Source organism: Falco punctatus, assembly GCF_963210335.1.
Source record: "Falco punctatus genome assembly, chromosome: 4".
NCBI classification, from domain to species: Eukaryota; Metazoa; Chordata; class Aves; order Falconiformes; family Falconidae; genus Falco; species Falco punctatus.
Genome location: NC_137583.1, coordinates 73,000,568 through 73,459,740, shown reverse-complemented (window position 1 = coordinate 73,459,740; position 459,173 = coordinate 73,000,568). Strand labels below are relative to the sequence as shown.

At 40.9% G+C, this 459,173-nt stretch overlaps 6 protein-coding genes and 1 long non-coding RNA gene across 24 annotated transcripts; 2 read left to right on the top strand and 5 right to left on the bottom strand.

The window, feature by feature from the left end:
• The first annotated feature begins 1,029 nt into the window (after positions 1 to 1,029).
• LOC308063434 lies at positions 1,030 to 9,596 on the top strand. The gene is made up of 2 exons (XR_013927956.1): positions 1,030 to 7,774; positions 7,845 to 9,596. It is a non-coding gene; the product is annotated as an uncharacterized lncRNA (long non-coding RNA).
• Positions 9,372 to 119,567, bottom strand: RSU1 (Ras suppressor protein 1). Of its 2 annotated transcripts, none has more exons than XM_080386384.1 (9): positions 119,409 to 119,566; positions 119,067 to 119,178; positions 108,006 to 108,056; positions 91,939 to 92,059; positions 88,252 to 88,370; positions 86,628 to 86,710; positions 86,243 to 86,357; positions 72,656 to 72,788; positions 9,372 to 9,844 (listed from the first exon to the last, which is right to left on the bottom strand). In XM_080386384.1, exons 2-9 carry the CDS (start codon positions 119,173 to 119,175, stop codon positions 9,742 to 9,744), a joined length of 834 nt encoding a protein of 277 aa, XP_080242510.1. In that variant the 5' UTR covers positions 119,176 to 119,178; positions 119,409 to 119,566; the 3' UTR covers positions 9,372 to 9,741. The 2 variants fall into 2 exon arrangements, with proteins under 2 accessions (XP_080242510.1, XP_080242511.1); XM_080386385.1 differs by lacking the exon at positions 9,372 to 9,844 and adding an exon at positions 72,269 to 72,287 and having other exon boundaries at positions 119,409 to 119,567.
• Positions 119,568 to 127,090: 7,523 nt separating this feature from the next.
• CUBN (cubilin) lies at positions 127,091 to 278,536 on the bottom strand. 8 transcript variants are annotated; one of them, XM_080386348.1, is made up of 69 exons: positions 278,400 to 278,536; positions 277,143 to 277,357; positions 273,479 to 273,754; positions 273,195 to 273,324; positions 272,744 to 272,836; positions 271,704 to 271,742; positions 270,821 to 270,922; positions 269,782 to 269,885; positions 266,033 to 266,159; positions 264,404 to 264,572; positions 263,503 to 263,634; positions 262,279 to 262,374; positions 261,603 to 261,724; positions 259,251 to 259,437; positions 257,427 to 257,545; positions 255,812 to 256,046; positions 254,291 to 254,472; positions 253,334 to 253,496; positions 252,950 to 253,140; positions 248,959 to 249,115; positions 248,170 to 248,348; positions 247,510 to 247,672; positions 247,052 to 247,268; positions 245,903 to 246,033; positions 237,153 to 237,339; positions 235,954 to 236,114; positions 235,260 to 235,441; positions 234,444 to 234,600; positions 231,795 to 231,982; positions 218,484 to 218,643; positions 208,785 to 208,966; positions 202,116 to 202,290; positions 200,314 to 200,495; positions 194,010 to 194,166; positions 192,218 to 192,334; positions 189,852 to 189,965; positions 188,454 to 188,582; positions 187,985 to 188,117; positions 185,598 to 185,803; positions 184,136 to 184,317; positions 182,423 to 182,612; positions 181,134 to 181,331; positions 180,674 to 180,820; positions 179,632 to 179,822; positions 178,238 to 178,421; positions 176,753 to 176,927; positions 175,528 to 175,706; positions 173,602 to 173,811; positions 173,176 to 173,316; positions 171,218 to 171,399; positions 169,499 to 169,670; positions 168,288 to 168,494; positions 165,097 to 165,246; positions 164,115 to 164,236; positions 162,077 to 162,302; positions 159,828 to 160,015; positions 157,343 to 157,499; positions 155,675 to 155,824; positions 147,858 to 148,058; positions 145,513 to 145,642; positions 144,348 to 144,565; positions 133,947 to 134,152; positions 132,926 to 133,088; positions 132,249 to 132,457; positions 131,456 to 131,603; positions 131,158 to 131,339; positions 129,864 to 130,029; positions 127,812 to 128,047; positions 127,091 to 127,411 (listed from the first exon to the last, which is right to left on the bottom strand). In XM_080386348.1, the coding sequence occupies exons 2-69, from the start codon at positions 277,256 to 277,258 to the stop codon at positions 127,304 to 127,306; spliced, it is 11,178 nt and encodes a 3,725-aa protein (XP_080242474.1). In that variant the 5' UTR covers positions 277,259 to 277,357; positions 278,400 to 278,536; the 3' UTR covers positions 127,091 to 127,303. The 8 variants fall into 8 exon arrangements, with proteins under 8 accessions (XP_080242474.1, XP_080242473.1, XP_080242475.1 ...); XM_080386347.1 differs by lacking the exons at positions 277,143 to 277,357; positions 278,400 to 278,536 and adding an exon at positions 276,661 to 276,731; XM_080386349.1 differs by lacking the exons at positions 269,782 to 269,885; positions 273,195 to 273,324; positions 273,479 to 273,754; positions 277,143 to 277,357; positions 278,400 to 278,536 and having other exon boundaries at positions 272,744 to 273,188.
• Positions 278,537 to 282,369: 3,833 nt separating this feature from the next.
• TRDMT1 (tRNA aspartic acid methyltransferase 1) lies at positions 282,370 to 314,584 on the bottom strand. Of its 8 annotated transcripts, none has more exons than XR_013927955.1 (11): positions 302,654 to 302,763; positions 300,896 to 300,972; positions 299,835 to 299,906; positions 296,052 to 296,117; positions 294,473 to 294,542; positions 293,472 to 293,555; positions 292,603 to 292,973; positions 288,771 to 288,828; positions 287,620 to 287,749; positions 283,413 to 284,541; positions 282,370 to 283,143 (listed from the first exon to the last, which is right to left on the bottom strand). XR_013927955.1 is itself a non-coding variant. In XM_080386375.1 (11 exons), exons 1-11 carry the CDS (start codon positions 311,852 to 311,854, stop codon positions 283,043 to 283,045), a joined length of 1,203 nt encoding a protein of 400 aa, XP_080242501.1. In that variant the 5' UTR covers positions 311,855 to 311,932; the 3' UTR covers positions 282,370 to 283,042. The 8 variants fall into 8 exon arrangements, 7 of the variants coding, with proteins under 7 accessions (XP_080242501.1, XP_080242502.1, XP_080242505.1 ...); XM_080386375.1 differs by lacking the exon at positions 283,413 to 284,541 and adding an exon at positions 311,791 to 311,932; XM_080386376.1 differs by lacking the exon at positions 283,413 to 284,541 and adding an exon at positions 303,058 to 303,370.
• Positions 314,585 to 324,985: 10,401 nt separating this feature from the next.
• VIM (vimentin) lies at positions 324,986 to 333,247 on the top strand. The gene is made up of 9 exons (XM_080386373.1): positions 324,986 to 325,605; positions 325,755 to 325,815; positions 329,756 to 329,851; positions 329,986 to 330,147; positions 330,675 to 330,800; positions 331,517 to 331,737; positions 331,832 to 331,875; positions 332,292 to 332,377; positions 332,880 to 333,247. Exons 1-9 carry the CDS (start codon positions 325,064 to 325,066, stop codon positions 332,919 to 332,921), a joined length of 1,380 nt encoding a protein of 459 aa, XP_080242499.1. The 5' UTR covers positions 324,986 to 325,063; the 3' UTR covers positions 332,922 to 333,247.
• Positions 333,248 to 350,192: 16,945 nt separating this feature from the next.
• ST8SIA6 (ST8 alpha-N-acetyl-neuraminide alpha-2,8-sialyltransferase 6) lies at positions 350,193 to 406,592 on the bottom strand. Its single transcript, XM_080386383.1, has 9 exons — positions 398,787 to 406,592; positions 398,408 to 398,503; positions 388,503 to 388,601; positions 382,863 to 382,949; positions 370,046 to 370,190; positions 367,658 to 367,770; positions 366,328 to 366,420; positions 362,835 to 363,307; positions 350,193 to 358,484 (listed from the first exon to the last, which is right to left on the bottom strand). The coding sequence occupies exons 1-8, from the start codon at positions 398,879 to 398,881 to the stop codon at positions 362,839 to 362,841; spliced, it is 1,197 nt and encodes a 398-aa protein (XP_080242509.1). The 5' UTR covers positions 398,882 to 406,592; the 3' UTR covers positions 350,193 to 358,484; positions 362,835 to 362,838.
• Positions 406,593 to 434,387: 27,795 nt separating this feature from the next.
• Positions 434,388 to 452,034, bottom strand: HACD1 (3-hydroxyacyl-CoA dehydratase 1). 3 transcript variants are annotated; one of them, XM_080386345.1, is made up of 8 exons: positions 451,773 to 452,034; positions 447,863 to 447,980; positions 446,619 to 446,637; positions 446,449 to 446,537; positions 443,618 to 443,739; positions 441,175 to 441,353; positions 439,707 to 439,832; positions 434,388 to 436,181 (listed from the first exon to the last, which is right to left on the bottom strand). In XM_080386345.1, exons 1-7 carry the CDS (start codon positions 451,898 to 451,900, stop codon positions 439,750 to 439,752), a joined length of 738 nt encoding a protein of 245 aa, XP_080242471.1. In that variant the 5' UTR covers positions 451,901 to 452,034; the 3' UTR covers positions 434,388 to 436,181; positions 439,707 to 439,749. The 3 variants fall into 3 exon arrangements, with proteins under 3 accessions (XP_080242471.1, XP_080242470.1, XP_080242472.1); XM_080386344.1 differs by having other exon boundaries at positions 434,388 to 439,832; XM_080386346.1 differs by having other exon boundaries at positions 434,388 to 439,832; positions 446,449 to 446,531.
• Positions 452,035 to 459,173: the final 7,139 nt, after the last annotated feature.

The window sequence follows — 459,173 nt, the reverse complement described above, 5'->3', positions numbered from 1 at the left end:
TAACTGCGAAGAATTACTGTGGAAATGCAATTATTTTTTTGTTGTTTTCATCTGTATCTGCCATATCATGACTGAAAACAGACTCATGCTTTTGGAAAGGAAGTAAAACTCACGCCTCTCTTCATTTTTTGTCTTTTTCTTCGAAACTCCAGATCCTCATTCCCCAGACAGCCTCCTTTGGTTCTGGGAAGATCTGAGCATTGATGGGACAGAAGCAGCTTGGTCCATCCTTCCCTTCCATATTCAGACTTTTAATGAAGGCCTCTTACTAATGACAGTAAAACACCACAACCCAAGCACTTGCCATAATTGGGGGATTTTTTTGCACTTATGAATGTGACTGCCTCGGTAAGGACTGTTCCTAAGAAGCATGTGGCACCGATGTGATGTGATTTACCTGGCTGTTCCTGCTGCTGGTGACAGAAGTGCTTTTCTATGCTCTGGTGCTGGAGCCTGTTTTTTGAGGTTCGTTCAGGGACAGAGGGCAGGAGGAAGCCCCCTGGTTCGGTGAGGCTTGGTGTGCAGCATGCACAGCCAGCGCTGCCCACTGTGTGCCCACCGGCCCCAGCCGCTGCCTCCCCTGAGAGGGCACCCTAGAAATGGCTGCTCAGCCACACAGGCCCGAGGGGGACAAGTGCAAGGAAAGGTGGAGTCACAGAGCCGACAGCTTGACTCAGTGGAGAGACCCACTGGCCGGTCCTGAGGCCCTGGCGCAGCACCTTCCCGCTGGTTAAATTGATTTCTTCAGTGCTTTTATTGAAGGCAGGAGATCCTGCCTGCTGCCATCGAAACACTGCTCAAGCTGGGTGGTCTTGTGTTAACCTCACAACCACCAGCTCAGAAAGTAAGAAATCCTTGTGGATCCGGGCATCATCTGCCTCTCAGTGCCTGGAAGCTCCTGGGGACTGAAGTCAAACCTCCCACAAACCCTGGCAAAGAGCTGAGGCCACCCAGCCCCCAGGCCCTGTGTGCAGGACATGCAGTCCTGCCCTCGGGGCTGGGCACCTCCTGCCCTCGGGGCTGGCACCTCCTGCCCTCGGGGCTGGGCACCGGCTCTCACTGGCACCATTTGCTGGGGCACATTACCTGTGACTTGCGGTTTTCAACTCTGATTTTCCCTGTTGAAGTCCTGGAGGGAGCACCGAGGCTCTGCTCTGGCGCTGGCTCTGGCCCGTCTGTCCTGGCTGGCTGGACACGGGGGGAGGCTGAGGGATAACGTGGCATGGGGACACTCCTACAAAAGCCACGTGTATACAGCACCAAGCGTCACTGCGCAGCAGAGAAGAGCTCTTGCCCCCAGCTGTGCTCTTCGAAGGTGAGCTGGGTTCAGCACTGCTCACCTCCTGATGTACGTTTTTGCAGGATTTGTCTTTTACCTTTAATTTCCCAAGAGGGCTTGTGAGTTTCACAAGCACCCACCGAGTCTTGGGGTCCTTCTCTTCCCTCCAATCCCTATCCCAAACCAAACATTCTCCCTCTACCTGTCATCCCCAGAAGTCCTTAGCACCCAGTAAGCTTTTCCCTACATCTAACCCCCTACACCTGCAGTGTTATCCCACTCTTGCTTTCCTCAGGGTCCCCTGGTCACCCTTCTGCCTTGCAAGATCCCAGGCTGTTAAGTAAACGGGGGGGGGGAGCCAGGCTGGGATTTTCAGAGGTGCTGGGTTTCCAGTGACACCTCATAGGTATTCAGGCCACCCTCCTCCTTGCTGACGAGCCTCATCTACAGAGTTTTCCTGCATAAAAAACTGCATATGTCAGAGAGGAAAGACAAATGACGATAGCAATAATGTGGAAGAACATCCTCTGAACATCTGAGAGGGCTGAATTCATGAACCACTTTTATCAAGGCGTACAAGAGGCACTTAAATAGTAGCTGCTGCTTATAAATAATATTGGTATGTTAAATACGCACATATTTTCACAGTTTTATAAAGTGAGTGTTCTCTGTTTGCTTTCAACTGGAAATCATAAAGTAAAAATCAATGAGCTTATAGCAAGCTTATATTATAGTCCTTGAAGAGTCAACTGACTCTATAAAAATGACTGTTTTCTAACGAAGATATCATTAATTGGATTGAGTTGGCAAAGTTTAAGTGCCTTGTCATATTTTGATTGCTATGCAGTGCTGGAGCTTATTGATTTTATAGAACAGCTTGTAGATAAATGTAATGATTAATTTCATTTGGTTTACAAGAACAGAAAACTCCTATGCAGAACTGGATGCACTATTTTATGTTTTGTAACTGCCTGTACCTCGCAGGAGCGTGGCTCTGGCTGTGAAGCTATGACAGGTGGCCTGGCCTTCCCTAATTTATTTACTCGGAAGAAATTCCTTTTTCCTCCCAAACTCATGGGGTTGTTTCTCCCCTCTTTCATTTCAAGGGCTTTGGGGGGATTATTTTTCAATCTTTATTTCCTGGGTGGGGTGGGTGTTTCTGTTTTCTTGCTGAAAAAGGAATGGTGGTGAACTTTTATTCTGTGTTTGTTTGCAGAGCTGTCAGCTGCCGCTCCAAAACCCTTGCGGACCCACTTCTAGGTCAGCGCTTGCCTCTGGGATGGAGAAGTTGGCTCCAGGCCCCCAGTGCGGAGTCCTGCTCGTCCCAAGGGGCCCGGCGTACTCCCCTGCTCTGCCCCAATGCCTCCCACCCGTGGCAGCTAGGGGCTCTCCCGGAGGAAGGAGCAGAGGAGCATCACTGCCGGGGCCTGCCCTCGTGGGCTTCCCGGTGCCCCCCAAATCCAGCCCCGCGGGGATGGCCAGGCTGGCTGCCGGGGGTCTGACTGCCCCACGAACGGGGCAAGCCAGGGCTGTGATCCTCATCGCACACATCCCAACAGAGCTGTGCTCCGTGGGGAGCCCGGGAGCTGGTTTTCCAGAGGCTCTGGGGTTATTTTTAGCCTTTGCACTTGGTGCCGCATGGCTGCCTCTGAATTACTTGGTTTCTTAATTGGAGGAGTTGATGTAAAAGCAAAGTGAGGGGAAAGGAAATACCAGCAGCCTCACTGGGGACACCCTGCCGAGCCTGGGGGTGACGGTTGTGCTCGCGCTGAACCGTCTCAGCACATTTTTGTACCAGCAACAGGAGCAATTAAAAGGATTGCAGGCCTTCACTTTTGCCCGGCCGGTGTTCGCCTCGCTCGGTGTTCTAATTGTGTTATGGCGCCCGCTGCTGGCAAAGGCGGCGAACTGCACCGGCCATTCCTCCCAACGCGCAGGCAGCGCAGAGCTGCTGGCAGTTAAGTTCCAAGCTACACACTGCCGGCAAGTTACCCGAATTTAAATCAAAGTTTGGATTTTTATGTTTGCCCTCAGAATGGATTAGTATTGAATTTCTGATCTACAAGGGGTTTAATGCGCCTCTGGATATCACCAGCAGAGCAGAAATCTTTTAGTAGCTTAAGTCGACCTGAAACTAAGACGGGGAAGTCACTTGGTACGGGCTGGACGGCAGCTGCTAACAGCCTGTCCCAGGAGGTACCCGCGCACCTCATTCCTCTGAACCGGCGCTCTCTTCTGCTCCAAACACGGGTGCTCATTTCTGTGTGATTTGGCACGACAGGTGTGGTTGAGCAGCTACCTAAAATAAAATAGCTGGATCGATAGGAGAACAAATACATGGTAGCTGAGGGTGCTCAAACCAGGCCACCAACAGTATGGTTTCTAGAACTAAGCCCTCTGAGGGGGTAGTTGACAAGGTCACCAGTTCTCCACGTCACTGCTGTGATCTTACATCCTAAACCATGTGGCTGGAGGGAAAAAAACACCCAATATGAAGCTAAAACCTACGCTCCCACTGGCAGCCTGAGCCACCCACATCCCAGCGCACATCCCAGCCTCGGTGGCATTGCCCTTCCTCCAGCGGTGCCCCGGGCTGCAGGACCGAGCCTCAGGTGAACCCTTCGGCTCTGCTCCCCTCCGGCTGCCCCTGGGCAAGGTGCTGCCGTGCCCAGCCCCACGGGTGGCTCCCTTTGGTCCTGGGGAGCGCTGCTGGCCGAACTCGGGGTGGCCCCAGTGGGTGGGGGGTTGGCACGTGAGGATGCCAGTGGCAGGAGGTGTCCCCGCTCCTCAGGCTCTGCCTGGCAATAGCTCAGTGCTGCTGGGAAACCCACTGTCACCAGCCCGAGATTTCCATGCCAGCAAAACGAAGGTTATCAGAACCACGAGAAGCACAGCATCACCCAGGCTCAGGCAGAGGGCAAGCCCCCCCCGAGGGCCTGTAGGACACCAGCCCTTGCAGAGGGCACCCCATTTTAACGCTCACTGAAACAGCGGGGCTATTCTGCCCGGTGCTTGCACGCCACCATCCGCAGGCACGAATCGCTCCAGGCTGGAGGGTGCAGCTCCATGCCAGGCTCGCCCCCCTGCCAGCACCCGGCTGGCCACTGCCATGCTCCCCACTCCTCCTCCTCACACTGGTGGCTGCCCTGGCACCGGGGCCATTTGAAACATTACCCTGAATAACCGAGATGTCAGGAAAATTGTGAAGCTAATCTCTGCCTAGGGTCAGCACCACTCGGCTGGGCACCAGCTGCGTGCTTGGGGCGGCCGGTGGCGGAGAAGCAGGGCACAGCAGGCAGAGAGGCTCCCGTCAGCGGCAAGGGAGCCGAGGTGAGGAGCCAGTGCCACGGCAAAACTGCCCTCCCTGGTGCTTTGCCCCCGATCACACCTCGTCGCTGAAGCTGCCTCCAAACACGTCTATCACACTGCGGGGGTGACTACCGCAGCTGGCATTCGCATGATTACCATGCTTCTCGATCTAAAAATACAGTTAAAATGTTGCTCTTGAGATATATTGTAAAAATGTCAATTTTAAGGGCTTTTTCACAATAGGGAAACAGTTCCTGGCGAGCTGTAATTCAGTTCCTGCTCCAAGGGGGACAGGGAGCAGTGGTGCCTGCATGCGGCACTCACAGGTGAGCTGGAAGGGGAGGCGGGAGCTCGGCTGTGCCAAAGGCACCGGCTTCGGTGGCAGCGCTGGATGAAAACCAGCCACAGATATTTATAAATCACTGTGCTTTACAGGCAAATGACTTCTCCTTAGATCAGAGGAAACAAAGTGCCTAGGAGGGGAAGACAATCTAACTTTCGGGAGGTTATCATGGTTTTGTCCCAGAACATCTGCCAGCCCCAGCGTCAGTGCGAGGCAACAAACACATGGCACGAATCTCGGAGTATAAAAGATGTGTCATTGCAAGAAGGAGTAGGAGGAAAATAAAGCAAGTTGACAGCTGACATCCTGTGCCATAATCCTAGAAATTGTTAATATTTACAAAATTAACAACTAATATAACTGATGACAATCTCACTCCTCCTAGTTGTCATGTGGATATTAACAGTTACCACCCGCTCCAAACTGGAAATATTACCCGTCTCCGGAGCTCCTGCTGCTCAGCTCGCGTGGGGATGGCGCAGACTCACCCTCCCAGCTCTCCTACCAGCACCAAGCCGTGAGCCAGCGCAGAGCACCCCAGCCTTGCTGGGGCTGGAAACGCCTCCTGACCGCACTCTGCTCCCTGGGAGGGAGCAGGGGTCTGGCAGAGCAGAGGGAAGCTTCTCCCTGTCCTCCGAGAGCCCAGCACTGGGCACTGCGTACTGCAGCATGGTGGGGCGTAGGCCCGGAGCAGGAGGATGGAGAGGATACGCAGTGCCTGAGGGAGGAGAGGCGAGGGCCATGCTGGCTCAGGTTGTACCTCCAAACAAGCTGCCATTTCAGGAGAAATGCCCATGCTGCTGGTCTAATTTGCCAGCTGTAAGGCTGGCAGCTAACTGATGAACAGATGCTACAGTGTCATTTCCTTAATAGGAAAGACCTGGCTAAACCCAAAATAAAGATGCTTGAATACCAGTGACTCCATGGGAAACATATTTCCAGACCAACAATCATAAAAAGGTGAAGCTTTTAGAATCGCAGTGTTGTTGCCCACATCTTTTCTAAATAAGAAAGAGAGTAACAGCAGTGCCCAGTTCTCAGAGCTGAGATTTTTTGGTTGTGGTTTTTTTTTTTTTTTTTTAAAAACACCTGTTACTTGTCCTTCACGACCACAGGAGGCAATACAGGGTTAACAGGCACTGTAAGTACAAGAAAACTGTGGATGGTGCCTGCGTATGTGGGATTTCTGGCTTCATTTTGCCCCATCCTTATCAAGGAGCATTAATTCCCCAGGCAACTCTTTGCACAGGCACAGCATATTGGTCTTACAGTAATTGTGGAAAGTTTTCTTTGTCAGGGTGCACTGTATGCAAAAAAATCATCAAACTCTTTCCAGTTCATCATATGCAAAATTGAAACAGACAATTGCATCATCATTTTCAAAGAGCTCCCAGGTGCTGGAAAGCTGTAGAAAGCAAATTTTCTTCTCACAGGAATAATTTTCTCCTCTTGAAGTGGCATGTTGTTGGCTGTAAGAGAGGTTGGCCCAAAGAGGCAACCTGAATGAGTGACTGCGAATGCATGGATGGCAAAAAAGTCCTTTTCAAGGCACCCTGAGACCAGGGATCTCATAGTTCACCAGGCCAGTGAAACAATATTGACCAGAGGAGCAAACGGCTGCCTCTACAGAGCTCCGTGCTGCAGGTGGCATAACACAACTGCTCACCTCGCGCAGCGCCCAAGGGCTCCCTGGAAAGGGCCTTGGTTTGATGGATCCTCTGGAGAAAGGACCTTGGGGAGCATCAGAGTGACCATCACAAGCTGTGATGCTCATTAATTGGTTCACCACAGTAGGCCACAGCAGTTCCTTTCTTTTAAGTACAATGGGGAAATAAATGTGACCCAATAAAATGAAACAAGTTGTTTTTCAATATTAAAAAAGCAATGACTCCAGAGAACAGATACATAAAATCATCAAACTCACATTGAAACTGTTGTGTTGTTTTCTCTAAGAAGCTGGTACCTTTTTAAAAACACCAAAACATTAGTGTCTTACATCCTAGATCGTTTGCTTTCCTTCCCCATGTCTTTTATTCTGCCCTGAGCCTCTGAAGAGCACTCCTTTCCCTCCCATTCTGTTTTCTGTTTGTAAAGCTTTATACATTTCATTTTTTCAAGATCTTCTCAGATCATCATCTTATTTTTTCATCTTTCTTTTCAAGAAACTTCTTTTTTCCTCCATTTGCCACCATCTTCAGTATAATACTGCTCCCTTTAGGATTTCTTTTATCCTTATCATCTTTATGCCTTTCACTTCTTCTTCCCCAGACCCTTCATACTTGCTTTTGCTTGTCAAAACTGTGTTTTGTCCTCCTTCATGGGGGAAGAAGTGGGAAGGTTGGGTGGATTTTTTTGCTATGAACACCCAGAAATGCTCCAATCAATACTTCGAAACCCTGCAGAGGAGAGCTTGCACGAGTCTTTCAACACTTTCAAAATTTGCAACAGCAGTTAATGGAATTCTGACTAATGCTTGAAAATCGGCAGCTTATTTTAAAGCAGTGCTGTAGCTTCCCACCAGTAATATTATCAGGCCTTCCCCAGCAAGCTCTTATTTTTACATTTGAGACTCTACCCCATGCTTTGAAACCCTTGTAGCCCTGCAGCAGCTTCTCTCTTCCTAAACCCCAAGACGCAGAGCAGGTGGCGGAGGCAGCCGCAGAGAGCACGCGGATGCCTTTAGCTCTGGCTGAATTCACTGTTCACATCCAGCGAGAGCCGCACGGCTACCCCGCTCGAGGAAACCATGCCCAGGTGTGCCCAGGGGAGGTTTCAGGATGGCAGCAAATCCAGTTTAGCTGGAAGTGAGTGTACATAAAACATCTTCAAGCCTGAAAGTAGGGGTCTAGCCATGGCTGCAGACATCTGCTAGGACAGCGGTGGCTCAGCCCCGTGGGCACTGCCATCCTCGAGGGCTGGGGTAGCATCCAGTGCCAGCGACGGGTACTGGGGGAAGAATCCAGAGCCTCTTCACCCCTTACCAATAGATGTGCCCTTGCTGTTTATTTTGTTCCTAAAGGAATTTGCAGTAGCAGTTTGGGGATCTTCTAACATTTCACTGACAGGGGCTTTTTGTAGCACGATCATTGTCTTCAGGTGCCCTCACATGCTCGTGCCTACCCTAGATTTACTGGTGTTCATTCCAGCTGCGGGGCCAGTTTTCACTGTTAAGTTCCTAACATGCACGTAACATACTGCCTCCACGGGCCTGTTTCAGTTGGACCTGTTCCCCTAGACAGACCACATAAGAGGTCTGGAAAATCCCCTGCAGAGCTTGCAACGGATAGAATTGACTGTTCCTGACAAGTCTACCATTTTTACTGTTTTCCATCTGCCTACCAAGACTGCCTCATTCTTCTGAAGTACTAAAGACCACTTAAAATGAGTCTAAAGCTTGATGCCAACTTCCTAGCCCTGCTTGCCAATTCAAAAAATCTGTTGCAAAATACACATCAATACATTTATTCCCAGACTAAGGCAACCATGTATTACTTAAATGCTGGGGTAATCCTAAATGCAATTGAAAGGCTGGTGCTGATATCAAAAGTCTTCAGATACAAAATGGCCTTTCTAGAAAGTACATCTAGCATGAGATATTTAAAACCTTTTCTTCTCTGATTGAACACAACAGGCCTGTTTCGGCAGTCTGGGCATACTTCCTGGCTTGCTGTCCAGATGGCAGTCAAAACTCAGAAATGGGTTGCTCAGGTATGAAATTCATGGAATTGGAAATCAAGGGCAGGAAGGTCCCAACAGGAGCGATTGAGGTATGAGTATCTGTTCTTGCTCCTTGAGTTTCCCGGTTACCTTTTGCTCTGCTAAGACTAAAATTGTTTGGAAACCACTGTCTGTAGATTTTAGGTTTTTCTTCTCCACTGGTAAGACCTGAAGCTATTTGAGATGTTAAACAATTTGTGACTTCTCAGCTTGGTTGTGGTGCCAGCTTTGTACAGATAAATATAGAACCTGTGGCATTTTCAAGAGCCGTTTGGAATAGCTCTTCAATACAAGCACCTTCAGCAGAGATTAAATACATTATTTGGGTTTTCTGCCCAAAAAGCACTTAAAAAATTGGCAGAAATACCGTTTTCTTCAAATGACAAAGTTCTCTTCCTCCAAACTGAGCAAACTGAGGCTGGCAATTGGCAGCTCTTTACAAAGACTTTTTTTTTTTTCTTCCCTCTCTCCCTTCCCGTACTCCTTGATTTCAAAATAACCTTCAAGGCAAAAAAGCAGGACACAGCAATATAAAAAAGAAATACAAACTGATTAAAATGTTTCACTCCTTGAACAGAATGCTTTACATCTTAACTAACTTGTATCAGATAAAGCGCTATCACATTCCTAACACAAGACATTAATACATTGCAGGAAACAGGACACATATGTTCCTCAAGAAATGCGCTATTCAGAAGTTCTACTGAAAGAAGTGAAACACAATACAAATAAAGACCTTTATTAAAATCACTTGGAATATTATATGAAATTTAATATTGTATAATATAGGTGCAAACCCCCTGATATTAACAGGATGTGATACATGTGAAGAAAGGACATTAATATACATATAAATAGAAAAGCTAAAATGTGTCTGACAGTGCTATATTAAATGGCTACATAAATGTGACCACAATTAAGAGAATATGTATTTTTGTATTCTTTAAGCAGGATTTTCTGAAGCAGTATACATAGTAAATTGGTTTTACCTCTAGTGTCTGCTTTCTTATGAGTAACAGGAGATGCGTAGGAATATTATAGGCACATGCAAAAGCAATGTAAAAGATATAAAAACAGAGGCAGAACCAGGGACTTATTTGTTCTTGGCTGCCAGAGGCTTACGGCTGATCTTCTTTGACTTGTCATTGTTCTTCTTTGGAGGCTCAGGATTCGCCTGCATGTGTCTGCCATACAGACTGCAAGGAAATGAGACAGATATTTGTGATACAACCATTAAACACAGGCTTTTATTCTGCAGCATGTTAAACAACGCATCTAGTTACTAGAAATAAAAAAAAAAAGGAAGGTCATATTTATTTTGTTTCAACACTGAATTTTCTATTGGATCTCATGCTGCAGTCATTAGTATTACGTTTTTCTCGACTTACCCGGAGAGTAACATGGGGAAGAGCAGGCCTTTGCAAAAGCAGCGAAGGAGCAAGCCATTTTGCCTTCAGAAACTAGCAACCTTTATTGCACATTTACGGGATTAAGGCTTAAAAGGCTGCAAGGATGTGTATTCAAGCCGACAATGACAAAAATTGGGTTGAACTGGAGAGATAGAGTGCCCGCTTAGAGCTAAGTGAGCATCATCCCTAACCAGAAAACCCAAGGGCTTGATAATGTGACAGAGAGCAATGGCGTCACACCCGCCTTCGCTGCTCACACATGATTGATAGTACTGGGCCAGCTACCAACACATCAATGCCACATTAGTAAGTACCACTGATTAAATGTTGACAAAGTATCCTACAATTAAGATGGCTAGCATTCACAGCGAAGCTAAATAGACTACATGGCTGAGAGAATCTTGCTAAATATCACATAGTAATTAATAGATAATTTATGAGTAATCCTGATTAAACTAAATTAAAAACCTACCCAAAATACACACAGCTCAAACTTAACTCCCCTTATTGACATAAAGTGCTTTTTGAAGACGGGCTTTGCGGGGGCGTCAGTGTATCTAGAAAGGAACTGAGACAAGCTTTGTGCCTGCTCATTCAGCTGTACGATCACTGGCAATGCTGACACCGACACTGAAATCCCTCTAAAGCTGTCCCCCTGCCAACCCTTCAGGGCAGTGCTGGTGAGTGCCCGCCCCAACCCTGTACTACACTGCCGCCAGTCAGGTCGGATGCTAACTTCTACCACTTGATAGGAATTCTGCTACTGCAGAAGGTAACAGCACCAGTTCCCACAACAGCCTTCCCTGTGTAACTGCACCTCCACCTTTTGGTGAACTCTGCCAAGAAGCAGGACAGATCAGGGGCCTGGGGTTGAGAAACTCTGAGTCTTCCTAGAACTGCCTCTCGATGTGTCAAAATTTGGGTGAGTAGCTGCCAGCACTGTTGCCACAGAACCTGGGTCCTGCATTTTCATGTATCTGGGGCACACGGAAGGACCCAACTGCTGCATACAAGCTGCACTGGTCCATCACACGCACCCTCGCGTGGGTTCTCCCTTGCTGCAGTCTTTGTACGGAGCTTGCATGTCCGTCCAGCCCTTGCTGCAAACAAGAACCAGGCACAAATCCTTTTGCTACTTTCGCTTAGTCAAGTCAGGACAGACTTAGTTACTCATGATAGGCTGTTGTTTATCCAGAAAGCACGACCTGATGTACAGTTCTGCAGTGGGTATTACCCTGAGCAGGTATCTCAGAGATAAAGTGACTCTTTATTTACAGTGACGACTTTTGCTTTGCTGTCTGAAACTGATTTCAGCAGAGGATGGGCCCTCCTTCTTCTACAGTGCCTGGCGGACTACGCAGTCAACTGTACATAAGAGACATTGAACAAGGATCCAAACAGAATTACTCTTGAATTACTGTGCTATAAGGCATGGCCATGGAGGGTCTATTTATGTCAGATACAGAGACATTTTAGCTAAAACATACATTGCTTTCTACAGCTTCCTGAGGAGGAGAAATGGAGAGGGAAATGTTGAGATTTTCTCCCTGGGATCCAGTGAGAGGATGCGAGGGAACGGTTCAAAGCTGCACCAGGGGAGGTTTAGACTGGGACATTAGGAAGCATTTCTTCACTGAGAGGGGGGTCAAACACTGGAACAGGCTTCCTAGAGAGGTGGTCGATGCCCCAAGCCTGTCACTGTTTAAGAGACATTTGGAGAATGCCCTTAATAATGTGCTTTACCTCTAACAGCCCTGAATTGGACTAGATGACTGCTGTAGGCTGCTTCCAACAGCAGTGTGAGGTGGCATGGTGTTTATTTTATTCTACTCTATGTCAGGAGGTTAAAAGCTACCGCCTGCTCTGAGTTCTGTTTTGCTGTATCTGGAAGATACTCCAGCTATGGGGTTCTTGGACGGCAGAATAAGATCAGAGCTTCTTGTAGGGTGGGGTGGAGAAGCAGCACTCGCTTTTACCTCCCCAGCAGCTGCAGTTTAACATGATGCTGCTAAGCAGGCTGCTGTCAAGGTGCACTGTACCCAAAACAGCCTTGCTCAAGGAAAATACAACTGTAAACTACGACATCACTTCACCTCACTGAAATGTTATGTGTGCCATCACCTCCTGTCAACAAGGGATCAGATGCCATTTCCTGATGAATGCAGAGAGCCCTGACCCTCTGCGATAACTGCATGCTTACTGTTAGCTACAATACACATATTTTTCTTTTTTCGTAAGAGATAAAGCCACAACAGCACAAGGCTATATTTTATCAAAGTACACAGCATGCATACTAATCAGATATCCATCCTAAATAACTGTCCTGTTTTGGAAGGCGTTAAGTGAGCTGAGGGACAGAAGATATGGAAGGAGATCTTTCGGTATCAGGAAATACTGTCATTGTGGACGAGCACAGAAGTGCCAGTCAAGGAGGCTGTCCCATCAGAAACAGATCCAGGGTAGAAAGTCAGGGAACAAGCAGCATGTTGTTCTCAACGATATGCAGCACAGCATTTGAATCACTCTCAGCAATGATTTTGTAACTTGGAGAAGTTAGCAACAGAGAAGTGGAAATGTATGCTCAAATCTGTGAGCACCATTAGTTAAATACTAAATTAATATTCAAGTTGGGTTTTGGCTCTAGAGAAATACTGCTATGTTGGACTAGAATGTGAGTTTTTTTCATATAATAAGAAAGTCTCCATTTGGGACTTTAAGCGCTGAATTAACAGACAATCCACTGACCCACTGTATCTGAGCACAAAAAAACCCTCATGGATGGGAACAGAAGTCCCCTGTCACTGTCCTGTTTTCCACCTCCTGCCACCCCATCACTCCTTTGTCCTGTTAGTGTCAACCCAAAGAGAACTGTAACAGCTTTAGTAGTTTTCAGGTGTTACATACCCTTTTTTTGCTCAGTTTTTTTGCACTTTTTTGCTTGGGAAAATTTACATGACTTTCTCAGATGACACTAGCAGCATTCATTCTGCCTCTCATTCCTTGCTTTCTCAGTGCAAATGTTCAAGTTTGTGGACTGGCAGTGCTCAGATCAGTGAACAACTTCTGAAGTGAAAGGCTATGGTGAGAATTCTACTGACTACATAACTGCTTTTCAAGAAACTGAATGTTGAACGTATTGAATGAACTTCAGAGTTCTGGTGAGGTCTACTTGGGCAACACCTTTTGACTGCGAAACGAGGTCCAGTGGCCACTGCACGCATTAAGCAGTAAAAATCCTAGCTGACCTGTGTTTTTGGTAGCAGTTCTTCTTTGATATTTGCTCCTTACAATATTCAGTGCTATTGCTGCTCCAGCAATTCACTCCACCCCATGCAAATACATTAGCAGTAGTGGATGTGCATGAGTTGCAGGCATCTGCAGTACTTTTACATTCCTTTTACTTACTCTCATGTCCAACCACTTCTATCAACACATGCACAGTAGTTTCATCCAGGAAAATAATTATCGGGTTTGAAATAAATCAAATATATCTACTTAGGTTTCTCTGGCAACATTTCAAGGAAGTTTCAGCTGCACACTGCTATCTCAACTGAAGATAAGTGCTTTACACTCTATCACAGTAGTCTGCTACGCAAAGAGCAAGGATCAGACGTATTTAGATTATACAAGCCTTCACAGACAGGGACTCTCTCTTGTGTTTGCACACATCAAACACAAGGAGACATATGGTGTCACAACAACATTTAAATACAATAATGACTGCGATAATGCCTCTGGGACAGAATTTGCCTTCTGTTACACTAGGGAAAAGAGAATTCACAATTTTCAATGAACTTCTGGTACAACAACAGACACCACTTTTACAGCTCCCATGGAAAAAAAAAACCCACATCAGAAAACAAACAAATAAATAAATAAATATAAAAAAGAAACAGGAGAAAAAACCTAATGGAACTGATCTGCACAGAGAAGCAACTATCTGAATTATATGATAACCTATAACCCTTTATATGTAACAGATGTGGAGTTTACATATATAGTCCTTAATGATTTTGATACCTACTGGAAGGATACAACCACAGAAACTACAGCTTGCATGTCACCGTCTGTCAGCCAAGCTGTACTAACTGTGTACATGCTTTTTGCTCTGGCATCACTGCAAAGTCAAACATGTTAGGCAGAGACACTCACACACCATCCTCAGCAGAGGTCAGCTTAAGACATGCACACAGACGGTTATACAGCTCAGCTGATGGATGGTAATGGACTAGGAGATGGCACCTTGACATACATGCCTGTATGACCAGACACTTAGCAAAGGCAGATGGTCTCCACGAACAAAGAAAGGAATACCGAGGTAGATTGTGGCTACTGTTTCAAGGCAGACTTGTGAGGTAAGTGCCGACAATATATTCATGGCAGCACCTTCGCACTGGGTACTTTGGAATATCACCTGCTCACAGGGCTGGTGTAGCTCTGCATAGGACACTACACACAGTTCGCAGACCAAAACCTCAGCTGAAAAATGAAATCTGGAGTGCAAATAAATATTTGAGATGTTTGCAGCAACAGTCAGAAGCCAGTAGTTATAACCACAGCTCACAAACTGCTGAACCTTTGTAGACTTAGCAACTACAGTATTGCATGCAGCCTTGTCATTATGTTAAAGTGAAAGAGGAAATAAATGCAAGACGCAAAATGCAGAAAGCCCTTAGGCAGAGATTTCGAGTTGCTTTCGTTCCTTGTATATATTTTTCAAAGCAAGTATCTCCCATGAACAGAATTGTTTCTTTGTATGCAAATATAAGCATGAACGAAATCTCCCTGCGTTCACTATCTGCCCCACTGGAAGTAACAAATGTGAGCACTATGGCTGCTGCAGCAAAACTAACAATATCAAGTGAGAAAGATGCTCATTAAACTTCATCATTCTGTCTACTTTAATGATGCTTTTACTTAATAAAAATTCCCTGAGCAGTTGCAAGGATATTAGGCAAGGTCTTTGGTTATGTATCAGGGGTCTGAGCTGTCACTAGCAAGCATGCAGTTCAGGAGGGGCATTCCCAGGAGGAAAGAGTGAATACAGCTTTCTTGTAATAAATTCAGAGTGAATCAATAACCACAGCCTGCCACATTACTTAAGCATTTAGGAAAGTAGGTGATCCTTCTACATTAAACTACAAATTGCTAAATGTTGCAATTTACAGCATAAGATCAGGTACAGAGCCTTGTAACTTGAAAGCACACAGTCTTGCTACCAAAATCTTTGAATGTAAAAAAGAACCACAGTTAAAATTTATGAAGTCCAAAAGAGCCACTTTCAAAACCCACCTTCAGCACAATTGCCTCCAATTTTTTCTCTCTTGTACAACAAAACACTCACTAGCTGAAGGCTACATGCTCCCAGAGATGAAAACAGTGAACTTGTGTAAGCTAGTGAATTAAAGTATTCGATGCACATGCTGATTTTCTGGAGTTTAAGCACTTTGAAAGAGGATTTCAAGAATGAACCATAAGAAATACAGCGCTCTCACTTTATGTCTGCAATAGACCTACAGGGTGAGTACTCAGTACGAAAAGAACACGCACAGTTAAATACAATTCTGGAGATACCACCTCCAGGTATGTCTGATAATCTGAGAAACAAAGGTGAAACATTCCAGGACTGCTCACTTTTCCAACAGCTCAAGCTCAGGTTCATGTGGGTATTTAATGCTCAGATGCTGCTTCCAATGTATTTGCAGTGACCTCAACAGCACGGTCCCCAGCCCCAGCTGCTGAAGCAGGAGAGAGGAAAGGCTGAATCAGTGGCAATATCACTAGAGACCCCTGAAAGAAGTGCTTGCAGGACTGATACGTGCTGGCAGCCTGTATTAGTTACAATTCTCCAGCACTTACTGCAAGATGCTTTTGCCCTGGCAGTTTTTGCATAGCCTATTGGTGCTCTGGTGTCTCCTCTGAGCTACTGAGACTGGCCTTTGTTCCCCTGGGAGCTGCTAATGTGTCACCTCCTCAAACCACATCTTCTCCCAGGAAGAGGACAGATACTGGGATTTAATTTGCCAGTAATGTACCAATAAGAAAAATAGTGGGGGTTAAAATTACTTTGCAAATACCACATTATTTTGGTAGTTTACCAATAACTTTTTTTATCCTCTGTGACATAAGTCAGATGATTTAAATTAAGAGGAACAGTACATGGGTAAGTGAAACCAGTTATCTGTTTTCCTTGTACACTTGGATGGCAAGCTACAGTTTTAGGATTCTTAATAAAGAAGAACAGACCAGAGTGACTCATTTTATCCAGCTAATTTTTTTGCCCCTTGTTTGCGAGTGCTCTGAAAGCAGATGGCAGCAGTGTCAGAGATGTTCATCATCTGAAGCTCTCTGCAAGTTTCTTCAAAAAAACTCAGCTTTGGCCTGTCATCTGCCTGCATGCCAGCTCACTGCTCACGCTCCAAAATGGAAGCGGCGCTGGCTGGCCGAAGGGGCAGGCGCTGGCAGTGCTGCATGCCTGCGCCGCCGCAAGAGCCTCTGGGCTACTAAACCTGCAGCTCTTCATGTGTTGTAAAACTGCTCCGGTATTTTTAGGTCTGTAACAGTTTGTCTTCCTGTATTGCCCACTCACACTCTGGTATGCCTAATATTTCAGATTGCCCAAATCTCCACACACCACAGCCCAGCCCCAAGACACTCCGAAGTACAACAACATGTTATATTTTCCTGTTCCACCCACCCCACTAATCTTCATAACCCAAAGTTCCTGCAGAGTTTGCCCTGGCATCCCCTTTCCTAATCCCAAGTTCTGCATTTCAGCTTTCAAAGAGACTTTCTGCATCACCAGAAATCCCTAACCACCTCAAGTGCTCTCTGGGATCTTCAACCCCAGAAGCACTCTGCAGGGAAACTGATCACATCTTCCCATCTTGGTTTAGCTCTTTTTTTTTTTTTTTTGTAGCTAGTGTCTTTTTTCCAAGGCTGATTAGATAAGAACGAGAGGATTCAGTACAGGTGGAAAGCTAGGTCTCCAAGCCCATGTTGCAGTCTGTGGAGATCTGGCTAATGAAGCCAGTGGAGCAGAGAGCTTTTTGGGTGACCAAATACAAGGGTCTGCTGTGAGGCGCTTGGTCGCTATACTCTGTTACACATCTTCACCAATTTTCACAGTGGACAGTAGGTAGCTAGCTGACACTCACGTTTAGATATTTTAAAATGCTAGATGAAGTCCACCCAAAGCAACCACTCCCTCTCCATCCCCACTTTGCACGCTCTCACAAGCTGTTAGCTACCTTACGTTATAGACTCTGCTGAGTCATGCAGTCCAACACTGACTTTCTGAAAATTCCTGCCTAAAACCACTCCAAAACTAAATAAGCAAAAAAACCTGTTCTGCCAAAACTGTGCTGGAGCTCACTGTCTCAGCGACTGTGTAGAACATGCATCCTCCAAAATAAGCCCACCCATCCCATGTTTCCTACTGGCCACTTCACCATTCAGTTCCCCGACAGAGCTCTCTTCTGCCAGATCCCTCAAGCCCAGGCTCTCCCCTCTACATTTGCTGTCCCATATACCTGAAGAAGATAAAACCTCAACCTCTATGTGCCATGTCTCCTACCCTCTTTCCCTACAGGTTACTGTCAGAGATGGCCCCTGACCAGATGGACCTCGGGCCAGAGCTCAGGAGCTCCCTGTGGTGCTCCTCACAACAGCACCATCAGCCTTGCCGCAATAACTCGGCAGCCCAAACACAGCAGTTAGAAAGGGAATACAGTTCAGTTGGATGTACAAGGAGACACCTCGGGGCAGACATCTCTGTGTGGGTAGATTTAGCCAAGGTAAATATGATATACAAACACCTGCTCTCCTACAGGACTGGCGATTGCTGGATAATTCTAATTCTGCCAGACATGTCCACTCTTAAACTGGTTAATTTATTCCCTGCTTCTTTGAACTCACCATCTTGCATGTTAAGAAGAACTATTTTTTTTTCCCAGAAAGGAATTCCAAGCAGGTGTTAGGCATTTCTTTAATTAATATACAGTAATAAAAGAAAGTCTTCTTATATTCTCTGAGGCTAGCAGCCTTTTGAAGCAAGTACTTTAAATGTGATGCTTGTTAGGGGAGCACAGTTGGAAGCTCATAGAAACCTAGCAAAAAAAAAAAATCTTTTTTAAAGGAAAATGTACAGACCAAGATTTGCAAAACTGGCTAATTTTTGCATATCCAACTTGAAAGATCTTAGAAGAAATGCGGCTTTTGGCAGGGAGGGTTTTGAAAGCACACGGAACACCAGTATCTGCTTTCTAAAAGTCAGACCTATCTAATGCTCAGGGAGCCTAGCACTGAAAATTCCAGCTGTGTTACAAAGCCAGAGACACACACACAAGAGGGGCCTCCATGGAACTCATGAAGACGGAAAGGAGAGGATGTGCTTATGTTTATTTCTTTAAAAACAGAAACAAACACAAATTCAGATTTCATCTAGAGAATCTATTATGCTGATAAAACAACCCCCAGCTAGCCCAGTATAATGAGACAGCAGCCTGAGAGCACCAGGGAGAGAACAATTCCTTTCTGCACCTGCATAGTCCTAGCAGATTATCTCAATCATGAAGAATTTCTCACCTGGGACTTGTATCTTCAAGCACATCCAGAAGGGCTGATCTCCCTTCTCGCACTCCATTTCAAATGGATTGGTGAGTGTTTCAGCCTACAAGTGCAGACCAGTCCCTGGATCCAACCCAGGCACAGAGAAATGTCATCGGTCAGAACCTGAAGTCCTCATGGCTGAGAATTCCCACAGACTGCAATGGAGTATTTTCCCCCTTGTTTTATTTTCACAGATCAAACGGTGCTTTCCCTCTTACATATGACTAGAAAAAACAATTTAGTGCCAGATACAAGCATCAGCTGTAAACTCTGAGGGCTGAGGTATCCACTAGAATAAATTACATCTTCCACCTAATGAAGCAAAACAAATTAAGAGCCACAAAATCTACACGAGCAGGCTCAGCTTCTTTGGCAGAAGCCAACACAGGTGGCTGCAGAGAAAAATGCACCAGCCAGAAGCAAAAAGACCATTCAAGTGAGAAAGAAGTGTGTTCTGTTTACTGAAGTCATCTGTATCATCATAACCCTTATCTTTATGTATTTGAAATTCCATGAGCATGCAGTAGATAAATCCACAGTCTGCTCCATTTCACCAAACCATGCTGTTGGCACCATGTTCAGGGCTACCTGCCCACTCTCAAAACAAACCCCGGACGGGCAGCGGACACGGTGCACAAACATACCGACACGCAGCACAGATACCTTCCTGGAGCCGGCTGAGCACAGCCATCTTCATTCTTACGTTATTTCAGTGTTGCTGTCTACATGGAGTCCTTTGGGCTTAAGTAAACCAGTGCTCATTTTCCTTTTTGAACGCTACGCTAAGGGGCTTGCTGCTCAGATAAATCCCCTTACATAATCTTTATTATTGACGTACTACATGCATTTTGCTGGGCACCTAATTAACATTAAAGGAAAGGAAAACTGAGGGTAAAAATAGCTAAGTGCAAGCCAAGGAACTTTCCTTAAGTTATTCTATGTCTGGCAGGTATGTATTTCTTTTCCAGTAACTAGACAAAGTGTACCAAAAAAATGTATAGACAGGACTCTGGGGAAATACTGATACTCAGAGTCTCTTTTTTTCTCTCTTTTTTTTTTTTTTTTTTAAGCAAAAGTGTCTGAGTTAGAGCCTGCCCTGCTGCACACTGATGACCGATTTCACTGGCAGTAGCAGCGAGCACATTCTGGGGACCCCAATTCTCCACACGCAGGGTTTATATAGCTGCCCTGCTCTGCCGGGCTGGCTCCCATGCCTCTCCCAGGGCTCTGACCTTCGTCATCCCTATCGGCCACGGGGCCAGACACCTAACTGCTCCTCAAAACAGACACAAAGACTGAACAGTGACAAGGGACACAGTGACATGGTGGGGAGCTCCAACCAACCTAACTCCCCTGAATCGCCACTCCCAAGACCCTCAAAGGTGAAGGACTAAGCCCCAGTTCCACCACACAACCCACTGCCATGAGCCAACACAAGAAACTCTTTCTGGAAGGCTGTGCCAGCTCTGGGGACCATTGTGTAAGGGGGGCATAACTGTGGGATGCTTAGGGGGAGACTTGGGATTGAGCAGAAGTATTTAAGGATTATACAGGATCTATGAGGTGTTTAGGGGAAGGACCAAGAGAGTGGAAGGGAGGGATCAACATGGACGGCAGAGAAAAAGCGCAGGAAAATGGGAAGAGGATCAGGTGGGGAATAAATGAGGCCAATGGTGTGCAAGCAGGAGGGTGGTCAGCTTACTTGCTTGGCTAAGCTCTGAGCCAGATCACTTCCACTTTGTCCTACCTAAACCCTGTTTCTGTTTTCTGTGTGAGTGTGCTCCCTGTTCGGACAGCATGCGTCACAACGTGCATGCATGACTCATCAGCAAAGTTCAACCCAGACTAGCTGGTCACGAGGATGGACCGAGCCCTGGGTACCAGAGAGACCAAGGGTCTGAGTCCAGCCCTCAGGGATGCTGAGGGGCTGTAGGCTGGTAAGGCTGGGTCTGGGGGCCGGATACTTCAAACATCAAAATTTGGGAGCCAGGTACCAGAGGGATCTCTGACAGGGACTTCCCTGAACGTGGATTCCTAGAAACACAGTCTGGCTGGTTTGTCCTCTCTGTATTTATGTGGCCACCTCTCTCACCTGTCTTCCTGCCATGCTAATTTGTGGTTAGCCTTGCTACTGGCAGGGTGCGGGAACAGGGCTACGGAGCAGCTGCTCGCTGCTGTCAGTGGAGAGCACTGGCTCTCTCTGGCTCTCCCAGCTCACTGGATTTAGCTGCTTAAGAGCACTACCAGGAAAAAGGTAAAGAAATGAGGAAACTCACTTCACCTTTTTCACAGAAAGGACCACATCTGAAATGCTACACATCACAGACAATCCAGTTTCACCCAGTCACCTAAGTCAGCTTATGTTGGAGTCTGGAGTCCTTCCAGAAAGGCTGTTCCAGGGGAGCCTTCTTGGATTCAATTTTTGAACACACATAACACGTCAATGCAAACACTGAGTTTTGCCACCTTCCTCATGAAATCTCTTTCCAGTTCCCAAACACAGCCCTTTCAACTACCCCTGGCCAAAACTGGCACAAACAGGCCAACAATGTCAATCTTGCAGACACTCTGATGAGTTGCGCTCAGACAGGTCCACATGCATGCAAAGGAGAAAGGAGTTTCAAAGCCAATTTCAAATTAATTGTCACCATTCATGTTAAAATGCTGGAATTTTGAAAGCCAGAGACTTCATTATGGAAGCAAAAAAATACAATGGTTTTCCAGTTATATATCTACTGTTGAAGACCAAAGATGGTCACACAGATGCCATGTAATAAAATGATACAGACTATTCACCTCATTTTCCAGCCAGTTTTGAACAAAACATTGCAGCATTAATATTTGGCAAACAATTACTGGGTTTTAAGCAAATCTTTGGCACTTTTCCATGGCTTTTACCATGCCAACAAAGCTGTTCCAGAATAATTTCAGGTGGGACCTATGTTATGTGGCAGCCAATAATCTTTATGGTAGCACTGCAATGAAAATGTCGCTTACTGTAATGAGCGGAGATCATAAGTTAAGCCCCCAGCTACCTTTCTACTATTTTTCATTACAGTCTTTCTGGGTTTGCTATGCTTCAGGAGTACTCAGGGAATTACACCAAATTAGGCTCACTAGTCAGCTCTTCATTACTCAGACCACACTGAAACTGAGCAATCAGCAACCTGAACCAGCTCCTGAGGTTACACAAGACACTAACATTTGTTTGAATATTTACCATTTCTTCTTTAGCTTGTCCTCTTTCTTAAAGCTCTGTTCTGTAAAACAAACTTGCCTATAGTTGGAGGCAGTTCTGAAACAACAGGAAAATCACAATATTTTTTTTTTTCACATCATTAACACCCTGAGCAAAGGTTTGGGCTTCCTTTCATCTACCAGAAACCAACTGTGATATACTCATGCTTTCCTGACAGCAGGATTTTTCCTAGATTTGTGTTCCATAATGCTGCATGAGCTGGGTGAGACAAGAAGTCTCACCGTGTGAATCCTTGTCCCCACTCCACTGCAGATTTTTACATTTTCTTCCTGCCCTCTTGCAAAGCAAGAAGCTGACCACCCCTTTGGAAAACAGCAATTATGCTGACATCAGTAAGTTCTGATGTCATCCAATCCACACAACTTCCCAAGTTGCTCCCAGCGTCTTTCAAGGCCCACAGTGTGAAGAACATAGAGCCTTTACAAAGGCTTTCTTCTCTCCTGTCGTCTGTCAAGATGCAATGGCAACATGGTATCAGCCTGGTATTGATTTCGACAAAATCAATACAATTTTTGCTTCTGATTTCAGTGAGTGCAAGGTTTGGCCTTTAATGTCATACAATCAGATCGCAATCACACCTGACAACTGAAAATCCACTAGTGCACACCATGCAGCACAGGCTATCCCATGAGATGGGTCTCATCATAGTCTTCTTGGAAATCACCTACATTTCTTATTTCAGCTCCCTCCTGACCAGAGTGACTTGGGAGGCATAAAGACCTTTAGATTACTTAAGAATTACAACAGAGGTTTCATAATAATTCGTGTCGTAATTAGTGTTAGCAACTGAGGCATATCTTGGAAACTGTGCAAAAACAAACATGGCTTTACGATGTCAATCAAAGAGTGTATTCTTTATTATTTAAATCATCTACACACGGCCACTTATTATCCATGCAAGCAAACAGGCAAACTGCACTTGCAGTACAGCTCGCAAGCCCCAAACTGTACAACAACATACGAACAACATCTAGGCTATGAACACCGGAGTGAAAATTACGTCTTTTCATCACGTACTATTAATAGCTAGGGCCAATGAGTCACTCTGTAAACTTCTTAATGCACACATTAACCAAAATAGTTTCTCTTACAGGGAAGATGGGATTATGCATACCAATATGATCTGGTTTTGCTGAACATCTTTTTGTCATAGCTAGACAGCACACATCCTAAACTACTGGTGCTTACATACACACGTGAGTTAGAGGAACAAATATGGAACTTTTACTTAAAAGGACAAGAACTAGTTAACTTGTTCATCAGACATTTGCAAAAGGCACCCACAGAAGCCTTCAAGAGTGATGCAAAATAAACCAGTGATTCCACCTGCTTCTGGGCAAAAGGAAAAGGAACATGGAGTTGAAACCACTTGCACGGAATTGGTCTAAGTTCCACAGTAGCAACAAAGGCAGAAAAAGTGCAACAATGGGGAGCCAAACTCCAAGCTGCAGTCATTGAAGATAAACTGCAGGACATCTACTCCTCATCTTCTTAGAAAGCATTGGAAAACACATTGTGGGGAGGGCAGACATGGTCCTTGGACTACTGTCCTTACTTTCTGGTTCCTCAGCACACAGGCTACTAACACGTTTGCCAAATGCCAGCCTATGCATGCGAAGTAGCAAACAAGCACCCCCTTACTTGTGCAACCGTCCTAGTATTCCCCAAGCTTGCAGCATGGAGCAGATTTATGAGAAATGCAGGAGTGGGAAAAGCAAAGTGGCAAAAGATTTGTCAACAGCTCTCTGTCACTGAGAAAGCACTTCATTAGCCTGTCAGTTGCACAGTGTCTAGGAGATACATTTATTGACAACTCACTGCCAATTGATCTAACATCTATATAAAGTCTTCTTATGCAATGAGCTTGCTGATTCACATGATTATGAGATCCATAGAGAACTAATAGCTGTACTAAGCCCCAAACTGCTCTAATGGTCTAAGCAAAATGAAACCAGAAGTGGCAAAATCCTACCAAAATCTCAGCACTTGGACCACATTCGCTGCTTACAGCACAACATTTTAAAATGAGATTAATTTTTGATACACTTGATAGGTGGGATATGAACTCATGGTGAATAAAAGTCCTTACGCAAAACACCGTTTTTCACTTCTATGCCATTTGTGCTTATGGGATTTCTTTTGAAATACAGGACGTCTGCATTTTCTACTCCCTCAATTTAGCACGGAAGTACCCAGCGATGTTCAATTCTGTATGCCAACCAACTGCTCTGTGCGGCTGGGTCCCTCAGCCTCTCATCGGGTGAGGATAATGCTGCAAATGGCTAATTGATCCTGCAGTGCCTTTAACAACTGGCAGTCACTCCACACAGCCAGCAGCATTCCTGCAGCGTACACGCTCCTAACCCTTGCTTGCTTTGCTTTGTAGTACCTGTTTTATCACTTCATGATAAGGCAGCATCAAAAACAGCAGGAATAACCTATTCTGGCATCTCCATCTGGCACTATATATCAGACTTGTGCTGCTCTGGTGGATTAGTTTCAGATCCCTGTTGGCAGATCAAAGGCAGCAATAATAACCACAAATCAACCCCTCTTTAAGGCCTAAACCATCTTCGCCCTCATGTAGGATGCCTCATTTCTTCACCAGTCTGGAGCCCTTATAAATACCAACTTTGCCTTTGGAATAGGATTCCAAAAGGATATTCATGAGATTCAAGATCCACATGGCTGCTGCAATAGAGGGGGAACATCTGGTCCCTTTTGCAATAACTGTGTTTGCATTCTTGAGATTGCCCTCAAATTCTTGATGCCTACGGGTCAGGTCTTAGCTAAAGGCAGTGGGAGTTTAAACATGACTCAAAGGCTAAGTATCAGCTCTCTGTCTGGCTGTGCTTTACCGTCGAAATGAGATTTGTACTGCAAGAGAAGTAGCTTTTGTTTCCTCCCTCTGTAACACCTTCACAGTGACAAACCTGTATTTACCATGATGTAGCCAGGCAGTTCCCTAGGACTCAACTCACCCAGAGATACTGTAACAAAACACCAAACAAACCCTGAAACAAACAAACAAAAAACCCAAACAAAACCCACAACACCCGTGCCTTGGATTTTACCAGAGAACACCTATTATGCTGTAAAAGATATACCTGCATGGGCAGTGAAGACATAAAACTCCTCATCTTTCTTTAAGTCTTTCAGTCTTGTAACTTGCAGTTTGAACTGTCTCTGAAGAGATTGCAGCATCAGCTAGAATTAGCAACAGTCCCAGGCTACTACATTCTGCCTAAAATGGAACCCAGAAATATTGAAAATGATAGCTGCTTAAAGATGTTCCGAAATTCTTAAGAAAAAAATGAATCAATTAAAGGCAAACAGTGATAAAATCCTCTTCTGGTGCCAATATTGCACACCAGTGCAATATATTGACCTAATATTTCAGGGTTACCATATAAGGACCCAAAGAACATTTTATCTTAAAATTGTTTTGAATATAAATGTAAAGTACTTTGATCCCGATTTTTTCAGTATTCAATTAAGATACAGTTCCAATCAACTGACTGTTTATCACTGATAATTTTTTTACTATACACATAAAACTAGAACATTGTCTCAACATATGGAAAATGTGGATAGTACATATTGCTCATAGCTGCACAATTTTAAGAACTGTAACTGTACTATTTCTAGAGAATTTTTAAACTATGACAAAGATGCATGCTATTGAAGAAAAATGGCAAGTCTATAAAAAGCTACATGTGTTTGAATCAATCAAGTATAAAGAATATATTTTTTTTTTACAGTATGATCTTTTTACATGCTAGTGTAAGTATGAAGTCAGAAAGATTAAACAAAGATCAAGAAAAAAATCCAGACCATCCTCCTCTTCTCCCCTCCCACTACTGGGCTTAGAAAAATATCCTAAAAAAGAAAAAACAAATCCACTGGCAGCTTCAAAGACAGTTTAATAAACCTGGGAGAAGGCCTTAGCACTGAATTTGCCTTCCCGGTAGTATCTAAAGCACTGGTACTAAAGCAATACAATAAAGTTTATGAACTTGTCTTTACTGCTGCATAATTTATCTTGGAGAAATGATACTATGGTGAACAACTGCTCTCTATGAATCTCTTTGGGGCTTCAGTGGACTACAGTTTTCATCACAGCAAGTAAACTGGATGAAGATTGAACTCTAAATGAAAATATATATATTTTTGTATTAATGAAAAATACTTAGTTTAAAAGTTAAACACTAGTATACTCAAGTAACTGTTTTCTTGTGCTCTACAGCAACTTCCCAACTAAGTCTTTTTGAGATATTTTCACTGAAAACCAAAAGAAACAAATTCCAGTACCACTCATATTTCTTTCTAGTCAATAAATTTTCCCTTTTCTGTTTTATTATTTTCCTGCCTAACAAAACCCAAATATATCCCTTCATTAAAAAAAACCCTAACAAACCAAACCAAAAACAGCCCAAAAGCAAACCCTACAAATCCAAAATCACACTGCAAATTCAAAATAAACATAACCAAACCCCAGCAACCAAAGCCAAAGGCACACCAGCCTCACTTCTTCACCTGGTCTAGTGCTCACGGTGTAGTTTGCTCAGACCACTTTCTAGTGCTGTCGTTACACTACTCCTGAAAATGTTTATTTTTCAGGGTGTATCTTGCTGACCTGACAGAAAGCATAACATCACCATGTTGTTAACTTGCTGTTTGGTTACCAGATTTAACGTGACGGAGGCATGGGAAACCCTAGTCAGAGGAAAAAGGTAAAGGAAAGAAAATAGATGAATCCATATTTTTAACTAAAAAACCCCACACAGATCAGACTGCGTGAATCAGGTTGAACTACGCAAAGGGGTGTGTATACATGATGTGGGGAAAACTTCATTGTCACTCAAAGCCCACAATCCCATACAAAGCTGCCGTACAGAGTAGTGAGGAACAAGCACAGTGGAAGGGGGACCCACAGAATGACAGTCAGCCCCAATTCCTTGCCAAGGACATATTACAGGTTGGTAAGAAAACTGTCAGATATTCCGTGTAGCCTGGAAGAACAATTGTGCTGAGGGACTGATGACCCGAGTACAGCAGGGTAGTTTTCACCCCTGCATATTACGATTGTTTGCCAAGTGGCATTTCTCTGCGCATTTGCCTATTAGAAAATAACTTCAGGGCGCTGGATTATTTGAAGAATTCCAGCATTTCAGGGAATGTTCTAGAAAATGGGCAATGTCATATTGATTTTAGTGAAAACAAGAAAATGGAAGGGGAAAGGTACATATACACAGGGTTTGTGACCTCTTGCAGTTGGCAGCTGCAGCTGCTTCAGCCATCCAGATCTGTGGGTAACGACCACATGGAAGAGCCAGTGGATGGCTGCCACCTTCTTTGCCAGTGTTAATGATGCCCCCCTTTCCTCCGTGTCCTTGCAGCACTTGCTCCCAGTACACTTTAGAAATGCTGACACCAGAACAAACTGCCTCAAGAGAGGAAGAAAGACTGAGCTATGGAAAGGATGGAAGAGAGGAAGGAAGAGCTATGAGGACAAAACAGGGATGAAGAGATACACAAAGCTTCATGTATGAAGAAGTAGCTGACCTTGGCATGGGAAAAAGAGAACATTAGTATATTGCAAGAAACACACAGGCAACTCTCACTTTGGTGTAGAAATGGAGCACAGTGTGAACAAAGGAATAAATGAGTGTGTAGACCATGTGAATTCAGGAAGCCTGTATGGTACAGAACAGAAGAACATGGGGGGGCTCTTGGCTGATGCAAGGAGCATATTCCTGAAATTCTGGGTAAGTTCTCCCTTGTCTATGTTTTTTAGTACCATTAATTAAAGACCAAACACATTCAGCATGAGCACAGCCTGCAGCAGACCCTTCCCCGTTTAAACATACATGGTGCTTGTCACTTCTTCACATCCACCATTCAGTCACATTAGCTCTCTTAATGAAAAAATAAATGTTGCAAAAGGGAAGTATTAACATAGCCAATGCCAAGGACATTAATTTTAAAAACGCTATTTACATTGTATCAGAGCAGTCATCTATCTTGATCGCAAGCAGTTCTTCACCTTGTCCAGATTCTGATTCCATGCTACCGAGGCAAACTCTGTCCTGACACTCCTTCCTGCCCATGAATCATTCACTCGACATCTTTAGTACTGTACCCACTTGATGGGCTTCCCGTATTTAGTAAAAGACAGTAATTCTTATTTAAGTAAAAATGAGTTTTTTAGTGCAAATCCTGAATAGTGACTTACTGTGAAGAATAGATACAGTATGGCTCAAACTCTCTGCTGGAAGAGAGAAGTCACCTAGTTCCAAACACAACAGTTGGCCTCACACAAAAAGAAATTTGCAGCTCGATGAAGAGAGTAGGCAGATCCCCAGCCTTGAGGGATAAGCACTAGGTCCAGCGAGCTGCCTAGAAGTATCATGCAGCATCCGGCATTGAAGATCCATGTTACGTCCTAACCGCGCAGATGCAGGACCCTAGCGAAGAGACTTGTGCAGGTAAGCTGCCTTCCTAATCTGTTCCCCTAAGACAAACCAACCACAGATGTCAACTCTGCATTTTTCCCTAATAAAGAGAAAAAATTGCAGGGAGCACAAAACTACTGCCAAAGTACAAGGAAAAGGTCAGCACTATGGCAATGCCCATCATCCTGCAAACAGCACCAGCTGACCTGGGGCTCATGCTGCACTCATTCATCCAAGCTGTTTTAAGAATTGCCTCTTTTCCCTGTGCAATGTTTCTAAAAAATTAATTTTACTCCCTGCCGATGTCCCCGCATCTTTGACACAGTTCCACTGCCCCGTGTCGCAAACCCACGGCCGCCCCAAATGCGGTCCCACTCTGGACTACATAAAAGAGCCAAAATCAAAACCAGACACAAACCAGGCTACGTAACTCTAAGCAGACTGGAGGCACACCGAGGACCTTCTCTTGAAAATCCTGATTCTTGTGAGCAGCTTTCGCTTTTAGCAGCAGTCCCTGAGAAGTAAAGGCATTGAAGATCAGCTGCAGACAGCCAAAATAAAAACAGTAAGGCAAGGGCAAAATAGTAGGGCTTTCCTTTGATCCACATTTTTTCTCCAGGATACCTCTTCCTTATTCACTGTTCTGTTTAATTGGGCTGTCCCTATATGTTCCTCACATTACACCCATTCTGTATTTACATTGATCGTGGCCTGGGAGAAACAACAAAATTTCATTTAACTTGATTCTGTTCTTACTGATCTTTTATTATATTCTTGAAATACTATTTCAGTAGTGGCAACTTTAGATCAGATATTCTCACAGCCTTTCTGAATATTTTTTTTTTTTAATTTGGAAATTATTTTTAGTAAGGAGGTGAATACACTTGTGTATTTTTTAATTCTTCCAGAATAACAAAGAACAGGACAGGGGTTTACAGCTTCAAGATAAAATAATCACCACAAAATAAAATTAGTTTGAAGAAAAAAGACTTTTTTTAACGAGTCTTCCATAATTTCAGCAAAAATTAGTTTAATAGTACTGCTGTTTATGTGTTTGAGGATAAAAACTGCACATGCTACAATGGGAGATCTGTAACTTTTCTCAATACATGGGAGAAAACAACATTTTCTTTCAGAAGGAAAGCCATTTTTATTGAGGCAGTATATAATTTTCTACACATAGATGTGTTCATCCAAACCCAACCTACATGTCTCTGTGCCTTATGCTCACATCTTCTCTCACTGCATTCAATACATTAAGTGCTGCCTAACTCCCACCTCCTGAATTCAGAAAAAAAATAATCACTTTTTCCTGTAAAAAACCCACCCTTTGAAATAGAATGTATTTTTATTGTTATCGCCTATAAGTTAGAGGCTGAAAACAGCCATTAGTTAACAATTGCCCTACCCATTACCCTGTACAGTGTTAACAACATGTGAACCACTGCTGCAAGGAAATTGCCCAAAGAAAAGGGCAGGGCACACTCCCTAATCCATCTCTTCTGGAGAACAAAGATGTACTGGGGCTTTACCCCTCAAAAATCCTCACTCTTTTATCCTCCTGTGCTGGCTAACCTTTGCTAGCTGGCAAATGAAAGGGTGGGCCACAGCACAGCCAAGCGTTTAGCATCCCTGTACGCGCTCATGCATCTGGGTCAGCATGTAGATCCTGGAAGCTCTGTACCTCTCCTGGTGCCACCTCACCACCCTGTGGACAGGGAGATGCCCAAGATTACGCACCACCCTACTCAGCACACTGAAGGCTGCACACCCCTTCGGTACTTGACTTAGCAAGTCAAAGTGTTTGCTACTTTACTGTACTAAAAGAGGAGAGCGGTTGTACAGAAATCTGCGTTTTTTTCTAGAAGCAGGAGGAAAAGAGATGACCCAAACTTGCTCAGAATCATTTTAAAGGATGTTAGTTCAAGCTGTGATCCCAAAACAACATGATTCAAATAATTCAAAGTAGTCACAGAGTTTAGCAATACAGTGGTATTAAAGGAAGCATGTTCTACCCAAAGTAAACATGGTGAACCAAAATCATGCAAAGGAAACCCAGAGTCCTAAGAAGAGGACAAGCAAGAAAATACAAGTTGGTTATGCCTTTGACATTTATCCATCATCCCTCTCTCCCACCTACTGATTGGTAATGGGAGGGAAAGGCAGCTTTTTATATCTTATCCTTTGATTATTTTGTGTCCTTGGTTTCTGCTTTTACTAAATTCTCCATTTTTCTGCTATTGCTGCACTTCCTCCCCTCTCTTTCCTTTGCCTAATCAGCTGATTCTCTTCATTTATCTTACCTGTCGAGAATCTTAGCTCTTCCCATTTCTCTTCCCTTTCCAGCTCGTCAGCCTTTGCCTTCTTACTGGTCTTCCTCCTGTACCACTTTTATGCTTTCTTCCTTCCTTTCCCTGTTTCTCATAATTTTATTACTACTTTTTTTTTATATATATAGGATACTCATCTTTCCATCTGTGCTCCCTTTTTGCCTCTCAGGTGGTTGGATCTGAATAGGAGTGACTGTTTTGAGAAATTTAAGTAGGAAAATGACTCCTCTTAGTATTTCCCTCAGCAGATGGACACACACTACACAGGGGGGATCTGCTATAATGTGTTTTAAGATATTTCCCTGGATCCCGTATCATCATTCAAAAAATATTTTTAAACTATTTAAAAAGGAAATAATATGAAACATTTCATATCAATCTTTATGGAATTGCAGTAAGTTCCATTTTGTTCCTTAAAAAGTAGGCATGAAATAAAAGTTACTACTGACATCTGTCACATTTGAAATTCCTTTATAAAATTTAGTAGTGGTAGCAACAGATGTAGCATAAACCACTGTGAAACGATCTCCTTAATAGAGCATCCTTTAAGGAAAGCAGCTTCATCATTGACAGTCATTTAGTAACACAGGAGGCAGCTTCCCAGAAGATATCTGCTGCTATTATATTAGAGGTAATTAAACTATAAGGTGATTTATTTCTTTGCAGCCATGTAATTGAGCTTTCTAAAGCCATTAATGATATCTTCTGAAAGTATCAGCAGATACAGAACATGATTATCCCCAGAAAAACTGGATTTACAACACACAGAGCCACAAAAATTCTATAAAATGCCATTTATTGGCAAAACATTAATATATTAAGACACAAAGGACAGTGCACTGAGGGTAGAAACTGTCACCAAACACACATCTCTCCCTCACCCTTCCCCCAGCTCTCCCTTTCCCATGATTGACAACGATTTTCTGAGAGCAGGCATTATCTCCAGGCAAGAAAATCTGTGTACATAAAAAATAGTTTTACATTAGTCCTACTGCAGCACTATTGATTACTAAAGGAAGCTGTTGGAAAAGAAATATATATATTTAAAAATAATAATTTGTATTTAGGAGTGGAAAAAACCTCCTATGTATAGAAATTCAAAGGAGTATCCACGTCTCACATATTTTCACCACCATATTAACTAATCCAGCAAAAAAGATCCTTGATATGTCATTTTCTGATTGATGAGCACAGAGAGCTGAGACCCGAGCACAGAATTTTATTGCTGAAGACATTTTCATCTGCAGCCAAATCACCAGGGAAACACTTCGTCAAACAACTTGGTTCTGCAGGGAGACTTAGTGACAATATTGGCAACTTAAGAATTTGTTCTGGTTTTTCCAATAGCATCTACTTGTCCATGTTGAGAAATATTTACAGTAGCACTGCAATTCATGCAGATAACCCGCTTAAGACCTGGGAACAAGTGGTTCACATTTTATTGCAACAATATGTAAAAAACAGATGCTCACAAGTTCTATTTTTTTAATATATATCTAAACAATCCAATATATTTTTGGCAGTTTAATACCAAACCCCTATCCTCTCACAGTAACAACTGATCTTATATTGGGCACCTGCAGGACTACGTGTTGTTACTTGTTTTCAAGAGCTCAAGTACCTCTTTTATCCTTTTTGGGAGGTTCTTGTATATTTTTTTGTTTGTTTTGGGTTTGGCTGTGGTTTGGTTTTTTTTTTGTAGCTGGGGGCACTGAATCTAACAAAACACTGCTGACATTTATACCATCAGTTAGGCAAGGTGTTAGGCTTCCAGTAGTACACCATGAGTTAATATATCCACACTCTTATCCTCTTGCTGCTCCCGAAATTGCTAAGGAATCAGAGTCCTGCTGATGGTCTTGAAGCTTCTAATTATTTTCTGTGTTGAACAAAATTCCCAGGTTTCACAATTTTTACTGCAGTGGCAGCAAAAGTGACCTGCTATGAAGTTTTCTCAGCTGAGTAATTACTCATTCAGTGCTCTCAATGGCTCAGCTGCGCTGACCACAATGGGCTAAACCTGAGAAATCCAGAAACAGGTAGCCCCAATCAGACTTTATGTATAAAATTGTATGTACAATTCCTTTGTCCATAGATAAATATAAGAAAGCAAATGAATGGCCAAACAAGACAGTTAAAACCACCTGGCATGCGATGGAGTGGAGGGAAGCAAAAAGTGTTGCTATTTCTGTACTGATAAAGACATACTGTCAACCCAACGCAGCGGAAGAACAGTAATAACCCACAAGCCTCATGTCAATGGTAAAACTCTAGTCCCTTGCATTCAGCTGGGTTAGAGTTTATCCTTGGGATTTTAGGGTTAAATCCTTTAAGCCTCATTGACAATTCTGCATCTGAAAATGCAGGGTTAAGCTGAATAAGTTTCCCTAGGTACTGCGATGCCACTTTAGCCAAGCAATCTGCCAATGGCATTGTTCCACTGACCAATTTAAAGGACAGGAATCAAGTGTTTAATACTAGCTGCCAGTCAGCTTCCAAATAAAAAGGCACCGAGCATCCATTTCTGCCATTTGTATTGTCACAGGATCCACTCAAACCCCCACTGCTGCCCATCTCCCTGATGCTGGCCTTTGGGAATGCGCACAGAATTATGCTTTAAAAAAAAAACCCACCTGGCCACACATATACTAAGCAAAAATAACATGCTGAAATATGCTGTGAGCAGGTTACCACCAACTTCATTACCTTTTTTAAAACTACAAACACATTTTAATAGTTAGCTCTTAGGAAACATATTTCTGTGTGTCACCTACTCTTACCTGAAACCCTCAGATCAAGTCCCACCTCAGACAAACCACCTGCTTTGTTTCTAGATGAATTCTGGCAAGGATGAAGGCTGAATGATTTGGTGAGAGTTTTTAAAATTGCAGCTCTTCATACCTGCTGTTTTGTTTGCTCCTTTTTCATAAAAGCTGAATTAAAATACCCTAACACATTCTTTCATAAACTATGAACAGCTTAGTAAAAACAAGTGGGTGGGTTTTGCTGGCTAAATTACTTTGTAAGTAGAGCCACGTGGCTAACATGCTCATCTGAGACCATCTACAACCTTTCTAAATGGCAGCCGTGCTTTTCTTACAAGGGACAAGTGCCCAGCACTAAGCTGCTTTTGCAATGATCAGAGAGGGGAGCGCCCAGCACCCTGCTCACTTCTCCTTGGTGTGAAAGGTAGAAATGAATCCTCTGGGCTGGGTATCCTCCAGGGTATCCTTGGTCTGACACTGCTGGTCTTCTCCTAGCAGATCACTCAGACTTTTTTTTTTTTTTTCCTTTTCTTCCCCCTGATGTCTGGCTTGTTGATCTCTGGCTTGAGAGTTCAAATGGCACACAAATAAATATAACCCAGAGAGCAGCGCAGTAGCTCCTACACTCCAGAAAACAGGGAGGATGAGGACAGGTTGACTGGGCACCTTGCCTCACAGCTGGAAGAGGAAGCGCTTTTCCCTTCCTACTAGAGCATATGAATACAGCTTGTTACAGGCACTGCTGCGCTAACTTGACAGGTTTACAACGCCTTGGGGCTTGCTCAGCACTAATGATCTTTCAACGTCCCTGTCAGATCAATGAACAACTTTCCTCAGGACCTGCTTACTGGAACATTGGTCAGAAGGGAATGTAACTTTGCAAAACAGTGTCCAAACCAGATGGCTCTACCAGGAACTGCTGCAGTGAGAGACATGGGGCTGTTTGCAAAGTTCTTTGATTCAGCATGCTGAAAGGGTGCATCCCTAACCTTTCACTGAACGATCTAGATCTGTTGCAAGTCCTTTCCTGCCAGTGGACTGTGATTTTTGGCACATGTCTCACCTTATCTGGTCTTTGCCTCTGGCAAACAGGAGACAGCAGGAGACAGCTAAGGTATTGTCCTGAACATACTTTGACAAACTTCCAATGTAAAGAAATCGTGTGACATCTCGTTACCATAAAAACATGCTGGTTTTTACTCCCTCCTAAATGTAAGTGTAGCTACAACATGGCTCGATCATGAAGACCTGTTTTAAAAAAAAAAAAAAAAGAGAAACAAAACAAACCACCCAAGAAATGACAGCTCAACTATTACTGTTGGGTAACAAGTAATTTCTTACAGAGCCTGCACAGCAACTTCCTTGCTTGAGACAAAAAGGTGTTTGAGTGCAGGGTGCAGACAAGAAGGTTTTGATCTTTATTTCTGATTTTTTAAACATTTCACTGTATAATCTAATCTGGTGAAACTAAATTTCAATAACAATACATACAGACTTTTTCTTTTCTATTTAAGCCATTAAGTTAAAATCCTCTTGCTCTACTCAAGAGTAACAGCTGTGAATAGCACTGCTATTAGTCCAAAGAGAGCTCAGAAGGTAATTCTCACTTCTCAATTGTGAAAATTGTGAAAAAAACCCCAAAATCTCAGTTACCTTAATCAAGATGAAGGCCATATAAATAAGAAACAATTTCTTATTTTGAAAGTATTATTTTTTGGACAGTGGAAAGTCTATCCCACAAATTGGAAGTTGTTTCTCAAGGATCTTCATTTTTGCAGCTCAGAACTACTAACATGAAACCATCTTCTTTCCAGGTATCGAACGTGTCTGAGTCCTGAAGGCAGCTTCACCCAGGCGACACTGCCCCGTTCAAACCTGCCTTCTCTAAGAGGAAAGGCATCAATACCTGGCAAAACCATGCTAACATTGCTCCACCTCAGGAAGCTGAACCCCAGTGTCTCAAAGAGATGTGAGAAGACTGCTACTAGGGACTTACTACCTGACAGCAAGCTTTAGGGCACAAATGCTAAACCTAAAATGCATCCGTTTAGTCATAAAACAGGGCACCTTTACAGTAACCCAACAGCAACGTACGTTGCCATTCAGTGCACTTGGTCTGTTAATAATAATTAATCCTACTGATCTGTTTTAAAAGAAAGCAAAACCAGAGTGCTGGATGGCAATAGCAGCCAACATCAGGAGGAAACGAACAAAATTGGTGCAGTCTCCTTGCCAGGGTCCCATCATGGGGGGGCAGTTATATTGTTAAGGTCATAATAGAGCAACTGCAAATGCTGCATTTTCAATCCTGCTTCAAAACTATTATTTAATCCCTAATATATTGCTGTCTCCATCTGAACACCAGGAATAGTATGAAATTAGGACTCAGTACTTATTCATAAGATCAAATTTAAGTAATTCTTCTCTTCGGTATTACAGGCTTGATTCTCCTCACATTTGTTCACACACAGAAAAGGAGTAATTCTGCTGAGGTCAATGTCAGTGCAAGAAAGGGACAAGCCATTCCTTCACCACAGGTCTGTACTGAAAGGGAAGAAGTGATTCCCAGCCAAGGTAGCACACAGACAACAGCAAGCAGTGAAGAAGCAGAGCTATGAGTTTCAGCTGCACAAGGCTGCTGAGCCTTATGTTGTTGTACCTTTACTGTTATTCTTACTCGTTAAAGCCAGCTTGAATACGTTCTGGCATGCTGAGGATCAGAATTTTTTTCTGAACAGACAAAAGCAATGTTTGAAGTGTGTTCTGTTTAAATGCCACGGGGCTCATCCTTGTTAGGTGTAAGCTGGAACAGCACAACAGAGCTTTGACCTCTCACAGTAGTGGACAATCTCTCTATATAACTTTAAGAAGTTAAGAGACAGGGAATTTACAGGATTTTTTTTTTTTTTTTTTTTTTTATTTTACTCTTTTCTTACAATCCAGGGTAAAAGATCTAGCCTTTGACATTAACTGTCAAGACCACACTCGAAAATTTGATGGGTGGACTGGCTATAGTGATAAACAAACAATCCAGAGATGATTCTGAAATGCCACCCACAGAATCAAGTCACATTTGGAACATATATAGGGTGCAAAGACACCAGCAGATGAGATGAAAATCCACTGAAATGACTGCAAGGAGGTTTAAATTTCATTACCAGGACACAAGATTCAGCTGGACAGACATGAACAAAACCAGACAAAATGAAATGAGAACTTGAATGTCCCTCCTTTCCACTGCAGAAAAGACGCGACAAAAAATAAAGCCACGGACATTTTACAGGTGTAAGTATTAATAATGATTCCTCTATTCCTTTTACTTCCCTGTGAGGGAACACTTTCTGTTCTGACAGTGACAACCTCTTTGACAGACAAGAATACTCTTTAACTCTATAAGGAACCAACTTAAACTGCCTCTTAGGAAGGCTTAAACACTAAGGAGTACCACATAGTTCGGGGAGTGCCAAACCTGAAAACCCCTATCAAAATCTTGACAATGAACATCACAGCCTCACACCTACTGGAAATCAGCCAGACAGATGAAGGAACCACTATGCCTGCAAGAAATTTATCCAGAAGTACAAAGCCTGGATGATAATACAAAAAAAGCTGTCAAGCTGGACAGATAATACATTTCCGAATCAGAAGAGTGACACAGCAGACAAGTTGTGCTGAGCAGCACAGCAAACATCAGCAGCTGAACAGCCAGGACCACCACCAGGGATCTGCAAGTGAAATAACACATAGGTAACCACTCTTCCCCATACCTGCTCTCACTCTTCTCTGGAAATGACTAACTTTTAACTTGATGGGATCTAAAGAAACTCCACCAGAACAGAAGAAACTTGTTTTGTATAGTTTAAAACCCATTCCAGCTTTAAGGAAAGGAAAGCATGAGGAGGTCTGGATAATATACTAAAAAAATGAACAGAGAACTCAGTTTTACCAGTCTCTATTCAGGAAGAATTAGCAACTTTGCCTTGTAAGACACTATGACGAAATGAGCTCTGACCTCAGAGGCCACAGTTGATCTTGAGTATTAGATCTATCACTAATACATGGTGATGCGGCTAGCCAACTATTTCTAATTAGCCATGCATCCCCAGAATACAGGAACTCACCAATCATAAGCCAGAAAAAAAGTGGGATACAGAAGGCCACTGTGGGCCGGCAGATTTGTCACTGGAAAGATCCTTTTGAGACCAGCTCTACATAGTATGAAGGAGTATGCTGGAGTGCCAGTACATCTGTTAGATTTAAGTAGCCTGTGAGTGCTGAAGAATGTGAAGAGAGGTTCTCCTCTGCATTGCATCTGCTTACTGAACTGCTGAGGCTTTTAAGCAGTACCTCTCCTCTGCCTGGCTCAGCCAGCCCACCACCCAAAACATCCCTGAACTCTACTGAAAAATGTTTCCCCTCCTCTAGGTGCCCATGATGTTCCCTCGGAATTGACTTGGGGAATTTATGTCCAATGCTTTTCATCTTAAATTCTCACCTCCTCTAAACTGGCAAGTCTATGGCATCACATGAAGGGACTTCAAAGGTTAAAAATGCAGTTTCTAAATTATCTAGATCATGCCTTTACTGCTTGAAAATATGCATGTCCTTCCTTGAGAATTACTTTTCTCCATTGCTTGGCTGCTGCCAGCCCATAATAACCATCAGGAACACCTGTTGGGAAACTAGCAACTGCCCCTCAAAAATGCAGTGAAGTTACCACTCTTCTGCGAAGAGGACTTTCTAAAAGCTATGTAGGGCACTTCCAGCCTGCATGGACACTCTCCTCCAGCAGGAAAGGCAAGATTTTTCCTATATCAGGATCTCATCTGTTTCTCTGAAATTCCCCAATCAGTACTTCAGAATGAGGTAATTTTTTTAATCAAAAGCCTATTCTGTGAGCTGTCTGCCCTCAGGTCCATCTCATTCATCTCTCTGGACATAGGTTTCAGTTTTCTCCTCCAAAGAGGTTAACAGATTGCTGTAATTGGATGGCCACAAGAAAAGTGCTTCAAGCACCAGAGCAGCTAGAAACAGGACCCAGCCCATGCTTTGAGCAATGAAAGATTTCCCCTTAATACATATTGCTAACAATGTGTTTTAAGTACTTGAGGGAAAAGTATGATCTAAAGAGTTAATTCACTTTTATCTTGCTATAAGGAGTTCTTCCCTGGCACTCAGGCTAAAACTGTCCACATCCCACGTACAATAAGCTAAAAAAACACACACACACACAAAAAAAAAAATTACCCTGACTAGTGTATTCATCTTTTAAACATCTGTAGACTCTTATGATCCTGTAATTAACTTCCTCCCCTTACTGCATTACCAGCAACTACTACTGCCACAGAAGTACAGCTCCTCATGTGTAAGCCTATCTCCTCAATTACATTCTAAAATTACTTTATGAAAATGCACGGATAAGGAAAGATGTCTTTACTGGCCTCTAACCTTGTGAAATCTGTACTATATTTTTCATCATTAAAAAAGTACACCTGGTTCAGCATTCTTTCTCTGTTTTGTTTTGGTTTTTTTTTTTAGGACTGTAAATGTCACAAGGTATCTTACTGTAATTACAACAAGCAGAAAATAAAACATTTTTCAACTAATCATTCCTAGTTAAATGGATGTGTCTGGATGACATGCAAAGGTATGTGAAGCATCATCTTTCAAAAAGCATACTTCTGTAGAGTGAAAACCTCATCACATATTCCATCACAATTATGACTTCTTGCAGTTTCAATCTAATATGCCTTATGCCTTTTAATTCTCAAAAGAGTTGAAATATCCATGTAGAACTGGTGAATATTTTTTGAGAGTCAGCATAACATTGAATAACCAAACAAGGGTAAATATATATGTGTAATCTGTGATGGCTGAGAAAAAGAAACTATGTGAAAGCCACTAACTACCAAATCAGAATTGACTTTTGAGTATTATAAGCTAAACTGAAGCCTTCCCCATTTTAACAAAAGTGAATATATAAACTCTGCACCGACAAAAAAATCAACTGTTATCTGTCAATACCACTCACAGATAAAAATGGTCCCTGGGATGGCTCAGCACCACACAATGGCAACCTACGGCACTCAGAGTATGGGGAGTAAGTCCCACAGTACCCAACACACTGAATCAAAGATGATCTATCTGGACAATACCAGTTAAATCCATAAATACGGATACTCACTGGAAGGATAATAAGATATGATCTCTTACTGAATTGGGTTATACAATGATGGAGACCCTAAAGAATGATGGATATGCTTCAGTTAGAGGGAGAACTTCTGCTAGACATAGGGATATCAGAGACATATCTGAAAAAAATATTTACAGCCTTCAGAAGAAACACAAATATTATATCAAAAGCATTTGCTATATCACTTAAGCCAGGCAAAGATATAAAAACACTTTCAACATGTCATCTTTTAAAAGCAGGTCTTCCAGAAAAATCCAGTTATCCAAAATACGTTTCTTCTATTGTCTGATGCTAGAATTTTGAAGGAATGCATTAATCAAAATTGTTTCTAAGAAGTGGGTGTTTTCTTTTTCCTTTGTTTTTAGGGTTGGGACAGGGTAGCAAGGTGAAAAGGGCAACAGACCTATTAATTAAATTACACATACATATTCTTTTACATAGACTGTTTAGTAAGTAAATAAATAAAAAAAAAGATCACCATCACCCAAGTGTGAATAAAAAAAAATAATTATATTATTGAGAGTTCCTGTTTTAAAGGCACCAGAATTACCTGTCACACCACAGCACTGTTCTGCTGGTCTGAGGGACACCTCTGAAAGGCATTTTTCACCCAACTGATTCACCAGAGCTACTGAACCAATTCACGCAGGAAAATAATTTAAACTACCGGTGCTTAGAATGCAATTTGACTGAAAGGAAGAAATATTTGCTTGAAATCTGAAGTATGTAAGATATGGGGACAGAAGATGGCCAAAAAACTTTCTTAGAAGTATTAGAGCAATCAGCTAGGACTTACATCAAGCACAGGGGAAAGCTCTGTGGGAGCAGAAGCACCAGTGAAGCATCTATCCCACCTTAAACCCTGCTCCCAGTGACATTTCTGTGTGTTATTTACATGCCAAGAAATTCTCACAGTGCAATGAACTAAGGGTGCTTACTTGGGAGGATATACATAACAACAAATGTTTTTTCTCCAAGAACACATTCTCCTTAAAAGCACTGTCTTTAAATCGAACTAGTTCTAATATATTTACTAGAAATTCTGCTAGAGAACCTGTGATTTCCTGAAGCCTTGCTTTATGATTGCTCCTCTTCTAAGATGTTGTTCAGCAGGTTCTAAAATAGCCTGGCGGCTTCCAACATAAAACCTAAACACATTTCCCAAAGCATCAAAAAATATAACCAATAGATAAAAACACTTTATCTGACTTTTAAAAATACGGTTGTTGGAGTTACAAATCCAGGAAACATAAACAAGAACTGGGGCCACTAGGTGTTGTTAAAAGAACACTATTTCATATCATTATATGGTTGCTTTGAAGCTTCTATAACTCTGTCAAAACGGAGGTGAGAGATTATATGGGTACAAGAGAAGTATTTCTTAAGTTCTCAGTGTTTCAAAACTTGCCTAAAAAACCATATGCACGCTGAACACACGTGAAAACACGACAGTAGACAAAGGGCCCGCCGCCATTATCTAAGGTGTAGACTACAGTTCCAGCAACCGTGCGATTTGATGAACAAGCCACCGCCGGTGTGCTGGGCTGTGGATTTACAGCTCAGGAGCTGCTCCACACATACTCCAGCCACCCACTAAATGGCAGGTGACTTTCACCGGAGGAGTAAAGCACCTTTGCCTCAGGGCATGAGGGTGCATTTCGGCAGGTCTCGGGGAGCAGCTGGTATGCTGGAAGATGGTGTGACCATGCATCTCACCCTTGCTCTGAGCCTCAACACTGAAGAAAGGGCAGGGAAGCACACTTGTAGCAGCTGAGGTCTTAAAAAGGGCTTCCAGCCCAAAGAGCTGAACTAGCCCTGAATTAATTGTAACCTCTCAGGCAATGCAGCAGTTACAGAGTGACTGCATAGACCACGGGTCAGGAACCTTGCACAAGGGACATGTCAGACTGCATGTATTCATCCCAAATTAGCAGACAGCCAACAGGTACCAGAAGATGCTGCATCTCAGAGGAAAACAGGGCTCTCATTTTACTAGCAGTATCTATCCTCTGCAGAGGAACCAGTTCTGAGACAACAACTTGGTGGTGAGCAAGTGCCAGAGATGCTGCTTCTCTGGGACACCTCTCAGCACACTACAACCGCTAGCTCCTCTTCTGCTAAATGCCACTTGAAGTACATGGCCCTTTTGCAATATGCTCTCGCACAGACCACGTCAAACAGACAGCTGACATAACACGAAGGTACATGGGCAAAAGGAAGAAAACCTAATACAAAGGGGTATTCTCAGCTCCAAGTCTCAATGCATCTCCTCTGGTATGTGTCACTCCCTCCTCCTGTCACCCACAGGTGACTTCTGCAGAACCATCTTCTAACTCACATCTCTCTACCTAAGTAACAACAGGTTTTCTGCCCACAGAGTTTTAGGTGGATCCATCTCCAATAACCTGAATATTACGCATTTACCCAGAACACGACTGCTCTGGCTGCAGGCAAAGAATCTCCAGGAGACTGAAATGCAGCTCCTTCCCACAGGCAAAAATTGCACCTGGTGGGTAATGGTGTAGCTGGATGCAGTGCCTGGGTCAGGTGATGGCATGTGTTACAGACATACACTGCAGATTTCTGTGTCAGTACAGAGGCTGTTTACAAACTGCTCTGCAGATACATGTTGTGACATCCCACCATTACCCAAAACAATGTGCCTACTCCTGTCTGGTCTATGCACCCCAATTTCTCTTCTGTGGGAAAAATGGTAGAAGGGATATAAAGAGGAGTGGTCTGGCCTTGAGACTGCAGCAGAATGAGGCCGGGATGCACAGGCTGACAGGGAACCTGGAGGCTCAAGTCTAACATTCAGCACTTTCTCTGGCACACTGGACCCCATGTGTTCATGCTGCTGCCATGGGAATTAAGCAGTAGAGGAGATTCTTTGCAAGCTACGTGTTCGACTAGCTGTACACTAAGCATTCACCCTTACCCTAGAAGCAAGAGGAATAGGATGTCACAAAAAATTTCTTCATGTATGTTCTTTTGTTGTACCCTTTTAGCAGCATTGTGAACTGCAGTACTGGATGAGCTTTCTTCTTTGACCCAGCAGAACCATTCATTCCTGTGGCAGATCCTCTTCTCTTCCAGCAATCAGCTTTAGAGAATTCACGAACTGGGGTCACACCTAGCACATCTTTCTTAACACGACTTTCTTCCACCAGTTTGTCCAACTGCTTCTAGAACAAGGTCACGCTATCCATCTTTACAACTGAATGACATGTGATAAACCCAAACCGCTTTCCTCCTTCCTTCCATTTGTTTTGCATCTGTCCCAGATTATTTCTCATGATTCTTGGATTATGAGAAATACTGAGTAAGGCTCCTTATTCATCTGTATCATGCCACTTATTACTTCACAGCTCTCTAACACATCCTGGTCGATCATTTCCTTTCCAGAGTGTTTCCAGGAAGAATAGGCTCTCAAGTCTATTTCTGCACATTTGTATTTCTTGTCTTATACTTCTCCATTGAATACGCAGTTTTCCAATATTAGTTAAACACCTTCTCTTCCTAACTAGGTAAAGCCTATAAAACTCTGAATTTGCAACTCTTGAACTATTTCTGCTACAAATCTGATCCAAAACTATGCATTTTGTTTTGCCACCCAATAGACTCATTCTTCACTGTTCTTTTCTGTAAGATTCCCAGCTGAAGAGATTTTGTTATAGTTCTACAGATGTGTACTACACAAATCAGTTTTAGATACAGGCATGCATATTCTTAACCCAGTAAATATTTTGACAGTTATAAAATAAGATAAATTGTTTTACATGCTTCAACTGGCACAATGACTTCTAAGACAAAAACATTTTTATCATGACTGCTCACCTAGAATGCAATTTCTGCCCAACAAAATCCAACAGAAAAAAAAGGAATTAAGGAATTCTTTTTTTTTTTTTCTTTTTCTAAATTAAACAAATCCTTATGTGTCACGATCTCCCTGCTGGGCCCTTCTAGGTTGTGCTGCCCTTTCAGTCAGGAACAGACTCAAGCCTTTGCTGTGAAATAAACAAACAAAAAGTATTTCCCAGAGGAATAATTTTATCCCTCTCTAGGTAAGTCTCCCTCCTGCCTTTGCACTCCCATATTACTCTTGAAAGACACTGACAGCAGACTGAAGGCTCTGTCACAGAAAAATTACATCTGCAGAGGACAGGAATTCAATCTTGTAACACTTCTTTCTGACCAGATAAAATTTTTGAAGATCCTTCTCCTAAAATGGAAAGTGTTTATCTCTTTCTAATTGGTTTCCTCTTTTGGCAAAATGAGCCTCACAATTTCAAAGGAGGACTGAGAATGAGACTGCTTATAGGAGAGGAAAATGACAGCTCCTAGCTTTCTGACTGCCAAGAAAAAAGGAACACAATTAAAACATTAGCCATCCCTACTGAACAGAAAGACTGCAGAAGACAGGTATTTGCCAGAATATCTGCTAAAACTAAAACCATAGGTCTACCTTGTTAGAATTTTTACAAATAAAATGAGAAAAGTGAGTCTGAAAGGGAAATCGCATTAGGTGCAAAACTGTGGTTTAAGCTGGTTATAACACATTTATGACTGTAGAATTGAACTAGTTCTATTGCAAGTGAAACAATTCAGTTAAGGACAAGCAGAAATCCTGCCAGGGCTGTCCCAAAATATTCCTGTTCTGTAACAGGAGATCCACCACAATATAAACCATTCATACTTCAGAGTTTGTACTGTTACTCTGAACACTCTTCACTAACAAGTAAAAACACTAAAGAAAAGTTGATAAATAATTACCCAATATTTTTACTTGAAGGAGAAATACTACAGAGCAATAAAAAAACCTTGAAATAAACCCTCCTCCAAGATAATTACTAAAAGAACATCTCCCTCAGCAACACTGAAAAATAAGAGCAACAAAATATGCAGTTTTCCTATAGACAGTATATGTAAACTTTTTATTTTTTTTTTTATAGCCATTTTCCCAAGCACATTTTCAGGTTAAATAAAATAATGCTATTTGAAACAGTTTACACTTGAAATGTCTTGTTTGTTTGTTTTTTGGTTTTTTTTTTTACTTTAAAATACCCTGACACGATAGTCAAGTTTTACAAGATGATAAAACACGTCGTCTGTTATTGGGCATTTCTACAACTTCATCTTTGTGTTCAACAATGCACCTAACACTGAAGTCTGACAAACAATACCTCTTTGGCCATCTCTTATGGTTTAAGGGGTTTAATAGTATTCTGTGTAGATAACTACATTATGTACAAATACTTTGTCATTTATGTTGGCAGTGATGTATATAGTGTATACTGTTAGCCACAGCAAATGCAAATTTCTTTTTGAAAAGAAAACTACAATTGCTTATTCTTGAAGCCTGTATTTTACACCTTTTTGAGCATAAGCAGATAAATTTTGTGTCACTGTTGCTGAGATTTCCTGCTATTTTTATTTTCTACTGACAGAATATTCAAAGCTGACAAATGTTGTAGAACAGACATAGTTATTAAAAGATTCAATTTACAGCAAATAGTGACAGTTTGCTTTTGCTGCTCATAAACCAAAAATCTAAGAGGTGTAAATAGAGGGAAAGTGGCAACAAAACACTTCAGATAGTTCTTTAAATAATTTGAAAAGTAATAGTGATACGGAGTAACACACTTGCTTTCATTGTGTGCATCCAACATCATCCAGTTTATGGATCTTGAAACAAACCTTTTAATTTTGGCTTTAAAAAACACCGGCCCAAACCACACAGATACTCTAAGCCTAAGTGAACAAAAAGACCAAAAAGATAAAGAATAAATGTACAGTATGTTTAAGCACACCTCTTTGAATGAATGGGTTTGCCATGAAATACCACTGCTGCTCTTTACTGAGGTGGTGCTTATGTTTGATGAAGCTGTGTGTCTCACCCTTCTAGCTTCCATCTCCAAAATGGTTATTTCTCCTTCCTCACTCCCCTCTCTTCCCCCACTATAAAGTCTGGGTAGCAATTACTACTTAAGTTTTTCAACATTTAAAAAAGTTTCTATCTATCTTTCCATAACCATATCAAATACTTTATATCAGCACACAAGTCTCTTAATCAATACATTTTAAGCCCTATTTAGTGCAACAGTGAGGTAGTTGTCTGAGCTGATGAGGTTCCCTGGGAGCATGGCACTTTCTCTGCTTAGAGATGGGTAGTCAGACACATAAAACATTCCTGATATTTAATATACTGAATCGCTGGTAGTATATCCTGTAGGTTAATAATATATGGTAGAGTATGGAGGATAAGGAAGGAAAGTACACCTGCTACTTCATGGTAAAGACCAGCAGAAATCAACTGTGTTGAGGAGAGCACTTCGTATGTTGGATGTTGTGGCATTACTGCACTTCCCAGTGCCCACGCTCTGCCTGACCTCTGCACTTGCACAAAGGCTGCGGCAGCCTGAATGTGCCGGCCCTCATCTCACAAAGGACCTACAGCAAGTCTGCGGATGGGCAGCATCCCCCGCGTGATGGAGCTTCAGGTGTTTGATCTCCCCACTAGCAAAGAGTACTGGCACAAGAAAAGGTGATTTACTGAGCAGCAGAAGTAAAATATGGATGACTGAATCCCCTTACCCAAGCTGAGATCATAAATGAACATGCCGAGTAACTGTTCTGTGTTTACATGAACCTAACCCGGCTAGTGTGCACAGTCTAACAAGGCTGATGCTATACTTAATTTTTTAAAAGATCTCCCCTTATTTCTTCCCCCTAAAACCTTTTTCACCAAGCAGGTTTTTTCTCCCTGCATATTAAACTCTTAACTCCAAAAAGGCCCCCCTGTGCTTGAAAATCTGAGTTAATAAGCCTGCATTTTGCATAATTGACACCAGTTTTGCTTAATTTTTCCTTTCACTGCACTGTGAAAACTCCCAAGACAAAGCATAGCACACTCTGCTTTGCTCTCCAGAAAGTTAAAAATTCCTAAGATTCATTTTCAGTAAATCAGGCCTGCGAGAAAATATCTTTTTTTGCTTTAGTTATAATATGCACAGTAATTGCTCTGAAGACTGAAATAATGGTGTTTCAAACAAAACACCAAATCAATTGTTGATTTCACTGGGGAAACCAATTTAAACACAGGTGTGGGCTCCGACCAACACAAGCTGCAGCATGTTTCAATAACTGGCCATACACCTTCTGTATACCATGGGATGAATAAAAAGGAATACTTAATACATACCTCAAGAGCAGCAATCTTACAGTGATATGCTTGATGCAGCAATTTTAATTGTATTTTTACTTTCTCCTAGTTATCTTCTCAGACAAAAAAAAAAAAAGTAATGTTGACTACCAAAACAGTGAAACTACCTATTTCATCTTTTCACATTGACATTTTTAAAGATGACCTACAGAAGACAATCTTTCAGGCTTCAGTGCTGCTTCCAAATAATCCCCAAAGGAAAAGTCTTTTGAAAGCCACACTTGACAAGAGCAGAAAACAACCTCATAAGGTAGCAAGCATGCTGTGGCACATTTTTCTACTTTAAATACTTATTTCTGCTTACAATAAATCTTCAAAGTTTTCTGTTCACATTCTTTCCTGACAACGTCTTATGTGTTGTTCACACCTCCCTCTAGCAAAACATATGCTATAAAGCAACATGATGGGTCTGAAATATGAGGACTACAGTTCCATGACAGAGGTTAAGACGACGGAGGTATTGCCTTGCAATGAACTCTGCCCACTAGGAAAGCTGGAAGCAAACCAAACCTCCATTCCAAATTTCATGTGGCCTTTAGAAATGGTTGCTGACCAAAATTATAATCTCTGCTGAAATCCTCTCCACCCCTACCATACAGTGTCAGTTCTCCTTTCCCCTTTCAGATTTATGTCTTTATTTTAATATTTTTCAGTTAAATGTTATATTTACATAATATTTATGACCTAAAGCACCATGGTCAGCCCTGAAGATCACCCAGTAACTACATTACAACAAAGAAGGTGCTAATCAATTATCACTTCAGTAGATTTTTAGGGAGAAGGAAAGCACAAGGTACTTACTTTTGGTTTTTTTGTGGAAGGTGGGAGAAGGGAAGAGGAAGAGCGAAGAAAGGTCAGACTTTAAGAACACAGTAAGAAATGGAGTCAGAAAAATAGGACTGACAGGACATTGAGAATTCATCTGCTTCTATCTTCTGCCTCATGACAGGATTAACTTTAGTTTGTCCTGAAATCTTTTGTAAGATCTCCAGTGATGACAGAAATCAACATGAGTCCATTTTTTCTTTATTATTCTCACTCAAGACCACACTTTTTCCCGCCCCTTCCTTGTCTTGTAATATATCTGAAAACACTTTCAGCATTTACTTCTTCAGGGCAAATGCCTCGACTTTGTCCATCTTTCCTCATAGGTGATTTTTTCTAGCCTTTGGTTTTGCCTGTTCCTCTGCTCCAGGACTTTAATTGGTTCCCACCTCTCTTGCAGCTGGGATACGTACCTTAAAATAAGGCTGATAGAACCAAGTACGGCAGACATTACTTCTCCCGTGTCACATAAGACACTTCCCCAGTGATGTGGTGGCATTTGCTGACACTCTGCGGTTCCAGAGCTCATTCTGCAGATCCAGTGCTCAGCAGCAATTCCCAAAGATGTATTCCTGTAGCCAGTACTTTACACACTACCCTGCTGAAGTGCAGGCTATTCTTCAGGACACAGTAGTATTTCTATCTCAAATGTTATTTCCCAAAATCATCAGCGGTGGATGTTTTCATTGTAGCCCTGTCTCCTGTACTATTATCTTTCTTCAGCTCTGCTAATCACTTTATCATGCTGTCATGTCTACAGGAAAAATAGTCTACTGTTCTCAAAAACACAAGTTCCAAATTTTTCAGAGAAATACTTTCTTATACAAATAAAATGTATGATTAAACAGTCACTAAGCAAGTAGTACAGTAAGCAGAAGAAAGAGAAAGAAAAACAGGTTCCGATACAAATACTGATATACCTTGCCCCTGTTATTCATGGTGTCATACGTCTCTTGATTTTTTTCCCTTTATTCTTAGGTAGCAACTGCTTCTATTGCAAGCTCAGGACCAAGCAGTAGAAGGGAATGTGCTTTAACCTTCTGTGCAGTAGAGTGATAACTTCTCCAAATAAGGAGCAGTGGAGGCAAGAGAAGCTGACTTGCACTACGACACAGGGTTAAAGACGGCATCCAGGAAAACTCTGCTTCAGAGATCTGCTACAACATTTGATTTCTTCTACAGTGCTACTGGCTAGTCTGGGAAAACCAGCCACTGCCTTCCTGTAAGTTTTCGTTACTCAGATTTGGCTCAAGAAAGAAGTTGAAGACTTGAAAAGCATCCATGGTCATTGTGAAGATTAATTTTCCAATGCAAATACTTACACTCTGATCCAGTAAAGTGCTAAAACTAATGCCCAGCAGGTGTAGGCATCTATAAGGGAATATGTAACTATGAAATTAATTATGTAACACCTCTGATTCAGATGCCCTGTGCAACAAGCACAGTAATAACGAAGAGGGAGTCAGAGCTCTATGGGGTGTAAAACTATAATGAAATAAAACACAGATTTGCTAACGTGAATAAAGCCTTGGGCAAAAGTCTTGTTGCAAAGCCTTGAAAATACTTCCCCTAGAAATTGAACAAATTTTGGAGCAATCAAGATTTGAATCCTGATGCCGTTTCCTTCACAACACTCTGAAGATCTGGCCATTTCCCACTGTCCAGATAGCAAAGAACATAATTTCCCTCTGCATATGTCACTCCTTTCCAGTCCATACCAGAAATTACCAAAAATAGTTTTTCCTTCTTCAATGCATTATGCTAAATTTCCGTTTCTCTGTAGTTGATTCTGCCCAACCTGATATAAAAGGACAACCTTTTTTTTCCCTCCCATCAATCCCATTTTTTCTGCCCTATCAATGACATTAAGCTTTATTGTCCCACTTGCCCTTTTTCTATATAGCAAACTCTTGATGTTCTTCCACCAACCCATGACAAACAAATCTCTCCTGACATGCTATGGCAAAGAATTACTCCCTTATAACTCAACGTTTTCACTGAGGTCCCTTTTATATTGTGAAGCAACTAAACAGTTACCAAAAATAATCATGAAATTATAAGCACTTGGGAAATGTTTATGCCCTTTGACATTGCTTTGTCTTTCAGACTCGTCAGTTCTCAAGATCAGGAACTGTCTTGTATTTGAGTATCGTCCAGGACATTTTGGTAGCATCCAAAATCTAATAATCATAACAGCAATAAAAGCAGTAACACATTTCAGATGCTGTCCTTAGAGATTTCATGTTCCAAAGTGTTCAGCCAATTAATGGAAAAATCAATGTTGCCAGTAATTGCTTTTAGAGTTGGTTGGTTCAACCCCTTTGAATGTGATGGTTTTATTTCCACGCACTGGGTAAACAACCATGATGGAAAGCTCATTTACATGATCTTTAGAACACACGAGCACAAACTGAAGTGATCTCCATGATTTGCAAGGCCTACAACATGATGTTTTTTTCAGTGCATGCGCCAACATTAAAAAAAAACCCACCACCCTCTCTTGCAACTGGCTATGGGAGCAAGTTATTAGGAAAAAATCCCTAATAGAACACTGTCTTTTTAGCTGTAACACATTTTGAACTTCTTCCACCACTTAGTCAACAAAATTAGCAATCAGTAGAAATCCTAAAGCGAGACAGATGGTTTAGTTACTGTCAGTAACATATTTCAGAAGTCTGTAACAAATAGCACCATCAAATGAATAAATAATGTTCGAAGTCTAACAGCCGGCTTCCCTAACAGTGTGAAAATATGTAAATGTTACATTGCTTTGCTGTTCAAACTGGCTCTCCTTTCATTCCTCAGAGACTCTTCTGTCAGAATAACAAGCTAAAAACAAAATATGAATGACAACTGCACATACTTAGCTGATTGAGAACACAGAGTCAAACAGTAACCATATTAATCTCGTCTCTCAAAGAGGCTGTGCGAATTCCAGGCAGAAATATTGATTTTGATCTAGTCTACTGCAGTGTAGATTGATAATTGGTGGTCAAAATCTATGCGGGAGTGCTTTCCTCCAAAATGGCACCCTTCAGCACTTTCCTTAGTTCAATTAGGACACCTAGAATCTTGATACTCAAAACCCATTAACACTGTCAAAATCCTCTGATATTTCTATACATCCTCAACAAACACCTGACCTTTGAACTTCCAGTATATACATAATCATAGCCTAAAGACATAAGAAAACTGTAAACACTGTCAGTGACTATTCTTGATCCAGATTTTTTCACCAAAGCCGGTATTCATCATGCTGAAGCAAATTCTTTCTTTAGTGCAGTACTGTCAAGCTGCTTGCCTGACTGTAGTACTGCAGTGTCATTATTAACCCTGTATGTCCCCAGTGCAGCTCAACAGTGCCATGCCATCTTCACTGTCCCCTTCCATATACCGCACACCTGCCGTCACACTACAAGATCCTAAACTCATTCCCAGTAATTCATCCTTCCCTTGCCTGCACATCCCCCCAGCAACTCACAAACCACCTCAGCAGACCAGTACTCCTGAAGCTGCTATTTAGCACTTACAGGAGTAAGATGCAGTGGATTACTCGGTACACAGTGGCTCTCGGCTCCCATCACTGTTCATTTCTGTATGACAGTGCCCCATCTGAAAAGTTATGGCTGGCCCAGCCGCAGTGGTTGTTCTTTGCCACTGTCCTTATCTGTGCATTAGCAGAACAATTTGATCTTAAGTATAATAAATCCCATTCCAACATCTGGCCACCCATGAATCAGGAAGATCAGCTCAAACACAAAAAAGACCCAGCAGTCAGTGAAGATCCAGAACTTGCTGGTACAGGAGACTGCTGGTAGACAGTCTCAGGAGCTTCAAACAAGAATTATAAATTCACTAACAGGTCTGTAAATAGGTGATGAAAGGAAGAGTCAGGGATGTACTCTCCATCGCCCCTAGAATGACAATGCTGGATGCTGGGAGAGAATAAGGGGAAGGGACTGCAGGCAGCAGGCAGTCTTGTGTGTTCTCCCTGAACAGTATCTCCTACTGCTTCTTGGGGGAAGGCTGTCAGACTCGATGGGTTGTGGGTCTAACACAGAAAAGTCTTTTCTTATGTATTTAGGGTAGCCATTGTAGAACCTGGGAGCTAAAGCAGTCAAACCACAGGCAAGACTAGCCACAAATGAATGATGCTGTAAAGATTTTTTTCAGAAAAAAACCCAATATATTCGTCCAAAAAGGTCAAGAATCATTATTTTACATCTAGCTATGAAAAACTCTCAAGCTGCTAAATGAAAACTGAAACATTTCACTTAGAAGTTTCACTGTGAAAGGTTAGGGAAGCAGTTGCCTAAACTCCAATTAGTGCCTTATCCTGTGATTTTCACACACTAATTCACAAAGGCCCATTTTAATTAAAGGAAAAACGCCAGGTCACTTTTGTTGGCATCATTAGGTGGAAAAAAACCCCACAACACCCAACGAACCAGCAGCAAAAAAACACCCCAGCAGACACAAGCAGCTGTTTACTGCTCTGTAATGCCATAAATAACAATCACATTAGATCAGACTTCAGGAACAAGGCCCAAAGTTTGAGCTAGCGTTACTCTTTACTGACTTGGAAAGTTTCTGAGATTGTAATAGCAACAGCATTAAGCATTTCTCCTCAATGGAGTAGGCTCACAGGAAAGCAAAGGGTACAATAAAATTGATGACAGTATCTCATTGGCTGCTGTTATAGGAGGACTGACCAAGGGTTGTTATTGGCACAAACTATCTATTATGTTGGTAAAAAAAAAAAAAAAAAAAAAAAAAAAGAGAGAGACAAAAAGGCCTTAAAAGCTTTCAGCCTCCCCTGGTAAAATTGATGTCATGTTGTTCTGGGAGGGAAAAGGGCTGTCTGCTCTCTGAAGAAGAAAAGAAAGGTTAAGCTTTCCAAGTGGTCCATCTTTCACCCCCAAAACAATTGTGCTGACAGTAAATCTTGAGCCTGCTTCTGCCCTGAAACCCACAGGTAGCAGGAAGTGTCACTTGCTTGCAGAGACTTAGCAAAGAATTTAATACCAGGGGCTCACTATCAGCCTGTAAGCACAAACTTGTCCTGGTTTCTCAGTAGCTTCATCCAGTCTGCCTCTTTTTGTGCTGGATACCCGGAGAGAAAGAAACTCCTTCCAATTACAAAACTCCCAGAAAGTCCATCAAATATGTTCCATCTATATCGCCTGTGCTGGTGGAACAGATGGGTGAGGCTGCTCAGACAACCGTAAGCTTCTCTTAAAACTGCCACCCAGCTAGAGGTGTAAAATGTTGGACTGCATACAGAGAGAATCCCTTTGCTAACCGTAGTACAAATACAATTTCACAGAGTTTGAGACACTTCATGTACTGCTTTCACCTGGCTGAGTCACCCCTCTCAAATCACCACATACTTTGGCATTTGCTGCTATTTGGCTGCAAGGTTTCTGAATCCAGACACTTTGGGTTTTCGTCTTGTCCACTTGCTATAGCAGAAGCTTCTAGTAAACGCCATCTGGAAATTGATTTCTGTTATCACATCACTTCAGAGAAACACACCTGGATGTACAGACCATTACAACACAATACCCTTAGGCTGGGAAGAGGCACAGAGGTAATTTTTGAGAGGAGGTTTTGTCCTGCCTGAGACATAATGAAGTCAGTGCATTTTCACTGCGATCCTACTGGCTTAAACCACACGGTATCACACTTTCTGCAGAGAAAAAAAGACTTTTCACATGTTATACTGCTGAAAAGTTAAAACAGAAGGCAGCCCCCAAACCTGGTACAACAGTAAAACAACACTAAGGAAAGATACTTTCCTTAGTTCGTGTAAGGGTAAGCTCAGACAGAAAGTGGGTAAATATGGTAACTTAAAAAAAAAATCCTCAGACTTCTCCTCACAGAAACTTACACTTGGCCAGCAAACCCAGCTAGAAACCTCCCCAGAGAAATAAGGCAAAACACATGCAGTTGCATTTTCATTCTTCTAGCTTTCCTAATTTCTCATTTTTCTCCTGTTTCATTTGCAACGTTATGCCTGCGTTGATTTTATGCCTACCTTAACCTTGCAAGAGGTTTCCTGCACCACTTGGGGTCCAAACAACTTTAATGCTTTGCAAAATCCTTTGATACAAAGAGACACTCTGCACTTCTCTCACATCTCAGAGCAGTGAGTGCGCAACTGGGAATGTGTCTTAGAATGTAAAGCAACTGCTGTACCTCAGGCATTCTATAGGCAAACCATGTCCACAGCAGCAGTGGTCACAAAGCGATCTGTCATGCAGATTTGTCATGGTTACTTTTTGAATTAATGTGGGTTTTTTCTTAAACTGTTTTCTGTTTAATTATAAATGAGAGTCTGGGTGTATTCCAAGCAAGACATGAAATAACAACATATAAAAAGGGATCGTTCCTTTAGTCTTCACCAAGGTGTATTTAATCAAATGGAAAGCGTCCATCTGACAGTTTGCACAGAACTTCATTAGCCTCTAATTGTTTTTGACAATTAGTGGAAATAATGCCACATCACCATGCAAATGGCAGCAGAGTAACCCACTTCTATGGTATTCACCATAAAGCAAAGCATTCCAGTACCAGACTCCTTCAGCTTTACACGACAAGCGCCAACCAACTTGTAACTGGTCTACGTTCTTAATGTAGAAATGTTTTAAGTTCACTTTTTCCTTCTGAAAACTAAGCTATTTCTTCTTGTGGTCTTCCAAATTACTTTAAAAAACCAAACCATGGTTGACAAGATACACAAGTTGTATTGGGTTCTTTCTGAATATTGATACAGGCAGACTTTTTTGTTTGAATTCTACTGGAAATAAAGATGTCTCACCTGTGTACCCGAATTAGCCAATGGTTTGTAGAACAGCCACCAGACAGGGCAACTGTGACTATCTTATAGTTAGTTAGCTGCGACGATTTATAGTCGCTCTAACTGCATATCAGGTTGGCAGAAAGCACCCCCATCCTGCTTCCCTGCCCCATGCCCCAGGAAAAGAATCTTGTTGCCCTGACATAAGTGGAGGAACAGCTGTGAGGCACCACACACAGTAGGTACAGAACTGATTTTTGTAACTTTGCTGGGACATCTGTGGGAAAGGTTCTAAAACTGCATTACAAACATGTTTTGCCATCCTATGGTATCTTTAAAAGCAGCAGCTTACAGTTGTAAGCTGGAGAATGGGTAAGCACATAAAATTTATTTAAATGCGTATTAACTTTTTTCAACATATATCCCTTTTTCATCTAAATAAAACTTCTTTTAAAAAAAGCAGCAAACAATTATATGTAGAAATTATATATTGCTACTAAGCCCTTTGAAAGTATTCTTGAAAGTAAACTGCAAATACATGTTTTTAAGAGATGTGGATAGGGGTTTTGGAAAATGCCCCACGGATCATTCTAAAATTTAGGCAAATTTCCATTATAATGTCATCATAAAATGGTTCAGATAATGTATTGAAGCAAGATATAAGAATAGAGCAGTTCATCTAGGCAGCAACCAGTTATGAATAATTTTAATAAATATGCAAAGACTACATTCTGACACATAAAACAGCCACTCAGTTGTAAACCTGCAATACATTTTTAGGCTGCAGTATGTGTATATCTAGAATTAAATAATTAATTATGATCCCCATGAATACAATAATTTGGATTCTGCAATATCTACATTTTGCATCAGTTCCTCCTATGATTCATTTTGATCATCTCAGTATTTTACCTATATTATTTTTATAAATTTATTTTTTAACACCATTTGTATTTTTATTTCATGCCAACAGAATTCTGCTCTGCAGTGCCCATTGTTTTCTAAATCCATCCTTCCTAGAGAAGAATAAAATGGAACTGAGTTAATGCACGCATCTACTGAACAGTACATAATTTCAGAACTAAACTAAATATATACAGGATGTGGGAGAATATTTATGGATAGACGTGCGTGCAGAGACAAATACACCACGAACATATAAACCCACAACTCGTTAGAAGTCCACCTCTCTCCTCCTTTCAAAAACACAGGGGGTGTTTTAGCTTATCTTAATCCAGACTCCTTACTTCTCCAACATGTATACTCATTAGCACTCATGCATATATTCCCATGCCAATGTAGGAACATTTGAGTGAAAGTGGCCTTTCCAATTCCCAACTCTGCTGCCTGTGAAATTTGTTTGTGGAAAGCAAGATTCATGTGGAATATGTCCTAGTATTATCTAATATCACAAATCAATTATTTACAGGAAAAGGGAAATGAGTAACCTTCACCCTTGTTATAGAAACCTCATTTTCTTACACATATATATTAATACCTGTTCCAGTGGGGAAGTAACGAAAAAAACTCACACTACTTACTTTGTGAACATAGGTAAACCTGGCTCTATAAACCAAGTTTCAGAGGATTAAAACTAAACATTAAACATAGAACATAATGAAGCAATGACACTAAGTTTATGAATAATTATCTAGATTAGGGTATACGTGAGTTGCCAAGCAGAGGGAATAGGAAATTCTAATTACCATTCCTAACACCATAAGCCACAGAATATCAGGCATTTATATGTCCATAGGTAAATATTCCTGAATAATAAAGTAATGCAATACTTATAAAATTAAATCTTGAGAAAAAGGAGCGACATCAGTACTGCCATCACGCAATGGGAATCCAAACACCACCGGTATGGAAAAGGAAGATGCTTATCTTTGCAAACTGAAGTATTTGTGAGTGTGTAAGTGCACTAGTCTGATAAAATGCATCTGTGGGTTTCAAGTTGGTCCATAAGAACTTTTACCTGCAAACTCTCCTCCATAAAACAACGTGGGATGCGCAGATTATTGCAGCTCTCAGACACATATTTGCCACCTCCAAAGCTATGAATCTACACAGTGAATCACTTGGAACTGATACACGACTATCAGTCACATTTTGATCATAGGCACTGCTGAATCTCTAGGGCAATCTAGCTGGCAGTATGTCATCAAATGAATAGGACTATACTTAAGAGGAAAGCAGGACAAACCAAGTTTTCCAGAAGAGATTAAAATCTCATTTTGGCATATGTCTACAGAATAGTCTCAAAACTGAAGCAAAAAGTAAACAAATTAATCAAAATATAAATCATGAACTGCCAGAAACGCCAGGCTGAATTTCCAAGAATTTCACCCGACTTCAGAAAGAAACAGTTTGTCTCAATTCCCAGAGTAAAATTGCAAATTAAAGCCAATCAACAAAGAAAAAGGAGTCAATATTACTACTGAAAAAAAAAGCAAAACAGCTTGGTGGAGCAATTTGTAGACAATACAGCATGATTTACAGTACCCACGCTTAAAACTGGTTTTCAACCATCACTCCCAGTTATATCAAAAGTATCACACCAGGGACCATCTCAGATGCATCAGGTCAGATACAGTAAGTATTCAAATAAACTGAACAGAATTCATCCTCACTAGCTTCTAACAAAAATGCAGGGTACAATCTCATAAAAAAGGAAATATGATTAAAACAGCTCTTGACCCATTCCACCAGTGTTTTGTCCTATGGATCTTGGGTCTGAAGAGCAGGAACCCAACCCTGCTTGAACCTTGTGGGCTGAAGAAAGACTAGCTCTTTATGCTTTTGTCCTGTCTATGGCACTCGAGACCATTTCTAGTCAAGTTATGGGAAATGAAGGCCTGGCCAGGTAGATTTTACACTGGGATTAATGAGAATGAAGTTCCCATTGAACAGAGCAAACTGTGTGCTCATAACACTGGTTTGCTACTGACTAGCTGATTTCTTACCAGTCACTTGAACTGCTGATTCTCCACAGTAAAATGAACATACTTTTTGTTTACTGTATATGCATTCAGTAGCCTGACATGACCTTCAGGAGCTTATGGCCCTAAGATAAAGTTACCTTGTGTTGAGATCCTTGAGAAGAAGTTGCTGCACAGAAGTCACTAAAGCTATACATGAAATCTGTGACAGATACAGGACTGGGATTCTAACTTACTTGTCAGCTTCCTGATACCTCTCCAATTTACAGAAAGATTTGGATCTCAAACTCCCACTTCACTATTCATCCAACGGATCTTCCAAACTTACTCTGGGAGTACTCTGAAATATGTATGTATTTCAAGCAAGCCTCCTGAGCCACTGTCCAAATCACAGCCTTTAATTCACAGTATTTTACATCTCTATTAACTGTAGTTTTACATATTCTACCACAAAGCTGGACCAGTCCAAACTCCAGTCTGCCTTAAAATCAAGACCAGAAATTAGTCTTTTCTATTCTGAATGCAAATGCTACCAAGCAACAGTCATATAAAGGTACACAAAGATGGTTAGTTATTTTGACATGTTAATGATACATAAACCAGCTTAGAACTTGTGTCTCATTATAGATTTGTCTCAAAAATAAAAAGATGATTAAAATCTACTCTTGAAGTAAGATTCACACTGAACAAACTGTAGGCTGGTAAAGAGAGCTAAAGAAAATTTGTAACTGCAGTCAGATGTTAGCATTGATAACTGGATGCCATCATTAGTTTTAAAACTACCACACCTTTACCGTTATATCTGTAAGAGAAATAAAAGAACTACATCTAGTTCTCTTACACCTTACATGCACTGCTAAGTGAGCAACCCACAGAAACCATTTTCAGCCATAACTCACTTGAATTGGAATCAGACCAGGGAGATAAACTGTAAGAGCTACAAGACAACACTGTTTCTGTAAGCCATTCATCCCATAGCAGCCTTATTTTCAGCCATACTTAGGACTATAAACACAGAAAAAGTCAATGCTGAAGTTAAATACATTTCTCCCGTAGAAGTACGCATTGGGTAGAAAAGGGAACAGTAGGGTTTCTTTTGTATCGTTCACAGTTCTGCATTGCTTGGTAGCCATCCAGAAACGTCCTTTCTGGTTATTAACACAGAATAAATTCAATCTCCCTTCAGTTATTTTTTTTTATTAGGCAAAACATAAGAAAGCAAGCTCCAAGAACTCCACCAATGAGACTTGCGTATTTTCAGCATCACCAGATTCATGTGAAATACACAGGCTGTCAGGATTTTTTCCCTCCCCCTATTTTCTGCACATCATCAAATTCAGATTTCCCATTAGCTCCCTAATGTTGGGGAGGTTTTAAGTTCTTAAGAGCACTTGTGTTCTCTTCACAGGAGGTTCGCTTCATTTGGTGCATAAAGTGAAAAAGGCACATGAGGACCCAGGTTCTTCTCATGGCTTTGGATGTGCAGCTGAGGGGCTGCAACTTGGACTTACCCCAGCTGGGCTGGCTCTTCTACAGCTGGGCATCACTGCCCTCCGGGCTAGCACTGGCAGTCAGGCACCAAGTTCAAGAAGGTAATCCAGACTAAATCTGCCAAAATAAGTAATTAGTTTCCACCTTCCCCAAACCCCCTTGCTACATGGTCACACGAGGGCCAGTGCTGGCCTGGGTGTGTGGATGGGAACACACACAGCCAGGGTGGACACATGAGGCTGGCGCCACTCGATTGCTTCAGCAGCGTACCACCCATAGAGTGGTGGTCAAGGGCCCAGTCTTCCCCTCTGGGCATCAAGAGCATGACTTAGTTTGTTGGTGAACTGTCTTGGCCCCTGAGGTGCCCCCTTGACTACAGGGACAATCTAAGGTGACTCTTGCGTCCTTCTCACAACTGCTTGACATGCCTGTATTTGAGTACTGAGATGAAGCCAGGCTCCATAAAACAATACAATTTCCTGGTTTCATGGTTCTCCAGACACTCGCCCTCCTCTGAGGACAGGACTACCAGCTTGCATGTGGATTTTCCTACCGACACCTTCATGCCAGGGAGCCAACAGGAGTTATCAAGGGAAGGAAAAGCTACCAGCCACCCTCCCAGTGCTGTCACCAGTATGTTCTTACCATACACCTGTGGCTACGTCCCCTTGCAGTCAAACAGGCCCGCTGGGCCAGGGAAGCCCATTGCTCCTGCACAGGCTGGGGAGGAGACTCAACCAATGCAAACATTAAATGCAAGAGCATTTTGGTAAGACAAACATTTTGCTTTGACTAAAAGGAAGATGTGGGAAGCACTCAGCTCTGGCTTTACTCGAGAGCCACAAGCGTGACTGGGAAATTCTTAAAATACCAAAAAAGAAACACGTAATCTTTTCAGAAAGTAGAAAGATTACTGTATCAAGTAAGACACTAGAAGTTTAACTGGAATGAGTATCAGAGCTCCTTATGCGACTGGATCAGAGCCTAAAGCACATTCACGGCGTGCCAGTACTACTCACAACATACTTCCATCCCACCCTACTCCCAAAGTGCACACAATCCACCACAACTAACCATAAAAGTTTTGGATTCTAATTAAAGTTCTATATTACATTCTACATAGAACTTTCATGCTTTATCAGAATGGTGCTAACATGAAATATACATACATACATTAAAAAAAAAATTGAAGGAAGAAAAGTCTAGCACAAAAGGAAGCAATTGTGTCACGGTGATGAAATAATGAAAGTGCAAACAAAACCTCTGAACCTAGTGGTAAATGCAATACACTAGTGACAAAAACATGTAGTCTTGAATGATCTTTTACATGCCGCTTTGTTCACCCTATTAAGAAGGTAGTTGTTTCTTTGATTTATCTGATAATAAATTTTTGATGACTAGTGAGTCTCATAAAAATTGCTCTGGTGCTGACTACATTGATTAATAAGCCCAAAGAATCGAAACTGTCAGAAATTCATGTGCAAGAGTAAATTACTGCCAAACATACATTAGATATTCCATAAAATATAGAATAAAAAAGGTTGATTTGGTAATTTTATCTTGCATCAATTTGCCTGACATAATTTATATTCAGGATCATCACTATCAGTCCTGGCACACCTTTCCTTTTTTTAAAGTCAACATTAGAGTAAATCTAAATTTGGGACAGCCAAGAAATGAACAGGAGACAGAATATCAAACGCAATAACCAAAACTAACATTCAGAATTTAGCTTGGAAATTATATCCAGTTGAAAGGTGACTAAAAGCCATCTTCTCAGAGTTGCAGCTTTTGTAAGTAAAATTCACTTTTATTTTAGGTGTCAAAACTGGCACACACATATCCATGCCTAATCCCATTCTCCCCAAACTGTGATACCTCTGAACTTCCTTACTGGGACCTTTGCATGTTGCAGGTTCTTGCAATGCATCTTTGAAGAGTCCTGGACTCTGTGGTCCCACTGTCATTTTGCTTGGATAACTGTCCAAAATATTTAATGTGCAGAAAGTCCCACAAAACCAGATGCTGGAGCAGACCAGAAGTAGGGATCTGGGTTTACATATGAATAGGGATCAAATTTCTCCTTTTCCTGTCAAGAGGAACCATATTTACAGTACTGGGTTTAGGATTTGCTCCATTTACTTCTGCACATATTTACAATCACATGACGAGCACTTTGTTGCAAGATATATAACTGCAGGATTGAAAACCTACCCGATTATAAATTTATAAGTGGGTTTTATGGATAACAAAAAGGATTCAGGGAATCACTGTTCCCCGTTCAGTGAAATAAGTGCTGCTGTTTTCATCTAGCACTGGAGCCAGCTTCTTAAAATATCTGGCAAAACTAGGAAGAGGGCTAATATTCTTGAATTTATTATTATTACTTTGGAGAAGCTGGAGCAACTGAAATTGTCAGTACCCTAAGTAATTCTACTTACTGTTTATGCTCCTGCATACCTCACTTTAGACTATAACTTCTTCCTCCGATTTCCCAACCAAGTGTAATAAAGAAGAAAAACTACAGGATATTTTTTCCTGGGATATTTGATACTGATTTTCAGCACATCAGATTTTTAGAGTTAAATTATTAATGTCGCTGGATATATATAAAAAAAAAAAAAAAGCCATTGCAAAGCTGTGGTCAAAAGGACTTGCCTAAAGAGGACCCAAATTTGACTATCCCCAGCTTTAACAGTAGGGCATTTCTTGTTTGGACATAGGAAAGTGTTGAAATGCAGGACTGAGAGCTCCTGTGGCATATACAGTAGAAGCTCTGATTTTCAGGTCATATTTTTGAAGAAAAAAGTTAATTTTAATAACAAGAATTTAAAATGAAATCTGTTCATAACCATTTTTAACACCATGCCTCAGGTATAAGCAGCTGTAAAAATGCATATAAACCAGATGGCAGTAATAATACCTGCTAAAATAAAGGCATGGCTTTTAAAAAGTTTATCAGAACTTGCACTAAAAGTGGCTCCAGCAAATTACACTAGAATCATAACTACCTCAGCCTTCCTTTGGATAAACAGTTGATAAAGACAATCATAAAATTAGGGACACTTCTCTAACTGATAGCCTTCACCAGGAGGGTAAAAAAATTGCTAAAGATCACACAAACCCCTCAATGCAAGACTGAAATAAGAAACTGGAGTTCAATAAAAAACAGCATGTAATAAAACAAATATGACTACGTAGAGAATAGAAATTGCAGACAGTTCTGCTTGATTATAAAAGCGCCACTTTTTAATTTATATCTCAAATAAAACCAGCAAATGTGCACAGTTATTCTTCTTGTTTGGTTGTAAAGAACCAATCTGAAGAAGAAAACAAGAAAGCAAATCAACTGGTTTTTTGAAGATTACAAAGGGTGACCATTATTTACTATTAGCTACACAAGTTTACCAGAAAAGCCTTATCACTACCAACATGTTTTCCACAATAGTTCTCAATTAGTATTGTTTTGTCTGCCATTCCCTACTTATTCTTCTCCCTGTTGCAGTCTTGAGGATTTTCTTTACAGCAAGTAACAAACAGAATTAAGTGTTTTGAAGTCCAAATACTGTTCCCTGCAATATCCTCAAACACACACACACATATATTAAAAAACCCTAGGTGAAGCACCTTCAGAGAACATCAGTGAAGTTTCTTCATTGCATACATTTTGGACGCACTGCCTTTGGTTAGCAACAACACTACCTAGAAATGTTGGGAAAACTCCTTGAATCCATTGGAGACCAGGAGCTGACCCACCATGCCTACAGGAGCAAAGGACACAAGGCCTTAAAATTGTGGCAGTTCTGGTAAAGTCTGAAACCAGCCAACAAATCATCAGCTTTGTATACTAGGCATAACGTATTTAAAACCATCATGGTTCATACAGTAACTTTCATACTGAGAATACTGAGATGTTGCTCTAAAATGCATTTTCCCCAGGAAGTATCCTGAAGCAACCAGAGTACAAGAGAAAATTAATCTGCTACTTTCCCTGGCAGTTTGCACTAACAAGCATCCTTTTACAAGGTTCTACCTTGCTTTATTTTCTTAATCTGCTTGACATTTTTTCTCAAACAATTTTGAGGTGTCTGTATCTAAACATATCTTTAACATCCCTTTAAAACTACTGACAAGAGAACTGAATTCAGTTCCAGCCTCAGCTGATACTAAAAGTAGTAAGCTCCTATTCCTACACTCACTAACCCCAGGCTTCTTTCAGGCCTTTCAGATACAGCATTGAACTGGGAGTTGACAGTGTGCTTCAGTTACATCACATCTCTTAAAACATTTTTCAGAGGCAATTGCTTTCTAAAAAGCAGCATTCACTTCTTTTTAATCTTCTCCTGTAAACAAAACCATAATGCATGGTCTATCCTGCATACCTTATTCAGAGGTATGTAACTCTTCTTTGAGCTGCTTTAAAACACACTATGCACAGGCACAGTTCATTAAGTGATCCAGGACAGCCCATACTTTCACTGTTGCCTTTTACCAACTTCCAAGTCATCTACAACTTTAGGGTTTTTTTTTAGTCAGAAACGACTGTACATTTGCTTCCAAATACCCAAGGAGACCATTGTAACAGTTCCAGGTCAGATCTCTGTGGATGTCACCAGAAATGCCCTTGTTGGTAATTATCTCCCAAGACCTATCAGACAATTAACTGTTAATTCTTCTTAGTTTTATTGAAATTATACAGTGCTCATTTTCTACCGAGAATGTTGTGCAGCTGTACAAGCTAAATGCTTCACAAAATTCTATGTAGTTAAAAATTGCCTTGACCAACTAAATTTATAATGTTTCTTTAGGAAGTAGTTTTCAACATCATATTCATGCCTTATTTGTATGAATTATATTCATACAACTGCAATTTTTTTTTTTTCAATCTTCACTAGTAGAATCCTATGTCTCTTCACTATTTAAGCCAAAACTGATGCCAGAGTAAACTAGGCCGTAATAACCCAGTTTAGTCTATTCACCTTCCTTGATACTGGAATATCTGGATACTGGATACACCAGCACTTCTGTCACTTTTTGGCATTTCCCTGAAACCATGATTTAATTAAGACAGAACTTTGAGTCCAGACTCTGTCAGTCAAATCTCCTAAACCTCCTGAGTGCACGTCCACAGCCCGGGAGGTTTAAAACCATTTCTCACAGCAAAATGATGGTCCAGCTTCTACTTGGTGGACTGAGTGAACTCATCTTTTGTAAAAGATCATCCTACCTATAGAAGCATAACAGAACATGACTTTTCTTCCTTCATCACCTTTAACAATCTGACCATCATAGTTCAGAAAAGGGCCCATTTAATTCCTAGGATTTATCATAATCAGAGAGCCATAATATCATAATATCATAATAGTCTCTCCAATGACTAAAAGCCTAACAAGATAGATTCCACTTTGGATTGGCCCTTTTTCCCGCTGCACATACTTTATTCAATCCCACCTATAATTTTTCCTGCTCAGCGTGCCGCTTGCCCGCAGCTGCACATCTCACACTTTGCTCGCTTGCTTGCTTAGACCCCAGCCTGCCCTCCCTCTAGGTCCTCAGTTCTGTTTCTTACCAGTTTCTTTGATGCATCCCTACCCACTTCTCATTTTGGATTTTACATAATTACCACCAATTAACTCAGCTACTGATCTTGCCTTGCCCTAAAGTTAGATGCAACTTTGTCTTGTTTCCCTTACTCAAATCCTGTATTCTGCTGTCACTGTTTCCCTGCCTTTGGTTTCATCGAGTTCTCAGCTTCTGCACTTTCCTCACTTCTTCACTCCAATTCCACTTCTAATACAGCCCTAGACATCTGCCCCAGTGACTTAAGCCCTGGGTTATCATCCTTGACACAGTAATGCATTACTGCATAACATTCTAAACTTTATACGAAAGTTCACATCAAAGGGAATAGTAATATCAGCAGTTAGACCAGTATTTATATGTGCAGTATCTATATCTGTCAGATACATCAGTGATAGCTTTGTTTTTATTACATATCCATCTTAGTAATATATAAGCATAAATATACAGAGGTACTGTTCTTCTTGTTTATCTTTCAACATAGGTTCCAGTTTGCTCTTCTTTCGGGAAGAGTTACAGATTTGCATGTAAATGTTGTCTAAAGATGTCAGGACTCTGAGTCATCTATTTTCTCTGTTGGAAATAATGTACTAATATATTTATCAATTTTTAAAATACAGCCAATAAATACAACATTAAGCTGGAATACGAATCAGTATTTTAATATACAATATACAGTACCATGCCTTTGATACAACAGAACCAAACAGAAATGACATTTTTATATTTCTCCAAATCAGGTTGACAGAAAATTTGTATTGGTTAATTAATTTTTTTTACTGCTATGGGATCAAAATGTGTGAACCAGGATTGTTAACACTTGTTTATTTCTTGCCTATGATGGATTTTGCTTCCTGCCACCCTTTGAGGGAAGCTTAATTTGCTGTTAGTTCATCTTCACAGGAGATGCTGCATCTCAGAGAATCTCACCTAAAGTAGATCACCGAGATCATCTCTTTTCCACTACCTTTACCTAGTCTTTGAAACCACCCTAAAATACATGAGGTCACAGCTATCACTAGCACAAATGGTGCATCCATGTCAGGAACCAAATGGTAAAGGTGTCAAGCTAAAAAAGTCACTGAAATATAGAAGTGAGCTCCAGCAATGGACTGTTGGACATGTAACACCACCTTATTTCTTGTACAGAGCCCAGGACAACCACAGTGTGTAAATGAGAAGGGAAAAATAGTACATAGTAAAGGTTCATCCTACAAGCACGTGCACAAGAGCAATCCCTCAGGAACAAGGAGGAAACCTGTTCTAGAAGTATAAGTATTTGTAGAGCTAAGCCTAAGACAGAACCAATGCATGAAAGCCTTCTACTCCACAAACTACCAAAGAATACCAGTGACAAAAGAAAAATAAAAGAAGGAAAACAGTATTTATTATGGCCTATTTTTCTTAGCATAGCAAGGTAGACTCACCTAAAGAACTATCCAAGTTCTTCAAATCTTCATTGACCTCTGTGTGTCATACAAACAGCTGAGGCACCTAACCATACTCCTTTGGATCAAATCTACATCAGACATTTAAAGCAACTGGCCTGTATTCCTCTTTATGGTCTTTATTTCCCCCCAAGAATCCAGAATACTCATCATCAGAAATTATTCCTGAGATCATACTGTACCCAGTTTGGTTCTTTTTGGTATTGTTACAACCTTAGATACTGACTGGTATAAATACAAGAAGTTACTTAATTTTATTTAGAGACAGCCAGAGAGAAGCATTCTTTCCATGTACCTCTTCAATTTAAGTGGAGAAAGGAATACTATGAAGATTTTTATAACCCCTAATGAATATATAATTTATACAACAAGTAATTATTAGGTTATTTATAAAATTTAGTAATTGTAAACTGTTGCACAAAACTGCCGTACATGTTTATTTAAACAAGTTATTAAATGCAGGAATATGCAAAATAATCTAACAGACAACAGAGCTTTGCCCCTCAGCTTAACGACAACTGCACTGTGCAGTTATCTTAATATGGGGGTGGGGGAGTTTAATTTGAATTTTTCATTCAAAAATCAGGAGACATGAATAAGGAGCACAAAGGTCTGCCTGTACCACAGACATGCCATCCTCTACCACAAGCAATCACATATATACTGCTGCTTAAACTGATGACTGCTCACTTTGAAACAAACAAGATTTTGGCCTTCATTTCTTCTGTCAGAAGGCTATTTCTATCAGAAGGTTATTGCCTTGCTCCCTTAATAATTAGAGGTCTTCCTTCAGGTATACACCTGACCAGCTTATTTATATTTGTTCTAATGTCCACCATTTGTTTTTTTATGTCTTAAACGAAGCCTCTTCCTCCCCCTCTCCCTCCCAATGACAGCAAAGATGACTGTTATCAGTCTTTGCTTTGCTAAATAAACCAAATACCTTTTAAATCTCCTCTTGGCTCTTCATTCCTTTTATAATCTTATTATCCTTCCTCACTTTGCCTGTTCCTGCCTGAGTTCATCTTTCATGAACATGATGACCAGAACTGCATAATATTTCCTCTTCTGTACTGGAAAATTTCCACTCTCTTAACCCAGCTCTGGAGACTGTGCTTCTCTTTCTCTTCCTTTCAATCCAGGCATATCACACTGGTGGCTCACAGAAAACCTGTAACTAATACATCCAAGCCTTCCTCTTCATTTGCTAATTCTTCCTGTGTGGTGTGCTGATTCTTTTCTGTGCTGCTAGTTTTGCATCATCAGCAAATGTCACTTAAATACCCCTACTTTTTGAGATAACATAAAAAAATTGAATTATTGCAGGTCAACGACCATGCTGCACAAGTACCACCATTCCAGGACAATCTCTCCTCCTACCAGTTCAACCTGCTGATGCCTACATTTCAACTGGAAATTCCCACTTCTCCAGCGTGCTTTCCAACCACCAACACATGGATTTTTTTTACTTGTTTGACCTCTTTTCCACTCCATGTATTATAGGTGGTTTTACTGATCATCATCTTTACATCATGGACAGCACCGATCACACAGCTGAAATTAAATAGGCTTAACAACTGTGGCATAAGAACAGGAGTTATTTCAGGATATATTTGTATTCTACTACATTATTCTGAGTATCTTGCCAGCCTCCTCTAGCTGTTAAAAATAAATGTGAAATACTCTTCATTAATATAATCCAGAGGAAGAATCTCTTACCTCATGACCTGTGTCTGCTGCCCTGGAAGCAGCTGCTACATAATAGTGGGGGTCTAGTACAACAATTCATTCTCAAGAGGAAAGCTGGGGAGATTGTCTCTAAATAGAGGACTGAATCAAGAGTGGATTTTTCCAGACTGTCACTGCTGATAAAATGAGGTTTTCAATTACAATGCTTAGCACAGAGCAGCCTGCCCAGGGAAACCTATGTTCTGATGCTGCCAAGCGATATATGCTCAGCACAGCATTTGTCAAACCATTTCCTCTGCTAAGAGTTAATGTGTCAGTCTTTAAAATGGCTTGGTCTTCTACCACCTTTCCTGGTGGGAACGTGAAAAGTGCAACTTACTTCCTTTCGCAAAACATCTTGTTGTTTTGCGAAACATCTTGACTCCAAATTGACTGCCTTGTGGGAAAAACCTCCTTTCTAGAAACTTAGGAATTGGTGATTAGTCTATCATAATTCTGCCTTGCTGGAATAAGGAGGTCAAACAGGGAGGCAACAATCATTAAACGAAGTATTAAACAGCGATTGCTGGGTTCAACAGCAGCTTAAAAATGCTAGAAGTCTCAATGCTATTCTAAGCAAATTATTTTGGTTTAGCTAAGATTACACTGCCAGGTGACAATGACTGCAATAGACTGCTGTGATAAAAGCAAAATCACTGCCCTTTCTGTTACGAGAACAACAGGCAAAGAGCAAGTTTCACATGAAGATTGATCAAGAGCACCTGATTAATGCCAGAAATGTACCCAAAGAGCAGATTTCTGGATTAACTTTGCTGTAAATGCCAGGAACTAAACCCACCCACTGATACCAATCACACATCTCAGTTTTACCTTATCTTAATCAAATCGCTAATTATCGTACACTGATCCTGACAAGCATCACAGGATTTCTGTTCTTCATAGGAGCTTAATTCACTGTTTTCTTTCAAACACTCATGTCTGCCTGCACTTGTCTAAGTACGCTATAACCACTAAATCATACAATCCATCATCTCTTTGCCAGTACCCTAGACAGAGAAGATCCTCTGAGAATATGCTTACAACATAAAGGTCACTTTGAAAGTTGACTAAAGGCATGAATAAAAAATAAAACATTTAGTTAAGCCCTTTGAGGAAATGAGGTTGCCATTACCCTTTTCTGTTTAAGCAAGTTCTTCAACTGCTTTTCAACACTATCATGACACCACACGGGGAGTTTAATGGCAGCTCCTGAGTATATCTAGAATCAAAGCCAAAATTCAGCCTACTAACTTAACTTTCAGAAAGTTAGCACGGCATTCAGAGATTAAGAATCATTATATACTTGGCAAACTGACCTATTTCCAAATGATGCTGTCATAGGATGATATGTGCAGTGGGCGTATTTTAGCCAACAAAAGCTAGTAAAGTGCCAAGAGCTGCTGAATTTCCTGTTAAGAATTAAGAGCCCCTCCACACACATTTTCTGCCACAATATATGGCCCATCTTTTTGTCAGCACAAGTCTTCCTTGAAAAATGAGGGTTGAAAAAAATCACCTGGCATCATTTCTCATGAAAGGTAAGGAAATTAAAGGAAATGAAAGAAGCTACAAAGTAAGAAGAGCTGATCTGAGGGTCCTACTGGCTAACACACTTCTGAAGTGAAGTGCAATTCCAGTTTTATACTTCGTGCACGAGTACCATGCAAAACAGGAGTGTGAAAATGTAAAAAGTATGAGACAAATGATGTTTTATCTTTAGACATAATCATCCTTCATGGGTGTCATCCCTACTTACCAATTAATCACTAGAGCACGAATATGCTAAGACAATGCTAAAAATGGAGTGCAATTATTCACCAAATTACTTGAAACAGCCAGCACATTTCACAAAGGAAAAAAGAGGTTTGTGATCTATTTGGTAGTTGCTTCACAAGTGCAACCTCACAGAATCAGAATGGAAATCTCCAGTATTGACTGCAGCATACAATTATGGCTTATGGCTTGTGTCAGCCATCAGAGAAACCTCTAACAGGCCTGTGAGTGAGTGCATTGCCAAGACCTACTTTCTGGCTTAAGATAACAGCAACCAAGTAAATACTATGTTCCAGTTATTGCAAAAACAACTTAAAATGTATTACCATAAACAACTTAGTGAAACATAACTTGCTAAGAAACCTGGCACTTGTGATTGTATGAGCATACCATCTCTATTTTAGCTAGTACAAACACTGTTAGACTTGTAAACAAAGTAAAAATCAGTATTTCCAATCAGCCAGCAAAAGCAATGGGCACAGAGACACAATTGTGATCTCTGGAGTCAAAATCCAACTATCTCATAGATGCATAGTTCCTGGTTTATGAAAGTCCACATCTTCCAGTATCTGAAAGTAAACTTGCTGATCTGAGTGTCAGCTGCTACTGCATGTGAGCTGCTCTCCCTTCTCAGTGTTGTAAGTGATTATCTAAACAGCAATCTACCCCGTCACCCATTTACCTGTACTACGTTGTCTCAGAGTTAAGCTGCCTGGGCCTATCAAATATTGCAAGTTAATTTAAGTTTTTCTTTTCACTGAATGATCAAAAAAAACCCCAAGAGCTCAATTTTCCTTAGTTAGATACCTACAAAGAGAATTATTACACTCACTTCTCAACCTTGTGATTTGCTTAATGAGAAAAAAAGACACACTACCTGGACATAGGCTCTGAAAGAAAAAGGAAGTTGAAGAAGGTGTATAGTTGATAACAGGAAAAGATCAAAATTTCGTCACAAAAAGGAGTTTTTCATTTCTTCTGTGTTCACAGCTCATTTACTTCTGTGCACAATAATGCTAATAGAACCGTTACCTAGATTATGCCATTGCTTGTGAGTTTTAACACCTGAAATCAAATGGAAACAGAAAAATGTCTATAGCAGGTGGCACCCAAATAATTCTCAGATCACATCTTTAAAGGAAACTGGAAATAAAAATGGGACACTTTTTCAGCAGAAAAAAAACACAAACACTCTGTATAGCATGTGAAACAAGTACAATGAAGAATCAGAAGTTGTTACTGGGATTCTAACAAAATTATGCAGCTATTTTTAATTTACAGTTGAAATATAAACTGGTTACATGCTACAAATAAAAAAATGACATCCAATTATGAACACCTTCATGCACGTAGTTTTCATTACTAATATTTGAAAATAATGACATTTTAACTGAATAAGCTTCTAAGATCAAAGTAGAAGTCATGTATGAGCCACAGAAAGGTTCTTTTATTTTGTTTTTCCCCCTATTAATGACTAGAGTCTGATTTTGCTTACACTGTTAACTACAGAGGCTTCAAATATTTACTGTAGACAAAATCAAAATCAGCCTATTAGCCAACAGGACATTGTTACACCTCAAAGAACAGGACAGCAAACACAATATAGCTAATTTAAACCAAAGAGCAATAGCTGCAGCAAGTGATGAATTACAGAACCTTTTATGCCTATTTTGATTGCACAAGGAAAGTCACCAGAGCAGCTTAATATATCCAACAAAAAGTTGTAAAATCTTTTTTGTTTGTTTGTTTTAATTATAGATACCTAACAACAGCCCCCCATCCCACCAAACTGGATATGGGTCAAATTCTCAAAACTGCACTTCAGTCCTTGAAACTCTGCTGTTCTCATAAACCCAGAGTGGTCCTTGTGAGAAGTGCAGGAGGGTCCCCAACCTACACTGCTCAGCAAGTAGAAATATAAAATTGACCCCAAAAAAATAATAATTACAAAACATTATCAAGAAACCTAGATGCAGCTACACAATGGGCTCTGGGGAAAGGCTGGTCTAAGAACAGCTGTTTTCCTACACCATGTCTGTAGTACAGAGTACTACTTGAAGAAGGGTGTTGCAACCTACTTAAAACTATGAATAAATCTATGCTGAAAACACATATTAAAGCACAAATATCAGGACACTTCTGAGACATACAAGTTTTGTAACCACTCTCCCATCTGTGATCCTTTTCACTTAAATTCTGTAAATGAAGAACAGCCTACAAAAACCATTGCTGGATTATTTAGTTTCACATAGCAATTTACATCTCAGTTACTTAATTGGAATCCCAAAAATCTTAGCTCATGAATACTCTCCTTTGGTTATTAAGTTTAGACAGCTACTATATAAAAAAAAAAAACCAAAAAACAACCCACAACTGTCAGAAATGCTTCTAAATTATTATTTATTTTTTTTAATAAAAGGGAAACGCAAAAACTAACTTTCCAGCCTAGAGGTTATACTGTGTGTTGTACTACCTACTGCTTCTAGAAAGACAGCATAATGGTGGTTGTTAGACACAAGTTTGAATGTGGACTAGTAATATGGAAATTTTTACTGAAAAAAAATAATATTTCAATTCAGTGAACCATTAAAGACTTTATTTGCTAAATAAATGCTTAGCATTAATACATAGACTTTTGAATTAAAGCGGAGAAGTCCTAGCATGAATGGTTTATATTTTTCCAGTTACACTGTTGAAGAAAGCACTAGTACCTGTATTTGAATTACCAGGATTGTAGACTCCTGTAAACCAGTCCAGATCAAAACAGGTTTGAATTTTGGACACCTCTTTTAAAATATGACAACCTGCATCTAAAAATGTTAACAAATACCTATTTCAGTCTAAAAAACCTTACTGTACATATGTACAATTAGTACTTATCAAAGGCTTGTAATACTTGCTCTTTTACATATCTGATGTTACTTAATAGCTCTTAGAAATGAACGATAAATGCAGGACAACATGAAACAGTCTTTGTGCTTTCCTAACACGTCTAAGTCATGTTTATTTACCTTCTTGTCAGCAAAATTCCTTCATACAGATGTACAGGTTTGCTATTTGCCCTGAGTACCAAGCTACTGCATGTGTTATGAAAGAAGCACGTAGCTGGTAACACTTTGCCAAACACACTACAGGAAAAAAGCAACACAGCTACAGTATATAAGTGACATGTACTTACTACTTGTATGTTTCTGAACGAATGTATTCAAAAACATGAGATACTCCCAGCTGGAACTGGTCAGCAATAGGGGTAACCCAAGGATTGTTCTCTGCTTTGAAGACTTGCTTTTGACCAGTCAAATCCAAATTACCTGAAAGGGATTAAACAGAACAGTATATGAAAAAAAAGTTAAATATGAAAAATTTGACAATATCTTGCTGTGAATATAAAACTTTTCATTTGTTTCAGCAAGTATAATCATAATGAAAGTACTTCAGTCTTAGCGGAGAGGAATAGGATGACACAGTAGCTCCTACCAGTTCTACCCTATTCATTTCAGTCCTACTACACATTGCACAGCAGGACTGAACTCGACCCACTGCATATAGTATTTATTCACCAAATTAGTTTTAAGCAGGGCTTAACAGTGCATAGGTGTTGGGCCCTCTCCACCATGGCTTGCAGGAATGAAAGCAGAATGATGCTGTGGTAGGAGTTTGCTCTGAAGCCCAGCACTGCACGGCATTTCTCAATCGCTGCTCTGAGCATAAAGTCAGCCAGCAATGTCCAATGGACTTTTTGCCTTCCCGGGGCCCAACGTGTTGTTTGTACTGAGATCCTACCACGGATCTGTGGTTAATAGTTCTCTATACCACAAAAAAAACCCAAAATGTGTCATTCTTGCAACACACCAGTTTTACCTATTCTGTTGACAGGAAGACTTAAGAGACCCTATTAGGGGTATGCTTGGTTGGTTTTTTTTGTTTTGTTTGTTTGTTCATTTTGTAAATGTTTACCACCCAAAATAGTACATGCTTTGCTGAAATGCCTCATGATTATGGATACAGCAGGCTGAATTCCAGGATCGTCTAGCCATTGAAATACTTTCTTACATTCTTTAAATTAAAACAAGCAATCTGTGCCACATGTTACATTTATTTTTGTGAACATTACCATGAAGAAAGGCCTATCCCCAAAAATGTAAACCAACAAATAAAAACAACAAAATAATCTTTACCTGTGGGAAACAAACCAGGAAAAAAAAATACAAGGTTTTGAAGACTGACTAAGCCAAGCTGTCAAGAGAAATCTGAAATCAACCTGATGTGTTAGCTTTTCAAAATTAAAGGTACTTGTGTAAGCTGCACAAACACACATGCATGCTACGGGAGCTGCTGCAACCCACGTGCTTGCTGGTTGCATGTTCTAAAGTACAGCTAATTCTTGATGCATTTATCTCCGTAAAAGGGGTTAACACAATTAAAGGCAGACCATTATACTGTGTGAAAAGATGTCATGCATCTCATATGGCCCTACCAACAAGTTACCATTACCCCAGCAAGCTCATATGTCAGCTGTCTTGAGGCCTGTTCTTTTGAAATAACAGGCAGGGAGCATTTCACCCCTCTGTCAGTCAGGCAGCAATTGCCCTCACTGCCGCATGCTTCAGTGCGCCTCGTTAGAAGCCTTGCACCCATCTCCTTTATTAAAGGACTCAGCAGCCCTGTTCTAACAAGGATCAGGAAGCAGGATTAAGTACTGTGACAAAGAGGACCTAATAAGCTAGAAACTGCTGTGTCTAAATCTATGCTGGCTCAAGGCGCAGGCTCACACTGCTCACTATTCAGTTTTCAGGCGCAGGGGAAGCAAGCCAGCGCTGTGATTAGCCGTAACCCTCTGACCGGTGCTGCTATGAAGATCATGTATCACTCAGGGGCTTGCTTTGCAATCGCAAATTGGATTTTCCATTTTATTACCTGCCAAAAACCACATACATTGCTCTCCAAAACTACCAACACTGTAAGCACTCGCTTGTAATTACAGTTCTGCAAGTACCGCATCAAGGTAAAATGATCAATCTGTGTACAACTTAAAAATAGCTAAATTTTGGGAGGCAAGCTTGGCCTCATCATGGGTCAAATTCAATGCTGCTTACAGGAATAAGCCACACATTCCCAAAATCTCAATAGCTAGGGTCTCGGCTGAATCCTTACGTCCCAAGCTGTGTCACAAATTTACCACCCAGGGAACGCTGCTGTATGTATATGCTTCCATCCTCACAGCACAGCATGCCCACTTCCATTTCAAATACCACATGGCCCATTTAAACATAATTAATTGTAATAAATACTATCCTGCTAAAGCCAAAGAAATCTTACAAGAAAGAAAGAGAGAACTGCTCAAGCAAAAATGAACTGTAGGTTCTCCTGCCAAAGTAATCACTTCATGTTCCTCCGTCTTCTATATTTCCCAAAGCACACTGGAGGCAGGCACAGATATTACTTTTTACCTTCAGAGGGGAGAGGCAGGCAGAGGCCCTAAGGGTAAAATTAGTGTAATTACAGAGGAAGTTGGGGCACCCAGAAGTCCAGCATCTGCCCTGAAATCCACCCCTTCCCTGCCCAGGACGCCCCTCGGGGAGCCCTGATGGCAGCAGCCGGCCTGGCAGCCCGTCCCACCAGCTGCCTACAGCCAGAGCGAGAGGTGAGCTGCCACCTCACAGCCCAGGGGTTTAATGGAATAATTTAATCAAGTGTTGCAGTGTGAAAAGGAACAAGCCGTCTGTCCTCACAGCAAGCACCAGGCAGAGAGCGGGTGCCCCTCTGCAGTGGAGTAAAGGAGGGCTGCCTGGCAGCAAGCAGGAAGCATGGGGCACCCAACACTTAAAACTCCTCCCTGTCTGACACCGACATTTCCATCTGGAAATGAAGGACAGAAACAGGCAGAAAATTAAGCAGGATAAGAAGTCACAGGGAGCCTGCTCCACCTTACCAGTGATAGGGAGGAAATGGAGTCTAACAGTCCCGCCACAAGGCAAGCCACTTCAGAACAAAGACGACTTAGAATTAAAATTGTGACAGGATCGATGTGTGTCACTCCTGCATCACCATGCATTGCTTGGGGACATACCCTGGTGTCCCTTCTGTGCTTACAGCTAAAACCATCCGCAAATCGAGGGCTCACTAATTCTGCTCCAACTGCAGGACATCCATGAGTCCCAGGTCTCACTAAGATCTCGGGAACAGTACATGCTGGGGCAACCAAATGCGTGGGAGCCCTGCACAAACCCTTCTGCCCCAGTGTACCAAGACGAACCCAGCAGTGTGGAAGAGAAGACCTAACCCACCCGAAGCAACATCTCTGGCACCAGCCTCAGCACAGGAGTGCTATGGAACTGGACACCTTACAGATGTATCCCTATCGTTCCCCACCCCCAACAGTCTCCTTGCCTAGAAATTTTTTTATGGCAGCACTGTGCTAAGAAATGCTGTTAATTCCATCCCTGCAGCGCTAGAGCCAAGGGCCAGGGAAAAAGCCATGGCAGATGCGCCTTCATGCATATTGTCTAACGGCAGCATCAGCAGAACACTATCCCCAGGCCTTTAGGAAATTTATATACTGTTCTGCTACACAGATCACATCAAATCCCTCTGATATTTTTAGTAAGCAAAACATAGAATTGCCTTTAGTAAAAATCCACTACTGAGATTCAATCACAAAATACATTGGGGTTGGAGATTGCATCAGTCATTGCTGGTTTGTTCTTTCCATGAACATCAGCCTATTAAAAAAATAAATTGTTTATCATTTCTAAAATTTGGCATAACTACTAGACTAAAATTGTATTTCATAATGGACTTAAGGTTTCTGCTATTCTGCCATACTGAAAGAGATCATCTCCACTGAAATGCGTTACGGGTCACATGCCTCTGGTAAAAGAAGTAGAAGAGGCAGCTATCTTTACGACCAGTCAGCACAGTCCCTTTCCCAGATCATAGAAACGTTTTTTAACTTATTTTTGAACACTTCTAAAATTATTCTTATAAATAAATAATCAAAACTATATCCCAGAACACAGGCCTAGCATGCTTAAAGGTCTAACATGCTTAATTTCTAAGCCTGAAGGATACTCTTTTTAAGCTTTCCATCTTGAACAGACACAGATTTCCAAGTAGGAAGAATGCAAAGTGGACATATGCTGCTAGCATGAGCAGACAGCGAAAAGAGAACAGTCTGGAAAACAGAACAGTCTGGAAAAGAAGTGCAGAGATAAAGGTCTAACAGCTGATTGCTGAGGATGACCTGCACAGAATGCCCAAAAGCCTTCTAAAAGGAGCCAGCTGTGTAGACTTAGAAACACCTGATCATGTCTTTATTTTTTTTTCTGTCTCAGTACTCATTGTATCTAAAGATGATCCTGAACCATTAAGTTTGATTGGATCACTGTGACTGAACTGTGTTTAACCCATCTTAAAAACAAATTATTCCTATGCCCAACTACTAAGACATGCAGACCTGAAAACTGTCTGCTGCCCAGATCTCGTTAGCTGCTGCCTGGAAGCTACAGAAAACACATCTACACCAAAACAAACCCTTGAAAATTCAAGGACAAAAATCAAAGTATGCATATTTTTAATTTTAATGTATTCTAACTTATGCCATACATTGACTAAAAATACCATTTATCACTGCGTACATTCAGAGCTCCCACAGCCATGGGGGGACAGAAGGGACATCTTGTATGAGAGTGGGCACACCTGATCCTGAGTGACGTTAAAGGGAAAAGGCAGCTAGAGTTTCCCTGCATCTCCCTCAATAAATCTATCCTGCATTTAAGATAAAACATGATATTTAATGTTTCTTGTTATTTTCCTTCAGTGCTGTTGAAATAAAAAGTGGTTTGTGCGAACATTCATATTTTGCTCAGCTGCCTGCAAAGGTCAGAAAAGAGCTCACAAAAGCAAATAAAATGCTGCCTCCCACAGTGGTGGTTGCAGAAAGTGTCAGAGCCAGTGATAACGCTACCTATCACTTTGACCAAGGGTGTCTCCAGACCTCCCAGGCTGCTCCTGTCCACTAGATCTAGCCTGCAAGCTCTCACATGCAGCTACAAGCCCCTCATCCTCTTGTGATGTATGACATATGGAGTGTACTATACCTTAAGTATACATACATTGGGTAAGTATTATACAAGTAGAAGACTAGTGTACATAGGCATTAGTTCAATACAAACAAAAGAAAACAGAATGAACACAAGCCTGACTTGTCCTTTCCACTCGAATGCCCCTTGGCAACACTTTAAATACTTTCAAAAATTAAAAGGTGAAATAAAGTAATTAAACAACACTGACATTTGAGAACTGAACATTGGCATTCAACGTAAGAAACATGATCCTAGCTGTAAAATGCCAGATCAACGCTTCTTTGTAATGGTTTAAATTCATCCCTAGTGGAGCTTCATTAAAATCAATGGAAATAAATTTTTAGCCTGTATACTGTGGAGTTTCACACCTGCGTCCCATTGATACTCTGACTCACCTTTCAGCCTACCCTAGACTGCACTGACCTCAAGGAGAGTCTTCAAACTGTAACACATCACTTTCAGCAATTCCTCCTAAGACTGCAATTTAAACATTCTTTCCCTTTACAACAAAAGGGTCTTACACTTTGTCATATGTAAGGACAGGAGGAATGAAATTAGTTTTATTTCTTTATTTATATATAAATACCCTTGAATCCTGTTTTATTAAACACTAAGTAAGGGATCAATCCGCTACACTAAATTTAAACTTAGGCTATATGTAAAAATACATCTGTCCTGGCTTGGTTTAGATTTGCTTTACACTACAGGGCTTATAATTTTTATTACTTTTGTGGCATTTGCTGTATCTCGATAGAGACACACATTGGTTTAAGCATGCGTGTGGAAGACATATCATGACTATGATGTCATTAAAGTTATGCCAAAGCAATTAATTGTGAACAAGGTCTTAAAATATATGTAAAAGAAGAAAATACACTGATTCCTATGCCACAAAATATTATCAAAAGCAAACTATTCTTACACCAATCTTAAGCACAAGTAAACTGTGCATCAGTAGCTCATATAATTCCTATAAACAAGTAAGATCATCTCTGCTTTGAAGATCTCTATCACTCTTGAAGGATTAGTAACGGAAGAGTAGATATAAACAGTAGTTACAAAGGAGCAATAAGACAACAGAGAGCAAAGACTTCTTGTACATAAGTGTGACTCAATCCTTTTGGAACCAGCAGAAACATTCAGTATGATAAACAAATCTACAGCTCCATAGCATATGTTGAAAATATACATTTGTTTGATTAATTTCTATGTACTGAAAGAAAACAACTAGTGAGAGCGAAGCACCTATAAAAGATCAATCCCAGCAACACTTTCGCCCTCTCACCCCTACATTCTTGTACTGGAGAATCAGTACTTGTACAGCTTTATCACTTGGAGTCAACAGCACTTCAGAGAACCTCAAAAACTTATTTGTGATGCTTTTATAACAGGGGAAAAGGTTCAAGTCTCAACAAGAAGTCAGATTCGGTACATACAAATAAACCAAACAGATACTTCAGAGCATCCATCGGACCCAAGCAGGTTGGAAGTCTTTCTCTGACTGCTTTTCTGACACACAGACAGGAATGCCTACAGCCTCACCTGGGAGTGTTAGATGGGAAGCCCCAGGGGAAGAGAAGGCTGAACGAGCAATCTGAAAGCCAAACACTGAAGCCTAAGCCCATCCTCAGTTTCACAATTATTTTCAGGGAAAGCAAACAGGAGCACAGATATTGTAACATCACACATTATTCTAACAACTTCTTAGATGTAAATGAGAATTTCCACCAATGCATTCAGAGCTTAGACCCCAACTTGAATGTTCACTTGAATATGTCTAGCAGATTTCTGTGTCAGTTCAGTAATTGAAGAGTTTAACAAAGATGTTTCAAACAAAAACATCTGGTCTGAAAACATCAGGAGATGGACACTCCGCCAGTGGTGTCTTGTTCAAAATGGTTCATCACTGTTAAAATGCATTCTTTATTTCAGTGCTGAACTGAGCTGTCTTAGCTCTTAAACACCGCTGCTTCTTCCGCCCATCTAACAAGGAAGACAGATGACCCATGCTTTCTTCTCATGGAGTTAGTGAGGATCAGCAGCCAAGTCTCCTCTCAGCTCTTCCCTTTGATAGGTTAAATGAAGACTCTGATTATTCGTGTGATCTCAGAATAACTACTCCATTTGCTTCAACTCTTAGCAAAAGGATTGCAGCTGGAATAAAGTAAAAGCAGACTAACTAAATTTTGAATTTTTTACCATTGCTAGAAAGGTGAAGTGATCCAGGGCAAACTGGTACTGCCTCAGCTACCTCTATTAAAATGTTATGGGAAGAGCATTTTACTCTCCAGCACTGTCCCACCTCAACCTTTCACAGAAAAGAATTTATTTATTTTTTTTTTACAAAAAAGTGAATTTAATCCTGAGATATGTACACAGAATTCCAGCATCATAGCAAAGATCAGCCAGAATCATTATACCAAAATGTAGTGGGGAATCTGGCATATGGAGACTTCCACTCCAGAATGTGTCAGGACTGATGATGAAGCCTGGGAAAAACAGAGCAGATGAAATGCTGAACTTCTCCCTTAAACCATATTTCAGGTATTAAGTACAGACAGAATATAGACCTACCCTGCCTGGGCAAACTCTCATTTCCATATTCAAGTGAGAGGAAGAATGGTTAACTCTGTGGGAACAAGGGGAGAGCCCTAGCAATTTCTACCATCACTCCACATAACAAACCCGACCTTAGCAGGACAACTAGTAGAAAGAGGAAATAATATTAACATTCACAGATGAAATCCACAAAACAAACACATTCAACACAGCACACAAGGCACTCCTAGCCAAACAGACTCTGCTAATGGCTTGTACTTCCACATGATAACTCATGCAGTTTCAACAGCTGAACTCCACCACACACAACCTTCAGGTACAAAGGCAACCAGCCTGGCTGATGCATAAGGGGAACAGCAGAAAAAACAGAATTTTGACAAAAATCCCCAAAATTACTTCAAAATGTTTCCTATATTCATTGTGTAATTATTTCAAATTACTTATGATTTGATTAATTTTTCCTGCATTCCTAATTTAAGAGAGACACCTACTTGAAGACCTACAAGTATTGCTGTTTCACCGATTTCTTTCTTTGAAAGGTGACACATTGTGCTGGAAATACCGTTTCCTTCGCTGCTGTGTAACAAATGTCTGGCACCGATCAGGATCTCGGGGGGCAAACCAACAATCACTGCTAAGTGTTCATAGTGAAGAAACCCAAGAAACACACAATGTGGCAGACAGGTTTTGGAACAAAGGGAATTAACGTGATGTCAAAGTAGTTTAACATCAAAGACATTTTAATGGCACAGGAAGTATTACAGGCTTAGAGGATCAGCATCCCAATTTATTTTGAAATATATTGCACATTTTTTCCAACCCAGAAACTCCCCTGGGATTCTCAATTACACGGGAATTCAACAGAGCATCCTCTCTTTGAAGGGTCCCTATCAGACCAAAATCTAGTTAATTTAAAAATACAAGTTCAAAAAGGATTCACTGTATCGCTTTTGCCCTGCACTTTGAAACTTCCATTCAAACACAGGTTGCCAAGTACTCAGAAGAGCGAAACCACTTTGAAGTACTACGAAACACGTTAAATTTGGTTCATTTTACAACAAATATAACATTTGCTTAGATTGGCTCTAATTATGGTACACTTACCTACCAAAGCTCCAACAGAACAGATGAAATATTTGCTGACAGAAACATCATTATCACGCTGATGGTACTTATAATCAGAGTACAGTCAACATTAGGAAAGCCTACACACACACTGTAGTCATCTGAGAAGCGCCAGTAGGACTTGCATATTTTAAAAACAAATGTAAGATCAAATCTGAATCTTGGGAAGTTTGGCAAGAATTACAGCAGTGTAAAGAAATGAATGCTCGAGATTTAAATCTAAATGAAGGGCTACAGAAAACATCTTTCTGTGTATAATGAAACTGGAGTTATCATCTCTTCCCATAGACCTTAACTCACATCGAGTACTCTGTCGAATCAGCCAACATAAAAAGTGGTGGGTTTTGGTGGTGGTGTTTTTTTTCATGTTTTAACTTAAAATAAGCCTAAAATTAGAAACACCGAATATTCACAAATTTTCAGAGATGCTTTTCTTAAATAAATCATCTGTCCATGACCTATCTTATTATGTGCACTTTTCTATTATTCCTTAACTAATAACTGCTACATCAGTAGTCTTAGAAAACAACTTGTTTTGTTTATTCACTAGGAAGTTTAGTAAAGCTCCTTACTTTCTTACACTACCTTTGCCTTAGTTCCAAAAGTAGAAACAGGTAATTTTTTTAAAAAATTGCAAGGTATCAACTAGTTGTTCCAGTGCGCAGAGCTGGTATCCAAAGAGCACCAAGACGTTCAGGCTTCTAACAAGCCCCAAGAACCTGTATTTGCAGGTGTAAGCTGTGCTGTGTTGTGACACGGAGCGCAGTGACAGTTTATACTGAAATATGAAAAGTTTGGCATTTAAATCAAGTATATTTAGGAAAGAAATATCTTTTGTGAAATAAGTGATTCTTATGTTTGCACATGCCTGTTATAACTACCTAAGTAAACTCCTATTTTGATTAATATTAACTTGAACAAACAACTGCACCAACTACTTTGCTTAATGTAATATTCATTCACAAATTCTAGAGTAATTTCAAAAGCCTAATTTTAAAATGTCTTCCTGTGATGGAAGTATTGAGACTTTTGGCAGGACTCCTTGAACTTCCTATTTAAAGTCAATCCTTTATCCACAGAAGATAATTTAGGTGTTCAAACCTAAAAAATTATGAAAGAATTACTCATCCATTCTGACATACATATTTAATTTACAAAATGTCTCACCCTCCTTACAAAGGAACATGGCTACTTACCCCATCAAGTTTTTTTTTCTTTTTTAAAGAGCCCGAGTTTTCCACACTCAAGTACGTGCCTAACTTCACAGTTTTGATAGTGTCTCTCTTTACCTGAGGAATTATTTGATAAACCACAACAGCATTCAATAGTATAGTTAAAAGCCACTGATGTCGACACTCAGTTTTGGAAGAAGCAGCTGGTAATTCAAAATGCATCCTTAGAAGTCACTGCTCTTCCCCATATACACAAACAATGAGTGAACTCCATGTACGTATGTGCACATGTGTGTTGGTGGCAGGGTAACTAACACAGTCAACATTAGAATCTGGGTTTTAAAAATCACGCCATTTATTTTCACATCAAAAACGCAAATCTACAGATCAGTTAGTTACATTGTCTGGGTGGCTATTAACATTTAGCCACAACTTTGTGAATATTCTGCACTATATACTACTCTTACACTCCTGACATCACTAAGAAAATCTTTCGTGTGGCACATATGGGTCCACCCAGATGACCATACAATGAACTTAAAACACCATCGATCTTACTAATCGCATCTGCCACTTTATGTGGTTCTTGTTTCTACTTGGCTTTCTTTCCAAACACTGTTCCAATTGTTAAATGGTCAGAATACAGAAAGTGACAGATTTAGTGCTTCCTTGGTAATTTATATAACTGACTGCAACTCTGTTGTTGCAGTGAATCATGATTTATTTGTCTCACAATGCAGCACATAACCTTTTAAATGCTAGCGAAAAAAATGCCAGTGCCTTCTTTAAAGTTTATATATGACTGCCCACCACCATGCCTCACGAACGGGGTTTTGAGAGACAAATGATAAAAATAAGCTGCAAATTCCACCCACCTACTCTTGGCCATTTCCTGCGTTCATCACTCACACATACTGTATTTACAGACAAGCACCCTCACCCAGAGCACCAGTGCACTCTTCTAGTCCCCTTGTTTCCTCCTCAGCAGGAATATTTTTCTTAAATTAGCAATAGATATTCTCTGCTAAACACAGAGAGAGATAACACTGATCTCCCCCAGGTCCCTTACCAGTGTGTGCCATGCTCAATCACATCAGGTGAAATGAAAAGCAGACTGAAGGGGTTTATTCACTGGTATGTCTCTCCATTCCAAAACTGTGATCCCAATGCCTGTCTGTGGCCTTTTCTCATACCCTGCTCTCCGTGCCTCCTCCTGCACTCGGTTCCACTACCTTTAACACCCAGTATAACCCCCCTGCTTCTCCTCATTCAAATACAGTTTCATTCTGTTGTTTTATATGGTGCCCATCTCCCGAACATCTATGACTCTATGATATCTAATGACTCGCTGCTGTCCACCAGTGTCCAAACTAAACCAGTCAAAAGCCTTCAGCACCTTTAATTACAAAAGTGATAATGAGAAAGATTATTTACTTCAAGTGGAACAGCACTACCTCCAATTAATGAAAATAGGACCTGCTTATTGAAAAGTTATTTATCCAACATGCACAGCACAAACTTATTTTGATAATTTTCCTTAAATTATAATTAAATTTAAAAAATTTAGGAACGAGAATTCAGCAGATAAAACTGGTTTTCCTTCAGATGGTAAGTATGGAATTAGCAGTCCACGCATTAGGGTGGGACACTTGCACACCACCTTTCATTGGCAGATTTTAACACTGTCTGCAAAGATGTGCTTCTCTAAATTGCCCTAGTTTGCAGAAGTGAACACAGGTCTGCAGAGATGAAGTGACTTTTCCAGTCATTCAACAGATTCATGCTTGCCTGTGGCCTGCTCCTACCTGATCTCAAACTAGCCCTCCAAAGCCCAGCCTGGTGCTCCATTTGCCAAAATCCCTTCCCTAAATATTTTGTCCAGATATTTAATGAACAAGCCAGGACATTGCTTTGCACAGTAAATACACATGCAAGTTCCACAAGTTACAAAATCTAGACTTCAGTGTAACATCCTTTGGAAATATAACCCAAACTCTAGGTTATTTAAAATTCTTGAGATAGTTCTAGCACTATGCATGGCATAGATTGCAATAGAAATTACACCAACTGATCACAAATGAGGATCCTGGGTAAGATCATAAAACGACGCACCGGTAAATTAACACATGAAAAGTATAATTTATAGAATAGCATTTGAGTAATAGAGAACAGAAGTGACAACTTAAACTATGTCAACGCACCTCATCCTGATCAGGTGGGGAAAAATTACAAGTCCTTTTTCTACCAGATTATGACATTGGTCTATAATGCAACAAACATTAACTAAAAGGAGAAATGCTTCCCTTGACCACCCAGACTTTGCAGGTTTGGACAATGATGGTAAAACCATTTAAAGTGAATTTGCTGTTATGCTTCTAAGGCAGCAGCACATTTAGAACATTTAATTAGCCACAGAAGGCACTTCCACTTTCTGGACAAAAACAAAGCTATAATTTAAGACGACAGAAAAGTACATGTACAGATACTACATATTCTGAAATATTATTACTGTTGAGAAGAGACTTTATAAATAAACATGACTACAACAAAAAGCTAAAGGAAGTATACCTGTGTCAAGGAATAAACATCTGAAATTAAGGAAACGAGAGCAACTTTCATCTGCCAGTGGGGAAGGGGGGGGGGGGGGGGGGGGGGGAGGGCGGGGCGCAGGGAAAGACTATTCATCATCATACAGTTCACTAGATTGATAAAGGCAAAAAAAAAACCCAACATGGTGGGTAAGCAAACAGAGTCAAAACAAACATCTTCTCCCACTTCACAGAAAAAAAGCAGACACTTTCCTTGGCTGTATAAAGCAAAAGGCATACATTGCAGACTGCCACATTTATGCACACAGCTACCACATTCTCTAATGGGTTGAAGCAAGTTCTTATGACAACAAATAATTTTGCTTTGTCATGCTAACTTCAGTCATATCCTTCTGAGTTTTGGGAACTCTTATGTGGAAGGTATTAGTAGAAATAAAGAAGCCTTATCTATCAATACACAATAAGAAGAAACGAGGAATAAACAATAAACCCTGTGTAACAGGTGTTTCAACAACAAATATTCAATGCAGCTATATTATTCCCAACACAAATATTTTTTAAAGATTGCCATAAAAGATCTGAAACCAAGTTTTTGCTTCAGGCAAACAGGGACAACTATTGAAGTTAACGTCCCATCACAAAATGGAATACTGCAATGCAAATTGAGCAAAATCAATACTTAAGTTTCAAAGAAAAACTATAGGTTGAAAGAAGCCACTTGTATTTAAATGACCAATACCACAAATTCAAAGTACATCAATCAGCTCCACTGCTTTAAGTGAAAAAGCTGTCAACTCACTATGAAAAGTAGGCTACTGAAACAGAAAACGGAAAAATTTTACTCTAGTTGAGCAAACTTCCACTTCTACAGGAACAGTCACAAAAAAGCTACTTATGCTGCTGTCATTTTTGCTTAATATAATTTTGGCTGATCCAAAGTGTGTTCTCAATCCGCAGTCAGAGACAAGAATAGCTTTATTTATGATATGTTATATAAAGCAAGATGCCATATACAAATCGGCAGTCAGGTGTGCTAATACAGAAGGAAAACATAACATGTAAAAAACAAACAAAAAAATACACATCTTCTGGCTTCTCCTGCATATCCGCTAGGAGTGAAAATGTGAGTGTTTCTAAGCAGAAAGTAAATATTAGCAGCAATGATGACTGAAGCATAATCATTGCCTGGAGTTTAACAATTTGCTTCGTTTCAGAGAAACACAGTGCATCATTACCGTTATTATTCAAATAAATAAATGACCATCCATAGTCTTACCTAGTTCTGGGGGCAGCACAGTAAGACGATTTCCCTGGATATGAAGTTCCTTAAGCTGAGTGAGCTCGCCGATTTCTTTAGGCAGTGATATCAGGTCATTGTCTCTAAGACTCAGCTAAGAGTGAATATAAAGTTGTCAGAATAATTTTCAGTTACCATAAAGCAGCCTAAAACAGAGCACTACTCCCTCTGCCCCCACCTTTCTCATAAATGCCCAATTCTTCCAATTTATTTACAAGTGTCTGCTAGTAAACAAGAAACAGTTCCAGGTCTAGTGGTCTATTCCTGCAAACATACCCTACTACTCCTGAAATTGACTGGATTCTATTCCTACAAGTGTTGCAAAAGCAAATTGATTTTCCAGGAATTTAGATAAATTACTTACTATCTGCAACTTTGTGAGCTTCCCAATATCTGGCGGCAGGATTTCAAAATCGTTGTCACTTAGATAGAGTGCACGCAGGGTGGCTGCAAATTAAATAGCAGTATATAAACAGGGTGGCATATAACCCAACCATTTGAGGTCTAATCAATAAAAAGGAGTCAGGTTTGATTAATAACCCCGACTTGGTGAAAAGCCTTTGACATACCCAGGGCTCACAATAATAACAAGCGGGTCAAACTTAGATTTACTGGCTTATTGTATCTTTGGCGAGTTCAGGAAAACATCTATATTCAAAAGGACTGGCACAATTAACAATTTCTACAATAGTAGACTCTGGCAGGTTCTGGCATATAGTCTCAGTGCTCAGCTGGCAGAATACAGTCATTACTCTTTACCCCCAATTCTTATTATTACATCAATTTGCATCCTAAATGAACATTTTTTTAAAAAGTCATCTGAGTTTTTTGATAAATACACATCTCTGTTAAGCTCTATAGAAAGCACAGCCTAACACTGGAAAAGAGACCTGACCGTAGAAGAGAGAAATACAGAAGACTCAAACTGTATAATTTGTAATTTTCATGCTTAGTCTCTATGAAATTCACAGGAAAAGAGATGACTCAGCACAACCATGCAGCCTGCTATTACTGAACAAGCATACCTGACAGTTGCAGGGTGGGGGTGGGGAGTGGAATTTAAAATGGAGACTCACAGAGAACTGTTGGGTGCAGCTGGAAGGAAGGTGGTCAGGTCAGCAAAACCTCTCCTCCCCACCAGAGATCCCATTTGTCATGTGTAGTTTACTCCTCCTCCTCTTTTCATTTCATTAAATGTGACCGTTTTTAATAATGCTGACTTAAAAATTTCCCTCTGCCAGGTTACAATCACAAAATCTCTCAGACAGCAACACTCCTTCCTCTCTTCTTGCCTGTCACTTTTGCTGCTAAATGCACTGATCCTGAAGCCACCTCAGCATGGCATACTAAAAGACCAGTAAGGTAGCAGAATCACTGAAACCTAGAAAGTGCCAGAATTCAAGTTGCTCAGGCAACCGTAATGCAGCCCTTCTGCATGTATGCATTACAACACCTTTATTTTAACTCTCTGAGTGTGTATTTTTAATACGTGCAAAGGTCAGCTTAGCTCTACCATTCTTGTGCCGAGCTTTACAATCTTAGCATATTTTTAAACACACTGGACACTTCAGCATCCATATTCTGATAGTTAAATAGTTAAAACTATTTCTGTAACAAACCATCACGAACACAATCTTTCCAGAGTCAACACACAACAGCTGCCTTCCAAAACAGTTTACTTTCCCCTCAGGCTTGCAGGCTTCCATGAAGTTTTAACAAAGTGTGGGACCCAAGGAAATACCACTCGAAAGAAAACTAATATACTATTACTAACCAAGTCTTCTCATGTCCAATGGTGTCAGGTGACTGTATATCAGTGATAAATACTGCTGGGCTAGGTACAAATATTCAAGAGATATTCAAATAAAAACATAAATATCAGGAAAATTCTGTTGGAGTTTGGTCTCCATCAAATATATTTCAACTGCAGAAAAAAAAAAAGCACCACATCATGAAGATTTGTTGAGGTTTTTAGAAAAGTTTCTTACTCAGATAGAAGAAGTTTCCTGGTAGAGAATTTTCATTTAAGTTGTTGTAAGTCAAGTCAAGAACCTCTAGAGCTGGTAAAGAGCCAAATCCCCTTGGCAAGGTGTTTAACCTGTTCATGCTGTAGGTGAAGAGGAAAAAACAGAACATGACATCAGTATTCACTTCATCTAGTAGGAGTAACACAGGCAACAAGAGTTTCATTGCTAAAAAAATGCTGTCTACACCAAGCTTCTCTTTTGTTTTGAAAAGGGGTTGATGCTATACGATACTGAGCAAGCCTTTTGTAACGCAGACCTTTTTCTATCTCTTGCTCCCATAAACATGCCCAAAACTTACGCACTCATAACGGATCCTCTCTGTTATGTCAATCAACAGCCAGACAGGGAACACGAAGCAGTAGGGAGAGGTGTCACAGTGCTATACTCAGCTTAAACAGTGCACCACAGAGAAAGCTAGTCTTTGGCAGATGAACTATCCTCTAGCTAAACCACAAAGTACCTTTTACACATAATCTTGACCATCTCCCATTCTGCTGTACCACATATTTCTTCCCCATGGTACCAAAACCAAAGAGGAATACCTCAGCTGCATGGTAGTATGTTTAACGATAATTGCTGCTCAAAGCCCTTCTTAGGAACAGCAAATTTGTGTCACTAGATAACTATTGATGCACATGGAGCATGAAGTAAATAAAAAGTTAGTCCTCTGACTGATGAGGCTTCCTCTAAATTTAGCTCTTTCAGCCAGTCTTGGAGGGTTTAGGATAGCAGTTCCCATGGGCAACAGCTGGAAGAACATGGGGAAAGCTCACAGAAGAAGAAGGTTTCTCCGATAACCTGGAATAGACAAGCTACAGAAAACAGTAACTTTTCTGTGACCTCAAAGGGCTTGACCAAGGTGATCCAGATAAATCACTAGAGCTGCTGCAGTGAGGAAGAAAGGCAAGAAGATTATATTCATAGAAACTTACTGTTTGTGTATGAGCTGGAGCTCTGGCTCCTTATCACATGAACAGAAGAGAACTACCAGCTTATTCACACTGTCCCTATTGCATGTACACCAAACATATAGCTTGCATGTATAGATCTTGTTTGGGTTGTCATCTGGGTTTGAAAGTCAAACAGAGAAGATGGGCATCTTCAGGAAGAGCATGTACAGGTAGCTATTTTGAAGAACTGGATTTTATTCTTATGTGATGACTGGAAACAATCATGACCTTTCACGTTATCCCTAAATGTCTTTCGGATTTGACTCCTCTTCTGATGCTAAAGTGATAAAGAGCAATAGCCACAAATGAACTCAAAAGGAGAGGTAATGTGAATGTATGAAGCACAATGTAACACTAAAAACTATGAAAATTCAGGTCGAAGTATGGACAAAGTTAGGTGCCAAAAAGTATAAAGACTTTTGGCTCTTATCTCTGGGACCTTCCCTCCCCTATGCAACGTTTGTCAAACACTGTCCTATACTATGAAATACATCTGTAGGCCAGTTAATAAGCCCATCTTCTAAAAGCTCTTCGAACACCGAATTAAATACAAGAGCAGCTGCACCTCCAGCTAGGCATGATGACTACACATCCATGTGAGCAAAGGCAGAAGAACACACAACATCTTTCACAGACAGATACTAACCTCACCTTTCCTCTCCCACTTTTGCATAAGCCAGCCCCTAAACTAGAACCTGGATATCAGCTCTCTGTAACTAAATTCTAAATGAAGTCATCTTCCTCCTCATCCCCCTGCCAGGGACATGCACATAGTATTACTGTTGTAGCTGTAGCTGTTAAAATACAGAAAAGCATTCTCCACTATCGCTACTGCAGACTTGTCACTGTGTTTCAAATAGGAAAGCAGCTCTTTTTTCACTAGTAGAAAGGAGACCCCGATGGCCTTCCCTTTTGTAAGCAAGGAACACTGAGAAAGAGCATTATCCCTGTTGACAACAGGCAGAATGGTATCTATTCTTTGGCACTGAAGAAGAACCAGCTGAAAGTCTCTGCCCAGCACTATTCAGCCCTACAGAAGCTCAAACACTGTGCTTGTGCCACAGAAACTGTACCACATCTGCCTTCCAAATTTTATTTTAATTTTTTTTAAAGTTTTCAGCACTACAACACACCTTCCCTCTTTTCACCCCACCACTTGACCCTTCTGCACCAAAATCCTCTCAAAAATAATCCATGCTCTTATTCAATCTTCCCCTCTGCCCCAGAGGGCTGTTTTGATGCATGCACAACGCACTGCAGATGACAAGAGGGTTTCTGGGCTGCCCCTTGGCAAACTACTAGGGCACAACAGTTTCCTCTTCACTGACTCCAAAGACCTCTGAAGCAGAACCCGTTTTGCAGAGCTAAGGCAGGGCTGTAAATCCTGAGCCTGGAAGATAATGGCTAAGGAGAGGATTAAGAAGGAAGAGCATTTAATCTGCAAGACCTTGGACCACAAGACAAAGGTGGCAACTGTGGTTCCAGACCTAAATGTCTGTTGGTCTTAAGCCCAACTGGACTTTTGCACTCTATTTTCCGTTAATGAATACCAGTATTTGAACTACACTAACATTTGTCACTGCTTTAATCCATGGGGAGCGCCCAACTCCTTCCTCCCTCCATACACTGCAACACTTTTATATGCCATCCCAAAAACACGGATTCAACCCCCAAGATATACAGAATCCTGATCATGAATTAATATCTGCTCTGATAAGCAACTCCAGGTTCAAACAGATACTAAGGCATGCTAGACATCTGGAGTGACCAAATAAAGACCAGAGAAGACAGATCATCATGGAAACATTTATTGGCATTCCAACAGTTCAAGATGCAAGTCAATTATCAGCACTTTACAAAAGTATCTAAAGCAGCATACACAGAGCCTAGCCAAAATAATTTGGTATTTAAAAACAGTAAAAAATATCCTCAGGTGTTCAGAAGTAGGAGTTTATAAAATACAAACATTCTTTCTATGAGAAGCCTATAAAGCTAAAGCTTACCCCTGCCAGTGCTTTTACACTTTAATATGACCAGTTAGTTCTCAGAAGGTTCTGTGCTTCACATTTATTTTCTTAGTAATTCAAGAAAGTCTTCTACAGCTGTAGTTATTATAAAGTATCACCAACTCTACTGGAATATAGTATCTGAACACTTAACAGGAATGCCTTTGGCTCAAATTCAGTCAGTACGAGCTGTTTACATTAAATGTGCACCACATTTAAAGATTTGCTGCCTCTTTTTCAGGTCTAATAGAAATTGAAGCTTCTTTAATCCCGAATTTGGGACTTTGAAATTAAAATCCTAAAATAACATGGAAAAATTAGTATTCAGTTTCTTCTGCTTTGTAAAAAAAAAAAAGAAAAAGAAGAACTGAAAATAGAGCCTGGAGAATTAAACACAGTTTCTAGGGAAGTAAGATTCAATAATTGTTAAATTTGACTTCAATGTTAGATCAATGTGAGTTGCTGTTGCACTTAAATGGTTATCAGTATATCAGAGTAAGTGCTTGATCACTTTTAAGTATCCGATTACCCAGGACAATAGCTAAACACTCCGAAGCTGTAATTGCCAAATTTTCCTCACAAACACTCTCAAAAAGAAACTCTAGTAGCAAAAAGTAAGAAGTTCCAGGTTCAGTTGCAAGAACATTTGACAGTATTTCTATTACAGCAAATTTTTGCATTAAGATACGCACCCAAGATTCAGGTGTTTGAGCTTCTGAAGGCTGCTAATCTGTGTAGGCAGTTCCTCAATCTGGTTGTTGAAGAAGTTAAGGACTTCTATGTTTCTGAGGTCTGCGATGTTTGCTGGCACAGCTGTGGGAAAGTTTTCACAGTGAGAGACTGCATTTAGAGCAAGCTACCTAGACCACAGACACCCTAATAACACCTGTCTTTTGCTCTGTTTGTGCAGTGGCTGACAGTAAAAACAACATCTAATAGTTAATGCAATTAAAGCAAGGTCTATACCAAAAAAGCCTCCTATCTAGAATCTGTCCTCATTGCTGAGGGCAGTCACTTTGTACTCTTCAGAAAATTACTACCAGTATTGTAAGGTATTTTGATGAACAAAGACCATGTAGAGCGAGACAAGGACAACACATGCTCTCATAGATTAGCAAAGAGAAGCAAGCCGTCCTCTGAGTTCATGTAGAACAGACGGGTCTCAAAAGAGCAGAGTCCAAGACTCAGATCATTTCATTATGAGCTGGAAAAGTGAATGATACAAGTAGTTACACCAAGACAACAGTTTTAATGGAAAACTTCAACAGAAAACATGAAATAAAAATTCATTTTTAGCAATGACCCATTCTGCTTACTGCTTAAATAATCTAGTATCCAAGTCCTTATCCATTCAATAGACAACAAAATTTATAAAAAAAACTAAGTTCAGCCCTAAAAGATGAACTGTTTAGCCAAACCCATTTTCAGTTACATCCCACGAGTGGATAATTAACTGATCAATACACATACATGGCTACATTGAATTACCAACACATCAGTATCTGGTTATTACCTAGAAAGATGAAAAAATCAGGCAGAAACAATACAAGTACGCCTGTGCAAATGAGGTTAAAAAGCTAATCAGATTTGCATCTTTTCCCCCTTAAACTCAGTGAGATTCAAGCACACAGCTGAGGTTGACATAAAAGGAGGTTGGCAAATCACCTGCACTGGAGCTTGCACCTGTGTTCAATATTCATCTTGGTTCAGTCTCAACTTTGACTGTATCAGGAACTCATAGAGCGCGCATCTAAATTATTAGAAGTTTTTATGAGGCTATGATTTTCTTTTATTTGTTGGCATAAGGCAATCTCAGTCTTAAAATGGAGTCAGTAATATTTACAAAGCAGAACATTATAGTATGTCACATTTACTGGATAAGTCTAATTACACTGTGAACAATAACAGGATCTCTAACAAACACTCTAATTACACTACATAAATATTACTGTTGAGGGTCATATTCATTGCAGGAGATTTTTAGCAGACTTCTTTTTACTAAGTCATTAAGGCAAATCTGAACATTTAAAAGCCCTCCCTTTGCAGTATTTTCCAACTGGTCCCTGCGTATCTGTCACTCAATGATAGCAAGGATTATGTGCCTTCAGAAAGTAAAGGGTAATGTACTACTACTGTTGTTTTAAATTATTCCCTGACAGAAGTTAACTGAGGATTTTAATTGACATAATTCAGCTGTTTCCTGCCTCAATATTTCACCAGAGCAGTAATTACCAGTATTAAAATGTTTTCCATTCAGAAACTAGACTTTATAATTTGACTTTGATGAGATGCAATGGACTGGCAATCCGTGTTTCTACTTTCCTTAAACAGACAGTATGCTTATGCAAGACTAGGAGTCAGAAGTACTAGTAAATACAGGGTTTAGTTTAGTCGAAACCTAAACAATGCAGAGAACAAATTCTCAATTCAACAGTTCTCCCGAAGTTACATTGTTGATGCAATTAATAAATATTTGGAATGAAGGTTTTTGCCTTTTTGACAGTGTAAGAGATTACATTCCTAGAAAAAACAATGCAACTTAACATTGCAAGTTATGCTAAATGTAATGCACAGCTCTACTGTGGGAACACTGAAACAAGAGCCTGACATTCAGGAGGCCAGACTCACCAAACTTGCTTGCAAGTCAGCTTGGCTGCCTGCATGTCAGCTCTGTATTTCAGTTATTCAGGCTGAACACCATCACAAGATGATAAAGAAATTCAGCCGTTATCCAAGACAATGAAATTTCTCAAAGCCAACTAAAAAAGGTACATCTTACACCAAGGACAATACTGTCACTACAAAGCCCATGAAACTTTCTTGATCTTGCAGTGAGGCCAGACTACAGACTCTCCCAGACTAGAGACAGTTTTTCAGTGCTGCCTGCCCTCATGCGAGGAAAGCCAGCAATACCCAACCTTTGTTTCAGTTGAATCAGTGTTGGTTAATGGGCACCTTACATTTAGTCAGTCCTATTCAGAGGGGATTTATTTACCCAACAACCTCTTGCATTATGGAGTAGCAGCAAAGCTGTTCTACATCTGTGAACAGACCACGAGATGGAGACCAGTACCCTTCAGGCAGCCTGACTGAGCCCGAATAGTGACATCTAAGCAAAAAGCCTAACCCAGTTACTGAGCTACCTTGAACTAGCAACGCCAATTTAGTGGATGTGTCCTTTCAAATACCTGTCCAAACCAGCTTGTTTCCCCACTTAAGAATAAATGAACTCTTAGGCTTCTACCTCGCTTCTGACTTAAGCTAGGAGACTGTGGAGACAGGAAGAATCGTTTCAAGGAAGAAGGTGAACAGTCGTTTTAGTCATTAAAAAAAAAAAAAACAACCAAACACCCAACCAAACCACCCATGAAACTACCCAGAAAAAGATGATACCCAGACATCAAGCAGACTGCATCCAGAGATCTGCTCATGAAGATTACACCTGTACTGAATATGCCAGCATCAGAGAAAACCCTATTTTCAACGTGTTACTTACACAGTTCAAGAGTCTCAAATTCTACCTGCTCATCCCACTTGCAAACACAGGGCAAAAACTCTACTTCCATTGGCTTGTTTAACACAGTTTTTTAATTTGGGTTGCTTTTGTCAGGGCACAGCTATGAGTAAGTGTCCCTAGCGAACAATAGGAGCTGTGTCCTTGCACACTGTCTGCAAAGTTTCTGATATATCTGTCTAATTCCCACATACTGTACTTCACATTGTGAATCACACTTAGGATACTTTATATTATTATTTTCTTCAAGCTATACTGAAAGCTGCATGGGTAAGCAGGCCAAGATGAGAAAAAGGCTAAAAAATTTAGTAAAGGATTTGGATGAAACATTTTGTGTCTCACCCTGTTAAAATAAAAAGCCCCATTCCACAACCATATTTTTTTGTTTGGATGGAGGGGCTAGAGCTATTCAATGAGAAGGAAAACCCAAACAGTAGGTCAAGACCAGGCTTGCAGTAGGGGGAAGAGGACTTTTTCCTGTTAACAGCTTATTTTCCGGTTCAACAATTCAGATTCATTTGTAATATGAATTAATGCTCTCTGGGATTCAAAGAAAAACAGAAGACCGAAATTAACTCCTGTACTGGACTGGCAGATAAACTGTGCAGTTTCAGTACCTTCAGATCTAAAGATCGGTAGTGGTCAAGCAAAGTTGACTAGGCATATAATGTTCTCTGGTTTGAACTTTACATGACTAAGTGCATCCCGACTACCATCCTACTGTTATGTTGCAAAATTCTTCCCAGATACATAGCAGACTGCCAAATACCAGGAAATTTGTGTTCTGGCAATACCGAATTCCACTCGAGTCACCTTCTCATGATGAGCTGTGAGAGTGAACTGTCAGCATCCTGGTTCCATTCACCCACATATTTACAGTACGATCCACAGTGTCTTAACAACTCTTTTAAGACCATCTGCTGCCCAGTGTCATTAACAACTAAACTCCCCCTCAGCAAATGCTAGTAAAATTTGGCAGCCCAATGCCTTTGCATTCTCCTGTGAAGCTTCAGTCGCATCATGAAGCCCCATTCATATTAAGTCTCACTTCACAAGACCAGGAACAGATTCCTTCCCCTTATTCAATACTGGAAATTGCAGGCAGGGATTCACTATGAAAGCTGTAGAATTCACCTTGATTTCAAGAGCTTGGGTGAAAATTAAAGAGAGGGTATACAGGCTGCACACCAAGGAATAACAAGACTTCGTTCTTGCTCCTGGAAATAAGGACTGGCAACTTGTTATACTTCAAAGCATTTAAAAACAAATAGGCTCTTTTGCCCTGAAGTTAGTGGCAATGCTTTAGGCACTAAAATAGTTTCTCATCAGAGCAGCATTTCACTCAAGGCAACTTACTACATTTTATTTCTATATTAGCAGCCACTGTTCAAAAGTTCTGATACTATTTCCAAAACATAAGAAGGATTAAATGCTGCTGTTCAATGCCTATGTAACTCCACACCTAACCATCCTGGATCTGGACTAAGGTCCTCTCCCCACATCAAGAGCCAGAAGCGAACCCTAGACACCTATCTTTACTAGAGGTCTGATGTTGCCCTGTGTTGGAGAACAGATACTGGGTTAGGTGTTCTTTTTATTTGACAGATCTATCACGCAGAGCAAAATGCTAAGAACATTTAAATCCGTTAAAGCAGCCTGGGGTTAAGTGTCTCAGATGTCACCCCTTCCCATAAAGCAGGAAGGCAAATGGCTCTCGTACTACTACGTAGAACTGACATCTAGATCCAGCTCCTTTTGTGTACCCCACCTCTGACAAAGGAAGAAGAACACAGAAAATGGAAGAGAAGAAAAGGAGGCACATTTTTTCCCCTCCAGTTCCACTCTGCCACTTTTTAGTCATTTGCCTAGGTTTCAATAAAACTCTTCTTGTGGTGGCAGGTCCCTTCATACAGCTGAAAATGCACAGGCTTCAGAAAGTATTTCTGCAAATGATCTCCAGGATTATTTCTCTTAAAGCTTCTGCAAAGCACTGGAAAACAACAGGAATTCTCACAAAAAGTTTCAAAAGTAAACAAACTTAGGTGTTTGCAAGATTAAGTCCCGATATGATTTTCATCTAAAAGATGAAATCTAGTCTGGTTTTTTGTATTTAGTAGGGACCAACATGAAATCAAACATTTCTGAAGACACTCTTAATAAGAGACCCCTATCAAAATTTCCTTTACAATTTAAAAACAATTAAAAATATGAAACATTTTAGACAGGAAAGCTCAGATTAAAAACATGGTAAGAGTCAATAAACTACCAAACTGGACAAATGAAATTATTTAGTAAAATTGTAAATCTCCATGAGGGGAACACATAGTATGTAAACAGAGTTAAACATTTCAGTTTGTTTATACCGTAACGCTGAACATTCAAAATAAACATTATCCCATTGCTGCTTGGAAAACGGTATCTGTCATACCTACCTATTCATAAAACTGTCCGTGAGTAAGCTTACGAGCTCCTCAATAAATAGGATTCAAAGGCTACAGAAAACCTGCCATTGAATGCAATGGGTTTTGAATCAGGCACCAAGTTAAATGAGAATGTTCATTATTTAAAATATGATTAGTTTCTTTAGCATCCACATCTTCAGAAACTTTAAGCTGCAGAATTCCTGCTTTTTTTTCAGAATGTTTCTTTAGTTAATGAAGTAATTTTGCAGAAGCTAGGAACATGACGTTCAGTAGTACTCCAAACCTTTACAGGTTCTAAGGGAATATTTTTCCAGAAGAGCTATTAAAATAGCACTACTTGTCACAGAAGAGATTTATAAGACTATGCCAGTTTCTCATTAAGCTGTTCCACTTAAAAGCTGGTCAAGAGTTACACAGAGCAGAGAACTCAGCACAGACATTTGAGAGTCCTATCAGTTCAGTGTAGATCCCAGTAAGGTTTTTCTTGCCAAGAATGAAAAACTGGTTTCTTAAGCCTAAGGTAAAACCTGTGGGCTGTACAATATAATCAACCCACTTCTGCAGACTGTTGCTAAATCCAGTTAGTATCAACAGGAACTTTTCATGAGTAAGGATCCCTTAGAGTAAAGGTCATAAAGACATGAAATGTTACTCACAATTCTTGGGGGAGGAAGAATTTAGAATACTAAATATATAATGCATTCTGTGCATCCAATGTAAGTGTACTCTTAGAGCTGGAGTCACGTTTAGATTAATTTGACAAGGGTTCTGTTATACTAAGAGAGAAGCAATCAGCTTCACCAAAATGCAAGAGGAATTAGCAGAGGGAGAACACAACAGTTTTCATTTTAAATATTCATAGGCATGCTGATATCATACTTGGCAGTTAACTGGAGAGAATCCTGATCCCAAGCGAAGCATACAGTACTTAATTTCCACATTATGAAGTTCAAATTTCCCCTTTTGCCCTCCTTACACCCTCTTCCAAAGATGGATACTAACCTTCCTCACACTGAACACATTAAAAACAGACTTGCCTCCTTAATCTTCAGCCCTTTCCAGAAACCAGTAGTGTCCTTTTTTGCAATTATCCACAGAAGCACTGCAGTTATGAAAACGTTCTTATGAACATGTTTAAATTATACTATAGCTCACTGATGTGCTCCTGTGCTAACAAAGCCATTTATCAATAAACAGTCTTAATTTACAAGTCGGAGTCTAAGGAGAAGTGCTGTGAACACAAGAAAGGCTGAGACAAGACTGGGAATCAAGTGACATCTAGTGAAGACAAAGGACAAATCTGTTCTCAGAGAAGAAAGCTTAAGATGCACAGTTTGGAGAGAAACACTAGAAACCAGGGGCTGAGGGTAGGAAGGGATTACTAGGTTGACAACACATCACTTACCAGTAAAGAACTGAAACCATACCAAAATAGCTCACAAAAAATCTTGTGTTTGTTAGCTTTCTTGCAGCAGTAAGGTACAGTACTGTTCAGGTGAAGACAAATATAAAAATGTGGTTATAACCATGCCCCTTCATTTCTACAAATAATTTTGAAGAAAACAGAGTATTAGCCAAACTTTTTTGAATTAGTGTGACATGCAAGTACTATAGTAGATCACAGCATCTTTAGCTTCAATTATTGTTCTGCGAGGAGTGCACGGTTCTGCCAGGATGCTTTGCTACTTCGGGGTTTTTTTTTCCTCCTGACATCAAAGTATGTAGTACACCATGCAAAAAGCTGAAGAACACAGGCTACATCCCCTTGTTACAGGTCAGATCATCTGTATGTGTTGATATTTCAACAGCAGGGAACGGTTAAGAAAAATAACTTCTGCAGGACTGAAGAACTTCAGCTGATAGTGTTAAATTGAGATTTATTATTAGGCTTCCACCAAATGCAATTACAAACGGTCTCACTAAACCCGTGAGTCTCATTCAGGTGTTCAAGTTGTTTGAGCATGGTCTTTTCAGAGTTTGCACGGTAGCCAGTTTTAGGTAAATCAAACCAGCTGAAGTTCAGCATGTCTATCTTTCCCTCTCTCAATATTCTCTTTATATCAGTCTATTCAGCGTGTTTTCTGCAGTTTACAAGAGGGACTACCCAAATATGTCCTTTGAGCAGGTATTATAGGTTACCCCTCACAGGACAAGGTCACCACCCTATTATGCAGGAATACCAAGGTACTTGTGTGCTTAGCAGTGCTTGTTTACAAAATCCTGCTTTCCCTGTACCTAACAAGTAGTCTGTAATTTCCATTCATTTTATTGGACAATATTCGTAGTTTATGCTTTTTATACTACTGAGAGGTTTTTAAGAACTCCCATAGGACTATTTTTCACTGCCACTTTAGATGAACTGACTTTTCCCCACCCGCCCACCCCCAGACTGCCATGCTGACACTGTTTATCAGACACCAGCCTGTCCTTTAAGCACAAACACAGGAACAGGCTGTAGTAAAAAAGCTCCCTGCTCAAAAGCAAAATCAGCACGTGTGTTTACACATGATGTTTTTGTTCCAGCCCTCAGAGCCGAGAACAAACTAAACTCCCTCCCTAGTTTGGCTCCCTATACCCAGTACTTAAAGCCACTTCTTCCAATCTGTATGGTACAGTCTGCCCCGTGCCTCTATGTTAGCTGATTCCAGGTTTCAGCTGACTATACATTTCATTTCCAGCTACAGCAGATATTCCTCCTAGACAAGAGAAACCACATTAGCACAAATTGCCCATCCTCAGATAGAGATCAGGGAATTATTTCATCCTAAGGGTTCTTTTGCTCTACAGTATTTTTGAAACAGAGCACTAACGGAAAGAGTAAGAGGCCAGATAGGTGAGTGGTCTGAAGAGAAATACTGTCGTTATCCACTTCAAGCCAACACACCGGCTCACTAGAACAAAAAGAACATATAGAGTACATAACCAAGTATACAAAACTAAATCCAGTTCCCCTCAACCTAGACCAAATCCGCTTTCTCACATCATTAGCAACAAAAAAAATTCCACTTGGCTTGTTAGTAAATTCTTTAAAATGATACAAAATTAAACTTTTCAATGAAGCGAGTGCACCTGTGCAACATTCACTAGCTTTGAAAATGCCAGCTTCAAAATAGTCTGTATCTGGCAAGAGGTTTTCCAATAATTTTTCACTATAACCTGTACGTACACATCAAGAAAGATCATATATATGGGGCTTCCACAACAAAAACTGCAGCTATTTTAAGCCACTGGGAGATAAGTAAAGACACAAAAAGTTTACAGTAGAACATGTCAAAACATTAAGACTTACAAAAAGGAGTTAATATGTTTGCAGATGCCTTTTAATAAAAGAAGAACAGCTTCTGAAGAGCTATATTAGAGACAAGTGATTTGTGTCTAGTGCTCTGTTTAGTATGTATACTTACTTATGATGCAAAACTGACTTTGTTGCCATACGGCACAGACTTTGACAATTTAATTTATGCATAAATTGGGGTAGTTTCAGCATGCAGTCTTTATACCAGTACAGAACAAAACTCTCTCAAATTTTTCTGCTTCATTCTCCCAAAGCTTCTTAAAACTAAAGTTTATATTTAAAGCTAAAATACTCTACCATCTGTACTTTCTCAGAACCAAAGGTTTAGGTTTTTTTCCAGGGAGAAAAGAATAAAGCTAACAAGGCATTTAATCTAAACATTTGCGTAGAACTCAGATGTCACTAATTTAGTAAGGCGTATGTATAGGGATCTCTTTTTTTTCTCTCCTCATGTCCCGCCTGTGCACTGCACTCGAAGATATTTCCCTTTAGAGATTACTGCACCAGAAGTAAGAAGTAAAAACAAATCAAAATATGTAACAAAAATGAAAGGCTTACAGTTAATTTAAAGCCCCACTCCCAAGCAGAGCTGAGGCGCCACTGTCAGGCAGAAGTCTTGTGCTTCGGACACAGCCCTTGTCTCGCTGTGCAGATAGCTTACTTGCACCATTCGGGGGTACATCGTGTCAGTCCAACAGTGTGGAATGACTTACCAGAAGGAAGCAGAGGCAGAAGTGAAGTAGAGGACAATGCAAGAGACAAAGAGTATATGGGCAGCTAGTTCCCTCCAGAAGTCAGCAAGTTTGCTATATAAATAACTTGATAGCAGGCAAAATGTGAAGTGTCAGACAATACCGGTGGGAGACACCACAACACATTTCAGCAGGCTGGAGAAGACAAAGGAGCTAGACTGGGAAGGAACTCAGGACAAACAGATGCAATGTTGCTAACTGTCTTTGGACTACCTCCAGTAGATCTAGGCATACACTACAGGCAGAAAGGTGACTTATAAAGGAGACTCCCTCGTATAAAAATGACACCACGGGATTTTAGTAGCATGTTAAGTAAGATCAAGGACATAGTCAAGAGGGTTAACAGCAATGAAGGGACAAGCTTCTGTGCTGGTCACAGGCACAGAGCTAGACAATTTAGAAGGAGATGCTAGAGCAAAGCAGCAGTAAACTGTGTGACTAGGGGAGAAAAAAAAAAAGGGGGCAGGGAGAAAAGTTTTGAACTGCTCTGCTGGAAGAAGGCAAAAATGTACAAGGATGATAAAGGGTGACTGCGTGGCTGTCAAAGGAACATATCAATAAGACACAGCTATTCTGACAGGATCAGAAAGTGAACTCTGAAACAAAATTCAGGTGTGGAAATGGGAACCAGAAGCAATGGATCACCTCACAAAAAGGAAAGGACTAAAGATATGTAAAGGATTACACTTGGGAATCAAGCCAGAAGCAGTGGAAAGAACAGAGGACAGTACAGGACAGCAGCTCAGAGGAACGGCAGAAGAGGACAAACAACATGACATCAGGTAATACAGGGGAAATTTGAGGAAAAAATAGTTGTTCCTGATCTCTCGTCATTCAGACATTTTATAATATTAGGCAAGGAATCAGAGCACGAGAGCAAAAGAATAGAAAAATAGTCAGGAGTGAGCAATGAATAGCAGACAACTTTTGAGAACATTTAAAGGCAGTACAAGATTACGGCGAAGCTGGCAAGCACAGGATCACCTGAGGTTAAGGAGACCAAGGAGAACAGCAAAAACTGAGCAGCTGTCCACCACCAACCACCAGGCAGGCTGATTGCTACCAGGAGCGTTTAGCGTCTTCCCACCACAGGAACTACCAAAGCTATTTAAACAGTGACCCCTAGCGGACACGGCCCGTAACACCAGTATTTCCACCGACAGCAGAAGCACTCGGGGGCTCCAGGTGCGACCGGAGAATGACAGAAAAGCTGGGATCTCTGAATAGATTCCCCAGATGCTTACAATATCAATTACTCACCTCAGGCAGACAAGTCAAATAACTGTTACAATAGTTACAAGCCATCAAAAACGTACAGCATATCCCCAGAATAAGTGAAAATAAACCACATCAAGTTGGCAGTCTAATAGTTGTGCACGTACCGAGTACTGATGACCAGCACTCGTACCTGTTGTCAATGCTGAAGTAACTTCTAACATCCCAGCCTGCTTTCCAGTCACGTCTTCCCCTCTGTGCACACCTGGGCTGGACCACAGTTAACCTCAGCTTCTGAAAGCTCTTCAAGCACGCTTCCTATTCATGATGTAGTACACGGATTTTAATTGTCAAACCTCATCAGCATAACAAGGATACTAAGTGTGACTACACTTAGTGGATGTCAAATTTTGTATATGCTTTAGGTGGCTGGAAAATACCTTGAGCTAAGGTCTAGAAGTTTCAGTACCGATTCATACTTAATGGCAAAATAGTTCACGAACAGCTGCCTGCAAGGAAAAGTGAGGTAGGGCGTAAGCCACGATGTGTGTGCTCAGTTTCCTTTAGAAGCAGGAGTTCCTCTGCTGCGAATTCTGCTCCAATTATTGCTCACTTCCAAGTCTAGTGGCATAAGGGGACCAAAAGGTGAAGCCTAACAGGTTAGCCCTCCTGACTCCAGTTTGAGCCTGCAAAGGTACTTTTCTTTCCCCCTCCCCCAAAGGTAGCCATTTAGTGTTCTAGTGCAACCAATTTATTAAAAAACAAAAAAAAAAAAACAAAAAAAAACAAAACAAAAAAAAAAACACACCAAACCCACACACACAAAACTTAAGCCCTCAGGACAGTGTGACACAAACCTTTAAAACTTTTTGCCAGCTGGAAAAAAAAAACCTCATACTCACTCATGTATTTTACAGTCTCCCACAGCTCCAAACGATCCTACTTGGAACAACATGAGGCAAGTCCCAGAGTAGAAAAGGACAGTCAGACCTGGCAATATGCTTTTCCTCTCCCTGACCTGAGCTCCTCAGACATCCCAGTATCCTACAATTCCCAACCTGTTCCCCAGAACCATTACAAAACTACAAACTCTAGCTGAAGACATTTGAACAAAGTAGGACCAAGTCTGATTTCAAGAACTTCTATGAAAAGTTCCTTAACACAAAACTTCAGAAGCCTCAGTACAGTCCGAATTGTTGGAAACCAAGCACAGCGTAACAGGCGAGTGGCACGCCACCCCAGCAGCAATGTAAGCAGAAGCACGCTGGCTGGCCCTGCAAAACGTGCGTAACTACACCAACATCCTAAGTTCACTTCCATCCCACACAGGGGTGTCAGAAAGAGCAAGTGGCCAAGACCACTTGCAGGCTTCAAGTTCTACTCAAACTTGGGTGAAGTAGTCCTAAGTAGAAGTGCACAAACCAGTAGAATGGATACCCATAAACATTATTACTGCTGCACAGAAAATGCAGAAACAGGACTTGTGATTGTCCAAACTCATCAAGCATGGCTTCTTCAGAAGTATGTCCTGTGGTTCCAACTCCCTCTGTACCCCCTCCGGCACAGCTACTCCGATTTATTTATGTAAGTCCTATTAACAATCCCACTGAGCCAGAAGCGAATGTCACCTGTCACCGCTACATGCCCCAGCTACCATCAAAAGACATGGAACAAAGATAACTTGGTCACATCCACCCAAATCAATCCACCACACTGAAGGGAGATCTCTATCATTCAGCCACATGAAAAATTTGAGGAACATTTGTCAGGACATCTAGTCCATTTATTTTGGTGTTAGCCAATGGGTTCAAAAGATACCTGGGTCAGGATCAGACAACATACGCAGGCTAGCAGCATAAGCATGACTCTTTAATTTTGCTTCTCGGCTGTATTACTGAATAGAAGGTTTTAAAATCACTAAATGACGGAATGAAAAACACCCAGTACAATATATGGAGACACGGCCCATATGTCTACGCTAACTTAAGAAAAAACACAAATACACACTTTCTCCCTCTGCTTTCAACTGGATTATCACAGGAGACCCCAAGGTGGAATCATCCCAGGTTTGTCACTTACGCAGCAACTGGTTCAACGAGACTGCAGAATCTCAGGTATTTAGCTTCCCATAGAGTTTTGCTTCCGATTTTGACACACAGAAGTTCTCATCAAGCAGCCAAGGACAGATTCAACTGTTTCAGAAGTTACCTAGAGCAGAAGCGGCCAGTTCAAGACTCCTCCATTAGCACAGCTTCAGACAGCTGAAAAAAACCCAGCCTAATGCTCTCCAGAGTGGATCTGAGTACTCCTGATAATGAATGATTTAGACATGTAAATGTAAAAGCACGACCAGTATGAATGGCATACTAAAAATATTAACAAAAATGATGCCACAAAAATATTCTAAGCAGTATGATGGATTTAATAGTGCAGTCCTCGTACTTGCTAATGAGACTTTACTTTTAAGAGTTTGCTAGCAAAAATATGAACTGTGGTTACATAAAAATATGCATATCCTGTTTTTACATGTATTTATTCTTCCAGATAGACATATTTACTCTAAACAGCAGGAAAAAAAAGCAAGAGGAACACTCATTTAAATGGCAGAAAACTAGTAGAAGATGCTAATATGACCTTAGTGTAGCATGTCAAGTGTCACTGCCACCAGCTTCCTAGTCATTTTAAGAACAATCTGCTAAGACAATTAATTACACAGCTTAAAAGATTAGGTCAACAGCGTCAAATACGAGAATATGAACTTGAAATTTAGCCTTTTAAAAATGTGTGCTGTCTATTTAAATGTCTACATCAATTTGTGAAAGAATAGTAAGTTTCAGACTTGATGAGTTACTTCCAGGGAGAAGCAGTGGTTTTACCTTCCCATAAAAGAAACCCAAACACAGCAGTTAGAAAGGCTGACAGAATCCCTTGGCTGAGCAAACAGATACACTTGCAGACTGCTGATTAAGGGCTACTTTAGAAGAAAAAAGTAATTAAAATTTGAGAATTAACATAAATACAATTTTATAGTAGTGACAATCCTTAAACTGTTATTCTGAAAAATGAAGCTACTTTAAACAAATGGTGAACTCCCAATTTTTCTTTAATAAAGTCACCCTGAACACATCCTTCTTGGACACCTCTTATTACCCTATCTTTTTCCTCCCCTAGTCTGGTCTACAGCTAGAACTCATAGCTAGGACATCGGCTGGTTACTTAGCTTGAGTTCTGGTGCTCATGCTGAAGCACGTAACCCTGCACAGGCTCAGTTCTCAGACAGCCAAGGTACCGTGATTCAAGTCTCTTTGCAAGAGTTTCAGCCTGTCTTCTCTTCCTCGGAGCAAGGTAGGTATCTGCTACCTACCCAGCCAGTCGTGTGTTCAGCTGAACTCACCCTTAAGCTACATTTAAGATTTGTAAGGTATCACAGGGAGATTTAAGTCCTTGAAAGCCTGTTACCTTTCAAAGTTGTAGGATTTTTGCAAATCCCAAAGAAAGAATAGTCAAGTTTACCAAGAGTAATGCTTACAACCTGTTTCGTCCTTGTGCCAGGCAAGCAGCCATACAGAAAGACGACACCAGCACAAATAATCGACGCTAGAGAGAAATTCTGCCTCGCAGCACTAGGTACCCAAATCGGATGAGTTGTCTGACCACAAGCAACAGACAGGTGTGCAGAATGAACTGCTACCTCAGGGTGCCTGCAGCCCTCCAAAAGCTGCAGAACAAGATGAAGTGGCTGGATACAATTAACTACATAGCTTTTAAGCAGCTCAAGTTCAGAGACAGGTGTCTCCTTGCAGTGACCTGAGGGAACACAAAAGCCACCAGCTGGGTGGCCCTGTAACCCAGTTCCATCAGTGGCTGATAACAGATGCCAGACGGCAATACGCCCAAAGCAAGTTTACCGTAACGGTTTCCCAAAGCAGCTATTGGTAACTCCATGACCTCCTAAACCACAGGTAGAGCTGTGTGTTTAATGCTTATGATTCTCCCTGCCTGAATTCGCCCCTGAATTTACCCACTGGTGATCGTTTACATGTTAGATGGCTGTACATTGCTGGTCACATTTATAAAGAGAGATGTCTTCGAAAACTACAATAGGGACAAAAACAAATGGCAAGATGCCGGTCTAGAGGACACTACGCAATCAGAAGCAGGGCCTAGAATAACTAATTCATACCTCTCACAGCCACTCACATAGTGTCCATAATTTTATCTATGCACTAATGCTACAAACCCTTTAAGATATACATTAGTACCCAATAAACTGCATCCAGAGAAGAAATGTTTATGCGCTAGAATCTAAGAATATTTTCATTTTTTCCTCATGCTTAATCCTCTGCAAATGTTTAGAGCCTTAAGTGAGATTTTTGCGTTAATACATGTTTTAAATAGCACATACCATCTTACAGCTCATGCAGCAAGTAGTTTAAAGTTTGATATGTTGGATTTTATCAGTTGGTTGGTTTGTAGGTTTTGGTTGTTGTTTTTTTTTTTTTTTCTTTAAACCCATCTCAATTTGTAAAGGCTTCCTCAGTTATAGTCTGATACAAGCCAAAGCACCTACCTAGTCAGCTCTTCAACACGCACCCCCTTTGGAGGTTCCATTCACCTCCCTATTTCACATACTCTTAAAAAAATCAGTTCCAAAAAAAGGAAGGACTGGTTGAGATAGCAATCCACTGGCAAAGGCAGAAAGCAGACAAGGACAAGCAGAACATCAACAAAACCAACACTTCTTTTCCTTTTAGATGATTCATAGCAACAAGGTTTAGATGAAACTCACTGCTTGTATTTCAACAACCAAGAAGCAGGAACATTTGCACAAGTCACTGATGGGTAAGCCTGAAGCATGCTCCTACAAAAAACCAATTTTTTTGCCTTGCAAAAATCAGTCTGATATCTGCCTCCACTAAGTCTCATCTCACACTTACGTTGCTCTTGTGACATGCTATTCACCATCACCTCACTTAAGAGCTTCTTTACTATGGGAAGTAGGATCCACAAGGTAATAACTGAAGTGTGCAGCACAAGCATGACAGCTTATACTCAAAAGCTTGGTTTTGACAGAAGTTGACTGCTTGACTTTCATGCCCAAAGCTCACATTCAGTTGGCCTTGCTCACATGTTTCGTTATAGATATAATGCAGCTGAGTTGTAATTTGTTCTCACTTGTCTTCGGTCAAATTAATTATCCATCTACTAAAATGCAAACTCTATCATTTCTGGTACAGTTAAAAATAAAATGCAAAAGTCTTCACCTAAACATAAGGATTTCAGAGCCATGGCAGGGAATGGATTCTTGGCTGAACTGGTAGCAAGACAGAATTACAGATCTTCCAGGTACATGGCAGATCTGTAGTGAAGTTGGAAAGGCATGTTGAACATAGCTGCTAAGTCACATCCTTAACCTCTTTATTTTTAACAAAATGCTTCACCAAGAAGCACTCTGAACAGTGACATTGCAGTCTATAAACAAAACACCAAACTAGCAGTGTCAGCTTTTCAATATTGCTCAACTGTGGGTAATGAAGTCTGAAAACAGAAGTATACTTACTTGTGAGCTTGTTGTGACTCAGAACCAGCTGGGTGATATGAGACAACGTAACTGCAAGTGAAGAGAGAAAAGTTCATTTACAGACATGTCAACAGGGAGTTTGTATCTTTTTCAGCCTAAAAAAAAAAGAGGCAAGTTATTCCCTCTGCTCCAGTAACCCCAGATCCATGTACAATAACACAATAAACAAGACAAGCTCAAGACTTCAGGACATAGCCAGCTACTACTCTGCCTCTTTACTTCACCTTTCTGTTACTGCATCAAACACAACTGGAGCAGTAGTACTGGTGCCTCCCAGCAGAAGTTTGGTTCTGGACTCATAAACACTTTTCTCATTTCCAAACCTTGAATGCTTCCCAAGCGAAAACTGATAAGTACTCAAACATTTAACCCAACAGAACACAAGCAACACAAGCACTTACATTTCCACATATTCCAAATTCACTATCAAATCACTGCTAGATTTAAGTCCCAAGTACCAACAGCTGCATTTACAACCTCACATCCACAAAGGACAGCAGCAGACTAGCATCATTGTTGCATGTTGAATGGCCAGGTAACAACATGAAATACTTATTCAAATTAAACGAATGACCCAATTGATCAAAGTCCCTCAGATTCCACCTTATTGAACAAACGAGTGTGGGGCATAGGGGAGCCACAGAGACCGGCACTCCCTCTATACTTCTTCGTCCTTCACATTGCTTCTTGCCTACCTCCACCCGCCACAACACCGCTTTCCCTTGAAGCTCCAAAGCCTGTAATTGACAATGGTATCTGATCAGAAAAATATCCTAAATAGTCAGGGGAGAAACTCACACCTTGAAAGCGTTCTTAAACATTTTTCCCTTCCCCATAAAAGGGTTTGTTGCACTAGAAAAACAGAGAGATTTTCCTCCCCTACACCTTTTATTTCCAGTGTAGCCCCTTCAGAACAGCTCTAGGAACCACCCGGCTGGACCTCCTAGGCAGTTGGGAACTTCTCTTGCCTGAAGGACAGTTGTAGTGCTACCTCTCTCATCCCTCAGAGCTTTCCTTGATCAATGAACATCACTAACATTAGTCCAGAGACATCCCACAGAGGTCTTGCTGCCTTTGGGAACAAAGATATCCTGGTGAGCATGTGTGAAAACTGGCCACGCTAATCAATACTCACTAAACTGCAACTTGGAGGAAAGAGCTCGGAGAGCTTTTAAGTAGTGATATAGCAACCTGTTTCAGCTAATCCTTGAAAGCTCATAACTTACCTACCACAGGCAAATATAACCTGTTAGCAGAATGAAAGCAGTCACTCAAAGGCAGAAACGGATCGGAAAGTTCAGTCTTAAAAAAAAAAAAAAAAAGAAAAGAAAAAAAAGAAAGAAGCATCACCACAGTTCCCTGTGCAACTGCAGGTTGTGGAGGAAGGAAAGGCAAGGAGGAGAAAGGAAGAAACAGTACATCCACCCTGAATTTCTCCTAAAATATGAGCACTCCAAGTACTGCTTGCACCACCTCACAAAGCAGAACAGGACAGAGAAAGAAGCCCATACAAAGTCTGTAAGAGTATTGTAGAAAAACCAGCACTAAAGGGCAGACAAGAGCAGCAGCCTGCACAAAGAGCTCTAAGCAGTAAAACACAAAAGACACATCAGCATCTGAACCGTAAGCAACCATTTAACACTATTGATTACTTGCACATATAGCTAAATATAGGAATGCAAATTACACCAAAAAAAAATGAGAGAACATGCTAGAGATAGTTACAAGCTTGTGAATAAATGCCTAAGGACTCCTTATGCATTTATTTCTCTTGGTTTAGGTATTTTATAGCTGTGACAATCAGCAAAAATCAACATTCCATGGGCCCTTTATATCCAACCCTGACTAGTAAGAACACAACACCAGAAGGGCAACCCTACCAGCTGGCATCCTGAGAAGTGCTCTAGTCCGGCAACTCCAGCTCCAAGGCACCTTAATCTAGGTCAGAGCCAGATCCAAACTGACACCAATAATGCCAGGAAAATACACCTTTTCCTGCATTTAACTTAAGAAACAAGCCATTCCAGAGTTCAGAGGCTTTGCCTAGACTCACCAGCATCAACAAGAAATCAGCCTTGCTCTACTGTATTAAAAGAGACACAATCTTTTTCCTACCAGGCAGTGGAGTCACCTACTCTGCCCTAGCCTGTTTCCTCCTAGCCCACAAGGAGAGTAATGGACATTGTCATTACAACTCAAACGGCTTGTGTGCCTACCAACGTAATGGCCTCCCGTCCAAGAGGGCCCTTTTCGCTCTCATAAGCCAATAAAGGAAATGTCCAATTAGTCAAGTAGTATCTTCCTTAAGCCTCAAATGTTCAAATAAAATCCTAGGTTATCAAAAAGGCAGGAAAAAAGCACACAGCATGTACCGAAGTCTTCCATCAGCTTTGTACTCTCCGTCTGTCTCACAGTGGCAGCGGTGAAGACTAGCTACATCACGGTGCCTTTACCAACCACCCGCCTGCATGCCGGGCAGCTTTCCACACTAAGGATGCTGAAGAGTGCCTTTAAGGCTGAAGCGTGGCATGTTACAAAGAGCTGGGCTCTGGCTGCTGGCATCAGAACCAGGGAATGGCATTCCAGCTTTGTTCTTGAAGATCTGGCGTACAGGAACATTTCAGAATTTCTCCTTTGCCCTTCCCATGACAGTCGTATCAGAATGTAAAGATTTTGTTTAATCTGCATTTTCAAAAAAATCTGTTATTGTTTTTTGATACTGTATAAAGTTGCTTCCACCTCACTTTAAGATTGGGGTTTAAAGCAGAGAAGTTGAACTAAGGCAGCAGAAGACAACCAACTCTCACTACCTCACCTCCACACTAAAAAATTAGCACCTCACCCTGAGCACAACAGACAACTGGCCTCCTACCAGGTGGGACCCCTGCATCGCTGCTGCCAGGCAAAGGTTTGCAACATCCCTGCTGAACTGCAGGTGCAGGGACTGGGAAGTCAAATCAGGTGGCCAGGCACAGTCAGTTCCAAGAGAACTTTTGCACTATTTCTTTTTTCCTTTGAAGTTGATCCTTCCTTTGGTTTATTAAAGCAGAACATAGACACCCGTCACCACAATTCTGTGGCCTTGATAGTTCATTCTAGTTTTGCCTTGAGCTTTGCCAGCTTCAGGCCAGAATCCAAAATTCAGATAATCTGTTCTTTCCTTTGTTTGAGTCCATAATGGACTTCGTTCAACTAAACCCAGCAACCCCCATCATGTACCTCTTAATAAGCAGATAGACCAACTGAGAAACTACATGAGGAAAGGTTCATATATATATGAACTAAATTTGATAGGCCTTTCTCAACTCTTTTCTGACTATGAACTACCTCTTCTGTGAAGAGGATATGATTTCTATGAATGATTATTTGTTGACACTAAGGCTTGTCATGTCCAAGGTTATCGAAATAAAACTCTTTAAGGTAGTGGTGAGGAAGCAGCCCTGATCCCACCCCACCCCGCTCAGTGAAACAACCATTTAAAGCATACAAATCAGAACGACAACTCATAGAGACTAAAGGTAGCATTTAGGATTTCCAGTTTCTGAGCTCAAGATTTAATTCAAAGAAAAAAAGATATCAAATAATATTTCTAACTCCTGCAAGAAACCAGCTTAGAAGGAGACACTACTTTCACATGACTGACTTGCACCACAGAAGTACAAAGTCACTGAACTGCACTGAGTGCTAGACAGCAGCACACATGCCAGTACCTGCTTTGGATCTCTTACAGACTGAACCAAGAAACAAAAGTAAGAAAAGGAAGTGTTTTACTAATAGATAACTGAGACAGACGATGATCTAATCCATGTGTACGCATATGGTGACCCTTTCCTGACATGACTTCCTAATTTCTACACATAGGAAGTGAGGATGCTTACTTAAGGGCAGTTAAGCTTTGGGGCTATAGGCTCAGGTCTTCTTAACATCAAACTCCTGCTGAATTTAAATATCATACAAAGTTCTCTGCATATCTCATTTTTAAAGGTAAACCTGCTGAATAAACCATCAAGCCATGTGTACTGCTGGCCTTTAACAACATAATCTTACAAGCATTATTCTCACTACTCCCTCTCCTAATTTGTCATATCACTGTCTTCTTCAACTGAGTATATTTTCAGAAGGGTTTCTTCTCACATGTCTGTCTATACAGAACGAAGTCCCAACATCAACAATTTCAAGGCCAAAATCCCTAAAATCCCTAGACCAAAGACATTTAAATCTGGACTTTACTGTCCAAATTTGACTAAAGCCCACTATCCATGTGACAAAGAACCCCACTGCATCTTTGACCTGCAAAGCAGGCCGACGTGCCCTGAAGAAATGAAAAGGCAACATCCTCATATGATGTTGAAAAGAGCAGAGGTTCAGGCATCTGTGCTCTGGACTACTTCCAGCAGCATTTTAGCCATATCGATACAAAAAAGATTTTTCAGTCTTGAAAGGTCCACAGCTACTACCAGTTCAGACACAGATTTACAAGCATTTTAGGAAAGGAAGCCTAGATATAAAGTGGTATTTGGTCACTACTTACAAGGAGGGGAATTTGCTCACTTCCATTAAACTGACCTGTGTGGAAACAGCCAGCCTCTGGAAATAACACGTTTTTCAGTACGCTGCCACTCGCCTACTCCTGTGAAAAGGACTGTGCTGTGGGAACAGCTGACTGTGGCTTTCCTCATCCTATATATAAAGTCAATTCTGCATGACAACTAAATTATCAGCTCTTCTACTAAAGGCATCTGTCTTAAGCAACTAATTAAGATTCCCAAGTAACATCTAGAAGGTGGAAAGGGGCCTGGTGGGGCCATTTTGCTTTGGATATACGCAGCTCAGGTAAGCATAACTAGCAGGACTCACTTGCTGAGGATCACTCAACAGGTCAGAGAATCCACCCCAAGTGCCATCCCCTGAGATCCAAAAGGCACTGCAATTCCCACAGAAGTACTATAACCTCTCTATGATGCCACCAGAGGAGCCCCTAGACGCCAAGAAGCAGGTCCTTGAGGACTGCAAGACCTCATATGCCTTGTTAACGTTACAGTAATTAGCATACAGCCAATGAATTAATTTGATTTCAAGAACGCACCAATATCCATCCACACAGAAGTTTGAGTTTCGGGACACTACTGTTTGCCAGAGCAATTTACTTGCATAGTAACTATAAATTCTCATTACTATTGCTTCGAAATGGAGTGGGTCAGGGAAGAATACTTCAGCTTTTCCCTTTTGGCCTTAACATCAAGCCTTTCATATAGTGCTGCTATGCATTGCAAGTCAGCTTTACATAAAATATTTATATCACAAGACTTGGCTTAATTATATTTCTTTAAAAGGAAAAAACAAAGCCAAAACAGGAAGACTCCAGAGACCTTGCTGAACCAAGATAAGACATTGTCCATGCCGCTGGAGGAAGCTAATGCAGCACGAGCATTGCAGTATCGTACAAAATGACTTACAAGTAGCCTGCCCCTCCATCTTCTGTGCTTTGGTTATTTTAGGAGCGGACAACTGTATCAACATTAACTTTCTGATAATTAATTCCAGGCATGTTAATTCCTACCACACCAGCATGTACTTATGTAAGATATGAATAGCTTACAGATGGAATGATAACGAGAGCAAATTAACACTTACAGAGTAAATAGGATTTCATCCAATATTCCTTCCCTGACAACAAGACTACAGAACAGCAGATGTCTTCAAGTTATTTGGCCAAAATAATTCCTTAATTCATAGCTTCTCCATATCGATCACTTAAAGATACATAAATGAGAGATTAGAGACCAGGCCCTACTCCAAGAACAATTCCATAATTGTTGATGGCTGTTTAAAATCCTACCAATAAACGCCCTAACCATCAAGCTAGGGAAAAGGCATGCCCTACTTCCTGAACTTGACTGTGCACGCTACAGGACATACATTAATGCTCTCTATCATTACCTCTCCATGCTGACTGCTTTGTAAACAAATATGCTCTCTTTATTTTACTAGATGGAATTAAAAAAAAACCCAATACATTAGACCACTTCCATAGGGAAAGACACTTTCTAAGACTATTCATGTATGGATGCACCACTATAGCATAGCTGTGCTCACAAATGGTATAACACTTGTTTTATCGCATGCTAGAACAATAAGAAAAGCCTTTAAAGTTTAAAACCGTTTCACATGGTCTTTGCCTTATTATGATGAGCTAAAGCACAGAACACCTAGATAAAGGGATATTTTTTAGTCACAAATGAAACCTTTTTTTCCTATAGAAAATCTTTGAAAAGAGTTATCATACTACATTTCTGAAAGCCTCAAAAATTCAGGTGCCCTGAAAGCCTGTAGCACAATTCTAGTTTGTACTTTTAAGTCATTAGGAGAAAACACCGAAGTGGCTGGATTCGAGGAATATTCCAAAAATAGAACTCAGCTGCTAACGGCATTCATGAACTCCTGAGCAAGCAGTGGTTCAGGAACTCCTGAACTCTTCTTTGTAAATCTGAACACGTTTTAAACAAGCTGGTAACTCCCCTCTCCCTTTACTAAACACAGAAGCAGGAAGAGATGTAGAGGTTGTCAGATCTAGATCTAAGGTTCTAGATCTAAGCTAGCTGAAGATAGCTTCAAATACAGAGTGTCAATCTCCATGCAGCTAGGAAAGGTACTTCACCTAGACGTGGAAAGATGCCTTTGTCAGATACCAATGTAAGTTTGGTCTGTTTTGCCTCTCCCACAGCTGCTACAGAAGGTGGAAGTCAAACTAAAAGAAAGTATGAGTGGCTGCCCTGTACCGTAGCAAGTCATTCACTAGACTGCAAAGAGAATCCTATCCAAGTCAGGGCATATATTCCCCTTTCCCTTTTCTCCTCTCTCTACCCCCACATAACACCAGTTTTCTATGATCACTTAGGATTTTTCTTCTTTAAACACACATGACAAGATTAGGTCTGCACCTGAAGGAGGAGGATTGGCACACTGAGCAGATGCTACACGGTGCGCTGTTCCAAACCCTTGTGTCTGCATTAACTCTATGTGCATTAAGTTAAGAAAGCTTAAGTATGAATCCACTGCCACTCTGCAGCAAGTACTCAAATATGCAGTGGGACAAGGCTTGGTCCTTTCTTGATTTTACAGAGCAGCTTACTTTAAGAGTTACTGGCCACTGTGGGAGGGGCATTCACAACCATTAAATAATTACATGAGATGAAATCCCTTATCAGGGGCTACTGACCACAGTAACTTAGGAATATCCTGCAACCTAGTTAAAGTCCTTAAATGGCCAAAACCAGGGAAATCACCACCAAAGTGTTCCCTCTAATCATAACCTAAACTTATTCTAATCTCTGAACATCTGCAAGTGGCCCTCATAGAAGAAAGATTCTGTGAAAGAACTGTCACTAGGCATGAATCATGATGGCTGATTTTAACAAAGATCTTTATTTCATGCCAAAACCAAAGTTTCTGAAAAGACAAGTTCTAACACTGCAACACATTGGAAAGCTATCAAACACACCTAGAAGGGAAGGCACAAAGTCAGACTCATATAGCTTCCCTGCCAGTTCTGAGAGCCAGAGAAACCCAAAACACCTGATCTATACTAGAAAAAATCATCCATTAGGAGTCAGATAAGAGGATTAGAAAACAAGTTTAACATTTTCTCTAACAGTTACCCAAAATCCAGAGGTAATACCTATTTGTTACTTTTTTTAAGGTGTATTTGGAGGAAACTATTCCTTCTCCAGAGGCAAAGTGGCAAATACCTTGGCGATAAACAAAAAAAAATTCTCTGCCAGCATGCAGAATACCTGAAGCTACAAGTGGTCTCAATTGACCAAACAGAAACCAGTCATTGCTCCCTCCCCTAACTTCCTTCTCAAATTGGAGAAGCCCCCAAGTCCCCACACAAACCAAGTCACATGGTATGCACCAAGAGTATCTGCACAGAGACCTCTCTGATGCAGTGTGACTAGGGTACCAACAAGTCTACACTTCATGTAGGGATCTCCCTGCCAAAAAAGCTTCAGATGCTTGATTAGCAACTTGGTATCAAGGTCCAGCTGTGGACCACAGTGTCGCACACTGTGGTCCCTGACCCTGCCTACACAACAAACCCAGAACAGTCTTTGCACAAGAAAAGCTTTTTTTTTACTTTAGCATTACTGATGTGCTTTAACATTACCTTCCCACCCATCCCCACCATTTGAAAGAACAAAGCTGGCTAATCGGTTCTGTGTCTTAGTGCTGACAGCAGGCACCATGTCTACTTCACAAAAGCAAGAGTACCCTGTCACTGCCCCACACTTAATGCATTAGTTTGTCTGAAATGGGTAAGTACAGTTCTGAAAATGAGTCTGCAGTTAAGTGAGAGCTAAACACTACTTTCTCTCAAACAACTGTTCATCCAATAGAAATACAGTGAAGCTTTCTATTTAACATGAGTTCGTATGTCACAGAATGGGTTGGGGTTGAAAGCGACCTCTGGGGATCATCTAGTCCAACCTCCTGTTAAAGCAGGTTCACCTAGAGCAGGTTGCACAGAATCACATCCAGGTGGGTTTTGAATTTCTCCAGGTAAGGGAACTCCATATCCTCTCTGGGCAGCCTGTTCCAGTGCTCTGTCACCCTCAGGGTAAAGAAGTTCTTCCTCATACTCAGAAGGAACTTCTTGTACTTCAGTTTGCGCCCATTGACTCTTGTCCTGTTGCTGGGCACTGCTGAAGAGCCTGACCCCAGCCTCTTGGCACATGCCCTTAAGATACACATACACATTGATAAGATCCCCTCTATCTTCTCTTCTCCAGGCTGAACCGGCCCAGCTCTCTCAGCCTTTCCTCATTAGGGACATGCTCCAGTCCCCTCATCTTCACAGCCCTCCACTGGACCCTCTCCAGCAGTTCCCTCTCAAACCAGGGAGCCCAGTACGGCAGACGCAGCCTCGCCAGAGCAGAGCAGAGGGGCAGGATCACCTCCCTCGACCTGGTGGCCACACTCCTCCTAACGCACCCCAGGATCCCACTGGCCTTCTTGGCCCCAAGGGCACCCTGCTGGCTCACGCACAAGTTGCTGCCCACCAGCACTCCCAGGTCCTTCTCTGCAGAGCTGCCTTCCAGCAGGTCAGGCCCAGCCTGTGCTGGTGCGTGGGGTTGTTCCTGCCCAGGTGCAGGACCCTACACTTGCCTTTGCTGAACTTCATTAAGTTCACTGCCACCCAGCTCTCCAGCCTGCCCAGGTCTCACTGAATGGCAGCGCAGCCTCCTGGTGCATCAGCCACTCCTCCCAGCTTTCTAACATCAGCGACCTTCCAAGGGTACACTCTGTCCCTTCATCCAGGTCCCTCCTGAATAAACTGGATGGGACTTGGACCCAGTACTGACCTGTGGGGCACACCGCTGGCTACAGGCCTCCAGCCAGACTCTGTGTGGCTGATCACAGCCCTCCGAGCTCTACCATTCAGCCAGCTCTCAATCCACCTCACTGTCCTCACTCATCAACTCCACGCTTCCTGAGCTTACCTATGAGGGTGTTATGGGAGAAACATAAAGCCTTGCTGAGGTCAAGGGAGACAACATTCAGTGCTCTCCCCTCATCTACCCAGCCAGTCATTCCATCACAGAAGGCTATCAGGTTGGTCAGGCATGGTTTCCCCTTGGTGAATCCATGTTAACCACTCCTGATAACCTTCTTTTCCTCCACATGCTTAGAAATGACCTCCAGGATGAGATGCTGCATAACCTTTCCAGGGACAGAGGTGAGGCTGACTGGCCTGTAGTTTCCTGGGTCCTTCTTCTTGCCCCCTTTTGAAGGCTGGAGTGACACTGGCTTTCCTCCAGTACTCAAGCATCTCTCCTGTTCTCCATGACCTCTCAAAGCTGATGGAGAGTGGCTTAGCAATAACATCTGCCAGCTCCCTCAGCGCTCATGGATGCATCCCATTGGAGCCCCTGGATTTGCACATGTCAAGTTTGCCTAAATGATCTCTAACCCAATTCTCCTCAACCAAGGGAAAGTCTTCCATTCTCCAGATTTTCTCTCCTGCCTCCAGGGTTCAGAATTCCTGAGGGGTGGTTTTAGCAGTAAAGACTGAAGCAAAGGTGGCATTCAGTAACTCCACCACCTCTGTATGCTTCGTCACCAGGGCACCTACCTCATTCAGCAGCAGGCCTATGTTTTCCCTAGGTTGCTATCAAGTTTAAAAAAACATAGTGAAGAGCTAAATTAGGATATGGCTGGAGTTTCAAGAACGTTGATTCGTTTAGATTTTGGTTTTTTCTCATTACATCATGCATTCAGGAAGATTTCTGCCTGTGGCACACTACAGCCAGTCACAACTTCCAACACAATGCCTATCAGTTGCACTGTAACATTGTATGTACTCTTAACTAAAGCAAAAGCAAGGCAAAGTTACCTGCCTCGCACTTCATTCACGCGTTCTCCAGAACTGTGACAGTTGTTGTTACTGGTACATTGCATTTGCTGTGGTTAATTCACAGTAAATGCAACATACCGGTAACAACGTACTGTCACAGTTCTGGAAGCACATGCAATCATGGAATACCCAAAGTACGACACTGCTGTACCTGTAACACAGTGTTACCCTACCCTCCTCCAGAGACCAGCCTGTCACTCCCTGTCAAAGACCCATGGAGATGCTACTTGGCTGGTGGGTTTGCTTTGGCAGCAGGGAGAGGCCAGCACGGACAGGAGGCAAAGTCTCCCCATCACTCAAGTGCCATAACGGCAGCAGTGAGGGTCAGGGAACGCGCAGGGTGGCAGACGGGCAGAGGTGACAGCCCCAGCTCCCCACGGCACGGCGGAGCAGGGGCTCTCCAGCACACACCCGCGGCTCGTCACGGCGCTGTCGGGAGCTGGCAGCAGCGTTTCCCCCCGCCCCCGAATCCCCCCCCGCCCCCGACGCCCAAAGCTTCGGGACAGCCCCAGCGCGGCCGCGGGGCGGTCCGGGCCCCCCCGCCCAGGCCCGGCTGCGCCCCCGGCGCGTCCCGGGACTAATAAGGAAGTTTCCGCGCTCGCCCCGCCCGCGCCGCCGGTACCTACAGAGGCCGGGCACGTCCAGCATGTTGGAGATGCCGCGGTCGCACATGTCCACCTCGGGCTGGCCCTTCTCCCTGCTCTCCTCCACGATCTTCTTCAGCGACTTGGACATGGTCTGGGCGGGGCAGAAACGGACACCGTGAGGCGGCCGCGGGGGGGCCGGCTCCTGCCCTGAGGGGGCCGAGCGCGGCGAGCCCGCCCGTTGCCCTCCGCGCCGCCGGGGGGGCCCGGCCCGGCCCCCGCACCCACCCCTGCCCAGCCCAGCGGAGCCTTGACCGGGATGCCGGCCACCCTCCCGCCCCCGGGCGGAGGAACGGGCCCGCCGCCGCCCCCGGGGCGACTCACCGCGCGGTGCCGTGGCGGGACGCGGCCGGACGGCGGTCGGTGGCCCGGCGGGCGGCTCCCGGCGGCTGCACGCGCCCGCCACGCCCCATTTCCCCCCGCCCCGCGCGCAAGCGCGCTGCCGCCCCTCCCAGGAAGCGGGGGCGCTCCCCGCGCCTGCTGGGGGCGGCCACCCGCCCGAGCGGTTCCACCCACGGCCCGGAAAACATCGGGCCAATCAGCGCGCCTCCTCGGTGCAGGCCCGCCGGCCATTGGCTGGAGGAGCCGCAGGAAGGGCCTCTGCCCAATAAGCGCGCCCCGCGGGTGATAGCGGGTTTCGGTCCCAAGCCGCTGGGGTTCCGCTTGCGGCTCTAGCGCATGCGCGGCGAGGGGCGGGGGCCGCCGGGCGCGGCCGTCCCGGCTGCGCGGGGTGCGGTGCGGGGCCGCCGAGGTGCGCACCCCTGCGCGGGGGGCTGCGGTCCGGCAGCGGGGGCGGGCTGGCTGCGGGAGCTGGCGCCGCAGGAGGGGGCACCGGGTGGCGGCCCGCGCCCCGGCAGGGCGAGTCCCGCACGGTTACGCCGCCGTCTCTCCGAAGCGCGGGTTAACGCGCGCCCCCGTTGGTGCCGCGGTGCCCGGGCCGCAGCTGCGAGCGGCAGCCCGTGGGGCTGGCCGGGCCGCCCGCAGCGCTGTGCCGGGGCCGGGCGGCAGCGGGGCCGGGAGCGCAGCCCCGGGAGCTGACCGAGCAGGGCTGCCGGGCACTGAGGTTTGGCAAAGGCTGCCTGAGGTAAAACGCATCGTCCCCGAAAGATCTGGGTTTATTGAAGCAGAGGTTTCCATCTCTTCAGGCATCTTTGTGGATTTTCCAGTCAGCTCCAGCTGCAAAACTGGTCACAAGGCTGGGCCCAGTTCAGAGCGCTTCTGACTGGCCTTGCCACCGTGATGCTGGAGCTACAGCCTGGCTGCCTGGAATGTTTATGCATATAAGAGCTTTGACAGGAGTTAAGAAGCTCCAGCTTACCGTCATTCGACAGGCACGCAAGCTCAGGGCAATTAATGACAAATCTATAAAATGACCTAAGGCCAGGCCACCCACTGCGAACTACAGCCTTGAATTTTGCGTATGCGCTCCCTATGTACTGCATGGTGTTACTTAGAAACTGAAAAATAATATCCACGGAAACCAAGACGATGAATGGGAAGGTGCCTAAACCAGCAGACCAGGAGCATCGCTGGAGCTGCAATGCAGCTTTTCCTTTTTTAGGAATGTTAGGATTTAATTATGAGTGCCCTGCTTTAGGCTGGGGTAGGTTAGATTTTCTTCCTAGTAGCTGGTACACTGCTGTGTTTTGGATTTAGTGTAAGAATAATGTTGATGACACGCTGACATTTTAGTTGCTGCTCAGTAGTGCTTACCCTAAGTCAAGAACTCTTCAGTTTCCCGTGCTCTGCCAGTGAGCAGGTGCGCAAGAAGCTGGGGGGGATCAGGGCCAGGACAGCTGACCCGAACTATCCAAAGGGATGTTCCATACCGTAGAACGTTATACCCAGTATACAAACTGGAGGGAGCTGGCCAGAGGCTGGGGACTGGCTGGGCATTGGTCAGCAGGTGGTGAGGAATTGTATGGTGCATCACTCGTTTTTCTTGTATTTTATTCCTCTCTTCCCCCTGCCCCCCTTTTCATTACGATTGTTATTGTTACTATTATATTTTAATTTTTTTCTGTTATTAAATTGTTCTTATCTCAGCCCATGAGTTTTACCTTCTTTCTGTTGCTCCACCCCATCCCACGGGGGTGGCGGGGTGAGTGAGAGAGCAGCTGGGTGGTACTTAGTTGCCAACTGAGTTAAACCATGACACTGTGTTGTAGCATGTTTATCCCTAAATACAGTTACCACCTTGAGTCCTTTCCTGAAGTTACAGGCTGCTTTCAGGTCTTCCTTACAAAAACACAACTGGAAGAACTTCCTTTTATCTGGATTGCTTGGCAGAACACATGGTCACTCAGATGTACAAGACAACAATGTATTGTGCCTTTTTTTCTGCAGGGATGTGAATCCAGATCCCTTTCGTGCCTAAGAAAATGCCGTGGTTGCCACCAGTCACTTGTCCCAAAGACCAATGTGCTAGCATGTCCACTGTTCTTGTTTTGTGGAGGCTTCATTTAGTAGCAAAGGCTTGGGCAAATTTATTGTCTATAAAATATGGTCCTAACTTGCTTATTCCAACAAACAGATAAAGCACACGTGACTGTGACAAGATACTCAAAACGGTGTCTTCATGTAGAAGCTTACCTGGCTTCTTGCTGCCCCATGTACGCAGGAATCAAACCGATAGCATATTACATTGCACATGGCCTGGATGTCCACACTCCATCCCTACCATAGAAATATTTAATTATTCCCCTCCTAATAAACATATTGCCATTACCCCCTTGGGTCAGGGTTGGTTTTTTTTTACCACCCACCTAATTTCATTATCCTTTTGGTGTGTAAATATTTCATCTATCACTTGCACCTTCTATGCCATCTACTTTGGTTCCTGCTTTAGCAAACCTTTCATCTGAGTAAACATACTAATCAGTGCCCTAATCAGGCGTGCATTGGATTTGGCAGACAGGAGTTGCTGTCAAGCCTTCCTTTAATGCTTTTCAGCTCCTCGTGAAGCGCTAAATATCAATTGGTTGAGAAGGAGTGGGAAAGTAAGTACACACATGCCACGCTGTGCGAGGGCCAGGCCATTCCCCGGTCTTGAAAAATTAATTTTCAGGTTGTTCCATCAGCAGTCATACTCATGAAAAGTAATTTCCTGCAGAGAGCCTATGCCACTTTGCTAACCCCATCAAACCTCTCCCATCCCCTACCATGTCTTCCCAGTGCAGCCAGTTCTTCTGAAATCCCTCTGATTCCCAAATATCCTTAGCTCCCTCTATGTCCCCAGCTAGAGGCTGGTCACCCTGTGTCTGGGGACTGCCCAGTGGAGCCCTCCCCACGTGTATGGTGGTTGAGCTCACAGTACAGTTTTTTCCAGTTTGGGTCTCACTGTACTACCAAGCTACTGAATTTTTGCTTATGAAACAACTATAAAATATTTTGGTATCTGTCAGCTTTGTTCTAAATTTGTCACTTGGCTTAAATGTTTGTAGAGCAAATGCCCAAATTCTTTGCAGAGGCTGGCATATTCCTTCTGTCCTGAGGGCAGCAGGCTGAAGTAGGTGACTATGAGGTAGATGTGTGGCCAGGATTTTATAGCAGAGGTGCAGCTGTTGCGTGGTGGTAAGAGGAGGGAGAAGTCGCTCCCTGCACTGATTGCCCCCAGCCTGCTCCGTCCAGGCAGCGAGCGCTGGACGTGCCTCCCTCCCGCTGGTTCCTCCCGCTGTGCTGGGGGCCAGCAAGGCCATGGGCAGCTCTGACACTGCCCTGGCTTTGGCTGTCCTAAGTAGTTCAAACCAAGGAAATGAGGTTTTACATTATTACTATTGTTCTATTTTTATCCTTTCTGCACACACCCCCCCCCCCCCAAAAAAGAAGCTATCACAACGGCCAACACTGATGCAGGGTTAGCGTATCGTCAAAAGGATGCAACAGCAACACGCACCTGCAAAAAACAGTTGTGTACTGCTAGGCACTGCCACTAAAAATGTACCCATCAATGTTGCAGTGATTATGTGCGATAACCGGCACGTAATTATTTATTTTGCTGATCTTTGCCTTATAAAAGCAAACTTCTAGAATATGGCCTTTATTTTATTATCAGCTAATAAACATTTTAAACATACATTTGTTAGTAATCTTGCGTTGTTGCTGCTGTTATTATGAACAGTCAGTGTTATGATTTTTTGTTAAATTTCATTTTCATCAGGACTGCAGAATAATTCTGTGGTTTTACTTTGGCAGCTGACAAAAAAAAGTTACGCTATGTTAATTCTGGTGCCTAGGACACCTATCTTGAGTTACTGTGGGAAACTGAGACTGCTCCTCCTTTGCTTTATGAGATGAGTGAAAACTGCTTTTCAGTCAAAATTGCTTTATAAATTCGACTAGAATTAGCTAGTGTTTTAAACTGACCATCACCACTATTTCCAGCATTTTAGCTTTATATCTTCTCTCTACTTCAAGTAACCATAGCCCCAAAAACCTCACTGCGGTATTACTTCTCATTTATTGTTTATAAAGAGTAGCACCACGACATGAGAAGGGCAATTAAAAAATACTGTTACGGACCTTTTAATGCTTACTCTTTGAATCTTAGTCTTCCAAGTGCTTACCATTCATATATAACTGTCTCGTAAGATATACCTTTGTATAAGAATAAATATGTATAATAACACGCAGAAGAAGATGTACAGATCAGTTAAAAACGTGCAGGCTTTAGGAAGTGAAAACATGCACATTCATTACCCGTGCTTTGTCACTGGCAGGAGGGAGGTTGTTTGTAGCCATGCAGGTATTGTAATACAGACGTGCAGCATTCACAACTGCAATGTTATCTATAAAAATAGACAGCAATGTGCACAGACATAAAAGCAAAGATATTCACGGCAGTATTGTGAGATGAAGCCGTAAATCTTATTAAGCACAGATTCTGTCTTTTGAATTGTACACTGCAAAACCCACATAGACGTTTCATAGAATAATTCTTTTTAAATTATCTGTTTAGTTTTTCCTGGTTGATTTTGCTGTGCATTCATTTCAAAGCAAGTGGTTTAAATGACTCCTTACCTTCCAAGACAGAAACATGGTTTAGCATCAGCTCCCTCCTCTAAGGACCTCCACTTTAATACTTCTGCAGTGGTATTTCTGTTGTGGTTCCTCATATGAAATGTTAGAGGACAGCAGTGGGTTACTTTGTTCCTGTTTTTTTTAAGTAATGGGTTTGATAATTTATTCTAATTTTAGACTTTGACTATTTCTGTTGAAAGTCAGTTGGGCTAGATCAATTGAAACTTGTACCAGCAGCTTCATTCAACAGTCTTCATAAGCTCAAATTCTCTGCTGGAATTCATTTTTTTCTAAAGAACCTCATGCATTTTACTCATTTTGTGAACAAAATTATGGACAGTATGGAGTATTTGGAACATTTCAAGATGCACCAAGCATTAGTTATTGTTACATTAAAAAAAAAATCTTACAGATTTCTCTTCCATCCATAGCGCTCTTTAGTCTTTTCTTCTGCAGAAGTTCAATGATTCCCTAAAATTTGTTTGACATTGTGAAAGTCATGCCAAGAGCAAGTATTTATTGTATCAATAAATGTCCAGAAACATTTAATCTGCTTTAAAGTGGAGCATGCTTTTGCTCTTCATGAAATCAATCTTTTTGAAGTACAGGTTTCAGCAAACTCATCAGTTTAACTCCAGTTCCCCTCTACAGCTTAAGGCCAAAGGTTGTGTTACCAGCATGGCCTCAAGCACATCACACATCACCAGATCGCACCTACACACTATTCAGTAAGTTGACAGTAAGCCAGCCTTAGTGGGGGAGCACAGGAACAGGGGTGTCCTCAGGGAACTCAACTTTCTGTCCTTAAATTGTATACCATGTGCCTGACACTAGTCTCAAAAAGCCACTAATGAACTTTGTTCATTAGAACCTTGCACAGGTTTCTATTGTTTGTCAGTTCGTGCTCTGCCATACTCCTGGCAAGGCCAAGGTTTACCCTGAGAACTCACCATCTCTCAGGCCATCATCCACTTTTAACAAGAGAAGCGAACGCAGGGCAGCGCGGTACCCGCCGTGGCCGCGAGCTGTCTGGGGAGCCATGCCCTTCCCTTGCACCTGTGCTTCCAGCTGAGCTCTGCTCCAGGGCAGTGAAAGACAGAAAATGACAATGTTTGTGCCTAACTGGTTGTTGACTAAAATCTGATGCTTCCATCGCCAGCCGCCTAGCATCAAGAGACAGCAGCCAGATCTTGAGGGGATTCTCCGCCCTCCACCAACTGCGCCAAATCCACAGGGATTCATAGGAAGGTCAAAACCGCAGCGGACGTTCACAAAGCCCCATGCTGCAGCCACCCACAAGGAAGAAATCAAATCCTCCTGATCTCTGCAGACAAACAGCTGAAGCCATGCTTGACTGGATTTGCAGTGGCTTACCCACTGCTATCTTTAAAGCTTATGTAGCTTTACCTGCAGGCGGTTCAGATGTTTGTTTTCTTTACTGCTTGCTATCCCTTTTATGGGGTTTTAAGTAAACTTCATGGACAAAGATTGTATCGTCCCTTGACTCCAAATATGAAATCAGTTTGGTGTGGACTCCCAGAAACAGTTTTCTGGGCCACTAAACCAAAAATGTTTATATTCACTATATGGTCTTCCCTTATTTGAGAAACTTTCTGTTTTGCCACCCGCTCAGTAGGATATAGATGTCTCCTAGTTTGATCCAAATAAAGATATTTCTCTTTTTCCCATGTTACACTTCAGCATGTTAGCAGAAGCATCACCTGTACATCAGCTAGTTTTTTCTTGGTCCTTGGACAATTAAAAAATGCTGGTTTACGTCTAATTCTTTTGGCCAGCAAGAGTTCACAGGTTTCTTTCTAACCTATTACCAGGTGATTTTGAGTTGTATTTTACAGCTTGCCATCTACTTTTTTGTCCTTTTTCTCTGTTTTGTGTTTTCTATATTTTATTTTAACCAAGATGGCTTCTCAGCCACTATAAAGTTTTGTATGTTTGTGGAATTATGGCTTTTTCAGTATTCACTGAGAAATCTTCAAAGAATTCCTAGATTTTTTTAGAACCTCATTGACACTTTAATATCATTGACACGTCAATATCATGTCATAACTAATTATTGCAGCAATCACGTGAAGGAATTACTTCCCTGTAAGTGACTCTTTGTAATAGTTATGAAGTGAGAGTTCTGATGAGGCCAGTGTGAATTCTGATTGCTGCAGTGTGAATTCCTCTTGCCTGTCCACCATAGGTGACATTGAAGAAATGAACTTATCATTCGTTCTGGGTTGTCAGAGAAAGTGTTCCATGGTGGGAATCTGCATCCTCTGTATACCCTGCCAACAACATTTTTAATGTGTGATGTACGTTAGCCTGGGTAAGGGAAAAACTAATTCTTGTCAAAGGTCAATTGATATATTTATGTCTGCCCTATTCTGAAGTGATATCTATTTTGTAAGTGTCTAGGAAGTTGCCTACAAGGTGAACTAGTTACTTTTAGATAGGAAGATGACATAGTTACTAAAGTCTCACAAGTTTTTTATATTCAGTTGCAAAACAGATTTTGAAGCTTGAAGATATAACTCAATAAATGTAATCACAGGTATTTATGTATATTGAACATAAGGCTCTGATGCTGACATTACTTCTTAATGTGGTTAAGATTTAATGCCATCGCATGTCCTTACTGTGTTAAACTTCAGTGAATGCTCGAGCACTTATCCAGCCAGGTTCTTTTACCCGATGCACGGCCTTACTGAAAGACCTTCAGCAAAGTTCTCTGTGTAAGTGACTGCAGGACAGGGGCCACTTTTTAGCAATTTCTGATTTCATTCAAATGTTTTCAACGTTTTCAAAGATGCCTTGGACAAAACCATGTAGGTCTATAGAACTGATTAAGGACGACTTCATTTTGAATATTTTGTGTTTCAGTTTTATCCTGGCTCATTCATTTTTTATAGCACTAAATGCAAAACTTTGGAATTATGTAGCAGAATGTAAAAAACCATGTTCCAAAAACTAGCAAAAGCTCATTTTCCCAGTTGGGTAGATAACAGTTTATTTTAAGTACAACGGGAGTACACATTTTTTTGACATTGTTAAATTCATAACAACTACACATACAGTAATTTTTAAAAGGTCTTACTTCAGCTGCAACTGTCATAACCAGATTTCAAACTTATTTTATGATCTAAAGTCTCTTCCATATAGCAAGGAATGGTAATATATTTCTCATAAACAGTGTTTTAGCTCATCCAGCTTAAATGGAATCCTGATGGTAAAGTCACATATTCGGCATGAAATTTTATATACACTTGATGAGATGTAGCAGTAAATGGAGCAATGTTTGTATCCTAAAATTAAAGACAAGAAAAATTAAAAGCTTTTTAGAACATCAAGATCCTATGGAAAAGCCAGTCAGAGAGATAAAAATGAGGCACAAATTGGATCATAGATGGGAAGTGACCTCAAGTCAGTGCTAGAGATTGCTGTTGCATTTCTCCCTCAGGGTATTACAAATATTTAAATCACAAATACTAAATACAGAGCAAAATATCTTGATGCCTCCCACTAGATGTCACCGTAAGGTGCACTGGAAAGCTTCTGAGGTGCCGCACACTCCTTAAGCCTTCACTTCCACACATCTATGTGGAATTCATGCCAGTATTGGCGAAACAGTCTTGCACTTGACAATGTGCACAATAAATATTCGTTTAACCGTTTACTGGATCAGAGACAGTAGGCAATACATACCATTCCACAGTACGGCCCGACTGGAGGACAGCTGGCATCTGGCCCATTGTAAAGGATCAGGTAGTTGCTACCACAATCCCCTGGGCCATCGATGCTGATGAAATCAAAGTTCACTGTGACAATTTGTCCCTTGGGCACAGTAATGGCCCACTCACAATCAGTGTTGTTCTGGTACGTTGCTGGGTAGTTGGGACTAGCAAATGAGCCAGTGCTGCCGTATAATGTTCCGCCGCATCCTGGAAACAGACACTGTTAATTAGCCAAAAGGCTTAGTTTCACAAGATACTACATGATGTAGTAGAATTAGTACAGTATTAGTAGTAACACTGAAAAACAGAGAGAGATACCGGGAGCTGGAACAACGGGTGTGGATAACAGCATTATTCCAATAAGAAACAAACTGAGGCTCTAGCTTCAGCAGCCTTAGAAGAGTACGCAATGGGCATTAGATGATCACTGGATATTAAAAATCAAAACCCCCAAAAGTCTTTGAAACAGGAATCAAAGCCTTAAGTCTATTCCTTGGTCAGTTCAGTTCCCAACTACTCAACTAGAGACAAATTCTTTTTGGCTGTTCTTTCAATGAAAAGCAGTGCATCACCTGATAGAAAAATACAGATGACAATTCAGAGAAAATAGTCATATTAAGTAAACTAAAGTTCATTTATACCAAAATTAAATCTCCAACAGTGGGCAGAAGCAGATACCCTGGGAGAAAAGCAAGTTTATAGAGTAAGAGTGAGCATGTGCAGATCATGCCCCAGATTACTCTCAGTCTCCAAGAATTTTCAGCTTCCAGCTCCCAGAGATGGCATCTTTGAACTTAATAGTGTTTAACAGATGTCTTCCGTTAACTTCTTCAGGTAGCCCTCAAATTCATGTAGAATTGTAGCATCCTATGGGAAGGAGCTCCACAGCTTAACTGCATACTGTGTGAAGTACTGGTTGGTTTGTTTTGGTTTGGATCTACCACCTCCTGACTTTATCTGATGGCCTTTAGTTCTTCTATGGGAAACGTCAAAGAACGTTGATCATTATTTATCATCCAATATTGCTCAATTTTATAGACCTCGGTAGTTTCTTATCCAGATTGAAAAGGCTCAGCATATGTCATACAGAAGCCTTTTTTCATGTTGAGCCACTAGTTATACTGGTTTCTTTATAAGAGGAGACCAGAACCGGGCACATCATTCAGTTTGCGTCTGAACTATGGATTTATACAGTGACTGTCTATGTGTTCTCTCTTCCCAGCAATTCCTAGTATTGTGTTAGCCTACTTGACTATTAGTGAGCAGCGAGCTCTTGTTTTCATGAAACTATTTTACCCTCAAGATCTTGATGCTGAGTACTAGAAGTCAACTCAGAGCCCACATTTTTGTAAGTAAAGTTAGGATTGTCTTTTTTTGCCCACGTTCTTCAACACTTTCCAACACTGAGCTTTATCTGTCTTTTCATCACCAAGCCACTCGATACTGTTAAGGTTATTGTGTAGGACTTTTCAACTGACCATGAGCTTCCCTACTTCCAGCAACTTAGTGTCATGAACAAACTATTACCCAGCTATTCATTGCCATTTCATAAGCCATTTATGAATGTGCCTATGATACCGTCACTACACAGCATTATAGTTAGGTTATTTTCCTGGGGCAAATTTCAGTCCTCCTCAGGCTTAGCAGTGTCTAGATCCTAGGGCATAACTGGACTATTAATGGAGTAGGCTGACCACCACGACCACTCTGTGGATCCCCAGACAGATGTTACTGATACTTTCTGACCTCTCAGTGAAAGAGGCAGATCTTCATCCTAAGTGGACTTTATCATCTGAGGTTGTCAACATTAGAGAAAGGGAATTGCTTCTGTCACATAAAATGGATCTCATCCCACTCATCTTGAGGAACATCTACCTCTCTGCAGTGACTGAATGGGGTGGGCGATGGGTGCTTGGGAAGGTCTTAAGCATTGATGAAAACCGAGCAGGCCGAATTCCGCATTTCTGTATTTTCCTTCTGTGTACAATTGCTAAGTGATATTACTTTGGAATTACAGCCTTACCATTTGATGATGAAGTCCAAGTAATTTCATATCCATCACGAGCCCCTGAAATATCACTCTTGAAACGAAGGTAGACAACGTGATTTTGGGGGAAGATGGGACTGGGCACACTGTTTCCACAGAACCTGCCAAGTAGTGGTGATTGCACATCACTCCCATTTCTGACCTTCAAGGGACAAAAACCCCACTGTCAGCATTAAATCCTGATGCCTGTTATATACCAGTACAATTATGCAGGGACAACAAGCACAGCACAAACTATGTAGCAACTTGCATGCATACCATAATTATAATTTTAATACTGTTATTTTTCCTGCTATGTATTCTTGTATAGAAGGGAAAAGAGACCATTAACCAGTCTGCCTGAGTTTTGTAAGTAATTGCACAGAACAAGTTTCATCAAAAACAGGTAGCTAAATTTTATGGTGTGGTTCATCTCCTGACCGAAAAAAATTACTTGACTAGTAGCAAAGATGTGCTTTTGCAATTCAAGTCCATGTTTTACTTTTCATAAGAAATTTTAATATTCCAGATGAAAAGATTAATTATTTGCCCTACAGACCACTCTTTTCCCTGGCCACATTAAACACAGATCATATTACATAGCTCAGACTAAATCTGATTTTCTTCTGAGCTCCGATAATGCTGGTGGTCAGATCCATTTCTTGAGAAAGTAAAGAGGTTATGAAAGGAGAACTAAATAATGATTCTGCCACAGACATCCGATTCTTGTCATCTGACCAGGGAACAGGGAAAGCTTCAACAAGGTTGAAAGGACAGCGTGAGGATTGTGTAGGAGGGTATGCTTTTTATTGACACAAAATACTTTTGCAAGTATCCTACACTTGTTACTAGAGCTCTTTTTTCTTTTTTTTTTTTTTTTAAGAAAAAATGCTTTTTTAGGAAAAAAAAATATTTTCAAGAAAAATAACAAGCAGATAGATTCTACTGCTGGAATGAAAGCACTCAGATTTATGGCTTTCTGTTTATGCACAGATGTTAATATTGGATGAAAACTACCCCAGCTTGCCCTGTTAACTGGGTAACATCAACAAGAGCTAGGTAAGGATGAGTTAGCTGATGATGAAACTGTTTATTCATTGGTTTTGCACTTACTATAGTGTCTATTGTTTCAGCTCTTACTGTAACATCTCAGTCCCTTCCACCACAAATCTGTAGCAATAAATTAGTCCCTAATGTCAATTCAGCTTAGATTTGATCCAAGCTTATTAATTTCCCTTGAATTCAGCAAATTTTGACACATGCCCAGAAAATACGTATACTTGTTTGATACCTCTAGGAAATCACGTGAACATTGTACGCTGTCTTCCAAGCTGAAAGCATGAAAAAAGAGAGAAATCGTGTGATTCGGGGGAGCTTGTAGAATGATAGAACAGTCCATATTACTGGGGTGATGACCAGGCCAACCAGGGCTCTTCAGGTAACCAAACGGCTGGTTATACACTCTGCTGCATCCTTGAGACAGAAAACCAGAAACATGTAAGCATTTCAGATCTCTGTATTGCTTTTCACTGTATGAAATAAACAAAGAGAATGGTAGGTAGACTTTTTAGACATTTCTTCAAGCTTACCTGTAGCTTGATAGGTAAATCTGACTCCATTATTAATCATGTATTCATCTGATTTGAAAGTCACGACGGCAGTGCGATCGTAAGAATAAAATTCAGGGACCGGAAAAGCTTCAGTGCCACAGAATCTATGGACTGATCCTTGGCTGTGCTGGAATTCAATACATGTCACAAGTTACTTAGTGATATGATTTGGTTTTCTACTTACTGAACTTTGGGTGAATATATCTCTCAACACTCTCTCTATCAGTTATGCAATCACATTTTAAAGTTCTCACGGAAATCAATTAATAACGTCTCAACATTTAGGTTCAATTATTATGAGAAACAAATCAAATGTAACAGGTATTTTCATTCCAAAATAAGAATCAAGGAAAGAAGGTTTCAGCTAATATAACACAGAGGACATAACAGTAGGGTTTTTCTGCTGCTTTTTACAAACACTCTTCTTTGCATGAATATTCATTTTTATTATGGTTCTTGGATGGAAGGAAGTGCAATTGGTTTATGAAAACTTGCTGTTGAGCAGTATTTCCTGGGTGTTAAGTTTGGCAGCTCTGTTACTTGGTGCAACTGTAAAAAACTGTGTAACACTTACCAGGTCTAACTCAATGTCTATATAGTGTGCTTCCATGAAGTCTTTGTACCGGTTAACACACCTTAAGTGGGGCACGGTGTGGCCCTCGCACAGAATCACCAATTAATCTACTACCAAATGGTGGGTGTCACATCTCTTTACAAAGAGTGAAGGGAGCTGAATGTGAATGGGGAATGGTATCACCAGTAAATTTCTTACTGTTGGTGAATCCTGGAGCTCCAGGTAGTTCTGAGTACAGTCCTGGCCAGAATGGAGGTGGAAGGCCTCTACCACTACCCTGACTTGCTGTTGCGGAGGGGCATCGATGACCCAAGTACAGAGAGTAAATGGTGGGTATTCATTCGGGAAGTTAGGAGACGTTGCGGTCAGGGATGTAGAAGTTGCATTATATATTCCTCCACATGGTCCTGTGTAAAACAGTAATATATGCATCGTAGAGTGAAAACCTTTCCAACTGGGGAAGAATATATATGGGGCAAAATTACACTGGACAATGCAGTTTTGTATTTACCTGTGAGGCTCTAGAATAACAAAAAAAAAAAAAAGTAAAACACATGCTAATGCTGTGTCGATGCACGTCATAAAACTCAAATAAATGTTTTTTTCCCTACAATATCAGGCTATTTGTTAATAATCTGTGAGTGTTCTGTTTTGCACTCCAGACTGACAGCCACCCTTGCAACCAGCCAAGACCAAAGAGTCTTGGGGTCTAGCCGTGGTGATTTTAGCTTGCTTTTAGATGCTGTGCTAAGGACTGTCTTTGCCCCTTCCTGAGCCTGATATCTAAAACAAATTTTGATGACTTATTACTTGAATACATATTTCCACAAAAGAGTCACAACAATATATATGCATACATGTATATGTATACTTACGATCCACTGTGGTGTAGGTAGCATTGAAACCCTCCCTTTCCACAGAATTGTCCGTGACAAATTTCACAGTCAAGGAATTACGGGTAGAAATAAAAGGAGCTGGCACTGTAGATCCACAGAATGTGCCAGCTAAATTGGCATTTTCATTATCTCCATCATAAAGCTGAAAGAAGAAAAGTATGTAAGCCACTAACAGTTTAGGCACAACAAACAAACAGAAATAAAGTTCTCTGACCCCTCCTGACATTATCACTTCTTTCACTTGAAAGCACCGTAGGTGGTCTTGTGCTTTAATAGGACGTTCTTGATTACTATAATTATTCACTGCCATACTAACTAATTCTGTTGGACAGTGTAAATCCCATTATGGAACATGCTGGTCCTGCCTCAGAAAATCTATTGAAAATTTATTCTCTTTTAAATTGGCATTCTGATTTCTTTTTTATATGTAATCCCAAAGTGCTCTTCAATAGAAAGGTTGATATTATTCATGAAAATGTAGAATTAATTCCTAGTTTCACGGAGCTTTTCTAATGCTCAACAGGATCTATAATTTTCCTTGGTGGATCTCATTTAGCAGTGTTCTGCTGTCCTATGTTTTTTACACTCATCCCCAAGAAAACAGCTTTCACAGGTGAGCATTGAGCATCAAGACTTACTTATTCAAAATTTTACAGATTACAGACTTTTCAAGCAATTGTGTATGATAATGAAGCTGCAAGTTTACTTTCAAAGCGCTTGAGTTTTGTTTTGTTTCTATTCTGTGAAATAATACTCATTTATATAGGCAGCCTAAGACCAGAAGCTTGACATAAGACCATAACAATGACAAAACTCTTATTAGTTTCCAGAAAGGCAAGATGTCATCTAGAGTAGTAATCTAACCCAACAAAAAAATGTAATTATATTAAGCAATTTAATTTCTTCTTAAGACCGTTTTCTATTAATGAAGTTTTACAAGGAGAGGATAATGGATTATATCTCACTAATATTTTCTTGTTAAAATACGCAGCTATCTTACTTTGACATAATCATATCGGCAAGTCTTAGCAGACTGTGCTTCAAGCACAAATGAAGTGAAGGTGAGGTTGATCAGTTTGTTTACAGGTGCAGTTATGGTCCATACACAGTCCAGATTTTTCTCATATCTTCTGGTCACATTGGAGACTGGAGAGCCAAAGCGATAATCTGAACTTGTCAAGTAACCACCACAGCCATTCCGAGGTCCTGTTGAAGAAGCAGAAGCTTTCAAAAAGTAATTCCTGGCATTATTTAATATTCAACTCTTTCATGTCAAGCCAGCATCATTTTTCTGTGCTTCAGAATTTTACTGTCCTGTCTCACAAAGACCATCTGAATGATTAAAAGGCTTTCAACACAAACAGCGTTAGATAGATAAGAATCACAATTAAGATTTGGTAGAGTGAATTAAGATCGTGTCTTCTCTTTGCATATAAAATCAGTATCCACTTTGAAAATGTAGCAACGGGGTTTTTTTAAAAGAGACTGTAGGAAGACAGAGGACAGAAATTAAATAGAACGGTGGTTCTTACCTGCTAATAAGAATATTTGGACAGTAGGGGGCACTGGGTTGTTGACTTTGAAAATGTGGTTAAAAATGTAGAGTTGCTTATTTTGGCAATACGACCCGTTCTGGGAGGACAGAATTTGGCAGCCTGACACTGGGACCCTGACTCATACTCAGGAATCTAGCTAAAAGGGACTTACTTCTGGAAGTGTTTTGCTTGGTGGGAACTTACAACCCCTCTGAAAAGCAAGCTGCTTTTTATTTGGATCCCACAGACTGAGCTAGCTAAGTCCTGGAATTACTCGCTGTGAAAATCTGAACCCTATCATGTTTTCAGTCACATTGAAAGAAATTACTTTTGGAGAAAAGCCGTTATTAGAAGATCAGAACCCTTTTATCACATCTAATTACAAACAAGCAAAAAATACTGTCTCTCTGAAGAGATATTTTTTTTTTTACTTTCTTTGGTTTTTTTGTACTTTGATTTCCAGAAGTTGGACTGGGCTATTAAATCTGATCAATTTATTTACTTACTTCCCCAGTTTCCATGGGGTCTCCTGGCCACTCTTTTAACTCCGGAATTCAAATAAAGTATGGTTCATACTCTTGCATTTGAGTCTGAGAAAGAGTTCTTGTAAACAGCACAGAGCAAAGCAGTAACTGCAAGCAGCCCATTATCTCCCACACCGAATCCCTTTAGGAGAAACTGGTAATAAATGAAGCTACAGCTGCGGCCCAGCAACATGAGCGGAGTTTCAGAATTTCATCTGTGTGTGTAAAATATGCCCGTCTGGCTGACGTACAGTGACTTAACCCTAACACACTGATATACTTTCAGTCGTACAAGACTGCGCCCTACTTAAGTTACAGTATTACAAAAGATCCCTCTGGTGAAAAATCAGCATCCAAGCATTCAGGATTGCATCAGTAACCCAGGGTTGGAGAACCCTGTCTTGCAAGACTGTAATGGTTAAACCAGAATGACTAAGGCTAATTGTTGTCCTGCTCTAACCAAAGCCGGAAAAACTCCACCCTACAAAGAAGCTTGCTTAAACCAAAATCTTAACAACATGAGATTTAAGCTTTTGCTATAGTTAAAAATGAATAGAAGAAACTTATTACAAAGTGAAAAAGTCAGGAATTAATAGTTTCTAGTCCAGTTTTGTGGGCTGGTAATGAATTCAGAAACTTGGGAAAGTGTTAGTCTTCCTTTTAATGCCACTGCAGAAGCCGAGAACAACAGTGGGAGAAATGTGAACAATAAATCACGTTCTTACAAACAGTCTAGGAAGGAGGCAGATGTCAGACAGGAGGTTGCCTGGACCCTAAGACTGCAGTTTCACTGTATTTTTCTCTGGGTTCACCCTTCTGCATGATTTATTTAGTTCTCCTGAAACAATTTTGTTGTAGCCGTTTCCTGCTCAGCATTTTGGACGCCTTCTACTAAACATAACATTAAGCACATAATCATTAGGCATAAATTACAGTGTGAGCATCCACCCCTGCAACGCTGAGTCAGAAGTGATATATGGGTCAGACACCTTACAAAAGCTCCTCTTCACCCTTTTCAGGGTTAGAGTTGCAGGGGTGCCAGTCAGACCATTGCAACAGGAGTCAGGGAATTGCCACAGAGCCATGCAACAGGAAGGCGCTCAGTGCTGTTGGATTGTCCCTTTTTTGGATATCAAATGTCTTGGCCTGTTAGTGGTGCTGCTGTAAAGAGAGCTCAGAAGACAAAAACACAAATGTAGGTAAACTGTGCATACAGCACATAAAATGGACCTCCCAGAGACAGAAACAGGCCAAATCCTCATTATCAGAAAATTAATTTTAGCTAGTTAGCCAGTAATAGCATCTAAGGGGAGATAAATAACTAGAAGTATGACTTAGAGTTAATAAAGATGTGGTTTCATCATTAGCTTTCACAATGCCTAGCCTGCTCAGCTGGGGATGAGTCAGCTGCTTACAGGACAGTACATTATAAATAACAGCTAGACTGGAAGTCAACCAGATATCAAGTAGTGTTGCATCAAGCTAAGCAAAGAGCAGCCGTTGTTGAAAAATCTATCCATCTTGCTGCTTTTTAGTACTGATCAACATTACATCTGATTGCAGTCACTAAAAGTTACAGAATAGTGAAGCTGTGTAGATCAAGGGGAATACCCACAACTACATGAAAAAACAACTGCTTAACAGGAGGGAACTCATGCTAAGAGAAACACTACTGCACTGCATTTTAGCCAGGACACAGTTTATAATTTTAAAAATCAGCACCGCATCTGAACAGAAGGCCAAATAGTAGACATCCAGCCTTCTGGTGATCATTAATGGAATAATATTGATCACTGGCTGACACAGCCAGAAAAAAATCGCACCTAAAATTTAGGCAAAACCTGGGGCTGAGAAGTCTGTTAATTTATAGAACAGACTCTTAGATATTAAAAGCTGAACTTGATAAAAATACTGATAAATGTACCTTATAGAACAATTTGTGTGTGGGCAGAGGGACGCATGGCTGACTGTGTTTTTTCAGTTTCTGGTTTCTTATTTAAAATAAAAATCGTAAGGCCATCATAAATCAGATTGCAATCTTGTCCTCCTCATAAACAGCTTGCCAGAGAACACAAATTATCAGAAGAACTAGGGCATACACTGTCATCACTAATTGCTTTTGGTAGGAAGCACTAACAAAACTAAAAGACTGAAAGACCATTCAGAAAAGAAGGAATTGAAGGATCCCTGTGTCAAATAAAAATAATTACAGCAGAGACCAAGCACGTGTTTCTCTGTTAAGAGTTACATCCTCTAGACATGGAATGAAGATGAAGATGAACCTTTGGAGCTGTCTGCCTTTGAAGCACAGCCAGGGTAAGGTTCATTTATACAGGTATGGATGCAATGAAAGGGAGCCTACTGAGCAGTTTTAAATCTACCAGAAACAACTAAACCCATGGCATTTCAAAACACAACAAACAAATTTTGATGTCCTTCCCTTCTTACTAAATGAGCCCCACAAACATCTATTAGAAGACAGCAAAGTTGAAAGAACTGTTCTAGTAATGAAATTCCTCTCTCAGACTTCTGAATCACATTTATTCTCACCTACCAGCATCCCATCCCTGGGAACTCTAGGCTTCTCTCCATCTGAACTAAAAATCAGAAGAAGCAAAGATTTACTCTGCCAAGTCCAATGCTTCTTTCCTGATAGGTCTTATTTCCAGTGCAGAGGAGTGGCTGGACTAATTGTGGCTGTAATAATTAGCTCATAGATTGTTTGGATCATGGCATCAAACATCAGGGCTCAGAAGGACATAGGGCTGGAGGGAGGAACTGTGCTGTTGTACTTCATCTCACGGCTGATACTGAAGGTTGGTTAACCTTCGCAAGCTGCGCTGAGCTGAGCTGTTCCTGTGTTTAGCAGTCACTGTACAGACATCACAACTTCACGTGGCACCAGTGCCAGCCCTGACCACGGTGCCTGCAACATTTCAGGAGAAGACTTCTGAAAGCACAGGACTCATTTTTTCAGTCCTTGGCCTAGCCATTAGGCAGAAAAGTTCACTGACTGGTTTGATGGCCTGGCAATGGTACCAGCAGTGACATTTAGGACCGCAAAGCCCCAGTCTCCTGCTTTAGCAGAATTTCACAAATGCAGTCAGACAAAGTTCATATTCTTAAGTTCTTACACCATTGGCTGATCCCAAATATAACAGTCCAGACATGCTCTCTGCCAAGCCTGCCCCAGTTCTGCAAAACTGTAACGTACGTACCATCCTATCCATCTCCTCAACGCCTCTCTGGGAGAACAGAGGCAGACATGCAGTCTGGCCTCATTCTAATACTTTCTAATACTCCATTAACATACTTGGCATCACAGCCACCCGGGCCTCTGCAGATCTCTCCTGCAATGTGAGTCAGAAACGTCTCCTCACCCTCCGTTTATATGCACCAGAGTACAGATTTTCAGCTGAAGAAGTCACTGACTTCAGTTAAGCTAAGACAGTTCATGCCAGCAGGAGTTCACCCACAGGTGTGTGAAGTGCTTTTAATCTGAATACCCCATCAGTTTTTAACCGTTTAGTCACTACAAAACTGTATGTAGTCACTGTGTCTGAAAATAATCTTTCACCTCGTTTTTTCAGATCAGTCAGAAATGTCTTATTTAAATGTCTGCCTCTCTTCTTGTATGTCCAGTGTGCAAACCACTTCTATTTATTTTGCTCTGGGAGAAGAAATGTCACAGACATTAAACAACTGGCATTTCTGAGAGGCATTTGTAGACTATCTCTTAGCTCAACAGTTGTATTTTTTTCAGAGATATTGAAGAGATGTATTTCAACACCGCAAGTGCTTTCTAAATTTAGTCAGATTTCAAGCTGATGCGTATTTTTATAGCTAAGCCCCAAAATACATTTAGAAACAGTCCAGAAATTATGACTTATGAACACATCTTCTGAGCTTGTTACAGATGTTCTTATTTTCATAGACTATAAGAAGATCAAGAAAATATATTATTAGCCATAATTCATTCATTATTTTAATAGATTAGCTAATCATAGGTAAGCCATGACAATGTAACGAATCTGAAATGTGCGATATATTTGGTAAAAACTGTGTGAACCAAAAGGCCAAAGAAATTTTTGTGAGAAGACTTGTGAGTTTCAGGCAACTTGCTTCTCAGCTAGACCTCCTGCAGCATCAGGTTCTAAGTCCAGGTTGGATAACTTGAGATACACTCCTGGAAACTGGTCCTAATGGGCTGTGAACTCTCTGCCAGGCACTACTGCTTTTCCCAAGGAATGAGAAGATGCAACAGCATTCACATGCCAAGTCAAGGACATGTTTCTCTAAGATTTTTTTGTTGAAGGGAGAAAAGTTTGCAGGAAAACTGAGAATCAGCTGTGCTGAGTCCTTTCCCCCCTAACAAGCCATAACTGCTGTTGTCAGTAGAGGTGCCTGGTGCCACCTACAGCAGGTGCTAACATTATTTACATAAATCAATGCAATGAATTACTGCTGCTGGTTTAAGAATTTAGAAACGACTCAGAAAAGAACTCCTAACCCTGACCTATGTAATAGGATAACCAAAACAGTATTTTACACCTTATATTGTCCACTCAGAACTGGGGAGGGTGTTCAGCAATTCTGAACAATCCAAAAAAACCCCACAGCAGTTGTGCATGCTGAGCACTGCTGAAAACCCCCACCTAGAAACTGACGACAGGGTGAGCCAAGCTTTCAGTCTGCAGGGCAGAATTGGACTTAGAACTATATTGTATATATATACATAAAATATATATATATCGGGCAAATTTTTTGTTGATAAAATAAAATAGAATAAAAATGCTGTGAAAATTTTACTGGATCCTTTTTTTAAAAGTACACTTTAACTTCATTAGGGGAGAGCATAATAGTAAGCCCATCAGTGATAGCCAGTGTATTGAATTCCAAACAGGAAATAAGTAATTCAATACACAGCTAATAGAATAAGGGAAAGCAGATATCTGCGAGTGATTTATCAGGTAAGTTACAGATCACTTTGTCAGGAGGAAAAGCATATAGATTATCATCTATTTCTGTAATATGCATACTAGATTATTTATGTAAATTACCTATTCATGCATTTTTCTGGGATATCAGAGCAGGTTTCTTTTTCCAACTATTTTTCTCCTGAACTCTATTTGCTTATTGGTTTTTTTCTTATGTAAAACAATTAATATTCATTCAACAGAAATGCTCATTTGAATAAAAAGGATAGAGGGATCTTTGAGGAAAAAACTGGGCAAACTGAGGACAATGCAGAGGACAGGGTGTTTAAGGAATTTCAAATTCCAAAAGCTTAATGGTTGCCAGAGGTTTTGGAGGCATTTTGTCTGCCTTAGAGCCTACACCATTAGTTTTCTCATTGTTGTCACCCTATTCTTCTTGCCTGTCTACAACCGTCTGGTTTTCTTCATCTTGTGTTTAAATCATAATCTCTTTGTGACAGCAGCTTGTTGCTTTATTCTACCTGTGCAGTGCCTGGCTCAGTGGAATCGCAGCCCATGAGCTTGGTAAGCCCAGAGGTAATGCAAACAAGGGACAACATTGGTATTAATACAGGTACACCGTACTGCTCTTTTACTAAGCATAAATGTGACATTATCCTCCACGTTCACAACAGATAGTGTAAAAAAGGGGAGGGGAAGGGGCTGGTACAGCTTGAAGTCCAGCAGAATTTAGGGCTGTAGAGAAAAAGCAGGCAGTATTCCTGCCCTCCTCCATCCCACCTTCCCCGCTGTCCCAGCTGTTTCAGTTTTGCCTGCATTTTGTGAAGAAAACGCAGGAAAGCTCAGGAAGAGCTTTCTGACTCAACCCACTTATCTAACCATGTGTAACACTTTGCTTCTCGTAAATTCACGCAGCTTCCTCAGACAGCTTCAACGAGCTGCATTTCAGAAAAACCCTAGATCCTTCTGTGATGGTTTAGGATGTGATATATTTTTCATTACTGAGGCAACGGAGCTATGTACACGAGCACAGAGAGCTGCCAAGGAGGAATGATGTGCTGTTAATAAGGTCACAGCTACATTTCCCCACAGCCGTTACTGACTCTTTAAAAACGAGAAAAAAATCCCAAACCCTTACACGTCTTCTCAGCCTTTCTATCATAAGCCTCAAAGGGATCACAAATTGGGGTGAGAGGGTCACCCCACTGCCGAATGGGAGTACTCAGAAGCTCCATTTATCACTGAAGTACGAAGCCCCTGCTATCACAGCAGGGGTGGCAGAAGTATGTGCAGGTTCTGCCCCTGCCAGCCAGGGTCAGCTGAAAAGCTCAGGTCTCCCCTTAGAGCTGGAGAGATAATTAGGAGGTCTTTGGCTGAGTCACAAGCTTAGTACACGCAGACCTCATTCTTTGGGGAGAGATCTTAGTTTTCCTTCTTTCACAGAGACATTTCATGTAATCAAATGCCTTAAGCTGATATTGATTTACCTCATCCGTTCATTGATCATCTAGAGAAGCACACGCTTGCTGTGGAAAGGAGGTATAATTCTCATTTTACAGACTGAAAACAAAGGCAGAAAAAAGGTCAGTGGTAACTGAGGTGAGTTTTTTTCCTACAAATCTAGCAGCTGGAGCAGGCTGGGAACCCCCACTCAGCCCCATTCACTAGCTCAGCCTGAGAGCTGTGTCTCAGTGGTTGTCCAAGTGACTCCAAAAATGAGGCCGGTAAGTGTCCAAACTTAGCAGCAGAGACAGTGAAATTATAAAGGCTCTGAACTGCGCTAAGGGCCATTATGTTCTCCTGCCTCAAATGCACCACATCACAGAGTCAGTTATGAACGAGAACACTGCTAGTGGAATGTGCACTTAACACGATACTGCACAGCGTACAGAGTAGCATGGTGAAAGGAAAGATATTTGACCAAAACAGGTGAGATGTTGCCATACTGTTAAATTAATACTATTTCATACTTTGTTAGTCTCCTTTTCTGACTACTGGGAGGATTCTGAATATTCTAGTGGGTGCAGGATTCAGTGATGGAAAGAAATTGTTCTAATGAAAACAGAGCATATTTTTCTACACAGATTTCAGGGTTTAACTCTTTGAATGTCTGGTTACTGTCAGTCTTGCTAGGCTTCTGTGAGTTTCCTACTTCATCTTCTGTCTTCCCTGACACCACAATGGTTATCTGATGACCTCCTTGCTAACAGATTTCACAAGAGAGAAAGAATGGATAACCCCGGATTTTGGCAGTACCTCTGAGAGAAGCCTGATCAGGAAAGAAACTGGAAGAGCTTGTGAGGAAAGGAAATAGTTTAGTTTGCTACAAACAAGTGTACTGTTTCTGCTTGCTCCTTTCCAATACACAAACAGGGTCACTCACAACATTAAACAGACTGCAATAATTATGTTATCCAGTTGTACTTCCCTAGGGTATCTACAGAATAATGTTCTCATTGTCATCCAACAGAGAATGCGGCTTCTTGTTTCTCTATAGATACCATCTTCCTTATCCAAGAGATTTATCATTATTAATTGTCATCCGATTGCACTTGTACTCTTACAAAACCACATGGGTTTTATCTTTTGACAGACATGAGGGAGCTTCTCTAAAGCACCATTTAGAATAACAGGCTTTTAGATCTTCATGGTTTTATTCTCTTTCATTTGAAGCATGATCTCAGACCGCATAGTACAAAGATGTCTCACTGGACAAGTCAAACGAAACACAGGACTGTGACTCATGTTTTCCTTTTATGACATACTTTTCTACTTTTTTTGCCATTATGTACTAGCATGGGACTGTCAGAATCCCTCCTGTTGGCTGTGTGGTTTAGTCCCTGTGGCTTGCTTCGCAGTCGAGAAAGAAGACCTACCATTAAGCAATCTCACCACCATGGCCTCTTTGTCACACAACCCACAACTCTGCATGGCCATCTTTTCCAACTTGTAACTCCATTTCTCCTGAGTAACTCCTGTAACATCGCAACCTCCCTTTCCTTGGGAGCCTGCAGAAATGTCCCTCTGACACTTAGCCTAATTGTTACCAAAGTTTATTCATAACAGGCTTCTCCTCACTCTAGGAAATTACCAGGCATGGTACTGACTTGAAGAGCTTGGCTTCTCTTACATTGGTGCTTAAGAAGAATCTCTGGCAAGTTGCACAAATAAATTTAAAGGCAGTGGCTAAAGAAATTGACTGTATGCCAACAGGAAGAGCAAGAGCTTGGGGAGTTCCTGATGATCTCACCCTGGAAACATAAAGCCAGGCTGTGGGATATCTCTGACAACTGATACCTAAGGGTTTAAAGACAGCAACATGTGAAGCAACATTATTACTTGAAATAACAGTCCACGAGAGTGGTCTTAAAAATTCTTGTAGCAATTACTTAGACTGAAGCAAAGGAAGAGTTAATAATAGTAATGACCATGAGGTTCTGTGGGAATATTTTTCTTGGCAAAGCCTGTAGAACCAGTTATTTTCCTTATCTGTAAATACTTTCTTGGACTGTATCAAATGAGAAAGTTGCTGGCTGGGGATTGGGAGGGGATTCAATGACTCAGCAGAAGACTACGTTTGTTCTGCCACAAAGGCCTTTCATTCTGAACTGTCTGAGTGCCAGCTTTGTAAACGGGACAATTACTTCTTTCTAGATCTCAAAAACATTGAGTTAATTACACAGGAAACTAGTTGTGATGACATGAAATCAATTTACATGTAATAATCATTTGTTGCTTATCATCCCTAAAAAAATCAGACATAAGAAGTCTAAAAGCTCCTTTTACACCTTGATCTTAAAAATATACTACTGGGTTTAAACCTTTTTTTATGCCAATGCCCCTGATTCCTGTGTCTATCAAAACATTTAACATCCAGTGCCTTCTTCCTGTGATTCCATTTATGTTATCGCCAGCTAACCAGACTGATCCTCCAAACCAGTAAAGGTCAGCACAGTGGTGCCTTGGGGGGGACCCCAGTCTTAACTGACCTTAACACTTCAGGTTTTAAAAACGTGAGAGGTGAACTGCAAGGAAATGGCAATTGAGGATAAATGAAAAGGAGGCATCTTTAGCGCACCACCAAACTTTGACTGCAGAAGAATGAGAATTTTCAGGTATTGCCAGATTTCCCGAAAAGAGAGGCCTTTGGGTGCTGCTAAGCCTTCAGTCACCCAAGAAATATCTGTAGCTTCAGAGAGGCAGAAAGAGGTTAGCAAAGAATAAAAGGAATCAGTTCAGAACCAGGGCTGGAATGCAGGGATCCATAAGCTCACTCAGTATCTGCCAAATCTGAAACATTCTTCTGCTTCCAGCATCCCTAGTGAGGGAGACTGTAACTGCTTCTCACCAAAGGAAATTACTTACCAGCAGATTCTTGGGGTTATGAGTCTGATAACACTCTTACCTAAGGTCTCTCTGAAAGATGCTTTCCATCCCCTGTCTGCTCCAAAGAAGTCAGTGTTAAACACCAGGAACAAGTTATTACTGGAGCTCTTAATATTCGGAGGCAGTTCTGAGCCACAGAATTTCCCAAGGAGAGGAGCATGGGTGTCTGAGCCGTCATATACAGCCACATAATCTTTGTAGCAGGAGGGAGATATTTCGAGCTGGAAGCTGTTGAATCTGTAAAATACACTTGGAGCTTTAGGTATCACATTTTCATTTCTATTCCTGTGTTACATGTGTTTTTAGTGCCTGAGGAAAGGCCCAAGTAACAGCAGTAGCCAAAGCCATACACAAACATTTCTCTACATTTCTCTACAGGAACAAGCAAGCAGAACTATTAGCTGCATGGCAAAACACTCCAGCCAACCACCCTCAAAGAAATTGTGACTTTCACCCACTGGGTCTCTTGCAAGGCAAGCTGTCAGCACACTTCAGCTTTCTGTGAAGCAGCACACCTCCACTTTGCAAACACACCCTGTCTCACTTCTGCAGATTGTTCAGGCTGCAATTTCTTCGGGCACAAGTGGCATATAAAATTCAGGATCAGAGTGCAGACCATCTGGGTCTTCACCTTAGTTGGGAAATGTCCTTTCAATTCTTAATTCATGATCAGCATATATATTACAGAAGAATGTATCCTTTTTTTTTTTTTTTTTTGTGGTAGCCATATCCCTCTTTTAGGCAAGACAGCACACTCGGAAGTATACTCTTTCTGGGTGGGTATAATAATACTTGATCTGCAAAGTGAGTACCAGCCTTCTAAAAGAATATTTTTTTCTTATATAAACTCATAGATGTCTCGTAACTCCTCAAAGGCTGAAAGAATTTGACTAAAGCATGAGCTGCATTTTTACAATCTCTTAGTCCTCTTGGTAACCAAACTGGGAAGTTAAAATTCTGGTGATGTTCTGCACAGAACAAGTTACAGAGAAAGATGTAAGGGAGCCTGAGGTTGATAAATGTGCCTTCAGTAGCCATTTCTCATTTTAGTTCAGCTTCCCCTTGGAAAAGGAAAGATAGAAAATTGTCAATAATTTCTGCCTTTAATTGGAGTCAGAGACCTCCCTTCCCCCTTAATAACAAGCTGAACTTGGATTACATACTTGTGAACTTGGATTACATACTTGAGGGCCACTACTTTGCCATTTCCAACTGTGATGTAGTACGAACAGTTCATGTTGTTGTGGTAATCAAGAACTGAATGGGCCGGACTGCTGATAACACCAACAGAGCCATTGAAAATGCCACCACAAGCTGTAGGGGAAACAGAAAAAAGAGTGATTAGTGTCTGAATACTAGCTTGGTCCTAATTCTCATATTCTTGCAGGAGTTTAGCCATAAGGAAAGTCCTTGATAAATTAGAAGCAGTCTTTGCTGTATGCCTAAAACTTTTAAAGGTGGAAGTAACAGGTCGTTACTCATCCATACCAAATGGCAATGGTTCCATCTTTGTGCAGTAAAAAATTGAGCCTGATTTCAATTGTTCTGCAGTAGGACCAGGCAGCAGTGGGATGGGGCAGCTGCCCCATGCAGCAGTGTGATGAAGGTGTGTCTGGAGTAGTTCTGCACCCATTCTAGCTTGCCAAGAGAAACCTGGCTGATGTGTGGGCAAAGACATTCCTTCACCCAAACTCTGGCCCCATGGAAGCCTCTGAAAGTTTGGCAGTGACACAAAAGCAGCCACAGTTGTACTGAGCCCTGACCCTGCCTTTTCTGAAATAACTGTTCACAGAGCCTCATAATTTTTCCACCTCCTGGCAGGGCTAGGGCATCGCTGTAGCATTTGTTCTGTGCAGGAAGGCAGAGAGCAGTCCCAAGGTATCACTGACCCTGGGTAGTGTTCCGCACTTCACCCTGTGCTGGGACTTGCCAGCAGTGGGGGGTGGCTGAGTTGGAGGACTGCATACTTGCTCTCTGGCTGAGCGAGCTGTGAACTGCTTGGCTTCTCACACCGCGGATGCTGATGAGGGCAGGATGTGGCTAATGTTTGTTCCCAGCTTCAGTGCTTGAGGGAACAAGAACTATTATAAAACCAACTTTAATCTCCATTGTTAGCTTCAGCCTTTATTTTATAATCTTAACTTAGCAAAAAACATTTCCCTGCGTCCTGTTGATTAACAGCTCAAAGCCACACACAGCTTTTCATGTTTTAAAGGACATGCCATTGCCCAGGCCACCACCTTAACAAAGGCAGTCCCATACAGGGTGCTGCTGGATGCAGAGCCCCTGGCTGCCCAGCGGCTCAGGCTGGTGGCCCCGGGAGCACTGGCAGATAAAGGACAGGGGCTGGGAGGATAAAGAATCAGTATTATTCTGCACTAGGAGGGGGAAGCATTTTTCATTTTTTTTTCAGCAAACAGTACAACTAGAGGGAAGAGGAATGTTAATTGCTAGAATCTGCTTTGTATACAACAACAAGCTAATAAGGCTTCAGTCATCTTTCTCAAATGTCAGAAGTCACAAGTCAGATAGCAGCAACTGACTTCAGTGAGTTATGAAGGTCTTTTCCATGAGTAACTGCACATTGTCATTGCTCAGTGCCATTCCCTCTGTCTTATCTGTATCAGGCCATTCATTTTATATAAAGAATTCAGCCCTATGCTTTTTGCTGTGGCTTCAAACATGAGGAATGCACTAAGGGAAATACCAAAGTTAAGAACTCACATTTTTCTCTGCAGTTAGAAAAATGATGATTTAAAAAATCAAAGTACTGTCTCTACAAGTTAAACCTAGAAAATACTAAAACAGGTTCTGAAAAGAAGATTAATCCTTTAGGGTATTTATATTTCATGTAAATTCTAAACTCAGTTGGAAACTTCTTTTTCTAATATGTATTTCCTCTTTAAAACAAAACAGATTTCATGTGAATGACAAAAAGTTTAGGTGAAAATATTTATTAAAGAATAAAAATGTATCTAGATCCCGACTTTTATTTTTACTAATACCTGGCACTGCAAGAGGGTCATCAAATGGAGGCATATAGCTGGATCCATTTAAAGATCCTGTTTTGGTTCCCATTTTTAATAATGTAGTTTTAGTGTAACTGAGAATCAGACCATTCTCCTGTATATGATAAAATCTTTTAAATTAACTCAGTTAAATAAACAGGTGATGTTTCTCCTTAAACACTGTAAAAAAAAAACATCCAACCAACCAACCAAACCCCTACGCCGCCCAAATGAGCTGCATTTGTTTTATACAGCAAAGAAGTGTTTCAGTTCCTGACTTGGTCCAATGTAGAGTCTTGAAATGAAAGTTGTGAGATAACACATCGGTCAGTGACAACACACACCAAGCAGCCCCATGTCCTGTTTCTGAGAGCTCTCTTTGGCAAGTGCAGAGGGAATATGAACCATCTACACCCATGTAAGTTATTCCCCACATGAGGGACATTTCCTACACCAAACCATTATCCAGCCGGAGCATTCCTACCATCTAAAACCTAAAGAACAGGACAGTGGCTACTCACCAACTGTTGTGTATCTCGCCTGGAATCCAAAGCCTGCAATGTGGGAGTCAGTGTAGAAGTTGAGCAGCGTAGGTCCAAAGACACTGACCGGGGCAGGGAGCTGATTACCACAGAGCGTGATGAGAGGATGTGGGGTAACCCTCGTCCCACGGAAGATGCTTAATCCATCATAAAGACAAATTCTGCTCAAGAGTGCTGGGGCTGTGTGGACATATAATGCAGAAGTGTTAGCAGTGTATTTTCCTTGTGATCTACTGAGCTGCAAGTATATAGACCTCACGCAGGATAAGAATTAAATTTTATATTACTTTCCATTCCAGGATATCAGGATCTCATTTGCTTGCTGAGGAAGCAACTGTCGATTTTAAAACATGCAGAAAAACTGAGGCAGAAAAAGGCAGACACCTTGTATATAAAACATCAGACTAGTCTCATTCAACACATCCTATCATCTGGAAAAGGCTCCAGGCCCCTTGAGTTCATGGGATGAGCAAACACCATCTATGAGGAGATGAGAGGACTAACAAAAGCATGGCTTGCCTCTGCAGGTCAAAGCAACATACCCTTTGTTACAGGCAACCAACTCCCTGGTATTTCTTTCCCCTAATGCAGAAGTCAGCAGTCAGTGCAGGGAATTTTAAATCACTAAAAGTGAGAATTTGGGAAAACAAATAAACAGTTCATACACTAACATGTTTCAGAGCTGACTTCTTTCTCAATTCCCTCAAACTCTGGAGTACCTAAAACCAGATTCTTCAGGTTGACTCAGAAGACTAAAAAAAAAAATTCAATCTTGCAGTTTGCCACTGAAATGCTGTAACTGCGGCAGTCAGTGGACATCTGGAGATGACTGAGCCATAGGAAAACACCCAATGATTTTCAAGAGCAATCTGCTTTATGGGGCAAATCAGTGCAGATAGTAGGTTGAGTGAAAAGCGGCCCATTCAGAAGAACCAAAAACCATAGAAATGGGGAATGCAGTGTTCTACTATTTTCTCCTATTGGTTTTCAGTTTCTCATTTGCAATTAGGTTTCTGGAGGAGACATCATCTCTCGATTCCCTGCCCTTCCTGACTTCCTAGCCACCTCACCATGCGCAACCATATTTGACTGAGACAAGAAGTCTCATAATACATTAAGCTCATGTAAGTTTAATGAAGGTCAGCAGCTGAGTTAGCATGCCAGGGAAATGTCACCAAAGAAGGACAAGCTGTGTTTTCAGTGTAAGGCTGTGAGTTTAGGCAGAGACCTGCCAAGCACCAGCCATCAGCACCCTGGGAGCTCAGAGCCATGTCACCGCCTCCCTGTCCAGCTGGGAGCCACAAGCATGGGGAGAAGTTGGTGGTACCCAGAGTGGTACCACCAAGGCATGTATGGTGGAAGCCAGAGAGGTTGGCATCATGTGGAAGTGAGAAGGGAGCCACGTGGGTTATACAAGAAAGCTGGATGAATGCTGTCAGTGAAAAACATAGTACACATCTACTGAAAAATGAGCTTCGTTAGTTGTTATGCTTGTAGAACAACCTGATGTCTTCTTTGTCTTCGTCTTCATCATTTACAAGCATAATGGAAGCTGGGGTGTCACATGTTTGTTGAGGTTAAGTTATCACGTTCAGCAATCTGTTAGCAACAATGGGGCAGTTAAGGAAACCGCAAAGGATTAATGAAGAATTAACGAAATTTAACAGGAGAGATGCTGAGCCTACTGTTGCAGCAGAGTGACTCCTGCAGACTGTCCAGTCAAAACAAGCTGCTTCCTAGTGTTGCAGGAAACAGGATGACTCATATTGAACAGGATGACAAATAGGAATGGAGTGATAATTCTGTTTCACAAGAACAGCAGGGTGATCCCAGCAGTCAGGTATATTTTAGATCCTCTCTGGAGTTTTCATTTAAAGAGTCCTTCTCTCTCAATGAAGACAAAGTATTCTAACGTGTTTTACAATTATGGCAATAGGGAAATATGGTGTTTGTCTGACTCTAACAAGAGTAACTAAGCCAAAAACAATCAGCCACATCAGATACCTGATTATACTGTTAATAAAATAATTAATAAAAATATTCTTCATGTCTTACCCTATTATGAGAATACTTGACAGTGTGATTCAATTAAAAAGCATAATACACTTTTAAATACAAAAAAAACAGGGGGGAAGAAACGGACACAAGTGCTATTTCAGAATGGAAAAAAATTGAGAAAGCAATTCAGGTCCTTTCCTGAAAAGACTTTGGAGAAAGGCATGAAGTGAAACAGATTTCTCAGCAAAGCAAAGGTCCACAATACCCACCACAAGTTGTTTTGAACTGCTGCACTGGGAAGAATAAAATGGCTGATGTAGAATTGTGAGCAAAAGTCTTAAATTCTAGCTTTGGATCCTCATTTTTCAGGCAAATATCATTTATGACCCATGAATCCTGGCAGGACTGATGATTAAATGATCTCTACCCTGTAACTTATTCTCTTGTTTACACTTTCCTTAATGCCTCATCATACTAAATGCATTATTATGTAAATAATGCCCAGCCTCAGCCTCTTCTGTTCTGTCTCCTCATGCCATACTTCCAGCCTCTACACATACTCAGCACATCATCAGCGATTCTCCTCTGTAGTTTATTTCCTCTCATTCTATCATCTTAGATCTTTTCTAGACCAAGTTCTGTCCCTTGCACTACAATGAAGCAGCTTTTCATGAGTCTCCAGAGGTCTTTTCTTAGCCAGATGTCAGACCCACATCCTCTTTGAGCTGACAGGCACTTTCCACATAGCTGTCGCTGTTTTTCTTCATAAAATCTTGTCTACTAAGAGCTTTTGCTCATCCTTCTGGTATTACTGTATTCTCTCTTCCGATTCATCCATGAGGATTCAATGAAACATCTCCTCTCCTGTCTTTCTCTATCTCCATATTAGCTCTGTATAATCTCATTTGCAAGGACAGATGCAACTACTATCTCTGTGCTGATGACCCCGTAAGTGTACTTCCTACCTCCAGGCCTCTTTCTGTTCAGCCTAAAATCTTATTTCTGTCTCTCAACAAAACCATTCAACAGGAGAGCCCCGCTGCCCCCCCGCCAAGTCTTCCATTCCATCCTCTTTATTTATGCCTCACCATTTTGCCTGCTCTCACTAGGTCCATGTCCATGATTTTGTTCTCTCTAGGTTTTCACATCCAGGCTAGATCTAAATACTGTCAATTTTTTCCATTTATTATCTTTAATATAAACTCTTCCCCATCCTTCACATAGCTATGACTCTCACCCAAGAAACAGTAATTTTTCCAAGATACTGTACCATTCGTTCCTCTAGCCTTAACAGTATTTCTTCCAAATACTGCTCAAGAGATCAATTATTTGGCCTGATGTTATGAATCCTTTTTCTTTGAATTGCTCTGTGTATTTGCTTTCAGGGCCTTTTGTTATCTATCTGCACTCTATTTAAATAATCATCTCTTGGTACTGCTCAGCTTTTGACACATTGACTCATGCCTCCAAAGTTCACATAGTAAGAGCTTCAGTTGCCCTTACATTACAGTTTGAAATATGCTTTGTGCTGTCTTCCTTCCAATTAGCAGAAATTTCTGTTCAGTCTCATTACTCTCCATCAAATCATTTATTTGATATGATGCCTGCATAAAAACTTTGACCAAACTTGGGTCTCTAACTGTCTGATCACTAATAACAATGTCCTCTTTCCATCTTTCTGTCTATAGAAATAGATTCTATTTCATTTTGTATTGAGGCAGAACCTGTCTTTTCATTTAAAGTTTGTAAAACTTAAAATAATGAGCTTTTGGTTCACAACTGTAGTTTCTGCTATAAATGGTAATGCAATTAGTACTTACTAATGTAAAGTAATATGCATATATATAATCCTATGCAATACATTAACCAGCTCCATAGCACAAGATACTATTTTGAAAGCAAGGAATTACAAGTCTTTCATATATACATATATCTATATATCTCCTCTTTCAAAATAACCTATTGCAAAACTTGGCTACTTTCTGAATTGCCTAGAAACAACTGAGAAATCAGATAAAAACAACTCCAAAATGAAGCAGTGACCCTATCCTAGATTGCAAAATTACAGTTGCATGTTTAGAAAAAAAAAGGAGAAATAAACAAAATATTAGAACATTTTGCAGGCTGACATGGTATCAACACAAATAAGGTTATTTTGTATGGACAGAGTATAAATACTACAGAATTCTAAAAGCAGGTATTGCAGGAGGCCCACAGCCATTTCCCCTATTTTTCCATGATTTGGAACTCAGATTTTATTGGATGTTACATTCATACTTGAAGAGTATTACAGCCATTTAATAATGCACTGTCATAGCTGTCCTAGAGGTGTATTTGTAGGGACATTCATCTGAATAAAGCTTATGACCAAAAGATGGATGTGATTAATTATTTCTTAGCTAGTAAGTTTACTAAGATAGATAAATAAGCTTTGTTTATTACTTTAGTATGTTAGATTTGTGTAGACCGCTAATCCAAGGAGGGAGGACAGATTTAGAATCATAGAATCATAGAATCGTTTAGGTTGGAAAAGACCTTTTAGACCATCGATTCCAACCATTAATGTAGCACTGCCAAGTCCACCACTCATTTGTTATAATAATTTCATTATTATAAAATAACCAAACACAACAATGCAGGTGGTACTGCAAGAAGCAAGTGAAACAGGCAAATCATAAGAGAGGTTCTATAACTATATTCAGTTTTGCACAGGATGCAACATTCTTCAGGCTGCAAGTAAATCAGAGACTAAGCTAAATTCTATTCATAGGGTTAATCTTGCCTATGTTTTGCTGCCCAAATCTTAAGTATCTTGTGTAAGTTATTGTCTACTTCTTCTTGTAATAGTCAATGGTAAAGAGAGTGATGGGGGACTTCAGAAGGCATTTCATTCCACCTGTACAACACATCTGGTTTTGAGTTTAAAGGACTTTTTCTCTTCACTATAGGAGGAGATAAATCTAGATGATAACCTAAATTAGGTGTCTATTTTCAGAGGCTCAAAGTCTGATAAAACCAATTTTTCTACCTATCATGAAGCAGCCAATTTAGATTGAATTATGATCACAAAATCAACAAATGCAGTTCTTTCTTGCTCTGTTACTTGCTATATTTAGCGCTTAATAGAGATTTAATATTAAGTACATGCATGTCATATTCATTTCATTTCAGATACTGACATTATATCACTGCTGTGGGTTAATGGCCTCATTTGGAGTTGTTCTTTATAATCAGAGCAGGCGTCTCATCATAATTGAAAACATAACTACTCTATAGCAGAGATCCGTGACTAACCCATGAAGTCATTCAATTTTGTACCACTGTGTCTCTGCACTACAGGCAATTACTTTCTGCCTTCTAATTTTCTGGAAAAGATATATCAACCAGTTAAAGTCAATGAGATATGTATGCCTTACAGGCATTATTTTAAATACTTCATTTCATTACTAAACAACCATGAAAAAAACCACAATTGGATTTCTTTTGAAAGGTCAAATAGGTAGTAAGTTATGTTAATTGGACGTGTAACTAAACTTTAAAAAGCCAGTCCAGAATATCTGTACTAAATGGTTAAAATTTTAAAGGCCACACTCGGCAACAATCTTAATCAGGTGCAATGCTTCCTTGCATATGGAATAGCTGTAAATGTTTTTAACAGATGCTGCCACAAGTTGTCGTGCCTTTTCAAAAGAACTAAGGGAGTTCACGCTTGAAACCCTTAGGCACATGTGCCAAACATACTCAGTGAGACTGAAGAGTAAGCTTTCACTTTAGCATGATAGTTTATAAGATCATAGAATCATACAATAGTTTAGGTTAGAAAAGACTCTTAAAATCATCGAGTTCAACCATTAACCTAGCACTGCCAAGTCCACCACTAAATCGTGTCCCTAAGTGCCACATCTACACGTCTTTTAAACACCTCTAGGGATGATGACTCAGCCACCTCCCTGGGCAGCTTGTTCCAATCCTTGACCACCCTTTCAGCAAAGAAATTTTTCCTAATATCCATCTAAACTTCCCCCGGAGCAAACTGAGGTCATTCCTCCTTGTCTTACCACTTGTATCTGGGAGAAGAGACCAATCCCCACTGCCTACAACCTCCTCTCAGGTAGTTGCAGAGAGCAATAAGGTCTCCCCTGAACCTCCTCCTCTCCAGGCTAAGGAACCCCAGATCCCTCAGCCACTTCTCCTAAGACCTGTTCTCTAGACCCTTCACCAGCTTTGTTGCCCTTCTCTGGACATGCTCCAGCACCTCTATGTCTTTCTTGTATTTATTTGCATACCTCATATTTAAGTTTTCATGTAATTTCTGAACTTTTCAATCTTCTTTCCAATTTAAGCCCAGACAATTTCTCATTGCTACAGGGTTGTATTTTAAGATTTTTTGAAAAAACACTAATATTCAACTACTGAAGGAGTGTCATACTTCCTTTTTTAGAATCAAATGTCCTTTAGCTTATATCCACAGCTCTTTCATGTGACTGAGGACTTTTAGTTTGTGTAGCCTAAAGAAGCCTATAACAGTAAAGCAGCAAAATGCCCTACAAGAAGGAGAATATCTTTAGTATTTATTTAGCTCTGTGTTTATTATTATGTCTGTATCACTTACCTCTTCGCTTTGACCTTCTTGATTATAAAAGCTTGAATCCATTTAACTGAATGCACAAACAGAATACAGATCAGTAATGTACTCGTAGAGGTGTCAAAATTGGCATCATCTGATTCAGCCTAATGTTTTGTGTGTCTCCTGAATAATAATGTCCTCTAGATGAAGAACTTAACGTAATTTCTCTGGTTTACATTTCTTTTTTTAAAAAAAACAAAAACAAACATATAGTAGCAGTTTGTCTTAGGGGAAGAAAAAATGCTTCAGATAAAATCATAATCAAATCAAATCTTTGTCTCAGACCTAAATTAAGTTTGGACCAGAATACTTTTGAATTCTAAACAATTTGAAAACTTAAAAAGACAATAAAAGAATCCTATTTGACATTATTCTTTGGTCTTAAGAAAAATTCAAATTATGCACCCCAGTTTAATAACAAATTACTTAAAAATCTCTTAGTCTAGGTGACTTCACAGGAACCAAATTCAGATGGCCTTAAAATACGGGATGCCACCACCCGAGTAGTCTGGAGATACTGATTCCTTTGTGTTAACATTACATCTACACCCATACAAATTTGACCCTATCAAAGTTGGGCAAGTTTTACCATTCACACCAATGAGACCGTGATATTAAACATATTATTTCTTGGCTAATTTTTGCTGAACTGGACAATCTCAAGAGGGACTTTTGTTCATTGGTGTATACAATGTAACAACTTTTCTACGTTTTCAGTTACTGTAGTCTTCCATGTAGTTTCACATGTATATGTTTGTACATCCTTGTAAAACACCTGAGTAAAGGTATATCTATTTTATCAGTTAAGGAAACAGAAGCACTGAAAAGAAAAACAGCTGGCCTAAGGTCAAAAAGATTGTAAGGCTCAATGGCAAAAAACCCCACAGAAGCAAAGACCCAAATTGGCCACAGTCACTCTTATACTCCAACCACCTGGCAAATTCCCGACTTCATTGCTGCAAGATATTCAGCAGGTAAGATCTAGCTTCACTCTTCAGTGATGCAAAACTGAACCCTGGAAACTATACCTGTAAGATGTTTTCTGTAAATATTTTTCAGAATAGACCAGCAAATTAAACCATCAACCTTTTTCCATGACAGATGATTTGTATGTTTTCAAGAAAGAAGCTATACTTCATAGTATGTAGTGAAATTGTGAAGAACTAGTTACCTTCCAAGTGGAAAGTCTCAAACTCGAGGATCACCAGTGACTGTGGTCCCTGATCTATGATATAACTGCAGTTCAGGTTGTTATCATACCGACTAGGGTAGTTAGGAGAGACGATACGACCTGCTGGGCTGGTGAAATTTACTCCACATCCTGCAAACATAAATAAAGAAGACATAATCCAGGTGATAACATCATTACAGTTTTGCAGTGACAAAACCAGTAATATGCACAAGGACCTTATCTCACCTTAAGAGGCTGGACAAAAAATCAGGGAGAGTAGTATATATCATGATGGCAAAAGTAGGTCTTGCACACAAACACAGCAGTGGTTTTGGGAAACACAGAGCCTTCCCACCTACAGCCTCACACAGTATCTTGGAGTGTCTTGGACAAACCAGGCCATAGCTCCTCAGCCCACTGATGAGGACACAGCACTGCATTCTTATGGGTTTGGAGCCTGCACGTTTCAAAATCCCTTTGTACATATAAATTTAGCTGAGTTGGATGGGGTGTTAATGGTACACATCAGCAGTTTAGCCTCATTTGAAAACACCCATTTTAGCCCAAGTGGTACCATTCTTGCTTCATGCCTGACAGCCAGGAGGATACAGGCTGCTGTAGGGCATTTCTGGGTTGCTTTGCTATAAGCAGAGGCAGGAAAGGTTTGCCATCCTGAACTTCTCAAGCACACAGAACTGCTCATTTAATGGAGCTCCTTCTGATCCTAATGACTTGCATGGCCTTGGGGTTTCTCTTTATTTTAAGCTACAGGCTTAAAGGAGTGCAGTGCATAGTGAAACGCTGGTATAAGATTAGCAGCAGGCATATGAAGCCTGTGATTGTCTCCACTAAGAGGTTGTTAGTTGGTACTGACAACGCTAGTTCAGACATTATAAAAACAAAAGCAGTTTCCATTCAGAATTCTGTAAATTCCAATGGTGTCTTCCTCTAAGCACTTAATTTCTCACTGTTTTAATCTGAATCCAGTGAAGAGAAAGTGGTTTCCTTTGGCAGCATTCTACAAAAACATCCTGAACAACAGACAACAATTGAGCATCACCTCCTACACTTCTGGTGGGTTTGACTTTCCCAAGCAGATGCCACGATTAAAGAAATGAAGAGGCCCAACCAAGAAATGCCACTTGAGCTATATGAAATGCAAATACAACAAAGCAAAGCAAAAGCCTGAGCAGGTAGTCATTTCTTCTCCTGAGAGCAGTTTATGTGAAGGGCATGGGCTATACCATACACAAGAGAAATTACCACAGTTTCAGCATGTGCCTTGGAAAGAATAGGGATAAAAATTCTAAAGGAGGAACTGATCCTTTTTAATTTTTAAAAAGATTATAGCTTTAGCTTCCAAGTATTTTAACTATGGAGAAACAAATTCTTAAATTTTATAGGCTATTCTTTTTTTTTTTTTTGGCAGACTGGAAAGGCAAAAGTGGTTAAGAATAACTACAAAGTTATAGATGCATGGAGGATCTTTGGCAAGTCCAATACTGGAGCACACAGTAGCTCCATTGCATTCAGTAAGGAAACTCTTGGTTTCAAAACCTGGGCAGAGGCTTCAATGCCTTGTTGGACTGAGCTCTGAATTGCTACACACTTATCAAACTACTCCAAAATGGACCAACAGAGCAGCCATCTGGCTTTAATATTACTTACTGCTTATGAAAGATGCAGAGAAACCTTGCCCGGGAGCATCCTGAGATTGAAATACTGTAGTTACCACATTGTCTGGAGCAACAACAGGACCAGGAGCTGAACTTCCACATCCCATGGTTAACAAAGCTGCTGCTGCTTCTTCATTTCCTCTCCACACCTGACAAGCCCAGATCAGAAATGGTTTAGTGCTTTCAAAGCCGTTTGTGGGAACCCACCAGGAATTGCATATGCAATTGTTCTTTCCATAGACTTAGGGTAGGATTCATCTCACTGAATCTTAGAGATCTAAACTGGAGCTAATCACTCTCCATTCACTCTACAATCAGCGGAGACAACTTCTCCAAGGAGTGAATCACAGTGAATAATTTAGGTTGCCAGAGCCCTCTGAAGGGCATCTGGATGTCATTTGCTCAAACCACTGCTGATAATAAAGCCCATGTAAATCAGGTCCAGGAAACCAGAGAAAAACATTTTATGCACATCATTACCTACCTCCATTTTGTCTCTGCGAACTTATCTCCATACACCCTATGACTATGAATGTCTGTGTAGCAATGAATTATTAAATGCAATCCTTACATTATTCATAAGTCAACAAAACCCAAAGCTGTCATGCTAGGGTAATATAGAGGCATCAAACTGGAAGATCTGGATCCCTAATATCTAGTTTTGCTAATAAAAAATTACTCCCATTTTCGTTATGTTGTATTCACTTGTTCAATGACAAGTATCAAATCACTCAGAGTTAACAAAATAATATAATTCACAAAAAATATAATAAAGAAACAGACAATTCTTAAAAAATACTACTTCAGCTGTACCAATAGCCAATTTAAGTTTAATCAAACCATGCATGCAAGAAGCACGTGCAGGTTTAGGTAGGTATTTAAGTGAAACCCTCTTCAGGTAATTACTTAAACATGTACTTGAAGCTCACAGTTTAAGCACTGAATTTCAACACACATGTAAATAAAACACAGGCATAAATGTTTGATGTTTCTGAGTGCTTAAATAATTTCCTGAATCAGAATGTTTACTGCCAAGGATTAAAATGTCTGCTTTAAGAAAAATATATTTACTCTAATAATAAATTTATTTTTCATCAGTGTGTTGGAACAGGTTTTTTACTGGTACTTTATACCAAAAATATATTAAATATATATATATATATATATTTTAAAATAATGGGTTCAAAAGAAGTCTAGTGGTACTAGAACAACCACATGAAATAGTGGTTGCTCTAAGCAACCATTCTAGAAAGGGTTATCCAAGGGTTAGTATGTAAGTGTGGACATATGAATCACCTCATTCATCTGGCCAGGTATCTGAGGCAATGGATGCTCAAAGGATTAAGATAAACTGGCATGGCCAAGATTTTGCGAAGTCACTGTTGATTTTGGATTCCCTTTTTTTGGCTGCTCAGAATAAATGGAAGAAACTTGCACCTGTTCCACACTTTTTCATATCCAGACACCTTCATACATCTCAAATTGGACATTCAGAACTGGGGATGGACATCACCAAAAATTTCAGATTTTTCTCTATGGAGAAAATCTCCAGTTGACATAGTTTTGACTATGTCATTCAGAACGGTTTAGAAATCTGAAATTAAAGGACCTTTACTGAGTGGCATTAAGACTTCCATGTTAGTGAAATTTATCATTACATACTACATCAATTAATCGGTGGAGCAGGCTATGAAAAGATAAATCTATTAGGTGGTTTTTTTCCGCAGCCTTAAAAAATGAGTGTAACTGTGGTTTGTACATTAGTAGGTATAGATCAGAATCAGTAGGTATAGATCAGATGTACAGCTGCTCAGGTCTTCCTACATGTTGTCTAATTACATTTGCCCTTTTTTTTCAAGTGGGAGTTGTACTGCTGTGGAGAAAATGAGCACAAAACCACTGAACATATGCCAAATGCCTGAGAAAAAAAAAAGACCCTGAAAAATTCAAAGCATGTCCACTCCATTCTATTGCTTTGAAAACAAGCGGCTCTTGACAACCTATGAAAGATAATAATGCTATCTTTGTTTTCTGAGATTAAAAAAGGAAGGATTGATGCAACTTGGACAGTTTATATACTTATATAAAGAATTTTTGTGAAATTATAGTGTTACATTCCTGGTTTTTTACTCACTGGAGTAATTGAAAAGGACTTTTCATTACACTGTATTTTCTCATTATATCCTGGTTTTGAAGTCATATGTACTTTTTTTATATTTTTCATATTTGGGGGAGCATATAGGGTGATAGGACCCTGCTGGAAGTGGAACCTCAAGAACTGATAACAATTAAAGATATATACAAGCCAGTTCTCAAGGCACACAGAAAATTGACTGTATTGGTACAAGCACTTCAGTTTGTATTTCCTGAATGTTGTGCCTTGACAATCCTAACCGTGATGGTTAAAAATAAAGTATTCTGGAACTGTGTCTTCTTAAAGCAGTGCTCTGCTGATCTAACACCAACAATTATTTTACCTTCACATAACTGCTCTGGCAACTTCCATTGGTATCTGGAATCTGGAAGTTACTGTGGAAGTTCATCTCCAGGTGTTTGCTTTCATGGGTAATGATGGTCCATGTGCATCTGGTGTTCACGGGAAAGTTTTGAGGCCAATGAGGAGACTTGATCATACCATTATCTGAATGAATGATTCCACCACATCCTGGAAAAAATAGCAATAGGCAGGAGAAATGTTCAAATATTTCCCGTTGGTGTCAGCTTTGAATGGCTGCTTGCTTCTGTGGCTTCAAGAGCGAGACAGGAAAACCCTGACACCCATCCAAACTTCATTTACCCCTCTTTTAATTAATTTTCTTTCTCCCACCCCTGCAGCAAGGAGGTAGGTACACTCTAGAGAAGGCCTTTCTTTGTATTTCACTTTTTCTTCTTCACAAGCTCCTTCTCCTTGCCAGTTCATACCCTTTTGCTGTAGTCCGTCTATATACTGCTGACAAATACAAGTGTGTGTTGCTCAGAGAGAGAGTAAGGGTCAGAGATACATCAACGAGGAGCTGCTTCTGAGACTGTGCAGGCCCCTTCCCACATCCCACAGGATGCACATCATGACTGACAGCCATTCAGAACCCCCCCTGAGGGAAAAAAGCTCAATCTACTGCTGAATCCTCTTTTTTTCTCATTCTGCAACATGCGAATATTGCAGTTCCACATGTGAATCTACCCAAGGCGCATCTGTTCACCCAGGGCTAAATGGTGACTTCTCCTCCAGCTCAGGGAGCCCTGTGGATCTCAGTGGGATTATGGAGAGGGCTGAAAAACATGCCTTTAAAAATTGTTAACAGATTCATTTATAAGGGGGAATAGGTGGTCATGGCTCAGTGGCAGCTCATGTTCTCATACATAATAAGTCTAGTTAATTTGAAACATACTCGCAAATACCATGCCAAGAATAATTTGCTAGGGCTATGTGTACAGTACTAGCAACCCATTATTATTTCAGAGACGATCTAGTGAAAGGATGAATAAAGAGTAAAGAAAGGTTTGTAACATTCTACTTTTTTTTCTCTCAATTAAAAAATATGTATTAGCTTTAAAAGGAAGACTTTGTTTTTCATTCTTCTATGTTAGAAAAAGTAATTGTGTTTAGAAGGATACGGGGCCAAGTTTTGGTCGCACAAACGTGAACCCAGAGATTCTCAGTGGACAAATGAGAAGAAAGCTGAAAGGAAACCAGGTACACAAAAAAGAAATATCTTTTCACAGAGAAAATACTGACTACACATCACACATGTATGCTAATGTCTACTACATCATTGAAGATGGCCCTCCTTGCACATGAAATCTCAGTGACAACAGGGAAGTGTCAAAAAACCTGCTTAGGTGACAGTGTAAATTCACACAAGCACAGACTAGTGATATTTTTAAGACGACACCCCATCAACTGACTGTGTGACTACTGCTAGTTTATTAACTGATGGAAAGCTGATCAGCATCAGCCAGAAGGTTTCCAGATGGAGGTGACACTAGGGAAAATACTGCCAGCTCTGTACTGAGGTAGGAAGGCACAATGAATTCTGCCCTGCCACCAACCAGCACATCTACACTTGCCTTTAGTCACCTCCTGAAGGACGGCGTGGAAATGGTGAGCAACCTTTTTTTTTTTTTTTTAAATCCAGAGAGATGATAATTTCAACACAGGGAAGATGAACTTTTTTAAATGTACCAATTCAATCCTGGATGTGTACCAACTTCAAAGACATACCAACATCTCCACTAAAGTGCAAGAGTTTTAGGCTGTTGTCACATGTGCTCTTTGTTCTCAAAGCCTCTCTGTTGAGAACTCTGTTGAGAACTGACCCTTTTCCAGTGTTAAAGTGTTTAAACCAAGTCAAACTGTGAAACAATTCTTATTCAAGAAATGAAATGTCTTATAGTCACTGACAATAGATACCACTGCTGGGAGGATAATGGGCATAGTATCAGTTTGCAGACATCAAGAAACTGCCAGTGGGAGGCTTAAGAAGTACAAAATCAGTCCAAATTTGATTTAATTGTGTGAGATCAGACAACACTGGTTTAATACTTGACTTCTTTAGTGCTGGTTTCTCTCAGGAATGCTGAAGATGTTGGCATGTATTTCTTTCGTTCTTTAATGCAAACTTAATTAAAGAAGAGGAATCCTATTTCATTTTGTGATTGAAAGTGCTGTGTAGGCATGATGTACTGCTATGTTAGACATGATAAAATCAGTATTTTTTTCTCTTACCTAGAGATTCTGCTGTCCATGTTGCATAAAAGCCACCTCCTTGAATTGAGTGATCAGAGTTGAAGATGACAACTAGCTTGTTGGAACCAGACTGAATAGTCCCAGGGGATGTGTTTCCACAATACTTTCCTATGACAGGAGACCCAGGAGAGCCACCATTCAGGATTGTAACAGAGTCCCACTTACAAAGCAAATGATTTTCAACGTGGAAGGCTGTAAAAGAAAGCTGCAACACACAAAAGTGGCATTCAGGAGCTAACACCAGCCACACCAGAGGAGAGGTTAGAGCAGTTCCAGCCAGATCCCATAGCCATTCTAGCATGATTTCTCAGTATGCTCAAAAATCTGACCCTCACTTCACCTCGATGCTTTCCTGCAAGTATTGTTTGGAGCCTTGCCACTGTAAGTAACAGCAACTACTTAGCATGAAGACAGAAATGGAAGAGGAACACACAGGTTCAAAACTGGCATTATTGGGACTTAACCATATGTTTGAAGCTAAGTATGTGCTTCAAAAGGGTCTTGAATATGCGCAGGTTTCTGGTCATGAAATCTGAAGTTGCACTGTCAAATATAAGTAGCTATGTAAGCAGAAAGCCTTGGATTGTTTTCTTCCTATTATTTTGAGTCAGAATACTTAACAATTGCTAAAAATAATGCTAGTTTCCATTAAATCTGAGAGAAACAGTTGCATGGTTGGTTCCTGTGGCCCCAGATACATCACATAAATAGCCTGGGCTGGGCAGGCAGCTTCTGACCCTGTCTCCCTCCCACACTGATGCTGCTTGTCCTTGGAGTGATCTGCACATGGGCGGGATTTCCAGTTTAAAGATTTAGATTGATGATCCAGTAGATTCCTGGATTTGTTGATGTTGAAATATTAATGTACACTAATGACTGCCTGGCCCTCTTTCCGTAAGATTTTTTTTACCAGTTCTAGGATTGGCATCGTTGTGGAAAAGTTTAGCAAATACATAGTACTTCTTCCTGTAACTTGTGTGTGTATTCATTTCCAAAAGAACTCTGCTTGAGGCAAAGACCAAATACAAATTTAGCTCAAATGGTTTCAGCTCAGAACTCTACCAGTAAAAGAAACTTGCATCTTACACTGGAAAAAGTTTGTCTGCCTTCACAGAGGGGGCTGCTACTCAGTTCTTTTAAAAGTTCCATCTGATTAAGATTAGTTCTGCTTTAAACAAATTTGTGGAATAAACAGAAATTTTGTGTTCCACTAAAATAATCCTGTATTCCCTGAAGTATCTAGGCAGTGGTCAGAATATCATGCAGTAGAATAATTCGACCTATGGGTCTGTATTTCTAAAAAACACCTTTGTAGTTGTAAATAAGGAAAACATGATAGGGAAATTAGTGAAAGACATTACATATGAAAATCTCCAATGTGTTTTTTATGAAATTGCTTTTCAGATTATTTTTCTTACCTGGACCACAAATATCATTGATTGAACCTGTCTCCAAAGGATCAGTCAAATAATTCAGTATGTGAAGTTTAGCACTGCTTGGTCATAAAGGTGCTTAAATTGGTGTCTCAGCAGTTTGGCTCAAGAAAGTAGCACCTCAGGCAGCCCATTAACAGTTACTGGGAAATAAAGAGTAGCACCTCACTGATGTAATTTGTACCAGCAATCACATTATCTGCCAGACTAACCATTAAGACACGAAAGTAACTTTCTAGTGGCTTTTAACTTTTCTGCCGATAAAAAAAATTCTATTCTCGTGACAGTGAGGATATCCACGCTCATCTAATAACATGAGTTATTTCAGTTTCCTAAAGATAGAAGGTCACTATTTAAAGCACAAGTCAGTGCGATGCTTTGAGGTCAAGTTAGACCTTTCAAAAAGCACAATCTGGTTTGGTTGTGTTATGTTTGTTTCCTCCACTTAAGTAAGGCTGATGGGGAGATATTCCATTCCCCCACATTTCTGATTTCCCAAATTGTCTCAAACCTGTTCCTCAAGACTCAGAGGGTGCTTCTCACACTGCCAGCTGTGCACACAATCATAAAGTTGTGTTACTCACAGTGATGGTTTCGCCTTCAGGGGCTTCCAGCAACCAGGAGCAGCGACTCAGAGCGCTGTAAGGCTCTGGGTAGTTAGGACTTGAGATAACTCCCCTTCCACCTGACTGTACACCCCCACAGGCTGAAGAAAAAAAGTAATATCGCAATATATTTTCAGAACTGATCACTATAATCACATGAGTGAAAGATTATTAAGCTTGTAATAATAGCACTAAAATATATTTAAGTTGGACTGATACAGGTAAGGATGAACAATTTATCTGGGAAGATCCAAGTTTGAAAATCTTTGTCATTGAATACTGAGTAAACATATTCAATGACCTTGAAACTTTGCATTTATTCTGCTACTTCATATAAGTCTGTGAAACCTGACACTTACAGCTGCCTCTTCTACCTTATCTTACATTTATTTATCTCAGATTCCTAAGCAAACCAGTGCCATTCTTAGACCAGCACAATCAAATCAAAAACTTGCTGGTGTGTCTAGATAAGCACCAAGGCTAAATTCAGCTGTGACAGGAAGAATAGTTGTGCTGGCATGTAAATGGCAAAGTTGTGTAATTTGCACTGATACAGCTTTAAGTGGATTTCAAAATGAGTGCAAAGGTTCAAGCAGCAGAATGCATGTCAGCCATGCTAGCACTCTGAAGGCCTATTCGAAGTAAGTCAAACTTGGCTGGTGTTACCTGTTACATCCCTATTCCCAAGAGCAAGCAACTGTTCTGAGTGTTGCACTGCATTGCAAAAACTCAAATGCGGTTCAGGGAATGGGAACAGTAAGGCAGAAAATAAATCTGAAAGTTCAATTGCTAGCATATGTTTGCTTTAGATGGATATGAACAGTGGCAGGCACTGTGTAACTTCTGAGGACCTCTTTGAGAGCTGATCCCATAGCGTGTATTCTCAGTATCACCAAATGAATGGCAACAACCCTGAGAAGTGCCTCAGTCAGCAAGGGCAACAGTCTATCAAGTCATTTACCTTCAAACGTGTAATGGGCCAAGAATCCTTTATCTTCTGTGTTTCCATCACTTACAAAGTGTACCCAGATCTGGGGGGCAGCTATGACTAGTGGCACAGATGGTGCTGCCTGACCGCAAAGTCTGGCTATTAGCTCGCCATCAGCATCCCCTGAATAAAGAAAGAAAAAAAAATACATTTTTTGAATCCTAAAAGAGCTACAATAAAGAATACCTAGGCAAACATGCATTTCAAATTGTTTTGACTAGAAAACAGAGAAAAGAACATATCACACAGTAACTGATGATTTGTTAGGGGTAGAGTGCTGCAGTTCATTGTTGGGATCTAAAACTTAACAAAGAAGTTCTTTCCAAAGCTGTATTAATAATCCTTTTAATATCTTGGTCTCCTTCTCTCCTGTCCCTGCCATCCTGCATACTTTCATTTTGAATGACCCCTCAGACCCAGAACCACAGAAACTGTCCCAAAACTGCAAGTATTTTGGGGCAGAACAGCGGGAAGAGATGGCCTGAGGACCTGATCACATGGAAGACTATTGAGCCTGTTTGACATCCTCATTAACGTCAATTTAACGGGATTTTGAGTTTTCTACCATATAGGGATGTACTCCATCCATGAACAAGCTGTCACTATTGTATTAATAGCAGACATCTCTTTCCTAGCGAGCTCAACAAACTGTTCTCTGTATGGCAAAAAATTGTCAGCATTTGCTCAAATCACTGAAACCTAAAAGGAAAGCACAACACAGGCCACTGCACTTCTGTGACAATGAGTTTGCTCACGTTGGTGTAAGTTCTTATGCATCACACTGGTAGAAGTGCCAGTTTCTGTTTATTACTGATATATTCTCAGCAGAAGGAAAACAAGTGTAATAGTGTTCCTCACGACATCCAGGCAATGCCATTCCAGTTTGCTTCTTTAATAACACCAGACTGCTGGTCTTTAAAAGTCTCCATTCAAAAGCAACTCCTAGCTCCATGCAGAGTGGCAGGCTGTTCTTGCAAAGAAGGCAGTAGAGCAAAAGTGAGAAACTTTACACACTCTTCAAAGCACTTTCACAGTTATTCCAAGTAATGTGGCTGAGTTAACTTCATCTTTCTGCCATATATAGTGACACAGCCACCATTTGAACTGCCTTAAAGCGTAGGGATAAAAGGGGACATATAACAGAAATCTATGAATGTAAATTACACAGAGAAATTCTAAAACCTGTCTTGTTAACATCCACTAAAAATGATACTGAGCTATAGAAGCAGAAGACCTTCGTGCTAAATTATGGTTTGGAGAAAAATAGTAGTAACTACTTTAAGCATTAATATGTGAAGTGTAGTTTTTCTTTTTTGCACTTCCTACAAGGTGATTAACTGTGTGACCGATGTGACCCAGGTTACTTGGTCTCTGCAGTGTGAAAACTCACACCAGTCACTGCTTTCATGAATGGCCAGCTGGCCAGACATATAGACTGTTGATAAACAGAAAATGTATACACAAAGACTGTGCTGTAAAATTTGGTTCAAACTGAAGGGAATGATCTGAAAGACAAAATCAAGTCTTCCACAAAAGCCAAAAGTTGGGAGTATATTTCACTGTACAATATGTTCAGCTGTATTACCATGTGCAGAATACATACACATGCCAGATAATTTAATAACTTCATATAAAACCTTACCCTAAGAAATTTGAAATATTTATCTATTTAGATCAAATATTTCTTATTGAACACAAGAAGTCGATTCTGCTTTTTTTTTTTTTTCTTTTTTTTTCCTCCATTCAGTACCATGAAGTGTGTTGTATGGGTAACTCAAAAGAATTTTACGCATCTGAGCTTCATTTGGGGCTCTTGGGTAACTTACTGTTGAATTGGACCTTTCCTCAAGTTCATATCTGCTGTGTTGAGAGTCTTAAACAGCACCTGCCTGAGGGTTTCTGCACTATTTCCATCTCAGTGCTCACTAATGTTACTTGTCAGCATACACAGATGAATTAGGGCATTCTGCCTTTGAGAGGAGACTGGTTGTGAAACTGAAGATCCATCAGCATGGCCAAAATGAACATTACTATTCAGATGACAAAACTGTGTAAAGCAAAACAAGACTGCATTTTTTCCTCTTTCTTTTGTAATTCCCAGAGGCCTGAGGTTCACAGCAGTGAGAGTAGTGGGAACTGATGAGTAATGGACTGGATATATTTTGTTATTTCTTTCTCTGAGTTCTCTTTCTATTATTTCCCAGCTCCAGTGCATACATGGGAGGGAATTGTTAGGCCTCACAGCTATGTGTGCTTTGGCTCTACACAGGACAAACCGATGCTATACAACCAAGGGCTCTTCTTCAAATGAATGCAAATAACAGATATAACAGATTCCTGCTCTCACCCCCCACCTTTCAGAAACGATTTCCTGGTAAATTAGAACCTGTCTCTCTGGGACTCACAGTTACAGCCTCTCAGTGAAGAAGACAGCTGGAGCTTTTCTACTACACTTGGCATTAGCTGAGTGACTTTCATATGACATTTCCAGTTGCTTGTTCTTGTGGATAGCTAAAGATGCTCAAATTTGCAGAGATGTTACTGATGCATTAATCCTGTGATTGTTTTCCTTTTAAATGCTTTAGTCAGTAGTTTGTGATGCAGTCTCATGGGAAATAGGGATTTGCTTTTGAAGAACTGTCTTAAAGAGTGCAAAAGAGAGGTATGAAGAGGGTATGCAGCACAGAGGCTAATAATAATTAAAACATTCTTTACTCCACTCCTGCTGTCCCTGAAGATATTTCAGGAACAGGGAGAGAATGGGCTGTGGACCCAATATATTGTGTTGATGACTCCAGCTTCTCCTTACTTCCATCTTTAAAGGGAGGTGAAGTGAAATTCACATTGTCCCTTGTAAAGAGAGTGTCAGGTGTGTACTGCAACCACCAAAACAATTTATCCCCCTGAGATACCTATCCAGTTTTCCATTTTCTCCTCTGATCTCCTCTGAAAGAAAGGCTGACCAAATTCATGCATCAATTGCTGTGGTAGTGAAATCCCACTCCCGGTCTAGGAGGCAGCATGGAAGGCATGCATGTGAACACTCTCAAATATACAGGTCCTGCAACAGTCATTGTCTTCAAATATATGAACAAGATTTGGCACACAGTTGCACAACCAGGATCTTGACAGGCTTTATCCCTTTTCCTGCTGAACATACAAACCTATTCGTAGCTCTAGGTAGTCGTACTGGCAGTCCTGGTGATGTTCCATGTGGAAATCTTCGAAAGACACATATATGGATGAATTATAGTGGGAGGGGCTTTCAATGGTCCATTCACAATTCAGGTTACTCGTGTAATTTTTGATGCCATCATAACCAGGAGAAGAGAAATTCCCACCTGCATATCCCATCAGGGTTCCCCCACAAACTGCAGAAACAAAAAATAATTTATCTTAAAATAGTAATAATTCTTGTATGAAGAGAAATCTTGCCCCTGTTTTTCAGATATGCTCATGTCAGCATGCATATGTGCTGATTAGATCAAAAAATTTTCCGTCTTCTCCTTTTTTTATAATTTACTGCTGCATACAAGACAATTCTTGCCCGGTGTCCAGGAATTTATTGGCAAGTCTTTAAAAACACATGAGTAAAGCAAAGAACAAGAATTATGCACAGTATCAAATAAAATACTTCAGCAGTGCCATCAATACATCAAAACAGGCATTATTCAACATTTTGATAAAATTCCCCTGCAGCTCCAGTTCAGTATTGCTCAGCCCTACCCATTACCCAATTTTAGGCTCAGGAGAAGATTTTTCTGGAACACGCCCTCAAAAGCAGTACACTTTTGCTATAGTAAGATGCTTGGGGGGGAGTTGAAAAATCAAGTTTGAAAGACTCAAGGCTGTAGTAGTAAGGCTCCTCCAGCTGCCTCCGCTCTGGAGGCTGAGCTTGCAAAAGTAGGTTAAGCTGCACTTTCTCACAAGCTACAATAAAATAATTACACACGCACGCACGCACACCCCGAGTAATAAAGAAGCACCTGAATTATTCAGTTTGTCTACAGCACTGTGCCTTTTGGATCTTTTCATGGAATAAGGCCATTTCAGCCCATCTTTTACTCCAGACTAAGTACATAACAATAAATCAGTACTAATAGTAAAGGACTATGATCCATAACAGAGGTTATTCTTTTGATTTGAAGTTTGACATAACAGGCAGATGAAGTCTGTAACCCCCAGAGACTCCCCATTTTTTCAAGTCCTTTCAAATAATTGAAGATACACATCTACTCCCATCCAGAGACGTAAGAGAGGAAAACGGTATCACAGATTTGTTATCTGTGTAGGTCATTTTTTTGACATGTGCCAGTACTTTAGCTATGAAATGACTCACCAAAGATCAATCACTTAATTCAGAAACATACACTACCTGCATCTTCACTAGATGAATATGAGACACTGAAGCCTCTCGTCGCATGGGACATATCTGTCACCAAGATGACTTTCATTGTGTTTCCAGAGGATTTTACCTCAGTGCCTGGATTTACCTCTCCACACAGTTTGGCGAGCTGGGGAGAGTTTTGTCTGAGGCCATTGTAAACCTGTTGGGTAAAATAAACTCTTCTGAGATCAAAATACAGTCTTAAGAGCATCTCCTGTATCATTTAACAGTGCTTCGCATCTTTAATACAAGGGTCAGTGGTGTCACGCATAGGAGGTTAGTTCCCAAATCTACTCAAAACCTTGGAACAAACTTCCACTGCCTAGAGTGGATGAGGCTCTGAAGTGAAACAGCAAAAATACCTTGCCTATTTTGGTGAAACACAAACATATTGCCTCTCTGCCTCTTTTTTTTTTCTTTTTAAAAACAGGAATTGAAACGGTTTTACTGGAAAAAATACTGTACTTAGCTCAATATTTATATCTTCAATCATTTAATAATGCCAGCTACTGATCATATTCATTCCATTTCAAATGACTGTCTTTGTATTCTTGTTAAAGCCAACATCATCTTTATCAAAATCTTCTCCAACACACTGAGGGCTGGTGGGCATTTTTTATTAATTCAAATATTTCACTTGATGATCCAGAGGTATTTTGCTCAATTTCCTTCATGCAGCCTTTAGCCTAGGACTTAAATTCCTTCTTTCTAATTCTACCTCAGCAGTGTAAGCAAGGCAGAAATATCCACTGAGATTTGGAATATATTAGGGTGTCGAAGGCACAAAAGCTGGCAAGACAGATCTTCCTTTAAGAGATCATTACTTCATTAATCAATAAAAGCTAGCTCCCCATGGTGTCTAAAGCATCTGCAAAGGAAAACAAGGGAAACATCATCTACAAATCTCGAGGGAAAGCTACTTCACCCCCTTACACTTGTGCATGGGCCAGCATCTGATACTAAAGCCAATTCCCATGTTTGCACTGCTAATCTGAGCAAACGGGAAACTAAACTCGATCTCCCATTCCTGCAATTTCATAGAGGTATCATGTTTCTGAGGCATTTGTACATCTGAACATGTCCAGTTCTGTGTGCCAGGTTTGGTTGGTTGGTTGGTTTGGGTTTTTTTCCCTCTAAATAAGCAAAATAACCATGATAACCAATATCTATCTTTTTGGAGACGGAGGGTGATAAACAGGTAGAATTTCTTGGGTTTTCCAGATTTCTCTTTCAGAATATGCAAATGCCAACCCAGTAGTAGCTATTTGTTGCAATCTCTGGCTTTCTCTCCCTCTCTCTCTTTTTTTATTTTTTTATTTAATTGACAACAGTAACAACAGCAGTAACAACCTCCAAAGTCAAGAGACCTGAAACCAACTGATGGACTTTGTGTTCACAGAAAAGAGACATTGAAAGCTTTCAAAAACCCCAGAGCTTTTTTCCATAATCAATAAAGAGCCAATTCCAATGATTTCTTGAAGTCCTCCCCTCTGTCTGGACCACAAAATTTCCATACTCTAAAACAAGCAGATGAGTTTAGACAACGTACAGAGCGAACTTTTATTTATCTGTTTACTTCAGATTAAATTATAATTTGTCTTAAAATCAGATGTAGACCTATAACTGACATTTCAGATCTATTACATCCATTAATGCTCCATAAAGGGATTAGGAAGAGCATTTTCTGCCCTCACACCCAATACTCACAGCCACATAATCTAATGAGCACCTCCAGTGTTCTTCCGTTTTCATATCATTAAAGGTGAGAGTCACACGCCGACCTTCTTCCACTGTGATCCTCCATTCACACACTCGGTTATGTGGGTATAGGTTGGGATAGTTGGGTGAAGTAAATGTTCCAACAGGGGCAGTAAAATCCCCACCACATTCTGAAATATCCAAATATTGGGACACTTCTTAAAGTATTGCTTACAGAGTTAGAGCAAAAAATCATTAATAATGCAAGAAAAAGAAATGATGAAAGGTTGATTTGATATGCCTATTCTGTCCATATGTTTGTCTGAACAGCAAAGTCCCAGCCAGTCTTTATCACTCATCCATAAATGTAGTTAAATATTAATTGACCATAGCAGCTCCTTTTAGTCTAATTATTAATAATCCCTTCTCTGAAGGGCTCATGTCAGGCTTCAGAAACCTAAGTGACCCACAGACTTTAATGTCAAGTGACACAAGCCTTTCACTGTGGCAGGACTGAGGCATTTTTGTCTTTCACGTGCCTGAGCAGAGCTACAAAGAATGAGCAGGGTCTTGGAGCAGATTATAATGAAGGATGCATTTTTCCTCTGCTGGTTAACAGAGGTAGAGAAAAAGCTTTCAGGGATTTTTATCAACATCTTCTCAGTACCATTATTTTCTGGTTTTCCTATCTTAGGAATATCAAACTGTGCTCTGAGGAAAAATACTAAAGGTCTTGGGTATAGAGTGCATTTTTCTTCTGAGACTAATGGAATAATTTTATGAGTCTACACTTAAGTTTCCTTTTAAAACACAGAGATATAGTTTAATGGGCTGCAGTGAGAGATTTAGTCCCTTTCCTCACCCTTATGGACTCCTGCAAAATAGTCTAATATGTGTATCCATCTGCATTAAATTTTACCTAAATACAGTTTCGCTTTCATGGTTGCTTAACAGGGTCCTGGGAGTGGAATAGCATTCTTTTGTAGTTTGTTTCCCCGTCTGTTAATTATTGCAGAAGCAAACAATAAGGAAGCTTTCAGCTGAGCTTTTAAATGAGCTACAAGGAGTTAAGAAGGGTTGGCAGGAGATTTTTCTAGACCACTACTGTAACGACTTTCTTGAAAAGTAGCCGTGTTTTTGGTAGGACAAACATTGCTTGGCATTGCATGGGCACTAAAGAACGTGAAAGAGAAGTGTGAAGCAGGAATAGGTCTATGTCCTTAGCCCTGATCAGAACGGCTCTTCAAAGTCATTGTGCTCAGGACAAGAGGCAATGGTCACAAACTGAATCACAGGAAATTCCACCTGAACATATGAAAACACTTTTCACTGTGAGGGTTGCTGAACACTGGAATAGCTTGCAGAGAGGTTTTGGGAGTATCTAGCCCCGGAGATACTCAAAACCCAACTGGCCACAGTCCTGAGCAACTTCCCCTACCTGACCCTGCTGGAGCAGGGGGGCTGGACTACCTCATCTCCAGAGGCCCTTTCCAACCTCAATGGCTCTGCAGTTCTGTGATCCTGCTTTAAAACCACTGGTTAAAACCAATTTGGTTTAGGGAGATTTAAGAATACCACTCACCTCAGAAGGACAGAATAACATAAAGGAAAACCACAGCATTTATTTACCTTTCCCCTCATCAAGAGGGTTGTGGGAAGGGAATGTTAGGACGTCCCTGGACTGACTGCTGGAGAAAAAAAGGTGTGGAAGAATGTGCTTCATCATATGAGATCTGTCACCGATGGCAACATCCATTATAGCAGGAGACTGCTTGCCTCCCAAAACTTTCAGCTCGGTTAAGTAGTGATCAGAAAGCTCTAGTCACACTTCCTCTGGAGTTTAAATTTAAGAGCAAATACACACCACTCCAAGAATAAGTGATCTACAATATATGCTGTAGCAATGCAGTTATGGTCTGTGGTATATGTTGATTCCTGCAAGTAATTTGCAACCTTAAAAATCCAACCTTCAGTACTGGAATCAAAGCGCAGTCTGAATCCTTGGGCGTTGACTGATCCATCAGTGACAAACTTGACATAAGCAAAACTGTCAGAGGTGTCCACAGCATCAGGGAGAGTATTACCACAGTACCTGCCCAACAAATTTCCTGCAAAAAATCACATACAGAAAGACAATTTTCTATCAATACATTATTTATATTTATATTGAAGGATCACTTTGCAATTTAACTGGACAGGCAGGAGTATACTAGTAAAATGAAGTTACTGCTGCGAAACAGAAGGGGGGTTTTGTCTTTGCTTCAGCAAGAAAGGCAGACAGAAGCAAACACTGTACTTTGAAAAGGCCCGCTTTGTACCCAAAAGGAAATCTCTGGTGAGGTTTTGTAGTAATATTAGGGAAGGGAAGACAAATACTGAAATAATTCTCAGACCAGAAGCGTTGTATTCTCGGATCTCCACAAAGTCATTTGTGCACATGGAGGAGTTTTGAATATCCAGGCCTTCTAGTCTGATGGTAAGATAGTGGCCCCTGGGGCCCTGCAGAAACCATTCACATAGCAGGTTGTCTCGATAATGAAGCTCAGGATACCCCATGCTTTCAATGACACCAGTTAGTCCTACCACTGTCCCGCCACAGGGAGCTGCAAAAGAAAGAACATTGGTTGACTGAAGGATGTCAGAGAGATGACCCTTCTCCTAAACAAGACTTAAAGTTATGGCACATCTGACTTGTTCTCTAACTGTGATATGAAAACAGGAATTGTATTCCAGTTAAAAATCTTCCACATTCTCCTTCTAACTCAATCAGTCCTAGTTTGGTTTGGGGTTTTGTTGTGGTTTTTTTTCTCTGCACACTCCCTCACCATCATAAGCATCCCTTCCTCTCTGTCATATCTCTTGTTAATTTAAATAAACTCATAGGTTCCAAGCTATCAAACACCTTAACTCACAGGTTCAAATATCTACCCACGTCTATATTTACCAGAAAATCTTGGGAAGATGTACCAGATTATTATAAAGAACTTTAGTTTGGTGAATGTGAATCTTATTTCTTTATGACTGACTAAAGTTGACTGCTGATTTGGGCCTACAGCTATGGTTCAGACTCCTCTTTCCTGCCCCTTCCTGTTCACACTCCCTTCCTTGTGATGCCTTGGTACGTAATCACTGCACAATTTGGGAAACAACCAGTTATTTTGAGTTTTCTTTCTCTGAAAACTAATTTCTCTGTGGTACCTGCAAACTTAAGTTTGTAATACTAAGGCTTACAGCAAATAATATTCCTTGGTGCAATTTATTGGATTTTACAGTGTATTCTGTGTGTTTGCCAGTTACAATCTTTTCATGGCAATAACAATTGTGTTCATACCATTCACTCTTCTAAGTGATTAGCGCTTTATTCCAGGATGACTGGCATACAGCTGAGAAACTGTAAATCTGTTATGCATAAAAATTAATTATGGCTTCATATACTAACAATGTGTTCTTGCAAGTTGCTTCAGTTTTCACATTCAGAAATACAATAGCACGCTATATTGGCTTAAGTGTTTGAGACCTAACACAATCACCAAAATTCTGTGTAAAGCAATATAGTCCAATGCTTCACCTCTGAAAAATTATCAGTCCTAGACTTTCCTATATGGGTGATACTAACGTAATAGCTGGTACTTTGTGAAGATTATTAACATTATCAAAACTAAAAAAGTAGCATATTTCTGAATCTGATCTAAGACTATTTTGTATTTAAAACTTCGCTAGTGCTTTCTAATCCTGTTTTTGTAGCTTAAGAGCAAATAATTTTAAAGTATTTCTTTTCCCAGCTGACTAATAATGATTCCCATTGTTCATTCCTTTTTCAGTCCACTGTTGTGCAGCCCCTGTCTAGCAGCATTGTTACTATACATTGATTTACATTTACATAAAGAAGCTCCTAATTTGTTCTCCTCCGGCCAGCTCTTATCAGATCTTTGCATTCCCCTTCAGGATCCTGTTCATGAAAGTGACACTAAGTTTGCATGCTGAAAATCAAATCATGTTACATGGTTTTATCCATGTCAACCTTTTTTCTACTGCCCCTTTGCTGATAACCTCCTGTCAAAGACAATTCAGTCATTTTTTTCTACTACTGCAGATCTATGAGCATTTTCCTATTCTTACTTCCATAATTTTCACATCTTGCTAGGTGTAGGATATGCTTATGTTATATATGATGATTCTGATGCCTTAGCTCTAACACTAATTGAGAGACATCTCTGTCAGTCCACCTGATAGGCATGACTTAAGCCCCATTACAAAAGCCTGACACTTGAGACCAAATATTCTCTAAAATCAGAGAAACTGACAAATGGAAGCATTACCAATGGTGTATTTAGCATTGAATCCCACATGCGTGGCACTGCTGTCAGACCTGAACCTCAGGTACATGACAGCTCCTGAGGATCTCTGTGAGCCTGGCATGAAGCCTCCACACAGCTTGGCAATGATGGGGGCAGTGGAGTCAGCGCCGTTGCGTAGCTCTAGGTAACTGGAAGTACAGCTAAAAGAGAGTTTTCTGTTTAATGTATAGCAGTAGAGTTTGAAATCTTTTCAGTATGTGCACAAAGCCATGAAGCTGTAGTGAATTAGATCAGTTTCCATCCAATGTGATCAGAACAGAATTAACAAGTCCATAATCCGTGATAGTTACATAACAATTGAATCAAAAGAGGTGCTAGAAACATTGAGAAAGATTTATCCCAAGGCCAGTCTATGATCAGAGCAGATCTGACAGAGGCAAGTCCTGAGCAGGGGTATGAAAAAGCCCTGATAAAGCAGTTGTAACCATCTTTAATAGGTATTTTTTTGGGCAGCATTCAGATTCAGCAGATATTCCCTATTAAGTCTCATTGGTGACTGCTGAATTAAGGAACAGATATAAGATGAAGGGAATAAAAATTCAAACCTGGGGGCTTACTTAGGTGGGCATAGAAAGACCCAAAATATCTTAAGTAACAGCTTTGCTTTCAGAATGGTGCAGTGTCCTGGGAAGCCAGAAAGGACACCTTTGGGATTCTGTGTCCTGCACCATTTTTTCTGGACACAATCTCACAGGTGGTGCTCACCTTTGCCATATAGTGAGCCAGCTCTGTATCAATGAAGATACATCAGCTCAAAACTAGGCCTTGTTTTGTGCTTTAGACAGGGAGTGCAAAACATTCAGACCCATTGCAAATCAGCAGACAGGCAATGGAGGAGGGAGACAAATGATTGTGGTGGTAATCCATTGGATTTAAAAGCACCTGAGAGTCAAGATTACTGCAAATCTGAATATGAAAGGACTAGAGGGCACAGATTTTCCAGAAAGCACCTTCCTACCACAGATGCTTCCTCTCTGTCTATTAATTTCTGTCATACACTGCAAAGTCCTAGGAATGTGTATCAGTAGCCTGATAACTTCAGTGATCTCTCTAAAAAAATTCCTAAGCAGTTTTGATTATAAAACTGCATGCAAGTGTGCTGTGAGGAATCAGAGAAAGTAACAGGGAAAGAAGAATCAGAATGCAATCTCTGAAGAAACACAGGGAAAATAATGTGGAGGTATACTTCGGTGAAGGTTCAATGTAAAACTGGTCTTCAAATTGCAGTTCTACTGCATGTCCATTAGGAGCAGTTATGGTCCAGACACAGTCAGCATGTGGCGGATAATTGCTTGGATAGTTAGGGGAAGATATATATCCACTGGGGTTGAAATCATTGATATAAATATTCCCTCCACAAGCTGGGAAAGAAAAGATCACCAGTAAAAAACAACATTAAGGAAATGGGTGAGGCATCAAAAATATGAGCTATCAGTATATTCCAACAGTTTCCTTTTGGTGTCATATATTGGCATCAAAAACAAATGCATTTTACTGCATACTGTGGGAAAACATTTTAATGCAGTAGAATCCTATGTTCCTGTGCTCCTGCTTACGTAGTCCTCCTCACTCCCAAATGTTCAGGGCCCTGAATTAAACTGCTCTTAGTTCTACCTCGGATTGCTTCTAAACCAAAGAAAAAACATATTTCTTGCCTTGTTCCTACCATCAGACCTATCAATACTTCTGTGAATCATTCGCCACTTCTGCTTTCCAAAAGTTGAAATATCTGTTTGAGACAATAACGAATCTGTGAGGAATGCCAGTCAGAGCAAACATGAGGATTTGGTCAGGTCCTTTATCCTACAAAAATATCTTTATTTTGACCAGAACCTTTCTGTCAAAAACACACACTATGTTCTAGCAATACTGGTTTAACAGAGGGTTTTAGTCAAGTTTCATAAATCGAAATGCTAGAAATACTATTGTACAGCTTCACCTATTCCCTTCATGAATCCCCTACAGTAATGCTAAGAATGATTCTTTGTGGCAGCAGGGAAAAGCAGGCAGAAAACAAGCAGGTACCTAAATTTTTGAGTAGAGTGACAGGTTGCTTTAGTTGTGTTTAGTTATACTGTTTAACAGGAGGTCTCCTGCTGTTCCAAGTGGCATATGTCATGATACAGTGGAATAACTGCAAATACCAAGTCCCTGATTTACTCCTGAGCTCTGTGTCTCCATTTTTTTCATTCTTCCAAAAAATGTTAGCTCTGGCAAGGAATGCTATTTTCTCAGCAGAGAGAGAGTAAAAGTTGTGAGAAATCTTACCACCTTTCTAGATGTGCTAGCCTAAATAATTCCTTGTTTAGCACTTGCGCTGGGTATCATACGTTTAAAATAAGGTTCTTATTTCCATGGTTTTTTTCCAATCCTGTATGAATTTTGAACACCTCTTCCTAACTATAGATGCTACTTCCATGCCAAAGGGTTTCCCATAAGTTTTTTTTAAACTTTCGTATCTCTAGATTCTGTGACCTGGAGCTGGCTCTCATTAAAAAGGAGACATTTGAGTGTCAGATCAGAAGTGATGCACTAAAGAAGGAAACAGGGCATTTTTGCAGACACTTGATTTTACCAGGGTTGGGACTTAAAACAAGAACCTCCTTTAAGAGGACAAACTCCAAGTTATATCTATTGAGGTACAGAATTCAAGTTTATTTCCTAGACTTACCTAGACTCTTAGCTTCATATTTCAGTTTGAATCCTTGACCCTCATTCCTGCTGTCAGAAATGAAGTGGACAAACAGCTGATTATCTGTGGTGTACAGGGTAGAGATCGGGCTGCTTCCACAAAACCGTCCATTCCCTCTCTGGGACTCCAAAGGTGGGGCAGCATTATCTAATCCATTCTTCAGCTGGAAGAAGAGAAATTGCTAACATCATTCAAGCAAACAGCCTTGGAATTCTATAATTATAGAATCACAGAATCATAGAATAGTTTGGGTTGGAAGGGACCTTAAAGATCACCTAGTTCCAATCCCCCGCCATGGGCAGAGACACCTTCCACTAGCCCAGGTGGCTCAAAGCCCCATCCAGCCTGGCCTTGAACACTTCCAGGGATGGGGCATCCACACCCTCTCTGGGCAACTTGTTCCAGTGCCTCACCACCCTCACATTGAAGAGTTTCTTCCTTATATCTAATCTAAATTTACCTTCTTTCAGTTTAAAGCCATTCCCTCTTGTCCTAACACTACATGCTGTTGCAAAAACTCCCTCTCCAGCTGTCTTGTAGGCCCTCTTTAGGTACTGGAAGGCTGCAGTAAGATCTCCCTGGATCCTTCTCTTCAGGCTGAACAACCCCAACTCTCCCAGCCTGTTTTCGTAGCAGAGGTGCTCCAGCCCTCTGATCATCTTCAGGACTCACTCCAACAGGTCCATGCCCTTCTTATGCTGGAGGCCCCTGAGGTGAACGCAGTACTCCACTCTCAGAAGAGTGGAGCAGAGGTGGAGAATCACCTCCCTTGGCCTGCTGGTCACACTTCTTTTGATGCAGCCCAGGATAAAATCGGCTTTCTGGGCTGCAAACACACATTGACAGGTCACGTGGGCTTCTCATCAACCAACACCCCAAAGCCTTCTCCTCAGGGCTCCTCTCACTCCATTCTCTGCCCAGCCTGTATTTGTACTTGGGGTTGCCCTGACCCACGTGCAGGACCTTGCACTTGGCCTCGTTGAACTTTGTAAGATTACAATGGCCCAATTCTCAAGCCTGGCAAGGTCCCTCTGGGTGGCATCCCTTCCCTCCAGTGTGTTGACCACACCACATGGCTTGGTGTCATCAGAAAACTTGCACTCAATCCCATTGTCTACATCTTTGACAAAGATGTTAAACAGCAATGTAAACTTTGAACACTGATCATCTTAATGCTTCATGCCATGGGGGAAAACAATAACCTAGTGATTAGTTAACACACAGCAATAAATAAGAGAGAAATAATATCTGTGGTATTTTTCTTTGGTATTTCCACCCCCTGACAACCTGGGCTGCCTTACTGACACTGAAATCTGTAACATTCTGTAGTTTTAATAGCTTTGAGGATTTGGTGACCTAGCCAATAATCTCACCTCTACATAATCTCCAAGGCTGCAGGAAGTATCCTCACTATTAACTTGGAAAGGCTGTTCAAAATGCACAGCAATGATAAATCCAGAGGTTACTACTACACGCCAGGAACAATTCAGATTAGGAGCATAGTCTTGAGGGTAGTTGGGGGATGCTATCACACCCCTGCCTGTGTACAAATAGCCTCCACAACCTGACAAAAACAAGAAGAACCAAAGAAAAAAATATTAGCATCAAATATTCACATATTCATTTAGAGAAAAACCCTGTCTCTCAAAAGAAAGATGTGACAGGTAAAAGCAAATGTTGAAGCAAGTGTATGAAGAGCTGAGGGGCGTAGAGTAATGCACACGATGAATTATCTCCCTCCTACAAACTAGTAGATTGCAAGAAGACACACACCAAACATCCTGACACTCAGTTCTCAGGCTTAACAGACGAGTAAGCAGGCAGCTACGCCAAGGACCTCCCATGGCATCAGTACATTGCTTGTAGCCAAGGACCAAACCGCTGTCACCTACTCAAGCTGCCAGTCAGAAAAACTTCCCCTGCTGCCCATTGTTATCCTAACACTTTCCTTGGTGCCTCAGCCCATTCAGGAATCTGTTATCATCCCTGGGTGCTTGTGGGAGGAGTGCCACTGGAAACTGTGACATTCCTGCTGGAACTTACACAGCTTTCTGAATCTGTCTCTCTCTGTTTTGTGTCTCTGCTCTGAGTCATTTATTTCTCTCTCTTAGCTGGGCATTCTTTCACCTTTCAGCTGAGCTGTTACAAACTTAGGCATACACTTTTCTTCTGAAAAGTGACTGGTCTGGTTGAATCGTGCTTTGTTATATTATATTGCTGGGGAAATAGCAAATTTTTCCTTTGCAGAGTCAGACATTTATTAATGCATATTCATGAGATGTGAATAATTGATCTGTGTGATTAATTAGATAGACTGCAAACAGCTGTTAAAAATGCCCCAGTCTTTTCTTTCCTTAGCCCATTGTTAGCTGCAAGGCAGGCATTTATCTGTGGGAGAAGAGAAAGACATCTTACTTTTGTGATAAGAGGCATTAAACCCAGCTCCAGTGACACTTGAATCTGACATGAAGTGGATGAACATTGCCTCTCCAGTTGATCTTATTGGCCCAGGAGGTTCTCGTCCACACAGAGTAGCCAGCACTGGGGAAAGACTAGTGTCTCCTGAAATCAGAACGCGGCGTTAAAACCAACACATTTGCCTATTGGTTGCTGTGGCTCATGCTTTCAGGCAGGTGCTTTTCAAGATCTTTAACCCCTAACAGATTAAGGAATATTTTATAGACCACCAAATATTTTGCTAGACTTTGGTAATTTTATTTTAACTAGCAGAATGTCTCAACATAGAGTAAGAATACTGATTTAGAGCATGTTCCCATCACGATCTAGATTGCTTAAGGTCAACGGACATAAAAATTCCATGGGACCTTGGGTATCTATTGCAAGCTGTCAGGGTAAAGCAAGATTGGCTTCTCACCATCTTGGATAATAAGTTTGTCATAGTTGCATGAGCTGTGAGATTCTATGTCTAGGGCCAGGATATTGAACTCCACAGTAGATCCAGGAGCTCTGATAAGCCATGAACAGTCAGCAGAATTTCTGTAATTCATGGGCCAGCCCGGTGAGAAGAGGAATGAAGGTGTTTCTTCAGTTGTTACAGTCCCTCCACATGCACCTGTCACATACAAGAAGTCAAAAATGAAAGCACCTTCTTTTCAAACTCAACACTTCCCCCATATAATTTAAGATGACAGATCTATAATTAAGCACAATGGGAGCACATTCATGATGCGTGTAATCACAGGAATGCATTTCTTCAACTTCAGTTTGGACCAGGAGTACAAAATCATAAAATCCTGACCTATAAGGATGTTCCTGTACTACCTGGTGCAGCAATGACGTGACTTATTTTACCATGAAGAGTATCTAGCAAAAGACCTAAGAGCATCTACCACAGTTTAACACTGGTTGCATATCAGAAAGGAATGGTGCATACATAACCAATAATACACATACGATTTAGACCCTCTTGAAATCAAAGTACTTTTTGTTCTCCACTTCTAATGTCTCAGCTTTGTGTTCATATCAAGATGGAATCCTTGTTGGGATATCTGGTGGCTCAGTGCTCTCCCAGTACTTAAACCCATTACATATATATTACATAGCTGCTACTACCCTGCAGAACTCCAGAGATCCCTAGTCCCTCTGTCCCCAGAAATCTGCCTTAAGATTTAGAAAGAAGGCATTGCACTATGTCCTAGTTAGTCTTAACTTCCTCTTGTTGATCTTCCTCAGAGAAAATCAATGGTACAGGAAGCATATTCCCTCTCCTTCCAGAAGCTCTTTGTCAGAGGTATACAATCATACTGAGCATATTCTCTTTATTTATGGGTATGAGATGCATTATAGTGAAAGGTTTCATATCACAATTTCCAGTGATTTAAGAATGTGATTTCAAGAGGGATACTTGAAATGTACTTGATTCAAGAGGCATACAAAATGTTTAGCTTTCATGAAATACCTGTGTAAAGAAAAACGCCCTCTAGCAACATGCTTATTTTTCAAACACTGTAAAACAGTGTATCTGAAAGTCCCTAGAAAATTGTTTTACAAGGCTGTTAAAATGCTTAATTAAAATGTCAATGAAAGCTTTCCCTCTGTTAATATCTAGGTCTTTCTCTTGTGGGGAGTTTTTTTTTTTTAAAGTAAAACTCAGTATATCACTGGCTGTATCACTTTTAACTGTGCAGCCCACTGAAAACCCACCTCTAGCAATGGTGCGTGTAACAGCAGAAGCATCCACTGCATACCACTCCAAAAGAAAGCCTTTTCCAGTCACAGATGGATCTGACTGGAACTGGATTGTCATTGAACTGCCAGAGGATTCAAAAGAAGCAGGGTCTGTGCCACAGTATGTTGCAACAGTACGAGAATGAATGGTGGGCCCATCATAAACCTGCAGAGAGAAGAACAAGTGCCATTCCTCATAGAGACAGATTTTCATCCAGCCCATTCTCAACAAGTTTCCAAGCAGAAAATTACCCTCTTTAAATGAGTAAGGGATCTTTCAGCAAATCCCTGTTAGAGAGAAACTTCTCTTACAAAAATGGAACAAAATCTCCCTTTCCATTATATACTGTTAATTGTGAAGCTTTCACAGAAGAAGGATATGAATGGAAGCCATCAAATTCAGCTCGTTCCCCTCACAGGGCGGCTCTTTGGGGACATGGACTGGTCTCCCACGTTAAAAAATTCCACTGGTACAATCTTGTTCCTTGCTAAGGAAAAAAATCAACATGATCTGCAGGAAAAAAAAACATTTTTTTCTTCCCTCCCCTAAGGAACAATTATATTTAAAATTCTATCAAATAAATATGCATTTTTTTCATTTTATATATTTATAAGCCAAAACTTTTGCTTGTTAAAAGATGCTTCTGTTTTGCCACCATTCAAACCTATTTGTGTTCTTGTCCTTTTCCCTCCAGTAAAAAATGTCCAGTAGAGAAAGCTAGAAAATATGAAATAAACATTAACATTACACTGAAGGTCTGATCCTTGTGTCAGGTTAAAGATCAGGCTGATTCACACCCACTGAATGTGTAGTCAATTTAAGAAACTCATTTTGCTTTCAAACAGACAGACAAAGAAAGGCAGGCTGAGTTACAAGAAAGAAGATGCTGTTAAAATCTGACATGTGATAAGGAATAAACTGTATTTCCTTTTTGAACTAATATTAAATTTGGATATCACTGAATTAATAATGGATTGAATATACTGAATATGTGGAACTAGTATTAACTTTCCCAAAGATGAAAGAAAAGGATAATTTGTGAACCAGCTAGTTAAAAAAAAGACAATAAGAGATTTACCTTATTTAACTAAGTACTTACATTCAGCTAAGTTCAGAAAGAAGTTGCTGGCTCTATTGCTCCATTTTTCTTAGGACCATGCATGCTATATTTTTTAGCCTGGCAAAAAGGCTAGACTGTATTACAGCAGGGTGCGGAGAAACAATCAAACAGAAAGGAACCGGTACCTTCCTACTGCTGACAGCAAATTACTGATGCAGACAGCAAAGAAGGTGCAAGTAAAGGATTGTTCCTTGTAGGATTAAAAAAAAAAAAACACCTTACTTTTAGAGACACTGAGATGTTATTATTACCGTTGTCCTCAACTGAACCAGCACAGAGCAAAGTTCAATCTGGCATCTGAACTGAAATTCTTGGATTTGAAAATTCAGCACTGTACCATTGTGGACTTATTTTAAATAAGTTTCAAATTTACTTATTGGAAATATCTGTTAGGGAGCCAAAGAGTATGTAACCTTTCCTATAGCTAGTAATTATTGAAGATGTGACAGCAAAAACAGTAAGCCACACCAGATCCTTGGAAATTCTTCCTGTTCTTCTTGTAGGTTTCTCTATTAATAATTTTTATCACAGTTAACTGATATAAAGTAACTTTTCACAATGAAATCACCTTTAGCTTGTCATAACGGCATCTGTGATGATCTTCAATGTCCATCTCCAGGATACGGCCATGGATAACTTGTGAAGCATTAACGTTTATTCGCCACTGGTAATTGGAATTGTGAGGGTAACTTCTAGGCCACTGCGGTGAAGCTATTTGTCCTCTGTTTCCCACAATGTCATTTCCATACACTGAAAAACAAGAAGGGAGACAGCTAATGCCTCTTATTCACATAGATTAGAAGGAGTATTGGGGCCCAGCCTGCAATATAGCTTTCATTTCAGCCCATCTGATTTAATTTACTTAGGACTAGACAGTGCTGTGAGGCACAGACTTGTGTCTCAGACAATCCTAGGATGCACATCTAATTGTTTTCACCTTGAGGGATGCAGTGTGCCCTTATCTGAAGGGAAACACCCATTCAAGCCATGTGGCCCTACATGTAAGAGAGGTGGGAAGACGGCACATCAAAATTCCCCCGACTGCCTACTTCATGTTAATTTCTTCCCAAGAAACATTAAATATTAATTTTTTTAATGCCTTTGTGTGTTCTGGTGAAAAATGGTTCTGATTTGATTGACTCATAAACTATTGAAAATTCCTTTTGGCAATTAGTAGTAAAAGTCTCAAAATAAGGAAAATTGTTGGAAGTTTAGCCTGCATAATCAGAATGGCTCTGGATCTTCAGGTTCAGCAATCTGCTCATGCAGCAAGTCAGACTGATGTTTACAATGATCCCTTGAAATTTTGGATCTATAAACTGGCATCATTTCCTTTTCTTCTAATTCCACTTGCTGGTTAATGGCATCTAGATCCAGACTAGAAGATGAACAGCCATACCCAAAAAGCAAAATGGAAAGCTGGGAAAGAAATCATTTTTTCTTAGTTTGTCAATTGCCTAATAAATGGCAACATAAACATTAAACACCATTGCTCACTCTCAGGTAGCAAAGACATATGGTTGGGTATTTTTAACTTTAACAGGCTATTGGTAAAATTGGGTTGTCATAGAAGTTTTTAGTATATAGTTCTTATTCGTATCTTCACAGCCCAATACTTCTGATGAATCTGAAAACCATGTGATAAACTGTTAGAAAACAGTCAGTAAAATACAGGACATTTTATTCTCAGTAATCCATGGAAATTTTTGCTTGTAGAAGGATAATATGATCAATCTGAAAAAAATATTGTCTGTTACCATAATTTTAAAAGAGAGAATGTCATGTCTAATTCTTCTGATTACATTATACTTAATATACTTACACACACAAGTCCTGTTCTGATACATTTTAGATTATCCCTTTACATCTGGGATAAAAAAAAAATTACAAAATAATTTTAAAGTTAATTTAAAGCCTTGCTTACATCAACAAAAATTTTCTAATATACAAGGCCAAGCAATCACTTTTTTTAATTGTTTTGGAAGTGTTATCAAAGAAAAATAGTTTTCAATTAAATAACATCTACTCACAGTGAGAGAATGTGGCCCTGAAGCCAGCACCAGTGCCTGAGCTGTCTGAGACAAATCTGACCCACAGGACATGTCCAACAGTAGATGTATAATTTGAAGGCAAAGAGTTCCCACAGAATCGTCCTGCCAGCGTGCCTGTAGCACTCCCTTCACGAATCTCCAGGAAATCTTTGGTGCAGCCGCTACTATCTTCGACCTGAAACACTCTGTTTCGATAACAGTAGAAGAGCATTAGCAGGCATATGACTGACACAGACTGACAAGGCCACTAATCCCCCTATGGCTGGTATCTTACTATAACAGTTAAAAGGGCAGCAACAAAACCCTCCAGAACCCAGAAGTCTGTGCTCATCACCTGGCAGTGCTGCTGAAACAGGGTGCTCTCTTTTCTAGATCCTTATTTTATGACAGAGCTTCAGTTTGCAAAGTTACAATTTTTAAAGAACTCTCAAACCTTTCTAATATTTCATGGTTCTCAAAAAACAATCATGAAATACAGAAAGCCCCTGATATATAAAACAGATTTTTAATATAAGCCCAGGTCAGAGTACTTACTAGGTGCACATCTATTGTGTGCAGAGGATACTTTTAGCCTTACAAATCAGTTTGCAGCCCCTTCATATGTGTATTATTCCAGTACACCCTCTGGTGAGAAAACAATTGGCAGAGGCCTAGATTCATTTGTAGTTAACACCTCAGAGCTCAGAAATCCCTTTGCAGTTTCTCCAGGATGATGAAATATTACTGTTTCTCCAGGGTCTCTGAGTTTCACATAGCTGGGTGTGAAAAATAGTAATGATTGCTATGAACTCTCCTAAACCAATTTTTATCTTAGAAAAGGAATGGGATTTAGTAATCAGATTATAAATTCTTAATTATTGTACCAAGCTGAATCCTAATTATATTCTAAAAATCATTAGCTGTTATTCTAGGTAAAGTGCTTTGATTCAATCCAATATACTTTTCAGAAGCAGGCTAGGAATATATAGTAAAGATTCCAGAGAGTTCCTCTTACAACCAATGCCTCAAATATTCATGCTTTCTGGTTTTCTGGTAACAACTCCTCCCCTTCAGTCCTGAATATAGCCATGTGTTCAGCATACACAAGCTGTGAAATGGTTCCAACCACTCATCTGGATATACTTCAGACTAATTTAAAGCTAACCCTCCAATTGCAAGACAGGCATTTCTGTTCAGACTGAGCTGAAGAAAATGAATGCCTCATGCCAACAAAACTTCATAAACCTCTAATATTAAATTAAATTAAATAAATACTGCTTTCTAACACAATTACTCCATGCTTTCCAGTATTTTCAGCTTGCCTTTCAGCTATGTATAACTGAAGAAAAAGAGCTTGCATCTACTCAGTGTCACTTTATATAACTGAATGTATGTTCTGCTGGTAGTTTCTGCTTCACACTGGATTTCTGTTTTGGTTCTGAAAAATTGTCATTCACTATTTTGTAGCAAATATTTTGGAACATATTTTTAGGCTGTAGCACTTCTCTGCTTCAGTGAGTAAAGGAGGAATAGAATGTCCTTTTTATTGCATTAGTGAATCAGAACACGCCTAGTAAATTGCACCTTATACAGTCAGCATGTTACTGGGAAAGTTTTCCTTTTGTCTTGATTAACCGTAAATGCAAGTTTCATAATAACTTTTCCTTTCCTGCTCATTCTTGATAGCTTTGCAAAGGGTCAGTGCTCTCTTCCTTGGCAGTAGCCACTGTTTGATGCCCAGAAACACAGAGGCTCAGTAATCTACATCATGGGTAAAGAACAACCTAACAACCCTGTTAAAGGACTCTACATTGTTCTGTGGATCGGGTATGACTTTCCTGTTAGAGGTCTTCAAAAGAAAGTTACTTTGCTGAAAGGAAAACAGGATTCCTTCAGCTACTCTCCTAGCCCCTGTTGTACCTCCACTGCTGTAATTGTCGGAGAAATTCTGAAGAGTTTAATATGAATTTTAGCCTGACAATCTGTGGAGTATCTGTGCCCTTTATATTATTCAGCTATATAAATATTACAATGAATCTGGTAGTAAGGAAATAGTAGGAATTTCCCTTGTAAAGAAAAGGCAGACCAATGCTAAGTTTCCTCTTCTTGTTTATAAGTGAGTGAGAATTGGCTTCTCCAGCTTCCCATGCTGTTCAAACAACAAACCACCTATTTATATAAAGTTGTATATGCCTTAATATAAGCAATGACTAAGACGGGAGAACACTGATTGCAAGCTGCCACCAACCACTGCTCTGTTCTCTTTCCAAATTACTCTAAAAACACATTTCAGCTTTATCATCTGGTAATTACATTTCCTAATAAACACAGAACATCTTTCCTTCAGGTCTGTTAAAAGGCTGAATAACCCCTGGCAACGTATTTACATAAAGGACAGCTGGAGCCGGTTGCCAGGGGAGCTGAGAATTGTCCAGACACACTCGGTGTTGAGCAGATATGGCTCAGGATAGCCAGGGCTGTTGAAAGCTCCTCTGTCCATGTGGAAAGTACCACCGCAGGCTGCAACAAGAAGGAGACAGCAGAGACTTGAGAAGGAGGATGACATTAAAAAAAAACCCCAAAACTAACAACAAAGAAAAGAACAAAACCACCAAACCAAAAAAAGACCAAACCCACTTTCACAGAGCCAGAGCATTTGCTAATCGAGAAAGCATTTCTCCTTGTCTCGATGTTCTTTAGATTGTTGATATACTTGCTGAGACCTTGGCCAAAAAGAGGAAGTGTAATAGGAGATTTTAAAAAATGGGAACATCAGGGACACAAAGAGGTACAGGATCTGTTCTTTTTCTTAAAAGTCAGAGGCATAAGATAGCAACACCTGGCATATGGACTTACATGATGATGATGCAGTATAGGTGGCATGGAAGCCCCTAGAAGCAAAGTTGTTGTTTGAGATGAAGTTCACCACCAAGGCATTACTAAAAGAAGTGATAGGATGTGGTACAGTAGTGCCACAGTACCGGCCTGAAAGAGAACAAGACAGAGAGGAAAAAAAAGTGTGTTCAGCATGGAATTATTATTGCTAATTTAACATTTGGAGTTAATGCGTGACAGCAACTAGGAGTTACTTTTGTTGCTTACAACTGCAGTTGTCAATTCAATCTACATAAAAATTAAATACTCCGTTTCATTTGTACAGAACCCAACTCTGGTCACATTTTTTTTTAACAGAGGAAGGCCCTCCTGCACTCCAGATACCCTAGTCACTGGCTAGTCTTCACTGAGCTCCTTCATGTTCACTCTAACTAGAAATTACAGCCTAATTAAAAAAAAAAAAATCCCATCAAATATATCTGACAGTAATTTCAATTTCACTTGTTTCTGATTTAAAAAAAAACCAAACAAACAAGTGACAAATAACAAAGCAGTTACCCTGTAACAGACTGTAACATGGGGATGAGAAATACGAATCATGATCTAGCAGAAGGGCAGCTAACAGCAGAAAGAAAGATAGCAGCTAGTATCCTGGTCCTCTTGCCAAGTGAAAGCCAAGGGTAGGAGACCAAAAAATGAAATCTGCTCTTAGTTACAAACTATTTAAGTTGAGTGCAGCCCCACTCCTGACAAAGGAACATACACAAAAGCAGAGTAAGGGAGAGCATAATCAGGCACAGATACTCCGAATTTCCCAGAAAGGAATTTGAGGCAACCCTGAGGATATGAGTCAGGACCACCCTGTGGCCAGGGGTGCACTCCTGGCTTCCTGGCAATATAAGCACTGAATTTTGCTGCTCCAAGCGGCTCCTGCCACTTGGAGATGATGGCTTTGAACAGACATGTCAGGAGAATGCTGTAGAAAAATCAGGAGCAAGCAGAAAATTAGGCTTTCCAGCCCTTGAGGAAAATCCAGGAATCTGCAGCTTTCTTCACCTGTGTTCAGTGTGGACTGTGCTTATGAGTGTGGGTTATGTTATATTTTTGTACAGTTAACTGGGAATTCAGTTCAAACTGAATTGCTTGGTTCCCAATATTGTTCAGCTGAGGAGGAAGGAAAAGGCAGCTGGAGTCAACTCCAAACTGCAGGTTAATAGGAATACAGTCAGAGCATAGGAGGACTGTGCCATTCACACCGAAGATTTATCCTCCATTCCCAGTCTCCTCTGGCCAGAGTGGCCAAGGACCTTCCTTTATCAGAGAAAACCCATGAAGCAGGAGGACACTCACAGAAAACCTTCTCCTGCTTACCTTGGGTGTAGTTCTATATATGAAATAAACAAGGGAAAGGTACAATACCTTGAAGAGGAGCTTCGTAGTTATTTCCATCCAAAATCTCCACAAAATTCGTTGTACAGTTTTGACTGCTGTTTTCAATATCAAAGTCAGTAAATGAAAGTATGACGTGGTTGACTGGTAATAGCAAAGAGTAAAAACTTATTGGCATTTCACAGAGAAATAATAACATGTAAACAAACGTACCATCTTTTCTTTTCTCCCCTGAAGTCAAAGTACATCATCTGCATTAGTTTGTTCCCTGATATGTGGATTGAGTTTGATGGAAGTGAATTAATCCTTATTGCAAAGGTTCTGGTAGAACTCTTCATATTTCAGTACTTTCTAGTACAATCAACATTAGAAGCATAAGATTTAACACATACACATAAAAAACTGTTTCCTAGTATCTGAACAGCTTCATTATATACTGAAAGTGTCAACCAACACAACAGGGAACATCTACACACATTCAGAACCAAACTTATTTCTACACATCCGTGACCTTCTGTCCCTTTGTGATCTATACCATAGATCTGGACAAAATGTGAATTGATGCTGCCCTGCTCCAGGCTTAGAAAGAGCTGGTTCTTTCATCGTTTTGTAACACTGCATATACATCAATTGGACTGGTTAAACAATCATTAACTACCCTCAGCTATATTTGTACAGAATTGGATTTTCCACACCCTTGGACTGCAGGCTATGTCCTGAAAAAGAAGATTTCTGACTCAGGGTATTTTTGACTCTCATATTGCTCTTGCTTGTCTGATATGGAAAAAGGTGAAGTCACAGTCCACAACTGGAAGAACAGAGGCTGTTCTCAACACCTGCCTGTGACAGTAGTTGCTCATGGCCTTAGAGCTCCTATAGCTTGATCAGATCAGAAAAAGTCTCACAATTTTAATGATAACTAAGTTGACCAAGCCTGAATTTGACACAAATATTTTGCTTCTCACTGGGCTACAATTAGTTGTCTAGAACAAGCCGAAATGACAGACATGGACCCAGGCACTGCATTCAGCAGGGTGCCGCTGAATGGCATCCAGCTGCACAGCCCGCGTGTTCGGCACGCCTGTGTCCTGTCTGGTCAATCAATTCCAGCTATCAATGTGGGTCCTCAGGATATAAAGCAAAAAGGAAAAACACAGTGGGAGGCAAGAACAGGAGACTTGTTGGCCTTCTCAGTAAAAGCAGAGCAGGAACTCTGCTGTGATTTGCCATTGGCTAAATCTACTGTATATGGTTATGTAATGTATGTGTACTATGTACGTATGGAATGCTGTGCGACTGGCATAATGAAGCTGCATGTACCTATAACATGAGGTATGTGGTGGTCCCGGTGGTAAGTGGAGGAAGTCACTACACACACAGGTTACTTCTAATACAACATTTTTCTGGTCTCTCATACTGACGTAATTCAGGAGACAACAGTTATGTATGAATTTTCAACCTGGATCTAGGAAAAGACTGTCTCTAAAAATAAGTGTTGTGTAGGTAAGGAATAGCTTTGAGAATTGATTTCTTGTAAAAGAATCTATGCCAGAAAAAGTATTGCTTATCTCTTGATTTTTGTTTTGGTGTTTTCTTTGGAAAATTGATTTTCATTTATAACTTAGCAAAATGAACTTACAAATGTGATTGGAACATTCTATGATTTTTAACAACGACTAAATATCAGATGCATAACTGAAGTTCAGTGGTTGCTATTAAAAACAAACATTTATTTAAATGATGTTACCAGGATACTATTACACAATTATTAAATATTTTTTAGGAATCCTATACAATGTAAAGGTAATGCTGAGTATTAAAGGTAATACCACTATCTGATGGAAAATATTTGGTGTTTTATGATCAATCATAAACCTGTGTACAATTAGACAGGGACATTTGAGAGTGTATCTATTCACATAAGACCCATTTATTTGTATTTTGTTATTTGTATTTTAAATTTAAATTCTTCTGTACTTTTCCTCATTATTTTTTTTTTTAATGTTAACAGCATAGATTTGATCTAACGCAACTCTAGCTTGAAAAATGCAGACCAAAATAAGGTCAGCTAAATACATGTGCTTTAATTGTATATAAACCCTTAGATTTTTCTCAGGGATGAATCCAACTTCACATAGTATTCAACACCTCATTTATAATTGCAAACTTGGGTCACAGTAAATCAGCTAAGATGACAAATTGTAAACTGTCTTCCTCACTATGCACTAAATACTTTACAGTGAAATCTGATTCAGGACAGATTAGGAGAGCCACACTCTCCAACTACCAGGATGCAGAACTTCCTAGAGAAATAAAGGAGGAATTTTGCATTGTTATTACAGAAAAGAAGATGAGGATGTTAGTCACCATAGCTAATAAAAGATGTTTTTACTTACATGGTTCCTGAGCCTGAATAATCCAGCTGCAGTTCTGATTGTCTGGGTATTTGGCAGGATACAGAGGGGAGGAAATTGCTGCCCCAACCGAATCTGACTCTATGAAACTTCCGCATGCTTTAGAATGAAACACACATACACACACACATATTTATATATACAAAACACATGTCTTAGATTCTGTAGTGAAAATGAATGCATAAAATGTACTATGCTACATCAACATGCAATGAGAATAAAATTCACAACAGTAATTTATCAGAAGAGATTTAAGGGCTAGCTCCCAGCACCAGGTGTGCTTTCTTGACCTGGATCCACAGGCCATGCTGCACCTGGCTGACCATCTGTGGGAAGCCAGAGTGACTTGGGAACAGATCTCATCTTTAACAGGCACCTCACACCTCATAAGAGCAATCTTGGGGTGAAAATAACTTCGTTTCAGGGTAGTGCAATCATACACCCATTTCTCTGATCATTTGGCTGTGCTGGCAACTAGGAGGGGAAAAAACCCATAAAATCTCCAGAAACTTCTAATGCCCACGTGTGGCATCACATTGCATTGGCAGGATCCTCTTGTGAGCTGCATCAACAAAACTGCAGCTGTGTGAAATGTTGCACATGTGCAAGAGCTTGGCTGACTGTGCAGCTTTGGCTAACAGTGCTGAGTGCTGTCATGGCCCATTTCTAAGCATGCTGACTCATCAGAAGCCCCCCAAATCTGAGTTTAACACATAGGTGCCTTAAACAGCAGGGTGAGGAGTTAGGTACCAAAGGCTGAGATTAATTTATCATGCCATGCTACCTAAAACATCCAGCAGGAGATGGGACTTCCAGGTTTTTCTCAGGAAGAGGGAAGCTAGATTGCCTACATCCTAGGCAGGGAGCACTTGCTCACCAGGCAGGTTTTGTACAGGACCTAATCCAGTAAACATGCTCTGAGAATATTTAACTGATTAGGCTTTCATACCTGTTAGTCAGAAATGCCTAGCTATGTATCTAACTCGTACCTCAACAACTGGGGTTCCTGACATTTTTGGTGATACAAATTCCTCCTTTATAATTTTTCACAATATTTTCAGAGACAAAACGTTTCTGAAGAAAGTACTAATTTATAGTGAAAAGAATCCTAGGAAGAAAATGAGAGAAAATGATTTTCTCTACGAAAACTACATGGCTGTACCTTCGGAGGAAAAAATGTTTCCAAAGTTATTGCGGAAAAAAAAAAGAAAATCACCAGTCATCAAATAGTACCTAATTTCACGAAAAATTCTGCCCAGTTGATGTCATTTTTCATTAAAAAGGAAACAATGTAAAATACCAATTAGTCCTACACAAATTGGATGGTTGATGTTTGGCAGGGTTTGCAGGCTTGAATCCATAGGCTTCATCACCAGCACCACACAGAAGCCTTTTATGGCTTTTCAGATTCATGCACATGGATAGACACATAAAGTGTTATTTTGTCACTAGGTTTATGGAAACTGCAAGTTGCACATTTCTCTCAGTACAGTTATGGGTAGCTACCCCTCTAGGGAGGAGGAATAGGAGGCTGCTGATGTATGCCAGATGCCTTACTACAAAAACCATTCTCTTCCCCCAATCAAAGAATCTAAGACAATCCTTAGATTTATAATTCTTTATAATTTGGAAACAATCAGTCCTGTTAAAGATACGCATCAGTATGCTACATGTATAGAAACAACATCTTTTGTTATCAGCTGTGCTAAAAGATTGTGTCTAATACAAACAAACTGATTAGAAAAATGTACATTAATGTGAATGACAAGATTACCTTCAGTAAAGCGAGCGCTGAAGCCCCTGTGCTGGTTGGTTGCATTAGATTGCAGTCGAATGTACATCAGATTCCTGGAGGATGTGATAGGAGGAGGATGCTGTGTTCCACAGAGTTTTCTAAGAAGGTGTGCTTCATTGCTGGGACCATCAAATACCTGTTATGAAAGATCAATTAAAGTATTTGGCTTCAATAGGAGTAACGAGAAGACTTCTATTTCATTCCCTCTCTTACGTTTCATACAGTTTGATTGTGTTACAGCCCTGGTATGAGCAGTGCAAACAAACTGTGCACTGCCTATCTTACGATTGTGACCATTTCCAAAAAATGCATGTATTCAGGATGAAGATCCTGTAGCCTTTATAACAAAAATGCATCAAGTAACCATCTTCCTCTGTATGTACCTGGTATAGAAGCAACTCTCCTTTTAACAATCCAGATACCCCCATACATTTACTGCTTTCTGTTAATAGCTAACATGAGCTCCTGCCTAGCTTTTATTCAGTTAAGCCCTACATCTTGCCTCAGTAAAGACTTCTAAATTGGCCCTAACATGCAAATAGTGCAGCAGCGGGAACTATGACTGTATAAAAAGATACAGGATTACGATTTTTAGATATATGAACCCAACATCAAGGATCAGAGTCCATATATCTATGCTTTATAATGGCTTTAAGGTGTGGAATTGCACATACATACCTGAAGTGTAATTTAAGCAGAAGATGAAGAAAAGTAGAAAAAAAAAAAAGGAGAAAGAAAGTAAAGTTGGGGTCACAAAACTTCACTTTTAATTCTACCACAAATGCCTTCCTTCTCTTTTTTTTCTCCCTACAGCTGACAATTTTGTTTCCTTCCTCTCTGTTTCACAATCAGGAGGAGAAGGATAGTGAAGTTAAAACTAATTAGCTTCTAGCTCGAGGGGAAAATGGCCACAGTCTCAGAGCCTCCCGCTAATCTTTCCTAGCACTCCAGCTGACATGATTTGTTGCTACTGTTTTTGAAGCCATGGGTCAGTCTCAGAGCCCTTGTGCCTGGTTTCAGAAGTGATAAGCACTGGAGCCATCAGCACAGTTGCATGACCACCAGAGGAAAAGCCTTTGGGCTACCGGCCAGCAACAGCAGTTGAATTCAGTTCCTGTTTCAGTGTTAACGTCCTGCATTACCATAGACACCTCATCAATTATAACTTGTGACTCAGCTTCCTATAGCAAAATGGAGGAAAATGTGAATAGAAGGGCTGGAAGGTACTCAGGTGCCAGGATGTTAAAGGCTGTATAAAAGTCCACCTTGAGCAAAATAATGCCATTCGGTTAGAAGAAATGTACTTCTTGAGATTGTCTTCTTTTGCTTCAAAATGCCTCACATTCCAGCCTATCTGTGCAATGCAACACAGACGAATTAAAACCTTCTAACTAGGCTGTGTAACACAATGCAATGTTTCTGCCTCCAGTATTCAAAAGCCTTTGAGCACATTAGTGAAAAAAAATATATAAAAAACAGTAGCTGAGAGAAAGGTGAGCTGCCTCAAATAAACTTTGGAGCTGAGAAAGAAAGGACAAAACTCCTGCTTAATCCACAGGCCTACCCTACATAGCCAATGCTGTATTCATGAATTAAACATTTGCCCTTGGGCCTGTAACACTAGCTAGCTGCGTGGGACCTCGTGACAGAGCATTAAGTGTACTGCGATGTCTGTAAAAATGAGTATCTGGGTAAAGAGACCCAAAATATCCATCCATTCAACCTTCTTTTCACTCTTGGCATCCTGCCACAGTCAGCTCTTTAATACGTAGTGTGCAGTGTTTATTCTTCCTCTGCACATACATTCTGTATATAAGACAGAATGCCTCGAGCTAAAACCCACAAACCATGGAATGTGCAAAAAAGTAATAACAAAAAACCCCTCAGGAATTAAGGTACTGTCTTTCCCTAGACAGTAGTGAGAGGATTTTACCTGAACGCTAGAACTGAGAATAAGCATTCCCTTGACAGAGTGTAGAGAGAGGGCCTGACTACAGTTCACATAAACTGCTGGTTTTGATGTATCTGTGCCATTGCACAGCTGAGTGTATGACCATTGACACATGGGCTGTTGTGAGACTCTAGTAGTTCAGCTTTCTCACTCAGTAAGATATTAAGGATGAGTAATATAAGAGTAGGCATTTCATTCCAAAAGCTTCCTGGAATAAAAGAAGTCTTTCTGTGATAATACTGTGAGAAGAACATGAGGTCAGAGGAATGTTTTCTAAATCAAGTGTATTTGTGTTTCTGGGCAGCTTGCTTGAAGGATAGTACTGTCTCCTCTTTCAGAAACCCAGAAATGATTCCTAGCCTTTTTCACTTGCTAAAAATCTGATTCAAGCAACAGTTCACCGTAAGCATTAATGAGATACAGTAGCAACTCTTAGGAGTTATGGCAACTACAAGTTAATCAGGAACAGTAACACATTGATATTTTATGGCTGCATCATTCTCGCTCACCTGCTACTCATTAGCTTAAACTATTTTATAGGGAGGATTTCAGGCTTGAATCTAGATCAGAAACCACACTGTTCACACGAGTTCAGGAAAGAGTTGCGTCTCTCTGCAGCTTCTTGAAGTTATTTTGAAAGCATCTGAGATATGCATTTCTGTGGCAGCATGAGTAAAGGAAAATGATGCATCCACTTACTTAAAAGCCAAGTTTTCATTTGCACTGTGCAGAGCAGCAATTTGCTCTTCTCTTCCCTTTCCACAGTTAACATAACTGACTCACTGCCTTCTTGCTCAAATGTGTCCTGCATTTTGCAAAGGTATATGACAAAAAGAAGATATTTTTTGTCTTCTGAGCCATAAAAACTCAACATATTCCCAGGTGTCCTCTCTTGGAAGATCCTCTCCACCAGCACCTGGAATAAATAAAGTCACACCTCCTCTCTAGCTCCCAGAGGCTTACATTTCAACATTCCTACGTACTACTTGTTATACTGCAACAAGAAAGAAAAATAACATTTACTTAATGAAAGCCACTGAAAAGAACAAACAATTTCTCCCTCCACTTCTCAGTGCCTTGCACTACAAGCACTGCCTTCTGAGCTGCATCCTTGAGTCTCCGAATAGTTGAAACTCCTGCTGACTGGCACTGCTGGTGCAGCATCAGATACAATGCTGGTTAAAAATCAGTGCATTCACTACTTCTTTCCTTCTCTGTTCCTTCAGAGAAACAAATTTGTTTGTTGTAACACACATTCTCTAGATAGAAATGAGCTGGTACACAAAGAAAAATAAAAAATCTATTCCTTATGTATGGTGACAGTGACAGCGAAAAGTCTCAAAGATCTTATGCTTTCTACAGAATGTAACTGAGTTATGTTTGAGATCAGAGAGAGTAAAGGCTATACATCCTCATTTAGCAGATGAAGAGATGCTAATCTGTTCTGAGAACAGATAAGGTACAGAATTGAAGGCATAGAAACCGAAGAATCAGCTAAGTTTAGGCAGTTAAGTAAATGAAGAATGTGCTTTTTGGTGCCCTGGACTGCTCTCTGCGCACTCCACCTACTGCCTCTAGAGGGAGCTCAGAGCAGTTTCACCGGGGGTTACTGCTACCGTGCCTGCTCGTTCGGCTGAACCTACATCTGTGCTCAGATTCACCTGTGAAATCATTGAGCAGAACTGAAAAATGCACTGGGCTTTTTGGAGCTGCAGCATAACCAAGAAGCAGCCGACACGAGTATCCTCCCTCTCTCCGTTTTGCTCACATAAAGAATGTGCAATGGAAAACACTACAGGAAAAAAGGTATATTTTTGTGTATTCCCCATAGAAAGGGTTTTACGGTAGAAACATTTCTTTTAAAAAAATCTCAGCCATAACACAGGAAAAATGAGTGGATCTAGAAGGGGAAAGATGAAGGAAAAGGCCATTGGTACACTTAAGGGTGGAGGGAAGCCCCAGGAGAACTCACAGAGTAAATAAATTCTATAAAGATAAGTAAAAATTTAAGAAATAAAAAAGGGTGGAACCACTGTGTTACTCATACATAGTAGTTGTTCCTATATTAGAGAGAGAAAAACAACCCATCTGCTTCCTTAGCTACCCACATTTTCCATCTACACAGCTTTTGGAATGTAATTCCTAAACCATTCCCAGTCAGACATCTACTTACATATTTTGAGGCACTCTGTCCCCTCCCTCTGTTCTCCTGTGTGAGGCATATAGCAAGCCTTGGAATGAGATGAACACAGATCCCACCCAGATGTTGGTAACAAGCAGGTTTCTGCTTACTGGTGTACCAGACAGAGAAAGAAACCCCATCCACTTCTTTCTTGCCCTGCTGATCCCTCTACAGTACCACTGAAGAGCTCTTCTCTACCTCATACAACAGACTCTCAGAGCCCTTCGTTAACTCCTGGCTTCAGATGAGCATTCTCCCTCATCAATTTTCAAACTACCCTCCATTTGGTGGGCAACGATTGATGCCTGCATTAAATTTAAATCTCCCTCCTTGCTCACATTGCTGCTTCAATTGTGCTTGCACAGCTGGGGCTCACAGGGAACTTCCTCCATCAACAGCCCCAAAAAACAAAAAAGCAGAAGCAAGCAACAGATACTCGTATGGCAATAGAGGACAAGGGGTGTCACTGCAAACTCCACTTATACAAAGAGCTCTGCCACAGTCATCTCTGCTAGCTGAAGGACTGGTGCCTTTCAATGACTAAAAAATCAGTGCCCATATCCAGCCTATAAAGGTAACGGGAGTTGTGCCTGTAGCTGCACAGAGCTCATGGAGTTGTGTACTCTGCAAAGGGTTTAGATCAGGGGTCCTCAAACTCTTTAACCAGGGGGCCGGCGCGCGGATGCAGTGGCAGGCAGCCATCTGCGGCTGCTTGGTTTCCCCCCCCAACCCCCGGCAGGGGGGTCTGTAAATACCGGGGGCCGGATTGAGGACCCTGGGGGGCCGTATCCAGCCCGCAGGCCGTAGTTTGAGGACCCCTGGTTTAGATAGATACATACATACATTGGCATCGTTTAAAAGAGAAGCTTGTACATCAGGTCTTTTCAGAATTTAGCCCTTAATTTGCAGATTTTTTTTTTTAATTTATACCAGTACTGCCATTCCAGATGGCCTGAGTTTCTGTCAAGCAATTTGATTTTCTACTCCTGTGTGATATCACAGAAGGCTTAGAAGGTTTTCCTATAGATTTTTCCTTTCAATGATCCTGCTGATGAATTTAAACCATTTGAATGAAAAGACATAACTATATTTTCCTATTTCAGAACCAGAAAAAAATGAACAGTCATTGTACAGATGCTTTGTGGCCAAATGAAATCTTCAGTTCAGCTCAGCAAATGGGGACATACTTGCTTTTTTCTGGTTCAGTACAAAAAAGCTTTACGAGGCAATGCTATTAAAACTGACACTGTTTTCAAAAGAGTCTCAGTTCCTGCCAAATTGAGTTCTCTGTGAATGACAGTTTATCAAGGAGAGGAAAGCTGGATTTTGGGCTACAGCCACTGTGCTTTATCTGACTGGTACTGATCACACATGCCTTTGTCCTGAGTAAAGTGCAATCTGACATCGAAGGTCAGGATTTCATGTCCCTGCTCCCAAAAGGCCAAGTGGAGACGTGGAGAGCTCTTCATTGTCATGTCCTGATTGAGCAGCAACTTTAATTTCTGTGACATCAACAAAAGCTCACAAACCCACAGCAATGTGAAGCTTTTAAGAGAGCAGCAGCTCTAATGAAGCAATTAAAGAGACAGCTGAGGAGCACCTGAATACACAGTGCATCCATAAAGAAAACCAGCCAGCCACAATTCCCGCCGGATGCAGACCTCCCTGTCTCCTGAGTTTGTAACAGAGTGTAGCAGTCTATTAGATATGTGGGCAGCCCATCCTATGGCTTGGAGCAAACTGTAGTAAACTGCACTATATTTGGGAAAGGGTGTCATAACAACAGCCATCTATTTATGTATGAGGTTATTCCTGCGGTACTAACCACAGTTCACACCACCAGCAGGAAAAATGTGGTGCCAGACTGCAGCATGCACTGCTTTCAAGAAAAGATCCTTCCAGATATTAAGTGGGAACCAAGAAGAATGCAGAAATACATTTGTGAAGCCTATTTCATTGGTGAAGCAAAGAGAACTAGATCATAACTATTTACGTGTAAATTTAAGCTTTAGCTCATCAATGAATAAATATGACTATGCAACTACAAGTCTGAAACCAACTGCAGCTTAGGTTGCATAGTAGGCTTCCTCTTTTGCAAGCATTGCACCAGACTCATTAAGGGAACTTTTGAAATTTCTATTGTTACTTACCGCAACATTGCCATAGTCACAGGAATAGTGATTTTCAATGTCCAAATCCGTGAAATTCAACAGGACTCTGTGGTTGTAGTCAACTTGGATAACCCAAGAACAATCTACGTTGTTACTATAAGGTTGAGGATAGTTTGGAGAATGGATTTCCCCACTGGCAACTTGGAAGACACCACCACAGCCTGAAAGAGACATAACCAGTTTTAATCACAAGCTCTTCTATGCTTAGCGAGATTCCACCTATATTTTTAAACTAAGAACATCTCCATCTTTATATTTTCTACATTAAACTTTGGTAAGATGAGTGCTCCAATCGTTGAAGTGTCCTGTCCATAACAAAAATCAATGGAAATTACTATCAGGAAAGTATAACATTATCATTACTGGTGAATATGCAACAACAATGCCTGTGAGTAATGTTTCTTTCTAGTCACAGGCTGGTAGTAGATATTGTAATGGCTGAAGTATTAGTGCTGCTAATCCTCTATCCTAGATATTGTAAAAGCCATCAAAAATACTGTTTGCATGAATGCCTCAGAGGTAGCATACTGAGAAAGCAATGACTATGCCTAGCTGATCATATGTGAGTAAACCATTTCTGAAAATACCAAGACAGCTAGGAGCTCCCCTTTTCCCACGAGCAGTACAACAACTGCAAGCCCCAAGTTTCTACTTCTCTGCCCATGCAGTTGAGGGCACCTTCAGGTATTTCCAACCAGAACAGCTCCAGTACTCATGAATATCTAAACAGCTTGGAATGATGGATCTTGTGTGGGAAGTGCTAGGACTTTCTACAGGACTAACACAAACAAATGAACTTTTATATGTTGGAAAGGGATGGAGGAGGGTGAGAGAAAGACATTGGGACTGCTGTAGATGGAGGCAGCCCGCTGGAAGGATAAAAACTATACTGTTATTGTTTTCTGGTGAGTGGGTATTTTAGAGGCTAGAGGGGGTTTGGAGCACAACAGGCAAGATGCTGTAGAGGGATGAGAAAGCTTCAGGGGGCCTAAGCAGTAAAAATAAGATCTCAGAAGGGGATTAATTCAAAGGGCTATTGTAGACTTCTTTTTTTTAAAAAAATAATCTTGTGCCTTTCTCATAAAACTTATGAAAATGGAGAAGTATAAACCTTGACAAACTAAGGAATTAGTGTGCTTAATCAAGCAAAACTGCAAGAATTAAAACCTGCCTCTGCTCACTTTTCATTGCAATTATTTTCCGATAATTGGCCTTTTCATAAGAACTCCCATGTAGAGACATGTGGCTGGGTCTTTAAAGCATGTCTTCTTTTACTGATTACCAGTAAGGCTTTGAACAAATAATCACACGGGGGATGGATGAACCTTACAGAGTTCAAGTATTTACTAATCACTCCAAATATTTTTGGAGTCAGCCGACTTCTCCAAGTTAAGCCATGTTCTCAGATATTTTTCAATTTACAGTTTAAAACCAAAAGCACAATTCAGCTAAGAACTCTATGTGGGTGAGTGGGTGGGAAGAACCGTTAGCATGCAAAAGTAGTTTTCTGATTACAGGAATGTCTTGATTAATTATATAAAGAAGAAACCCCAGCAAGATAAGACTGTTACAAAATACATACATAGGCCTAGATTTCAGCTAGTTAGCCCATTTATTCTCTGTGTGTCTTTCAGCATCTCTTAGTGTTACCGAATCCAGTAACACCCACATTCTCCTTCAGCTTTCAGTCCTATGCTGTTCAACTACTTTAAATGTTTGCATGGCTGATCCTCGATTCTCAGACTTGCTGAACTTCTCACGGTATTAATCAGTATACTCACCACCTGGATTTTCTTGCCAGGAGGCATTAAACCCTTTCCCTGTCACTGCTGTATCTGTCTTGAAACGAACGATGGCTGAATTGCCAGTAGTAGAGACTCGCAGTGGGTTCTGTGCTGATCTTGAAACACACAGCTGGACTAGTCTAGGAGAGAGGAAGTCAGGGCCACCATAGACCTAGAAATGGAAGAAACTGTCAAAGTTTTTCAAAGAAATTGTCTGCCACACAGAATACCTGAGAACTTTTTATCTAAAAGAAAAAAAAACTCTGCAAGTATTGAAAGTCATATCACATTTTGAAATGTAAAGTAGCTAATACAGTTATTTTCTCTGCAGGTTTACTTGGCATCTGAACTACCTGGTGCAAGTATGAAATTCTAGCTGATTTCAAAACACCTCTGCATTAAATAAGAATTTTCTGCTTTGGGAACTTCACCACATTCTTCTTTTCCCATCCCTCCAGGGTTAGAAACTTGTTTCTGTTGGGATATAAAACCAGATTTTTTTGTGTGCTTGTGCAAACAAACCGTATTTCTTTGCAGGAATCTGTGCTGATATTTTGCACCCTTTATGTTTAAAGGCACAGCTAAGACTGATTTTTAAATTGGGGCTAGACTTCATTACTCTCTCTGATAAAACAAAACCATTGCAATTTTATCTACTTCAATGGCAGAATCAACATCCAAACTATGGGATTTTGGTCAAGTAAACTACATTTTAATAATACTCTTCAGAAACAAGGAAGTATATCATACATACTTGCACAAGAAGACGGGGTTTGACTTTTAAAAGGGATTATTTCCTACTCAGAAGAGTGTGCCTCAGGCAGTTATAAACCAGAAACCCACCATTCTCTTAAACGTTATCAGCAGTATTGTGTACTTTAGAATGCATTTTTAAACCAATTGAACTGAATTAGATGGCAGTGCTGAAGCCCTGTTAATCCTGTTCTTGTTTTCCAGAAGGGATGTAGGATTTCAGATTGAGCCCCATTTATAACTGGTGGAACTGGCTCCCTTTCCTTAGTCTTCACTCTTAAAGCTGAACACACATGCTCAGTGCAATTTTCAAACCCGGACATGTGATTTTGGTGCCTAGTGCCTTCAGTGATTGGATTTTCTTGGCTTCTTGCATGCTAATGAAATGCCACCTGATCTTAAAGAGTCTCCCACCTTCTGTTGGCGTGTCCCTGGTAGGACAGCTGCTACAAAAGCCAGCTTGACAGTAACCTCAAATGTGAAAACTGTTGAAGACGTACACCAAATAAAGACTGTGCTATTGTCTTTCAGCGTCTGAACTAGCAATAGATACATTCTCATTGTATCAGCATGTATTATGTATAAATCCTAAAGCTAAACTAGAGAATGGCAAGTTCTAACAAAACCAGGGAATAGGAAGATAAGGCAACAAATCCCATCAGGATTTTCCCACCAGTAGCATCTCAAGTCTGCTCCAATATTTTATTAGTCTTGTAAACACCACAAAGGTCAAAAAAAGCAATCCATGATTTCAGACAGTGGCAGTACTGTAAGAACCAGCCTGCTATCTGGCCCTTTTGCCTCTGATCACTTCTAGATAAGGGGCAACTCAATATTTTCATAAGCTCTGCCTGATACTTTTTAAGCCCAGAATAAGTTGGGGTTCTGTCCAAGCTAAATATCTCAGCAAGTCTTACAAACAGCTGAGCTAATCGCACCACCTCTAGGGCTAAATGTAGCGCATTGCTACATAGTTTTATTGATCGTGTGCTCACTAACTGCTCATGTGCCTGACACTGCTCTGCCATTGGAGGTATAAGGGAAAGAATTATTTTTTTTTTTAACAGGAAAAAATATTCAGTGATTCCAGGGTAATGTGAGACCTCAGAAGCTGAAGCTTGCATCCCTAGAAGAAACAAGGAATTAGGTTTTTTATAAATGTCATAGTCTGTTAGATGTTCAGAATATATTTTGTTATAGTGGCTGATTACACAGGCTTAATAGCTTAAAGATTTTTATTTGCACTGAGACAGCACTTTCTTGTATTCTGCAGGGAGGCTGCATGACTTGAATGGGTAATGGTTCCTCAGTCCAATCGATCATCTCAAGGCATTCAAGAGAAGTCAGTATGGATGAATTCACAGCTCAGATTAACAATCTGTAATGAAGCAGGCACAGTCTGGGGAAGAAGCATGTTTGTTCACTGGAAGCTCAATGTCTCCAGAAAAATCTTACTGCTTGTGGGGCCCAATGACACTGCACTTGTCAGAAGTCTGTTCAAAATGTGAATTGTAAAATGTGTTTGTGGTATACTCCCTGAGTCACAGCCACAGCATGAGATCTAGCAGAAACACATGCTCTTAATCACCTAAACCAGCCCAGAGAAGCTATGTGGCAGAGGAAACAGCAGGAGTTTCTAATATGCATCTAATAAGCGTCATGGATCAGCCTCTCCCACATCATCCCTGGTGCTCCCTGGGGCCATCTGCACACCACGGGCAAAGGGACCAAACCCAGCTCTGACACAAGCCCTGCTGATTTCTGTAGTATTACCTCAGAAATTAACTTGGCCCAAGATGAACACTTAGAGTTGACCTGTTGAAAGAGAATTACGGATGGGGAAGAAATATTGATGGAAATCTGAGGTTTGTGAGCCTCCTTTACACTGTTAACTGTTCAGCAATGGCCTTCTGCACAGTTTCAAAATAAAAAGCACAGTCAAAGCCAAGCTCTTTACAGTTAGGAGTGTATTTTCTTTTCTCTTTTATGCCAGTTCAATTAATCAGATGCTTTCATGAGGACTGGAACAAAAACAAGTCAGAGTGTTTCCATGACAAAAAACAATAAAATGTTACTTTTGGCTACAAAGAGGAAAACCAATAGTTACCACATGAAAAAAGAAGAGGGAAAAGAGAATGGATGGAAAGAATGAATTCCAGGGTGTGGTTCACAAAGAGTCACAGGATGTCTGAGTTGCAAACAGATAAAAATAAAAATATTTAGTCTGACCAGAGTACCCGATCCAGAGATAAAATGATGTTGGACTGCATAGCGGGGATGCAGGACACAGCCATAAAGCCCATGGTTTTAATCTGTTCTTATCATTTGCTTCTGCCCCGTTAGCTCCATTTATTGTTAACAGTCAGCATTCCAGAGTTATGAGCAACAGAAAGCTGGTTTTATGTGTTTGGTCACCCTCATGACACAGATTTTCTGGGAATAAAACTGATCCCTGTTCAGATATAATTGCCAGCAAAGAGAGAGACTGACTTTGACCAAGAATTAAGAATTATAGTAACACCTGATGTTTCTTTATATTTAAATAAGAAGACCTGAGCATCTAATACAGAATTGAAAGTGCAATAGATTGACAGGTTTCCTTCCTTTTCAGCTCAGAGCTACATCTTGCTGTGGCAGAACATATTTATAGTTACAAAAATCTGGTCCATGTTCAAGAGAAGAAGCCATAATTTAACACAGCAGACATGGTCATTTTTCTCTATGTATGTATTTTCAATAGAAGCCATTTAAAAAATATCTTTAACTCTTTCACTATGTCCAAAATAATATCTTCTATTTCCATGAAACATTTCTAGAAAACATCTATAAGAACACGCTAAAATTTGCTTCTGGATGTTTGTAAAAGGAATGGAATCTGATGGGGAAGAGAGAAAGACAAAGCGCAACAGTGTCATAGAAGAAACAATGAGACAGATTCAAGGAGAATGTGTCAAACACTTGAGCATGCAGAAGCCACGAGGAGAACTTGAGGATTTCACACACAGTATTTTTATGTAACTATTACTGCACAGTCTTGGTGAAACATATGGCAGTACTCAGATACTGACATGGAAGGTACAGCTTGTTTAGAAGACACTGTCAAAGGGAAGGGAAGGGAAATAGTTGCTGTATTTTACAAGAATAAACATGCTTCAGAAAAATGTGCAAGAGAAATATTCAAGAAATTATGGTATAAAACTAAAGTTAGTAGCAAAGGTGCTGTGACGGGAAAGATCTCTTAGAATTTTCCTACATTTCTCTGCCAGGTCAAATGGGTGAAAGTGTTTCTAAGCAAAAGCTAAATGCATCCAGGTGAGCATCTTTTGTGTTTACGGGGGAATTTTTACTACAAGACAACAACTTATTTCAGAGAGTAGAGAGAGTTAATAAGACGGGGAGGGACAGCAGCATGCAGAGCTACTTTAGTACTGATTTTGACTTCCTATTAGAACTGGAAAGTTATTTGGCTTGAAGGAAAACAGGAAGCGGTAGAAACTCACTATTCAAAGATAAGGAAAAAGTGAAATCAGGAGAATAACTATGAGAAAAAGCAGACTTCAAACCCAAAGAATTTGTAGACAGAATATTCTTGGGAAGATTATATTAGAGTCAAAGAAGTTCGGAACCTTAGTGATTGCTGAAACACACTGTGTCAAAGGCATATCAGGAACCTCTTTTTTTCCTAACACTTTCCAAACTTTTGTGTTTATAGTTTTCAGTCTGGACATACACACACAACTACAGGAAAGAAGATGGCAAGATAGAGTAGCTCCTGAAAATGGTCAACTATGTTCCTTTCTTTCCGCACTAAATCTGACTCATCATTTGTTCTGTGTAGACTGTATCAATCATGCTCCGAATGTGTAATTTTATAACAAAAGCAAGAAAATATATACGTGACAAGGCACATAAAGCTCCACCAAATGCCTGCAGTTTGGTAGGGGAAGCTGTTTACTGCCATGCAGAACCTTTGATCTTGCACTAAGACACGAACCCATTTTTCTCAATAAGTTGATTTACATTAGGTTATCTGTCAGAAGATCAGAGACAGCTGTTGGGAACTGCATGAGCCAAGGTCAGGAGACAAGTAACTCAGAGGCATGCCAGTTCTGAGGGCAGGAAGGCAGGGAAGTTCAAACAGCAAGGTGGACTTCTATGCTGATGAATGAGTAAGGCTGGAAAGAAGTAAAGCATAGCAACTAAGTTTGAAATGGTAAAGAAAGCAAGTCCAAAACCTAAGGTAATTATCTTGCTCAGAGAGACAGAGCAGCAAACTGCAGGATCCTCTTAAACAACTTCTTTCAGATATTTGTGTGCAGCAACACACTCATAAACAATGGTTGTAGGGCAGCTCCCCTACTAGTCAAAAAAACTGTCAAGCAAATGGTTGCCAGCCATCTGTACTGGATCATGATGGCTCCTGTGTGACCACCTGCATTGTCCTTGCACTATTCAAGAAATGGTCAGCCATGGAAGATGTAGATTTTTGTAGCTGTTTAATGGATTCCTCTGGGCAACAAAGGCATAACTGATGTGTTCAGGCAGATTAGCTTCAATCTAGTCACTTTAGGCACAAACAACAATGAATCCGCAATACCACAGACTTCACGAATACCCAAACTAGCCAACACAGGTCACCTATTCACAGGCACTGGTGTCAGCAATGCAACATACAGTCATACTTGCCAATGCTACTGATGGAAAATTCATGGAACAACTTCCTTACACCCAGATCCTACAGAAGTCCCAAAGTCAATAGAATACTCAAATACAGTGTCCATTTGGTCAAGACTTCTGCTTCACTGCTAAGATAGGGAAGCCTGTTTCATTGCCAGAAAGTTGGAGTTAAGTTATACATCTCTTCTAACTCATACAAATGCCTAGCAATCATCTATCTGGCAACTGTATATTCAGGACCTGCTTTGGGATGTGAGTTAAGTCTTCCAGGAATACTGTGGATGAGTGTGCACTAAGGACCACAGGCTGGAGAAATCAAAGCTACAAAGGTGAGAATAGGCAGCAGTGAGTATGGGTAGGTATTGGACAGAAAGCTGTCTAGCCGTACATCAGTCACACATCACATCACCCAGGAGAAGAGGAGAAGAAAGGCCCTAGCAGAGTGCTACAAGATCTCTTAATCATCAGGTTCATTACAAAAACGTTCAAATGTCACCTATGTATTAAATAGAAAGAGCCAACAACTGTAGGGGTGATTAGTAATCCATTAGTGATTCAAACATCTTTAATGAGAGCAATCCAGCAAGTCTACACTTCTAAAGAATTTCTTTCTGAAATTATTTCCTATACCTTCTTCCTGCACTGGAAATCTATTCAAATCTGTTAGCTGGGATTGTTCACCTGGCTGCTTCCCAAGACAAGCACAAAGATGTAGTATATAACAGGACCATCCAGTCTTACAAGTCCCTTAAAGATCAGTAAACCCTTAGAGAAGTACCTTTTCTCCTTGTTCCACCGCCCTAACCTGACTAGGACACTTCCTCTTCTTTTATTCTTTTTTTCTGAGTACAAAGGCTCTTCATAGTTTTCAGTGCTCAGGGTTATAAAACTTCCCACTTCCTTGTAAGGTCCTACACAAAGTCTCACCTTCGTTATCCCCCAAGAGATCCATTATCTTCCTATACATCAGGAAATTTTATCTTCACAGTGCAGCACCCTATGCTTAGTTCTCTGTAAAAGGTGGACTTTTTAAGACTGAGTTTCTCAAAGCAGTTTTGTCTCTTGTTAGAAAGTGTACAGTGCCTAGCATCATTATTAAGGTATACAGACTTTCCCAAAAATGGGAAAATTGCAGTAAAATTGTTTGTTCTTTTCCTGCAGATGTTGGTATTATCTGCTCCAGACAGAAAAGCACATAACTTGTGTATTTTTGAGTAGTAAATCTAATGCTCTTACCTCCAAAACATCGTAGTTGCAGTTTGAGTGATATTCAATGTCAAGTTCCTGAATGGTGAGTTGAATGCTGCTACCAGGTGCTGTGTGAATGTACCAGATGCATTCCTTATTGCTTGGGTATCTGCTGGGGTAGCCAGGGCTGTGAAATGAACCAGAAGGGCCAGAGAGTTCTCCTCCACAACCTGATAAAACAGCAAAGAAGCCGTCAGTGAGGGGCTCTGGAAAAGCTCACTGACAGCTCTGCAATGAGGACAGGCATTAGCACCCATTTAATGAACAAATGTGAATACTGGCCTTAAGGGTCTGCTCTATCACAGGGAACTGAGGTCCAGCAGGGAAGAGAAACTCAAGAACGGCAGGCTGGACCTGCTGGCCCTGCCCATGCAGTAAGCACTTCACCTCCTGGTTTGGAATGTTTCTCACTGTGCCTCAACATCTGCTTTGACAGAAACAGAATGTCTGAAGAAACAGACATGCAGCAAAAGAAGTGACATCTTTTGTATTGGCCTCCAACTGTGATCAGTTCTAGAAAGCTGAATCAGAGCCATCCTCAGTTGTTAACTGACCTCAACTAATACACAACCCAAGTTATCATGGGGAGGGCTTCCTATTGTTGTAAAAATGCTGTTTCCCACTGCTTTAGAAATCATAAAATTAAAGACAATGCAATTTCCCTCAGCCCAGTGAGCATGATTACAAGCTGCCAAGTCACAGTGGATAAACTGGGTTTCTGACATTTGGTGGGTTTAATGTTCTTTTTTATTCAGTTGTAACTGTAATTGTAAGATATGCCATGTTTGAAAAGTTATGTATTTTCCTTTCTGATAAGAAATTGTTGTCCTAACCTCACTCCCCAGCTCCTTGGGTGATTAAGTTCTTGCATATTATGAGCTAGATTGGAAAAAAAAAAAAAAAAAGCAAAACAATGGATCAAATGCAGGCCCTAATTTGACAGCACAAAGCAGCTGAACAACCAGGACTGCAGTTCTATCATTGCTTTACAGAGTTGTGGCAACTGCTGCGCTCACCTACTTTTGTTGTTCCCAGGAAGATGCTTTCCCTGACCCAGTCCCCCAGTGCAGGTGTCAGTGGGGTGGGAAGGCACAAGAGCCCTTCCCAGTGTCAGGACAGATTTAGATCAGCTACATTCACGATGAAACCTCACCTTTAGAGAAGCCAGTAGGGTGGGTGTGTATCTGTCACATGCAGAACCCAATGGAATTGTGTGTTTGGTCTGATTTTACATGTGTTGCTCTGCCTTGCAGCAGCTTTTTTTTCCCTCTCTACACTACAAGCCCCCAGTTTCTTCATTTAGGTGCTAGCTAAACTTTTGCTTACACAGCTTTTACGGGGTCACTCGAGCATTGTAAGTAAAGCCCATGCTCCATCAATCTCTTTGGCTTTATTTCCAGAGGAAAGGCTCTGTCACATAGCAAAAAAGCCCCCCAAACACTTAATAAAACCATTTAATGAACCATGAGCTCTATATTCCCAGGGGCAAACACTGTGTATGTCAGAAGTGATAAATAGCATCTGTTATCAGAACTTTTAGTTATAGGTGATATTTTACAACATAAACCAAATAAACTACCCCTCTGACCTGCCCAACTAATCTACACAGATGTGTAAAACTCCCCTAACCTCTATTAAATCTATGCATAATTTGCAACTTGAAGAAGGTATCTTTGGCCATTGCACTGCTTAACACTTGTTTTTTCTTCAGGAAGCTATAGATCAAGATTAAATGCAAATACTTCCCTCAACACCTTCTACGACAAACTTGTGGTTATTGAAGGGTGGCTGCTAAGCCCCAAAAGCATTTGCCATCATCTCTACCCATGGGGTCTTTCAGCTCCTCACTGAAAACTTGAGTTTGGCTTTGCCACAGTCGGCTGTAGGACTTCAAGGACTGCAAAATCTATGAGAGGAAAGAGCAGCAGGTCTGAAATGGAGCAAAGCAAGAAGAAGCTATTTTAAACTAAAGAAGAGCCATCTAAATACAGATGTGAGGAAGACCCCAACCATGCCAACAATGTAACATGGATCTCCATCAGTCCATCGCACAGGACTCGCCAGAAAACCACCGTTCAAACACAAGCATTCCCACAACTGAGCAATAGTTAGCTATAACCCAGGAAAGACTTTACATAGCTGAGGCTGACCTCATGGGTGAATTGTCACAGGCTTAGTTCTCCCTTTTTCCCCAACTTGCTGCACAGGATGCTCCATAACCCTGAGGTGGTTTGCCCTGCAGCCACAAAGCTACATTGTCACGCTACCCCATGTCTCAGCCAAGGAATAAATGCAGCTTTTAAGTGTATTTGAAACCAATCCTGCCTTCAGTCCCTCCGGAGAAACAGATCCATTAATATTTCAGCAGAGAGACAGAGAGGACGAAAGCTTCAGTGGAACCCACCACCCCGTTTTTTTCCCCAGTGCCATCAGAAGATGGCCTAATTTTCCTCAAAAGAAACCAGATCGTTGGGTTTTTATAGCTGGAGAAAAAAAAAGTTGTCGGCAGGGGGGGAGCCCTACAGCTGAATCTGCAGGGTGAGTTACTCTCTCTCTTCTCCCTCAGCAGCAGGAATGACACAGCCGCTGAGGCCAGACTTCAGGAGGGGAAAGCCACCTCGCCAGCTTGGGAAACAGAACGATTTCTCAACAGACAGACTTGATGGCTCGGCTCCTGAGGGGTGGGAACGGGGAGGCAGGGGAGTTTCAGCAGGCGAGAACAAAGCCAATTGCCATTTATCTCAGCCTGAGGAAAGCTGGGAACATTTTAAACTAAACAGGCAGTTATGACTCAGCTTCTCCTACTAAGAGTTTCCTGATAGCCACAAAGACATGTTTTTTTATTTAAACCCGAAGTGGCTCAAATGAGTGGAAAGCTTATGTGATGGGCTTTGAGGCCCTGACCTTTCTTTCTATGCAACCCTTGCAGGTAGCATTCAGATTATTCATGCTCCCTCTCCAGAGTGGTTTATATTTTCTCTGAGCTGAATCAATACTCTCTGGATGAGGTGTGTGAAGCACATGAATAAGAACGTCAAACTGGTTTTCATGTGCCATTTCTTTTCTTGCAACTACAAATGTTCCCAGAAAAGGCTCTTTGTTAAGAGAAATAATTCTTCTTACATGCTCCAGTAAAATGGAGGTAAAGTTTAGATGTCTGTGATTCATTTCTTATAATGAATGTGCTGAACTCATGTTGAAATCATTTATTGTTTCAAACAGATCAGAAATTGCTTAAGTTTATGCCTAAGTATTCACTAATACCTGAAAAAAAGACTCCCTGATCTTTGCAAATATGTGAACTTCACACCTGAACTATTTTGACTGACCTGCATATGCAAAGCAGAAGCCTCTGTATCAGAGCAGAATCATAATCTCTGAACTCTGACCAGCTGGCAGAAAGTCTATATATTATGTTTCTGCTCTTATATGGATGAGGTAAGAATCAGTTCTGTTGTGCTTTTTTGAAAAAATATATAGATGCTAGATGGTTTTAACAAAATATTTACAGAAATACTTAAGAGATTAAAACAGATATTCCTGCCTTTAAACTCACTTGCTACATCTATGTAACACTAAAATAAGAAAACCTCAAATTATAATAGAAAAACTTTTTGAAATGCTTATACATTTTGTATGTGAAAGATTTGCCAAGCCTTAGAATTAAAAAAAAAAAAAATAATAAAAATGATCAGGAATAGTGTTTCAAAACAAGAAGCAAACTTCAGTGACTTTGCAGCTTATATTTTGGTTCCTGGAATATTATGGGTCCTTGTGATTCACAAAACTTTTGTCTTGAATGTTCTAAGAAGATTAATTTAGAATTTGATCCCTGACTTACTCAGTGTCTTCCCCATTTTCATTAGTCACAAAATTATTACAGAATTATCCCTTTGTTTGATCGGATCACAGGTACAAGCCATCAAGGAAAAGTAAACTGCAAGTATTTCCCATATTATGTGTGTGTTACCTATGAAAACAGATCCCCTGCCTTAAGATGCTTATACTAGGCACTGCAATCAGCCTTGGCAGACTTAAAATAACCTGAGAAGATATCAAACAAATTACATTCATGTGTATGGTGTTCACACTGAAGATGCAGATGTAGATGCATATTTATTTTTATACCTATATGAATATGTGGATATATGTATTGATTTTGCATTTAAAACGAAAACTTCATGAGAAATGCCAGTCCTGTTCTTTTGAAACATCCACTTGTATGTACTGTATATGTTTCCTGTTTCTTGAGCAAGCTAAGAAATACATTTTGATTTAACCTGGAATGTAATTTCCATACAAAAGTAGCCTGCCTACTTTATTAAGATATTGAAATAGGAAAAGTTTAAATGATGATGTAATCATCGCAGCTAATTAAACTTCTTCCATCTCTGGCATAACCACTAAATGAATACAAACCTTCTACTGTTTACATTTGTCTGCAAACATCAGATTAGAGTTTGCTTCTATTAAAATAATGGAATTTATGCTGTTTATGGCAACAAAGGAAAAAAGATTTGGTCTTTAGGGGTAAATAAAATTGTGGAAGCAGAAACTATAAATTGCTGCATGACTTCAGCTCTCGCTGAAATAGTGGTGAATAATGTGAGACCCATTCAGTTCATATTGAAACATCTTTTAAAGTTTTTCTCAGCACAAAAATACATGGTCTTGCTGTTTGTGGACAGATTTACAGACAGCTGCACTGTGGAAAAGTTCTTGTAGCTGAACTGTATACAGCGTATGCTCAGTTTGTGCAGACCTTCTTGCAGTTATTTTGGAAAATTCAGCCCTGCAGTTAAACAGAAAAAAAAAGGGATGGGAGATACTCTTCTAGTAGTATAAAGGTTCTGGAACTCCCTTGAAAAATGCTTAAAACAACTACCTAAGCTGCTGTTAGTTGCTAGGAAATCAGACAACAAATAGAAAGTTCGGGAAACATACATTTGGTGTCTTTGCTTTCCTCTGGCTAAAATCTAAGTAGTTGCTGAAGATTGTGCAAAGGATGATTTATAGATCTTTCCATATTACTGCCTGTTCGGTTAGCAGATGGTGTTCATTAACCAAAGAAGAATCCCTATTCTCATAAATAATTATAGCTGAATAGAGAAGTATTAATCTGTGGAAACCTCTATTATTTGCAAGGTTTTCAGATTTATTCATGGGTAAGTTTTAGCCACATGCTAAAAAAATCCCTTCCATGAAGTTTAAAGTGAAATGACACTGTAAAATCAAAGTTAGTGACATGAAAGGATTCAGCGTTGTTCCGTTTGTTGTGCTCATCGTGGAATTTTTCGGTAAGCATTAACTGAGTATAGCTGCAAGTAGTGGGTAGTACGAACATTTGCCTGTACTACAATAATACTTGCATGAAGTAAAACTTGGATTTGATTCTGAAATCTTTTGCTCTCTTGAGTAGGTTTAGTTTATAGAATAGTATCCAATGGAGCAAGAGAGAGAATTTTGGTGATGAGGGTTTATACAAGAGAGTAAAATTTCAAGTGAGAAAATGTGCTGTGCTTTTGCGTTCTTTTTTTTCTTCTCTCTGGTTTCTTCATCACCTCTATAGTTTTGATTATTATTGTTTCATCAGTCCCCTGAATTCTGGTATTTTCTTCAACATGTTCCAACGTGAAATCAGTAAGATGGATAATAAACAAAGAGACTACTCTGGGACGCAGAGACATAAAGGCAAATTTAGCCGTTTAAACAGGAGTTGAATCCTCTGAAATATTTAACAGCCACAGCTCCCATATCAGCTGATATGTGTTCAGTGTTAAAAAAAAAAAAGCAACACTTTCTAGCTCTCAGACACTGATCAAACCATTCAGCAATAAGCTTTTAAAGAAAATTTTGGCCCTTATTCTAATGTATTAGTCTGGGGGTGGGAGGAGGTCCAGTTTGCTGAAGAAACAGAAGTTAATTCATCCTGAGCTCTCATAGAGAACTTCAATACAAAAAGCCAGCTCTGAACATGGTATCACCCACAACTCAAAAAAACTGCTCAGGACTTCAAAAGGTCAGATCCCGTGCGTCCTTAGACTTAATGTGACAGAAAGACACTGAAAAGGAATAGTCATTTTTGAAAACTAAACAAATGGCAATTTGTCAAAGGCCGCACAAGAAATCAACAACAGAGCTATGATTCAGGCTTAGGAAATCTGGGCCTCAGCTCCCTCATTGACCTGCAATGCGGCATTCTTTCCAGCAATCCTAACAGATGCCTGGCAAATGTCTGCAGCGAATGGCTTCGGCATCCTAATTTAATCATCTAATCTAATCTAATCTAATCTCTGTTTCTGTTATGCTTCCCTGAAGAACTAACAAAATATTTGCATTTTACCTGACACGTACTGAAAACACCAGTCTTTAGTTATTGTATGCCTTTTCATAATATTCATCTTCTGAAAATACAGACCCAGGCTAATGAAAACTTTTCTCATGAACCAAGCAGCCTTCTTCACACCTGTTCACCAAACATTTCTTAGGGAAATCCAACAGAAAGAAGATGGTGGTGAAGGAAAAGAGCGATACAATACTTTGGGACTACATAATTATTTTCTCAATAATGTGCTGTGCTTCCTCTTTAAAGGGGAAATTAATATGTCATAGAAAACAGAATAGTGGGCATAAATTTTGCCTATTATGAGAAAAGCCAATTAAATTTCCTGACAATCAAGCAGCCAAATGAGTAAGCTTCTAATGAAATGCAGATGTATATATAAAGCAGTCAGCTCCCACATGCATGTCGCCTAATAAGGTAAGTGACAGGTCTAGGAAATATGTGTCTTCTCAGATAGTGACAGTTGTCACTGGTCTAATTTTGCACTGAGAGACCTTTGCCCTTTTGGCCTCCTGCTTTTTTTTTTTAAGGAAAGCAATTCAATTGGCATGCCATCTTTGCAATATCCAGACTGCTACCAAGAATTTGTTCTTTCTCAAAAGGCCAATATATGCCCCCAAATATATTTTCCTATATTAAGATTCCTAATAAACAGTAGAAGCAGAATGAGCATCTTGCAGATTCAAGCTTTCCTCTGGTGAATAATCCCTCTTGAGCCCTTGGCTGCAGAAGAAAACATTAGTGATTTAGCCCAATCAATTCTAAATCCAGGTTCATCAATGAAAGCCCCTTATATGAACAGTGTTATTTCAGAACCACGACCACTTTTAATTTGAACTCTTTGCACTACAGTGTTGCATCCAAGTTAAAATTATATAGGACACTTTTAAGCATGAATAACAGCATTCTCCTAAGATCAGTTACTAATTGTGTCTTTGGGAAAGCCTAAAGACTGGGTTTCCTTCAGTAACTCAGCAACTGCAAAGTAGTGGCTCAGCAACTGGCAAGATCAGATGCAAATGTTTCAAATCAAAACACTCAAAATTTGTGTCATGTGGCAGGAGGGGTTCCTCACATCAGATATCAATGAGGTAAACTTTTGGCTTTTCATGATCATCTCATAACCGAGCAAAGTTGCCAGAAAGAGTGAACTGTATCAGGCATATGGTGGCAGATGTAAATACTGATCTCTTCTATCATCAAAGCACGTGAATGCCCTTGATACATGTCACATAGATGCTTCACAACTGCCAGTTAAGGAGCACATGGACAGCCTGAGAAATAGTTCACAGCAGCCTCAACTCTAGAGCACTTTTTTTGTGTACTCATAATGTACGTACATAAATGAAATTGTACTCATTTGTCACTTGAGTACAAGCAAAACTCTTCTCTCACCAGCACATGTAGCCTTGTTATTTTCTTGTCAGGTGAGATGTTACCAGCTCCAGGTTTAGACTCTCTTAGGGATTTGCCTGCAGGAAAGAGGGGACCTGAATGCTTCACTCCAAAATATCCAGTTCAAAGGCTGCATCTTCTGATCAGTTCTCCTAGATAAGGAGCCTTTCTCCAGTGAGCTTTTTTTGTGCATTTGAAAGATTTTCAAAAGGGAGAAGCAAATATAGCACCCTGACTACAGGAACTTGTCTAATTTTATCCAGTTGAGGGCAGCGGTATATGCCCAGACCATGTAGCCACCAAGGGTAAGAGGAATACCCATATCTGTGCATGATACCAGTCAAGAAAAAAAGGAAGTGCCTGCAATGAACAAAAAGATGACAAGTGTGGCCAGCTCTGGAGGAACTTGCACTCATATTACAGGCTGTCAGGAGTCGTATTTGGGATGTCAGAGCCAGCAAAGACATTCCCTAGGAGCCAGCCCTATCTGAACCCACAGATCTTGCTCTGCTGCTTAGATACAGCCCACATTAGCAGCCTAGGCCCTGTGCAATGTTAGGCTGCAGTTTAGTGTCCAGGAATGAAAGAGGAGCAGTGCTGTCTGACAGAGAAGTAAATGTGTCAGTGTAGAAAAGGAGTGCAGGGGGTTGGAAAAGGGCTGGAGAGTCCACAAAAACGTTTGGAGGGGGACGTGGAGGGAAAGCACAAGAGAGCTTACCACACAGGCAAATTCTGGAAAGCTTTGAGAGCTTTAGAAAAGCAAGTTAACCCAGCACCATGGCTACTGTATGGAGCTGATGTCATCTGGCTGTGCATAAAAGCCTCCACTTTTTCTTCTTTTGTGCAGTTCCAGAATGACATCACCTCAAAGCACAAGAACCTACCTTTGTGCTGCCGCACTTTCCCTGCTGGCTCCTGCCACACATCTCACTCCTCCCGCATATGTCCTTCCTTTGCCCAGAAATGCTCCTTGACCTCTGCTGAATGCAAAACACCACTGTCTAGTCGACGAGAGTCCTTTGGGAGGCTGCAAACGGCAGCAGCGCAGAGGAGCTCCTATTCAAACAATGTATAGCATGCCATACACCTCAGCAACCCACAGCGAGGCCTCTGCAGCCGATTTCAGCTGCTTTACAATGCTGTGAAAGCTGAATGGTGTGAACTGATTAGACAGACAGGGCAACTGTGGCGATTTAATTATTTTCAAGGTTGGATCCTCTTTGATGGGATGTACAATGGCACACGACTTAATCTTGTTATAGTCCAATATTGCTGTTAAATAAGCGGAGTGAAAAAGTTGCATTTTTAGCATTTTTAGCCTCACTTATGAAGAAACTGCAAACATAGTTCACAGTTGTATAGTCATTAACGGATTGGTTTGTAACTGGTGTGCATGCTTGCCTATTTTCTTCGTGACACGCAAGAACAAGAGAAAAAACACCCAAAGCACATCCTGGCCAATGTTATTTCATGCAGAGGAGGGGGGTGGGAGGCAGCTGGAAGTGAACGTGCTACCCAAGAAAACAAGCACCACTAAATAAAACTGGAGAGAAGCCCGCACTGAAAACACAAATCTATAGGAATGAGGCAAACCCGAGGGCTGAGTGTTTCCCGTTAGAAACCCCAAGTCACCCATGATTTTCCTGAAATGTATCTCCTGCTCAGTACAGCTATTCTGCCGATGCCGCTCATCCCTGTACCTGCTCCTGCAAATTAAAGCACATTTCACTAACAGCTCTCAGTTTCTGATCAGATGATTTTCTAAGGTATGCACGTGCAGAAACATCCACTGGGAAAGTGTTTGAGGAATTATGAGGAAATGCAATGCTTTTTAGAGCTGTAATGGGTTATTTCTACTTAGCTGACATCAGACGGCATAAGCTGAGACTCCATTACACATACAGGGAAGAACAAAACCTACCTACCCAGAGGATACCTGGCTAACTTACCATTAACATGCCACAGCATCTGGAACCCGCTTCTAGTGTTCAATCCATCAGAATAAAACTCCACATGCAGGCTGGTTCCTGTAGTACTCCCTGCCAGTGGAAGAGACTGTCCGCAGAAAGTGCCTATCAGGTTGGATTGCACATCAGGCCCATCATAGAGCTGAAATGAAACAAAAAATATCCCAGTGAGTAAAAGGCAGCATCCCAATTCTTAATGTTTTGTATGGGATGTCGAAGGAAAAACAGTGAGATTTCTCACACCGGCCACCTTTGCACAGCAATATGAGCTCTGGGGAGCATGGAAAGATTTGGATGAAATTATGATCAAATATAACTGCAATATCATCACAGAATCATAGAACAGTTTGGGTTGAAAGGGACCTTAAAGCTAGTTCCAACAGCTCCACCATGGGCAGGGACACCTTCCAGTAGACTAGAATATCTCCTTAAACCTGGCTGCACACTGTGTACAGTAGGAAGGTTTTGCTGTTTCTGTTTTGGTGTGTATTGAGGGTTGCTGGGGAAGAAGACAAAGGGCAAATGGCAATGAACTAAAGCAGAAAGAAAAAAGGGATGTCATGAGTCTGATGTGGCTGTTCATCTAACATGCTCAGTGCCTCTAAACCCCTCAGTGACAACTCTGTTTACATCTTCATTTCTTTAAGACTACACTCAGGTGATTTCAGGACTGACTAGCTTGTGACAGAGAAAACCAAGGAGTCAGCATCACCAGGGCCTCCCAGAACAGTACGGAAAAACTGAAAACCAAAAGCAAATTAATTCCTCAAAAACCACAAGGCAAACTTCATATGTGTTTATTTATTGTTTCATAATCTTATGCTAGCGTTCTGCTTTGGAGAAGTGGACTGAGCTATGCTTTCTGAACTTTTGTACTTAGAAACACTTTATGTTTGACCTCCTAGTCATATTCTACATGATTGTATCTTGACAGTCAATGTGTTGGGAGACGTAGCCAACCTGAAAAATCTTTCTGTTCCCCAACACAGGTGAGAAATCCTCTATCTCACTCTTAAAAAATCACCACTCTAAAAAAGCCCAACCCAAAATGAACAAATAAATGCTAAGGAAATACTCCTGTATTTAAATCCTGACAGCTGCAGTTTGTCATATACGCACATTTAAATGAAAACACTTAACACTTAATGTTTTGATGGAGTAATAATGGATACTTAAGAGTTTGTAAGCCTCTCTACATTAGTTTTCTCCAAACAGGTTTAATTGTTCTTCCAAATTCTAGTTTTGTGACTTTTTTCATATCCAGTAAACACACTGAATATGCATCTATGTTCCTCACCAAATATCCCAACAATCTCATTTTTTCAGGGGTAAGGAATACAATTTTTGCAAAGCTGGTAAAAATGAGACATTTTAGCTAAACTACCTTTGACTTATAATATCAGACTGACAGTGTCGTCAAGTTAGGAGTTGCTTTATTTTTTCTACTTTTGTAACTATGGTTCTTAAAGTTTAGAAAAACAGCGACCCTTGTGCTTTTTTATCACTTTGGCACAGTTCATCTCATCTTCAGTCTCACGGAGCACATCATCCTAACAACCCAGCAAACTACTGGCACAGAAACCATGTCTGACCATTCTCATTGTGAATTTCTGGCATGCTTTCTTTTAGAATTTCAGCAAAACCTTTTCTCTGTTCTAAAGCCATCATCGTAAAGTTCTTTCTGTGCGAAGAATCAAATCTGTGATCTCTAGAAAAACAGCCAAGGTTTATTTATCTTTCCTCTCCATTCAAATCTCTTTTCCAAATACCTCTGATTCCACTAGGAATTCTCCTACACTCAACACCCATAGTATGGAAGTATGATATTATAGTAAATACTTATTAACCATGCTAGCTACTAATTTCTGCACACGTTTTCTAGCAGACTCACATATGGGAATGAGTAATTAAACCCTCAGGTTTTCTGCTCAAGATGTTGGTCTTCCAGGACCTTTGGAAATCTTGTTGTTGATTTAAGATGGAGTTGGGGCCAAGAAATCTACTCAAATGGTTTCAAATCCTCAAGAAGACAGTCTAGTTTGAGTGCCATTTTTAAATAAAAAATAAATTGGATGTAGTTCAGCCAGAAGTTAAGGGCAAATTGCATGAATAATTCTGTGGTAATATTCCATGGCCTATTTTTGCAGGTGTTGACCATGAATCTTTTTGGTTTTCAATCCTCTAATACAATGAAAGGCTCAGAGCATGGGAAGTGTATTGGAACTTGAGAACTATCACTTCATTTAGTATGATTTCTCTAGGAGAAATCAAGAAAGTTTCTGATTGCAGACCCATTGCTGGTAGTTCTTGCAAAGCCTTAATCAAATGTGTTTGATAATAAGATATGAAACTGTCATAAGGATCAAATGTTAAGAAGTTGAACGTCTATCTGTATTCTTTCCAAACATAAAGCTTGAAGGACTGCCTAACAGACAGCTGAGCTGTCCCATGCCCAGCATTACAGTTATGACCTTCCTCCAAGCCAGGCTAAAAGCTTTACGCATTCTTTTACGGCTTAAATTCAGCAAAATGAAATGAAGTCAGATCCAATTAGATTTTTTAACAGTACTACTTCCTTTGAAAGCTTTGTGGTATATACTACTCATCTTTCTGTGGCTTCAAGCCATGGAAATCTTACACCAGAAAAGTATGAATGGCAAAGAATGAATCAACGTGGTGATCATGAATCTGTGCTCTGAATAGAAGCAACAACTGTATTAAATACATTCAACAATCAGCTGTTACCTTTAGTGATTACAAATGAAAAAAACATTCTAAAGAACTGGACACATCATACCCAGAAACTTTCAAATCCCAAACAAAAAACCCCAACCTTCATAAGTCTCCTGCAACTTTGATTCATCAAGGGAGTGTTATTTTTATCTAAGACAGCAAATGTCACATTTCTATGGAGTTTCCCTGAAAACAGTCCTTCAGTATTTCGAATCACAAAGAGCGGTTCCCATGGCAACCCCTTCATGCCGTGCTGCCCCGTGGGTCTGGGTTCAGAGCAGTTTCGCAGGAAATTCGAGTGCCTGGCCAGCTGTAATTCATTGAGAGAGGCAGAACCGCGACTGCTAGAATTACAGTGGGGTTTTTTTGAGCTTTCATTTCTAAATGAAGGGAACAGCTGGGAGTTTTCACAGGGCATTTTGAACTTCTCAAACCACATTTTGCTCTCACAAAAATACGGGCAAGTGAAACCGAAGCTGCACACAGATCTCATGAACCACAATTTCTCTTCTGATCTCCGAGATAGTGTTTCTTGTCTAAGGGTCTGCTTTGTCAGCTGTGCTATCCTAAACTGCTGCAAATCGAGAGAAGGTTCTTCCCCAGGCTATATGGGGCACGGTATTCCCTTGAACTGTGCAAGACAATTGAATTTTGGGGCAGTTTATTAGCCACTACAGTACCATACTGAGTCTAGGAACTGGGGATTGGTCTCCCTCCCAGCTCCTTATTGGGAAGAAAGCAATTGCTCCCTTTTCTGTGTAGATAGTTCTTTTGTAAAATATTTATTTGTTCAGACCTTTTAGCCTCCATCAGAAAATCCAAGGGCTTCATAATGATTTTGGCAGACGATCCAACAGGCAAAATATGCAAACAGCTGCAGCACATGTCCAGATCCTTAGCCTCCCCTCTTTAACCAAAGCAATCACCTAGCAGCACCCAGGGCGCTCCATTTCATCAGCCTGCACTCTGGCACTGGGCCCAGGCGGGGGATACAGTACGTTCAGACAAATTATTAGGCATGAGTTACAAAAAACTACTTATCAGGCTGCCTAGGAGCAAGCGTATAGGCTGACACAAAAGTAAAAAAGGGAGGTACTAGCTCTCTAAGGGATGAAGCAAGCTGTGGGACTGCCCTGCAGCAAAGTGGGAGCTGAATCATCTGCTGTACATTGGAGTCGGGCTGGGACAGCAGGGCCAGCCAAGGCTGCAGGAAGGGTTTGGCTTGGGTAGCTCTCCCAGAGGAGACACCCTGGTCACCAGTATTACATTTTGGCTTTTCTGACTCTTCAGCCTAGCAATATGTCACTGACGCCAGTAACAATGATCTGGAGGCCACAGCTGTTCAACTCTCTTTGGAGGAGCAAAGCAAAGCAGCATGACCTGTGTCACAGAGAAGCTCACTGCTAGAACTGGAGCAAGGGCTCAAGGACTCAGCTGACTGGAAAACGGAGTTTCTGCTGTGCAGAAGGAAATAAAGATCTCAAACAAATGGGAGGAAAGAAACACTGAACGCGTTCCATTTGGGCATACTCAAAGCAGGGACATTTTTCTAGGTGACCGCCTTGTCAATATTATTCCTTTTTGCACTGTGAGACTGGCAGGAGCCTTCCAGACAGGTAGTGGGACTCTATCTGTTCAGTTTCCCTGGCAGAAAACTGATATTTTATTTTTTAGGGTAACATTTCTGTTTTCTCTTGGAGAACTTTTATTTCTGTGAAAAGGCATAGTTTTTTCCATCAGGAAAATGATTATAAAGGAAAATCCCCAGCCTAATGTGCTCTGGAAAAAAGCTGCTTACATACATTAGTCAGGCATAACACATTGTGTTGATCCAGATGTGATGGAGAGTCTTCAAAGACAAACTTTCTGTTTCATATGAGGGGGAAATCCATCCTATGAATACTGACAGTTCTCATTTTATTGTACTATAAATAATTCTATTATCAGGTGTTGATAATTATTTACATAATCATTCAATAATTCTCTCAATTTGAGTCTTGAACCAAATTGTTTGCAGTCTGAAAGCCTTTTCACAGAGACCAGCAGCAACAGCCCTGGGCTGTATTTGCAGAACTGAGAAAAGGATGTTGTGCCTTGAGTTAGACCAGAATAGCTGCAAGTCTCCCACCTATTGCTGGAGCCTCTAGGACATACTCAAATTGCTATTCTGACACACACAAGTATCCCTTTCACACACACAAGTATGCTATTCTGATACACACAAGTATCCAAAACAAAATGGGATTGTTTTGACTGATCTAAACACTAGAGGCAGTGATTACAGGTATCTGAGTAACTCTTCCTGAATGGGTCAGGTTTTGGAAAAGAAATTTTGATGGCATAGTAACAAATATGTTACCAGAAAACAAAATGAAGCAAAACACAGACAATATAACCACCACTCAAGTAACAGGAGGCACTTTAAAGTGCAATCACCATTACTTGTTAAAGCAAGAATCAACAAAATAAAAAGAATCAATTTCCAAGCAGTATTTTTCTTTCTGGAAGAACCAGAGTGCAAGCTTAAGAATCTGCAGGTCTGTCAGCCAGAGAAAAAAAACAAACAAACTACAGCTCCAAGATGTGGCACACTGTGCTAGCTCAGCATCACACCAACATAGTTTTCATGGAAACACAGGCAACTTAAGACTTCGACCATCTTACTGTGGAGCCTTGTTACTTCTACACAAACAGGAGAGCAAAAGAAGGCCACGTTTGTGCTTGCATGATGAGAAGTGTTTGCAATTGCTACTAGAAAAAAGCCCTCCTTAAGAACTTATTCTAAATAATGTTTAAATACCATTATTTAAATATGTTTATGCCCTAGATGACCTTTAATGAAACTCCTTGCTCTGACTACTGAAGGCAAATATCTTGTCTCCACACAATGACGCACTTTCACTAATTAAACATTTTATTCCGTAGTACAATGAAGTTTGACATTGTGCATCACAAGACATACAGACACACTGTAGTTTTGCTGGGATTTATCTAACACATGGAAATGTAGAGATGTCTAGTTTTTTAATAGTAGGAGTTGTATCTGAGTCTGTGTTTTGTCACGTAACCTGGGCCTGAAATACTCAGAGCCCTTTGAATGTTTCAAGCAAAGTTCAATTCCACGTTGGACTGCAGTGGTATTTTTTAAAAGGATTTATCATCTCTTACATTGCCACTTACTATCTTCTCAAAGAAAACAAGAATTTCTAACTACGGGCAAATCTGCTCATTCCTGCCTTTCTAGGAAAGGTTTCTTTCTGCAAATGATATAAACCAAGTAATTCTCTTTAGCAAGTCTCTTTTTATTGTAAGAACGTAAGAAATGCTGGGTGTATCTTTGGATGAAATTTTAAAATTTTTTTAGATATAGAAATAGGAAACAACTGCTGTTTAAGAAAGGAATGCCTAGGAGACACCCACCTAGTTGGTCAGCCCCAATGCCTGCACTCAAAACCTTATTTCTTCAGCATATTTTAAATTCCCAAGCCTATATTAGAAGAGCACTTCCACCTAATCGGCATAGCTGTCTGAACGGGGAAGCTCTCAGCCACCTGCAGCGGGGCAGTCCTGGAGTCTCACCCATGCACGCTGGCCAGAGCAGGCTGAGCTGAAAGCAATGCAGCCCAGCGCAGCAATGCAGCCGGAAAGCTCTGCACCTCTGCTAAGTGCTGTGGGTGCTTTGACCTCAAATCATGGCTCCACTGCCTGAGGCAAACCCAGGCTGCCCCAGTGTCCTGTTCCTGACCCTGTGCCTCCCCCTGAGGTAAAAGCAGAGGTTTGCTGTCATGGCCAGCATCCAGATGGGTGCCTGAAGCGTCTCTCCTGCCTTTGCTGACCAAGGGGCTGCTTGGGGATCCATGTCCTCCTGGCAGTGGGGTCACACGTGCCTGGTCACCAGGCTGCGGTTATTTTGGTAGACTGCCTGCTTTCCCCAGCACCTCAAAAATTGAGGCGGTTCCTCTGCAGTGAGAATCCACTCAAAGCGGAGGGAGAAGGACTGCTTTTGAGCTTGGAACAATAATATTTCCAAAGTTATTCTTCAGTAGAAAGCTGCTCGCTGTGGGGAAAAAGCCCTTTACAAAGAGATGGGGCTGTGCCTAGGGACTACAGCAACTGGGGGGATGAAGAAGCTGCACCTGCTCTGAAAACCTCAGGGGGTTCTGAGCAGTTTGCAGCACCGCTGACTCCTGTCCAGAGCTGAGTGCTGTTCCTCATGTGCTTTGCCAGCCCAGATGAACCAAACTGCCAGTGCAAGCAACATCACACCAACACCATCAGAGGCCAGAGACAGAAGGATCCTCTCTGGGAATCCTTCCCATTTGAGAAAATTTAGATCATGCAACCTATGGCAACCGAGGAGAGCTGCAGCTTGATCGCAGCAAATGAAGAGGGGAGAAAAGGAAATACTCCTGCCCCTTGGGCTTTCAGGAAAGCAAACCTGCCTGCTCATGTGAACAACGGGAAGAGGAGGGATAAGAGCTTCCTGAGAGTCCTGTGTGGTTTTCCCTGAACTGTCTTGGGGCTTCCCTTTGAATGAGGGGAAGCTTTGAGCAATTCAGATGGGGTTTCCTCAGCCACCATGTAATTTTGCACTGTGATGCCTGTGCTGAGTGGGATAAGCCACTCCACTGCACAGACAGTCACTGGCCAGGCTATCCAGCAAAATTTAGAATACAGAAGAACAGAGGAGAGACGAATCCAGCTGCAACTAGACGAGTCCCAAATGCCCCTTCCCCAACAAGAGGCATGCACACTACCATCATATAGTAGTGTTTCACAGTCACTTCATTGTGCAGTGCTTTTTCCTGAAGGTACAGACAAAGTCACATTGCTCTGAGCTGTCAGGGTGTGGAAAATGCTGTGTCCATGAAGGTCTGACTCATTTTGTGAGTCCAAGAGCAGAAGAGTCTGTGCTGGCTTCACTCGTGCTTCTTGTCATCTGAGGTTTCTGTAGGCATCATGCAACCCTTTCATCACTGACAAATTTAGCTGTCTTGAGGGGTACGGGGTTTTGCATGCATTTCTAAGTCTGCTTCTAAGTAACCTTTCAAACAGCAAAGCCAAAGTGTACTTTGATTCTGGCAGTGCAGGCAACTGGGAAAACAAAAATCCGAGCCCTGAGCCAGTCTTGTCTAGGGTGGGCAGCTTTTTGGCCTGATGCTCTCCTGAGTATCAAGATCTCTCACTGAAAATCAGTGCAAGGGCTAAGATTTCCCTGTGTACCAATGGTGAGGCCTGCCACAAAAAAACAAGGAGAATTGTTGCTTTTATCCTTACAGTCTTACACTGGAGTTCTTGTGGAGGCCCATAAACCCCTGAAGGAATTCAGGGATGGGCTGGCATGCTGCCAGTTTGCATGGTAGTATGTTAATGGATACCACTGCAGTCTGGCCAGCAGGCTGTCATTTGACGTCTGTGTGCAGAACCTGGGTGGGAATATTCAATATATCATCTGCTTCCCCAGGGTGATGTACGATGGGTGACATTTTGTAAATCAATGCATGGCCATAAGCAAAGCCGTTCTCTGCGGTTAAAGAATTCCTGCAGCACTTAAAAAAGACATACTCATAAATAAACTGTAATAATGTTAATCTCTTAATATGGCTTAAGCATATTTATTACTCACAAGTACAAAAGGGAGTAAAACTAGAAACAGGGTAAGTGGTTTGTCTTCTTCTGTGATAAGCTAATAAAAAGGAGACAATGACCAGCTGAGCGCAAGTGACAATTATCTAATGCAGTATTTCCAGATGGAGAAAAAGGATATTATGGCACATCTCTGGAATGCTACTGTGGTTTAAAAAAAAGATAAAAAAAAGACAAAGACATATCCTGTTACCACCAGAAGAAAATGAAACAGTTCTCAGGAGCAGATGCCATATTAATTACTGTAATTATTTGATAATATTCCACATATAAGGGAAAAATGGTATTTTGACCACTCTGAGCCTAATTGCTGAAAGAGTCTGGACTTCTTAAGTACACCAGCAGTAAGCAAGCAAGGAAGTGCTCTATTCCAAAGAACTCTATCCTGCCTTGCAGCAGAAGGAAGGCTTCTGCTGTTATCAGGCAGTTGTTTGCCCCCATAAGATGTTCTTTTGCATTAACCCAGTAATCCCAGTCTTGCCACTAGATCAACAGTCTGCACAGACCAAAGGGGTGAGACCCAGACAGAGAGCTCTGAAACTTCTCTTGCTGCATGACACAATTTTACTATCTGCTTATCAGGCTGGTGGTATCTTGCAAAAGGCTTGGCAAGGTCCTCCCTGTACTTACTAAAAGCAGATGCTAAACAGACTGGACTTCAAGGGATGGTTGTAAGTTCTGACCAGAAGAACATAGAGGGAGATCATTACCAAAGAACAGAAAGATTAGTGTTTTTCAAATGGTATTTTTCTTGGATAAGAAAGGAGTACATTTCAGTCCTACTGCAAGACTCTCATCTTTAGGGCAATAACATGACATTTTCCTTATTTATAAAATTGCTTTGCCTCTGTGGAGGTTATGTTCTGTCATACTAAATAAGAAGGTAATTCATCATTAAAAACGGGGAGTCAAATGAATGCTTGTTCAGCTAATAACCTGGTGAATGTAGAGGAAGGAATGACATTTCTATGTCATTGTCTGCAATATCTCATTGGCTACAGCCTGATAACTCCTCTAGAAAGACGTTAGGTTATTAAGCCAAGCCACAGCATGCAATATAATTTAAAGACCATCCAATCTAATTAGTTAGTGAAGCATCACTAGGAGAGAGTCCGCTATGTGGTGTGCTTTGTATCATATTGTTGCTACTTCTGTACGTCTTTATCAGAAGCCATTCATCTCATATTCTTAAAACTTCGCTATAAACTCCTTCCAAAATGTCACACATCCTGGGAGCATTACTAGCAATGAGCCAACATCCTCTGGCAGGCCACGAAACACCACACACTGCTCATTTGTTGAGAAAGTGCTCATACGAGATTCATGCCAGAGACTGACATTATAAAAACCGGCAGTTTTGCCTCCCTCCCACACTGCCTCTTCTCAATTTCTGGCTCCTATGCACAGGGGCAGAAAACTGCCACTAAGTCAGAGGAATGGGGCTTTTTCCCTCCTACTTGACAGAGGCATAAATAGTCACACATGCTGAAGCGGTGGAAATGCAGGTCCTGCCTAGGCCAGACTGAGTCAGAGTCACTCAAAGCTCCCTGTGGAGAGGGAATGCTGCTTACCATGAGTAACACCAGCCAGCTGCCGCAAACGGTAGTCTGGCTCACAAAAAGCTTCCGCGATCAAAGGAGAAAAGGAAATAGGTAATATAATACATGGCTGACTTCTCATTGTACAGCTGTGACTGCGTTTCAGTCAGGGACAGCCATGAACTGCACTTACACTTACTTGTACTCTTTGGACATCTATCTTTTTCCTTGTCCTGTACTTGAAACAGTTACTTGCTCTTAGTGATGATATTATCTTTGGTAACTGACAACCACTAGGAATACCTGTGTGTAGAAACTTTTGGTTTTGTCATTACTCTACATACTTTGTTTCTGACTCATATGTGGACTAAGCCAGGGAGCACATAAATGAATATATTCTATCAGACTGAATTAGTCATGAGGCAAAATGCTCTTATATACCACATGTGGGTTTGGGTCAGAAGTGTAAATCATTTAAGCATGAATCTGAAGAACAGGCCCTTTTCCAGTATGGAGACTGGGACCAAAACCACAGCATCCAGCAGGCCAGGTCCAGAAGTACTCAGGAAAGCAGCTTGCCCAGTCTAGCTGTTCTCACCCTACCAAGCACCATGATTTTGTCCTTCAGAATTCAGAAAGTTTTTTAAAAAAAATCACATCTCTAGTTTGAGACATTTGCAGTGTCATACAAATATGTCCACATGCATTAAATCTCTTTCTCCCACTGACTTTTAAAAGTAGCTTTGCTTTTTTAATTCTTTTTTTTCTTTTCTTTTCTGTAGCTGCCATTTCTGGATCATACTTTGCTCAGGCAGGTCAGGTCTCCACCATAACACCTCTGCAACATTTAATCTTGTCCTTCTCCATGGCTTATCACTTTCCCATATTCCCTGTACCACCACAACTGTGATCATCACCTAGTCCAACCTAACCACCAACTCTTGTTCTTCCCATCCCCAGCCTCCCAGCAAGTAGCAGTAAATATTGTCACCAAGCCTGCCATCTGCTAGCTGCCACGGAGCAGGAGGTTGCTACTGTCGGGGCTGACACAGAGCTAAGACAACAAATAGGCTGTTGCTGCCTGCTACAAGGGGTTGAGGTGGGAGAGCTGCCTCCAAACCCAAAAGGAGATGGGGGAAAAGGGCACCTAGAAGCTCCTGGCGTAAAAGAGCACCTGATCAGCACCAGTGGCCACTACAGTTTGTGAGTGCAACTACATGGAAACCGTCTGTGCAGCAGCTTCCCATTTCCTCCAAAAAAAATGGTGAAGGGCAAAAAAACGGTCCACCACCCACTTGGACTAGATTGAACAGGATTATATCTCTATTTTTGCAGTGTTATATTCCACTGGGCACCAGAGCTTTCCCCTTTTAGGCCTCTTTGCAATAAAAGAATCTCAAAACTACATGTGGCAGAAAAGTAATTTATCTTAGCTGAACAACTGTGAGTCAGGATTTTTTTTATTAACCTGTTTTTCCAATTTGCAGTGGTGTCAAACTCCACATGGATTTCAGACAGAAAAATCGCAAATATCTCCAGTCTGCTTAGAAAGTGAACTGCACACTTGTTACAGACGATTCCCCCTTTCCCCTACACCACAGAGCACTCACAGCTTTGCCAACATGCTCCCCTTTCGCAAGTTGTAGGCTGGGAGCAAGCACTATTCAGTTCCCTGGCTGGTTCAACTTTATTCTCTTTTTTACACTATGGCACATATTTGTGCATCATGCAACAACCAAATGAGAACATCTTTTCCAAGTGGTATTTCTTAATGGCATCTGGAGGAAGATTTGTAAATAATGTCTCATGAATTGCAAATTAAAGCCTCCTTTCCACACTTCCATGACACACTTTTTCCTTTGCATTTTCCTCCTTATACCTTTTTCAGTCTGCATTTTATTTGATTGGAAGCACTGAAAAATTGTAAAAATTGTTAAAACAAAGAGTGCAAGTATTTTTCTGCACCCTTTCTCCTCACTCCCTCTGATACATTTTATTTCTGTTTTTTTAAGTGCTTTGGATCAGGTCCTTGCCTCTGGCACTATTCCTCCAGCCTTGACTTATGTCTAGAATAGAGTCTTCTGGCACGTCTCTTGCTCCTCACTGCCTGGCTCCTGTGTGCAGAGCTCCTGTTTTTCATGGATCAAGGACTTAGGCATCTTGAGACTAGCACTAGCCTCTCCACTTGGCTCCAATTTCTCCTTTCCAGCCTCCTCACAAAAATGAACCAGGGTTTAATATTTAGTTCTCAATACGGTGCTCCTTTGTTTATTTTCTTCACATATATATTCTTTCTTTTCATGTCTGGCCACAAAGAGAAGAAAGCTGGTGGAACACCACTTTTGCCAGTTTATTATCAACTTTGAGCTGTGAAAGCTGCCATAGTAAGGAGGTAGAGGGAGCAAGGGAGGACATCTAAAGGGAACAGAGTAGCCCATCACCAGGCCTGTTGCTGGATCTTCTGCAAGACCCCAGCATAAGTAAGTATCCCCAGAAATGTGGGCATTATTCCTTAGCCCTCTCCTTGGCTGCAAGTAGTCTTCTCTAACACTTCTCTAAATTTTAATTCCTCTTTTTCAAAATCCAAGTAGAGCACAGGGACTATATACTGGCACTCTGTACAAGGGTGAGATCTGAAGGATGAAATTGTAGGATTATAATCCTTAGTATTGCAGTGATATGACTACACTCTACTCCCCACAGTATGATGTACAACACAATATCTTTTCAGTTTTCCTAGAAACAGAATTTTTGAGGAAATGAAAATAAAGGGTATTTGACTTTAGATTAACTGGACAGATTTATTGGGCTAAAAAAAATTCATTTTGTTTGTGGGTAAATTCAATTTCCTTCAGTCCCTTTAAAGAAGCAGATTAACTATGAAAAGGAAAGTATAAACAGGAGACACAGCAACCCTCCCTTTAAAAATGTAGAAATAACACATTTTAAAGTTTTTTAATATTCCCCACTCCTCCTTGGATAAAAACAAGAGGAAAATAACTGGGCTTATGGTCTTTTTGCGATCAATTTACTAATCTCAAGATTTCTTCTTCTTTACATAAAGCTGGAATCATGACCTCTCACTTCACCCATAAAAGCCAGTGAGTACATCTAATCTAAGGTGATAGGTAGACTCTGTAGCAAATCTAGGCACCTGCAAAATGATTCATCCTCCCTACTGCAGACACGTGCTCTCCGGCAATGTTTCACTTTACTAATCGCAGAGGAAATAGGGACAAATCATTCGGACTTAACACCTGAGGTTTAATGGCTAAATTTAGATAAGATAAATTTCCCCTTTGTCTTCCACATCCTTACTGTATTTCTTGATTGGTGTTGACCTGATTTTTCTTGTTCCTAGAATTGGGGTACATACCTTCAAGAAGTCCCGGTCACAATCAGATCCATCTTCTAAATGAAAGGCTGTGAAGCTATAGTTGAGTGTGTTTCCTTTTGTAGTTTGGATAGTCCATTTGCAGTGCTCATTTAATGGGTAATTATTCGGATAATTTAAGCTTTCCAATATGCCATGGCTGCGATTAACAGTCAGTACTTCCTGGCAAACTGAAAAAGAAGTGATAAATTATATTTGTGCAGTGCTTACTAACCCAGTATCTAAAAAAAATTACTAACTGAAGTTACTGATAGCATTACAAGGTGAGAAATATTTTTATACACAGATTAGAGAAAATAACTCATGCAGAAAGAAGATTGTGACCTATTGAAAAACATATTGCATCTATTGAAAACAAAATCCAGGCTTTCCAAACTTGAACCCTTCAGCTCTATTTTGTCCTTCTCTTCTAATACTTACAGACTCATCAGTATATGTAGTATGTATATTTTTTGGCAGTTTTCTTTAATTCTAAATACATGGCTGTTCCTGAAACGTGTCTTCTCTTTTCTTTTTAATTAACTAATAATAGTAATTTGCCCTATCACTTGAAACAATTTGGGGAGGATGCTCAAGAAAGACTAATGGATTAAAGCAGTTTATTTCAGCAAGCGGGAAAACCTGGCTAAAACAACAAATGGAATGTACACTACTTGTATTTGGGTTTTTTGGCTGCAGGAACTGGAATTGATCATGACATTCTTTAAAAAGAAGCCATGATTTTTCTCATGAGTCATCCAATAGCTTCCTAGCATAAGAATAGGACACTCACCTGGAATAATGAGAGCTTTCCTTCAAGGGCAGAGGAAATGAAAAATAAACCAAACTAGGTGAAATTACAATCATGATATTAGCTCAGCAAGTCTCATTTTCCTGTATTCAAATTCACTAAAGTCAGAAAATATCAATGTGAGCAATCCCTTGTCTGGCACAGCACACAACGTGTATTGGGAGCCGACCAATGTAATGCACAGAGAATAAGGAGGCGGGGGGAGCAGGGAGCAGGATAGGCTGTTTGCTTTGTACAGCAAATCCGCAGGTTTTGAACAGCAGATATAGCTGAGATTCACTTGCAAAACTCTTTTATTGTCTGTCACTATCACTAGGGATGATACACCTACCTCCTGTAAATCTTTTTTTATTCTTTCCATATTATTTACAGAGCAGCAAAGGCTGTGTTTTTAGGACTTCAAAATGCTCAGGATACCCCTGAAGGTCAGGGTCATGTGGTATGGAGCTTGTCTGCAAAGCTACACTGAAGCATACAACTATTTGAAAGGACAGGATGAAGAGCACAAAATGGATCTTGAAAAATGCAAGATGGATAAAAGCTGCTACCCCCTGCCATCAGGATTTTATTAGAAACAAATCAGACAGAAAGGTGCCTTTGAATGTTCACTTGATACCATATTTTCCATTCCAACATTTTCCAATTCATCACCGCATTTCTTCCATGTACATGTAAATGCATCTGGCATCTAGGTGTCCTATTTTAGAACACTACTTCCTACATAATTTTAGCTTCTGGGCAAGCCATTGAAAGCTTTCTCTGATACACCTTCAGGAATTAAAAATGAATGTGAAATGTAGATTACCTGATAGCTCAGGTTCTGCATCTGAGTGCTTTGAAAGTGCTCTTTCTGTTTAATTAATGAAAGAGCAGGAACCCTTTTCTAGTTTGCTGCCCAAAAAAGACGTGGTAGATGAATCTGTGACATCTTTAAGGAATGAAGGAGCCAAAGGTCCCTCACTGTTCTAATTGTTGTATGGGCCATGTGTGGATGAACAGCTTTAGTTTTCTTTTAATCCATTTACTATTCTCCAAACCTAGGACAACTTACTTTCTATAAACCTACAACAATCCCTATCACTTCAGCATGGCATATTTAGTGTACGCAAAGATGCTTGCAAACCATTTTGTATGTGGTGAAAGTCCATATTTTCCAATGTGCATTTAACCATACATGCTACAGTGTATAAGGAGAAAAGTAAAACACCAGGATTATATTCAAGGTTATGACTGGGAACAAAATAATTTGTCATGTATCTTCATTTTCTCCAAATGTTAATATTCTGATATTTCTGGGGTAGAATTATTTTATCAAAAAAAAAAAAAAGGTTTGCAAGAAAAATGTGAGTCTTACTGAAAGATACAAAAAAAATAAACTTTTTGAAGTGTTCCAGGTAGGCTAAATGATCCTAAGCACCCACAATGATCCAGGATGGCTGCCTCAGAAGCAGCTAGAAGAGCAGAGAACCTTGTTCTACCTGCCTTCTTGAAAAGTCAGGAGATTGAGCCAGTGGAAGAGAAAGAGCAGCCCAATCTACCCTGTTACAGATGTTCAGCACTTGTTATTCTGAGTAAATCTGGAGTGGCAAATGCCACTGATGTAGTTAACAGAAGTAGAGCCACCTCACCAGCTTTCTTCTAGGGAGTAGATAATCTCCATCACAGGTAGATGGGCAGATAATTTTTAGCGCTCTGTTTTGTGACTGTAGCACACTAGAGAATCTGGGTCAATAATATGCTCTATACATTGTTCTCTGTTCATGAATAAGTAATATCATGGGCTGCAAGAAGTAGTTTCAGGAACAGGCCAAACTGTAGAAACATGTTCTTTACTTACTTACCCTGTTTGTATTTGGCTAAAAACCCTCCACCTTGCTGATTTCTATCTGTCCTTAGTTTCACATACATGCTGTCTCCACTGGAACGGATGAGTTGTGGTATCTGATTCCCACAAAATTTACCTAGCTGTTTAGCGTTACTGCTGTTGCCATCATATACCTTAAAAGAAAAAAAAAAAAAGAAAAAAAAAGCTGATGGCATTACAAATCCAAGTAATTTCCCCAGAACAAATGTCTGCTTAGGGAATTGTTACTGAGCATACAAGAGGTTAAATTCTATTTCTGCTCAGAGGAAGCCTGACAGGCATTTCAGAAACAAGCAAATCAGTGGAAAAACAGGAAGTCAGTAACCGAATACTGGTGGGTTTCAAGGGGCTTACTCACCAGGAGGGGAAAACTGCACTTCATTTAAAATGTTAGAAATACGCAAATAATTTAAACAACAATACAAATTAAAAAAATTTGGATTAACAATAGGGTTATTAACACTGTTGTGCTTTTTTCCTTGTAATTTACGAAAAGAGCATATTAAAGCCTTGGTCCAAAACACAGCAAATTTAAAAGATATAGACAGATTCTTGTTTCAGTGGCCTTTCTATCTAGACATAAATGCTTTTCTTACCAGCAGCTACACAAACACTGCTGCCTTACCTCTCACTGCTATGTGATCCAAGGTAGCATATGAGCATGGAACTGTCCTGTTCTGGGTCTGTTCACTTACAAATATTTGCAGACCAGGGCAGCCATATGCTTTCCCTTGCCTGTATACTCATCATACCCAGCTGCCTCCTGTGGAGCAAAGTGTCACAGGGTACTTACTGCAAGGTAATCAAAGTTGCACTCTGAGTGATACTCTAGATGGAACTGTTCAAACTGGATTTCAAATGGGGTTCCTCGGCTTCCTCTGAGCAACCAATAGCACTCTGAATTGTGGTAATACGGCATAGGGTAGTTAGGAGACATGAAAATACCAGAAGCTGTCACCAAAGTCCCACCACAACCTGAAAACAGCAAAGAAACCAAACCAACATTTAACACCTAGAAGAATAGAAAATTAGACATGATGTGTGAGATTCCCACTACTGACCTCATTCACAAGCCCTGAACATCTTCATTGATGCCCTAAAAATCTGCATTTAGCCAACAGTGTTGTAAGCAAAAGAGAGCCCATGGCAGCTAGAAATATTAACTATCTAATTTGAAGACTGCTCCTGACAGATCATTAATCTTAAAATAGAAACCTCCCATTAAATTCTTGGTTACTGCTTTCCTAAGCATATGAGAAAGTTGATGGTACATTATATCTAGGGAATAATATATCCTCCTTGTGGAGAAAAAGAAAGCCCAAGAATCAAGAAAGTTGTATACTTGATCTTAACACCACAAATATATGTTGCTATATAATTAGCAGACATATTTTAGAAGACGTGGGGGAAAGAGTGAGAAATCAAATACAAATGAGATCAAAAATGAGATGTGTAAAATGGTTTTATACTTGATATGGTCATTTTACCTGCTGATGTACCATCCCAGTCTGCTGAAAATCCCCTTCCTGTGAAAAATACGTCACTTACAAACTTTATCCACAGCTTGTTACCATGAGAGATTATAACAGGAGGCAGGTCTGTACCACAGTATTTTCCAAGATAAGGAGAAGTTTCATAGCCTCCATCTCTGGAATGATAGAGAAGAAAAACCTTGGGCAAAGAGAGAAACCATGAGAACTGTTAAAAAAATTACAAATCTTTAGATTCTTTCAGGCCTGGAAAAGACCAGTCCTGGCTCTTCATCTTCCACAGCAATACAGCTACCGAAGACTGGAGGAGTCCTGATACTTGCAGTAAGTCCTACCACAAGCACCTGCTTAATGAGTATGTCCACTCTCTCATCATATCAGCCCGTCCAGAGTCTGCCAATACAACGACATACTCAAGAATTATCTCAAGTAGAATTGATGCTGCAGAGGCAGGACTTTCTCTGTATTCTACAAGGTGGTAATCATTGGTGTAACCAAAGGTAACCTAATTTGAAGAAATAACAGTTTGCTCACTTCTCATTGTTTAGCCTGGCACAAAACCAGATGAGCTGACCTATAAAAACCCCCACGTTTATTTGCCACCACACAAATGGGAACCCATTTTTCAGAACTGATACGATGCAAGTTTTGAAATATTTTCTTAGCCTTCAGATAGCTCTCAAATAACCTCCCTGTTCTCTGTATGCCTTAGTATAGCTTCTAGGAAGATCTGTTCCATGATCTTCCTAGGCACAAAGGTAAGGCTGACAGGTTGGTAATTCCCAGGGTCTTCCCTTCTACCCTTTTTAAAAATGGGTGCAGTATTTCCCTTTTTCTAGTCACCAGGGACTTCGCTTGACTGCCATGAATTTTCAAATGTCATGGAGAATATGTCACAAAACAGGCAACAAAACCCTTTGTTTCTGCACTAAGGAAAACAATCAGAATGCAGTGCATGAGAACACAGACCACATACTCCACTTGCTCTGAGAACTGGAATTTACCAAGTGGAAAAGCTGACAATGGAGTAGGATGGGAGGAGGAAAAGGTAGTCTTTGAAGTTCTCTGGTAAGTCCTTTTCCCACATTGACAGAACAGGTGTATAGTTAAAACTACAGGTTCTGAACATGCCTAAGTGGATTTGGACAACTTCCATGGTGATCAGTAATAAGGACAAGAGAAATAATTAGGCTTGCCTGATTTCTACATGGTCATTTCTACAGATGTTACTCCGTTCCAAGCTGAAGTTGGTGAAGCGCAGCACAATTTGTCTGTTTATTCCCACTGTGATGGTGTATATGCACTCTATTTGGACAGGGTAGTTATTAGGATAGTTCGGAGATGTTAGCACACCAGTTTCAGTACTGTAGTTGTATGAGCACACTTAAAGAAAAGAAACAAGTATGAATTAATTTAATATGTATGCTAAATTAACAGGAAATTTCTATTCCCAACAGACAGAGGAACAAACCCCCTGTGCTCCTGTGCATTGTAATTCTTCCTGGTCACATCTTACTGCTGAATGTCATCACTATAAACTAAAACCAGAATCCAGCTTTTCCATGGGATTTCTTACATTTGAGTTGATTTGTTCAGCTTTTACCAGAACACTGTGTCTGTAATAAATAGACAACGTAAGAGTAGTTTCAGCTGCCTAAGTTGGCTTTGACCCAAAATCTGGGTAAGAAGAGAGAGGAAACTGAAAGGGATGGCTTGATCAACACAAAAGGTATGATTCCTGAATTTCTCAAAAGCAGTGGTGGTGGAAACTGAATGCAGTCTCTAGCTATGAGGAGATATATTGTTCTCAGGCACTCCCCACAATCAATCCGGGGAGATGGGGCTTTTACATCTCGATTTCTTTTCCCATTTTCTGGGGCATAAATGACAATCAGTTGGAAAACAGTATAATCCTTAAATTGTGAGGACAAAACAGTTCTACTTAAGGTCTTATACTAAAATCAGCTACATTAATTCTACTGTAAACACTGTAGAAACATCTTGGTATTACGAGCTGGAAAGAGGAAAATAGTGTGGACTAACACTGAGGCAGAACCTGAGCAGTAATTAAAAAGCAGCTCTTTTGAAAGCACAGACACAAGGACTAGGAATAAAAATATCTGCTATACAGTGGTACATGAGACATTTTAGAGAGAACAATTGTGTACTAGTTGGTCAGAGTCCGAGTAAGGTTTGTGATCTGGCTGCAAAAGGGGCAAGAACAAATGCGATCCATGTCAGGTGTTTTCAGTTGAAACAGGGAATATTGATGCCGCTGCACAAGGTAATAGTGACATGTCACCTGGAAAGATGTGGATAACCATGGTCACTGATGTTTTGGAAATCAAATGAGAATAAGACAGGTTGTGGAGGTAGCAGGCAAGAGACACTAGAAGAACTTAACTTGTTTAGTTTAGCAAGTGCAGGAGAACAAAAAAAAAAGATAAAAATCAAGAAGCTTGAAGAAAAGAAAATTAGAATATCCTCTCAATGTCAGTACAAGCTCTTAAGTTAAAAACTGTCCCTGAATAGATACACAGAAATCACAAGAAAGTTTCTGTCAGGAACTGCTGAGTGTCCAGGACAATCATCCAACCAACATAACTGATGCAGAAAGAGGGAAAAAGTCCACTGTTTTTTAAGATACAGTTTGATTAACTTAATTGAGAAGGAGATCACACTATGTAGTTCTTGAAGAAAAAAAAAAGGAAAGAAAAAAAAGGGGAGGGGGGCATAAAATTTTGGCCTGTATTTGATGACCCTGAAGACTCACTCAGTCCTCCCTTTCCCTGTTTCAGGTCCTACATGCTGTAAGTAGAAAGTATTTAAGAAATCTACTTATATCAAATAGACAGTGTTAGAGTAATTATAAAGTACAACTGAAAGAGCAAGCAAAATATTACAATTAACTTTATATTCATTTACACTGGTTTTCACAGCTGCAGTGTAGTAATACTTATGCTTAACACTTCAATACGTATAGTAATTTAGGATGACATTACAGTTCAGGCCCTCCATGTCTAAGGCTGGTCATTTCTATGTCTGTTCTCTATCCATTGTAACTACTAAAATGCCTTTGCTTTTAATGGTGTCTTTTTTAATAGCATTTTTTTTTTTCATTCTAGGTCACCTGGAAGTCTTCTGTTGAAAATGTTTTCTGTGGGATAAATACACCCAAAGCTAGCTACCAGGCTCATGTTCCTAATTCATCAAAGAAACATGACACACAAACTGGCCAATAATTTTCTGCCATCGGGTTGTATTTTGGTATTGAAAAGTCAAAAAGCTTTCATGCACTGGTTTACCTAAAATCATGATCTACTGAAGTCTTTCTCTAGAATTTTAGTCATTTGTGTTCCATCACAATATATGCTCTAATGTACGCTTATAACAATCAGGTTAGTCCTAGTCACCTTAAAAAACCCTGTGCTGCTTTATAAACCCTTGTAATATCCTTACTGTGCTACCAGGTCCTGTGGGGTTTCATGATACGTAGGCCTTATCATCAATCCACAGATCCTTAAGTTATACAATTTCTTGAGAACCCTGCCTGCAGGATTAAAAACCTGACAGAAACGTGACCCAAGTTTTTCTTAACAGCTCATTACACAAAAAGCAATAAAAAAGTAAAATGCAAATGTGTGTATATTTATTAGGTTACTTATTTTAAACTAATTATTTCCTCCTGATTTTGGAAGCATATGTGCCTGACTCATGCACACTTAATGGTTAGAGCTGTTGCAATACTGCCATTCCTTATTCACTCAGAAGCTGAGACCATGAATACTGGCTTTCAGCCTGGAGAATATTAAAATTGATGCGCTAGAGAGGGCCCTTAGGGTAAAATTAGCAACATGGAAGGCAAAATATTATCAGCCCTTTAAAGAACAATTTCCACAGAACTGTCCAGGTTCCTTCCCTCACCAAAGTTTGCTTTCTTGAGAGTAATCCATACAGAAACTCATACCCCAAGCGCACTGTTTTAAACTGAATGCTGTATACTGCTCTACACTTCACAGTCTTCTTCACGAGCTAAGTGGAATAAGTACAGAAGGTGGACCAGTGACTGCCTTAGAAATGTCAGACTACTGGCTACGGGGAAATAAATCCAAGTGTAGACTGAGCATAAGCTGCTGTGAGGATTAGGAAGAGCATAAACGAAACCATGTTTTTTCACCGCCAACTCTCTTCTGGTAACTGGATTCATTTGTTGTCTTCTACTTTCAGCAGGAGAGCTGGCACTCCCTTTGCACTCACCTCACTAACACTGCATTTGGGGTGTGCTTGGGCAGTAAAAGTTCCTTCAGCGAAAACTCTGGCAAAGTTAGCAGTGAAAAAGTGCTTTGACTCCTTTGCCAAAGTTCAGAATGCAGACTAATGCCATAAGGTGATTATTATATGCCTGGAAAAAACAGGAATTCAGTTTAGTTTGAAGACATTTATCGCAGCTCATGAAAAACTGGAGGAGGCGGCAATTGTCAAGGTTAATCACACATCTTGCTTTGCTAGTGTGTGAGGTTCTGAAAGCCATTCAATCTGCTTTCTGATTTCGGTACTGAATGTGTTTGCTCTTCTGAAAAAAATGCCATAAATGGCAGTAACCCACTGTAATAGACAACAGTGAAGAAAAATGCCAGCTTTTGTATCGCTCACTCATGCAATCATGCATACTGCAGAAAATTATATCCATGTTTTTCCCCATAAAGAGATACTCATCAGTTGCCACAATTCTAATTAATCAAAAATAAAACTACAGTGTTGTACGGAAAATGGGGAGTTTTCTTTTGGTCTCACTCTGCCAAAGCAAAACTGGGATCCCTAACAATTAGATCTTTATGTAACACTACTCATGTTTGGAAAAAAAAAGGAAGGAACTATCACATGAAGCATATGCCTCTCCACAGGCAATGGAAAAGCACATCTGCATTTCAGGGCCTTCTGTTACTGCTGCTGGCAGATGCTAACAGGCTTCATTTTTACCAAGGCACACAAAGGTCCTTTGTAGCATTTCAGACCCTAACTCCTTAGAAACACTGGGTACAGCTGTTCAAAAAGAATCTCCAACTCTCTTCTGCTGATTCACACATAAACACACATACACTAGAGTCATATACACTATACATAGACTAAGCAGACTAATACCTGATCAAACGTAACCAAGTTATAGTGGCCTAACAGGTTGCTAGTTGCCAGCTCATTGAGCATTTTTCCTGAGGCTCAGGACAAGCTGAGCAGTTGACCAAGATGCATGCAAGACTTCAGCTTTTTTCTTTCTGTCTTAGTTCAGCCTTGTTCAACTGTGCCCTGTTATCTCTGCACACACATATTTGTTAGACATTACTTTCCATTCTTGTCTTTGCTTGTTCAGCTGAAAATAAAAGACAGGCAATGTCCTCCTCATAACTACTGGGTTTAGTCAGTAAGATAAGAAGTGAGATGTCAACTTGTACTCAGCTATCAGTAAAGAAGAAACACAAATCCATACATCACTTTCAGGGGCACTTTTAAGTCCATGGGTTCAGAAATGTTTTTCTTTCTTTCCTCATCCTTCTCAAAATCTGACTTCTCCAGTCAAGTCATTGCCAGCTAACATATACCACACAATGAAACTATTTAAAACTGAGTTACACCTCTTGATAAACAGTATCATTCACAATTCAGGATGATAAAGAGGAAAAATCTTATCTTTCACCAAAGCTAGAGAATGCCCAGGAATAAAAATTCTATCACAAATGCAATCCGCTAAAAACTTTGAAGGCTGACTTTTCTCAGCAGAAAGGATGAAATTAAGCCTCTTTAATGAAACAAACAAATGAGAAAAAAAAAATTTAAAAAAAGGAAAAAAATCCTCCCCCCCTCAATTCAAAGGAAAATAAATAAATTCCTGCTTACTTGTGAAGAAGTCAAGGACAATAAAATACATACACTAACTCTAGTGCTATTCCTATTGGAAAACTGTGGCCTGGATCTTTCAAGACCCTGAACAACACTCTCAGGAATGCCTGAGCCCTTTCAAAGATTTTTTCAACAATCTTACATTGGTTCACTGTGGTGTGGTCAGCCACAATGGGCAAAATAAACCTCTAAAATCTATCATAATACTTCCATGGCTATTGTGACATTCATCTATCTGGTACTTTGTTGCAGCACAATCAAACTAGTAGACTGCAACAAGGATTTACCTTGGTCAGATTCTACTGTCTGTGCTGTATCATCTTCCTCCAGAAGCCAGGGCAGAGCACAACCACACCACCCCTCCCCCACCCAACCACCTCTCCCACACTCCTCAGGGCTATTTAACCACTTAGCAAGAACGAGCTACAGCTGCACATCATCCATGTCAACCAACCCACTGCCTCTCAGGCAAGGCCACAGCTGCATGTTATCAATGCTAATCAACCCACTGCCTTCACTCCTCTACAGTTCCCCCATTTTGTTTTTAGGCTGGTCCAAAGGTAATGGGTTAACAGAAATTATTACTGTTAGTTAAACTAACGTTTCTATATTCCAACCCACTACCTTCATTCCTCTACAGTATTTGAGTCCTGGACTCTAGGAAATAAATCCAAATATTACTTTGCTTTCCATGTGACTTTCCCTTTTAAAAGACAGAAAGTTGGTCAAGAACTAAGTAACCCAGGTAACAGATAGCTTAAGTGGTCAATATACATTTTAAACAACTGGTTATCATGTGAGCACATTTGACTGAAGGATTTCCATTTGTATTGCTGCATTACAAGCTATTCACAAGCTGGCAGACTGTTACAACAATTGTTTGCACTTTATGGACCATGGCCATGGTTGTGTATCATAGCAATCAATTTTTTTGACAGGCAATATAGCTTTGCCATTATTTTCAGGCTACTTTTCAACTAATTAATGTAACACAGATAAACCATGCTAACAAAAACATTCTTTGCTAAGATGCATGATGAAGAAAATTAGTGTTGTTCTACATATTTTTTTTTTCTATTACTTACCCTTTTTTTTAAACTCCTATTTATTCTTTTTTTGGGGGGGATAATCTTGTCCATCTTTTCAATAGCTCATTCTCCGTAAAATAACTCCAGGCAAAAGTCTATTGAAATGTCTAATATGAACCAGTACAGCTTTGACCAGTTCTGATATTGGTTACACTCTAGTTGGCTAAGTAAACATAGCTCAAAAATATGAAGTATTCTCACTGCACAAGAAACATTATTGGAAACATATTTTCCTTAGCAGAAAAATGAAAATAGGCAGCAGATGTAAAGAAAAAAAAAGTCCATTTACTTGGTAAATCTCTCCGATATGATTATGTTCAGCGATTTGTTACCTTAGTGTAACTGGATATAAATTAAGATGAATATCAGGCCTAAACACCTCACAGTCAGAAAACTAAACTTTATATAATTTCAGGGAAGCGGGGAGTTGCTTCTCACAGGAAAGTCTATATACACACATGTGTTTGCCTTCTCTCAGGCCAGAGAAGCTTCAAAACACTTTATTCTTAATGAAAAAGGAATGTTAGCAGTCCAGTATTTATGACAACTGTATAGTACTGCTATGTTTGTTCTGGGACCAAAAGAAATAGATCTCTGTAAAGAAAACAGATCATAGTGTCAACCGCTCTGTAAGTTTATTACTCTCTGTTTCAGCAGTTACTTGCTTCTTTGTCATACTTATACAAACTATAGTGGTTGAAAAAAAAAGCATTTATTCTAGAGATCATAGTTCCAGGTCTGAGTGAGAATAAATGGAGAGTCAGCCCAGTTAGGCTGAAGAGTAGTAAAGATATATGTGTTAATTATGAGAAAAGAAAATCATATCTACTGTTTAGAGTTTGAACGAAGGTATTATAGACTTCTAATTTCATATAAACATTTTATACAGTTTCTAGTTGTTAATAGCATTGAAGAGAAAAAAGAATTGCATTTTTAAGGCATAGTTTGAACCCATTCCCTGGACAATGATGATGCAGTTTGAAACCCACATGATGCATATAGCAGTGCTTTGGATGAAAGATGAGAAAATCCAACCACCATGGCAGTGGTAAAGGAGGGGAATATGGAAGAGAGGAGTCAGAGCAGTGAAGCTGGACAGCACAAAGATAACACCACCAGAGAAACAGATAGCGTTACACAGAGAAATATAGATTCATGTTGAGTAAAGAATATTTTGATCTTAATGAAATGTGAGAAAAGCTGCTACAAGAACAGTTAGGAAAGAATCGAATCCACCCATGAAATACTAATCTGATGTAAAGCAAAAGAAAAAATATCACATTAACAAGCAACAATCATATTTACAGAAATCACAGTCTGCAGCTGCAAAAGCAGGCTCATAAAAGACTGACTTTATACAGCTTATAATTTTACAATTTCTCACTAGTAAGAACTCAGTTTTCTAACTACAGAGTCTTTACCAGAAAAATTTTTTAAAGTAGAACCTGGGGTTTGGCCTATTATTTTCTAACAGATAGAAATTTCCTCCTTGGAATAGTTCTCATTAAATCTTAATTGTTTTTATTGTCTTTTTGGTTTCCATGCCAGATAAATCAAGTACGAATGAGGGCAGCTGAGAAAATGGATTATGTGAATTTTTAAATTGTCTGGCAGTGAATAAAGACACAGTGGCAAAATCTGTACCAATGTCACCTACACATATGTTTGAGAGATGAAATAATAGCCACATTTTCCAAGAAAGAAAGTTTTTTTCGCAAGGTAGAAATTGGAAATTTTGCTGGTTGCAAACAGGTTGGAGAAACTCAGAAAGTGGGAAAAATAAAATTATTAAAGAAACTAAGAGCAAACAACGAACAGCCATTGGTAGTTTATGGCTGCATAGATGAGTACCATGGATTTCTTATAGTCATCTAATAAATTCCTTGTAATCTGCACTCACACACACAAACCACCTAGAAACTGGCTAACAGATACACAAATAACCCAGCTACAAGTGTATTATCACTTTTACCTTTTTTCATTGTCTAACTCTGCCTCTTTTCTGGTTTAATTCAGCTAGGCACAACCTATCCCTCTACTCATATAAATCCTCTTCTGCTACAGATCTGTGTTTAGCAGTGAGGGGAGCAATAGCCAACCCATGTATATTGCATCTATGAAACTGGTAATTACAGTCTTTCATCAAGAGGCTGCTTTTTCAAGCGCAGCTCAGTCACCGCTAAAACATTCTCAGTGCAGGAGAGATGCACAAATGCTGGAACAGGTATGGTGGGTTCAGCATAGTTTGAAAACACATATGTGCTCCCATGCTGGAAAACCTTCAAATCAATTAGAATTTGGAGTAATTTCTCAGGTTTTCTCTGTTTTAGAGAACTAAGGGAATGAGTCTTCTCTTCAGTAGTCTTTCCCCACTGATATATGTCTTGGACCCTTAAAAGGAGATAGCTGAAGAACAGACTTAAAGCATAACAGGAGCCTTGAACTCTTGTGGAAACAGAAACCTTGCACTCTGTTGTAATGAAAAAAACAGCTTGTGCTTTCAAGTTATTTTGCTGCTTTATCAGATTTCATCCTATATCACCCTTCTCTGCCCATCATCAATATTGAACCTTAATATGGGCTAAATTAATTTTTATGGCCCCTGACAGTCTCCCATTCAAGTGAGTTGTCCATGATTGCTAAGCTTCCTAGATCACATACTCAGCTCAGAGCAGAGAAAGCAAATTCAGAAAATACTTTTCCTAAATAATTCATGCAGTTCTGCCATGTCAGCTCTTAACCGGGTTTTTAAAGAAAACAGCAGTGTTGCTCACAGAAAATTGCTTTCTGCTTCCTAGGGAGGAAGAAGTTTGTGAAAAAAGCACGATACATAAGAAGGGATAGGAGAGGCACCAGGCAGTCTTCCATTAACACAGAAACTAATGTTCCTGTTTCTTATAGTGGTTATTTACAGTGACAGCTTAAAACTTTTAATCTGCGTAATGAACAGACTGACATACTACCTTTTGATGCATCCAGGGAAATATATTTAGCTGAGAAGCCCTCTGATGCCGTGCTCTGACTGGTCACAAAGTACACCATCATCACATGGCCACCACTAGTGAGAGACGGTGGAACTGATCTTCCACAGTACCTGCAGCAAAAGAGACGCCCTAAACTGAATGGCAGTACCTTATGAAGCATCTGTATTACCGGAAGAGGATTCAGCTTTCCTGAGAAGTTTTAACAGGTATGCATACACAAATCTCTCCTTTGGATAATACAGATCCCAGCCATATAACCTGTACCGTGGGACTAAACAGCACATACATGTACAAGGGTGCAAATCTAACTTATGTGGCAAAGTCAGAGAAAAAACTGTTCATTAAAGTTTTCAAATCCTTACTGAAGTTATTCCATGCTGTACCTACAACATATTCTGTTCTTTTGTAGGAGTCAGAGTGGCTGGCCAAATACTAAGGTTGCAAAACACTCTCCATTAGGAGAATCATTTGCTTCTTATTTTCCAAAATACTGCCATGTCAGCCAAGTACTTTACAGTCTGTGGCTGCAGCTGGGTACTGTTCCCAAGTAGTTCAGATGTTCCTGAATTCTAGGGTGGCAAGAAAATCCTGTGTATACCCCCAACTGGAGAAGGGGAAAACCAAAAAAAAGCTTCTTCCCTAAGATAAAATCACGTATCAGGGAAAAGTGAAAACAAAATCCTATAAAATTCAGATTTTATGTCAGTTTTTGCTGAGATCCAAACGCACAATCTTTTAAGTAACCTTTCTTTCACTTCTGCAAGTATTTCAAATCACGTCTTTTCCTGGGCACAGATATATTGATACTTTTGAACTTATTTCCCATAAATCAAAATATTAATGCAGCTGGACAATGCTCAATATTGAAACCTGTCCTTAAAAAAGCTGTCCTTCTGACACAAGTTAGTTTATCCCAGTATAATATTCATTAAATGTGTTTCTCATTCCTTAGTCAAAGAAAGCAAATTGCCTTCACTGTCCTAGGCAAAGAAATTGCTGCTGTTGTTTCTGTAATGCAGAGAAACTAACCTATACACAAAATTTAATGAAGCAAACTAGATGTCAAGATCTACAGAACAGTGCTCACTCTACAGTAATTAACCGCTGTAAGCTAATGGACATATTCACCTTCCCAATTTTTGCACAGTGCTGTTGTCATATATTTCAAGATAATCCCTTCTGCAATTATAATCAAATGCCAAGTTAAATGAAGTGAACATCAGGCGGATAAGGTAGCCGGGCTGAATGTTGATAATCCAGGTACAGTTAATACCATGTGGGTAGACATGCAGACGACCAGGACTTGTAATGTTTCCTTCCAGTCCAGTGAGAGTCTTTCCACATACTGTAGAGATTTAAAACATCAAGTAAAGTCATATATTTATAAGAAAGTTAGGCACTTACAAAATTGGTTACTTCTCTTTCTGAAATTTCACAGTCGTCTTTTCCTCAATGTATACCATACAATAACTGATTCAGAATTTATCTCCCATTACACCATCATAAAACTTGATGGCCAGCTGTTTTCAGTGTATAGCAAAATTTGGGAAGTCCCAACATTCTACACAGAACCAAAAAATCCTTACCTGTATCGGATGGCCGGTACTCAGCTCTGAAGCCAAGGTTGGTAAGAGAGGAAGCTCTGAATTTGATATAGAGATTGTTCCATGTAGATTGCACTGTAGATGGTACAGCTGTACCACAGTATTTCTCCAAAAGAGGAGAGTCTGTGTTGTTGCCATCTCTGACCTGAAGAACAGTGCATTCAAAATATTCCATACAAATTTCTATTACATTAAAGTTTTAAGCATAAATGAATTCGTAAGAACCGTATAAAAGAAATCCTTAGTAAGTCATACCTTACACTTTCTTCAGCATGGTTTCTACTACAGGCACATACAATGCAACCTTATGACTTCCAGAGAAGCTCTCTTCCACCAAAAGCATGTCAGGTAGAGACGAGCTGGGATTTTACACCCTCAACAATAAGTGGCACATAAACCTCCACAACCAGGTCTGTCTATTTAAAGACACCTGATACTCATCTGATTATCAAAATGACATTTTCATCTTTGGAGAACCAAGAAAAAGTTTAGGATCTAATTATGAACCTGGAAAAGCTTTTATAACTGCTGTAACAAGTTCTTGCCTGTCAAGCAGTTCTGCTTTGGTGGAGATAAGTATGAGAAGGAACATACAGGTAAGAATCTGTCTGCTATTTGTAGCATATGTGTATCATTCTTTACCTCAATGTAGTCTGAGTCACAAGTGGTTGCATTTCGAATGCCGAATTCGGTAAAGTTAAGAATCACCACTTTGCTAGCTGGCTGGGAGATGATCCACTCACAGGTCTTTGGGTGAGGGGATGTCCTGGGGTAGTAAGGTGAATGGATAGTGCCTGTTCCAGACAAGAAGCCTCCACAGGCTGCCAAGACACACCAAGAATCAGATTTTGTGATGAATGGTTTCAAGGAATGTATAATGTGATGCCTATCAAATATCGTTATGAAATTGGAAGAAAACCACCCCTAAACCCCTGTCTTCTTGCAGCATCTACCACAGATCATCCAAGTAGTATTAAGAACATATTTAAAAGAACATATTGCAATAAGTATAGCATAAACATGCATGTATAGAAGACCAATCTAACTGTGCCATGAAAACTAATGGATTTGACTCATTTATTTCACAGAGACAGATAGATTTGTTGATGACTAAGAATTAAAAGACAGAAAAAATGAAAGTAAAAATATTTAGGCAGATTACAGCTATATCATCTTTAGTATGTTAGCAGTAAGTGATTTATCATTAAGAGAAGCAACGAAGGGTGCATTTCCAAGCACGCTAGGAGAGCCGACTACAAACTTACTGCAGACATCATATAGTGTTTATAAAAGTAATAATAAATAAAGAGTCATGGTCTTCTTTCTTTTGAAGTTTTTCTTAAACCCATTATACGGATAATATAGCACAGCAATGACTGAAAGTGTTCGAATTACAAACAGTTCACTGTGCCAGTCACCAGTTCCACTTACCAACTTGATAAATGGCCCTGAAGCTAGCCCTCTGCACTGAAGCATCAGACTTGAACTTGATCCATAGACTGTTGCTGGTAGAAGTGATTGGAGGCACGAGTGTACTATGACAGAATTTTCTAATAAGAGAAGACATCTCACTGTCACCATCTCGAACCTAGTCACCAAAAAGAAAAAACAAAAAAATGTCAGATCATAAAAGTTTTGGGATCTCATATCCAGATAAAATTATAATCTCAGAAAAGCTGCTAAATAACAAAAGGACTATTTTACTTCTTTATAAAAGGGGCAAAGAGCCATCACAGTAATTGGCATGAGCACATGATTTACAAGAGCTCTAAGGAAAATCAGATGATCAGCACAGAGGACACACACACACATTACTGTCATTGGATATTAGGATGAAACAGATCTCCTCTATGAACCACAGCTTTAGTACAATTTGGGCCTATGCTTCCAAAAGTGACACCTTTAGCATGAAAGAGACAGGTAAGGTGCTCACCAGCAATAGCCATGAAATTTTTGCCAGCACTAAAATCTGCTTGGGAAAAAAGGGGGTATTTGTGATTTTCTTGCTCTGGCCATGAAGCTTTTAGTGACATTTTAATGGCACTTCTTCAGAACAAGCACATGTCCCATCATAACCATACATCAATGCAGACAGACAGCTTACTAAAGGAGATGCAACTCTGAGTCCTCAAAGCAGTAAAGAGTTATACTGGTATTTCTCCATTACTTTATCTGAAAGGTCCAATGCACGATAATGACAACGAAGCTGTATCAAGGAATCACCTCCAGCTTTTACCTTCCCAATGCTACTCTACTGACCTCAATCCATCTGCTAATCAAAGGAGAAATGTATCTTTTTTGTTTTCCCAGATTATGAATCCTGATTGTCAAGGAGACTAGAAGGGAGAAACCTATTTGCACCCCCAAACTTCAGGCCCTCAACCTGAGTAAGAAATAGTAAGAACAGGTGCATCTGGGGACGAGGCAGAGCACTGATATAGCCAAGGAGCTCTGAATACCCTCTGAGGTGCTCGTCTCATTCCAAGAGAGCAGCCAACAAGCTGAGGTCCAAAAAACAAGTCCTCCGCTGTTTGCATGGGCAAAAGATGCAATTATTCTCCCAAAGATCCTCCTTAAGAAACCAGCTCTTTTCTGCTGTAAAAGTGGTGGTAGCTCATGTAGCTGGAGCTGCTTTTTAAAATGCATCTATATGCTGTTGACCCCAAAAATTCATGCCAGTGAAATCATTGGCAAAGCCAGGGACATCCAGCTTTCAGGTCCCCTCTCATCACCTCTTCTTTCCTCCTCAGCTGTACTCCTCCATCAGCTGGGAGAGAAGGCAGGGAACCCTCATCGGTGCCCTAGGCAGCAGCTTGGCCTGCTTGCGCAGCTTTCATAATCTCAAGCTGGTGAGATGGCTTTCTGAGTAACAGATATTTTTAATTTCCCTGGAACCTGAGTTTAAGGTGACAGAGTTTATAGTGGAGCAACTGAGACCTGAAGTTGTACCGGAATATTTAGAAAAACTTTGGACAGCAGTGAAAGCTTCCAGAACTATAGTTCCCAGAAGTTTACATATTTTTCTTGATCTGATTCTCCTTACGTTTTTGGTTTATAAAGCCCAAAGAGTAGTGATAAAAACAATGGGTTCTCTGAACGATGTGAGTGATGTTTCCTATTGCCAGTTAGAAAGATGGCATGGAAAAGGAGCTGTCTTGGCTAACACCTTATCTGTGCAGCACCATGTCACAGTCTTTCTTAAACAAGTTTTATTGTCTCTAGTTTTTTATTGCAGATCCCTGTTCTCAGGTCATTCCTTCCTTAGTAAGGGACTAAACAACCCTCTCTGAGCCAGTGCCTGTGAGCTGTGTCTGGTCCCTGTGGAAATTCTGCAGGTTTCCTGGTATCACCAGGGATGGGAATAATCTGCACCTTTTCTAAGTGACGAAATCATTGTTGCAGAGTGACTTTTAAAGTAACTTGACCACCCGAAAGCTATCTCCCTAGCTAAAGTTCATTACAAAACTGAGCACGACAGTATTTTAGGAAAGCATATGTGCAAAATCAGGCCTTAATAAAAGAGCAGTGCTTTAGTCATACCAACTGTTGCAGTCAGAAAATGTCAGTCTCGTTTCTCTGCTCTGGCCTGAGCCACCGAGTGAGAGGGCAGGAAGAGGAGGAGGACAGAAGCAGAGGGAAACTGAATGGCTTGTGACTGCTCAGCAAACAACGAGGTAAATGCCTTGCTGAACTAATGCAAACCCGACTGCGTTCAACAGAAATGGTTTTGTTTTTCTGGCTGCTGTGAATTTAGCTGCTGTTCTGCCAGCAATTAGGCAAGAGGAGTACCAGGCCAAACAAACAAAAGCTGTCTGTTTTCATTAAACACACTTCCCCTCTCATTTCAGAAATTAATTACACTTCATTCCAACCAAAGTCTCTGAATTAGAGGAGGGAAGGGAATGATGTCAGCACAGTAACATCTTTTAAAAACAGATTAACTGCGCGGAGCTTACAGGGGCCTATTCCTCACTTGGTCAAGAAGAGATTAAACATAAGACCAAGACCACGCTGCCACTTAACTGTGTGGCCGGCAGGGCTCTGCGCTGGGGCTGCAGGGTTTGCTCCTACCTGCTTCAGCTGTGGCAGCACCTTTGCTCATCAACTGAGTGTCTGTGCCCAGTTTGTTTTGCTTCTGTTTACCTCTGTGCAGTACAGCCACAGCTTTATACAGACAGCAGTACCCAGCAGTCATGCCACATAGGATGAGGTATTTATGACTGTATGGAGAAATGCAGGCCAGGTACAACAGCAGACGCCTTGAGATGTGGCAAGTCAGGGCACGGGACAGAGAACAGGGATGGCGTGACAGAAGCAGGAGCACAAGCCACAAAGACCTTACCAGGCCCTGAGGGTGCCACCAGGACTCACTGGCCCAGCCTTGCCTCCCCCAGCCCCCCGCAGCCTGCCCAGGCCCAGACCCCCATGTCAGCCTCCCAGGGCTGCCAGTCCCTGCCCCAGAGACACAGCAGCAGGGCCAGCCTCCAGCTCTCCACAGCCCGGCCCGGCCATGGGCTCTGCTGAGCCAGGCTCACCCACACGCCCACGTCCAGGCCTGCCTTCCATCCCCAGCCCCAGGGAGATGCCCCCTCTGTGCTGCCCTCCAGGGAGCCCCCAGGCCCCCGGGAGCCCCCAGCCCAGGCAGCACCATGCCAAAACTCACACGTGGTCAGGTAAAGAAATGCAGACCTGGACAAAACCGAGTTTAGGAATAACAAAGAAAATGAACAAATGGCATCTAGTGTACTTAAAGGGCACCCTGTAGCAGTGTAACACGAAGCTGCAGACCAATGAAGACAGAGCTAGGTGTAAAAGCAAACACAAAAATCACCTCAAGCTAGTATCAACCTTACTATTGCATTATTATTACATTTTCCATATAGAAACATTCTAACTGTACTATTATTTTTTCTATAAGAATTATTATTGAATAACAATTATTGAATTCGACTTGTGAGATTTCACTTATGCTAACAATAAACTCCTGGCTTTACTTACGTATATATGTACATATGTATGTATATATAACTATATATATATGGTGTACTTCCTTTTTGTGCCAGAACAAGATTCTCCATATAACACCATGACTCCAGGAAACGCTGCATAGTGGCTATGGCATTATTTCTGTTTTTCTTGCTTTTGGCATGCACTTACCGATGGCCCAAAATCCACCTTAATCGTGTACAGTGAATTAAGAATTAGTGTTAAGCTAGATGGATTTTCTTGTTCTCTTATCTTTGCTTCGATCCAAATGTAGTCCTGCTCTTTTAGCCCCTGTGCCTTTTGGACTCTAATAAGGCACACCTAGTCCTTTGATTAACGCCTATTTCTGCAGTGGGCCTTGGGACAGAAGTTATGCAGCATGGTTTTGTACACACATGTAATCAACCTCTCATATCAAATGATTAAGAGAAGTCACCTCAATATAATTTGATGAACAACCAGTGTGACTCTCTAGCTCCATATGGGTGAAGTTGAGGTATATTCTTTCATCTTCTGGCTGTCGGATAATGTAGATACATTGTCGGTTGCTGATATAAGGGTTAGGCCAGAAAGGGGATGTGATAACCCCTTCACTATCCATGTAATTTCCTCCACAACTTAGATCTGCTATATAAATAAAAAAAAAATACAAAAAATTTGCAAGTTAACTGTTTCCGCTTAGACCACCTCTGCACAATGGCTGCAAATCAAAGAGGATTTCTGTATTATTAACACGTCAGTTACATCCATTCTTGTGTTGTTTGCTATACCTTGGGAACATTGCAGACCTTCCAATTCACCAACGCTGAAGTCTACTTACCAGGAGACGTTGTATAAACAATGTGGAAGCCTTTATCAGTAACTAAGTCATCAGAGTGAAAGTGAATCCATGCATACGGACCAGTAGTTTGGAGTGGGGGTGGAGATCGGGTGCTACAGTATCTACCAAGGACAGGGTCTTGTGGAAGAAGACCATCTCGAATCTAAACAGAAAGTCAGATCAGTGTTTAGGATTATTAGATACGTGCCAACTGTGAACAGTACCAACACTCTTAGTTATCTTGGGGGCCCCAGGAGATACTGTATATGGTGGATGGAGGGAAAGCTCATAGGAAGTTTCCTCCAAACACAGAGGAACCAAGAAACATACCCACCAGCATCACTGTGATGGTGCTCCTGGGAAAGTCATCAAGGGTTTTGTGAAAGGGAAGGTTTCAGAAGATCTACTGTTGGTTGAACTATTTTCCTGAAATCACACTCTGTATTGCAAAATTTTGCAGAACATGCTATGCCAAAGCAGCCTCTCATTTCTATAACTGGATATTGGTGAATCCTATAACCATTCCCTTGCACTTCACAAAAAGCCCTAAGCTCACACATCAAGTCATGGACTGTACTATAATAACAATCTATTAATTTTACATGTCTTTCTGTAATAGTTTACCTTAGGCTGATTAATTCTCTGGAGGTTGACATTTGACAAGGGGTTTCTGTGTAAGAAAGTGAAAGCTTCCCACCAGGTATTTTGCCTGAATCCCATCCTCTTTAGTTGCTCGACTCCCACTGACTTCAGTGGAGCGGGATCTCATCCCCTTTCTGTTATACTGCCTGTATCTGACTGTGCATTGATGACTGGAATAAGTAAGTACAAATGAACATTTCAACCCAGGATTTAATTTTCAACAGTCCTCTTCTGTACATACAAAAAATTTTGAAATATCTTGTTTTGCAATAACATAGCCATAAAATGCTTTCATAATCCACAATTACGCTTTACCTCTAAATGGTCATAACTGCAGTTTTCATGATGTTCTAGGCTTAGTGTGCCAAAAGCAAATGTGATGAGGAGGCCAGGACTGGTTGAGATGGTCCAGAAACAGTCTCTGTTTACAGGATAGTTACCAGGGTATCCCGGAGAGCTTATCGAGCCATAAGTACCCGTCAGCTCACCACCACATTCTAACAGAAAAGAAACATGGAAGAACACAGTCTTCAACACCACAGGTCAGGTCAGAAGATGAATTCTCCTGTAGCATCAAAACCAGGTAACACTTTGGAAACCACAATGAATTCAAAACCAAAGATGAAGCCAAACAAACCACCAAGTTACTTCTTTCTGTAAATTGTACAATTAATTCTGCAACTCAATTATAAAAGCAGAACTCCAAATATTTCCTGATTTCCACAGTAAAAGAAAGATTCTTTCCCAGTTATGATGGAAGTATCTTTAGGAGAATGATCAAAAGCACTGAATTGGATTGGATTTACAAAATTAATCTGAATTTCTGTACTTTGTAAATACTCTCCATATTTTAGCCTAGCAGAAGACTGTTTTAATTTAAAATGTTAATTACAGGGAAGGCTATTTTATATATCTATAATTTAAAAAAATCCCTGTCAGCATTAATGGTTGGGAATGGTACAGGTAACTTGTCTGTTATACCTAAGAAATAGCTAGTTCAGTGACATCTATACCTCTCCCCCTCCTTACTTTTTTGTTTTTGTTTTTTTTCCCCAAAAAGATCTCTTCACTTTTCAGTATCCATATTTTTCAATTAGTAATTATCGATCCAATAATACCAACTGAAAGAAAAAACCTACCAAAAATCACATTAAAAGCATTCCAATAAACATTTCTGGAAATACAGAAACTGTTTCCATCATAACTTTTCTACACTTTTTTAACTCTGTGGTTCTTTCAAGACACAACCCAATGCACAATTTTGTTTACAGACAATACATGGAACATTGAAGTGAGCTTAATATTGCACAAGATGATTTGGGGTTTATATCTAGAAATGCACTGCTAGGCCTCCTGGAGGAATCATGCAAGTGGCATTACTAAGAATTCAGGCAGAAATGTACAGCAAACCATGCCAAAAATCTCACAGATAATTTAAAATCAAATTCCCAACAATCTATCATGTTAGGAAAGCACGGTTTGAGCTCTTTAGCCTGTTGTAAATTGTCAGTGGCAAAAAAAGGTAACTTGCTTGTTCAAAATACTAGATCCTTCTGTGAGATAAGAGAACTGATCAGAACAGCACCTCCAGGAACATGTGCTCTTTGGGGGATTCCTCACAGGAGGTGTAAAACAGCAGCAAAAATTTATTCATGCAGAGGCCTAGATCTGGAGTTTAAATATGTTAATGTGACATATATGTCTACATTTCAGCCTCACTCCCTAGTAAAATATTTTCCTACTGCTCCTAACGTTTCCTAATCAAACGAAATAAGCCATATATTTTGCTCCAAAGCCACAAAGATGCTAAATTACTTGACATTTCATCAAACTTACCAGGATCCTGAGATTCCCACTGAACAGTAAAACCTCCAGCCGTAACAGTGTGGTTCGAGTAGAACCAAAAGTACAGGGAACTGTGGGAACTGAAAAGCTCTGCAGGAGGTGAGGAGCCACAATATTTTCCCAGCATGTGCATTGATGCTGAAGGCCCATCGTGGATTTGAAGGAAGTTAGAGTTACACTCATTACTTGCCTCCAGTTGGAAGAATGGGAAAATAATATGCAGAATCTAACAGAAAGTAACAAAACAAAAAATCGCTTTTATTCCATCTGCTGAGATACAGTTTATGCAATAACTCTGCATAAAGCAGATATATGTGTTCATGCAAGTATAACAACCTATGAGCTTTGGAACCATTATGCCATTTTCTGAAAAGTTCCAGGACAGAAGAAGATATTACAGAACCTTAAGGGTCAAAAGGAAAAAGAGAAAATAGATAGGAAAGAATTTGGCCAGGGAAGTTTTCTGGAAAGAGCATTATTTCTATAAACTAATAACTGAGACCATTTGACTGTGTCTGTTGTACATGTCAAATATATATGTATACATTTCAAGCCATGTATATTTCACAGCATAAAATACTTCAGGTTTCCCATGTCAGTTTTCTCATCAGATAATTAACAATGCTCACCCTTGCTATGGTTGAAAGTATTGTCATGGAAGTTAAAAAATTACATGATCTTTTATTACGATATATATTCTTTATATTACAATATTATTTACATATATTACATATATTATTTACATTACGATAATATATGTCTCATATATTATGAGATACATAAAATGTGTCTCATAAGCCCACTCTGGACATTTAGTGACATGCACATCTTTACGTATGTTCAAGTTCCTCACTCATGCGCTTTAGTGTAGCTCTGCTGAAGACAGCAGTGGCTCTCAGGCTTAAAGCTGAGGATGTGTTACATACACGTATACAATGCTGTGGAAAGCACTGGTTTATAAAACTACTGAATTCATTCCATGAAATGTCAAAAATAGATCAAATATTTAGATCCCAAGTAAGAAGTCCCATGCTAAAGTGTGAAGTACATGTTCTAGTTGTTATTTGTAACACAAGTGGAATTGTTAGTAGCAGATCAAAATCAGACAGAATCAGAATATACATTTGAGTGCAATATCTAAAAATCCTTAAAAAAATTCAAATGCTGTTATTACACACGGCCATTGACAATATGAATTAAGCATTCCATATTCCTGGCACTCAGAAATCAGAAATGAAATTGTTATGGGGTCACTTAGCTCACAAACCAACTATGGAGCCCATCAGAGCAGAGCTTTTCTCATGCAGCTATTCAGAGATCACATTGCAAAGCACAGTAAAACAGCCACCTTCTCCAGCTGGTGGTACCTGAATAAATTTTAATTCCCAGCTGCACAGGAAAAACCTTGAAAATGTAATCCATGCAAATTCTTAGGCTAAAGAGTCTGAAGGCCTGTAAAGATTTGAAACTTAATATTTTTGGAAAACTATATGAGAGGATGGGATCACAATATTGAAATATGTGGCATGAAAATGGTCATGTTGACTCTGATGAGATGAGGGAATCCTGCCCAGTAAAGGTTTCTTTAACCTGAACTCTATTTTACCTTGCCAGGATTAGCTTGAATAACCCAAGCACAGCTGACCCCACTGTTGTACTGTTGGCTGTTTGGGTTGTTAGGGTAACTGAAAGTCCCCTTGGAGCCTGAGAGATATCCTCCACATGCTGCAGAAAGAGATAAAAAATTAAACAGATTGATTTGCGCTATGACTATATAGACTTAACCAACACCTAACCTCCTTGCATAGCTTTTTCTTCCCTAAACATCTAAAACAAGGGTGGAAGATACTTCTATAAGACTCTTCGGGATTTCCTCTAAAGTAGAATGACATCACAAAAAATGAGCAAAATTACTCTCTGCAGGAAAAGTAGTTCCTGGGAAAAGAACAAAGATTTTTCAGCTGGAATATGTGGATATTACCAAAAGATGTTTATTCTATCTCAGTAAAATGTCCATAAACATGTCCAGAAGGCTACCTCTAGATTAAGTCTTTAAATTTTTCACCTACAATGAAATAACATTTTAAAGCTAACATGATACAGAATTGTGTCAGCAGTACTGCATCACAGAAGCTATCTGTCAGATATTTTATTGTCCTATTTATTCTTTTTGGTCGGATTTCTGGGCCTGATAATACCTCTCATGATATACTGTGGTCTCTTCTCTCACTGAGCCATTCAATGACTGGTAGCTGTGAATGGGGAATCCCAAACAGCTACAGAAAAATATATACGTAAAGCACCCAAAATATAATGCACATATAGCTACAGTGTACAACAAGCAGCTGTAGTTTATCATTGAATGGATGCTAAAGAAATATTCAGTTCCCAGCAAACCGAAATGAAATATTTAGTTTCAAGGAGTGGTAAAAAGAACATGATTTTGAAGTGTCCATCTAAAACATCTCACCATTTCTCAACCAGATTCACAATTATCATGTCATAAAATGTATTACTTTTCCCCTGATTAGGAACTAAAACAAAAGCTGATACATTATAATATCTCACTGGATAAAAACTGATTTTCTATCCCTTCTACTATGAATGGTTAAAAATAACTTTTCCCCCCACGTGCTTAATAATAAAACATTACTGGTTAGATATTTAATGAAAATAGGAAAGAGTCTGAAAATAGAGCAGATTTTACAGGAGGTCAGCGAAAGTTTTACATTCTGTATACTGTGGAAAATTAATCTGCTTTCTTCACAGCAACCTGCAATAAATATGAGCCATCTGACAGATAGTTGCCACAGGGACACTCACTGGAATGCTATCCTGAACTTGTTTAATGAAAATTAATAGCAAAAAATCAAAAAAAAACAGAAAAGGTGATAATAAGAAGAACTGCTAAAGGTAGGACCTCACAGTCACTCCATAAAAGTCAGAGTCTCCCATTTTAATGGATGATGCTACCTTCATTAAAAGTTTCCGTTTGAGAACCTTTTCTCGCTTTTCCTCTTGACTAAAAATGTCAGGATGTCTCAGCTTGCAACAAATGAAATAGTATGCAGAAAAGAGAAACATCAATATATTATCTTGTAAATTTCTTCTTATTTTGGATCCTCTTTCCCAATCAGCTTACCAGACCACTTTCTCAGGAACAGAGATCTGATTTTAGGATGTCTGCCCAGAGGGCTTGCAGATCAACTTCATTGTTACACTCCCACTGATAAACAAAGCAGCTATAACCAAAACTCATGGATAACTGACTTTAAGGGACTTTGGATTGGGACCTGTAATCCACTGAGAAGAGGGCTGGGTTTTTTCCACCATGACTTGGTTCTTATTTACATACTAATCATATACACCAAGCATCTACTCACTGAGGCCTGGTGGCTCATTTCTCCTGGGCAGAAGGTCCTGGCCATACCTTGCTGGGCAGTCTGGCACTGTGGTCCTGTCCAGGCGCTGGTGCACTCACAGGAGTAGCCATTGACCCCATCCGTGCAGCTGCCCCCATTCTGGCATGGGTTGCTAATGCATTCATCAATGTTCTCCGTACAATTAGGGCCTGTCCAGCCCACATTACACAGGCAGAAATATCCAGAGATCATTGCCTACAGGTATAAGCAAATGCAATAAACTTAATAAGCATGAATCACATAAAGGCATCAATGTAGTCCGCAGAAAGACTGGTATTTACACGTATTTTATGTGGAGATATCAGAGCAAAGAAATAAAACCTTTGAAATATAATGGCCTTGATGGTCACTGGTGAACACCAAAATAAAGCTAATCAGATTATCTAGCTCTTTGTTTTTTCTATTAAGTTATTTCTTTGCAGGGCTTGTTCAAATTACTTTCTAAAAGTCAAATCAGTATTCATTTAGTCATTCAGAAAACTGTTTGCTTGGCTTTGAAATTATCACCCTAGAAACAAGGCAACCATATTATCTAAACCTTATAAATAGCAAGTCAAGATAACAGTCGTTTATAAATCATTTCTCTCAAGCCTGTTATCTAGGAAGTCTGCATGCACTGCAGTTATGTGGGCTGTTAACTTCCATTTTCACCCTGAAGGATGTTAAATGGGAACAATTTCATTGCCTTCACTGCATTATTCCTTATTCTGTATTTCTTTTCCATTTCTTTTGTCTCAACCTTTAATACTTCTCCTCATAATCAAGTCTTTCCATATCTCTAACTGTTTTAATTTCACATCCTCTTCCTTTATATTCATTTTATAGTCACGGTTTTTACAGGTTAAGCAGAACATGGTATTCCAAGGTACATGCTAACAATCCCATCTTTGGTGACATACAATTCATGTGCTACATTCTCTATTTCTTTTTGCACTCTCTGTTCATGTCCTGGGTGTCCTGAACAGAGATCTTCAGTATGAGGGAAGACAATTTTGATGTGTATTTAGGGCTCTGAATGCTGCTTTAGAAGTGAAAAGCTGTTTTCTGATCTGCATTTATTTAGCTAACATTGCATTCCATGTCACTATGCCAGCCAAATATAGCTTTGCTGTTCTTCTGTTTTATTAGATGCTTCTGTAGTTCCAATATTGAAGTATCTGACTGTGTTATTATCTTTATGCAGTAGTTTGTAGCCATGATTGCCTATGGGTTTATGTTATATATTTAGGGGAAGATGTCATATCTTTTAATAGGCTGACTAAGATAAATAGTTTCTAGATAGTCAGAAAAAATAGATTACACCTGGGCACAAAGGGCCCTTTAAATATCTGAGTGAAAAGACAATAGGTATCCACAGAAGAGAGAGTGAGGAATGCTGAAAAAGGATAGGGTGGAGTGCAGGAGAGGGGATCATGTCCTTTCACACAGAAAATGGGAAAAGGGAAAGGTAATGTATAGAATCATAGAAACATTCAGGTTGGAAAAGACGATTAAGAACTATTAACCTAACACTACCAAGTCCATATCGTATGTCCCATTTCCCCCATGCTGCCCAAGATCATCAAAAGAAGGATATACCCAGACCAATGTGGACAAATGGGATCAGACTCTACTGGAACAACAAACGTACCATTTTTGAAAATCTCTCAAAAATCATCAGTGTAAATATCCTCCACACAGATTTATCAAAAACCACAGTTCTGCAGTGTGGACTTTCTTAAGCACAGCACACCTCACTGAGGAAGCCAAAAGGCCTTCACAGGGTCCACGCAGAAAAACTAAATAGTCACCGCGCATAAGAATAAATTCACACCACCAATCAGTAAAGGTCCAAAGCTCTCAGCCCAGCAGGAGTACAACCAATTCCCATGAAGCACCCTTTCCATACTCATATAAACAGCCTGAGACACCAGGGGGGCTCTCACAAGATCAGCCTAAGAACACTAACTGTACTGGATATTTACAGTATGAAGGCCAGCAGAGGCTGCTTTTGTTATCTTGGGTAATTCCTCCATGATCCAAGGTGGCAAATTACTTCTGTGTCCCACCAGGGACAGCCGTTCACCAGTTCTTCACCACCAGCACCAGCATCCCATCACTAGCCTGGGGTACCAGCTACAACCTTTCAGGTTCTCAGTGCCAAGATTGCTGCCTCTACTTTCAACACAAAGAAATGGCTTACATGCCCTGAAACTCATTTTGTTTTCCCCAGGTATATCCAGTCATCTCCCACTCCCCGCTGGCCTTGCCTCAATACCTTTAGTATGTCTGCACTCAGCTCTCCGTCTCACCAGTCTCCCTGTTGTTACTGGTTATAACTATCTAACAGTGTCATTAACTGCAAGGAGCCCAGCACTTACCAGGCACTGCCCATTGGCACAAGGGTTTTGCAGCTGACAGGTATCACTGAGAGCAGAACACCCGTGCGGCCCATATCCACTTCCAGTGTACCCAGATGTGCAGGAACAAAACGGTATTGGCCCTTGCGAGATGAGACAAGATACAGAAAGTAATATGGTCCTTGTTACAATGGCAATAACAATGACAGTAAAGGTCCCTGACATTCTGAAGCACAGCCTTTATAGAATTCTAACTTACTTCATCTATTGATACCTCCACTGGTCAGTGTCCACTTTGGCAATGGAAAGATCCCTAGTGTTGCTTTGCTATGGGTACCTGAGAGTCCAAGGTCACCCTCCAGGGAAGTGGTGGGAGTAGTCAAAGTGAATTTATGGAAAGGAGAATAGTACAAGCAGCTGAAATTGGAAAACCACATCAAAGAGAAATGGTGAAGATCTCCACATTTTTATGATGAAATGCGCTCTTTAGTGGAGCCTAAATCTATTTCTGTCAGTATTTGTGGAAAGGCCTGCTGGCTCCAGCTAACCTGTCTCTAAACTCCTTTGGGTGAGGCAAAACTGTGGAGAAGGAGCTGCAATCTAAATATGTTGCTATAAAGTAGGTTTAGCCTAACCAAACCCTCCCTGAGATTCACACTGGTATTACTCACAGTCCTTAAGAAAGGACACATCATACCTGAAGCTGAGGTACAAGTAGCCAAAGGATGGCACCCTCCATTATTTATTGAGCAGATATCAACCTGGGTACACGTTTGTCCATCTCCCTCATAACCTGTTCAGAGGTAAATCTCAGTTAGCCTGTAACAAACAATGTTCTCTGAGAATCGACAGCAAAACAATCATCTGGTGAGCAAAATAATCATTTATGGTGTAAAATCATAGCCTTCTGCAGTTAAAAAGTTGAGATAGGCGCAGGGATGGATTCTGATTGCAACTAAATCCTCCCACGATTTCAGGAAAAAGGTATATTAGTGCTAGCCAAATACATATGAGGTCGGTTCTCTCAGCCACCATGTCCTGCCCTCCCTATATATCTGCACCCAGCCAGCCCCAACCGCCTCCAGGCTTCCTGCTGCATGCCAGAGCTGCTCTTGGGTCCCAAACACAACATCCAGCTGCCCTCAGGAGGCTCAGCAGGACCAAGGCACTACAGCATGACTGCACAGCCAGAGCTGAGGTCCACTGCACTGCATCAGAACTTGCCTGAGGCCACAGGTGGTAGCCTCATCCTGCAGGGTGATGGCCTTTCAGCGCTCAGTAACTGAGACTGTTCACTACCTGCATTCTATTGCCATTTAAGTAGAAATCTAAAGGTCAATTTGAAACACTTTGCCCTGCTAGTACTTCTAGTATTGACAGCATGCATTTCATAAAGTATTTTAAATCATAAACCACAAATTATAAAGACGTAAGTCACAACTTCTGCTGCTTGACCTGTACTGCAGTAGAAACACTGCCTTCTTAGACAGCATTCAGAGCATGACAATTATCAAGGTCTTTTTTAAGACAGACAATACAGCTGATTTATGGCACACAGGATATCCTTTCAATTAATACAGACAGTAATTACTCAATCCTTGTTTCCATTAACGATGTTATAAAGGAAGTACCTCATCAAATCAAGGCTCTAACACTGAAAAGGGCTACCTAGTACAGGAGAAACTCATTTCAGAGAATCATCATTAGACACATACTCCGCAAAACGTTCATTAATAGCTGAAGCAGTCTGAATAAACTTGGACTCTGCGTTCTGTATTAAAGTCTTGTTTTGTGTATGTAATACTTTACACAAACCCGATCTTCAGCTTCTTAAGTCTACCACAGAACAGGACCAGATGTGTTGAATCTTGTTTTTTTAAGCCTTTCCATAGTTTTAGCAACAAAAAAAAATCCATTCTACCTGGTGGACAGAGCCCACAGTGGAAGGATCCCATTGTGTTAATACATTGAACCATTGGTGCTGTTGAGCAGCCTCCATTATTACTTTCACATTCATCAATGTCTTGGCAACTGTAGCCATTTCCTTGCCAGCCTAAAAAGAAGCAGAGGGAAGACTTTAAAATAGAAAATCCCTGGCCTTTTCATTTTCTTCTTAGACCAGATCTTTTCACAAAGCAGAAAAATATGACTTCTGAATTTCACTTCATTAACACAAGAGAAGACCTGTCCCTCTCATAACTGATGAGAATTAATACTGGTCTGCTAAATAGGTTACAAACACAACAGGGTGGAGATGAGTGTGCAAGAATGTTTTATTTTAACTGTATTCTGGGTATTCCAGAACCAAACACGCTTTAACCTAAAGAGGAGGCAGTTCTTGTCTAGTGCATACATGTACAATTTGCAGCAAAGCTTTATTGTAAGTCTGGTTAAATACTTCAAGTACTCCCCCTATACACATCACCCACCCAACTCAGGAAGAGGAATCACAGGTTATATGGCTCGAGGGGACAATTAGATTTTTATATTGCCTTAGGACAGTGAGCATAAGGATAGGAAATTATTGCACACCTATTACATGAAGGTTATAGACATGATGGACATAAATGTACCGAAGGACATGAGGGTACATCAGACCTAATTAGATGCTCAGTTTAGGATGTGGTAAATCATGCATTAGATTACTGCCTGTGTTACCTAGATAATACATAACCTGCAGGCATTTGTTCTCTAGAACACAGACCAAAGCATTTCATGGAGTCGCTCTCATGTAGATTCTATGCCTGCACTCATGACATACAGGCAGGCAGTACTACCTACTGCCACCCCCTCCCATCTGAGGGCACGGAAGGATGTGATACCTGTGGGGCAGGGACCACATGAGTAGGAGCCTGGTGTGTTGTAGCATTGCACAAGCGGGTTCTGTGAACATGGACGATTAGGGAGGCTGCATTCGTCTATATCAGCACTGCAGGCAGAGCTGCCAGGAGGGGACATCCATCCAGTGTCACAGATACAGCGGTACTTGGGCTGCCACAGCAAACATCACATTACATATTTAAGGCAGTTAGAACAGTCAAGAAAAGGGCAGGAGGAGTTCATTTTATAAAACGTCTTTTAAACTACAGCAAGAAAGCTCTCAGAGCATTACATGGTTTGCACACTGTTTTTAAGTTGCTTCAGTAGTTTTCTCAGTCTATTTCTTCCTCTGAATTTACCTATTTAGATCATGGAAGCAACAATAGGCTCATTCATTATGTTCATAAAAGAAACCTGTACTTTAGCCCAAAGCTCCCAGAGAAAATGAGCAGCAATTATGATTTGTACATAAACATAATTAAAAGTCATCAACTTGCTTCGTAACCAGGGTAAACAGATCAATGTAAGCAACCTGAAATCAGCCTGGCTGTACACTTCTAAGCAAACTGTTCAGTAATCTGTGGAACGTGCAGCAGTGACATTAAATTGCAAATATACATTTTCTTTGAGGAAAACTATTTTCTCTCTAGTAAACTTTACTAATGGCCAGATTTCAGCATTTATTTAGCTTTGGTCCAATTAAAGCTAGTGGGAGCTTTATTGTTGACTGTCACAGGAGCACACACTGTTAATACAAGACTGAACCCTTTTGAAAAGCTTTCTCCACAAAAAATGGGCAGAAAACAAGTGATGAGTTGTGAAAACTTGTACAAATTGAGCAAAGAAATTATTTTATAGTATAGCACAAAGAATATGTGGTGTGTCTGGATCGTTGCATAGGTGTATAGGAGTGTTATAAGCAGCGCAGGCTTGGCAGGGTAGTTTTGGAGGGCTGTTCTAGGTGGAAAGAGCCACAGCTGGCATTTTCCTTATGTCCCTTTGGAGTGAACAACCTGTACCCAGATTCTCTCCCAAAAAGAATGAGCTGGCTTGCTCCAGAAGACCGTTCAAGTGTATGCCAGCATCCAGCCAGTGCAGACACTTAGAGAGCTTGGGCCTGGAATCAGAGACCAAGTTCAAGTGACAATGAGGGGCACCAAAGATGATCAGCAGCCACCCAGCTGCTACGCAGCCCTGGCAGCTCCCAGGCCACTGACAGTAATGTTCTACATGTATGCCTTTTCCCAGGGAAAACAAGATTCACCATGTTTGTCTGTCCTTAACCATTTAGGTAATGAAATATTCCAGCAACTCAGAACTTCACAAATAATGAACAGTAAGAATATTATGCTTCAAGTAAGACTTTGACTTATTCAAAGAAAATTCCTAAGCTCCCCGTGGATGTAGTAGTAGTAGTGGTGATACTGTGACAAGTAATTCTAACAAGACACAAGGTGTTTTCAATTCTTTCTGCTGTCCTTGGGACAACAGAGAGGTTAGATTATGTTACACAATGGCATTTCTCGCTGTTTTTCAGCAGCAGTGTGCACTACACAGTTCTGTGGTACTCAGTATTAGTTGTCGCTTTTTTATGCTATGCTGTATAATGAGACTTGTATGTTGTTCCTTACCTTGTTGGGCTGATCCCTGTCTGCATCTATGCAGATGCCATGCCCACAGAGCATCTGAGATCCTCCCTGGCAGTCATCAAACTTCAAGGCACAGTGAGACCCATAGGTTTCTGGAGTACAGGAGCAGCTAATGGTGAAAGCAGACAGAAAAATCAAAATGTCTTTATATAACTGTCACAGATCCCATATTGCCATAGTAAGAGGTTATTCCCCACTCTTATTTATGTGGTGTTCCTATTCAGCTATACTGACAATCCCATTAATAATCATGTATTTTCATTCTATGGCAAGAGAAGCAAAGTCAGAACAGAGGCAAGGCTCTTGTTCAGCAGAGACTCAACGGTCAAGTGGGACTTGCGCATATCCATGACTGAGCCTATGGGAGAATCCACAGCCTTTTGTTAGATTCATAAGCGCAAATCCAGAAAAAAAGAAATGTCTACTATGAGACTTCAGCAGAATATGAGCCTAGAAAACTCCATTTCAGTCGAAGAGCACCTAAATTTTGTGTTTCAGTTTATGACCCTCATATGATGCCAAGTGTCTAAAACCCTAACTCGAGCAACATGCAGAAATGCCATGTCTGGCCTGTCTCAGGGAGAGGGGTACCTTCACCCCCACATCTTAACATCTCAGCAGCTGTCTCAGCAGCAGCCCAGCTTTCAGGTAAGTGTGGTGGTCAGGAGGAGGCATTTGGTGCTGATGGGGTGGGAAGAACAAAGCAGTGGGCTGAAGTGAGGCATTCTGCTGGGGGGATCTGGATTGCAGGCTGCCAGCTGCATCATGTTGCTATTTACAGGGCACACCTTAGTCACAGCACTGTACACATGTGGTGGAACCGAAATAGGGAACTTCTAAACCATCAGGTAACATTTCCCTTTTCTCTGACCTTTATTTCCACATAGACCAAATCTGAGGATGTGAAATACAACTAAAAGGGACCTAAACCTTGCAGAAAGCCTCCTGTAAGTTCACTAGCTTTTTATTAAAATGATAGTCAGATACTTCTTCGGATGCAAGTTACATGCTGCCGTGTCTGCTCCTCACGGAGACATATGGCAGGTACACACCCTTCTTGCATTGCTTTTAAGCTGGCTAATGGCAATCTCTGTAAAAGCATTTATCTGCAGAATTTGAATCAGGGTATTCCAGTGCAGCTGATCTGGACCTTGGAGCAATTTATTAATAAGCCGCTACTGTCCCTGTCAGTATCACATGCTCAATTGAAATAGCAGTGTGATAAGCCAATTGCAGGCAACTAAATGCTGCACCCAGGACAAGCAACCCACATGAACTCAGGCTTAAAGAATCACAGTAGCTTAATGCTTAACTGCAGTCTGCAGTACTGTAAGACAGCAAGTTCATTATTGTAAGAGACAGCACACAGACCAACACCATCCTGCCAGTGCATTAGCTCAACCTGGGCAAGCACAGAGGCAACAGGTCAGGGAACCAGATCGCCTTTGTATGTTCAAAGTACATTCAGAGCCTCATGTTCAACTCCAAAGGACACAGCAAGGCAATTTGACTGGCTCCGAAGCAGGACAATGGCACTGTCTCCTGCCTAGTCTGGCAAAGATTAATCTGCTCCCATCTGAAGTTGCTCAGAGAACAGTTTCAAGAAGTAGGTCACACCACAAGGAGCTTCAGCCAAATTGCAACGCACTGCTGCTCGGCACTGCCCTGCTTCTCTCCCATTGCTGATGGCACGTTGTGATGAGGCCCCATTATTCTGGTTCTCACACAAAAGTCTGATAGACTTGGGGACTCTCACAGCCTTTCATCCAAATGACGCAATGTCCCCTTACAGTCCTGATTCAGGAAGGTATTTCCTGAATACCCACTCTTTTCCCTCACACTTCAGTGCTTTCCCAAATTACGGCTTGATGCATGCAGGTAAAGAATCTGAATCGGGAGCGAAGACTGCGTTATGCTCCACTTCACAGTACCTAATCCAGTACTGCCCTTCACCTGGTGTTATCTCTTAAGGCTATGGAAAGTTAAACATCACCCTTTTCTTTATCTGCAGTCCATACTGCTGTATATAACTACACCAGAGCAGGAGTGGGGTGACCTGGGTTGCTGGGTCCCAGAAAATTTAGCAGCAATGTTCTTAAGAGTTGTTGAAAAGAGCCAGGTCACACTACCTGGGGATGGATTTAACATCAGGGGAGCACTCAGAAATAAGTAAGCCGGTATGTGAAGGGAGACTGTGAAGACAATACAATGGAGTAGGGGAAAGGATTAAACAATAATACCGAGGGTGTAATGCAAAAGCAGTAATATTAAGATTTGGGTGACTTATAGAGAGGTCTTAGTTCCTTTCAGGAAGCATTGATTCAGCAAGTACCAAGCAGGGCAAGAATTACATTGGGGAAGAAACTTACAGGAATCATGACTGTACTAACACAACGACAACACTTGTGAGAATGGCAGAGGGTTTGTCCTCTCAAACCTTAATTTAGTCACACACCTATACATCACATCTCTGAGCTCGTTAAGAAACAACAAGTAAAGGCAGGCTGCTTTGTGTGTTGTTTCCTCAACAAAAGTCTGTATTGGGGTAGCTGCAGGCAAGCTAGAAACATCCTTTAAAATCAAAGGAAAGCTGGCAGGAAGCATCATGTACCAGTGACACCTCAGCAGGCTCAGTGTTAATGCTGAAGCGTGAGGAGCACTGCAGAACTTCCCTTGTGTGACATTCTTCCAAGAACTGACAAAGCACTATAAACCAGTGTTACACCAAGCAAATATTTGTGGGGGCCAAGGTTTTCACGCTGAAGCAGAGACAAAATGCTTTGCAGAAAGCTGTGGCACGCTCTCCAGCCTGCTCGTTCCCATTGCACAGGGGTAGCTTTGTATTATATCTGAAAGTTATTTATATACCAGATTGTTTGACATTTTGGAAAATCAGACACAGAACATTCAGGATGGCTTGCCCTGTAAACAAGAGCATGTTTCCTAAGGAGCTGGGCACAGCCAGAAAAGAATATGCTCCAGGGACCTCATGTCTATGGGAGCCCACAACACAGAGAGCCTCCTGGCCACCCGCTGCAGACAGCATTTCTCCTCCCTTCGTGCCTGGCAGCACTGTGCATTGCTTGCTCTGCTACAGTATCAGCAGTGCCTCTATTTCTGGAGGAGCTGAAGGCATTTCTCAGTTATGCAGTGTGCTGGGAATGCCAATGATCAAGGGTGCCCATATATTCAAGAGGTTTCCAACAACTCAAAACCTTTGCTGGGCCAAAGCTGTTCACTCCTTCATCTCCTCGTTCCCTTTGGTCTCAAGGGGTGGGTGATAATGGAAGGAAGATAACATGGCTGTGCTAGATGGGCACATTGGTGAGTGCTGGTTACAGACCAGCATGCTGCATGTCACCACGCCATCTACATCCCACGGTGCAGCAAATTTCCATTAAAGCATCTGCACCTACAACAGAGGGTTGTAGGGTCACTGGAACCAGTCTCCAGTTGGCAGCCCTTTTCCCCAGAATGGTCATATGACAAACCTGGTTCTTGCTGCTCTTCTTATGCCAAAGCAGGCAATGGCTTCGGAGGGCCTTCTGTGTCTGTGGTGGGCTCGGTGTATGGTGTATTAAGGATTTTATGTTCTCTCAGACTGAAAGGGATGATAGTGCATCGATACTAAACAGACTTACTCCTAGCACTTGTGTTGCAGGTGTGATATGGGGTACAAAAATTGCTGAGTATTTTACATAAGGTTTTTGTGTCTAGTTTTGAAAAGTTACCTGTAGCTGCCTGGTGTGTTCACACAAGTGGCTCCATTCTGGCAGCCTAACGCTGTTCCAGCATAAATCTGGCATTCATTAACATCCACTGAACACAGGCGGCCCTAAGATGAAATGGAAAACCAGTTTATTTTCCAAATAACTGAGAAATTAAGCAAACCATGGAGCTAATGTTTAATATAGTTTCCAAAGATATATAAACCATGGGCTGCTATCAACACAGCTTCCCTTATGAAACATTATAACAAAACTCTATTTTTCAGCTGTGTTTTTGTGACCCTGGTTATCAGTCAGATGGGGGATAAAATATTTCAGATGTTTGTACAAAGCATATGGACAGCATAGTACTGTCATCCCCCCTACTTTCCAACTTGCTGGCAAAAGGCTCAGAAGACTTACTTTCAAACAGTTTCTGTCAGGAGATGCTGTTTTATTAAGACTGAAAGTAGAGCAATTGTGATCCAAATCTTGCTCGGATAACTTTAAAGTTGAGAGCCTTTGAGAAGAAGATACAACTTCTCTATCTCTAGTGCGTGTAGCAGCACCACTGAAGCCTTTGCCAGTAAAGTCTTTGGTTTTAAAAAACTCAGAACAGGACTGATTACTTACATCCCCCTGTGTCTTATTTGTTTGAGTGTGAATAAATATCCTTCCCTTTCCCCATTCTCTGTCTATCCTTGCATAAGATCAACAGGAAGGCATGCAGTTCAGTTCACTGCTCAGCAAAAACCAACGACTAATTCTCCGCTGTGGGAACTGCCAAGCATTGCTGGCTTTGTGGGCCATCACCCCTGTGTAACAGTGCAGGGTGTGGGCCAATGGTTTGGGGTTCATTTCTTTGGTATATATTGATATTGTTGAGAAGCAAATGTGTTGTCCTTCAACCAAACAGTAGCCGTGATACTGCTGTTTTGCTGTTCAGTATATCCCATTCTGCCCTGAGCAACCTTAAAATGCTATGTTTCATCACAATTACAGCGTCAGGTGTATCCTCACAGTTAAAATACATGGTCCATGTTCAAGGAGGCTAAAGACTCACCTGCCAGTTGCTGGGGCAGAGGCAAAAGAAACCATCCAGTGAGTTTACACAGGTCCCTGAGTTTTCACAGGGGTTACTACTGCAGGCTTTCCCCTGGAGAGCCTGCAACCCAGGAAAAGAGCAGAAGATGAGGTTCCTGCTTATTTGGTGTTCCATTACCATTTATTCTCAAGTAAAACTTTTTCCCCTCCCCCCGCCATTCTTTCTCGGATTCCCTCCCTGCCCCCACCCCCTTTTTTTTCCCCAGCAAGGTTGATTTGTATAGGTTTTGAGCTATTCTGCTTATCCCTGTACAAAATAATGACTAATACAATTGGTCTTACACAGAATGGCCAGCTACAAGAACTAGAATGGCAAAAGCCATGCAAGAAGTAAATATTAACAGCGACATAGGCCACAGGCTATGAGTCTAGATGGAGGATTATCTGTCTTCTCGATTCCATGGGTGACTCATCTGACAACTGCTTTTACTGGCAGCTGTAGCTGTGGCTTGTGACAAGCTCAGTGTAGAAGCGGGTGACTGTTGAAAATCAGCTATTTCCAGTGCAATATGAAATCCAGTTTGAATCCTCCAGTCTTCACCTTGACAGATTAGTGAAGGAAGAGTTTACTTCTCCTTGGTATCTAGTTGTTGTTCTTAAGTCTACAACTGTTTTTCCTTTAAGGATGCAAGCTCCTGCACTGTTTATATTTTGTAAGGCGCATTTCACCTCCTCCACAAATCTTGGGAGTTTTTTTACCTCCTGTTACCAAAATAAAGTTTTCCTGAATAATACAGGAGAGGAAAGAAATAATTCAGCTATTTAATCATTGTAACCTCACTTTATTTACTTGGGGCAGTGTTTTTCTTTTTTGATGTCTAGTTTGCTTCCCATTTACTCACCTGCTCTAATCTTTGAAGTTTGTTATCAAGACTCACGATCTGCAAGAGAAATGCAAATTGCATTGTGCTTGGTATGACAGTGATCACAGAAGCATGTACTGGATGCTGGTAGACGAACAAAATACTTTCTTAAAAGAAAAAAATTATATCTGGTATGTGAAACCAGGTGACAATCAGGTTCAAATCAGGCCCATCCACTGGGATTTTGGTGGTTTAGGCTGTTCAGAAAATGACAGCTTAAATATGTCCCAGTTTGGCTCCAAAGAACAAGACTCAGTCTTGTGAAGATGTATTCAGGTGCTCAACATTCAGAATGTAAATATTCCAGCAGGACTGTTTGGGTGCTTGCAAGCATGCAAAGGATGGAGGTCTGAGGCAGCACACCAAAAGCCAAGAATAGGCTCACCATGTCTCAGTGGGTTACAACCACTAACAGCAAGCTGAAACTGAACCAGGGAATATGACGGATACGTAGTAGCACAATTTCCCTAAAGGGAGGTCTCTTAGGCTATAAAATATTTTCCTGTAAGGAACCTGGAGCAACACTATAACAAAAGACACTTAAACTAAGTCAGACAAAGATTTCAAAACTTTTTGTTGGACAAAAATCTTCACTAGCGGGGAAGAGACAAAACTACTGCATAGGTCTTTTCTTTCCACTGCCAACCCCTACAGCCCATTTCACCTATGGAATGGAATGTCTGTGTAACAACTTTAAGAACATATACGGCCCATTTCCTGAATTTAGTGGGATTTCACTTCCATGAATATTAGAGTATATAGACCATACAGATGTTGACAGTGAACAAAAGCAGCATCCTGGTAACTGGAAATTATAGGATTTAGAGGAATTATTTTTATTGTCTCCAGAGTTACTGAATAAGTATCTCAACATTAAACACAGACCGAGCTGATATCAAATATGGACTCTGCCCCAGTTCTCTGGAGTCCCAAAACATTGAAATGAATCAGGTAACAATGTTAATCTGAGGAATGGAAAACTGAATGCTGGAGGAGGGTAACATGAGGGTATGGCTTACCTGGGAGGTCAGCAGAGCAACCTGCTGGGACACGTTCTGAGAGGCACCATTAGCTCTTTTAAGTTCTCGAATCTCCGCGTTATTTTCTCTCACCTAAATTTAAACAGAGATGAAGTGAAACAAGCTTGACTTTTTCAAGAGCTTACAAATGTAAACAAGCTTTGCTTTTTCAGAAGCTTAGGAAAGTTTCAGTCTTGCTTAACTTTAGTATTATAAAGTCCACTTAAATAGAGCTCTGTTACATATACAGTTTTGTCTTTTAATTATTTGCTGAAATGGCATGATTACAACTCTGCAACAGCTTACTTTCATATTAGAGTACTCGCACAGAGAATATAAAATAACCACCATACAAAACACATCAAAAATTTGCTAAGACAAATCCTGGAGACAAACAATTAACGTGCAAAACTGAAAATGAAAACATATTAAAGAAAAGTAACTATATCACCTGACTAAAAAGTTCTGCGAGGTCTTCTTCATTGATTTTTATTTTCCCCAGTAGTCCAGTTCTAAATTCAATATTTTTGCTGGAGCCAGCATAGAACACTAAATTACCCTGCTCTGAGGACAAACGAGGCCTGTTGTGTTAGAGAAAAAACAAAGAGATCATTTAGTTACAGATATCTGCCAAAGGGTATGGAAAATAGAGCTGCAGTAAAGCCATTCTGTTCTCGTTACTGGCACTTAGAAGCCGCCATATGAACAAATGCACTTGCAAGCAATGGTACTTACTGCTTGTCATAAATGGTTCTTTTCTGTCTCTTTTTTTCATGGTGGTTTGGTTCACAGCTTAATCCAGTAAGTAATAATAACACAAGTAAAAGCCCAGGAGCAGGAGCAGCAGCAGCCCAAAGCATTGCTCTCTTCCAGCTCTCCTGTGTTTGAAGTGAAACCTCCAGTGCTGAATTGTACTTTTGCAAGCCCAGGTGCCCTTTGCTCTCAGCTCTTGATTCACAAGGTGCCCATTCTGCTGTCTTGTCTTGCAAGGGTGAACTTTCTGTCAGGTATCTTAATTAAAGATTGACAGCATTCAAATCCTCTATAGACGTTAAATGCATTTTTCTCTTTTTGCCTTTCGGTAGCTTTGAAATATCATTAATTGAAATCTGCCTCTATTTTATCATTATGTTTGACCTTTGTACAGCTGAGCACCCCTGTGTCTCAGAGCACCTAGTAATCTGCAGCTGGCTACTGCAGGAACAGCTTGCTCTCCGCACACGATGCGCAACATGGGCAAAGGAAAAACTATCAGGCAGCACTAAAGGACCTAAATTGTTACCAAAAAAACCCAACCCCAACTCCACAAATAAAACCCAAAGTGGCTGGCAAGGAATATTTTTATTGAAAGAGAAGCTTCCAGGCAGTAATTTGTTGGGCAGATGACAAACAAGTTAGCAGTACCAAAGAGCATCCCATGGATTACAACAGCAGCAAAATTCAATTTTAACCAAATATGGTTGCTCTGACTCAAGGATGACTCAGTCCCCAGATGCTGGGGAGATGATCACACACAAAGGGGACTGTATTTTGTTTGGCATGTGTAGGCTGTCTTCACTGCACACACTAGGGCTCCCAAATTCAGGGCCAGCCATAGACAATGCAAAAGACCAAGGAAGAATTCAAAGGAGGCTCAAAAGTAATTGCAAAAAATGAATATGTTTTGAGAGCCAACATTTTAATCTTGACCCCATTTTCCTCTACCCTTCAGCAGTACCTCATAGCCTTCTCAACAGAAGTGTCCCACCCAGATGCTTGTCAGTACTTGTCTCTGAGGCCCAAGCTGTTGCTGCTGGAAACCATGAGAGTCCACATCCCACCTCCCCTTTGCTTTTGTCAGTCTCCCTATTGCCCTTGCACAAGGCTTTGCTGTGCTTTACTCTCCCTGCTCAGGGGAGCTTTGTGTATGTTTTCCTTCCTCATGCTAGGAGCTACCTGAACCTGCAGGCCCACCACCGTTCTTTTTGATTATCCATTTTGCTTAGTAGACAACTCATCCAGATTACTCGCATTCCAAAACTCTACTGACAAAGAGAGTAGCAACAGTTGTAACTGCTCTTGCTTGAAGATAACAGTAGTCACCACCTCACTGATGCTTTAAGCCCCAGACCGTCCCGGAGGCCAGAGAGCTCCTGCACTTCCTAACCCTGTCCAGCCTTCTTTTCTGCTCCAGCTTGCACTTGTCACCCGCACATGTCCCACAGACAATGCAGGACATGCCCTGGGGCTGGGGGGTTGAATGAACTCTACAGCTTTTACAGACAGAAATGTTTTGAGGTCAAAGCACCCTGTAAAGAGACTGGATGTGGTGACAAAAAAGACTCGTGTCACCTCAAAAAGAGACAGATGTGGACTGTAAAAATGAATATGAAGTCAGGACACCTAAGGTTGGTGGTGCTGCTGCTAACTTGATCTTTACTGTGAATACCTATAATGTTTGAGACTGTATCAGCTGCATTCCACCACCTCCACCTAGATTTTTATTACATTTTATTATCTGTGGTTTTAGAAACTTCTCTGAGAATTCAGAACAGCGTGAGCCTGCTGGCCACCTTTCCTGGGCTCAGACTGTGATCCAGGTAACCCAGCAGTTACTGCTGCTGCCTACAGATCTGGAAGGGCAGAGGTGAACCTCCTGAACTCACACCAGACAGCCCATCCCACATGGCTACTAGTGCAGTAGCAGCAGCTCAACTCTGTGGATGTTCACCTGCTCCACAGCAGCCTGTGGCCTCCAGCTGTTGCTGCCGGAACAGAGGAACATGAAGAGGAGTTTCCATGTTTTGTCCTTTACCATCATAGGGGATAATGTTTACATGAAAATACAGAATTGTATCCTCAGTCGTTGAAAACTGTCACTGCTCCAGTCAATCCAAATGAGCTATGGATTTCACACGAGCTGAGAATCTGTCTCCATGTTGGTTTTTTTAATTCACCATTATGCTCTTTGCTCTGAACTATTCAGGAAGAGCAGAGCATAGACAAATTACTGATGTTTCTGTCTAGTCAACCGGACACCTTCTGCCTCTAGGTATCCTAGTACTGTCCATTAAACTAGTGCTCTCTAACATTCTTCATGTCAGTTCTGATGTCTGTTTGGGGCTTTTTTGCTGGTTTGGTTTGGGTTTTGTACTGAGTTTTTACAACTTGTCAGTTCAGCATCAAGGTGAAGAAACTACGGGTCAACCAAACCTGTACTACTTATGTATGCATTCAGCCAGCCTGCTACTTCAAAGACTTTCTCTCACAAAGTCCATTGTATGCTGACAGTTTTCAGCCTGGACTTCAGCTGTGACCCACAAAATCCTTCCTTTTCTCTATTCACTTCTTTCGCATACTCAGTATGTATTGCCCCTCTCTGGTGCCTGTTAATCCTTATTTCAAGCTTTCCTTTCCAACTAATTAACTCTGATATACCAAATGGCCAATGAGAATAAACCATAGAGGATGGGGAGAAAGCTGTTAATGCAAGGAGGAAAAAGAAATGCACCTTGTCTGCCTGCAAGCTTTATAGCTTAGAAAAAAAGTTGACCTGAAAACCAGGTAACTTTGACTATGCACTGATTATAGGATGGAAAGAGAGCTCTGGACATCTAAACTTTGCATGACACTATTTTCCACTTAATTAGACCTTCCAGATTTTAGTTAATTACACTCTATTCCTAATGAGTGTAAACCTTAGGCTGGCCAAGCTGGGAAATCTATAAACCATCTTAAGGAGAAAAAAGCAGGTTCACACCTTTTAATTTTACTGAAACATACTGGACTGAGACATCATTTTTGAAAGAACAGAGCAGAAAACCTGCAAATATCTGGCATAAGAATAGGGGCTGTTCTTTCTGACAAGAACTGGCATGAACTACTCCTCCTGGGAGAGATCATTCATTACCTTACCGACATAATGGCTGAGGAAATACCTCTAGAGTATAGGTTGCGCACAGATTTGGCAGGAAGTAATGGAGCATTTGTTTCTAATTCTGATTGAAGTTCATCCTTACTAGCAGGGACTACAATTTACCACCATCTTGTGTAGCTGTGTGAAATGAAATGGTGATATCCCTCTACTTCTCTAGCAGTATGTGCCTGCAATGGAAAGAAGACAGGAGTCGACTCAGATTATCGCCAAAAATTCAATACGCGTTAATTGCGCCTAGAAAGTCAACTCAGATGCAGAGACATGACACAAATCTGTGACAATGGTCCCCTTCTGTATGGGGGAAAGGGCAACTATTGGTGTGAATCCCAACCTGGCTAATAATTTAATGGAAGACTAATAGATAATTCTTTTGTTCTACAGATGCAAAAGAGATCCCCGCTATTCAATGTTATGAATTAAATATTTGAAATAATCATAAATCCAGCCCCGTCACTGGTTTAATCCTGAGTAGTGCACGTTTACCTGCGTTTTCCCTCAGCTGAGGTCATGTCTCTCAGTACTTCCATCTTCACTTTCCTGGATCCTCTTTCATCTCTCCTCTTTCTAATATTCCAGTGTTCCAAAGTGACACATAACATATGAAGCAGTACTGTCACCTCCACGGTACGTATGTGCAAATTGCTGGTGTAAACAATGTTCTGTATCAAATTCAGCTCTTTCTGTGTGTCCCTGCAGCTCTGAGACAATCAAGCACTAAGCTGGTATCAGGCCCTACACAGAGAATCAACAACCACAAAGTTTACAAGAAGCAGGGGTGACTGAAAAATAACATTCCTCTTTCTGTCCCTTACCTATAACTATCCATCATCACTTCCCTCCTTTTCTTCACATGGCTGGAGAGCTTTATGGCTGCAGCACCTTCCCCAGGGCAGCTGCAAGCCTCCATTTCCCACACCACTTCTTAAGGATTTCTTTTACTTTCAGCATACTGCCCTCTGACACCTGCTTAAGATTTTGCTCCCTCAACAGAGTTGAAGTTAATAAGTTACCTGCTGATGAAGTTAAACTAACTGTCCAGGAAATCCAGGTTTTCCATTTTTAATAGCAAATAGCAAAGATATGAGCTTTGATGTATTTAGCTACTTCAACTGGAACTGATCTACTGTCTCAAGTCTACCTAGGTTACTTAATATATAACTGCCTTCATCGTGATAAAGTTTTTTAATTGCATTATGAGACTCGTATTTCAGTTCCTCTTTTCCTGATTTTTCTTCCTACACATTATTTCTACTAACTACCAACCACTTTGATGCTTCCTATTTTCTGTTTCATTTTTTCTAAAATTTTCAGTCAGTTACATTGGCTTTGTTCTTTTCTATTATTCCAGTCCTTTTAGCACATTCTAATTGCTAAATTAATGATTGTTGTTAAAGCAATGTACACTGGAGTTATTTTTAGGGACTCCATTTGCACAGCCACCGTTCTCCACTACTAACCCTAAAGCCATGAATGGACTTGGCTGCACAACCTCCCTCAGACTCATTCTATTCTGTACTGTTGGCTTCATATAGAGGCTTAGATCTGAGCCAAGTCCACAAATCATCTGCTGTGTATTGATGCTGTGATCACAAATATTGGCATTCTGTCACCATACAAATATAAGGAAGTAGGAGTGGTCAAACTGGGTTAGAAAAAGATTGACTACCCTGTCTCCAACAGTGACCAAGAGCAGGTAGTTAGGAAACGAAGGATACATGAAGGGGCAAACACATACAGTACCTCTCCTAGGTACTTTCTCAGCCTCCATTTTATTTGTAGCTTGGGAACTTCTTCTGCCAGAAGGCTATTACTCAGTAGTCTCAAAGGATTTTTCTTCCATGAACTTGTCCTGTCTTCTCCCTCTCTCCATGCTTCACCTTACAACACATGCACAATGAATAAGTAATGCCACATTGTAAGCAAGATCAATACACAGTCAAAATGCCACTCAGAAATACTAATTCTCAATAGAATCCCATTTTTAAGTGTAAAATTTATAAACAGAATGGGATTAGTTTTTTTAAAAAAAATATATATTGGGCAAATATTTGAACTAATCAGAACTACTTGTTACTGTCTAGGTGTGAGACAATACAGCAGCAGCAATGTGCTTGCTTCCAAATGCTGGGCCGTAATTTAAAAATGTTTGAGTTACAATGCTCAGTGCATGGACAAAAGGACAAGACCAGCATGCTCTCAATGAAGCTGGGGATTTCAGGAGGTACTCCTGTATTTAAAATCAGAGATGCTTCCCACTGGAGAAGATTTTAGGGACTTTTTTTCTGCAGTTTTCTGAATCCCAGTGAAGGGTACCTAACTAGAGTGGCCACCTGAAACTCCCTCCAACGACCCTCTCTCGCTAAAAGTGGTGTATTCCACTCAATTTTAGCCCTTCCAACTCTTGCTTCTTGCTTCATCAGAGCTCTTACCAAGAGATCCCTTGTCCACGCTTCCTCCAACTGTCAAAAGGACCAGGTGGAAGAAAGTAAAAGAAAACCACCCAGTTGTCTTGCCTTCACAAGTGGCTGCCTAGTCATCTCAGGCCACATACTTCTTTTCTTCAACAGCTATATAAATTCCCCAAACCTTGTAATCAGCTAAAGATAAAAATAACACATATCTCTTCATGCTCTTCATAATAACATTTAAATTGACATACTATCATTACTTAGTATTTCATTTTCCCTGGTGTCTTAAATATCAGTGATCTATTTAAACAAGTTGTTACTAAACAAGCATAAACTTCCCCTAATGAGGCTTTAACACTAGAATATTCATGTTTCCACAGGCAAAAGGAAAATGGTTACTGGAATTCATTTGGGGCTCTATGCCTAGTTTATTACACTTTCACATTATTTTTTCTCAGATATTTCTTTGACCACTTCTACTTTATACACTATTTAAGACTGCCCAGAAATGCTTAGTATTCTTAACAAATTATTATTTTGTCGCCTCCAAATCTTTACTCATATTCTTTAAACACCGTGCAGAAAAAACGTACAGACAGCACCTAAGTCTTTCCAAGTATCTAAAGAGGCAAAATATACTAAATTGCTAAGGACAAGAAATATAATTCACTATCTATACAAAAAGCCAGCAGTGTTAAACCTCAGTATGAACAGCAAGCAAATAGAACAGAGAAATCAAATGGTGAGCTAAGAACAAGTTCATTCTTGGTACGTAACAAGTATTTGCTACATTTTCTATTTATTTTAGAAATGTGTGACAACTGCTAAAGCAGAACTGTACAGTCATTGAAGCACTGGATCTGTTCAGATTTCTGTTGAGATGTCTCTTTAGAAAATAAAATGGGCTTATCTATGATTAAGTTTATGACATACGATAGTGTTATCATAGATCAATGTTTTTCCAGCCTGTAACGCACAGATTCCTGACGATTCTTACTCCTACAAGGGTCAGCAAAAGATGAGATGATAAAGGCTGCGGGTAGGAGCCTTATATTCACTGCATGGAAGAAGGCACCTCCACTGAAAAATTTTGAATTCATGTATCAAAACATATTCAAACCCACTGCATTAAATGGTATTTTAGTAACTTCACATGTTCTAGAAGAAACAGTATAGGGAATCCCTAGATCAACTCAGGTGAAAACAAGTTTGCGTCGGTAAGACAGTAAGGCAACGGGCAAGCTTCCAAACTGACTGCATAAATGACACCACCAAATATGACATGCTTTTCCTCAGTGGAGCTTCTTAAAATTGAGGGAGTGCAACCACATCATCTCACTCAGATAATGAAATGTATTTCAGGTGTGTAGAACAAGTGAGCAACAAAACCAAAAAAACAGATTCTGGAAATTTCCTTCCATTTCCAGAGCTGTCTTCCATATTGCACTCATTTACCTTTCAGCTCCTTTTGTAATCCATTTAATTGCCATGAAAACATGTAAGCTGAAGTTGCAAAGTGCAGTACTGATGTAGGCTGCAAAGCACTTATGATTAGGAGACTGCTTGGAAAAGGAAGCAATGTGATTGATCATCAAGTGAGGTCAAGCAGGTACAACCCAACAGAGCTCAGTAAATCAGTCTATTAATGACAAACTGATGGGATAAGCAGCAGTCACTCAATTTAGCTGCACTGGTATTACAGGGTTAGCAGGGGCAAAATACACAAATATGTATTTACAACTCTGAAATCTGTTCTTTCAAAGTATCTCCTTCAGAAACAGCTCTGATTAGCAAACAGATTTCAGTCTTCACAATCACATTGAATTAAAGTTCACTATTAACATGCAGCAGGCTGTATTGCTGTATCAGTTTTAGATACAGCTAGGTAACTTTCAAAGTAAGTTTTACACATTACGGAATTGAAAACCAATTCTTAATATTTTGCCAATTATTATGTGAGGCAAAACAAACAGACTATTCACATAGTTAGCAGAAAGAAATTCCAATTTATACATACAGTTGATCTCCTTTGTTTCAAGTTTCAATCATGTTAGATAGCAACACATCTTCCTATTACCACATTTCTCCCAAGAACAAGACCATATAGCTACTAGTTCTTGACCTGGCTGATAAATCTACACAATAACCACCGTGTAAATACATAACTATGTTTCCTAACACTGTCAAAACCATATCTGCTCTTTGCAGTGCAGTAGTAGGCACAGCCTAACATCAGTCTAGTACTTTTTGCCATTATAATACTACAAGAGACCAGATAAAGATAGAGGCCGACCTCATCCTTCTCTAGAACCTAGTCCAGACCTCTTTTAGGAGAATCCATTTCCGTTTCTCTTTTATGGCTGGAACAGCCCAAACAATCCAAATGTTCTTGGAAAGTAAGACAGGCTGAAGTAGGTCAACCCAAGCTTTTCCTGGTTTAACAGTCCAGAAGCAGCATGCAAATCAAGACTGAAGAAGAAATACACAAGGAGTCAGTATAAGATAAAATATGGCACAAAATAACAATACCAAGTTCTTTTTCTTTTTCAGGATGACTATGGCAGATGAGAATAGCTGCAGTATCTCTCTACAGCAGCTCCGTTCCCTACGGTCTTTAGTTTCTCTTGTATTACCAAGCCTAGATGCAATACGACATGACTGCTCCTATGTCATCTTATAGGGGGAAAAAAAAAACCAAAACCAAAAAAAGGACCCCAAACCCCCAGTCTCTTTCAGGATTGGTGGCTTTGGTAACTTACTGCTTTGGTGCACAGGAACTATGATCAATCTACAAAATCCTTCAGTTTCATGACACACCAGCTCCATAATGGATGCTTACCAAGTATCATCTTGCTTTGTCCCCCCTCAGACTGTTTTTTCTCTAGATACCTATATAATAATTTCTGTAAGGAAAAATAACAAACAGAACATGTGCTTCTTTAGAAGGCTTTCTGTTTTGCCGTGAACTTCTCTATTGTTTCAGATATTAAACTCTGACTTTATAATTAAAAAAAAAAGACATTTGGTCCAGCTCTATGAGACTGTGTACAGCTGTGGCGCTCTAGATGGCCATACGCAGTGGTTTCATCCCAACATACGCTTCCAGTACTACTACCAAGTTTTGTGAAGAAATTTTCAGAAGAGGCCCATTTAGTTTTTCCTCCAGTTCTTATGCCACAGGAACCTAAACATGGAGCCTTTCCATTTTTTTTGTCTTTTATGTGTAGGTCTTCGGTAAGGAACAATAATCTTATCCTAAATAATATCAAGTGAGAACAGAAACACGCAAGTTAGTGTCAGGGTTGTGATAATCTTGAAGCATTTTTATTCAGCTGCACCTAAACAAATAATTCCAGACAGTTACAGTTGGTTTCCAGAATCCTACAAGTATTTAGAGAGGAGATGACAACCATAAAATATAAGGATGACACTGTCTTCTGAAAAACTGTATACAAAATACTGAATTCTGTAGTTTCATTAGCTATAAAAAACCAACAGAATTTCAGATCATATACACAATAAAGAAAAAATATATATAAAAAAATCCATCACTAAGAACGGATCACCGATATTTACAAATTAATACATTTACATGTAGAACTTGGTCTCTGCACTTAATTTAAAAAGTTTTGACATTTATAGCTTCTTTTATACTGTACCAAGGAAATGGTTTTAAGATAAAATAAAATAGTCTTACCCATTTTCATTGAGGTGTATGTAAATGCTGCTCTTTCCCATTTTGCAAAAAGGATATTTAAGTAAAGCAATTAAGTGCTGGAAGCTTCCATTTAAATAACACACCTATATACAGTGCAAATCCACCACAAAAGCAAGGTATTAAAATATATCAGAACTGTTCCGTACTATGTCTGGAAAGGTATTTCTGTAAGCTACGCCTTTTGTTCAGTTGCCATCAGCTTTCTCTTGGAAGTATTTTCTGTCACTAGTCTGTACTCATCAGATTCAGGTTCTGAATTATCCAAGTAGAACGGTGATCAATTTTGCCACTACATGTACATTGAGGCTGTTTCCCAGAAGACGGTAGCATTGCTTTATTGTTACTTTGTCAGGAAAGCCTACAACAAAAACATATAGTACAATGTCATTAGTCTGGGTTTGTTCCTAGCTTTCAGGTTTACTCCTTTTTTCAGTGAACAGTTCTTAATGCAGTTATCACAGATTGCAGCAGGGTTCACCACCCCACTAAAATTCACGAAGTTACAAAACCAGTTCCCAACCAGTTCATTGGATTTGGATCTGTTCTTCCATTAGCAGTATTGCCTTCTCTAAGGTTTAACAAGAAGTCTCAAAACATGGCTCTGTTGTGTAACTAATGCTAACTTACTTCCTCTTCAGATAGCGTAAAACATCCACCAGTCTCAGGGAGGGGCAGCAGCACCTGAAACATGTAGCATGGCACAACTGCTACTCTAGAGAACATCAACAAAAGAACACAGCCACAGCAGAAAGAAAATATGATGATTCTGCAGATGGACTAACTGCGTTTCTCAATAAGCTTTATATTGTACCTCCAAACTGAGCCCCTCTAACCAGTTGAAGAAAATCACATCGGTCTCACAGTGCAATATACCACCAGTACAGATTAAGCTATGAGCAAGGCTTACTCATTGAGTGAGCAAGCAGCTGAATGATTTTCCATGTAATTCAATGCTGACCCTGTCAAATGCACTCAGAAATACAAAGAGCACCAGAAACGTCCTTCACATGGCAAGTACATGGACTGGCAGAAAGAAAGGAGGCCCAGAAAAAAATTAAACTGGGCCTGTGAAAGGGCTGTCTTGTGTATTGAGCTCACAAAGATGACCGAGCACACAGTCAAAGGTGACCAAGCTTCTGAGAATGAAGAAGTGGCCAGCAGCCAGCTGGTCTGCTCTGTAACTGTCCTTGCTTGCACTCTTCACTTACTCCAGCTGTAAGCTAAAGTGCACTTGGGTTGAAGCAAATGCAAGATGAACAGTGGTGGTGATTCAACTGTTAGGGTCACTTGCTAAGCTGTTGAAACTTGATCACATTTGATTACTTGATCATTCCCTAAGAAGAAACGCCTAACTTTGACTCTGAGGTCATCACCACCCAGATTAGCTTTGATACATAAACACTGTGTGTGCAAGTAGTGATATATATGCTCTGAAATTTTCACAGCACTTCAGAAAAAACTCTCTTCCAGGGAGAGCTCAGGAGAGAACACGGTTGGACAGTTGCTGAGCCAAGGGTGGAAAGCTGAGGAGGTGGTGTCTGGGAGGAGTTGTTCCATCCTTCTCTGCCAATTACTAATGCCTCAAACGTGGACTGCTTTGGTAAACACATCTTCTCCCAGCTTCATCCACTCTGCCCAGCTTTCTGGCACTCAGATTTGGGCAACTATTCTTCTCTCGTTGGAACAATCACTTGCACTCCACAAACACTTCTTCAGATGGAGTTTTCATATTGCATCACCGAATAAGGTACACAATCTATAAATTTTAAAAGAGTATATAAAAATAAATATGTATTTATGCACATACACACATGCACTAAGAATCCAAGAAGCTTATCTGAACCCTGAGGAATTCAGTTTTTCCTTCTGCCTCTTGGCAACTGAAGGCCTGAATTAATTTTCAGGGCTTACTGTTTCCTTTATCCCAAGTGCCATCCATCTGCCTGGTATCTTGCACCTTCTAACTTCTTGGGTCAAGAGTAGCCTACATCAGAAGGACAGCTTTAAAAACTCATAGTACACTGGCACTTGCTGCACAGCTCTCACTGTTACCGTTTAGGTCACACATGCTACCTGATGATGTTGTGGTCTTGGCAACACACACTACCACATTATGCTGGCGTTCCACTAGGCTGCCATTTGTTTCCTAATAGCTTACATACATCACTAACAGGCAAAATGGAGAAGTCATCCTGACATCACCCTCATGAAAGCAGGTCGCAGGTGCAAGAGCCCTCTGATCACTTTTAATGATATTGCTGTGGGACCCACAGTAGTAACTAAGACAAATGACTGCAGTATTTCATTGACCTGTAGTGCAATTACTATTCATACATTTAGATGTTAAAAGCACAAATAAATCTGTTAAGAACAATGATTTTCACTCTGGATCTCAGGCACTGGAAAGACCACCAATCTGTTAAAATACAGACCCTTTTAGACACAATCATGTTTCCTCTGATAATACTGTAGCTGCAGCTAGTAACAGCATCTGTTACAAAGCTTCCTGACATTCTTTTCACTTCATTTTCAGCTTACAGTTTTCTCATTATTTAGCTTCTTGGGCAAACAAAATATTTGCCGGGGTTACATCTCCAATCTTTCTGTTGTTGAAAATTTCAGCCCAAATGTTGCTGTTGCTACAGAAATTACAGCATATTTCTCTCTGAAAATATCACACTTCCATGTTAAATTTCAAGTCATTACTGTAGAGAATGCTATCACGGAGACACCCTTTGCTGTAGCCATAAATATAGCAACTTTCAAAAAAAACCCATAGATCAAAATCCTCAGAAGAAACAGAGATTATAGTAACTAAACTCACCAAAGATTTCAATCAGCCTAGAGCTGAGTAACGCTTTTTTAAGTACAAAGGGGGAAATGCCTTAGTACAAGGAGAAAAAAAAAAAAAAAAAAAAAGTCAGACATGACTCGGTGCACTGGGAAAAGCTTGTTCTGCCTGTGAATCAGGAGTATGTGAACGGAAGTCACTGGATGAGAGACTTGTTTTGTGTTGTGAAAGTTGGAAAAGTAGTATAGCGAGGCAGGGAACTGCAAGAACTGTAAAGAAGGTCCCATGATAAAGGCAGAAGAGTACTGCTCTCAGAGGTGGAATCTGTCCCTGTCCTTCCCTCACAGTTCCCTGGTGACAAAAGACAAGTTCACTAAATGAGCATTTTGTAGATGGTGATGATCTGGATGCTCCTCAAATTCAGAAGCCTGACTTGTCTTGAGAGTTCAGTTCAGGCTTGCAGCACTGTTGAACCTTATAGCTGTCCCTGAAGATGAGCTCCTAACAGAGAAAACATGGCATCATTCCAAGCACTCTGAAACAGTAAAGGTCAGGTTTCACAAACTGATCACCCCTAATAGAGACTTCCAAACAACTTTCTCCATTTTCTTGATTCTCCCTCTGTAAAATATAAGCAATATTAGCCCTATGACACCTCTCAGTGATGTTGTAATGACTGATTTCACATTGGGGGGGGGGGGGGGGGGGGGGGGGGGGCGGGTAGAGAATGGGCAATTCTGTGCTCAAAAGACATCTTAAACAGCATGATAAACCTATACAAGCCAAATCTACCCCTGTTCAGCTCAAGTTTCTTTACATTAGCCTACATCAAAACGGAACAGAATTGTGCTAAGAAAAAGGCTGTCTGCAAAAAGAACAAATTCATTAAAGGCTATGAAAAAATCCTGCATGTTGGCATGTGGCTTAACACAGCACATTCCTGCAAATACTCTTGAACAAGTAAGCTGAGTGCTGGCAACACCAATGCTTGACTTTGCAAACTTTACAATGTTCTTTAAATATAGTAATTTTGAATATAACATTAAGTAATAAACGAGAAAAACTAAAACTTCAAAACAAATAAATATATACGAACTATTAAAAATACAGAAACTATTACATATATATATATCTCAACTATTAGTACTCAGAACTCTAAGTCACTGAGGAAGTCAAACAGAAATATAACAAATTACTCAAAGTCCATGGTGCCTTAATCTGTGGATACCTGTGTTGCCGAGACAATAAAATGATCTGTTGTGACAGCAGCAGGCCAAGCTCCTTAGCAGGTACTAACAGTTACACTTTCTTGGCTGCCTTTCTTTACAAGGGAAGTCTAGTGAATTTATTTTAGGCTTAATTCTGGTTGACTTGTGTCCAATGCACTGAGTCTTGCTCCTTGACTCCTTTTTCTTCACAAAAAGTTAGAAAATTAAGTAACTGACCAAGAGCTAGGACTGCCTCTTCTAGAAAACAGAGATGATTAAAGGTCATTAACTGAAGAGTTTGATTAATCCTGAACAAAGAAGTATCTGTAACTTCTGAAATTCCCTTTCTGTCAGCAGCTGCAAATGTGTGGAAGGGAGAAAGCAAGCAGCTCAAACACTGAGAACCACTAACAGACCTCCTGAACTGGCAGGATATATTGACTTACCACAGTTGTGAGTAATGTTGGCTGCTGCGTGAATAGTTTAAACAAATGTACTCCTTCATTGCCATTCAGTAATAGAACATTCTCATGCCAAAACTTTTTTTTTTTTTTTTTTTAGTTTACAAAGATAAACCTAACCACAGAAGATGGCTCTTACAAAATATAAAAAACTAGCAGAAATTCAGAGAAGTTCAGAGTTAGCCAAATAACCAGAATCGGTAAGAATTGGTTCAGTTTTGGTCCAGGAAAAAAAACAAAACAAAAACACACACCGCAACATAAAAAGCATGGATTAGTCCCCAGTAAAAACAAAACAAAAAAAACCCAACCAACCCCAAATACACAGGCATTTCTGAAGAATTATGTAAAAATGGGTACTTTCCAGCACATACCAAATTCCAGAGGGAATCCATGAAGATTTGCTATTTCTCTTGGGGTAAAGTACCTCAGTTTTAGTGTTGACAATTTCATAAGCTTCTCTTCTTCTGGTAACTCCTCAATATGTTTAAACACTGATTCGAGCTATGAAGAATATCCAGGACAACAGGTATCACCAACGCAGGCCAAATATGTAAAATTTAAGTCACATCTTAACAGACCATTTCTTTCAGTTATCACAGTGACAAAGACAATAGCACGTTTTCCTTGAAAGTATAATCAGTGGTGGTTTTTTGCAGCTAACAACTCAATACGTGGACTTGCAAGAAAGAAATCAGCGTTGCCATGAGGGCATTCATCACTTCTTCCTCCAGTTACAAGCTATACCACTAGGTAATGAGGCAATCAAAGGACTATAAACATCTGTTTATGACAGGATAGTGACAATATAAGTCAATAGCAGACCCTCCACACAAATTAAGCTGTATGGATACAGCTGTTTTAATAGTTACTTTCGAGATTATCCTGAATTCCAAGGCTGCATTCTTCCTATGCTCAGAAATGCTATATAATTCTAGTGAACAGCACCGAAGTGCAGGAGGAAATGCCTGCGTACAAAACAGGCCTCATGAAAAAATATCTGATTCACCGACACATTATTACCTTTCCCAATGCCTATAATACCACTTTGTGGTGAACTCAATATCAACAGTAGAACTTCACAAAAGACTGTGTCTTCCCAGATAAATAATACTATTGAAATTAAAACATGCTATACATATGACAGTATTTAGTGGACCATCTGTGTATAAAAAAATGGCCCTAGATTCATGACACTGTACTCTATATAGTCTATCCATAGAATTAATAATTTTTAATGTTTTCACATAACCCTGTGAAACCTCTGTATCACATGACAGATAACAATAATAGCAACTCATATTCTACACACAGAGCCATACATACAATTTTGATCTAAATAAACTGTTGTTTAGGAACACAAAGTAAATCAATTGGAAATTTGGTTGCCATAAAATGTAGCTTTAAAAGCTTGTTACAATATTCAGAGCAAAAAAGCAGAAGACAGGAAAAAACAAGTTTTAAAATAAGTCTCATATCAGTTTTAAAACAAGTCATTCTCATATGTTAGCCTACACATTCTTACCTGTACATCTACTGCTGTCTGCAGAACTGAGCCTGTCCCTTCTACATAGTGTCCATACCTTAACAACAACAACAGTAACAATCTTAAATTAATTTTTTCATCAAAACTCATAGTACTGACAACTGCAAAGATGCAGGGAGGTTACTATCCACACCAACAGCCTTATATAAGGCAACTAGGCTACTACACAAGCCCGAGGAATTCAAGCATAGCATCATCAGAAAGGGCCACCTACACTGCACAAACCAATTAAGGCAAAATGTGTCAAAGGCCAAATGGTCCTAAGAGTTCAAATTGTCTCTCCATTAGGAACAAAGTTGTTCAGTCAGATTTAACTTTCAGTTGCTTGTGGATTTTCCAGAGGGAACAGATGGGGGATGACCAGGCATCTATGCAGAGCAGTCCAACAGAAAGAAAAAAATTAAATCCAACTAAACAGTAAGCAAACTTACATTCTAAAACCATATGATAGCTTTCCTGGATGCTTTGTGGTTGGCTGCTTAGCAACATATTTACTCTGTAGTCTCTTCCAGGTTACCATTTAAATGTAATTACAGGCTTTCAGAAACATGGTCCGATGGTCTAACTATGCTAGTGTTTGAACATCCTGAACACAAAGAGACTGAGTCAAGCAAACAGAAGGCTTTTGCACTGTGGAAGAACTTCAGAAGATCCCCCACATTAGACAGATATGGTCTGCAATCATTAACAGGTGCTATTCTCTAGTTTTATCTGCACATCTGTAAAGACAATTACAGAAGTCTTTTGCTCTACTTCAGCCCATTTTAGAGCAAGGCACTGGAACAATTTTTGTTTCAAGCCTTTCTAATTCCACAATAAATAACAGAATACTCCCCCTTCAGCACAGACACAATGACCCAGCATGTTTCAATCTCAAGCATTTCTTCTTCATTTGGAAAAGCTTATGAGTAGCTCTGCCAATATCAGTGACAGCAACACTTGTTTTAAAATAAAGTGCTTGCAAATCTTCCTTAGGATCAGAACAAAAGGCCCTAAACACTGATGCAGATTAAAAACACATGGAATTGAACTGTGTTGTAAATATACCACCCTTAATTGGTTAGTTGCATTCAGAAAATTCCTAACAAGTTTAACAATGTAACACACATAGCATTGAGGAATCCTGATCTTATATAGCATCTGATCATATTTCAGATTAATATATCTGAGCCAAAATAAAGACAAATTTCAAAGTGGTATTTTAAAGTAAAGAATCTTGGCACTAAAGTACAGAACTCCCCCCCCCCCAAAAAAAAAAAAAAATAAATCTAGTTAGTGTAAAAGTGGTTTGGGAGCCAGTGGGGGTGGTGTTGGGTTTTTAACACAAATGTGGGTAGATGGCCAACATTAACTGAATTGTTATTAATTCTTATTGCAGCTGCTGACTACAGAAAAATTAAAATTCATACCTTAGACTCAGAACATAATTAAAACCAGGAATTTTTGCCACAGTAAAAAATGATGCATTGATTTTCTGACATTTCATTACCAGTTTTAATGAAATACGTTGGCTTACTAAATTACAGTGTTCAATTTTCATCTGACTCAAGACTTCCCCCCCCTCCTTATTTCTGTAGGCTTTCAAAAAAACTTTTACATTTCATACACATAACATTATTTCTGGGTATATTGTGTCCTATATCACAACTAACAAACAGTTAATTTCCGCAATGCTACAGAGCGTTCCTGTAACTAATATAACTAATATTAAAGTATTTTAGAAGGTATTGCTTCTCTTGTCAATCGCATATCAACAATTTACAAGTCAGTCCAAAATTATTACATCTGAAGAAGTAGTTTTCATTTTCTCTGTCCTTTAAAATGGGCAACTTCAATCACCACAAACATATTCCTAAGAGAAACCACAGTGTTTGTAGTCCCAAGGAACTCCACAATCATTTTCCAATTGCCAAGGAGTCCAAGGTCAGAAGGGAACACAGGATCGTCTGCTTGATATCTCACACATCACAGGCCATTACATTTTGCCCTATACTCCACCAAAGCCTTTCAGAAGACATACTGGTATGACGAAGGCAGAAAGGCAAAAAACACTGATGAAATATCAGTGTTTGAGGTCCCTAAATTAGCAAGGACTGGAGAAGGCATACGCAGATTATCCTCATCACACAAACCTTGCTGGAAATACCTGAAAACCAATCAGACCTGAGGAAAAATTGTTCTCCCAGTCTCAAAGCTGATAGTCAGTATGACTTAAAAGAAAGACACCAGACAGGAACCTCAGTAGAGGGACTGTCTTTATCAGAGTGCTGTTCTGCTCTATCCAGGGTCCTCTTTACTAGATCTCACGCTTCAGAGAAACCTAAAAACATAACTCCTAGAACAGCAGTAACTTATTCTTTACCTCTGAAAGTGACTTGGATGAAGCCTGCGATATAATTATAACCCTTGTCTTAATGGAGAGCTATAACTTATATGACCACATTGAGAACAATGTTAGAAGCCTTCCTGCCCAAAGGCTCTTTAAAAAGGGAACAAAGACAGCAAATCAGATTCCTACATTTTGAGCCAAGAAGAACTACCATAACCATCTGGCCTGGCTTCTTCCACATCAGCAGAACAGCAACAGTCACACTCCGTGTCAGATTTCCCACCACTATATATAAAGACTTCGTATCAGCTACTCAGGAGCCTCCTTCAGTGTGATTTTGATAAAAATAACCACAAACTACCATGACGTATTCTAGTGAAACCACAAGTGGCCAATTTATTTTTGATGACACTTAAGCCATACATGAGCTACATAAGAGATCATTCTGGCCCAAGGCTTTTATTTGACTGTTCTCATTAAGAAACAGATCCCACAAGATGCTGACTCCCACAATTCAAAAAAGTGAGGGCAGAAAAGGCTTATGTCAGCAAGAAACTGGGGAAAGAGCTTTCCTGTTGCACAAATTTTGAACTTCTGAAATTCTTTCTCTTCTCAGCTTTTTTATTGTCAAATAGTTAAAAAATCACAAATTCTGAAGGAACTCTATCTGGCACTCTAATTTCTACTAATTAAAAAAGTTATGATTAGCTTTAACTCATCAATAAAGCCATTTTACTGAAACATTCTGAGAATTCTAAAAAAAAAAAATAATCTAATTTGAAAAATTCACCAATATTAACATTTCCCACAAACTTTCAGGCTCCAACTGGCCTTTTCCAATACAAATGCATTCAGTGGAAAAGCTCCTGACCAATTGTCTGTGGCATTTCAGAACACTCGCCAACCTCCGGCAGTCAAATGTAAAATTGCAAGGCACACATCAGAAAACTACTAGACAGAAAAGGACTGATGTTCTACTCCATCACATACATGACTTGCAATGCAGCAACCTAACTGGTTTTATGGCATATGTCTGATCCACAGCTATTCTGACCTACACAGCTGAAAAATCCAAGAAATCAATAAAATGTACAATGAAGACAGTTTTAACGAGGAATGGATCTGTCATGCATGACACTTTGTAACTTCATTGAGCAATATAAAGAAATTCATTAATGAATCAGTACTACAGAGGTCTACTGGAACCATATTTCCGCAGGGGTAATTAAGCTTCTGTGAAGGTCAACAACAAATGGCACTGTCTTTTGTGAATGCCTTTTTGGAGTGGGCACATGACGTCTGGCAGAACAGTTTCTCATGCTGGCATGCCACTGGACCACGAAGCACACTATATAAGGAGTTTTTTTTCAGAGGCCTGGGTTGTTTTTATGAATCTTCCCTCTTCGTTTTTATAGGACATAAGCAAAAATACACTTAAGATTTCCAGACGTGATTCAGCAAGACATTGTCTTTGCATCTTACCCTTTTGTGAAGCACGTGGATCTCCGGGAGGTGGGTTTAACAATGTCTAACAAGAAGGCATAGCGCAATAAGGACTTCGGTGGTATGAAATATTGGCTCATTTCTTCATTTCCCTCCTCCAAGAAATCTTCTAGCATTTGAATAGAAGAATCATTGTCTTGATCACGTTTCCTTTCCATTTCTTCTGCTGTTTCAAGTTTAAAAAGAAAGGTCCCTTTCGGTAAACTCTTCTTGCTGCTGCAATCAGGACCAATATTTGGATCCAGATTCTTCTCTTCAGAAGACAAGGAAGGACTAACTTCATCTACTTTGTCAGTGACTTTGTCCTTGCATAAGTCTTCTAGATCGTGATGTGGGAATCTTGTCAATATCTAAGAAGAAATTGTAAGGAAAAAAAAATAAAGAACTGCACCAGATAAGCAACCTGACAGCTGACACTGCAGTGAGTAAAATTCCTTCAAGAGATGCTCAGAATAAAGCAAGTAACCATCTGATGTTATTTTCATGAAGGTTTCAAAAAATATTGGCATTAAGATTTGCTGACCTACCAGCAACGACGTCAGGAACAACCACAAATAATTGCCTTTGCAAAAATGCCTTCCCAAGGGCATGAAAAAGGAGCAGAATGAGTTGTTTTCTAGCCCACTATCAGCTACTGTTCCCCAACTGTATAAAGCCATCTAAACTACTGACATGCATCTCAACCCTTAGAAAACCCAGCATCCAGGCTGAAAAAAGAGACAGAACTTAACCTTTCTGTTGGTATCACTTATCCCTCTCTCCATCCATCAATACACACCACTAAACTGAAAATTTAAACCTAAACCTTCATGAAACAAAGCAAATTCAAGTAATACTAACAGACTCACCTGACCAGGAGCTTGAAAGGAAAATGGTTCTTGGTGAAGCCTTGCAATCAGAAAATATCGCAGCCTAGAATTGGGAATGCCAAGCTGTAAGCAAAACACACAAGCCTTTAGCCTTTAGGTGCCCACGTCATAAAGAGAGAAAACGTGGTCTATTAGCAACATACAGTAATCTGCCATTACATAAAATAACAGAACTAAGACACTAATATATTTTGTGACTTTGGAGATAGCAGTATTAATTGGTAATACCTAAATACTTCTAACTTCCATACTTTCAAGGAAACAAGTGGGCAATTATTCTTTGCACCTCATAGATTTGACTTTCTCTGTAAACAAACAGGAATGTAAAAGAACTCTTGTATGAGGTAAGAAGAAAAGTTACATGCATCACAATTTCTTGGGACAGGTACCACCTGTTTTCTACAGAAATGCAAAACGGTGTCTCCTTGACTTTTTGAACAAGGCATTGCAAGACATCTAACCGAAACAAATGCACCACAACTGGTTTTTAAGGTTCTCTCTACCAGCTTCTCTCGGAAGTACATCAAGTATTTCATTGATTCTATTTAGTCTTGCACAACCTGAAATCTCTCACAACTCTTTTTTTTTTTTCAGTTGCCAGGGAAACATGCAAACAAAGCCCCTCCTCCCACAAATAACACAGACATTTTCTGTGCTGGGAAATTCACAGGCATCAGCACTTCTGAAGCAACGAGGCTCCTGCAGGGAAAACCACCTTCCTCGTCACGGTGTAAATTCATGCTGCCTTAAAAAATATCAAGTAGTAGCAAAGCAACAGGGGACTAGGGTCTGAACAGCAGTATGATTACGTCAGTATACTGATGAAAAATCAGAAGTCATGCCACATGGCTTTCTCATTCAAGAGTATCTTCAGTCCTGGGGGTGACTCTCTTTTCTAATAAAATTGATCATTTTCAAATGTTCTTGGGCTCAGTGCAGTTTGAACAGTTAAATAATATTAGAGCAATTTCAGTACTCACACAAGTCGGAGACAAGAGAAATTCTTGATATTTAAAACCACATGTTGCTAGTGTTCGCAGAAGTTCATTTCTGGCAGTGAAAAGAATCAAAATGCAATTACTCCCTTCATACAACCTTTAGGCCCTTTTTTTATCCTAAATAAAAACACATTAACTGCAATACCTTAGGTATCAAGACACTCAGCACATTCTATGAGAAAGAATTGGACAGGGAATTACAAATACGAAGTCATCGATTTCTGAACTTGAGGAGACAATAAACAAAGTTCAGTGTTACTATAACCAAAAACTACTATTACACATTCACAGGTATCTCATACCTACTTCAAAACACCCCTTCAAAGAATATCCCATCTCTAAGGAGAGTATTTATAGTGTGTCAACAAGGAAAATAATCAGAGGGCAAGACATTCTCTTTATTGTGAATTATAAAACAGGAGATTAAACCCACTACAAATAGCTCACTACTTTACTCTGTTCACATACATGGCATCAGCTAAGTCTAACAAAAGGGCTAACAACAGATGACAAAAATTGGTGGCTTTGATATAACAGTGTGGTAGGACTGTACTTCATAAAGAACTGAAAAATCATTGAAATGGCAATCTTAAAAAGACTTGTCTTTTCTTTCCTATTCCATGCAGGCTACACTGAGCTCGAACTATGCAAAAAGCAGGAGCTGTGACCTGTACCTGGTATGTGACACTGCATCCCAAGTGTCGTAAGAGAAATCAAGCGTTCTGACTGGGGTCTTCCTGAACTACAGCTTGTTTCAAACACTGGCCAGCAAGGCATAGCCTAGGGAATCGCAGGGTCTACAGCTGCAGCCTGCACCAACAACAAAGTGTTCAAGTGACTGCTGCATGCTTAACTAGTGAGAGCTAACTGCCAGCTGCCTCCCATATTCATTAAGAAGCATGATGTACAGCATGGCTACTCTCTCAGTACTTTAAGGAATGCTGTGGAAAGATCCTACTCTGTGCCAGCAAGAAATGAGAAGGAAGACTGCAACCCCATCTCCTGCTTTGCCCACAAGAGAGGAGGATGCTCCTGCTATCATTAGGTAACCTTACTGACAACTTTCCTCTTCTACATTTCAAAGATTTTATACAGTCTTCATACTGTATCTCTGGACCATCTGATGGCAACTCTGAATCACTGATAATCTGTTTTCAACAAAGGTACTGAAGAAAGCCCCTCTACTGTATCATGAACTTAACACAAGATACCATGAGCTCCTGTCACGGATAAAACCCCAAAACCTCCAAGTGCTATACCTACTGTTATTTTTCCTTGAAAATTAATATTGATTTTTTGTAAAGGACACAAGATCATCAAATAAAATAAACGGACTCAACCTGTTATCTGCATAGAGAAATAAATAGTTATTTAGCAAGTTCCTTTCACAACCTAAGACTTTCAATCCTAAATTAAAACAGTATTTTTAACGCACAGCTGCTAGCTATCTTATCTGATCCTATTTTGTTAACTTGAATTCTAGGAAATAAAACTCTTGCCTTCCCCTTCCAAAGAAAATGTCCTTTATTAAAAAAATAAACTTGCATAAATTAGACTTTACCTCGCAGAAGAGGATTCAAATCCTTTAACATTTTCTAAAAGTAGATATTTTGGAAGCTTCTGCAGTCTACAAGGAAAAAAAGTTAAACAAATCAGAGTAACAAGATGTAAACTACATTATGTTCATCCACAGATTTGTTTAGCTACAAGAAAGATCAAAGTATTTCCAAATCATGCCAGCTGTTAAAGTTTAGTATCCTTAAAAACAATGTACCTCAACTTTCAAGGCAGCCTAGATCAAATCATTCCCAGCTGAATTAAAAATGTGGCTTGCTGGTAATCATAAAAACCAACAAAACCCACTTAAGTTCAGATGGACTGCTGCACCCTCCTGTACCCCATGCACATACTTCTGAAAATGCTTATCACATTCATTTCCTAAAGCATAACATTATTATTCAACAGATTGAGTTTGTAATAGCAAAGATAATTGTCAAGGGAAAAAAGATCACTATTTAGCCATGGAATAGAAAACTTTTGTTTTAAAATGCCTAAACCAAAATTCAATGTCAAAACGTTACTTCAACTTTAGTGGTAACCATCAGAACCAGCATAGAACCAGCATTCATCTAATTACTTTAAGAAATATGACATGTTTAGAGCTCAATTTGCAGATATTCTCAACTTTTACTTTACTTTTTCATTTTGATGGGGGGGGGGGGGGGGGGGGGGGGGGGGGCGGAGCTGAGGTTTAGCAAGATCAGTGCAGAGGTCTGGAAATAGGCTCATTCCAAAACTAGCATGTTAAATCTCTGGAGAAAGGAACATGTCCAAACTGTACCAGGGACCAGTCTAAAAATTTAGAAGAATAGATTCAGATTCAAGTCTCTGGGAACACCCCTGACACTGATTAATTCTCTAGTAAAGTTAATGTAGACATAGTATGTCTGTTATACATTGAGATCTCAGAACAGAATACAGAAACAGGATATTAATGCCACCAGACAACAGTTCTGCACTTAAATAAGTCAGTAAGTGACTTTGGACTTCCACTGGTACAAATCACAGTAGCATTTGTTTTAGCCTGTTCTTAACTATCATCAACTAAAGACATTCATGTGAAGTATTAAAGAACTAAAGGGTTTCACAACAAACTGGAAAATGTACAAGGTACTACATCAAATTTAAAGATACTAAAACTAATAGTGAAAAAATAGTACTACACTAAAAAAAAAAAAGCAGCAGCAGCCAAATTCCCTGCAGAGGAATGGAGAATATATCTGTTGGTGTGCCTACCCACACTCAACATCATCATCTACTACGAAACTTTTTTTTAAAAGATTTTTAAAGTTATGAATCCAAAGCATAGCCTGAAATGCAAGAGCACAGGCAGGATCAACAGATCACAAGATAAGTAATCACCACACAAAGAGTATGTTAAATACTTGGCAGGTATTAACATTACAAATGTGCCTGTAAAAGTAGCACTCTGACCTCTTAGCATTAGATTTCCCTGGGTTATTGCTTAGACATGATAAACAGACCACTTGGGTCAAACTTTGTTTGCTGGCTGTGTTCTCCAATGTTTTCCCAGGTCTTTCCAGATCTTGGAATTGTCCTTTCCATCTAATACCTTTCTTCTCAGAATATCTTCGAGCCTCATTTCAGCAACATTTCATTATAAAAGGCTGAACATAAGGTAGAAATAGCCAAGGGATGAGAAATTTATCGTTCCCATAAACTGAATGCATGCTGTACCAAATTAGAATGCAAATTCCTATATTAAGAATTTCCCTTTTTTGGGCTGAAATACTCCACACTCAATGTCTGGCAAATATGTCATATCCAAAAAATACACAAGCACTATCTCGGTAAAACATAAATCTATTGGAACCAAGAAACTCTACAGAAGCCACCATCTTGAACATTTTACAGACTACTTACAGAATTACTGCCTCAAGAAACCACCTGCCCAAGGGAGATAACGGACATCACGAGGGTCTCATGGGGTGTTGAGATAAAAGTACCACAGCCAAACCCAGCTCCTTTGCATAGTCATGACGAAAAACATATGTCCTGTAATGTCTAAAGCTTTGGTTTTGAGAAGGAAAAGCTTCTGCCCTTTATCCAGCTAAATCCATAGCAACCGGGAAGCAACATTTCCATATTAATGCACAAAAGTGTCACAAAACCAGCCAGCCTCTTAACTGTGTCTCAGTTTAACAGAAAGGAATACTTAAGTCAGGATTCCTTTAAGGATAAGGAAGGTACTATTATTCTGACAAATTACTGACTTACACACCATCTGCTGGTTTTAATTTATCATTTTGAAAGGTCAGTCTGGAGGACTGAGTTACATTCCTCATTCTGGAAAAGACATCCTTTGCAATTTCCAGAAATCCATGTTATCTCTCTATTTTTGTGTCTCTGCTAGAAACGGGAAAGTAATAATAATCTCTCTTTTAATTGTCTAACTTAACTAGGCTACAGAATCTGTATTGCGTTCTGTGCTCTCTGCCACAGATTTCTTGGGTGATCCCAGTGAAGCCACTCAGCCCTTCTGTGTCTGTGTTCTCTAACTACTGATGACAAGGGCAAAAAGCTAGTCCTATTTAATATTGCTGGCTGCTGAAAAGTTCTTTCTGGAAGAAGGATGAAGACCCTTTTCTCCCAGCATCAACAGCAGTTCGAAAGAAAGGTTGTTGTTGGTATGTTTCCTTCTGTGTAGAAAAGCATTTGTGAGAGAGAGCACAAGAAAGCAAGCAAGCAACCACCAACCCCAACCACCCTCCCCCCCCCATCCTCCTGAAATTCTAAGAACAAGATTAACAAATCAAGAAATATATAAAGAACAGCTGTCCCAGTCTCCAGCAGAAGCAGGACTGCCAGGAATGGTTAAGCGTCTGGTACGCTGTAACTGATGCAAATTCTCAGGCTCATGCCAACTGTGCCCAATGGACATCTCAATCCAGAACCAGAAACTTCTGCTGGATAATCTTCCTGGGCAACTTGCCCCACTTCCTCCAGAAGGGTTCCTACAGTGCTACACACCTCTTCCCGAAAAAAAGACTACAAGCTTTACTTGGAGCTGATTTTTAGCGATCTCAATAAGAACAATTTAGGTCAGCAAAATCCACTGTTTCAAAATTTAAGGCATAAACAATACAAATAATTATGGCTATTTTATTAGGGACTGAAGTTTGACCAGGCAAAAATGACAAGGGCACTGTTCAGACAATGTAGTGCTATTTGAATTCTTAAGTATTACTAACCAAAAGCACACAACTTGCCCTGAGATATCTAGAAGCAGCACGAAAAAGACAGAATAGACACTTCAAGAAAGAACAGAAGGGGGGGATGGAAGAAGTATCATATTGCCCATTCAATAACATATTTAAACTTTCGAACGTTGCCTATTCAAAAGTTGACAAAATGCTGAATCAAAGGTTTTATTAATCTGGTATTTCAAACAATTTTCATGTTTCCATGATGCCCATTAGAAAACTATAATATTATCTAGTCCTGTTTCTCTATAAAGTCAGTGCAAGTCTGAGGCTGAACTGAAAATAACTAACTCAATGTTCCATTTCTAATATAGCCACAGTTTAAACAGACACCCAATAATAAGAAACCCCCAAACAATGAAAGCATATACAGTAACTATGAGATGGTAATGGCATTAGTAAAATACAAGTGTTCGTAAGTTACATAGGATCACGTGAAAACAAGTAATATAACACAATACTTGTAAGTCTCCCTGTAAAATACTAGAGATGACTTCTCTTGCCGAAATATAAAGGACCTACACAGAGGCTTAAGAACTGAGGCAGAAGTTCATTTATACCTTGGGAGAGTATCAAGGATATAGAGAAAGCTTTTTGCCCGTGGATCAGATACATCACCTTGCAGGCCAATTCTAAAAAAAGAATAAAGAAACACCTGTGTATTACTTGGAGCAGACTGACATTTGACTTACATTTTTCTACAGAATGCTGACAGTTTTTGCATTGAGTTTCAAAAAGGAATTCTACAAAAGCAATGTGTACAGATATGAGGACCTGCTCACAGAATGAGTGTCCTAAGAAATGCTTTAAGGAATGAAAGCCTACCCTGGAATCCATCAGCTAATAGTGAGGTTAAAATCGAAGCATTTAGTAATAAAATCCACTCCCCAGTCTGCAAAGTGTTCAGCATTCTGGTCTTGTCCACCAAACCCCTTGAACGTACTTGGCTCTGAAAGGACAAAAAATCCCCACTGGGTTCCTGGGAATACCCCACTATTTTACATTGAATATAATACATTTATATGAATTAAAGCCTAAGTGCGCACCATTTTGCAGGATTGAGCCCCATGTGAATAACTTTGTAACATTAAACCGGACAGCTCATGTAGGTAATAAAGATAATATAACTGTTCCAGACCCGTGTTCCTCTAATCTGTATTTGTATTAGCTCTTAAAAAAAGAATGAAGCCTTGGTAGAAGAGCTTCAGCATGTCTCTAAATTAGTCATACACAGATTTTTCTTTTCATCGTTTTACAAAAATTTAAAAAAAATTGAAATAATAATTCCTATATACATCATAGGTTTGCACAAATACATCTTTATAGGTCAACACCACTTTAGAAGGTTTTCTTTTTAATCTTAGAGCATTCAATGAGATACACTGTCTTACACAAGCAGTTTCATCACCATCAACAGACTTTTTCATGAAGCTAGTCAATATTTAAGATTCAAACCACTGCATTCCTTCCCCTTCAGTAAACATCAGGATGAACAAAACTACATTTTTGCTTAGAAAGATAGACAGATGAACCACACATAGGGTTACCCTTGAAAAACATTTCTCCTTTAACAGTACATACTGTGGTAACTGCACTTTTCTCCAAAGCATGCTGTATCTACCTGGTAAATGGCTGACAGGGAGGACTCATCAAAATCATATCAAAAGATAATCTGTCAAATTCTTTCAGTGTTATGCCCTGAATAAGGAAAGAGAAGAATGTTGAGTGTCATAAACTGTATGAAACTCTCAAGTCATCTTTCAGATCAAACTACCTCTCTTACTTCCACTACATGCTTCATCTAGCAAAACACTACCTAATCTCCCATTTGACGTAATAAATTCAATTTTTTCTACCTTGGCAAACTGTACAATGCAAATATGCATTAATTGCTTTGAATATAAACCAAAACCGGTAACGATGTTAGCATCTATACGTGATCTTGAGGGGCTTATGTACTCATTCTTTCAGAATAGGTGTATAGTGGTTCCTTCAATAGATCACATCAAAACGCTTAACTACTTATTTCTCCCCATCCCTCCTCAAATATGTTATTCAACTAGAGAGCCTCTGTACATCAAAAACAACATGTTCATCATCATCATCATCAAAATCAACATGTTCAAAACAGGTGAAAAAACATTACATCTTCTCAAAAAACAAAATATCTAAACAGAAAAGTAGCTCAGGTGTTAACACGGTAATTTCTATAGGTCCAGACTGTGGGGTATAATTCTTCGGAGCTCACTACCAACACATCCTGTACTGTTTATTTCATTCTAGTTTTTGCCTAGTAAAAATCCCTCATAGATATTATACGGCTGAAAGCTCTACTCTGCAAAAATATATTCTGTTCAGAGAAGAAAAATTAGATCTGCTGCACTAATTAATTACACGGGTGGAAGTTCCCCTAGACTAAATTTTAACCAAAAGGACAGCATATTGAGGGGCCAAGAGGAGAGAAGGATAATGATCAAGTAACTGTAAGCCAAAGAAATCATTGCCTTACATATTTTGAGGGATATAGCAAATGTAACATTACTGCCCACAGAAACTAGACAAAAGCTGCTATTTTTTCCCAATAAATTTAAAGAAGGTCTTACTGACTGTAATCTGCTCTTATCTACTATAAGGAGACATATGCAAGCATTCTCCTTTTCCCATATAAAACTGTAGATTATCATTCAGTCTGTTATTATTGAGTGGTGAATAGCCATTTAACCTTTAGCCACCTATTTAAGTCTTATTTAAGCTGGTGTCTTAAAACTAATTCATTATTTTTTACTGTCCTCTTGTAAAGCTGTAAAAGAAGATTAAGAGGTATACAGTATTTTCTAACTAAATCCAGGCAAAAAACCATGCCTAGTCTGCCCCTCCATTACTAAAACAGAATCTGATTTTAGCTAGTTCTTCAAATAATTCAGAAAAGGGACCGAATTTCTAAAATATTTGATCTATTGAACACACAAAAAAAACCACAAGACTGTCCCAAGTAATATGTCTTCCTGTGTTTTTCTGAGCTCAACTATAACTACAAAACAAAGACATGCCTCCAAGTAATTTGATTAAATTCTTTCAAAATACATAAAAATATTTTCTTAATCTAAATTTGTCATTCCTTTACTGTTGGTAAGCATTCCTGTTGACATCACATAACTTTTCTTCATGTAGCAGTCAAGACTTCCAGGAAAAGACTGCAGTGTATCTCTCTAACTTCAACAAGCAACCACAACACAAGAAATCGAAGTTATCATAAAATTGCTATATTCGTAACAACATAATTAGATTTTTTTATTTCTCTTGTTACTGACAAGGATAGTGAAGACAACTTATTTCTAGAAAAGCCAGACTAGTGTAAAAAAAGACATTCATTACTCACCTCAATTGTCTTTGCCCATAATGGTGTGCCCGGAAAGTTGTGCTTATAAACTTCATTGGCAAGAGTGTTCACATCAACAGCAGCAACAACTTCTGCAGATGTGCAGCTTTCTAAAGTTAAAAAAAGAATTTGAAAACTGTAGCTTCTCTTTTACTGCTCTTGGAAAAAATACGTTTGCTCAGCTGCGTTACAGCTATGCTCAAAAATAAAAGGGAAATTACATGACTGAACTTTGCTGTGCTACCTTTAAAACTTTATAAGAAAAATACACTGTTTTTCTAATCATATGGCAAGTACTTCCCTTCCTCATATAAATCCAAAACCAAAAGCTAACCATGCACTTCTTAATTTGTAGGTACAGTCACACAAACTCCAAAGAGGGTGCATCTTTACAACATTCCCACCTGCACTCATCTGGTCTCTCCGAGTTGGTCTCTACCACAAGAATGCAGCCTGAATCAATCTGCCAAGCCCCCCTGCCACTGCCTGCACCTCTCCTGCCACTGACAACTTACAGGAACTGAACATGTTATTTTGGAATATACTACTTCTCATTGTGAAAAAACAGCACCAATATGTTTGAGGTATATCTACTCTCACAATAAAACTTTAAGAAGTTGCCTGCAAAACACTGGTGCTTATATTCCAGTAAAACCTTGGGCCTTGAATCCAGCTGCTGCCCCCTTTGAGTTCAAGGTCCCCAAAATATCAAAGGGTTTGAAGGACAAAATGTGGCAGCTCCTCTTCTCTCAATATCAAAGGAAGTACTCCTGGACACTTACATATGCCATTGAAAAGGAGAGAGCACAGTTTAACAAATCTACTGACAGCCAAACCCTGTAAGAAAAATGCACGAAAAAGAATGTAAATAACCAATGGTTAATTTATAGAGTAACAGAATAGTAAGCTCTACAGAAGCTAAAACCATAAAAAATCCAGTGTTTAATCCACTGCTCGTCATGTCACACTATTTATTATTACTAACCACAACACCTTCCCTCAGGCTTTTTATCCAGGAAGATAAGCTGTGGTCACTGTTATAGTTGCAGGCAGAAAACAGTGACCATACTTCCTGATACACAAAACCAGTTTCAACCACCAGGAAATTTACATCATAGTCACCATTACAAAGCCTCAGATAAAAAATTAATTGCCCACGTTTCATATTTTTTTTTGCAAACCAAAAGAAATAAGGCAAATAGCTACATGCCTTTGACTAGTCTGACAACATGCTCAAGTAACACTAACAAAATGACCTTACAAGACACCTTATGAAGTACTTGTAGTCGCCTAATTATTTACAGTTTGAGAGAATGAAAACTCAACTATGAAGTCCCCAGTGGATTTTGAGTGATACAGTTATCATCCATCTACTCTTTTTCAGGTTTTCAAGGCCACCTTACTCAAAACTAAGATGAATGAGAAATCTGGGTATTAGACAGATTGTAGCAGTCATTTTAACAAAGATCAACCTGGTTCTCCTGCATTTACTTGGTGCAATAGAGAACAATAAGGAGTTTCACAAGAAAAACACAGACAGTTGCCCATTAAGGGTCAACATACAAATTATTTGCAGTTACTGTCTTGACATTTTGACCATAAATTGTAACTAAGTATTAAATACAGGTGCACCCACGAGGACAACAGAACGACTATACCTGGGATTACAAAACAGGTATGTTAACACTGACATCTAGCGTGAAAAGAACATTGTGGTAGCAGGTTGACTGTCTCAATTTGCAAGTATATTCAAGAACCAACACTTTCATCTTCTTAAAACAAAGCGGCAACACCTAAGTAATGGGAACAAATTTCAAGTACTGTTTAAGAGACTGTTTTTCTCACTTATTCTTTCAGTTTTTAAACCATGTTGACCTGACAAGCTGATCCTTACTGCATGTTCCAGGCACTCCAGAAAAGGGGGGGGGGGGGGGCTTAAAAAAAAAAATCAGGAACCTCAAATCATTATCTAACTGAACATATAGTTTAAAAATGACAACTGACAAGGAACATGCTTTCTCTCACAACTCATGATTCAGATGTTCATCCTTTTTGCTAACATCAATCCAATCTCTCCCTGCACACACACAAGAAAAAAGAAATACTGAGGATTTGTATCAAGGGACTTCACAGGCCCAAATGCCTGGAAATAGTGAAAGAGAGTACACAGCTAATAGTAATTTATTGAATCCCCTTGCAATGCAATGCTCTGTCTAAACCAGAGATGTTAACCTGCATGGAAAAGGGGCAGGAACTTTTCCTGAACTATTCCACCTGACATCCTCTCTTCTCATTTCAAAGGCCGGATAATTTTTTCAAAGCTTCTCCTCCTTTTCACTCAAAAGCTGTGGCTCACTTGGGAGTTCCTGTTACAGAACAGACTCCCTCTAAAAGCTGATTAAGCATATTTGTGTGGAAATACCCTGGAAACGCATGAAGGAGCTTGAGCAGACAAGCAGATCTCACACATCCAACCTAACAAAGAAAAGCTTGTGTAAATTTCAAACAATGAGAAAATGAAACATTTAAAAATAAATTCTCCTGAAATTAAAATAACTTTGATGTCAAACAGTGATATTCCATTTTGCTATATAAATATAAATTTATGACTTGAATATGACTGTAGGAATGTAACATAAAAAAGACTGAAAGCAGAATCTAAAAAAACAGAATCAAGACCGTGTTTAACTATCCCCACTGACAAAAGGCACAAAAGCAACTCAGGAATATGAAAATGCCCCTGAATTGCTGACTTAGTGAGATGTTGAATCAACTCCCCAAAATATATAGCTGAACTTCAATACAGAAACAGACACAGCTCTGGAAACTTTTTCTTCCCCAAACAAGCACATCCAATCTTCAAAACACAGCCATTTGAGAGAACAACTATGCAGAAAACTTAATTTCATGCAGACTAAAGAAAAAAATAATACACATTTTTAAAGTGAAAATAAGTGGCTGCTAGAATACTTGATTTGCAATATTCCTCAACACCATGGTTTTTGAACAGAGACTCTGCATTTCTGAACAAGATGTTGTAGCTCAAAAGGAAGCCACAGACACGATGGGGAAGTTATGAGGGAGGTGCTATGGCTTATTTTTAGGCAGACTAGATGGTAATTCTCTTGGCAGAACTCAAATTTGTAACACCCTATGAGGAAAGTACTGATTTTGCACTTCAGGCTCAAAACCTCTAGATCCAAATAACAGAAACTGACTTATTTAAATTGCCTAAGGAGCAATCAAACTTTGGGTCCCAATTCTCTATTTTGTTGTACAGACAATACTTATGAGCCATTTCAGCTATGTAGTAGTCACTTTAGTGAAAGGGACACTGCTGTAATGATTGGAAGGTGTGGCACTTAAAACAAAGGAAGACAGGATGCCTGCATTAGCTTCTCTTTCGAAAAAAAACAAACCCAAAGGGTGTCATCTTCTAACACACAAACAATATTTCTGACATGACAATATCCGTCCTTTTCCTCTTCAGAATCGATTCCTTTGTCATGTGTTTCTAGCAGACCTTAAAATTAACATAGATCTGTTTATATTCACCACTGTACTTTTGTAATAGAATCATCAATGTCAGCAAAGCACATGAAATACATGGTGTTACACCAAGGGCAGAGCCTGGCAGAACTCAGCATATTGGAAAACCAGAACCAGAATAGTTGTCTATTCTAACAGGTATATGGAAACAGATGGAAAAGGGAAGATTAGTCACATGTTTTTTCAGTCCTGTTTCCTTTTAAAACAGAGAGCAAAGATTTCATTTCTACATTGTCAGCTCTTGGCTGAAATGATTATGCTGAACTGCCCATGGCTACAGTCAGCATGACTATCAGTAAAGTTGATACTTGCTTCCTGCCATGGATACTTGGCAACTTTTTTCACCGAACACAATTTGTTCATGTTCAGCCATATGTAAATTCACATTACAGCACAACTGGCACTATCCTGTGCTACAAAGGGCTATATTTTAGAAAATCATTACATCTAAATGAGTTAAGGTGTAAAAACTTGCTCTAACCAGCAGTATTTTTGTTTTGCATTGTGCTGAATCTTAAAGCTGCTTGCCAGTTTTGTCTCTCCTCATAAGATAGCTATGCTCAGTGTCATTATGCACAGCAGTTTATTGTGCTGTGTAATTCAGAGAGATAATAAAATAAAATTAATAAATAGAGATAACAGAGTATTAGAGACTCAAATTCTTACTCTGTAAAACTGAAATATAACAATTGCAGAGGAAAAATATCACCAATTTTATTATTACAAAATTATGGTATTTTAAAAGATGTCCTTTCATGTTCCATGCATAAGGACTTTCTTCAGTGACCTGGCAATTACAAGCACTTGTGGCAGAGACCTGGAACCCATTTTTCATGGGAAAACTGCCTAAATTAATAAACCAGTTAAGTTTGTTTTGGTTGGGAATGAAGAGCAGGCTGTTTGTTGATGAGAAGTTGCTGAGGAAATGAATTTGTAGCCACAGATTTTCTAAAAATAGGACACTTTTTCACTGCAGAAACTCTGCACATATATAAAGAATACGTTCACACACACATATATATAAAGTATCATAGGTTTAGACACATATGTTCTAAACATTGACCTTTATAAATCTCGCAGTTTGGAGTACAGGGTGGGAAGAAGGAAGAAATGCACTCCCATCTCTTAGGTGCCTCAGTCTTTCAAGAATATATGAAGACTCACTGACTTCTAACCTTAATCAAGCTCAACTTTCTAAATTATATCCTTTTGCATGTCTTTGCTGTTAAACTTAAAATACTATTACAAAGCATTCAGAATTTAAAACTAGAAATTCTACATATACTGAATTATCTACAGCTGAAGTACTGACACAGAGCTAGACAATTGCCAAGATTTTTCTTTTTCAGTTTTGGACTGAAACTGAAATTCAGGAACAGCCTTCTTTTCACTATAAAAAAGAACTTGATTCAACTATGTAACTATGTACTGTTAACAGAGATATACTGTAAGAGAGTATAAACTTCCATGATCTTATTATAATTCAATTATTTCTTACTGCAGGCAAGGACAATTTCAAAACCAATTGCATGCTATTTGGCGCCAAATGCATTCTACTTTAATGGCAGCTGCCAAAACAATGAACATCCTCATCCTACAAGCTCAAGTATATGCTATCCTAAGTTTATGAAAGATCACAGCCAAAAAGGACTTCAAGGTAGAAAACGCAGGATCAGATTTCCTGGAAAATGCCTATTTGCCAACTGAAAACACTGACCATTTCACAGAAAAGTAGAAAGTTGGACCAGCTCTGCTAGATATAACTGGCCACAAAACTGGCTACATAACATGCCCAGGAAACAACACTGAGCCAGAACTGCCCAGAGCTGCAGAACAAGTAGCTTTCCTGGGGTGCTGCCACTGAAGTACTACTCCATGCTCCCTCTCTTTCCTACATGTTCCTATTATTTTTCTTGGCCATATAGAATCACTAGAAACCACACCAAGAAAATAAAAGTATTATTCAAATTATTCGTCTCTCATGTATCTCATTTATGGAGGGCTTGCTTTCAAGCTTCATATTTATATGGGAAAAACCCTCTTCTAGTATTTCCATACTTGATCTAAACAGAAGATGCCAAACAATCTGCCATTTGCTAAATGATACCAAAAAAATTGTATCAGAGATACTTTCAAGTTGTATAGTTTCACATACACATATAGGCCTAAAACACATAAGAAACCCTATTACTAAAGTACTTACAGAGAAATGTTCACTTTTTTTCTCTTTGATTTCCACATAAAACCAAACACTTCAGTTCCCCCTGACTTTACCTTGTTCCTTTATAAACTGCAAGAAAACTGAACACAGATGTCTAAGAGACTTAAAAAGAGAAATCAGCAGAAAGGATCAAAATGCCTGACTATATCAGTATTCCTGAATGTAATAAAATTCATTAAACCCAGTTTTATATATTGACCTGCCATTAAATACTTAAGTCATTGCAAATGGTATAGAACCCTTTTTATTCAAATTGACTGCTTGCCTGAAAAGAGCAGAAACTACAACATGCACTGACACTGACGCAGTTTAGCAAGTTCAGAAACTTCAGTAAATTCAGTAAGCTTGGAAATAAATTTACCCTTTCAGGAAATAATATAAGGGTTTATGTTAATTCATAGAATCATTTAGGTTGGAAAAGACCTTGGACATAATTAAGTTCAACTGTTAATCCAGGACTGCCAAGTCCATCACTAAACCATCTCCCTAAGTGCCAGATCTACACATTTTTCAAACACCTCCAACACCACCTGGGCAGCCTGTTCCACTGCTTGACCACCCTTCCAGTGAAAAAGTTTTTCCAAATACCCAATCTAAACCTCCCCTGGCACAACTTGAGGTTGTCTTGTCCTGTCACTTGTTATCTGGGAGGAGAGACCGACTCCCACCTGCCTACAGCCTCCTTTCAGGCAGCTGTAGAGAGCAAGCAATAAGGTCCCTCCCCCCCCAAGTCTCCTTTTCCCCAGACTAAACACCCCCAGTTCCCTCAGCCATTCTTCATAAGACCTGTGCTCCAGACCCTTCACCAGCTTCGTTGCCCTTCTCTGGACACGCTCCAGCACCTCAAGGTCCCTCTTGCAGTGAGGTGTCCAAAACGGAACACAGTGTTTGAGATACAGCCTCACCAGTGCCGAGTACAGGGGGACAGTCACTTCCCCAGCCCTGCTGGCCACACTGTTCCTCATACAAGCCAGAACGCTACTGGCCTTCTTGGCCACACCGCTGGCTCATGTTCAGCCAGCTGTCAACCAGCCCCCCCAGGTCCTTTCCCACCAGGCACTTCCCAGCCACCCTTCCCCAGCCCGTAGCGCTGTGTGGGGCTGTTGTGTCCCCAGTGCAGGACCCGGCACTTCTCCCTGTTGAACCTCCTACAACTGGCCTCGGCCATGGGCCCGGCCTGCCCAGACCCCCCTGCAGAGCCTCCTGCCCCCCAGCAGATCAACGCTCCCCCGGCTTGGTGTCCTCTGCAAACTGGCTGAGGGGGCACTCGATCCCCTCGTCCAGATCACTGACACAGATATTAAACAGGACTGGCCCTAATACCGAGCCCAGGGGAACACCACTTGTGACCAGGTGCCAGCTGGATATAACTCCATTTACTACCATTCTTTTGGCTTGGCCATCCAGCCAGCTTTTTACCCTGTGAAGAGTACACCCATACAAGCCATTCCTTCATCGCCCAAACTACAGGATATATAAAGATACTATATGATCTCAAGCCTTCATATGCACAGTGACTCGCCACTGGGGCATCACTCAGTCACTATATCAGTTTAACTCTTGCAGCATGTTGCTGATCATCCACAAGACATCTATTATTAGCATGCTAAGAACACAGCTAGATCATATTCAGTAAAAATTTGTTACATACATATACACACCGACACATGACAAATAGCTGAGTGAAATACCATGGTGTAGGCTGTTTCAGGAACCAGCCCACTTTCTATAGAAATACAGAAATTGTCTATAACATGCAGGCAGTTCCCCAACACTTCAGAAACAAGACTACTAGCAAAGCAGTGTTACCATTACAGCTATATACACTATACACAGTGTATAATACCCTCTTCTCATTCCACAAGAAATCCTGAATCTGCAGTTCCATACAAAGAAGTATTTAACTCTTAATATTTTAAGAATGTCTCTGGGAATAAGGAAAACGCATCCTTATAACAGATGCTTTGGTTTATTTACAGTAACAATGCAGTTAGCTATTTCAGTATGTTGTGTATTTTTGTATATTACAAATATATAAAACATATATACACATTCAAGCAAAAATTAATAGAAAAAATGCCACACTCCCTGTTATGATTATGTTTTAAATAACTATGCTAAACAGATTCTACTCTGTAAGCACAACCTTTTAATATTACACAGTTCCTGGAAAAATAACAAGATAAGGGGAGTTTTTACCTGATGTTTTTGTGACAACACTCCCTATTATAGGATATAATGGATGCTAATGCTTATGAAAGCTGAAGTATTGAAGGATTGTAGTTACAGTTAACATTATTATGGTGACTCTTATACAAATTTGTGTTGAAACCTGGACTTGAAAGTAACAAGGCCCAGGGTACTTTACAAAAGAAATCAAAGGCCCTGGCTCAATTTTTTGTTTGGGGAAGTCATCACACAAAATCTATAGGACTTGCTTTAGGCCACCCAAGTCATGCTTTAACAATAAAGTAAACTGCGCTCCAGGTTCCTTGTACCAGATCACTCACCTGGGCACATGGTCTAGCACAAACTCTCTATGCCAGATCAAATTCCATATTCAGTTTTCATATTTATAAAATGTTATACCAACCACATACAGTCAGGCTCATATTGGATCACGTATCAGCTCTTCACCTAACTCCATGCCATGATAACCAAGTCTACGTGTATACCTATGGAATACCCTGGCTAATTTGATTAACAGCCTGTGTTGTCTGCATGAGCCCAATCCCATCTGCAGCAGGGGTGTGTCAACAGAAAACAGACCATGTATTTACGAACACAAAATCACAGCCTTCCCAGGAGCAGCTGCGTGGGCCAAAAAAATGCACATGGATCCCTAATTTCCATGCCAACATGCTCCTGGGTACCTGGTGCCACCCAGCAGGCCACAAACACTTGGGCACGGCACACTTTACTGCCACAGACCCCTAACGCAAACACATCTCTAACCAAAACCCAGTTACCAACCATCCTTACAACTCGCCCTCACGCAGCCCCTGCCAGCGGGCCCACGACACAGCACCAACCCCACCGCCATGAGGTCGCTTTCCTGCCCCTGCAGAGGGGGAGAGGGGGAAGGCTGTGCCTCCGCCCCACAGCGTCCTTCCACACGGTGCTTGTGCAAGACGGCGGCGGGAGGCGACGCACCAGGCCAGGGAAGGTGCTGCGGGAGACCAGGGGCCATTTTAGCCCGCCCCACCGAGAAGATGGCGCCCTCCACAGCCTCCCCTCGGGGGTCGGGGTCCCACCGAGAAGATGGCGCCCTCGGGGGTGAGTGAGGCGGCGGCCGGGGGAGCGCACGGCGGGGCTGCGGCGGCAGCGAGCACCGCGGGACGCGCTGGCGGCGGCCGCCCGCCGGTACCTTTCAAGGCCTGGTGCATCCCCCCGATGCCGCTGTAGAGCTCCAGCACCCGCAACGGCGCCATTCTCCGCCAGCCGGCGCCCGGGCCGGCCCTCCCGGCAGCCTCCCCGAACACCGCCCGCCCGTTCCGCCGCTCTTTCGTTCCCACCTGCCCGCCCTCCTCCGTCCTGCTCGGGGCTGCCGGCTCCCTGCCAGCCCCACCCGCTGCGCGGCCCCGGAGCAGCGGCTTAATCTGGCGTTGCTAATTGCTTGTTAAACCCCAAAGTGGGCTTGGGCCCGGAAGATGAAGCCGCCCCCTGAGGTGGCCGTGGGACAGATGCTGGCCAGTAGCTCTACAATCTGCGCTCTCTTGGGAGCGAGGGATGAGAAGGGCCCGCTCCCTGCCATGAAGTCCCTTGGGGTCAACGTCTTCTGGTGACTGAGGGCTTCTCACGGGGGCAGCGATGAAACCCCCAGCCCCATTGCCCTGCCTCAGGCCCTGCGCCACCACGGGCGGCCAGTGCCCGCGGGGAGGTGGAGGCCGTGCCTGGCAGTTGGCAGCAGGGCAGGCTGGAGGCTGAAATAATTTCAGGTGGCTTATACCTAGCCAGGGCAGAAGGAGAGAAAGGGGGTGCAGGGCAGCAAAAGGGGCTTATTGCTGAAGGGGTTTTCGTGCTGGCCTGTTGTCCAGATGGGCAGCTGATGTGAATGGCCCTCGGCAGTTTGACAGGCCCAACTGTTCTGTGATTTCAGCGTGCAGTGATGTTTTTGAGAAGTCATTTCAGAGCCTGCACTGCTGGTGGAACAGGAAGGAAGGAAATAACTGATGAAACTGTGCTAATTTGCTCCAACGCTATGAAATTGTCATTGCTAAATTGAAAAGGAAGAGGCAACTCAAAGACACTGTTGTCTGTGAAAGGTAATTTGTTTTTAAAACAAGTGTTAGACAGATGCATTTGTACACACACAAACATACACGTAACAACCAGAGTAAATACCTTGCACACTATTATGTGTTACCCACCACATAGAAGTAGATACTCACCTATGCCTCAGTTTGCAGATTTAGATTGTAAAGTGAAGATGAAACATTAAAAAAAAACAAACCACAAACTAACAACAAACCACACCACCACCCCTCAAAAAAAAACCACCCTGGAACATGTTTCTCTTACAATTTGAGTTAATCATAGTTTTGCAGAGCCTCTTAGAAACCTGTCAAAAAGAGTGGATTTCAGGAATATTTAATTTTCCTTAGAAGCTGCCTCATATAGCCTGCCATCGTAGCTCCTACCTCTTGCCTTTCAGTGGAGGAAGAATTTTTAGCTGAAACTGGAGGGCAAAAAAGAGAGAAATCTGCTGCCTTTCAACATACTTCTCCAGAATATGGGATGTGGAAAACAGTGGAACTAGAAACAAAATTTTGAAGTAAGAATATTGGTCCTTGCCAGCTTTTTTAAAGCAGTTCTGTCATTCACCTGTGGATCTTCATCCTCAGAATCAGGGGCTGCTGCTTTATTTGTCAGCCATGGGAGTAAGCAGATGACTAAAACAAGAAGTCCAAGGTCTGCTTCTAGAATTTCTGAAAGGAAGTGCAACAGCCAAGGTACCAGAGGAGAGCAGCACACATTGCAACCAGTGGTAAGGCAGGTTGCCTGCACAGATGGCTGACAGAGAACTCACAAAGGTGAGTGAATCACATGGCATAGCAATAAGGGGAATATACCATCTGAAGAAAAGAGTCATGGGACAAAGATGGCGAAGCCTCTCAAGAAGAGGGTTCAGGATGATGAAGGTGGCTACAAAAAGCAAGGTTGTTCTCAGCTAAGAAGATACATCTCAGTAGGACCCCTTCAAAATACAGATGCAAAGTGAGGGTAAAGAAAAAGGCAGCTGAAATTAGTAAAGCTGATGAATGTTTGAGCTCCTTGTATTACTATTTCAGCAACCTATACGTCACAGCAATGCTAGATACTGTGATATGTGGGAGCTGTAGGGAGCCAGGAGCAGTTCATTTATTTGGAGCTGCCCAGTACCTGGAGCAATTAAAGCTACAGAGGAGCAATATTTCCATGTATCAGACAGGGAGGCATAGCTGAGCCCTGATTTCCCCTCTCCTTTCCCTGACTCCAAGGTATTCTTGCCATTCAAATGTGGGAAAGGTGGAGTCCCATGGAGAAAGCAGCAGAGTAGTCTCTATACTAGTGGCAGTAGAACACTGGCTGCTCAGGGGAAATCCTCTGTTCACCTCCTCCACCAGTGCAGTAAAGAGAATCTGATCAACACGCCTCCGCTCTGGCAACAAAGAAATCAATAAACTAGGTTAGGATTTTATTGGCTTCTTTTTTGCAAAGAATGGGAAACACCAAAATTTCCCTAGTGCTCATTTTTAAACAACTGCCAGAGTAATCAGTTTTATAATTCTATGTAACTGTCTACCCTAACCTGCTTCTCATTATTAATTGACAGCTGTCAAAAGGACCAAAATGAAAACAGGGAATCTGGAAACAGTTACTTTTAGTGCTGTTCCCTTTATAAATGTGAAGTCAGCATAACAATAAACATACTTTTTGGATCAGGCCTTACACAGTAGTATTTAAGGTATGCTGCATATTTCAGAGATGGGCAATGGCCGAGAAGTGCCGAGATCCATGGCCACTCATATCTTTATGCTTACAGAAAAGCTGAATGATTGCTGAGAGAGGATTAGCCCTGTGAAAGCAATTGTCCATACCTAACTCAGAAAATCTTGCTAAGACATGCTGCCACTGCCATGGGGCAAGCTAAACAGTTGCTCACTCTTTGTCTTGTGACTCCAAAGCAGCCACATGACTGCAAAATTTCCCAACTGGATCTCTCTGACTTACTGAAATTTGGGTGTTGTGACAGCTCCTTCTTTCTCTGCACCATGCATATAGGATGGATTGGATTCCTGTAAATGTCAATGAACAGTTGATTTGATTAACAAAGGAGACTAGTAACAGAGTTGAAGTCCAGTGTCCACCTCTGGACTCTTAACATTTTTTAGGACATATGAGCTGTTTCAGTTATGGCTTAACAACATAGCTTGCTTTAAATAACAATTGATAGGCTTTTCTAAAAAGATATTGTTTATTCTAAATAAGTACAACTATATAACTATGAAAACACATTGATGAAGTAGCTATTTTCTTCATTCTATTTACAGTAAAACATATTTTAAGCAAACCGATCATTTAATGACATCTTTAAAGCTGTTGACATAAGTACGTGATAGCGTTTTCATTGAGACAGTTGCTGAAAACTCCTACCTCCTAGCAACTAGCAGCATTTCCTCAATGTAGAAGTTTCTAAAGTTTGCCCACATCTCTGATGAGTGGTATGATACAGGTAATCATGCTAGATCTGAAACTGTTGCCTTGGTAACCGATACACATATCCAGTGAAACAGCTACATGTGGTAAGAGGAACATGCAAACAAAACTCCTGCAGTATTTTCTCTTGTTCTCTCTATATTCTCTCTTAAAATACTTTAGAATTGTTAAAAATGTTACAATTATCAATTCTCCCAAACAACATCACAGAAGCATGCGAAAACCACTGCCTTAAGATTCTGCAGTGTACTTCGCAACTGAAAGGTAAAATTACAAACTATGACTGGACCATATACTCTTGTCCTCAAAGTAAGAAGAAAATATTTTCACTGCTGTGTTTCTATAATTCACACCAGCAACAAATGCACACAAAATATTTTACAGGCATCTCAAGGCTTCTGCAGTCACATGTAACTCTTCTCACTGCCCTCCCATCTGCAGCAGAGCAGACAAACATACCAGCACGGCCTCTGCCTGCACCTGGCTGTGCGCAGGAGGTTGCCAGTCTGCAGTGCATGTCACAGGGGTTTACTGATGCCACAATACCACAGCCGTATAAATTGCTTGAAGTTTCCTTTGAATGTAACCCCCTCAACATAAGGCTAGGTAATGGAAGCTAGTAGATCTGTAGCTGTGAAGTGTTTGTGATTATGTCCTCTATATTAAAAAAAAATGGAGAAAGAGCAAGAAAAATCTCTGATACACCAGATGTTTAAAAGTACATTCACAGTTATCAGCCAAAATTTCAATACAGGCAAATGCTAATGTTGACAGCTGAAAAACAATGCTTCTTGTGCCCAAATGTCTGGTATAACCTACTAAATACCTAAGTGAGGTTCAGGAAGAGTATACAGACATCTCAGCTGTCTAGAATGGAAGCTCTCGTTCTGGGTCAGAAATCACTGTGGCTAGGAAAGAATGTGAGGCACTTCATACCCTTGCAATGCAATCACCAAACTGAAAAAATTCACTGAGAGTGTCTAGCATAAATTACTGTTTCCGTAACCACTGGCCCAGTAGGTTACTAATGAAACTGAAAACCTTTTGCAGTTTATCAAAATCGATCTGGAATGTTTCAGGAGGGAATTTATCAGACTTGATTTCTGCTGAAGTGATGCTCGATAAAGGTAGCTGTCAGCCACAGATGTGGCATTTCTGGGAAGCCTGCTGGGCCATGCCAGTGTGGCTGATGAAGCCTACAATTTTCATTTATAATGCCACGCATCTGCAAGACTAGAAATGAAACCCACATCAGACCAGGTTTGTTAGCCTCTCCCAATGCGTTTCTAAGAACTCTGTACAGGGGAAATTTATGTAGCTGAAATTATTTGAAACAGTCATCAGACACAAACATTTTTAACCTTTCTCTTTTCAAATTTATTAATCTCTCCATTTCAGGGTTTTATTTTCAGGTTCTGGAGCTATGCATAGACTCTGTAGGGACAGGGAATAAGGAATAAAAAGACATCGCTTCTCTAATCTTTACTTTTCTGGTTTAAATAAATTTAAATCTAAATAAATCTGGCCTGTTTGTTTTGTTTGGCTTGCAGCAGTCATGCTGGCTGGATAAGACACATATATTTACATAATGTTACTGACTTTCTTGTTGTACTTACACATTCCAGTGCTTGACCAAAAAAATAAAGGATAAAAAAGGCTAGTAACAAAAAACCCCAACAAAAACACCAAAGCAAAGCAACCAAAAAAACCCCACCAAAAACCAAACAAACCAAAAAATACTTATGAAACCTCCACTGGACTGAACAAAACAGACTCTGAGCTCTGTAAGGCCAGCTGCAGTCAGCCAAAAGATTGCTGCTGCAACAAATGTGTTTTCAATCAGACCCTTGAAGGGTCACAGGAAACGGGTGACAGCAGGCACGGAGCCAGGCCTTGTTAAAGGGGGGATCAGTTCAAGCTGCTTCAGTGGGATGAGGTAATGGTGTGGGAGATCCCAGCTCACAGGGGCAGGATAAAACAGTGTGGTGCCTGCTGCTCTCTTGGGGGGGGAGGAATGAGGAAAAGGGAAGAGAAAGAATGAGAGTGCAGATGGTGAGCCTGGATGTGTCTCTTACCTTTTTGCTTAAGGCAGGAATTTTCACCCCCAACATCCCTATGTGATTTACACAGTCTATGGTGTGCAGGCTGAGAAAGACTTGTAGCTGAATGTTGGTGTTGGTTATGACTTTTGCTCACTAGGTTGTCTAGTATCACCTAAAGATTTTGTACACCGCAGACTTGTCTTTTTAAAGAGTACAGTCTCTGCTGAAACCTTGTTTTTTCATTCAGTCCCATGTGATGAGTTTAATCTTTGACTAAGACTGTAGTTGGCACAGGAAATGAGATCTCTTATGCTGGTCACCATGGTGGTAGGATTTCAGTAGTAGGGTGTTTCCTCCAGAGAAAGAAAACCTTTAACACAGCCGCAGCAGAGCTGTAACTGTGGACTTGCTGAGCTGTCTTGAAGTGAGGTAAACCACAATTGCACACAGTAAGTACCATAAAATCTGCTAAAGAAGCTGACTACTTGGTGCCTAGGCAGCACAGAGGTCCACCCTGGCTATATTGCTGGCAGTTTGCAAATGAGTTTAAAGGTAATTTAAAGCTATTTGATACAAGTTAGGAACTGTAATTACAGAAGTGATTGCACTGTAGATATTCTCTTTCTCACTTTGGATGTGTCTACAAATGTCTGTCAAGCATACCAAAACACTAAAGCTTAGCAGCTGGGACATAGCTCTTTTCTACCAGAAAGTCTCTTGGAAAATAGTCTATAGAAAAGCACAGATTTGAAGAAGTCATGAGATCTTGTAAGGATAAACTGAAATGCAGAATAAATTGAAAAGTTATTCTGCAAAAAAATCCCATCTTAAATAGGGAAGCGTCTCTTTTGGCTGCTAGGTCTTTTGGGGGGTCTCTTCCTTCAATTAAGTATTGCCTCAACTAAGAACAAAAAGCTTTGGGTTTTCCTAAAGTTGAAACAAAACTTTTTTTTAGAAAAATGGCTATGAATTTAAAATGTTATCTTTGCTGAGACAGTCTGGAGAAAGAAGCCCCAATAAGTCAAACCTAAATGGGTCAAGAAAGCCTAAAATAGTTGTTTCTGAAGAAGAGAAGTCTTGCACAAGACATATGCCAGTATGGACTGACAGTGTCAGTATTCAGCTGTAGGGAGTTGGGCTGATTTAAGACTCCAGCAAACATGTTTCACATAATTCTTAAGAGAAACACAATGGGAAATTGTTGGAATTGTCTGTCAGGAACCCTGCAATGTCAGATTAAGTCCCTGAGGATGATTTCATTCCAGTTACAGTGCCAAGTCAGATGTAGCACTCATCTCCTATGGTATAGGGCACAGTTGTTCCAAAACTAAAATAATTGAACTCAAGTAATTAATTAACCTATACTGTGCATAATTCTCATTACTAGCCCAGACATCATGTATATTGTAGTACAATAGTATTATGTCCTTCATCTGCAGGATGTAGCTCAACTTGATACCACAGAAGTTGATTATTTTCAGAATACAATTGTAGGACGGTGGCATTGCCATATTCAGGGTAAACCACGCTTCTGTCTGTGAAAGAATCAACATCTGACCTGCATGTGTGTTCATCCTGGTGTGTTTCAGACTTACACAGTAGGCTTGGTAACTTCCATGTCATGGAGTTTATGGGAAATGCCCAATCCCTGTCGAATAAACAGCCACAAACATTGGCAAAAGTCTAAGAGTCAGCAAAACAAAAGCATCTACAAAGCTCCTAAATAGCTGCTAGGTCCTTCCTCCTGTCATCCTGCAAAAGCTCTTTCACATCCAATGGCCATATGTAAGACCAAATTCTTAGGGAAAATTTCAGGTAGACAGTGAATTTGTCTTTGTAATGGGAAGCAGGGCACCTTTCCACCTGAAAAAAGTATGGATGCCTCCACTCTTCCAGGTATTTGCTCTCTTCCTTCTCCAGCCATATGCACCATCTGCTGTACACATATTTAATACACTTTCCACTCCGTTCCTTGTAGCCCACAATATTTTATGCGTACTATTAGCTCAAATTTGGATCATCTTCCCTCCTTAATCCCAACTGGACAAAGTACATTTATGCTTGAAAAATAGGCATAGAGCTGGCATGTAAAAATAGCTCATCTTAGAAACTCAGTCTTCTCACCTTTGGGGTGTGTGCGCCACTGCCCCTTCCTTTGCAAGGAGCCAACTAACCCCAGAATGGCTAACACAATGTACGCTCAGTTTATGAGTCTCATTGGAACCCAGGATTTGGCACAAGAACTTGGACTGAGGAATCCACTAAAAAACTTGGCCCTCAAGGAGCTGGTAGTTCTGCTTGGCCTGAGCATCTCAAAGGAAGAAGGGAACAATTGCTGCACGCAATTAACGATTCCATTGCTGTGTCCTGCCTCTTCCTCAGAACGAACATCATCATTTCCTGGTATATCATGGCAAGGAAACATTATGCTATTTATGCTTTGTGTAAGTAATGGAACTGGGGAAGAGAGAAGAATGAAATCACTCCTCAGTTTTAATTGTTTTTTGGCTAGAGGAGCTCTTTAAGCAGTTTGCTTTGAAAAAAGCCTGGCCAAAAAGAAGTAGTAAACGTCTAACTCACAGGGTTCATTAATGACGTACTAGAATCGCTTCTTTTAGCTTTTTCCAAAAGAGAGAATGGATGGATGGATGAATCATCTTTGAAAAGGTTTGCAATCTCAAAATTTAAAACAGCAATCCCAGACAAATTAATATTATGGCTTCCCATTGTAATGTGACAAATGAATGTTCATCCATGCTGTTGGCTTCTGCCTGTGCCAACAGCTTACTGCAGGAATAGCAACTGAGCACTGAGCAAGGTCAAAATAGCAAAGTCAGCAATGTGGCAAAGGACAGAAAGAAGCCCCACACATTACACAACATTTTACATAGATCCTACTGAAAGCTTAAGCCGACTATAAATCAAAATCCTTTATCTGATATTTAAGTTAAACGGTCTTTATAAAGTGCCTATCATGATGCTTGAACATTGGTCTTTGGCAAAATACAAATTTTATGAAACAAGGACAGTGGAGAGCTAAAATTTCAGAATATCTATTTTTGGGCACCCAAATCAAGACTAAGTGACTTTGTGTATTCTGGAAATTAGTTCTGCTTAAAGATTTTCAGACTGAGCATTGGGCCTCAAACCATGCCAAACCTCATGTCAGTTTGTAAAACCTTGTCCTTATGTCCCAGTCATTGCTAAACATATGCTGACATTCAGCAGGCAGTGCTATTGGTATTAAGCGAAGTGGGACAGATGAAGTGTACAGTTTGTCATCCTTTTTTTTTGTTTCTGTTTAAGGGATGGATTAAATAAATTGCTATACCTATAATAGAGCTGAAAAACTTCTTTCTCTTTCCTGTGTTGCAAGAACTGTGCATCGTGTTTGAGACACCCATGGGACTTGGGGCAGAGGGCTGTACTGGCTTTGGAAATGAGTACCTGCTTTGGGACAGAAACATCCTAATTTGATACAGAAAATGTCCTATTCTGGAAATTAGAAACCATAGTAGAGGGGAACTTTATGCACGACAGTAATAATTTTTGGAAATGTAAGTCATGCAACTGGGCGGCATGAGTCATGCTCAAAACACTTCCCTAGTGATGAAACCCCTGCCAGTTTATATAGTTCATTTTACATTAAAATATAATATTGACGAGAGACTTGGTTAGTTTTGAGTATAGAGCCTAGTCATTTCCTTGAAAAAATCAGCAGCTAGTCACAGCAGTTTGGTAGGCATTGCAACACTAGCAATGACAGTAGGCAACATCATTTTAAAAATAAATTTCATAGAAGAATTTGCCAATTTCTTTAAGAGCATAATTAGTCATGGAAGTTACTCACAAGGGGAGACTTCAGTGCATGGACATTGATGTTGTGCAGCCCCGTGGTACTCAAAAACCCAAATCAGCTTCTCCCAGGCAGCGTGCAGGGAGACATATTCTCTGGGTTCAGGAAAATCAGTTCTTCCCTGGATGCACTGGCCTTTCTTGGAAACTGGGGGACACTTTAGCCTCATTACACTTAGCTCCCAGCTAAAGGGAGGGACTGGCCCCAGCTGAAGATTTACAGCCAGAATCTGCTTTTTGGAAACAAACCTGTTTTCAAAACCATAGTAATCTTAGCCTTTTCAGACCACGGCTGAAAGGAGGAAGTGTTCTTTCAGACTAACAGCACTCACTCAAGCGATGGACCACAGCTCTTGCTGTGGCTGAGCATTATGGAGAGTCCCTATTCAGTTGTCTGTAGGACGTTAAGAGTCTTTAATATCTTCATGTTAAAGCGGGTCCCTTTTGCCTGGAGTTTGTTCAATATTCATGGAGCAGGGGAAGTGTGAAGGAATGTCTTTATGGTCCCATGCGTGCCAGGGCTTAAGGTTGCTGTATGGTAGTGACAGACAACAAAAGTGATGGCATTTGCATAGCAGGATGTTTTTCCTGGGTATTTAATATTTATGGGTCATTTTAGACCTCCTGGAAACAGAAACTTTACTAAAACTGCATAAATCTGATTAAAGAAAGCATTCACATCTGTTTAGTCAAGGTCTATAATAACTGGAAAGCACATTCAATATTTGGACTAAATTTCCCTCATTTCTTACTGCTTAAATGAAATGGCAAATAAAAAAAAAAAAAAAGGAAAAGGGGAATGCCAGTCTTCTCAGTGATGTTTTCAGACCAACAGATATTTTTGCAAAAAGATCAGAGAAATTCTTACTATTATGAAGACTTTTTTAGTGCAACAAATTTCTAGTATAAAGCTATTCAGGCATCCGTACCCCTCTCCCAAAGAACACAGATTTTCCCTTTAATGAAAGTTATACAACAATCCAATATTTTTTGCTACACTTCTAGGGCTTAATTCTGTATTTCATTCTTGGCAGTGAATCAATACATCAATTATCTGGAAAAAAGCCAAAAAAATGCCAAAATAGATTTTACAGTGTGGACTGAAAGGCTATTGATAAAAATACCTACTTTGTTCTTTATGAGTGCCATTGGCTTACGTCTGATCTACCTCTGTAGAGACAAGTGACATTACAAACTGACCGGGCAGCTACCTGACTGCATGCTGGAATTGCAAATGAAGGCATGACAACAAACAATACAGGCGACAACTAACAGTTTATGAAAACGTGGTGTTTAGTGATGCTATTAGCTGTCTGTTCTTCTTGTAAGAAGTGGTCAAGATCCTGACCAACCATAGTCTCTGAGAGTCCCTTAGCACTTTCCTTAAAATTAGACTGATTACTGTGGTTTCATTTCCATTCAGAGAAGTACACTCTCTGTGACTTTTATGGCTACACTAAGGTGGACTCTTTCCTGAGAAGTACTGTGGAAATCTTTTTGCATTTCAAGAGACCAGTTTGGTCAGACCTTTGGGGTTTGGGATGCAAATGTGCTTTAAATTTATTACAGCCTTATAAAAAACTTAAGAGCTTCCTCTATGAATTCGCATATGTGCCAACCAGCAAAAGGCACTTAAAGGTTTATTGTAGTCCCGACAGCCGACAGTATCTGAACATTTCTAGGAAAATTTCACAGTGAGAAATGGCAATGAGGCAGGTGGCCAAGAATACATATGGCAGCGGTGACATAAACATATGGAAATAACACTTGAAACATGGGGGGTGGTCATATTTATTTACTAAAACAAACACTTCCTTGGATTTTAGGGGCAAAGCAGCGTCTGAACAAAGGATGACTGTTGCATGTGTGTGCCTGTAAAGGTTTTGTGCACTGTGAGTAAGCTGTGCTCTGTTAGGAAAAACAGATTGGGCACAATGCAGCTTCAAGAAACCAGCAATCTGCTAAAGCATCTTTAATCTGTGAGGCTGTTGGTTATGGGCTGGTTTACTTTTTTGCCTGCTCATAGAAGTAGTGTGTACTTTTGTGCCAGGGCTCACAAAGGCTTACAGCTCAAACTTGATGGCTTAAATAAAGAGCCCTCAGAGGGCTGGACAGCACAACAGCATCCAGGCTGGGCTGCGGTACCCTTGGCCTCAGGAATGCCATGTGACCTCTGCCTCTTATTCAGTAGGTGAATGAAATGAGCTGTAGCCCAGGACTTACGCTGCAAGCACTTCAGTGGCTCAACCTTGTCAGCTTCATGTGGTTGCCTAAGCTTCAGTGAATAGAGGTAATTAAAACCTCAAGAACATACATTTACATACACAAACTGCACTCCTGTAGTTCTGGTTGTAATCAGAATGGAACTGAAGCACATTTTCCTTAAAAAAAAAAAAAATAATCCTTAATGAATTATATGGGCTTCAATTCTGCCTTGTAAGGTACAATACCTGAAGTACAATAGCTGATTTTACTGGGAATTGGGGCGTGAAGAGTACCTTTCCCTCTGCCCACTGTTTGTGTTCACATTTATCAGGAATTCCACTAAAGGTATTTGCTTCTGCAGGACTGCAAGTTACAAATTAAAAACCAATGGTGGTTTTGCATCCCATAAGTGCTGAAATAATACATTAGATACTACCTCTATGTTGCATCTGCCACTTCCCATAGCAAAGAAGAAAAAGATGTCCCTTACCTGATGTGTCAGTGGAGGGTTAGAGAATATGAATTGTGCTTTGGCCACTCAAATTTAAAATTATCTAAACAACAGGGATTCTGTCATCTCCTGTTAACACCTTTTGCATTCATACTGAAAACAATCTCCTGCTACTTGGCCAGAGTTTTTCTGTGTTACATTTTACGCCACTGCTGTTGCCTTGTACCATCTACATCATTCTTCTCTACTGCTGGTAGCCTCATTTTCATAATAAAATTGCTCTTGAAACACTGGGATTTTTGTCTGGCTTTGGTGCTACACACATAGGATATTTGTGGGTCATGTCTAATGAATAATTATCATGTTGCTATTTAGATGCTTTCTTGAGACTCTGCTCACGTGCCTACTGAAATTGATAGCAAAAGTCTGCTGGGTGCAACAGCTCAGAAACAAACCTATATTAAAATCAAGCCTGCCACTATCCCAGTTACCAGAAGGATCACATCCAAGAGCAAGATCCCGATCGCAGCTTTTTCAGTAGTATACCATCCATGCTAAAATAGTTACCGCTGGGATCATTATGATAATGGCAGAATTAAGCCTTACTAGCGTAACTGCTCGCTCAGCTACAGGGAAAACGCATGTAACCGGTCGTTGCTGCGTCTTCAGCACCGACGCAGTAGCCGAGATGGCTCTCAGGGGAGGCGGCCGGAGAAGACACGGATGTCTTACTCTCCTGCCCGGCTATTCCGGGCGTTTGGCAGCCCCGTGCGCACAGCGAGGGTCACCCTTCCCGGCCTCGCTCTCTTTCGTCCCGCGGCTTAACACGGACTCCGCCGCCGCCGCGTTCCCGGACGGGGCAGCCGAGGCACGGAGCGCTCGGCCCCGCTAGCCGCTGCCGTCACCCCCGCCGCGCCGCCTCCTGCGGGCCGCCGCCCCGCCGCGCCCTGCCCCTTCCCCGCCTCGGCGGCTGCCCGCCGCATCCCGGGGGGAGAGCTGCGGCCCGCGGGGCTCAGCCGCACCGCCCCCCGGCCGCCGCCGCCCCCTCCCCTCCCCTCCCCTCTCCTCTCCTCTCCTCTCTCCCCTCGCCCCGCCGCCTTTGTGTCCGCCGGCCCCCGCGCCCCCCCCGGCGCCCCCTCCCCGCGGGGCGAGGCGCGGCGGCGGGCGGGGCGGGGCGGGGCGGGGCGGCGCGGCGCGGCGCGGCGCGGCGATTGGCGGCGGGTGGGGCGCGGCGGGGCGGGGCGCGGCGGGCGGCGGGGCGGGCCCGGCCCGGCGGCGGGCGGCGGCGCCCCATAAGAAGGGGCCCGGGCCGGGGCCGCCGCCCTTCTTCGCCCGCTGCTCCGAGCCGCCCCGCTCCGCTCCCGGATTACAAAGCCCGCGCCGCCGCCATGAGCATCAGCACCAAGAACTCCTCGTACCGCCGCATGTTCGGCGGGGGCAGCCGCCCCAGCACCGGCACCCGCTACATCACCTCCAGCACCCGCTACTCGCTGGGCAGCGCCCTGCGGCCCAGCACCGCCCGCTACGTGTCCGCCTCGCCCGGCGGCATGTATGCCACCAAGGCGACGTCGGTGCGGCTGCGGAGCAGCATGCCGCCCATGCGGCTGCACGACTCCGTGGACTTCTCCCTGGCCGACGCCATCAACACGGAGTTCAAGGCGAACCGCACCAACGAGAAGGTGGAGCTGCAAGAGCTCAACGACCGCTTCGCCAACTACATCGACAAGGTGCGCTTCCTGGAGCAGCAGAACAAGATCCTGCTGGCCGAGCTGGAGCAGCTCAAGGGCAAGGGCACGTCCCGCCTGGGCGACCTCTACGAGGAGGAGATGCGGGAGCTGCGCCGGCAGGTGGACCAGCTCACCAACGACAAGGCACGCGTGGAAGTGGAGCGGGACAACCTCGCCGACGACATCATGCGGCTGCGGGAGAAGTGAGTGTGCGAGGGGAGGGCGGGGGCGGGCTGCCGGCGACCCCCCCCCCCACACACACGCCCACCCAAGCGCCCCGGGCCGGGCTGGGGGCGGCGGGAGGCTCGGGGGACCCCCCGCTGCCGCCTCACCGCGGTCTCGCCCCTTCCAGGTTGCAGGAGGAGATGCTTCAGAGGGAGGAGGCCGAGAACACCCTGCAGTCCTTCAGACAGGTTTGCGGGGGCTGGAGGGAGCGAGCTGGGGGGGCTGAGGGTGGTGGTGCCCGGGACGGGGGGCGGGACTGCGGGAGTTTGCCTTTCTCGCACAAAGGAATTCCATCGGCTCTCCCGCGACCCCCCCTTGTTTTCTTGAGGGGGGGATGCTGCGGTCCGAGGGGCGGGGAGGGAAACTATTGTCTTGCTTTATCCGAGTCTCGCCTGTTTTACAAAAAGCGCCCCGACGTGGAATCGCTTCCCGATCCAATAAAAGCGAAAGGGGGGCCATCTGCTCGCTTGGCTGAAGGGTATTAATGGTTTCTATGGGATTCACCGTGGAATGCAGATACAGGCATTATGGCAAGTGTGGTGGCAGCAGATTGAAATAATAGATCCCTTTGTGTCGGAAGGGAGGGCGCAGTGGGCTGCATTCTTACCAAATGTGTAATGGTGCGAGCATACTTCCAGCAAAAAGTGTCTACCATGTGTATGGTCCAGTTTTTTTATACAAAACAGAGCTCCTTTTTAATGAATCGCTTTGGTCAGCGCGTTATTGGACACAACCTTGAAATTTAGAACTTTTTATATGGGTGGTGTCTGCTGACAAGACAGTTTGCTCCTTGGAGCGAGGTCACATCTGTCAAGCCTGTCTCAGGGGGTCTGTTACCAACACTGAACTTAATGAACTGTAAACGAAGATGGTAAGGTAGGAAGCAAGTTGCCGTAGAGTTTAGTCTCTGTAGGATGTTACTATGTTACTCCAATAAACCAAAAGCTACATGGCAGACTGTTCAGAAAGTGTTAAGCTCAGGTTTTCACTTGTGCAAAATCAGCTTTCAACTTGGTTTAAGCCTTGTTTGCATTAGGAGATAATTTAGGAATGTGCCTTCTCAAAACAAGGTCTCTTCCCTAAACTGCTGGTGTGGAAAGGCATTGCTAGCATTCCTCCTGGCTAGATGTGACTCCCGTATCTCCAGACAGCGGGGCACAGGCTGACTTCATCCCAGGGCTCTTCACAGATGTTAGTAGATGTCACCATTCAGGAAATTGTCACTTGATTGTCAGTGTTTCCCTGGGTAAGGCTTTTGACTACAATATATTTATAGTTTGAAAGAGTGCAGGTGTCTTCACGAGATAATGTGTGGAGACAGGAACACTCACTCCCATTTGGAGTCTGGGAATTCAGTCTCCCCTAGCATTCTGGGGACAGAAGTTTGAAACAGAACAGTTTGAGATATGCTGCCTTAACTTCAGCTTCTACTTTTTGAGTGCTAAGCCAATTTAACATTGTGTTAAGTTCCATGCAGGAGCAGTTAACTTAAGTTTTAGAGAACCTAATCTAGTCTGAATCACTGCTGAATTCAGTTGAAGTATCCTTTGACTAAGGCTGGCTTTTGTACTTAATTGGTATACCTCTATTTCAAACCAAATAAACTTTGTGAAGGCTCTAGGCTTTTAAGTGAACTTGGCATTCTGCACATTCATTATCCAGCTCTTCCCAGCCCTGTGGAAAGGGGTCGTTCAGGATCTCTGCCTCTAGCAGATTCTATGTGTGCATTAGTCAGAACTGGATGCATGTAACCTCCTAAGGTGTAGCTTATGCATAAGAATTGCAAATCATTGTCAGTAGAAATGCTACACTAAATCCACTCATGCCAGAACCGGTACGTGCTAGCATGTCTGATTTGAACAACAGTAATATCTAATTTTTCCTCTCTGGTGAAAGAGTAGGCTTGATGTGCAGGTTTCCAAAACTAAATCTGTTTCAGTGTGAGTGGTGTTCTTCTTTAAGTGAAATTAGGTTCATAGAACACTGAAGTTGAAACATCCTGTTGAGCTTTCCGTTGTAACAAAAAAAAAAAAAAAAGCACAGCTTTTTATTAAACTGTTACATTCTTGCACTGGGAAGTTGCATGCGTGGGTTTGAAACGCTTCAGCAGATACTTCACTGTTGCGACGTAGTATCAAATTTACTTTGTACTTGGAGTGGTTGTATACTTCAAATATTTGTTCACTTTTAAAATACTGAACTTAAACTTTTTATTTCCAACTCATATGTACTAAATTTTAATTCTTTTCCTGAACAAAGATGTGGTTTTACTCATATGCTGGGGGGCGTACTACATAAAATAAACCTGAAGGTTCAGTGAGCTCTTTCCTGAGGGACAAAACAAGCACCACAATTAGTGAGAAAGTTATTATTGCAGCTTTGCCAGCTACTCTGGCAGCAAGGAGTAGGTGCTGAACCCATGCCAAGACTTAACAGGTCTGCTCCTGGCTAACATGAGGTTTGTCTGAAGTAAACATGGATGCCCGACCCTGCAAACTACGTGACTGGCATTGAAGCATCCCCTGGGATAAAATCAATGCGTAGTCCAGTTGCTTGTATGTATGCTGAATACTTTGTTTGCTCAGGTTACAGGTAGCTTATGCATTTATGTAGTTCTCCATTCATCTAGGAAATACAGATACACTGATTCTTCACTCCCTATATTTAATGATAACATGTGTAGTAAAATGCATAATGTATATACTAATGTGCCTTCAATTTAAGATGCTCCTAAAAATCCTGTAGCTGTTAATTTGTCTGAAAATATGTCCTCAGGGTGCGGTTTTTTGTAAAATCCATTGGAAACTCTCTGGATGTCTAATTGTGTAAACACATTGGGTCATAGCCATGTAATTTCCTACCAGAATGATCTTCAGGTTTGTTTTTTGGGGGAGGAAAGTAAATGAATTAAGGAATTTTTCCCCTGAATTGAAAAACAGAGCCCATGTGAACTGTGTGGGTGTAAAAGTGGAATTGATAGGGAAGTTATGGGGTGTTCTGCTGGATAAAGACAACAAAAGAATTCTGCTGGAGCAAGAACCTTACCCCAGAGTAGGAGTGATCAAAGGAATGGCTTTCTAGGAGTCTAAAGAAAGCACTTCTTACTTCAAAGGTGCCATAATAGCGAGAACTGCTGATTAGGAATGCCTATACTTTGGACAATCCAAAATAGCTTTAGAGTAAGCTGTGAAAACCTGATACACTAATACTGTGTGAACATGAGCACGCAGCTGCGCATGTAACTAGTATGAAAAGAACAATCACCCCCTTTTCAAACTCTTGCACATTTATAACATAAGAAGTTACCAATCAATGTTGAGTCTTAAGTCAGGTTTTCGAGCTAATTCAAGCTGCTTTCATGTAACATTCATGGCCTATCTTCTGTTATGCCTTAAATGAATTTTTGCTGTTGATTAAGACTATCTCTGTCCAGCAAAAGGTGGAGTCTTTGCCAGCTACTGTGAGGGTGTAGGCAATGACGACTAACTCTATTTGTGTTTATGCTCATACTTTCTTTTTCTCAAGGGAGGTCTGTTGAACCATTTGGAGTAGTAAATGCTTGCAGTTACTATACGTACCTCACTAGCTGTGCAAGTATGCTTTCAAGCTGTGGTTTGTGGACCCAAAGGGCTCTGTGGTTGATCACCAAGGAGACTGTAAGAAATAAACAAGAAATGAAGGCCACTGATAGGCACGTAGGCACATGGGTTGCATTTCTAAGCGCCACTGGAAAAAATGGAAGTTTGCAAATTCCAAGACTAACACTTTTTCAGTGCTGTCAAGCTAGAAGAGCTTATCGCTGGCTTCTGACCAATGTACCTGCTTCATCTTCAAGCAGGATTTATACCCACCATGGCTGGTATGCTCTTGATCATGCTCAGCAATATGCTGGCAAAGATGAAGTAATCTACATATGCTGTATAGTTCCCAAAATGACAGTAAAGGTGCATATAGTGGTCTCTGAGGCTGGGGTAGGAGGTGGCAGAGAGGGGTTTTGCAGCTCTTGATTTTGTATTGTTTTGCCAAAAAGCTCAGACATAGCGTCAGTCTGTAGGGTACTGAACTTGCTGTAGAAGACTTCCCTCCCTCAGTTTTGTAAGAATGTTCATCATTCTTCTCTCTGGTCAGGATGTTGACAATGCCTCCCTGGCACGTCTCGATCTTGAGCGCAAAGTCGAGTCCCTGCAAGAAGAGATTGTCTTCTTGAAGAAGCTTCATGATGAGGTAAGATGAACAATGGGGTCCGTGATTAGATACGGACAGTCTAGTAAGCAAGCTCTTCACCGTTTCTGGCTGAGTCCCCACCTGCATGTGTTCTGTATGTTGTCATGTAATAACATTGAGCATCTGCTTCTCAGGAAATCCGAGAACTGCAGGCCCAGCTCCAGGAACAGCACATCCAAATTGATATGGATGTTTCTAAGCCTGATCTTACTGCTGCGCTGCGTGACGTTCGTCAACAGTATGAAAGCGTTGCTGCTAAGAATCTTCAGGAAGCTGAAGAGTGGTACAAGTCCAAAGTAAGTAAAATCTCTCCAGGTGCGTCAGGCACTGGAACTAACTGTACATAAAGGGTTTGCTGTAGCACCCTGTGTTCCCTTTGTGTCTATACGGGGCATGACCACAGCCATGGCACAGGGTTGTCTTTAAACTCCTAGTCTGGGAAAAGTACAGCTGAAAACATTATTTTGTGCCATAAGTACAGCAGCAAAATAGTGGGTTCATAGTTGGAGTCTTTCCTGTGCTAAACATCTTGGAAGGAGATGTTATATGGAATACTGGAGAAAGGAGTGAATGAATGGGCAAAAAAATGATGAAAAGATGAGAAATGTGGAGGGTAGGAATGGGTGGGGAGACAAATATGAAAGATTTAACTATGAATTCCACTTTAACAATTAGAAATGCATTTGAAGAGTCATGCTACTATTTAAATGTTTCAGGGGTTAATGTAATGGCTTCAATTGCCCTCAAATGCTGTGTCAAAAAAAATACTTGTTACACTGTTTCTGTTAAATCATTACACTAACCAAACTGGGGGTTTCTACAGTTCGCAGATCTCTCTGAAGCTGCTAATAGGAACAACGATGCCCTGCGCCAGGCCAAACAAGAAGCTAATGAATACCGCAGACAGATTCAGTCTCTCACCTGCGAAGTTGATGCCCTTAAGGGAAGCGTAAGTAGAAGACAGCAGCTGTTGGGACATTCTCCCCTGTGCACTGCACTGCAGTTTAATGGCTGATACAGATGTGAGCGCAGCTGATCTGCTGCACAATACAGCAGCGTATTAGCACTCCTTGAAAAGGATGCTATAGGCATGATTTGTCTGCATGCACTACAGTGGACTGCTTAGATTGACATGTTGAACTAGTCTTGCTTAAGGTATAAACAATGAGTTCATTCTCTTGCTGTAATACTGTTTTATATAACATTTTCTGAAAGTGTTTACGGCTTGCCTGTCAGGTGCAGCTGAAGTTATAAAAAAAAAAAAGCTGGAGCAACAGTGGAAATAAGGTGCAAACAGCAAATCTTGCTGTTGCTAGAATCTCACTGCCTTACAGGCTGGCTTGAAATGGATTTTAGTGTGTAGCATACCTGCAGATCCCCTCACTGAGGAGTGCCTGCATGCTGACTGGTAGTGCACGTCTTGGGGCTTACTATAACGGATTGCTTTGCCCCCTGGTAGCAAATACATGGCACACCTCCAATCAAGTAGCAGAATAACTCACCTTGACTTTGCAAGGGAAGAGAGCGATGACTATTTTGGGATGTGTCTGGGTGTTTTCAAAGGATGCTAGCCATAACTCCCCTTTTAAAAATCTTTAAGGGTCTTGAGGGGTGGGGAAGAGTGGCTGAACTGCAGCAGTGCCTGACTTCATTATTCCCTCCCAGAATGAATCCCTGGAGCGCCAAATGCGTGAAATGGAGGAGAATTTTGCTGTTGAAGCTGCTAACTACCAAGACACTATTGGCCGTCTGCAGGATGAGATTCAGAACATGAAGGAAGAAATGGCTCGCCACCTCCGCGAGTACCAGGACCTGCTGAATGTCAAGATGGCTCTTGATATTGAGATTGCCACCTACAGAAAACTGCTGGAGGGTGAAGAGAGCAGGTAAAAATCTCATGCGGACACTTTTCTAAACAGCAGTCACTCAAAGACACTGTATACCCATGTCTGACTTTATCCATTTCTTTTTTTCCTTCAGGATTAACATGCCTATTCCAACCTTTGCTTCTTTGAACCTGAGAGGTAAGCTATTTCTGCTTCTTCCGTTTAGACAGCCATTCTGTCACTAGCAAAAAGGTCCTGGATAGATAGTTCCTTTTACTCTAGTGTTTGAACTATAAATGCAGTTGCGTGTGAATGTTTTTCTTAAATATAACTACAATATTTACAATTACTTAACCTTGGATGGGGAGAGAGCTACTTTGTTCCTGGGTGTGGATGTTTTTAAAATCGGTACATGGTGAGTGATTAGTTTAGATGCCTGCTGAAGGTGCTTTAAGGGGGACAGGAAGAAAAAAGATTCACTTAGGATTCAGAGCAGAAGACTTCTTCATATACTAAATTGGGATTCTGAAAGTAGATCTAAAGTCTGTTACACTTCATTGCTTTGAGGAAACACTTCATCTAGACTGTTGGTAATAATACATTTTCTTCTGCAGAAACCAACATTGAGTCTCAGCCAATGGTTGACACCCACTCAAAGAGAACACTTCTAATTAAGACTGTCGAAACTAGAGATGGACAGGTTGGTGGTAACTTTTGATTTTATTTCTATCACAGCTGGTTACCTTAAAATACTCTTACGTTTGTCTGCTGGTTAGTGCAGCCTGTATATGGTAGTAAGGATTGAGTAGAACAGTACCTGGCAGTCCAAGCAGCGTGGCTGAGCATACAGATGTAGCAAATGGGCTTCTGTAGAAATGATCACAAAATTCGTCTGATAGTAAATCCTGAAGTGGCTGACAGTTACCTGTGAGTATTTAAGTTCAGCTGAGTTAGCAAGTTCTCAAAAGATTTCTCACACCACCTGAGGAAAATGTGGCAGTAAACAGAGGTACTTGTTTGGGACAAGGTACTGTTTTTGGACTAAGTCAATAAAGGCTTAAATGCTTTCTGCGTGCTATTTACCAACTACAGCCTCACATAAGTGAGAGTTTGGTACCCCTTTGTTCTCAGTTCTGTGGTACTGGATGTTCCAAACAATCTTCCTATGGAAACTTAATGCAAGGGTCTCTGTTTTTCAACAGGTTATTAATGAAACTTCCCAGCATCATGATGACTTGGAGTAAAGCTGAAGTGGAGATGCGTACTTACTAATGCAGGAGAAATTCTTACCAGCAAGAGTTAAAAAGTCCATGTCTTAAAGGAAGAAACAGCTTTCAAGTGCCTTTCTGCAGTTTTTCCATGAGCGCAAGATTATTATGCTAGGAAATAGGTCTTAGATCTTGCAAACTGACTCTCCCTGAAGGATTAGAGTTTACAATGGAGTCTAGTTTACAAATAGCAATATCTTGTGCTGCAATACTGTTTTTAAGTATCTGAATTCAATAAAACTGCTTTTTCCAGCACAGTATGAGCAACCTGTCGCTACTTCAATAAACCTTTGGAAAATGGCTCTTGATGTGTTCTAATCTGTTAACTTCATGACTTTCTGGAAAGCCATAACACTGTAATGCTGGAATTACTATACGGTTGACATCTCTAGTACTGGTTGTGTGGAATGCTGTTTTTTCAGTTTAACTAGATAAACTTACTCATTTACTGCTTAGGTTTTGGAACAAACTAAAATGGACTATAACTGGCAGATGCATAATGTATTATGATATTTCTTATCTCTTGAATAAAATATGATACTTCAAGCTAATAAAAATTAATCTTGCTTCCATATACTAGTTAACCCGGTTATGAAGAGCTAAGAATGCCCAAAATACCTTAATACTCAGCTCTGTAAGTTAAGTAGCTGTGAAATAGCTCATGTAAGCCCTTATCTGTGACAGCACCTTTGCAAAGTTAACAGCTGACTTGATGCATTGACTTCATTTTCCAGGAAAGACTAGTTTCCAAAGGCTTGTCTGTGTTACAGAAGCTAAATGAAGGCTTCAGATGGACTGAGGCTTAGGAGATATTTAAAGGGACTGCATAGAAGGAATAACTTGGCTTACTGGTGAATTGATTCCAGCATTTAAACCCCTTGAAAAAAGGAGAGCCACCATGCTTGCTGCATGCAGAATGGGGGAGAGAAGACTCCCATCTGGCCTGTCATGGTCTTCTGGGAGGTGGAAGTGAAAGGTTGGAGTCCTCTGTGAATGCTTAAAAGAGGAAAAACCTTTTCTGCAGAGGAAGATACTTCTCAAATCAAAACACAGTCAAAACCTCTGAACAGCTTTTACTCTGCAGGAGTATCTACTCTGTATCACTCCTGTAAAGCCTGCTTCCTGTAAGCCTTCACTAAGGTAGAAGTTTTGTGGAATGAGTAAAAAGCAAAGTGGAGCTGTTTGGTGAGTGTGAATCCCATTCGGTGCTTGTTCAAGGTAATGGGAGTGGTTCCATGTTGTACAGATGTTCTCACAAGCACTTTGGAACTAACTTATCTGTAAGGAAAACTTTTTCTCACAAATAACATTATCCCCATCTGACAGGGATGAAAAAAAAATTACTTTTTCGTCCTTATCAGTCAATTCCTTTCCTGTGGTGCATGGCGAGCGTGATGTGGTGCAGGTGCTGGGGCGAGTAGGCAGTAGGCTGCCATGTCTCACTCCAGCTGCCCGCAGCACCCAGTTAGATCTGCAGCAGGTGGAAGGTGATGTCTGGGCTGTGCTGGAGCCCCCGCAGCTCAGACACGGGTATCCTGCAGCCTGGGGGTAGGGGCCTCAGCATCATCACAGTTTCATCTTCGAAGGTCCCAGGGAGAAGTGCTGAAGCTGTTCTTCACAGCAGGAAAACACCTGATGTTTTAAACAAGGTGTGCTGATGCTGTTCCTACCCTGCTTTTCTCTCTTAAGCATTCACAGAGGGCTTCAGCCTCTCGCTCCCCCCTCCCGCCAGGCCAGAGGGGAGTTTCCCCCATCACACTGCGCTTGGGCTGCTGTTCAGCAAAGCAGGCAGATCCGTGAGGCTGGGGCACGTGCCTGTCCAGCGTGGTGCTTTAGGCACTCACCTGAGGGAAATGTCCTGCAGCTGGTCCTGTGCTTGTTCGAGTGACTTTTCCTTGCAAAAGGGCCAGAAGTGACTCTGAGCAGAGTGCCTGGACCAGGCCGCGGCCACTGCTCACTGCAAAGCGGGACAGGTTCAGCCTGGTCTGTGGCATGGTGAGTAGGATAGGCTCGTTAAAAAGCACAGGAACGAGCCCAGCCTCCTTCATGCTGCAGAGGTTATGGGCACCAGGTTTTCTACTACCTATCAACATCCAGAATGATAGAAAAAAAGCACAAACAAGCTTGCGTGGGAGATGCTTTCTGTGCTAATGACAGCTCTGGGCATGTGCAATAGCTAATTTTCAACACTCAATCGGCAGGGGTGGCTGCAGCCTTTCAGGATTAAGAGTGGCTTAAGGTGCTGATGTCATCCTGCCTCTTGCAGACTGCTGAAGTCTTTTTCTGGATCTGGGCACTGAAAAGGTTAGGCCAATGCTTAATGTCATTTCTTGCAGCTGAAGCACTGTGGGGGCTCCGGGTGGTGGCATCCAGCAGGAGAGCCGCCTCCTCCAGGGGACGGTGGGGACCATCAGCGGCTGTGGGCAGAGACCCGAAGCCCAGGGTGCCTTCTGAAATGCGGGCTGACAGCTGGCGGTTACCTGAGCTATAACACTCTTTCAGATGTTGCTTCTCCCTCTGCTGCCAGCTGCTTTGCTTGCTGCTTTCTGTCGCCTTTGGTTGCTTTACCCAGTAGATGAAAGAATTGACTGTATCAAACACTGACAGCGCAGCAAAAGAGTTATTTCTGGCTCTTCTGTGTTTGGGGTTACTCAGAGCACAGAGAAGCATGTGGTAGAGCTTTCAACCCTGGGAATAAATAGAAAAATAAATAGAAATAAATAAAAATAAACTAGTTGCCAAGGGGATAGGAAGATTGCAGGAAACCTCTAAAGCCTGTGCTCTGTGCAACTGCGAGAGTGCCCTCACGGTGGAAAGGAGAATGGGTGGTGACTGTGTCAACTTCAGTGTTTGATGCAGGTGCACCAGCCTTATGCTTGTACATAATCGCTGAAAGCTGCTTAGTGCTGAGCCAGCAGCTGACCTCAGAACTGTATTTTACATCCAAATAACTACAGGCAGCAGCTGTACCGAGAGGGGCAGCCCCCACCAGCGGCTGGGCACTTCTCCCACCCTGCAATGAACACTGTGAAGTGGCTCCTGTGAGCTTGCGCAGTGACTACCTCCAAATGTGTGAGCTGTACTCACAGTAAATAACTGCAGATAACTGAGTCCTCATATTTACCTCATGTAGCCAGAATCTTGCTTTCCTTTCCTTTCCTTTTTTTTTTTTTTTTTTTTTTTTTTTAATAATCCTGCAAAATACAGAAACTGTTAACAGAGAATCCATATTCCAAGCCCCTAGGAACATGTAGCTAATGCATTTCTTCTGCCCTCCAGTTTGTCTGCTTTAGTATACAGCAAATATACTTTTCCCTCCCTCTGCCCTCTGCTCTCTTTCTTCCCTCTGTCCTCTTTTTCTTTCTTTCTTTCTTGCTTGCTTGCTTGCTTTTTCTTTCTTTTTTTCTTTCTTCTTCCTTTCTTTTTCTTTTTTCTTTCTTTTCTTTCTTTTTTCTTTCTTTATTATTTTCTTTCCTTTTCTCTTCTCTTCTTCCTCCTCTTCTTCTTCTTCTTCCTTTCTTCATCTATCTTTCTGATATTTCGGTGTTGAGCGTACCTTTTTGGCTCACAATGACTGCTCACACTTCTGGCCCAACCAAAGGCTCTTGCCTTCTCTCTTCCCCTCCCTGTGGCAGCTCTTTTCGGCTGTTATATCTGTAAATGATTCTGGTGCTTTCACTGCTGACATACTGTGCTTGGTGGGAACAACTGTATTTTTTTAAATGCACAGAGGAAATAGCCACAAGGCTGCTCTGAGATCCTGAAAGCTTGGTTTACATGAGGTTTAAAGAACTCAGGGCACTTTGGATGAGGCCTGACAGCAGTATGGTGGAAAACTGCTCATCAGCGGTGGTGGTAGGGTGGTGGCATCGCTGTGCCTCAGGCTGCAGGGTGCTGCCCCATGGCACCAAGCTGCCCCACAGACTATCAGGCACCTGGGTGCCTCATGCAAAGCCAGAAAAGCACCCAAGGAACCGAGACCTTCAGAAAAGTGCTTGCAGGAAACCACTCATCCCAGCCTGGTGTAGAACCTCGCAAATGGGGTCTGAGACAAATCTCACCATGCCAGGCAGGGTGCCCAGTGCTGCCTGTGATTAGAGCAGGGCTCATGCTCGGAGTCCTCTCTGCAGCTGCAAAATTCCACATATAAGTGGATTACTGGGGACTTTGGGACTGGTCTGTTCTCCCATTAGTCTTTCGATCACCTTTAGGCACCCACAGAGCATGGAGGAACTTGTGGCTGCCATCCCTGTCACGGGGCTGTTGGTGGCAGTCACCAAGGCCCCTTGCTGTGCAGAGGTCATGTTCTGCTGGGACACACCTGGTGCTGGGAGGCTCCTGCTCCTGGCCAGGGCTTGCTTATGCCCACTGGTGGAAGGGGAGGTGCTTGGAGGAAATAAATTCCTACATTTGGAGAGGCTGAACAGCTGAGTGGCTGGATAGAGAAACTCACTGGTGCCCTAGTGGCAGGTAGATAGTGAGATTTTAATTGCAAATCCATCCACAGTGGAAGGGAAGCCTGGATATTACTGAAAATTTAAAGTAATTTACATACAATAAACTGCTTTAAAAGACATTTGCTTGAGTGAAGTCATGCATGCAGCATCAGGAAGTGCCAAAAATAAAATTACATCCTCAATCTTCATTTGATCCCTTTATGTTCATGCTACAGGTTTTAGCTGCAAGTGCGTGGACCTTGTCTCATTCAGTGCACATACCTGACAGCACTTCAGGAATCACCACCACTTACCTGCTAGAGCATTTTCAGACTGCCTGGATGTGTGTTCCTTCAGTTTATTTATCTGCTTTAAAGAGTCTTGAAGTTTTAATTTCCTCTAGGGTACCCTCTGCTGTTCTTCACAGCCCCCCTGTGAGACGTGGGGTATTACCAGCCCTGTGTCATGGTGGGGCCATGGAGCACAGCCATCAAACTCAGAAGTGGAAGCTAACCTCAGCGGTCCGGTGAGGTCATTTAGCACTTTTAAGGCACTTACTGATATTAGGTCCAGGTACTTTCCCAGTCTACGTCTCAGATAAAGTTCCCTCAAGATGAAGCTCAGCATTTCAGGGGTACTAATTCAAAACAAGGTTGAGGTGAAATTCCCAGCCTCAGCCAAGGAGGCTACACCACAAGCAGGAAAATAATCCGGTTCTTCAACATGATGTAGAGCTACCTTAACTGTAGGACCCTTCTCTCGCTACAACATATTGCATCCTTCATTCCACAGTTCCCTCCTTCTGCAATTAACGGCAGCAAAGCTCTTGCTAACAGGCGCCTCACAGCCCCGTCCAAGGTCATTCCTCACTGGCCAGAGGTAAAAGCTGCTTATGGGCTTCAGCCTGCAGCAACCAAACTCATTGCTTCAGAAAAGGGCAAGTCTACAGCAGCCAAATCTCTACACAGCAGTAACAGTTTCCGTACCAACTCCTCAGCCTGACATTTTCAGACCTTTTCTTTTCCAGAGACGTATTGCAGCTGTCGCCCCGTGGTGGGTTACACGAACTGCAAGGGGAAGGCGGCTGCATGGAGCGTTTCTCCTCTCTGGTGGTCCTTGGCTGCAGTGTACCCTGCAGGATGGGATGGCTGCAAAGGGAAGAGATGCAGCTTTCTCCAGGAATTGCTCTGCAGTTATTCTTTGCTACTGGCTGTGATTCTGAAGTTCAGGAAGATGTCTCCGGCTCAGCAGACAGCAAATAAAAACATCTTCAGGATGGAGAAAGGTGGTGGGTTGAACCCGGCCAGACGCCAAGCACCCACACAGCCGCCGGCTCATCCCGTCACCCCCAGTGGGACAGGGGAGAAAACAGGGGGGAAAAGGGAGAAAATTTGTGGGTGGAGATAAAGACAGTGAAGAAAAGGAGGTGAGGGGAACCCTGAGAACAACAAAGCTAAGCACGCACCACCCCCACAGGGAGATGAATGCACAGCTGGTCTCTGAGCAATGGTCACCTTGGGAGCCAAGACCCATCCTTCTCATCCTTTACTTCAGTCTTTATTGCTGATGATTGAACCGATTGAGCATGACATTGTGTGGTATGGAATGTCCCCTTGACCATTTCAGGTCAGCTGTCCTGGCTGTGTCCCCTCCTGATGTCTTTCCCACCCCCAGCTGACTCACTGAGGGGGCAGAGTGGGAGACCGAGAGAAAGCCTTGATGCTGTGTGAGTGCTGTGCAGCAACAGCCGAAACAGCCTTGTGTCACCGGTACTGTTTCAGTCACAAATCCAAAACACAGCACCACGGGGGCCGCTACGCAGTTCGTTAACTCCAGCCCGGCCAGACCCAGCACAAGAACTTAGCAGAAGGTCAGAGGGGTGCGTGGTCTGTACCTGCAGCTGGGTGACGGCTGTGTACGAGGGCTGAGAAGGATCCAGGTTTAAAGTCCACCAAATGAGGAGCAGGGTTTTCAGCCCACATGTCCCAGCATAAGACACTCCATAGATTTTATGGATATCTAAGAAATGTGTACGTTGGAAAAGCTCTGCTCTTTTACGCAACCAACTTTATTATACCTGGCAATTCAGGGTGGGTTTACTGGCTGAAGCTCTCCACATGCAGACCGGGTTTCCATCCCCATCCCTAGCTAACGCTTAAATACTGGAAACAAAATCTGGCTCCCACCTACTGTAAACTACTACAGTCATATTTTTAAAACTTATTTTGCAAACTGGGGATGGTAATTGCAAACATGCTTTCTGCTCTGACAGGCCTTGATGGAGCGTGCTGGAGTGCATGAGAGGTTTGCTGCCCCCAGCTCTCCCCACCAGACCCCAGCGCCCCGCGGCCGGGCTGCAGCAGTGCGTGCAGCTGTGCGTGCCTGCACCGCTCCTGCCCAACGCAGCGCAAAGCACTTGCCCTGCTGCTTTAAGCTAAAAAGGTTGGACTGTGATCCAGGAGGGGTCTGGAGTGGTGCATCCTCACACTGGTAGGATATGCCTCTATCCTGGCCAAATCCTGTTCTGCTGTTCTGTTATTCTCCAAGTGAAAAAGTTGTTTCTTATATTTAAACAGAATTTCTTGTATTGCAGTCCATGCCTATTGCCTCTAGTCTTGCTACTGGGTAACCGAGGAGAAGCTGGCTCTATCATTCATACTCCCTCCATCAGGTGTTTTTACACATTGATGTGATCCCCCTGAGCCTTCTCTTCTCCAGGCTGAAGAGTCCCAGCTCTCTCAGCCTCTAGTCATATGTCAGATGCCCTAAGCCTTTCGTTGTCCTCATGGCCCTTGGCTGGGTTTTTCCAGTATGTCCATCTCTTGTACTGGGGACCCCAGAACTGGATGCAGTACTGCAGGGGGGTCTCACCAGGTCTGAGCAGAGGGGAAGGATCACCTCCCCCAGAAAGCTTAGCTTCGTTCTACCAAGTTATACTGACCGGTCAACAAAAGGGTACATAGAAAGTGGTGACCTGGCAGATGGGAGGGTAAGTAAAGGCCAGAGCTCTACAGCAACACATGAACGTACTGGGTCAGACCAGTGACCCACCCGAACTCCTACAGTGCTTGCCGGGGAAACAGGGCTCCAGTCCCCAGAACCGCCTTCATTTCCAGACAAGCAGAAATTCAGGGGCTTTTTGAGCCAGTGGCTTTATTCAGATCATTGATGAACTTGTCTGACCTGATTTGAATCCTTTAATGTTTTTAGCTTCTAACAGCCTGTATTTTGTAATTTTACAATGTACCAGGGAAAAACATTTTCTTTTGATTATTTTATCCTCACTGTCTGATAATTTTGCTGACTTTCCAGTAGTTCTTGTGTTAGAAAACACAGTAAATAATAATTCTGTGTTCAACCCCTCCGTGCTGCCCCTCATTTGACAGACTTCTCTAGTAGCTCCCCTCCAGCACCTCAGCATGTTTCTTACATTTATACTGTCTTCTCATCCAGAAGCCACCCTGTAACCCTAATAATTCTCATCACTCTTTTCCATTTTAGTTCTGTTATAATGTATTTAAAACAAGGTGACTAGGACAACAAGCAGTCTTCAAGACACGTGCATTGGAGCAACACAGGGTGACATAACGGGAACTGCTGTTTTGTGATCAGTTACCTTCAAAGTAAGTAAAAATAGCCCATCTACTTTTTTGATCACTGCTCAGTACTGGGCTGATGTTTTCAGAGAGTTATTCACAGTGACTCAAAGATCTATTTTCTAAGGACTAATAGCTATGAGTTATTTTTCCCCCTACTTTGCCGTCATTGACATTAAAATTTCATCCACTGTTTGATTGTCCAGTCATCCAGGACTGTGAGATCTTCTGCAGCTTGGAGCTTTGCATTAATATTGATTGCCCTTCATAATTTTGTACTAACTGAACACTTTTGTCAACCTACTAGTCCATCCTTTGCTAGGTCACTGAGGAATATACTGAACAGTGAAGTCCAGTGTGCAAATACTTGTGGGATCCCAATGACAGCTTCCTTCCGTGGTGAAGGCTCTCCATTATTTCCTACTTTCTAGCTTAAAATAGGGAGAATCTGCCTTTTATATTTCTTAGGAATCTGCAGTGATCATTTTGCAAAAGCTTTTGACAAAATCTTCAGTCTGCATCACCCTTACTGGCCACTGACTATTCCTCGGACACAGGATGCATTGCAATTAGCAAACCAGTGGTTTCACACTGAGTTACTCCAGACCTATTTGATGGTTGCTATTCTGCTTTCTTCTTACCTGTCCATGTATTGATTTATTTCAAAACCTTTTCGGTTTGAGATTGTTCTTCATCTGTCACAGGGGGCTCCTTCACCTTGTTCTTAATGAGTTGAATCCATGGAAGCTTTTTTCCTGTGGTCTTATCATTGCTGAGTAACCCTTCTAACTCTTGGCTGCCTCTCTTGAACCTGCACTGAATTTCTGGCAGACACAATGGTTTGGATGTGTTTGAAAGTGTTTTTTATTAGCAGCTTTCTTCTTGAACTGGTATTTGATCCATCTCACTGGAGATCTATTGTCCATTTGCCAGATTTCCCTGGTTTTCCCATTTGGACATGACTTCTGTCAAGTTCTAGTAGTTCCCTTCACTGTCCTTTTTAACTGAGATAAGGGTTCTTTTTCTCTTTTTCTTTTTCTTTTTCTTTTTCTTTTTCTTTTTCTTTTTCTTTTTCTTTTTCTTTTATGTTCTATGTTCTATATCCTATTTTCTATTTTCCATTTTCATTTTCATTTTTCTTTTTTTTTTCTTTGTTTCTTCTTTTTCTGTTTCTTTTTCTTTTTCAGAGGCTTCTCAGCAAGATAGTAAGCAGTTATCAGTTTAATATAGTATCTCCAAAAGTCTCTTCATGGCTTGTCAGCATTTTCAATCTTTTAGCTTCTAACATATTTTTTTTTTTTTTACATTGCTGCCCACATTTAGAAGAAAGCTCCCTTTTGAAGTTCAGCTTGATTGAAACGGACTTCCAGGTCATTTTTCCTTCCTGGCTTGATTCCTCTTTGCTTCTAACCTCTCCACTTTCCACACAGTCTGTAAATTACTTGTCTCTATCTGTCCTTTGCAAGATATGTTCTTAGCATTTCTCTCCTTTAACCCATAATTATCTAGCTGCCTTTTCCTTTAGGTAGCGGAGCTCCTATGTATCTAACTGAACTTGGAGCAATTGCTTTGAACTTCATGGCATTTATTTCAGACATGAGGAAGAGCTTTCAGATGATAGCTTGTCAATTTCCCCCCAGCTTTATTAGATGGACTAATAAAACACAGGGCATCTATCCACAAACCTGGATTTAGACAGTCAGCAGATGAACAGGCACTGGAGGTGCTCCCCAGCCAGGCTGGCAGGGCAGGACCTCGGTGTCTAGCACCCATCCCACCTCCCCCAGCCAGGGTGCAGGGCAGGCTGGTGGGGAAGGATGGCTGGGGCAGAGCCTCCCTCCTGCTGTCCCTCGGCTGCCTGGCACTCAGCTCATCAGGGGCATGTGGGAACCCTGGTTTCATGTGAGCAAAGCCTGACACCCTCATGTACACCTTCACTGGCTGGTACCTCCAACGCCAGGGGAGCAGCACTGGCTATAACGCAGCTGGGCATCCTGATGCCAGCCATGACTCAGCCATCCACAGAGCTACTACTAATAGAAAGCATCTTAACTTTAAATCCTAGACTGAACACAAAGAACCAACTTTTTGGTTAGATATTTTGATCTTGCGTAATATTAGCAGCTGAGGTATGAAGTCAGTCTTCAGAGGGAGGTAACACAAGTACTATCTGAGAAGCCAGCATAAAGCAGCATACCAAAAGGAAGACCTGGGAGACTCTCACTAATGACATCTGAGGAAAGAGGTGAAGAAAGTACATGACTGTGATACTAAGTCTGAGAAGGTCCCCAAAAGCAGAACAAATAGCCCCCCAAGCGCTGGGGATTTGTCTTGCATAGCACCATGGACTACAGACCACCAAAACCAAGAGCAGGGCCTGAATGTGGCAAGTTCTTCAGCTTCTGTGCACCCACTAGCCTGAAGAAGTTTCCTGGTTTAACACACACTAGACTTTTTGTGTCCTTCTCTTGCGTGTGATGGTTCTGTGGTTTCCAGGCTGACTGGTATATCCAAACAAAACAGACATCACAGACTTCTCACAGCAGGTCAGAGTCCCTTATATTCCACATCATCAGCCTCCAGTTGGAGAGTTGCACTGTACAACTTTGCACTTTGAGCTATGTTGACATTAAGATAAGGTATTATATGTCTAAAATCCTACATGAATACATTCTGCAGGGTTTATTTATTTGCCTGCGGTCTGAATGGAGCCTGCTGGTGCTGCTAAGGGGGTGAGGAGGGGACAGCAGCAATCTAAGCAAAGGTGGCACAAGCACTGCGGGACCCAGGAAAGACAGACTGGCATAAGCTTGGTTATAAAAGATTTTGAAAACCACTATTTTATGCATGAGACAAAGCAAAATACTGGGCTGGCCTTCTACCTTTGTTCAATCTCCTTTCCACAGACACAAAGCAATTTCAAATGGACGATTTGCTTTCATCTTGCAAATATTATTTCTGTTCATCCAAGAAGCCCTTCCCCAAATGCACCCTACATCACTGGGGACCTGCTCCACACTCCAAATGTTTTTTTCATGTAATAAATACTTGACATTTAGAAAAATCGCTTCTAAATTTACACAGTGCAGAGCTCACACTTTGAGATTACCCTCTAAACACCCTGAAGTGCCAGGCGCATAAATAAATATCTTTGCAAATAGATTCTCATTTATTAGTTTTGCAAGTGTATTTTCACTTCTTGGAGATGGGTGATTACTACAGGAGGAAAGAAACAGTTCTGGTTTAAATTAAATAGTAAGGAAGTGCAGGAGAAAAGCTGATCAAAAATGTTAAATTCTCTCCTTGTTACTTTGATTTGTTTTTCATCTTTTTAATTTGAATTTCATAATATCTATTCATAAATATTTCATAATAATGGTACTATACATCAAAACTGTCCATTTCTGCTTTATGTCATGGCCAACCAAGCATAGATCAAGCTGTGAAACAGCAGTGAGAGATAAACCGCGGTTTCTAGAGAGAGGGAAAGTTGTCTGTCTGCAGTTCGTGCATGGTCCCCATCACAGAGAACACAAATGGATCTCAGGGTGTATTTTCCCCCATAACACTACTGGGAGAGGACCAAGCGTTGCTGTCCCCATTTTGCAGAGGATGCAATAGGGGATGAAGTGCTTGGCCATAGAGGAATCAAGGGACTGCTCTCTACTCTCACTACATGAAGATTAAAGAGGAAAAGATCCCTACAAAGGCATCCTTCCCTCTGGCCTGCAAAGTCTTGCCTCATTTCCAGGTGCTTGAAAAGGAAAGAGAGAAAAGATTCCTGATGGCCACAGATTGGTTAGCATCCCTTCTCACTATCACACAAGACCTGTGGACGGTGCCTGCGCTGCAGAGGCTGCTGTACCGATGCAGTTAATGGTGCCATGCAAGGACACAAAAATCACTGAGCAAGGTGACCCTTTTGCTTACTTTAGCTGTCAAAAACCTAAACCTCTTGGTCAGGTCGGCCCTCTGTTGTCAGTGGAGGAGTAACAGCACTGTGGTAGATGGGATAAAGGGCCCGTTTCCACTAGTCCGTGACTACAGAAGGCAGCTTTGCCAGCCCAGATGGTGAGCTCGGGGCAGGCTGTACAGGCCGTCACCGCCTCAGTACAGGCTGAGCCTTAGCAGCCAAAACCACCAGGACCAGGGATCTGAGAACATGTGCTCAGAGCCCTTGGGCCAAGCGCCTTCAGCTCGGGGACTGCTTCTGTTCTTCCATGAAATCTCCGAGTCAGTGGCAGCGATGACCATGATGACTACAGACAGATTGTGTTTTGTTCTGGTTGTGCCAAAACATTGTTTCTTGGCCAAGTCAAAACTTTGTGAAACTAGTTTCTCACTTTTCCTGGCAAATGGCAGGTGAAGCTGTGTGGAATGGGTTGAGTGTGGAGGTCCCTGTTAGCACAGAATCATGCTTTTGCTGCTGCTTACCTCTTTCTCTGAGCGTGGCTATCCACATTCAAGGAACATGCTGCCCAGTCAAGCTCCATGACATCCCTTCGTTAATGCTGTATTACACTTAGAACTGGCTATTATTTACCTCCGGCTTTTGGTTCTCTCAGGAAGATCAAGCCCATGGCTCCCAAAGCCCCTCAGACTCACAGTTACTTTATGTCTTGCTGCTGAATTGATCCAAGAATGACAATCCCTAAGTGAAAGCAGTTTTACTTGCACTGCTAGGCTGCTGAGCCAAAGCCAAAGTACAATCGGATTAAACTACCTCTAATGTATCTATTCAGGGCTGCACAACAGTTCAGGTACAGAAATCCAATACTGATTTCAACAGTGAACATTTGATAGAGAAAAAGAACTTCTGCATTCAGATTAACTTCTTGTAACTGTGAAAATTGTTTTAGATATCACAGAAATCAATTTCAGTATGTTTGTTATTCACCAAGGTACAGATTCTTTCAGAGAATCCTTATCAGCCTGATCTCATTATGTGTTCTAAGTGATGTTTACAGTCTGCTACTTGGCTGCTCTTTCCCTGGCCACGAAGTGTAATGCCAAGGGGTAATGATCAGGCCATAGACAAGTCCATGAGCAGGTACGAATAATACATAGGTATGACTAGCCGGTAGCTCAGTCTGGGGTTGTACCTGCATTTCACCACCACTGTAGTCCCTTAGGGTGGAGCATCGAACTACAGACGTTATGGCCCAGCTAATCACCCTACACTCTTTATAAACCAGGGAATCCAGGGCATGATTTATCACATCCTAATGTAGGTAACTAGAATAACACAAATGAATTATTCTCCTCTTCTCTCCACAGACGGTAACGGGAACCTACAATTATGTTTTTGAACTACAGTGATGACACTTGCCTTCAGTCACATGGAGAACACCTCTGATGTCAAAACACACCTGCTTCAGTTCACTGCTAGACTATACAGCACTGAACTCCTGCGCTGGCCACATTCTCCCCTCTTCTTTCTCTTTTCCCCTGGCCTGAGGTCACTTTGCAGTGATCTTCCATCTCAGCTGATCTCTTGCTGTCTGACTTTTGAAATTAATATCCTCAGCAAATTATTCAGCTCCTGTGGAGCACATACAACACAATCAGTATAATTACTTCATGTCACACCTCAGTTGTCACTTCACTTTAATGGACTGCAAGTAAGATGAACTTGAAAAGTGCTCTAAGTTAATGTTCTTAGAGTTTCTATTTTAGACTCTTCTGAAAAATGTTAAATATATTCAGAAAAAGAGATTTCATCCTAGAAATGATTATCTTTATTATAGCAGAGCGAATAGGGCCGACAGAGTTCAGAGCTCTATGATTAAGCCACTGTTAAAAAAAACATTCAATGTAGATAGGGAAAGGGTAGGACAGGAATGACAGGACTGATCTAGTAAGTGTAGGTGTTTACGATACAGAAATTTAGATATGAAATCGTCACCCTGACTGTGAAGTACCATCCTGTGTTTATGGACCATGGAGCTTAGCACAGAAGTCACCCTACCTTGAACCGGGGACTGTGGTTGGTGAGATGAATCTCAGGGTATTTCCTTCTGCCACCTCGCTCAGTTTTGCAGCAAGGTGAGGTGCCCAAGGACACTGGCAGACCTGTGTCACAGCTGCTAGATCTGCCTCCCACTGGCCCATCCAGTGCTTCAACATGTCTGGCTTTTTAAAAGGAGGTTATTTTACACCAGCATTTGATGAAAAACTGTATTCAATGTCAGAGGACAGTAATCTCCAATTTAGGCCACTGCTCCTGCCACTTAATGATCACATCCCCTTCATAACAATTCTCCATGATGTCTCATGCATGAGCATATCCAGAGTATCTTAAATCTTGTGTCTTGCTCTCACATTCCAATGCCTGAGAGAACAGCGTTGTCTTTTTTAGATCCAGCTTTGAAACCTTTTGTGACAGTGTAACAACTCTGTATTTGGAAAAGTAGGAAAAATTAATTTAAAATCCATCTAGGGTAAGAGTCTTTTTGCTCCTCTTCTATATCATAATACAGCTTTCGGACATGTACCACGGCAACACGCCACCCAGCTCAACTCCTTCCTCTCCTACAGGTGATTCACCCCCATCATTCCTACGTTCCTGGCAGGACTCCTGGGCACCCAGCTGCTGACAGGTCTGGGGGGGGCGGCAGCCAGCCCGCAGGCAGGAGCTGTGCCTGTGCTCTGCTAGGGCAGAGAAAGCACGGGGCTGCAGCCCCCTCCTGCCTGGGGTCCTGCCTGGGCTCACAGCAGGTTTTGCACAATTCATATTGTCCGAGGAAAAGAATCTGTTTGAGAGGGGCAGTCTGAACCGAGGGAGCGTTGCTGAGTGGTTTTACTGTGTTAGAACTCCACACATCATACATAATGCAAGAGTAATTTTCATCCTTACAAAGGAGATTAAAAGCTAAACAAAAAGAACCAGTGCCCCTGCGGGTTTGGAGTTACAGAAGCAGCACTACGCTTAGAATTCAGTCAGATTATTTTTGCCCGAAAAGTCTCTCAAAATACCTAATAAAGTAATTTTGAAGATGAAAGTTATTCCATTTCTAATAATTTTCCCCAGCACATCCAGCATTTCTTCTTCCAGTAACAGTGGCAGAATGTGAGCTTCTGGGCCAATCCAGCTTTGCTCCCTGGTGCTGCAGAAAAAAAGACAGCAGCTCAGATTCAGTCCTCACTGGGCGCTCTCTCTTTTCACTTACACGATAAAAGAGTTTCATCTGCATTTATATACTTAAGAGCTAATGCTTTCACTATGGTATCTCCATTAACCAGATGGTTCCATCTATCAGTCTGCACAGGCTGTGAGATCCTGATACTCCTGTTCACGATTAATTGTCTCTGGCCAGACTGAGAATGACACAGACACTTGGTACAGGATGGAAGAGGCAAGCTAAACCTTAGGCACCTATCTCAAGATGTAGGTACATTCAGATACCAGAACATGGGCATACTGGGATCCTTAAGGAGAAGGCAATCTCCCACCTCTTTTCAAAATGCTGATAGATCTTTCTCAGCCCATATCTGTATTTTTCCAGCTGCTGGCCATGATGTAGCCATGACCCCAGCTCCTCTAGCCCATGGCTTTCAGCTTGTGGACTAGACTTTGCCATTCTCTTCTCCTGGACTAACCAAGTGCCCTTACGTTGTATCACCTTCACATGACGCTTTTTGCCAATAGTATTTTAAGGCAGGAGGAAAACCTAACCTGGTCTTGGACAATCTTGTTGCTCCTGGGAAAATTCCTTCTTAAGTCCTCCTAACACCAGTGTCCATGTGTTTCCCTTAGGAGGAGGGTCACCTTCATGGGAGATGCTCGGCCCCAAGGAGAACTGTTTGTGCTTGATGTGATTCAGAGGTACTACAGCTATTTGACAGGCATAATCTCAGTGCATGATTGCTTCCCTCCTGCCCTCCTCTTGCCCAGCCAGCTTTTCGCAGACTGCTTCCCTTCTAGGCAGGGGATGAGGAAGAGGCAAAGCTTTATCTGGGGCAGCTCTCACTTATTCTGTACTTGGACCAAATAGTCTTAATCACCAGGCAGCGCTGCTCTTTCAACATTTAGCTGTTCAACAGCTAGATACTTGAGATGGCTAAATTCATCCTAAGACACTTTCCACAGCAGAAATCACAGTTCTGCTTTAGAACTAGCTCAGATTATGAGGATACGTTTGCACCTGCATCACTCATATGCAATTTCAGCTGTCAGCACAGCAAACAAAATAAACCTTTTGGTTTTGATTAGCTATGAAAGACTCACATGCTGAGTGTGAAGAAGGAGGGAGGCCAGAAAGATCCAGGTGTCAATCTTTGGGCAGAAGCCACTTGGTTGTCCGTGAGGCCAAATAAAACCTTTCGGCTCTAATCCTCTCTTCTGGCTGCAGTAAAATTTGGCAATGGCAGTTCCGTCCCTAGAGGGCCCTAAAGGATAACAGTCCACACCGCGGAACGGCTGCACGCACGCATTTGACCCGACTTGATGAGACAGTCAGCTTCTGTTTGGGAGAAGTCGCAGTAAGCAGCACAGAAGCTATATGGCCTTCTTCTGGCCAAAAGTAAAAAGGAAATGCTCTGAAGGAAAATGCTTTCTCTGAAATTCACGTTTGAAATTCATTCACTGCATGTATCTGTGTATGTGACTAAAACCTCCATTAAGAAAAAACCCCACAAAAAGCCACTAAAACATGTGTAGAGGTCTACCAGATACGCATGTACTAGACATGTACTCATGGTCAGTATCTTGTATGAAAAACTTTTGCATCAGTTGTTTTAACATTTTCAGTTAATCACTGTTTTCAAAGTGTTCAGTTATTTTTTTAGAGATAGTTTTCAAATTTAATAGCTATTTTTAGACGAAAAGGGTAACAATTTTTGTTTCTTGATTGGTTCCTTTCCTTGTTTGATTTTTCTTTAATTAAAAAAAAATATCCTGAGTAATTAGAAGTAACAAAAGAAGATGGTTAATTGTGTTGCTATATGCAAACAGAAAAGACTGAAATTACATGACGGTATTATTTAAACAATATATATTCATATATGTCCCAGTGCCCCACCACCCCAAACCTGTTTTTAAGCACAACTTGCTTTTTTCCTTGCACAATTTTAAGGAATCGTGCATGTTTCTACTGTCAGTTGCTAACGCTGCTGTAGAGGAATCAGACTAATGCATTCTCTATCCTGCTGTGCCTCAGAAGACGTATTTTTGATTGTGAAGTCTCAGGAATTCAACAAAGAAAAAACCCACATGATTATGTCTAGTCAGTCTTTATTTCCAAACAGAAACTGCAAAAATATTCTATTACAGAACAGGTAACTAGTGCAGAATTCTAAGTATGCATTATAACAGTGAAACCATTGCCTCCTTGACAAAAAATCATTAGGCACTTAAAACATGAAAGCAAAGTACAAATTAAATCAGCCGTAACAGATGACTCAACAATACAAATTTATCTTGGTTTTCTGTAATAAAAGCACACACATGGTTGAGGAGCTTTCCATGCCTCCTCCTAAATCCTGCGCAGAGACACTTCTATGTTACGCTGCACACAGTCTACTCAGACAATATCAAGTTCACATTTGAAAACATTATAAATTCAGCATTGAGAGAATTTGAGACAATTTTTTTGGAAACAGCAGTAGCAGAGCCTACACTAGCAGCTTCACACAGAGCTTGGCGCATGTGGAGGAGCACAGTTATACCAGCTCCAAGAGGGGATAAGCTCTGCTTCAACAATTGCATTGAAAAGAATGGAACCGAAATGAATGCAAACCATACATATTTTAATAGACAATGAAATCTCTGGGCAAAAGCTATCATGGAAACTTTATGGAATTACATTTTGACACATGGAACAGTCTCTCAAAAGAAAAAACATGCATTTGTCTTCCCTTAGGAGCAGCCCCGTGCAGAACCTCTCCGTTCACCTATCTTCTCCCTTGCAGATGTTGAACTAAATCAGAAGCAGAAGTTGCCTCTTAGACCCATCTTAGAAAGGTAAACCTAAGAAGGAAGTGTCCAAATGACTAACAAAAATACCCTTCCAGAAATCAGCCAGATACCCTTAAAATGATTTTTGGTTGTAGCACTTTTTTTTTCTTTTTTTAGGTGACATTATGTAACTTGCCCCGCAGTTTATGCTGATAGCACAAAATCTAGTGAATATTTAAAATCATTTTAATCAGATGCTTAAAAAAAAGAATGTTAAGCATATTAACATAAAGAATACATATGAAGCTACTATATAAAATGTGCATCTAAACCACGCGGAAATGTCAGTTGTTACACTTCAGTTCCACAAGAATTTAAGAACGGGCTTGTACCATAAGCACTAACAACAAATACACCAAGAAGGAGGTGTTTTTAGGGCATCACCTCACAGCTAAGCCAGGAGCTGAGGAGCCAAACAGGTTGTTGAACTACAGACTTGCTGTGAAGAATCTCCTCTTGTCAAGGACTGAAGTGAATAATGAGGCATTTTAAACCAGCAATATTGTCTTAGACTAGACTATCCTGTCACAACCATTAGCATGATCCATTTTGATGCCCTCTTGCCATGATACCATGAATTCATGGTGGGATCATTAAATACCTCCATCACACAATTGTCTGAGTTTTCTCCCTCGCTGGAGAAGAGAGGGATGAAAAAAAAGGCAAGACACAGCAGTACTACTGACGTGTTGCTGAAGTGTCAGGATTTAGAAAAAGACAGATTTGACTGTTTACTTGATGGCAACATGAATATGCCACTCCTTCTTGTACTTAAGTTTTCATCCTTCAACCAGTATTTGCCAACACCTGCCACCAAAGGGCAGTTTCTGCTCACAGAGGGACGTGAGGTCAGTCAATTATCACACATTGCAGTACCAAGTTTACTCCTTGGTCTACAGCAAACCCAAGCTGATGCACTCCCATCATGTTAAGCTCTTGTTGTATTGTACAAATTTGCTTGACATTGAAAGCGTACTGACAGGCTGCTACCACGGCTGGACCAGTGCACAGTAGCCCAGTAACCCAGGGTCATTCCCTTGGTGAGCCAGCATTCCCAGAATAGGAAGGTATTCTGTAATGTGACTTTATGAAAAAAGACCACAAAATAACAGCAATAGTTCCTTTGCTTAGTGGCATGCTGCAGATTGTTTCATGCTCTGCTCAAACATGATAATTTAGAGCCAATTACGAAATACTTTATGAAAATCTGGAAAAAAGCTTAATAAATATGAATCTGCCTACTCGTTGTGTGCTATAGCTGAAAGGCCCAAATGATTTCTGCACAGTACCCTGAGAAATCAGCAGCCTTTGAAACTTGGCTGTCCAGAAACTCAGAGAAGGATGATGTTCCTGCCTAAAATGACAGAATTCAAAATCAAGAGAGCCAGGCTTTACGCGGTAAATACACATCCCCTTGTCACCCTTCTTGGCTAGCAGACCTACAGATGAAAGAGATCAGTTGCTGAAGTACCACAGGATGAAGGATTACCTGGCTGTAAATATTTCAGACTAAGCTATATTTAAATAACACGCTCATGTGTAAGCAGTCTACTGCTTCAGAGTGTGCAATGGGTGGCTATCAGCTGTTTGAAATAAAGCTGTTTCAGAATAAAGCACTTCACAGAATATTGCTTGGGCTTGATCTCACACAGACTCCTGTACACAAGTGGATGTGTGTTTTGTGGACCTGAGAGTCCCTGGAGGAGCTACTGCACAGATGTTCAGGATCTCACTCTGCAGGTTTGTCAAATGAGAGCAAGTGACAGGACAGAGAAAGAACTCCAGGTCAAACATTTTTTAAACCTAGACTGTCATGTCAGGCTGTAGCTCCACCATGAAGCCTGTGCAGACTCAAGGTCCAAGTGATCAATCAACCCTGACCAATTACCCAATCCAGATACCTGCACTGGATAGAAACAGATAATACCTAACAACAGGACTATTTTACTAGTGATTTGGGGAGCCCACAGAAGGTGCTAGGTCACCTCGATAAGAGTTTCTTTTCCTGAATCACACAGGATGCAGAACTTCATCTTGATTCAAGCATGGCAACATGCCAGACATCTCACTACTGTACAAAGGAAAGAGAATCAAAGCAAGATTAACTGGTCTCAAAACCACCAGACCTTGTACAGCTCTGTTCTCTGCAGATGCTGTTTGAGATGCTGGGGTTAGCAGAGACTGAAAGCATAGATGTGCTGAATAACAAAGAAGTTTATGCAAATTTACTGTCAGTGAACTGAGAAATAGTATTTAAAGTCAAAGGTTGTTTTTACAGTTACCATTTGTGAACCTGCTGGTGGTGAACATTGTTAAAATGACTGTAATGGGAAGAGAGAAGAGGGAGCAATAATCCACCAGTGTAGGTACCTAAAATCCTTAAGTGCTTTATACCACCGCAGGGAGAGATGGGCTTCTGTCCACCAGAACAGCTGCTGTGCTGTGATCTCCCCCTGCAGGGGGTCCATCGCTCCCCGCTGGCGGGGAAGGCCCCCAGAGACAGAGTCATAGAATTGCAGAATCATTTAGGTTGGAAAAGTCCTTTAAGATCATCAAGTTTAACTGTTAACTCAGGACTGCCAAGCCCATCACTGAACCATGTCCATAAGCACCACATTTACGTGTTTTCCAAATACCTCCAGCAATGGTGATTCCACCACCTCCCTGGGCAGCCTGTTACAATGCTTGACCACCCTTTCAGTGAAAAAGTTTTTCCTAATAGCCAATCTAAACCTCCCGTGGCACAACTTGGGGCCATCTCCTTTTGTCCTGTCACTTGTTACCCGGGAGGAGAGACCGACCCCCACCTGCCTACAGCCTCCTTTCAGGCAGCTGTAGAGAGCAATAAGGTCCCCCCCGAGTCTCCCTTTCCCCAGACTAAACACCCCCAGTTTCCTCAGCCGCTCCTCATAAGACCTGTGCTCCAGACCCTTCACCAGCTTCGTTGCCCTTCTCTGGACACGCTCCAGCACCTCAACGTCCCTCCTGTTCTGAGGGGCCCAAAACTGAACACAGTGTTCGAGGTTTGGCCACTCCAGTGCCAAGGACAGTGGGACATCCTTTTATGTTACCTTCCAGACTTGGCTGAGGTTTCAGGGGACCACCAGGCCTGTCCAACAACCATCAGATGACAAACAGCCCCATTGTGTCCCTACAGTCCCACCTGCATGGTCTCACCCCCTCCTTTGCTTTGACTCTGAAATTCCCCTGGGTCTGTTGGCATGAACCAATTTTCTCTTTTCGTTGCTGTGTTAGGTTTTTGCCAGCTCAGTGTGCCAAACCAGCTCGATTTAGGATCAGATAGGAGCAAGAGATGGCATGAAAGAAGGGCTGCAGCACAAGAACAAGGCATGAACTGCGTAGCCAGCCATTACAGTTTAAGTCACCATAGAGCTACAGCCAAATTTTAGCACATCCAGACAGGCAAAGTGAATACTCCACCATACTGCCTTCCTTGAGATGTAAATCAAGCGATTTAAAGTATGTTTTACTATGCTTACTATGTATGTTTACATGTTTTACTGCAAGCATGGCAATGTTTGATTCATAGCATACAAACTCCCTAACAGACTCTAAACAGGACTACATAATGCCCCACAGCAGGAAGAGAAATAACCAACTTCAGGCAGCACAGGATCCTAAAAAAGCTGCAACATGAACGATTCAGAGGAGAAAAAGGAATAAAAGCAGCCAGGCAGGCTTTAATTTAACGACACTGCGAAGCAGTCATGTGCAAGGACACTATCAGTCTCTCCAAAGGTACAGTGGAACTATTATCACGTTGTCAGTGTTTCTATCTTTAGAATACTATTTAATCTCAATATTCATTCCACAGCATGTGACAGCACTGAAGGCCCACAAAACCTAAAAATGGTTATTCCTCATATGAAGTAGATGGAACTGAAAGGCCCTTCCTAACCTTTGTTCAAGAATCCTTAATCAAAACTGCACTTGGCTCAGTCTTGCAAAAGTGTCATAAACATTCCCAGCCAAGTACAAAATCCACGTATTCATCATTAACCTGACACTGATGTAAAATAAATGAGAAACCCCAGATGTAAAATAAATTCAGCTACCTGAGAAAACATCCTTTCCCACAGCGAGTGTACTTCAGCAAGTCTTGATCAATCTAACTGCACCCTGTCATGCAGAAATGCCACTATTAACTTGCCCAGCCTGCACACAAATTAACACAACCCAGCCACCAAGCACACAGCAGCAGTAGCTATAATAAAGTGGGCTACAAGGTCTGCACTCCTGTGGAGTGAAGTGGATGCAACTAACATTTCATAATAACTTCGTGTCTGGAGCAGGGCCTGAGAAAGCTACATTAAAAATAGGTTATTAATCTGAAGTCTAATAGAGGATATGTTTATTCTGTGAGGAGTTAAGAGTGTTTGTAGGAAAGGGTAGGAAAGGTTAACAGTTCCTCCACGCATTTCTTGTCAGTCCTGTGCTCCACACAAATCACTGAGAGCTTTGAGAGCATGGAAGATCAGGTCTTCAGGTCAATGACAAGTTTAAACTTCACCAAAACAGCGCTAAAAAGTCAAAGTGTCTGACCGTGTTACAGAGCTTTCTGTTTGCTCTCATTTGTGAATGCCACATCACACTCCTTCAGCTAAGAATCTTTTCGTCAAGGAAACTAGAATAGGTTTCTTCTTTTTGGCTAAACCTCTCTTAAAATGTAGTCCAATAACCTTTCCATTTACTAATACATGTGCATTATAAATAACATAGCTGCACAGAAATAGTCCTGACACACTGTAACTTCAGCTTTTTATGGTGTGTCATGAAACACTATACATTTTTCACTGAGATAATGCAATACAGCACTAACAAACACTTTTGAAAAAAGTTGCTTTTCCATTGCAAACAAATTTAATTTTCTCCTCTCCACATCTTCTACTTACACACAACCAGATTTTGCCACTTTATTCATGCCGAGTAGTTCACTGAATTTAATCTGAGCAATGAATAATCAATTGATTCCCTTTGCATCACCTCTATGTACACACAAAGCACTTGCAGTTGTTCTGGACGCAATGCAAGATCCTCTCAATCTCTAAAAGATGTATAAATTTTTCCAAGTCAAACCATGTAGCTGCTACACAGCCAAGATCATCTCAATGCACTACATTAGACTGGAATAAGTTACAGTCCTTGCCCGAGCACAGGTGTGTCTTTGTCTCTTTGAATGAAATATGATGTGGTTCTCCTCAACCTAGGCCATTTGCATCACCCAAAGGACAACTACATCACTTTGCACAGCTTCCAGCTACAAACACTCAGGGACAGTCTACGTGAGTGATTTGTGGCACAGGAGGAACTCTTTTGGGAGCAAGTTTGTCTTTGATCTACAACTAGGGACTTGCATTAGGCCATCACCCCTAACACCCATAACGTGGATGCAGAGTCTTGCTGCACCCAGCTCTCTGCACATGAGCAGCAGATGCCTGTGGCCAAAACTGGCACAAATTTCACTGCTGGTGAAGACAAAATGTGGACATGGGGTGCTGGAACCACAACAGATCACAGTAAATCAAACTCTTGTGCTTGCCTCTTTCAGTTACCAGCTGGTAACGCATATAAACCCACCGACTCAATTCCGATGTCTTTGTTAAAAGCCCTACTGATATTCAGAGGTCTGCTCAGGTACTAGTGGTGTTATTCAATGCCCCCAAGCACTATCTATTTTTTAAAAACTGTATTTTCAAAAATTTACTTTGTTGCTGATATATGCAGGCAGGATTTATGGACAATAGTGCTGGATTCCGCTGTCATTATCTTAGAAATGGATCAAAATGCTGAATGTGTCTCAACTAACAGACCTAGAACCATAATGATTGATTCCAACACTTTCAGGATTATTTATGTGATTATAAAACTGCTGCAAGGTAAGCTTTCAAATATTACAACAATATAGAAATGCTTTTATGAAGTATCAGTTTAGAAGTTTTTTTGAACTTAACTTTATAAGGTTCAATACACTGAAGTAGGATTTTTTTTTTCTAGATATAATCTTCAATAAGTGGAATATTGACTGCTCTTTAAATCAGTTGGGGATTTAATACAGTGGCAAAATGAGTTCTAGTACACAAAATTCCTGATAGTATCTGTCTGTAAAAGGAGAAGGACACTTTATCTTTGAAGTGATCATTCAAAAGACTCTCAAAAAAGCCACTGAAATTTTTTTCACAGAAACTGGTTATTACAATTTTTTTGTTGTTTTGGCAGGGTTTTTTTGTGTGTCCAGCCTTCCCACAGTAAAATATATTAGCAATAACACAGAAGCAGCTACAGCTAGGGCAACAACTGTTAGTCACAGTTCCTGTAAATGTTAATATGATTCTTTCCATTGGGCTGATATTTCACTTTCTCTTGTCACAGGCTGTTGCTCCACAAGCATTCCTGGACCATATGGAAACTTAAAGCACAAGAAGTGCATGGATTTTAAATTAAGTGACTGTAGGTTCTTTTCTCATATGCCCTGGTACAGGAGAAAAGCTTGGGGTTGATTGTGAGAGGAACATTCTTCTAATAATGCCTACAGTAGTCTCCTTTATCTGTAGTCACATATTGATACAAGCTATGCTAGGTGAAAAAGAAAGAAGAAATTACACATTTGGTACCTATCATATTTCTAATGAATGGTCCATCTTGTATGTCAGCTAAGATACAGAGCTGGGATTGCAGGAATGTGTGCAAAGTCATGCCCTAACAGGACTCTGGAGATTGCAGCATGGAACCTAGTTTATCGTCCTCATTTGGAGCTGAACTGGACCTTAGACAGGAACACAAGCAAGAAGAGGGGTTTAAGAACGATTATACATCTCTGGTCCTTCCAACACTTGTTCACAAAATTAACATCATCCACATGAGTGATACCATTAAATCCACAGCATTATCTATTGCTCACAAAATGAAAGCCCATTAAATCCACAGCATTATCTACTGCCCACAAAATGAAAGCCCATAAACCACTTGACTATCTCTAACCTGAGGGATTTTTTCATCTGTGCACCCTGGGACAAACCAAGAATGACATGGCTCTGAATCAATTATTCCTCTGTAGTTCTTCTCATCACCTTTCTCATGTAGACAAATGCTAGTGTTTACAGGATCAAGCTCTTAATTGAAAATGTTCACTGCCAATTCATGCAGCTACCATACGGAAACTATTGCCTGTATAATGTGATATTAACAAAATCAGAGATCTTATGTCTAAAATATTTTAACGAACCTTTAAGAAGCAAGACATCATGAATGTCACATATTGCCACCATCCTGAGATTGTGCTTTGCTACAATTAAACCAATAGTCAGGAGTTTCAGAATTTCCCAAATAAACGTTATTTCGTATTTAAAAAACTGATTACTCAAAATTCAGAAATGTAGCAGTCACTGTGCAAAAAGAACGCTTCCTTTTCTCCCCAAGTGTAAAATATTTCTCTATTGTAATAATGCAGTTTGATGCTCACAAAATCACGTCAGATCAAATCCAACACCGAACTGCTGAGATACACACAAATTGTCTCCTTAGGATCATCGCCCTGGAATTAAAACAATAAAATATGTTATTGGTATTTCTTGTCTAGCAGGAAAACTGCTTGTTATAGTAAAAATAAGCCAATAGCTTAGTCTTCTGTGTATGCCATTCACCTTCTGCATCTGCCTTTTCATCCTTATTTCAGATTGGGAGTCTGTGACATTTATTATACAGCACCACAGGCTCACAAAACTCTCCTGGGTAAGCTGGACTGCTAGTGTCTGATCTAGCCTGAGCATTTGCTCTTTCTAAAGGAGGACTCCTTCATTTGAATAACCCCAGAACAGCTCACTCTTATGCCACCTGCACCACCCTCTACAGATTTTACAAGCTAACCAAGGTTGGCTCTAACGAGTAACTTCATGGGACACGTCCACTGCTAAACTGAATATGGATATGTTCTAAATTATATTATCATAACCCCATTTTGAAATAGCTGGAGATGGAAATTATTATGTTTCTTCAACAGGGTAGTTCTGCTGTGGAAAACCAAACCAAAACTCTTCTAGATCTGTAAATGCTTCTTCATTTGATTTGAAATCTAACAAAGATTCTAATCTGATTTAATCTGCATTTTTCTATTCTGACAGGCTTTAACTAAACCAGAAGCAACTTATTTCCACTTGTTTCATTACTGACATTATTTTTAACACTTAAACTTAGTGGTTGAACACATGAACAAAGTGTGTGCTTAAAAGCTATACAGCATGAGTACACTAAAGCAGAAGATAATTCTTTAAATGTGGTATACATCCAATAATTTCACACTGGATAGTATTTGCCCAAGTCAAGGACAGACTGAAGTCTGGCTGCCTGACAGGAATCCAGAGGCGTCCTTATTTTCAAAATGTGGTATCATTTTTCTCAAGGTAATTAAAATTGAATTGTGGGGCAGTTCGTATTTCTTTAGCTACATTGAGACACTACAAGCATAAACAGAATTTGCGCAGAATTTAAGCTTGTGCGGGTATCCTATTGTTATAAATAGGTTATCTATAACAATTATATTTATAAATATGCTATTTATAACAGTGTTTATCATATATATGGATTGCAGCAACTTTCAAGATTAAAAAAGAGATCACACACTGACAGGTTTGGAACAAAATGATTCTCTTTGATGGTAACTCCTGAGCAAGTGAGCAGGCAGGCCCTGCTTTACAGGATGCTGCCCTGCCAGCTCCACCTGGAGCGGACTGCTGCACTGCTGTTCTCTCTGTCAAAAATAGATGGCTTTTAATCATCTGGTTGGAATTAAAAAGCTTAGACCCAATTTTTACTTTCCACATGAGATAAATTCACACTCAAAGGTTCAGCAGTTCTTGCTCCCCAACCACCAGCACACTTCTGCTCAACCTTTCCTCCTTCAGTCCTTCTGCTCAGACGATTGAGCACTGCTCTCTTTCCCAGGCTCAGGGAGTCCCAGTTTCATTCTTTCTATGGTTTTTTTTCTGTTGACTGTCTTCTCTGAGCAGCCGTTTAATGTTACTGTGCTGTATGTCAAAGCAACACATACTCATCTTCCTTGCTGTCTCTTTGTAGCAAACAGAAAACCTAGTGGATTCTTGGTCAGACAAAATTTGCATTTTAACCAGGCTTCTGGGCAATCAAACTTTTGCCAGTCTGATTAATTCATCATCTGACAATTTTTCTAATCAGATCTTTCTGTTTATTTTTAAATATGAATCAGGCCATTTCCCCTCCTTGAACCTATGTTTACTTGAAGCTAATGTCATGCCCTTCAGGCTTATCAGGTTAAACCAATGAACAAACAAGACTTCCTTCAGCTGCAGGGCCATAGAAAAAATGATCTGGTAATTTAATACAAAATAATAAAGATCATTATTTTAATTACGTTTCAAGATTTTGCTGATGTCTCATTTTCCATTTTACCATCTGTGATTGATACGCATCTACTCTAGCAAAGACATGTATGTGTCTGTTGAGCATAACCATAAAAGTGCAGGAGCCGATATTAAGGCTGATCGTTCCCCACATTGTTCCGCACCAGCTCTACAGGGCTCTCATAGCTGACAATTCTCTCTATCCGATACAAAGAGCTCACCTTTACAATGGCAAGGGTGGTGTTTAAGAGCAATGCTGCCAAAATTATTCACTGGGATGGAGTTATGCTCTCCCTATAGTGCTCCAGAACCTGCTACCTGCTTGCAATATAGGTGCTTGCAGCAGAACAGCCTCCTTCACTTATTTATGGCAGCAAACTTTTGTGTCCTAGTAACGTGTGAGGGAAGTTCTGCCTGAGACTTCTGTGGGCACCCAGCAGCGTAAGGAACCTTCAGCTATCCACTAACAGGGAAAAAAAGTACAGAGCAGAGAGAACATAAAAGGGAAACCGAAAAGAGAAAGGATATAGCTCAATTTTTAGAAAAGGTCATCTTCAGTGAAATATACTCATTGTAGAACCTCAATTACCTGAAACAGTTGATAACAGTAGCAGAATGGTGGCTCATACAAAATTTCTTTGGTTTTAAAGGGCTAACTTTTCTCTTTGTAAATAAAAGTGTAAATCAGGGCAGCACAACTTATCCTTCTGGCTGTTTTTTTCTTTACAGCTTATTTTGCAAATTTGGCCACAGAAGTGATTTTCAGTCTGTCAAGCATGGACAGCATTTAATTAACCCAAACAGATGCTTAACTATTTTTGTGGCTTCTATCTGCTTCTCTCTAGATTAAATATTCCTAAAGAGTTGCCTTTCATTTTCTTAGCTGGTGTAGTTACTACAATTAAAATTATATGGTATGCTTCCAGTGATTGATATCGTAGAAAGAATAAATACAACAGAAACTGCAGGGTATAAACATTTTAGTCACTAAGAAAAATACACAATGAGGTTCTTCACCTTTTCAATATGATGCAACTTTTTATAAGCCAAAAAGCATACCTTAGCCATATGAAACTGCAGACACATACACCTCCTCCTAGGAAATCTGCCATGGACTGGGAGAACGGATTCACTTCTAGGTCCCTTCTTACATGTTTTATATTATTCTAACAATATATGAAAGCAGTTTATTTCTCTGTTTCTTCAAGTAAATTGAAACTGAATAAAATTGTGCCTTCTTGGTACTAGCAACCTGCTAGTTGTTTTAAAGCTCCTGATGATGAATCAAGTGTGAATGAATCTTTGATAGCATGTTTTCTAAATACCATTGAAGCATGTTTTCTAAATACCATTTTCTAAATACATTTCAGAACCTAGCCAGAATAAAAGCCCTTAGCTTTTTAACTTAAAATTTATGGCTTAAACAAGATGATGCTATTTTAAATTTTTAACTTGAGCCGTACAGTCATGAGGTTACATCAGTCCAATTAAAGCTTTATCGTATATCATGGTAGTTCTACCATACATTTCACTTACAGTTACATTAACTTGAATCCCCTGGGAAAAGAGAGTTCTGTGAAAGGCAAATCTGAAAACAGTATTGTGAGCTGGGGAATTTCTTAGTTTAAAATATAAGAAATATTTATACAAATTGGTCTTATTTTGTCAACAGGGCAAATCAAGATTGAAAACATGCAGACAAATCTTTTCAAAGTCATCTGCAATTTGTATACAGCAAATTGGCTCAAGGTCAGAGGCCAGACTCTGTGCTGCATTTCTCTGAGGCAATACACAGAAGGCAGAGCTCCAAGGGGGATGGAACAGTTAGAAAAAAGAGGAAAGCAAATGACACTTCATCCTATACTTGTAACTCCCAGACTGTGATCTGCCTCAGGGTAAGATCCTCAGCAAGATCTGCCGTAGTGTATGGCAGCTTCCTCACTACTGTCCACAAGCTGCCCTGCAGTCCAGGGCCGCAAGAGCACACTGCTCTAAAATTACCTTTACCTAACAAGAGTAAACAAAGGCACATAATGCATGCTACTGCTTCATGGGGCAACCTTAATCCTTACTTTGGCCTCTGTATACATCTGGAAAGGCTGTGCCAGGATTAGGCTTCTTCTCTTGTGCATCATAGTATGTGACTACCTTTAATAAAGCAATTCACAAAGAAGGCTGGTTCATGGGATTGATACCAAACCAAACACAGGTTGATAAAGACACCTGTCTGAAATAAAGAGACACTACTGACTGACTGTGAATTACCGTGTATTTAGTTATGCTCCCCATCCAAAGTTTACAATTAGAAAACATTTTTCAACTCTGTGGTACGTTACATTTCTGTGGTACGTTACATTTATTCAGGAAAGTCCACCTTTCACTTATTTATGAACAGAACTGTCACTGAGTGTAAACTAAAAATGTTTTTCTAAGGAAGAACAGACCCACACTGTTTTCCCTTGACACGTTATTTAAATAAAGACATTTTATGTGATAAGAATGTAACCTACCTTTTCAGTCTGATTCACATTTACCAAACTGCAGCTTCAAAATGCCTTTGCCATGAAGCTGAAGGATCTGGTTGTATTCTTTGGGCATTGCATGGAAACCTGGTTTAGGCAGCTGGTTGTCGTAATAGTGGTGGCTGATTGGCATCTTCTCTGTGGATTTTGAGAAAGGCCAGAAGCCATAGAGCTTCACATTCTCACACAGCTCAAGAGCAGCACTAGTGATCATAAAACCAGATGACAATCTGTAGGCTTTCACACCCTTAGTTCTCCAGAACTGGGCAAGACTTTTCAGATAAGTGGGGTGAAAAAATATTGCCCTTTGGGTTGCTTTGAACTCTTGCAGAGTGTGATATACTTTAAAAGAAGTGGCTGTGTTGCTTCTGAAGGAAAATGCTGGCAATAAAAGGAAAGCATCTCCATAGACTGCAATGTTCTCTAGAAATTCTGTCTTCTTTTCATTTAGTTTGTTGTATCTGCAAAGTACAACATTTTAGGTATAGAGTGAATGGAACATACTATTAATAGAAATACTACAGGCCAAACCAGCACAAATGCACTTGCATATATGAGTTATGAACTCCACTGTACCAGTTCAGTCTGTCTACATGCAAATCATCCTAACCTGTTATATGTTGTCTTATGTGCACTTATGAAAATCTGGCTTTATTGCATAATAAGAAAATACTTCACAGGATAGAATTGGCAACATGTGAGCTACTGAAGCAGATCAAATTCACTGCTAATGAGACCGGGACCCATTTACAAAATTGATCAATTCAAGAAAATTCAAAGGAGAATGAAGAAAAAAAAAAAAAAAAAGAATGTCGTATTTATACTTCCTCTGTTTAAAAATATACGCACTATGATATGTACTGCATGTGTTTGTGAAATGTGGTTTTTACGTCAATAGGTATACAATAACCTCTCTCCAAAATCTGGGTGTCTGCCCTGTGTGGAAATACAAGTATGCACGTGAGCAGTCTTGGAGTGTTGAAGATTAGTGTGTGCTCAAGTTTTGCAGGGTCTTAGCTGCTTCTGATATACCTTTAAAATAGTTGACAATATAGGCATGTCTATTTATCTCCTTTGACTACAAAGGGAACACATGGAGATCAGTAGACTTAAGAGATCTAACTTCACAAATGAAGAGGATTTATCCTCAGATGTTTTGAGGAAGTATAAACCAGCAAAGAGACTTAGTTGTCACTGTTGGATAATTCCATGCTCCCAAATATTGAATAGTGAACTTCAGAGTTATCCATGAAGTGATACAATACCCAGGAGTGTCACTCGGATAATTCCATGCTCCCAAATATTGAATAGTGAACTTCAGAGTTATCCATGAAGTGATACAATACCCAGGAGTGTCACTCAACTTGTAGACTCTATACATCTGAGTTGAAATTCAAAGCACTGAGTCCTCTTTTGTAGGCAGTTGTGTGTATGAGCAGTGCATTTTCACCTTTTAAGGGCTACCAGAGCCCATTTTCACAAATGGCTCCAGCAGAAAACTGGAACACTTGGTTTCATGTCTCTTCACAACTTGAGTAGGATCAAACCCTCTTCTCATGCAGCACTTCCAAGACAGAGGACAGCAGCCACTGCCACTTCCATTTAAAGCCCTCATGGAGGAGTCATCAGTTACCTCTTGCACAACTGAACTCAAGCAAGGAGTGATACATTCCTACACCTGGAGGGGTTTAAACTCAGAGCTTCTGCTTCCCAGAAAAGTGCCATTACCACCAGACTAAAACAAAATGAATGAGAGTGACTCAGGCCCTGCTGTTGACCTTGGGCCCCTGTGCACGCGAAAGCTGCACAGCTGAAACAAGCAAGAAGTGCCTGAGCCTATGTCTAGGAAAAGTGGCTAAAGGGTGAACTTCTGGCCTCTGCTTCAAGAATTTTCTCTATTTCTACTCAGTGTAAAGCGCATAAAGAGCCTTCAGGACAGAATTCAGATCTTTGTTCCTCCTTAGCTAGAAACCTGAACAACTCAACCTTGTCTTGCTTTCCTTTCTAGCTCTGCCACTGTAAGGTACAGTGCAGCCCAGTTCCATCAGGACACATAAGAACCATGCAACCATGCCTCTTTCCTCCAAGAGAGTTCACCTACATTGTGCACCCTGACAGACACAGTTCAAAAGCTGATTAGCCTTAACAATAATAACATCAGACTAACCCAGAACCCAAATACAGAATTAGAAATTAAAGTGAATAAAGTCAGAATAGGTCTTCTGAGAAAAGAAACAAACCTAGTTCTGCTAAATGGTGCCACGTTGCTTCCTGCTCCTCCTTCAAAAGCATTTACAATGTTCTCTGAATATTTAAATAATTATTTTTTAAAAAATTCTAAAGTCCTCTCATAATCTCATCTTGGCCTCACAGATTTAGCTTCTATGTCTTTCAACGTAACTCCTATTAACCCTGGTGTTGCTTAATTCAGCTGAAAAATGAGTGCAGCTATTGCAGAACACTTTGATCAAGCCCACACAAATCGTGCATCAGGTCAGTAGTCACTAAAGATGCTGAGTCACTGGACAAAGTTTCCTTCCCCATATTATTGGGCAGCCCCACTAATACCAGTGAGCTAAATCTATTTTTGGGGAAGCAATAATTAATTTAAGTCAAAAAGGGCTGGGTAGGCATTAAGGTAGTTAGTACTTATTTAAAAAAATAAAGCTGTATCCTTGAATGAATGACAAATGCCTGTTAGTCATTTCTATGCTCACTGTACTTTCCCCTTCTTCTTTTAAAGGAAAAAAAAAAAGCTTTGACTGATTTTGTCTATTTGACAAATACAGATATGACAGACAAAAAGATACAGTAAGATCAGTAAGCAGTAAATAACATGCCACAGTAGTCCTTTTCATAGATAAGCTGCAGTTCCAGCCTGCTGAAGATGTCAGATTAGTCAGCCCGGCCTTATTAGATTTTCTTTTCTTCAAGAAGGTGAAAAAACCCACAATTTGCTGAGAAAAAAAAAAGTGTGAGCAGCTTAAATATGGGTTGAGAAAATGGATTACAGAAATTGGGCTTCCATTCAGGAAACAGCCTTCATCAGAACAGCCTCTAAGCACATTACCTAAGAACATGTGCTCACACTCCTACTGACAAGAGTCAGACACACATTTCCCAGCTTTCCTGATTTATGATTACAATTCCTTTCTGATGCTAGGGGGTCATGAGGGTCATGGGGGGAAAAGAAGAGGCTTGGGCTTGCAATCATCATTTTTATTCTGTTATAAACTGTGGACTGTTACCAACCAAGGCACTTGCTAATCTGGGTATTGCTGACTCCTTTCTGCTACAAAACAGGCTAGGTTTAACAGATTTCCATTTAGACTGGCATACATTTTACATGGGAACTAAGGCTTAATGACGTGATCTGCATGCACTACTCTATGCTGTTATCCCAGCCTATTTCCAACAAAATCTAAATCGCGTCAAACAATTATACAATATTGCACAGAAAGAGATTTGCAGTAGCACTTACTTCTGAGCAATGATACTCGGATTAACAGTCACAAGGTTTGTTTTATTGCCAACATCTTTGCTAATGCTTCCTGTGGTTGGAGGGAGGTTACACCTGAAATTGAGAAACATTTAGTTAAACAGATGTGCACCAGAAATGCTTCAAAATATTATTTGCAAACTCCTTTCTTGAGTAATGACACTTTCACATCAGCTCACAGGGATCTCTAAGCACTTTACAAATATTAAATAAGGCTTAGAGCACTTCTAGTAAAAATATTTAATCTACTGTACAGATGGTTAAAATAGGGCACAGAGAGCTCATTTTCATAAATCATCTCACAAATCAGTAGCAAAGTTAAAATCCCAGAAGGAGTCAGTCTATGAATGCCCTGTGTCAGCTGCTAGGAAATATTGCCTGTTGCCAAAACAAAAACTTTCTTCTGAAAATCTTCTGTTAGGTCTTCTAACAACAGCATAACTTGCCCAATTGCAGAAACAGTGGTTTCTGTAAAAGGTAAAGAGAGCATCTTTTAAAGTCAACTAGTCACTTAGAAAGTTTAGCATCATAGTATGCAGATTTCCCATTTTCATTAAGACAGTTGCCTAACTGTAAAGACTTTTTTTATTATTATTATTTGAAAAGCCCAAATATTAAGCAGTAAACAAAATCCAGCAGACTCTGTGATTGGACATCACTGAGAGAACCTTCACTCTGTTACTCTGTTCCCTTGCAGGGACTACGAAGTGTGAGTCATGTACTGAGACAGTGGGCCAAATTATGCTCTGAGCATGCCTAGTTTTCTCCACAATCTACACAGGGAGCTGAAAAAAACTATTTAAATTAGTTGCCTAATTGTTTAGATAGCTAACATAAGGTGAGACAAATACCGGGGTAGTTAAATAACTGCATTAGCAAGCCAACCTAAGGCTAAGTAAATCCTCTGTTAAACCAGAGGTAAAGGTAAACGTGACATTTCATACCAGTCTTTCTTACTTCAGTTTCAGGGTTTTCTTTATTCTCTTCTGATTAACAAAATAAAGAAAACAAGTTCCCTCTCCTAAAGGATGCTTAATGAACAGAAATTTCAGGTTCCCAGATAATCACATTTCACATCACTGGCAAGGTATCTTTGCAATCATAGATCATACATATATCCACATAGTCCCCTCTTTACTTAAGAAGAAGCATTCTGAATTCTGCAAAGCAAAATGAGTATCCTTAGAGAGGCAGAAATAAAGAATTGCCAAGATCCTTCCTCACTGCTACAAACTGGTGTTGGCATGCTTTCAAGCCTGCCAAGTTTTTAGAAAACATTTGACACACTTCAGTAAGATGAAGATGCTCTTACCTAAACACAAAGTCAGAACTATCTATTTCAGCTCCGCAGCTGGAATTTTTCAGAATGCCTCCATTTCCAACCACGGCACAGGTCTTGAAGGGATAGACCGAAAGAGGAGAGGACTGCAAACAAACAAAAAGACACAGCCAATGCCTTATACATCTTTTTATTGTTTCTTCGGCTCTTTAGTCATTTGTCCTTGCAGGTTTAATCCAGTAAATCCCAGTGAAGGCATTCACTGTTTAGCAGAGAGGGTTGCCAGGCCTGGACAGCCAAAAGCAAAAAAAGGCACCAACAAACTGGGAACTGCTACTTCTGTTGTCAGTACTTTGAGGTAATAACACTGGATTGTTAAAACTGAATGAATACCCTTTAAATACACTTAACACACAAATTATCTAGTGGACTGAATCCTTGACAAACGAAGAAACTAACTTGTTCTGAAGATAATTTAAATTTACCCATTTTCCTTGGCACTGTAACAGACTGGGGGCTGTCAAACAGTCATTGACTTTGTCAGCTAATAGAAGGTAACTTTGTAAATGCTCATTACTTTGTCATCACACAATTACATTTGATGCAAAATAACAAATTTAGGGGAGCCTGAAGATGCTGCAAAGGATAATCATGTACCCTGCCTTAACTCATGGTTAACGTGACAGCTAACTGAAGAGGTTACTGTTTCTGGCTGTTTGCCCTCCCCACTTCTCTTCTTGTTAGAGGCTGCTGTCTTGCAGTAGGGAAGCTGAATGGGAGCTGAGTGCATCCACTTGTGAACCAGCACAGATCACAACCTAGCAAATTAATGTAAATCGTTGGCTATTTCAGTTGACATTAATATAGTTGGCTGTTATCCCAGGGTCTCAGAACCATCTCATACATCTCGTTCAGCCTCTCCTGCTGTGGGAGCACTGACATTCAACAGAAAGGCCAACAGCTGAGCTACATTGACTGCAGAAACTGAACCCACTTGTAAAATTGAGTTAAAACTTGCTTACACGAAGGTTTATCCTTCCTCCTCCTCCTCTCATCAGCTTGCCAAAGAGAAGTAGGAAGGGACACCATTATGAACAAGACAAAAAGTGTGGAAAAAGTATCATGTATCACATTGCCTGGTAATATATTACAAACCAACATGTTCAAATATTTTGTTCAGTTCTGAAAAGACAGTAGGAGAACACAAAGGCCAGACAAGCCTTGCTAGCTTAGGAAGAATATATGCACATAAAACATACTACTTTTTCCATTCATTCAGTTTAAATTTGGAACCACTGTAACCTCTGTTGCAATGATGTTTTTAGTGATTCACAGCAGCATTAGAAAGGAGTAGACTCATGGTAGCTCATATATCACAAATCAAGAATGCCAGAGATGGGTAAGAGGGCCCCCATGTGCTCTTACTTTTGAGAAATCTCTGTACATCTCTGCACCCCTCTCTGTCTGTTCTCCAGAACTATTTTAAGTCCTGGGCTACAAAATCTGATTTCTTTGCTCAACTTGTGTATCTGGCACCTCTCCAGTGGGCAACAAAGCTGGTGAAAGGGCTGGAAGGAATGTCCTATGAGGAGCAGCTGAGGACTTTGGGCTTGCCTAGTTTGAAGAAAAGGAGGCTGAGAGGCAACCTCATTGCTCTCTACAGCTTCCTGAGGAGGGGAGAGGGAGGTGCTGATCTCTTGTCCCTGGTGTCCAGTGATAGGATGTGTGGGAATGGTTCAGAGCTGCACCAGGGGAGGTTTAGACTGGACATTAGGAAGCATTTCTTTACTGAGAGTGGGGTCAAACATGGGAACAAGCTTCTAGAGAGGCAGTAGATGCCCCAAGCCTGTCAGTGTTTAAGAGGCATTTGGACAATCCCTTAATAATATACTTTAACTTTGTCAGCCCTGAATTGGTCAGGCAGTTGGACTTAGATGATCGCTGTAGGTCCATTCCCACTGCAATAGTCTAGTCTAGTCTAGGCTATTCTGTTCTATCCTATCCTATCCTCATTCCATTCCATTCTGTATCAGGTTTACCACCAAAATAACTTTCATAAATTATATGCCCAAGCCTGCACTGGAAATAGCATAGGAGTATGAGGAATATGAAATGTTGTTCCAGACTGAAATGCCTTTGAAAAGGGGAATGAGAAAAGAAGGCAAACATTCTCAGCCTGCCAAGCCAGGCTACAACTTGTATTCTGTACCAAATCTGCCTACAACCTGATTTCTGATACCCTGTCCATGCCTCCATCACTGCAGGGGAAGGCTAAAAAAAAAGGTCTTACAAGGTGAATGAAGAAGTGCATACAGGAGGTGAAGGGTCTCTTCCAGAGGTATCAAACAAAGCAACTCTATTACTAACCCGAAATACATATGATACTGCAATCATAATAACAGGTAAAGATACAGTTCTTACCACAGGCAGCATCTTAAAAATGTCCTCTGTAATGAGGATGGTCTTTTTACTGTCCACTTCATAACTCATGTTACTTCCCAGTGGGCTGTTGTTTTGAGAAGCAATAAAATTGTGAACTGCATCACAGCAGGAAGCTAATTCTGACCTGCAAAAAACCCAAACAAAACCTGCTCAAAGACAGGCATATAAGTAGGAAAGTGATTGTAGAGAACCAGATCAGTGAAAACCAGTTCTAACTAAGCAACAGAAGGCTATAGGAACCCTCTGTAATGTCATTTCTCCTGACTTGCTTTGCAAGTCTGCTTTCACAGCAAACACTCAAAAATTATCAGACCAAGAACTTCTCTTATCCTGATTTTCTCTCTTGGTCTCCCTTTCCCATCCAGAAAAAGTTGTAATCAGTCTTCTCCTTACTATTAACTGCTAAGATTATTATAGAAACACTGAGAAACTTCAATCCCCAAAGAATTAACGATGTGATTTCAACCAACATAGAATGAGTAATTATAAGAAACTGGAGGAGGCTGAAGACAGAACCAAGGAGATGAAAGGAATGGTGATGGGAAGTACTGGCTATAGTACTTAGTGAACAGCTGGATAGTTGCAAGCCAATTAATTAACAATTCATTTCTGCAACTGCTCAGTACATTTTTCCTGTGCACATCATCACAGATGTTAAATGAATTACATCACAACTTGCAAATAGACAGATATCTTTGTGGTAAAGACATACAGCCCACCTGCTCCGCAAAACACCTAGCAGAAGTTCTTAAATAGACAAGAGTGCAAGAGTTCTTAAATAGACGACTTTACGTAGGAGTGAAGTCTATCACCCATCTTACAATTCCCATTACCTCCAAACTTACAAAAATACTACATGTGCAAACATCCTACTATTAACAGTGAAATGCAATGAAAAGCCCCATCAGACCTTTGAAATCAGACCTGAAACATTGTAATTCATTTTGCTTTAGGGAACAATGTTCTCTCTGCTGCCACTGGATCTGATTTTCAGACTGTAAGGCTGAAATATTCATGGCCAGGATATTATCCATCAATCGTTAGGACACAGCTATTTCATTAGGTGAGATACTAAGAGAATTATTAACCATTTAGAGAAGAAAGTTCACTGATAACAGAATTGCTTGGAATTTTGAAGAAGATAACACAGCAGGGAAAAGATAATAATTCCTGTCCTAATGCTGAAGGTTAAATGTGAAGAAAAAATAATAATATATATATTACAGTTATAGCCAAAGGAATAGAAAACTTTTATTTCATACTTTTCCAGTGAATAAAGTAAACCAAACCATTGGCACTAGTTGAACAATACAGGCCAAATTCTGGTTGAAAGTAAGCTGACTGTAATAGAGTAAGACACAGGTAAGAGAAGTTGCTTCATTCAACTTTATCAACAATTAAATAGAGCAAATATTTTAATAATAGTATAATTTTGTTTCTGATGGAGAAGAGGCATAGTCTAGCACATGGAAGAACCCAAGGTTTATGTTTCCTGAAAGACAAGGAAGAGAATGAACAGATCTGGGATAACCCCCAAGCTCACTTCTCTTGAAATAATGGTCAAAATGGGGGGCAACAAGGTTGGGAAGGTTGGTTTAATTCATACATACAATACCAAAGGAAAGAGTATCATTTCAATTGGCAGATGGCTTACTGCTATATATTAACCCATTCTGAATACTGAGCTCTGAAAGTCCTCAAAGTTTCCAGATGTGTGAGGAACACCGAGTGCTGGGATGGCACAGATCTGAAATAATCATACTAGGAGAGTTAGTAGGAAATGTTAACTACTGAGGAAGGAAACAGTAGGGTCCAGATTCCCACAAGCCATATTCAGCTCCACTCCCCAAACACAAACATTCCCACTGCCTTGCTCGAAGCCTTAAGGGGCAGGGGAGGTCTGTGGTCTATGAAAACCACTAGGTACAAGGGTAGGGATCGAACCAAAGCACAAAAGGTGCACACATGGTGAAAACAATTGCTCTGGGCATATAGAGTCCTATTTTAAAAATATGGAGAAATAGAAATGGAGGAATGAGGCAGGAGAGTCAAATTAAGTCAATAATTCTGGAAACACTGGATGTTACAGAACCACTCGACTAGAGTTCACTTGCTTTTCTTTCTTGTACACTTTTTTCCTATAACCACATCTTTCTAACCTTAACACGTGTGCTAACAAGAGGATTCAGATATTACTGTCAGGCCCTGAGGACAACCATGAAGTCTCACTACCCCTGCCCAGACCTTCAGGGCCCTTGCACCCTGCCCATGGCCCAGGACCCCATTTCAGTGCCCCAGAGCTGTCAGCCTCTGACCCAGCAACACTGCAGCAGAGCTAGTCTCCAGCTGTACCCATCCTGTCCCCAGGGAGGTGCCCATGCCCAGGGCTAGGGCTGCCCCACTCCTGGCAGGGGGTGGGATGGGCCCGGCTGCCAGTCCCTTCTCTGCTGGGCTGGGATCCCACTCTTAGGGAGCTGCCATCGTTCACTAAATATTATCTATGTCAAGTACAAGACGTTCACAGAAGGCATAATGCCAGAATATCCTTGCCCAGCTTTAGTAAAACAGCTGTTCTGTGTGTGATGGCTACCAGAACCTGAAAAAGCAAACTGATGATAGATAACATTCACTAATACAGACGACGTGGTTTTGCTTTTTATTACTCATTCCACAAGAACGAGTGCTTCAATAAAAGCAGCAACAGTCTGGAAGAAAAACAGATATCAGAATTAGTAAGAAAATAATAGTTTAAATTAATATTATGGATTCACTGAGGAAGTACAACAGAGCCAGGCTAGTTCAGAAATGCAGTGAGAACAAGAAAATACATACTGATTAATGACACATATACTTAGGTTACCTAAGAGCATATATGCTAAAAATTTGGAGGCAACAACAGAAACCTCTTACTTAGATCAAAATGTGCCCAAGCATCCATGTACAGAGTTCAAGCCAGAATGCATGTAACTGCAGACAGCAATACCTACTGGCAATGTATTTAGTGATCTGTTCATACAGGATTTTGCACAAGCTGTGACACATGGTACCTCTACAACTGACAGCAAACAACAAGGAAGTGGTAGAGTCTGGGCATTTCAAGCAATCTATTACTGCAATCATCATTATAGTATTGATGTCATGAGGTAATGACACACTAAAGAGCATGTGTTTCATAAGATTAAGATATGTATCATATAAGCCAATTCTTTTAACAAGTGCTATATGTAAGGTGTTGCAAAGTCAAGACATTTTAACTTCTGTATCATGCCATCTGGGGAGACAAATTGTTAAAACCCAACATATAAAGAAGTTCCTAACCAGATAGTGGGATAAGAGACAAGGGTCAGAATCTTCACAGCATCAAACAGTACCACCTTAAATCCAAACTGCATTTTCTTTGGAAGGGTAGAAAGTGATCCACATTGTCTGTTCTGACCAGCAGAAGACACTGAGATATGGAGCCAGCTTTTGGAAGATGGGATGCTGCTATACGGGCTGAGCATCCACCTCAGATATGTGTAAGAACATGGATGTAGCCCACAGTAAGAAGGTTTAAGTTCCACTTGTTAGCAGAGCTGCTAGACTTGGAGGCTGCCTTAGAACAAAGTGTTTTTATGATCCAGTCACAATATTATAAGTCTGGAGTGAAGCAAGCTGCAGTCAAAGTACCCAAGTTTTGTAAGGCTCTAGGTGTGTAAAGTATCTTCTCTGGAGTACACGTTGGCACTGCCAGTTTCTTATTTGGAGGAAGCCTTCTCTCCAACACTTCTCCTGCACACAGCTGGAAGTGGAGTGAAACCTAAGAGCTACTTTTAAATCCTGAGGCTTACTATCAACCACAGATATTTCTTATGCCAAGATAAGTAGAAAGGCAGTTGAAGCATTATTTGGAAAATGTCACTTGTAACAAGTGAGGAACAAAACCAGTACCTGGAAAAGAAATTTAAGAAAATCCTGGCTTCTGAAGCAAGTTATCAAAGTGTTGTGACAAGCCAAAGGAATAACATTGCTTTGCAATTGCTATGCAGCTAGTCCACACTTAACTGTGGGCAGTAATAGAGGACTGTTGCCTTGATTGCACATGTTTCCAAAGCCCTCTGCATTAACAGAAACACTCCACATTGATAGTTCACTCTATGTAGTGCTAGTCAGTTAAGCATCTACAGTATCTAAATATTCTTTGCAGATCCTGTAGTAGCTCTGTAGCCAAGAAGCTCAGCCTGAACTATTTGTATCCCTCCAAGTAGCAAAATTAATTAGCTCAGCTTGGTTCTGCACTAATATGAATACATGCATTTTAGCTGGTTCAGCGCTTGCATACAGGCTGCACATGCCTGCTGACAAGACATGGTGTGCACACATCCTGAAGAGACTGCAAAAGTCTCATCATCTTCCTTTCAACAACTCAATCTGAACCAGCCATAAGGGCTAAAGCAGTCAATGGTTAGTCAAGGGCTAGCAGAGTTTCTCAGCTGGTCCAAAAGCCAGCACTGCCCTTATCCTAAATGGAATGGGAAGAATCTATAATAGGGGTGAAATTTGTCCTAAGAGCTTCCACTAAGTTTAAAAACTCCCCACTGCTGCAAACTACTGAAACCAGTACCAAGAGGACCTCTGATTCATTCTCCTGCAGTAAGTAGGATGGTTTTTATTCAGAACACATTCTTTCATCAGAAATGCTTAGCTAAAAGTAATTTTGTTCTATATGTTCAAAAAATATCTTATTCAGGTATGTATCTGGTGTGAAAAGGCACTTGCTTCTGCACCAAAACTTTACACATCCTTGTACTTTGGGACACAGGAAAGGGCGTATACCACTGGAATTGTCTGCTCCAGCCTAGAGCTGGACAACTGGGCCTGCACAGTTATAACCGTGATCCTCAGGGGGACAGGAGCCTGCATAATCTGACAAAACTGTGTGAACTTAATAGTATTTCTTTTGGTTAGGCTACAGTTCAGTGTGATGCCAGTGCCTGTAGACCTGAGGCCAGAGGGCATTCTTCATAGCTGAGGACAGTGTGGAATATTTCACTGTCATTATATATTGGACTAAATTAAAGTCAGAGGAGGGGAAAGTGGATGGGGATTGACACTGCAGAAATACCAAAATATGCAAAACATTTTTCTAAATAGTAGATACTCAACTGTTTTAAGGCCACGGTAGGGAGGGTGAGGAAAATCATCTTAATTTGCACTAAAGAAAGCTTAAGTTCAGTATTAGGAAGCACACCGAAACAGACTGTGTAGGCAAGGTGCAGAATATCAACAACTGGAGATCTTTTCATATGTATTTGGCCAAACATCTTTCAGAAATGACTGAAGTCCATTTGATTCTAAGTCACCTTCTACAAACATCTCTACAAGCAAATGTTTGTTTGCGCAAAGAGTATTGTATCAGTCCTGTTATAAAGCACTTGCACGTTAGCTACACCAGCAGTGCTTACACAGACGTACCCCTTTGTGGATCTTCAGTTAGCCAACACACATAACCACCACATAAACTACATAACCAAACACAAAGTAAGACTAGCAAATATTTAAAGCTGTAACTCCTGTAAGCCTGATGCTAAGTATATTTCACAGCAGTTTGCAATATAATTTGAATAAATTGAATAAAGGGCAAAGTATTCCAAGTGACAAAAGTCTGGATTACTAATAACCAGAAAAAGTGTATGCTTGCCTAATAGCTTGCTTTAATGGTTCATGTAGCTTGGGTATTTGTAATCATTAGTTCATGTGAGCTATTGTACTGCACGTGTGAAGACAACAAAGACTTTGAGGTTTCACATTGAAGAGACTGTTGCGGTGGTACAGAGAAGAACCCACAAAAAAGCCCACTATATAACAGCAAATTTCAAGGGTACAACTACAAACAGTGCAAGACTACCTTTTATCTATGTCCATTGCTGTAATATTTTATAATGAGCAAGCAATTATCTTACTGTACTGCACTGGGTGCTTTAGACAATGATATGGGTTTCTCCAGGCTCTTGTCAATCCAGGTCAATAGCAGCAAAGTGCAGTGAGGCATATTATGACATATTCCAGTCTTTTAGAAAAGAGTGGTTAAATCCGGTATCTGCAACAGAACATGTTGAAGGGGAACGCTACACTGACAACCCTTGAACTGCCTATAAATGAAGTAACATAAACGATTAAGACAATGAAAGCCAACAGGGTTGAATCTGAAATCAAAGCTGAATATGTAAAAAACGTATTAAAATTTTCAAATGAAAGATTATTTAAAGAGTCCACTGTGAAGACATAATTAAGTCAGCCTGATCCAAAATTAGGTTCTCCTTATAGGAATCCTCCAACCTTTAGGAAAGTATATAGTCTGTAGAGCAATTAAAAGATTCAACCATTTCTCCAAACTGTCACTAATTACTATCTCTCCACCAAGCCTTTTTCCTCTTCTGAAATAGAAATATGTCTCCAAATATATACTCCTGATTTTACATATGATCTATTAAACCTATGCAGCGAATGTACTCTTAAATCACACTGTAATCTCTGAGCTCTGTGTATTTTCTTATATACTGGAATGGAAGATTTCAGAGAATACAGTGTAATTATTGATCTGTTTAGTGTTAGGAAAGCTATTGATTATGTGGTGGTGTGAGCTTATGCAAGCATAAATTGACCTTGCAGGGTATTATATTTGTTTCAGCTGTGATTCATCACAGTACACAGATGTATTAAGCAATACTCTTATATATGTTAAGAGTGTAGCACACTACAAATTAATCTCTTCAAGAAGGAGTGGGATTTTATAATCTGCAGGAATGTTTAACACACACTTTTCAGAAAAGACATTAAAGTGGGAAAAGGGTAATAGAGGTCGAGTGGAATAAAAAGCAGGAGGGGAAATTACAGGACTAGGAAAATGGTTTGATCTTTTAACTATTCTTTTCAAGACCTAGGGTTCTTTTTTTTAAAGTAGCAATGTCTTCTTTTAAAAAAAAGTTAAAAATATTTCTGTGGGGTGGAGCAGTGTGCCAGCTGAACTGCAGTGTAACATCAGGGGGTTTAAAAGTGTATTTTACACATAGGAATTTCCTTCTCCCTTCATTACCAAATGCAAATAAGCTTTGCCAGGAATGGTATTTCCATGGGGAGCAGCGCATTACCCACAGTTCACACAGGGCTATTCCAGTGTGATACCACTCCTGAAAAACTGTTGCATTGCTCTGTCAGGCTCCAAGCTAAGCGAGATGGCCCAGAAAACACAATGCCCAGAGGTTTCTCTGAAACACAGCATCTGCTCAGACTTTCTCCATATCCTCCCTCCCCTCCCCCCCAGTCATTTTGAGGGCTGTTTTAGCTATTTGTTAGCTTCCACCAAAACCTGCAGATTATTTCCCACCATGGGTGTATAGCCCAAATGAGAATAAATCAAGCTTAAAAGTCTGTAAAGCAAAGAGATGTGGAGGTGTAAAGAACAATTACAGCTTGCACCCAATTGGGCTCTGTAATTTGTTGCACTAATGAAACATTTCTTTTAAGTGGAAAACCTTTGAAGAATACTAATATAATAATTAATATTCAGGTTACCTAGGGAACCTGAGACTCTACTGACTGCAGCTAGAAGAGCCATTGCAGAGGAAGCTACCCAGCGTGGCTTTTTGCTGGAGCTTTAAGAATAATGCTTCCAGACAGCTGCAGGATTATTTCTCTTCCCTTTCCAAGCTTCTACCAATCCTCTCTTATAATCAAGAAACCTGAGGACTTGCTTTCTCTAAAACAATTTAAAGCTGATGTAAATCTGAAAAGGAAGGAAGAATACAGGTGGGCTTAGAAACAAAGGGGTGATGTGGAGATGCTAGATGACTGTAGAGCCATAAGCAACAAGCACAATAAAAAAAGAACAAGAGAAGCACAGCTGAATTTCATAAAAGAAAGGTCTGAATAAAAAACACTTAAATAGTTCTCTTTATGTCAGTAGTAGGAAACATTGGAACGACTTCCTTAAATCACTGTTAGTAGGATGCCATTTTCACCACTTCTGTTGTATGTACATCACCTTTGCTAGCTTCTATTGTAAGTTAGATAAAACCTCTTTAGCAATGGCTGACATAGACTACTGTGGGGCATGATAAATCTTAACTAGATTTCAAGGGCAATGAACCCAGTGCTTGCACTTGCTCCTCTGAGGGCAGCCTAAATCTGATACTGCTGATGTCAGCATTACAGGTGCAGAAATAACTGAAAGGCCAGGAGACTGCTTCCCCGACACAGGTTGGACAAAAATCAACCAGAGAAAATTGACTGTGGATAATGGGAGATACTAAAAAGAACATCGTGGCTTGTACTTGCCTCGTGATTTTTCTTGATTTTGAGAAACATGTGGGTAAACCTTTATTGGATGCAGTGGGGAACACTGCTGCTCAGGATGAGGAAAAGGCTGAGGTACTTCATACCTTCTTTGCCTCAGTCTTTAATAGTAAGACCAGTCACCGTCCAGGTACTCAGCCTCCTGAGCTGGAAGACAAGTCAGGGGAGCAGAATGAAGTCCTCACAGTCCAAGAGCAAAGGGTAAGTAACGCACTGCTCCACTTAAACATGCACAAGTCTATGGGGCTGGGTGGGATCCACCCAAGGGTACTGAAGGAGCTGGCAGAGGAGCTCACCAAGCCACTCTCCATCATTTATCAACAGTTCTGGCAAATTAGAGAGGTCCCAGAAGACTGGAGGCCAATGTGATCCTGTCTACAAGAAGGGCAGGAAGGAGGACCCAGGGAACTACAGGCCTGGAAGCCTGACCTCAGTGCAGGGGAAGGTTATGGAGCAGATCAGCCTGAGCACCATCATGTGGCACAGGCAGGACAACAGGGGGATCAGGCCCAGCCAGTGTGAGTTCATGACAAGCAGGTCCTGCTTGATGAACCTGATCTTCTACAACAAGGTGACCCACCTAGTGGGTGAGGGGAAGGCTGTGGATGTTGTCTGCCTGGACCTTAGTAAAGCCTTTGGCACTATCTCCCACAGCATTCTCCTGGAGAAACTGGCTGCTCAGGGCTTGAACGGGTGTGCTCTTCTCTGGGTTAAAATCTGGCTGAAAGGCTGAGCCCAAAGAGTGATAGTAAATGGAGTTACATCTGGGTGGTGGCCGGTGGTGTTCCCCAGGGCTCAGTACTGGGGCCAGTCCTGTTTAATCTCTTTATCAATGATCTGGACGAGGGGATCGAGTGCCCCCTCAGCCAGTTTGCAGAGGACACCAAGCGGGGGGAGCGTTGACCTGCTGGGGGGCAGGAGGCTCTGCAGGGGGGTCTGGGCAGGCCGGGTCCTGCACTGGGGGCACAACAACCCCAGGCAGCGCAACAGGCTTGGGGAAGAGCAGCTGGAAAGCTGCCTGGTAGGAAAGGCCCTGGGGGTGCAGGTTGACAGCTGGCTGAACATGAGCCAGCGGTGTGCCCAGGTGGCCAAAGTGGCCAGTAGCATCCTGGCTTGTATCAGGAACAGTGAGGCCAGCAGGGCTGGGGGAGTGATTGTCCCCCTGTACTCGGCCCTGGTGAGGGCGCACCTCAAACACCGTGTTCAGTTTTGGGCCCTTCACTACAAGAGGGACCTTGAGGTGCTGGAGAGTGTCCAGAGAAGGGCAACGAAGCTGGTGAAGGGTCTAGAGCACCTAGCTGTCAAGACATGGAGGACATAGCTGTCAAGAACCACTGACCACTGCCAGACAGCAATCTAGCCAAGTGCATGTGAGCCTGCACAGCAGAGCAGCTTTAGAGAAAGCAGTTTGGAACAGGGCAGCTCTCTGACAACAAATAAAACTGTTTGCACAGCTTCATGGCAAACAGGATCCTGCATTCTGCTTTTTGTACATTGGGTTGGCAAACCCACTGTGGTTTCTGCCATGCATGGCTGTCTGCTGTAACTATTTTGCCAAATACAAAGACAAGTATTTCTTTCCTGCATTGCACTTCTATTCATATTCTTTTATTTGGCCTGGATCTGCTGGGAGTGTGGCTTACAAAGAGAACTGATGTGTATTTGCTGGCACACAGTGCTGTCTTCTAGGAACATAAGAGTTACTGACTCAGATCACATATTCCTTCACTCTACCACCAGTATGATGGTAGCCAACAGCAAAAACTGCAAAGGAAAATACAAGAAAGCTTCTCTGAAAAATGCACTACCCCACAGGAAGCTGCTTTTGAACCTTATTAATTAGAGGTCAGTTTATGCCCTGAAGCACACGGCATTAAATCCCTTATAAATATGCATGCCTGTTCTTCAGAACTTCAGGATAATAGAGAGATGTCATACAATTGACATCACACCTGAGAAGCATGTAAGTGTTCACTCCATTTAACAGATGGGCAAACAGGGAAAGAACTCAAGCAGCTTCTCTGCAGTCTAGTCAGCAGGCAGACTTCTGGTGGCACTGGCAGGTGAATAATACGACACAGGCAGCTTCAAGCTCTCCTCCTGAAAGTGGCTAGCTGTATTTCCCAATTCCTACTGCACAGCCCCTCTGAGATTAATTTCCTCTTCTGCAAAATGGGTGTGTTTATCTACCTATTTAATGAGATTTTTAGAACTGAATAATATTTGTATTACACAATTATTATGCATTATTGGCACTAGGCAAAGTTAGAAAAAGGAAGAGATGTACTGCCAAGGGATTATTTATTCATTTATTTCACTACATTTCTAGAAGCTGTGCTCCCCATAGTGCTCTGTCAATGCATCATTTCTCGGCTAGAGTGTCCTTACAAAGCTAGTTCCAGGCTTTTGAGCTTAATTCTGATAAACAAGTTTGGGAGTGCTGTAAGCAAGGAGTGTACACAGATTTATTCTGTAAATTTTATACCTTATTTGTTTTTCTCTTTTTTTAAAGCCTCTACTGACCAACTGCTAAGAGCCTTGAAAGTCTTCGGTATGGTCTGGGAGCAAGGACAGCTGTAAAATTTTAATAACCTATTTCCAAAAAACAACAGAGAGGAGTTTGAGAGAATGGGAAAAAGACTTACACAAAAGCACGCAACTTTTGTAACATAATCATCTGTAGTGCCCTAAACCAAAGTACCAGTCCTTGGTCATTATCAATGGAAATTTTGGATGATAACAAAACAGATCAACTTTCATGGGGACAGAGGAATATAAAGTACTTTCATCATAATTGCACAATGGGTTAAGTACATATCAACTAGCTAATATTCTAGCTAGTTTGAATGTTAAAAAGTAATGAAACCGTAACAGCACAGCCTTTGCATGTCGATTAAGTAACAAGAGTTTGCCCAGCCTGTGCCGAACCATGGGTTTCAAAAGATTTGTTTCACTGGTATTTGAGCTAAGTTAAAGCTAGCAAGCTCACCTCAATGTACATACAGTCCACACTTTCTAGCTGGCTCAGTGCACTCCAAATTTTTCACTTTTGAATATTTCCAGTCTGATCATTTATTGTATAACCCACCTTGCCTACTTATGACCCACATTCCTTGCTGGAAGGCAAGGACAGCAAGAGGAACAGTAAGCATCCTGTACTTAAAAGTCCAACAGTCTCATATGACGGTTTAGATAGAGGGTGTCATGTTTGATTCCCATAGGCCTAGAAAATGTAGAAGTTGGCCCAATGGAAGACAGATTGCAGAAACAATAAATGAGGAAGTGAAGCTGAAACAAGGAGTGGTTACTCTGCTACTGACTCATACCTAGCTCAGCAGCAGAAGTGGCAAATTCCTGGTAAGTGGTGTCTGGTACATTCGGAAGTAGGAGAAGTTAAAAAAAAGAATGGAAAACAAAAAGCAGGGTGAAGAGCAGAAGAGAGCAGCTTCACCTCTTCTCAACTCTGTACAAGACACCTGCCTGTTCTGAAATAGAATGGGCTGCTTCTACAGCTCCTTATCATGCTCTGATACTCTGTGTGCAGCTAAAGCCTGCCTGAGTTAACGGAAAGTTTCTTAAACCTTAACTCTACGTATTCTCCTACCTCAGCTTTGGGAAACACCATCTTAACTACAATACACAGCGAACCCTGCAATTTATGTTGCACAAGAAGCTTTACCCATCCCCAAAAACTACTTCTTCCAGGCGTATCATGCTGAGCATGTGGATATTAAGTTTTCAATGCCAATTAACTCCAGTGACTTGGAAGGTAGGTCAATTTATTTATTTTTAATGATCATGACAGAATATTTAATTATGATCCATGTACTTCAAGAGAGTATCTCCCCTGGAGAAAACAGGGTTGGCACAGTGAAGCTATTCTCTAAAACCAGCATGATGCATTTCCAAATGAGAGTGGAAGCTTTTCAGGGATCACTGTCCCTACGGAGTATGTACTTACGTACCATCCTGAACAAGGACAGATGTCATCATGTGCTTACATGCTCAGAGGCCATGACATGAGTGTCAAACCTAATGAGTGCCTTGAGCACTTCTGTAATGGAAGCAATATCTTGGGGTGAGAAATACACTGCTTCATTACACAGGCTTTTACCAGAGTGCCAGTTCAGATGAACAAAATCACATCACTGATTAATACTGTAGGAATACAGGAATACTGTGTCAGGAATATTTTAATTCATTTTACTTAAGTTAGTTAACAATTCATTATAGTGAAGATAGGTGAAATCACTTCATTTGTGTAGTTCTCTTATCCTACTCAGTTTGCACAGTTCAATTCAAACCATAAGAACCCCAGCATCAAAGAATTAATAGAAATGTATAGCTATGAATGCACTCTAAAAGCATACAAAATTATCTTTTCAAAACTGAAATTTAAACTTATGGCTTGTTATACAAATCTAGGGTAAACAGTTTTGCTAAATGAAACAATGAAAGTTACCTGAATTTTGTAGATTCTTCTGGTCTCCTTATCCAGGTGCAGTTCTGCAGTTTTGTGACTATATGAAGATAATAATCTTCCGAATATCTAAAAAAGGCAACATCAAACACTAGAATATATATATGTATGCATATTCAGAAACAGTCTCTAAAACATTCAAATGATGCATGTATTAATAATAATGTGCATGGTGCATATATAATAGATTGCTTTTAGAACTCCATGACCTATTTTAGTTTTGTAATTTGTAACAGTACTATCCTCATTTAATTAGCATGTCCTATTAAACATCTCTTCTTAATACTGACGTCCTAATGAACTTTTATTTTCAGAAACTTTCAAAAGTACACTGGCTCAAGCTTTAATATTTGACCATAAGTATCTTGATATTATTAGAAATAATTTCAAGTGCAAAAGTCCAAAATAATACAAAAACCCCCTCTTTCTTGCACTCAGTGTTTTAAACTTCAAAAATGTTTTGAAATGTGGCTCTCGCAAGCCAAGATGAGACGTTACACTTCTTATGCCTTTTCTTTCATTTACCTTATAGTTCTCAAAGCTCAATTCAATCATCTAAGACCATAGACCAATATTTACAAATGTAAGTTTTCCTTCAAATTATCTCTTAAATATAAAAATCTGTTGGTTTATGTCAACCAGCACTTTGGTTACATTGGTACATATAACCAAAGAGCTTTCTGCTCCATTTAAACCCTTTCAAAAGATTTAAATCTGTCCATATATGAAATACTTCAGAACATGTAAGTCAAAAGAATGGAGACATTTCCTCCCTTATAGGTTCAGTGTTAACAGTTCTTCCATTTGTGCTGGGTAACCTAACATAGGTTTTTTAAAAACAATAACTGACTAATAAGGAGCACTTGATGAATGGGAAGAAGAGATTATATGGATGCCATGACTGCAAATTCTATGGGACTCACGTCTTCAGAAAAGATCTACCTTGTATTATTTTAGCAAAAATGGCTTAACCTTGGCCCAAACCCAAATGATCATGGGTTTATGTAAGCTGGAACTTAAAAGTGGGTATTTTGAACAGTTTTACAAGAGTTGGGATGGGAAGAAACATCACCTGTTTTTAAATGCCGCATGAGAATTGAGAAGAAGGAATATAAAAAAGGCTGTGCTGGTTTACAGCAGCAGAGGTCAACAACCCAAAAGCTTCCTTCTTTGTGTTCAACAACACAGCTATATGGTAAACATTTGAAAAAACAGATCCCATTGTTTGCTTCATAAAAGTACTGCAACCGAGTAAAAACATTTCCCATTTCCACGTAGAAAAAAAATTAAATACTTTTAAGAGGAATACTGCATTAGAACTGGTCTTTGGCACAAGTTTGCACCGGTGACAGCATGTACGCTTGATTTGCATTCTCCAGACTGAGCAAACATTTAAAGGAACTAGATGATTGCGACTAAACTAATTTTACTGAGTCCTTACACAACTCAAGAGAGCAGGAATGAATGGGCAGAGGTGGGAGAAGAGTGAAACTAGTTTCCTTGCAGCTGTAGCTGACCTGACCTGGTGCAGTACATTCTTCCTCCTTCCAGTCCAACTCTGAATCTGTTCTCTCCCTTGTACCACTGCTGGTACTTACTTGACTCCACCTCTGTTTTGTTTTTGCCAGCTTTTGCACTTGTCAAATGCCTTCATAGGCCTCTTTAATTTACTGTCATAGCAAAAAAAATAACCCAGAAAGAAAAAATATGTATATACATTTTCTCCTTCTTTAGTGTGTTAGACCAGATCAGGAAAAATTCCATTGAACACCACAACCAGCATAAGCAAAGGGGTGATGGCAGTGGAGAAACTGGGAACAAGACCTTCCTGTTTTGGCAGCTGCCTGCTGGTATGGTATAATAGCAGCCTTAGAACTGCAGCCAGAGCAAATGGAACTACTTTCTTCATGAAGCTGCTACCTAAATTGGCTCACCGTGGGGTCACACAAGTGTCAGTACCAGCACAGGGCAGGACAGGGAGTGTGTAGGGGGGGAGGATGGGATAGAAGCACAGGTTTAAAATAGCCTATGCTGATGCTGAATCACTCATCTAGTTTTATTCCTTAGGGCTGAACAATAAATAACTTGTAGATGCTGGAACTTAGGAAAAATTCCAAAAATTAATAGGATAACATGGCAAGAAGACTTACTTAGGCTATCATTATCCAGGAGCCAAAAAAAAAGAGAGGAAAAACAAATTCTAGCCTAAAGACATTGGTAAGATGAAGATCAGAGTCAGAAATTAAAAGAAAAATTACCATCAGCTCAGAAAGAAATTGCACAGACTGACAAGTTATTAGCAAATTAAAGGGAGACATTTGGTAAGGAGACAAATCAAAGCATCATCCATAATGCTAGTTCTGAGGCCTCATGAGAAACACCATCACTCACTGTCAGAAAAATGTAAGTACCTTCTTATACACGTAACAGAAGCTGCACCTAGGGAAAAAACACCAATACAATGCAAGAACATTGCTGCCTTTCCACTGCTGTCTACTGGATAGAATCACTCCTGCTTGGAGGTGTCTAAGCTTACAAGCTCACCCAGAAAAGCTGCACTTACAGGTCTTTACAAGGCAGACCACCACCTCTGCTCACCCTATGCACCCACTTTTGCTCCTCTTGTGCCTTACAAAGACACTATGGACTATCAGAACTCAGCTCTGAGCAGAGCACCACAAGCAGCAGACATCCCAGCAGCATGTGCTGGGGGACACGAGCTTCCCAACAGTGGCAGTGCTGCAAGGCAGCCACCACATCTGCTCACAGCGATGCAAGGCTTCCAGGAACCAAACTCTACTCGAATACAGACAATATTCCCATACTTTTTTTTTTTTTTTAAGACCCAAAGAGAAGTTGGGGGATTTGCTGCAGCTGGGTTTACAGCCCAGAAAGCTTTGTTTTCCTCTCAAAAAGCCCATTTTATCATTTACTGCTTTAAAGGAGCCTTATGGACTCTTTCCTCCAATGGAATCAGTCCAGAAGGCCATCAGGGTATCATTTCATGGCTCTGCTGCAACCAGACAATCCTCTTCTCCTCCATTCCATTTTAAAGAGCTGGGACAATATATAGATTTCCACTGGCACCCAGGAGTTTACAGCACATATTCACTAATGCTAAAAGGGGTTTATTATTAAGATTAAAAAAAGCTCAGGTAAATTGAACTATTAAAATATGTGGAAAAGAAAATAATTACAGTGCTGAGAATAGTGAATGAAACATGCTTCATTCTGTTTTTGTCTGCCACCTGCACCACAACCATTATAATAACTTGCTATTGTAGGAAACTCATTTATACTATATACGCCTTGCTGACAAATAACACCTGAAAGGGTTTTTTTTTGCCTGTAGTACTTGTCAGGTACTCTGTGACCTTCTACATTAACTGCAGTAGCTAAGGTGGAATTATTATGCACAGTCGAGGCACTGACAAAGTATAAGTATCTTCTAATTTTTGGCAGATATCTAAAGGACAACAGCAAGGACAGAAGTGTTGAGATACTAGGGAGGCAATAGGTAAAATGTCACAACGGAGACACAGATGCGGGCCCACTGGTTACTTGCTAAAACGAAACATCTACTTTAAAAAAGCTATTAGAATTAGAAGAAAAAATGAGCAGCAGGAATGAAAAAAGATATTCCTACTTGACAGCTTATGCTCAAAAAAGAAACAAATAAAAAAAAAAGCGGCAGGAAATGCAAGAGAAAAGGAAGATCCCTTTTGCCTTTGGACACTTAAATACTACAAAAACAACTATCAGTTTTTAAAGCCCTCAGGAGAGTGTGCACAAGGTTTGCTCTAGAATAAAAATGGAAAACTGCCAGCAAAACTCAGCATTTCAGGCTTTTTATCACCACCAGCACATACCTGCTATAACAATAACTTCCCCCTTACATAGCATTTTTTACTATCAAATCATTTGACAAGCTTTACAATAGTATTTTTTTTCCCCTTTCTGCCAATTTAAGAGGCAAGAGTGTCCAGAATGTCCCTGAAACTCTAGAACTGCAATATAAAGCATTTGTATACCTGTGGGTCACACCTTGAAAAAGCAGCAAAGATTGCTGCAGCTCCTCTCAGTGAAGGACAATGAGTTGCAATATTCATACCACAAAGCCATCCCTTGCTCCTTTGTTCCAAGCATCAGTTTCTCTTCCTACCTGTCCAATTCATCTTCTGCCTCGTTAAATGGTGCAGCTCCTTTCTTTTTAGCCACAGAATAACGGTCTCACACTTCCTGAAGTTTCTCCTACAATCTCAGCTCCAAAACATTCTAGATATGAAGAGCATGTCTGCATTGCTGCAGCCAGTACAACCTCATAACACACAGGATAAATAACAGCATTTATATTGCTAAACTGGATTTTGGAAGCAATACAGTGACTGGTTGTCCTCCTCTTGTGTTAATTATTAAATTTTTTCAGTCAACTTTATTCTCTGACCTCTTTTTGCCAGTCCCTGTTTCAGCTATCACTAGCAGCACATCAGCAACATAGTGGTCTACCACCCTTCAGAAGAATAAATACTTCAATGGTAGAGTTGCTGATGCAGTGGAATATTGGTGGGAGTAGGTTATAGAGAAGAAAAAAAAAAAGAATTAAGAATAAAGACAGAACGCTGGGAATGCAGCGACTTAAAAGCAGCTGAAAGACCTTAAAACACAATGAGAAAGTGAGAAGGGGCAGAAAAGATAGAAGAACTGTTACAATCATGATTTAATGTTGGTTTTGTGTTCAGGAAAAATTTTACTTTTCCAGTCCTTTGAAAGGGGTAAGGCACATAATTATTTTTAGCAGGGCTTTTGTTTCACATTCTATTTATCTTTTCTTCACAAATGGAGGTGGGGGTGGGGATTCCAATTTTAAAGACACCATGGCACAGAATTAATTTTAAGCTGGAACTCAGTCTTAATGGGAAGCCCTTCTTATTTACAATGTTTTATTTATTGGTGCACCCCTACAGGCAAAATATTACATGTCAAAAGCAATGGGCTGCTCCTCTCATTTTCACTTTAGAAAATGGCAGGGAATTCGAGCAGGGCTGATACTAAGTATCTTTTTCCACATCAGGAAAAGGCAGAACAGCAAGTTGAAACCCAAAATTAATTTGGGGTGTTTTTTCAATGTATCTAAAATTGAATTAATAGTTTCCTATGCCTGGTTATTATGATGAGTGCAATCAATTAGCAGGTTTTTATACTAGTTCATTTCCATACTTATTCTAGTGAATATGCTGAAAAGAATCCATTAACTGAGGTTGCTCATAGTAGGAGTGTTCACCAATCAGGAAAAAGACGCTCAAGAATGAAATTATACATCACAGATTCTGTTCAACCTTTTTGTGAATATCTTGGAATAAAATGTTGCTAACTGGCAAGGAGAAATCTTCTTGGCTTACATTGTGAAAATAAAAAAAAGTTAAATCCAACCTCGAATAAATCTATTCATGTGGAAGAAAAAATGCAGGCAAACACTGGTTGAACAATTTCTGTTTCCTGTTGTATAGCTCCACATTAATATCATCAAGAATTATGTGAAGAGGGCAATCTTCTACTCTTCCATTAAGAAAAAAAAAACAACAACAACAAAACAACAAAGCAGAAAACACAGCTAACACCTACCTTTTCTTCTTGACAGATGATGACAAAATGTTGTCCTGAATTGCCTTACATTTGGAAGCCTGTTCAAACTGGTAAATTCCATTTTTATTAACAATTGTTCTGTTATAAAGGGAGGGAGGGAGAAAAAGCAACAAACTTTAAAAGACAGAACATATTCTGATAATACCGTCACATTTACTTTGCTATGACAATAAGATTAATAATCGTCAATTTAGCTGAAAATATTACTGAAGAAATCTTATTGACTTTTATTGTGAAGCTCTTGTATAAAAGGGGAGTTTGCTGCTAGTGACTATAAAATGCTTGATTCTTTAAAGTAACCCTGTTTTATAGTCTGAATTATATTTTCTGCTTTACACTGTAATCAGAAAATGCAATGGAAAAGAAGAAATTAAATGGGAAGCCTCTTGAACATTATGTTTTGAAGGTATGTAAAATATTCACCAGCAAAATACTTAGCAGATGTGATTTCCTAAAGTTGTTGATGAAATGCAATATTCAGAGCCAATATAATATGTACAGGAAACACCACAGGTGAAATGGATCTTTGTACTTGTGCCTTAACTTACTGACTTGAGCTTAATACTTCCTCCCTTGTTTATTCTTTATTTACATAGTGAGAATAAATATTTGTAAAAGGAACCAAGGCAAGTACCAGTCATCTTTAATTCCTGTTGTCATATTTTCACCAAACACCTGTGTGGTCCTCTTGCTCTGTCAGTTCCAGTAGATGACCGAGATGTAAATTAGTAAATGACTGAGATACCAAGGTCTTACTCCATTCACCTCAGTTCACCCTGCATCTAGGCTCAATCTCATACCATCACCCTCTCCTGTCATCAACCTTCTGCTGTATTGTCATTTACCACAAAGTTTTTTTCCTCCAGCATTTTGATTTTCCTTGCTTCTCACCATCCTTCCCTCTTCCCTGCCCCCCCCCCCCCCCCCCCCCCCGGCCCTGTTCCTCTGGGGCTCTTTCCACTGATTCAGTACTTACAGAGCACTTTGACACTGCAACCAGAACTAGAAATACAGAAGACATAGATGCTGTGTCATTCGCTCCTGGGTGTGAGCTGCAGCAGTAAACAGAACCCATGCTGTTCTTAGAAACACAGACCAACTGAGCCATCTCTGTACAGAGGCACTCACACACAAAGAGAAAAGGTCACCCAGCTGTGGACACAATGAACTCTGCTTCTGATCCATCATTCCTTTTACTAACAAGAACCAAAACTCCATTGCCTTCACCTGTTAAAACATGGAGACCACTCATCAACATGGTTTCTGCCAAGCTGATTTTGAAGCTTTTACTTGGGAAAGATGGCATTTCAAATCACAGAATCACAGAGTGGCTGAGGTTGGAAGACACCTCTGGAAATCAGCTGGTCCAGCCTCCTGCTCAAGCAGAGCCACTTAGAGCCAGCTGCCCAGGACTACGTTCAGATGGCTTTTGAATATCTACAAAGATGGGCACTTCACAAGCTCCCTGGTCAACCTGTGCCAGTACTCAGTCACCCTCACAGTGAAAAAGTGTTTCCTGTTGTTCAAAGGAAACCTCCTGTGTCTCAGTTGGTGCCCGGTGCCTCTGATCCTGTCACTGGGTACCACTAGGAAGAACCTGACTCCATCATCTTTGCACCCTCCCTTCAGTTATTAATAAGGTCTCCTCTGAGCCTTCTCTTCTTAACTAAAATTTTAAACAATTTGAATAAGAAGACTGACCAAAGAAGAAAAAGCAGAATAAATGCTTATTTTGCTATTGAACAGATGGCATGTTCATAGCTTTGACAGGAGAGGAAAAGGGATAAAGCACCTTTCCTTCTTTCTATTGCCTGTGAATTTTCTAGTGAATCAGTCACTCCATAGGAGCGCTTCACCCAGGACATAGGCTGCAGAAGGCAGAGATCAGCTCTCTCCTGTTCTTTCCAACATCAAGAATTTCTTCCCAGCATATACTCTGTGCCCCCAAGGAAGTATGTTGTCTGCATCTCTCTTGTTGAGGGCAATGGTAAGAACATAGACCTGTGTCCTTTCAGTTCTGCAGTGACTTTAATAAAGAGTAACAGCTGGCACTACCTACTGAGAACTCCTAGGCTGAATTTGCATACAGCTCCTTATCTAATTCTTTTTCAAGGAGTGACATACAAATGTGAGGGCAGAAGGCTCTCAGAGCGCACAGTTCAGAGCAAACAACGCAGCAGATCCAGCAAATATTCTGCCCGCATCATTTATGCACACGGGTTTATTGCAGCTTGGTCTGAATTGTTCTGTCTACACCAAAGAACCAGGTGGACCCTTTCATAAAAGAACCCAACACCAGTTCCCGAACCGATTTAGTTAGCACTAAATCATGTTTCCTCTCTCTTGCTCCTTTAACTCAGTAAGCTCAAATGATTCTTCTGCAGCTGCAGCTTAAAGTAAGAGAAATGGCTACAGGCAAAGTTTAGCTGCATAAACAGAACCTTAAAAAAAGAACTACTGATATCATAAGCCAAGTGCATGTTACTGCTGCAAGTAAGTCTTTCATTACAACTAAAAATCAAAATGCTGGATATGGATTTGAGATGTGGCCCCAGCCCTTCTGAGCCACAGCTGGTCAGAGGAGACCTTTAACACATGCAGCCTGCCGGGAAGACCAAGTCAGAGTAGGCGGTTAAGTTTGATCAGCTCCCTGTGAGGTGCATTGGAGAACCAACGTTCTTTCACAAGTAGGTTTCAGCTCTGTGCAGAAAATCATAGCAAGGTCCTTACAGCTTCCTATTAATTTATGTCCTGAGATCAGTGGGGCACTGAATAAATATTCTCTCAACCAAATACAAGCTTTACTCAACAGACTTTTAGTCTTAAATTCACAGCACTAAGATCAACTGAGGGAAGTTGTGCCATTTTTTAATATGTAATTGCTTTTTATGCACACATTTTCAAGACTTGAAAAATTCAAAAAGGAAGAAGTCGGGTAAAAAAGAATAAGCAAAATAAATCCCTGTTCTGTTTTGTCATTAAATCCTGACAATCACTTTTACAGCCATCAAGGAGAGAAAAAAGGAATGAGAAGTCTTTCCTTCCCTTTCATGTAAAGATTGGTGAAAATGGCACAACTGTGGGGAAAACCAGACATGAATTTTAATCCAAATTCTTTATCCATATAATGCAAGCACAAAATAGATCACCAACATGCTGCTTCTGTGGCTTTTTCCACACCAAATTTACTCAACACTCTTTATATGGTGCAAAAAGACACAAAACCAAAACTATTTATTTGTGAGACATGCAAAACTATGGTTCACTGGCAGAAGTTAAATTTCTGACTTTCTGTTTAACTGTCAGATTGGCCTCTGTTTCATGAGTGAAACATTTTTGCATTCAGATAAAAGGGGTGTGCAAGGGGCAGTTCAGACTTCTGCTGCATTATTCATTGCAGACTTGTGCAGACATTAGGCTCAGATTAGATTTCTGATCACTCAGGACAATTATGCTAGGCAACATTTATCACTAAATGAATTTACCTGACCTAGTGGATCACAGTCTTTATTCAATACTTCGAACTGCACTAAAACTTCTGTAATAAAATCAGGTAACATGCCTAACAATACAGATATTAGGCTACATTCAACTAATTTTGCAAACTCTTAAGACAGATGAGAACTTGAAGTGGAAACCATATTATATTCTGTTGGCTTGAACTCATAAAACTGATGAAACAGGGAAATTTCTGCTGCATTTTCCCTAGAGCTTAGATGTTCTCAAAGCCAGCCTCACTGGCCAAAATCTGAAAATCAGGGGGTTTTTTTAATCATATATGAACAGCTTGAAGACCACATACTTCCTATGGTAATTCTAGGAACTCAGAAAGTACACCATCTGTACTTTAATAAATCCACAGTAGATTAAGACCATGTGCCATATTTATCAGCACGTTGCCATTCTCTATCTTGCTCTCAGGAAAACAGCAGTTCCTTAAAGTGTAAAATTCTGTAAGACAAGGATTACACCCACCTTTAGAGTACACCCAGCTTTAGAGTAAGAAATAGAGAAACTATATGGAAAGTCCATGGCCCCTTTTGCTGCACCTGTAGCATTCAAGTCCTGAGACTACAGGGAGCCTTAGTGCAGGGAATCACCGGACAGACAGATGCCTCAGTTAACATAGAGTTCTGGGGGAGCAGTGGCACAGAGAGTAAAGGAAAAGGGAAGCCCTTTAAAACCAAAACCAAACTCAACCCCAAACAGTTATCAGAGTTGGAAAATGGATGGACGTAAAAGGATGGATGAAAAAAAGGACAGGGGTGGAGGTGGTGGGAATAAGCAAATAGAAAAAGGAAACAGTGCTGGAATTATACCATAACATAAAGATATGCCCAAGACTGAAAGGCCAAACTTCCAGAATTCCTGCAAAATCAGCTGGAAACAACTGAAAGAATGTGGTGAGAGATTTTCAAAAGAGATCAGAACTAGATTGTTGGCAGCACTGAAAGTAACAATAATTTCACCTTTAATTTCAGCGACAGTTAAATTCACACTGAAGGTAAGGAAAAATCCCACTCATTGCCTTTATCCACCCCATGCCCAGTAGAATTAATTGTTGCACTTTTTCTACAGCATCCTGCTCTTGTCTGCCTGAAGCAGTACAGGACCTCTGAACCCTGTTCCAGCTGAGCATCTCCAGCTAAAAAGGGTAACTTCTGCATGCAGAATTGTGCTCTTATATCCTTCTACCAAAGTGGCACTGAACAGCTTTATCCCGATTGTGAATACCTTCTGTCTTAATCTCTCTCCCTTGAAGAGACTAATTTATATTTGAATGTCATAGTCTATTAGTTGAATACTATTAAAAACCTGTAAGCCACACTTCCCTAGGAAGGATGCTCTTAAGTGCTATCCTTGACAGTTTTTCAAATTAATCTATGATAAGAATATGGTGACATTTTTAAGGTTTGCAACAACTTAATAAGTCAATATACAATTTAAATGCTTGGTGAAATGGACTATAAAAATGGTTTTATCAAACCACAGAAGTAAGCATTTGTCTTATAACATTAATCACAGTAACCGAGAAAGAGACTGATCCTACTAGCCTTGTTCAAGTTCCCATGGAGGTTTTGCAATGCTAAATCAGGTCTTTAAGACAAGCTGCGTTTTGAAATTATTTGGAAGATCTTCTGGTGCTCTTCACCAGAGTTATACACAAGATCGGATACTTTTTATTTTTAAAATCCATAAACCGCATGACAGGTAACATGACAAGCAACACTCGGAGTCTCATGCTGGGTAAAGTGAAAAGAATAAGGTACTTACTCTAAAATGATGTTACAATAGTACATGATAGACAGAATGACAGAGCAGTTTCACTCGGACCAAGTAAACAGAAAGAGGCTGGGAAACCTTTCACCACTGTCAGAACATAAATGGGTCCTGGCAGCAGCTTTCAGCTGAACACCTATTCATTTAGACAGAACTAATACGTGAGGCATGTGTTCAGAATGTGCTCCTAAAATATGTCTGCATGCATCACTTGGGAACGAAGGGAAGAAATACTAAGAGAGCAGTAAAATTAGTGAAGTGGCCACCAGTGCTGACCAATCTAAACTGTAGCAAATTATTTGTGCAATATACTAAGCTCCTGTTCATAATCGTGGTAATAGCCTGTCTCTTCTTCCCCTTCTGCCTGCCAGAATGCAATATTTTGACAGGAGACAGAATGCACAGATCTCTGTAGCATAGTTAATTAAGTATAGTTGTTTATTCCCTAGGCCTGCATAAAAATCTGCTGCTCAGAGAGGAATTGGCGAAACCAACACTATAGAACACTGTATTAATACTAACTTGTTTACTCACAGCCCTGCAATCACTTCCTACCACTGCTCATTTACCCCAATAGTCTCTACATTGGGCTTGCCTCAGACCTGAAAATACAGAGACTAAGGTAGGGAAATAGTAAGTGAATGCCATAAAACTGGCAACACGGAGTAACAGCGCAGTGGTGGTCAGTTCTTCAGGATACTACTGCCTTGTTATTACTTGTATATAAAGTACATATAAATAGTGCATGACAAAACTATTTTCACTTCTCTTGTAGGAGCTGGCATTATTTATCTGCTGTATATTCCTGGGCAGTACAAAAGGAGCTAGAACTTCTGCCCAAGCTTAACACAGCACACCCCAGGCCTCATAACAGACTACCTAGCTCCTGTTATTATTGTCACCTTCCCCTGATAAGCACTAGCAGTACCAAACCCTCTATTCTGCTATTAATGCTGTGACTACACAAAAAAATATGCTGGCACAAACACAGCTGGGGAGGGAGGGAGGACTAAGTGTCTAGAGGCTGGAAAAGTGCAAGGCTACTTCTTTTGGTTGTACTGTTGTCTTAAGCAAGTTTAAACTGTACCTGCAGTTACAGCTTAAAAACTGAGATGATGGTATGAGGTGTAGACATGAGGATTTGCCAGAGAACCATAGTACTGCAGTGCAAATTATACTGGTTCCATGAATAAATGCGGGGACTGCTAGAACACTCTTAACAACAATGGCCTTTTGTTTAGTTAGAAACCTTACTAACAGGCACAGTAGGCAGTGATTTAAACCAAAGACAAAAACTGGAAGTCACACTGTAGAGGCAGTCACATTGTTCGAGTTATCTAACACTTAACAAGAAAAAGTGGTAAGAATGTCCTGCAAGAGACAAACCACATCTTCAAGGTTACTTACTAGGACGCAGATCTTCAGAGAACTTTCGATGCCTGGTCGCCATCTAATGAAATCTTGCTGTGCATAACAGCTGCCTAAATATCTATGACAGTCTGAACCAATCCCCAGCTTTTCTACCTTTCATCCTTCGGTTTCATCCTTTTAAAAGAATTACTCAAAGTAAAGGAACAGATTAACTTTCAATATTGCGAGGCAACAGAGTAATAGGGCCTTAAAGATTCTTCAGGAGATGTCTGGTTACAAATACACCTCCAACAGCCAAGGAAATCATGATAAGAAAAAAGATTAGCTTGCGATTCAGAAGATTGTCCAGTTTACTTACACTTGAGTTCAAGAAGGATAGCACCCAGCTTTTTTTCCTTTTCCCATTCCTGTATCCTCCCACCAAAGTTGCTAAGAAATCTTAACTTTCCAGAAAAAACACATCAAACTTACGAAGCAATCAGAGTCTAACCTAACACCCGTGCACATCCTCTTACACAGGAAAGGACACTGCCGTCAGTGACACAGCAACGGTATTCAAACTGTCAGAGTACTTCAGGAGAACCATACTTTGGGAAGTCTGCACCAAAAGATTGCTCCTAGTGTTACATATCAACATAGTAATGTAGTCTCAACCAATTCAAAAATTCACTAACCTCTGTACAACCTATTTCAATGAGGGACTCTTCTGTCCTTTTGCTATACTCATGGACACTGCAGCAAAACCCCACTGCAAACTGGCATCTAATTCCTATTGACCAGGCTATCCATCTCCATCACTGAGGGACTGGTCTGAATCTCCTGAATGGGTCCAGATGCTCTCAGGATCAAATCTCTCCAGCATGGCCCTCAGCCAGGCCCAGTCCAGCTGCTGCCTGGATCAACCCCCTCCAGCACGGCTCCCTGCCCAGTCCAGCTGCTCACTGGATTAAGTAACAGCTCCTGGTCAGTCCAGCAGCTCTCTCTCCTTCCTTGTATGCCAAACATGCACCACAAACTCCTGTCAGGCCAGCTTACTGAGCACAGTTACTCAGGTGAGAAAGAACATCCTCTCCTGGATTCAGCCAGTAAGCCATCCCTCCAAAGACACTACAGTTACAGAAGCTAGAGTGAAATGAAACTTTCTTTGATTAATAATTTACTTGTCACCCTTTTGCAGTCACTTAGTTATGAAAAAATACGATTTCAGGTTGATCAAAACTAGCTCCAAACTGGTGCGAAAATCCTTCAAGTAGGTTAAGGAAAAGCATATATTTAAAATTTCATGCTCACTTGCCTTATTACAGAGATTAAAAACTGACCCATACGTACAATGGATTTTCAGCCCTCTTTGGTATGTGTTGCTTCCACTTTTTTTGCTCCAGTTGTGAGTGTACTAAGAACAGATGGGAAGTAGCTAGACTGTTCTCTGAAGTGCTCTCTGCCAGCATTTCTAGTCAATTTGACTCCATGGTTTAGTACACAGAGCTGAGTGGAATGAGACTGCAGCTCAGAAACTAGCAGGGAAAAGGAAGAATATGACAAGACGGGGCAGGGGGGAACCACAGACGTAACACAAAACAGAGCAGAGGAGAACAGAGTGGCAGCCACAAAACCCAAAGCAGAACAGAGAACATACTGCAAAAGCAGTAAATTATAAGGAATGGAAAAGAAGGGGAAAAAAAGGCAGGAAGGGAAAAAATGAGCGCAGGAAAGAGAAGCAGGCTAGAAGCAAGTAACTGCAATTAGAATTCTGCAAATGTTCCTATTCCTTTTGTTTCACTCTAATTTTGAAAGATGTTATAAACATGGCTTGTGAAACTTCTAAAATTTGAGGCTGTAAGCACAAGGGTCTCTTATCGGAAACATATAAGAAACCTACTGTTAGGGTATGCTGCAATGGTTACGACTAACATCACTTAGGGAAAACTTAGGCAATCGTGGAATGGTTTGGCCTGGAAGTGACCTTAAAGATCACCTGGTTTCAACCCCCCTGCCATGGGCAGGGACACCTTCTACTAGACCAGGTTGCTCAAAGCCCCATCCAGCCTGGCCTTGAATACTGCCAGGGATGGGGCATCCACAGCTTCTCTGGGCAGCCTGTGCCAGTGCCTTACCACTCATTGTGAAGATTTTCTTCCTTATATCTAATCTAAACCGACCCTCTTTCAGTTCAAAGCCATTCCCCCTTGCCCTATCACTACATGCCCTTGTAAAAGGTCTCTCTCCAGCTGTCTTGTAGGCCCCCTTTAGGTACCGATAGCTGCGGCTGTTTCAGCCTCAAATTCAGCTAGACGGGGTGAGATGGTGGCCTCAGTAAGGTTAACTGCATTGTCACCATCAATTTCAACGTAACCAGAACATCACAGTTCCCATGAAAGACCCAGTTCCCAAGTTCTTTGCTTTTTTTATCATGTGTTTTTGACCATAATATATATTAACATCTAATAATTATTAGAATTTCAATGTTAATGAGACCATATAAAGTAAAACAGTAGCAAAAACATTTGCAAACGACTTCGTACATAGTAATATCTCATGTGTGGATTATACCACCCTCTTCTGCACTATTAGTTTTCCTACAGTGTGTGAAGACTCAAGAGCATGAAAACAGAGTCTTTAACATTGAAGCCTGCATGTAGGAAACAATTTGTTTCACAGCTAATTTTACCAACTATTTTCATATTAAACTTCACAGTATAAAATAAGAGGCTGTAAAGCAAAGATCTACACTGATGTAAAAAAATCAAGACATGGGATCAAGCGAAAGGTCTCCCATGAAGTAAGATGCTACACAACATGATAAAGGCTTACCATGTCTCGCCTTCATCCTATGGATTTTAAAGGAGAAATCGGTATTTTTAACTAAATACACATTACAAAACTGGTAACAATATTACCCAGCTCCACCTTCCTGGGAAAAAGAATAAAAGATACCTGGAACATGCCGTTCAGCAAGCACTTTCTGTGCTGTACGTTAACAAAACTGCTATACGCAACATTTTATTGGGCTCGAAACCAATGGCAGAGTGGCAGCTGTCATTTAAGAGGGCCTACGAGCCTTTATTAGCAATAAAGTGAACGTTCATTTCCTCAGTCTAATAAGACTCCGACGTGCTCCCTGATGAAGCTGCCAAAACAAAAGGCAGAACGAAGGGGAGCAAGGGCAGGTCTCCGCTCCTGCAGCCCCCTCCCCACGGCCGCACAGCACGGCACCGGGGGCAGGCTGCCCGTACCTGTTCTCGGTCTGAGGAAGGGACGTTAGGGGGGACCTGAGGGCTCGCACCACTTTCGGCGTGACAGTAGCTACTCCCGCGTCCTCCTCCCAGCCTCTGGCAAGCAAGACGGGAAAACAAAGTTGTCAAAACCAGTGATTAAACATCACCAGCGTGAGCAGCGCCGGTCTCCTCCCCACGAATCGTTCACACGCCGCGGACAACCGAGCCGAGCCGAGCCCAGCCCAGCCCAGCCCGCGCCGGGGGGCCACCGCGCCGGGCTCCGCCGCGCCCCTCTCCCGGCGAGGGGCTCGCCGCGTCCCGCTCCTTCCCCAGCCGGCTCCAGGGTCTCCCGCCCCGCAGCCCCACCGCGGCGGGCGAGACCCCCCGGCCGCCCTACCTGGCGCGGAGGGGCTGCTGGCCGCCCAGGCGCAGGAGGCAGCCGCCGAGCAGCAGGCTGCCCAGCGCCACGGCCAAGGCGATGACAGCCCGCATGGTGCGCTCGGCAGCGGCGCCCGCCGCAGCTACGGCCGCCCCATAGTATTTAAGCAGGATGCGGGGAGGGGGAGGCGGCCATGGCAGCCACAGGGTCTCTCTGCTCCGCCCCTCGCCCGCAGCCCTGCGCCGCCGCCATCAGCCCCCCCCTCCCGCCGCGGCTCGGGGCCCTGCCCGCCGGGGGCGCCCGCCCTGAGGGGCCGGGCGGGCTTCCCGCCAGCCCTCCCGCCAAACTTTCCCCTCAGGCGAGCGGCGCGGCGCTCCCCGGGCGGGGTGCCGGGGACGGCGGCCACTGGGCGGGGGCCGGCTCGGCAGGGCGCCGCCGGCTCGGTTCGCCCGCTCGCTGCCGGGGCGGCGGTGCCGGCGGGTAGCGGCTGGGCTCGCTGAGCTGCCGCGGCGTGAGGGCGGGACCTGGGCGGCCTTTCCTCACGGCCGCTCGGGGCGTTTCTCGGTAGCCGGGGCGGCGGGGCGGCTACCCTGCCTTGCGAGGGAGTTACGATACTGTGGAAACTTTAACTGGTGGGGGCCGCGGTGCCGGGGGGGCGGGGGAGGCGCGGAGCGAGGGTGGCCCGGCGAAGGGCCGCCGAGGAGGCCCGGGCAGCCTGCCTGGCTCCGTGGCTGGTGCAGCGAGGTCGTGGCTGCCTTAATAGCTCGCTATCTTATTTATAAATGACAGTTGATTTGTTTTGGTTTGTGGGTTTGGGTTTTTGGTGGGGATTTTTTGAAGATTTATTTGCAGTGGGTTTGGTAAAGAAATTTTTCAGTGGTAAGTTTGTGTCATTTTACGTAATGTTGCATTTAGTATTGTTTTCACAAGGCTAGCCATTGCCATGAGAAACCTAATAAGGTAACAAGGTGCCATTAATTAGGCTGCCTTTATTACCAGAGTGGGTGGTGGAGGTGCTATACCTTACAGCAGCCTTTCAGCTGTGAGCCAGCTGACACCTTGTTTTTGCAGATTCTTCCCTATCATTCCTGTTTTCTGTGTCTGCAAGCATTCCCTTAAGCCTTGGAGCTGCTCTTATTATGTTCCCAAACAATGGCTGGAAAGCCTCAAAATAAGACTACTGCTGCAGCCGTATAAATGAAGTAACAAGGGAGTTGATACTGTGACTGGTAAGTAGTTAGGTATGACAAGGAGAAGCAGCGTGCCTACAGTGCATCAGGAAAACAGCAGAGCACCAGCTGTGATGGGGTATGCTAGGAAATACCTAATTATTTCTTAGGGCATTTCTAGCTCACTGGCAAGCAGTGCTGTGGGTGCTGGTGGGAGGAAGCTAGAAGCAGTTGCGGGATGGTGTTGCCTAGGGATAGCGGGTAACAGACTGGCTCAATGCACAGTCCCCCTGTGAACACAGCTGTCACTCCCTTAGCTTTGAAGTGCTTGGTTGTAATAGACAAAGCCGGTGTTAAGACTTCTCAAGTCCTGAAGAAGTTTGCTGTTTTGAGGCTGTCATGAGTCGTGAATCTTTTGAACATGAAGGTGTTTCATCACCGCTTCAAAAAAATCTTACTTCAGCTTCAGGCCTATCCTATAAATCCAGTTGACAATGTTTATGAACGCGTAGGGGCCAACAGGAAACTTCTCAAGGTATGTATATGTTCATTGGTTAGCACATACCAGAAATTTCAATTCCACTGTTACCTCTGTAAAACTTGAAGGCTCCTGCCTATGTTAGTGAATATTATTTTAAACTATTTCATAATATCCATTAACTACTCTGTAAAACAATAAATCTTTCATTTCAGAAAGTCTAGTGGTATTCTGTTTCAGCTCTGAATAAAAGAAGACTAAGAATTACAGTCCGGGAATCTATTTGGTGTTTCTTCCCCTCTCACTGTTATTTCCCTCTGCAATACGGTTTTCCCATGAGTCCTGAAGTATCGCTGTCAGCTAATCCATGGGAAATCTAGTGATGTCAGTGAGGACATCGTATTTCAAGTTGGAGGTCTGCTGCCAGCACTAGTCTAATATCAGTAGAGTTTTTTCCCAGATCAGAAGGTTAATCTTTGTGTCATATTAAAGTTCTTGCAAAGAAGATGGGAAGGTTATAAACAATATCTGTTTAAATTAGACTTGGCACTTGGTGCTTATTGTTCATCAACAACTTTACAAACACTTATTGATTGATTGTCACAGTATCTCTAGGTGTTACCAGCCTCAATTTCCTGGCAGAGCAGCTTAGTAGAGAGGTTAAGTGACTTAAGTAAAGGGTGAGATGAGAATCAATGGTAAATCAGGATTCAAATTCAGGAATGCTGGATTAAAAGGTGAAGTTTTTCTTGCATAATGTTGCCATGTTAGAAGTGACCGTGTCAGATAACATAACGTAGAGGGCCAAAATGATAAAGGCACAGGTGCCAAAGATGCCACACAGGAAAACACCAGGACTGAACACTGTATGCTGATACTGTCCACCATCCCATCCTCTTCCTGACAGCTGGAAGCTGCTGCATCTTGGCAGCATCCCCCAGCCTCTGATTCTTGTTAGTTTCTGAAGTCAGTGGGAACTGGTAATTGCTGGCTTGCACAGAAGGAAGAGATCACTAATCAGCCAGGTGGTGTCATGATGCCTTTGCTGGGTTCCTACAACCCTACTTAGCTGCTAATTTGGAGAAGTAAAATGTAGCCTTGGGGTATCATCCATGAATGGCTGCTGCCTCCCAGGTCAACAGGATTGCATCTTAAAAGGAGTCTGGTGGTGGTGCCTGTAGGGCTGCTGGTCACATGGAGCTAGCTTAGCCTTCTTACTTCCAGCAGCTAAATCATATTAAGAAGCAATTAATGTTCATTAAATGCTTTCCTAATGCTGCCTTCTCATCTAAGAAATGGCTGTCATAGCAATATTAGTTATTGCAAATGGGAGGAGAGATGACTGGTACAAATAGGAAGAAGAGAAAGGTACTTAAGATATTCAGTGAAACTGGAGTCCCACGTTGTGGCAAAGCATGAGAGTCCCCAAGGTGAGATGTTGGTGTGATACTACTATTTCAGTATTTTTAGTGTAGTCATCAATGCGAGTTCTTTTAGCAAAAATAAATCCAAAAAAACTGCAGAAACGAAACATATGGGTTTCAGACTAGGAGAAAGTCAGTGGTTCATTGCGTTTCACAACTTTTTCATTTATTTCCACCCACAATTTTGGGCAACATGGTTTTAAAAATGATAAACAGCAAGAATGGAAATGCTTTCTGCTAAACTTCAGGACAACAAATTGTCCAGATAATTTCACAAAAGCAAAATGGCAAACCCCAGTGCATTCCAGTACCCCATTTAAAAAGTCAAGTCCAAACCTTATAATCACCTTGTGTGGCTGCTGCTGCTACAATTTTGCAATCTTGCTTTGATGTTTTTCACTTTTTTCAGGACAGGATTTTGTGTCCTATAACTTACAAAATAGGCTTTATTAAAATAATTAATAATTAAATTCAGTCAGTAGTCTGTTGAGGTTCTATATAGAACTAGCTGAAGTATTAGGTGTTTCAAAACAGTTGTGTACCCCACTTTTGAGATGTTCATCAAGTGTGCTACTGACAGCTCATCTTGTAAGGCACCATTCAGTCTCCAGAGAAAGGTCAAGGTCAGGACACATGGAGAAGTCTTCAAGATGCTGAGCGTCTCATAAGATGTCACACTTACTGTAGGACTTCCCTCATGTGCAGAAATTAAATGATTTTTCACTGTTGTAAACTAGCTGTGATTTTTGTTTTGTCAGAGTATTGTTGTACTGTGTATGCTTCACCAGATTCCTCTGTTCAGTTTAACTGAGTAACCAGCTTTTCCTCTTCGGCAATCATGATCCTGCCCCATGGCAGATAAACGTTCACTGCCAAAAATGCATCTTTTAGCATAAGCAAACCTGAGGCCAGTAACTACTGAAAATCGGTGCTCTACTGCCAGCCGCTGTGCAAGGCTTCATCCAATTAAGGGTGCTGTGGGCACTGAAATGCCCTTAATTGTAGTGCAGTCCAGTGTGTATATTCTTCCTAAGGAAGCTGAGGGGGGGGAAGAGGATCTGATTTCTAATTAGATACAAAGGAGGATTTTAATGCAGAAACTCCAAAAACTTGCAAGTTGTTAACCTGAAGGGAGATACTATTTTTTTTTTTTGCCCCGTTCTCCTTCTTAAATGCTCTCAGCGTGACTTCTTAACATAACACCATAAGAAAGGCCATATTGGGTCAGATGAGAACAGTGTGTTCTTCAGGCAGTGCCCAGTAGCAGACTACTAGGGAAGAACAGTGCAGTGATCCGTCCCTAGGATCCTTTCTCAGCTTGCAGCAATCAACAGCTGAGGGAATTTCTGAACCAGAGCTATCTGTGTGTTTAGTTGCCTTTCATGGATTTTTCTTCTATAATTGTGTCTAATTGCTGTAAACTTTTGGCATCAACAGTAGCTTGTGTCAATGATTTCCATCCAAGCTGAAATCCTTCCCATTACGATTAGTCCAGGAACAATTTGCTAAGAAAAGTGTCTGTTATTTGGAAACGTTGATATCCTATGCTAAAGGACATGAAGTGCTAAGTATTCTGTTGCAAAGAATTTTACTACACATTGCACAAATCAGTGCTGCTCTTAATACAAATTCACAGCATCCATTGCTAGAATTCAGAGTGAGTTATTACAGAGCATACTGTGAATGCAAATTAAAAATAATGCACAACACTCAACTAAATCCTAATGGACCAATGGCACAATGTCAAATACATCAGGAGCAAAGACTTTTAATACTATTACTAAAACCCCAAGCAAACAAACAAAGCAAGTAAATCAGCACTGACAAAAACTGTTGCAGCAACATTTACTCATCATAGATGAGCGTGCAGGCTGATGGTACAGCTCCCAGAGGTTTTTGAAATGCCTGCACGGCTGAAGGGGGAATATGCCTCCAGGGATGTCACATAATGGAAGAGTTCTCATCAGGCACTATGGTCGATGGTTGAGGTAATTACATCAAGCTAAACATTTCTTTTCATCAATGAGTGTGGCACAGTGTGTCCAGCTGCTTATCTGTAGAAAAATCCAATTTGGGGTCACATGTTTGTTGAAGTGTGTGTATAAAATATTCAGTGATAGAAACAAGGGGCCATAGTGGAGTTCAGAGTCATCCTTAATGATACACGTGGTGGGCTGCGGTGGTTGGTCAGCATTGTTCATGCTTATTGGAAATCAGAGCTGTAATTTAGGAAAATAAATAAATGCATTATGTAAGCAAATGGCAGGGATTACTTGGAAGGAGAAAAAAGGGATGGCTGTATGAGGGCCTAATCTTGGGAGAGAAAGATCATCTATTGAGTTTGATTCAGGATACTGGCCTGACAGCCCAGCTCCAAACTGGCTTCTTGGGATCACAGTGTGCTGAAAAAAGCTAGAGCCCCGCCCCCCCCTTCCCCCCATCATTCTTTCATGTCCTTTGTTGAAATTCACATGGAGTACAGTAAATATAAAAATAAGGAGGCATCGTATGCTGATGTATGGGGAAAGACTACTTCATTGGTACCATAGAACAACAGATGTGATACAGAGCACCATAAACATGGATTTGAGGGGTTTGGAGGAAGACAGGACCTCTGTCTTTAAACTGAGAAAAAGCCATTAACCTCATTAAATAGACCTAAAAATATAACTGCCCAGATTTCAGCCTAAACCTATTCCTACATAAAACTGATTCTCCCAGTCTCTTCTGCAGTAAAAACTGTTGAATGCTCCATAGAAACATATCTGCTGCAAATGCCAGATTTTCCATGTTCCATCATCGGGGGTACTCCTTAAGCTGTTTGCAGCATTGTGAAGTGAATGCGGGTAAGGCTGCGGTGCAAGGGAGATGCCCGGTGGGTGCAGGTGTGCCTGAGCCCCCCTGCCTGCAGTGGCCGTGCCTGAGAGAGGGACATGGGGACCCACAGTGGGGGCAGCCAGAAAGGGCTTGTGACTGTGGGATGCCCTGCTGAATAGAGATCATCTGGAGGAGAGCTCACGTGTGTAGCCTGTGTGGGAAATTAATCATAAGGGTGCTTGAGAGCCGAGGAGCCAGCTCAGCAAGGTTCTTCAGCTCAGATGCAGCTTTACGCACACGAATATTTCTGTTAAACTGGGGCCAGACTTGTGCTTCTAGTGAAGCACCTGCCAGGTTTCTCTGAAAGCTCAATGTATCTCTGCAATGAAACATCAGTGTTTGCACAGGGCAGGGGCCATATCTGTGCAGTGATGGGGAAAAGGAAGACAGCGAACCTTCAGCACACCCTGGGAAGAGAAATGATATAGGAAAATAAGCCATGCAAAAAAATACCTCTTAGCATCAGGGTAGCCCTCCTGTTTCAAGATGCTCAGTGAAACTGAGGGGAAAAAAGCCTCCAGATAATCCTTTATTTGTTTAGCAGCATTTTGAGGCATTTATAAACTGAAGTTGAAAACCTTTACCTCCAGACAGAAATAAGCCCAGGCTACTTCAAGAGCGAGCAAGTTAGGCGTTTGGGAAGATTTATTGTAAACTGGGGTTCTCTCAAGTGTCTCTCTCTTTTTTTTTTTTTTCCCTCCGTTCTGAGGTAATTTTCTGGCTGAATGGTAAAGGTTGTAGACCAGAGTCCAAAACGGGCCAATACATGATGGGATTCGTACTGATATTTGAGAGCCACCTCACGTGGTGTGAGCATCGCTGTCCTGCTGGGGTGGGAAAGGCAGCTGGGAGAGTGGGACGGGACGGGGGTCATCCCTGACAGCCGTGGAGCAGCGCAGCCCCTCTCTGGCATGGGGAGCAAGTGAGAAACCTCGGAGGGCCTGTGCCATGGCCAGGGGGTGTGAAAAGCGGCAGATGAAGTCCAAAGGAGGGAGCCGGGACTTTTTTTCTCTCCCAGCAGATGATCACCTGGGCTCAGCTCTCTGTCTCTCTGTCCTCTAAACGTGTAGTGCTAGGAACAGGACTCCATCCCCCCAGTGAGATCCTTCAGTTATGTAAATATAATCTCCTCTGTGATTCATGCGTTAGTTAAAAATAACAATTCTTTTAAATGTTTCTTTCTCCATTTCAGTAAATGTGCTGATATCCCATGCCTCGGTGACAGGCCTTGCTGATCATGTTGCGCTCCTGGCTCACTTTCATTAGGCTCTGCAAATATGCTGCCATTCTCACAAAATCTGTGTACTGGGTAAGCTAGAATCTCTCTTATGGTCCTCAGATAGCCACTTATGTATTTGTCTCCCTCTCAATTACTGTACATCCAGAGAAAGCACATTTTGATTTATTATTATCCAGTGCTTTCAATGGCCTGGCAGGAGAGAATTGGTCTAGCAGAGGGGAAAACCAAATGTAGCCTAGGAGAAGTGTGTGCCAGCTGAACAGAAGGGATCAATAAATACTCTTATATTTAACATTATTTTCAGAACAGGCAGTCTACCTAGCTCCCAGGTGAGACTTTCTGCAACACATGGTCATTTTCTTCTTACAGACTGATCAACCTTATTTTTAACCTTGAGGTCTGTAACACCCCTAGTGATTTAGAGACCCACTGTGTGAGGTGCTGTTAGAAATACCCCAAAGTTAACAAGTCCTAATCTAAAGAGACTAAGTTTATAAACGTATGGTTTACATGCACCATTTCTGAATCTTCTTTATTCAACAGTCTTGGCATCACGATCAGATCTTAAGAAATCTAAAAATGTATCAGGGTTTGGGAGGAGGGCCCAAAGGGGAGAGCAGGAGCGAAGCCTCCCCGGGTGTCAGCATAGGGGACAGCTTGCTGGGTGTGTGGAGCCCTAAGGGCAGAGGGGAGAGAGGATAAAGGCATTTTCAGCAGAGGGGAATGCTGATGTTTAACGTACCGTTATCATATGCTGGGGACATGTGCATTTTAAATACCAACATTTAAAATCCTTCGCCTTTAATATCGTGTTTGCATATTGCATGAGTATGCATTTGACCAAATAGCTGAGCATGTGTAAAAGATGGTTCTAAAGCAAGGAATCATCACTTGAAACCTGCAGCTGGAGAAAATTTATTCAGGCTTTCCAGATGTACTCAGGCTCAGCTTGGCTGTGCTTAAGAGCAAACTGAGAATTTAACAAGTGAGCAATATGTGATTTTATTGATAACTGTTGGGTATGGTCGTGAAAAACTGATTGAACCCTGCTGACGCTGACCAGAAGGTAATGCAGACAGCAGCAAGGTGACACAGCAGCACCTCTCTGAACTGCCCCAAACCATGCTGCCTGGATCTTTCTCGGGAAGAGATGCTGCTGCAGGCTCCACACCACTTTTTTCCTTCTTGTGTGACTCACTCTTCAGTAATGTGTATGATGCAATAACTGGGGGGGGGGGGGGGGGGGGGGGGGGGGGGGCAGCCGGGGAGAGCAAGACAAAAAAGCCCTGATCTTTTTTTCACCAGGGGTGAGACTGAGACCACAACTTTGGTCCATATTGGAGGAGCTGGAACTAGTTCCATTTCTCAACATCAGTGAATCAAATTATCAGCACTGAATGGCATGTTTTCATTTCTTTGGCATAGTAGCATCTAGCTAAGGATGAATAACACATAGTGGCAGGTATCTGAGAGAGCTGCCGTTGGGATATTTGTATGTAGCCTACTGAGCCCCGTATGACAGGAAACAGCAGTCATGGGCCCGTTTTGTGTCTGACCCAGTGATGCACATCAAGATCTAAAGCAAGATGATCTCTGGAAATTAAAAGGTGCCAAGTAATTCAAAATTGTGACATATTGTTTGTAAAGCTGCAACACAGTGCTATAACTCAATGTTTTGAGTCTTAAATGACTGGTCAGTAGCCCAGTTAAATATATGTTTTTTTTTTTACCATTTACTGACATTGGACATTTATTGAGCGTATATTTTATCTAGACTCATGAAGCAAATGCAGAACATTTTTAATAAACGCAAAAGTATTTCAGGCTAAACAAAAGCAAGAACACATGACTACAGGAGTACACTCCCAGTGCATGATGAAAAGGTGTTGCCAGATGTTCTGCAGCGAACTGGGGAAGGAGGCATGAACCAGGGAGCTGTGAGTGGAGCATGGAGAGTTTAGGGCTCTGGTCTGAATCTGTGCCCTGGACACCAGCTGGCTGAGGTCCTGAGCCTGATGTGAAATAAGTGGCAGTGCTTTGGGCTGCCCACTCACTTCCCCCACAGAAAGCATCAATCTAACCACATCCTGAAGCACTGAATGAGCTGAGGGTGTGTGTGTGTGGGGGGGAGCTTGGGCTTGGGGGGTGCACATGAGGATCAGATCACTCCTGTGTTTTTTCTGGTTATTGCAAACAGGCATTTTTTTTTGGACTGTAACATCTGCATTCCCAGGTCAAGGTAGTGTAGCAAAAATGTGACAGAACTCCTTTGACTGATCTATTCTGTAACAGTAAGGTTAAGATTGTATAATATTTGGAAGCTTGTGTTAAGATTCCTGATTCCATATTTGGTCGCTTCTCATATTTAAGTACAATGAACATTTTGGGAAATTAAGTAAATTAATATAAACTTAGCTTCCCATTCCCATTTTGGTATTACACAGCCTACAGATACTGTGTTTTCCTAGGGAGGATGTGAAATGAATAAATGTACAAACAAGCTGGTGTTGCCGTTATAGTTACAAAACCTTGTAAGGACTTCTGACTTTAAAAGAAAACCGAAATGATACATTTTTCATGCAGAACATCAACCTCATTAGATCTGTTTATTTAAAAGGTCTTTAAAAACCAAAGACACAAAAAGCTACTTTTATGGGATGCAGCTGGGACACCATGGCTGCGTTTCATATGACAGTCATACAAAATACATACATCCACATCTGAACCATTCACCCTGGCTCCATTGATACTTCAGGGAAGATGCTCACTTCTGGGGATAAATTTATCTCACCTGATACCATGCATATAAAAAGATACCAGAGAGACTGGTTTAGCTACAGGTGAGATAAAGCCCTCCTCCCTGACAATGAGAGATACTTAGGGGAATTAATAGCATTCCTTGTCCTCATCTGAAAACATAGCTTGTTTCCTTTATTTAAGTGTAATGTGCTGTGAGATGGTGGCAAGCTTTTAAGTGAGTATTTCTTACATAGCCTGCTACACAACTTCTACTGAAGACACAAGGTTTAATCATGTCACATTCTAACATGGACTGGGCTTGATAACTCTGGGTTTTAATTGCACTTGCATATCTAATTATGTGGGAAAAATAATTGAGAGACTTGGTACAGTACATGCACTCATGTCCTTATTGACATGAGTTATCCTGTCAATGGACACCCTGCTATGTTCACGCCGCCTACTTCAATTCCCCTTGAAATTAGAGCTAAAATTTGCCTTTATCTTCCCTTTTCTTTTCATGTAGAAAATAGCTGCCACCATCTCTCCCACATCACCCCCTACTGTACAGCAGGATGGGATTTTCCAAGCACTTGCCACTGAAATCAAAGGGAGTTCTGCTGTTAATTTCCCCAAAAAGCAGAATTAGTTAGTAGGAACTACTCAGAAAAATCCTGCCCCCACCAGAGTAACCCATCCCTCACCTGTGAAGGGCTCTGGTACCCTGAATCTGCATGGCACCAGCGTGCAGAGCACCACCAGGCTTGTTGCTCGCTGTGTTTGTATTAAGAAGGTCATACAGCATGTGCTTGCTTTGCCAATTCAATTACAGAAACCCTATTCTCCTCAAAGTTATTCTTCCCCCAGTTGTCAGAGACTTGGGAAGAATATTGGGTTAAATTTTTACATACATCCATGAGAGAGAAAAAAATATTTAAGGAAAGGCTAGCTACTGTAATGTTCCAGAAAGCCGAGAGAGGAGCAAATCAGCGAACTCATTTTCTGTCAGGCTGAGCGTGTTCCTTCAAGAAAACAAGCTTCCAGAGGTTTTATTGTACTGAGCCATAAATGTGCAAGGTGATTATAGCAGATAAAGCCCCCGAACAGAGCTCACAGCCCCGGGCACAAAGAGCGCTGGGATCTGCAAAGCCTGGTGAGTACAGATGCAGCCCAGCCACGCAGGAGGCCTTCCCGGGTGGCATTACTGCTGGAACATCTTGGTGAACAAAGGGGAGCTAAACTCCTTAAAAAAAGGCTTGGCAACAGTATAAAAAAACCTTAAGCTGTGAAAAAAAAAAAGAAAGACTTTCTCCGTGATTCCTGGAAAATGACAGTCAAATTAAAGCAGGGCGAGAAAGCTGATTCTAAACCCCTCCTGTGAACCTGTTTCAAGAACTTTTCTCTGTTGCATTTGAATCATTGTACCGAGTTACAGAAGCGGGAGCCTCAAAAGAATTTCCACCATGCAAAACATTCAAAGCTGTTGTAATTTTGTAAATTCCTCTTTAAGAAGTAACTGTTATGGGGAAGGAGAACTAGTAATTAATGTAGATGGTGCTGTCTCAGGAAACGTAGTGAGCTTGGCTCCACAAAGAGCTTGTTTCATGATTCTCCAACTATTGCCTTTTCTCAAAAAATATTTATTGAGGAGCCCTATTAGTTTGAAATTATAGTTTTCATAGGATTTTTCAATGCACATGCTATTCTTCATTTGAACAAAACAGGTATTCTTGGAGTATCTGTCTGATACTTTAGTCTACACTTTATGTAAATAAATTTTACATTTATACAAGGGTTGGGATCCGTAATTTGCCCACAATAAAGCGTTGGTTTATACTGCCATGGAATTAAAAAGCAAAGAGTTTGGTTATGAGTTAGCTTCATTGCAAGCCCTAAATTAAATTAGATTAGATTAGGTTAAGTTAGGGGTGATTGCCTTTCCCTGGCCAGGATTAAAATGTTAGCTGCTTTGGAGATCAGGAAAATATTCCCAGGACAAAATCTCCAGAAACTGAAGGATGCCAGTGATTTAATTATGCATCTTGTGATATTTAGTATTTTTCCCACTGCTCAGTCACCGGAGTCATGAGATTCTGAGAAGCTGAGCTTTTTCTTTAAAAAATAAATTATCAGTCCTTAAAATTGCCAAGGGGAAAAAAAGAAAAAGGAAGCTGCTCAGTGTTAAAGAAATCAGAAAGAAAAAAGATTAAATATTTTGGAAGAATTGGTGTGTTCCTATGCAGGTTTTGAAAAGCTGTGTTTGATAATATCAGCCATTTCTTCTTTCTTTAGCAGCAGTAAGCAACTAATACTGACAAGAGACTGTATAGTTCACGGGGATCATTTTTGATCCACTTTACACCACTTAGTCCTTAAAGGAAAGCCCCAGACAAACCAAGATCAGGCAGAAAAGCCCCAGCCCCTGTTGGAGCAGAGCCCTGAGCCTCCTCCATCCCCGCTGCAGCAGATGGCGAGTGGCACAGGTGCCAGGTAGGACTGAGCTGGCACAGCTGGAACTGGTGCCTCCTGGCAATATTTACAGTACTAACAACTCGATGGCGACTATCCTCAAACAACAAGCAGTATTGATGTTTTTGTACAGAGTTTGCAGCCATGCTCATATTCTGGGACCGCGTGTTTACTCCAGCCTGTCCTGAAGGTGAGAGGAGATGTGGGGAAGGAGGGCCCCAGGGCTGACACATTTACACACTGTCCCAATGAGTACCAGGTGGCACCAAGTCTTTGCCTCCAGAATGAAACCTGGGCAATGACTATGAGACATTTAAGGCCGTAACAACCAGCATGTCAGCTTAGGGGTAGCCTCAATACCTGTCTCCAACCATGTCCAAGCGGAAAAGCATAAGGAGCAGGGTAGGCTTTCCCTTAGTGCAACCCCTCAGCACTGTGGAATCTCTGAGTTACTGGTGATCTCTGGACTGTTTGTTAAAAAAAACTAAGGGATATTTCTTCCAGCAATTTGTCTAAACTCCTCTCAAACTCACTTGCTGTGTGGAATTGAATTCCACACTTCAGTTGAGCATTGTGTGAAAAAAAATAATACTCTTAAATTTCATATGCATTAAATAATCTGATAATTTCACCACATGATCCTTACAGTGTGCAAACAGTGACTAACATTTTCTCATTTGTCATCCTCATAGCAGTCACTGATTTAAATATCCTGGTGTTAATGCTTCTCAGCTGATGAGAACTTTTCTATTTAATTTTTTTTTTTTTTTACATCTGGAAGCAATTCTCACAAAGTTTGAAATAAATTTAGAAACACAGCTTATGAAAAATCCAATTTTCCTAAATCTGTCTTTAGGACTAATTTGCATTGTCCTTGGTAATTAATTTGTCAGTACTACATGCCACATTTCCAACAAGCTCTTTTTTGCACAATTTCAAAATACAGTATCAAGGAGCTGATTTTTTCACCTGTGGCTGAATTAAAGCATTGAAAAACAGCCCAGATCAGAACAAAAAAATTAATGTTTTATAAAGGAAAAAATGTTACACAGGTTTGTATCTTTTACCAGCAGTAGGGAAAAAAAGTAAACAAATATCACTTTAAGGTGTTGTAGAAGAGTCTAATTTGAAGGGACTATTTATAGGTGCTGCACATTATGTTAATTTGGCTTCTGCTGACATTTGGCTTCCTTTGAGAGCTTCTATAGTAAAAGGAAGAAAGCGAGGGGCTCTCACAAACAGAGTTATGATAAAAGCTGCTGTCATTATAACAGATCATCAGAAAGAGAGAAGGAAATGGTGAGACACCATTCATCACTTCGAGAAATGCTCACAAACAGCTCCTGGTTAGGTAGGACTAGCTACAATATTTATGAAGAGGGATAAATTATCAGAAGAATGCGATTTTTCCTCTTTGTGGGCTGTTTACAAACTCATCCCAATTTCTGCCTGTGTATTTGTTATCTGCAAAAATTCATTCAAATACCTCACTCAAAACAGTAAGGAAGAATCCATTTCTATCTGAGAATAAATTTCATTTCCCTGAAATGGTGGGATTTTTTTGCATAAATGTGATGTGAAGTTTTCAGCTTGTAGACTCTATGCAAACAGGTAATTTTAAGTGGGTTATTTTCATTGTATTGAGGTCATTGATCACACACTGTTTTCTATTGCATGGGTGTATGCATGAAAAACAAGCTTTTTGATGTGTGAAAACAGACCAAAGCTAATGAACTACTGACAACGAATATAACAAACAACAAACAGAAAGGATCTGTGCATCGTAGAATTTCAGGTTATCTTTTATTTTTGATGGTTTGAAGGGAGTAGTGACACCCTGGCCACTTTCACTGATTGTTTTACTCATAAAAATGCCATTTTTTCAGGAAGAGAAAAAGAAAATCTTCACAAATTAATGTCTGCAAACAACACACACAATAAGAATAGATAGTAAATGTTAGGTCAGAAATTATGTGTTCATGGATGCTGCTTTGTGGCCCAGTTCTTTTCACTCCTACTGCAGACAGCCATCGGAGTTAACAGTGAAAGTCACCTCACAATGTAGAGATCCTCTAGAAATGTGGTGTTAGAGTAGCTTCATTTAAAAATATAAACAAAAGAAGAGAAATAATTCCCTTGGAGCTTATTATGACTTCTTATTTGTATCAAGGTATTTTCACATTAGTCAGTACTAGCGGTGTTAACCAGACACTCAAAATACCAGTCGCTTTGGAAATGTTCAAAGAGAAGCACATTTCCAGGTATATGCACAGCAGCGCTAACCACTGTGCAGCTGCTTTGGCCAGTGCCTGTGGTGAAGGGGAGGGGGACCGTACTGACAAGGTTTTGACAATTATGCACTCCAAAATCATCAAGCATATCATGTCTTATGTATTGCCCACGTGACGTAGACATGTAAGTTGAGAGCTGAGGCCCAGAAGAGCTGATGCCTGTGCAGGTTCTGCTGGCCATGGTGGCTCTGCCAGCTTGCCGTGGGTATTGTGCTTGGTATGCACTATCTGGTGTTGACTTAATGTCATGTTAGTTGAATGAACTCACACCACCAGATCACATCTTGGGCCAGGAAACCTGTTTTTAGACCAGATGTAAGGATGTATGTAAAGCAGTCACACCATTCCTTTTAATTCTTTCTCCTAGCAGTAGTCTACAGTCAGGCTGGAGACAGGTAAAATCAGGGGCCTCGTCACTTTTCAAATCAGGGATAGAAAGTAATCAGTAGCTGCCCGTTCAACAATATGCCTTGAAACATCACCATCACAATCATCTCCTTTGAGCCGGCAGCTCATACCAAGACTACAAAGTCAAAATGAACGCTTCTGGACGTATGGTTAAGTCAGCATAATCCCTTGTCTTATTACAAGTTAACATAATTCCTTGTCTTATTACCCCATTCCTCAAGGGCAGAGGCAGAGAGCATCCTGATGTCCTGGATCCAGTTATTTCCATCACTCCCAAGGACAAAAATACTCTTCTGCTTCGTAAGTCACCATAAGCTGCCCAGAGAGTGTCACCTGCAGTTGGACAAGAGGAGAGGACAGCAAAAGCTCCTGCGATGAAATGTCCTTGTACATACAGACACTGCTCCTCAGCTTTGTCCCATGCATTCAGGTTTGTAAGTCACTCTACCAGATTTTTCCCGTGACAGTCTCTCCCTCCTACAATAAAATCAGAGGAAAGATAGATTTTCTGTTTCATTAAGTTTGGGAGATTTTCCACCCATCAGTCTCCAACATGTGCCTTGGAAGCTGGCTCTTAATACCTAATAAAACATTACTATGTCTACATATGATAGCAGCTTTCATGTTATATGCAACAAATTTTCCTCATTAAGGCTCAATCACATTACAGATCTGTTTTATCTACTTCATAATAGAATGCTATCTCAAGAATACCTCAATATAATTTGAAATTAATATAAAAAGGCTGCAGGCTTTAATCCTGAGAGTCTAAGGACACAAACTTCAGTAGAGTATTTTGGAACTGGAGATCACAGGTCTTAATACATCCCCTCCCATCACAAAAACTTCTCAAGGTTTAAAAAGTTGCCCAAGCCTGGATTACTTGCTGAAAAGTAATTCATATTTAAAAAGGGACACTTTCTTCCTGCTAAAGGACCTGTCTTTAATTTTTATTCTAGCATCGTTCAGGGCAAGGGGTGGTGCTATGTAAATGAGCTTAATTCTGCCAGGATAATGAATTCATTGACATTCTTCTACACACTTTCTTTACTACACTTTGTCGCAGAGCCACTCTGAATTTTCAGTTGATGCAACCAGATAGAACTGAATTGGAAAAAGCTGACATTTCCAACCATGTCCAAGTAGGAAATGACTCAGTGGTTCCAAGCAGTGGAGCCAACTGTGAAAGACCATTTGCAACATGATATATACTGGAACCCTAAGCCACCCTTTTGTTTTATGAGCTTCTAATCTTTCTATTTTAATGTGTGGTGCTTTCCTTTTCCATAGGAAGATTTTGATCACATGCTGGTTTCTTTTGCATCTGTTGGGAAGACTATGCATTGTAACTTTCTAGGGAACTCATCACAAAGGCAGCCAGTGGTCCCTGCCCTCTGCAAACCCCACTGGATCCCAGTTAGACCAGGACAAGCTAGCAATGTACAGCGAGGCATATGTCTAAAGAAGCTAGTCAGTGACTGAGCCACTGTCATTTTGATAATTAGGCTTTGACCTTGGATTCCAAATATTAATTTGCATTTGTCACAGAAGTGATCATTAAGGTATGCAAGTCGTGCAGGCTCATTTTATAGCAGCCTATTTTGCAGCATATTGAGGTATTGTATGCCCTGGGAGAACAATCAAAAGCTTGTTTTACCTAATAAGGACACTGCTGAGGCACATGAATAACCGTACTGTTTTCCAATACATTTCACACCGATTAATTTTCCAGTTTTATGAAACAAGCTGCGGTTATCTTTGAGTCAGGTTCAGTGAACCAGTGCTTGACTTTAAATAGAAAACTACTGTTGACTCTGGGCAGATGTACTCAGGCACTTGAAAGACCAGGGCTCCCATCAACGCTGAATGACACTATCCTCTTCAGTCTCCCTCATCCCCCTTGCTTGCTTCTGGCTACAGAAATACCGACTGCCCTCGTAATTAAATGATATTTTCATTTCGTACTTCCGACATTTTCATTTAAAAACTTATGTAGCTGCCCTGCAGAAGTTCAAGTTTCATAAAAGAAAAGATGAATTTCAATGTCACTTTTCTGATTCCTTTTCTATACAGTTTACAGGTTTCTCTGAATCAGGTAATTTGTGGTATAGAAGCTGAAGAAGTGCTTGGCAGGCTGGCTGAAGGAACAGCTGAGCTGTTTGCTCCTCAGATGGTTTTGTGTTGTGACTGTCCATGAAGAGTATTCCATAAACTGCCAATATTAATGTTAAATTATTTAGTCTTCTCTCTGACATCTGCACATCACTCTTGCTTCCCTATTATCATTAAATAATCCTAACTTCAGTCTGTCATCTAAAAATTGCTAGTGGCCTTTTCTTCTTTATATTGTCACTGAACTGCCAAAAAGAATATATCATTCTTTCGCAGCATGCTGGTAATTTAGAGGCACACTGAGATATTAATTAATGGCCTGTGACTGAAGTATAAAGCTCAGACCTTTTATTTCAATTGTATATAAGCAGTTCTGCTTTTGAACTGTACTTTACACTTAAATATTCAAGTCTCCCTCTTTGATTCAGAGTTTTCCTTGCCAGCAGCCGTGGCATCAGTCCTGGCTGTTTGCACAAAGAGGTAGGAAAAGTGACATTTATGCTTACTAAGACTCTTGTTTCTTTTTGACGTAATGGAGTGGTCTGTAGGTTCTTGCAGAGCCTGTTCTTTCACCCCTGAACTCTCTTTTTGTAATTATAGCATTAGGGACACTCAATCAGTACGTGATCAGACCGACAAATTTAGGAAGCACATTCACACTCACATTCTACTGTATTTCTGATTTGATCTAAAATGCCATCTTTATTTTTCAGGAACTTTGCAGTGCTACAGTCACAGTTTCTATAATATCATTGTATCACACCTTACTGAGCTGGGGCTAGTTAGTAGCTGGGTGAGAAAAATCACAAATAAATTCAACAATGGCTGCAGAAAGTGATTCTGAAAATTGAGCTGGGGACATCTTTCCACCAGCTCCTGTGTACGATTAGGATAGACATTAGTGAGGAATGTAAATTAAAAATAAAGCAAAGGTCCTCTTGGATAACACAGATAAATAAATATCCCAATCCTGTTATTAGAAAAAAATGGAGACTATAATATATAATATAAATAATAGACTCAATGCCATCATTGACTCCCGCCAAGCAACATCTCTTTCCTTTGTCTGATTAGTGTTGCTATGCTTGGTTAGATGCATGTTAGCAGTGCTAGGCACTGCATTCCTGAGAAAGTAATTCATGTTTCTAAGACACACAGTCAGGTCTTGCTTACGTTAAGCCAATAGGAACAGGATAAACATAAAGCTCATGTCACCTTTTCATACTCGACTGACTGGATCTCCGCAGTGCCCGAGAGAGCACTGGTGCACAAGAGGATGGAGCTGTGGGCACACTGCTGATAGGGGAGATGAGGAGAGGTGCCTGTGACATGGCTGCAGGAGCCCCACCCAAGGACTTGCACAGTCCTTCCCATTGCTTTTCCCTGTGGCATGGCATACGGGCACCATAACTCTCTACTTAATATTTATGTATGCCAGCCAGGTCAGACAGCCACATGCAGAGATCCTTTTCAAAGCAGCGGCAAAGGGAGCTGAACCCTCGCTCTGACACCCCCTGGTCTGTGTGGGTAGAAAGTCTCTGGCATCACATTGACAGCACAGCCAGAAACCAGGGCAGGATTCCACACATAAATTTAAACATTCTTAGCATGAAAGGTGCCATATAAGTGTCAGTCATTGTGTTCACTGCTGGCAGAAGGTTAGGTGACTCATTTTATCACCAAGGCTATTCCTAGAAAAAGAAAATATAAGTGCCTTAGAAAAGGAGAAGGGCTCCAAGTACAAGAAATCTTACAGTCTTTATAAGGGTGCCTTAGGCATCTCAGTGAAGTACCGATGAAATCCTGAGTGATTAATGATCAGAGGAAATAGCAACGGGTTTATGTTACTGGCTGTGCAGTATCACCCCAGGACCCGGTAGGGGCATCAGAGATCTGCGGTGCCCGGGACCAGAGGCACAGGCACGGGCAATCAACGTGGATCTGTGGTATTTTACAAATTGCTAAAAGCTGCAAGAGAAAGTTTCCAGCATCCTAAAAGGAGCACTCTGGAACAAATACTGCTTTGTTTCCCATGAGTACTAATTCACCTGTTACTCAACTTTTTCCTGCCGATTGTAATGATTTTAACTCAGCCGTATTGTTATATATTAGAGAAGTTGAAAGAGGGTGCATATATGCTAGCACTTTACACCCAGAGAGTATGTTTTTAAGTCAATCACCCTATTAACTTTTTTTTTTTTTTTTTTTTTTTCTTTGTGGTGTGGTGTCAGGGTGCACAAGCTGAATTGCTTTCAGATTAAATTAAACCAGTAGACATGCTTCTGGACTGTACCTAGTGTGCTCCAGCCACTAATGGCATAGTAACCTCCTCCATCCCCCTCCACTCCTCTGCCCTGAATAGTGTGGACATTGGATCCTCAGTGCCAACTGTTTCACTCCGCAGAGCTACTCCTATTGCAGGGCACTGCTTGCCAGTGTGGGTGTCCATTCAGACACGCCAGCCAGATTCATGCTGATTTATGCTACTGCTGATCTGATCAGCAATATGGGGTCTCTGCTGCTTCCGATTCAGTTGGAGCACGTTAGCTGACACATCTTCAGCCTTGCAGATTCTAAACTTCAAAATCTGTAGACTAAACTCACAGATTGTATGTCAGAGTGTCCACACATTGCTCCTCGTATACCCCCCAACAACTTCCAACTCCTTCCTTCATGATTCCCCGTAACTTTTTCTTATCACTTCTTTACACTGGTGGACGCACTCAGCCCTTCCTGAGATATAATTTGAAACCATGCAATGTAGCAAAGCACAGAGAGGTTGGAATCCGCTGAGTTAGCAGGCTTGAGAGAGGTCATTATTACACCAGAAGGCATTCTGGATATTGCTCAACAGTTACTTCACCTATTTCAGTTACTCTGCGTACTGCAGATGTGTTTCTGTCTCCTCCTCTACATTTTCATTTTCCCCAGGATGAAGAGATTCAGGACTAGATGGCTTCCTGAAATCTGAGGACTGGCCAAAAGCCTGTATTCAAAAATTGCTCTATTTCAGGCAGAAAAAAAGCCATCAAGGTAATATATGGACTTGAAAACTCAGCTATAAGCACCTGTTCATCTCTTCATAGATGAAGTTCAGTTGAGTGCATCTTGCTTCTAAAATTGTCCTGACACTACTGGGAATGTTGGCTCAGAGTGAAGGAAATGAGCAAACCCAGCAGCTCTGCCAAACTCAATGCTATGAACACTGAACATATTGGGAGCAGAGGGAAGACTTATTATTCGCCTCACGGTCACTGGCAAACCTGACTGTCGTATTTCATTTTCCATGACATTATATTCAGACAGAGGAGGGATGTACCAGAAAGAGTATTCATGTCTTGACCTGGGTGTGCACAGAGAGGGGCTGTCAGTGATAGGAGGTGTTAATTAAGGGGTTTATATTTTTCATGAATGAGGACAAAGTTTTCAGGTGTGTGCAAGTTGTGCTCCCTACAATGAGAAGGGAGTTTTGCTGTCAGGTCAGCTCTCTCTGCTGCTGTCTGCTTGCTGCTGCTGCCCCTCAAAATAGTCTTCAGTTAGGAGGTACTAAAAAAACAGTGATATGAAGACAAAAAATCAGTAATTCACTAAACAGGAAACAATTTAAAAGTATGCTCATTGAGTCAGAACAAAAATCCCTGACCTACAGTACTTTGACTCAAGCTGCTTCTGAGATTGCCAGTAGCAGAAAACAAGGCAAGAATCCATCCTTGACTAAGAAAGCTGTTTGTTAGGTGCTTTACAAGGCATGTACAATATTCTTATTTCCCTTGAGAAAACCCAGTTTTAAAAACCAACCCACAAACCAAGTGGGACAATACAGTTGTGAAGCTGTTTATCTGAGGGGACAGGTGGCTATTTTCCTGAAGCCTATGGCCCAGATCCAGTCTGTTTGCAAAATCTGTAAATTCAAACATCACCAAAAGTTGTTGCCAGCTTCACAGAATTGCGGTGCCTGGTTCTCACTGAACTCTCGGCTTGAAAAACATTTTTGTTCCTCATACTCGAAAACTAAACATATTTTCTATGGCAAAGTTTGCTTCTGAAGTGAGTAGTTAGAGACTCCCCAATGGAAATTGGTGCAGCTTCATCAGTGTTGAGGGAACATCTAACCCTCTGCTTCAGTAGGCTGGAGGACGGGACATGAGAAGATTCCCAGCTGAAAACTGTGGTTTCACTAGAAGGCTGGTAAACAAAACCTGTTTGTTCAGGTTTTATTACAGAACAGCACAGCCACATGAAAGATACAACACATCTTTGCTTTGTGCATTGATCTGTCAGTTGAGAAAGAGTTCAGACGCGGCCAGGAAGAAGAGCACATTTGTGTTTTCTTTCAAAGTGCACTTGCTTTTGTTGTCCCAATTCACTATTCTTAGAGCCACTTGGGGCCCAGGGCCTTTTCAAGTCACTTTTTTTTTGACTGTCATCTGGTGATCATCCCAGCTCCCTCACTCTCATTTGCTCTCAGGTACCTCCTCCTGCTGCTGCTGCTGTTGTCAGCTATTGAAAAAAGAGAAAAAAAAGCAAAGCCCTCCTCCTCCCAGACATGTTCTTCTCCATATTTCACCTCTAGAGGATGCCTTTCGCATCATTAAATTGCTTCATCTACTGCTGTCAGTTATGCCTGGAAAGCTTTTGGTAGGTCCCCATCTCTCCTGCTCAATGTGGTACACCTTTCGAAATAGCTGTGATTCTTAACTGGGACAATAACCATTTGTCTCTTTCATCTCTATTGTCTCAAAGCTTTCAATAACAACCTTTCCAATGGTTATTTATTGCCGCTAACAACACGCTAGTCACTAGTTGGGTTCATCCTGCAAATGCAGAAGAGCACATTTTGGGAACAGCTTTTAGGGCAGCAGTGCAATTTTTCTTGAGTTAATGTGAGTAGTGGGGCTTAATGCTGCCTTGCACACACGTATCCATCCCCCACTGCAATTTAAGAAGCATCAATCTCCAGAAGCACGCATCCTCTTCACAATCACTTTACTGCTCAATTTTACTGCCTTTGTTTTTTCTTCCAACTAGTATTTCTACAAACAACTGAATAATGACCTTCTGAGAAAGGTTTCAGATTTTACAACTATCATATTACTTCTTCTGTCAATAGCTGAAATAATTGTCTGCACCTTTTCTGTACAGAGGGCTATGTTACTGTTCTTCAGTGTTCAGAATATTTCTTTAACCTATTTCTGACTTACCTCACCGAGTGAGTGTCTTTCCTAGAGTGCAGGTGATTACGGAGTGTTGTGCACCATGCACATGAGGACAAAGGGCCATGACAGAAGCTGAAACGTGCTGGCTTGGAGCAATCCTGTCAGAGCTGGCTGGCTGCAGGCAGGCTGAGTGTGGGCTACGTGGATTCCTCTCCCTCCCTCGTGTTATTTCTTCACATTTTCTTTATTTTTATCTTCTGTTATAGTAGTGACTCACTGAGCTTAAAAGCTGTAACTGAATTCTCCAAAAGCTCCCAAACCAAGGAGTATTCCTTGTTGCAAGGAGTGAGAGAATTAAACAAAAGTAGATTCAAAAATAGAGAGAAGGTTTTAGAAAAAGAAAGAAGTCATGAATAAAGTGTTTCACTGAGCGGCAGTTAAAACTGCAAGAATAGTGACAATTTCCAGAAATGTATCAGACAAGGGGAAAAACCTCAAGTGACCATTAAGTTTTCCAGGAAGGCAACAGGAAAGAAAGATGGCCTGGAGGTGGGTATTTTTTAAAATACTGCTAGGAGACAGGCTCTAGATCTTGGTTTGCACAGGGATGTGTTGAAGTCTGAACCAGTGATCAGGCAACATGAAAGATACTGAAGGGGTATATCACATCTAGGAGAAAAAAAGTACTGGTGAAAGGTATCAGCTTTAAAAGGGAAACCAGTCAGAGGGGAATAACTTCTGAATCATGTATAGAAGATCTGTAACTTGTCTTAACTCAAAATACATCATGTATTTTTATTATAATCACTGTGTCAGAACAAATTGTAATGGGGATCAGATATCAAAATCAAGGGGAAAAAATCTAATTAACAGTCCTGATTTAACCTGTGAAAAAGCAGCGATTATTTAACATCAGCAAAACAGAACCAGATCTGATAGTAAATGTTAGAAGGAACAGGAGACAATATTACATTACAGAGGGTAATGAAACCCTAAGTCACTGAAGGACAGAGGAAAAGTAAAGAATTCCATGATTTCTGTAGGCCAAAGACTGAAAATCATAGTCAGAGTCAATGTGTACCTGGCAGCAGTCTGAAAGATCACGCAAGATGTATGTTGTGTTAAGCATTCAGACTGGCCAGAACTGTTCTATCTGTAGGGAAAAAAACATTTTGTAAAAGCCTGCAGAGCAGGATTTAATGTACCTATAAAGAAATGAGTAATTCACAGTGAAAAAGAATTTTTTGAAAGGGGATAATGTGAGCAGAACATCATCCTGAATACTGGAACCCCTGTTAAGAAAAGGTTTGTATCAGCTTGATACTGGCTTTTGAGCTAATCTGAGATTAAAAATAGAAAACGTCATACTGCTGAGCACAGACATGCTGGACACAGACAGAATAGCTGCCATGGTGTCTGTTCAAGAGCTCTGTGCAAAAAGGCAGTAACACCTTGGAAATTCCTTTTTATGGAATGGACTACTGTGTCTGTTCTAAGGTGTAAAACAGGTCAAATACCCAGGTTCATTAAAAAGTAAAAGAAAAGAGTCCATGAAGACAGAAAGCACACACACAGATAAAAAGAATGATGGGCACAATAAAGGTCTAGAAATGGCAAACAAAAAGTTGTGCTGAAAGACGAGCCAGCAGGGAAGGAGACCAGCCTGGCTGAACAGAGCTTTGGCTGGAACTCGGGGAGAGGAGAGTTTATGGCCTTTGGAATAAGGAGCAGGCAACTCAGGAGGACTATAAGGATGTTGTGACATTACACAGGGAGAAAATTAGAAGGGCCAAAGCCCAACCAAAACTTAATCTGTCTACTGCTGTGATTGACAGTAAAAATGTTTCTATAAATATATTATCACCAAATGAGGGCTAAGGAGAATCTCCGTCCTTTATTGGATGGGGGGGGGGGGGGGGGCGGGGAGGGAACAGTGACAAAGGATGAGGAAAAGGCTGAGGTACTTCATACCTTCTTTGCCTCAGTCTTTAATAGTAAGACCAGTTACCGTCCAGGTACTCAGCCTCCTGAGCTGGAAGATGGGGAGCAGAATGAAACCCCCATAGTACAAGGGGAAATGGCCAGTGACCTGTTACATCACTTAGATACACACCAGTCTATGGGGCTGGGTGGGATCCACCCAAGGGTACTGAAGGAGCTGGCAGAGGAGCTCGCCAAGCCACTCTCCATTATTTATCAACAGTTCTGGCAAATTAGAGAGGTCCCAGAAGACTGGAGGCCAATGTGATCCTGTCTACAAGAAGGGCAGGAAGGAGGACCCAGGGAACTACAGGCCTGGCAGCCTGACCTCAGTGCAGGGGAAGGTTATGGAGCAGATCATCCAGAACACCATCATATGGCACATGCAGGACAACGGGGGGATCAGGCCCAGCCAGTGTGAGTTCATGACAAGCAGGTCCTGCTTGATGAACCTGATCTTCTACAACAAGGTGACTCACCTAGTGGGTGAGGGGAAGGCTGTGGATGTTGTCTGCCTGGACCTTAGTAAAGCCTTTGACACCATCTCCCACAGCATTCTCCTGGAGAAACTGGCTGCTCAGGGCTTGAACGGGTGTGCTCTGCGCTGGGTTAAAACCTGGCTGGACAGCTGAGCCCAAAGAGTGGTGGTGAATGGAGTTCTGGGGCCAGTCCTGTTTAATCTCTTTACCAATGATCTGGATGAGGGGATCGAGTGCCCCCTCAGCCAGTTTGCAGAGGGCACCAAGCGGGGGGAGCGTTGACCTGCTGGGGGGCAGGAGGCTCTGCAGGGGGGTCTGGGCAGGCCGGGCCCATGGCCGAGGCCAGTTGTAGGAGGTTCAACAGGGAGAAGTGCCGGGTCCTGCACTGGGGACACAACAGCCCCACGCAGCGCTACGGGCTGGGGAAGGGTGGCTGGGAAGTGCCTGGTGGGAAAGGAACTGGGGGGGCTGGTTGACAGCTGGCTGAACATGAGCCAGCGGTGTGGCCAAGAAGGCCAGTAGCGTTCTGGCTTGTATGAGGAACAGTGTGGCCAGCAGGGCTGGGGAAGTGACTGTCCCCCTGTACTCGGCACTGGTGAGGCTGTATCTCAAACACTGTGTTCCGTTTTGGACACCTCACTGCAAGAGGGACCTTGAGGTGCTGGAGCGTGTCCAGAGAAGGGCAACGAAGCTGGTGAAGGGTCTGGAGCACAGGTCTTATGAGGAGCGGCTGAGGGAACTGGGGGTGTTTAGTCTGGGGAAAAGGAGACTCGGGGGGGGGGCTTATTGCTCTCTACAACTACCTGGAAGGAGGTTGTAGGCAGATGAGGCTAGATCTCTTCTCCCAAGTAACAGGCATTAGGACAAGAGAAAATGGCCTCAAGTTGCACCGGGGGGGTTTAGATTGGGTGTTAGGAAAAACTTCTTCACTGAGAGGGTGGTCAAGCATTGGAACAGGCTGCCCGTGGAGGTGGTTGAGTCACCATCCCAGGAGGTGTTTAAAAATATGTAGATGTGTTAGTGATGGACTTGGCAATGCTAGGTTAACAGTTTGGCTTGATTTATTTTAAAGGTCTTTTCCAACCTAAATGATTCTATGATTTCTAAGTAACAAAAGACACACAGCTAGAAAACAGAAGCCGATTAGTTCCTTTCAGAGATAAAGAAGGAAAAAGAGGTATACCTTAATCACGGAGACTCAAGCAGAAGGGCTGAAAAGTCAGTCAGTAGGACAGGACAGAGAGTAAGGGCTGAGCAGAACAGCACAGGGTTGAAGGGGGCATGTCAGGGACTAATGCCTGTGAGATGCTCTGAATACCCACCCAAGACTAACTCAAAGACTGAGGAGGTTTAAGTTACTAGCCACAATATTGACAGGCACAAGCTGATTTTAAGCAGTTGTTCAGGTTGATTATAGCAGCCTGACAACTGGGGGAAAAGAGTTCTTTTCCCTTTTCTACAGATGCTTTAACCTGGATGCTCACCCCCTTCCACACTGAATCTGTGTTGTGCGTCTTGCAGAATTTCCACTATTGACCTTTCCATAGTTCCTGTGATAAATTGCTTGGAGGAACAGCCTTTCTATACCTCTTTCTCTCATTAAGATGTTTAAGTAGTCTCATTAAGTATAGCATTTGGACAATACCCAGGCAGCAGAGATGACCTCTTTTCTGTTAGCTAAACAAGCACAGACCAAGCGCAATTTTCTTTTGACTTGCAAGTGTTTTGGGGAGATGCTAAGAAGATTTCACAGTAGGAAATTGGGGGTTGCAGGAAAGGATGCTGCAAGTGAATGCAAGTCAATTAGTTGTTCCAGTTCCTGAACAGTGTGTCCATCTCACTCCCTTAAATTCTCCTAGTCCTTCTTTGACTTCTAGAAGTTAACGGTATTTACAATATTAGGAGCAATTAGGAATGACATGTGCAGAACATTCAGTCTTAGCCTGGATTCCTCTGGATTTTTATCCATCCAGCATTTTACCACACACAGAGCTACTGCCTATTACCTTTCTGCCTCAGCATCCCCAGTTGCTGCTTTTATGTTCCTGAATCCCTTGCCTTCTTTGGCATTCCCTAGGTACCAGCTAGAGAGAGGCAGCAGGGTGCAGTGGCTTGTCCTGAGCCCGCTGGTGCTGGTAGGGTGGCCAGTGTGTATATCCCAGTTCAGCCAGTGGCAAGTCAAACAGAGCAGGTCCCTGCCCAGCTGGTGCTGCCACCTTTCTTTTATGGTGACACTCACTTGGCTCTTCCTTCTCTATTCAAGCACCAATACTTAAAAAAACCCCAAACTTTTTGGAATACAATGTCTTTGAGACATTACTGCCTTTTTTTTAATGTGGCTGAAATTCATAACTGGGTTGAAAAGCCATTGGAGAGAGGGCAGGAACAAGCACAAACTGAAATTACAGCCACATATGCACCGTTCTTAGTTAAAAGTCTTGCATTTCTTGGAGGCTTCCTTTCCTGCAGACAGAACCTTCAAAAATACGGGATTGATTTCCCCTTTTAGACATCATCTGCAATGTTTTCCTTCATTTGCCTCAGGTAGAGCTTTTAAGTCCTGGGAAGTGATCTGTTTTGGAGAGTTTCTCAGGTTAAAGATGTTGTACAGCAGGGAAACAACCAGTCTTCTGCTGATGGGGCAGTCTATAAACAGTCTGGATGCAGGAGGCCTTTGTTGCTGTTCCCATAGGAATACTGTTTGCAGAGCCAGGTTCAGTATGTTATCTTTACAGCCATAGAGACTATAGTGGGATTCACCTCAACTCAGATTAGATATCTACAGAAGGTTAAACAAACTGAGCCCTCCAAGTGCCCATTTCTCTCAAGGGAAACTTGGGTATCTACCCTGGATGCGAACATCTGCTGCATAAAAATCTGAGGTTAGGTGAAAGGAAACTCACCTTAATGTCCAGCCTGTAACTTCCCTTCCATTTCACTTCCAAGTAGCAATATTCACAAACAGAAAAATACAGGTAAACATAAAGCAACATAGCAAGATGTTTTTAAAGCACAATCTTGCTATAAAATGCATGGGTGCCAAATAATTCTGTCCTTTTGGTGACAAAGTTATCAGCATTACCTTGACAGGATGCTATCGTTCAGCTTGTGAATGCTGAAGTTCCAGTAGAGTAAGAGAACTGCACTTCATTAAAATCTATTTCTCAGTACAACTACTGCCAACACCATGAGCTGTCTATGCAATTAAGCAAATGTAAAATGATCCCCTGCAGAGAAAAGTACAGTAGCAATGAAGGGAACAGAGTCAAGTCCAACCCTAAGCCAGCAAATAATTTTCTTTTTACAGCTTCCCAGAAAGGACTTGGCAGGGGACATGAGCAGACAACAGAGCGCAGTAAATTGGTGAAGGCTTTATCATGAAGCTACTTCTCTGTCACACTGAAATGGATTTCACTGAACTGTACTTCACAAAAATAATCTTATATTTATATATGGGTGTATATACATATATATGAATATGACTGTATGTGAATGCACGTATTTCCTTAAAAAATGAGTACTTTGTAACTAGCTCAAAGCTTACAGCAGTCACTGCTGTCAAGAGTGACCACTTCTGCCTCTTTGCCTTGTAGAAGAAGCATTACCAGCTAGTCACTGACACCACTTACCCTGGCAAACTCTGAAGTTCAGTTCCATTATGTGTTTTTCTCCTAGATTCTCATTATCACACGTTCTGATCTGCCTGAGGCAGCTATTAAACCCTTTGTCAAGTCACAGCTTACATCTTGACTGTGAATCATATCTTCTTTTAGCCCAAATTACCTCTGCATTTCAATATTCTGAAATAGATACTGTGCAAAGAATTTTAAAAGCATTAATTGACATGGCAATAACTCATTTTGTTGTTTCGTGTCAGAAAAGCTATTTGTCTGCAGATACTGTATTATTATCATTCTTTTTAGTGCCCCCTTTAGTTTTATGTCCAATAAACAGCATCAATCCTTTGTGAAGACAATATAACGTTCTCAGTGTCAGAAGGGACTCACACATAACAGAGAGGAAAAATTGTCTTCACCATAGCCTTAAACCAAGTAAGGCCTAGTAAAATGAAATGAGAGAGTAGCTGAATTTCTTACAGCTTTCAAAAAAATGATGTAGAGAGAGGTAGTTTAGAAAGCCTAAAGCAATACAGAAAAGAGAAATACACTTTACGTGCTTTATACACATAAAAGGCCACATACCACTTTATATAAACCAGCAGCTTAACTTTCATGGCACTACACTAATTCCAACCAAATGACCATCTGGTCCACTTCAAGTGTCCCAGAAAAATCTGGGAAACATGGAAACCTTCTCACTTTACCTCACATATGCAAGATCAGCATTTATACTTTGGAACTAGCTTGTTTTTACTGTGTACTGTTGTTAAATCCCACATTCCTACTCTCTAAACAGTTCTTGCTGTCACTTCATCCTTTGTTTTCTCAGCCAGTTTCTTGTCTGTCACAACATTAAGCCTCTTTCTAAGCTTTTGAGAACAAAATATGGTTCTTTCAGCCAGGCACACTTCCCAGAGGGCATAGTGGTAAAAAAATGAGATGACTGAACTGTTAGAATAAGGATTATTTTAACTCCATCTATACCTACAGACTGAAAGCAATGAACCACTGGAAGAGTCCAGATTCACAGCAGTGGCTGGGTTTCCTTTGAAGACCTGCCCCCCATATCAGAAGGGGGTTGGATGCTACCCAGGTCTGAAGCCAATTCCTCAGCAGACATGGATCTCAACCTGCTGGATTGCTAGCAAAACTCTGACTACTTCAGGCATTTCCAAAGACTTCAGGGAAGTGGCTGTATAGGCATTTCAGACAGACCCTAGGGAATTTTCTCACTACAGAACTAAGGCAAATCAGGGTTACCCTCCTGATGCGCAGGACCAACCAGCACTCCTTTGGAGGTATGCAGTACAAACACGGCAGGGCTGCCCACAGGAGGAGTCGTCAGCTGGTTCCCAGTTCAAGTTCCCGCCACTGTCCTCCAAGTTCCAAGTCAAAGGCACCAGGGAAGAAAGTAGATGCCATGACATGTCAGAAGATGTTCCCATCCCATTGGTTATGTTGGAAAGAAACAGATTAATTCAGGATAAAAGATTACCTGGTGTGACACAGTGGGGTAAAACTAATACAGTGGAATCTCATTGAATGAGAATATTTTTCTCAAGTCTGAGATTAATGAATTCTTGACCCACTTCTCCTCCAGGAACATTACCTCCTTTTTTTTTTGCAGAGTAGAAGACCCAGGAAATCTTTCTGCTAGATTTAACGACCATGCATTAAGCAACCGAGGACTGTTCCTTTCTGTCCATTGCTCCCTATGGCCATTCCCTGCTTCCCTGGCTTGGCAGGCTTTGCTCTGTATTGCTCCTTCCACAGCTTCTTTCAGCTGGTATCTCTAAAGCCTGCCCCTGGCAGCCGGCTGTCTCTCCACCTACTGACCCCATTCTGCCAGGGCTGCAGTCCCATCCAGCAGCTGTCGGCACAGAAGCCTCCGCCGGCCCTTCATAGCTGGAGCAGGCAAGATGGCTTTTCATTCACCTTCTTCCACCCTGCTCTCTCTACCCCCATCCTCAGTCTCAGGACCTGGAGGTTGAGCTAGCCAGGAATTTCTTAGGAATACAATGCATTTTGTGACAGGAAATTGCATTTTCACAGTATCAGAATATTCAGAAAAGGGTTTAATCTAGAACTGGTTCAGAACAAAATCCCTTACTCTTTCCAGCTTTGTTTTTCTACGGTTCTTGTTCTGAAAGGAATGCTGGTATTTCTAGCTTTTGTCCAAATAAAAAAAGAAAAATATCACCATTTCCCATGGGCTACGTATTTGAAATTTGAACTGTTCCTCTTAGAAAAGCTCTTTTAAGAGTCAAGCCTTCAAATTTGTGTAAATCAGCATAATCCCACTGAGGCACAGCAGCAGAGGATCTGGTCCCATGATCTACATCTCCAAAGGTACTGTGAACTGCAAACCTACCCAGCTGGGACATTTAGAGCCTCATCTCTTAAAGGCTTTTCTAAATTTTCACATCCTTCCCGTGCACCATCTCAAGAGGTATTTGCAAATGAAACCTCTTGGTAAATAGTATACCTAAAGAATAACAGCTATTTAGAGCTCAGCATACTTACACGGTAATTATTTCTCAGCTTCCCATGGAAGAGGAGTTGCAATGGGAAATGATAGTGGTTAGCCTGGGTAGTGCTCCGAGCGCAATCACTATCATCATGAAGGCAGTAATTCTCTACTTGTGGTTTCTGAGAGAGAAATACTGAAATAATAGCTTAACTGCAACGGACTTTAAAGCATGCCTAATTATCTCATTCAATATGCACCTGTTACAGGCCTCAGAGTTTCTAGTAAATAATGAAGTAATTTAATCCCTTCCTCCAATTTAAGATTTCCAGGCTTCATTGTAGATCTCAGCTTTTAAACTAAGCATTCCTCAATCAAAAACCCTCCGTGCTTACCATCACCAAGACAAGGGTAATACCCTTTCTCAACCAGAGGAAAGACTACATAATATTACCTCTTAAGTACATAATAAGTACAACAGTCACAGCCTCTCAGAGAGATAAGAAATACAATGAAGAAAGATCATCACTGAAGGGATGCTATGGGCCTGTAATGGATCTATAACTGAATAACAGAAAGGTTAAAGCCCCTGAAAGGTAGAAATCTTAGCAGTAGCACAAGGCACCTTGAAGGTTTAAGCATCACCTCCAAAGTGAGTTACATGCAGTCATCTTAAAGCAAAGATACCACCCCAGCATACCTTGGGAAAAAAAGCTTGTGACTGACTTCTCAGCAAGCAAAAAAGCACTTACAAAAAACACATCCCTGAGCAGATTCCCCTCAAAACTGTTTCACAGTCAGGAAACTTTAACGCCACTGTCAGTGACCAACAGTTTTGCTGTTCCTCAGAACGGTTGGTCTGACATACCTCCCACAACTGCCATAAAATATTGCAGTAAGGAAGGACAGGTCCTGTATTTTAAGCATGCTGGCCCACCTGCATACCTCGAATTTCCCTGTCATACATATTTTATTTTGTGTAATGAGATTTCATAGTGCAGAATTAATTAGAAGAGGCAGGCTATGCTGGAAAAGATGACATCAGAAAGATGGGCACCCAAAACTCTGAACAGATTTACTTCTGCTGCTTGAAACATTCATGCTCTCAAGATGGAATCAGATTAGTCTAAGGCATTATTTCTTCCAAGAAGTTCTTGACATCTCAGAATTAAACTACATTAAAACGCTGGAGGAAGGTGTTAATTCCTTTAACATGTAGAAAGCAGCGCCTGTAAACTGCAATTGCAGGCACATAGTGTGCCCAGAGATGAAAAACAAGAGCAGATATATAAATGGTACCACTCATCAGTGAAGCACGTCTCATGTGTCTTCTCAATACCAAGGGCTAAATAGCAAGCTTGTTCCAGTCACAAGCACAGCAGCCATCCCGGAGTGACTGACTCAGAAACGCAGTGTCTCCTTTTCAGTTCCCTAAACATATATCCTACATACTACCCTCAACACATGGCTAAAGCCACCCACTCTTCACCTAACACAAAACTTAGCTCCGTTGCTGTCTGCTGGCTTTCTGTCTTTTGCACACTCTGTCCCCTAATACTTTACACACCAGAGGAAGGTGATTGAGTTATTTCCAACTTAGTGCTGTTTAACAGCTCAAGGACTGTGGCAAGGGTTCAAAGGAGCCAGGGGAGCGAAACGAGAACTAACAAAAACTTGATGTTATTTACAAGAGATTTTATGATTGTTCCCTGTCAGTAGGCTGCACAGATCAGAAGGAAGCAAAACAAAACGGGAATCATGCTTAAATATTGAATGCATTGAGAAAGACATCCTGAAGTATAATGCTTACTTCAGACAGAAGTTGAAATAATTGTATCTTTCCCACAAACATCTGCAAGCCAAGAGTTGAAGCTAATGATCAGGAAAGTGGACTACAAACCTGCCATAAACTCAAGGAACTCACAAATATGCCAACCACAACAGCTCACTGGCTTCATATTCAGAAGGTAATGATGTAATCAGTTTGTAACTATGCTGGTAGAAAAGACAGACAAACAAAACCCCAAAACCTGTTCACACGTAACAGGCATTATTCAGGACGCAATCACATTCATAAAAAATACTAGTCTTGAGTATTTCATCTTCATCCTGCAGTTACTGGGGGAATAAAGTTATTTCTAAAGAATGTAGCCATTGCACCAATTTAAGAATATCACGATGCAGTGTTCTTCCAGCTGTGGACTACTGCTGACCCGTAAAGTAGCAGGGTTCTGAGTCAAGTGAGAAAATAATTTAGACCATACTCTCATTCCCATACAGCAAAAAAAAAAATTGTGGGAAAATGATAATCTTAAAAGTAGCTTAATTTTGGTTTCATGGCACATTAAAAGTATCATGGCAACACTGTCAAATACGGCTTTTAAGATAAGACATTCTTTCCATTTAAAAAGTTTAAGAAACAGAAACCATGCCCTCTTTTTTTTTTTTCCTGACCTGAGTTGCACATCACAGTAACACATTTCTATCAGAACTACTTATGTCTGTTGATTTTTTTTAAAAAATCTTCTGTATCAAGTGTGAACACAGTGAAATTTATAACATAATAGACAACAAGACAACAGCAGACACTGCCTATGGATCAAACAAAGCTGAACAGGCAGACCGGAGATTTGAGTACTCTTTCCTTCTAAGAAAATTAGTTTGTACCTCGGCTTTCTTCCTTTTAACCCTAAGATATTATAATCCTTTTAAAGATTCAATACCAGCATATTTAGTATCTGGGCATTGTTCCCTAGATTTCCATCTCCTTTTCAAGCACTGTATTATTGTAGTAAGCACAGATAACAAAATAAATAAATAAATAAATTATAAGATTTAAATTATTTCTCCTTAAGAGTATGAAAATGGTCGAAAGTGTTTGTATCTCATGAACTCTTAGATAAATTTTCTATTTAGGAACCTCTAAGAAGATTTTTTTCCAGTTTTTTTTTATTATTATTATTTTTGAGAGGCAGAACCTTCTGTTAAGAGTTTGCTGGACATGATGTAGAGACTGGAAAGTTAAATCAATCGAGCCCCAGTCAGAGATGACTCCTTCTGGCAAGAACTACAGATTTTTATTCTCAGTAATATCACCTCATTTTGAAAGAAAACAGGAGCAATGCTAAATACTTGCCTCCAGTTGGCTGCAAGATCCACAGTTCTGTCTCTGTTTTGTCACCAAGTGAATCTCAATCTTAATGGTCTTCCCAGACTTAATTTACACTATAAAATGTAATTTCCTGTCCTCAGTACTGAAATTTGTTTCATGACTTAAAGGTCTATTCTATTATACAATGCAACTTTATACCTGATAAATTAAGAGGCATGCAAATTTGACTGAACACCCAGGATTCTCTTCCGAGTGAAGCAGAGTGCCTGGCATGTGAAGCAGTACACTCATCTGAATCTTTTCTTGCTCATCATTTGCATTTTGTTTTACTGGATCTGGAACAACCACTTAAGGGCAGGCTGAGTGTCATTTTATGAGACTGGTATAAGCACAGACCGCTAAAGCACAACATATGAAAATCGAAGTTGCTCAGTGACAGCAGCATTCCAAGCCAGGAATGTCCAAGCAGCTGTGAGGGCTGATCTACCCTGCCTATTTTTAATGAGATGTGTCATTGGGCCTAGATTAATTTCAGAAATAAAAGATACTTCTGCAGATATGTGAAGGGAGTTTCTATGACTCTGCTGAATTAAGATTAGTATAATGCAATAGCAGTGTAATGCTGGAGATTTCCCGGTCCTTTGGCACATTTCACAGGGAGCAGAGCTGGCTGCAGGTGCAGCCAGGAGGCAGATGAGCCACCACACAACAGCATAGCGCGCAACAAGCCTGTGCTCTCTCCCAGGCAGTGCTGACAGGGAGGCTACAGTTTACTCTTTCCCTGGTAAATCCGGATTTATACAGAACAGAATACATAAATGTCGAAGTCCAATCACAGTCCTGTTGAGATCACTGGATATTCTTCCACTAGCTTCTTTAGAAATCTGACTGGTTTAACCTTGGTAGAGGGCCAGGACAAGTAAATCCTGTCCTGTAAATATAGATCAGAAGACCACTTCTGTGACTTTCAGATTGAGAGATCTACGTTTCCATTACAATGCATCTGACTAACAGGATTTAGCCTTTGTACTCAGTTAAGCTCCTTGGGGTTACAACCACTTGATTCCTAATTCAAAAGAAGTAGGTGTGAATGCTCACGTACTGCTTTATCCTACTGTCATGGCAACAAAATCCTCATAGATGCAATGTCATTGTTAGTCACTTAGCAAAGGACAGCCAGAGGATGTTCACTGCCTCTACCCCCCTTAAAGGTTAATGCCACAGAACAGTTCTGATCCAAAACACTGAAATATCCACTTTTGTAATACCTGTTTCAGGACCACTGTAACACAATTGTCCTCATACAAGTTGACAGATGTTATACATTCTCTTTATTGCCCTGTATTTTTCCCGTCTTGCTTGATAAACCAGTATTATTACTCAAACCTACCCCTTTTTTAAATGGAATATATTTCAAAAAATATAAAAAGGAAGGCTGGGTAATAGTAAGTATGTTACAGGGGATGTCAAGATTAATTTGTGAAATAACTCCTGATAAAAAGTATAGTATTTGTACACAGATACCAGCCTGGTGTAATGTGCTGAAGATTCGTAGGAACTGACTTCTACATGCTTAAAAAAAAAGAAGTCAAATAGAACAAAGTTTAGAATGTCTTTTAATTGATCATGAATTTCTACAGTGCTACAGTATTAACAGTCTCTAAAACAAATATCTGAATTTATAGCTCAATAAATCTTACAATCTTTGCAAATAAATAAGTTACTAAAAGTATCATATTGTGTTGTTTTCCTGTCTGTGTAAACCGCTAATGATAATGCATTTCAGAAAAAATAACAATAATGAGCAGCTGTGGTGCATTTACATTATTAAGAATCCTGAAGTACAATTCTATACATGATATACTTAGATAAATATTTCTGTACTTACACTTTTACAAAGCCATCAACTAAACAGACATAAAATACATTCAAGACTGAGCAGAGAAGAAAGAGAGCTGTGAACAAAACGACGCCATGTTTCAGCTGATATGACATGACACAGAAAGTATTGTACATTTTAGAACTCGAAAGCCACTGCCAGTTTTGGGCCTGAACTTGACAGCAAGTTCCTACGAGAGGGTTAGAGTTACCCAACATCCAAGTTCTCCACGGTTTGTCTTGGTACAGCCTTAATTTTACTTGTCAGATTTAGTTAGTTTTGTAATCTAAGAGTTCACAAGACAGGTCTTCTCAATCTGGTAAGGATGAATCACTTGTTGACATCTGTGAAGCCTTCAGTCCTACTGAAGGCACTCAAGACCCCTGGAACAGCATCAGCGGTGTACAGTACCAGACACTGAACCAAGAATGCAACCACTGTTAAGGCGTGCCATCATGAAAGCAAGTTTAAGGAGCTATCCTTGGCCAATATAAACCTGCTGCTTTAACAGCCTTGCAAAGCTTCATAGGCACTAACAGTACTGCAACTCACTTGAGCAAGAGAACACAGAGCTTTGCAGAAACATGAGGTGTTTGTTTCTTAAACATTGTAACAGACATTAAAATAAAACATTTTAATGGGCTACAGTTAATCATCTATAAAAAGTGTATGTTCAGCATGAATTGAAATTGTAAACTGGTAATAAATAATACAGTATCTCTGAGCACATTTTAAAATATACATTATGAAATAAAATTTAATTATCAGAAAAGCTTTCAACCTTTTTGTTCAAAAACACATTTAACCAACCCTATATAAACAACTGCAGCCAGTTTGCCTGCCTGAAAATTTTGATTTATGAAGCACTCCTGCCTAGTGCAGAACACTTATTTGCATTAACGTTCCTTCCTTTTTTTTCCTAAGGCAGATTAATTAAGAGCTGAATTCACAAAAACTGTTAATGTAGCAACTACCTTAAATTATAATTTATTGTAATGGTTGTAACTTGTTTTCATTCTAGGTTGTTTATTAATCATATAAATATCCAAATACCCACTAAAACTACTGTGAAGACTGCAAGTACCACAGGCAGAGCAGTAGCTAGACCTAGATTTAAAATGCACGTATTTCTTTGTTGAGAAGAGGTAGGTTCCCTCTGGTCACAGAAAAGGTCTCCACGCACCTCCCTGTTAACTAGTCAATTGACATCTCTCCATTAACTAACGTGACCCCGACTAAATGTTATGTTCAATGGGAATCAGAAGCAGCACACTGTACCATTTCTCCAAGGCTGTTAATTTTGAACTGTACTATCGAGAGCAGTGTGGCATAGCTATCTCGGCTTACCAGTATTTCAAGAAATGCACGCTTATAGATACTAAGATAGCTGAATGGAGCAGAAAAGTCCTTTCTTTAACACACCTTTTGTGCATAGAGATCCTCCCAGCTGATCTCATGAGCTCCTTAGGCAGAAGGTGTGAGAGCACGTTGAGCTCCCCTCTCTTCTCACATCCTGCACAGTGAGAGGTGAGAGAAATGAAGCCCATCAACTACTGTTCACAATGGCCTCAGTGACCCTCTTGGCAGCTAATGTGGAAGATGCAATTTCTCAGTGTCATATTCCTTTGTACTGCCCATGCCCTGAGGCCAGGGTCTGGCCTCCACATGCTGGGCAGAGCTGTGAAACCAGGTGATTCACCCCATCAGTCCCAGAACAGCCTTTCCCAGTGGGAACTGCCTGTGAGTGTTAGGGGGAACCTCAAGAAATCCAACTGCTTTCAGCTGGAGTTTATGAAAAGGATAGTGTATTTATGTTACTATCAATAGTAGGAAATGTCACCTGATGAATAGGAATCTCCTTCCAAATGCTTATTCCTATGTACTGACATTAAAAAGCTTTATAAGGTCATACTCTATATTAATCCATTCCAGAAGGCATATATAGCACAAGTAAGAAAACACCTTCTATGAATAATTTGTTGAAGACTACATCAAAACATTAAAGACACTGATGCCTGAATATATTCCTAATCTTTCATAAGCAGGAGGATTTCAATGCTTTAGAAAACCAGGAATATTGCAGAGAGGAAGACAAAAAGACAGGTGTCAAAAAGAGGTTGGAAAGAGAGCACCATAAGAAAATCATACTTAACCTTTTATGTCCACTTAACAAACTAATTAAATGTTTCATGATGTTATATTGAAGTTTAAGTAAGCTACCTAGGATAAAATCCTGGCCCATCTAAAGTCAACGGTAAGAGGACTCTACCTGCAATTTTCACGATCTTTGAGAAGATACTAAAGCAAAAGTTATACATTGAGGCTTCAGTGAAAAGCTTTAATCAAAGATGAGGAAGAAAAGAACACATTGCTTGTTTTTTTTTTATAGTACATGCCATGTAAACTAATCTACATGGCAGTCTCTCTGGCCTATGAAACACTGAAGCAATACTGTAATGATTTTTAGCTTTATTTTTATTCATTTATCATCTAGCAAGACTCTTCTCTAGCTGTAAATCACTTTTAAAATTGTATCGTTACCTTGTGCACTGTTGCTTTATGAAAGTGCAAAGCCAAGGTTTCAGCAAACAGTGCTGTATTTTTTTCTTGTCACATGTACAAAAGGATATATAAATAGCTCCTTGATTGACATATGATAATATCCTTAGGCCACAATGAAAACAAATATAATACAGTATTATAGTCCAGGTATTCCTTTTATTACAGGAATAGCATTTGTGGGATACACTCATCGGATCAAGGATTTAAAAATCACATCCTTAAAGTATCCAATGCATTTTCAATGAATCGATAGCTATGGTCTTCAGTGAGCTGCCCTGACAGTAAAAAAAGAGACATGGAATTTAATCTAATCTTAGTTACTCGTATTTCATCACACTCTTCTGCTTGCTAACTGAGAAATATTTCTAAAAAGTGCCATGATGTTCCTCATGGATCAAAAAGCAAGTGAAGTTTATAGAACAGTACTCTTAAGAACTTTGCACAAATACAGCTACTAGTCTGAACATGTGTAACACAACTATTTTGTGATGCAGTGTTGTAAATTTAATCTATATTTTAAACTTTTAATAATATTAGCTGCATATAAACCAGAAGTAATAAATGATAGCACCTTGCGTGAAATTTGTTCTAAAAAATACAAAGATTACACTTTTTAAAATTGTAAGAAATATAACTATTCTATTTCAAGTCCACTATGCACCTGTCATTTATAAGAAAACTAATTTACAGGTAATGAAGACATGCATAAATATCACAAATTTAAGGCACAAAATGGAATTTGAAAGTTAGGGATGTAGTAAATCCTTGGTTTTTCATCAAATTACCAGATACAGCAGAAAAAGGTGTATCTACAATTGTAAAAAAAGCTGTATTATCATAGAATCATCAAAGCTAAAAATGGAAACTGCCTATTCAAGTATGTAGTTCAAACTCTTGCCAAAGGAAGATTATTTTCCACTATTGCATTACATCTAACTTAAAACCTTCCAAGCAATTGTATGCATTGATCCGCACTGCTTTGTCATCCATGACCTAACTTATCTCATTGGTAGGATACTTCTCCTGATATTCATTGGATATTTACCTTATTTCAAAGTATATAAACAGTTGTATTTACACCTTCATACTTAGAAAGCTTCTTCCTTTACATTTATTTATCATATAACAAACAATTACACATACTTAACAACTCAGTCTTTCTGACTTCCTTCTCACTTCAACTGATTCTGTTACTGTTCTCTGACTTTTCAGAAGATTGACTCAATTCCTCACCCCTGAAGTACCCAAAATACAAGACCACGCTTCAGAAATGACCTCAGCAATCATAAGTATTTTGATTTCCAGCTGCCTGATGCAGCTCTTTTGCATATATACTCTTCTTTTGACATCAGTGATGCCAGAAGCAACTTCGTTGCCTACATTGTGGAGGCTTCTTACTACATCACTACATTTCTATCTTCTCTCTCCACAAGTATCCAAGTTTCCTCAAATGCATTACCTTTTCTCTGAATCTCTTAGGCTGCATCTAATCTGTTGGACCTCTCCCACTCGGGTATCATATAGCGTAATATCATGTGTAAATTTTATTAATCTACTGTAGATCCCTCTTGCAGATTATTGAAGACATTAAACAGAATTAGGTCAACACAGCATAAACAATTAATGGGCAGGGAGCAATTAAAATTGCACAAGGGGATGATTCAAAGCACAACTTATATTTTAAGACACTATTTCGAATATTATTTTATCCCACTTAGCTATTTATAAGAAGTTAAATATCTCACTATAGCTACAGTTTCTAAATGCAATACCATAATTTTTATGCATATATAAGTGTAGAATAGGAAACATGCTGACAGTCTTCCTCTGCAAACAAGCCCCATTCCAGCCACTGACCAGAGAAAGGTAGGCACACATCAAGTCTACTCCTCAGCACAAACTTTTAACCAGTTAATATTATATCTATTATTCTACAGACCTTTAAAATTACAAATGAAAATACACAGAGCTCCTTTCAAAAGTCCTTCCGAAATTCTACAGTGTGATCCTGTAATTCAAAGAATGTTGAACAACATGCTAACAGTACTTATAACTGGAAAAGTATTATTTAATATAAAGCTTAAATGACATTTAAGTCACCTAGTCTATGAAAAACATCAATACTTAATTTATGCTCTGTTTTCCGGAAGACTCACTTTCATTACAACTTATCAGCTCTCCTTCAGTTCTTGATGATGACTACAGGTCATAACAGAACTTTGAGAACAGAAAGCACAGTAGTCAACTACTCCAATTCTTACAGCTATTTGTTAAACTAATGAAAATAAGAAAATAATTTGTCTGAAGAAATGAATAATTAAAAATCAAGGTAAAACTAAGGATGAAAAGGTAAGTCTGAAGATATATTAATTGTAAAAATAATACAGTCCATGCTATTTTATGCACAGCAGTTTATTCTTGTTCCATGTTTTAAAACTTGGACTCAGAAAAATCACAGGAAGCTTTGGTTTTTTACCCTCTTTTCTTCCATTAAAAGCACCATAGTTACACGGCTTGATTCAATCGTCCTTTTCCACAATCACTTCTCCATGAAGCACCCTTCTTCTCTGTCGCAGCATGTGGAAGTAGAGTTGTGGAAATACTTGATCAAAGCATAAAAGAAAGCAAGTTAGATCAAAAAATTCAACAGATCGCATAATGGAAAAATACAATTTTGCAGAATGATGAACTGAGAAAAATTATGGCACACAGTGCTGCAGTTGGTTAAGGTAAATAATAGCAAGTCATGAACACTGCAGTCAACTACAAAACAGTAATTACTCAAACATCAGACAAGGCCCCCTGAATATACACCTTGTGTTCAAGGAACTTCCCTCCAACACTCTCTATGTATAAACAGGACTTACCACTTTCTGACAGTGCCTGAAGTATTCAAAGCTGTGCTAAGGTAAGCATGTTTGAATTAAGACTTTGAGAAGGATACAAATTTACTCTACTTGTTCAAGTCTGAAGGGAGAAGCTCCCCCTCTCCTGGCCCTCTGTGATCTGTTCCATTACTGTCCAGCTGATAAGATTTGATCCTTATATTTAGTGGACAGAAAACCAAATTTCTTCCTGAAGCATTAAGTTATATAAACAATTGTAAAACTGTTAGTAAGTTACAATAGCTTAGGAAATTTTTACTGATATTAATCTCTCTCATTTGCCTTCACGGTTTCTTGCGGCAAAAAAAATCACAGTATAAGGTCAACTTCTTAAACAAACTCCTTTTATGGATGCACATCACAAACCTTTTAAACTTCAATTTTCCTGCTTTTCAATGCCTCTCCCTAATCTCTTGTCTTGTTTCTAGCTTCATTGTCCAGACTATCTAAAATATTCTATTTGCGTAGTTTGGTCTAGCCCCATTCATGGTGCTATATCTGAATCAGGTTGCTTTCTCCTTGCTACACTGCTTAAGTACCAGTGGAAATCACACTGGAAGTGAAAGAGAGAGGGCCTCTCTAATCTTAGCTCTAGTTAGCCAATTGATCTGTGGCTTCTGGTATCCAGAAGTACAAAGACAACTGGATTAAACCAGGGAATGGATATTAATGGCAATAAAAACAAGGCAAACCTCTGGCACAACTTGCAGGACAATTTTAAAGTCAATGATTCAAAGTGGCAGAGGCATTAGAAATTCTCAGCAACACAGTTACAGACATTTCTATGTGTTAAGCAAAAAGATTTTTAATTTGTCCGAGTCTTAGAAATGTTTTTATCATTTTCACTGAAATTTTACTTAAGACAGCTCACGTTCTGTGGCAGATAACAGGATGGAAAATTTCAGTCTAACCAATTAAAACACAGCAAAGCTGGGGTCAGCAGAAAACAGGTTTTTATAGCAGAAAATGTCCAGCAAATTTAACTACAGGCAGTGTTTCCGGCAGTGCTGTTAATTGATTGTTATGTTTTTAGTGTTACTACTGTTAAATAATACTTACATGGCACATAGGAGAACATGACAATAATAAGGAAGTAATAGTAGTCAAAGGAGACATTATATTTGTTGGGAAGTCTCAGTGAAAACATTCCTGTTTTCTTCACATAGGGTAAAGCAGCATATATGGTTAGCAGTTCACCTGCAACTCCAACAGGATACAAAATGATAAAAAAGTTGTATCTGCATTAAAAAAAACAACAAACCCTTGTGAGAAACACCCCACGAATTTAAAATTTCCTCTTGCTATTATTAGTGGCACAGAAAAGTATTACAGTAGTTCCTGCACCAAAATCAAGGACCACATCCTGACATGGCACAGAGTATCAGTTTCAGTTACTTTGGATAGCGTTGCTTAGGTTTACAGAGAATGCATTCCTCGGCCCTTTTAGTTAAAAACAGTTAAGTATTAGAATGTTTATATGTCTTTCTAATACTAATAAGTAAAAAAACCAGAAATCTGTAGTCTCCAGTAATGACTTCTTTTAAATTTACTGCTCTTGCTCCTGTTGTCACTGACAGGATTCAAACTGGATCCCAAATTCAGATGACCCTACATAACTTTGTCACAGTGTATGCATACTGGGTCAACCCTGTGTATTGTAATTTCTTTACATGAAAATGCTGAGAAACATCAGAAGCCTGTTTTACCCGCTGCCACATGAGGAATCCAAATAATACTATTTACCACTAATGGAGATGGAAAACCATCTACGCTAGAACCATAGTATGCTAGAAACCTATCAGATCTATTCTAAAATGGGAAGAAGGCGTTCAAATAAAAGGTGAAGGCGTTCAGTTTAAAGAAAATGTGGATTGAATGTTATAGGCCACACAGGCGGTGACAAAATGAAAAACATAATCAATAGGGTTTGTGTTGTCCTTACACATAGTGTACACCATGAAAATGTGGTTTCTCCTAAGGAACAGCTCTCGACTTCATGCAGGGAACAGCAATGACAGCGGTCACACAGACAGAAAGGTACAGTGTGCATTCCATGACCAAAAGAGATGAGATCCAAAACAGCAGTGACCAAACATGAAACCCTCCTAGGAGGAAATGGGCTTAAAGGACTCATCGGTCAGAGAACAGATTAGGGGAGGTATAAGAAGGAACCGATGCCATGACCTGCACACGGTTTGTCTCTATACAGTGAAAAAAAACAAAAGTAAAAATTCTGAACTAAAATTTAGAGCATACCTATTAACAATGGACGACGAATGTTTTACAATTATAAGCTCAAGATGAGAAATTTCCAGCTCCCTTGCAAAACTGAATTTACACCCAGTTGTGCTGTTTGATTATCTATAAATCTTGATGGAATATTTTGGACACTATGAAAAGATAATACATTTTCAAATGTTTTGTTTATAGTATACTTCATCATATATCTCTGCTGTGACAATGTCAGTTTTCCCTATCGTCTATGATAAGGAGACAAAAATTCTGTCATCCAAGACACACTGATTTGATGGCAAAAAGTTTATCTGCAATGTAGTACTTTCTGAATGCATTTCTCTTTCTGAAGCCTACATTAAAAAATTATTAACAAAACCAGACCTGATTATTTTTAAGTTTGCCATTTAGTGCTTAAACATAACCAAGCCTACCACCCTAGATATTAGCAAAAAGACAGTGTATTATCAGAGTGGACATAAATACCAGACATATCAAAAAAGTGCATTAGAAGCATCAGAACTGCATTAACTATAAAACAAAGGAAAACAAACACACTCTTTTAAATAAGAGTTGCCTGCTCTGCAAGTAGGTTATATATTTTCCTTCTGACAGTGTCTGTCTCATACATATTTTTCAAATCATGACTACAGATAATACTACTCTTCCTGTTAAGTCTCCTGATAAATATGCAGTCTCTGTAATACATGTGATCTAGTGGCCAACTTTGAATGTTTCAAAATCAGAGCAGTTTTGATACGGAATACACTTTTTATGTGAGCTAAACTAAGTTAATACTTAGCTTCACTGCATGGATATAACCTTACAAAAGCTCTGATAAAGCAGAACTTCTCATAAAGTAATTATATGCATACAGACTGAGTGACAACTCCTCCCACATTTTCAAAGACCTGAAATCCACAAAGACACAAGTGCTTAATTTTGGGCTCTGTATTCAAAAGCATCTTAAGGAGTCATACTGTAAGTTAAAAGATGACTCCAAAGATAAAGCAAAAAAAGTTAAAGTGAAAGCAGAGTTCAAACATGAGACACAGAAAGCAAAGAACAAATCACACCCCAAAATCTCAGATAAAATATTTTTAACATTTTAAACCAACTAACAATGATCCCAAGCACAGAAAGCAACTGACTTTGCACTCTGCTGACACATAACCGAAGCTCAAACATCTGCTCTCCTGTGTGTTAGCTCAGCATGCGTGAAACTAACATGCACAGAACCATGAGAAACTGAAGTACAAGACATCTCCACCTGGCCCATTTAATGAAGTATGGCAAATGGTTGAGCAGGTTGAATGTGTAGAAGGAATATCGAGTAATCTCTGTCACAGTCCATACGACCAGAAAAAGAATAACGCTCTCCTCATTCTGGATCTGCAGAAGTATAAAGAACCAACACTTTTTTCATCCTTAAGCTTCTTTTCTGTGCAAACTGCAACAGACTTCTGTTTAAGATATATGGAACAGAACTAACATCTTGTAAGAAAATTTTGGCATAGAAGTGATATGCTGATATCATTACCATGTACAGTTCTTTATCATATGTATTTACTAACACACAGACATTTTGAAAACTGGGCAATCTTTATGCATTATGCAAATATCAAAATATAAACCCCTATAATTAAGTTTATTCCTCCTCTTTATTCTCTACCTGCGTTTTCACTGTGCTGTCTCCCTCTTTTTATCTGTGGTTGATTTACTTGTTTATTTTCTTACTCCTCAAAACAGCAAAAAGAAAACACCACCACAGAAGACACGCTCCTTTCAAAATCAGTTTTTACCTGTTCTGCATTTCAGTACTCTGTCTCCTAGACTTTCTCTTACTTTTTATCTTGCTTCTTCCTCATCATTATAATGCATGCTTCCATGAAACTTTAGACTAAAGGAATTGCTCAGTATAATCTACTAACTAGAACCTGGTCACAGAAGATCAAATCTGGGAGACTTCAGGGAGCTGTAAGATAGTTAAGGAGCTGGAACACAGATGGATCACTAAATGAAGACCAGTTGGTAGATCAGGAGCTTTGGGTAAAGTCACTCAACAATCCTGTTTAAGATTTAAGTTCTGAGTCATTAAACTGCCTCATCGGTAGGTAACACATCCCTCTGGTGTTTCAAAACATTGGTTCTTTTTCACTCTAGGTGAACAAATAAACAGAAGTCCCCAAATACAAAGAAGGCACCTGGGGATCTATTACAAACACTACCTTCTGAGAAGAAGAATTACACGCAAGTAATTTTCTTTTCTTTAAAAGAGGAGGAATTTTGTAATACACTTCCATGCCTGAAGGCTGAAAAGCTCCAGGGATGTCTGTGAAATAAAATAAAGTAACACAAGTTTTGTTAAAATTTAAAAAAAGGGAATCGATTTTTTAAAATAAAATGCAACACAGTGACAAAGCTTAATACATGTCAAGATGCTGAAAATCCACAACTCTGTCAAAAGTCAAGAATTATAAGTGCTCATCATCTCATAAAATCGCACCCTCAATGTGTCAAAGAAGGAGCACTTTTAATGAAAGAATGTCACCAACATCACAAAAGAAAAGGAGATAATAAAAATACTGCCAAACTCACAAATGAATAGCAACAACTGAAATGCAAAGACATCCAAACAAATAAGCAAAGGTAAAGACAGAATTAGGCTGCTCTTAGCCTCACGTGATGAGAGACAAACATTGATAACCCAGACTTGGATTCATGTCACACTGCTAAATCCAAGCAGAAGAGCTTTAAATAAGTATGCAGAGAATTCCTATCTGTTGCCTTGCAAATCTCCAGCCCAGTAGAGACATCTGGGTCTGGCTATTATCACTAACATGCCTCTCACCACCTAAAGTGACCCTGAACATTCATGCCTGCTAAGCAGTAACAGCATGAAATACAATCAGACATACACTCAGATATATTTTTTCTTGGACACAGCTTGACCTACTGTACTGAAGATAGAAAAAACAAATGAAATGAGTGGATATGCTAAAGATTTAATCCACTGCAGGTAACAGCAAAATGGCAAAATGGAGCACTACATTCCATAATTCACGTAAACATTCAATATAAAAAAATTGTTACTCTTTGAGACATTTTCCCTTAAGAAAAAAAACACTTAGCTTACAAAAAACCCCCACCAAACCACCAACCAGCCACAAAACCAACAAACAAAACTATGAAAAGCCTATTTCATGTTAAGAAAAGCAACAGTAAAGGAAAAGATGAGAAAGTGTAGAAAACAAGTCCTCTGCAAACTGAAACAAAGGGATTTGACAACTGAGGCAGGTACCATGACGCCCCCTCAGCAGAGAGGCATGTGCCATCTGCTGGTGAGACAGTTTAATGGCTCAGCTTTTTCAGTTTAAAGAAATTCAGGAGCACAGGCTCAAAATCCATCACTTAATTCTCACATGCCCTTCACAGAAAGCAGACCTTCAGAAACAGAACTGAATGCCCTATCTACTAGCTGTAAGCTAGTAAGCTTTTCTCATTCTGCTAACGAATCACTACACTTACAATAACCACCTACAGCCAGGCAAATAAACTATCGTCTTTCATTCAGGACTGTGTCACTGTGGCATGCTGGATGACTTGGTATATTTTTAATGAAAAAAATGCAGTATGAATGTCATCAGATGTTACTATTACCATAACATTAAAATACTGAAAAGTTTCCTAAAATAAATTGCAAAATCACAACCATGTTTATCCAGGTAAACTCAGTTTAAGACATATTTTCATTTAGATTAATTCAGTAAGTGCTGATTTAAGTTTTTGAAGGGGAACTGGTAACACTGTTGCAGACTTGCTGGTAAATAATAGCAGTAGTCATTGACCTCGCTTAAGCAGACCACGCTGGCACGATGCCCAAGACGATGCTGATTTACAGCTAAGACCCAGACTCAGTCTCCTAGGTAGAAGCACATAAATTCCATCCTGTAACCCTAAGTTCCAAAATCACGCTGAAGTATGTAAGTATTCTCTGTAGGAATGCCATTGATCTTTAAATTGGTCTTCCTTGTGAAATGAGAACTGGATGAATAGCTTCTCCTTAAAAACAATCAAAACATGACTTGCTCAAGCACATACCTGTTTTATGCTATGTGCAATGAACCACACCATGAAGATTCTTGAACTCACTTGGACCCCAGTCACAAGCACAGATGTGCGAACTATTCCTTAAAAAGAGAAACATGTTATTTCTGTTCCACAATTTATGTTTTAATTAGTTACAGGAGAAACTAAAACAAAGAACTCACCAACTGCACAGTGGACTACCTGTAAATAAAAATAAGTTAGAGGTTACTGATGTACAGTATGTTACTATCTACACTATAAACATGGCCTTTTGATATTTATATAAACCTAGGCTTAATTCTGAAGAACTGTTCTTTCATCTCCAACTAACAGCCTTTAAAAGAAATACACGTCAGAGCCCTGGCAACCAACACTGTGATGGGCTCGGTATCTGATCTGTGCAAACACATGGAAAAAAATTATTTTCCTAATTAGCTGTATGTATTACATATATAGATACTTACAAAGCATTTATTTTTTCAACTAGTAAGCTTCCCTTCCATTATCTTATTCAAAGAAGAATTTTACAGGACAGTGGGGAGGGAGTCAGGTAAGTGATGCTAAATGCATGGCAATTTTAAAATGTTCTGTAGTCATTATGGCTTGATAACATTACTACAAAATTAATGATAATTTTGTCAATGACAACTACAAAGCTTCAGAAGTATTGTGTTTTCTGGTCAGTCATGTTTAGCAAATAGAGTGCTTTTCATTATTTTGACATATTTGAGTAGTATTACTTACTGTGAAAGTTTAATAGCATAAAAGCCGATACACAGCTGGCCACATGAAATTAGTGAACTACAGATGTTGTAGGCAGATTGAGAAAAAAAGTTAAAATGTAGATAGGCACTCTATGTTGTGCCTGGGAAAGAACTGAGTGCTCAATACATCCAACAGTTTCATTCCATAGATGTACCATAAACTGAGACCACTAGTGCATAGCTGGCAAAAGTTTTATTATTTAAAGAATACTTTGCACCTCTTGCACAGTTGTGCACTGTTGTAACAGATTACATGGGGCATGTGAGTTCAGTCTGGAAATAAGCAGAACCAGGAAAGGCACAGAAGAATAATGTGTAAGGGGGAAGCTATCATCTCTTGAGATGGAGACAAGATATCTACTATGCTAGAGGATTGATCTGCTGGCTGGAATGCCTTCAGAGATTTTACCTTTTGAGTTAAAGACTCTCAAATTGAAGCAGTTCCCAGGCAGTATTTGATTTAAAGAAATCTTAGAATTAAGTTTGAAAAAATGTGCCCATTTGTTTCCACAAACCACCTTGCCCCCCAGAAAACCTTCATTAAAGAAAGTTAATAGGACTTTAAGTACTAATATAATATTTTTATATTAAATTCAGGTTAATAATGTGTTTTGACTACAATATGTAGCATCCAGTAAAGCAAACTAATGTTTAAAATTTACCTCAAGCAAAGCAAATGTCTGGAAAAATTTAAGCGTCTTTTGAACGCTTCTGAATAAGCCTCTATGTGTTCCTTTCTGTATATAAAACCGCACCATGGCAATACCTAATACCAGCCACCTACAAAAGAAAGAGAATGGATACATTTCAAATTAAAAATCTAAAAATATCCATCCATGGTAAATAATTTAGTAGAATATTTTCTCCACAGAATATCTTTGCTTCTTCACTTGTCAGTGTTCTTAGGAGATTATTAAAAATATCTTTAGACATAAATTGTATATGATGTTATATAAACATTACACTCTTTGATCTTTTTACTTGGAAAGGGATAGAGAATTACTTGTTTACCTTCAGAGGACTGACCTGAATTCAGGGGACTCCCCAAAACCGTGGATCCATCAGACTTTTCACTAGCAGTGACTATATCATTTTACTATTAAATTCTCAAGCATTTTTTACTGTCAGTTACTGTCATTTGAAAACACATGATGAACTCGGCAATGAAGCCACTGTTTTGGGTTGCAAGTTTGTATAAGTAACAGACCAGAACCTATGCACATCATTTTAACATTTTTCATGGCCCCCTCAATTCATGACTTTCAGATATGACCAGTGATCGGAATGCTTCTGTTTGTGATAGTCCAACTGAAGTTATTATGATGCAGTTTTTAAAAGTGTTGAGAAATTATCCTTGAAAATCAGACTCCAAAGTGCTGAAAGATGGGTGCTCTGTGCAGGTTTATTTATCTAGCACGTTTGATGGTGTTGGATAATTCTTTAATATCTTTTTAAGGAAACTGAACAATGATACCAACGGATAACCCTTACAATGTAAAAGAAAGAACGTAATAGTATCTTTTAATCAGACTGGAACTTGATATAAAACTTAAATTGATATCTCAAATGGAAATTGAGACTAAAAAAACCCCAAACTTCTAAACTATCGTGGGTTGCTCCCCACCACACAGCCCAAAGCCAGTACAATAATGCAAGGCATCCTTCAATATAATTAATCCATGTTTATATAATTAAGGTTTTCAAATAGCGTACTACATATTCCATCCTTAATGCAAGGCTATAACACATTCTCACAAACATGATGCTAGCAAGATGTTTGAAACTTCGGGTTTTAAACCACAAAGACTAAGGAGGTACAAAAATTCTTCAATATAGACCTACAGGCATAACCAGAACTATGGATGGCTATTTTGAGAGTTAAAAATAAAAATACAAAAATAACAGTGACTTTAGCTTAACTTCTTGTCTGATGACATTGGGAACAATTACTGAGTACTTTCATTCTACATAAAGCCACAGCAAGTATGCTGTATGGCAACATGAGCTCTGGCTAAGGAATGGGTCTGAGAAATACTTAGGGGAAGAATCAGAGAGCATATAAACCTTCAGAGAAATACTTGTATAAACATTTAACACATCTCCTGTTCTTATATTCTCTTCCCTAAGCATAAGGTATTGGCTAACATTGGGAATGGGCTACCGGGAAATACTGGTCTTTGGTCACACACATTACGCTGTAACAGCATGAGTCACATAGGTCGTGACAGCTCTCTGTTCACCTCGGATGGCATGTTCTTTGGTATCAGCACCTTAACAACTCTTACATATGGTAGCTACTGCTACGCAGTCACTTGGCATTTCAAACTCACATAGAGTTAGGCTTCCCCACATGGTAGGAATGATTCCCCTCCTTGATCCCTTCTGCTTTAAGCCCATGAATCCGATCTGCCAGAGCTCCAAAATTTGCCCCCACAAGTGTTACTTAGATTTTATAATGGATTTTAAATCCAAAGCGCATTCATTTGATGCTGTCTCCCACCACTGTGGAAATGAAGAGTTAGTGAAATTAGTGAAGTGTTTGACAAGAGGAAGGTGACAGGGAGTTTAGATCCAGCTGGCAATACCACAGCAACAGCTCTGTCCTAGCCCTACACTGAGAAGTCATAATACATCTAATCTAACGAGGCATTTTCTGCACCTCATTCTGTAACAAAAGGGTTGCAGAGAGAGGTAATCTTGCACTACATTCAGAAGCAAAGACTGCAAGTAAGTTTTTCTTAAATAAATTTTCATTTGGACGTGAGTTTCTGTAGACTGATTTATTTAGTTGTTAGTGGCTTTGACTCTGGATCTCAGGAAGGCGCCTGTACTTTGAATATTGCAAATCACCAGGAAATGGAAAAAACTTTCAGTAATAGAAGTAGCGTTTCCAGTTGGGACTTTCAGTAAGATTGGGTACTGATCTGTCACTTTAGTCCCTTAAACCTTTGTTAGAAAAAAAAGATAAGCTGCACTTTTTTATTAGAATGGTTGTTAACAAGCAATTATGTATTAGTTTGTTAAAACTCCAGAAACATTTTGCTATATTGCACTATGTGGACAAACATACCGTTCTTGCTACTTATTTACGCTGTGTAGTGCGCCTGTTAAGTATTGCTCTATTATAAATTTTTATTTTCCTCTTAAATTGTATATGAAACAGATTAGAAGATTTTGTTCCTATCTCTTCTCTGTTTCCACTTAAAATATGCAATTTTGCATGTCTTAATCCCTTTTGATATTAATGACAGATGGGAGAGAGGGAAGTGGGAGATACTGAATCAGCACCTAAGGTCAAAACTAACATGGTTCGATAATCTTCTACAGGCGTATAAAAGTCAGTGGCAAGAGTCAGTGTTCATTAGCAAATTCACACATGGAGCACGAGGCTGGGAATTCAATGAAGCAACATTAACTTGCCAGCTAGAAAAAGATTATATTGAGTAAAAGCACTTTTCAAAAGGTGCTGCAATATATATGAACAGACGAGCATGTGTGCAAGGTTCACTGATGCTAGTGAGAAGAAAGCTATTACGATCGGACTCCTGCCTGTCTGCATCAGTGCTTGAACTCCTGCATCAACTACAGCATATTAGTTTTGCTCTACGGGATTCAAAGGGCAGAGAGTTCACCCACTGGTAACTAAGGTAAGATTGTTCTCAGGATGAATGACAGCCTAGGAGATATAAAAGTGTTCATTCTTGGTTCTCCTTCAAGCATGTGATAATTAGATAGGTTTGGGGTTTTCTCCCCAAAGATCTAGCGAACAGGACAAATTTTCGAGAAGTGAAAATATGTGCTTGAAGCACTACCACCGCAAACCTGAGTGCCCTTATGCCCCGTCATACACCCCCCTTCCGCGCAGCGGAGCGGGACAGCAGGCCGCACAGGGCCAACGACCCCCTGGCTTACCACGGCGCTCGCCCCCGCTCATCACTAAACGCCCGCTGGGCCGAGGCCCGCGCTGCGCTCCGCAGCCGCCTGCCCCGGCTCTGCGGGCCCACGGCCGGCGCTCAGGGCGCAGCGGGGCGCGGGGTAACGCGGGGCGCGGGCCCGGAGCCACGGCCCCCCGCGGGGGCAGCCGCAGGCGGGAACCGCCGCCCGGGGCAGCCCGGCCACCGCCCTCGGCGCCCCGACCCCCCCGGCGGCGCCCCGGAGCGCTTCCGCCGCCCCGCGGCAGGCCGGCAGCTCCCCCCGTCGCGGAGCGGTGCGGCGGGCTGCGGCGGGGCGGGGGCGGCCCGGGGGCGGGCGGCGGCGGAGGGGCGGAGGCTGTGCCGGGGGACGCGGCCTGCACGGCACCCCTGCCCGGCATTCCTGGGCCGGCTATACTTAACCTCCGCGGCGGGCCCGCCGTGACGCGCCGGCGGCTGGCAGCGCTGCACCGTATTAGGCAATGCCGGGCAGGCAAGGGCTACGGGCAGGCAAGGGCTACGGGCAGGCAAGGGCTACGGGCAGGCAAGGGCTAGCCCCGCCGCTGGCGGCTCCCGCGCTGGCGGCTCCCGCGCTGGCGGCTCCCGCGCCGCCGCCCCGCGCTGCCGCGGCGTGTCCGTGCCCGCGCCCGCGCCCGCTTACCCCGCCGTCATGGCGACGTTGTAGAAGATGAGCCAGGCCGTTGCCAGGGCGCCCAGCCGCCTCTTCTTGCCATTCTCCTTCTCCTCCACCGCGCCGTTGCCGCCTCCGTCCTCCTCGCTGGACGCCATGGCTCCCGCCGGCCCGGCGGAGCGGCGCACACCCGCGGGGAGGAGGGGCTCCCTCCGCGGCGGGGCTGCGGCCGCGCTGACAGCCGGCCGCGCGCTGTCTCTCACCCCATCTGTCCCCCCGCGGCCGCTGCCGCCGCCAGCTGCTCGCCTGGCGCTGCGCGCCCCGCCCTCCTCCCGCGGGGGCGGCCACGGCCTCCGGGGGCGGCGCGGGGCGGGCAGGGCCGGGGCCGCTGGGCCCGGGGGCGGCGGCGGCGGCCCCTCGCCGTGGTCCCCGGGCGGGCGGGGCGCCGGGGTCGCGCCGCTGTCCCCTCCAGCGCGAGGAAGGGTCTCGCGGGCTGCTGCCGCGTCCCCAGCCCTGCAAAAGCGGCGGCACAGCGAGAGCGGCAGGGTACCCCGCCGTTCTGGAAAACGCGGAAACGCGTGGCTGAGCCTGAACGCCTGGCAGCCGGGTCAGGGACCCAGCGGTGGGAGCGGCGCCCAGGCGCCCACCTCGGAGGCCCAACAGCCACCCGCCAGGGTCACCTCAGGGGGAGGACACCTTCCCGTCCGGTAGGTCTCAATAAAGGCCACCCTCCACTCACAAGGGTGACTAAGGCCCGCACCTGAGAAGGAGGGAAATGCCTTCCTAGGGCCTGAAGAGAGCCCAGCTGGCAGGCTGAAGGGTGACACCTGAATGTGCGCGCTGTCTTGTACATCCGCTCCCTGCACATACGCGCAGGGAAGCAAAGCCAGCACGGGCAGCGTTGCCGAGACTAGCTTTGGAAGCAGGGGCAGCCTCAGGCTGAGCTATGCTGCTGTGACATGGCCCCTCAAAGTGGCAGGCTGCACCCACCACCTTGGCACCTGGATGCTGACGCCACCCAGACACCAGTGTATGCTAGCCCAGGGATGCTGTGCACTACTCTGGGCAGCGTGCATGTGGCCTCGGGCTCCTCACTTCCACAGCTAACCGTGGTGACCATGGGCACCCAGCCCAAACACCTCAAACAGGCATATACAGACAGAACTCCGAAAGTGGGTCAGGACATATCTTTGGAACGCTGCTTTTTCAGTCCTAAAAGATTTGAAGAGTCCAAGTCTACCTTCTTTAGGATGGGGTAGGTCATCTCAATGTCGGAAACACCTAGATGGTCTCAGTTCGTGGGCCTTTAAGGTAAAATACAAGTAGATGTGCCAAGCAAAGACTTGGTCTCTCCCCTTCTCACCAAAGTACACAAGCAGATGTTCAGCCTCAAAATACACACCCACCGGTAACAGCAAATGTATAACACGTTCATGCAAAACAAGTAGTTGGCAAAACAGCACCAGTACATGCTAGTAAGTTTATAGTAGCTTTTGTTATTATACATACAAAGAGGTTTTTTGTCTTCAAGTAGTCATAACCCAGTTTGGGAATCCTATAATTAAAAATTCTAGACAAATTTACACACAGGACTTGAATGACCTAATTCAGAAGTTTTTACCAACTTTGGGCTTCAGAGGAAAGTGCAAGAAACTATAGTGTGCAAGTACGGGATAATCTGAGCCTAAATTTCATCACAATGTAACCGTTATGAGTTGTTATAAACTGTAGCTTTCAAAAATATTTTTTAATTTACTATTTTAATTCTGGGTATTCCTGCTATCTTCCTTACACTTTTTTGCTGCTCAAATTTCACTTTGTTCTTCAGACCTTTCTAGCTTCTTGGCTTTCTCAATACAGTGTTGAAATGGGTATCACAAATCAACCACGTACTATGTGTAAAGTATTTTTTGTCTCATTTGAATTTGGCAACTTATGACTTCATTAACAGCTGAAGACTTTCTAATTTTAAATCATGATACATGGAGGAAGGCATGACCTTATACCAATTCTTAATATTAGGTGTGATTTTCTAATACTTTTAGCTACCTTTTGCTATTTCTCTTGAGGTTGTTCTACTGCAGATTTGAGCAAACAAATCTTAATTGCTTGCTGAAGTGAACATTTTCCATCTTTAAATCCTTTCTTGGATGTTTTCCATGCTGTTGCACAGAATCTTTTGAAATGTGATAGGCAATGTTCGATATATTCTCATTAGAATTCTGTATTATTTTCCTTCCGACTATTTATTTGCTTAAAATTGTTGATTTTAGATGCACAATTTATCTGTAATCTGTAATGATGGCCAGGTTTGTTTTCAGTTGATTTAGTCAATTAAGAACTTACTGTTGAGGATAAGCTCAGTGTTTTTCCTCTAATATTGTGGGTTTTATTTATGAGTGTACAATTTCTCTTGCTGTTACACTACCCATTCAGCCAATTGATGAGAAATTTCTGAATATCCTCATAATCCTTTTTGGATTTCAATAAACTAAACGTTTTGTGTCATTTGCAAGTTTTGCCATCCCATGCCTCTCTCTGTTTCCTGACCATTTATAAATTTATTAAGCACACCCCACTGCTTTCTTTTTGCCAAAGTAAAGAAGATTTGATCTTTGTTTCTGTTTCCCATATTTTGATCTATGGAGATACTTTGTTCCTTAATATATAACTACTTCATATTGGTAGTTCCTGTGTGACAACTTTGAAGCAGTGTTTTCAAAATGTGTTTGTTGTGTTTATTTTTTTTTTAGTCTGTTCTTGCAATTATGTGTTCCAGGAATTGCAAGAAATTAGTTGAAATGAAATTTCCCTTTCATAACTTTTCTACTGTTATTCTTTTAATCATGATTTCTGTCAATTTACCGTGTATACATTTGTGGTTTAGTAGTCTGCATTTTCTGAATCACTATAAAATCTTTTATTTAAATTTGATAAAATTTCAGCTGTTTTCAAAGCATTAAGTACAGTATCTGGCTTAATTAGAAATACTGTGGCAAATAGATTTTATATATGATATATATTTATATATTTATATATTATAGTAGCAAAATTATTTCATTTACTATTTCAGCTTCAGCTAGCACCCTTTGATCAAAAAAATCTCAAAATTATTCATAAGACAGATTTTGTCTACATACAGAAATGTAATCAATGGAACTGAGTAGGATGATATATTAATTGCATTATCTAAATCAGCTTCCTAAATAAGTTATGACTGGCTTATCAATTGAGCTCAATCAGTTCAAGTACAGTCTGAAATCAACCTTCCTGATAAATTTTAAGGTGGTTAGATCAAGACCTTTTGTGTTGTCAGTGAGCTCATCATTATGTTTCATATTCATTTTCAGCCTTCACAGGTGGTTCTCCTATGTTCACTCTAGTTGCAAACCATCAATATTGCTATGATGTTATTACAAAAATGAGTGGTTTTCCTGGCCTTCTTCATGACTGATATTATCAGTGTATATTTATGTTCTAGGTTGCTATTGCACAAGTAGATATTCAATACCTTATATAGCTGAACGGGTTTTATTTGCAATCTATTTACAGAAATACGAAGTGAAGCTTTTATGAGAATTATTTTCTCATGCAGTGTTCTATGGGAACATTTCTATGAAAAGGAAAGTGGTAGTGCTCTGAAAATAATATAATGGCTTATCAGCTCCACTATCACAGGAGAAGGCCATGTGTTATGAAACGGTACAAGAATTACTCTAGTATGAGCCCTGCAGAATCATTAGATTACCTTTATACTTCAGAATAGTTAAATGCCAGATGATAACTTAAAATCCTGAGGAAGGAGAATTTGTTAGAAAAAGTAACAACTTAAATTCTGCTTGTCTTTCTGCCCTGTCTTCACTTCATGTTCCCAACACACTTTGCAAGAACAATGTGTTTAGACAACAGACTTATATATAGCACTTGCACACTATTTTAGGTTTATGGTGTGTAGTAATCAGTGAAGTATTCAAGGATAAATGCAAGTAAACAGAATTTAGCTATGTCTAACGAACAACACAGTGTTTATACACTTTTTGTGCATTCATTGAGGTGTGTATATCGATTTATTTATTATTCTAGAAATAGGACAGAAGATGCTTTCAAAAGATGTGGTGTAGCATGGATTGCATAAAGAAAGAACTAGAAAATATCTTTGTATTAGACACATCTGAAGCAGTTGGAGTTTTGTACTGCTACTGCAAGATAAATGACTTATATTATTGTGCAGTTGTCAGCAAAGGAAAACAGGTGCCATGAACACAGGCTGAAGTGGAAAATACACAAAAAATCTGGTGTGAACATTTAGAAGTCTTTGTACGAACACCATTGATTCTCTATATCTGAAAAGCACAGGTATATTTATTTTATGTTTTCAAAATCACCAGTTTGAGATGCCCTTGTGTGTTTAATCCTCTTCAGAAGCAAAACTGTCACCCAAACTGCAATGTTGAAGGACACACACATGTTAAATGAAGACGACTGTCCCACTCATCTCAATTAGACAAACTAAACTCAGTGTGCTTTTTGCTGTAACAGACTAACTGGATTCTGTACCGTAATTATTTCCTTAATGGGATATTTTGGACTGTTCCACTGTTTAATCCTGACATTTTGTTGCATTGCTAGACTTGGATAAATTTATGTATAGACCCGTCCCACAGACTGTAATCTGTGCAGCTGACACCTTTGCATACTAAGAAGACTGGCTGTATCAAGAAGCTAACTCTAATGTTCTAATTATATAGATATACATATAAAATGCTCAAAACTTTAAATTAGTATCATTAGCTTCAATGGTACTGTTCACATTTGTAAAATAAAGTACATGTTGAAAACAAACTGCTAGCACAAGTAAGATATTCTTAAATTCCCTTCCCTATATTATGCAATAAATGTAATATTTTTCTTAAAGAAGCTTTACTACCTTGCCAACAGATTTTTCACAGAGTTTCACAAAACCCACTTAATATTAAAAATACCTTCTGATTTTCAGCATATTCCAATGGTAGCTTGCTTGTGTGAGCACTACAATCTCTATAGAGGAGACTGCTTCCATTATTAGTTTCAGAGCAGACACAGTCTTTGCTTGTTATTTAGTTTTATTTCAAGGACTTAATTTAAAAAGAATTCTTTATCAAGGGAGTAGCGTTCCAATCTAACTCCCATTATGGTCAGTGGAAGTATTTCTGTTTTCCTTTGTAGAAGAGCAGTGGAGAACAAAAAGGTTCATTTTAACCTGATCATTGGTTGAAAACTGGTCTTAGTTATCAGCAAGAAAAAGTGACCTGTTGGGCATAGTCAGTTTGGCCACACTGAGAACAGGTGCTTGTGCCAGAAAAAGCACGAGGACAAGTGGTTCCCCATGGCAGTGTCAGGAGGCTGGCACAGAGTGATGCTCCCACCAGCATCCCCAGGGAAGCCCAGGCACCCAGCGGTCCCAGCAGCCAGCAGCTTCCAGATTATCTACTTCTTACAGGTATAGCACAATACATCACTATAAGCTTACTAAAGCAAATAGTGTAAACACATTTTTGTGTTTGACTTTGGTGAACTTGTTATACAAAATCATTTAACAAAACTGCAGTGTAAACATATGAAATATTACTTCATGTGAGCTGGTTTGCAAGTACTGCTTTGAATACAGAAAAACTGGGGAAGATATAAACCCTTGTTTCAGGCATCTATATGTGCAAAAATTAACTAGGAAGTTGCACACTACAATTTTTAATGTGGTCAGGGCAAAATAGATTGTTTTATAAAGTTTATTGTTTGAACACTTGCCTAGCTCTATTGTTACATGAATTTGAGGGAACTCCAGCTATATGCTTCATATAATCCTACTTGCATACTTCATAAATACTAAGGCCAAAAAGGATGAGTAATTTTAGCCTGACTTTTTGTGTAACAGAGGACACCAGACTTACTTCTCTTTCAGATAGTCTCTTTATATAACGAAATAGATAAGAATACCGTAAGTAAGCCATGCCACTTGGTCACTTGCAAAAGATTAGGACATGTACAATAAGACTATAGATTGGAAATAAAACACTGTAGTCCAGTACTTAGAACATTTACATGTGGCCTGTGGCTGGGATAAATTTTGTCTTAGTCATATCATCATGTTGCTGTGCATTACAGCATCTTGTATGCCATCCAAAACATCTTGTACTTGCCCTGTCAAAGACAAAAACTGTGATTAAATGGACTGCTGGCACTTTCTCTAGTCTGAATCTTCCTCTTTTCTTTTAATTTTCTTTTCTGCCCAGTTTCCAGTTCTGAAAGAAACATACACAGTGGACTATAATGAAAATGCTGTTAAAAATAGAGGTTAGCATGACTGATCCCTGAGACAATCATTGGTCTTCATATCTGTCTCCCTGCTAATATTGTACTGGCCTGACTTTTTCCTGGAGTTATATGCCTTATCTTTACAGTGCAGCAGCCAGCAAACTACTATATCCCTACATAAATGGGCATGCCAAGTATAATACTCCTCCAGTAAACTGGAACTGCAGTGGATTTCCCCTCTGTGGCCACATTTTTGTCTTCCTCTAAGAAATATGCTTGTATAATGCAGATGTGTGTCAGTTCAGTGATTGTAAAAAATACTAGAACTGTCCTAGCGGATTGTAATTTATAAGTTGCTGTTCCTAAGTACCCTTTTCTACTGGAAGACTATAAGGAAGTGAATCATTGTATGCCACCAGAATCTGGAACTAACCTTGATATGGATGACCTTGACATAATTTTAAAAATAAATTATATAAACAAACAATAAAATTAAACAGTTATTTAAACAAATCTAGAAGTATGCTGCATCTTTAAAATCCAGGAAGTGAGTTGCATTGGCAATTTACTGAATACGTGCCTTTATCTCTTAACAGTATCTGAACAACAGTACTATAAATAAAAAAGAAATGTCCATACCAATCATCTGAGACTGTTTACTTTGGACAAAAGTAGCACATATTTTTAAAAAACACCCTACTTAAAACTTGCTCTGAGACTGTCCGGAGACAGTCCTAAGTCAGAGGACTGCTGGACAGATAAGCTCCTCTATGAAATCAAAAGTCAGACTGTTGCAGAGGCCATCTTCAGAATGAGGTCTGAAATAGAACAGATGAATAATTCCCTGGATGTGCCTGTTTTTCTTGACCCAGTCTGGTGTAGTGCAGTCCCCAGCCATGCCTTCCCACCTCTTCACTTGCCTGGGATCTAATTGCAAGGTGAGTCAGATGAGTGACATGATCCAACAGGGAACTTTCTGCAGTGAGGTAGTTTTCAGCTGGATCAGCTCATTGTACAACCACAAATGAATTGGATCAAATCCAAATCTAATACGAGAAATGTGGTAGCAGCACACAGTTGTGGGTACAGGGAGTACGTGTTGCTACATTCTCCACGTCTTAGTTACCCTGAAATTAGATG

Bases quoted from the DNA above. Each gene is read 5' to 3' on its own strand.
- CUBN (XM_080386348.1), bottom strand. From the start codon at position 277,258: ATGTTATGTGTCACTTTGGAACACTGGAATATTAGAAAGAGGAGAGAT. The intron at 173,812-175,527 runs GTAATGCTTCCA...TTTCTTTTGCAG, and splicing joins CAATGCTAAATACACCATTG to CTCCCTGTGGCGGGACAGTG. The intron at 145,643-147,857 runs GTGAGTAGCCAC...TTTCCCCTACAG, and splicing joins GGCGAGATACACAACAGTTG to CTTGTGGTGGCATTTTCAAT.
- TRDMT1 (XM_080386375.1), bottom strand. From the start codon at position 311,854: ATGGCGCCGTTGCGGGTGCTGGAGCTCTACAGCGGCATCGGGGGGATG. The intron at 302,764-311,790 runs GTACCGGCGGGC...TTTTAACTTTAG, and splicing joins GATGCACCAGGCCTTGAAAG to AAAGCTGCACATCTGCAGAA. The intron at 283,144-287,619 runs GTATGTGCTGGA...TTTTTGTTGTAG, and splicing joins TGGATTCCCTCTGGAATTTG to GCTTTCCTGACAAAGTAACA.
- RSU1 (XM_080386384.1), bottom strand. From the start codon at position 119,175: ATGTCCAAGTCGCTGAAGAAGATCGTGGAGGAGAGCAGGGAGAAGGGC. The intron at 88,371-91,938 runs GTGCGTATCTTA...CTTCACCTACAG, and splicing joins CTCAAACACCTGAATCTTGG to CATGAACAGGTTAAACACCT. The intron at 86,711-88,251 runs GTAAGAAACTTT...TTTAATTTGCAG, and splicing joins AGGAAACTTCTTCTATCTGA to CCACCCTGCGTGCACTCTAT.
- ST8SIA6 (XM_080386383.1), bottom strand. From the start codon at position 398,881: ATGCGGGCTGTCATCGCCTTGGCCGTGGCGCTGGGCAGCCTGCTGCTC. The intron at 398,504-398,786 runs GTAGGGCGGCCG...CTTGCTTGCCAG, and splicing joins CAGCAGCCCCTCCGCGCCAG to AGGCTGGGAGGAGGACGCGG. The intron at 366,421-367,657 runs GTAAGAGCATCT...TCTCAATTTCAG, and splicing joins AGTTCTGACTTTGTGTTTAG to GTGTAACCTCCCTCCAACCA.
- VIM (XM_080386373.1), top strand. From the start codon at position 325,064: ATGAGCATCAGCACCAAGAACTCCTCGTACCGCCGCATGTTCGGCGGG. The intron at 325,606-325,754 runs GTGAGTGTGCGA...CGCCCCTTCCAG, and splicing joins ATCATGCGGCTGCGGGAGAA to GTTGCAGGAGGAGATGCTTC. The intron at 329,852-329,985 runs GTAAGATGAACA...TCTGCTTCTCAG, and splicing joins TGAAGAAGCTTCATGATGAG to GAAATCCGAGAACTGCAGGC.
- HACD1 (XM_080386344.1), bottom strand. From the start codon at position 451,900: ATGGCGTCCAGCGAGGAGGACGGAGGCGGCAACGGCGCGGTGGAGGAG. The intron at 447,981-451,772 runs GTAAGCGGGCGC...TTTCTTTTGTAG, and splicing joins AACGTCGCCATGACGGCGGG to GTGGCTGGTATTAGGTATTG. The intron at 439,833-441,174 runs GTAAGTATTATT...GCTTTGATCAAG, and splicing joins CATGTTCTCCTATGTGCCAT to TATTTCCACAACTCTACTTC.